Genomic DNA, 568,645 nt, shown 5'->3' on the forward strand with positions numbered 1-568,645 from the left:
TCAAGAAGAATAGTAATTTCCTTTGTTTCACCCACAAAAGCAGGTAATAACAATCATTCTCCTGCAATTATTTTAGAAAAAATTTCCAATTTGTTATCTTAGACCTCTCAGAGCAGTAATGATACACTGTCTCAGGTTTCAAGTTTTACTTTTATCACTGTATCGCTAATGATCTTTTAGATTGAAAATGTTATTTTGTTTTTGAATATGCATTGACATTCATTGTCATATCTCTCCAGTCTCTTCATACTCTTAGGAGAGAAATCATTAATGGTAATGAATGAACAGGTTTATTGAAAAATACTATGCTATGGGTAACATGCCCTGTCTATACTAACACAAGGACTATTTCATACAAGACATACATAGGAAAAAAAAATTAATGGCACAGAACAAAAAAGCTTAAAGAAGCATACCCGTGAGCAGCTTATAAAGTTATTCCAATCTTCATAAGAATTTTTTATTCACACCAAATCAAAAAAATGTTATTGAGCATATATTCTATGCCAAACACTGTGTCAGCGATAAAACTGCCATTGGACCCCGTAAGAGCCCAGCAAGGGGGACAAGAATGAAAGACTCACTATGGCAGAATGAATAGCAATATAGAGTAAGGATGCATTAATAATTCAAGACTAATTATCAGGTGAATCTTAAAGAAAGGAATCCCGTGGGTGGAGAGGGAAGAGAGCTGATGGGGGTTGGGAAGTGTGGGAAGAGTTCCTCGAACAGGAAAGACATAAACTGAACGGATTAAGAGAGGAAAGACCTCACGGCCAAATTCGAGCTTCATCAAGTAGGCTTCCTCCACGAACCCATCTCTCATCCTCACAGCCATCTATCTACGCCGCACCAAGACTCCCCTCAGCTGGCCTCCCTTTGTTTCTCATTTCTGTTTCCTCTTTGCAATTTCACTAACTCTTGTGGGTTCATTACAACATGTCTGAAATCTGATTTCCCAGCAAATCTGCGCCTCTCCACTTGGGCTCTGAAGCCCACGGTCCTCTCAGCCTGCACAATGCCTTTCCTTCCATACAGGGTGAGCAAATCTCTTCTCTCCACCCCAGCCAGTTAAATGCCATCTCCAGGGAGCTTTCTCTTGACCCCTCATTGAATGTCCCATGTCTCTCCTTCGCAGTCTCATAGCATCTCTCCATTATCTCTGCCATGAACAGTCCTCATCACTTGTTAAAACGCCAAGCCTGAATAATTTGCCATCACGCCTTTGGCTCTCAGCATCTTTGTTCTATGCCGCATCTGAGAGCCAGCTCTGCCACCAACAGAGGTAGATTCAGAAGCCTTATTTGTACTACGTGAGCCCATACTCTGGCTGATTGGGTCTAAGGTGGACATCAGCCTCTGGTGGGGCAAAGTCAACTTTCCTTCCCAGCAATCAGAAGCAAATGAGTTTCTGCTGGTTCTGAATTAATAAGATAGCTAGAATCAAAGGACATTATTAAGAAAATGAAAAGTTAACCCACAGAATGGGAAAAAATGGTTGCAAACCATATAGGACCAAAAATGCCTAATATGTAAAGAACACTTACAATTCAGCAACAGAAAGACAAACAACCCATTAAAAATTGGGCCAAGAATATGTATTGACATTTCTCCAAAGAAGATAAGCCAATGGCCAAAAAAAAAAAAAAAAAAAAAAACAACAAAACACACACACACACAAGTGTAGTTGCTCAAACATCATTTGTGATTAGAAAATGAAAATCAAAACCACAATGAGATACCACTTCACACCCATTAGAATGGCCATCATAAGAAAAAGAAAATGGTAAGTGTTGGCAAGGATGTGGAGAGTAGACCCCCCAGGAGTTGCTGGCAGCCATGTAAAATGGTGCAGGTGCTGTGGGGAAACGTTTGGTAGTTCTTCAAGTTGAATATGGAATTAAAGTATGAACCAGCAATTCCACTCCTAGGTACACACCCAAAAGAATTCAAGATGGGTATTTAATCAAAAACTTGTCCCTGAATATTCCTAGCAACATTATTAATAATAGGCAAAAAGTGGACACAACTCACACGTCCATCAACAGGTAGATAAACAAAATGTGGTATATCCATGCAATAGATATTATTTAGCTATAAAAAATGAAGTATTGGTTCATGTTAACGCAAGGATGAATGTCATTATGCTCCGTGGAAAAAAGCCAGACGTAAAGGGCCAAATATTGTGTGACTCCCTCTCTGTAAAATATCCCAAATAGAGAAACCCACGGACACAGAAAATGAGACTTGTGGCTGCCAGGGGCTCATAGAGGGGAATGGGAGAGACTGATTTCACAGGCGGGGTGTTTCTGTCTGGACCTCACCAATGATGATGGGTTGCCTAACATTGCAAATGTAATTAACGCCTCCAAGTTGTACATCTTAACGTGATTAAAGCAATAATGTTGTGTTTTGGGTAAATTACCACACTAATGAAAAAAGACTTTCAGAGCCCTAGGGGAACTTTTCCCTTCATATTCCTAGAGAATCAGAAAACAAATCCAATCCTCGCAAAAAAGAATGATGGGGCAATGGAGCAGAGAGAAGCATAAAGCCTGGGAGCAGGGGCCAGGGTTTCTCCTATCCTTCAAGATCCGGCCTCAACCTCCATTAGGCTCACGAGGCTCCGACACCCGGGCGGGCTAGACAGGTCACTCACATTAAACCCCCTCTTCCCAGTTCAGCAACGTGGGTGTATTACTGCCCCCAAGAGACCTAAGGCACACACCCTTCCTCCTCACCCCCCTCTACCCCCCCAACACACACTGAGCTCCTTAAGGTCACGGTCTACAGGAGAATTCAACTCCACCTTTGGCCCCACAGGGCCCACCTGGCCCAGTACCCGACGTTAAAGTGAGACGCACAGCATAGGCACCTTAAAGAAAGAAAGAAAAAACAAATTCAGAATCAACACAGGCAAAAAACACTTTTTGACCTAAGTAAAAACAGACCTAATGGAAGAATTTGCTCTCATTTCTCATCATAATTTAAACCAAGTTGCTTGGTAACGATCTTCCTTAAAATGGCACATTTATAACAAATAGTGCTTTTCTAAGAAGCTGTGGATTTTCCATGCCAGGTTTTATAACCTCACGCCGGCCCACATGTCTTTTTTCCAGGCGCAGTTCCAGCCGCCTTGCAGAGGAACAGGCAAGCCCAGGAGCCATCCCGAGAGCGCGGGGGTCAGGTCGATGGGGGAGGAAGGATTTCAGTGGAGCAGTAATATCAGAAGGGCGTCTCGCAATGAAAAAGGATTTTGGCCTCTGTGCTGTGTGTTTACTTTCCTCGAAGGAAAGCTACTGGGTAATATTGGCAAGGAGTGTCCTGCCCTTGACTCCACGGTGTGCTGTCTTTGCAAAGAGGAGTCCCAAGAAGGGAAGAGGGAACGCATGCTCATTAAGATTTAATATGAAAACTCCAAATTCTTGTGCAAAATGTAACCTGGGAGAGGCAACAATGTTATATTTCATTTCATGCATTTTTGGTATCCATTCTCAATGAGAATCCTAATCCGCACATTATTATTTAATGGCCTGTTAGTACTACATTGGTGTGTTTCTCATTAGGTTGTATTGATCACTTCCTAGAACAGGATGCCTTGAGTCAAAGAATGAATCTGTATGATAGAGTTTGTTAAAAAATAAAAAATAAAAATAAAAGAGTGTCCACACCAAGTTTTTGGTTCCCTTGGGGCAAGAAGTGCATCTCATTTCACTGTTTCTGGTTTTGGCTTCTTCCCTCTTGATGCAGGATGGAGGCAGGGACTGGCCGGGAAGACACGCCGTCCGGAAACATTGCAAATCAGCACCTCAAAGAGGAGTCGTTTGGGCAGCGCTCACTGGAGTAATTGGCAGAAGAGTCCACACAACGTGGAAGAGCTGGCAGGTCAGCAGAGCCACGTCTGGCCGATCGCACTGCTCAGACGCACTCAGCATGATCTGCTGCGGCAGCCACAGAGCCCCCGGCACCGCCCGGGCCGGCCGTCCCCTGGGTGCCTGTTCAGTCACTCTCCCTGGGGAGCAGACGGCTGGGCCATCCCTCTTTGGAAACAGCATGAAGTGCAGTAAGACCATAAAAGAGCATGACTGGATTCAGCTGGGCTTGAGTCTGTCAGTTCAATAATTCAGAGAGCGTCTTCTTTTTGGCTGACATCTCTCTAAGGATGTGACAAGGACGGACATGTCAGAGACATTGACAGGTAGCGTTCTGTGTCATGCATCCCTGGTCACAGTGTCCAACTGGGGTGATCTTTCCTAGTTTGTGTCATCACACTTGTGCATAGTGTGTGTGTGTATGGTGTGTGTGTGTGTGTGTGTGTGTGTGTGGTATGTGTGTGTGTATGGTATGGTGTGTGTGTGGTGTATATGTGTGTATGGTGTGGTGTGGTGTATGATGTGTTTGGTGTGTGTGTGTGTGTGTATGGTGTGGTGTGTGTGTGTATGATGTGTGTGGTGTGTGGTGTGTGTGTGTGTGTGTGTGTGTGTGTGTGTATGGTGTGTGTGTGTGTGGTATGTGTGTGTGTATGGTATGGTGTGTGTGTGGTGTGGTGTATGTGTGTATGGTGTGGTGTGTGTGTGTGTGTGTGTGTGTGTGTGTGGTATGTGTGTGTGTATGGTATGGTGTGTGTGTGGTGTATATGTGTGTATGGTGTGGTGTGGTGTATGATGTGTTTGGTGTGTGTGTGTGTGTATGGTGTGGTGTGTGTGGTGTGTGGTGTGTGTGTGTGTGTGTGTGTGTATGGTGTGTGTGTGTGTGGTATGTGTGTGTATGGTATGGTGTGTGTGTGGTGTGGTGTATGTGTGTATGGTGTGGTGTGTGTGTGGTGTGGTGTATGTGTGTGTGTGTGTGTGTGTGTGTGTGTGTGTGTGATGTGTGTGGTGTGTGTGTGTGGTGTGTGTGGTGTGTGTGTATGGTGTGTGTGGTGTGTGTGTGGTGTGCAGTGTGCGATGTGGTGCGGTGTGTGTGTATGCAATTAGGCAGCCTGCAAGGTAGAGTTACACTAGGGAGCTCGGCGGAGGGGGCACCTCAGCCAGGGGGGCTCAGCGTGGCGCCTCGCCAGGGCCACCATCCTCCCTCCAGCAGCCAGAGTGGCGGCAGGGTCTCCGGAGACGGACAGGAACCTGTGATGGCCGGGTAACACCAGAGCCACTTCCAGGAGCGCCCAGAGCCTGGCCCGGAGCGCCCAGCCGCCATTCCCACAGACACGTTCGGACAGCGGCTCCCGTCCAGCAGGGGGCAGGTGCGCCGGGGGTTCGGAGCCTTGCAGTTTATGGCTCCCGTTCTCATGCCATTTGCCAGCGGCAGCCACACCCCTACCTCCCTTGCCACAGCTCCCTGAACTTCTCTGCATACACACTCCACCCTTCTCCTCCCCGCTGATAGCACCCATTCCTGTGCTGTCCAGGGGAGACAGGGAGGCAGCCTCCGCTTCATCCAGCTGCCGCCTTTGCTCATGCCAGCTCCTCTGGGCCTCTGCTTCCTTCTCTGTAAAAGGACACGCATCCACCCTGATCTCCTAGACCCCGTCCAGCTCAAAGCTCAGTGTGAGGGAAGTGGAAGCCACTACTATTTCAGCGGGCTATGGGGTGAGTGAGAGGTACGCATAGATCGTTAGGGCTCAGATTCTCCGACTCTATACGGTGCATTTGCATTTCAGTTGAAACCCAGCTTCAGGCCCACCGAGAATGTAAACATTTGAGTATCTTATGAGTCATTCCACTTGTGACATTCAACCAATAGCTCTCCAGTGCCCACTCGGAGACAGGTCCTGCTAGCACAGGGGAGCTGAGAGACGTGGGGAATGGGGCGTGGCCTCGCCCTCCGAGAGCGCACACCCCAGGCTTACGTGGCTCTGGACACAGGTGAGGGCCACGGAAGGGCCAGAGATGCTGCGGGGGCGGGGGGGGGGGGGGAGGTTCCATTAACCCCATGTTAAAGCACTAACTGGCAAAAGGATGGAATTCATCCCAAATACTGATTCCCCAGTTTCTGAGTGAGTCCAGCTATCTCGGTGGAGCTTTCTCTTCTGCACATGAAATGCACACGCTTTCTTCATTTTACAAAGCACTGAAGGAACAAAGCATTCTGGGGCTTGCAAGGTGCTTGCCCTGCACTGTCTTGTCCCACAGGAAAGGGGAGAAAGTGCGAGATTCTCCAGGGCTTCAGTGATTCGGGGCTGACCCCTTGGAAGCATGGAGCAAGGAATGGAAAAGGAAGGGACAAGCAGAAATCAATACCGCTCAGCTATTATCTATCCACCCAGGAAACCATCCCAAATGCACATTTCTCTCACTGCTGCAGTCGCTTGTAAATATCACACACTACAATAGCAAGGCGCGGGCCAAGTTTCTGTGTATGATAACATCATCCAAGAAACATACTATTTAAAATGTCTTTGTATTGTGCTTTAAGGAATGAACTTTGCTCAAATTGTAGCCGGTAATATAGGGGCATTGGTGGATGGACATTTGTTTCAAAATGGTTGTTCTACAAAAAAAAAAGAAAAAGAAAAGCCATTGATCGCACACAATCTTTCTCTCAGCTCTCGCACTGCATTGTGTAACTGGGTTCTGTGCCCCTAAAACAGGAATCGATCACAACCTTTTAGGACCCATCTGTTGCACAGTGTGAGAACCATTTATACACTCATTTGATGACTGATTCAACAAAGCCCTTTTAAAAAATTACCCTGAAACTATCCCATCAGTTTCCACTGTGAAATTTAAAACCAGCTTGTGCTATCACAAAAAAAAAAAAAAAAAAAAAAAAAAAAAAAGATGGCCAACCCCGTAGTCATGCAAATCTCCTCCGGCTTTTCAAGAGGTCAAATTCAAACTAGACTTCTTAATTGCAATCAAAGTGAGAACCAGGGCTAGAGCAACAGGTTAAAAGGAACACTTTTCTAAGTTATAGCAAGTAAGTTTATACTTTAAGCTTATAACCTGCTTAAAGTATCAGACAGATTCCGGCTATTTTATAGCTCTGACAGTCCATTTGAACAAAGACAGCAAAGTTTACTCAACTTTTCAATTTGAGCAATGATTCCACCGAGGTTTTCATCTGAGCTACGTTGTTTAATCCGGCTCCTTCAGAAATATCCCCCCCCCACCCCCCCAAACCAGCAGCAAAGCCAGCGGCATCCCCGCCTACACCCCAAGCAGAAGGAATCAGAGGCGAAAGGCCTTCCGCAGATTGCATCACCGAGGGATGGCTTTCCTTCGGCCTCTGGATCCAGCTCCCCCGTCTACCAGAGGGAGATCATTGTCAGGGCCTACCTCCTAAGGCTGTCGGGAGAATGAGCTAAAATGACATATTATTGAAATGTGGCGCCTGGCATGGCCAGGGCACACTCAGCCCCACACTGGGAGTCGGATGTGGCGTGCCAGCTCAGCCAGGTCCAGTGACCCTGAGTGGGGGCGGTGAAGGGTTAGGAAAGACGACAAGAGAAGAAAGCTGGGTCTCGGTGGGAGGCTGCCCTCTCTTGAGGAGACAGTGCCATGGACTACAAGCCGCGAATGTTATAGCAGATGCCAAAGGAAGGGCGTGGTCAAGATGTTCACAACATTCTCAGGGGTTTTGATCCTACTTAATTACATGCACCTACTCAAGCTTTGTTTACTTGCAGCCTATATCACTCAGGCACGGGGGGCCATGTGTTCCAACCATAGGTTCAAGCTTAGACCTCTAGCTGTTGGCTATCATTGCGCTGGGAGGGCTCTGCTCTCCACGCTGGGACTTGCACGTGGCTTTGCCATGAGAAGACTGTGCACGCTCATTCATTGGAGGCTTGAACCTGCCCAAACATCGTAGCTGCTTGCCACACAGAAAGCTCTCAGCACGTGGACTGACTCAAAACAGAATGGCGCTGCTGTTATTTTTTTGAGCTGGGCACTAGGGAGCACGGGTCTGTGACCACCAGCTGTGTGGCCTGGGTAAGGTTGCCCCTTGCCTCCCGCAGGCCCTGACTTCCTCCCTGCGAAGTGGACCTCTGACCGAGCCGCCAACTCAGTGCCACCCGAGGCCAGGCTGGGGATGCCCGTGACCTACCACTTGTAGGAGACAACTGAACGGATGGAGACGGTCATGACCTTGGCAGTTCTTCCCGCCTCGAGGCATTCACAAGCTAAACTTGTCAAACACACCCAGCCCAGCAAACCAAAGACACACAGGTCTGCTTCTGTCAGAGCAGGCCCATGTACCCACCTGGGCACACGCTGTGTCATTCTTCTTCGCTGTGGCTTCTCTTACCCTTCATCTCCCTGCTCTTCCTCTCCCTAAAATCTACCCTCAGTGGATTCACGGTGGGCCAGCCAGAGGGATGGATGGTGTTGGACCTTATCCCTCGAGTCTCCGCTGCCCTCGCCCCCACCTTGCCTTTCCTCCTCCACAAACTGTATGTAACCCTCCCCAGCTCAGAGTGTGTATTGTACATAAATGGGTTGTACACACAGCCCTCTGCCACGCTGCTTTTCCCTGGGTGAGCGTCTGAGGAGGACGGAAGCATGCGTTGTGTGTTCTTCTCGGTGCCCAGCTCTCTCTGGACATGCAAAGTTAACGATGAAAAAAGTGCCAGGACAAGCCCCCATTTGAATGCATCCCATCTCAGGTGTCTAGATTTTTCCCAGTTCCCTGAGCAAACAGCACAGCCAGTGCCTCACACGTCTGCAGAGTCAGTGAGGCACGCTCCCAAGTGCTGGGTGCTCTCCCCTCCTCCTGCCTCCCACCCGAGGCCCAGCAGATGCAGAACAGGAGCTTAAAGTTTTTTCTTCACAGATTACCCACAAACTGCAACCGACACACAGATGCAACGTGGTGGGGCTCAGAGCACCCCCAGAATACCCTGTGCCTACAGAAAGGAGTGAGACTTGAAGAATAAAGAGACTACCTGCTTCTCGCAGGGCTTAGTCCTGGAGAAAAATCCCTTTCATATCCCTTTCATTACCTCGGAAATGGAGCCCAGGCTTTAAGAGGGGTCACAGGATCCTGTGAAAGGCCTTTTGCCTCCGTGTGGTTATTAAACCCCCGGGAAACAATGGGCTTCTCGGAAAGTATATGGAGCAGCCGCGCCCCCGGAGGCCCGCGTGGCTCCAAGTGAAACGCACCGGCCCCTCCGGAGAGCGAAACGTGATTGATTGCGGCTTAGAACCGGGGCGCTGGGCCCCTCACCTCTGGCTCCGAGGCATTCTGTAGCCGCAGAATTCAGGTGGAGTCTTTCAAAAGCTCCCTGCCTCCCGGCTCTCAGGCAGCATATGGTAAAATGAGCTCAGCACAGGGTTATGTGTTTCTTTGCTTAATCCTCCCAGGCAGACGGAATTCCAGGAGTGTGATTGTAAAGGGAGGCCATCAGCAGAGAAATACAAGCAGGCCGTGGGAGAGCGAACACTACAATGCAGCTTTGAGACGGAAGAATCACGAGAAATACGTGCTAAGTGAGAACCAACCATGCACTCATCGCCCAACCCTGAGACCTTGGGGCAAGCTACCTCTTTGCTTAACTGCGTGTGAGTGCCCTCGGTGTATAGGTCCTGGGAAATACTCACACGCTGTCCTAACCCAACGCAGGCACGTACCTGAAACCCAAGTCAGCTCTCTTCCTCCCTCGCTTACCGCTCTTTTTATTTTTTAAAATAAATCTTTATTGTCTAGATTATTACAATTGTTTCTCCTTTTCCCCCCCCAGAGCTCCCCTCCACCCAGTTTCCATCCTCCTTCTGTCCTTACCTTCCTCCATCCCCCCGCTGTCCTCATCCATAGGTGTATGATTTTTGTCCAGTTTCTTCCCATACCCCCCACAGAGACACCCCTTTCCCCTTGAGAAGTATCAATCCACTCCCATTCTATACCCCTGATTCTATTATATTCACCAGTTTATTCTCTCTAATGCTGCTTTCTTTTCCTGTGTAAGACATTCTATAAGTCAGGCCGGAGCTAGGGAAGGCCTGGGATAATTCTCCCTCCCCTTGTGCTGCTGAGAGCTCCCAGGCAGCTGGGCAGGCTGTTCTCCGAGTGGTGTTCCAAAGAGGCTCTGGCCAAAACATTGAGGGGTTCCCTCTCTCGTGGCAGCCTGGGACCCTGGCGATCGGGCCGGAAAGCAAGAGAGGGGAGAATTTACAATATACAAGAGCCACGGATAACTGGGGGAAAGAGGGCAGCAGACTAGAGGAAGCAGAAAGTTAGAGAGTTGGGCCTGTGAAGGGGCGGAGCAGCATGTCCAGGCCCAGGGCTCCAGCCGCATCACGATGCTTCATCACTTCCTGGGCCGGCCCGGGTGCAGACCCCGAGAGCTTCCGGCCCACAGCGGAGCCTCGGTGCATTCAGGTTTGAGCTCAGGAAGTGAAACCAGTAGGCAACATGGAAGGATTGGTTACTTTTGAAGTCTACAGAAGAGAGGCCCTTGAGCCTGTACATTTATTGTTTCTTGACGCTGAATATACATTTGTTGATGTCTCACTATTGCAGTTAGTTGTAATATTTTTAATAAAGGACTCAGTTTTGACTTTTAAAAATCATTATTTCCCAGCCGACGTGGCTCAGTGGTTGAGCGTCGACCTATGAACCAGGAAGTCACGGTTTGATTCCCTATCTGGCCACATGCCCAGCTGAGGGCTTGAACCCCGGTGTGGGGCATGCAGGATGCAGCTGATCAATGATACTCTCTCATCACTGCTGTTTCTATCCCTCCCTCCTCTCCCTTCCTCTCTGAAACTATGTATATATATGATCCCATTAATACTGACTGATATATATATATATATATATATATATATATATATATATATATATATATATATATATCAGTCAGTATTAATGGGATCATGGCTTCAGGATAAATATTCTGAAGTATTATTTAAAAGATAGGAATGCCTTTAGGGCTCCTTGGGTTATTACCGCCAGACTACATCCCATGAGGACAACAGCGAAGATGCCAGCTGCTGGCTGTGAGTGGACCCGTTTCTCTATGACTTTGTCAGCACCGGATTTTCTGTGCCACTCTTTTAAGGATAAAAAGGAATTTCAAAGTGGACCTACTTGCACTGAATCGCAAAGCAGTTTTAAAGTAGCTTTATCTCATTAATTTATACCAATAAGAAGGAGTTGGACTCCTCCATAATAGCAGTTTCCTTTCAAGATGGAATTTTCTGCACTTGTGTCGTCAGTTCTAAATGAGGCTGTGGGTTTTAAAGTGAAGCTAGTGTTGAGGCAATTAGCCTTCTTCTCTCTGCTGTATTCTAAAAACAAACAAACAAAAAAGGCACTTTTACCAGAATCTACTGCTACCAGGAGAACTGGTGACAAGCTCTAAGTATTTCACTAGTCAGCTGGTTCAGTGTGGACAAGTACTAAACCTCTCAGTTTCATCTTCTGAAAAATAGGCATACTATTTGCCCTATCATTGTCACAGAATTGTTTTAGGTATTGGGATAATAATACTTAAAGTAAGAGTACTTTAACAATAATATGTGTTTAAAACATTATATATAATAAGAAACAAATGAATAATAAATAATAGTAACCCAGAAATCTGGCAATATTAAAGTTACTATGTGGAAGAGTAAAGGGGCCCAGATCCAAGAACTTAAAATTCCTAGTAGAAAAAGAAATCATAAACAGAGCAACAATTCCATTATTTCTCACCCTCTTTTAATTTTCTAAGAAGAGATGCTCTTTTAAACTAGATTTACATAAGGTGCCAATACTCCAAAGAAGAGCAAATAACTGTAAATCAGATATAATGTTTATCAATAAAATAATCAAAAATTAACATATCTATACACGATGCATTGACAGATGAGGTCCACAAATCCTACCAAAACAGAGGTGCATAGGGAAGGCAGTATCTGCTGGGGTGACACATAATAAATCATTGGTGTTGGGTTTTCTGATGCTACTCTAAATTGTATTTCTTATTTCATCTTCCAATTATTGCTAAAAACTACAAAATATTGAGACAAAAATTAAAGAAGACAAATAAGTGGAGAGGTTTTCTAAGTTTATAGTTTGGACAGCTCAAGATTGTTAAAATATCAATTCTCCCCCAAACTGATCTATAGATTCACTGCAATCACAATTATAATCCTTCATGTGTGTGTGTGTGTATGTGTGTGCATATAAATGTAAATTGATAGGTTGATTCTATAATGTATATGAAAATGTAAAAAGCCTAGAAAAGACAAGACAATTTGAAGAAGAAAAAGTTGGAAGTCTTGTACTACAAGATTATAAGACACGATGGTATTGGTATAAGGATAGACAAAGAGACCAATGGGACAGAAAAGAAATCAGAAATAAATCCACATATGTACAGTAACCTGATTAATGACAAGGACAACATAGAAGTCCCATGAAGAAAGAATGTACATTTTAATAAATGGTGCTGGAGAAACTGGATATCCATATGGAAAAAAAGTGAAGTTGGACCTCTACCTCACACCACATGCTAAAATTAATTCAAGATGCATCATAAACCTAATTGTGAAAATTAAAATAATCAAGGTTTTAGAAGAGAGATAGGAGGAATATGTTTATAAACTTGAAATAATCCAAGGTTTCTCAAATAGGACACAGAAAACACCAATGATTAAAAAAAGAAATAAATTGGACTTTAGTAAAATTAATAGCTACTATTCATGATATTTGTGATTTATAAATATATAACAAATATATGTTATATTGATATACATATTTAACTATATACATATAGGCATATATAATATATACAGTTATACATAATCAATACAAATTAGCATATATTAATGACAAAGATTCTCATCCAGAATAAAAATCTTTTACAAATCCGTAATAAAAAGCAAAAACAAACAACTCAATTTAAAGTGGGAAAGTGAGTTGAATATGCATTTCTCCTCCCACCCCCAAAAAAGAATGTCCAAATAGCTAATAGGCATGAGAAAAGATCATCATAATGACTATATCCCAATTCATTTATCCATTCTCACATTGAAGAACCTTAGGTTGTTAGAATTTTTAGCTATTACGAGTAAAGCTGCTATTGGTATACCTATGCTTGACTTTTTGTAGACATTTTCATGCATTTTTCCCCTTGGGCTTGCACCTAGGAGCGGAATTGTTGATTCACAGTACAGACACAGGTTTAGCTTTAGACATGTGTACCGTCAAATATTTTCCAAGGTGGCCCTGCCAACTTACATTCCTATACATAATATATGAGAGTTCCAATTGTCGCACAGCCTCTCCAAAGCTGTTACTGTCAGTCTTTTTAATTTTAGCCACTCCGGAGGCCTGAACCTTATAGGGCCTTGCCCACGGCCGATAACCAACTAGTGACAAAGTAAGGATCAGGCTGCCAGACTCCTGATGACCCTCCAGGGGTCTTTCCCTCACTTCATTCCCCTAGAGCACCCAGGAGAATGAGGCTGGCACCCAAGTGGGCTCTTTAGTCAATCCCTATGTCCTAACAAAATGTCTGTGGAACTTTGTCTATGCATCTCCTCTACTTGAATTCTCTTCCTTAATTTGTTTATTTTCTACCACATCTCTACCAACTTCTCTCTAAAGACTCTGCTCAAGCTCCCTCACTTTGTAAAGGGTTTTCTGTAACCCTTTTCTTAGTAGAATTGATCCCTCTCTGTATCTATGATAGTAACATCTGTTTTGTTGTTGGTGGTTGTTTTTTGTTTGTTTGTTTGTTTTTTATCAGTACTTATTGGGCATCTATTAGGTGCAAGGTACTGTTGCATATTCTTGGGACTCAGCAGTTAAAGACAAACTTCCTGTTTCTATGGAACTAACATTCTGGTGGGAGAGGAATAAAACCAGGAAATGATAAGAGGCCATAAAGTATAGGGTTGGGAGACTGTAACAGAAAGTGCTCTGTAAACCAGCTTGTCAGTAAGTATTTCTTTGATGAGGTGTCATTTGAGCAAAAACCTGTGTCAAAATGTATGCCAGAGACCTTAACCAAAATAGAAATTGGGGGTAGTGGGGGGAGAGGCCTGAAGGAGGAGCTCTCACACCCTGTGTTGGTCACAAAATCCTCACAGGAAGAAGTCTGAGGTTATGACAGCCCCTTCCTTTCATTTCTCTTCCCCTCATTTCTTCTCTTTGTCTCGGGCAACTTGCACATGGCTCGCCATGGCTGCAAGTACCAGATGAAATCTTTTCTTTTTCCTGTATAAATACTTTTTGCTGACGGAATATCTGGTAGGCTTTTTGTTTATGGTTGACACCTGAAGGAATTAGAGGGTGAGTCCCTGCAGAGTATGAAACTCCTCAATGAGTCTGTTTATGTGTCTCTTTTCTTCATGAAAGAATCTGATTGACTAGAAGGCAGAAACAGTAACTTATTTCACCTTTTTATTTTGGATCAGTGTGGCGGGGGGAGTAGAAAAAAAATAAATGGCACAAGCAACAAAAGGAACTATAGATAAACTGAACTTAATTAGAATTTTGAGCTTTTGTATTTCAAAGGACAATCAAGAAAGTGGAAAGGAAATCCATAGGATAGATAATTACAAATAATATTTATTGTAAGGTATCTAGAACATACCTATATACTTAGGATATTTAGAGGACTCCTACAACTTAGCAATAAAAGACAAATAATCCAATTAAAATGAATAAAGGATATAAATATACATTTCTCTAAAGAAGATATGGAAAAGACCAATAAGCACATGAAAAGACGCATTGGTCATTAAGAAGATGAAAAACAAAATCCTAATGAAATATCACTTACCACTCTCTAGAATGGCTACAGTAAAAATGACAGATAATAACAAGTGTTGACAAGAATGTGGAGAAGTTGTAACTGTCGTACATTTCTGATAAAAATGTAAAATGGTACAGCTATTTTGGAAAGTAGTTTTGTAGTTTCTCAGAGTGTTAGATGGGGGTTACCATATAACCAACAATTCCACTCCTAGATTGATGCCCAAGAGATTTGAAAACATCAACTCACATAAAATTTGCACATGAATATTCCAAAAGAGGAAACAACCCAAATGTCTATCAATTAATGAATGGATAAAGAAAATGTGGTATCAACATATAATCAAATATTATTCAATAATAAAAAAGAATAAAGTATTGATACACGCTACAACAAGGATGAGCCTTAAAAACATTATGGTTAACTGAAAGAATCTATACACAAAAGAAATATTGTATGATTCTATTTATAAGAAAAGTCTGGAATAGGCAAGTCCATACAGATGGAATGTAGATAAACAATTGCCAGGAATTTGGAGGTGGGGGAATGGGGAGTGACTGCCAATGGGTGTGGGTTTCTTATTGGGGTGATTTAAATATTCTGGAATTAGATAGTGCTGATAGTTGTGCAACTTTGTGAATAAACTAAAAATCACTGGATTGTATACTTTAAAAGAGTAAAAATGTTAGTGTGCAAATTTCATCTTAATTTATAAAAAGAATGAATGAGTGAATGAAGGAATGTACAAATAAATACCTAGGAGACAACTCAGGCTTGTAAAAAGTTCTCTGAAAGCTTTATTCACCGTGAAATAGGAGAATTCTACTGTGTGGTTCCCACAGTTTTTCCTGCAATTGATGACTAGGCTGCCAGCTGCATCATCACCAAACACAGAATCCAGCCCATCAAAAATTGAAGCAATGAACCAAAACCAGTGCTCTGGCCACTAAGTCAGCAGCCAGTGCCAAGAACTCATGAGAACATCTGGACAATGTCATTGCCAATTCAGACTTCACCCACACATCATCTGATCACATGATTACACTTCCTTATGGCCCACAAATCCTACAGGGGGAAAATTTGTTCAGAACAAACGGTGGAAGGGTGATTTCATCCTATAACAAATCAATCAAAGGCAAGTAAAACAAAGGAAGCATAGCATAAAGAGAGAGTGGGATCTCAGACAAAAACAGCAAGCTCTTTTGATCCGGTTGTTTATGTCAGAAATCAATAGAGATGTTTTCTTTCACTTTGGAGAGTGAGAATTGGAATTTGCTGAAATTGGATCTGGAGGCACTTAGATTCCGCACCCCCCCCCCCCTCCCCCTGCCCCCTTGGTACTGGAAAAGTAGCACACACATTCTGTTTACCAGGAAACTCTGACCACTGGGGCAAAAATTGTAGTAATTCTATACTTAGCTTTTAGTTTTCAGGGTTGTAAAGAACAGACTCAGGGATGTTAATGGGCAGCCCATGAAGAAAGCCCTTAAGATATTTTCGTGACGATGTGAAACATTCCACTTTATTGAATGCTTCTTTCTGGAAATAGCATCGGACTGTGATGTCACCTGGTAAATGGAAGAGAGAGAGAGCACTGCTATAAACTTTTCTGAGTGCAAATTTCATCTCAGAAACAGGAAGTGATTATGCTAAATGAATGCTCTCAAGATAAGGCAGTTTTACGCAGCAAACCAAAATGAGGGTGGCAGAGCATGGTAGCTAGCTTTATGACTTTGTTTTAATTACGGCCTGATTACCGCAGCTGCTCCTTGTTTACCTAATAGCAGAGCTTTGGTGTTTCAAGAGTAGAGAACCCTAGAGCGGGAACTGTGGTGCCTGAATGGGAGAGTGAGCGTGTCATGGTAACTTCCAGCGCGCAGATTACGAATAGCTGTAGGATTTTGCCTAAAGCCCCATGAAATTCATGGCAGATAGAGTATTGTTGAGCTATGGAATAAAGAGCAGCTGTTCAATAATGCCTCCAGAAAGGCCAGAGTGGGGCTTCTGCATACCACTGTTGTGACTCAGAAAATTCTTCATCAAAATCCCCCTTGCTTATTAGGTCTCTAAGAGATTTCCTGTTGCCCCTAGAGCAAATACTGTGATCCAGTCAAAATGAGGACTTGAGAATTACCTTTCCTCCTGGACAGTGCAAGTTCTTTTCTGTGTCCTTTTATTTCAGTGGACATGAGATCTATAATAGGATTTTCGGGGTTGATAGGCCCTTAGGCTGATCTGTAAGGTGGTGCAAGCCTGGACCAGCATGGCGAAAGCAGGAGGAATAATTTGATGTGTGTAGCGTGTGAAAAGTCCTGTCTAATGGAACTATTCAGGCCAGCCAACCCCCAACATGCCAACATTTTTCTCTCCCATCCCATGTAACCCTTCCTCCTCGGCCTTCCTACTGCCTAAATCTCTATCCGTGCACAGGTGTGCTGCCCTAGGGCAGGCAAGGCTTTTGATAAAGCCAAATGAAACATTACCAGAGGAATCCTTCTGCTTTCAGAGCAGATGACATTGGACTGAGATAGTGCTTGCCGTTGAGAGTGTTCTGTACCTGTCCCACTCCGAGCTCCGAGACAGCTATTCCTCCCTGAGTTGCCAAGCACATGTTATTTGACCCCGATTTCTTGTCTAAAGCTGGTTGGGCTAGAGCAGTGGTCGGCAAACTGTGACTCTCGAGCCACATGCGGCTCTTTGGCCCCTTGAGTGTGGCTCTTCCACAAAATACCACGGCCTGGGCAAGTCTATTTTGAAGAAGTGGCGTTAGAAGAAGTTTAAGTTTTAAAAATTTGGCTCTCAATAGAAATTTCAATCATTCTACTGTTGATATTTGGCTCTGTTGACTAACGAGTTTGCCGGCCAGTAGCTTAGCCAAGATCAATCATAAATAATGAGTATCTAGGAAGACACCCTCAATTTTTTTTAACCTGTAAAACTGCTAATTTGATTATCTTCAGACAACTTCTACATCTAGGGAAGAGGATTCTCAATGATGAGGTACCGTTGTTTAATTTCTCAACGAGACAGCTCTCCATGGCTTTTGATTTTTCCATGTTTTCTAAAATTTTCTGCATCTTCATGATAAACACAGAGTAACTTAACAAACCTGATTTTTATCTAAAAGAACCTATCTCTTATTCTTTGTGACCTGATAGAGTCTAACAAGCTCAGGAACTTGAAAAAATGCCATATTCACCACTGTACACTCAAGGCCAAGACTCCAGTAGGGAGCTCAATGAACATGTTAGATTCATGAATGCAACCCCATTAAAAATTTCTACTGTTAATTATGAATTTAGGATGTGGGAATATACTTTAATCTAAGTGAAGGATCCTAAATTCTAAATATCGTCAACATAGCTAAATTAGCCTGTCTGAAAAGATAATTTCAGGTCAAAATGAAAAGCTATTCAATTGAAGTTCAGCTGATAGTTGGGAAGAATTAATTGGAGTTTGTAAAGGAGAATTCTTACTTAATAAGTTTCATCAATATGGTATAGTATTTTCTTTGCCTTATTAATTGGTATGGATAAGAAACTGGGTGGTTTCATTTAAGGAACATTGGGACCTCCTGCAAGTGCACCAATAGGTCTGGGGCTTAGAGCTCTTCAGCATGGGAGTGAGGGCCCTGAGGCCTATAGGACATAGTTCTCAAACTCAGCTTGCACCTATGCCACATGGAGGGCTTTCTAAGATTCAGATTACTCCTGAATTTCTGAATCAGGATTTCTCCAGAGAAACAGAACCCATAGGAGATACATAAGTTATGGAGGCTGAGAAGTCCCACCCTCTGCTGTCTGCAAGCTGGAGACCTAAGACAGGACTTAGTTCCAGCTCAAGGCCAAAGGCCTGAGATCTTTAGGAGAACTGATGGTGGAAGTTGTAGTCCAAGTCTGAAGGCCTGAGAGCGAGAGGGGTGATGGTGTAAGTCCTAGGGCAGGAGACCAATGTCCTAGTTCAATAGCCAGGCAGAGAAGAAGCATGCTCCCTTCCTCCTCCTTTTTGTTCTATTCAGATCTTCAGTGGATTGGATGAGGCCCACCCACTTTGGGGAGGACAAGCTACTTTATTCAAATGCTAATCTCTTCTGGAAAACCTGTCACAGGCAAACCCAGAAGCAATGTTTAGCCAGGTATCTGGGCACCCTTTGCCTAGTCAAGTGAACTCATAAATTAACCACCACAAATCTATCCTTTGTCAACCATAAACATCTCCTTAAACCATATTTAATCTCCAAATACAGATGATAATAATGTCACCTGACATGAAACAACTATCCTGCAGATAGAAACCATGAGTGATGTTTATGCTTCTCCTTGATAGCCCATAGCTTAAATACTATAATGTAAAGTTAGCAATGCTTAAATATGATATAAAATCAGCACATCTTATGTTGCATGATAAGGAAATGAAAAAAGAAAGAAAAAGGTATACACAGAGATGTATTCATAACAATATGGAGAAAATATTCATGACAATTACATGAATTGCTGTCATCATTCCATCATTTTTCTATAACTGGTCATGAGGTCATATCTGCTATTTGAAATTTCCACTATTCATTTTGTATTCTCTTTGCCTAAAGCAAGAGCTCAGCCGGTCTTGGATCTTTACCTGGGGAGTGAGGGGATGTGTGTGTGTATGACCCAACCCTTCATCACTAAAAGGTGTGGGCCATAAGTAGTTCTGTCTGGATTGGGTTGTTGTAGTTTTCCATTAACCTAAATCACAGGGCTGAATAATACTAGAGATACTCTAAGAATCTCCTATATTCCAGACACACTTTTCCTTATCTCCACGTGGAGTAGCAGTCTGATTTCCCCTTGCTGTCAGAATCAGTCACTCCAGCCAACACTATAGCTCCCATCTTTGCCTTTTGATGAGAGTCATGAGGAGCCCAAAGTGGCTGTGGCCATCTTAAATTCCTGCTCAAAATGTTTGTAGCGACTGGGGGTCTTCCTCAAGGGGATTCGGCCTCCTCTTTACTCACAGGTCCTGAGTTTATAAACTGGCTCAAGTCTGCGAGTTCATCGAGGGGCTTTGACTCAGATTTTATGATTCAAGTTCAATTTTGTTCCCGTCTCCTAGAACTTTCCTGCTTATACAGATTAATTCAGAATTCAGTTAGTTTCTTATCTGTTTCAGTTCTAGGAACATCACAATCAACTAGCCCATGACAGAGGTCTATGCGACTCAGCATATTCTGATTGCCGCCCTTTCCATTACAATCAGCGTCCCACCTGGCCCTTGGAAGCTAAATGAGGCCACGTGGCCCCTGCCACGCTGGCATCCAATTACTCCCATTCATCTAGGTGTCCCCATTCAGTGACTGCAAGGTCTGGTCTGGACTACAGAGAAGGGCAATCACAGAGCTTTTATTTCCCACAGTCCTGGTAGAAAGTGTGTCTTTTGGATCCTCCCAAGGTGGGTGAGCAGATCTTAAATTATAAATTCACAGCAACAGTGTGGCCTCCCTAAACCTTGGAATCCCTTCCTCTACATTAAACCCAGGGGCTCTGTCTGGTGGAGCTGGAGCCATGGAAGAGAGTCAGTCACTGACACAGGTGTTGCTCTGGGCAGGTAGAGGATGGCTAGAACCCCCTGGTTTGGAGAGTGGCCCCAGCATTTGGGCAAGTTCAAGCCTGGGACTAATGAGATCCTCTCATGGCAAAGTCCAAAAGCCACGTGCAAGTCTCAGCACAATTATAGCCAAAGGCTACATTTGTAAGCTTGAACCTATGGTCCAAACCTGTGGTCCCACGTGGCTAAGTGATACAGGCTGCGGGAGGTGCAGCTAGTAAACAAAGCTTGATCAGGTGCATATAATTGAGTAGGTTCAAAACCTGCGAGAAAGTTGTAAACATCTTGACCATGCCCTTACTTTGCTTCATGGAATATGGTTATATAATAAAGACTCAGCTTGCAGGCTGTGGTGCTGTCTCTCCATCAGAGAGGGCAACGTCCCACTTAGCACCTAGCTTTATTCTCTTGTCTGTCTTTTCTCCATCCTTCACTTCCCCCTCTTAGTTTCACCCATGGCAGTGCCATCGAGGCACAACCTGGTATCTGGACCCACCTCATACCCTTCTTACATATGCAGGCACACACACACACACACACACACACACACACACACACACACCAAAGAATGGATCTGAGGGCATACAGACACAGGGCCTTCTTAAAGGGTCAACCACATTACTATGGTGACTGAGACAGACATGGGCCCTGCCTTCTTTAACCTTACAGTAGCAAATGGATTGTATGGAGCCTAGGAATCCTGTAGAGTGGTGGGCTCCATCGGGCCTTGTGCTCTCTAGAGGAGTGTTATGCACCAAATATGTGTGTGCCTCTACATTTTGTATGTTGCCATCTAATCTCCAATGTGATGATGGTATTTGAAGATGAGGCCTTATGGGTAATTAGGTAATGAGGTGGGCCCTCGTGACTGTGCTTTCACCCTTAGAAGGAGAGGCCAGGGAGCTTACCTGCCCTCTTTCTGTCACCTGAGGGTATAACAAGAAGTTGGCTTTCTGTATCCCGGAAGAGGCTCTCCCTGGAACCGGACCATGCTGGTAGCCAGATGGCAGCCTTCCAGCCTCCAGAACTGTGAGGATTAAATGTCTGCTGTTGACAAGCCACTCAGTCCATATTTCATTAGAGCAGCCCAGCGAAGACAAGAAGGATAAGTAAATCAATGGTGTCATTTTATAAAGATATAAAACCCAAATGTATCTATAAGAGAAGCTGAGCTTAATATTATTCAGATTATAATTATAATACATTTTTTCCCTTGTCTGTGTAGGCAGAGAGTTAGAGAGAGAATAATTTTTCCTTTTGCCCAAATGACCATACTTTGTATAAAACTAATGTTTGGAAATGGAAAAGCTCTGGAAGTGGCAGCGGTTGTCCTTTGAATTTGTGAATATTATCCCTATCACAATGTTACATTATCATTAATAGGAGCTGAGGGTATGTGTTGAGGGGAGAGGAATGGATCCCTCGCTGGGCTTTTGTTGGGGGCTGCCATTGTGCTGAGAAATGGAATTTGGGGCCTGGTGCATAATCAAGCATGAATTAATAGCATGGTAGAGTGGGGTGTACAATAAAAACACGTGGCTGTCTTTCATAGCCCGAGTGCTCTGCTCTGCTCTGTTCCACATCCTGGAATTGAGCACTTAAATCAGATATCTTTAAGTTCTTGCCAGAAAGCCCTGCATTTCCCTTGTAAGCCTGAATTTTTGGGAGGGGGAGGAAGTGGGTGTCGGTAGTACAGAGCCGTTCCTTTGAATGTTGCTCCTCTGGAATGCATTGGGACAGTGCTGGCCTGTGGGGGAGAGATTCTGTGAAGACAGGAGATGCCTGCAGAACTGTTTGCTAGCTGCAGTCATATGGTAATGGCATCAGCCCTGCCTGGGGAAAATGACAGCATAGAATTCGGCTGATTTGCCTAGACAAAATTACATGAAATTGCATGTATTTGTCTAGCGCATTCTAATAATAGCATTAGAGGGATGGATTTTTCTTGAAGAGCAAATAATTTGGAGGCAGAGTTCATACCCAGTCTATCATTGCCGCAATAAGCTAGTGCCAGGACGTGTCTTGTCTCTTTTTTAGGATTAGACGTTACTGAGCTTCAGCTTATTTAGCGCGGTGGCATATTTTCTTCACAATCTCAAATTTTAAGTGAAATATTTACACATCTTACTTTAAGGTCATCGACTTCGTTTATCTTATCTTTGTGGGAAATAATAGAGTAGTGCCTATTGGTAAAGGCACATTTTCTTTTTCCCCTAACAAGATCCAGTCAGTCTAGTATGCACACACAGATGTGCCTCATGCAATAAAATAACTGCATTTCTGAAAGGTTGTATATGAGTTAGCCATTCTCCTATTGGCTTATATTATCTTGTCAAAGACATTATGTCTCCCAGAGTGAACACCAATGAACTTCTAACACTTTAAGTTTCAGCTTCTCCTTATTCCTGCACTCTTTCTAAAAAGTGTTTCATATTAATCTTGATCATCTTAAAAACATAAACATATGCAGGAAACTTCACAACTTGGAGGATGATTTTATTTGAATAAATAATTACCCTTTTTATTTATTTATTTATTTATTTTTTGCTTGAAGAAAGGCATTCTTGAAAATGATAAACATGTTTACCACTTATTGGTGAAATGAAATCTTGTGAATGTGTATTGAACATACAACGTTGGCTGTGCTGGTTGTGGCTGGATTGTCACACATACACCCCCATAAACACACTCACACACACACATACACACACACTCACATACACATACATACACACTCACACCCTCCCCACACACACACTCATACACACAAACATTCACACACATATTCACACACATACACACACTCACACCCTCCCCACACACACTCATATACACAAACTCACACAAACACACCCTCACACACCCATTTACACACACACACTCACACACCCTCCCCACACACACTCACACACACATTCTCTCTCTCTTTCACACACACACACACACACACACAGCCCACCCCAAAGAATGGATCTGAGGGCAACAGGCCCAGGGCCCTCTCAGAGAGTCAAGGTAAAGTCCCAGGCATCTCTCAGCCACCAACACTCGGTAAGAATTGCTAGTTCCGGCTACTAAGAAAAGCTCAATAGTCTGATACTTTGTATGATTCTGCTTCCTTTCTGTTTGAAAAAATAATAAGGGAAAACTATATGGAACACATTTATGTGCAAAATCTTACACTCTGTTCACATCTACCATCTGATCGAACATAGAAGCGTCTACCTGAATCCTGCTCTCCAATTCTCAGCAATTCTATCTCTGACATTTACTAGCCCTACGATCTGTCTGCTCGATTTTCCTTATCTTTATAATGACTTGGCAAGCACTACCTTTATCGAAGACTAATCATAATATGTATTAAATACCCAACACAGTGCCACAGTATTACACAGCAAAGGGCAGTTAACCTCCTCCTCTTCCTCCTCTTTCTCCTCCTGGAGTTAGTTATTTATAGCACTTTCTTATCTGTAACTTCAGGAGCTAGTACAGTGGCAGGCCTAGCAGGTACTCAGTAATTATTTACTGAAAGAATTTGTAGGTAAGATTCAACTCTAGATTCCTTGTGCCCCCACCAGTCTACAGATACAAAATCATCCTATTTGCTGGATGTTCACATAGCTCCCTGGTCTCCTGACATATGCTTCTTGAGCTTGTCTGTGAGTCTGCAGGTTAGTCTCAGACACGCATGGAAAGAACCTGGGTCCAGGAGCTCCTCCCCTGCCCCCAGGTGATGTGCCGGAGCCTGAAGGGACCAAGCATGGGAGTGGACAGCAAAACCTTATCAGGGCATTTCTCTCCGTTTGGTATAAAATCCGCTACAGGGCTCCCGAACAATACCGCCTGGAACCAATGTAATGGGCACAGGCCTGCGGCTCTGGGGATGGGCACAGGGCGGAGGAGAGACAGCACCAGGCCGTGTCGCAATCAGCCTGCCTCTGGGCAAGGCTCTGCACACCAGATCTACAGCCTGGCTCCCTCCTCTTGAGGAGGCATCATCTCCAGCTGGGCCTCAGGGGAATAGGCGTTGCTGGAGTCAATCCTGGGCTCACGAGACAGGCTGGGCCACAGCTGGACTCCGGCAAGGTCCCAACATTGACTCCAGTTGCTACTCCTGCCACGGAGCTACATGCTGGTCGGAAAATCAACGTGTTCCCTTTGTCTGCGATGACCACCCAGACTTCCAACAAAGGGCTCATTCGTGTACTGTTTGCTTCCCACAGTGATAGCTGCCCCAAGGAGAGTTGGCTTCCCTTTAGGAGGCTGTCTGTGAAGGGCTCAGCTCCACACAGCACAGCACAGCACAGCCACAGCCCGAAGTCTGAAACACATCACCTGTCACAGGCCTCCGGGGACTGTCCGAGGCCCTGGTTTCAGAGCCCCTTCGAGGAGTTCGCAGACAAAGCAGACCCAGTTCCTGCACCAGCTTGGCACCAGGACCGAAGGGCTGAGCCTCTCTCTCATCAGGCCTTGGGAACGGGTGGCCAGGCAGGCACCGGCCAGGACTCGCCTCTATACCAGATGGCTTGTCCTTGGAGTCCTGGTGTTCTCTGCTCCTGAAATGCCCTGAGGCCTGGGGATGTGTAGCTTCTCCAGGGAAGAGGCTGGAAGGCCCGCCACTCTCCAGCTCCAGCTCCCGCTCCATCAGGCACACGTGAGGGGCGTCTGGGCCATGGCTAGAGGAGAGCCTCAGCTTAGGGGAAGTGTCTTTACCTGCGAAGAACTGCTGAGCACCTTGTGCTGGTCAAGTTCAGGGAAGAATAACAATGGAGGGGCTTAGAGAGGCTAATGATGAATGGCCCCTCAACTTCCTGCTGAGACAGGCAGTTTTGTGTCGTTTTGTTTTTATGTTAATTTATGCACGCAGGCTTAGAATGTAGCATTATGTGGTCATTTAACTTAATTGGAGTATGGAACTTCACGGGCCCAGTTGTATATTTCCCTTATAGATTTCAGTGACTTTATCTTTAGCATTTAATTCCTCCCCACCCAGCCCCCGACGGCCCTCTCTCTCCTCGCTCCCCAGATCACCCTTCTAATGGCAATAATTTACATTTGCGCCGCACCGTTCCTCCCTAGCAGCTCCAGGCCTGGCATGGCCCATTACCCCACAGCGCTCTGCAAGGCAAATGCCAGAGAGCACGTGAGCCCTTCCTCGGGTTTAACATACATGAAAAGGCGCCGCCTTCATCATAGAGATGAGTTCTCAGCCGTTTAAATGACTCTGGATGCGATGAGAAGCTTTGCTCATGCAGGAGGCCTCTGCTGTGCTGTGCTTCTCATACTCAGAAACCCGTGACCTTTCAGAGGGCGTGCAACTTATTAGACGGTTTGCAGTGAACACCCTGTCGCCTTCTCTTAAAGATGCAGTGTCCGTGCCACCCTGCCGGGGAAGACTGCCCAGGGACAGGGAAGAGCCGGTTAAAAAGTGGGGGAGAGAACACAGGGTCAGTGAACTCCCTTGTCAAAGCCACAGGCTTTGCTCGGCCAATGCAGCTCAGCGGCAGAGTATAACCCGGAACCAAGAGGTCTCTGGTTCGATTCCCTGTCAGGGCGTCAGCCAGGGCTGTAAGCTTGACCCCCTATCGTGGGGCATACAGGAAGCAGAGTATGGGTGACGACGTTCCTCTCTTTCATCGACGTTTCCATTTCTGTATGCCTCTCCCTGCCTCTCTCTAAAAATCAATAGAAACCTATTAAAAAAATAAATAAAAGCCACCAGCTTTTTTTTTTTTTTTTAAATATATTTTATTGATTTTTAACAGAGAGAAAGAGAGCTAGAAACGTTGATGAGAGAGAAACATGGACCAGCTGCCTCTTGCACAACCCCTACTGGGGATGTGCCCGCAACAAATGTACATGCCCTTGACCAGAATCGAACTTGGGACCCTTCAGTCCGCAGATCGACACTTTACCACTGAGCCAAACCAGCTTCGGCAAAAGCCACCAGCTTTTGATGGACCCGGGGACTGAGAGCCACAGGCCCACCGGACCCATTCGGGCTCACTCTGAAGAGCATACAAGTGTCCGCGTGGAGACATCAGCACTCGGCACTCATTTTCCCAGAGGCCCAAGGAAGGCAAATGTGGTAGCGAATTCGGCTGAGACATTGGTAGAGAGAGAGCAGAGCACAAGCCCCAATGGAGGACGCCCTCCCCCCAAGTCTGATGTGCATGTGGGAGAGGGGGGCCCCCTTTCCCCGGGCAGGTTCTTTGGCTGGTCCAATAGTGAGGTCTACCTGAGCTAGGTTACATTAGCAAGGGGAAGTGAGCAAATTTCATTACAAACAGATGTACAGGAACCCCACCTGCACAAGAGAGTCAGAGATCCAGCATACGCAAGAGGCTCGGAGACAGAAAGGGAAAACAGGGTAGATAAGACATGCTGAGCTAAGGGTGAGGTGCCGCGTCTTGAGACTTCAGAGGGGAGGAAGGGCCTTCGTAGGAGGATGGGAAGAGCAGATGTTTCGTAATGAGAAGTTTGCCCTGCCCTATAGCTGGCCCACAAAAAGTTATCTCTGGTGATAAACTCTTATTATGGGCAAGACACCTAATTTACATTTTTTAAGGGAGAGGTAAATGTGTCTCATGAGCCATGCGGTCTTCATCGCCTCCAACTCAAAATAATTCATATACCCAAGTGGCACATCTGTTCTGAACCCCTTCACTAAACTCAGAGGCCATGGAAAGGGAAAAACCAAGAGGTTTACACTCGCCTTTTCCTAGGGGTCAGCAGAGTGGCTGGGGCATTTCTGTTACTAGAACATGAGGGAGAGCACTGTCTGGCTCAGGCCCCGGGGGAGAGGCAGGATCCAGTGATAACAGCCAGGGGCGGTGTCTATGGCAGAGGAGGGAGGACAGCAGAGGTCCCGGGTGAGAGCCAAGGACCTGCTCACGAAAACTGTCACTGTAGTTAAGTCATGTCAACTCTGATTCAGCAATCCCATTTACTGACTCAACTCTGACTCAGCAATCCCATCTACTGACTCAACTCTGACTCAGCAATCCCATCTGCTAACTCATAGAGAATTTCATTCTTGGTTATTCATGGGCTTTTCCTCACTCCTCAGCCCCAGGGTCATTACAGCAAAATATCTGGGGAGTCGTCCCATCTCTGCTCCTTACTAGTCCTGTGGATAAGGACACTGTCAGGGGCCACGGGAGCCCTTCAATCCTGGGGCTTTTTTAGGGGAACGCAAATTAAAACCACTAAGACATGCACCACATACCTGTTACAATGGCCATAAGGAAAAGTGCTGACACCCCCTGATGCTGATGAAGATGCAGAACCACTGGGCCTCATGCAGTGTTTGTGGAAATGTTACGTGGTACCGTTACTCTGGGAAACAGTGCAGCTGTTTCTTATAAGGTTAAGCATAGTCTCACCATAGGACCCAGAAATCCCACTCCTGGGTAAGTTACCTTGGAGAGAGGAAATCGTATGTTTCAATAAAAAAAAATCTGTACATGAATGTTCATAGCTTCTTTATGTGTGGTAGCCAGAAGCTGAACACAACCCAAATGTTCTCCAACGTTTTGAAAGTATTAACAGACTGTGGTCCATCAATCTTATGGAATACTGCTCAGCAGCACAATGAAATAAACCACTGATACACACCAAAGCAAGGATGAATCCCAAAGAGACTGTGCTGAGTGAGAGAAGCCAGTCTCAGAAGGATGCAGACTGTATAATTCCTCTTATTTGGCAATGTCAGAAAGACAAAACTAGGCAATGGGGAACAACTCCATGGTTTCCAGGGCCTGGGAGGGGGAGGGGGGAGAAACACAGTGAAGTTTTGGGGTGGTGCAACTGCTCTATATTCTGATGACATGCATCTATACCTGTGCTGGAATTAATAAATCTGTACCACGAAAGAAAAAGCGAATTTCACTGCATGATGGTTTTAATAGCACAATTTCTAGAGAATCAGTCCAAAGGCTTTGTTCCTCCCGTGCCATGTTTGGGTGCAACATTCTACAGATCCTGGGGCTCCAGTGCCTGGAGTCCAGTCTCCCTAGCCCAGAGAACCTCCCCCTTGAAGAATTTGCAGCCTTCCCCTGGGAATTGTAAGAGAGATGTGGGCACTTCCTGGCTTGACAAATTGTTGATCCTCTCTCTGACATTTTTCGACCTACTCCTCTTCATTCGCTTCCCTGTGGGGGGACATTCTCACTTAGAATTCTCAAGACTTTCAGGAAAGCCAGAAAGAGAGATTGTTTGCAGCACTGGCTATTTTCCGCTCTCCAAATACCCCTGAGGCAAGCAGTACAAAAGCCTTGACCCCTTCCAGGAAAGAGATGAGGAAAAGAAAGTATATAAAACCCCAATGGCACTCGTTCTTGCTGAATCTCTTAGAAGCAAAAACAAAACGCAAGTCAAGTCCTCAGTAAAATCTTGCCTAGACTCCTGTTGTTCTGGCTGCTGTAATCAACACCATCTCAAGTCCAGGAAAGGTCAGTTAAAAGCAGTATGCACAGTCCACAGATGTATGTTTGTGTGAATTGACAAAGGGACTAGAAGGCAACCAAAGGGGAGTCAGGTGGGGACCGTGACCCAGGAGCCCCTGGCCTGACTGTGTAAAGGCAACAACGTGTCACTCACCGGCTAGGAGGTGAGTGGCATCAGAAGGAGAACATCAGGCCTCCTGAGGGCAGAGCCTAAGTCCACATCTCTGACCCTGTGATAGACAGGGGGCCAGTGGGTGCTTTGGGCAGACCGAGTACAAGGCCTGCCCCACACCTGAAGGGATGCACGATGGGAAGTAGCCCCAGAGGTGAAGTGGGAAGTGGAGCCAGGGTTGTGAGGGGGTGTGCCCTACACAGAGGTGCCAGATGGAGGCGCCAGTGAGACAGAAGCCAGCCCACCCTCCTCTCCATGCGGCAAGTCTCATGAGACTGGCCTATCCCTACATTTTAATATTAAAGTATTAAAATTCAGAAACAATTTTTAAAAAACATTACATATATTCTCATCGAATTAAAATAATTAAGCACTAAACTTAGCCCTGAACTTTCTGAAAGCCAAAGGGAATAGTAGAAAATGTCATTGAAATCTTCACCTCCTAATTATTCAACACAAAGAAATCGTTATTTTATAGAGGTAAGTTTTAGACTAGAAATACGTATTACTGGATCCTATTAAGGGTTTTGAGGAGCATGGTAGGAAAAGTTGTCAATTAGAGTTTTGCAAAGTCTGCAGAGGCATTCTGCAGAAGAACATTTCCTGCATGGATCCTTTAAAAAGACAACATGAGGAACTAAGATAAGATGATCCGAATATATCACTTTCTGATTTTTTGAAATAATAATAAGATAAAATACAGAAGGTTCAACACTCAATGGGCCTCTAACATGTGGAAATTTCAAAGTGTTCACAAACCTATATGCGCACTAAGCGCTGTCTATGTCTCAAATGAATAAAATGAAAATGTAGATCATGTGGAGTCAGCAAATTGTTTTTCCACTTTAAGAAAGAAATTCCAGCACAATATCATGGATATAGTATTCCTGTCCAGCCAAGAATGCATAACCTGAGTCCAATTAGACAAACTAAAAGAAAGGGAGCATTCTATGAAAAATGGATTAGGGACTCTATTCTTCAGAAGTGTTAATGTCATAAAATACAAATAAAGGCTGTACAATTTCCAAAAGTAAAGAAGGCTAAAAGATATAACAACTAAATATAATTCCTTACGCTAACCAGGACCCTATATTGGAAGGGGGAAATGAGCTAAAAAAAAACATTATTGGGTCAATTAAGTATGGGTATAGACAAAACTCGAATATGGATATAGATTAGACAAAAGTATTGCATTTATGTTAAATATTCTGAAGTTGATCATTGTATTGTGGTAATGTAAGAGAATCTCCACTATTCTTAGAAAACACACACTAAATATTTAAGAATGAAGGGTCATGCTGTACATAATTTATATTTAATGGTTCACAAAATATTATATTGAGAAAGCAAAAGAGAACAAATGATAGAGTAAATGAGATAAAAATATTCATAATAAATGAATTTGAGTAACAAGTACAGTAAGTCTTCACTTAATGTCATCAGTAGGTTCTTGGAGCTGCAGCAAAATGACATGTAACAAATCCAACTTTTACCTTAGGCTGAGTGATATAAACGAGACCTAAGTTCCCACAGCATTTCATCAGCATCATAACAAAACCACGTTATTGGAGGATCTGCTGCATAGTTCATTTTTTTTTATTCTGCAAATTTTCTGTGCTTAAAAATATTTTTAAAAAATATTTTTTAAATTCTTTTAAAAAAGTCCTATCTGTATGATGCCATGGTGGTGTATATACATCATTATAAATCTTTTCAAACCCGTAGACATCAAGAGTAAGTCCTATGGTAAACTATGGACTGATAATGGTGCATCAATACAGGTTCATCAATTATAACAAATGAACGACTCTGGATGGGGTGTTGATAAGAGGGAGGCTATTCATGTGTGGGAACAAGTAGGTATATAGGAAATCTCTTTAGAATAACTGTGAACTAATAAAAAAAAAAGAGTCCTAATCTTAAAAATGTTGGGGACCACACACCTGAAAGAATAAGTAGTGAATATATATACTCCCAATGGCATGCTATTGGAGGTGAGATAACAGCAAATATATGGTTAAATTCTGAAAAGTGACTGAAGAGATGACGGTTTTCCCTATTGATTCGAAAGTGGCCCACACTATATAGCTAGCAGACAGTTGGGTGGCATTCAGTTATGAAAATTTGGAGCCTTCCATTTTCAGGTCATCAATTTTTTAATGAGGTGGGTCTCTAGAATACCTAGGGACATGGTGCTTCAACCACAGAATTTAGATTTTTTTTTTTTTATGTTCTACATTTCAGAGGAAAATCTAAGTGGTTTGTTAATATACACCATCAAAGGGAATCCATCTTTTTCCTCATGAGTTTTTCTTAAGCAATGACTCCGTGTGACTCTTCAAAGAGTCCATGGTCCATTCCGATGGACAGAGAATATTAATGAGAGGGTGGGTCTGACAATTTGATAGATTGAAAATGGTACCACCAGGGTATCAAAGGGGCCATTAAAGTTGGGTGTTGGTTTCCTATGCAGCTGTGACATTGGATAGCTGGCTTCTCACTCATCAATGCTGTTCCTTGGCCTCCAAACGCTAAAGGGATATTAAAATTGGGTTCAGAAATGTCAAACAACATGTCCGGAGGTGAGAACCTTACACTGGAATAGCACTGTAAACTATGACTTGCCTTTCATCACACCTTTAGAATCATAAATCTTGTCCCTAGCTAAATCTGGATCCCCCCAAAGGAGGAGGTGGACGAGAGGAGGAAGTTCGGTATTATATTACTTCCTGAGAATTCTCTTTCATTAATCTCTGCTTCGAAGGTGCCTTTGAATGGCTCTTGGTGCAATGAATAACGTTCACACACAATCTCTCCTGTCAAACATTTTCCTCACTCCAAAGCCTGACGACAGTTTGGGAGCAGTGTCTTTTGCTATTATGCTTTCCAATTGGCTTTCTATTGTCACTTCACAAAGTGTGGAAACACCTGATTTATGAGAGCCTGGCTGAGGAAGTGTCATTTCCATGGGTTCTTTAGTAACCGCCTCCAATAAGCAGGGGAGGGCAATTTGGCTCAAACTTGCTTTGTGAAGCTTTAAGTTTAATTTATACACTGGGTAGAACTCTTAATGCATCCTCCAAAAACACCCGGAAGACATGGCAAATGAAACTACGGTAGGAATGACCCTACAGTTAAGGCAACAGCTGTGTGTGTGTGTGTGTGTCTGTGTGTGTGGTCTCAAAGCATATCTTGTTTTGCTCTCCTCCTTACACTGTCAGAACATACGAAAACCAGAATTTCAATGAACTCAGAAACGATACCTCAGTTAATAACAGCCTGTTTCTCGAAGGTGCTTTCATCTTCTCATTTCCTTAAGTGCCTGTCTATAGTTTGTCTATGCTCCTCCTGATATATTTTCTTCAATAGCCTCATTTGTGGGACATGGCTTGAAAGTCAGCAGCCAAGAAGTGACAGTTTGTGAAAAGAGGAGGTTTAATTTAATATGTGCAAGGCACAGGAGTCTCTTAAAAGATGATTGGTGCCAAGAAATTGGGAAGGTCATTATGTAGAGTATCTGTAGCTCAGTATCTTTTGAACCTTTTTAATGGGTAAGGAGGAACATCTATGCATAGTGATATGGGACTTCCTGTACCCTTGTCCTCAGAGCTGTCAGTCACGGGCAGGGCTCTGAGGCTGGTTTTGCCAACGAAGGATCACAGCAAGCTGAACAAGCAGTTTGGAGGCACTTCTCAGCCTCTAGTGGGGAGAGTGCCTCAGAGAGGGCTTCTCAGACTTCAGCATGCAAGCAGATCCTTTGGGGAGAAGTTAAAATACAGGGTCTGATTCTGAAGGTCTGGGGCACAACCTGAAAGTCTGCATTTCTGGCACGCCCCCAAGTGATTCGGATGCATATGGTCCATTATCTAAGCTCTGAGTAGCAAGGGCTTCGCGGACAGTGCTTCCCAAGCCTCCTCTGCTGTGTAGACTAAGGACTGGCATAATGGGGTTCATACAGTTCTCCTTCTGTGATGGTGAATGCCATTCAGCTTCTTCTTCCATACTTCTTATTCTTCTGTCAACTACGAAAGGCTTCCCTTTAAAAAGTATGTGTGTGTGGGGGGGAACAAGCCAGAATTTAAAGGACTAATTTGAATTACTGAGATAATGGTCTTATGCTTTACTTTGGAGTTAGAACCCAAATTTGTTTTTTGTTGGTTTTTTTTTTTTTTTTTTTGGGGGGGGGGGCGGGTATCATTTTTTAATCCAAATACAACACCAGGCAAATAGTAATTTAGGGATGTAAAAGCAATAAAACTGGCACACACAGGTGACTTTTCTGTGATTTATTATTTGGTTCTCAAATGAATAAATGAGGCCAATGTGGTATTGCCAGGTTTTTCCATAGTTTAAGCAACTGTTCCCAAGTGTGAAAGTTGAGTTAGGATTCTCTGTCCCCTGTGTTTGACATGCCCTTTCCATTATTTCATTAGAGCGTGGATGCTTTCATGTTGGCCAGGATAACACCACATGGATATGTTAGGGATATTAATTAAAAACAACGCATACTTTCTAGATTGTTCTAAGGAATGTTTTTGAGTTCTGAGTTTTCCTTTCTAGCCATCTAAAGGATTTTTCATTCACTCTATTGATAGTAAGCTAAACTTACTCTCAATGAAGATCAGCTTATTATGCTCTTGTCTAACATGGATTTACCTTGGGCCAGTATAGAAGCCTTCTCTTTTCCCCAGATATTGATTAATAGTGATCACAGCTGCCCTAATTGGTTTGGCTCAGTGGATAGTGTGTTGGCCTGAGGACTGAAGGGTCTAAGTTTTGATTCCGGTCAAGGGCATGTTCCTTGGTAGCGGACGCATCCTCAGTAGGGGGTGTGTAGGAGGCAGCTGATCAATGTTTCTCTCTCATCGATGTTTCTAATTCTCTATCCCTCTCCCTTCCTCTCTGTAAAAAATCAATAAAATATATATTTTTCAAAATAGTGATCACAGCTAACATTCATTGAAAGCTTACTGTGAATCAGGCACTGTGCAGGTTCAATATAATCCAATCCTTACACCACCCTATGTGGTAGATATCATGATTTGCTCCATTTCACAGATGAGGGATTTGATACTTAAACAAGCCACGCAGTCAGCTACTAACTGGTGACATCAAGATTCAAATATAGGCAGAGGAATTCCAGAGGCTGCATTCCAAGCAGGGGGCTAAAGTTAGCTTCACTTTGGAAGGAAGTTTGAGACTTCTGTAATTGTCAGTAAGCAAAAGATATGACTTAGTCTTGCTTAGGACTTGGTCATTTTCACTCTAGCCTCACCTCCTGTAGGCTCTGAACCCTTGGAATGTCGTTGGGTCTAGCGCTCAGCTTGACAACATCTGAATGTACTTAGCTGATGCTTGCCCTGCTTCAGAGTACTTCCAGGGTCCTTTTTCTTGTGTTTTGATACAGAGAGAAGACACAGGGGATAGAGGGAGATTCAGACCCTGGGTTTTAATGAGCCACACCGGGTTTGGACACTGCTATTCATTTAGCGTTTAATTGAACTATCCCACAGCCATGCTTAAAAGTTCTGTTTCCATAGCATCCCACGCTGTTTCTCCAGACAGCACACAAGTAAAGATGGTTTGTCTTTAAAGGTCGAAGTTCCTGATTCTTTCAAGCCAGATGTATGGAAGTGTGTGTGTGTGTGTGTGTGCACTCTTACACACTGATCCATATGCTTGCCCAGATGTGAATTCTGTGACCTTCTGTTCTTTCTTTTACTTGATGATTTGTATATACAACCTCAAAAAGCATATCTCATAATTAAGTTGGATCTGTTTCAACCATGAATTTTTCAAAGGATCATAATCATCATGGTTTCCATGTCCACTTAAGAAACAATGTAATCACATATGTCCACAAATGAACTGTCCTTATCAATTTGGTTTTGGAACATGGCCCAAATTTGACTTATTTATATTCACTTCAAACATAATAGCTTAGCCTGCTACTAAACATCACATTAGGAGCAGAACTGAAAACAAAATAAAAGAAAAAGAAGTAAATACTTTTCTCTGTGTTAACTAGAGTTACAGAACACAGGGGGAAGGGAGCAAAGAATAGTTAAGAGCTTCAGTTTCTCTTTAAGGCTCAGTTTTCTCAGCTGTGAAATGGGAACATTAAAAGTTTCCTTGACAACTTACTAGACTAGACCTCTATAAACTTGAATTCTTCTATAAAATCGAGATGATCATAAAAATACCTTACAGGGAGTTGGGAGGTTGAAGTTCATTTTACATCCAAAATGTTTCTTGTAACCCCTCATGCTCAGTAAACATTCAATAAAATTTAACCCACTCTTTGTACCTACTCGTAGCATTAAGTAAAGTCTAGACATTTGATTTTACGTTAATGAATGGGTAGTTATTATTTCTGGAGGGAGAAATGACTCTTCTAGTTGGAAGACCGAAGGAGCCATAAGCATAGCGTGACTTCAGAAGCACTAAGAATGTTCTGCTTACCCTTAGAAGGCTCTCTTCCACCATTAAATGAAGCATGCTGCTTCTCTAACAAAGCTCAGTTGTCTGACTTAAAGTGTTAAAACAAGAATACTCCTGGGAGAAATATTACTTTGAGCATCGTTAGCTATTTACACGTTAGAATGAGTGAGTTTTATGTCCTGTTCTGAGAAATGTCCCCAGGAGTAGAGAGGAACAACCCGAGACAACTGGCAGCCAGGAGAACCACGCCTCCTGCTCCACAATTCTACGTCACTCCTGTGAGAACCAGACTTAGGGACATGCGTCATGTTTTGGTCTCAGTGCACAGCCCACGACTGCCTCTGAATACCCGACAGAGTCATCAGGCCTCAGAGATATCACAAGCATAGACAAAAGCTCTTTGTATTGACCTTGATTGGATATTGAAATTATGTTGTTGCCAAAACTGGTTTGGCTCAGTGGATAGAGTGTCAGCCTGCAGACTGAAAGGTCCTGGGTTTGATTCCGGTCAGGGGCATACCTTGGTTGCAGGCACATCCCCAGTGGGAGGTGTGCAGGAGGCAGCTGATCAATGCTTCTCTTCCAACAATGTTTCTAACTCTATCTCTCTCCCTTCCTCTCTGTAAAAAATCAATAAAATATATTTTTAAAATTATGTTGTTAATGCTAAATACTTTTCAAAGGAGCAAAGTTCCCGGAGAGCATTTATTTGTTGTAAATGCCATGACTGGGACTGAAGCTGAGGTAAAAGCATAGACGACGTTCCTTGCTCCTGTTCCTCCCTCTCTCCTGACCTTGCCAGGCACCCGAGATCCAGCCACCTCTCCCACAGGCGCCCCCGCCTCCTCTCCTTCTCCCCTTCCTCCCCCCCGCCCCCCACCGAGCCACGCTAGCACCTGCCAGCAGCTTTACTGGCAGCAGCAAGAGGCGCTGCACATGTTTGTACAACGGAGCGGTTTGCCCATCGAGGAGGCAGTGACACGCTCCCATGCCAAGGCAGGCCCAGGCTCCGGAGCCAGCGCCTTCACAAACCTGGCAAGTTGCTGCCATCCTCTTGGCCTTGGTTTCCCTCTCAGTGAAATGGGGATTGGATGGCATAATTTGTAAGACAAATCCTCTGGTCCTCCAATTACTTCTTGACTGTTTTGTGCTTAATGCCAGGTGTCCTTAGTGTAAGGTGACAGATCGTCCCGCTTTTGGCAGGACAGTCCAGATTTCTAACAATTTTTCCCATGTCCCTCGGTGTTTTTAAAAAAAACTTACGATTTTTGGAAAGATTGGAAAGATTCTTCCAAAAAATTGGGATTTTTTTAAAACGCCACGGGACACGGGAAAAATTGTTAGAAATCTGGACTGTCGCGCCAAAAGTGGGACGATCTGGTCACCTTACAGTGGCACCCGTGCCCAGCTGGACTGTGAGCAGGACGCTGGTTCTCCCGAGCTCCTTGGACAACCTGCCTTCATGCCACACAGCCAAGATGGAGACGTTTGTCCCCAGCAATCCCACCCTCTTCTTTTCCCTCCCAGAATCATGCAGGCAGACCAGTCTAGAACCCCCGGCCTCCTTGGACAAGTGATCTAGATTCTCTGGGCAGTAATGCCTTCTTTTATAAAATGGAAACAGTCATGCCCACATCACTGGTGGGAATTAGTTATGTGATTTATGGGACCCACCAAGCACATTCCTCACACATATTGGCAATGGTCTCTTCCCTTCAACTTCCCCGCCCTGTGCTTTCAAACGTCATCCTCCCTCCACATGAAGGAAATGATTTGGTGAGGCTGGAGTTCACCAATATGTATGATGCCCACCCCCCAGCCTCCGTGGGGTTCAGCCTTTGATCCCTGACTCTGGAAGGCCCCGAATAGCCTAGAAAGGACCCCAAGCATCTGGGGTGCAGATGAGTGGCAGGGTTCTCTGATTCTGAACTCAAACCTCCTCAAAGTCAGTTCCGGCGTCTACTGAGTCTTTTCCTAGGAAGCCAGAGGGCTAGGTAAGCCCGAATCCGAGGCCTGGCAACCCTCCACCAGCTCCCTTCGCTGCAAGCCAGAAACGACAACTGTGTGGCTCCCTGGGGACGGGGGGCAGCTGCTGGAGGTCCTTGCCCAGGAGCCAGTGGTGCAGAAGCTGAGACGTTGGCACCGAGGCTGTGTGCACTCATCCCCGCACCCTCCAGCTGGCCACGAAGTCCGGTGGGGAACAGGTGGAGGCCAGAGGAGGGAGGGCCCGGAGCAGCTGGGCGCTCGCAAGGATCCCACAGGAGAGGCAGTTCCAAGATCTGAGCACTTGGGCCTCATGAGGGGGAACCAGCTCTGGGGCCGGGCATGGGCCCCACGCCCTGGTGCCTACAGAGGGTCCTCTAAACTAAACCCCTTTCCCGGAGTCCAGAGCCCCCCCCCCCCCCCCCCCAGTATAGCTGCTGCTCAGCTCCCCCCCCCCTCCCCCCACCTCCCCAGTGGCTCTTACCATCTCCTGGGCAGCCTCCTGGTCTCAGGCTCCTGGGTCAGAAGGCCTCTCTTTCCTTCCAGCGCTGAAAACACGGGCATAGTCTCCTCAGAGACCCGTCTCTGTCACCCTTCTTTGTGTAGCCTCTCAGCCTGTGCCCCATGTGCTCACAGCGTGCATGCCCTGCCCTGCCCTTTCACATGGCCATGGCATGCCACCTATTTTCCATGGCGCGTTTCTCCTCCAGGATGGGAGCTGCATGGGAGCAGGACGTGGCCTGCTGAGCTCTGACCTCCAGCCGAGCCTGTGCTGGCACAGGGCAGGTGCTCAGTAAACATCCCTTAAGGTTGTGGTCGGCAAACCAAGGCTCGAGAGCCACATGTGGCTCTTTGGCCCCTTGAGAGTGGCTCTTCCACAAAATACCATGGCCTAGGCGAGTCTATTTTGAAGAAGTGGCGTTAGAAGAAGGCCTCGGTCGCCACGTGGGCATTGAGCAGCTCGCCGAGGCTACTTCTTCTTTAAGAAAAAAAGCTGCACGATCGTAAACATGCAATGGCATTTTCCAGATTCTCTGTCCATTCCCTCCACCATGGAGGAACTCCAAATCTAATTATAGGCATTTATGGGAACGGCTTCCATTTATGCCTAATTGCCATGTAGTACAATAGCGATTACACACACCGCTGTGTGCTGTGCATTTTATTGGATTAACATTCCGCTCTGCAGAGGCTCCCGGTCCACGTAGGCAGGTCTGTCCCCTCCGCTGGCTGACTGTGTGTGGGGGACAGTGATCCACTCACATCTTAGAAAAAATGGTCAAAGAGGTGGTGAGCTTTGCAAGACCTCCCCCCCACCCCCCCCACCCCCGACTTCTAGTCTGTCAGGATGCTCCAAGGCATTTGTACAGGGGACTTCGGAACAAATCCCCTGAAGAGAAATGTGCTTTTAATGCTGCTACCTTTGACCTTTGACCTTCCAGATGCCGCTAAGCTAACAACCCTGCCATCAGCAGCTCGGGTCTCAGGTGGGAACAAGTTTCACCTGGAGCCAGCTTTCACTATGCAGAGCTGAAGGGCAGGGGGGAGGGGAGGGGGGGACTGGGAGGAGAGAGGAGATGGCAGGCAGCCCCAGTTCTGTCACCGCCGGGATTTGGGGCACGTTCCCTCGGGGCTTCCGCTCTGTGAGCCCCGAGCTGCCTGTCTCCCCGGAGAGCAGCGGACCCACGTGGATGTGAATGCCCCCTTAGAGGCCAGAGGCGCTGGGCGGGCAGGGCGCTGGCCCGGCATTAGTGTCCGCTGAAGCAGGCCCACTGGGTGCGGGGCAGGGGTTTGCAGAGGAGGGCGAGGTGCGGCCCAGCCCACAAGCCCAGGGAACAGTCTCTGATCTGAAGTTCGCCCCACGTGTTTGCCAAGCAGTGTCGCCTGCCCTGCTCCCCGCAGTTCATGAGGGCCTTCCCCGTCCTCTCTCCAAGTGACCCCTTCTGGGTCTGTGCTGCCCTCTGGCATCTCGGGGTGTCCCGGGGCGGAGTGGGGGGGAGCACTTGTGACATCGCTTCGGGGTGGGTAGGCCACTTCTTCCAAATAGACTCGCCCAGGCCATGGTATTTTGTGGAAGAGCCACACTCAAGAGGCCAAAAGAGCCAGGGTTTGCCAACCACTGGGTTAGATAGTCCTGGGGTGGCCAGTGGGCATAGAACACCTGTCGCACAGAGGACGCTTCCTAAAAAGCGACCTGGTAACTGGAAACTAGTTCCTGGAGGAACCACCTGTGCGGACCTGAAGGAGGCCCGGGCTCAGATTCCCCTCCCACTGACAACCCTGCCAGGCATGCTGGGAGCTGACGCCTCTGACTGAGCCGCAGTGAGACCAGGGCAGTCACCATGGCCCAAGGCCAGCCTCCTCCCCGCTGGGCCAGCCAGACTTTCCCACTGCAGCCAGGCCCTTCCCCACAGTCCTCCCTCTCCTCCCCCTCCTCCCTCCCACTTCCCTTTCTCTCTCTACAGGCCTTTCCCCAGAGTCACTCCCACTTCTGATTCTGTTTTGATGTCCACTTCCCAGAGGACCTCACTGACCGCAGGTAAATGCCCCAGCCGGGAGAAATGTAATTTATCTTCAAAAGGTTATTTGGTCTCAAAACACAGGACCATAATATTTTATTCACAATTTAAAAACCAAAAATTCTCCGAAAATGCCAAAACTTAATCTGACCTTCTGTGAGGCTACTTGCAATCTGCAGTTACTCCACCCGAGTCATACATTTTATCCCAGAATTATCCGGGTGCTTGATTATCGGGTGCTGCCCCAAACCCGGCTGGAGATGTGATATGATATACAATCCATGCATTATATTAAATCCTTAGAGTCTTTTAAAAAATCTGAATTATGAAACAGCTGACTCCAAGCGTTTGAATAAGAGGTTGCAGGCATGTGTTATACAGAAAGAAAAGTCTGCACCCCGTGACTGGTATGTAGATGAGGCTGCCCAGGAACCACTCCTCCCGTCTTCATGCACATGGGAGGTCCTCCCCCTGGAGTCTGGGGGCTTCACCCATCGCATGTGGCAGAAATGACACCGTGACCGTTCTGAGGAAGCCTAGCAGCTTCCAGCTTTGTACTTACACATCCGATCCACCAAGAAATCTGGCCACCCTGATGGACAGGCCACCTGGAGGAGCCAAGTGGACTAGGCAGGCAGCACAGCTAACCCCATGGTGGGCAAACTGCAGCTTGCAAGCCACATGTGGCTGTTTGGCCCCTTGAATGTGGCTCTTCCACAAAATACTACGGCCTGGGTGAGTCTATGTTGAAGAAGTGGCGTTAGAAGAAGTTTAAGTTTAAAAAGTTTGGCTCTCCGCTGAAACTGGTTTGGCTCAGTGGATAGAGCGTTGGCCTGCGGACTGAAGGGTCCCGGGTTCGATTCCAGTCAGGGGCATGTACCTTGGCTGCGGGCACATTCCCAGAAGGGAGTGTGCAAGAGACAGCTGGTCAATGTTTCTCTCTCATCGACGTTTCTAGCTTTCTATCCCTCTCCCTTCCTCTCTCTAAAAATCAATAAAATATATTTAAATAAATAAATAAATAAATAAATAAATAAATAAATAAATAAATAAAAAGTTTGGGTCTCCAAAGAAATTTCAATCGTTGTCCTGTTGATCATTGGCTCTGTTGACTAGTGAGTTTGTCGACCTCTGGCCTAACCATCCTTATCTCCCCATCACTCTGTAGGACACTTAGGCCATAGATGGTAACGTAAATGAGCCAAACCAATGGATGACCATAAGGCTATCATGACCTCCCCTTGGTGCAGCCCCCCAACAGCAATCTCAAGTCCTGCTTATAGCTCTCAGGTGCTCTCGGTGGTTGATGGTTGGTGCAGGCACGTGTGCGAGCTGAAATGTTGATTGCTTTCAGGCTTGGGAGACAATAAGTAACATCTTCTTCCTGTCAGCTGAGAGCTGAGACACAAGATGAAAGCATTAATATTCAAACGTTAGAGTCATTATAGTGAGCACCAATGGGAAGACATGACTTTAATTGGGTGCCCAAGCTGGGGCCCCAAAGGGAGAATTTGGGTCTGCAGAGCCAACCGCTCATTAAGGTTGCTGCCTCCCTTCACAGCAGAAGGAGGAAGCCCCCCCAGTGTTTGCCATGTGTAAGGAGTTCCTGGAGTGTGACCAATAGATGCTAATTCATTGCAAGTCCGATAGATCACATAACCACCACCACCCCTCTCCTTCGGGAAAGTGAGAAGGGGCTCAGGGGAGAGAGCAGACGTGTTATATAGTGAAGCCTCTTCCTGCAAACACAAAGCCAGGAACATGTTTGAACGTAATGTGGAAGGACACGCGGAAATCGGGACCCTGGGGGCTCAGGGAGGTGGTACTAAGTCCCCAGAGAAACCCAAATGTGCTGGCTTCTTTGATGACCAAAGAAACAACCAAATACCCAGAGAAACTGCTACCACAAAGGCCTATATGGGGGCTTGAAAACACTGATTAGGAATGTAAGGACCGTGCATGTTACCCACTTAAACAGTCATATTTATGGCATGTAGAATAACAAGCCTCTTTGCTAACACAGCCAGTGATGTTTCTGAAACATGAACAATTATAGTGTTCTTCCGTTTACTTGGCTTGTGATAATTTCTTGGTTTTAATGGAAAAATGCTGAAATGTTATGTCGCAGCATTCAGGAGGAAATAAATGAGTTTTTTAAAAAATACTGTTTAGAAAACTCCGGGGGGAAATGCAGCCCTGGCTCACTTCCTATTACAGACTCAGATATAGCGTGCAGCTGACTGATTTTTCCCATTTCGAGCTCAACTTTGTTCTTAGGTTGTAAATGGAAGAGAACGTTGAGGTATATATTTTAAATGGCTCTGGAGCCCTGAATTTAAGTGCCAATATGGTCAAGTCATTTCATTTCCCTGGAACTCACTTCCCCTCATCCCCATCTATAAAATAGGGGCATCATAGTTACTTTCCCGGACTGAAATAAGAATTAAATGGGACAAGGTGCATAGACATCTGTAGGCCAATGCCAGGCACTGAACTAGGTGCTCGGTAGATGTTTTCAAAGCGGCCAGCAAGGCATCACGTGATGAGTGTCATGTGAATACACACCCCCCCCCCAACCTTCCTCCCCCATCCTCGGCAGCTAGGGGCCACTGGGGGAATCTGATCTCATGCTGATGGAGTTCTCACTCAGTTGGGTCCCAGTGAACACAGCACAAGGGCTAGTGTTGAGTTACAGAAACACCAAGGTTGACTCTTGGAAGGAGTAGAGAATAAATAAAAACCTCAGAGGACTTTCTCTGAGCCCTGTGCTAAGGAGACTGGAATTGTCTGGGCTCCTCACGACATAGGGACAAAAGGATGATGGGTACTTGAGGAGGAAAGTCTTTTCCTGTAGTGCATATGCAGTTGGCAATTCGCTGCACCCACCAGGTAAGAAGCCATTCACTCCAGCCTGAACACACGCCGTTTCTATTAAATATTCAAGCACGCATATTCAAGGATGCTAAGAACTACAGGTGCAACTCGGGCTGTGGACTGTGTGCTGTCCAGACCAAGTGAGAATACCAGGTAGAAAGAGCAGATGGGAAGGAATCGTTGTTGCCCACCTGAACTTTTCTGTAACCACACGTTTGCTATTCAGCCTTCCCCAGCTGGAGTTGTGGACAATGAACAAAGAGAGAACAATAAGATAGCATGACGGATGCACATTTCCCTAGAGAGTTATTGTGGTGCTTGTATCAGAGCAGAGTGAACATGATGCACACAAGGTTTTATTTCAAGAAACAGGTACATATATACCTATCCTCAAAGTGACATTTAAATTTTTTAATTTCCAAATTTAAATATGCAAATATAGGGATTCCCTAATGAACTTGATCACAAATATTATTAAAACTATATACGAGATTCTTTTCTTTACCCATCCCCTATCTGCTTCCCCTCTGGCCACCATCAGCTCTTTCTCTGTATCTATAAGTCTGTTTCTATTTTGTTTAATCATTTGAGGATTTTTTGTGTGTGTTTTTTTAATTTTCACATATAAGTGAAATCATATGGTATTTGTCTCTCTCTGTCTGACTTATTTCATTTAGCACAATACCCTCTAGATCCACCCATATTGTTACAAATGGCAAGATTTCATACTTTAAAAAAAATTTATTAAATTATTATCTTTGTACATATACCATTGCCCCCCCTTCTATACATGCCCTCCCTCCCCTTATACTTTTTTATTACCGAGTAAGATTCCAGTATAATCTTACATCTTAATCTATTCATCTATCAGTGGGTATCAAGATTGCTTCCATATCTTGACTGCTATAATTAATGCTACAATGAACATAGGTATGCATATATGTTTTCGAATTATTGTTTCTGTTTTCTTCAGATAAATGCCTAGAAGTGGTATTACTGGGTTCTATGGCAGCTCTATTTTTAATTTTTGAGGAATCTTGACACTGTATTCCATAATGACTTCACCATTCACAATCCCACTAACAGTGTACAAGAGTTCTCTTTTCCCCACATCCTCACCAGTACTAGTTATTTGTTACTTTTTTGAACAATTTTTTTAATTAAAGAGAGCAAGTTTGGTAACATGTTTATTTAGTCAGTCATTGAAAATCTATAGAACAACCATTTCCTTAGTAATGTATACTGTACAAAGAATGACAAAGAAATGTGATTTCTGCCTTCAAGAAATATATGTCTTGGTTAAAGAGACTAACTAAAAATTATATATAAAATTTTAAGTTCCTTGAAAGCAGGAATTCTAATTTTAAGTTGCATCCTCTTTAGCACCTATCTACAGTGGCCTAGTAGAACCTCAACACATACTAAATTAACATGAATAAATTCAAATAGGGTTTTGAGCATAAGAGATGCAAATCGTTTTGCCTGTTTTTCTGCATCCTATAAAATGAAATGGATGTACGAGCACACATAGCATTAGGAATACCTTAGTTCCTTTTTTAAATACAGTGTAATTTCTAAATACTATTCCTTCTATATGGTTGCTTCTTGAGAGTGAGTTTGATACCATCAGAGAGGGGCTAGCTGCTGCAGGTCACCGGAGTACTGTTTCATGTGTTGTAGGAGAGCTAAAATGTCACTATACAGTCCCCAAGACCCAAGCTCTGCCATCTTTGGGGATTACTCACTCCCCCAGCCTTTCTCTTGCTTTCCTAAATATGTCAAAGATTTATTTTTTACTGTAGTGTTGATATCTGGTTTCTCCATTAGAAAGGACAATGCAGCTCACAAAAAGTAATCAAAATATTACCTCAAGTGAAACAATTTTAGATGAAAAAAAGAAAGCACCAATAACTTTTCCTCTTCCCCTGCCCTCAAAAGTGTAAGAAAGACAGTTGCTCTCACAGGTCAAAGGGCAAGTGCTCCATTCTACCAGTAGTGCAGGGTCTACTGTCTAACGCCGCCAAACAGAATAATTATACCTTGTTTTTCTTCCCAATAGACTGACACCAGAGCTACACAGCTCAACCATGGAAAACTCTGAAGTAAGCAGTATGGGAAGTGGTTCAGCTGGCGTCAGGAGTAGGGCCAAGATGTTCCACTGGAAGTTCTTCTGTGTAATTCCCTCCAGGATTTATGAAGGCAGAGCCACCATCAAGTACCATTTCCCAGGACACACATAGTCCTCCAGGCACCAGGGCTACGGGAACAGCCTCTTAGGTTTTGTTTCTTGCAGCTTCAGCTTGAGCTCTCTTCTTTGGCTGTGGTTCAGTGCCAGCTCCTTCCTCCTATATCACAATGGCGCAAAGTTGGAGATTGGTGGCCTGAACTTGACTGAGATAACACAAACAGCTTCCCAAAGAAATGCACGTGTTTATTCAGAGGAATGAATACCTTCTTTGAAGCGTGTGTCTCAGAAGCTTCTGAATGATTTCTATGAGACCCAGACAATAGGAGACGATTCAAGAGGAAAGTAGAAGACAAGTAGATTGGATCAACTCGGAGCAGCTCAAATGAGACTGAGAACAATGTGGGGCTTTGATTGATAAGGTGGTTGAAAAAATTAAAAGAGGGGAGTCTATCTGTGAGCAGAATGTCAGTCAACAGAGATTGATGGAGGCATGCGTCTTCCTCTCTTTGTGGTATATTTCAGATAAAGATGTGTTTTCCTTTCGAGAGATCTTTATAAGACAATTGCTTGAGTAGAAGTGAGTGTGTGTGTGTGTGTGTGTGTGTGTGTGCACGCGCGCACACACACTGTAGCATTTCAGAGCTGGGCTCTAGACCTAGGATGCAAGGCTGCTCTATAGCTGTGCAAACTGTCTGCACTTTCCATGGCTGGTGCATGGATCATGCACTTTAAAACCTCCCTCCCGGACGAGCCTTCATTTCCAGTGCACGTCGTGGCAGCCAGCATGGCGAGGGAAAAGGCGATTGTGTGAACCTCCACATCCATCTGTCATGTCACTGGCATTGAGGAGCCGCGCTGAAAAATTAGCCTCCTCCTTCCCCCACAACGTGTGTTTTCCCCTCCTCAAGACAATGCCGGAAGCTCTCAGCTCTAGGGAAGGGAACAAAGGGGCAAGGAATTCAATAAAAAAGAGATCCAAGGCGAAATGAAATATTGTCTCCCTGTCTGTATTGCTTTCTTTCTCTGCAATCCGCCAGAGCGTTAACCACTTCTCTGCTGCACCGGGAAGCAGCCTCGTTGCTAAGATTTGCCTGCCAAAGACGGGAGTCTCTGAAGCACCAGCCATGTCCAAGGTGATAGGTAGCTGAACATCAGAGGCTAAACTGGACATAAAAATGTCAGCCCATGGTGAAAAAAAGACTCAGCTTTCACACTCCTTGGAATTTTTCTAGTACCCTTGCTTATGAAACTGCATATACAGGCTCAAAGACCCACTGGATTTTTATATCATCTGTATGCATTTGAGGACTTCCTAAAATTGCATCAACATTTTATTTACCTGTGCATGTGTGCATTTTTCTAGGGAGAGACTCCATAGCAACCTTCAGTTTCTTTAAAGTGTCCATGGCCCACAATGTTAACATTCACTGCAATAAGGTATTGGCTGTTTAGGTGGTTTGCTCAATCATAGTGAGTGCACTTTTCATCACTGGGGATTAGGAGGTGGGGAGACTAATTCTATCTGTGAAATAACTTGAACTGAGAACAGACCACAAAGGAAACACAAGGAAACTAGACAACAGATGCTGAATCAGAAGGTGAAAGAGGATGGGGTGAAGATTTATAAAACTTGCATTTTCTCATTTCACAATTGCAATTCAGACTCAGACAAAACACATAAAATAGAGAATGTGTGGATTCTTGTTTATTTTTTTTTTGGATTATTGTTTTAAATTTTCTTTTTCAGTTGTTGAGAGGAAAGGATGTTGAATATTTGGACTAATGAACTCATTTGAAATTTCCTCGGTTAATATTAGATCTAAAGAAAGTTAATTAAAATGGGAACATTGCAGAGTGTTTCAGGTTAGGGGCTTTTGATGGAGAGGATCATTAACATAGCTGGCTGTGAGCAGACTGGCTAACAGTCAATTAAATTTTTAATCCATCTTAACATGATATTTTCTAAAAGTTAAAAAAAACAGAGTTCACAAATATATTTTAGAATGGAGTATTTTAGCTATAATTGCTCTTTTAGGCAAAAGTGATACCCACAAAATTAGGATTAAAGGGGAGAAAATCTTTCATCAAGAACTGAAGCATAACACTAATTACTCATTTGAGTATGCAAAATAATATTAAAGAGACCAAAAACATCATTTGTGATCAAAACACTCAATAGCTAGAAACTTCCCAAACTGATCAGTCAGCTATGAAGCAAAGGTAACCTCATACTTAATGTGAAAGACTGAGAGCTTTTTCCCTAAGAACAAAACAATGGTGTCCTATCTTTCCACTCTTATTTAATTTAACTTTGTGTCAGAGGTTCTGACTAGACCAATAAGTCAGAAAAAGAAACAAAAATCATCCTGATTGAAAAGGAAAATGCAAAGATATTTCTATTCACAAATAATCTGAAAATCATAATTCACATAAACACACACACACACACACACACACACACACACATTCTCCTGGAGCCAATAAATGAGTTTAGCCAATGGTAGTATATAAGATTGATATATAGAAAACTCGATTGTATTTCTATACAATGGCAACAAACAAACCTAAAATGAAGTTAAGAAAATAATTTTATTTACAATAGAATAAAAAAAAACCAATAAAATGCTTAGGCATAAATTTATTAAAAGCAGTGCAAGGCTTATGCTCTGAAGACTAAAAGCCATTTTTAAAAGAAATTAAAGACAAATGTATGGACATACATTCCATGTTCATAGATAAGAAGACATAATAGTCTTTGAATGGCAATTTTCTCCAATCTGGTCTTCAGATTCAATGTAATCCCTATTAACACCCCAGTTGGCTTTTTTTTTTTTTTTTTAGATTTATTTATTTATTTATTTATTTATTTATTTATTTATTTTTAGCAGAAATTAAGCTGATTCTGAAGCTAACATGGCAAATAAAAAAGACCCAGAATAGTCAAAATTACCTTGATAAAGAAGACTAACATTGAAAGACTTATTCTACCTGACCTCAAAACTTTCCATAAAGCTATAGTACTCAAAACAGTATGGCATTATCATAACAATAAACATATAGGTCAGTAGGGAAAGAATACTCTTTTCAACAAATGGTGTAGGGGACAACTGGAAATCCACATACAAAAGAATGATTGGAACCCTACTTCACAACATATATAAAAATTACTCAAAATGGGTCATAGACCCGAATATATGAGCCAAAACTAAAACTCTTAGCAGAATCATAGTTGGAAATCTTCATGACCTTGGACTAAGTGCTGACCATGCTACATGAATGAACCTTGAAAACATGTTACTAATTGAAAGAAACCTGTCATAAAAGATCACATATTGTATGATTCTCTGTCATGAAATGTCCAGAAGAGGCAAGTCCATAGAGACAGAAAGGGAAAAGGGAAATGCAGAGTGACAGCTAATGCGTATTGGGTTTCTTTTGGAGCGATGATATTGTTCTGAAATTAGATTTATTGATGGTTGCATGACTTTCTGAATATTTAAAAAGACTCTTGATTGAAAAAAAGAAAAGAAAAGAAAAGAAAAGGAGAGACCAAAAGTTTTTAAGTAAATACACTGCAATCCAATTGAACGTGTTAAAGTTTTAACATATTTAGCTAATGAATGTATCAGTTATGAAAGTCAGCATGTTAATCAGAAAAATCTATTGATTAGCCATCTGTGGTAGATTGTATTATATGTGCTAATTTTTCATTTCCTTGGATAACAATAATGTAAGGTAGAACTATATATTTATATATATGTATATGTATATTTTAGATATATATATTTATATATATTTGCCATTTTTGGCAAAGTACAAAATGGTGTAATTAATATCAGCAATTTCATGTGGTTTAACCATGCCTTTTGCCAAGTAATTTTCAGTCTACACCAATGAGGGGTAACATAATCCTGCATCATCCAACTGATGTTGGGTTTGGCCCTGTGACTTGCTTTGGTTAGTGAAATGTTTGTGAACAGAGACTTTAAATGTGTTAACTTTGTCCAACAACTCTCCACCAGCAGAGGAACATTCCATGGGTAGTCACTGGTCCAAGGTGGATGAGATACAGAAAAGGCAGACCTGGAGTCAACCCCCAGCCTGGGGCTGAGCCCGGGAGACTTACAGCTGGAGCAGAGCTTTCCAGCCAAGAGCAACTGAACCACAATCTACTTGTAGACTCCTGTGCATGTAAGAATAATTGTTTTTATTTATTTATTATTTTTTTTATTGAGAATAATGATTTTTGTTGTAAACCATGGGGGGTTGGAAGTTGCTTGCTACATAGCATTACTGTGGCTATAACTAGTATGTCATGTAAACCATGAATAAGGGAGAGCAACTGAAAAGTAGACAGTGTATGTCCAAGCAGTGGCCAAAAGAAATGGAGTCTTACTGGACAGACTTCAACTGCTGAGGTTGCCAGAGTCTGAGAAGAGAAGAGGTATGGGCAGAATGCAACAGTGACAGCCAGCACTCCCCGCAGTGGACTGGAGCTTGAAGACAGCCTTGGGTAGTTGATTGAGTATTACACTAGAGGGGGAAAATGATAAATATCAAATTTAACACTTCTCAATTTTGACCAAGGTCTGTGTTATACCCAAGGCTTTAATCGGAATTCTCATAAATAGGGGGGAACTCAAGGAAAGAAAGTTTGATTACAAGCCAAGGGCATTCTATTAGTTAAGGCTGTAACACCCTAAGGAGCAAACATGGAGATTCTATGTTGTTTACTCTAAATTTTATGCTACATAATTTTCACTTGTTCGAGTCTAGGAGTTGAAAACAGAGTCTCAGAAATGAAACTACAATTAACTGAAGTTACTGGGAAAAAATGTATCAAGGGCACTTGCATTTATTTATGTCAATAATTCCAAAGAAAATTGCTATTAAGTCTTACCAACTGTCATCCACTTGTCCTCTTTAATATCCTGGGTTAAATTATTACCATAATATCATCGGGTCTCCCAATCATAACAGTGGCTGCTGTTTACTAACTGCTTATTACCATGTACCAAGAATTCTGGTAGGCACTTTTCAAATGTTAAACCTAATTCTCACAATAAACGTGAAAGACAAGGATTATTATCCCCATTTTAGATGCAAGGTAACTATAACTCAGAAAGATTAACTTCACCAATAAAAAAGAAATCACATAGCTAGTAAGGGGAGGAGCTGAAATTTGAACCCAGGTCTAACAATAATCTTAATGGTGAGCAAACATAATTTTAAGCTGGAGTTTTTGTTGTTGAAATAAAAATGTGCAATCCATAAAGATTTAGCTACCGGCATAGAAAAATAATCTTATGATAAGGTGGTCTCAGTTAACCTTTTTCTATCTATCTATCTATCTATCTATCTATCTATCTATCTATCTATGATCTACCTATCTATTGAAATCTATCAAAAAGTTACCAGAAAATGCCAGTTTGAACATTTAATTCATTTTCACTTTAGTTAATTTCTATGTCCTTATGACATGTTGGTCATGGATCTTTGGCTCAGTCCAGAATGAAGTTGTTTTTGAGGAAGCATAATCTAAATAAGAATTCCAATCTTACCCATGTTTCTGAAAAATACCATCTGAGATATGAGTACAACCCCACAAAAATTATCTCTCTCCTTTTCTCCCAACCCTCTCCTTCTCAGCTTGTGAGGCCTGGGCCCTGCCACCCCCTAGACAATCTCTACTCTCTCCACTTTTCCACCCTGGTCCCCAGCCACGGCTGACACTTACCCTACCCAGCCTCAAGGTGAACTTAGTGCCTCTTTCTTTATAACAGCCTTTTGGCAAGAACTTTCTCGGAGGCTTCGGTCCCTTTAACTCCCCTTCTTTCCTCTCATTCACTTCCTCCTCACAAAGGTCCAAAAAACCAAACTGACCCAGGGCGCTCTCCAGAAAAGTAATGAGTAGCAGCTACGTGGGCAACCCAAGAATTCTCCATCTTTGGGAAACAGTATGGGAAAGAAAAATATTAAAAGGCTGTGGCCTTCCTAATCCCTCATATGAATGTTCTTTGCCTATCACATGGTATGCTGGTTTCTTATTGCTGCTGTAACAATTACCGCACAGTGAGTGATTTACAACAAGATGTATTTTCTTACCGCTCTACAGGTCAGAAGTCCACCATGGACTTCACTGGGCTGAAATCAAAGCGTCAAAAGGCTGCAGTCCTTTGGGGAGGCTCCGGAGGAGAATTTATCTCCTTGCTCATTTGTGTTATGGGCAGAACCCAGAAATGGGGACTCAGAAATAAGGACCATTTTCTTGCTGGCTGTTGGTGGAATATTGTTCCCAACTTCTAAGCCCCCCACATTTCTTAGCTTGTGGTCCCTATCTTCCATCTTCAAAGTTAGCAACTGGTAGGTTGAGACCCTTTCATGCTACGAATCCTTCCTTCTTCTTACATCTCATCCCTTCAACCCATCCATCGAAGTTTCCCTGCCTTTAAGGACCCCTGTGATTAGATTGGGCCACCACATAATCCAGGATGCCCCCCTCCCCTTCTCCAGGTCCACACTCTTAATCACACCTACAAAGTCCCTTTGGTCACATAAATCCATGTATCCGCTGGTTCCTGGGATTAGGGCATGGACATTTTTAGGGGATGGTATCCTGCCTCCCATGTGTAGTAAATTTCATTGTTATTTATAGGTGGAAAATCTGAGGTCACAAGACATTGTATTGAACTGGAAGTCCCACTGTACCATAAGCAGAACCAAGGTTTGTTAACCTCGATCATATACCTCTTGACCTTGCCTATATCCTTAACCCCTACATGTCCTTATAGGGAAATCAAATAACCACCTTTGAAAGTCATATAACTACTTTGGTTGACATGTCCCCCAAATATTTTTATCAAGCTGCATATATTTATAATTTTTTCAATTATAGTGTAAGGAAAAAATATACATTAGAAAATGTATAGTCTTAGAAAAAAACAACTTAAAGTATCTGTGGTTAAACAAAAAGAAAGCTTATTTACTATTTTTATGAGGCCACTTTTCTGTACAATTTGGTGATGTTTTTCTAAAAGTTCTTCACCCAATGGTTTTCCAAGAAAAATCACATTTTCCCTACAACATCCTTGCTATATGTCCTGAGTTGTCTAGGTCAAGATAATTCAGAATTCCCCAGTCACCATCACACCAAAATCACAGTTTTGTGTTATTTTCTCTGCTGAAGCTGCTGAAGACAAGATGTCTTAAAATATACAGCTAAATGGGAGGCTTGTCAAGAGGAAGTGGAGTAGGGCACATCTGAGTTTATTCTTACTATTCAGAGTCACTACTGCTGATGCTTTATGCTCTCCAGGAAAATTAGAAACCCAGATTATATCATAATTGCAACATGCAGAAACCAAGCAGGATACACACACAGACGCTGCCAGAAACAACTGTGATTAAATGATCAGCGATGAACAAATCAAAAGAAAAAAAACAGAAAGCAAACTGGGACACCAGAGCTGAAGGAGAGCTCATCACATCAAAAGCTAATAAGCAGGAAAGCACATGGGGATGGGAGGGGTCGTCTGAAGAACGAGACAAGAAGCTTTATATGTTGTGGGACAGTCTGGGAGGGGGTGTGTCTCTCTAAGACTGTTAGCAGGACAGACGGTGTCTCCGAAGGCTTGGCTACAGGTGGAACGGACGGAGGGCTGCAATGTGTGCCTGGTTATGGGGACACGCACAGGAGAGGGCTTTGTGTTGTGTCCTTGGTTGTGCATCTTTATCCCACCTGCCAGAACATTCTATTTGCACTTCCTCTTTTTATTTCAGCAAAGAGCAGGACAGTCGTGATGGGCAGTTGATAAAAATGTGGGGCTGAATTTACATAGTCTTTCAGGGACTGTCATGCTCCTGATGCCTGCGGTGTGTAATTAAGAGAACCTCTAATTTGGTTCGAAATCTGTCCTTTTTAGTTTCCTGTCATCTACAATATCACTACAAGCTCATCTACATAGCCCATTATAATGCACATTTTTATCCCACGATAGCCTTCGCCTAATCAGTCCTCTACGAACTAATCAGCTCAAAGACTGTCACAAGTGGCATAATGCATGCAATTATCTTTAATTCAACTTCCAAACATGGAGGTGAAAGATCATGTTTCTGACAAACAGGCTTCTCGGGAATTCATGAATTGATAATCATGATTAATGGGAAATCACAGTGCAAAACTTGTTTTAATTTACCTGTTCATGTAACTTGTGTTATAGAGAAATGGGGACCTTCATCCAGAGCAAACAAAGACTGTCTAGATGATAAAATAATTGTAACCCCAATGTAAGAAATGTGCAGCCACTCCTTCACGGATCATCTTAAATGACAGAGATTAGGGTGGCTAAATCAGGATGATAGCTTTGACAATCTCCTGACCTTGACTCACTGAAGAAAAAAATGGGAAAAAAGAAATTACTCAGAAATGGAATCTCTAGTTACCACCAATACATGTTTGAAGGAGGGATTTACTTTAATGGGATGAATTGAATTGCCTGTCGCTATAGATCCTCGGATTTTTACAGAGCTGTGCTATTTTTGGAAGGTGGTCTTTGACAATAACTGCATGAGGGTTTGTGTTCCCCTAAATGTTGGCATAAGAGGCTCAGAATACTGCCTCTCAGTCATTTATTGAAATAATATTTATTGAGCAAATAGTATATGGCAGAACCTATGCTGAGTATTGGGGGTAAAACAATGAATAACGGAAGCCTCGTCCTTGAGAAAGGTGCAGTCCAGTGTGGAAGATAACACAAGGAAATGGAAATAATTGACATAACAGGCTGAGGCATTGACAAAAATGCTGACGGGGTCTTATTTTGTAACTGTTGTGCTACAATAGGTTCAGGAGGCAAGACTGAAGTATTTATGAGCACATTGTCTGTGTTATGTCTCCAAACGGATAGGATTTCCCTTCTGTAGGGGAATACAATCTTTCCTGTTCCTGGCACAAAGCAAAGGTGTTACACCAGATTATGCCAGCTGTGGAAGAGTTGGGGCTGGTGTTCTGAGTTGACATGGGAGCATGGCTTAACCCCAGGAGGCAGCTTCCCCAGAGCTAAAACGGGATGGTGGCTTGGATGTCTCAGGGGAGGCAGAGATATCCCCTGCTTATCCTATCTAATAAAAGAGTAATATGCAAATTGACTGTCATTCCAATACACAAGATGGCTGCTCCCATGTGGTCAAAGATGGCTGCCCCCCTGTGGACACAAGATGGCTGCAACAAGATGGCCAGCAAGGGAGGGCAGTTGGGAGGGACCAGACTTGCAAAGGAGGGCAGTTAAGGGTGACCAGGGTGTCAGAGAACGGAAGTGGGAGTCGACCGGGCCTGCAGAGAAGGGCAGTTGGGGTGGACCCAAGCCTGCAGGGGAGGGCAGTTAGGGGCAATTGGACTGGCAGGGGAGCAGCTAGGCATTAATCAGGCTTGGAGGGGAGTGGTTAGGAGGTGATCAGGATGTCAGGCAGAAGTAGTTAGGGGCAATCAGGAAGGAAGGCAGGCAAGCAGTTAGAAGCCAGCAGTCCTGGATTGTGAGAGGGATGTCCCAGATTGACGAGGGTGCAGGCTGGGCTGAGGGACATATTCCCCCATGCATGAATTTTATGCACCAGGCCTCTAGTGCATATAGGCCCCTGGAGGGAGTGATAGTCTACAGGTGAGATGGCTGTGACCTGCTCATGGAAACTGGAAATCTAAGTGCTGTGGCCAGGGTCTCTGTGTCTGAGTTTTTAGTCCATGGAGAGGGCCCCAAGAGGCACATCTCTGCACTCCCCCTCCCTCCATATACACACACACAGACACACACATGGGATGGCAGCTGGGCACATAAGTAGCAGAGGACCCATGCTGAGGAGGGCAATAATGACAATGTCAACCCCATTCTCTGTGAACCACCCCGGCACAGAAATCCTATGCATGTTTGAGGACTCCCCAAACATGGCTGAGGACAAACCCTTACCGGGTGTGGCAAACTCAATGCCTATCGGAGCTGCTGGTATGACAGGAAACAAGTGAACCAGACTTGCTGCCTTATGATATGCACCTCTGCAGACACAGCCTTGAAATAGCAAGCAGAGTTGGGAAGTTCTCAACTCCCCTTCTCTTTAGTCTAAAATACCTGGATCAGACATAAAACTTGGTATTTTATCCCAGCAGGACTGGGAAACACACATCTTTAAAAACTAGCATATATGGCAATTACAGCGAGTTACCCCACCGTTGCCACCATTGCCACCCCACACATACACGTGGGTGGTGCTGGTGGGTACAGCACCCATCCATCTCGCGTGGCTGCCAGATGGCGAGAAAGGACCACCGTCCCCCACTTCCTCCTCTGCTCCCTGGTGCTCTACATCCTGGTGCAGATTTGCCTCTTAGCATCCCGTTGATGTGCACAGACTACGAACTCTTCCCGTCCCCGCAGTCAGTTACCCTTCAGCGTGAGAGCTTTGTCTGAACTCGGTGACTCGTGGCTAGAGTTACAGATAACAGGGGGAGAGAAGAGAGAGGTAAAAGCAGACGTAATGCTTTGCCTGCTGATGGAGACCGTAGGGTTAGTTTGTGTTTACAGAACAGTCGGATGGAACTATGCAGGCTCCAGGACATAATCTGGACTGTGGCTCACTCCTGAATTAGAACAGATCTTCACAACAAATGTCTTTAAGATAATAGAATGTTGCTTGTGTTTTAAAATAAGTACGGAGATTGCCGGTACTACAGCATTTTTCATAAAGGGTGGTTTCTTTGAGATCTCTTAAAGGACTCCAGCTGAAAAGAAATATCTCTTCAGTGATGAAAACAAAGCAAGCTGTTCCTGCTCTGTTGACTCAGACAATGGAGGATTCTCCCGCACCGGCACCGGCGCCTGGCTGCTTACAGAGGCCTGTGCAGTCTGGGTGTTTTGTTCCCCTTCTCTAAGCATCTCCCTCCTCCCTGCATTTCTGCAGGTGCTTGAATTTCCTCCCAAAATCACAAAATATGATGTGAGTTGAACATCTGGCTCATAAAAGTCCTTTTGAAGGCAGAGCAGAATGCCTCGCTGGTCAAAGAAAGTTGTAGAAGAAAGCTCTATGGGAGGGTTCCGACCACAGGGCTGGAGGCTCACGTTGTTTGTTGCGCTGGAAGGCTGTTGCCTTTCCTGGACACTTGCCGCCTGGTGATATGCTCAGGAAGTACTCACGCAAAGAAAACAAGGGCTCATGTTCCAGTGCCCTGAGCGTGCCGTGTAGAGAAGGATTGAATGCAAACTGGAGAGCTGGGTGTCTGTCCTTGAAGTTGCTGTTGACACAACCACAGAGGATGGAAGTGCTGCCCTAACCGATCTGGCTCACTGGCAGGGGTCTTCAAACTATAGCCCGCGGGCCACATGCGGCCGGCAGAGGAGTCTGATCCGGCCAGCCAGGTTTTTTGGGCAGTGAGCGCAGCCGAGGTGTTACAGTAGGAATTAGTAGTTCATATAGTCCGGCCCTCCAGCTCTCTGAGGGACCGTGATCTGGCCCCCACTTTAAAAAGTTTGAGGACCCCTGGTAGAGCATAGGCTTGCAGACTGAAGGGTCCCGGGTTCAATATGGTCAAGGGCATGTACCTTGGCTGTGTGCTCTATCCCCAGTAGGGGGCGTGCAGGAAGCAGCTGATCAGTGTTTCTCATCAATGTTTCTAACTGTCCTTCTCCCTTCCTCTCTGTAAAAAAAATCAATATAAATACATTTAAAAAATAAAATACAAGATGCTTAATGGCAAAAGATATAAAGTTCAGGAAGCAAAAAGAGAAATGTTAAAACTACTCATGAAGAAGAACAATGACATGTCTTTGATAAACCCCGTCTGGCCTGTTGAACTTGAGGCTAAGATGCGATCAGAGTTTCTGCCGTGACTGGGGGCAGTGGGTTTTGCGCGGCTACCTGGGTGCCGGGGCAGGGAAGCCCCCTGAGGGAGGACCCCTGTCTGTCTTGTTCAACACAGAGTCTCTTCGGTCTGATACAGGCCTGGTGCCAGTTGGGCTCTAATTGATTTTTCAGCGCTTTACTCGCCAAATTACATAGCTTAAACCATTCTATAAAATGCCAACTTTATAGGATGCTCGCCAAAAACATATTTTAAATATGTTACCACTAAGAATAGAAACCTAAGTAAGTAGTTTTATCCAATGGATCTCCCCCCAACCCCCCGCCCCAGCTTCATCCATATTTACTTCCCAGATCTTCTGTTCCAACAGGAAATAAACAAAAATAGATTTCCCCTTAAGTCAGATCTTCCTGAGGATGTACCACCTCCAGAATCACTCAGTAAATATCTAGTTTGGTGGATTCAAACCCTGAACACCCAGTTTAGCCAAGAGTGAAATCTACTGTCTCAATAGTTAAAAGAACAAACAAACATGCAAACAAAAAAGGCCAGGCCCCAATTGCCCAATGACCCTGCAAACAGTCTGACAAACAGGTATGGAACAAGCACAGAGCCTGAGAGAAAGGCAGTAGAGAGCTCCCACCTCCAGAACGCTGGTCTCAGAGGCGGATGACCATCAGGTGACCAGCACTTGCCTCTCCATTCTTTAGTGTGATCAAGTTCAAAGGCACCTCTGAGACCCCTGCGGCTCCCTCTGGCTCACCCAGAGCCTTCGACTGTGCCCTCTGCAATTGGCAGAGGCACCAACATTCAGACATCGCTCACAAAGACTCCACAAAGCCCAGCCTTCTCCTTCCTTCCTTCCTTCCTTCCTTCCTTCCTTCCTTCCTTCCTTCCTTCCTTCCTTCCTTTCTTCCTTCCTTCCTTCCTTCCTTCTTTCCTCCCTTCCTTCCTTCCCCCTCCTCCCTCCTTTCCCTTCATTTTGATGGTTCAAGGGCCAAAACAATGCAGGACACAGAAGAAATATAAGGGGGAAAGAAGACACTTTGCAAAGAGTTTAATAAAGTGGCTGGTAAAGGAGTAGCAAAAGCACAAGAGGTAGGACAGCAAGCAGGGTGCAGGCAGGACTCACGCCCCCGGGCCTGTGTGTGTGTGTGGGGGGGGGGGGGGTGCAAAAAATTAGTGAGACAGGTGGACTGTGTGGAGAGGGCCTCCTGCCAGGAGCTCAGGCCTCCCATCCATTTTTCGGGGCCCCTCAAGGAGGAAGCCAGCAGACTAAATACCTGTATCCCCCAGACTCCTTCCAGCCCTTCCTACTGACCGAGCCCAGCTGGAAGCCAGAGGGCAAAGGGACAGGTTAGACTGAGGCGCTGAGGATGGATGTGAAGGGCAATCAGACATTTCCAATATCTAGAGTGTGCTTTTACACACACTCACACAAACTCTCTCTCTCTCTCTCTCTCTCTCTCTCTCTCTCTCTATCTCTCTATCTCTCTCACACACACACACACACACACACACTCTCTCTCTCTCTCTCTCTCTCTCTCTCTCTCTCTCTCTCTCTCTCACACACACACACACACACACACACACATACTCTCTCTCTCTCTCTCTCTCTCTCTCTCTCTCACACACACACACACACACACACACACACATACTCTCTCTCTCTCTCTCTCTCTCTCTCTCTCTCACACACACACACACACACACACACACACACACACACACACACACGGTTGCTGGAGCCTACACTAAAAGAGTGGAAACTGAAATCCTCGGTCAGAAGCCAGGCTGAAATGTTGGTTCTCTTAGAAGTTAACCACAGAATCCACTTTGTGCTGAAATTCATCCAGAGCCGCTTACCCTCCTTATGTAACGGGGGCTTGAATCTGGGACGATGCAAGGAATTCAAACTCATAAACCATAAAGAACATATTGCTTGCTTTTTTTTTTTTTTTGCCCTGGCCGCCTCTCTTCCTGCTCCAGTTCCACCACGTGGGCAGATGCTGGGCCCTGCCTCTCACTCTCCTCTGGCCACAGTGAATTTCCGCCCCTTCAGGTTTCCTAGGAAAACCATCCACTGGTGCCATCCAGCCAGACAACCACAAGAAGTTGTTCTGAGCACAAAATCACTTCAAGTCACACATGGTTCGTGTGTTTTTTTGCTTTTATTTTTTCAAACATGCATCCTCTTAGATGAGCGGATTTTCAATCAAAACACCACGTCCCTCAGGGCTGGCTGCATTGGAGTCCCTTTTTCCAAGTGGAAAAGTAATCATGGTTGCTCAAGCACCGCCCAGCGCCCCGCAGCCAAAGCAGCCCCTGCCGGAAGGCAGACACCAGTGGACGCTCCAGACAAGGGAACGTAAATGCACGGAGACACTGAAGAGCAGACGCTTGACATTATCTCTATTCTTCCACACATCTGTGCTCGAACCAGAGTTTCTTCAAAGTAATTTAAGAGCTATCTGGTCTACAATAACTCCAAGGAAGATGAGCTGCTGGCTCTTCAACACAAATATCTATCTATTATCTATCTATCTACCTACCTACCTATCATCTATCTATTTTGCTCATGATCAAAAGCAATATGATTCCAACCTGCTAATACATTGGCTTAATTGTCAATGTATTTTTTTTCTTCATCTATTTATTTGATCCTTGGGAAGGGTGCCTGTCAGGACCTCTTGGTCCAGAGAAGCAGCCAGCCTTGGAGACCTCACCTGAGGGAGCTAATGAAATAAATCCCGACCTCACTTTCCTCCCTCCCTCTATTTGGCTTGAATCCCATTTTCTCCACTGATCAGTTGTGGTCTAGGGAAAATTCATTAGTCTCTCTTAACCTTACATTTTATTTTTATTTTATTTTATTTTATTTTATTTTGCAAACTTGGCAAAGTGATAAAAAAAAAAACAAAAAAACACCTATTCCACTGGGTTTCTGTTGTAATTAAATGAAAATGTAAATCTCTCGGGATGCCACCTGTAATACTTATAAAATAAACAATAGCTCCTATGCCTCTTCCTGCCCTTACCTGCCTCACAGAGCAAGGTCATAGCAACACCTATTTACAACACACTGGGAGTCACAGAGTTTCCTCCTTCAAAGGGGCCATAGAGGACACTCTTCTCTCCCAAACAACACTCTTTCCATCACCCACCACTGCTTGTCAGACACAGTTAAAAATCTCCAATATCTTCTCACACAGCTGATATTATAGTCACTTGTGTCCATCTTGTCCTCCCTACCGGACTGCAAGTGCTTTGAGAGCAAGTATGTGTCTAACTTTGTTGGTATCCGCCAGTGTGCCTAGAAAAGAGCACACAGAAGGTGCTAACTAGCGTTTTGAATACATGAATGAGCTAAGTGACTTGGCTACATGTGTGGTGAGGTCTTTTACTCAAAATGTAAGCCAGTGGGGAGGGGAGTGGGATGGGAATGGGGGGATGAGGACAAATATGTGATACCTTACTCAATAAAGAAATTTAAACAAAAACAAAAAATGTAAGGCGGGCAAGACAGCGCTGTCAGTTTGGTTTGTGGCCTATCACCTCTACTCCAGGCGTACAGCAATGAGAGGTAATATATCAGGAGAATATTTAAAAGATGTAGCTTGAAACAAAAAACAAAAATCTTCTTGATTAAAGAAAATGAAACAGTAATTCAAAGCAGTAAGTCAGGAGCCAAGCTGTGGGTGCCCAACCAGCCAGAGGCAGCCAGGGGTCCTCCCCGGCACTGTAATGGGGTTAAATGGGACCCAGAGGCAGAGAGCTAGGGTTCATTTCAGGTATTGCAGCCTAAAAAGCCAGCCCAAACCTTAGTGGTGACAGCAGGGACCATTCTATCTGCCCATGGGCTCTGTGGGCGGGGCATCAGGAAGGGCTGAGGCAGCTCTTTTGGCTCCACAGCATCCGGGGCCTCAGCTGGGCTGGGACAACTCCTGGGACAGGGAATGGCGGTGGAGGGGAGCTGGGGCTGGAGAATCTATTTCCAAGGTGACTTCTTGACTCGCATGTCTGGAGCCTGGCCCTCGGTGACAGTAAGACGGGCTTAGCTGGGACTCTACACCTCACTAGAAAGGCGGGCAACCCAAAGAAATAAGAAAAGGTTTGCGAAATAAAAGTATTAGTAAGGAGATAGGAAAATGGAATATACCACGGGTGAAAGAGTACATTTTTCCAAACCCTTGGAATTTAGGAATTTTGGAATCTATCTAGTGCAATTGAAAATGTGCATCCCCTGTAACCCAGCAATTTCATTTTTAGGTAAAAGTCTTAGAACTTTTCTTTCATTGTCAAGGATCTTGATTGTGTTATCAGATGTTGTTGCATAACAAACTCCACATCCCAATGGCATTCCAGAAGAAACCTTTACTGACCTACTGCACCCGTACGTTGGCTGGACGTAGGTGGCTCTGTTGGTGGTAGCCGGGGTCATTCACCCCATCTGGGAGCCAGCTGAACACAGGCTGGTCTCGGCCAGGTGGCCCGGCTCTGACCCATGTGCGTTGCCCACATCCTAGGTTAGTGAGTAGCCCAGGCATGCTCTGCTCACAGTAATGGCAGGAACACAAGAGCGCCAATCCAATTACACAGTTACTTTCCCAGTCTTTGGTGTTTATACCTTTATTTGGTAAGCTTATGCCTGCTAACATTCTACTGGCCAAAGCAAGTCACGTGGCCAAACAGAATAATATACTCAAATGGGAGTAACTGCAAAGTCCCCCGACAAGGGGTATGATCACAGGAACCCGGGAAGCTTTGGGTCTATGAATGCGATCGACCACATTCCCTGCAAAATGGTTTGTAGTAACACAAAGAGCCCAAATGTTTGTCTAGAAGGAGAGTGGGTAAAGTACACCGTGGTGTTTCCTCCATCAGAGCTCTCCCTAGCAATGAGGGCTACTGCATCAGCATGCAGTAACATCGAAAACACCAACTGTTGATTGTAAAAAAAAAAAAAAAAAAAAGCAAGTTGCAGAATGAAGTATGACAGCTCTTAAAATGTCCCAGACTACAACACACATTTTTATGGACACAACCACATAGTGAAAGTGTGAAACATGGGTAAGAACAAAATACCCCAGCCTCAAGAGAGTAATCACCTCCGGGGGGGAGAGAGAAAACGGGGTCAGGAGGGAGAGAAAGCGGGCTTCCGCCATATCTGTGACTTTGTTCTTCTCATACAAAAGATATAAAGCAAACATGGGGAAATATTAGCATCTGTTAATTCTGAGTGTTGAATGATATGTTTCTTTCTTTTTCAAATGTTTTTATTTAAAAACATTTGGAGAGAGAGAGAGGAGGGGAGAGGCATAGAGAGAGAGAAACACGGATGAGAGAGGACCATCGCCATTGCTCGGTGGGCGATACGCCCTGATCAGGCCTCAAACTGGTGACCTCTTGGTTCCTGGGTCAACACTCAACGGCTGAGCCACAGTGGCTGGGCTGATAGGATGTTTCTTATATGAACTAGTCTGGCAGTCTGGCGAGGAGAGGGTTACAAAGAGCCCAAGCAAATGCCTTTAGGGCCCTGGAAGAGAAAAGCGCCTGCCACAGGGCACCAGGAGAGTCCGCCCGTCTCCCCGCTGCCTCTCTCCCTGCCAGCGTTTCCAAGCTGCTCCAGATGTAAAAGGGATGCAAAGCAAATTAGACCAAAAAATTAGCAGAGCGAGCACACTGCATTCATCGCATCCCAATCTCTGGTGTGAGCTTTGGTTCGAAAGCGCAGACACAGAGATGCTGCCTGTTTCCCCGACATGTCTGGCTGCTCCGGAGCCCAGCCAATCCAGCTGCTCGGCCGCAGCGCCCAGGTGCCTTTGTGGGGAGGCCGGAGCTCGGAGGGAATGAGCTCACTCCTTTTTTTAATTTTTCTTTGCAACCCGACTTTTATCAGCACACCTCAGAGTCCCCCTCCATCCCCAGGGGAAGGAAAAGGTCTCTTCTGGAAAGAACATGACACCCCAATTTGGTTAGCAAATATTAGGGAAATTTTAAGTCACGGCAAGAACTGCCAGATGGCCTGGAAGGACAGAGGGTGAGGGTGTGGAGGTTGGGAGGTGGGCTGGCTGGCTGACTGCAAAGCTCTTCACGTTAAACAGGGGAATCAAGCAGGAGCCAGAGAGAGAGAGCATTGACTTCTGAGTAATATCAGGTTTTCCCCCCAGCAGTGTTAAATTGCCCTCTATTTTCACTTGCTGCTTTGCTCTGAAGAGGGTGATTTGGAATTGACACGTCCCTGCATATGAAAAAGCATATAAAAGCCTGCAAATCTAACCCCACCTTTGCGGCTGAGCTGTGGGTGGCTGCATGAGCACGGACCCTGTGGATGGTAAGCAGATGACACGTCTTCAAAACAGCTGCTCCGCTGAAGAGAATAGGGCTGTGGGATGCAAGGCCACGGAGGGCTGGCCAGCATTCCCCCCGAGGCACTCAGCCCGAAGTGAAATGAACGTCCTTGGCAATTTGCAATGTTACAGTCAACGTGACTCTGAGTGGTTTTTCAATGGAATAATTCTAGCGTTCCTAGCTGGGATTTTGAAGTTGCTTGCAGTGGTTTTTAATAAAGGGGAGGGGGGGGGCATCTCTCGTCCCTCCTGTGAGGCTCCTTTAGAGTTATTTATTTGGTTCTATTCCCAAAGCACACCGTGAATTTTTCTACTTCTCTCCACCACTCTCCCACCCTCGTCCAAGCCACCGGCTCTCTCACGTGACCATCTGGTCTCCCTGTAGCCACGGAGGCCTCCTCTTTCTATCTGGGCTCCATACAGAGAGAAAACAGAGAGAGGAAGCGTCCCCAAATGTAAATCTGATCTCACCCTTCCCCTTGGAAAAGTCTTCCCTGGATGTGCTTCCTGCCATTGCCTTTAAAATCCTTTCTGCGTAGCCCTAACCAGTTTGGCTCAGCCTGCAGACTAAAAGGTCCCAGGTTCGATTCCGGTCAAGGGCATGCACCTTGGTTGTGGGCATTGTGGAGTGTGCAGGAGGCAGCTGATCAATGTTTCTCTGTCATCGATGTTTCTAACTCTCTACCCCTCTCCCTTCCTCTCTGTAAAAAATTAATAAAATATATTTTAAAAATAAAATAAAATCCTTTCTGTGGTCTCCCAGCGCCCTGCTTATGACTCCAGACCCTACTCACACCACTCGCCGCTCCCTCCCCGTACACTTGCCACTGATCGGTGTTTGTTTCCCATCCGGGTTATAAAACCCTTAGAGAGAAAAGTAAAAAATGCCGTTCTAGCCCCAACTGAGGACATGTCACAACCCACCCACTCACCCAACCCATCCAGCTTCCATTTCCCCAAGGGCAACTGCTTGCAACCATTTCCGCTGATTCTTCGGGATTTTGCCCCCACATCTCTAGACACCATGCTTTTCAGGGTCCTTTTACTTTTGTTCTAAGCACATTCTATTGAGGGCTCCCTAGGGAAGATGAGAATGAGTTCTTTTACTCTGCTGGCCAGCCCCTCCCCCATCACCACCCTTCCCATCCCCTTGTCTTCTCCAAATAGTTACCTGGTAACTGTGGTTAGATCAGTACCCTCTGGCTACGTTTAGAAGTCACACAGTGTAACTTCTGTCCTGTCTATCCTCCTGGTTACAAGCAAGTGACAGGTTAGCCACATTTAAGGCAAGGGAATGACCACAAGAGGAACCTTGGGAACCACAATCCATTGGCAGTGGGGATCTTTCGGAGACAGCCACCACGGGCTTTGATGTCAGTGGGTGAGTGGCAATGGGAAAGGTATGTGGTGAGACCAGACAAAACCCACCCACTTTGCTTAAATATATACTCATGTGTGTGACCATGTGTTTGATTCATTCTGACAAGGTCGGGGTGGGGGGGTAAACTTTTTCTGTGAAAAGCCAGATAGTAAATATTTGAGACTTTGCGATCCATGCGGTTTCTGTCACGTTTACTCAGCTCTGTTCTTCCCGAGGGGAAAGCAGCCATAAATAGCATGTGATTGACTCGGTGTGGCTGTGCAAAGTAAAACTTTATTCATGCATGCTGAATTTGAATTTCTGATCATTTTCATGTATCACGTGATATTGTATTTCTTTTGATTATTTTTGCCCTAGCCGGTTTGGCTCAGTGAATAGAGCATCGGCCTGCGGACTGAAGAGTCCCAGTTCACTTCCAGTCAAGGGCATGTACCTTGGTTGCGGGCACATCCCCAGTAGGAGGTGTGCAGGAGGCAGCTGATCTGTGTTTCTCTCTCATTGATGTTTCTAACTCTCTATCCCTCTCCCTTCCTCTCTGTAAAAAATCAATAAAATATATATTTTTTAAAAAATAAAATAAGATTGTATTTCTTTTGATTATTTTTCAAGCATTTACAAATATAAATTCATCCTTAGCTTGAAGACAGAATAGAAGGAGGCAACAGACTAGATTTGGCTCATGGGCTACCATTTGCCAAGCCCAGGTCTAGACAAAGGCAGGGACTGGACGCTGTCAGCTTTCGCCACTCTATTAAAAGCCCTGTATTTCGTACATCATAGCTGTGCTTAATACATTTATTGGGCGAATGCTTAGTTGATTTGTAAACAAATTATAAAACCCTGAAATAAAAATTACTCTGCAAAGGCTTTACTGCTCGACTAGACATCAATCCCCTCCACTTAAAACCGAGGTCAAAAAATTACATTTGCAGGTTTATTGACATTTTTCTGGAAATATAGCAGTATTACAATACCCAAGTCTCACTCTCCCGTGCTAAATGAGCCCAGAGTATCTTGAGTAATCTGAGATTTCAATACTAAGAGTGATGGAGGCTCATTGCTTCCTCGGCTTCTCAGAGACACAAGCACAGGCCATGAATCAGGGGCATCACCACTCCTGAGCCACACATTGCTATTCTAGTGCCAGCAATGTGACCTCAGTTGTCCTGGAAACGCTGGGTCACACCCCCTCATCTCCAGCCATGCTGCTGGGCATCGCTGACCCGGATGCCCCAACCATAAGACCTGGTGCCAAACCCAGGGTCTTTCCTTTATGCATTCCAACCAGCTCCTCCTTCTCCTGACTTCCTTGTTTCTATGAAGGGCACCATCTATCCTCAATTCCTGAGGCTTAAAACTTTGGAATTGCCTTTTTTCCTCTCCCTTTTCTCATTATTCCATCTTCTCATTGCTGCAGGCCCAGTTTAGATCCTATTAATTTTTGCTTATACGCTAGTCTAATGGCAACCTCTTAATCATACTCTCCTCACCACCACCTTTTTTTTCTCTCCCTCCTCCAACACAGCCTATATACTGAGTGGCCAGATTATTATGATCTCTGAATGCATAATAACCTGGCCACTCAGTATATATATATAGATATATATTAGAGGCTCAGTGCATGAATTCATGCATGGGTGGGGGTCTGGCCAGCCTGGCCAGGGGGAGGGGTCATGGGTAGTTGGCCAGCATGCCTGCTGGTCAAACTCCTGGTGGAGGGTACAATTTGCATATTAGCCTTTTATTATATACAATATATTAATACACTGAATGTATATTGCATATTATTTATTATATAAAATATAGACTGAGTGTATATTGCAGATTATTATACATTCAGAAGTCATAATAATCTGGCCACTCAGTGTAGATTCTAAACCAGAAATAACTCTCAAATGAGACATAATAGCGATTGCCTTGAGTGGCAAATTTTTAAAGTAGAAATCTAACCATATTCCTTGCCTGCTCCAAAACCTTGGCTGGTTGTTCATTGCCAAACAAATTGAACAACCTCCTTGATGCTGTAGCATTCAAGGGCTTTTAACGCTCTCTAGTCTCATTTCGCGCCTCCATTTTTGGCAACATGGGAGTGGGAGCGTTGTGTCCCAGTATTTATTTTTGCATTTCTTTCTTAGGCATAGCATGCTCGATTTTTATATGCATACTGGCCCACTACACTTCCCAGCTTGCCTGGCAGTTAGGAATGGCCCTTTGGCCAAGCTCTGACAAATAAGATGTAAACAGAAATGGGTACAACTTTTTGAAAGTATCTTTAAACAGTAGAGGGTTGCCCCTTTTTATTCCCTCCATCCAGTTAGGCAAAATGTAGATATGATGGCTGGGACTTGGGCCATCACCTTGAACTTGGAAGTCATACACTGAGGATGGCAGCACAACACAACAGAATGGGCCTGGTGCCTTGATGCTCAGAACCATCCTACCGACCCTGAACGCTCAACCTCAGGACTCCTTAACGTGGCAGAAAAATAACCTTTGATCTTTCTAAAACTAATTTAAAAAAAAAAAATTGCTTGTTCTTTTGAATTTATCACTTAATAGTGAGTGATGCCAAGGCTTGGGGAGTGGGGGGTTATGCCTCATTTTCCCCAGAACATGGCATTCTTGCCCCAGGCTCTCTCTGTATACAGTGTTCTCTCTGCCCACTATACCACCCTTTTTGTCCCCATTTCCTTCTGTTATGCATATCTTAGCAGTCTACCCATTGTCAAGCCCCATCTCAATGTCTTCTCTATAATGCCCTTTCTGGTCTTCCAATCACTGGGTTCTCCCACTCCTTAGATTACTCTAGCTCTTTCAATCCCCTTTTCTATATCTTCTCTCTCACTCGTCATCTCTGAACTAATTTTACCCCAACGCTCTCTCTTCTCTGTGAGGGCAGACAGCCACGCTGTGGCTCATGGGTAGCAAGTGTCCATTGAGACACTTTTTGGGTGTTGTCCAGCTCACAGAGACTCTCCTTTCTTTGGGAAGTGCCACTGCCGCACACCCACCCCCACCCCCACCATGTTTCACTAAATGGCTGCCATGGCCTGGGCTGACTGGGACACCTTTTGCCAGCTGACCTGCTCAGGCGCTCTCCTCTGAGAAATGAATGCAGACTTCTGAGGCGGCATAGAAACCGGAGAGCTGTGGGGAGCTTGAGGGCTGGAGGAGTGGTGAAAGTCAGTCTGTAGTGGGAGAACAAAGGGTACGAGAAGGAGAGAGGTTCTGCTGACTCCCAGCTCCTCAGCCCAATTGTTCTCAAGGTCAGGAAGTGGGCCTGCACTTGGGTTCTACGAGACACCTTTGATTCATCTTCTTGTAAGTGTCCACCTTTCATAGAAGCTCATTCTAGCGAGTGTTTGTGACTCAAAATCAAAAGGTCAATGTGTATCTGTGGAATTTTATTCCACTGGCCTGCTGGAGGGTCACAGGCTGTTCAGGGGCAGAGAAAGGGAGCCCTTTGGCTGTTTCCATTTGGGTGAAGAGCCACAGGGGTCAGGAATGTCACACCTTCTTTTTCTTTCTCCTTTTAATTTATTGGAAGTTTAACGGGTCATAGTTCTTCATCTTTAGAGTCAAAGTGTCATCTGGAAGGGGATGTTTTACAGCCTGGCTTACATTTGCTTCTGTGGCATTTGTCATCTGTGACACTCATAAAGCATTTACCCGTCACCCCCTCATTTGGTCACCGTCCACCCTAACTCTTAAACTACAAGGAGCGTGTTTCCATCTCACATGTCCTCCTGTCCCCAAAAGCTCAATAAATCCATCGGTCTGTTAGTTTGTTCCCAACGTATTTACACTGGCAGTAACCCAGACTATCACAGGCCAATGGTGGTTCCTAATTAGATTAATTCAAGATTGAGTTTATTTGTAACTCAATTTCTTAGAAAACTAAAGTTCACAGATGGGAAGAGAGAGAGAGATAGAGGGAGAGAGAGAGAGAGAGAGAGAGAGAGAGAGGGAGAGAGAGAGAGAGAGAGAGAGGGAGAGAGAGAGAGTAAAATGCTGTATTTTCTTCACCATCTAAAAATCCGGACTGAAGAGAAAAGCAAAAGCCAGGAGTGAGACTGGAGAACAAAAAGTAAGTTTAAATAAGTGACTAGCTTAAGGCTTTAACATGAAATTCACTCTGAAGTGTGCTGTGCAAGGGGACACGTAGTCTCCTGCTGCCTGTGCTCGGCAGACAGCTGGAAACCCGCACAGGATGCCAAAACTACGTGACCTACATTCGCAGCTAGACGGAATTTGCTAAAATGAAATCTAAGACTCGGAATCCTTTCGTTTACATTTCTTTGGGAGTATCATGTGGACTGGATAATGGGGTAACTGATGCATTCTTTTTTATTGCTCCCAGGTATTTAAAACCATATTAACCTGACTCTCCAGTCTTTAAGAAAATCAAAACAATGCAAACAAAAATCACCAAAATTTTCCCTTCGGAGGAGGGCTTTTTCCAGGTATAAAATATGAACCTATTGAAAGTTTAATTAACCACATTCCTTCATCTTTGGTATTAAGGTAAAATCTGAAACAGAACCTTTTCAGTCTGGTTACATTTGCTTCTTGTTGGTGTGGTTATAAGAAAAAGAACGACATGTTTAACGTGCAGCCGGATTCATTTTCTCTTCATGCAAATAGCATGAGTGCACTTGCAGAAGTCAGGAGCAAGCGTTTTAAGTGGTCAGCGCCTTCCCACAGGATTTCCTGGGCAAGCCACCTCAGATCTAGCAACTGGCTCCTTCAAGTGGTTCGTTGGTTTTGGTGACTGTGGTAACCATGGTGGGGGGTGGGAAGATGTCTTTCTCAGAGGCCTGGTCAGGGAGGGATTTCCCTTAAAAAAACAAGCTCTTTTCTGAACTGCAGCGTCCACACATTCTGACTCTCAATCCCCAGATGGGGCGAAGGCAGCCTAAGCCCCAAGCAACCACATGGCCTGGATGTCAACTCACTGGAAACCTTTTATTTTCCCAAATTTCTCGGGGAAATAAACAAGCAACTTCCACATTTCCATGGCTTTCACTTCTGTCTGGAAGGTTTTCCCTACTCTCCTTTATTATCCTTTCCCGGCCCCTCCATCCAACTCAGGGGAGAGGGTGTCTCAGAGGTCATTTCTTTGGAAATCATTACCAACCCACCAAAACAAATCCTTCTCTCTTCAGTGCTGCCCACAGCTCTGCTGTCATATCTCAGCTCTTGCACATCACGCTGGTAAAGAATTCTGTCCCCTTTCCCAATGGACTGTCCCTCCCCACCCCCTTTTCCAATATATACACTTCCTTCAGGATGTGGCCCTATTTCCCTGGTCCTTACATTCTCAGCAGCTAGACCAGCCAGTTGGACAGAGATGGGAAATAAAGGTGAGTTCGTTGCTTTGCTGCATCAATCATGTATTCTTTCTCCTGTAGCCCACCTGGCTCTCCCCCCTGCCTGTAAATGTGCTCAAGTACCTCTAAACACTAGCCACGGCAAATGATTTTAGCTCTTTGAATCCATAAGAATTAGCTCTTTGAGCATAAGAATCCATGAGTTCACAATGACATGAATGAAGAAACAATTAAATGAGTGGAGGAGGGAAAGCCCTTTCTTATACTGCGAAGCAAATGAATAACTATAGAAAGAATAATGGATTCAGAAAATTACCATTTTGCAACCAGTGTAATGCTAAGGGACTCAAGCAAGAATCATCAACAGATGCAATAGCAAGGGGTGACAATTTGAAGAGAAATGGGCCATTTACATAGTCTCAAAATACCTCCCATAAGATTCTTACTAGTTGCAATGAGAAAAATAGTAGTTACAGTGCTGAAATCTATCACATTGACCAAATTATTAAAATGACTAGCACTTGGCCCCTGACCAGATGGCTCAGTTGGTTAGAGTGCCATCCCAATACATCAAGATTGCAGGTTTAATCCCCAGTGAAAGCATATACCAGGACTCAACCCATGAAAGCATAAAGAAATGTGACAAACAAATCAATATTTCTCTCTTTCCCTTCCTCTATCTCTTTAAAATCAATTAAAAAAATTTTTTAATGACTAGCACTGGGACAGATCAACATCATGTGCCTCCTGATACGATGCTTAAGAAAGACACAACAGCCAAAACCGGTTTGGCTCAGTGGTAGACCATTAGTCTGCGGACTGAAAGGTCCCAGGTTCGATTCTGGTCAAGGGCATGTATATTGGTTGCGGGCACATCCGCGGTAGGGGGTGTGCAAGAGGCAGCTGGTGGATGTTTCTCTCTCATCAACGTTTCTAGCTCTCTATCCCTCTCTCCTCCTCTCTGTAAAAAAATCAATAAAATATATTAAAAAAAAAAAAAGACACAACATCACTTTTGTATTATTCCTGCCATAAATGTATTGCCAGAATGTAATCAGAAGGAAACATCAAACTACCGGTAGTTTGATATCCAAAATCAAGGGATATCCTACAAAATAATCGGCCTAGTCCTAACTGGTTTGGCTCAGTGGCAGAGCGTTGGCCTACAGACTGAAGAGACGCAGGTTCAATTCCAATCAAGGGCATGTACCTTAGTTGCAGGCACATCCCCAGTAGGAGGTGTACAGGAGGCGGCTGATCAATGTTTCTCTCTCATCAATGTTTCTAACTCTCTCTCCCTTTCCCTTTCTCTCTGTAAAAAGTAAATAAAATATATTTTAAAAATAATAATTGGCCTATTCTCTTCTAGTATGCTAATACTTCATGAAGTATGAATGAAAAAAAACTGAACTATCCCAGATTAAAGGAGACTAGCTGATATGACAATTGAACTGGACAACTGACCTGGGATTTTCTTTTGTAATACAAGACATTATTGGTGAAACCTAAATAAGATCTGTAGATTAGGTAATAGTGCTGTATCAGCATTAATTTTCTGATTTTGATCACTGTGTTATAGATATAAGAGAATATCTTTTTTCTTTTTTCTTTTAGGAAATACACTGAAATGTGACATGTAAAACAGACTTACTTCCAACCAGTTCATGAAAAAAAATAATGGTGGGGGAAGGAGGCTGTTGGAGAGAAAGAGAAATAAAGCAAACGTGGAAAATGTAATAAAATGTTAACATTTAGGAAACACAGATAAGAGGTATATAGGAATTATTTGCATTATTGGAAATCCTCTAAAGTCCAAAATCCTGTCAAAATGTAAGATTTAAAAAACGGAACAAGTCCATCAAGCTTCCTTTGATTCCTCTTCCTCCAGATAAGGTCTCCGGAGACATCTGCCCGTCTCCACACTCCTCCTGGACTCTCACCCACCGCCATCCATTCCTCTCATCCATTACCCAACTGCAATGATCCTGATTATTCTCCAGGGACCTGGGCACTGCCAAAGCCAGTGAGATTTTTCTGTTCTCCCCTACTGTCCGTCTCCATAGCATGTGGCACTGTCTTCACTTTGTTTATGAAGTTCAAATCCTTCAGCGTGAGCACAGTGTGTATGAGACCTCTCGCTCTCCTCTCTTTGTAGCTTCCCTCTCCAGCATTCCCGACGAGGGTCCTCTTACTGCTATTTGCAGCGTAGTGCTATTTGTGTGGGACTCCTCTCGTGCCTTCCTTTTCCTCAGGTCACTCCAAAGTCAAACTCACCCACCAAGTGGCAGCTTATACATCACCTCCTTTGAGAAGCTGCTCTGAATGGCATGCCAATAGTTTAGTGTGGGTTTTTGTTTGTTTTTTGCTATTAACATCACTTTATATTTCATATGTCCTTTCATTTCAGAACATTAGCAGGTAGTTTCAAAACTGCAGTTTTGAATGGATCCTCCAAGATCTGGGTTTTACAAATGAAACAGATATTACTGAAACCTTTTTTTTTATTTATTTTTTTTTTGTCACTTTTTTGTTCCTTGTCCATAAGTCTGGTTGTGACTCGGATGGCTGCATATGCCCTCCTGGGCTGGCCTCTGCTCCCTCACTCCACTGCCACTGCCACTGCTACTGCCACTGCCACTGCCACTGCCACTGCCACTGCCACTGCCCTGCTACACTCACCTCCCCCGAGAGGACTCTTCCCTCCCAATGCGGGTTGTCCACGTGGTCTGTGATCTGGGTGTGCACCCTGGTTCTCCATTGGCGACTGCCTCTGAGGTTCAGCAAAGCTGTGTGTCCCGTGGGTTCCTGTCCCAAGCTACCTCTCCCAGCCCCACCTCCCCAGCAAGACTTTCCTCGTGCCTCCTCCCCTCTGCTCTTCAAGGTTCTGCAGCTCCGCAGATTGATGGCCATTAGATTCACCTGCCTGGGAACAGCCCTTGCCAGTACTTACCAGTTTTATGTCACAGTATGGATTTTTTTGTAATGGTAGGATGCCCATGTTTATTGAACGACTTTTACCTAAAAGGGCAGCATTTGGTTTTATTTGAGCACAGAGAAAAAGCACGGGTCTTTCTTTCCAAATTAAGCAACTTTTTAATGCGCCATTTTATTTAATAAATAATCTATGCAGCACTTTAAGAAACAACTATAGTATGTATATTACAAACTGGTGACATTCTATTAAATTATGTGCAGTGTGTTTATTTGTATGCTTCTTGAGGTGGTAATGAGAAAAAGTTTTTTTGTTTTTTATAAGTGTGCCTTGCTGTATTTCTTATACCATTTATTAAAAAGCTGCTTTCATGGTAAAATTAGGTTGGTTTGAAAGGAGGAAGTAGCAAGGTTAAGATGTGTCAATAATTTCTGCATATATGCATAATCAAGTACAAAGCTTGATGTATAATGACAGTATAAGAGCTGTCATGTTTGTGATGTCTAGTGATGTGGAAAATATAAGCCTTAAATCCATTAGATCACATGGTAATTAAAATTGGCATAATAAGCGTAGGTTACCAGGGGAAAGGGAAAATTAGTAATCTCTTCCACCTGTGTGTTTACAAAATTATTGCGTCTGGTTATGGAAAAAAATACTACATAGAGCAGCTTCAAAAGTATCTATATTGCATAAGAGGGTTGAAATCACTTCAATTAAAAACTACACATGAAGCCTTCACCATTTTCAAAACCTTTCCAATCATTATAAAGATCTTGGAGCCCAAGTGATTTAATGCCAGTTCCCCTAAACCAGTAAAATATATATCCAAGATTTTCTGTTTCTACTTATCGTTGACTAGAGGCCTGGTGCACAAAATTTGTACACAGATAGGGTCCGTAGGCCTGGCCAGCGATCAGGACCAATCGGGACCTTCCAGCTGCTGGCCAGGCCTCCCTTCCCCAGCTGCCGACTCCGGCCACCAGTCTGGGCCTCCCTCCATTCCATGTCTCCCCCTGGTGGTCGACGCACATCATAGTGAGCAATTAAACTCCAGGTCTCCCGGTCAAACTCCCAAGGGGACACTTAGCATATTAGCCTTTTATATATATATAAATGGTTTTAATGTTGGATCTCAGGATACATAGTGCACTTACACTTATTTTACGTTATAATTTTTATTGAATTTATTGAATTTGAATGATATTTATTAATAAAATTATATAGGTTTCAGGTGTACAATTCTATAATACTTTACCTGCATATTGCATTGAATGTATTGACTTATACCCTGCCATTCCTCTCTATAGCACTTAGCACTATATACCAGTGCTTGGCAAATTCATTAGTCAACAGAGCCAAACATCAACAGTATGATTGAAATTTCTTTTGAGAGCCAAATTTTTTAAACTTAAACTTCTTCTAATGCCACTTCTTCAAATTTTTTAAACTTAAACTTCTTCTAATGCCCAGAACGTGGTATTTTGTGGAAGAGCCACACTCAAGAGGCCAAAGAGCCGCATGTGGCTTGCAAGCTGCAGTTTGCTGACCACGGCCATATACCATAGTTGCTCTTTACTTATTCGTCCCTCCCCCTATAAAACCCAGAGACTATCGCTTATTCATCTTAATATTCTCAACACCTAACATAGTTCCTAACACAAACAAGGTGCTCATGTGCAGAGGATGAGTAATTGATGGACAGAAGTGACATGTTAAGTCTGAAAAGAGAAGCTGGCTTTTCCTGTTCCTAGACCTCAAGCAACGAAATTCTCTTCACAAGCAGAAAGTTGCAGTTGAAAGAAGACATTAGCTGTGTTTTCCTTTTAAGTGGATGTATTTCATAGTTATGGCCATTTAGTGCCCTGGAGCTGTGACACTACTTGTGGAACTACGGTCTGGCTGCCAGAATGACAGACCAGAATGACGGAGTGACGCAGTCCACGCACTGGCCTGGATGTCCAGGTGTTCCGGAGCTCAATGCCGGGACAGTCCTCTTAACAGTCCTATGCTAGTGGTTTCTATTTTGCAGAGAACTTGAATTTTGGCATGGGGCATACATGTGTTCATTAACCTTACAGCAACTTCAAGGGATGCTTAAATAATGGCTTCATTTTTCTGGAAAAAAAATTTTTGTCAAATTGATGAAACAAAATAAAATTCTGGAAGAATTTCACAAGAAATTCTTTTTTGTCCCCATTATTTTTGTGCCTTATAAGGTATCATCATCCCAGAGACCAACATTCATAAGATTTCCTCCCAAGTATAAAACTGAGATGTAGCATACATCTAAAACCATCAAGTTGAAGTGGAGATGACACTTTAAGTCCTTGAAATCAAGCCTTAGTTTTTTGTTTCAGGTGGTTATGAGGAAAGGCAAGTGCAGGGCTAATGCTGGCCTGCAGCCTGGTCTCCCTGGCTGGCGTTAATGCCTTCCACATCCTCTGTTACCTTAAGGAAAACACAGCTTCCGCTCAGCGTGGTTTCGTGGGGTTTGGATTTGGATAGGCATTCTGCAGGGGCAATAAACTATGAAAACACATAAAAATCTCAGCAAACTAGGAGGGAGGAGAATTGCTAAGAATTCGAGGGTTTTTCTCAAACACTCCTTTTTTCACACATCAGAATTTAAACTCAGATGTCACTCTTGTGGGATGCGCTGCACACAGATTCAATATTTAATGACAGTGATGATTTAGAGTAGACACAGATCCCAGGATGTAAAACTGGAAATGTAGCACAGTAATCTTCCTTGTGCCACAAGAGGACAAGAAAAAGAAAAGCAAAGGTGAGAGCAGAACCGGGTGGGAAAGTAAGTATTTGAAAACTAACTTTCAAAAGAGAGAACAAAAACATGGGAGAAGGTCTTTGTGTTTGTGGAGTAGGCAACATTTCTTAACCAGGACACAAAGAGTAGTGCTGACCATAAAAGAAAGACGTGTAAATTAGACTATATTAAAATTCAGAATTTCTTTTTACAAATATTATTATAAGATACCAACCATGCAGTGAAAATGTACCCCCTAAAACTGGAGGGTTATATTATTAAGACAAAGGACTTGAATCTATCACATTTTAAAGAGAAAAAAAAAATTAAAAGGAGAAAACTCAATAGAAAAACTGGCTATTGATTTGACACTCTACGAAGATGTCCAAATGGCCAATAAACATACGAAATGGTGTTTAACCTCATTAATCATCATAAAGTTAAAAAATGTAGTTCAACTTCAAAGATAAGTGAGTGTTTCTGTGTTTGCTCTTGTGTATAACCAAGTCTTTGAAGATGCGGTAAACCTTCTTTTACTATTTCTATTTTACTTTATTCTGAATTTCATAGAGAAGAAAAAAATGGGTTCCAAGGTGCAAAGGCTCTGACATGAAACCAAAGAATAAGTCCTGAGAACAGAGCCCAGACGGTCATGGACAGACCTGGCTTTCACAGAGAAGCAGACTCTCATAGATGGCCTCTCTTTGACATGTGTTAGTTTTAAAATTGCCACATCTCAACCACATCAAACATCTAAATGAACATCAATGTCTAAGGCCATTCTCTTTAAAGAGAAAAGCAAAAAATAAATAAAAGCAAATCTCTGAAGTCCGAAATGAGAAATGATTTAGCCAAATTCCAGTAACAAATAAGAAACTTTAGATTTTAATTATTTAATTTTTATTTGATCTTTGATTCAAATGAAGAGTCATTTGACTATGCCAGGGATAAGGGATATAAACGTGTGTGCAGGTATGATATTTTCAAGTCATTAACTCCAATGAGCACAAATACAAGTTATTATTTTCTAATTGGAATCAGCTTTGTCTGCCTAATGCCTAGTCCTTAATTTAGTTTTTCCAAATAAAAATCAGATGTTTTAAGGTCCACTTTCAGATTTTTTTCTCTCCCTCTTTTTTTTCCTCCAGATTATGGGGTGCTGAGTTCTGTGGGTTAACAGAGAAGTAGTGGTGGGGCTGGCTGGCTGGCATGTCTCGGTGGTTGAGCGTCAAACTATGAAGTAGGAGGTCATGGTTCGATTCCCAGTCAGGGCACATGCCTGGGTTGTGGGCTCCATCCCCAGTGTTCAGGAGACGTGCAGGAGGTAGCCAATCAATGATTCTCTCTCATCATTTATATTTCTATCTCTCTCTCTCCCTCTCCCTTCCTCTCTGGAATCAATAAAAATACATTTTTTTTTTTAAAGTAAGTAGTAGTGGGAAGAAGAGGAGGGATTTGATTGGCAGCCACTCTCTGCCTGTGCTGGGATCTGCCAAGGTGACTCATCAATTGCTTGGGTTCTCATGGCCACCTCTGCATTTGGCATTACTAAGTCAAGTCCTGTCTTCAGTCCACACTCTGTGTTTCCTCTCCATCCAGGTATTACACGCCTGCTGCCCGCCGTTTGCATGCCCCTCACGGTGCAGAGAAACTTTCTGGAGCTCTCTGATGCCTCTGAGGACATTCTCAACCCTCTAGTGAGCACATACTATTTTGGGGGGACACCCTATGTTTTCATTTATTTTATTTTTTCTCCTGTTTTTATTGATGTGATAAAATTGCTTTTTATCCCATTTTTTCCCCTGGTGAGTTCACAATATTTTTTATTCTATTAAACTACTAGTCCCTTTACCCTCTTCTGGTTATTACTTACCTACTTCTTTGCTATTTGGGGGGAAAATACTATTTTACCAATATCATACACTGTTTCTCGTTGTTGACTCTTTTCCTCCTGTGTCTGTCCTGCCTCAGTCAAATGTGACCTTTAGAATACATTTACTTCCCTCTATGCCCTCCCATCCTTTGTTCCTATGTGTTTGCCGGACAATTTAGCACTTTAAATTTTGGATTGCTTTTGAATTTCACCTGAAGAGTGTCCTCGAAGAGTTTTACCAATGAGATTGATATCGTGACATGTGTATTTTACAAGCGCACCATCGCTTCAGTGAAGAAACTCAGATAAGAGGCAGATACCCCTTACAGCCCACATATTCAGATCATACATAGGCAGAGTAAACACAATATTACACGAGGCAAGCATGAATGCATTATGTACAAAAGTGTGTATATTGTTACCAGTGACAGCCAGTTTCTTGTATTTTTGTTTAACAAATATTATCTCGTAAACCCCATAAAGAAGTAATGATAAACTAGAAGCAGCTGCTAGAAATTTGGATGGCGATAGATCATAAACTGAGAAACTTAATTTTCTGATCTTTATCTTGAACTCTAGGATGCCATCAGCTTAACTCTGCAGTAAAGATAAATTAGAGAAGTCAGGGGGAGGGAGGGAGGAGCATTAGTCTATAGGTTAAGAACACCAACAAGATTTAAATAAAATACTTGATTCTACTTCTGTTTCCTGTGATTTTTTGCTTGTTTTCATGCGATCTATACTGTATATATGTTATGCTATATTAAGGGAAACAAAGGATTGTTTTTATAAAAATGTGGCATTCCTTTAATATGGTGTAACTCAAGAAGAAGAGACAAGATGATTCCCTTCAGAGAATTTACTTACAATCAGTGATGAGCATGTTTACTGATGTACCTGGCATGATATTGGATGGGGGCAACAGAGCTACAAGATCCCTGTTAGCCCAATAGTGAGCTTTTAGTTTGTCCTTTCATTTTCAATCCATGTGGTTCTTAAAAGAGAATTTTATTATATAGATTTGAAATTTTGTTCAATAAAAAATTAGCTCTCTCTGTGCGGCAGCTTTAAGTTCACCATAAGTGAATATACTGAGTGACTATGAGGACCTGTCATTAAGCATTTTCCTTCTGCAAAGTGGGGGGAAGACGTGCATGCCCGGGGGCGGGTGAAATGCTTCTAGAATCTAATGAACTCTTCGGAAGGCTTGCCTGAGCTTAATAACGAGGAAAATAAATGATAAGGCTACCTTGAGAAGAATGACTAAAAATGGGTAAAACTTTTGGTCTGAACTATAACCACCCTTTCCTTTTTATTTGATATTTCTTTCCTTTTTTAAGATCTCCCCAAGGCCTCCCATTTCTATGCAATAAGTGAGATCCAATTAATCTTTTGCAAGTCATTTAAATAACTTGTTCAAATGCTATGACATTTCTTCAAGAAAATCTGTTCATTTATTCAACAAACACGTATCCCTCACCTTCAGTGTCATAGTCAAAGAGGTAACATACAAAGCACACACAGTAGGTTAACTGCTCGACAAACGTTTATTACATGATGAAGACAGTCCTCAGGATGATGATATTTTCCAAGCACTGTGCTAACTGCAAGACACAGATTTACAAACAAAAAAGATATGGTCCCTGCCCCTTTCTGCCTGGGCAAGACAGAAAATACACCACAAACACGCAAGATAGTAATGGTGTGATAAGTGCTATGAAGGAAACTGGGTGTTTTATTATAAAAATGGGGAAAGTAATATTTACAGAACTGAGTCTTGTGTCAAGTTTGAACCAATGGGTCTAGGGTTACTTCCTCTTGTTAAATTACCCTGCCTATAAAAAGAAGTATTGTTTGAAACAAAATCTCTTTTTTTTTTTATTATTGATTATTTACAGAGAGGAAGAGAAGGATAGAGAGCTAGAAACATCAATGAGAGAGAATCATTGATCAGCTGCCTCCTGCACGTCTCCCACTGGGGATGTGCCCGCAACCAAGGTACATGCCCTTGACCGGAATCGAACCCAGGACCCCCCCAGTCGCTCCACCACTAAGCCAAACCGGTTTCAGCTGAAATGAAATCTCTTAAGACACTTATCTACAGCCCTTAAAAATATCAGATACTATCCCTCTCTTCTTTCACATTGGCTACCTCTGGTTGGCTCTATTTTCACTAACTAACTTTATTTACCAGAAATAGAATGTAATCTATAGAATTAGCTGTTAGGAAGGAAGAACACAGAATCACTCTCCCCCAGTGAAGAAACGCAAGATATCAGAAATAACAAACTCTCACTCAAATCTGTCCCTCCAAGTCCTTCTTAAAATTCGTCATTAGATTCATTTCCCCCCCTTTTTTTTCCCTGAAAGTAATCCGATTACTAAATGGTTTAGGAGAAATCTTAATGAAGTAAGCGTTCTAGCTAAAGAGGAAGGAAAATTAGACTTTGAAGTACAGCCCCAAAGACTGGTTCTGTGTGTGTGCCTCTCTGCAAGCATGATGTTTTTACGTGACTTAATTGGCTCATTTCTCATTTTTTGTCATCTCTCTCTTGTTTCCTGGCCCAGGGGCAGGCCACCGTGCTGTATACCATTGTTTTAACCTCTATCAAAGGCCTCATTATGCATACCCCATCATCAGTAATATCAAAATCCATAAGCCTTACCTTCAACTGAATTAAATATAATTGGACTTAAAACAACCAATTATGTCCTCCATTCAGCTGGTGTGCAAGGTGAGGAATGCAATTTCCCTGGAGGAAACGGGAACGCCCTCTTTCTGTGAAACACTTCTGAAGGAATTTTATAATTGTTCCTGTTCTCCGCCAGGCCTCTGTGCAGATTCCACTCGTGCGTGTTCCCCACTGTTCCCCGAAGCACCCCTAATTCTCCCTGCCCTGTCCTGTTCCTCCCTCTGTGGGGAATCCTTCTCCCCTCCCTGCAGTTCCTGAATGAGTCCCACTCAGCCTCTAGCCACCCCAGATGTTACCTCCTTCTTAAAACCGCCCTCATCCCCAGAATTACCCCCAACCCTCCCACCCCCACTCCTGTTCTTGTGCCTACACCATCCAATATTTCTCCTGACTTTATAGATACTTGTGGTCTCTTTTGCTTCACTTTCTAATTTGTCAGTTCTTTCAGGCCAGGAATTTAGAAGCTTCTGTTGGTATCCCTTTAGCCTCGCCCATGTTGCCTTTGACCCAGGAGGCATTCCACAGCTGGATTTTGAGAATGAATAAGCCACCAGACTGCATGCCAGATCCAAAACAGTGCTCTCGCATTCAGCATCCTTGTTGAATGGGATATGTTTTTTCTATTAAGATTTTTTTCCTGCTCACATTTATGGAAAGTTATAAAGCCTGATACCGGGGGGAAAGGGTATATGCTGGCACTTCTGTTCCTGGAGATGTCACATGTCAGGAAAGCCATTTGGTCTCATCATCGCAGTGGATGTGGAGTGAGCTCTGTGCACACTGTCTGCTGGGAGCCCTCCCAGTGCGGGCGGCTCCCAGGCCTCGGGGTCTTGGTGCCGGGGCTGTATCAGCCTGTGTGGGGGCAAGGGGTCTGAACCTCTGGCCAGCGCGTGTGAGATGGTTTCAGAGTCGCAGTATTGTCCACCTCTTCAATCAGTCAATGTGAAGGGAATCCACTCTTCTGATTGGATTGGCGATTTCTTTAAATTCACTCCCCATTCAAGTAGGATGCTCTGCCCACGTGGACTCACGGTCTCCAAAATGGGAATGTTATGGCCATTCCAGTCATTAAATCAGAGAATGCTCCTCTCCTTCCCCAATGCTGGGAAGAAACTTTTAGTCTGTACACACACACACACACACACACACACACACACGCATGCACGCACGCACGTATGCAATGATGTGCAGACCATTTCATCAGTTGAGTTCATCCAAACCCAGAGCAGAACTCTTTCGGTGTTTGCATGTCTTGGGCTGATCACAAACCTAAATTAGCTCTACAGTGAAAGGCATGTTTCTCTGGGAGCCAGCGTAAGGGAGATGTCCCGGTTACATACATGTGCCAACAGCTTCTAGCTGTGGCTGTCTGTGTCCCACCCCAAGTTTCAGCCGAGCTCCAGGTCATGCGCCCAAGGATGGATCCACTGACTATTCCTGTTCTTCCCGGCCACATGGGGCCGGACAGGCAGTCGGGCCCAGCCGGCTCCAGCTCCTTCCGAAGAGGCCCGTCTCTGGGTTGTGCTCCAGTGGCCGGGGACCCAGCAGAGAGCCGCAGACTTTTCCTAAGAGCCTGGCGTCTGGCTGCGTCCAAAAGCAACTGGGCAGGCCAGGCTCGGGTCTAGGAAGCGTTTCAGCCCGTACACGTATTTAATCATGGAAATGCTGCTCTGAAGTTTCCTGCAGAGACCGCTGCTTTGGAAATGGTTCTGTTTACACACAGCTACAAAAACACCACTTCTGAAACGGTTAGGTGGGGGCCGTCCTGAATCTTTGGGTGACTTCTGGAAAAGTCCTCTCGGCCAGAATGTTCAAAAGCTCCCCTGTTCCCGCAGCAGCCTCCTCTGGAAGCGGCACCAAGGCCCGCCTCCCTGGATGCTTCACGGTAAGAACAACCCCCCATCCCAGATAGCATGGGTGCATCTTGTCCTGTGTTATCTTGTTCTGTATTTAAACATGCAAAAACGGCAGGGGATAGTTTTGATTTCATTTGATGCCTCACAGTGCTGAGTACTGGTATGATGTCATTATTCAGCTCAAAACATGCTGTAAAGTCTGAGAGAGTTTTGAATTCCCTGAAAAACCTTGCAAAATGCTCAAATCTCATTAAATAACCCCAAATCACTCTATTTGCTCAGCAGAATGGGCACCACTCCATTCTTCACTTTCTAACACAACCTTAATTGACGCAGGTCCCAGGTCTGCTGTGCCTGCTCCAAGGCTGGGTGGAAAAAATGAAATAAAAATGAAAGCATCTTCCAGCAGCCAAGGCGGCAGGGGTGTGAGCCCACCCAGGGCAAGCAGCAGCCTCTCATTATGTCCCAGGTTGACGCTGGAAATACAGCCGCAAAGCACACCTAGCCTCTCACGGCCTCCGCGGAGAAAAGGATGTGAGCTTTGCGGCTGTGGCATTGACATGCTGGATCTGCTACTCTGGGTACAAACTTGACTCAGTTTCACAAAGCCTTCATTTTCTCATCTGTAAAACGGAGCAGCCCATTCTTGTTGGCAGAACCAAAAGATGTAGATTAATTGTAAACAATGAAGGGTCCCAGAAACACAAAATATCACTTTGAAAGAGAGAAATAAAGTAAGCTACTTTAAAACTAAACCCACGCCCACCCTGCGTGGCTCAGGGGTTGAGCATCGACCTATGAACCAGGAGGTCCGGTTTGGATTCCGGGTCAGGACTCATGCCCGAGCTGCAGGCTCAGTCCCCATCAATGATTCTCCTTCATCATTGATGTTTCTATCGCTCTCTTCCTCTCCCTTCCTCTTTGAAGTCAATAAAAATATATATTTTTTAAATCTAAAGCTACTAAGATTTCCTTTAGATAATAAAAGGTTGTCTTTTATCTTCCTAGTTGCTGTTAAGAAGCTGTCGCAGCAAAGAGGGCTCTTCTGTCTATCTCCCATCGTTTGGACAGTTAGGCAAGGAAATTAATCAGAGTCCAGAAAGTTTGGGTCAAAAGAATTAAACGTCAAAACTGTGGAACAAATGCTCTCTCATCCCTTCCATACATGCCAAGCACATGGAACTGCACCGGTAATCCCCTGCCTCCGGCTGCGGGGTGTCGCGGGATCAGTGAGGGTAGCTCTGTGGTGACAAGCAGACCCCCAACATGTATAATACATTATAAAGGCCCTGACACACCTAAGTTTGCGTCTGGCTCATGTGAAGACCAAAACAGGTGTCCCAGGCAGGTGAGGCCTGCACTCCAGGCAGCTTTGAAGCGCCAGGCTGTTTCCATCTTCTGGCTCCACCATCCTCAACACAGCGTTCCCAAGGTCAATGTATTTGTCTGTATCGATCCCGCAGAAAGGGAGGAAGAGAGTGAGAAAACTCCCAGGCCCCTTAACCACATCAACTGGGAAGTGACACATACAAACCACGTTGCTATGCTCCACGGGCAGGAGCCAGTCACGTGGGCCCACCTCCTTAGGCCAGGAGCTGGGCAGGACAGTTTCTGGGTGCACAGCACGACTTGGTGACGTGGAAGAGGAGCTTTCGTCTTGATTGACAGTTGGTTTGCAGTCTCTGCCACAAAGTCATTTGCACAACAAGCAGATTAAAGATATCACAGCTGGAGGGCACCTGAAAGCCCTCTTGGCATTTCTCAGACTGTTTGACTGTGACCCACAGAGTGAATTTTACATCCTAACCCAGTACACTGCACATGTGTGTGAAACCAGTTACGTGAAATACTATTTCTTTTTCCCTCTGGTGTATGATGCACGGGTATTTTTCACTCTTTAACCCCATTCTATTGAATCCGTTATTTTTATCGCTAGTTTATTCCACAGCTTACTGCTGGGTTGTGACTCACTAGGCTTAGCTCATCACTTTAGAAACGGCCCATACGAGGCACCAATACCTGAGGCCACGAATCATTGACACCAGCTTTGGACCCACAACTATGACCACAGCCATCAGCCAAGAATGTTTTTAAAAAACAATATAGATCTTCTGGTTTAAACTTCAGAAACAAGTATCTTTGCTGAAAAATTTGAAATGTATTTGATGTAGGCAAGTGCTGACCTATGCATGATTATTGAATAATATATTATTCTCTACCTCTATGTATTTTTGAAATTTAAAGAGAAATACCAAGTGCAAGCTATAAATATGCAGGGTGTTTGAATCTTGAATAAGTTGGGAGACAAAGATTTAAATTCTCCCCATTACCGCACCTAATTGTCTTCATACTAAACTCAAAATTCTATTTCAAAAGATTTAAGTTCTATAAACTTCTTGCCTCAGAAATTCTAAATTTACTTTTGCATCTTTAACCTTAAAGAAAACGTTCTACACACATACAGATATGCAAAACTTTACAATGACGTGCATGCCTCTTTCCTTTCTCACAATGTTATTGTGGAGTCAGAGAGGAACTTGGAAACAGACTATTACACCATCCCCATCAGAAACATGGCCATCTGGCCGTGAAGAAAGGCCGATCATTAAGAAGCAAAAACATCTCTGAAATGAGCACATCCTCTCTCCATTCAATTGTCTTTTTTCTTTTTCTTACATTCCATGCAGGGCTTACGATGGCCTTGTGATCGCTCGCCAACTCTTTTGATTAGCAAGACTGTAAGGGGAAAAATGCTTTTTGGAGCACACATCATACATTTTCGTGAGAGAACTGTACCGCACAGGGTAATTAACGTTATAAATAGTGAGTGTTTATTTCTGCGAGGAAGCTGCTGGCTGCGGGTTCCAGCTGGCTAGGTGAGTGTTTACTCAACCGAGAAATCCACACTGCAGGCACAATGGCATCATTATGCTCCCTGGGTGGCATGGGGGAGGCGCTGGGGGAAAGTCCTCTAGGAGGAAATATTCCCATTATTTTTCCCCCCAGTTACCAGGGATTGGCTCAGGAGCCAGGAGTTCGACTTCGCCTTCTGGTGGCTTCAGTGTGGTATCCAGGAGTAGGAGTGTGAGCTTTTGGCTCAAACTGGTTTCAAGTCCTGACTTTTCTCTTTCTTAGGTAGGTGAGTTTGGGCAATTTGCTTAGCCTCTCCAAATTCTAAATGGGTTCTGTAAAACAGGAGTACCCGTGTTACAGGATTTTATGAGGAGGATTAAATGAGAGGGAAGGCATGTAAAGTGCTTGGGGAAATGTCTGGCCTTCGGAACACTACAAGGCATGCTATGATTAAATTAAATTTGAAGACTTATAGGTGCTTCACAAGTAACTATGAGGCTTAATTTTTTTTTTTTTTAAATCACTCATAAGCAGATCCCTTTGGATTAGGCAAGTATTATTAATTGTTATAAAAATCCAGGTTTATGTAGAAAGGCCTCCATAGGCCGAATGTGTTTCTGTCTGAAACTTAGTGGAAAGGCTCTTAACTGGCAGTATGTGGTCAAATAATATGGCAGATTAATAACTAGAGAGAAAAAGATGTATCATCAATCCGATGTAGGTCACATTCCAGAGTGCCATTCACCCAAACAAGCCTCCTGCTGCTCTCCGTTGATCATTTGCTCGCCCGGAATCCATCATGAGAAACACTCTCCGTGGCTTAACTTGGTATCTGAGCCACACACTTCAACAGACTCACAGTCCCTGGGCTGGTGATTTGCTACAGTTAAAGGTGGGCCTCTCTACTTTGTTGAAGAATCCAGAGAAGTAAACAGCATTTCATAAGTTTCATGTATGGTAACGTATCTCTCAGGTTCTCTTTATTCTCTGATTGAGACCATTATCTAGGTAATTTACAATCACACTGTCTCCGGGAAGGAATCATGGCAATTCTCATCATGATGTCCTTGTCATTGCCTGGCAGGTGAAATCTAGGTTTTTTTCCTGACTCGTCAGCCATTTAAGTCTTAAAGACTTAGGAATTTGTGAAATTCAAAAATTATTTTCTACTTAAATGCATTACTTATTTTAGAGATTTCATATTTTGCACACCTGTCATTAATTGTGGTCCTTCTGCCTTTGGGAAAATTTCTGTTTTCCAGTTTTACTGAAAAATAATTGACATACATTACTGTATAAGTTTAAGCTATACATGATGGTACATTTACACAATGGAATATTATGCAGCAATAAAAAATAAAGAACTCTTACCATTTGCAATAGCATGGATGGACCTGGAGAGTATTATGCTGAGCAAAATAAGCCAGTCAGAGAAAGATAAGTATCACATGATCTCACTCATATGTGGAATCTAATGAACCAAATAAACTGATGGTCAAAAATAGACTCAGAGACATAGAAGCATAAACACACTGTTGAACCTCAGAGGGAAAGCAGGGGAGGGTGGGTGGGAAGAGATCAACCAATAAACTTGTACGCATATATGCATAACCCGTGGACACAGACAATGGGATGGTGATGGCCCTGGGGGATGGGGAGGGAGTGAGGATGGGAGCAGATTGGAAGAGGTTTATGGAGGAAAAAGAGGACCTATGTAGTAATGCTTTCAACAGTAAAGATCTTTTTTAAAATGTATGTGCATGTGATCCTCACCATGTAAGAAAAATATTCACAGAATAAAATCTGAAAGAGCATATACAAAAAAAAAAGTTTAAAGTATACAGCATGATGGTTTGATTTACATATATTGTGACATTATTCCACAATAGGTTTAGCTACATGCATCTTCTCTTATGGAAACAATAAAAAGAAAGGGGGTTGAGGAGGAAGAAAATGCTTGTTTATTTGTTTATTTTGTTACTTGTGTTTTAGGTGTCATTTCTAAAAACTCACTGCCAAGACCCATGTCCAGGAGACTTATTCCTATGTTTTCTTCTAGGAGTTTCATGGCTTCAGGTCAAATATTTAAATATCTTATCCGTTTTGTGTCAGTGTTTTGAGTGGTATAGAGTTTCCCTTTTTCACATGTGAATATCCAGTGATCCCAGCACCATTTATTGACGAGACTGTCTTTTCTCCACTGGGTATGCTTGGCTCCCTGGTCAAATATTAATTGATAGGATATGCTTGGGTTTATTTCTGGGCTCTGGATTCTGGGGACAAAATAATAGCCATTCTGTATCTGTTGATAACTTTCCATTTCTGCATCATATAACATTATATTGCCCCCATGGAAATACTTTACTTCAAAGGCAATATCACAGGAAATGCTAGTTTATCTCTGGGAATTACTACAGGACAGCTTTAATAATTCTGTTGATTGCTGAAGCCCATCACCTAGAACCGTGCCTGGCACATACGTGGTACAAAGTAAATATTAGTTGAATATAAAAATTCACTTAAATAAATATTAGATATATACTTGTATCAAAAACTATAATTTTAAAATAAAATTTCTTACAAGATCATCTGAAGTAAAAATAGCAATATTAATTGCTACTCGTAAAAAGGATACTATTGGAATAGCTATTGTCTCACATTTTTCCAGCGTTAGGAGTATACAACTGAACAGAATCGTCAGCCATATTCCTTTACACAAATAAAGCTTTGATTCTTAAAGTTCAAAGTGAAACCCATCAGGCACTATAAACTCTTTTGATCAGCTGGAACTACTCCTCTGCTCCAGGAACTGCTCCAGTGAGCAGAATTTTCTTGTTTGCAATTTTCAGCTGGCAGATGAGAAACGCATGAAGCTTTATCCAAATGGAAAACTCAGTCATTCTTGGTAGAGGGGGGAAAAACCTTTCAGCTCTTAAGAATTTGTCCGTGGGAAGTATATTAAGGTGATGCAACTTATTTCTTTGAACAGGAGCAGGCATAGATAGACTGAGTAACTTCTCATCCTCAGATGTAACTAACTGGACTCCCATCACAATTAGGCTCCCTGCCCATAGCGGCTGCTTCCCCTGCCACACACATATATAACATAAGCATGTACACTCACATATGGGTATATGCTCATTGAAAAGGATGGGCCTATGAATTCTTGGTGGGATTGTAAGGGTAGCAAAAGGGAGAGAGATTCTCTCTTACCCACCCCTGTAGGGAGTCTTCTGGGCCTAGGATACAGGAGGAGAGGGGAGGTGAGGGTGGCCCTGGTTTCACTCCTCCTGGGCTCTCCCCCCTCTCTCCCCTCCCTTCATGGGAAAGTGCATATTGCTAATGACTACAAAAGCCCTCCTGGGAGGAAAAGCCATGTTTACACAATTATTACTGAGCTGCATTCCAAAGTCTTTGTTGTTTTAGTTGTCTGTTTTAAATCACAGAGAATGGGGAGGAAGTACTTGGAGGACCAGCTGAAAGAGAGGAGTGAGTGGCCTGGCCTCACGCCCTGGTTCCCAGGCAGTTGGGTTTCCTGGACCAGCAAGATGGCAAAAGTGAGTTGGGGGACTAAGAGACAGTTACCAGCTTTTATTTGGTCAAGTAAGACATGCAAGCAACAATACCAAGTCCTATTGTCCACTATCACCGGATCTTCATAAAAGGAGCAACATGGAAATAGCAATTAAAGCAGGAAGAACATACTCTTGGAATGAAGGACTGTTCTTCCAGAGAAAGGAGGGTTGGCAACCCTAAAGAGAGAGAGAGAGACTAAAGACTGTTTTGCTAATAAAGATATTAAAAGACATATTTATGGATGTTTTTCTTTTCCTGTATTTATCAGAACAGATGTATTAAGAAAAAGTAATGCATGACATAAATTCTTGTTATATTAGCATAAAAATGAAAAGTAACCACAGGAAATGATTACAGTATAAGTATGCTTATAAATTTAATATTTGCTTTGTAAAAGATGAAGGGCATGATTTTTAGTGGAGGGGAAATCATGTTTATTTTATGTCCGAAAATGGACTTTTTTAGTATAAAAAAAAGGACAAAATGTCGTATCTGAAAATAGACAATTTTTTTTTTTTGGTATAAAAAGAAAACATATACCCAGGACACTCAATGTGGTTAATAGAATTACAGTTAGGCGGAACAATTCTCCCTACTGCTCTGAAGCGCTCGCCAAAATGTAACAGAAATGCCACATCTGATGGGCTGTAATGAGACTAGCCCTGCCCATCCACAGGGTTGTTCTGGAAGAAAAAAAAAAAAAAAAAAAGCCAGTAGCATGTGCAATAGAGATCCAACCTGCTGCAGCTCAGGGCTTTTCTTTCTATTGATCTCAACCCTCTGGCTGTCAAGGCTCAATACCAATACCACCTGTCCGTAGGATGAGGAGTACAAGGGTCGTGGGTCATGGAAAAGGATGTGCATACACACATATCAGACTTTGGATGGAGATTGGCTGACTCTTGGAGATGGGTCAGCTTTCTGCCAATGGGCAGTCCAGGGCACTGTGCAGGCAACTGTGGATGAAAGAAAGACAGCCCACAAGAAAAATGGATCAATTTGTGAAAAGAAAGAAACAGCCCAAGGGCTTGAGGCAACAGCTCACGTGGCTCCTACCCCTGGCTGACAGGACCAGAAATGTCAGAGGAGGTGGAGAGGAGAACCGAAGGCCAGGGCCATGGGGGCTGGGCCTTGGAGAAGAGAGCTGCTGAGAACATGAGGAGGAAGAGTTGAAAGCATGACTTTCTCAAACACTTGGTGCTTGAGGAAGCTAGAGAGGAAGAGAGGCCCTCAGGAGGTTTCTAAGGGCTGTAAACTGGACCGTAAAATAAAACCGTACAATCACCAGAAGGTAAACGTTCTTTCAGAAGCACAATTAAAGATGTGAGTGGCTCTTTAATTACCTGTGGGTACTAGGCTGAGTTTTTTGGATGATCTATTGAGTAATGTGGAATCTGTGGTGTTTATTCATGTGCTTATTCAGATACTATAGCCACTTGATGGCATATATATTGTCTGCATAATAACCTATCACTGACAACTCAGTGATAGATCTAGTGAGATTTTAGTAATGAGACCTACCTCATGTGCCTAAAAGCATTCTTAAAACAACAACTGGAAACTCTTTTGGATTCACACCACGATGTGGAAAGCAAGCGTTTCTGTTTTCCACATGAGGTGAGTGTTTCTCAGCAGGCGGTATGTTCTAGTAGAAATTCAGGTGTGTTGTGAGTCTTTCTATCCAGTTCTGGTAAAACCACAGACTTCTTTTTTACTTTGAATAAGTCATCCTCTCTGACTCTTTATAACTTTCCCCCAAAAATGTAGTCAAGAGAATAAATCAGATTATCATGTGTATCTCTATCATTTGTGTCCTATTGAACATTTCAACAAAATGAACAATAGAATCACAATTCTGGTATCTTAGTCAAGGTTCTGGACACCTCATAGCCCAGTCAAGTTGACAAAATGAACCATCCCAGCTGGTTTTTTTAAACTGTAAATAAAGCCATGTTTTCAGGGGAAAGAGGACATACGTAATACTTCCAACAATGAAGATTCAAGTAAATGAAACCATGCTTTTATCAGATGGAATGCAGTGTGAGATAGTCCCTACTTCTTTGCCTGAGAAGGAGCCAGGAATTCATTGTTTTGGCCAAGGGCCTGTCTGATGTTAAGGGATTCCCATCCCATCACAGATTTTTCCCTACTTTGAGCAACTCTCCAGAAGGACCAGCCTTCCCATGGGCTGAAGTGAATGGATGGCAAATGCAGAGTCAGCAGCAGGCTGGGAGCAGTTAGCTCCTATAGGGGATCCTGTATGACATTCCCGGACCTCTCACCTCCACACCAGAGATCTAAGAGCTGGACCACCCTTTGGGGACATACAGCTAAAGGAAGACTAGTTCACGCCAAGAGAAAACAAAGGGAGCTCTTGGCTGGTTGTTGAACTCATGTGTCAGCCCCCAAGAGCCAGTTTCTCTGCTTTGCTTTGTCTCTCAGAGTTCATTTTGTTTTGCAACCAGTATTACATTTCAGCTTAAAACCATATCCGAGCCGCTCCTCCCTCTCCTATATTCGGGTGCACCAACTCTCCCCAAGCCTTAATCAGGCAGCGGTGTGCCTTGAATCCAGATGAGGAATCCTTGGTGAGTATCATTCTGGAGTAATAGCTTCTTTGTAATAATGACTTACGACTAACTCATTACCTTCTCGCCAGCCAAAACTGTGCACTTTTCCAGGGCATATCCACATGACAGTGAGTAAATGTGGGAGGAGAGAATCAACCGCTTTCCATGGAAATCTGTTCTGATTTCTCTTCGTGGAAATTGGTTTGACATACTGAAAGTTCTGCCCTGACTCTTCAATAGACAGTTGATTCATTCTCATAGCCAACAAGACCCTGGCTTGTTGGCCAGTCCTCAATCTAGAATTAATTTCTCCTTTTTCCCCCTCAGCATATATTTGCACATCTCTTTTGTGGTATAATTATTTAGGTATATTTTTTGTCTTCCCTACTATGTTGTAAGCTCCTTAATTTTTCTGTGATCCCTCTTTATACCTTGCACAACACTTAGCACAGTACTTTGCTTTGGGTATGTTTGCCATGAATGTAATCAACATAATAAAAATGTGTATTTGCCAGTTATTACTTACTGAGCAGCTAACAAGTAACCAGTATTTTGCTATTCCTATGAAAGGAATGATCTCCAACACGGAGGAATTTAAAATCACAGTGGTGGAGCCCAGACGGCATGGCTCAGTGATTGACCTATGAACCAGGAGGTCACAGTTCAATTCCCAGTCAGGGCATATGCCCTTGCTACAGCTTGTTCCCCAGTTCCTATTACCATTGATAGTGTATCCTTTGGACATCACATGAAACATCATGTTAGAACTTCATGTTTACTTCACCAAGCTTTTTAATTGCTTCCTCCATTGTCTGACATGGAAGTCTGGGCATTTCAATTTTTCCCATACTACTGAGAGCCATATTAATAACAAGCTTGAACTGTCTCCAGAGGTCACTTCCATCTTGTTAATTCTGTATCTTGAGAGAATGATCTCAAATCAATAAATTCTACCTTATCTAATCTTATGTTTCTACCTCCTTTATCAAATTCACCCATAATCTTTTGTTGGACCTTCATGCTTATTTCACTAAGCTTTTTAATTGCTTCCTCTCATCCCAGGCAAATGCTCCTTGCTCAGACTGGCATATGCTTGCTAGCTCTTGTGGCTCCTTTAGGGCCTGGTCTAAATGTTTCCCTGATCGCTCCCCTAAAGTTCTCTAGTTGGTTAATATTATGACTTCACCCCAATTATAGGCTAAGTGGTCATGAGAGAGGTTTAGGGACAGATCCTGAGTAGGTACATGTTGTCATGTGGGGGAGAGACACTAAATTGTTTCAAGGACAGGGAAGTGTATTTCTTTTTTTCCATTTTTTTTTATTAAGGTATTATATGTATATGTATCTTACAATGTATTAGCTCTTAATAGGGAGGAATGGGAGCTTGAGAAAACTCAAAGGGTTCAGGAATCTGACTCAAATGTGAACAGATGACTCTTCCAGATACCTTCATGCCAAAAGTGAGACCCCACTTTTCTCCAAATCAGGCCTGACCTTGACATAGCATACCTGTCTTGGTGGATGTTTAACCTTCTCTGGGGCTTGGTCACTTGATTAATTCTTGGGGCAGGGGCTAGTCTTCAGCTTTCTCTGCCCCTCTGCTATGGGAGATGAGAGCCCCTTTGTAAGTTACCAGGGAAGACCTTTGTTTTTCATACCTCACTTTTCAATTGCCAGTTCATCACTTACAACTTTCTATAATCTTTTTTTTTTTTTTTTTTTTTTTTTTTTTTAGGGCATAAACAGTATTTAGCAAAAGCCATATAATCTCACTGCCCTTAGAATTTCTATTTTCCCACACACTTCTCAACTGTCTATGTCAACCACTAATACTTCTGGTGAGAAATTTAACCACTGGAGTGCCACCTTCAGTCAGGAACTCCTCCTACCAAGAGTGATGGGGGTCTCATTACCAAAAGGGAGGCATGTGATCCTCCCTCATCTTTACCACCCATTTCCTCTGGCAACTCCTTGTACTAACTGTCTCAAATTGGGTTACCTCTGCAGGAGAAATGGGGGTGATAAAGGGGAAGAGCAAATGGATTTATGGAAATGACCAGCTAATGCTCCTGTTCTTGAGTTGGGTGGCAGACTCATTGTTTATTGTATTATCTGGTAATTTACACATAATCTCTTGGCTATATATACCAATATTTCTTAAAGATTAGAAGGCAAAAAATAAATTGTTTATTAATTATTTATCTTGCACAGCAACATCTTCTGCTACTATAATTAGAAAATTATGAAAAAGCATTACTACATTTAAATTTTTTCTTCTATGCTTGTAAATACTTTAAAGCAATACATGTTATTTTGCTGTTTAAAGTATGTGGTATAATCTGTTGGACTTAACTAATAATAGTGATAGTTCATTATCTTCATTACATTTTGTTTTAATCTTGGAAATTATTTTGAATAGAGAAAGAGCTCATTTAACTTTTAATGAATATAGTATGTTTTAGCTTTTAACCAATTTATGCTTTAGGTCTCCATTTTGAGGTATAGGTTATATATCTCTATAAGAAATCAGAGTTTTAACAAGGCTCTGAGATAACACTCTCAATGTAATAAAGGATAGTCTCCTAGGTCAAGTTCTACTAAACTGTTTGTGTTGACCTTGCCTCATTAAGTTTCATCTTTCAATTAACCTTGTTACAATATTAATGTAATGATTCTCAATTCTGTGCATGATAGAATCCTTAAATATTGACATAATTTTGCACAGAGCAGAGTTATGACTGTTTTTTTTTTTTTTTTTTTTTTTTAAGCAAGGTAGTAAATGATCATATCTGTGTGGTTTTTTTTTTTGTTTTTTTTTGTTTTTTTTTAATGTATCTTGATGTTCTTAGACTAGTGAATGGGAGAGAAAAAAGTATAAAAAAACAGGTGAGTGGCTACTGAGTACTCTTACCAAAGTCTAGGTAACAAAGCGTAAGTGTCTGAATCAATGGAAGTGATAATGGGGAGGAAGAATGGAACCACAAGACACTTTTGGGATATATCCTACAGAAGAACGTGGTGCTCAATTTGATATTGAGATAAAGGCAAGAGCTAGTCAAGGGTGACTCAAGTTTCTCATTGGATAGAACTGGGTGGAGATCATGCCATCAGCACAGTTTGGTAATCAGGAATTGATAGATTTGGCAAGGAAAGGATTAACCCAAGTTTTAGCCATATTGATTTGAGAGGTCTATTTGTCATAGTGGCACAGCCCTCAGGGATTACCAGGCAGGTACAACTGCCAAAGGAATACTTTGTAAGATTTTTAAAACTCTTTTAAAAACTTCTCTGCCATTTACCTCAGTCTTTTCTTTTCTTTTTTTTAATTTAATTTATTGAGGTGCCATTGGTTCACAAAACCATGCAGGTTTCAAGTGCACAGCTCAATAAAACATCATCTGCACACTGCATCGTGCGCCCATCACTCCAAGCAAAATCTCTTTCAGTCCCCATTTTCCCCACTTCGGCCCACCTCCACCTCCCCTGGTTCCCCTTTGCCTCAGGCCAACACCACATGCTGCCTGTGTCTGTGTGTTCTGTGTATGTGTCTTTGGCTGTCAGTTATGCCTTTCTGTTTTCCTAGAGGAAACCAGATGCAGCTCCTGAACCTGTGGGAAGGAAGAAAAGACAGCCACGCAGAAGCAGCCCCGGGCCAATCCCAGTACCCAGGGCCATAGAGGCCTAATATGGAACTGAGTGTTTCTCCATATTACTTTAGATTTTATTCTTTTTAAAATCACAGTACAAAACATTTTAGAAACTGTGTAAAGTTTAATTCTTTATAAGTTTGGGACATACAGCCCATGTTAAAAATGAATGATAGAAAAAACATGTTGGAAAAAAAAACACACACACAAAAAACAATGACAATACACTGACAACCACAGTATCCATAATTCCCCTTGGGAACAACACAGAAATAATCGACATATAAGAACAGGCCCACCAAATATCAATATGCAGCAATAAGCTAACCAGTTCTTTTATAAATGGGATATATAAAGCCTTAGCAGCAAACCCAGTTTGGGCTCTTATTTTTAATTCAGCATAGCTGACCTTTAAATAGATTTGCATTGGGAGAAATGTAAAACTTCCTCAAATATCATACTACTTAATTCAACATAAGCTGTGGGGTGAGGGTGGAGGGTTCTATCTCTGGAGAGATTTTTTTATATCCTAGTATCTATAAAATAAAGGTTAAATACTAAGCTGTTTCTCTGAATTTTTCATATTTTGGTGAAGTTTATAAGTATGTCTTCGGGCTTAAGAACAATGCCACTGAGTGGTGCGACCCCCTCACCTCTGGGACTAGATGTTTGGAATCTACCCTCAGGATGGTTGTTGTCTCACTTTGAGAGCTATTTCTTCAATTTTGTTAAGATGCCACCAGAGGGTGATAGAAAATATACTGAGATCAAACTGTACAGGCTGGACCCCAACGATGCAAGAAGGGCAGGCAACTTAAGGGTTAATGGACACCTCTTTTCCACCCATGATTTTAGCTTTTGTAGCCACAATAGTACAAACACATTGTCAGGAGCAAGTCTTAAGCGAATTAGTTTGTTTTCTGAAACCTCAACTTCTCTTCCATCCCTTTCCTAGCCCAGGTGTTTCTTCCAACTGCTTGCCCAGTGTCAGTACCTGTCTCTGCTTTCAACGGCAACCCCAAGATGTGTCTATTTATTAGGTGTCAAGCTTTTCAAATAGTAGGTCCGTTATTCCTCATGTCAATCTGTGAGTAGGAATTACTATTGTTCTTTCACTGAGTATAATAAGACCAGGAGAAACTATGGATCCAAGCTATTAAATAATTTGCCTGAGATAACCCAACATATTGGTAATTTTATTAAACACTGGAAAATTTTAAACCAGGCCTAACTTTAAAACCTCAGAAATTTTGCTAGCTCACCTCATATGTTGTCTGTCTGGCTCTTCCAAGATCTTTAGCGGAATTTCCGGTATGGAAGAGTTTAGGGGAACTGGAAGATCTCAGAGGATGGAGATTTTTTTATTTTTTTATTTATTTTTTTTAGCTGTTTTCCTACTGAGCCCCAGATGACATCGTGGCCTACTTGATTCAATTCAACCAAAACTGATTCAAGGCCTCTGTGTGCTAGTAAGTGCTCAGTGTTATAGCAGAAACAAAGACAAATGAAGCCAAGTGCTACCTCCCAGGAAGCTTGTGTTTCTCTCCATCTTTGTCTACCAAGCATCACTGGATGGCATGCTGTTCTCACAGAATTTGTCCTAATCCAGGCAGCAACAACCTAAATTTATCAGATGTGGATTAGTACATAGCCCAGGATTTATCTGGACCCATCCCAAGTCCCACATAGTACGTATCAAGGAACACATTGAGTAACAGAGAAAGAGTATGTGTAGAGGGCCAAATGGGAAGACACCTGGACATTCTTTAGACTGTTGCTGACTGGGCCCCGGATATTGACAGAATCATGTCAGTTGCACTCCCACCCTGGGAGTGCTGAGATGTTCTTAGTTCCTGGCTTGTGTTTGTTCAGGAGGAAGGAGTGGGTGGAACCTGGGCTCTCCCAGGCTCCTTGTTTTCCTGTGAAACCTCTTGTTGGATTAGAGTATAAATAGATGTGCTGCATGGCTTAGGAGGTTGTCAGTCTGTCTCTCCAGCAGAGGAGGAGGTCAGCGGCCCTCCCAGCTCCCAGCTTGAAATCTATTTCTATGTCTTCTCTCTTTATTTCTAATATTTCTCAATCCCTGGGCACCTCCACTTAGAACTGGTTCGTTCATCTCTCTTTCCATGCTGGACATGGAAAAGGGAGATCCCTGCAGCTTCAGGCCCCCGCAAGTATGAATGGAAAGGAGGACCCGTTGTTAATCTCCTTCTTATGTTCAACACTGTAAGCGTTTTATGGGCCATTTATAGGTTGCAGTGTGCATCCTTCTATTTATCATCATCCCTTCCTTGGAAAAATCTACCTCTTCTGTGCATGGTTAGATCGTGACAGAGCTATTAATCACACAGCCCTGTCTCCATTGGCCATAGGAGTGGGCACATGACTCCTCAGATTATTCAATGGTGTCCCTTAAGGCATTGTGATTGGCCCAGAGGTGTACATGTGCTTCTAGTAGAGCCAATCAGAATTATCTTTGGAGATTCCTATATGGACACAAGAAGGAGCTCTTTTTTCCACTGTGATTTCTAACCATGGACTGTGTGAAACTCGCCCATCCTGTGGATAGAGACTGCAGCTGGAATAAAGCCAAGAGATGGAGAGTCTCAGGCTCCTGGTGACATCATTTTAACTCTTAGATATGTTTCTTAGACTTCCAGGTGTATAAAACACACACACACACACACACACACACACGCAAAACATTTTGTCTGTGTCCATTTGGGATGGGGTGTTAGTTTGTTGGATCTCACTGAACGTTTAAGAAGCAGTATGAGAAGTTAGGTTGAGGGTATAAGAAGTTCGATTGAGTACCTGTTGCCTAGAACCAGGAATCCTGACTTTAAAAAGAAAAAAAAAACATGACTCATAATTCCCTGAAACCTGGCATCCGTGGAGCTGCCTCCTTACATCTCTGAGGGTAATGAGGCGTGAAGTCAAGGGCCTGCTTTTCTCCAGCTGTGCCCCACGCACAGCTCCCCCGGGGCGTGAGCTCACTGTGTTCGCGAGGCCTCTTCCAGAAGGCTCTGGAGCGATCTGTCACTCTCGTCAGTATCAAGGATGTTGCCGAAAGCAGCATCTTGAATCCTAAGTATCCAAGGCAGCCTTCACCCAGTCCTCAGGTCGTGGGTCTTGACCCTCCTTCGCTCTGACTCTGCAGATGCTCTGACTCTGACCTGAGATCCCTGATCTAAGGTCTCAACCTCCACAAAGAGAAACCGTTCAGCGCCTTCCTCCCAGTGAACACATGGGCTCCCAATTACGAGTAACCGGAAAACAGGCATTCTGTGGGCCCTCGGTGGGCACTGTTCAATGGGTAAGTCATTCATCAATTTCAGTTCCCTGGCATGACGGGAGGATGAGGTCTGGAGATGGATATTGGGTCTATAGTGCCCTGGTCTGAGATTTGGCTGCTGAAACCATCACATGCAAGAAGGAGCTGAGGTTTCAGCCTCACAAGCCCTGATCATTTACCATTTACCGCTAAAAATAAACGTGCTCCAGAGACGGCTACTCTGTAAACAGCCGCAGAAAGGTTCCCTCAGCATCTGCCTGCAGAAGCTGCCATCCAATGCCCAAGGACGCCGAGGGCACTGCTCACAAAGAACGCCTTCTCTTGGGGGAGCCGGAATCGCCGAGCATGAGGGAAAGGCAGGACCGAGGGGCGCTTCTCCAGTTCGGGCAGGAAGACCGAACATGATGCATTGTCTGTCCTAAGCAGCTGCCTGTTTATGGTTCCCTAACTGGGCTGCATACTGGAGCCTGCCTGTTATCAGACACGCAGCGCCTGTCCTTAGAACAGTGCCGAGCTACCAAATACCCACCAAGAAGCTGAGAGGCCACTCCGCCTTGTTCTCACGGGGTCCTCTGCGGTGTGTCCAGCGTGCTTCCTGGCACTTAGTAGGCGCTTCATAGTTTGTATTTCTTGCCCACCTTTCCAGGAATGCCCACGTAAGGCAAATGCAATCTGTCAAACTCAGATCTATAAGGCAACTAAACTAGAACACAAAAACCCTAAGATGAAAGGATTCCTTGGCCTCACAGGGGTTTTAAACGGAAAGTCCCCTCTCTCAGGGGGCATTTAAAATGCACAATGTACATGCAGCTTTTCAGGGACACTTTCAATGGGCAAGAGGCAGGGCCCACATGTGTGCTTGCCGGTCTGCCTCTATCAGGGTTTGCAAAGGGAAGGCGAGAGGAAGAATAGGCCAAAAGAACAGCTGTTTCAGGAGGCAGGAAGTTGACATTTTCGAAGCTTTTACATTGAAATTGGGTTTGGGGATTATGGGAGTCCTTTCAATATGCATATGATTTGTATTCGTCCTTCTCCCTGGTTGGAGAGGCTGTGCAGTGCTTGGGAATTTACTGCCCGGCACTGTGGCAGGAAACTCCACAATCGTGAATGCACGGATTTCTGGGCTTTGAATATGAATTTTTGCCATGGATCACACCCTCCCCGTGATGGGGAGCTGCTTTGGACCAGCTGAGTGAGATGCAGAAAACGCTGCGAGGGTGAGGAGGGTGGGGAACAACACCTGGATGGGAAGGAGCTACCTGCTACTCCATAGGCTGCTTTCTCAGCTTTTCTGTGAGTCTGAACGCTACACCTGCCCCAGCGCAGCTCAGTCTTCCTGGAACACACTAGCCTCCCCGCTGAGCCTAGTTCCTGCCAACCCCCCTCCCCTCCAGCCCCCATGCGGTGGGCAATCACATCTGCACTGGACTTTGTAGTGAAACCCTGGCTCCGCCTAAACTCGAGGGTCTCTCCAGATGTCTCCGCAGTTATGCTGATGGTTCGGTTTCTTTTCTCTCATTTTGAGTTTGTTTCTGACGTTGTGGTTTTTATGTAGTTACTAGTACACATAACGTTATCTAGGGAGGACTGAGGTTTTCCACGATTCCTGGCGACTTGGGGCCTGATTCTCGCTTTCAGCGTTTGCTGAACGATGGCTAACATTTCTGACGACCAGCCAGCTCCTTTCCATTCTTGTTCCTCACGTTAGAATTTATAAAAACACGTCACCAAATCCTAGTGCTCAGTCAATCTCTCATGGGGACTCAGATCGGAAGCCCAGAATTTTAGAAACGAACCAGTGACTAAATGGACTCCATAGGCTTGAACAAGTTCTGGACTCCAGGACCCTGGTGATGATTAATTTTATGTGTCACCTGGGCTGGGTCACGGTGCCCAGATATGTGGTCAAATGTTATTCTGGATGTTTCTGGGAGGGTGCTTTTGGATCACTAAACTTTGTGTGAAGCAGATTGTCCTTCATAGTGAGGGTGGGCCTCATTCTATCAGTTGAAGGTTTTAATAGGACAAAAAGATCAATCATTTCAATAATATTCTTTTGGTTTCAAATTTCTGCCAGTGATCTAAAAATTGTTAAAGAAGCCCTTTTGATTTGATTTTAAACTAGAGGCCCAATGCACACAATCCATGCAAGCATAGATCCTCACAGCCCTGGCTGCCTCTCGGCCCCACCCCCTGCCCATGGGTCATTCCGGAAGGTCCTTCCGCCATCCAGTCTAATTAGCATATTATCTCTTTATTATATAGGATATGAATTCCTTTTGACTTGATTACCTGTGGCCCCTGGTTTTAATCTGAATTGAATTCTGTGTGAATTTGTAATGCCTGGAAATAGTAGTTGAAAATATAAGCATCAACAACATACATGCAACTATGATCAAGTTAAAATGCTTACTTTTTATGCATGTGATTATGTAATATTTTAAGCACATAAGCCCTCACCTGTGTGGCTCAGTGGGTTTGGTGTCATCCTATGCACTGAAAGGTTGCTGGTTCAATTCCCAGGTAGGGGGCGTACATGTTTCTCTCTCCCTTCCTCTCTCTCTCTCAAAATCAATTTTAAATAATAATACTAATAAATATTTTAAGCACTTAAATTTTTTTTTTTTTACTTCATATATCTCTAATTTCCCCCTGGAGTTTTAATTTCATTTTCAAGCATAGTTACACACTGTTTTTAAAATGGCTAAAAAAAACAAAAACAAAAAGCCCTACATAAATATGTGACTGGAAATTTAATGTCTCCTTAAGTTTATTATACAACAGGGAAAGAAAGGAAACTAACATTTATTATGTGCATATGTTCTAATTCGTATGCTAGGTTCATATATATATATATATATATATATATATATATATACCCTCTCATTTAATTATAGACAAAAAGCTTATAGTAAAACAAAGGAAAAGTATAAATAAACTTATGATGATGTTACTGAATTCGTGAGGATTTTTTCAATGTCTACTTTAAGTTCAAGTTGAATAATGACTATTTGAACTACCTTAGAATATCATCTCTAGTGTATAATTAAAATGAAACCTTCTGGGCTCGCTCATCTTGATAACTAAAAATGTGTTCAGCAATTTGACCCTTCTGTTTCTCCTATTCTGTCAGGTTAGTGTAATATTAAAATTACATTTTACTTAGTCCCTCTTTATTCAGCTTATTTTCTAAGAAGTCTGAGAACAGATTTGCATTAGGTGTGGTAGGGTCTTCCTTGGGATTTCATTTGTAGCTAAGAGACTTCATTGACATAAATTAAAGTAAGACATTTTTAGGTTACCTCTAATTCAAGTTTTGGATTGCTCATGAGTCCTTAGCAAAAATAGCAATTAAAAAAATAGCACTTAAATAGACCCATTGGTACCTCTAAAGCAGGGGTCTTCAAACTACGGCCCGCGGGCCACATGCGGCCCGCAGAGGAGTCTGATCCGGCCCGCCAGGTTTTTTGGGCAGTGAGCGCAGCCGAGGTGTTACAGTAGGAATTAGTAGTTCATATAGTCCGGCCCTCCAGCTCTCTGAGGGACCGTGATCTGGCCCCCACTTTAAAAAGTTTGAGGACCCCTGCTCTAAAGTATATTGAAAATTGTCCTAACATGTTATTGTGAAATAGAAATTATTGGATAAATAAAACCCTCTTTTATCCTGAAAGCTCTGGGACAGTCTGAAGGCGCCATCCCCAATGAATAGTCACCGAGATAGGAGATTTGATTTCATCCTTAGTGTGAAATATATATGTTCCAAGAGAAGGAGTGGGAGGAGAAGAGGCAAAGAAGAGAGACACGGTTTTTTGTTTTTGTTTTTTACCATTGAGTTTTTGGAATTTCCCAGATCTGGAAACATTATTGTAGCCTGACTGGTCAAGCGGATGTAGGTCAGAAAGTTAGCTAAGGAGAAAATCTGAGATCAGCTTGGCATAGACTGTGTCCCCCTCAACATTCATATGTTGAAGCCTAACTCCCAAAGTGATGGTAGTTGGAGGAGGGGCCTTTGGGAGGTGCTTAAGTCATAAGAGTGGAGCCCTGGTCATGGAATTAGAAGAGACCAGAGAAAGCACGCAAAAAGATGGCCCGCTGTGAACCAGAGAGCAGGCTCTCACCAGACATCCCATCTGCTTGCACTTTGAGGTTGGACTTCCAGCCTCCAGAACCTTCAGTAGTACCTTTCCGTTGTTTTCAACCTGCCCCAGTCTATGGGGTTCTGTTACAGCAGCCCAAACACACCTGGGACCTGGGGGGAATGGAAGTTCATGTAGTACCATTGGGGATCCAGAGAACAGGGGCATCACCTAGTTGGGGAGATCGTCCAACCCCTTTCTGCCCAGGACACTCATGACTTTGCTGGCACAGGCCCCTGAAAGCTCTGGGACAGTCTGAAGGCGCCATCCCCAAGGACATCAGCAGCAGAGGCCCTGAAAAGCTGCCTTCTCCAAGGGGTTGGCAAATAACTGCTTTTCTCACAACCTCAGAAAGACAATATCCTAAAAACGGAGCCACCTTGAGATACCACCTGAGGACTTCCAAAAATTTCCAGAGGAGGGGGGCGGAGAAGAAGAAAACTCAGGGCCATTTCAATGGGGAATGGGGCTGAAGTCTGGGAGCAGTATAGGTGGGGATAGAAATCTTGCCAAATGTTATTAATAAACATAACCTCTTCATGCTCACAGGCTGGTCAATACTGAGGGTGTTCAAAGGGAAAAAATTTCTTTTAAATGACAGCAATCTTAAGAATACAGATTGCAAGCACTCCATCTTGTGATGGGAATAACTTTGTTGTTTTACCGTTAGTCACACACCATAAGTAATTCTAATTGATCTCGGCTGCTTGCAAACGGCCACTTCAACCAACACTTGTTACAGGTGTGGGCCTCCGATGGAAACCCATCAGGTGAGCGGGTTTTGCTGAGCTCAGGTTCACTGAGTTATAGGGGCCATTTTTCCCTCCTCCAAGCACATCCTCCTCGGCCCATAAAGTCCACCTCTTTGGTAGTGATGGGGAGACTCTGTCCTCATTCCACTTCACTCCTCTTCCTCAAGGAGACAGAGTGGTGTCTATAATTGATGAACTTGGGGAAAGGAAATGAATTGTTCCTAGCTTAGTTCTTTGTGCTGCTTTTCTTTTTTATTTTAGAGAGGAAGGAAGGAGAGAGAGAGAGAGAGAGAGAGAGAGAGAGAGAGAGAGAGAGAGAGAGAGAGAGAGATATCAACAATTAGAGAGAATCATTGATCAGTTGCCTCCTATATGCCCGCTACTGGGGATTGAGCCCCCAACCTGGGCATGTGCCCTTGACTGGAATTGAATTCAGGACCCTCAGTCCGCAGGTCAATGCTCTGTTCATTGAGCCAAACCAGCCAGGGCAGTTCTTTCTGCTTTTGATATGACCAGTCCTCAGGAAAAAATTCTCCTCTGCTTAGAAGGGGTTTGCCCTCCCCAGGAGATATGTTGTATGGTAATAGCTGGGTGGGTAACAGAGTTCAAAACCATTTACAAGCAGCTGCTGTTTATCCCATCAGGGTCCCAAAGGAATAAATTTATATTAGGATATTTGAGGAGGGTATATTTACAAAGGAACAGTTTACAAAGATGGGAGCAAAGTATAGGAGAAGCTCAAGATATTGAACCAGGACAGAGCTCCCCAATGTGGAAGCCATCATCCAATCCAGTGAGGTCCTCAATGGAACAAAAAGACAAGGAAGCTTGAGTTTGCTCTCTGCCTGGCTGCGTGGGCTGAGCAATGAGCCTCGGGGGCTTTTAGCCAGGAGCTCACGTAACTTTTTGCATCATGGATTTCTCAGGCCAATGGGATCTACTTGACCTGCACACAGAGCAGCTAAAAGGGTCAGACAGGAGCTTCTGAGAGCACCACTCATCCGATAACTGATAGGAGTTGGAGGATAGCTACCTTGTTCAACAATTTCCAGGTCTGTCCTACACTAGAGTTTATCAGTAGGGTCAAGGCCAAAGGTCCAGTGGCCATATGCTTGATACCATACCCTCTATTGGGCTTCCTGCCCTTTCCTGTCTCATTTCCCCAGGTCCTACCTGTACTTCTAAGGATTATCTCCCAAATAAACTATTTTACTCACATCCTTGATTCAGAGTCTATTCTGGGCACGCCCAAACTTCCCCAGTAGTGCACCCAGCTGCAAGAAAATGATATAATTATCCCAGAAAGCATTTAAATAGATGGAGCTCCAAATAACTCTACAAATCTCAACTAGACCCCCTCAAGTCTAGATAAAGTTAGAAGAACTGAACTGAGATTTAAACCTCTATCTAAGAATCGGAGTTTGAAATCTGAGTGTAACCAAGTCAACTGCACACTGTCTTGGACAGCCAATCTCTGGTGCCTAGGAGACTCCCCTTCTGAGAGAGCTCAGAGTGACATCCACACTGACAGGCTACTGCTGAACCTGTCCTTACCTCTGGACACCATGCTTTTTATTACTCCGTCTTAGCATCTGCCAGGGTGGAAGGGACCATGCACACATTTGTCTGTTTGCCGGTGACTGAAAGATATTTTGGAATTGTCACTGACTGACCAAACCAAAATTTGAACGTGAGGGACAGTAGAAGAGAGTCAGGTAACTGGTAGCAATTGGAGTGGAAAGCAGCTAACCCACCAATATAGAGCACTAAAATAGGGTTAGATGCCAATTTCTGAGGCAATTTAAAAAATTGGGGTTCAGAAAGCTCAATTTGAACCAATTTTCAAGGGACTCGGTGAGGCTTTGTGCTCTATCCTCATAAACCTGAGGAAACCTGAACAGACCTCAGTTCCTCCCAGCCTTCAAATACCCAGTGGCATCTTTCTTCCAGTTAAGTGACAGGCATGAAAGGGAGAGGAAACTCATTGCCGTACACAATTGAACAGTCTTGAAGCGTCAAGGGAAGTTGATCTAGCGGTTCAGTTCCATCACCAAGGACTTTCCTTCTCACTGACCAGCCCTTCTGCCATCTACAGTGTTGGCTACATTTCCGGGTTCCAAAGAGAAGCTTTCTTCTCCCCGTGGCAGCAATTTTAGCCTTTATAATTTTTTAACCTGGCATTTGGAGAAGAAACTTCTGACATAGAGTTCATATAGAGATTCACTCTCACTGAATCAACAACTCATATCATAGTGCCATTCTTGAAGAAATCTCAAGGGCCAGGGGCAGTGAGAGCTTATTTGTCCATCTTTCATACCTGAAGTTAGAGGCCGGCTCAGCTTTTAGGAAACTACATGACTTCCCAAAGATTTGGGAGGCTATGGAGAATGGGATGAAAGAAAATGGATGCTAGGAAGCAACATATTTCTACACATGTCCACTACCTAGCCTAAAATGGCCCTCAAAGACAGCGATTGACTTCTTGAGCCCTGACATTCCACTCTCATAAAGCTTTTTGGTTAAGCCTTGGTCCTCCCGTCGTGGGCAAGTATCCCTGTTAATACATTTAATACATTCAGACATAATCAGCAATCCTGGGCTTGAGGGAGGGAAAGAGCAATTGAAGCCTAAGAGCTTTGGATACTTAGAAAGGAGAAGAAACTACCAGAAGGGGAACTGGAGAAAAGAGTTAGGATGCCATTACAAATTGTGTTTCATTTAAAAAGTGGGTACTCTTTTAATGGTTAAAAAAGAGAGGATACTTCCCAATACCAACAGTTAGATGCCTCTCAGCTGCACTGACAGGCTGAGAATGCCCATGTAGGACTTCACAGGCCACTGCAGACATTTGAAACATTTTTTTATCAAACTCTGGTGGGCCATTCCAAAGGGGGAATGTGGGACTTTGCTCTCTGCTGAAGTAAATTAAACAAGATCTGTAATTAACTATCTCCTTTCTGCCTCCTTTAAAAATACACAGACACACACATACTGTTAAAAATATTCCATTCTTGCTCTAACCGGTTTGGCTCAGTAGATAGTGTCGGCCTGCGGACTCAAGGGACTCAGATTCAATTCCGTCAAGGGCATGTACTTTGGTTGCAGGCACATCCCCAGTAGAAGGTGTGCAGGAGGTTGCTGATTGATATTTCTCTCTCATCAATGTTTCTCTCTCTCTCTCTCTCTCTCTCTCTCTCTCTCTCTCTCTCTCTCCCCCCCCCCCCAGTTCTTCTCTGTAAAAAAAATCAATAAAATATATTTTTTAAAAATTCCATTCTTGCAAGGGTCAAAACCCACACAGAAAAGATGCTTCATGCAATAACACTGGAAGTTCCCTAATGTGCCATTTCAGAATTATGAGCACTTTAATGAGGCATCAATTAAGCATATTTGCCCCTGGTTCATACCTACCCTGCTTCCCATTATTCCTCTCCCACTTGGTAAGGTCCTGGAGCTCTTTGGCTTAAAGCAAGCTTATAGAACTCAAACTTTATAAACTGAGAAACCAATGGGACATGAGATAGGGATAATGTTGTTGATCTCTTTACTACAAAAATAAAAAAGTTAACGTGACACCTCAAAAATTGGTTAAGTAGAGAATACATTTACATAACTTCCATTACAGTATATTGTTATAATTGTTCTATTTTATTATTTATTGCTGTTAATCTCATACTGTGACTAATCTGTAAATTAACTTTATTACAGGTTTATGTATAGGAAAGAAATATATTATATAGTATTATAGGGTTCAGTACTATCCACAATTTCAGGCATCCACTGGGGGGCTTGGAACACGTCTCCCAAGGATAAGGGGGTGCTGCTGTGTAGAGGGAGGACAGGACACTGGGAGCACCAACATTTAAGAGGCAGGAGAAGGAAGACTGGAAAGAGGCAATCCAAGGGTTTGGATGAGAACTCAGAGGGTAGCATGGAGGAATAGAGCGTCTTCAAAAGGACGGCAGAGTCCAATAATTCCAGGAGGCCATGGGAGATAGGGAGTGAAGAGTGTCCACTGAATGCGGCAAATGAGAGGTCTCTAGTGACTTTGGGGGGAGCAGTAGGCACATGATTATAGAGAGGAAGCCAGGCACCAATGTGTTCACATTCTTGCCTTGCACTTTCATTGTAGTAAAGCAGCGTTTCCCAAACTTTTGACATATGTGTACCCCTTCTATAATTTTTGTAACCCTGAGTACCCCTCGTACTCATGAGAACATAGAATTAGGCGCAGCTAAGCACGGTGCAGTGCATATCCCCACCAAACTCCGGTGCAACGCGTGCCCCCACCGAACTCTTCCCGTACCCCTGGGGGTACGCATACCACACTTTGGGAAATACTGTTGTAAAGGAAGCAGAAAAGAAGCAGTTGGACATTTGAATCAGTCCTTCTCAGACAAGATTCACAGCACACTGGAACAATCAAAAAATGGCATTTGTTATTGGGACATCTAGCTCCCATTTATATGCTCCTCTCCTATCTAATGTTGATCAGAATTCATGGCAATTGTCACTTTATTGTTCCTTTTCCCCGTCACTTAAGCCTCTTGGCCCTTATTTCTTTCTAGCTCCATCTCTCTCCTTCAAGCCACTGGAAGGAGCCATCCATGCCCACCATCTCCACTTCCTCACACCCCCTCTTCTCCTACCACGTTTGGGCACCAGAATCCAGTCCTGGTATGATGGGGGTTTGTAATGTTAGGTAAAGAGTTGCCTAGAGAGTTTGACCACCAGACTATAAGACGCCAAATGCGATGGACTTTCCAGATGAGAACCATACTGGCATGTCTGAACCCTTCAGTCCCAGGGCTGTTCACTCTTTTGTGTAATGACTGGTCCCTACCCTAAGGTGGCCCTTTTCTGTTCCAGCTCTTAACTGCTGTCTGTAGACCGTCTGCTATCCTTCCTGTGGCTCAGTGGCAAAGGCAATGGTTGGTGGGAGGCATTGGGGTTTGGGTTTAAGTTGTCCTTTCTTTCAGAGTAGTGTTGCTGTTTTGGCTTGTATCTGATGTCCTAGTCTTACTAGCTATTCTTCTTCGATTTCCCCCCTTCCTTGTCCTAGAATCCTTGGAACAAAATTCCCGTCTCCATTTCCTATCCCTTAGCACCTGGCTTATTAGTTGGTGATATCAAACGAGAATTTCAGTTGGTACCGAAGCAGGGAATAACAGAGGCTTCAGCAAGATAAAAGCTCAAATTTCTCCCGTGGAGAAACATCCAGAGGTAGACAGTCCATGACGGCTATGATGGCTCTTTTTTGGGGAGGGTTAAGATTCTGGATTTCTTTCTGGAACAGTTTCCTTAGTACTTTTTCTGTTTTCAAAGTTGTCACGCGGCCCAAATTGTCTGTTGAAACCAGCCATCATTGCTGTTTTTCAAGGGAAAGCTGGAGACCAAGGGGACATGGTGGATTTTGGGCAGACGACTAGCAATCTCTGAGCTAACTGCTCAGCTTAGAAATGTTTGCCATTCACATTCCATCCTCCCTCTCCCTGGTATCAGCATCCCACCTCATCTCTCTGACCCTAATATCTGCTAATGGACTTCTAGGAACCCAACTGCCTACTGATTACCCACCCGAGACTGCACATATTGCCTGCTTCTACAGTTTCCATTCCTGTGCTGTGTCAACACTCTGTTTAAATTACTGGATCACCCCAGTGGGCCTTGCATGCTGTTGACACTAAGTTCGGACTTCTCTGTAAATTCTTGGTGAATGGTACTTTCCAATATTGCCCAACATGCTTGGAGGTGCTGAGGGAGAGAACCATGAGCCCATTGCACAAGGGGCAAGGGTTCCCAATGACCGTGGGGGAGAGAAGCACATCCGGTCTGAGGCCAGCAGCTGCCTGCTCTGAACGGCACTATCTCCCCCTTCTCCTTCCTCTCCCCCTCTAACCAGCCATCATCTCTGGGATATGCCCCTGCATCCAAGGCTCTCATTCCTGGTTAGTAACTAAATGGCTTCCTTCTGAGACATTTTCTCTCTGTGTCTTCTTTGACTCAGAATCATTTTTCTGGCTGTAAGTCTTCCGTCTTAGACTTCATCTTAGAAATTAGGTTTTCTTGACTACTTTCCCTTTCCCCTGTGCAGACTGACACTCATTCTCACTAACAACATCTCTAGCTCTCCCCTGAGACTGCAGGCACACAGTTTGTTGGTTTATTGCCAGCAGTGTGCTGAAGCAGGCTCACTCTGGCTTGAAAGAGACAATTGTTAAATATAAAAAATATATTAAAAACAAAATAAACACAAATGTAGAACTTCTTGTTGAACTGTTGGTAACTTGAAATTGGGCATGGTAAAAGTGTTTATGGCATGGAAATTGGCAGATGCTACAAATCAGGGACTTTTCCCCCCTGAAAGGTGGTTTACTAGCACACTATTGCCCCCCCCCTATAATTGCCCTCTGTGCACACGTGTGCATGCACACACACGGTCACGCATGCACAACGCACACGCACAGTACAATTCCAACACCAGGAGCTCCTCTCTCCACCCACTTTAGCTTCTGGTTGCAGATAAGCCTCTCACACTCACCTGTGTCCAGTGAATTGACACTTTGGCTCCTACCTTAATGCATTCATTTTTAACATTGGATAATTTGAAAATACATTCTGGACCCTAAATAGATGTATCCAAGAAACTGCTGACCACACATTCTGAAAACTGCTAATTAGACCCTTTAACTTCTGTGAGCTTAATATTGGAGGAAGAGAGCCAATTAATTACTATAGATAGCTCAGAAAACCTGGTGCAAACTGCAGTGATGAAGCTGCATGAGCCCCCAAAATTATCAAGTTGCTTTGCCTTTGATAAGAATCATTCCAATGCGGATCATGCTGTTACCTTATGTCGATTGGGAGCATGTCTTAGATTAAGAAAAATGAAAAATGAATTACTGCTTATTGCTGTATTTTAGCAAATAAAATCATTCAAAACATGGGAGGAAAAATATAAAAGACTAGAGGCCCAGTGCACAGGTAGGGTCCCTAGGCCTGGCCGGCAATCCAGACTGATCTGTGAGGCAGCTAGTGGGGTAATCAGGGGGACCCTGCTGGCACCCGCCTTGGCTGGCCTAGGGCCTGTGGGCTGGGGGCAGCTCCTACGTTGAGCGTCTGCCCCCTGGTGGTCAGTGCATGTCATAGTGACTGGTCGTTCCACTGGTCATTCTCCCATTTGGTCAATTTGCATATTAGGCTTTTATTATATAGGATAATGAAAGGCTAAGAATCACCAGTCTATGAATTTTTAAAGAACATTACAATTTCTTTTATTTTGAAGAGTTAATGTTTAGAAACATGTAGAGGTTGTTAATACAGTGACTGGAAGCACAGGCTGTGGAGACAGACTGTGTGGGTTTGTGTGAGAGCTTTGCCCTCTATGCCTCCGTTTTGCCACCTGTGAAATGGAAATAAAAGCCTCTATCTTACATGATCGCTATGAAATCAACATAAAATCACACATACAGTGCTTAGAATGGTGTCTGGCATGTAGCAAACAATAAAGAAATATTTGCCATCATTTTCATTACTAATGCTCTCTTTGCAGTGTTTATTAGTGCCAGGGACTGTGCTTCAGGCTTCTCTTCCAATCTCCTGTGACCCTATGAGGTAAAAATCAAGCCTTTATGGGTAAGGAAATAGCCCCTCCCTGAAACGATGCAACTTTTCCAAGGCCTTGTGGATGGTGAGTGGAAGAGCTTGGCTCAGTCGAGTTTGGGAGTTTGAATTTCACTGAGAGTAAGATGCAAGACCAAGGCTTGTCCTGGAAACCAAGCCGCCCCGATATTTGGTATTCCACTGGGAAATCCTTTCTTCGCAGCCAGCCGGCCCTTGCATGCCGCAGCATAAGCTGCCCTTGTTCTGTCTCCAGCCGCGACGGACGGGAAAGCTCATCAGCATGCCTGCGTTTCCACTTGAAGACTCTTATTACGTTGCCCTTCTGACGTGTGTTCCCCAGGTTTTAAACTCGCACGACTCCCACAGGTCTTCTCATGAATGCGACTTATTAACCATAGAATGAGCTCCACAGATGGATTTCCACTTGGTCTAACTCCACCTTTTAAATTTGGCTCTAAATCTAAGGCTCGTTATTCATGTAAGGAGGGCACAGGGTCCTTTGGCTGAACTCGCTTCATCTCCAAAGCAGCTGGATATCTGGGTGCTTTTTCCCGATTGGACTTTTCTTACTCCACCTTCCCAAGGAGGAGCTGCTGCCCACAATGTGCCACGAGGAACCCCACAAGGACTGCTCAGTTTCAGATGTGCGTGTCATTTTGTCCGCAGGGGCGAGTCCAGGTTCACGTCTGTTCGGTTGTGCAATCTGGAAGACAAATGGCAGTCCGGACCGACATCCTTTCAAAGGTGAACCGTGTATTGTTGTCTGTCATCTATTCATTCCCCTTGTCTGGACCAGGCACTGTACTAGGCATCAGAACAAAGGCCACTGTCCCTGCTCACAGAAGTCTCCTCGGGGAGATAAGTGCACAATTACCTAATCATGGTGGTAGGACAGGAACAGGAACATTCGGGAATCACAGGAACATAGGAGAGGGGGTCAGAGAAAGCACCCTGGAATGAAGGTCTGATAAAACATCCTGGGTAGCCAGCCAGAAACACAGGCTTTATCCTCACTTTTATTATTATTAACTTCGCCATTATGGTTGAATTATGTCCCCTCCAAAAAAAAATATGTTGGAGTCCTAACACCCCCATACCTCAGAATATGGCCTTATCCTATCTAATAAAGAGAAGGTATGCAAATTGACCATCACTCCATCACAAAGATGGCAGTGCCCATAGCCACAAGATGGCAGCACCCAGTCCCCTCAGCCCTGTCGGGCAGTGGCAGGCGCATGGTGCAGCCAGACCCTACCTCAGCCCCTAAGCCACCTCGCGCCAGCCCAAGGCACAGCTTCGGATGGCGGCTGCCCAGCCCCCCAGAGCCTCCCAAGGTTTAGGTAACCAGGGCCGCCAAGGCTTGTGCTGCCAGCAGTGGCAGCAGCAGAGGTGTGATGGGGGCTTTGCCTTCCCCTGATCGCCAAGTCACCTCCCGCCCTTGAGGGCTCCTGGACTGTGAGAAAGGCAGGCCGGGCTGAGGGACCCCACTCCAGTGCATGAATTTTCATGCACCAGGACTCTAATTTTACGATAAGGTCAGCAAAATGAGCTCAGTAGGGTGGACCCTAATCCAATGTGGTTGGTATCCTTATAAACAGGAGAAATTGGGACATGAAGACAGATGCATACAAACGGAAGGCACGGTGAAGAGACGCAGGGAGAAGGCAGCTGTCTGCAAAGCAAGGAGAGAGGCTGGGACTGATCCTCCCTTCACAGCCTCTGGAGCCAACCCTACTGACCCCTGACCCCTAGGCCTCGGATGTCTAGCCCCAGGACAGTGATACAATACATTCCTCCTGAAGCCACCCACTCAGCCTGCATACTTCACTATGACAGCCCGAACAAACACATACTTCTTTCACTGTCATAAGCATATCTCCCATCTCTGATTCCACCCCAGGCAAGATCACACCCACATATGGGAAAATGTGTGCAAAAGCACTCTGGGCACAACCAATGAGAAAAAAGTGCTTGGATCTGCCTTTGACTCATTCATATGCTATGACCCAGAGGAATCTTAAGGTTGTTTTTTTTTGTTTTTTGTTTTTAAATAGTGAGTTTGGGTACAGAACAAAGATTCCTTTATCCTCTCTAGTGTGGTATCCAAAAGCAACACAGGAGGCCTTTATTTGAAAGGTAAATAATACACAATAATATGGGGAGTTTTGGAGTACACGCTATCCCCAATAGATAAAAACAAAAGTTCTCTGTTAAGTAACTGATCAACATGGCACTACTTAAAATAAATGGTTAATAGACGCATGAGATAATCTCACTAGAAATCAGATTTGTGATAAACAGAAGTTGTTAATTCACACCAGCAAACAGCTGAGCACAGGCATCCTGAATGCGCGATACCCTATTCACCTAAAACACACACTACTGCCATTCGTCTTCCTGTTGGCACAACTAAGGTCGAATGAACCTGGAATTATCTTCCTAGAACACACAGTGACATGTAATCTTTAAAACAAAACAAAAAAACCAACAGAACAAAAACAAAAAAAAACAACTTCCATTAGGTACAGATCATTGAAGGCACCGGATTCTGAGAGGACAAGGTTGTAACCTAAAACAATCGGAGGCAGTAATAGTTAGTTCCTGTAGAGACTACACGCAAGTTCAGCCAAAGGACATTGTTTGTTTGTTTGTTTTGTTTCCAACATGTTTGCCCTCAGGCCAGCAAGGTTATCCTTTCTCTTCTCACCCCAAGCCTTCCTCTTTTCTGGAAAATTCCCAAGCAGAACCCTGGTCCCAGTTCATGACAACTCGATCTGCTGCCACTGGAACAGAGACAGTGACTCATTCCTTTGGATGTGTCTCAGCAAGTCTTCAGCTCGTCTTTGTTGCGCTGCCCATTCATTCCTCAGCCCCCGGCATTGGCCAGCATCCACACGGGCTTTTTTCTTTCAGTCTCTCTTGACTTCTGTCCTTTTCAAATTATAATGAGAAAGATGATGTACACACGGGGAAAAGTGTACCAAGCTAAAAATGGAAGTCCCTCACCCCAAGGTTATCAGTGTCCCACGTTTGATCACCAGTTTACAGTGAACCCCTTTCACGAACCACGTGGTTCAGGGTTCAGGTTCAGGGCTTGGATTCTAGAGGAGGCCGCACACAAATGAAAGAGACTAGAAAATATTAATTTGACGATATTTGGGGGCCAGGCAGAAGCCCAACTCCAGGGGGAGGACTTAGCTTTGCTCCAGCCTTGTGATCCCTTTTATTGAGGTTTGGGATCCACCCATAGTGAGTAATAGCCAATCAGCAAGGATTTACAAACATCTAAAAGGCGGAAGTTGCTTTAGATACCATTGTCTCAATTAAACCGTGAGTGGTTGGCTCTGACCTTTCAAAGCTTCAAGGTTGACCAGCCTTCCGGGTTCCTTGTCCACACCTCTCTGCTAGTTAGGACAATGGGCGACTTCCAATACATTCCCTCAAGACACAAAGACTCTGCCCTCCTAGCCCACCCCCTTTTAGAGCACATACTGTATATATTATTCTCACTTGGTCTTATCACTGAAAAATATATCGTTAACCTGTTAGAGGGACCTATAAATATGTCAAACGTAACCAATATCGGGAATGGGTAGGATGTATGAATACGTCCTTGAAATATATGTTGCGCCCCGAGAGGGACGGTATATATTTTTTGTAATCTTTTTTTAAAAAATATTTTATTGATTTTTTACAGAGAGGAAGGAAAGGGGAGGGATAGAGAGTTAGAAATATCGATGAGATGAGAGAGAAACATCGACCAGCTGCCTCTTGCACACCCCCCACTGGGGATGTGCCGGCAACCAAGGTACATGCCCTTGACCAGAATGGAACCTGGAACCTTTAGGTCTGAAGGCTGACGCTCTATCCACTGAGCCAAACCAGTTTCGGCTATTTTTTGTAATCTTTATCATTGTTTGTAAAATTTATAATTTTTTAATTCGATGTGTCCATTTTTTTTGGTAGGTATTCTTTTCTATATTTTTTTTGTAATTTTGTATTTTCCTTTGTGCTTTATATATATAAATAAACAAAAATATATATATATATTTCATTTATTTTCATTAAGTATAAATAAATAAAATAATATGAAATTACGTCCTCCGGGCGTTACGTACTGACACGTCCTAGTGAAAGAGTACGTGCCCGTTACAGGTTGCGTCATTAAAAAGGGAACTTCCCGGTTAACAGGTTTTAACACTCTTCCATGCCAACAAGTACATCTCTCTCTCATTTTTAAACAGCTATTGTTATTCCAGTATATATTTACCAAATGTATTTAACAGTTATTTCTCTATTCATAACTGCTGAGCTGTGGTCCAATTTTTTGGGGGGGCTCCTACAAATAATACTACAATTGACTTATGTGTAAATATATTTTGGCACACTTCGTCTTTCAGTTGGATAGATGACTAATAGTGGAAATGCATGGTCAGCGTATATATGCATTCTTAATATTTATAGATACTGCAAATTACTTTCCTAAAATGTTTATCAATTCTTACTTCAATCAGTTCAGTATGAAAGCTATTTTTATACACATTCACAAATAGTTGATATTAAAACTTTTCCCCCCCCAATCCGATAAGTAAAAAATGCTATCTTTTTATTTACACTCTGATTATGGGTGAGGTTGAGAGTGTTTTTATATACTTACCAGCATATATTCTTTCTTTTGAGAATTACCTCATTCTATCCTGTGTTCATTTTCATATTTTACTGCTTCTCTCTCTCTTTTTTTTTTTGTCTTCATTTCTGGAGGCTACTTGTTATTTTGCATATTAACCCCTTCCTGTTGTGTATGTATGTTGTATATATTTTCTTCCATTAAATATCAATAACATTGTTTGTCATACACTTCACTATATAGAAATGTCTTGGGTAGTGTTTTTTTTATTAGTCAAATATGTTTAATCTTTCCTATTATAGTTTCTAGGGTTTTAATCGTGATATTTCTAACTAGTATTAGAATGATAACCAATATTATACTAGAATCTCATATTTTCTTTTAGACTTTTATAGTTTTCTTTGTTTAGATTGTTAATCCCTCTGGATTTTTTTTTCCTGGAATATGGACTAAGATAGTATACTAGTTATGCTTAGCTCAATAGTTTTTGTTTGTTTGTTTGTATTCCTACTAAGAAAACATTTCAGCGTGGGTGTTCAGCAAGAGGGCACTAAGAAACTCAGGCTCCTTCCATCCTGTGTTTCTACCCTCCTCTAGGTAAGGAGTCAACATATTACTGCACTCAGAAAACAAACTCACTACCTGTTTTTGTAAATAACGTTTTATTAGAACACAACCATGTTCATTTGTCTATGTCCTTTATAGTGTCTATGACTGCTTTCCTGTAAAACAGCACAGTTGAGTGGTTGTGATAGAGACCAATGACCCAGAAAGCCTAAAATATTTACCCTATATATAGTCCTTTGAATAAAAAGTTTGATGTCTCAGAGACCTCAATTTCCACATGGCTGATGGAGAAGAGAGATCACATAGGAGGCTTTCAGTGGGTGGGGACCGGAAGTGGAGCACAAAGCTTTCGTCTGCATTTCGTTGGTCAGAATTGTCACTTGGCCTCACCCCACAACAGACTGGGAAATGTGGGTTCGCTGTGCATCCAGGAAAAAAGAGAAACAGATCTATAGAAATCTTAACCCTTCTAGGCCACAGTATGCCCTGCAATTATTTCTTTCTTTCGTGCTGCCCATTTTTAATTAGAATAGGCTAGATTATGCTGCAGAAACAAACAACCCCTACGTCTCACAAGGTGAGAATAACAAAGGGTCATTTCCTGTTCATACTGCATGTTCCCAAGGGACTCATTGTTGTCATTGACCCCGTGTCCAGTGAGCATCCACCACTAGGTGCACCCTGTGGGTTGCAGTTGCAGAGAGAAAAGAGAAGGGGGTGCCTTTCCGCAGGCTGAAGCAGGTCGCACACTGTGGCATCCTGTCCTGCAAAGGAAGCAGAACTGGAATATTCGGAACAGCCCTAAGGAACACCTTACACACGCAGCGACCACATTACTCTCCTCCCCGAGGAAGACCACCCAGATTTCACACCATCAGGGTACCTAGCCAAAGCCAAGGAACTCTCCAAGGGAGACTCTCCACAGGTCTGGAGAGTGGCCTGGAGCCTAACAAGTCGCTTTCTGTCCCCACCGCTGTTCTAATTCAGGTCACGGTCTAAAAGAGACTTCTGAGATCTGAGCTACTCCCAGGGATGTGAGGCCTGCTCTGAATGACCACACCTACGGAATCTGAAGCGTGGCACAATCTAGGGGTGGAAAGGAGAGAGAAGGGCATTTTGCTGAGATTGGGACGGCAGGGAAATAGCCTCATTGGAGGATATGTCATTGTCCCCCATGCTCACAATGAAGCACAATGAATAAAGAGTATTGGTGACAACATAGAGGAAAACAGCAGACACAGATTAAAAATACCTATATGGAGACCCTGGCAGGGTAGCTCAGTTGGCTAAAGTGTCCTCCTGATACGCCAAGGTTGTGAGTTCAATCCCTGGTCAGGGCACATAAAAGAATCAACCAACGAATGCATAAGTAATTGGAACAATGAATCAATGTTTCTCTCTCTCCTTTGTCTCTCTCTTAAAAAAGTCAATAAATAAAAAAATACCTATATAGAAATATTAAAATCTATAAATTAATATTTTGTTTTCTTAAAAAGATCCTCACTTTTCTATTTAGTTTTAAAAATAGTAAAAAGAGATTTGTGTATTTTAATAATAGAGGATTATTTTGAACAATAGAGAATCATATTACCATTAAGCAGATAACCTGATTAAAATTTCAAGTATTGTAATTTTTCAAATAAACGTTCAATATCTGGTGCCAACAACAGTACATAAGCATTTTAAACCCTCTCCCTCAGAAACAGAAATTTTCATTTTTTTTTCTAGAGTAAATTAAACAGAAAAAGATGTTTGATTTGAAACTCGCTTTCTATAAAACTTTCAAGTCTGACTTATTTATTTTCTTTTTGCTAGGTCCCTTAACTAACTCTTGAAAGCTATAATTATTTCTTTTAGTAACTTCATAATTGTCTTTGCATGGGCTAGGCCTCCATTCCCAATAGAGAATTAGTTTTAGTCTAGTTTGTGGGACAATGGTTACTACTACATCTCTCCTCTCTCTCTCTCTTTTATATATTTTATTGATTTTTTTTTTTTACAGAGAGGAAGAGAGAGGGATAGAGAGTTAGAAACGTTGAGCAGCTGCCTCTTGCACACCCCCCACTGGGAATATGCCCGCAACCAAGGTACATGCCCTTGACCAGAATCGAACCCGGGACCTTTCAGTCCGCAGGCCAACGCTCTATCCACTGAGCCAAACCGGTTTCGGCATCTCTCTCTCTCTCTCTCTCTTAAATAAAGGAATGTTTTAACATTTTTGCTTTCAACACACGTCAGTTATTCTTATGTATAGTGCCCACTAACTGGGAAATAGCCTTCAGATATAAAAGACATGCATCTGAGTTTCAGAAAACTCCCTCTTCCTTGTGGTCATGTTGCTCTCAGACTCCATGAAGAAGCAAGTTACGGTAGATTTGGAGTCCTGGGGAGATTGTGATGTTGTAGAAGTTGTAGAAGAAAGAAATGAAGACTGAGTTCAATGTTATTTCCAAAACCCTTCTTAGGAAAGCAATAATTTATTCTTTATTTTGGAATGCTAACTATAGGGCCAACCCAAAAAAGCTAAAATTATTTTGCCAGAGAACCTAAAAAAAGCATATCAAATTCCAAGTCAAATTGTTACGAATTATCTTTTCCATCTAAACTTAATAAGCAATAGGATGATGTTTATCCTTTATATGTATATGTTACATTAGTTCTGGAAAGCAGGTTTTCCTATCTGCAGCCTCCGCAGAGCTAGACATGTAGGTGCAGATCCTCCCTCTACCATTTACTAGCTACGTTATTTAACCTCTTCATGCCTCCGTTTCTTTAACTGTGGAAACCGACCAAAAAAAAAAAAAAAAAAAAAAAAAAAAGGATTGCTTGAAGTATTAATAAAGTTAGCACTTGTAAAGCACTTACAAATGCTCCTTAAATGGATCATAGGCCCCGTGCACCCAGCCAGGATCACAAGAACCACCAGCACAAGTCACATAAGCAAATGCGCTCCTCCCCTTTCAGCCCCTCTCTCTCTGATTATGGCTGTGCTCTGCCTACTGGGGCACATTATGTTAGCAGATCCGAACTTTGCCAGAAAGGTGTTTGTATTTTATTTCACATTATGATTCGCGAACATCGGGTGATATATACACCATTCCGCCCTACTGCTCAGGAGCCCCTTGGAGCCTGGAGCGTGAGAAGCATAACCAACTCTGGTCCGATGTTTGCAAGGAAGGGCTTTGACAACCAAAGAGCCCTCGAGACACCGTTATTGGTACTCCGGAAGTCATCCTTTAAAAAAATAAAATAAAATAAAATAAAATAAAATAAAATAAAATAAAATAAAATAAAATAAAATAAGCTGAGTTGGAGAGCTGCCTGCTCCTCACTCCACCGCCTTCGGAAGAGCGTGCTATCCAAAGCACTTCCATCATGAATAATGATGGAGAAACTGCCTTTTCTCTCCAGGCTGCCTACTCCCAGGCAGAAAGAAGCCCAGGGCCGCTGCCCGCCCAGGTGCCAGTCTGGGACTTGGTGGTCGCACCCCTTTAGAGCGGCCACCTTCCAGAAGCTCGGGGTGCACCGGCAGCGAGAGGGAGGGGCCGGGTCGCCCCGAGTTGGCGGGGTTTCTCAGGTGGGACCCCAGCCCTGCACTTTCCCGCGCCTGGGTCTTGGGGTCCCTCCGGAACCCGCTCCCTTTTGTGTCCGTCCAGAGCCTGGCTCCGCACCCGGGAGCACTGCCGCCTCCTGCGGGGAGCAGCCCCCCGCCGCCGGGCACGGTGCGGGGCGCGGGGGGTGCCGCTCCCGCAACACGTGTCGGCGGAGACGCCAAAAATCCATCCCCGCGGCGGTGAGGCGGGGGCTCGGGTGGGGGGAAAGGGGAGGTGGCTGGTGCGGGGCAGGCGGGCAAAGTGCGGGAGCGATCCTTCTAGAAAGAGGGGTGGGAGGGAGGGGAGCGGAGGGAAGGGATCGTGTGGGAACGCGCGGTGAGCGGACACAGCCCGGGAGGCGTGAGCGGCGCCGGTGCGAGCGGAGCGGAGCTGGGGGCGCGGTGAGTGACACGGGCGGACGGGCGGGCCGGGCCGGGGGCGGGGGCGCCGGGAGGGGCGGGGGCGCCGGGCGGGCCGGCCGAGCGGTGTCGCGGAGGCGTCCAGGTCCAGCGGGCGAGCAGGCTGCGCCCTCCGCTCCGCTCCGCCGCGAGCCCGGCAGCTGGGCAGCTCGGGACGGCGCGCGGCCCGGCCAGCGGCTCCCTCCCGCCCGCCCGCTGCCCGCCGCCCTCCCGCCGCAGGGCCGCCTCCGCCGGAGCCTCCCCCGCACCGCGCCCCCGGCCCCCGGCCCCGGGTCCCGGACGGAGTGCCCGGCGATCGGCAGAGAGGTGAGCGCGGGAGCCCTGGCCACCGGCTCCGGGGTTCCTTCCCCGCCCGCCGGGCCCGGGTGCGGACGGGGACGGACACGGGGATGGGGATGGGGACGGGGACGGGGGCGGGCGCGGCGGGGCCTGCGCGGCGGGACTGGGGGACGCGGTCCGGGTCGCACGTTCCGCAGCCCGAGCCGCCCAGCCCCCGCCGCCGCCCGGGGTGCTGGGTGTGGCCGGCTCGGCGGACCGGACGCGGAGGTCGCCGTCCTTCCTCTCCGCCCCGCGCGGCGCGATAGAGCTGGCGGGCGGGCAGGGGAGCCGGGGCCCCCACCCCTGGGCGCCTGGGAGCGGGTGGGCGACGTGGACCCGCCCGCCCCGGATCTGAATCGGCCGCGGTCCCCGCTCCGCCCGCCCCGGCGCGAGCGCCCCCTTCCACCGGCCGAGCGGAGCGCCACCCCGCCCGCCGCCCGCCGCCCGCCCGGCGGGGCCACCCGCCCTGGACCGCGGCCCCGGGCACCGGAGGGAGCGAGATGCAGCCCCCCTTCCCTCCCTCCGCCTCCCCGGGTGCCCGCGGACCCGCCGCGATTGCGGGCGGGAGGACGGAGGAGACGCCGAGCGCCCGGCCGCGGTGCCCGGGCGGCTGGACCAGAGCCCGCGGGCGGCGGGGGCCGAGCTGGGGACGGTGCAGCGGACGCAGCCCCGGGACCGCGGCCGTTCCCGGGGGCGAGAGGGTCCGCCGGCTCTCCGCACCCTCCCGCCCGCCCGCGCGCCCTGCTGGGGGGTTCGAACTCCCCGCACGCGGGAGAGGAAGGGCCGAGCTGTGCCTGCACCGGGGCGCGACCGACCCAAGCCTCGCATCTTCCAGGGCCGAGGCTTCCTGCTCCTGGGGGTGGGGGTCTGTGTGTGTTCGTGAACTTGATAAGCTTTCCGTGCCCCGCACTCCGGATGTCAGTGGGTGCCCGGGGCTAGGAGAGCTGAGCCTGCAGTGATTTTCTGTGCGCGGTGCTTTCCTTCGAGTGGATTGCAGGGTCTGTGGCTTGAGAACGAGGGGACCTCAAACACAGCCCATCTCTATATAACATGTTGTGGAACCGTTCCCCTTGCTTATTGAAAATGTGTAAAAAAAAAAAAAAAAAAAAAAAAAAAAGTGTATTAGAAACTTTTACCCGTGCCTTTGCAAGTAAGAAAAAAAGACCCTGGAATTTTGGAGCCCAGGCAGAGGGAGAGGCTGGGTGTCCATGTTTGAAAGAGGAAGGTCCTGAGACCTGTATGGCATCCTTTGAGTTCATCTCGCGGGAATGATTCATCGCCCTTCTGATTGATTATGTTTTCTAGAGATAAAGCTGATTGCACCATGGCGGGAGAAAAAAAAAGGATAGGAAGGCAGAGATTGCTTCATGAAGAAAAATAAAAAGAATAAGTAACAAATTGGGTTATTTTGAGAGAGGCACTGAAAATAAAGGCTTCCGTTGCTTTTTGGGTAAAGTATTTCATTGGCGTCAATCGCATTACTTCACCAGAAAGCAGTGTGTTGTGTGGATGGATGGGGGCAGTGTTATCCAGTGACTGTTGTGTTTGAAAATACCTGTGTATGACCATATTTGTTAGATCTTTAACTTGGCGGGGGGGAGAATCAACTTTGGGAATGATTTTCTGTTTGGATAAGGCATTCACTGCTGCAGTCTCTAATTAGAGTTTTGGACTAAACTCAAGCTTTGTTAAGACCTATTTTGTGGAGCAGAAAGACCAGAAAGCATATAAAATTCTGTATCTTTGCAGCTTTAAACACACACACACACACACACACACACACACACACACACACAAACTACACTAGCCCCAAAGACAATTTGCATAAAACATACAATCACTTGAATGCAGAGAATATTTAAGAGGGTAGTAAAAAACCCAACATCTGGGAAAGGAGTGTATTAATTGGCAATTTTCTTTCCTTCTGTAATCCTTGCCTCGGAGAATATTAAGTGATTTCCTAGGAATCCACTTCGTTTCACATGCTCTTTTGGACAGGCAGAGTGACCCAGACTCCTCTTGTGTTCATTCCGCTGAAGGGAGGCCCTTCCTAAAGGTCCTGCTGCCGTTGTGGGGACAGGTCTCCGGTGCGGCTTTGCCGCTCTGTAAGGATCAGGGGGAGAGAGAGCTCAGGCCACACCGTTGCAGTCTTTAAAGCACTGCCGGTCACAGGCAGCTCTGAGGTCACTTTTGCCTTGCAAACAGCAATACTTCTCCATCCGGAGTAAATCTTGAGCTGTGGCTCCTTTTTGGTCCTAAGTGTTATCAGTACCTCCGTTTCTGATCATAGAATTGTGCTGTCATTAGCAGTGAATATTCATTTATGGTTTTTGTGCTGAAGGTGCGTAGGCTGTCTTCATTCTACTACCTTACCTTTGCACGATTTTAATCAGCATCTTAGGGGGTGAGCCAGGGCAGGGACTTCTGGTTTTGTTTGATAAAATGGGAGACTCTGAGACGGCTCAGGATGAGATCTAAGCTACCACCACCGGCCTCGCCGTGTAAGAATGGGGTGGGTTCCGTGTGCATTAGACAGACACTGCCTGCTCACTGCTCCGTAGTACTTCTGTCCTGTTCTGCAGACCTGTTACTATTATTTGACGCTGACAACTGCATCAGGAGACCGCTATCGTTTTTGTACACAGAGCAGCAGCTTTTAGAAACATGACACAGGACGTGAGGGCAGAAATATAATGTGACAGAGTGATGGAGTCTGTTTATTGATCTCTGCATGATGGTGCATAATTCAGCTAATCAATGCATACCACCCCTGTTCTTGCCGTGTAATCACACAATTCAAATAGGATTTTCATGGTACAAACAGTTAATGACCCGGCACACATAACGAGAGGAGAAAAACAAACCTCTCTTTCTCTCCCCCTTTTGGAAGCAGTCTGCTTTGAAGGTGTTGGTGCCTTGACACATCAGAGTGGCTATTTTGGAGTTGCGATGCTTGTTATGTAAATAGGCCATATGTTGGAATTCTACAGAACTTCATGCGTTCAGTGTTGTGGCGCTGGACAGGATCCACTAAGTACCACATGTAAGAAAAATAATCGATTTTTCTCTACTCTCTAGAGCGTTCCCACGACCTCTGTCTAATAGTATTTCTAATAAGAAATTCTTCATTGTGATGGTATCATCTGCCCTTGCATCATAGGAATCTTTGGTGCTGGCACAACTATCCGTATTCATTTTTTTATCTTCTAAAATATATATATTTTATTGTTTTTTTACAGAGAGGAAGGAAGAGGGAGAGAGAGTTAGAAACATCGATGAGAGAGAAACATCGATCAGCTGCCTCCTGCACACCCCCTACTGGGGTTGTGCCCGCAACCAAGGTACATGCCCTTCACCGGAATCGAACCAGGGACCCTTCAGTCCTCAGGCTGATGCTCTATCCACTGAGCCAAACCGGTTAGGACTATCTGTATTCATTTATGCACCCATTTAGCAGATTTTTCCCAAGTGGATGTCCTGTTGTCAGGCTAAAACAAACTTTTCACGTTCTTTGCTAACCCTTTTCCTTGCACAGCGAAAAGACCTGCCTTCTCTTGATAGGCTTAGCATTCTCATATCACCCAGACTGGAGGCCTAGGAGCCGCCCTGACTCCGCTTTCTGGTTCCCTCAGTGACACTCAGGTCCTGGGAACACTTCTTTTGTAATGCTTCCTCGGAGCCAGCTCCCCCCCACCGCCCTTCCCCTGTGTTCTCACTTTCCCCTGAAAGCCAGGCCCTCACACCCTGTGCTCTCCAGTGATGGAGTCCGCCCCCTTCTGCTCACTTCCGTCACATGGACCTCCCTAAACTCTTCTCCAGGAACTGTCTCAGAGGAAGGCTGTGTTGAAGTCAGGTTTATCTGATTCTAAAGTGCTCTTTCTATAGTTAAAGTCTTCCGATGCCCTGCCCCCCAAGCTGCCTTCAACATAAAATCTAACCCCTCAACCTATTATAGTGTACCTCATGAATCTCTATTCCTACTGACTGGCCTTCAAAGGTGACTTTGTACCCTTTTATTCATGATCTACATTTTGTTTTTTTATTTATTGATTTGAGAGAGAGGAGGGAGGGAGAGGTAAAGATAGAGATAGATAGATAGATAACTAGTTGTCCCACTTATTTGTGCATTCATTGGTTGATCCTTGTATGTGCTCTGACTGGAGATGGAACCCAAGACCATGGTGCATTGGGATGACACCCTAACCAACTGATCTACCTGATATGGTCCATGATTTACCTTTTAGAATGCCTTTCTTTTTTCCTCTGACCTAACCACCGTCTTTAAGTTCAAGTCCATCAGCCCATTCATGTTGCCGTCATCCGTTTCTTTCTCTTCTGCTCTTTTCTCTGCATCATTCCTTTAGACCAGTGGTGGGCAAACTAATTAGTCAACAGAGCCAAATATTAACAGTACAACCATTGAAATTTCTTTTGAGAGCCAAATTTTTTAAACTTCTTCTAACACCACTTCTTAAAAATAGTCTCGCCCAGGTATTTTGTGGAAGAGCCACACTCAAGGGGCCAAAGAGCCGCAGGTGGCTCACGAGCCGCAGTTCACCGACCACAGCTTTAGACCATCAAGTCCTCTCTTATACTCTTGTGTTCTTGATTTTTTCTTTCCTACCTAACCAGATTGCAAGTTCCTTGAGGGCATTGGTGTACCATGTATGTTATCTTTGAGTCATTTACAGGCCCTTGGGCATAGCAAGCACTGGACAACCAGAAGGAAACTTTTTTTTTTTTTCTATGATGGGGTTTGATATTGTGTACTGCTCCCAATTGTGTCCCCAGAGCCTAGGCTGCAGCTTGACACCTAGTCCTGACCTCCACACATATTTGTTAACATAGACATTGATGTTGACATTGGGTCAGAGGGACAGGCAGGCTTTTGAAGGAGGCATTTGTCAAGGAGTTTTTCCCATTTTTCTTCATTGGTCCCAATCAGCCTCTGTACCCGTTAGCTGTGGGGATTAGGAGGCCTGGCATTTTCCAGAGTGGAGATAATGATGGAGGCTGGCAGTTGCGAGCTGGAATTAAGGAGGTTGTTGTTATTTTGAGAGTGATGGGTCCCGTTAGTGAGCAAAAATAAAGGCAAGCAGGTTGTGGCAGTATTTTATACATAAAACAATTCAGCCGAAACCGGTTTGGCTCAGTGGATAGAGCGTCGGCCTGCAGACTGAAAGGTTCCGGGTTCGATTCTGGTCAAGGGCATGTACCTTGGTTGCAGGCACATCCCCAGTAGGGGGTGTGCAAGAGGCAGCTGGTTGATGATTTTCATCTATGTTTTTAACTCTCTATCCCTCTCCCTTCCTCTCTGTAAAAAAAAAAAAATCAATAAAATATATTTTTAAAAAAACCACAATTCAGACTAGAGTTACCAATTGTATAAAAGTTCAGCTCATCGGCCCTCACGTCCTAGACCTTTCATCACTGGGTTGCCCAGTGTTTTCATTTAAAAGCTTCCTTGTAAGGTTAAAAGTAAACTTATCTGGGGGATCCATCTGGGGATGAAAGCTGAGGTAGGGAAGAGACGCCACACCCCTCCTATTGTGTTGAGGACAAAACCCCAAACTTTAAACTTTTAAAAGGACTCACGCAGTACATGGCACCGTTCCTGCCAGGAAGGGGTTTATAGTCAAGAAGGAGAAATGCCATGTATCCTAGAAACGGGTCTAAGAGAGCTCCAAAGGGAAGATTTCCTTTTGGGGGTGGGTGGGGGGCAGGGGCCTGCTAAAGTGATCATGGTTTGAGCTGATTATTAACAGGATTGGGATAAGACTTCAGTAGCCGTTGCTGGAAATACAAGGGCACGGGAATGGGGGAGGGCGGGGCCAGTGCCAGGCAGGCAATGCAGGGTTTTTGACTCTACCCTAGGTCAGATGCCAGGGCTCTCCTGGGTGTTGGTGGTCCGCAGGGTCCAGTAATGAAACTTCAAGGGTATAATGACACCTGCAATAATTACCTTCGGTGCCAAGTGCTGAACTGACCCTGACATAAAGCGCAACATGAGTCTTGCAAGCAGTGTAACCGGTGCATTCCTGGGTAGCATCCAACTGGCTTCAAATGCTCCGACAGGCCTCTTGCCTCATGGAAGCACTGCTGAAGGCTGAACTCTCCCGGTGATGTAACGAGGGAGTGTCTGCCCGATTGTGTCCCAAGTGGACAGCCATATGGACACTGCCCAGTGCGCCTCGCAGAGCTCAGTAAATGGGCAAACATGGCGTTACATATAGAACCCTAGTTGTGAGTCGGTAGAACTACCCCCATGGATTGTGAAACGAGGACCCATGGGTATGAGTTTCAGAGAGACAGATTGTGTCAGTGGAAGGAAAGTAGTCCTATGATGGACTGCACCATCTCATTAGATCAGGGGTCTTCAAACTACGGCCCGCGGGCCACATGCGGCCCGCAGAGGAGTCTGATCTGGCCCGCCAGGTTTTTTGGGCAGTGAGCGCAGCCGAGGTGTTACAGTAGGAATTAGTAGTTCATATAGTCCGGCCCTCCAGCTCTCTGAGGGACCGTGATCTGGCCCCCACTTTAAAAAGTTTGAGGACCCCTGCATTAGATGGTAAGCCCTCCATGACTTCAAGCACAGGCAATGTCTCCACAGGCAATGTCTCCTTTAAATACGTGCATTATCTCCTGAAGTCTATGTGCTAATTACTCCCAGTTTACCGAAGAGCAATACTGAAGCCTAGGAGGTTGAGTAAGTTATAGAGCAGGCGCCAAGCCTAGGCAGTCTGAGGGCAGGGGCTGAAGATGTACTGGATGAAGAAAGGGTGCAAACATCGAATGGCCGGTAGGATTTTCAAGGGCCCTTCCTAACAGGATTGATTCTGAAGTTATCCTTATGGATCCAGGTGCTAACTGTTGCAGAGCACGCATGCATTATCAGCACGCCCAATGCCTGCACATCAGAACACAACGACCACAATTATCATCATCATCATCATAGTTTACACTTGCTGGTCCTCTCAATTAAACCTCACAGATCTTGCAAGGTTGGAATTATGTGCCCTTTTAGGAAGGGGACACAAGCTCAAGGAAGTCAGACGACTGGATCGAATCAGCGGAGCTGAGAAGCGGCAGGTGAATCCATTTGGTGCCTGACCCCCACCCCCAGCTTTTTTCTTACCCTACCCTGTGAGGTGATGCGTGGTGACACTGAGAATATTGACCCATCGGTTCAGCCACGGACACCAACCAATCAGAGAGGCCACCAGCTATAAGCAACCACGGTGGCTCTCCGGGGTGATGTTTAGATGAAGTCAGTTCAAAGGTGTGCAAAAGGCTTGGTTATATTCCAAGATGGCAGCTCTGGAGCTCCATGAAGCCAGTCACGTCTACTGACTTCCATAGAAGTATTAGAGGGAATGCATGCCTTCATGTATCATCCTATTTCATTTACATTTCTACACAAGGAAAATTAGTTTTTCAATGTTCATGTTATATCTTCCCTAGAAATGACCAGCTCTTCCCCACTCCTTTCCTTTCCTGCACCTTCTTCCAACCTGAGGCAAATCTCTCTGGACACCACCCCGTCTTGCTTCCTCAGGGATCTTGCTCCTTCATCTTCCTTTTCTTCCTGGTCTCAACCAGCTCTTCCTCTCAGCGCGTGAGCATGTGTAAGTCCTTCTCATTTTTATCAAAACAGAAGACAAGACAGACAAAGTCCCCTTGTCTCCTCCTCTCAATGTCTGGTTATGTTCTGTCTCCTTCCTGGCCTCCATGGCAGCTCCTCGAAAGATAAGTCTTCATGCAATACCAGCCCCTCCCACCTGCTCCTTCTCTCCAACCCTCCACAGTCCTTGCCTTTCCTAATGGCCTCTTCTGTCTTTCAAACTGCCAGATCCGTTGTCCAGGATTCTCCTCTCATTCTTGACCTGTGTTGGTGCTAATGACCTCTCTCGGCACCTTGGAACTTTGCCCATCTGTCTTCCGAGACATCCCTCTCTCTCTCTTTTTCCCTGTTGCCCAGTGTTCTGTATTAATTCACTATTGATTCCTTTCTTCCTCCCACATCTCAGCATCCTCTAGAGCTCACTCTTCAGCCCTCTGCTCACTCTTCACATGTGCCTTGGGGTACCTCACCTGTTTTCTGCTGCCACCTATATGCCATCGATTCCTTAATCAACCATGAACTCGTCTGACCTCTGCTCCAGGAATCTTAAACTCAGCGAGTTCAAAACTCCACTTCCACCAGCAGCATATCTTTTGTGGGCTCTTAATTAATGGGACCTACTTCACCGAGTTTTGAAACCTGGGAGTTGCCCTAGATTTCTTGCTCTTCCTCAATCCCTACGTTTCATTGACCACCAAACACTGTGGAAACTACCTTCTCTGACTGTCTTGCATCTGCCCTCACCTCTCTAGGCCATTGCCGCCATCACTGCCGTGGCTGGTGTCCTCGTCACTCCCCTGGCGAAGCACTGCAGTCGCTTGCAAGCTGGTCTCTGCCTAATGCCTGGCCTGCCTCCAGCCCACGCCCCACACCGCTGCCTTTCTAAAAGGCAAATGTAATCACGACTCTGCTGCTTAGAATCCTCTGGCAGAGCCACTGCTGCTTCGGGATAAAATCAGCCTGGTACAAAAGCCCCTTGTGATCTGGGCTCTGCTTCGGGGGTGTATTACAGTCCTCTCTAAGGACCCCGATCCCCACTGTTGGCCCCTGCCTATACCATCCCCACTAAAGAGCAGGAGTCATTCCAGGGAAGAAATGAGAGGAGGGATGGGAGCAGGGGGCTGACCAGTACCATAGCCACCAGCTGGATCTGGCTGGTGAGCCCTTGACGTAAGTCTAGTTCAAATCCAGGTACGCTGCAAATGTCAAATTTCAAAGACTTTATAGGAAAAAGAGAATGTAGCATCTCATGAACAAGTTTTAATATAGGTTACGGGTGGAAACAGTAATACCTTGGACAGAGTGAGTTAAATGAAATGTATTAAAATTATTTTCACCTGTTTTTTTGTTTTTGTTTTTGCTTTTTTTTAAACTTTTTTTTGACGTGACTGCTAGAATATTTTAAATTACCTGTGTGGCTCCCATTCAAGTCTTCCTGGACAGCACTGTTAGAGGACATCTCCTCACGCCCAGGAGATGCTTCCTGCAAGAGCCACGCCCAGGAACTCTCTGAATGAGGAAGTCATGCCTGCAGGTACAGAGAATCAGCAGTCGCCCCGTCTCTTAAACCCAGAGACACAAACTGCTTCAGATCAGGTCCAGAACCGGAGAGACAGACGGTGCAAGCACCAGGCCGGAGAGCTGCATGCAGTGCTCACAGCGCTGAAGCCGCGAGGAGAGCCTGTCTGTCTCCCCGTCACCGCCAGGCGTGGCCAGCAGGGGTGCTCGTGTGCCAGAGGGAGGATCTGAGACCCACAGGAGGAGCCAGGAAGGGCAGGTGGAGTAGCAGCCGTGGGAGCCCCCACCCGTGAGGCACCAGGCGGGATGTGTGTCTCTGAGCCCTCCACCTGGACATCGATCCTTCCCAGGGGCTACGTCCCAGCTCCCCCACCGTCTCCCTGTAGGATCCTGAGCAAGTCAATGAATTGATGGGTCTTGAGCCTCAGTAACACGCACATCCCGTGGCCATTGAGTGTCAAACAAAATGCCATGCCCAACAACGGTTCGTGCCCTGCAGACGCGAGGCATGCCTCCAGACCTTGAGGGTGGCCGTCTGTGCAGCCCTGTGCCCCGAGGCTCTGAGGACCGGCGTCGGGCCGTCACAAAGGCCCTGAACATGTGTTGTACCTACAAGACACACAGCTTTGGGTGTGCACAGTGGGAAAGCCGACCGTGACAGGGGAGCGGAGCTTATCCTCTGGAGCAGGGGGCAGGAACGTGGAGGTGAGGGAAGAAGCATGGCCGTCAGGAGAGAGGCTCGGCAGGACCAGGTTCCCAGGAAGGCTGATGGGCAGCGTGACTCCGCACTGCTCGGCGCTCTCCCGGGAGTTTGCATGCCGTGTTCCGTTGAACCCTCCGCTCCTGAGCGGTTGTGTTTCTTTGCTTTTACCTGTCAGAGACTCTGCGAAGGGGAAAGATTCCGTGCTCCAAATAAAAAAGGATGAAAGTCACACATCGATAGGTATGGCCTGCGAAAGGGGGGCCCCCCCCGGCGGGATTGTTTCTCCCCCACTTGCAGAACCTGGGAGCGGTGTAGACCTCACACAGGTGCCCCCTCACAGCTCCCTTAGGGACTGTCCGTCCTGCTGACCATGCAGCTGGCCTTGCCGGACAGCGGACCTAGGAAGCCACAGCAGCCTCATTCCTGGGCAACCAGATCTTCACGTCGGCTCCCACATCCCCAGGCCCCTGCTCTGAGTTCTTGCACAGCAATCCCAAACTGCGTGGGGTGAGGGTGCCATCACGTACCTCCAAGCCTCCCTGGACGGTAGTCCTGCCCCTGAGCTGCAAGGCCTGCTGCTCCCTGCCGCTCCCTGCGAGGCTGCTCCAGGCCTCCGGCGGCGGGAGGAAACTCAGTTAGCTGCATCATTAGTTCCACAGCCTGCCTGGCTGCTGGCTGCTCCCTAACACCAAGCACTGCGCACTAATTGGCAGCTCCACTGGCCCGGAGGCCCCATTTGTACCGTCTGTGCAGCTTGGGGAGAAAAGGGAAGGCGCATACAGAGCTGCATTTCTCTGAATTGTGGCACAGCTGCGGCTTCGTCTCCTGCGCGAAGGCCGGGCTTCCGTGTGCGGGAGAAAGGCGGCTGCCCCTGCGACGCGGTTTCAGAATCCGCACCACTCGAAAGGGCGCTTCAAATGTCAGCGCGTCCGCTTGCCTGCTCTCTCACGCGGAAAGCGTTTATTACAAAAACGCTGGGCTTTTTCCTAAGACCAGTACAGTTTGGAAGAAAAGGAGGACACGTTGGCCCTGGAATGCCCTGGTTTTGACTCATGTAATAGGCTGGCCCTGTGAATTCGAGCAAATTGTTTAATTAAGAAACCTCAGTGTTTTTTTTTGTGTGTTTTTTTTTGTTTTTGTTTTTCATAAATGGCTTAGGACTAATGCTTGTTATGATTTTACTAGAGGCCCAGTGCACAAAGTTCATGCGGGGGGGCGGGTGGTTCCCTAAGCCCAGCCTGCACCCTCTCCAATCCGGGACATCCCTCTCACAATTCTGGGCTGCTGGCTCCTAATCGCTCACCTGCCTGCCTGCCTTGTTGCCCCTAACTGACCCCCTCTTGCCTGCCTGATTGCCCCTAACTGCCCCCTGCTGCTGGCCAGATCGCCACCAACTGCCCCCTCTGCCAGCCTAGTTGCTCCTAATTGCCCCCCTGCTGGCCTGGTCACCCTTGCTAGCCTAGTCAGTCCTCACTGTCCCCCCTGCCAACCTAATTGCCCCTAACTGCCCCCCCCCCAATGGCCTGGTTGTCCCAACTGCCCCCCCCTTGCTGGCTTAGTCATCCCTCACGCCCCACCCTCCCCACCCTGCTGGCCTTGTTACCCCATGCAGCCTGCTGTTCAGTCGTTTGGTCGACCCATACTAACCCCCTTGCCGGCCTGGTCTTAGGCAGCCATCTTTGTGATGGTATGATGGTCAATTTGCATATTGCCTCTTTATTATATAGGATGACTAAATAAAACAGGATAGAAAGTGACCAGCAGCAGGGCCTAAACTGCAAATGCTATAGAAACGGTAACTTAAGTCTTTGGGATGAATAATTATGGAGACCCTTTCCTGCAACTGGTAAGGAAGAAAGGAAGGAATCTGGGTCGAGGGGCCCAGGTTTTACCCATCCAAGGGCACAAAAGGACCAGAAGGAAGTTGCCTTCACATTTTGCTGGAGGCCAGCCTTGCCTGCTGGTTTGCATTTGTTGAAATATTCACCTGGGACTATGAATACCGCATGAAGCCATGGAAAAAAGGCATGTTTACATCTCCTGCCAGGAAAATGTAAGAACAAACAAAGCAAGTTTTTGAATCCCTGAATAGTCAGGTACACTGGCCAACAAAATAAACTTTTATTTCTATTCTTTGCTGACAAATGACAAATAAAGGACGGCACTCAAACGCCCTGAAAGGAAGACTCAGGCACAAATTAGGCACCGGGGACAGACTTCACACTTATTTTGCTGGAGCCATCTTTTCTCTAGCTGTGGGCGTTTGGGAAGTTCTTTTGTTGTAGCTTTTGTTGCTTGCAGGAAGGGGGAGAAAGCTGAAGTGCGCTGGGGAAGAATGGCTTTGATTGGAGGCAATATTGTTCTCAGTGTGGGCTGACGTTCATATAGCGCAGTGATTGCTGATACATAACTGAGGAAACCCATTTGCTGAAGTGCCATACAGCGGCGAGATGGTCGGATCTGCCACTCCGCCGCTGCTGAGCAGTGAGGGCTTTCCATGGAAATGGGGGCTGTCCTATAATTTGTAACGGGGAAAGTGGAGGCTGTTATGCTGGCTCCGTGACTGCTGCCCATGTCCTAGCCTAGAGCGTCTTTGTCCCTCCTCAGTCCTCCCCCCGGGAAGGGTGAGTGGGGCCGGGACTCAGTACCTGGGTTGACTCCCCCACTGTGGTACCATGGCCTTAGCGTAGTGCCATATTGAAATGGCAAGCACGCCCGGAGAGAGTGTGAATCTCCTGCCTCCAGAATTAAAAATAAAAACACTGAAGGAGCTTATTTAGTGCTGGTTTGCGGCAGTGAATATATAAACTCGGTTATTGTTCTGGCAGTCCTGGAGCAAGAACTCTTTCAGCCGTAATGGATGATATCAACTGCGGTTGCCATGACAACATGCATTTATCATTTCTAAACTTTGGTAGAATTTGACTCCCGGTCTCCTCTGGATCGCATTTAAATGTAGTGACTTCTCCTTTATTGAGGCCAGGCCTATTCAGATATTGCTCACGTACATGCCCCAGGGGTATCTTCAGGGAAGCTTCTGATGTGGAGCTAGAAGCATAGACTGTGGGCATTGGGCAAGGGTAGCGGGTGCTGGCGTCTAAGATTCCCCCAAATGCAGTGTCCAAGTCAGCCAGCTTCCATTTGTGTTTTTTTTTGTTTGTTTTTATCTTATTGTTGAGAGTATTACAAATGTCTCCCCCGTCTCCCCTTTGCCCCCCAGCCAGGTGCCCTTTGAACCCTGCCAGGGACGAGGAGCTCACAACCTTGTAATCCCGAGGCATTCTGCTGGCAGAGCCTGTGGGGCTCCTAGACCTTAAGCCCCTTCGCATGTGGTTGGGCCAATGCTCACTAACAAGCCCAGGAAGACTATCCTATTGATACCTGCCTCCCTGAACTCCCATCTTGACTCCCGTCACCCTTTGGGGGGCCACAGAACAGATGTGTACCTTCTAGGTGGCGGCTCTTCACATACTCGATCATGGCTGTGGTATTTCCTACCATATGTGGTCCCGGGACTTTCCACCGGTTCCCCAGCCTGTTAACACTACTCCGGGACCTGCCATTCTGCCTGTGCCATTTACAAACGAGGCAGCTTGCCAGCCAGCGTGGCTGGCCCAGTGATTGAGCGTCCACCTATGAACCAGGAGGTCACTGTTCAATTTCTGGTCACTGCACATGCCTGAGTTGTGGGCTCAATTCTGGGGAGGAGATGTGCAGTTGACAGCTTATCAATGATTCGCTCTCATCATTGATGTTTCTAGCTCACTCTCACTCTCACTCTCACTCTCCCTTCCTTACTGAAACCAATAAAAATATATTTTAAAAAATAAATAAAAGTGCATTCCCCAAAGGGTAGAAAAGCAGAGCTGCTGTTGACTGCCTTATTCAGGGCCCCTTTTATTAATCTAGTCAAGTACTGTGTTGGCCTTCATTTAAATCAGCGGCAGTCTGTCGTTAGTTCATATCTAAAGTCAAATAAAACCGCCCAAGTCTTTTTCCGACCAACTGCTGCAAAGCCACGTGTTCCTTATCCTGTCCTTGTGCAGTTGCTCTGTGAACCCTATCCTTGTTACATTTTTGTCTCTGTTTGTAGAATTTTTGAATTCTAATCTTTAAAAATCCAATCCGTTAGTGGTGCTTCTTTCACCTATCAATTACACTTTTGAGAATGGCACTTTCTCTGTCATTGATAAAATGTTGGTCACAACGTGCGCCAAAGATAGAGAGCCCTTTGACCTTCTGGGGACTCCTTGACATCGTCTGTGGATTCTGTTAGTTTTTTTTTTTTACTAGCTTGGTAATCTTTGACTTGCGCTTATTTTCCCGTCCCAGGTTGTCTCAGAGTTGGGAAAGAAGAGTGAGTCAGATGCTCAGTAAAGCTATCATTGTTGATCCACTTATAGCCAATCGTAGACCCTCGCCTATGAAGTGAAATGAGATTAATCTGGAGCCACTGTCAGAAAGCATTAATTTTTCTTTTGACAAATTTACTAAAAAGCTTACCCAAACAACCTTATTTTCAACTTATGTAAAAATAATCTGCTGAAATAAATTCATACCCTGCCTATCATTCCAGTTCCTCTGAACTTGTTTGGTTTGAAGGAATTGCCTTTTGGTAGATCATTCTGTTCTCCTTGTGGAGTCATTGCTGTGAAATGCCTCGGTGTTGTGACAGGAGATCACTCCTCAGGTGTCACTCGGCACATCATTATCTTCAAACTCCTGGGAGACACGGCGATCAAGCTGAGGCAGGTCCAGACAGTGTGCAGGTCTCTGCAAACAGCTCTGACAGCATCGCTACATGGCCATGACGGAGCATGCTCCGAGGGCAGTGTCCCCAACAGTGCGTGCTTTCTCTACCTGGAGACTCATATGTTACTTGAGAAGGGTTATTTTGCCCCTTCACACAAACCCTTTGGCTTTTTATGTTAATACTAGAAGCCCAGTGCACAAAATTCGTGCATGGGTAGGGTCCCTAGAGGCTGCCAGCCAGGGCCTTCCATTGTTCCACACCATCCACTGGTGATCAGCGCACATCATAGCAAGCTATCGAACTCCCAGTTGGTCGAACTCCTGAGGGGACACTTTGCATATTAGGCTTTTATATAGAGAGATCAAATGTCTGTCAGATATACATATGGTGGTTTCTGTACTTATGCATGTACAAATTAGTATTTTTTTTTTTTTTGGACTCAATGGAAAAAATAATTTAAAGGAATAGTAGCACCGAGAAACCCAATAAGTCAAAGGATAAACTGTCACAAGTACTCTCTCTCATTTCCTTTTTTGAAAAACATGTTTTTCTAGTTGTGAAAACAATGCACACTCATTGAATTCGGAAAATATACTGAAAATTTCACCACCCAGAGACTGTCATTATTGGCCTCTGCCAGTTATTCCTTCCAGATATGAATGTGTGTATTGTAGGTATGTGTGATGTGTACATGTGCGTGTATTTAAACAGCCTTGCAGTGGATCCAGATGCCTGTACTGAAGAGTCAGTGTCACGTAGCTGTTCAACATGCTCTGTAATCAGACACTTTGAGATTCCAGTCCTGGCTGTGCTACTTATGCAGTGACTGTAAATCGCCATGATGAAAACTTCAGTTTCTATTTCTGTAAAATGGGGATAATAATATGCATCTAATAAGTTTGTTGTAAGAATTAGTAAGATAATGCATGCAAAGTATATAGCGTGCTGCACGGCTCATAGTAAATGCTCAGTAAATGTGAGCTGATGTTATTCTATAGGTTTTCTTGTCTTTTTTCCTCACTTAAATTTTAGGGTAGCAATTTCCCTTGTCATAAAATATGATTTGAAAAATATTTGGAATGACTGCCTATATTTCAATATACGAATATACCTTAATGTAATCATTTCTCTATGCTTAGGCCATTTCCAATTCCTTGCTAACATAAAGAGCACCACCACTAATATCCTCTACATTATTTGGGTGCATAGACAACAGATTCAAAATGAAATACTGATGGCATTTCACAGAGAGGCAGAAAAAGAGTAACAATTCTTTAGTATCTACTCATGTACCAGGGAACGTGGCAGGTTTCTTATATCAGAATTCTCACCAAACTCTTCCACGGCTCTGCCGAGGTGCACCTGTTGCCCCCGTTTTTTCAGATGTAAAGCTCCGAGGGGAGATCAGCAGCCTGCCAAGGTCACGGAGATAACGGTGGTGGAAACGGTGTTTGATCAGCTGTCTGGTTTCAAAGCTTACGTTTCCATGCTGGCATGCGGTCCGTGCCTATCTTTCCCAAGGCTGGAGGAATGAATGGTGACCATTGTGCACTTTACAGAACGTCCCTCGGTGCCACGTAGAAGATAGGACACTTGGCTGGAACTCCTGGCTGGCCCCGCACCGTACCTCTGGTGTGCGTATGTTCTTATATGTTTTGGAACCCAGCCTCATCAGCATAAGGTGTGAACCAAAGGAAATAAAACATGATGAAAGCAGACCTCAGAGGAGAAAATATTTATTTAGTCCGTCATACAAAGTCATCTTTGTTTAGTTGCCTGGACTAAGCCAGAATTACTTACCTCCCTCGGAATAGAGAATTTCACATAGATCAACGCAGGAATTAAACAGTAGTAACAGCCAGAGTACATTAAGGCGGCCAAAAGGAGTTTTCAGTTTCACCACTTGCAGGTGAGGGTTGAAAGGGAAAGTCTTTAGCCTTGGCTATCAGATGATACGCCAGGGAAGAGCTGTGATAATTGTCTAGGTCTCAGTATAGGTATAGGGGAGACAGAAAGTGTACTGGAGGAACCCCTGAAGAATTCCTCGGTGAACTGGCAGGTTGTCTTTAAAAAAGCCAGCCATTGGTACATTTATCTTGGCAGCTCTCCAGGCTGACTTAGAGCAGGTAATGTGGCAAATCAATTTTGTAGGAAAAATGCATAATTACCGTGAAGACGATGGTGTAGGTATTGCCAGTCAGTAGCTAACCTAGTTTCTCAGGACAAAGGAACAATTGAAGGTGTCTTTTAATAGGGTAATCCTGGCTTGTCATTTTGTAGGTCTCAGTTCTTAGTACAAATAAAAGAGAGAGGAAAAAAAAAAAAAAAAAAAAAAAAAAAAAAAACCTCAATGTGTACTATTTCGTATCCAAGAGGTACTCTGTTGCATTTCCCAACCAACTGCTGTCTCATCAAGAAAGCTATCTTTGGCTTTTGAGTTCTTGAATTTTTATAGCCCTTGAGCTTACCCATTTTGGTCTTGGAATTGTTCTCGTTTTCTCCCGTCGTTTTAGTTCTTGCAAGGGAGGGACGGTGTCCTTCAAGCCTTCCTGAGAAGGCGTGGGGCCCTGACAGAACCTGAGCGCCACCCGGGCCTGTGGAGGGGATGGCCTGCCAACCATTGCAGGTGGGAAGGGCACACCAGCTCCATCCCGGCTGTCTGCGCCACGCGTGCGTGGCTAGACCTGTGAGCAGAGACCTGGATACGGATCTGCAGGCTGGATTTGAGACGTGGCTCCGAGGCTTAGTGTAACGCTGAGCAGTGCCGTGCTATCCCGCAGCCCTCGCGTGGAAACAATGACACCTGCCGTCCAAGGTCATGTGGGGGGTTACATGTAGTGAGCAAACCACGTGGCTGACTCAGAAGTGCTCTTATGATTAGTTTCCCAATTATTATGGTCACTGGTCATCCTTCTTGAGGAGAAGCTATTTATCATTTAAAATATTTTTAAATGAATAATGGGGATATTTGTAAACACACACACACACACACACCACTCCCAGGGCTACGCTCACCGGACCCTGCTAACTCTTTGCTTCCCGGTGTACAGTAATAAGAGGACTGTCTGCCCAGCAGCCCCTGTGGGCCTGGAGTTTCTCAAAGGTCACGCCCGTGGCTGTTCCTCTGAGGAGGGAAGGAGGCGCCAACAGGTGTTTCCTTTGAGCACACACCTTTGTTAGAAAGCAAGGTATGTCTGCAGAGTTGGGAGAAGGGAGAGGTTCAGTACGAAGTGATTTTGGGGTTTTTGCTGCACATTTTACAGTAAATTGTACTACATAAAAGTCTATACCAATATTCATTTGTGTAGCAAATCCCTTTATAAAGAACATTCCTGTTAATCTGTGATTTGGGCAACATCATTAGGACACAATTCCAATACAGAAGGCTGGACATTCCCTTGGAGTGAGCTAAAATGAGATTTGACCTATATATCAAGCTTTTCGTGGTTTTGATATTTTTCATTTCCACGTGTCAACAAATACCTGGCTTGATATTAAAGCCAGGTAAATCAATATTTCTTGCAGTAATCAAGGCACAGCAACCCATATCCAAGGGCAGCATATCCCCCACAGCCATATTCTGTTGAGTACAGAGATTTATCACAAACCTCACTGATTGAACCACTCTTGGGTGAATAGGATGAAAATATCAATATAGCCACCACAAAAAAAGAAAAGCCAGCGAATCTATAATCTAGTGCTCCCCCCACCCTCACCCCCCATTTAAGCAATATCTTAATTTATTCTGTCCACTTTAATCACGAGGAATGGCGCTGTGGAAAAGATCTTGATTGCGGTAGCTTGTGGGTCTGCTTTAACCCTCCTCCAAACTCCCATCCAACCAGAGGACGTCTGAATATAGAGCAGCATAGTAGCAGGTACCAGTGAATCCAAGTGTCTCAGACTATATGAATCTAATAATTGTGATGAGTAGGAGAATTGGGTGGAATCTATTCCTTCTTACTCTTTTTCTGAACTTTTAACTGTTAAAGACTCATTCACTTCTATAAACAAATGGCCTGAAGCATCTCTGTATATAAAAGCCTAAGTGACTGAAAGACTGTTCAACCGGTTGCTATGACGTGCACTGACCACCAGGGAGCAGATGCTCAATGCAAGAGCTGCCCCCAATTGGTGGTCGGTGCACTCCCAAGCGGGGAGCGCTGCTCAGCTGACCAATGGGCACCAGATGCAGGGCTCACGGCTGTTAGTGTGAGCCTCTCACGATCCGGACTGACTGGGCGTGAGCCCACAGCAGGTGCAGCAGGGCTGTGATGAGCAGGAGGGGCAGGCAGGAGCGGCAGTCTGACATCCCCTGAGGGGATCTCTGATTGTGAGAAGGCTCAGGGCAAGCTGAGGGACCTCACTAGTGCACGAATTCCATGCACCAGGCTTCTAATCAATTTATAAACACCAATGAATTTATTTACTGTTATCAGAGAAGCCTAACTTCTCTTCCCCGTGTACTGTGAATAGAAGAGTGACTTATTTATTGGGCCCCTACTCTGTGCTAAGCACTAACAGTATCTCCTCTGTGATAAGTGAAATGTTGCTTCCAGGAATGCGTTATTATTTCCCTTTCATGTGCACCTCAAGGCTGCTGAGCAACTTATGTGAAGGCACCATGCTAGAAAGGGTACAAGCTGGGGTTTGAGCCCAAGCTTGTCTGATTCCAATGTCTTTTCACTTTTTACATCAGGCAGTCTTCCATAATATATCATAAGATTGAAAAAACAAAACAAAACCAATTGCTTCAAATCGTTAAAGTCACACATGCTTATTATAGGAAGCTTGGGAAGCAGATAAAATTATAAAGAAGAAAAGGATCACCCATAATTTTTCAACCCAAAGATAATCACTGTTAAAATTTTGATTTTCTTTCCAGGTGTAAGCAATCTATGATTCATATGTCCAAGGAGTGTTGTTCCTCACATTGGTCATCTTCGAAGTTCATGCATGTGCTCCAATAATGTTGTCATTGCTTAAAACATTTTTAGAATTCCTTTCAGAGTAATTTAGGAACCAAATTCTCTATAGACTCCCATGTACAGGGTGCTTGGACAGAGACAGTATGTCCATTACCTGATTGCCTATCTATCAAGATAATAGATTTTGCCGAAACCGGTTTGGCTCAGAGGATGGAGTGTCGGCCTGCGGACCGAAGGGTCCCAGGTTCTATTCCGGTCAAGGGCATGTGCCTTGGTTGTGGGCACATTCCCCGTGGGGGGTGTGCAGGAGGCAGCTTATTGATGTTTCTCTCTCATCGATGTTTCCGGCTTTCTATCCTTTTCTCTTCCTCTCTGTAAAAAAATCTATAATATATATATATATATATATATATATATATATATTTTTTTTTTTTTTTAAAAAGATAATAGATTTTTATATCTTCTACCACTTTGTGCCTTCTAAAGTTATATGCTGCCAATATTTAACCATCTATAAAGAATATCATCATTGCCTCTCTAAGGACATAAACATCTTGTACTAACTTTTATTGTGGTAGGAGATGGAATTTATTAAGATGCTACTTTCTCCCATGTCAAAGATTGATGGACATTTTGGGGTATGTTGTAAAGTCTTCATTAAAAACTAAATCTGTACATGTTTAATATCTCATCTGACAACTCGTGTGTTATTCATGACACTGCCAACACAATATTTGCCGTTTGTAGTTCATAGTATCAGAAAATGTTGTTTTTCTAAATTTTGAAAGGCATATTTTAAAATCAATTTCCTGTTAATGGAAGTATTATAACTCACTGAATTAGTCTCCTCTAAGGAGTTTCTGTGAAGGAGAATATATCTACTGTGATGAACTGATCTTTAAGTAAAGTTAGCAGCATCTTGTGTTGAGGTAAACGTTTCTCCAAGGGGCAGTAGGTGTGTACTCACACACACACGAAGAAAGATTGCTATCAAAACAGCCAGTGGCATACTTCATTAAGTCGAGAAAGTCAACTAATTATCTGCCAGCTGAGTTCTCATCTCTGAGCTGTTGCATACAACACTGTTCCTTTAGAAAACAAATCCAACCCTCTACCCAAGCATCTCACTGGTTGTCTGTTTCTGGCTTGTTTTCCACAGACTGACTGACTTTCTTTCTTTCTTTCTTTCTTTCTTTCTTTCTTTCTTTCTTTATCTTCATTGTTGAGATTATTACAGAAGTCCCTCTTTTTTCCCACCATAGCTCCCCTCCACCCTGTTCCTGCCCATCCTCAGGCCCTCCCTACCTTATTGTCTGTGCCCATAGGTAATGCATGCGTGCATATTAGATCTTTGTCTAGTCTCTTCCCGACCCTCCCCACACCCCTTCCCTCTGCGAATCATCAGTGTGTTCCATTTCTATGCCTCTGATTCTATTCCATTCACCAGTTTATTCTGTTCATTGGATTTTTTTTTATTTGTTTGATTTTTTTTAGATTCAGTTGATGATAGATATGTATTTGTTGCCACTTTGTTGTTCACATTGAATTCTGAAATCCAGAAGTCAGTTGATTAGAGAAGGTCACCAGGAGAGCTGGTGCCAGAGGCAAGCATGGCATCCAGAGTCCTGGGTCCTGTCCCAGCCTTTCCGTGCTCCCTCCCCGCTGTTGTTTTCCCGTTGCTCTGGGGAGGTTGATGTGAGTCTGCGGGGTTAGTGACCAGAGCGTGTGAAGCCCCACACAGTGCTTCACAGAGCACCTGACCCGCAGGCATCCTCGGGGAACCCCCGAAGCCGTGGCTGATTTAGTGAGTGACTGGTTGGCTTACTTAGGATGCTGGCACCTGTCTCTATGCCCACGTGGTTACTAGCCAAATGGTGAGTTCCCTGGAGCCGTGTGGTTGTATATTAGAGCTGTGTGGTTATGTATTCTAGGAAAAGGGAATATTAATACAACAATAACAACGGCTAACACTTGCTAGTCATGAATTAGGCAGGATAACACTGTGCTTTAGAATCCGGTCTCTGAGGCGAGGTGGTCACAGGAAGAATCCCTGATCCACCACTTGCCCTGTGTGGTTTGAGGAGACAGTGGTTTGACTCCTTGATGCCTCATTCTCTCCATCTGCGGAATGCCAGCGTAATCGTGCCTACCTCAGAGTGTTGGCGAGTCGGCCTATTTGAAGCTCTAGAATAGGGGTGTCGAACTCAATCAGAGAAGGGGCCAAAATCTAAAATCCAGCCTAAATCGCGGGCCGAATGGTTTGCTGAACAGTCATAAACTGACAATGTCATAAACTGACAGCGGAGTGCAGTGATGACAGCGCGGTGCGGGCCACATTGCAAGGCCTGGCGGGCTGGATTTGGCCCGCGGGCCTTGTGTTTGACACATGTGCTCTAGAATAATGCTAGGCACTTTCTGAGCAAGCCACAGATGTTCGCTATCGCTGTGATTAAACTGTGATTATCGTGTGCTCAATGCATTGCACGACCTCTTTATTATCCAGTCTTCGTAACAACTCTGCTAGGGACGTAGCATTGTCTCCCACTGTACTACTGAGTAAACTGAGTCACAGAGAGGCTGCCCGGCCCACACAGCTATTGTCGCGAGTAAAGGCAAATTCCACATCTGGCCCCAGAGCCTGCAGCTGGGTGTGGGTAGGGTGGAAGTGGGTGGTGTGGCTGCTAGATGTGAGATCTGACCTCCCAAATTTCCTATTTCCTAGAGCACTCCAGAGCCCAGGCTGCGTTCAGGAGCACCTCTGTGGATTCCCAGGTGAGTAGCCACGGTCCCTCCCCTCTCCACACCCTCCTCCCGCGCACATGGCCAGCTGCCCTTGTACCTGCAGCTGACTCCCGAGGCCTCGTCACAGCCTGGCCAGCCTTTCAGGGTCTCCGCGCCAGAGTGTCTGTTTAGGGGTGTGTAGCCTGAAGTCACTTGTAGTGGAGTATGGGGGAGGGGCAGTGGACCCAAGGCATCGTCTGCCTCATTTACATTCCCCTTCTCCACCCACAGTAACATTTCTGTGGGTTTTCTAGGGTAGCGTTATGCACATCAAATCCTTCAAAGTTCCGAAAGAAAGCATTTTACAATGTCCCTGGGCTGTAGAAAGGAATTCTGTGAAGAGTGGCGGGCACTGGAGCTGGACTGCCTGGCTCTCCCTCCTCAGGGACCGCCATGTTTGCTGTTGTTGACAATGTCCAAAGTCTTGCTCCAGTGACTCCAGGAGTAGGACTTGCAGTCTTCGGGGCTCCCTGGGCGTTGGGTGGGAGTGGAAGGACGTAGTCATTTGAGCAAGATGCCCACGGCTGGTTGCTGATTCCTGCTTCTGCTGCTGAGAAATTGTGCGGTCTTCCAGGCCACCTGCTTCTCTGGACCCCGTTTCCTTCTAAGATGGGGGTAATCACACCCATCTTGTGGAGTTGCTGGGATGTTTCTAGCTCAGGTGCGTAGAGGGGCCTGTACGACATGGACTCTCAGTTAAAGGGTATTCGCTGTTACCAGTTACTAGTGTTTGAAGGGGCTCAGCAGAAGTATTTGCTGGGCAGAAAGCATGATCTTTCCCACTCATCACATTTTCCCTGAACTACACTATTTGTACCCCCCGTCATTTTGCTTGTTTAATTGGCTTAGTGAGCCGTATATTTATTGTGAAAAAATCATCTCTGGCTCAGACCTTGTCAAATGATTATAAATCCTAATGGAGGTAGTCCAAATTAATGGGGTCTCATGGCACCTGGATATTTCCATATCCAGGATATTTCATCTAAACTTGATCTCCCCATAACCCTGAAATTTTACTGGTACGATGACTAACTTTGAAACCATTCATGTTGGTGGGAGCTGTTTTTTTTTTTTCCATGGATGGAACAGAATATTTTACTTCCTCATATCTGAATTCTGAGTCACCATGAAAACTCTTTATTGTTGTTCAAAGAGCATTATTACAGAAACTCCTGGTCAACCCCTATTCTCTCTCTCTCTCTCTCTCTCTATCTCTCTCTCTCTCTGCACCTCTCTGCACGTGCACACACACATGCACATACACTGCTTCGTTTTCCTTTCTGTTAGGCAACTGAAGAGTTACTATGTACATTCTGGCAGCCCTCTGCCCATGAGACACGCAAGGGCACAATCAATTCCTGTTTTCTCGGAATGTACCAAATAATCAGAATCTCTGATTATTCTGCTGGAAGGCGTGAGCAAACAGCTTGATGGAAAGATGTACCAATTGAAACCAATTCTGATCATATTTCTGCCTGGAGAACGCGAGGCCTCCAGCTGTCTGTCACTAACCACATTAGAGGCGGGAGGCAGGAATGCTGTGGCCTGCAACAGATTGCTCTGATCGCGCGTGGGAACACGGCTTCTCCCGGAGCGGGGACGGGGACGGCCGCTCTGCGACTCCTCCTGCCAGCGGGTGGTGGCCTCCAACGTATGTCCTGTGAGCACTCTTAAGGAATCTCCTAATTACAGTTCAAAGGCTTCTCTTTTATATTTTTATACTCGCTCCGCAGACATCCCTGACTGCGGCGATCGCTCCCTCAGCATAGCCCCGGTGCCAGCGCTTACAAAAGAGCGAGGAGATGGCAGATGAAACTCACCATCACCGAAGAGGTGTCCGAGTTCAATTAGGAGGAGGCTGCTCCCGTGTGGACGCCTAACCCATATAAATCCGTTTTAATTGTGAGCTGTGGTGCTTATCTGGTCGTGTTTATTTTGGATGCCAGTGCCGGAGCTGGATTTAGACCAGGACTCCCCATCTTGGAGCCCTAATGACTAATTTGGGTATCCATTGAATCCCTTCATTCATTTCTTAATTAGTTCTCTCAGAGTGAGAGCTGCTTGGTGACAGTCATTTCCACAAAATGTTCATAAGTGAAAGCAAATGTGCAGAGATTCCCCCCCCCCCCCCCCCCCCCCCCCCCCGCCCCGCACCGTGGCTCTCATCTTCTGCTCTGGTCTTAAAGAGCTTTTCTTACTGTTATCAAAATAATAACAATGACAAAGGTGAAAGATGATCGGGCTGGGCTGCCAGGCAATGCAGTGGAGTCTGACCTGAGACACCAGGAAGTTTGGTTCCGATTTCCAGCACAACTCCTACAGCCATGGGGGTCTCGGCCCAGTTACGGTCCCTACCTATGCCTCGGTTTCCTTTTGAAAATGGGGAAAGTACTCAGACCTCCCTCCTAAGCAGGGGTCTTCAAACTACGGCCCTCGGGCCACATGCAGCCCCCAGGGGAGTCTGATCCTGCCCGCCAGGTTTTTTGGGCAGTGAGCGCAGCCAAGGTGTTACAGTAGGAATTAGTAGTTCATATAGTCCAGCCCTCCAGCTCTCTGAGGGACCGTGATCTGGCCCCCACTTTAAAAAGTTTGAGGACCCCTGCTCCTAAGGCTGTTCTGAGGATTGAGACAGCATTCTAACACGCACTAATACGCAGAAAGCTCTATGATAAATGTTAGTTACGAAGTTCCCTATCAACGAGGCAATGGGTGCCCACTGAGTGGGTTTCCCCGCGGCCACCATATTGTCGCCTAAGCATGTCCCATGTGTGTAGTCCCTGTGCACAGCACTCATGGCTGTGGTGAAACAGCGGGAACTCTGAAGTTGGAATGACCTTTGCCATTTGTGTCTGTACTCCTCAGTTTGGCTGCAGGGTTAGCATGTTGGGCTTTTCATGCTTGAGCCATAGGAGCATTAACTGGAAACTTTTTGCCGCAAAGTGGCTTTAAATTCTGAATGGACATTTTATTCTCTCGGGGAACCTGCATTGGCCCTCATTAAAAGGAAAAACTGTTCTCACTATGTAAAAGAATAAATATGTGGGGGAGGAGATTTGGGGCAACCGGCTTCAATAAATTCATTGGAAATGCTCAAAGTATTTTTTAACATCGTTAATATCATAGTTCAAATTTAATGAATGTGCCAGGCGTGGAAGTCTGGGGAAAGATAAATCTAGTAATTTAATGAGCTCATGGCTACATAAGAGTTAGTTCATGTTAAAATTGACTGCCGAGAGTCAAACTAAGTTAGATGGGACCCGACAATTCCATTTGCCCACACTCACGTGTGTGTGTGTGTGTGTGTGTGTGTGTATGTGTACATGTGTACATTTTAGAGAAACGTATACTCATATGCATCCATTAACAGGTGTGCAGTGTTCTGAGCAGCATTGTTTGCATTCGCCTCAAATTAGAAACATCCAGAATACCTTTCAGTAGTAGAATGGCTGAATAAATGGGGTGGGGTGGGGTTTATCATAGGATGGAATACCATACAGTGATGAAAAAAGAATACACGAAAGCTCCCTGTAACACAGATGTATCCTAGAGATGTAACGTTGAAAGGAAGAAGATACAAAAGAATGCATGACAAAATTTTTCTATTTATATAAAGTGCGAAAACATTCAAAACTAAACTCTGTTGCTGAGGGGTGCATGTATAAGTGGCTAAAACTACAAAGGAAAGCAAGACTTCTATTCCCGGAGGGATGAAGGTGATGGCTACCTCTTAGGGGAGGGTGTGCAGGGACAGAGAAACGGCCTGGAGGGCTCCTGAGGGAGCCGGCACTGTTCCGTGTTCTGACGGGGCTGCTAGTTACATGGGCAATATACTCTAGCGGTGTTTCCCAAACTTTTGACATATGTGTACCCCTTCTATAATTTTCGTAACGCTGAGTACCCCTTGTACTCACGAGAATGTAGGATTAGGTGCAGCTAAGCACGGTGCAGTGCATATCCCCACCAAACTCCGGTGCAACGTGTACCCCCACCAAACACTTCCCGTACCGCTGGGGGTACGCGTACCACACTTTGGGAAACACTGCTCTATTGCATCCAACATGAATGTTTTATGTGTTTTTTCTGGTTGTGAGTTGTTGTTTAAAATTTTTAACTTTTTGTTTAAAAATGCACGGCCGCTGTCTTTTCAGCCAGGGCTGGTTTGTTTTTGTCCCGCATAGTTGCAGGCCTGGAGATTCCTGTGGTTGTAATTGGCTCCGGAACTGAGCTACTGCCTGCTGCATGGCAGAGAGGCCTCCAACAAGGCATGTGACCCCTAGGAGCTCCTGAGACTGACGTGGGGGAAAGAAATGGATTAGAACTTGCATTTCCATCGTTTATCAGGAAGTGTTCTGGTAACTGGTGTTTTCATGATAGCCAACAGTGACCCCTGACACTGGCAGCGTCCCGGGTTCCCCATGCCAGGTGGTCGGTCGGGTGGCGTCACCTGGAAGGAGGGAGGTCAGGCCTGCCTTTCATCCCAACTTCCCCTCTGCTTCCTCTGCTTTGGTGTGGACTAGATCACGCCTGGGTAACCGGATTTACAGATTCTAGATTTCAGTCTTAGCAAACCCTCTCTAACGAGCAGTTGCTTACAAAGATTCTGCAAAGAATCCCCATAAATTCAAGATAACTTGAATATTGCAAACCACAAGGAAATGGCAAAAATTTAGTGTGAACGCTTTGTCAGCCACATTATGAGGTAATGACAGTGACCAGTAAATCAGATCTGGCAAGAAGCTGGCCAGATCTAAATTATCTGGATGACATATGGATTTATAGCCGCTGTGGTCAATTAATCATGAACCTCATCCCGTGTGTATTTGCCTTGAGATAATCGTGATTAGCAAAACATTACATCAATGCCTTTACTCTTTTCCATTTTGTTCATGTTTTTTAAAGGTCTAAAAACATGTATATGAATTATGAACAAAAAAACAAAAATAAGCATATTTGAGGATACATGCTCAAGACATGAAAGATGGAAACATTTCGGGGCACCCCGGGCATGCAGGTCAAAGGCCACTCCCTGCTAAAAGTGTGCAGAAGCTGGTGAGCTTCTCTTCATAGCTAAAGGAGGGCACCTCTCAGTCCTAATTTCTTTTATTAGCAAACATCAACATGAGGGCAGTAATATGCACGTTGCACTGTATTAAAACTTTTCCTAGCCGCTGAGTTGGAGCTGGCGAGTAGGAGATAGTAAGTCCTAAATAGAGTGTTGTCCCCTTTGGATTAGTCACTATAAAGCTATAAAGAGTGCAGGGATCCTTTGTTTTTCCAGCACGAACACATAAGAAGTCACCACATTAATCTATATAGTTAGTAAAAAGAGGAAATGGCTTAGCGCAGGTGTACTCCGGAAGAAAGAGGCGCGGTAATAGCAGTCGTTATTTTGCTTAGCCTCCGTTTTCCAAAGTGCTGAGTTACCACATCATCTACGGCTCACAGTTTTGTACCAACTCTCAATACATTACCAGCCCGGCGCCTCACCCTGGTTACAAGGATGATTTATCATTTGTTAAGACGTTAAGTGCTGACTCATGGGCTACTAAGCTTATATTGGCAGCTGTTGTCCAAAGGTTTGCAGATGTCCCGACTTTGAAAGACCAGCGTTAGCAATAAATCACTGCATGCATAACTTTTCAATAAAGTAATGGAAAGGATTTTGTGTTCTGGGTCGTGTAAGCCTTGGTATTTGGAAGTTGCTTCACGTAGAAAATTCAAGCAAAGGGGTAAAAATCTTTTCAGGCTTTAACCCTTGACCTTTGGGCCGAACGTAGTCAATAGCAAAAGCATCTTGGTAGCTTTGTGCTAATCCTGAGCTCTGTTGGCTCTGAAATCTGACACAATGCCAAGTATAGGCTTAATTGCATTCCTTGTTACCGAGAAAAAAAAGAATCTCAAAAGAATTTTCCCTTTATTTCAAGGGGTACCTTGAGCATTAACATTTTCTGGAATAGCAAAACTGTTTACAAGATTTCTGCAAAGCATTCTGAAAAGAGAGCGTGAAGAGGGCTCCAGCGGCCAATTAAGAGGCATGTGTTGCTTACCTAGAGCAGCAGAGTGTGAGGGAGATGAATCAAAGGAGCAGGAGAGAGGGGGCTTTGTACTCTGCGAGTTTGATTTCCGACTAATGAGCTGATGCCCTCTTTTCTTCTTTCTTTAAGGCCCGCCCAAACACTTAGCAAGATAGATACGTGATATATTCTGCCAGCCCGTAACAGACCACTGGCTGTCTGAATGTAAGCTCTGCTCCCCAGTAATCCTCTCCACCACCCCGTGTTGTGTCCATTGTCTGGTGTGGAAGAGATGTTCAGTGAGGACCTGCTGAATGAAGGGATGTATTCAGGCTGATCTTTCTGTGATCTATACGTTAGTGAATTATATATCGTACCAGATATACTCTGTGCCAGACTAACTCTGATGAAAGAATCAGCATCAGACTCTAGGATCTTCCAATACAGGAGCCACTGCTCTGGTAACAAGTGAGTGGACCCAGTAAGTATAGCCGGTGACAAGGGCGCCAGAAGCCCTTCGCGGGCTGCGTGCTGGGATGGGGACCACAGGATCGGAGAAACCACAACCTGGAGCAGCGTGGGAACTCAGCGGTGCAGAAGGAGTTGATAGAACCTCCCAGGAGGCTTCATTTACCCAGACGTTAGCGTATCCAGTGGCGATGTCCAGCTTTTCTTCACGCACATAGGCTGGCAGAGTTCTGACCACACCGACAGCACCAGTTCCGACTTTATAGGATTTTGCTTTTAGCACATCAGTTGGCTGGTGCCTCGTGCCAAGGCCCAGGGTGAGCTTTCTGCTCCTCTCCCCAAGCCAGGCAGCTGTCTCCCTAGGCATGCTGTCCGCCCCAGAGGACCGGGGCCCCGAGGGAGGCACTCGGCACAAATCTGCTGTCAAACCTGAAATGGGAGAAAGAGTCTCCACGGGAGCGCCCGCTGACTGTGGCTCAGGGTGATGTGTGTGTGTCTCAAGGACACAGCGTTTAGTGAAGATTTGGTACCAAGTGCGCCTCCCACTCCCGGCCTGCGGAGCCGTGTCCACCGGAAGGAAGGCTGTTCCTTGGGGCTCACAAGTCCCCTTTTTCCTAAATGAAAGACTGCGAATGTGAACTCCCGACTCTCAACAGCACATGGTGTTACTGTATTCGGGGCAAGGAGCCAGTAAGACACGCACTTGCCTGATGACACAGCAGTTCGTTCAGCTCGGCGAGCTGGCAGCGGCGTTAGCTCATTTCCTCTGTGCCGGCTGGAAATGGGCCACGGCCATTCCGGCTTCACTCTCCTCATCACCTTCTCGCATGCCTCCTGTTTATGCTATTCAGAGCTGTTTTTAAAGACCCCTTAAGGGATATCCTTTAATACACTTTTTTAAAAATAATTGCTCCTCTGTGGTTCCCACTGAGATTGTCTGAGAGTCTAGGAATATAGGAACTTCCTAAAGAGAGATGCCTAATGGTCTAGGCAAGAGTATCCTCAACCTCACACCTAGTTCAGTGCACGCAGATTGTATTTCATCAGCCATTCTGGAAAAGCAGTAGATATTTTAGAATAGATTCAGAGCCGAAAACCCACCATTTTTGCATTTATGTATAGTATTTATAGATAAACTTGTAGGAGTAGTAATTATAGATGAAAAAAAAACAAAGCAGTTTGCAGTAACATAAAGTCGGTTCTTAGGGACTCATCATAATATGAACAGCATGTCTTGTTGGGGCCTGAAAAACATTCACCGGACAGAAGATCCCTGTTATAAAAATTCTTTCCCACTTTCAAAGTGTGACACGGGTGTAATCAGTTAGTTGTGTCCACACCCGTGGCCTGCAGAGCGGGGCTGACAGCAGTCTGTAACTTGTCAGTGGCGAGCATGTTCCTGTTTCAAGGGAAATTTCCTCTTTCCCATGTAACTCCTGTGTCCTACCCCGAGTTCCCCATGTGAGTTCCTTCCCACTGCCCCCGACTTGAACTCCCCCGCCCCCACAGTGCCACTGGAAGCAGTGTCCATGATGCTAGAAGGAGGTTTTGTTTCTAGAAGGAACCTCGGCCCCCATCACATCTGAGCTCTGTGGATGCGTCAGGAGCCTCAGCCAGGCCAGCTGTCAGGCCCCGCGTGTCCTGCTTCTCGTGTGTGGTCCTCTGTGCCACCTGCCGGCCCGCGGCGCCTCTGGTATCTTCCGAGGCAAGGGCTGGTTCTTTTGGGGCCGTTACTCCAGCCCACCCCGTTGGTCCCTCTGTTCCTCCCCAACCTCCCACACCACTCTCTGCACATCAGCCTCCTCTTTGCTGCCACAGCCACACACACCAACTAGACGTTTTAACAAGCGCTCAGTTTCATTCCTCTGCGGGTTTCCCACCGTCCTCTCCGCTGGGAGACACTGATCTTCCCACAGCACTCCCCGGGGGCCCCATCTTTCCTCTCCTCTCCTCAGAGGAGGGGCACGTGGAGGGTGTGGGAGAGCTTGGGGGGAGGGGTGGTTGCTGGCCCAGAGAAGTGCTTCGCTGTCTGCATGGAGGACCAGGGACTCCCCTTCACCCCCCCATGAGTCACCATGCGCTGGGCAAATATTACTGCCATGTAGCTTGACCTTCCATTGTGCTCCGAAATGACTGGAAACGCTTACATCACGTGCAGTATTTTTCTGGAAGCAAGAAGAAATGAGGTTCTTTTAAGAAGCCACACTTGAACTTTTGCCCTTTTCTGACTTTTTGAGTCATTATATCCAGTTCAAGGTTTCCTTTTGTGAGAAATAGCTAATTTCTCTGCTGATAAAATGATGAATCACAGGAGCGCTGTACTTGTTCATGATAAGGATGCCTCACCGGCCTTCAAGCACTTAGCTCTGGGAACTGAGTCTGGCCAACGTTCCTGAAAAGCTTACTGTATGCCAGGCTCCGGCTGACTGACATCCTGATCCTTCAACTGACTTAATGTCTTCACGGGTCCTCGCCGCAGCCCTGGGAGGTGGGACGTACCTACATCTTGCTTTCTGACGTAGATACACTGAGGCAGAGTGAAGTCACCGGCCCGCGGTCACCGAATGGCCGGTGGTCAGGGCCTAGCCTTGAACCTCGGTGTCCGCTTCCATGCCCACATGCTCACCCCCCAGCAAGCTGCCTGAATGACCCCGGTGCGCCATGGACCCTCGGGGAGCGTCGGCCTCACTACGTTGTGGTGAGGATCCAATAACATCCTTATTCGGAAGGGCTCGGTGGACTGGGAAACAGAAACATTGGGCGACCTGTCCACATGCTGTTTCCTGTTGGCCAGGTGGGCCTTCCTGCTGGCATGGCCCTGGCTCCTTGGATACCCTGCCGGGTCAGATGGAAACAGGCATGTGTGAGTCTGTAGAACATGGGCAGGTCTCAGCATCGAACTCGTCATGTGCCAAGCGCTTTAATGACGTTCACCCCCATCAATGTAGCGCTTAACACCCCCTTCCTTTTTTCTCTAAATCACAAAAGGTAGCTTTCTGCCATGTGTCTGCTCCTTGGGGACTTGGCTTGAAGTGCCTTTAGTGTGGAATATGGGGTCTGGGACCATGTCTTTTCAGCATGCGACCCCGAAACAGAAACGATTCGGGGTTTTGAGCAATGGAATGGAGGTGGAGAGGAGTCCTAAGGTGAGGATTTGGAAGGGCCACGCACTAAAAAGAATGTGGAGAGGAGACCAGAGCCGGCCCCTGAGTGCGGTGGGCGATGCGGGCAGGAGGCCTGGGAAGGAGGAGCAGAGGAGGCTGAGGAGCCCCGTGGGCCGGAGGGAAGGCCGGATCTAGTTAGCAGCTGGGCCTCCTGCTCTGAGGCTGGGCCTGCTTTCCCTGCTCCCGGGTCCCGGCCCTTCACGTCTCACAGGCTCTCAAGTCAGCTCCTGGGAGACCTGACTTCCTCTCCTCCCTCCGGGAGGTGAATAGCCCGAAGGCTGACTTTTTGGGATTCTCTGGAGCTTCTTGAATGTGGCCTGGAAATGGAGTTCTTGCTGGGTTTTTTATGGGGCTGGTGTTGCATCCCAGGGACGCTCTGTTGGGGGGGTGTCTTCCAGGCAGGATTCGTGATCATAATGAGCCATTTTCCCCTCTTTTCTGGATGAGAACAATATCCTGCCATTCAGTGTCCAAATATAGCAGGCAGTTATGATAGAAGAATATCCTTATGTTCGGAAAGAAGTTGGCAGCCTCGGTGATGTGAAAATGTCCAATTTAGAAAAAACATTTAAGAAGAAAAGCTCCTTTAAGTCCCATTTTGGAGTCAGGTGGAATGAATACCACGCTCAAAAAAGGCAGCTTGTGGTCTGACAGCACAGTCCACTTCGGGTCCCCAGTCTTGCAGGGGTCCCTGTTGGTTTTGCCTGAACTTCAGGTGCTGTTTCTGTCATTTCACTAAAATGTCAAACTGCAGGCTGGCTCTGGCATCTAATCGGGAGCTTGATCCGCATGCTGGGTTTTCTAGCTGGTGCCTGTAATCAGAGCACGGGGAGCATGTTACCAGGGACTGGCCATCTAGACTATTTGAAAATATTGTTGAGTAAGACTGCATAATATGGAGGTAGGGGGAGGGGGGGGGGGCAAGAAAGCATCCAATCCCAAAGAAAGAGTCTGGCTGGGACAAGTATGTCGGTTATGGCTGGCAGTAATCAGGGAGCTCCTTGTGAGCAGGTTTGTTCCCTGAGCGGATGCAAGGGCAATTTCTTCCCCCAGTTCTTGTCCAAATGGATGCGAAGGATGAAGCCATGGACAAAAGGTGGTCCATGGAAAGGGGGGAAATTTATTGGAAGCAAGTACAGACTCCGCAGCAGCGGAAGGGGGTCTCAGGGGGTAACCCCCCAAGCTCTCTTTTGCTGAGGTTTGTAAAGGCTGCAGGTCTCTGTTTCTTCATGCTGCCTTCTGATTGGTAGAACATCAGCTTCAAAGCCCACAGCCCATGTGGTGTTCCCCTCTTTCCATCCCAACTTCAGGGATAGAACTCTCTACCTCCTGTGAAGATCTGTTTTCCTCTTCCGCCCCCCATTCGTGGGCATTTCTCTGTCCTCTGTGAAAGTTTGCTTCCTCTTGCTCCCCACACCCTGGGCTTTTCCCTGTCTTCTGTGAACAGGTGTCTTCCTCTCCCCTTCTCCTGTGGCAGCTTTGTTTTCCTCAGTGAACAAATGCCTTTTGGCAGCTCGAAGCCCTCACCTCTGCCTTCCTCCCCCATGGACCCTCTTTATTCCTAAAACTCCCTACTCCTGCCTATTTTACCCCTAAAACTCCTTTCACTAGTTTAAACCCATTTAGTTGATTAAGGCACCTATAGTTACCATTCATCAGAAGTACAGATGCTGGGACCGGTTTGGCTCAGTGGATAGAGCATCGGTCTGCGGACTGAAGGGTCCCAGGTTCGATTCTAGGCAAGGGCATGTACCTTGGTTGGGGGCACATCCCCAGTGGGGGGTGTGCAGGAGGCAGCTGATGGATGATTCTCTCTCATTGAAGTTTCTAACTCTCTATCCCTCTCTCTTCTCTCTGTGAAAAATCAATTAAAAAAATTTAAAAAAAGAAAAAGAAGTACAGATGTAAGCATGTCTGTCACACTCGGCCAACCCCAGTGAGCCCCAGGGCTTTCTCTTCACGGAGGGCTGAACTGAGCAATGCGAGCGATGTACATGTAACTCAAGCAAATTGAACTCTATGATCCCCACGCAGAGGGTCGTTTGGCAATGTGCTTTTTTTTTTTTTTAATCCCTTAAAATGAGTTCACCGTTCTGTCACAGGACTTTTATTTATAGGAGCTTATGTTAAGGAAGTAATTAAGGACGTGTCAGAGGTTTTAGTCCTAAAGCTATTAATCACATCACTGTTTATAAAGGGGTAACGAGGAAAGTGCTTACATGTACAATGGCAGCTGGGTGAACTATATTACGTTGCAGTCAAATATGAAACACTGTCCCAGCTATTACAGGTGATGTGGATGCACATGGATAATGAAAAGATGCTCACTATATATTGTTAAATGGGGGAAAAAAAATCATGTTTAAAACACACACAAGTGTGCACAGTACGCTCACATTTTTGTTTACCTATCGGTGTATTCCTGGAAAGTGACCTGGTTTGTAAAGTGGTTCCCTTCCTGGCTTGTAAAATTGTGGCTATTTAAAATGCTCTCCTTTCTTTGTTTATAAAACTCTGTCCTTACTTTTCCTACTCTAAACAGATACTGCTCTTATATGTAACAAAGAACCAAGTTTCTTTGTCTTGGAAAAGGAAAACAAGCCATCTGAATGTGAGTGAGTCTGGATGGCCTCACGTGATGCTTCCCGGCTGGGCACATTTGTAAACAGATTTCAGCTGGAGTGCCCTGACTTCAGAGCAGTGACTGCTCTTTCATCCCTGATGTGGCAGAGATTACTCGCTTTCTTCCTAATCTCTGCAAGATGCAGGAACGCGCCACTCATCAGACCCTCCATGGGGTTTCTTCCTACTCCCAAACCCCAGGCCCACACTTTCTGGATTTACCTAGAGCCGTGGTCGGCAAACTCATTAGTCAACAGAGCCAAATATCAACAGTACAACAATTGAAATTTCTTTTGAGAGCCAAATTTTTAAACTTCTTCTAACGCCACTTCTTCAAAATAGACTCACCCAGGCCGTGGTATTTTGTGGAAGAGCCACACTCAAGGGGCCAAAGAGCCGCCTGTGGCTTGTGAGCCACAGTTTGCCGACCACAAACCTGCTGAGTGGGGTATGTCCTGCATGTCTCGTATGCACAAGCTGCCGAGTGATGCATGTATATGAAGAAGAACCCACCTTATTATTTGTAGTGCACTCACACTAGCCACCCCGCAAGCTTGTCCTTGTTTCTGTCTTCTGCCACTTCTAAGAGAGGCCTTTGTATGACCGAGTTTTTCCATCACTTGCCGGGTACCCTCGTTTTGAACTTTGAGAAGTCTGTGTTTCAGGGGAAGGTCAGCAGTAGGGGGGAAGCAGTTGAAACAGTGACAAGGAATTCACTTCCATTCGAAGGAAAGGTCCCACCAGCTGCTAAACCCTGGCAACCTCTTAGCCCTTTCCTCAGGTACCAAGGAGGACCATGTCTGTCCACACACCCTGGTCCCGGTTTAGTTCAGTGGAGCAAGATATACACTGAGTGGCCAGATTATTCTGATCTCTGAACTCATAATAATCTGGCCACTCGAGTGTGTGTGTGTGTGTGTGTGTGTGTGTGTGTGTGCGCGCGCGTATTATTAGAGGCCTGGTGCATGAATTCGTGCATGGGTGGGGTCCGGCCAGCCTGGCCAGGGGGAGGGGACATGGGTGGTTAGCCGGCCTGCCTGCTGGTTGAACTTCTGGTCTAGGGGACAATTTGTATATTAGCCTTTTATTATATAGGATATGCACTGAGTGGCCAGATTATTATGTGTTCAGAGATCATAGTAACCTGGCCACTCAGTGTATGTTTTTCCTCATTAATCACTCTTGGCACATATCATGGTATTATAGTAAATTTCTCCTACCTTTGAAAATATAATTTCAGGATGAACTTACAGTAAACATAGAAGTAAATCACAAAACACATCTGGTAGACCAACTTCCTCATTCTGTAACTTTGGGATGGAAATTAGTGGACAGAGTATTGCGTCACGAGTTAGGAAACCTGTCTTTTGAGTCTGATTCTGCCATGAACTTGTAGAACTTTAGAGAGGTGACACATCTTTTAGGTCTGAAATTCTCCTCTTGCAAAGGGAAAGAGTCAAATTTGGTGATTTTCAAGCTTCCTTCCAGCTCTGAAATTGTGTGAAAGGACCCACAAAGGATAATTTTCTTGTTGCCTACGTAACTCGGGGCTGGAGGCAGAACCCTGTGAACAGTCCAATCCGGTGTCGCCCTGCTTATCTCTCCTGGTCCAGCAAACGGCTGTTTTCTTGGGTATCTTCCTCTTCTCATGCCACACTAAGTAATTTCAGAGAGAATCTCATTTTGGCATTCTCTATATCCTCTAACGAATGATGTGTCTTTGTGACTAGTAAAAAAAATTCTTAAAAGCAGCTATTTCCATTAATCTCCAACTTTAAAGCTATCCCCTGGGAAGTAAATGTCAATTTGAAGGTACCTACATTTATAACCGTTTCTAACCTAACCTGGAGAAGCCGAAGGCATAATTCGAAGCAGAAAAACTCCTGCCCTGAGACAGTGGACTCATAAATATGGAGTGTGATTTATCTCTATAATTTAGGAAGAAATTAGGATATTTAACATTTTTAGCAGCACTTTTCTCAGTTTCTACATTGAGTATGCCAAATTGGGCTGCTGCAGGTACTTGCCAATCCCGCGTTTTTAATTGTAAATACCATATTTTAAAATTGAATAATAATTTCAAATGAATTTATTATAAAAGAAAAATCAGACTACCTTAATGAAAGATTTTACAAATCAAATACTTGTGTATGTTAGCTTGGTCTCATACTCTACTTATAGATCCTAAAATATGTAACAACTCTCTTACAGAACCTAACCCAAACAGGTCACAAAAGAGACTATTAATTGCCCATCCAATACCCATTCTTTCCTGTTCCTTCCTAACACACACTGATTTTATTCAGGGAGGCAACATGCCCAGCCAAAAGACTGCATTTCCCACCCTCCCTTGCAGCGAGGGGCCAACAAAGAAATGGTTAGTGGTTGGGACTTCCAGGAGCCCTCCCCGGTGGGAGTAGAATAGGTTGTGCATTTCGTGACCACTCCCTCCGGTTCCTCTAGGTTGGCCCTTTCCGAGCTCCACATGTTCACGAGATGTCTGAGGCCACGGTAGTCCCTCCATCCTCTTCATTCAAGCCTCGCAAAGAGAAAGTCCAGTTTCCTTATGGTCAGACAAAGACTTGCTTCTCCTTGGCCTGCCTGCCCGTTTTGAGTACAGCAAACCCATACCAGAGACGCACGGAATGATGTGCTGGTGGTGCCTCCTGGTCGCTCTCCCACCCTGAGGCCCCTCCTGGAGGTGTCTTCTCTCGGCCCCCCAAAGCAAAATAGAGCTTTTGTGGCCAAGAGAAGTAGGTGGACAATACTGGATGATCAAACCACCATCACCCATCACCCCACCAAGTTTACCAGTGTATTCTCCAAGTTATTATACTCCCTAGTAACCAGGTAAAGGATCGTTTGGTTTGCAAAGTTATACTGATCAATGATTTGGTCATTGGGTTCATTTATGGTAAGTGAAATCGAAGTCCCAAGCCCACACCATTGACCCAGGTTAGATATCAACATATATATATCTTTCAGTTTTCCAAACTAGTTCTCGTAATAAGCCATACAACTTCTCTTCCCCATTACCACACTGTCCATGGCTGTCGGAAAGGGTAGAATGAAGCTTTGCCAACAATTTTTTTAAACCCCAACCAACTGTATTCTCCAGTCCAGCTTGTTGACTAGCTGCAGAGGATATTGTTTCTAAGCATTAAGTTGTGTAACAAGTTAGAGCTGGATGGAATTTAGGATGATTTGCAGTAAACCCTGGAAAAGTGGTACTTTCAAACAGTAATGTCAGCAAGCCACCTGTTAGGTAGTCACAGTGCCAAGTGCCCTGAGCTTAGACTCCGAGCTACCCGGCCATGACCAAAAAAAAAAAAAAAAAAAAGATTGTGTGGCATTCTGTTCAGTATGGGGAGCATGGAGAAGTGATTTGGAAGTGATTTACTACAGAGGCATGTTGGGACATGGTATGCAACAAGATAGATGATAATGGTCACAGCTCTGAAAATGTTCAGATGGCTTTCAATTAGCTTTGGGCAAGGCTGCTCCTCGCAGGAGCCAGTATTGATTTCTGAGATTGCCTCCTCGCTTGCCAGCAGAAGGGCCAATCGTGTCAGCCCTTGGGAGCCACGGGAAAGGGCATTGGAGGATGGACTGCGGGAAAACTTTTTGGCTGAAGCGGGGGCACTGGCTGGCTGAGCTCAGACCTAGGTCTGCCGCTGGCCCCTCCATGGGTACCAGGAGATCACTTAAGCTCTTGGAGCCCCATTTCCTCATTTGTGACATGGGGGTATGTGAGAATCTGATGAAGAAAGACAGGTAGAACTTCCGGCCCCAGTGCCTCAGACCTACCTTAAGTGTTCGGTAAATGTTAACGATTATTCCGTTTTCAACGTTGACCTTAAAAAGAGAGAAGGGTGTTGAGTTTTTCACGCTTTTCTTTTCCTCCCGAGTTTCATTAAGACAGTAATAATGTGTGAAAGTAAGACCTTGGGTTGGCTCCCTCTGGCAGTGCCTCTGCTTTGTTATGTGGGGAAATGGAGAGTTGACGGGTGTATCGTAGGTGCTCGGGGTGCTGTCCTGTGCTCGGGGTGGAGGGCTGTTGCGAACAGCCTTTGTGGAAGAATGGCGTCCTTGCATCACATCTAAGCACAGCAGCCACCTGCTGTGGACGTGGCCAGACCCGCAAGTGGTCAGCAAAGCCTCAGGCCGCGGGTGGTACCATGTCGAAGACCCCTGGCCCTCTGTCTGTCGTTTGAGACCTGCTGGGAAGAGGGAGCATCACAGAATAACATGACCCCGAGGACCATGACCCTAGGACCCTTACCCTTCATTTTACAAATGCGGAGACTGGAACCTAGGAAGGAAAAGTAACTCCTAGGCCTGGTGAAGGGTCAGTGACACCAGCAGGACCCACACCCAGGTTCCTGGTGCCCAGGTCAGGGAAGCAATGACGGCAGCCGCTGGCCTGCCGGTTATCCTCCAACCTCTCCTCTGGTCTGATCATCGCCAGTCACATCAGCCACTGACAGAAAGGAAGTCGTTCCTGTGAGCAAATCAAATTTACCATCCTTGTTATCTCCAAATGTCAGCACACGCAGGCCTTCCCAGTGGTGCCTTCACGTCCCCCATGGACTGAACCCACGTCTCCTGCGTGGCACCAGCTAAGCTGTCGATGGGGGAAGGGCTGGAGGCCTCCCTGCCTGTGCCCAGGCTCCCTGCTATGCCCCTGTGTCCAGCCTGGCACCCACACTGTTCCCTCGGCCTAAGTCTCCAGCCTCTCGGGGTCGGCTTTTCTAGAGAATAAGCCGCCCACATCCCCTAGGCCTGGCTGCTAGGAAGGGGGGGATCTGTCACCTCCTGATCTTCCCAGAGTTTGGGGTGGGCCAACCCACTGGCTGCTCCTTTGTATTCTTGTCGGTGCGCCCCAAGTCTCCGTCTGTTTGCTTTCACTCTTTAAGAATTGTTGGGCCATGCCGAAACCGGTTTGGCTCAGTGGTAGAGCATTGGTCTGCGGACTGAAAGGTCCCAGGTTCGATTCCGGTCAGGGGCATGTACATTGGTTGTGGGCACATCCCCGGTAAAGGGTGTGCAAGAGGCAGCTGGTCGATGTTTCTCTCTCATCGACATTTCTAGCTCTCTATCTCTCTCCCTTCCTCTCTGTAAAAAATCAATAAAATATATATATTTTAAAAAAAGAATTGTTGGGCCGTGTCTCAGCCCTTTTTGTCCCCTCCCCCATGTGCTGTCTTTCGGGCTTATACCTTCTTCTTTCTTTCTCCCCATCCTCGTGGGTTTGGGAAGGAAACGGAGATTAGTTTATCTGTTCACCACTGTTCCTCCCTCCAGAAGGTCAACAGCCTTTCCCCCCACCTTCATTCTCTTCATACAAGGCCCTCATGGACCCCAGTATAAGGAGTCCTGTCTGCCCAGGGCTGAGCACAGTTAATTTCACTTATTTATTTAATTATGGGGGGCGGGGGAGTCTGGAGGACCCTGGCCTGGAGTCACACGGAGAATGGGCCCCGGACATCTCAGTTCTCACGGGTGAGGAGTGACCCTCCGCGAAGAACACACCATGTGCCCAGTGTCTGCCCAGAACCTTCTGAGAGGCCAGTCTCAGGTCTGCGTTATCTCCAAGAGTCAGCCTCGGGCGTGGATCACACTCACGCGGGTGAGAGGGCCTTAAACGTGAAGTCAGGGGTGGAAATCCACGAGGGCTCCCAGGGGCAGGCAGGGAGCATGTCTCTGCAGCAGCAGAGCACTTCCGGGAGGAGGTGCCGAGCATCCCCCTGTGTGTGTGTGTTCCTGGATGCGCTGAGCAGCAGACACTGTCCTTCCCGTGCCTGCGTGCGGGACGCGGAGGAATGAATGTTTGCTAAGTAAATAAACCTAACGCATGGTGGGGGGTTTCCGACTGCAGCAGTGTGTTTGCCCTACAAACATCGGAAGGCGAGATGCTTGTCAAAATCCCGAGAAATAAAAATTCAGTGAATGGCCCATATTTTATTTTCTCAAGACTAAAATTTCCCCTAAAAGAAGTAAATATATTAGCCCATCAGTAACTTTCCTCCAACCCCTGACATATTTTCGTTAATACTGCATTGCTCCCGGTGCTGACGGGCATAATTGTTACCAAAGGGATTCCCCGGCACTGTTTTCAGGATTGATGGCTGACGTACACAGCCTTAGGATGAGGGACGGCGCGTTAAAAGTTTTGTCCTCGCCTCCCCCAGTCCCTCCAGTGAGGGATTAGGAGCTGAGCTTTCACTGTGATGCAGCTCCAGTTGAGCCTTGTGAACGCGCAGCTAACGGTAATGCATCCCTGAGCGGAAGGTGGTCCTGTGGCCTTTATTCAGGAAGTAGCGGGTCCTAGAAATAGCTGGGGGGGGGGGGGGGGGATGGATTGGTTATAAAGACCTGCCCCTGGACATAGTTCTTGAATGGGGGGTGGGCCTAATTCAGTGCCATCCTTCTAATGGTTGCCTTCTGCTGCCTTTAATGGATTCTGGGAGTGCTGTTACATCTCTTCCCCCGTCTGTTTGGCTCCCGTTCTGCTTTGGGGAGTTTCCCATTCCAGGGCCCATCTCGGTTTCGTGTTTGCGTGCTTGAAGAAAGAGCCAGAGACCGGAGCGGTTCTGGGCCCCACACTTTCTGTTAATGGCCAGACCACGTGATGATGCTCCGTGGTTTACAGCCCACTGCGTGCTGCCTGTGTGTTCCGAGCCGGCCTTCTCCTGGAAGCCAAGCTGATGGTTTTAAGGGCCGTAGGAGAGGGCGTGCTCTGGAAGACATAAACTGCGTTTGGCCAGCCCTCCATGAAGCAGAAAACACTTCGCTCTGAAGCCACTGTGGAAGCAGCAGAAGCTGAGAAAATAAAGGCGAAGGGGCCGTCTTCCTCTCCCACTTCGCTCCAGGGGGCTGGTGGGACTGGTCTCAGGCTGCACTGAATGCTCTGCAAACCTGTGCCTTTCTTTTCTTCCCTAAGCCCGGGGCTGCATTCCATGGCAGGGGGCTCAGCCTCTGTCCCCAGGGCCTTTCCCTCCGCCCCCTTGCAGAGGGAGGCAGGATTAGTGCCCCCCCCTCCCCCCCCCCCCCCCCCCCCCCCCCCCCGCCTTCCCTTTTGATTGTGGGAAAGCCGGCTGCGCAGGAATTGGGCGCCAGCGCACCTGAACTCAGGGGGCAGCTCCCGGACAATCACGCCCTTGTTCCTGGTCTCCGGGGCCTGGGGACGGGGAGGGCAGAAGGGTAATGAATTCTTCGGGGTGGTGATAAGAGCCGCATTCCAAGAGGATTAACAGCACAGAAAGACCTGCTTCTGGAAGGAAAGAGAAGCACCGAAAAAGCGGGGGATGGGGGAACACCCACATAGACACACACAGAGCCCACGGGGAGCTTCTGAGCGTGTGCTCTTAGCTGGACCAGAGCCTCTGCGTGCCGAGCGTGGCAGGGGCGGCCTCAGGGGAAGGGCAGTTGGGCTGTGGCCGGTGCCCCGCGGGGAAGATGCCATCTGGCCGCGGTCACGGACTTCCGGATGGAGACCCAGCATCATTTTCGGAATCCCTGGATCTCAGACGTTGCAAAGAAGAGGGGATGAAAAAGCCCATGGTGATTTGTCAGCCACATCTGAGAACAGTTCTGCAAATAGAAATTTGGCTCCCTTTAAACTTTCCCGAAACAGCACGAGCCCCGCGTCGAAATGTGGGATCTTGATTGCGCAACTCCAGTGGAGGCCCCTCTGTGCTTGGGTGGATATATTTGGTGAGACGTAAAGGCAGTCTCATTCCTGGCTGCTCGTCAAGGGCCAGAACCAACCCACACACATCTGCTGAGCTCTGCCTGTTGGGAAAATCACCTCTCCCTCTGCAGAGTCACTGCCCTCCCCGGGGGAGAAAGAGAGCACATGGAGGTGGTCCCTGCATCCCATCGCCTTCTCACCACCCTCACCACCCTCAGCCCATGGCTGCGCCACCCGGACTCCCAGACTTGGCATCTCAACATCCCTTGTCTTGCCACACCCCCTTTTTAGCTAAACCCTAAAAAAAACAATTCTGAAGGTGTTTCCCACTGGGACACGTTGTTCTTGAGAAATAAACACATAATCATCTCTCGCTGAAACAGTGACTTCTACAAGTTCGGTGCTGCAGTCTGAAAAAGAAAATTGCCGCCCTGTGGTAGGGAACTACCGCTTTGACGTTTTCTTGGCCAAAGTCTGGCTTTCTTTCTAGCCAGAAGAGAACATGCCACAGATGTCGAAGCGGGCCTTGGGCAGAGACCCTGGTCCACACTCCGTGGCCGAGCCACCCTCTCGATGGCAGGCGGGCTCGCTGGCGTTAATCATTTGCCCGGGAGTTTGTTTTTGAGAGGAGTCGCTTCAGGGAAGGCAGGTCGGAGCAAACCTTTGCTTAGCTAACCATGAGTAATTATTTGCCCGTGTCCATAATTTTAACAATGTGAATTATTAGCTCAGACCCTCTCTTTGATCCCACATTGGACAAGATCCATCGGCCGAGGCCAGGAACGGGAGGGAAGGCCCTTGGTTCTTAAGAGGAAAGGCTGTTGATGATCTTTGTGTGCTGAGATGGCTTCAGCCTCCGCGTCCGTGAGCCCGGAAATGGAGCCACGGGTCTTGTGCGGTTGTCACCAGCTCCGGCAGAAAAGGGGGACATCTGTAAAATTCTCAGCAATAAAGATAACTTTAAAAAATAATCCATAAAAAAAATAAATAAATGGGTTAAAATTTAAAAGTCCCCGTTGGTCCATCTCCACCTGCTTCAGTCCTGTGCCTGGGAGGCCCTGGCCAATGGAGGAGGCCAGTCATTGCCAAGGACTCTGGTTACGGTCCTTCCTTTCCAGTTTGGGCTGTTTGCAGAAAATACAAGTCGCCTTTGACTGTCCGTGGATGCATTTTAAAGTGCTATCTGGGATACGCGAGAAAATGCTTTTCAATTTACGGGAAAACAGCCGCGAGTTTGTTAGCTATTTGCTGTGCCCAAACAAACCCGGTTTTAGCAACAAAGGCAGTACCTTGACGTCCTGCCAGGGCTGTGTTTTGTAGCTAAACATGACATTTAGGAAATGTCAGCTGTGAATGACTTTTTAGAAAATCGTAATAACGTATGGTCGGGTATGCGTACAACCCCCGGCTTACAAGAACTTGACAAACAAGTCTTCGGTGGACATAAAAGGCCGCCCTCCCTCCATCCGTCCTTTCCAGGGTCCCTTTCATGTCTCCTCCTGGGCCTTCGTCCCCCCTCCCGTCCCCCGCCGTGCCAGAGCGGCTGGGCAGCGCCATGGAAACTGCCCGTGGAAAACCTGGGCTCCCTGGGAAAGCTGGTTTCCAAGGCAGGGAGGACACTGTGTCCGGCAGGCGCACTTGGCCCTGACCCCAGAGACGGCTCCTGAACAGGCCCAGCTGGACTCCCAATCAACGTGATTCTTTTCAACTTCGTTTACTTTTATTCACTTAGACTTAACAGTATCCTTAAAAAAAATAAAATAAAATAAAAAAACCCTTGTCTGTGAGAGAGATGAGGAAAACAGCCCTTGTTCATTTACACGTGCATGTGAATGGGTTGAGCTGTGGTGACCACATGCACACACACAACCCTCCTGGTTGTTTAGTCTTTATGTCTCAGTGTTACATAGGTGTTCACACACGCTCTTCACCGGTGGTGCATCGGGGACTCAGAGAACATGACATTTCTGAGCTGCTGGAAGCAGGACTAGAAACTCAGCATTTCATTCTGGATTGGGTTCTCCTGTTACTCCACAGTACATTGTGCGTGCATATTTTTATACGCGTGAGTGTTTTTGTATGTACACACAAATGCTCAATCTCCACCGCTTTAGACAGTGAAGCAAAAACATTTGCAGATGATTGACAAACAGCGTAATTCAGAGGGTCTCAGACCATCTCTGACTTCAGTATCCTGCTCTTCAAGACCCTTGAGTCTGGAAGGTGAAGATTAGATGACTGGACCTTATTGCTTTAGCGATTGAGGGTCCTGTGTGTGCACCTAAGTAACACACTTAGAAACCCGAATGGTAAGATATTACACCTTGGCTGAGAAACATCTATGTAGTGGTTGATTAAATCATTAGTAAAATTCATGAACTATATTTCTGTTCATAGGCCTAATCCCAACACCAGTAGCATATTTCCATCTGTGCTTTGGACTGACTACTAGTAGTCATTTCATTCTTGATAAATGGGTATTATCTGTATCTACAAAGTACATTTGAATCTCATCAAAAACCCTATTTAATATCTTTCGATCTTTTCATGTGTTGACCTTTTGGATCAAAGCCTAAATAACACAATTCTGAAAGTGAACGTGATAAACATGCACATAAGCACATTGTACAGCTCTATTTATAGCAATAATATTGATGGCTGTAGGCAGATTGCTCACTGGCAGTGAACACACCATGGGAACGTCATACAAGACGAACTGCTGCCATTTTCTGAGATAGGAAATTCTCACATTTTACATAAAGCCTAAAGTTAAAATGGTACCAAGAAAAAAACACGTGTTAAGAATTATAAGTGTTTAGCTTAAAAAGTAGGGGGGGTGGAATTGGATTATCACAAGCATTGCTTTTTTTTCCTCCCAAAGTATAGAAACAGTTTCCATCCTCTGATCCCATGATGTCATGCTCTGGATAAGAAATGGTGAAGGAAATGGAATTATTGCAAATGAATGATAAACTTGGTACCAATTAGACTTAATAGCAATTTAAAATTTGAAACAAGTTGGTAAATATTTAATAATGCCTTAAGGAGCATAGAATTTATTTGTTTGCTAGAATCTTGTTTATGGTTAAAATTGTATCAAGTTCTATCTGCAGATGTTCTCAAAAACAATAACTTCATCTTCCAACCTTCTCCACAGATGTTGAATGTTGTTCCATTCACGTTTATCTTACGGCCAGAGTTTTCGGACATGTGTGTCCCCTGCTAATCTGCCTCCTTGGGATGGGCCAGCACTGTTCCTGAGGGCCATCTCATTGGCAGTGTCTGTGGAACGATGCTTTGGGTACTGCTGCAGCCTTTAGCATTACTGGCTAAGTGAGGCCCCTTAGAAAGGAAGCCAAACCCACCGTTCACAGATTCCAACACTCAGCTCAGCCTTTCACATCTCTGCCGCTTTAAACAGTGAAGCAAAAACATTTGCAGATGATTGGCAAACAGTGTAATTCAGAGGGTCTCAGACCGTCTCTGACTTCAGTATCCTGCTAGTCAAGACCCTTGATTCTGGAAGGTGAAGGACTGGTAGGGACAGGTAGGCAGTTACAGAGACCAGCAATTCCTGATTTGGAGAAACTAGGAAAGGGGGAAAAGCAACTGTGAACTGATGTGACTTTTTTTTTTTTTCATTAAATGCTTATTTTCTTAGTTTAAAAAGGATGTGAAAAGCCAATCCATGCCACGTTACTTTTTCCACACTTTAGTACACCCTGGCTAAATTTTATTTTATTTTTTATTTAATTTTACTTATCCCAAGAATGCAAGGATGACTTATTTTCAAGATATACAAATACGTCAATATGATACACTACATTAATTTAACAAAGGATAAAATTACATGGTTATTTCAGTAGATAATGGAAAAACACATTTGACAAAAGTCAGCATCTCTCATAATAAAAACAGCAAAATAGAAAAAGAAGAAATAAACATCATCATCACCCTGGCTAAATTTTAAAGCATAGTATGTATCTATATAATAAATAGGTGATATGCAAATTGACCATCATATCCTCACAAGATGCCTGCCTACCACCAGGCTGGCAGGGGAGTTAATGAGGGACAACCAAATGATGAAATAAGCAGACTACATGGGGTGACCAGACTGGCGAGGGGGCTGTGAGGAGCAACCAGTTTGGCAGAGGGGTCAGGAAGGTGACCAGGCCAGCAGAGGGGGCAGTAAGGTAGCCAGGCTGGCAGGGAGGTGCAGTTGGGGGTGACCAGGCTGGCAGGGGGGGCAGTTAGGGGGCGATTAGGCTGGCAGAGGGGGCAGTGAGAGGCAACCAGGCCAGCAGGAAGGGGACAGTTGGGGGTGACCTGGATGGCAGTGGGGGGAAGTGAGGGGCAATCAGGCTGGCAAGAGGAGGCAGTTAGGGGCAACCAGGCAGGTGAGTGATTAGGAGCCAGCAGTCCAGGATTGTAAGAGATGTAAGGGCCTAAACCATCAGTCGGACATCCCCCAAGGGGTCCCGGATTGGAGAGGGTGCAGGCTGGGATGAGGGGACCCCTTCCCCATGCACAAATTTACCGGGCCTCTAGTTTTATATAATGAGAATAGAAATTTTATTCCCATTTTGCATGGGACTCGGCGTAGGTCCATTTAACATTCAAGTAGACCAAGATAATGTCAACCGTGAGCTAGCACTGGGTTTTAAAGTTTTTGTAGTTAATTTTAGAGCATCGGTATAGGTACAACAGCAGTCCTCGTCCCAAGTGCATTGCAGATGTCATCTTTGAGAGATGACAAGGATAATTGGTTTGACTTCATAGCTGAGAGCACTCAAGCACGCAGACTCTAGGAGAAACCTGCTTAGCCACTGAGACCGGGAAACTGCCCTCATGTCAGCAGCTAATGTTCTGTCACTTGCCAGACATTTCTGCTACAGGTTCATGTTCTGGTGTTTTCATGAACCAGCTAGATGGACAAACTGTGTGGTCCGGATTAAATAAAATCTGCCTGAAGGAAGGAAGTGAAGTTAGCCAGAAGGCCAGATGGCAGCTGCGTTTTCTGCACAACACCATTTGGAAAGTGAGCTTTATGTAATTTTTGGCCATTTCTTACCATCTTGGGAGACAGTTTTCAGAATAAGTCATTGAGCACACAGGTTTCAAAAAATGAACGGCACAGACATAGATACATCATATGTCCTGCCCACGGAATTACAGTATAGTTATATGATGAAAATGCTTGGGTTTATTTTTCTTCCAGCGTAGTTATAACCTACTCCTCTAGTCTATCTTTATTATTTTGCAGCTGACTCAATTATCCCAGAGCTAACCTTCATAGCTTATAGGACCATGAAATTCACATATAGGAAAAACGTGACTGAAAAGGTCATGAACTTATAGCCAGTCCTCAACTTGTGGTTGACTAGATTGTTCACCTGCAGGAAACCAGAAATTGTGACCTGCCTACACAGAAACACGATGTTTCCTTTCTTCCCAAAGCACTGCCACTTCTAAGTTGCATCTTCCAGGAAAGTAAGGCAGTCATAGCATGGACTCCTGAAGAGTTAGTTAGTCCGCACTCATGTTTAAGAATTTTACTTTGAAGTGAGAGGGTGAACCCCAAGCTTTTAAATGAGAGCAGAGAAACACCACCTCACACAGGGTAAGTGAGGTCACTTACCCTGGCAAATCAGGAGAGAGGGGTCATTCTAAGAAGTCAATTAAGGTTGTTCATTTCCCAAGTGGTGGGACCATCTATGGGTATATTTGATTTCTTCTCCTTCTCCCTCCATATCTAGTTGACTTTTCGTTTCATGCTTTCTCCTTCATTACCATCTCCATCACGCTAGTCAGAATCCCAGACTCTTCAGAGCTGCTCAAACCCAATTGAAATATCATTCCATCCAATACGCATCCTACTCCCAGTCTAATCTTCATCAAGCATCGATATCACGATGGTATTTATATCTTAAAACTTTTGATGGTTCCATATTTTGTCCTACAGCAAATCAGATCCAGATAACCTCCACCTAGATTTCATGGCCCAGAGAAACCTGCCACCTTCTCTCTTTCCTCTCTCCTCCAATATATAGCCAACTTCATTTCCCGCCGCTCTGCAGTATGTTGGTGCTCAAGTCGGTGTCTGATGAGAGCCCCCCTCTCCCCCAGTTCTGTGATGTCTGTCCTTGGGATAATATATTCCCCGATAAGGCTCACTTGGAGTCCCTCTCCCTTCTCCTTCTAGTTCGATAAACACTCCTTCATCCACGGTTGACTCAGTTCTCACCTTCTCTTTCCAATCGATTCAACACACTGAGCACCTGCCATTGCATTGAAAGTCACCTTCCAGGGTGTGGTGAGGAGTGTAAATTTTTGTGAAACAGGGTCCCTGCTCTAGTGCTGAGTTGTCTGGCTTGTTCTGGACCTCCAGGTCCTTTTCGTCTAAGTGTCTACAGCACTTAAAGCCTAGACCAATGGGTTACAGAGCAGAGTGCTCAGAATAACACACTGGGTGCAGGAGGAACATATTGGCATTTCTATTTACAACTTTTGTAATGTCTTCAAATTTATCTTAGAGTATTTTTATAAAGTGTATAATATATTAGTACAAAAGTACATGTTTAACATTTACAAATACATAATATACATGTATGGGATATCCATGTGCAAGCATTTTTACTAATGGAATTTCTATTGGATTTTCTATTTACAACTTTTGTAATGTCTTCAAATTTATCTTAGAGTATTTTTATAAAGTGTATAATATATTAAGACAAAAGTACATGTTTAACATTTACAAATACATAATATACATGTATGGGATGTCCATGTGCAAGCATTTTTACTAATGGAGTGAATGATTGAAAAATATAGGCAGCCTCAAATTCAGAACAATTTCATCAGGGTTGTAGGTCAGCAAACAGATGCAGCCAGTCTATGCATTATTTAACTGATTTTCATTGGTAACTTGTTTACAAATCCCATACTGTTGAAGTAGAAGCTTGACCACAAGAATGTCTTTTGCTGCCGTACAGCTGAGTTAAAATAGGTTTCTAGGTGAGATTTCCAGACTAAGTAGGTTCACAATAAACCAAGATCACGCCTGACTGGAGTGGTTCAATGGTTGAGCGTCAACATATGAACCAGGAGATCATGGTTTGATTCCTGGAAGCAGCCAATCAATGATTCTCTCTCATCACTGATGTTTGGATTTCTCACTCCCTCTTCCTTCTTCTCTGAAATCAATAAAAATATATTAAAACACACACACACAAAATCACAACTTTGCTGGTATTTCAGGATACTGAAGTCATGCTCCCTCGTCGCCCCTTGATCTATGTCATCCTATTAGTCTAAGGTTTGCTACACTTTTCTGAAAGAGGCAATGGTGTACATTTGGAGCTCATAATGATAAAAATAAAACTTTTTAAATGCTAGTGAATGAAATTTTAAGTTTAATAACATTGTACTTCTGCTATCTTGCAAGATCTGCATTACTTTAAGAATGTTCTGGGAAAATAACCATAAAAAAACACGTTGCTGATTCCAACATTACCCATACTCCGCTGGGGACGCGCATGCTGTATTTGTTTACTTGATTAGCCAGGCGTGTTTTCCTGTGAGTGTCCGCATTCATCTTTTTCAACTGTAATCCTGGTTTTCATCTCAACCTGACAAAACCAACCTGGATTTTGACAGTCACACTGATGTTTATCTATTTAAACTGCTGGGAGCAAAATCTGATTTTATGCCTGGCTTTTGTTATTGGGGGGAAAAAAAAAAAGTAATAAAAAACCACGGCAGAATGAGATCAGGGACATCCTTTATTTTAACCAGGAACAAAATAAATAAATATATAGCTCTACCTGAATATTGAATTAATTTAAGTATACAGGGGATGCAGAAAAAAATGTGTTTGAAATTTATTTCTCAGCTGATCATTTATCTCATAGACAAATTTAACATTTCTATTGCCTGTTGTGGAAACATTAATATAACAATGATGAAAACTCATTTGTGGAGTGGTCAGTACGTATCTTTCTTGCACTGATTTCTGTGGTCAGAGCTTCCCCTCCACTCAGTCCCACCCTCCCTGGAAGGTTGTGGCACGGCAGAGAAAGGGAAATTGTGGAAGATAAACGATAGGTTCTGCTTCGGTATGTTATTCCCATTTGAATAGAATGTGCATTCTCAACAGGGTATATATTGCACCTGGATTGAAAATTGGTTTTTGGAGAGCGAAAAAAAAAATCCTATCTTCTGGTTGATGTCCGAGGGAGAGGGAGATGTGACTGTGGGAGACTGGCAGGGGGATGCTGCATTGCTGGCTTTGAAGGCGGAGGGAGGAGCAGCAGCGAAGGGATGTGGACAGACTCCAGATCTGAGGGATGCAGACAGACTCCCGAATCTGAAAAAGGCAGGACACAGACCGTCCTCTGGAGCTTTCAGAGAGGAACTCGGCCCCCAGCACTGTGATGGTACCCCGTGAGCTCCACGTCGGATTCTTCGAAGGCAGCAAGAGGAAAGGAACGCGCTCAGTTACCCCTCCTCTATAAGGAGAAGAACAGAACGGTCTACAGCCCGGGTGGTTTGTAAGCGTTGCCCTAAATAACCTGGGAGGAGAACGGAGGGGGCACAGGGACTGGTCCTGCCTTGGCAGTGTTCAGGCTGACAAGGTGGGCACTCGGAGTGTACCTTGCCCAGTTGAAGTTGCTGGTAGACTCCTTTATGTCAGTAGTGAGAGCAGTCACGTTTTATGCTGTCACGTTAAGGGGACTTTGTCAATTTCCCCTCAGGTTCATCAGGTGTTGATTTTACATTTCAGTTGGGGGGGGTTCCTTTTAGTGCCTTCCACGTACCACCAACTCTTAGTTCCTCCCCCAGATCTATTCTCCCCTTAGGGTCTTGCCTATCTTCTGCTCCGTCTGAGAAATGCCTGTAGCCTTTGTGGGGGAGCAGGAGGGCGGGGGGGGGGGGGAGGGTGCAATCCCCTGGCAGTGGAAGTGGGGATCCAGGGAGCAGAGAGGAGAGAAGGGCCAGCTGCCAACACCCCAGTGAGGGAGTGGGAGCCCCTGTGGGGCCCCCCTTCCATTTAGAGGCATTGCCCATTAGGCATTGCCCATTAGAGACGCCCTGGGCTGGGAAGAAGGAGCTCCGGGTGTTGTTTTATTTTTAACTTAGGCAAAGTGTGTGTGTGTGTGTGTGTGTGTGTATGTTCCTGTTCTTGTTTTCTTAAGTGACAGAAAATGTTGTGTGTGTGTGTGTGTGTGTGTGTTTCTGTTCTTGTTTACTTAAGTGACAGAAAATGTCTCCAAACATGAGAATCGCACAGTGTCCCATTGATGACTTTCTCCGTGGAGTCAGTTGGGTGGGGCCTGGTGTAAATGAAGTGAGCGCTGCCAGTCTCTCTCTTCCTTGTTGTCAGTTATTTTCCCAGAGAACAGCTTCTGCATTGTCACAGGAAAGGAAACCGACAGAATCGTATTCCGACTACCCAAGCGCTAAAATATGTGTGCGTACATATGTTACCTTTTAATCCTCCCAGCATGGCTGTGAGACAGATATGATTACTCTCATTTCCTGCTGAGGCAGGGGAGTGCCCTCACAATATCTCTATGAATAGATTAAGAGAGATCATTACCCCCACTTACAGCGCGGGTCCCCGGCTCAGGGAGTGTGGCAGCCGCACTGGGTTGGCTGGGGGACACCGGGGTGGCCGATGACTGGGCTGCTGAGCTGGTTGCCTAGGCAGGCAGGACTTCTCGTTTGAGGCAGCAATCCATACAAAACTTTCAGTCCCTGAGGCCCGTGCATTGGGCTTTTCCTGTGAGCTCACACCTTGCAGTACTATATTCAGCGAACCATGTTTTTATGTGGCTGGTGGATAAATCAGAAAGTTTATTTATTGATTCTGACTTCCCAAGGGCCAGGGCATCCCCTTTCCTATATTAACTGTGTGGAATATTGGATATGAAAATAAAAGGAAAAAGAAAACCACTAACATGCCAGCGTGTGTGAATGTCACATGTAACCACTGCAGTAGCTCACACAGTATGTCCACTAGGCTAACTCCATGGAGAAGGAATCCATGCCAAACTGCAAGGCTGTATTTGAGCGCCTACATTATGGAAGTTGCTTCCTTCTACTTATTCCTAAGGCTTATTATCATGGGAATCATACACTCTTGACCATGTCTCAAGTACTCTTGCTAATAAATGAAACATGTTTAGATATTTCATTAACATATGTAATAATCTAACGTAGTAATTTACCAAGACATCCTATAGGTGTTGTTAATTTCTTCCAAAATTTGCTCTACATTTCCTGGTAATTGTGACTAATTCAAAATTTGAAGATAGACTAAAAAATGTTCACCAATTACTTCTTAACCTTACTGCAAAGTCTTGATCAATATTATTGAAGTTATGTCCCTAATGGGGAAAAATATCAGTATTGGAAGTAAACTCACTACAAATGATTTTCATTCCCACTTCTTAAATGAAGGTTTTGTGGCCAATGCCAAATTCCTTTTATCTTTGGACAAAACTGTATTTGGCCTAGTTTACAGGCTAATTAGCATTAGGGTTTTTGGTTTGGTGTTTTTTTCTTCATCATTTTCATGTGTTATTGCTTACTTAGTAATCCATGATGATCTCTGACCTCCTGACTCAGCAAAGCTCACTTCTAGGTCAGATGGCCATGACCTTGTGTGGACAGAGCATAGTCTGTTAACAGCACATAAGGAAAACACCAAAGACAAATAGATGTGTTGTCTCTCTTCTGGCAAGTTACTATGAGCTCAAATCACAGCCAGTGAAAATGATTTGATGATTCAAATAATTGCTACAGAAATTTTGATAAAAATCTATACTTTTCAAGAAAATAAGAGAATCTCTTTCATATAGAAAATAAATTATGGTTTATTGGGGACAGCTTTTGCATTTGATTATAGATTACTTAAATTACTTTGCAGAAAGTAGATTAAAGAAATTAGGAAAGGAATGCTTATATTTACATATGTCTTAGTATTGAAAGTGCATTCTAATTTTCATGCTACATATGGGGTTTATAGACATCGAAATTAAAGTCCAAATCCTATTCGTTTGATCATCAACTCTTCATGTTGATGACCAATTGAATAATGCTATAAACTTGGTTATATTCTTTTAAAATGTTAATTATTTCCATCAAGATCAGTGATTCTTAGTGGTAGGTGGAAAGGGATGTAGTTTATAACAATATAATGCTTTATTTCATAGCTATGATTTTTTAAGTTACTGGACTTAATTTGACATTTCAAAAAGCAGTATAGGAAAATAAAGTTTTTATTACCAAAAGGCTGAGAAACGCTGTTTCAGCTAATCTGCAGTTACAGAAAAGGTTGGTCAGTGGCAGAATTTTTGCCAGTGAAGAAAATGGGTTATTCTGGTAAAGCAGGAATCAAGACATTCCAGGATGCAGAAGGGTGGGTATCCAAAAACCTGAGAGAGGGCACACTGGGTGATGTTAAAAGGAGGAAGAAAAAAATACAGTGCCCAGAATAGTTCCTTGCACATAGTAGGTATTCAATAGATAGTTTGGAGTGAGTAAATGAACTCAGACCACCCATCATATCAAGCATTGATATAATTTGCTTCTGATGTAGCATACCAAGTGACATGAAGTCGTAGGTCTTATGAGACGCTTAAGCTTTGTGGGCCTCTGCTAGATGTTTTGTTCATATTTAAATAGGGTCTCAGATACCAGTCTACCTTACTGACATATTCATCTCTAAGAAGCTAAAGGAAATTAAGGGAACTGTGATTTTGGATCTAATTTTAACCACAAAGAGACTGGTTAGTGAAATAGAAGTGGAAGGAGATGTGTCCTTTTATTCAATAAGTATTTTTGAATGTCTGCTATGTGCCAAGCACTTGGAAGATTGTGCCATGTCATCATAGCTTTTGTGATGCTCAAGGAACAGATGATGGATACAGCCAGAAAGGTATTACCATCTTCTGGAGGGAAATTCCAGCTGTTCAGAGAAGTAGAGGTGATTCTATAGACTGAGGCTCTAAAGGAAGATGACTAAATAAATGAGAAGCCCAGCCCTTTCGTTCAGATTAGGACCGTTCCTATGTGCCCCAGAGCTCCTCAACCTCCCTTCTCAAATTCTATGTCATATGGGATCACAAGTGCCTTAGTACTCATCTTAATTTATACTGAAACAGTAAGCTTCAAGAGGGCAGTGCTGCATCTATCCTGTTTATCTTTGTGTCCCAGCAAATAAAACAATACTTAGCTCATAACTGATTTATGCAATAAATTACACACACACACACACACACACACACACACACACGTCTAACAGTCCACAATTTTTTGAATGATTCGAATTAAAGGTCTGAAAGTTCTAAAAAACAAGACAGAGGGTTGTAGTTACAAAGGGCATGTTCAAATTAACTGAAAATATCAAAGACCGTTGAAAGAGGAATGCAAGGAGAGGCCCATGACTAAGAACACATAGCAGAGAAAGAGATAATCCCATTAGAACGATGTCCGGAAGCCTGGAGTCCAGAGTGAGCTGAGGTATGTAAAAAATGCTGAAAACAACAAGCAGGGACTTAAAAGCTGGCAAGGAACAACCCTCCAGAAAATGAAATTCTGCAGGAATGAATAAGCCAGATGGAAAAAACTGGAAAGCTCCTGAGGCCAAGCGTATGTGTCCCATTTTTTTGGATAATGACATAGTTATAGTTTTTGTCAGGACTGAAATACTATTTTTATCATGTTTTTTATTGTAGAATTTATTTATTTATTTACTTACTTTTGTAGGAAATAAGAAATAGGAAAGGGATAGGACCTGTGATGGGAAAAAATAAAGGACTGTTCATCTCTTCTTAGTCTCGCCTTGTAATCAAGGACCATGATGTCCCACCTGGGAAGCATAGAACACAATGTGAATATTAAGGAATTGTGGCCCACAGAGGCACGATGCTGGATCCTTGGCCCTTTGTCATGGGTTGGGCTTCCTGGCCCAGACTACAGCCACAGGCCTGAAAACCTCACACCTGTCACTCTCCCAACTCAGCCAGCCGTCTGGGGATTTCAGCAAACGGAGAAATCCCCCAAACCCGACAAAAAAGAAAAACCATGGAATCCCAGTAACGCTCTAGAATTTATTTGGAAACTTTTGAGAACACTTAGAAATAAAAAAGTGATAATCATTAGGCAACAACAAGAAGTCAAGTAGGACTAGATGGTTTTCCTGTTCAATAAAGGAACTGAAATGGAAGGCAGAAATGTGGTAGAGATGATGGCATATGAGTTTCATCAAGGCAGTTTTCATACTATCTCAAGATTTCATTGTGGATTTGATGGGAAAATAGGGATTGGATAACTGAAGAGTTCAGTGGGCTCACAACTAGGTTTGCATAACCAAACCCAGAATGCTAAAGTGTGTCAAACACTTGTATTTCTCTATAGTATGTATTTAATTCTTACAGCCATTCTATACAGTTGACACTTCTATCTCTACTTTATAAATGAATAAACTGCTGGAGAGGGTTTAAATAACTTCCTCAAGATCACAGTTCTTAGGTGCAGAGCTGAGACTCAAGCCCAGACTGTTCACTTAATGGTGTAGTTATATGAATGATATCCATCGATTTGTGAATGACCAAGTGAAATGTACAGCTAAAGTGGAAAGTTATAGATTTGGTATTAAGAGAACTAATAGACTGGAAAATTCAGCCAAATTAATGAAGCAAAATTAATTGAGGCAGATATAAACTCATGCACTTAAGTAACAGTTGTAAAAGGGAAGCCTGGGGAAATAGGACTTACTTATAGGTCAAATGAGGAAGTGTTAAGGAGCTCCTTTACCATAGGCTTATTATGGCTAATGTACAGTGTGATCTGGTTGTCAACAAAACGAAGCCTTAGGCCACAGAATGAGTTAGGAGGATTGTGAGTGAGTCCCCGCTCCAGCTCCCCATCCAGTCTCCGCTTGAACCAGTTCTGTGACTCACTACCTCCTCAGACAGCGCCTGCTGTCCAGAGACACCAGATGTAATGGGAAGCAAGGGAGGGGAGCATGGGATCGCAGGCAAAGGGAAGGGTGAGCAAGACTATGGAAATGGTTTGGGAATATGTATTCCACAGTGACTGTCCTCCGTGGGAAGATGAGAGGAACATTTAAAACACTGACATAACCTTTTTCTTCCCATTAATAATTCCCCTGCCCCATGTGGCTCTTTGCCAAGCCATCTTTCCATTTCTGATGCTAATCCTCATGAGCGCTAAGATTGCTCAGTTGGAATGAACCCACTAAGTAGTTTTTAGGCGATTCCCTTTATTAGCATTGAACCTAAACGGTGGCAGCAGACTAGTGGAATGGCATCGCCTGGGATTCAGCTTCAGAGGTCAGAGCCCCTGCCTTGCTGTTGTCTGGCTCTGGGGCCCTGGCCTTAGCCTCAACTTCTGTCCTCCTAGTTCCCTGTCTACGATAGAGATGGTGATACAACCTTGTGAGGATGCAGTGACTCAGACAGACAGGGATACAATCACCCAGCATAGTCCTGGGGGGATTTTGTTTTGCTTACTGTTATATCTCCAAAGCCTAGAACAGTGGAGCTGCTTTAAATGTTGGTTAAATTAGCACTGAATGAATGAACAAATGGATGAATGAATGAATGAATGAATATGCTCAGTATTTAATAGCTCTTGCTAAAAGGATGGTAGTGTTATCAGACATGAGAGTCTTTGTAAAACAATAGGCTGATTATTCAGAGGCTTCAAGAAGGAGAATATTTTGTCCTAGCTACCGGTACATCCCCATCCACCCCCACCCCCTGTCATCATGTAGCATAGCTTTAGGATTTTTAAAAAGCTGAACTAAAATTGTGACCATTATGTAGTCTTTGTATTGTTTCTTCAGTTCTTACCCTGTATTTCCCATGAGGTATCTAGCATGGTCTCGTTTTGTCTAGCTGTATTGTTTGAAAAGTTTGAAATGAAAAATAGTGAAATAAACCAGTCAGAGAAAAGAAAGTACCACACGATCTCACTCACATATGGAATCTAATGAACAAAATAAACTGATGAATAAAATAGAACCAGAGACACAGAAGCTTGGAACAGACTGTGGAATCTGAGGGGAGGCGGGAGTGGAGGAGTGGGAGGGGAGTGATTAATCAGAGAACTTATGTGCATACGTTCATAACCCATGGACACAGGCCATAGACTGGTGAAGGCCTGGGAGGGGTGGATGGTTACGGGGTAAAGGGGTCAATGGGAAAAAAATCCACAATCAAAGGGGACATCTGTAATATTTTCAACAATATAGATAAGTTAAAAACAACAACAACAACAAAACAAAAAAAACAAGTTAGACATTCAGAAATAGATTTTTTTAGGTAGATTAATTTTCAAAGACATTTTCCCTCACTAATACTTCCTCATATTTTTTTTTAAAGGAGCATTTAGTAAAATAACAAGAGTATCTTTTCAGTTTCTGGTTGTCTCTATTTCAAGACTGAGTTTGGTAATTGTATAATATTAGCTGCTGGTCAATGCCCAGGATGTAAAACAAGGTGAAAATGAAACCACATGAAATCCTGTGTGATTTACTAGTAGTTGCTTTCCTAGAGCACAGTGAAACTCGGGTACTTGGTTTTATTTGTTTTGGAGCCTCTGATAGCAGTTAGATTATAGCATGCTTTTGCAAAACTAAAAGGACAAAGAATCAAGTTGAAATGGTTTAAAAAAAAAAAAAAAAGATCTAGTTTTCGATTTAGTATTTCGAAAATAACAGAGCAAGTAAGGTCTAGTTTCAGAACCTGTAGGCAACCATGACAGTGGCTAACGCAAAAAACTGGGTGGGGTGGGGGTGAGAAGGAACTCTCCCGTTTGCTAAAAGGAAAACGAAACAAGGGCGTTATCTCTTTGCTTCATTACGAGCAGGACAGGCGTGTAATTGAAACCACACATGTAGCACCTTTCACATACTGCCTTCTGATGTCAGCTAACTGCTCACTGCCTGCCCATCTTATCTCCTGTCGATCTGATACTGCGTTATAATTAGCTACACACACTGCGTGGCGCCAGGACACCCAGCGCACCCCCATACATATTTACTGACTGACTGTGCACGAGGCAGGCAGGTTTTCTTCCCGGCCTCACTCGTGACTTGTTTCTGCCCGAGAGGTTTCAGCCTTGCTCTTCCTCTTCCCTGGAATGCCATTCCATTCACTGCCTCTCAGAACCCCACCCTGATTTAACCTATCTACACTAAAGCCCTCTCTAGAAGCTCCTTTTACAGACATGGTTGGCGTCATTTCATCAGGATTTGTTTAAGATTCAGCCACTGGCATTCTTATTTCTCTTGGCTCTGACACACCCCGTGCCCACCATATACACTCCCAAGAATAGGCATGTATCCAATGGAAGGTTACTCGGCCATAAAAAGGAATGGAATCTTACCATTGGGGACAGCATGGGTGAACCTAGAGGGTATTGTGCCAAGTGAAATAAGCCAGGCAGAGACAAGTAGCATATAATTTCGCTTACACCTGGAATCTAAAAAACAAAAGGAACGGACAAGCAAAGCAAACAAACCCCAGCCTGCCATATGGCTCAATGTCCAGGGAACATTCTGATGGTAGCCAGAGGGGAGAGGAGTCGGGGGGGGGGGGGGGGGGCGGGAAAGGGGGAAGGGCTGGAGGGGAAAAGGGGAGGGATGAAGAGTACAATGAGGATGTGAAGGACAGCATAGGGAATACACTCAATAACATGGCAGTCCTGTGCGTGGGCACGAGACTTAATCATGGGAAATCACTTCTCAAGTAACATTAATGTCTACACCCTATGTGGTACACGGAAACTAACATAATATAGTATGTCAACTTTAATTGAAAAAAAAATTTTAATTTATTTTTCATTTTTTATTAAGGTATTATATGCATACATATCTTACCATTGCCCCTTGTACTCCACTCCCATACATGCCCTCAATCCCCAGAGTTTTGCGTTCATTGGTTATGCTTCTATGCACGCACAGAAAATTTCTTTTTAATTATTAAAGAAGTTAATTAAAAGGAAGAAAGACTAGGCATCGAGTCTTATTTTACATAGGGACACATACACGATGCCCTTCCACACAGTGTCCGGCTCACGGGGAGCACACTCCCTCACAGACGTGTTCTGTAGTGGGATGACGAGGTGTTCAGTCAGGCAGCACTGCTTACTTGTCTCGTCTCAGCCTGCCAAGAACGGGTATTCATGGGATCAAGGCTATGAGAGATGGATCTTTTATGTCAACAAGTGACCAAAACCTAATACGTTCACACCTCAGAACTGCTTCCAGGTAGATTGGACAGCTAACCAGAAAGTCTTCCAAAGGGAAGTAATGTGTGATGTTATATTTATTTGAGAGGCCTGTACAGTAGTTGTACGAAAATAGTTTGGATTTATTCAAGCTTTGGAGGAGATTAAACTGCATATTGCTAAGGCTCATAGGCCATTCTGAGCATCTGATACTTTTCCGGATGTCCAGCATATTTCTGTGGCAGGTTGGGTTGGAGCTCAGTGCAAAGTAGAGGCTGAGGCATCTGCTCCTGGGCCTTTTCTGCCGTAAACCAAAGGACAAGGCGGCCAGGCTGAGAGCCCATCGCACGCACATGCTGTCCACAACAATAAAGGTGCATGTAAAAGTGCGATGAGTGGTTAAGTATGTTTAGCATTGGGGTGGAAACCAGTTATTTGTTTTCTCATGCTCCGTGGAAAAGGTAAAATTTCAGTCTTTCTGTTTTGAACAGAGCATAGGCTAATCTAGTGGTTGGGTTCTCCTTAATGCAATGAAGGCTCTGCATTTAGAAATAAAATAAGTAGAAGAGGTTGGGGAAGTTACCTGGTTAAAGGTAAAGACATTTACCTTTAACCAGAAAGTCTTCCAAAGGGAAGTAATGTGTGATGTTATATTTATTTGAGAGGCCTGTACAGTAGTTGTACGAAAATAGTTTGGATTTATTCAAGCTTTGGAGGAGATTAAACTGCATATTGCTAAGGCTCATAGGCCAGGAAGGTGTGGGAGCTTTGGGGCTCATGATTAGACCTTGACTCTGAGAAGAACTAAAACTTTCAGGGCTGGAGACACAGCGGAGGAGGAGAGGGAAAGGTTGGAGGGGGTGTAGACCCCTGGCTAGGACAGCCTTTGACAGTGCTGGTTTTAAATGGTGGCATTTAGAATGGTAACCCAGTACTAGTAGGTGTTGAAAACAGGAGAATAAATTATTAAAGACATGTTGCAACCAAGAAAGGAGAAATACAATGATATGACATTTATTCCTCTTTTCCCACATGTCTTTATTGAACATTTAATTGTCAAAGGGATTCTACTGGGCACTTTGGAAAAGAGAAAGAAGAAGTGGAATTTACCAGAGACAGGCTTTTGGAAAGAAATGAATTATTTTTGTATTTTAGTAAATCTATTAATATCTTGTATATTTGAAGCATTTTAGAGTATTTCTGCATCTCCCCCAAACAGCATATTTCTGGTGGCAAATTTCATTTTGTATTACAGTCAGAAATTGAAATGAAATTCACTTTAGATAGTAAATATGACCTCTCGAATTTTGAACATGTCATAAAATAGTCGAAATGAGTTTTTATTATCTGTGATTGCATTAGAATAAACTCAAGGACATGAAAGTCATATTAATTCTCTCTTTACCCATCCTGATACCAGTGCCTGAAATCAGAACGTGCAAAGAGACTTAGTCCTGTTCAGGTGGCTCTCTTAGTAGCTGCAAAACATCATGTGAACTTTGCCCTTTCTGTGTGACAACTGTTTATTGTCTTCCAAAGGCGGGCACCTTCGCTATGAAGTTGGTCACGAAGGACTGATCCCATCTGGGAACCCGTGACCTGGCGTGGGTTTCCGGGCCAGGATGCAGGGAAGAGGGGTCATAGCTCTGCATGGGCTTAGCTTGTGCCTGATAAGTGTTAAGACCATGGGAAACCAATGACCCTGTGGACATAGGGCCCTGAGGGTGTCTACCCTCCTGGAAGTGTGCAGTGGGGTGTGGCGGTGGGGAGGGAAGAGCACAGCCATCGGAGGGTTACCTGTGCTCAGAGCTATATGTCCAAGGCCACCTCCATCACTGCCCAGAGGCAGGACCACAAGTCTCAAGGCTCAGTTTCCCATCTACAACATGGGGGAAGGGGGCACGCAGCCCCACAGGCTGTGGAGACTCTAAGGAGAATGGTTATGTTTCCGTTGTAGCACTTTCTGCGTGTCAAGCGCTGAGTTCATCGCTTTACAGACGTGAACGCACGCTGTCCTCATTGCCACCCTAGGCAGTGGTGAGCTGCAATTGCTCTGCATTTGCTGATGAGGAAACGGAGGCCCGGGAAGGCTGGGTAAACTTGCTCAAATCCCGACAGCAGCAAGAGGCCACGTTGGGATTTAAAGTTGGTTGGATTGTCATTCCTTATTTCCTATCCGGTGAGATAAGGGAGAATCTAAATGGCAGAAAACAGGCAGGTGTTTTCTTTTTGCCATCATTTAAGGGCCCAAGATACTACGACTTCTGAAAGAGGCACCTTAATTAAAACGGATGCTAGGGACTTCCTGGCTGACTGCCCATGAGTGGTCAGTGAGATGGGGACCCAGGGAGGCCTAGCCCCGCAGAGAAAGGCCGCCTAAGAACAGGTTGAACTTACGTGTTAGTTTTCAAAACATCAAACCAGGACACAAGTGACATATATATAGGTCTAACTTGCCGACCGGTAGAGCAGGCGCAACCGATAAGAAAACCTCCTCCATGCTGCCCCTCAATGGTTATCCCACCCCCATGCTCCTCACACTAGCTGTTGAGTGGCAGACACTGGACATTGCACCATGAGAACTTCATCCCTTGGAGCGAGAGCATGACCCCTCACACAATGTACACAGCCCTGGGCATGGGAGGGCATTAAAGTCAGCCAGCGGATACTTCCGGCGGAGTCCAGGCAGGAACAGGTTTCGGGAGAGCGAGCGCCGGGGTGCCATGCTCGGAATGTTTACTGATTGATCGCGATGCCTGTGCTGGTGTCACCGGAAGATTACAGGCCCTCGGCCAGGACCACACTCGGAAAGTGACCTTTGGAAGGGTGACTGCAGGCCCGGCCTGCACTGTCCCAGCCTCCGGGGCAGCCCATGGAGAGGCTGCAAACTCATTCCTAACCCCGTGGCTTTCCCAAGGGAAGAAGGAGGAGAACTGGGCCTTTGCGGACGGGCCTGCAGACAGGAGCGCTGGCAGCTTTACAAAGAGGAAGTGCTTTTCCTGCAGGTGAGCCCCTGAGCCTCCGGTGGCTGCGGCCAGCAGCTGCTCGCTCAGCCACACCCAGGATCCTGCCACCGATCCAGGTGCCCGGCCCCGCCTGTGTCACTTTTGAGCTGACTTACCCGTCACCGTCAGAGCGGGCTGATAAAGGGGGCCAGGCGGGGAGCGAGGCTTGTTTGCCTGTTGGGAAAGCCGGTAGCAGGGCCGGGCCCTGGGAAACCCTGAGTTGGAGCTTCAGGAAGCCTTACACCGTGAGTGGAGGTGGATTTTGTTGGAAGATCTTGGGCGGCACAGTGAGGGGTGGGCGAGAGGCGGGCGGGGGCCGGCTGCCGAGTTCTCTGTGCGGGCGCCGGGCTCTGCCTCCTCCCCTGGTGTTCCTTCCACCGGGTGGATTAGTACATCACACGCTGTTTGCAGTCAGCAGCGCCTGTGGCATTTCAGGGAAGCAGGAAGAGCCGGGCCGCTGCCGCTTTGAGGAAATCATTAAGTGCTTACCAGGAGACTCCTGGCTGAATGAATCGGGCTTGCGGGGAGCTTGTGGACGCCAGGATATGCTCTGAAGAGAGGAGGGCGTCCCCCAGCACGTGTTTATCCCACAGCCACCCTCCCAGGCGCTGGCTCGAACCTGTCACCTCTGCTTGCCAGGTTTTCTCAGGATCGCTCCTGGCCAGGCCAGGGACACATGCAGAACCACAATGCATGTTTTCTTGGGAGATGAGTGTGCAGCGTTATCCATGAAAAGAGGCTACAGAACGTTTTTTGTAAAGCAGACAGCTCTCTCCCTCCACCCCCCTCCCTCCCGTGCCCACTGCCAGCCTGCCTCTAGCCCCGGGCTGAGCCAGGCTCTGTGAGGAGACTTGCAAGTTGGGCGGATCGCAGCCCCGGTGTTGCTCTGCCCAGAACCTTGAGCCGGGGCAATTCCAACTCCCGTTTCCTCAGTCCCTTCCGTGCTTCTCTGTACACGTCTGTCTCTGCCCAAGGACGGGAGCGCCTCTGGGGGCCAGAGCTCTGGACCGGGAGGGCCAGCTCAGTCCGCAGCTAAGCATCTTTCTGGCCGTGGGACGTGGGTAAGCACTCAGCTCCCTGTGCTCCCATTTCTTTTTCTATAACATGAGGATAACGAGCTTCCCAGGGTGCTGAGGAGAATCAGATCCTGAGTTATCCCATGGGAAGTGCTTGGAGCAGGGCGGGTGCAGTCAGAGCTCAGTGCGCGTTATTCTGTAACCACCGCCAGAACTCCCCGGGGACCGGGCCCGTGGTGGGTGTTCAGTCACTGAATGTCACGTCGGAGGGAAAGCACTGACTGCCCTTTCTGTAGGGCGGCCCGGAGCCAGCTGGGAGCTGGGGGAGGGCTAAAAGGAAGGGACAGGCACGATATTCCCTTTTTGGTGTCGGGAGAGGCAAGGAGAACTGTGCTTGGTCTTTTGTCTGAACCCCCATGGGATTTGGGATTTGCTCGGCAGGTGGAGGTCCGTGGACAGGGTGGGGGTGGGGGTGCTGGGAGAGGGTGGGATTTATTCTCCTGACCCTCACCACGTGGCCACTTCACCGTCCCCGAGACGTGTCTAAGCACAGCTATGCTTTAGAGATGGAGCTGACATCATAGCATCTTGAAAGAACTGCGCGTAATTGAATTGCTGATACAAGTGGCTACTTGCCCCCGGCCCAGGTCGCCCCCCATCTCTATGGAAACACATGTTTGGTGGAAAGCCCGGCCATCAGAAGCAGAGTCAGCGTCGGGTCACTTAAAAAAAAAAGACATTTATTTATATTCTCAAACCGTCAGAGACCTAACAAGTAAAATAATTTCAAATTAAATAGAAAAGCCATGCTCTGGAAGAATGCCAAGGGAGTCTCCCGGAACACACACACACACACACACACACACACACACACACACACTCCCCCCCAATCCCCCTCCCCCCCTCCCGCACGCGGTGTGCGATCCGTGCATTTATTTTCGCTGTCCTTTGCTCTTTCGCTCCCATTTGCATTCTGCCGCTGTGGGGAGCGGTTTGTCACTTTATGCAAAAACGGCTAATCTTCATTCATGTGCACTTGGCAGCACGAAGACAGAAAATTCAAAGGGGGTCTGCCCTGGTGCGCTCGGAGCTGCCCTGGGCCTCCGTGTGCGGCACCCACAGGGCGGGCAGCCCGAGGGCCGTGCCTCCCGCACCCACTCAGGGCCGGGCCTGAGGACCTGCTCCCAGAAAGGTCTGGAGCCGCATCAGCACAGCCTGCCCTGGACGTGCTCCGGTGATAGTCTCGGTGATGGGGAGCTTTTATCTGGCCCTGCAAGCAGGCCTTTTCAAACAGGTAGTGACTGTTAATGACCTGTTTGAATAAAACATTCCATTTTCCTTCTCCCCGCCACAGAGGACTTGGTAGGCAGTGACATTTCCAATCCAGAAGCTAACCCTGCTTTTCTTCTAAAGAGGCAGAGCCAGGGCTTTCAGATGTGAGATTTTTGTCTGCCGTGGGCCCTTGAAACGCTTTTCAGTGAAGTTGTTCTAGCAGTGGGTTTGGTGCATTGAAGTGTTTTTGAATAAATATGCAACCTTGAGATTCTCCCTTTCCTTCCCTCCCCAAATAAGCAGAAAAGTTTAGGTAAATATCTTTGTGTGAAAGTGGTATTTCAGTCACCAAGCTGTGTTTCATTGTTTGTGTGTCCTCATTCCTAATAATGAAAGCAGCTTCCCTCTAAGGAGCAGGCACTGCACGGGAACTTTTATTAAACTGGGGACCTCGGCCCCGGAAGAGAGAGTTGGGGCTCTAGGCACGTGAGGCTTCAGTACTAAAAAGACCAGGCGAGGAACAGCAGAGGGAAGAGGGGAAGGGAAGAGGGGGTCAGACAGGAGAGAGATTAGGCAATGAACAAGGTGAGCACCAGAACAACTATTAACATCATGTTAAACTCAGACAAAGCCCCCGTTTTATAGGACCCTTTCCCTTTCAGCTGGTGGTGGGAGGTGACAGGACATTTAGTCCTTGGCCAGTTTCAAGGTGATTGTACTGACGTCACCATAAAAACGAAAACAAAAACAAAACAAAACAAAAAAAACAGCCAAACCTGAAGAGAATCAGTATGAGTTAATCTGAGCCAAGCTAACAACAATTGCCGGGAAGCAAAATCTCCAGGGCTTGAAAAAACGCTCCGTCCAGCAAATGGCAGCCTTGCTGCTTCCGTTCTACGTTAGAATCAAAGGAAGAGGCAGAGGAGGGAGGGTGACGTGGAATCCATTGGTGGTGGATCAGGGAGGGGGGAGGAAGCCACGCGTGGGACTCTCCAGGAGTGGTCGGAGAGGCACCGGCAGACACGTAGACAGTCCTTTACGTGGGTGGCTGCAGGGTAGTTGGCAATTAACGTTTACAGCACACGGAGGTGGAATTCCGGAACAAGATAACGGTGAGGTCCCTGGCTCTGGGTGCAGTAGGTGTGCCCTGAGGGTCTGGAACAGGGGATTACTAGGGCATTCCAAAGGCCATGTTATCTTTGATGCCTGGATCCCACTAGCTGGCTCACTTCCTGTAAAGCTTGGTCTTTGTCAGGGAAGCTACAGGCCTAGGACGTGGCAGCTTTTGGTTAGAAATGTTATGTACAGGCCAGCCTATGCGGTAACCTTTGGCCTCCGAGTTTGTAAGGCTCACCAGGCTGCCCACCTCTCCCCGCCCCCTTCCCCCAATCCTCCCACCCTCATCCCCCGCTCCCACACGAGCCTGTCAGGTTTAGCATGTGGTCTCTTTTTCGTCCACACAGAGAAATAGCCTAGGGCATTGGAGACAACACCCACACCTTTTATTTTTTTAAGTTGAATTTTCAGCTGTTTGCTACCTAGTTGCCTGGCACATTATAATTATGTGCTCCATACGTGTGGCAATTGTTATTTTAAATCATTATTTTAAGATGCATTCTTGTGCATTTCCTCTGGTTTCGTAATTCAATGAAAAGAAAAGTGACATAATGCCTGGGAACACGAAAGTGAATCTAAGAGCAGTCAGAGGTTCCAGGAAAATAAAAGTGAAACTTTGTCACTACCTGCATAATAAAACACGAGGAAAAACAGTCCATTGGGAGGTCATCAAGCAATTTGGCATTTCAGCACATTGTTTTAACTTCTTTATATTTAAATGATTGCATGAGAAATATCAATTTATATATATATTTTAAGCTGTTAATCAGCTTGTCACATATATAACCCTTCACTGAATTGTCTTCATTAGAAATGCTGAAACAAACATATTCGCCAGAATTGGTAATATTCAGTTTTAGTTTTTCTAAAGAATATTTGTCTCTGTCATAGACTAATAGATTTTATGACTGGCATTAATGCATATTAAGTAAGATCTTTGCGTAGTAAGTAGCTCAGTTTGCATAACTTTGAGCATGAAGTGATTGGTGGCACCCATATTTGTGGTGTATTAATTTTCCACTGGAGGAGCGTATAGATGATATATCGGTGATAAATGGTGAAATTCTTTTCTTTGGAATTGATTTTTTTTTTCCTAATAAGGTTTTGATGATGGAAGATATATATCTAGAGAGAAGAGATTAATTTGTTATTTCATAAATAAAATTTCAGCCAACAATTTTCTTGATCTTTATTTTTCTCTAGGAGATATATATATATATATATATATATATATATATATATATATATATATCTCTTAGATGACAGCTATATATGTTGGTAATGTTATTACTGAAAAATAAAGTATAATTTAGAGGGAAAATATTTCAAATAATACCTAAGCTACTGAAATGTTGCATGAGTATCAGGACTTACATTTCTGGTTATTTAATTGTATATTGATTTTTTTTTTATTTGCCTGGAACATATATCACAGATTTGAATAGTCAGGCCTCAGTAACTGGCTGGTTCCAAGAACAGTTTTAAGTGACAATGGGAATGAGAAACCACGTTCTTTCCCAAGAAGCCAGAAGTCCCTTCTTGTGGGTGTGCAGCCCTTGCGATCGAGCTCTGCGGGGATGTGGGCATCACGCACGTCCCGGAGTGACGCTGTCACCTGTGGTGACCAAGCATGGGGGGAAGGAAATAGGAGTCTGTTGGGCTCGAACCGCTGTCACTCACGGCGTTACAGGCTTCTTGGGTTAACAGGTTTCTGCGCCTGAGGACGGGCTTTCAAGTTGCTGATCTTCGGGCCTGTCAGGTGGGAAGGGGTGACAATATGTTTCCTAGAGGCAGAGTTCCTTCACTGTCTAACAGCTGAGACTCAGACGGAGCTGATCTGACTATCCCGATATAGCTCATAGTAGACGACAGAAACCCAAGAGCAGAGCCACAGCACAGTTCACACAGGTTCTTTGTCACGAGGAGGGGCTCAGCAGACGGAAGGAGCGTGCAGCGCTGAGCCGGTGTGAGGGGCGCTTCGGAGTATTCTTGAGGGGCTGGCGCCCACACAGGGCCACAGAGCCCAGCGAGCCCCTTCAGCACAGGGCAGGCCAGCCTCGCCTGTGCCGTGGTTTCCCTGGCATTTGTCCTGTCCCCAATTGGACTGTCCGGTCACTTAAAATCCTAATTCTTTAAGGCAAATCCGACATATGCTTTGTTTACGTTGAAATCCTTCATCTCGTGTCCACAGCTGGAGTATTTCCCAGGCCTCTGTGTCCCCGCCTGCGGGAAGCTGGACCGCAGAGGGCATTGGAGGTCACGGGGAGGTGGGGAAGCTGTCCTCCGCGCGGGAGAAGAACATTTCAGGGAGTAAAATGAGCAGAGAACAGCTCCCTGTAATTTTTTTTTATCTTATCTCCCCTGTAATAGCCTCACCCTACCCTCATAGCCAGCATTTTCCTTCCATGCACAAAAAAATAATGTTGTAATTAATCCTACTGGTATCAGTGCCAAAAAAAGAGCTTTCCCTGAGTCAGACTTTGAGGTTAAAGAGAAAGAGAATAGCCAAGGGAATATATGTATATTCCTATGAACAATATATGTGTACATGCGTATATTATTTTGTCTTGCCCTATGACTATAGATCACTATTCAGACCCTCCACTTCCTCAGATCTCAGAAATTCCTCCCGGATTCCTCTGTGGATTAAAACACTCTAGCTTTAGAAAACGCTGCACACCCAAACCCTAGACATCAAAGCAAAAAACAAACAGACCGAAAACCACAAAACTTCTCTCGGTTTTCACAGACCGATAACGGCAAGATTCGATGTCTCCAGGAGATTTAGCCAGTCCAGTCTAATGAGCGGAATGTGGCTCACAGATCCATCCTAAGAGATAGCGCCAAATCCAGCCACCACCTCCGAACCTTTGTAGTTCATCGGTACCTCTCTTCCATTTGCTCCCTTCGTCCTCCCATCCCTCTCTCCTTTCCTCCCCCATCTCTATTCTTTTACACCCACATACACTACAATACACAGAAAGACACCCAAAATCTAAAGCGTACTAGTATACATGATGCTCAACTCGCACGTGAAGAAGAAAAGCAGCCACCCAGACACCATCACACAGCGCGGCTGGAGGCCGGCTTGTGGGCCCTGTGATGACTGACCAGAGGTCTCGCCTTTCATGTGTGGCTCATACACAGAAACACCTGGTTATTTGTCCCTGCGCCTCACATCCTCTCTGCTCACTGGCACAGATAATCAGAAAATAATCCTGTTGACTTTTCCTAGTAACTCCCAGGGGCAGGAATAAATGAGGATGAAATTCCACTATTCCTTGCCAGCTCGTGTTATTTACTTCCTCCCATATGTCAGGTCGGAGGATATGAGATGCGCCATGCGGGAGCTGTTTGCATGGGAGGGGTGTGTGACGGGACGGGCACCCTCAGCAGAGCCTATGGGAAGGAGCTTCCTGAATGCGGACCGAGCATGCAGGTCTCTCCTGCCCCCGTGCCCACGTGTGTGTCTGTCAGTGGCTCTATCGTGTGGGACATTATAAAAAGAAAATCTTGCCGAGACCGGTTTGGCTCAATGGATAGAACGTCGGCTTGGGGACTGAAGGGTCACGGGTTCGATTCCGGTCAAGGGCACGTACTTGGTTGCGGGCATATCCCCAGTAGGGGGTGTGCAAGAGGTGGCTGATCGATGACTCTCTCTCATTGATGTTTCTAACTCTCTATCTCTCTCCCTTCCTCTCTGTACAAAATCAATAAAATATATTTTTAATAAATAAATAAATAAATAAATAAATAAATATAAATAAAAAAATAAAAAGAAAATCTTACTGCTTCTAATAGTTGGTAATATACAATAGTATACCTATAAGGATTCCTATTTGAGTGTTACTAGTGTTAGGATTAGGTATTGCGAAGCTTTCATCCTAAAATCAACAAAAGGTAATGAGTCGGAATTTATAGTTTGTTTAAGATCCTGTTTTAGAAGAAAATTATGAGGCCCTGGTCGGTGTACATGCCCAGGTTGTGGGTTCAGTCTGCGGGTGGGGTGCAACCGATTGATGTTTCTCTTTTACATGGATGTTTCTCTCTCTCCTTTCTGCTCTCTAAAATCAATAAATATGTCCTCTGGTGAGGATTAAAAAGGAGGGAAGGAATAGGGAGAAATCCAAGAATTTTTGCAAGTTATCCCTAAAACATAGCCAACTCTAGATACACTCTTTGTCAAAAGTCAAAAAGGATGTAGGAAAACGTTTCAGTGGTTCTTGATTTACAAAAAGCATATATATGCAAGTAGGTGGTATATTGATATCTTAGCCTGTCTAGCTGCTAATCTGAACCAATATGTTCACTCATTTTAAGTCATTTATATTCTGTTTCAAAAAGAGATTGAAACTATTAAAGACTTAAGAACTAGCTCAGTGTTAAGAATAGACTTCTCAGCACAGGCCACTTCCCAGAACAGATTGGTCACCCAAGGCAGGAAACCAAGTGTTAAGGAAACAGAAGGATTATGGACAGTTGTAAGGGTCCATTTGAAACTCAATAGTAGTCCTAGCCAGTTTGGCTCAGGGGGTAGAGTGTTGACCTGAAGACTGAAGGGTCCCAGGGTTGATTCCGGCCAAGAGCACATGCTTGGGTTGAAGGCTCGATCCCCAGTGGAGGGCATGCAGGAGGCAGTCCATCAATGATTCTCTCTCATCATTGATGTTTCTATCTCTCTTTCCCTCTCTGAAATCAATAAAAAAATATATATATTTTTTAAAATATGGTAAAGGTATGGATGTTCATGATACGTTGGTAAGTGAAAAAAGCAAGTTTTAAATCTATTCTAGGCAGCATTTCTTATATTTAAATCTGGAATCATTTCTCCTGTTTCTTCCTCGAGTGCATGAGGTAAATACATGCAGGAAAGACTCGGTAAATGTTTGTTTTATTACCTGTACGCTGATAAAAGCTTTGGGGCAGTAAGGGTTGTAATGACAGTGCATAGTTAATGTAGGTACTTGTTTCCTCCTCTCACTGCTCTGACCACCTTTCTTTTGCATAATAAGAAAAAACTCAGTTTGGGCGTATAGCCACCCATCTTTGTCATTTTTCACGTCAATACGGCATGAATAAAATATTGTGCGTTGTCTGCTAGAGTTATCGTAACATGCTTTTAGAACATATATAAGACAAGTGCTTCGCTGGAAAGTATTTTCACATTCCAAAATGGTATTTATGATTATGTCAGTGAAGTTGTTTACTAGGTTGGAAGAAAGCATAAAAGTATCACATTGGGAAATCAATTTTAAAACTTTCAAGTTAATCTTTTTTTCTCTTTCTTTACAGGGCTCATTCAAATAGAACCAAGATGGCTGAACTCAATCCTCATGTGAATGTCAAGGAGAAGGTAAGATCAAGTTGCAGAAGCTCCACACTGGATGATGTAGTCCCTAGCTGGTGCAACTTCAATTGCAATGGAGGAAGGGAAAAATGGTTTGGGGGAAATATTTAATAAGTTCGACACACTAGGAAACCAACAGAATCTTAAGTCCCATTTACTGAATTTTTGGTAAGCATATTAATTCATCTTTCTCCTTTAACTTTACTGCAGCAGGAGGGGTTTCCTTTGTAACTGGATGTACTTTATTTGGTGAATTCTAAGGCGGTATTCTTAGAAGGACCCCGCAGGCTTCCCTGAGTTCAGGGCCTGAGACACAGACGGGAAGGGCTTTATTCGAAGGGCAGAGGCAGCTGTTGGAAGGCTGCAAGTAGAAGCATGACTCGGAGTGAGGTTTCCTAAAAGCCCAGGCTGGCTCAGCGGAAAGCTCTGTCGGTGGCTACGCGACATGTTTTCCAAATCTTCACAATCAGTGGGTTTCCTGTTTGGTGAGGTCACAGAGGCTTGAGGTGAACCTCAAAGTCAGAACACACTTGTCGCCCCAAATCTCGGCGGACATGGTCAAACCCAACTTGTACCAACATACCATTCTTTGGAGTTGGATGTGTTCCCTTAAACGTGGATGTGTGTCTTTGCTCCACATGTTTGCCCATTGTATTCCGTAACATGCTCCACATGTTTGCCCACTGTATTCCGTAGCATGCTCCACGTGTTTGCTTGTGGGCCACTGAGTGCGCAGTGGCAGAAGGATGCACCCCTTTTATATCACGGCTTCAGAGTCCCCCGGACCAACAGTCCTGTACTCGAGGGAGACAATGGTGCCCCCAGTTTGAAACACTGGTCCCAGCACCAAGCGCTGACCGAAGACCCCCTTTTCCTAACGCCTGCTGACCTGTGGGCGGAGCGGCTTCTGCGGGCAGGCTGCGGGGAGGAAAAGGGCTTTAAACATCAGTGTTTCAGCAATCGATTCCCTGCAAATTACAACCACCGGGCAGACCAGGATGGTCGTCTCGGCAGCCAGAGAGAGTCTTGCTCAGAACAAAGGTGGCATCGAGCCAGTGAGGGGAGGATGGCGGGTCTGTGCACGCGCCTCCCAGGCTCGGTGTAAACACGCGTGCGTGGCTTTCGGCACCCCGTTACCTTCCTGTCGTGCCCCATGGCACAGACGCACAGGAGGACGAGCAGCCGGTGGTGTTCCTGCCGTCCCACTTCAGAAGCTGACGGGAGAGCTGGCGTTACTTTGAAAGAGGGTGATCTTTAATTTGTAAATATTATCTTCTATCAATCCACGTGACAAGGGCTGCAGAGCCCCTCTAGCTCGATTAGTGAATTCCATCTTCCGGGGTCAAAAGGCTAATAGATTTCTCGGCTCGATAAAATAAATCATAATAAACAATTGAAGATACTGATCATTTATAATTTTACATTGATTTATTTTCAGTACGTTTGTTTCCTTTCGTTACTAGCTTTTATGGCCTTTTTATGATTACTTTGTTTCTCAATCTGTCACGCAGAGCAGTGACATTTTAGTTCTGAAAATTAAGAACAATAACAACTGTGATGTCTCAAGTCCTAAAGTATAAGCTTTGTGAGATCTGAGAGACCCATGTCGAGTTCTTACACAATGTACCGTTGAGCGTGGTGGGAGATGAAATTCTCCCACCTTGCCGTGGAATGAGCCCATCCGTTGTCCCCAGTGGGCCCACTGTCGGATGAGTTGCAAAGGAGAAGGTGCTTTGATGAGGAAATAATTTCTGTCCTCAGGCAGCTTTTAATTCAAAGGAGAAACTAATAATGCAAGGTTTAATATCCAAGACAGCTGGCATTTACAATCGATACTCTGTGACTGTTTTATTTTAAAATATCTTAATATCATTGGATGGAAACCGTAAGGATTTAAGTGGGAAGTATTGTTGGGGTCAGAGTTCAGTCTCCTTGGTGTGATGTGGGTGACCAGTCTCCTGCGTGACCTCCTGACCTCCAGGACCTAGCAAAGGCAGTTTTCTCTCTCTGGTATCCTCCTCACGGGCTCACCCCTCCTCCCCTTCCTTCCCTATACATCCTTTCTCCTTCCTTCTGCTTCCTTCTGCCTTACCTGAATTACCTGGCCTCCGCCCTTCCCTTTGCTTCCGTGGCGTTTCTGCGTTCCGCCTGCAGACAGCACTCCTCGCTGTGAATGTTCGCTGTCTGTCTCCTCCGGGAAGGTGCTGTGCTCCGGGCAGGAGCTGGGCCTTCCACCCAGGCGGCCCCAGCTAGAAGCAGAGATGAGTGGGTAACAAGTGAACGGACATGCCTGCTTGCATAGCTAAGTTCTTTAGAGAGGCATTTCTCACTCACGCTATTTGCCAAATCGCAAGCCTTCCTGAAAATGGAGATACAGGTTAACAGCAGTGTCATCTCATTTCAGTCCTCTCCTTGCTATTAAGTAAAGCAAGTTCTGTCTGAATTGGTTCTAGAAACAGAAACGAGGGTTACCTAGGTGATTCTGTCAAAAAGGCAGCATGTTGTTCTCACGTAGGTTTCATGCTAACAAGTGATGTCTTTTGGTGTGTAACTAATATCCCACCATGACAAAAAGTTTGAAGAAAAACCTGGGAGGGAAGGAGGGAGGGAGGGAGGGAGGGAGGGAAGGAAGGAAGGAAGGAAGGAAGGAAGGAAGGAAGGAAGGAAGGAAGGAAGGAAGGAAGGAATCCCTGTGTGTCGTTTTGTTAAGGAGAGATACCAGAACCAAATATTTGGGCTAATGAGGGATCTTATATTTCGGGCATACTCGCTTTTACAGCTCTTTTCTCAATGACATATTTTTTTTTTAATGAAATTTAACATTGGAAAATCATAGAGAAGCCAAGAATAGGACTTAGTCACTATTTCATTACTTCTCATATGAAACACGAGGGTACCAAGCCAAACTGATTTATAAAATCGTAGATGTAATTCTCAAATGAGTATGAAAGGATTACTGGAACTAGCATGGACAAAATAAAACTTTTAGTTAGGTATTTTCAAGCGTTAGTATAAGTCAGTTTACATAGAACACAATCCAGCAATAAGATTTGGTGATGGAAGGTAAAGGTGGGGTTAATATTCCTGAGTGTCCAGCGATGGACTGAGAACTAAACCCTAAACCACCCTGGAGAACCCAGAGCTCTTGGGAAGTTAGCTCCGGGGAGGGCAAGTCGTGGGGAAAGTGTGCAGTGTGGAGGCAGAAGCAGAGATATCAGCTCCCGATTATTAGTTGAGCGGCCCAGAGCAACTATCTTCCCTTGTGCAGGCCTCAGTTTTCCCCTCTGTAGACTGGGTATAATAATAATAACACCCACTCCACCAACTCATCAAATGCAGTGATAAATGTGGAGCTGCTTTATGAGCTCCTTATCCTATTAACTATGCAGGAACTCATCTGTTTATTTTACAATTTAAAAATGGAAAAGGAGCTCTCGTTAGCATTTTTGTGTGGAACTCAAAATACATATTCCCATGGAACTGAGATTAGAAAGAAAACAAAGAAAACAACAACAAAAAAAAAACCCAGTGAGAAAAAGAACCATGAACACAGACAACAGTATAGTGGAGGCTTAGCATGGGGTGGGGTGAGTGCCAGGGGAGAGGGGCAGGGAGGTGAAGCAAACAGAAAAAAAACACATGAAACTGGACTCAACTCTCTCAAATTCTCTCAAAGGATTGCTGAGCCTCGGGCGAGAAGGAACGCTGTGGGGATGAGGAACAGCTCGGTGTAGAATAGCCCGGCAGAGCTGTACCCCTCGCTGCAGAGGTGAATGGGGCTGTAAACAGAAATCACGCGGAGTCATTAAAATAGTGGAGGAGGAATCGCAGAGGAGGGGAGGGCCTCTTGTCCACGGCGGGAACAGGGAGGGGTCCCCGATGACAGGGACAGGCTGTGTCCTCCTCCGTCCACAGCAGGTGAGCCTGGGTCCCCTTCCACTCCCCTCCCGGACCGGCCTCGGTCAGTCTCACAAAGCACCTCAATGTGGTTCCCGTCTTCCTTCCTCCTGAGGGCCGGGTCTGGCCAGAAAAACCCAGGCCTCTGATTGAAGAGATTTCAGCAGCGGCTGAGAGCGTGCAGAAGAGACCCGCCACCCTTTGAAATACTAACTCCACTGAACAGAGAGAGCTGGCTTCCCGGGACATGGGACAAGCGTTAATGACACGCAGATGTTTCAAAAGACTCGATGGGCAAGCGTTGGGGGCACATTTTAACTTCAGGAGTGTTTAGGGGTGTTTACGTCAATGCAGCCCAACCCTGAAGTTCCAACAGCAAGACCACCAAGCCACACACAAGACCACCAAACCACAGCTTCCTGTTTCCCGGCGGGCAGGTTCTTGTCGCCAGCTTCTCTTAGAAAAGGACTGTTAGGCTCCCCTTCCTAAGACAAGAGAGACGTTTGACAACAGTCATTGCCTGATGCTTATGCACAGAGCTTGCTGTTTTTGTTGCTTGGCAACTGGGAGAGAAAGAGACTTGACAGGGAGTCTGAGGCACTGAATGAATGAGTGGAAATGTCAGCTTCCGTTTCAGGGGATGAGAAGAGATCCACTACTGCGGGATTAGCATCGCCTCGCTTTCTCGCAGCCAGGCGGGGAGAATTCACCGGGTTTCTGTCCTGCTTCTCCCCCCCCCCCCCCCCCCCCCGCCCCCTCCCCTGCCAGCCTCTCACTGCAGCCCGTCCGCTCTGTGGCTGAGATGTACATGTCACACAGATGATTAACGCTCAGGAATACAAGAGCACATCCAAACCTGAAACCTTGGTGGCCGGCAGGAGAAGTTATCTCTGTTGGCCAGCCCTTGGGGTTTATGGGTATTTCACCAACTTTCTGGTTACCTCCCATGACGGTCCTTCACATTCCATTATCCCATTTTCGCAGATGAAAGTATGAGAACACCGCCGTGGTTTCTTCTCTCCGGACCTTGAGCACTAAAAACCTGTCCAGGTGGATGGGATGGGCAGATAGCCAAACGGATGGAGGCGGCACTTGGAAGTGGCCTGCCTGCGGGGTTATTATTGAAACCGCTTCTTCTCTGTGAGCGGTTTCTCTACAACTCCGTTACAAGCCGCTTACAAAAGAAACGGACTTCTTAATTTATTTGTGTACTCCATAGCTCCTGTGACAGTAATAGCATAGACTTCACGTCCCCAAATACGTATGAATTAATATGTAGGCAAATGACTGAGCCAGGATTTTATACTGGTGACTCTCAGCTGTTAGGGCCACAGGAAGAGGGAGCGGGGCATGCATTAGGACGGCTTGGGATAAGCATATTGGTGGGAGAAGCATGTGTGTGTTCATTTGAAGAAAGGTCCGAGACGCCAAGATCGGGCTAGATGAGGGACCGATTTGGGGGGCAGAGGGAGCTAACAGAAGAAAAAATGAGGGGAAGGAAGCACGAGCAGGTAGGGCGAGTCTACAGACCTCCATGCGGGCCTTGCATCTTTGCAGGAAGCGGGAGAAGAAAAGAAAGTGGGGGAGGCGGTGTCAACTGGCAGCGTGGTTCTAGGAAAGTCTCTGCAGGCTGCTGGGGAGTCCTTGGGCCGGAGCTGCCTGCATCCTCCAGACGGGAGCTTTCCCCAGCACCGCATCGCCCCAGGTGTTGGCTGGGGCGTCCTTGAGGGCGGGTGGCGTGGGTCCCGAGGCAGCGGCGGACCCACTGGTGATGGTGGGGCTGCCGGTTGCCTGAGCTTTCCCTAGAGGGAGGTTTCCGTAGCCACACAGCATGAAGGAGAAACGAGAGGTTTGCTTTAGAAAGGAAATACCTATTTGGGAATTCAAACACATAAGTGATTTATATGTTTATTGAAAGGCGTTAATAAAAAAGTTTGAGAACCGCTGTTCTGAAGTAATTAGTAAATTAAATACAAACTTGAGACCTTCCTTTCCCTGAACCAGCTGAGCCATGTGCCACTGAGAGAGGGGAGTCTTCTGACCGGGAATCGAACTGTAACCTCCTGGTTCCTAGGTGGACACTCAACCACTGAGCCATGCCGGCGGGCTAGCATGCCTCTTCTTAAATTGGTAAATCCTATTAAAATAAAAAATAAAAAGGCATGTGGGTGAACATTTGTGGGTGAACACTTCCTCCAAAAAAGGAGTTCTGTGCCTGTTTCCGTTGTATTCAAATGGCCCCCTTCCTGCATGCCACGGTGAGGAATAGCCAGGGCTGATGTAATTGGGAGATTAACTTAACTCCTTCATTCTGGCATCGACCAAAGGGTAATTAACTCCTTTACTCTTGCATTGATCAGCAGTTATTAGCGACTTACACTTTTATGGGACTGTTTATCTGGAAAGTCCTGTGAATGAACGAGGGAAGGCAGCCACAGGGAGGGTGGATGTCGGTAATTACCCTCCCCACCCCCAGCCAAGCAGAGGCCTTAAATCCCAAAGAAGAGGTTTTCACAGAATAGTCTTAAGCTAGAAGCAGAAGATAAATTAAAACTCTCTTACTTTTCCATTCTGATTAAAATACCAAAAACAAATGTCTTGTGAAAATAATGTCGCCTTTTGTGTCTTGACGAATAAATCCAAACATGGATTTCATCAGAGAAGGTATTTACCAAGGCCCTGAGCTGTGTGGGTGTGACAGGCTGGCGGGAAACAGACCTCCAGTGGCCTCAGGCGCTCACACTGCCCTAAATTATGTGCACGTCTAGCTAGTAGTTCTGGGGAACCAGGAAGAATCAAACACAATTATAGAAAACAAGCAGGATTGCGTGCGTGCGTGCCAGATGGGTGAGATGAAATGTGTATGAAGTCCGTGGCTTGTTTCAATAGAGATTAGAGGGGCAGCTGCTACAAATAGCAACCTTTTGAAATATATACACGTGTGTGTGTGCATGTGCATGTGCGTGCGTGCGTGCATGTGTGTGTGTGTGTGTGTGTGTGTGTGTGTCCTGCAAGTGTTGGATTAAAGGTAAGAATTCTGCTATGAAAAATGTATCATAGACAAATCTTAAATTATCAGATTTAAGATAACTTTGGTCATCAGACTTTAATTTCATGATGTTCTTAGATAAGAGAAAAGTCCACTTGAGTATGTATCTCTTGCTTTACACGTTAGGTTATTAGGAATTAAAAGACGTTATATGACTTCTTGATGCTATTGATTTTCGTTTAGTGTTATAACAACTGTTCAATTATTTTCCTCTCCCAAAACTTTAGCGAATTGACAAAGTCTAGCCCCAGAGCTGATGGGAAGAAATCTGGGTGGCGGTTGTGTTTGACCCTTTGAGGCAGATTGTGTTCTCCCGTGGCCACAGCGGGTCCCCATCCGCAGGTGGGTTAGGCCCCTCCCTCGATCGGGAGCTGAGTGGGCTTTTGGAACTCAGTGGCCAGGACAGCAGGAAGGCGGCGGCCCTGTGTGAAGCCAGATGACTCGGCTTCCTCTTCACTGGGTGGGACGATGGCTGCAGACGTGGGCTGCTTCGAGCAGAGTCTGCACATTCTAGTCACTGCACAAGTGGGAGACGGGGTACTCTTGTCACAGAACAATTCGGGGTGCGTCAGCCTGAAAGTAAGCTCCCTGGGAGGCAGGCACGGATGTGGCTCCCAGAAGTTCCCGTGCCAGCTCAGACTCCTCTCGTGGATGTGCGGGTTCCAGCCCAGGCAGGCGGCCCCACGGCCCTCGGCTCCGATCGGCCACCTCTGCTGCTTCAGCAGGACCACGCAGAGGGGCTGCACCCTGGCAAGCCTGGGAAGCGCAGCTTGTGAAAAACTGCCGCAGAGCCCGTGTCTACACATACAACATGGAGTCCTGGGGCACACCCCGTTTCCGTGGAGAAAGCGAAAGGCTGAGCTTGTCTGTTTGATGTTCACCAGGGGCGGAACCAGAACCAAGGATTGGCAGCATCTCGCATCCCCTTTCTGGCCACATCCTCTTGTCATCTCCCTCCCTCCGCCCCTCGCTCTCTCTAACATCTGCTGTTTGTTCTCCGAAGAACCTCTCGTCCCTGGCCGCCCGCCCACCGTCCTCCCCATCACAGACCACAGGTGCCTTGAGTCTGCGGCTGGATGAGTCTCAGCTGTGATGCTCCTGCTGTGACCGTGGGGCCTTCCTTTGCTCTGCGCCTGCTCCTCGCTTACTGAGAGTCGCTAGGGAAAGCCATGCCAGCTGGCCCCGTGACAGCACTGTGCTGTCAGCGCTCGTGGGCCTTCGTCCCGCTCAGTGTCCTTCCATTCATCCAGGCCATTTCCTCCCCAGCCCCAGAGAGCCGCTCTCAACCTCGTCCCACTGTTTTAGCCCTAAGCGGAACCTACAAATGCTCACCCAGAGGAAATGGTTGGCTTAAAGGTCCTCTCCACAATCTCAAAGTGTTATTGTATATTCACTCTCCGTTTTCTCTTCTCCTCCTTTCTCAGAATTCTGAGAACCATCCCCCATCTCCTCCTCCTTTCCAAAGCTTGCTTTCCACGTGGATTTTGGTATCTTTTTTCTTTTCTTCCCTTCCCTTCCCTTCACTTTGCATTTCCTCTGAGACTTTGTTGCATAATTTATCTCCTGTCTTGCCTCCCTTTCTTCACATTCTTCCTAGTGGCTGGCGCCTTCCCTGGTTAGTGAAGCAGCCCAGTGCTTCGGGGGATTGTGATTGAGATGGTTGCAGGAAGGCTTTGCCCCGGTGAAGGGCAAGGGGAATGAAAGGATGGAGAACAGGTGAGGTTCAGAGGGATTTCGTTGTCAGAGTGACTCCTGAGTTAGTTGTTATTTACGACTCTGCCTTCTTCTCCTACTGTTCTGTCAGCTCCTTGGGGCAGAGGCTGTCAGGTTTATCTCACTTTCCGGCAGAAATACCTGGCTTGAATGAACAGAATTCCTTCAAAACGTGTGGGTTTGGGGAAAGAGAACAGCTCTCCGGAAGGGGTAATTTTTAAACACAGGAGCGTTGGTGGGAAAGAGAAAGACATCTTCCTGTCGGAGGACCAAAGGAGTCAACTTCCGTTCCTCAGCACGTGGTCCATGGTGTTAGGTTCCTGTCGCTGCAGCCAATGGCCACAACATAGTGCATTCAAACAACACACATTTTCTCTCTGACAGCTTTGGAGTTCTGGGTGGGTCTTACTGGGCTGAACTCCGGGGTGGGTAGGCTGCATTCCTTTCTGGCTCTCAGGGAGAACTGTTCCCTTGCCTTTTCCAGCTTCCATGAGCTGTCTGCATTCCTCAGCTCATGATCACCTTTCATCTCCAGACACAGCAATGGCGGGTCAAGTCTTTGTCACATGGCATCTCTGGAACCCTCTCTCCTTCCTTCTTCCTCCTTCCTCCTTCCTCCTTCCATGTATAAGGCCCCTTGTGGTTATATCAGGCCCACTGAGAGCTTCCCGGATAACCTCCCCATCTCCGGGTCAGCTGACTAACAGCCTCCTCAATGCTGTCCGCAGCCCTAACCTGCCATGTGACCTAACATGCCCACAGGTTCCGGGCGGTCAGGGCATAGAGGCCTTCGGGGAGGCCTCTGCCCGCCACCTCCTTGAACAAACAGCATCTGCATCGCCTGGGAGCTTGTTAGAGATGCAGGATCCTGGGCCCCACCCAAGCTTCTGACGCAGACTCAGCATTCTAATCAGTCCCCAGGAAGGTGCTTTCAAGTTTGAGAAGCCACAGCTAGATGATCGCAAAGCCTCGCTTTAAACTTCCCATGATTCTGTGAAAACCGCATTTCCTCCACCTTCCAATCTTCATTTTTTTCCTTCTTATCCTGGTTTCCTGCCAAAAAAAAAAAAAAAGAAAAAAGTTAATTTTGATTTGTACCCTTGGTGTTAATTCCCCAGAAGTCAGCCAACTAGAACACGACAACAACTCATGCATATATTTTTGCTGGCAGACAGTAGATGCTGGGAAAGGCAATTAAATTATGGAATTATCCATGATGCGGAGGTACTGGTCTGCGAAGAGTATTTTCTTCCCCGAGAAGACTCGCGGGAGACCTGCCTTCATTAGTGTGAAGACAGTGTTAGTGGCCCGGCCAGTGAAGCAGAGCGAGCTGTTCCTAGGGTGTCTCCGAGTGGCTCAGCCTTTGAGAAATGTGACCAGAGCTGATTATAAAATTCCTTTCAAAGTTTCAGGAACGGCAAACCCGTGAATCACGCTGGTTTTCACTGGTGGGAAAGGCGGCTGCTGTCTGGGTGACTGCTGTCCTTCCGGCAGGGATAGGATTGAGCTCCCCTCCCAGACCACAGGCTGCTGGAGGAGGCTAGGACCAGGCAGAGGCTGCTCCTGGGACCTGGGCGCTCGCCTTACATCTTGGGCTTGAGCGCTTTCTAATACCGAGTGATGCTTTGTGCTGAATCCAGAGATGCAGTGAAAGAAAAGTGAATGAGTAAACTGGAATGTTTCCGCGGCCATCGTATTAGACTCTCTACTTCCTTTTGTTCATTTATTCCTTCATCTGTTTGTTCAACAAACATTTATGGATCATCTGCTGAAGGCCATCCATTGTTCCCGGCCCTGTGGCTATAAAGATACGGTCCCTGTCACTCAGGAACTCACATCCCAGGGAGGCAAAGGGTCACATCCGTGAATAATGATGGCAGCGCGAGGGCCGGCAGAGGTATGTGAGCAGGTCAGGCATCTCTCATCTCCCACGTCATTGCCGGTTAGTGGAATTTATCTTTGGCATGGCCCCTTTCTCCCCTTTGCCAGCTGGACTCATTATTGGGCTTTATTGTTGTGTTGTCATCCCTAGCTGCTACTGTCGCCTCTAGGCTCTTTGCTGCTTGTTCTAGAAAGTGAAACCCTCTCAAACTAGTGCAGGTAGAAAGAGGGTTATTACCAAGGTCTGGTGGGGCCTCGAGGGGGCTTCAGGAAAAGTCCAGGAAGCAGGAAAGGCAGGGAGCAAGGCAGCTCCAAAGGCCCCTGCTCGCCCCTTCGTGTGGGGTAGAGCAGCCCCCACTGCAGAGGATCTGACTGGGCCACTCTTCTCTTCGGCCAGGCTGCTTCCTGACACTGTGACATCATTCCTGTGTTCTGATAGCCGCCTTCCTGTCACTCGCTTTGCATAAATTGCAATTACATAAACACTGAGTGGCCAGATTGTTATGATCTCTTAACGCATAATAATCTGGCCACTCATTGTGTGTGTGTGTGTGTGTGTGTGTGTGTGTGTATTTACTCTATTAGAGGCCAGGTGCATGAATTCGTGCATGGGTGGGGTCCAGCCAGCCTGGCCAGGGAGAGGGGACATGGGCCTGCCTGCTGGTCAAACTCCTGGTCGAGGGGACAATTTGCATATTAGCCTTTTATTATATAGGATACACACTAAGTGGCCAGATTATTATGCGTTCAGAGATTATAATCATCTGGACACTCCGTGTATATTTAAATTTACATGATTACATCTGGTTTCCTCTCTAGGTGTGTAATGACTGTAGCTGTTTTGTGACTGCTCTATCCAGCCTTGGATAAATAAAGAGAGAATGAGAGGGAGAAAAACTAAGTGTTGTTAGTGACCCCCGAGAGGGGCTTTCTGTGTCCCCGTCGGCTTGCAGCAAGGGGAGCGGGATCGAGGAGAGCCTCGGTCCCCTGTCACCCACCGACCTGTGGAGGGAGGTGTACAGGGCCGTCTCCCCAAATGAGTCTTGGCCAACATACTCGCCACGTGTTCTTCCAATTGCACAGACACGCCAGCCTTCGCACCCGAGAGACCCTTCTCCTTCGTGGCCCAGTGTGAATGCCCCCACCTTTTTCTTTTTAAAATGTGTTGAGCAGCTAATGTATGCCCAGTCCTTTCTCAGACACTTTCATGTATCATGTCTTCATTGTCACAGAGACTCTAGCAAGTAAGATTCTCGTTTTTACTGCCCCAGAACCACCAGATCTCAATTAGTTAAGCAGTTCATCCAAGGTCATAGAGCTGGCCCGTGGCAGAGCCAGGAATAGGACCCGGATGTGTTGAATCCCAAAGCTCCTTCCTTGCCATTTGGCTGCTCCTCGAGAAAGGATCCTCGCCTCCCCGGCGGACTGGCCTGAGGCTTCTCTGAGAACCACCGCGCCTTGTTCCTAGACACACAGCATGAGCACATACTTCCCGGCATAGACGGCCAGGCTCCTCGCCTCCCTGTCCCTCCCCGGGGGGAGAGGGGGGGTGGTGGTGGTGAAGAAAGGGGCTGCATCTGCTTCCCCTCCCTGTCCTCCGCACCTGTCACTCACTGGGAGCTCACCCACTATCTGTCTGCTGGGCTGAGCTGCGGAAGGATAGGTAGTTACTATGCCATTTCATATTTTTAAAATATATTTTTATTGATTTCAGAGAGAGGAAGGGAGAGGGAGAGAGATAGAAACATCAATGATGAGAGAAAATCATGGATCAGCTGCCTCCTGCATGCCCCACACTGGGGATGGAGCCTGCAACCCGGGCATGTGCCCTGACCGGGAATCAAATTGTGACCTCCTGGCTCATAGGTTGACGCTCAACCCCTGAGCCATGCCGGCCAGGCTCACTTTATACTTTTAAAACGCCACAAAACACCATGAGTATGTTCTAAAGAGAGCAAAATTATCGAGTCTTACAAATATTTTTCCCTCTCTGTTACTGAAATTGAAGGAACATATGTGTATTCTTCCTGCCCATGTAATGTTTAGTTACATCGCAGTCAGCGGAGTCTGTTACTGTGGAAGGTAAAAACGCTGGTGACTCAAGGCAGCCGCCTGGTGTACCTACACATTGGCATGCTCTCCTCCAAGTGGGCATGGTGATCCTGCACCAAGTGTCTGAGAGGAGGAGTCTGCGCTCTCTGCCTGGGAGACAGTGTGTACCAAACATGTGGATATAGAGTAACAGGTGCTAAGTGTTAAGAGAGACCTCCTGCTTCCCAGCCCTGTGCTCAGTGGTTGATGTCCACCTGTGAACCAAGAGGTCACGGTTTGATTTTCATCAGGACACATGCCTGGGTTGTGTGCTCAATCCTCACTAGGGGGCATGCAGAAGGCAGCTGATCCATGATTCTCTCTCATCATTGATGTATCTGTCTCTCCCTTTAAAACAATGAGAGAGAGAGAGAGAGAGAGAGAGAGAGAGAGAGAGAGAGACCTACTGCTCAGGGCTGTGGGAATTGAAAGGCAGCAGGGATGACCTCTGAAAGGGATGGGGAGGAGGACTTCATGGGACACATGGCATTTCAGCTGGAATGTAAGGTTCAGACAAACACACACAGCTCAGGTCAGAGGCAGAATGCACAGCAGTGGGGGTGGGAGGCCAGCACTGGGCTGTGCTTGTCCGTAAAGGGCAGAGCAGGAGGGGCGCTGGGAGAGCAGGTTGGAGCCCCGCTGCTCATGGCCCCGAGTGCCAGGTGGTAGAGACTGGCTTCGTTCTCAGGAAGGAAGGTGGTGAAGGGCCGCCGTTCTGCTCTGGGCAGAGCCGTCTGGCAGCGAGGGGGGAGGGGGTGGATTTGTGGGGAGAGCCTGGAGCAGAGGGAGTGGGGTTTATGTTTATGTGATCATGCTGGGTCTTTACTGATCACACCGCTGTGCGGGTAGACTGAACACGGGTCTGACCCATCTCTGAAACCCAGGCACAGTCTCAATGACTCATGGGCGAGGCGGAAGGATTTCTAAGGAGCCATCCCAGACAGGCTCACAAAGTGCACAGTGTGAAGGAGGAAGCTGCTAGCAGCTCTAACACCGGACCACGGGGTCCAGAGGAGGGAGGGGAAGGTAGGAAGCTGCAGTGGAAAGGCTATGGAAGCCCAGCCTCTGCTTGGTGAGGGCGCGATGCCAGCAGGCGGGCCTGAGGCAGAACGGGCCAAAACCTGCCCGGCCAGATAGGAAGCCCCAGAGAGAGGAGGGAAGGGGAGCTTAACACGCTGAAGGCGAAACCATAACCACTTTTGAGGTGCAAAGGGCCAGTTTCTAAAGCAGGGGAACGTGATTTGGGAAAGGCAAGGCGGTTGCTAAGCCAATTGCTAATAAGGGCTCCTGATTGTCAGCCTGCGCCCGCTGGCTGCCTGGCTGGCCGGGTGCCTGGCGGCCCCGCCGGGCCCACTGATTTATGGCATCAGTACCCCAGAGGGATGCAGAGGAGTGCAGCTCCGAGCAGTGGGCTTGGGTGTGAAGCTGCAGCAGCAGGCACATCAGCCGCTGCCCGTTTAGAGCCTTAGGATGGGACTGCCTCTTAGTGATGCTGTGGGGTTCCTGTGTTTTTATGCGCACGTGTGTGTGCACACGGTTTCACCATCTTTCTCACCATTGTTTTCTCAGGAAAGTAAGGGTAGTGACTATGAATAAGAAGGTGGTGGGACGACACCACGCCCTTCACATCCACAGAGTTCAGTGATGAAAGCAGAAACGGTGTGGCCCAGAATCTCACTGGAATTCGATGTCACCACAGGATATCCAAGAATAAGCAGAAGCTATTGTTTCCCTCTTTCTCTTACTTTTTAAAAAACTTGATATTCCCGCCGAGGTGAAGTGTCTTCCTCTGGGATTCATATGCAATATTCACAGTTAGATTTGCTGTCAGAATTCCGTTGTTGATAATGTTCTAAGGATACGTTCAGAGCTAGGATGTGTAAGATGACCAGATGGATGTTTTCTATATCCAACTATGGTGGTTGTTGTATAAACATCTAAAAAGGAAGTGTCTATGAGCCATGGGTGATACTGTGTTTTGCTTTAACCTGACACAGTGTATTATGTTCTGTAGGGGAGAGACTGGAAACAGGTAGAACCGTTAGTTATACTTATTCCATAGCTAGAGGCCTGGCGCATGGAATTCGTACATGGGTAGGGTCCCTAGGCCTCGCCAGCGATCAGTGGGACAATGCCCCCCCCATCCTCCCTCCCCACCCCCCGCTGGTACCCACCTTGGCTGGTCTGGGGCCTGCGGTCTAGGGGCAGCTCTTACATTGAGCATCTGCCCCCTGGTGGTCAGTGCATGTCATAGCAAGTGGTTGCTCTGCCGTTTGGTCAATTTGCATATTAGGCTTTTATTATAAAGGATTGTGGGTCTTTACTGATCACACAGCTGTGTAGGGGGGTTGAGAACTCTGGTCTAATGATACTACTGATGACCCTGGAACAACGCAAGGGTAGTGGGTTACTGGCATGCCCCTCCCTCTTCCCCGCACAGTCAAGAATTGGAGGGTAACGTTTGACTCCCCAAAAATGTAACTACTAATAAGCCTACTGCTGACCGAAAGCCAATAATGTACACACTTAACACATCTTTGTATGTTACATGTATTATTCTGTATTCATACACTAAAGTAAGCTAGAGAAAAGAAAGTGGTATGGAGAAAATCAAATGAAAGAAAAAATAACTTTACAATATTTATTTAGAAAAATCCAAATCTAAGTTCAAACCCAGGTATAATGTAGTTAATGTCATTAATAACTAAGCATTGTATTATTTAGAAGAGCATGGCTGAAGTGGTAATAATAATGGTGATTATTAAGAAATTCTGTGTAATGCTAACCAACTAGAGTGGGTTGAAATGCTGGAATTTTATTTTAAAGAACTACGTTAGAAGGGTCGCATGTAATGTTTAGATATCCAAGGCTCTGGTAAATACGGGGCCACTGTAGTTCTAGTTGGGCACACGCTGATAATGACTTCCCTGGATTGGATGTAGGTTTGTTCTTGTTTTTCTCCTCATCTTAACTTCTTTTAAAAAGAGGGGGAAATGGGAAGATATTGGCCAAGGGGTACAAACTTCCAGTTATAAGATTTAACAAGGTCTGGGGATCTCATGTACAACATGGTGATTGTATCTAATAATACTGTATCTTGTATTTGAAAGTTGAAAGTAGATCTTAAATGTTCTCACCACAAAAATAAATGGTAATTATGTGATGAGATGGAGATGCTAGCTAATGCTGTAGTGGTAATCGTTTTTGCAATATATAAGTATATAAAATCAACACCTTAACTTGCATTTACATATAAATTTTCTATATGTGACCATGGTTGTTGTATAAACATCTGAAAAGGAAGTGTCTATGAGCCATGGTTGATATTGTGTTTTGCTTTAACCCAACAAACACAGTGTATTATGTTCTGCAGAGGAGAGACGGCAGAACATAACACACACACACACACACAGATATATATATATATATATATATATATATATATATATAGAGAGAGAGAGAGAGAGAGTTATCTTTTTTTTAACACAATCAATGAGTAAGAACAACTTAATAGAAGGTCCTGTCAGCATCCTTGAGGGATGCTCAGAAGACCTGCATCCTTTGCACAGCCCCGTGGGCCCTACATGGTCTGGTCCCTGCCATCTCTGGCCTATCTTACCCTCTAAAAGCCCCACCCTTTGCCTCCCTCCTAAGTTACCTCCAGCCACTCTCCTCATCTGCACCTTACTTCTCATTCATGCTGGCCCCTCTGCCTAAAATGCCTTTCCCCTTACCTCCCATCATCTCTTCTCACTTCACATCTCTGCATACCTGCATAAAGGCATGCATGTCTTCCTGTCATAAGATTTTATGGATTTTATCACCGTGTGCTGGCATATGTTTGTGTGATCATCTGATGAGTGTGTACATTTCTCTCTAGACTGTAAGTTCCAGGAAGTTTGATGCCTTGTCACACAACAGACATTCAAAAAATAGTCACTGAATGGATTTTTTAAAAGAGAGAAAAAAAACAACTTAGATTTGAAGCAGTTACTGTTTTTCAATACAGAGGCTAGAAAAACTAAGAACCATAAAGTGTGAGAATAGAAAAAAAAACCACAGAGAAATCTTGAATCACATATGCAAATACATATGTTGTAGGAGTCCTCAGTAAACACCACAGAGTCAGCGGTTTTGAGTGTTAAGATTCAAATCCAGCTTTCTGATCTGTAGTGTCAGAGCCTCTATAATCTAAATTCTCATATGTACAGCTCTGTACGGAGAAGGCTACCTGTTTCCTAACATAATAACTAAATGTTCTAGTCAATGGAGCCACATTACCTCCATACCCATACAACCCATAAGCCATGAATCTGATTACAGTGAACTGCAGGCAACTCACAGACTCAACTGGTCACACCATGGATGTAAACACTGAAGATTGTGCCTCGGTCACCCCTTTGATGCCACTTACCTTGGCACCAGGCAGCACCCTCGTATTTGTCCGTAGCAGCTGCAGTAATCTCCTTGACAGGAAGCTGGGGAGCCAGGCTTTGCTAACGTGGATAGAGCACCCCATGGCAATTGCCGGGGAGGTAGAGATCAGTCCTGCTAAGCCAGACTATTTTTGACTAAGAAATACATACAGGCCATTAAAAATTGACTGTCAGCCTAATCTCATGCACTCCTTTGCTCTCACGTATGTATTTGCTGTGTTGGAAATGCTTGGTTTTCACACGTGTGTTTGGGAGCATTTTCTGCCCTGTGGCTAAGACTGCCATTTCGAACAACGCAATGCCCACGTTTCTCCGTCTCTGTAAACCGCGGTGGAGTTCCCAGCACACCGGTGGCCTCGGGGTGACAGTTTCCACTGTGCGGAGTGGAGACCCTGAGTCCACGAGGCCCAGAGACCCCCTGGAGCCAGGGAAGGGAGAGCCCGGACAGAGCACATCCATATCCCCCCGCACACACATCGGTGTGCATCTGGAGCCCCGGGGAGGGTAGCTGGCTTTTCACACTCGCCGTTGGAGTCCCAACAAAGGGACCGTTGTAAGACATGTGGGCACAGCACCGGGTGTCCGGGTGGTTGCAGGGTGCGCTCCCGCTGGCCGGAACGCCTGCACAGGCTGAGGGCCCAGGCCTTTCCCACACCTGCCATTGCGTCCGATGAGAGATCCCCGAGTGGGAGATGTTTAAATCGCTTCCCTTCCTCCCCCCTCCTCCCCTCCCAGATCTATGCGGTCCGCTCTGTGGTTCCCAACAAGAGCAACAACGAGATCGTGCTGGTGCTGCAGCAGTTTGACTTCAACGTGGACAAGGCCGTGCAGGCCTTCGTGGACGGTGAGTGCGGCCGGGCCGGGGACGTCAGAGCTGTGTGCCCGGGGCTTCCACACGGGCTCCTAAGTGCCCTGAATACCCACTCGTCACTGATGCTTTCTCATGAGAACAGGCATGTTGGGAGACACACAGACATACCCAACAAGAACACAACTTAGCGTTTCTTCCATCGTTACCAGTGGGAAAACACTACAGATGTTTTCTAAGTGTTTCCTAAAGGATTCCTGTAGTGCTGCTGTAATGCCACTGCTGCCAGTCATTCGTGTTTGTTACTGAACACGCGCTTCATCTGACGGTGTCCTGTGCCTGGAGGGGAAGGACTCGCTCCGACCTGGGGCGTTGTCTTTCTCCTTGGCTCTACGACTGGAATCCTTGAGGGTGATGCTTTAGGATCCGAGGGGACTGGTTTATTCTTTGATCGCCTTACTTTTTTATTTTGAATTTGCCTAATTAATTGGAATATCAGTTCATCTCCTCTATTTCTAGAACCTTTTTGCCTTTTTTTTTTTTTTTAATTGTCTTTTAGAAAGCCCATTGCCAGTGATGTTATAGAATCTCAAGTCTCGGGATGTTTTTTCCTGTAAGTGTATCGCCTACTGCGTTAGATCTGCAGACTAGGACACGCTCTTCTCCTAATCACAGGAAATACGTTTCCCAGATGAACAGAGATCGCAGGCCCGCCCTTGGCTGTCACAGGCCTCTGGTCCCGTGTCAGCCTCTGTTTTGTCAATACGGACTGGCTCACCGTAATCTGAAGGATGAGGTCAGGGAAGACTTAGTGCGCCTCTCAACCACATCCTATTTGCACTGCTTGTTTAGGATACTGTGACCTGCTCATTTTCCTCAGAATAGAATAATTGTCCGAAGTTCCGACCAGTAGAATTGCCTTTCAGACAAGGTCTTGGAACCAGGCAACAGGCTCGCACTCTGATGTAGGCAGCCAAGGTCTAAGGTCCTAATTGAATTTAAAAATGATTATCATTCAAAATAGACCTGCAGGCAGACCCACAGTGCACAGCTTTCCTGCTTTTCCCTGATTCAGGGACCAGCAGATAGGGAATCTGTAACCACCAACAACAAATAGTAGAGAGCGCCATATTAACCAGGCGTTGTGGCTTCCAGGCCAATGTGTCTTCAAAAAGAAAACGTTGGGCCCTAGCCAGTGTAGCTCAGTGGATAGAGCATCGGCCGGAGGAATGAAGGGTCCTGGGTTCTGTTCTGGTCAAGGGCACATGCCCAGGTTGCCAGGCTCAATTCCCAGTAGGCAGCCTTCAATGATGCTCTCCCATCATTGATGTTTCTATCTCTCTCTCCCTCTCCCTTTCTCTCTGAAATCAATAATTACGTGTGTGTGTGTGTGTGTGTGTGTGTGTGTTTTAAATTTATTAAAAAGAAAATGTTGGAGCCACACACATCCTGGCTCAGACACACTGTTCGGGTTTCCCCTGGCAGCATCGCTCGAATGGAACCGGAGCCTCGGGAAAGGGTTAGGGCGACTGTCCCCTCCCCCACGGGCTTGTGGCCCACAGTGAAGGTTTCACTAGAGTGACCCCGAGGAAGCGCGCGGACGCTGGTGACTAGTCACGGCCGGAGCCCGGGGTGTTGACAGAGAGCACCTTGCTGGTCCTTCCTGGAATGCTCTCCTTGTCCGGGTCGCGGTCTCATTAAATAAAACCCTCACCGATGGCTGAGGAGCCCGTGCCGCTGTGGCTGGGGACCCATCACACAGCTTGTTTAAAAGCCACGGGGAATCAAAACTACGTGTCAGCAACCACTTACGTGGCATATTAACAGCGCTCCTTCCGAGTGGCCCAGGAAACCCCAAGCATTTTCAGTGTAATTAAACTTTAACAGTGACAGTTTCACAATCCCCTGCAAACATGGTTACTTCTTCTTCAGAATTACCCTCCAGAAGCTCTTTTTTTTTTTTTTTTTTTTTTTTAAATACGGCGAGTAGAATTTATGTCAAAATATGAAAACCAGAGGAAGGATTGAGTATTGCCATTGAAAAAGCAGGAAGCAATTTACTTCCTTCCTCTGCTTAAAAAGGGCAGTCTTTTGACATTTTAAAAAATGTTATTTAAAAACCTGAAGCTTATCTAGGAGTGAGGGCCACCGCTGGTGAGACTTACCCAGAAACCCAATGAAAGGGTCTTCCTCAAGTTCTTCAAGAGGGAAATCTGTGAAGCATTAGTTCTTCGGGAAAATCGGAGGAAGGCCAGGCCAGTTAACAGAAAGTCTGAACTGTGGTGCACTTTTAAGTGCAGCGTTATTATTTCAAGTACAAGTAACTCAAAAAAGCCTGTGAGGGCCGCTGAGTCAGAAACATTGAGTAGACAGGACTAATTAGCCCGTCTGAACATTAGTCAAAGCAACGCCGCCTCTGCTTACCCAACAGTGCCAGCAGACTCCATAACTGGGACCCGGCTAATTTGAAATTTCTTACAAAGCCCAAGCTCAAGTTTATCTTTGTTTGGCCAACACACTCCTTGCAGAGAACTACTACAGTGAAATGAGATTGTATGAGAATGCTTACTCTTGGAGAAGTAACTGCTTAATATGAAGAAAGCTAATGCACTCATTACCAATAAGTTATTGTTGAAATTACCCCCCAGCTCAGCTGGAATGAGGGGAAGAACTTTGCTAGAATAGGTGGAAGCATTTACTTGAGCAAAAGATTAATACATGCATACATACATACATACATACATATATACATACAAACAACAAGGTTGTGTAACATACCAGGGTAGGCTTTTCCTCTGAGCCTGAGTGGTTCCACATGTGTGAGTGGCATTGACAGAGCCTGGCACTGTTGTCATTTGATGAACTTCTGTTTCAAAGTGGGCGCCTGGCAAAGATCACCCCCTACCTTTCCCCCGGATGAGCGCAAAGCTCACATCAGCTGGTCTGGCCTGTCACCCTGCAAACCGTGAACACAGTCAAGGCAGGGAAAAGAGCAGGAATGGCCAAACAAAAACCCGTGATTCACATGGTCAATAACACTCAAAACCCCACCTTTGGCCCGGAAGGTTAGAGGCCTTTCGACACATCTATCCAACAGAATAATTTTAATTCTACTTACGGCAACACAGCTAGCAGAAAATTCTCAAGATGTATTTCATTTTCCCTAAGACAGCATAATGACCAAGAAAAATAAGCTTCATGTAGTAGGGCTTAATGTTTTGATAAAACCAAGATCATGCGGTGAATTAAATGAAAATCTGGAAGTAAAACACGAAACTGGCATTTTTATTAAGGTAGGACGTATCAAAACAAATGAAAAAGCTGGGGGGGGGGAAGGGGGGGGGGAATTGCTACCGAGATGAAAAGACCGAGATGAATTTTGTGCGATGTTTTATTATGTGAATACGCATTAAAGGCCCTTTGTCTTTGTCTAGGCAGCGCAATCCAAGTTCTAAAAGAATGGAATATGACAGGAAAAAAGAAGGTAAGATTAATATTGATTGTAAATTAGTAACATCTTCAATCAAAACTTTTATGGTTGTTATCATTTTCACAAGGCTGCCAATTTTATGCTTCTTTCAAATATGATAATGCTTCTTTCAACCAGAAAGCTTGCACATCCATGACTCCCCTCCCTTCCCAGCCACCCTGCCCTCCAAGGCCGCTGTTTTCTGTCCGGTGTTCTAGCCGCCAGCCTGTGCTTCACAAGCTCCAGGTTTTCTTTTTAAGTATTAGGGGGAGCCTCGCCTGAGAATTCAAAGGATTTAAGACATTAACTTGCCTGAGCAGATCCTGTGGCACCGAGAGGATTAGGAGTGTTTCAAAGACGCTTGGAAATGCTCTAAATCTATTTTCACATGTTTTTCCAACTGAAAGAATCTGTTCAAAGCTGCGCTGAGATACCTTTTTGCTGAGTTCTAAGCTAGGTTTTCTTCTTTAAGAGAAAAGAGAAAATACTTTAAAATCATAGTAAGGGACATTTTTTTTTTTTTTTTGAGAACTCGAGCAGACTCCTCCTGGAAAACAGAGGGGAGGTTTTAGTCGGCCCCTTTCACTAGGACATGGCTTTGCCTTCTTGTCTAGTCAGCAAGAGTGACTGTGGACACGCGGAGGCATGCGTGCACACACTGGTCTCTGGCTCCACCTCGCCCTCCTCATCTTGTGAGCATGCTCACTCGCTCCTGGTTCTGCGCCTGTAACCTGCTTCACAGCCTTCACAAGAAGTCTGCTCTTTTCTTTTTAAAAAATAAATCTTTTGCCGAAACCAGTTTGGCTCGGTGGATAGAGCGTCGGCCTGCGGACTGAAAGGTCCCAGGTTCGATTCCAGTCGAGGGCATGTACCTTGGTTGCGGGCACATCCCCAGTGGGGGCTGTGCAGGAGGCAGCTGGTCGATGTTGCTCTCTCATCGATGTTTCTGTCTCTCTATCCCTCTCCCTTTCTCTTTGTTAAAAAAATCAATAAAAATATATTTTAAAAATAAATAAATAAATAAATAAATCTTTAGCCCTAATTGGTTTGGCTCAGTGGATAGAGCATCGGCCTGCCAACTGAAGGGTCCCAGGTTCAATACCAGTCAAGGGCATGTACCTTGGTTGCGGGCACATTCCCAGTAGGAGGTGTGCAGGAGGCAGCTGGTCGATGTTTCTCTCTCATCAATGTTTCTAGATCTCTATCCCTCTCCCTTCCTCTCTGTAAAAAATCAATAAAATATATTTTAAAAAAAATAATAATAAATAAATCTTTATTGTTGAAAGTATTACATCTATCCCCCTTTTTCCTCTGTTGATCCCTTCTAGCCTGCTCCTCCTGCCCCCGGCCTCACTCCAGGCATTCAGCACCCTATTGTCTGTGTTCCTAGGTTATGCATATATGCAGACAAGTTCTTTGGTGAATCACAAGTCTGCTCTTTTCAAAGTCACTGCCCTGCCATTGCCACTGTTTGCCAGCAGGGCCTGAGTCTTGGGCATCCCCAGAGATAAAGCCCAGACTGCCCTGCTCCCTGAGGGATGGACGGTCCCAGGCCTGCGAGCCAGGTTCTTACCAAAGCAAACAAGCAAGCAGTACTGCTCTCATTCAACCCTGAGACCACGGCAGTGACCCTGGTCCCTTTTCCTCTCCCTAGTTTCATGCAGAACAGGAGGAATTACAAGCTTTTTTCCTGGCCTGTGGGAGCCACCATCTTTGACAGTCTCCGCTTATCTTTAATCATAGCTCCCCGAGCGTTTGTGGGAGATGAAGATGACTCACCAGCAACCGAAAGGCGGTATTTACTCTGCCATGGAAATTTTCAGAAGTGTGGTTTGGCTATGAATGCCTCTGATGTGAGAAAAGGAGCAGACAGCAGCTGCAGACCCAACTCATTACCGAGCTTCCCTTAGCGGCTGGTGGGCCCGTGGGAAAAGGGTCTGCACGGCCGGCCTCCTCGCTGTGGGGCTCCCACGGGAACTGGGACCTGGTGCCGCTGGCCTTGGCCGCCACCCAGTGAATGAATGAATGAGCAAGCGAGCTCCCTTCTCTAGGGGAGCGCTTTCTCGGGGGCATGGTCAAAGGAAAGGAAAGGAAAGGGAAAGGGAAAGGGAAAGGGAAAGGGAAAGGGAAAGAGAAAGGGAGGATCCAGGAGAGAAGGCTGTTCTTCTCATTCCTTTTCTGAGTGTGTAAAGAACAAAGCCCGCTGAGGTTTGGTGGGCACCCACTGATGCAGCAGGCAGGCAGGCCGGGCCCTGATGGGCCAGCATCCATTCTGATTGGCCGAGGCCTGGGCCACACTAAAGGCTAAGAACAGTGGGCGTTCCTCAGTACAAAACCAAAGCAGTGAAGCATACAACATACTTAGGTGCGTCATCTTCGTACGTTGACCATTAGGACATGTTAGGGAGAGGCAGGAAGACTCCGCCATATTGTAACAACCCAGGTCTGAAGGATTTCGGTGGTCTGAAGTGCAGGGTAGGGAAGCCTCGTAAAGCCCATCAGCTACAGCTGAGAGGCTGGGGGCCGCTGCTCAGGCCAAACCCAGATGGACCGGGTCCATTTGGCCTTACCCTGTAGCCATTGTCTGCTCCAGCTTACCATGTGCATGTAAGCCACACACCTCCCTGCGGGATGACTTGGGGTCCTGGGGCTGTGTGGCACCTCCTGGCCGTAGTAGCAAACAGGATCTCTGGTGGGCTGGTGCCTATTTCACCAGCTAGGTTCACAAAGATGGTGGCTCATAAAGCTCCTCGTACAGACCCCACGTGGACTTTGGGGATCTGCCGTCCACATCCTCATCTTGCTAGGACTTGCCTGCCTTTTTCCTGCCCATCCTTCCCTCCATCTCCTCTCCTCCCCAGAGGACCAAACCTCAGTGTCCTCCTTGCCTCCCCACCCTCATCGCCTGTGTAAGAAAGGAGAGCCATTCTCCAGGGCGCCGAGGCTGATTCCAGTTCTTTCTGGGCGTGGTCACAGGGTCACTGTTAAATCACGTGGTTTCTTGATTCGCTCAGTATGCCATCGCTGCCATGTTCCCCTTTCAGAGGAAGCTTTTCGTTTACTATGTTTATGAAATGAAAGGTGATACAACTTATTGTAAGAAACAAGATATTTACTTCGATTAAGTTGGGTGGTAAATAAAGATGTGCTTTCGCCAAAACCGGTTTGGCTCAGTGGTAGAGCGTCGGCCTGCGGACTGAAAGGTCCCAGGTTATATTCCGGTCAAGGGCATGTACCTTGGTTGTGGGCACCTCCCCAGTAGGGGGTGTGCAAGAGGCAGCTGATGGATGATTCTCTCTCATCGATGTTTCTAACTCTCTATCCCTCTCTCTTACTCTCTGTGAAAAAATAAATAAAATAAATAAATAAAGCTGTGTTTTCACCCATTCTATTAGAAGAGCCAGGAAATTATATATATTTAATACATAACAAGACAAGAATAAACTCTGTGTGTTTCACATACAACTGTAAACCTACTTTTGCCCCACCCTGTGTTTATGTGTGTCTGTATATATATTTGTGACTGTATGTATATATCATCTTATATAAAACTAGAGGCCCGATGCACGAACTTCAGGCCTCTGCCTTGGTCCCCGCCCACTGTGGCATAGTGGGGGAGGGGTTTCCCTCAGCCTGGCCTGCACCCTCTCTAGTCTGGGACCCCTCGGGGGATGTCCGACTGTGGGGTTGGGCCTAAACTGGCAGTTGGACATCCCTCTCACAATCTGGAACTGCTGGCTCCTAACTGCTCACCTGCCTGCCTGCCTAATTGCCCCTAACCACTCTGCCTGCTGACCTGCTCACCCCCAAATGACCCCCCTTGGCAGCCTGATTGCCCCCAACTGCCCCCCCCCACCAGCCTACTCACTCCCAACTGCCCCTCCCCGCCTGATCACCCCACCTGCCCTCCCTTCCTGGCCTGATCACCCCTAACTGCCTTTGCTTCAGCCCAACCCCATGGCTTTGTCTGGAAGGATTTCCAGAAGGTCTCCCAGTCTACTTAGCACATTACCCTTTTATTGTTATAGATGCCTTATTTTGGTCTGTCGGGTTCATCTTATAATTCAAGGGTCTGAGCTACAATAATAGTATCTTCTCATTCGCTTCTCATTCTAGAACAATAAACGAAAAAGAAGCAAGTCCAAGCAGCATCAAGGCAACAAAGAAGCTAAAGACAAGGCCGAGAAGCCTGAAGCAGGGCCGCCACCCCCACTGCAGGCCCAGAACGGCCCCAGCGGGGGCTGCGAGAAGGATAGCTCGTCCACCGACTCCGCCGGCGAGAAGCCAGCCCTCCTCCCTCGGGAGAAGAAGATCTCGATACTGGAGGAGCCTCCCAAGGCTCCCCGGGGGGTCTCAGGTCAGTCACGGTTCAGTCAGGTCGCTTAGGGAGACGGAGGAGGAGGTGCGGAGGGAACCTGCTGGCCTCTTCGGGGCTGCTGTTGACGGTGATGGAGGGGAGAGGCTGGTCTCGGGGCATGCGGGTCAGGCTTCTTGGGAAAGACGGGGAAGAGAGGACTGCCACGGGCCAAAGAACACATGCTCAGTCCAGCCCTCACTGAGTCAGAAACCCCGGTCTGGTCAATGTTAGGATCATTAGGAACGTGGACATTCCAAGTTAAAAGACCTTTCCTTTCTAGACACCTTTGCTGGGATAAGGGAGGGATAACTGGTGACAAGAGAAAATGTTATTTAAAGGCAGTATTTTCTATGATGTGACGAAACGTAGTAATCTATCAGGGTGTTAGCTAGCATCTGGAATGTTAAACATTTGGGCTGAAGCTAGATGTTAACTAAGCTACAAAGGCCACTTCTCAGTCAGCTGCATGGCCTTGGGTACACCTTTCACCTCCACTCTCCCATTTCCTTTCTATCTGTACTAGAATGTACTGGATCAGTGGTTCTCAATACTACCTGCTTCATTTTTACAACAAATCCTAAACCAAACTTCATAGGTAATATAATCTACCTAGAATTTCAATAAAATAGAGGCCTAAGACAATGGCCAGGTGTTCACGCCTGCTTATAATGAATCACTTTGCACTACAAGAAGTGAGACATGCCTGGATATTGTAGACACCGGTTCTCTGTTTTTGGCATGCGAATTGAGAGCTAAGTAAGTATTTTTTTATATGCAGATCTGGAAGTGAATGCAGCTGCTGTAAATGCAGTTGTCAGTTCAAATACTGTGGCTGTTGGTGTGGTTGGCCATGTGATTTTCTAAATGGTGAGATTCTTTTGGTAAAGTTCTGAACACCATAAAGTACAATCTTTTCTTAATTTACACGGCAGCTGAGTCCTGGAAATCCAAGTAAAACAGTGCAAAAAAAAACAAAAACAAAAAAACACCAAAAAACCTTGGGTTTATGTGTAAAGGACTAGAAGGATGAAGGAAAGTTTAGGACACAAAGCAATTCTTGGTTGTGCAAGACTCTTGTGATTGTAAGTCAGCCTGTATCCCCCTCCCCCAGACATTATTTTGATAAGTTTTAAAGATGTCCTGTCACTTTTTCAAAATGCCTCCTAAGTGGTGGTAGTTCCCTCGGTGAGATCCAGGACACTAACTTATTCCCAAAGTCCTTCTAGTTATAAAACCATGAGTCTAGTGCATCAGCAACTTTTAAAGCTCCTCTTACATGCAAAGAAGTGTGCTGGGAAGGGTGTGATGTGGTCCAGGCTCCCGGGAACCCACTCTGGTCTCTTTAAAGAGAAGATCGCGGGAACACTGAGGATGTGATGGTTGGGGAAGAGAAGAGCTGCATCCGACTGAGTGATGCAGGGATGTCATGGGAGCAGTGGGTGCATAGATGTGAGGCGGCGGAGAGGACTCGGAGGGTCAGGAAACAGTAGGGGAACTTGACTCACCATGCACCTGCTATATACGATGCTGCACTATCCTCTGGTAAATCCAAGATGAACTGGACAGGGGCCCTGCCCAGGAAGCACTCAGCCTGGCAGAAGAGCCACGTGCAACGTCAGGGGTGCAGTGAGGCAGCTTGAAGCAGCCAACACACTCTGCAGCACACGAGCAAGTGTTCCAATGGTCACAGAGCTCTCCTTGTCTCACTTAAACACATCGCCTCGCAACTCTGCTCCTAGGGCTGGAGGTGGGGTAATCCCGACCACACAGTGGTTTCTCAAAGCCAGCGAAACAGCAACGACAACCTGTTTCTATCTAGAATCTCGATTTTCCAGGAATTCTTTAAATTCCGTCTTTAACGATGCCTACTCTTTTGAGAATGTTTTGATTTATAGTCAGGGCAGGAGAAAGAAATTAAATAATCGAGTGGCAGATTCCCAACTTTGCTTGTTATTGCTTTCACATGAATTACTTTCAAAATCTAATTACTCACGTTGCTGCTTTGATATCAATCATAGACTAAAAGCCTAGCACGTATATTTGTTCATTTACGGATAATTTATACCTTCTCCCTAAAACAATTTCGGTAACTCTATCAAGTATACGACGTCAGAGCAAATGCCTCCGTTCACTGTGGAGAGCTGCCTTGAAAGTTAAGTGCCCGCTGGAGTTCTCTGTCCAAGCGTCTCTATAAGCCTGCGGGGGTGGTGAACACACAGCACACAGATGATGTGTTATAGAATGATACACCTGAAACCTATGCAGTGTTATTAACTGATGTCACCCCAATAAATTCAATCAACAAATTCTCCTGTATAATAAAAGGCTAATATGCAAATTGACCAAACACTAGAGCAACTGGTCGCTATGACACACACTGACCATCAGGGAAGACACTCAACGCAGTAGCTGCCCCCTGGTGGTCAGTGCACTTCCTCAGAGGGAGCCTTGCTCAACCAGAAGCCGGGCTCATGACTGGTGAGCCCCACAGCGGTGATAGGAGCCTCTCCTGCCTCCACAGCAGCGCTAAGGATATCCACCTGTGGGCTTAGGCCCACTCCCCATGGGGCATGGACCTACGCTGGCAGTCAGATATCCCCTGAGGGCTCCCAGACTACAAGAGGGCACAGGCCGGGCTGAGAGACACCCCCCCCCAAGTGCACAAATTTTGTGCACCGGGCCTCTAGTCCCTATATATGAAAAGCCAGGGCCCCTAACAACCAAAACAACCAGATGGACCACCGCACTGCAGGCTGCATGGTGTCACCAGACCAGTGGAGGGGGCAATGGGGCGACCAAACGACTGAACAGCAGGCTGTGTGAGGCAACCGGGCTGGCAGATGGGGTGGTGAGGGGCAACCAAATGACCAAACAGCAGGCTGCATAGGGTGACCAGGCCAGTAGCAGGGGCAGTGAGGTGTGACCAGGCTGGCAGAGGGGGGCAGTGAGGGGCAACCAGGCCAGTGCAGGGGAGGCAGTTGGGGGCGACCAGGTCAGCAAGCTGAGGTGGTTAGGGGTGATCAGGCTGATGGGGGTGGGGGGGGGGGTGGGGAGGCAGTTATGGGTGATCAGACAGGCAGGCAAGTGAACAGTTAGGAGCTAGCAGCTCCAGATTGTGAGAGGAATGTCCAACTGCCAGTTTAGTTCCAATTCCCAAGCCTAAACCAGCAGTCAGACATGCCCTGAGGGGTCCTGGATTGGAGAGGGTGCAGGCTAGGCTGAGGGGACCCACCCCCCATGCACAAATTTCGTGCACCGGGCCTCTAGTATATAAATTTTAAAAAAAGAAAGAACAACCAGGGGGAAAGTAATCATAACAACGCCGAATAATGATATTCTGTACTTGCGTGGTTTCGAAGTAGAAGCCTGAAAGAACTCTCCATTCTGCTAGCGGGAAGCATTTCTCAGGCTATCCGTTAATGAAACTGGCTCAAGCACAACTGCCCCGAGCGCCCAGCTGGGCAGCAGGCTGTGAACATGCACAGCAGGTGTTTTATCTTTTTATAACACCTTGACATTCAAGATCTCTCTTTTTAAAAGCTTTCAACAGAATTGTTTTCCGGGAGGCGGAGTCAGCTTTAAGAGATATACAGGTGGCTGAGGGTGTTGGTGTGACTTCCTCCGTGAAAAATGCCACCCAGAGCATGTTCAGGCTGTAAATATAGCGCTGTCGAGTGGGGCAGTGCTGCCCATCCGCAGACAGCTCTGTCGTTTGGGAGTTTGGTTTAAACTTAGTACAGAATGGCTTTAAGCCTTGGAGTATTTTTTTTCTGGGCTTCAGAATTTTTAATAATAGTGCTACTGAGCTCTTTTACATAATGCAATCAAGATTCATCCTGCATCCAAAGTCGGACAAAGGGCAGATCAAGATTTATTCTTGTCGAAAGCAATGCCAAGGATGGTTTTTATTTCTAAGGCCCCATTTAAAGCACATGATGATGTTAGGGTCCAATTTTCCCAAATGTTCTTCCTGGTCTATTTTCCTTAAGGCTTAGATGCTACACTTGTTTGTGGGGTGGTTTGATTTATATACTGAGTTAATCATTATCAAACAAAGTGATTTACTGAAATTATGTGTACGGGAGACTACAAAACCATTTTAACTCAATTGGTTAAAGTACTTACTTTAGAAGTACTCTGTATTCAATACATTTCTTAAGGTTAGATTCAAATTTTATGTATACTTATTTCAGTTTGCTTACAAGTACATAAAGCTTTCATTAAAAAGTAAAAACTAAAGATAAAGTGTTTACAGAAACTTGGAAATCTGAGCACATACATAGCTGTACATATATCATGAAAATCTTTGAATCCAAGTTCATATATTTCTCCCAACAGGAACATTTGTTTTCTTTGGTGCTGTTAACAAAAAATGACAACCACCATTTTATGTTTTGCTGTGTAAAACAAATCAAGTTAAGAACAAATTAAATTATGTAAGTTTTAGTAACTGGAAAATTGAAAGTCCTCAGTATTGAAGAAGTAACTCTGAGAACAGTTGCATGCATTTACAGCTGAGTGTAAATGGGCACCAATTGATGGGAAAATAATTCAGCAATGCCTATCAATAACTTTTTAAAGAAAATAAAAGCATGAATTTATATCTTCTTGATCACAAACTCCACTGACTTTTTGGATGTAGAAAGCCTATGTAATAAAAGGCTAATGTGCAAATGGACCAAACGGTGGAAGGACCAGTTGCTATGACATGCACTGGCCACCAGGGGCCAGACGCTCAATACAGGAGATGCCCCCTGGTGGTCAGTGTGCTCCCACAGGGGGAGCACTGCTCAGCAAGAAGCTGGACTCATGACTGGCAAGTGTAGCAGTGGTGGCGGGACCCTCTCCTGCCTCTGCAGCAGCACTAAGAATGTCCAACTTAGGGGAGCGGGCCTAAACGATCAGTTGGCCATCCCCCGAGGGCTCCCGGACTGCGAGAGGGTGCAGACTGAGCTCAAAGGCCACCCCTTTGAGTGCACGAATTTTGTGTACCAGGCCTCTAGTCTACAATAGTGAATAAAAAGGGAAGGATGACTTGACTTAATAGAAAAGGACAAGGAGGTGGAAGAGGATTGACAGATGAAGCTACAGCACAGAATTACGAGGGAGCTTGGGCAGGGAGGAGTATGACTGCCCAGCAGAAAACAGAGAAGCTCTAGATTGAGGGTCAGTAGATAGATGGAGGACAAACTTGAGAAGAGGTATAAAACAGGGCAATTGAAGGTATTTTAAAAAACAATCCACTATCCCCATATAATCTCTTCTTCTCCAACTTGTTCTATAAAATGCCTAATATTTACCTTCAAGGCAAAAAAAAAAAAAAATCAGATGAAGAGAATGGAACATGACCTAGTATTTTAATGACCTATTAGGACAAAATCAAACTATTTTGAAGAAAATAAAAAATTCCAACATTTCTTAATGTGTTGTCTACAATGTTCAATACCCAATTTTAAAAATTACTATTCATGGGTCCTGGCCAGTGTGGCTTAGCTGGTTAGAGTGTCATCCTGTACACCAAAAGGTGGGAGGTTTGATCCCCAGGCAGGGTGCACTCGGAAGCCACCAATTGATTTTCCTCTCACATCAATGTTTCTCTCCCTTTCTCTTGCTCAAAATCAATACTTTCTTTTAAAAAATTACTGTACATGGGAAGAATCAAGAAAATGTGACCTATAATGAAGAGAAAAATTAATCATAAAAGCAGACCCATAGATAACCCAGGTATTTTAGTCAGCAGACAAGTTTTATAAATATGCTAAAAATATATATATACAGGGGGGGAAAAGAGATGTATATAAACGGTGAAGAGAAGGAGGCTTTCAGAAAGAAATATAGAAATGGAAATTCTAGAACTAAAAACTACAATATTGGGCCCTAGCTGGTTTGGCTCAGTGAATAGAGTGTCAGCCTGCGGACTGAAGGGTCCTGGGTTTGATTCTGGTCAAGGGCACATGCCCAGGATGTGGGTTCGATCCCCAGTAAGAGGGGGGGGGGGAGGGAGGCATGCAGGAGGCACCCAATCAATGATTCTCCCTTATCATTGATGTTTCTATCTCTTCCTCTCCCTTCTGCTCTGAAATCAATAATGATATATTTTTTTAAAAGTACAGTATCTGAAAAAAAAATATTTTTTAAGTCATCAGATGTACTTGACAACAATTTAGACAAGAAGAAAGGATCAGTGAACTTTAGGACAGATCAAAAGAAATTATCCAAACTGAAGAACAGAGAGAAAAGATTTTTAAAAAAGAGGCCCGGGAAGAATGGAACACTTCTCAACTCATTTAATGAGGCCAACATAACCTTATCAAAATCCGACAAAGTCATCACAAGAAAAATTTATAGAATGATATTGGTCATGAATAAAGAAGCAAAATTCTCAACAACATATTAGCATGATTTTGCATTTATATTTATAATATTTATATTTATAGTCCATCATGACCAAGTGTGCTTTTTCTCAAGGATGTAACATTGGCTTAACATTTTAAAATGAGTCAATGTGTCTTACTATATTAACAAAACAGAGGAGAACAACAAAAGGATTATCTCAAAGTGAAACAAAATAAAATCACTTGACAAAATAAAAACTCCCGGCAAATTAGACATGTAAGGGAACTTCCTGATAAACATGAAAAATCTATAGCTAATATCATACTTAATAATAAAATATTGAATGCAATTTCCCTAAGATCAAAATCAATGTGAGGATTGTGATTTTACATTGTACTAGCATTTTTAACCAGTCCAATAGGACAAGATTTGGAAGAAAGAAGTCAGACTTCATTTTCAGATGTCATTGTTGCCTATCTAGAAAATTGTTAAGACAAATACATAAAATAGAAATACTAGTAGCTACACTTAAAAAATAAAAAGAAACAGGCGAATTAAATTGGATAACATATTTTGTCTAACTTAATATACCCAGAATGTTATTTTGACGTGTGATCAATTCTTTTTCAAATTATCAAAGATATTTTTCTGTACTGAGTCCTCAAGTTTTAGTGCACATTTTATACTTAATAGCACATCTCAGTTCAGACCAGCCACATTTTATGTGTCCAACCTGTGCCAGTGGCTACCTTATTAGACACTGTTATGAATCAGCTCTGAATCAGCTACAGTCCATTGAAGTTTGCAAGTAGATTCCAGAAAGTCAGAGAATTGAATTGGTGCTATTTCTGGCCTGTAATGTTAGAGGAGACCTCCCATTTATCCTAATTGTTAGAAATACCAGAACTTGCGGTCAAGATGAACCCAATTCTGTAATAGCTGAATAAGTCTCTACCAGTTTTCATCTGAAAGAACTTCGCTACTACATTTGGAGACAGATCTGTATAGCCAATGACCAAACAGCGCAAAATGATTTTTTTCCCATCTGAAATCATTTAATTCAGTCACAATTTTACAGATAGCTATTGAGCCAGACACAAGCACCAGTCCTGGGGCTTCAAAAACGCGTCATATTTTAATATTTGCCCTCGAGGAAGTCACAGTCTCTTCAAAGCAAAGGCAAGGGGTAGTTCCTGAGAACTTCAGATCATCCCAGTGTTCAATGATCCCACCAGAACTGAGACAGTTTCCTGGGACCTTCTAAAAAAAATAAATAAAATACTGCTACTCAAATTTCTCAATAAATGTTCATTGGGTGAATGGTGAAACGAGCCATTGTCCACTTACCAGTTCTCTGATACACAAACATAATATTTTCAGCTCTAGGTTAATGAGCCTGTGCTCATTTGCAATCTCGTCTTCAGCTTAAAATCGTTTGCATTCAACAGAATAATTTTTCCCCTCCGGTCATTATTTCCATCAAGGTATCCTATAGACCCCCTTATTTTTAAGAATAAGACTAGTTTACTACACTATCCAAACTTGGATATATATTAGATCCTCAACTTATAATATTTCATCGAGGCTGAATCTTCACTATGATTTAAGAGAGGGAGGGAGTTGGAACCAGCCTGTACTTAATCACAGTGTTAACGAAACAGTTATAGGCTCATCAAAAAATTAGCTTTTTTAAAAAAAAAATTAGTTTTTCATCTCTCAGAGCAGATTTCCTCCAGGTGGGCGGTGCCACCCATCCTCACCCCAAAGGAATCACCTGCCGGTAGAATCCCGGGCCCCCACTAAATCGGAACCTCTGGGGTTCCCATGAACACGCAAGTTTGACAACCACTGCCCACAGTGAGCTTCCACTTCGGTGTAACTGAAGCCCCCTAAGAGCCCTTCCGGGTGAGCACACTACGGCAGGTGACTGGCTGAGATTCAGTGTCTCGCCCAGGGTCACCCTGAAAGTGATTCCCAGAGCAAAACACCCACCCAGGTCCTTCTGAAGTACGAGCTTCTTTCCATTCCTAGTCCATCCTGATCTTCTGGGGGTGCTGATAGATGTTTCTGTTCCTGGAGGAAATGCTGTTTTCGGTACTTACTTTGTTTACTAGCTTTGTGCACGTTTCCTTGTGAACTGTAGTTTCCCTTTAGATAAATGTTAACGAGGACTCGCTATTCCACCCGTCAGGCATATGCTGTGCTTTCTCGCTATGTAGGTTATGAATGATGGATTCAAATTCACACGTCTCACAGATGGGCCGATGTCTAAGGCCAAGCCGACTAGGACCCAGACCATACTCTTTGGCGCTTTCCAATGCGGTCTCTATCATGTGTGTGACGGTGTCAGGAAACTTGGTTTTGTTTTTTGGTGTGTGTGTGTGTGTGCTTTGTTTGTTTCATTGTTTGTGTGATTTTCTTTCCTAGGAAATCATTTAATTCAGTCACAATTTTACTAATAGCTATTGAGCCAGACACAAGTATTGGGGCTTCCAAAATGTGTCATATTTTAATATTTGCCTTCAAGGAAGTCACAGCCTCTTCAAGGCCAAGGCAAGGGGCAGACACATAAATATTGTGCTCAAACCTCGCACACTACGTTTTTACGAGGCCCTGTGGGCGTGGAGAAGGGAGGCGGGTGGCTGTCTGAAAGGGGGCTGGGATGGATCGAGATGCTGCTGTTCTCTGTATGAGTATGAATCCAGTCGGCCGGAAAAGTGAGGTCCTTCCTACAGCGTCGGATTGTGATCTTCCCCAGGGAAGATCAGAACACGGGTCTCAGGGACCCAAGCCTACACCCTCCCCATGACACCCAGCTCTCCCCAGGAACCTGGCCTTCCAAAACACACCCGCTGCCCCTCTTCCCACCCCGGAGCGCTCTCTGGTTGTGAGATGTTAAGGGTGATCCATTTCCTTTCCAGGCCACGGAGGTGCCGTTTAATTCACTCCGGCTATAACTAAATGGGAGCCTACCTTTAAAACACGCCGAAAGCAACGTGCTGCTAATTTATGACAGCAGCTACCGGAGCTCCGGAGAGCCTCTGACGGCCTGGCTTTTAAATTCGGTTGAGATATTATGATGATGCTCCCTGATTTAATCCCCCATACATTAGAGGAGATGATTGTAATACCTGTTGTCACTTCATTCTTGCCCTCCCTCCAATCACTCTCCCGCCTTCATGAATTCAGAACAAAATGCCACGCGACATTGATGTAGATCTTAGAGACAGGAGGACTGCATTTTATAGCCTAGATACGAAATCATGCTCAGAGACCTCTCAGCCTTTACTGAGTGAGAAAAACACACACACACAGCCCACCCTAACCTTCCCGGGGCACCCATGGGAGCCTCCTCATGGCTTTCCTGCGTGAGGAAACTGAGGCTCCGAGATGGTCACCCTGCGAGGGATTGCCAGAGCCAAACACCCCCCAAGTCTCCTGACTCCCAGTGCAAAGTTCTTCCTGTTTCTCATTTATTCTCTAATCTTCTGGGGACTCTGCTAAAACAGTTTCTCGACTGTTTGCAATGAAAGGCATTATTGTCCATGCGGAAACAAACAAACAAACAACAACAAAAAAAGTGGCATCCCCCTCACCTTATCACCCATGTTTCTAGCTGATCCCGTCACCGTCATTATTTGGTGTTTTCTTACAGAAGGCAACAGACCACTGCACCAGAAACTGTCCTTAGATGGGAACCCCAAACCTATACACGGACCACCCGAGAGGTCAGAGGGCCTGCAGTGGTCGGCTGAGCAGCCTTGTAACCCAAGCAAGCCTCATGCAAAAACTTCTCCTGTTAATTCCAATGTCCCCGCAGCTCATCCCGAAATAAAGCCAGATGAGCTGGCAAAGAAAAGAGGTAAAGTGGTTTCTTTTGCACAAATGGTTCAACGTCTCTGTCACACCCAGGAAAGGGCCAGGATGGCAGGGCGCGCCCAGAGATGCCGCTTTGAGGAAGGGAGACGCGCAGGAGACGGCGTTCCTTTCTGTGGCCCACACACGCCGAGAGGCAGATGTGGTTCCGCCCGTGTCAGTCACAGGGTGTAAATGGAATCACCTCCCTCTCCTCTGCCTCCCCGGGACCATTCTTCTCTTGGTGGTTAGGGATGCATTTGCAGGTGCTTTCTACCCTCCCGTCTCAGGAAGCGAATGTTAGTGCCAGATCCTTTACCCAGAGCTGGTCCTCCACGTGAAAGGGCCTCCGTCACTTCCTTTCCGATCCCCAGAAGATTAAATAATATTCTTCTCATCCAGCCTCGGTTCTATCTGATTTCCTTGGCTCTGGTTTGATACGCTTTGTCGCTTTTCTGGAGGGAGATTGCTTTCTTCCAAGACGCATGCCCTCGTTGGGAGACCCACAATTTGCCGATTTGCTTTGCACTATCTGTCAGCCCCGGGGACGGTTTCAGGAAATCGGGCGACATTGGCACCCACAGAGCCGCTTACGGGCTGCTGTAATTACAGGCCCGGCCCGGCCCGATGGGCCCCGGGCCAGTGTCCCTGGCCCCGCCGCTCCGGCCTCGCTCGCTGTTTGTACCTCTCCCCACCTCTAAGGCCTTTCCTCCTGCGAAAGCCCGCAGGCGTCGGCACGCAGAGCGGTGTTCAGACACAGGCAGTCTTTAGACACATCCCACTCCAAGAAACTGCCCCGTGTGGTGGAACATACATGATCAGGACCTTTTCCCAAGAGCTGAGGAGACACGAGTGCCCAGAATGGCCCAGCCGGAGGCCCCACTAGCAAGCCTCATGCAAAACTTCTCCTGTTAATTCCAATGAAATCCCAGCAGTCTCCCTACCAACCACCCGCTCTGCATGTTAAAAACCCCTGGGTTACAAGCAACCTCTATGCAGAACTTTTCTATTTATTTATTTATTTTTTTCATTGGAAAAAAAAAAATCTCTGTTTGGCGTCGGGGAGGAGGGGTGTTGGTGGTGAGTTAGTTGGATTTTGTTGGTATTGTTCGGCTCACAAAGATCAAGTGCTCAAATCAAAAAACAAAAAACAAACTTTTTTGTTTCCCCTTGACATTCCCGTTAGGCCCGAATATCGAGAAGTCGGTGAAGGACCTGCAGCGCTGCACCGTGTCCCTGACCAGGTACCGCGTCATGATCAAGGAGGAGGTGGACAGCTCGGTGAAGAAGATCAAGGCCGCCTTCGCCGAGCTGCACAACTGGTGAGCGGGCGGCCGGGGCAGGGGCGCGGGGCGCTCCGTCGTCTCTGCAGGGAAAAGCCCCGCGGGAGAACGCTCTTTATTTCGTATATGAAGCGTGCGGGGCAGTTCTTCCGCAGATTTTTTTTTTTTTTTTGGAAGCCCTGCAGGCGGAGGCCTGGATCTTGGGAATGAAAAAGGAGAGAACGTGTTTGAGTAAAAATAAGCCCGATGCACGGAGTTCACTGGCGTCGGAGGTTGGCACCAAAAGTGCGTGGATGAGGCGGAGCGCAGCAAAGAGCGAAACCTCAGCCAGCGGCATTTCTGTAAAATCTCGGGGAAGCCAGAAGCACACGTGCTGCTAAGAGAAGACCTTTCCAGCCTCGTCCTTATAAAAGGACAGCTCCCTTAACAAAACTCAGAAGCATCCCGTGCAGACGTAGCGAGGGGCCCACCGGGAGGTCTCAGGATGGGAATTGAATGGGGCGCTGAGTGGTGCTGGCCCCGCCGGGCTCGGTAGCTGGCTCGACGGGCGGCACTCCTCTGAGTCCTGCTCCGTGGCTCGTGTCCACGGCCGGGAGGAAGGACCTGCTAGGAAAGGTGGGGGTTTTTATCGGGAAGAAAATGTTCTCAGGGGATCAGCCGGAACCCTTTTAGTTTTGGGTGAGAGAAACCCAAGTCACACTGGTTAAAGACAAACAGAGCTCACTGGCCGATGTGCATGAAAACACCAGGAGACTCCTCCAGGCAAATCTGGTCCTAAGCCCAGATCATGTTGTTTCTCTCTGCACTGCTCCCTCCCTTTTCTCCTCGCTCTGTCTCCCCTTTCCTCTCCCGCTGTCTCCCACAGGCTCCTGGTTCTGCTTATTCTTGGCTTCCTTCTCAGGCGTGACCTCTCCGAGGAGCAGCCGAGCAGAGCCCCTGGCAGCTCCGGCTCACGGACCCCACAAGGGCTGGTCCCCGGGAGTTCGAACCAAAGTCCAGGGGCTCGTTCCCATTGGCAGGGTTAGTGGGGTCATGTACCTGTCCCTGAACCAGCCGCTGTGGCTAGAGCGACCGTCTCCCCACCAGCCAGGCGGAGACCGTGTCTGCCACAGTGAGGGGGGGGGGCGAGCTCCCCCAGAATCCCATGAACTGGGAGGTGAGGACCTGTGGTCCCCAGAGGAAAAGCAGGGTCCTGAACGGAAATACACAGGCCAAGGAGAACACACCCTCAGCACCCCGATTTGCATAACCCACATCTCCTCAGCCTCCCACCGTTCTAGAATTTGGTCACGTCTTCTGCATATTTTTTCTATTCCAAGTCCTTTTTTTGGCCTCCGATGTGCTTTTTAGCTAATGGTTGAGTTGTGTAAAACTAAGGGTTACACTTAACACTTAACCTAGTAAATTCTTGAATTGTAAACCATCGGCTACATATAATACAAGAAACTGAGGGAATGTGAGAACCCTCGGGTCGGTCTCCCTTCAGTAAGAAGCCCATTCCGCTCCCCCAGTCTCGGCACCTGGCCCCTCATGGATCACTCCTCTGTTTGATCAGATCTCGACCTACTTGTTCAAGGCAAACTCCAAGGATATGCCGAAACCATTAGAGAGGATAGGTGCTCACAGGCGAAAGATGTTACACTTATTCTTGTTGGCTTTCACATTTTCCAGTCTATCCTTATGTTACCCCAATATTTGTTTTCTAATATATTTTATTGATTTTTTTACAGAGAGGAAGAGAGAGGGATAGAGAGCTAGAAACATCAATGAGAGAGAATCATCGATCAGCTGCCTCCTGCACACCCCCCACTGGGGATGTGCCGCAACCAAGGTATATGCCCCCGACTAGAATCGAACCTGGGACCTTTCAGTCCGCAGGCCGACACTCTATCCACTGAGCCAAACCGGTTTCTGCATTACCCTGATATTTAAAGTGCACTCAACCTCCAGTCCTGTTCTCTTGAGCCCAAGTCAGCAGACTCTACCTGTGAAGGGCCAGCGAGTCAGCGTTGTAAGCTTTATGGGCCGTAAGGTCTCCGTGTTGTGGCATGAAGCAGCCGGAGGGGATGCATAAAGGCTGTGGGCCGGGTGGGCGGGGGAGGGAGCTCGGAGCTGGCCCCCCACTGTCCGGGGGCATTGGCCGGCTGCTCTGAGAAGCCCTCTGTCTTCTCCTTCTGTGCGGCATTCTAGAGTAAACCCTTCCTCCGAGGCCCGTGTTCTACCTTCCGTCGGAGTGACTCACACACTAATTGACAAAGTGTAGCCATGACCTCGGATTACCTCTCCCCTCCAGCTGCCCGGCGGACTTTTATTTTTTATTGTTTTACTTTATTTCCTTAGTAAAATGAACATCACATGGGTCACGGGACATCTTGAGATTTATAACAGATTCTCGGAGTGTTTCACTCCTGACGAGCTAAAAGCTTGGGGCCAGGAAGTCAGCGCCAGCGCCGGGGGGAAGTTGTATATCTTTTCTCTGCTTGTAACTCATATTGTGTTTTAAACTCGGGGGGTGGGGGGAGCTCCCTTCTGAGTGAGCTCTGCCAGGCAGCGCTGCCCTTTCACAGTGACCTTCGGGACAAAGCAGCCCTTTTCCTCCGAGCCGGAGAGGGAAAGTGTACACCAACCATGTTCTGCATGTTCTCGCTACCCAGTGAGTAAGCGCCCGCTTGTTTTCTGATCTAACCTTTAAAAAAAAAAAAAAAAATGACTCCAAAATGTAACGTAAATGTTAATTAAACATAAAACCAAAGTGGTTTTTAATCAGCCACTTCCATGCATTTCTGCCAAGCGGAAAGGCGCTGGCTCTGGTCCAGGCCTGAACGGGGCCTCCCCCTCGTTGTCTGAGAGAAGGGGTTTAGGGGCGGTGGTGCTTTGGGGAAACAGTAGGCCACAGAACTGAAGAAGGCAGTATACATGTGTGTGCTTTTTTAATTAAGCTTTGCTGTTGGCGATGAAATGGTGAACAATAGACACGAGCGAGAACTTGGGAGGCAGCACCATCCGTGTCACAGGGTCGGAACCTCAGGATTGCTGTGGGGCAGGGCCTCTGGAGGGTTCTGGAGAGTGCTGTTTCTGAGACAGAGGGCAGCTCACCGGGTGCCTGGGCGACGTGGATCCAGCCCCTGTGCTCGCTGGGTCTAGTTTAGAAACAAACTCTAGACGTTTACTCTGTTACCCACGTGCCAGCCTCAGGGGGTGCATTCTGCCTGCCTGAATCCCCCCCGAATTCTGCGGGAAGCCACGGGAACGGCGCTGCTGTGCGGCGGGGAGAAGCCACCTATTGGCACCTGCTCAGGACCGCGGGGCCCACAGTATGAGTGTGAGGAACCACACGCTTGTCTTTCCCAGCCTGCGTGTGAGCAGTCTTCCTTGGATGCCGTCGGGGGGAGGAATCCATTGCGTTGCTGAATTCTGATGGCAGAGTTGGCCTTGGACTGGACACAGTTGTCCAGGCTCAGGGGCCTTGCAGGGATCCCTGCTGCTCCCCCAGGAGGAACTGGAAACTGGAGAGGGGAACAGGGATGGCTAGCGCTCTCACCACGCGTCTTGACAGGAAGTGAATGTTGCAGCAAGAGCATCTGTGTGAGAAGTCCCATCGGGAACTAACATGAAGCAGTTGGCTTCTTGTCTGCACGCTTGGCCCCCTACCACAACTGGAAAATATTCATTCCTTGGGATTATAGCTGCCAGATTTAATCGCTCTGTGTGCGAACGAGTCCAGCTTCCCGTCGCAAATCTCCCTGTGTGTGTGTGTGTGTGTGTGTGTGTCCATGTGGATGGTGAAGCCTTAAAATGAGCAGTGAAGCGCTGAGGAAGGAGAGTGATGCTGATAGTCGGCCATGTGCTGGGGGAGGCAGCATTCCACGGCAGAGCTGTAGGGACTCTGATGAACAGCAAGGGGGGGGGAGTGTGTGCTGGGATGGGGAAGGTGGAGAGTGGGAGCTGGGGGGACTGCAGCTGAGGCTGCTCGGGCCCCGATGGGAAGGGGGTCCCTCGCAGCAGGCCGGAGCACAGGGGCCAGGACCCCCTCTGCACTCACATTGACTTTTTCCTGAAGCAGCGCCAGGTCTGCTCAAGGAGAAGGGGAAGTGGATCCGGAGTCCCCACTCTGCTGGCCCCGGGCCCTGCCCACTCCCCCTTTTCTCCACCTTGGAGCTTCCTCCCTCGGCGAGGTGCGGGGGGGGGGGGGGAGGGGGGGGGGGGGGGACACGGACCTCCCACTGCCCCTGCAGGCCAGGGCTCCTGCCCCCACACCAACTCCAGGGTGGAACTCCCATTGGGCCCATCCCCCTTCCCTTCTCTTTTTCACCCTGAACTCTCTCTTTTTTGTGTCCCTGGTAACGTCATCCTTCCGATGCCCAGGTGTCATCCCTCCAAAGTGACTTATTTGCATGTTAACAAGTGTTATCCAAATCTACGGAGACTCGCCCAGCAGACGGATAGCTCTGAGTGTGAAAACTCCGGGGCGGGAAAGGCCATATTCCGCTCCGTCCATCTTCTTGGGCCTCCCCACATCCCCCTGCACAGGGTCCTCTCGTCTGCCGGCAGCTCTGGCCGGAGCCCAGCACACACACACAGCCCGCCCTGGTGGTCCACTGACCAGTGTCTCCACGGTGACACCTATGTCCTCTTCCTGGGCTGGGAGCTTGGGGAGTCCTCACCCCCACCCCCACCCCAAGGGAACAGCTCTGCAGCCCACTGACCTGCATTCCCGGGGCCCTGCTCCTGGTCCCCAAATACGGTCAGACCCTTGGCGGACACAGCCTGGGAACGACTTCCGTCTGAGTCCAGATAACACCCTTTTTCTCTGCCGGTTTAGCACATCGCAGACTCCTTCCTCGTTGGTTGCTTTCCCCCCAGGTTCCCCAAACTTCTAGCTGCTCCTTGGAGAATGCCCTGGCGGCTTCCCACTCAGTGCTGGGAGCCCAGCCGGGGCTTTCCTGTGCCCCGGGGGATTTTCTTTTCTCTCTTTGTGACTAAACAGAGCCTGGGAGACGGTGCCTATAAATTAACAGGGACTTCTCTCCACCCCGAAGTCTGTGTGCGCTCTGTGATTAAAACTCCTGGTGCTTCGGCCATCCTGGGCTCCGAGACGCTGACGTCGCTGGTCTGAAGTCCACCCAGCAGTGGGCGTGTGTGTGTGTGTGTGTGTGTGAGAGAGAGAGAGAGAGAGAGAGAGAGAGAGAGAGAGAGAGAGAGAGCGCTCCAGGGGACTCTCTTGTGCGTCTGTGGCTGAACTCCGGCTGAGAGTCCAGCAAAGGGGCGAGTGTATCTGGGGCCCAGCAGTGTTCTCCGCGGGTGGATTCTCCCAGGAGACAGCGTGTCTGGGGATACTTGGGATTGTCACCATGGGCCGCTAGTAGGCAGAGGTGAAGCACGCTGTAGGTGTTCCAGAATGCACAGGACAGCCCCCCTCCCCCCAGTATTACAAAGGATGATCCCTCCCTCGACATCCACAATGCCGAGGAAGCCTGCGCCCTGGAAAGTGTCTTCTGGCACCTTCCCCTCGGCCCTGCCCTGCTGCCGGTTCTGCCCTGGCTGGAGGCCTGGAGGCCCAGGTTACTCCCTCTGCACACCCTGAGTCCCCGCCCGCCCCGCCCCCAGCTGCCCTCCCAGTGCTCCGCTGTGCTCCGCTGCAGACCAGAGGGAGGACGGTCCTCTCTGGTCAGGTACAAGCCCAGCGTAACACGGCACCACATCTGCTCGGATCAGCAAAAGAGGGATTTCATTTTCCATATCGCCCTAAATGTAAACCTCCTCGCTACGCATTGTAAAGGTCAAATTACATTTTTGTCGTCGTAAGGCCAGAAAACCAGTTGTATGGAAGTGGAGAAGACTGAGGGCTTTGCTCTTTGGTCTGTTTTTCATTATAGAATTCAGCTCCATCCTTAGGAGGAAGGGGAGACGTTGAGAACGGACGCCTGTGGCTAATGACAGGCAGTCACTTCCATCGGCCGTCCTGTCTCCTCTGGAGTCTTTTTCTCGTTCCGCAGGAAGACCACGCGGCCACCGCAGTGGGGCCGGGACGGGTGAGGGTCGGAAGCGGGTGACGGTGAATACAGCAGGGAACGCCTCTGTCCGGGCGTGGCTCTTCCCTGCGGCCTCTGCCCGGCCAGGCAGCAGGGTTGCCCGGTGCTCCTGGGCACACGTGGCATCTGTCCAGCTCCTCTCACGCCAGCGACCGGGGCAGCCTCGGTGCCGGCCCCGGTGCTCCCCTACGCGAACGGAAGCAGGCCTTTCTGTGTGTCTTAGGCTTCGGCGGATGTGGAACACACACTTGCCCTCCGTTTAATCGCCTCCCTTCACTGGGAGAGGCGTGGATGGTGGCGCTGTGCATACTGCGGTGGGTGCACGGAGGGGACGTGAGTATTGGGTGGAACAGGTCCTGTGTCCCAGGAAAGATGTGGTGATCATCAGCGAAGGTGGCGAGTGTTGACGGAAGCATGGATGATGAGTAGAGACTCCGCATAAAACTGTGTGGCTGAGCCCTGCTGGTGTGGCCCAGTGGTTGACGGTAGACCTATGAACCAGGAGGTCACTGTTCAATTCCCAGTCAGGGCACATGTCCGGGTTTCAGGCTCAATCCCCAAAAGGGGGTATGCAGGAGGCAGCCACTCAGTGATTCTTCTCTCATCGTTGATGTTTTTTGTCTTGCTCTCTCCCTCCCTTTCTCTCTCTGAAATCAATTAAAAAAAAAAACAAAACATTTAAAAAAAAAGAGAGCCCTAACCGGTTTGGCTCAGTGGACTGAAAGGTCCCAGGTTCAATTCCGGTCAAGGGCATGTACCTTGGTTGCGGGCACATCCCCAGTAGGGGGTGTGCAGGAGGCAGCTGATCGATGTTTCTCCCTCATCGATGTTTCTAACTCTCTATCTCTCTCCCTTCCTCTCTGTAAAAAGATCAATAAAATAATATTTTTTTTAAAAAGTTTAAAAAAAACAAAAACATAAAACCATGTGACTAAATAGTAAGTATTGCTAGTGTCCCCACCAGGACCAGAGTGGTGTGTGTCCAGCAAGAAAGCTTTCCTCCGCCCTCTCCCACAAGGATGTTGGTCATGGGATTGCCGCCGAAGAGCTGAGGGCAGGAACCTTTCCAGCCGCTGGGCAGTGTTATGGGATCATTTGACATCAGCCGTGTGTTAGATGATGGCTGTGCGATTGCCCACACCTTAAGCCAAGCATGTCATGAAGACAAAAATCAAGATTTTGCATTATATTTTTATGGTATTTTTTTAAGACATTTAATAAAAGGTCTCTATGTCCTTTTGCCCTGGACATGAATACAATCTTACCATCGATCAAAACCTGTATGAACCGGACTTTCCTTCTCGTCCTGTGATCTTCCTAAGTGCACACCTGCCTGTGACCTGTACAAAGCACTGCCCATGCCTTTTCCCCACACCAGCATTCTTGACCTGCCCGCATCTCAGAAGAACACACCAGACAGAAATGAACACACACCTGCAAAGGATACCGAGAGGCAGGGGCAAAGGAGGCTAATAAGTATAGTTATGCCCACATGGCTGCATTGCCTCACTCTGCACCAGCCCCATAAGCAGAAGCCGGCTCCAGGACCACGCTGACGCCGCGGGAAGGAGAATCACACGCCACGGAGGAGCTGCAGGCGCCTGGGCCTCTGCGTCTAGGCGAGCCACCGAGGTGCCGCGTGTTTCCAATCTTGCCCCATTTGTGAGCGTGTCGTTCTAAACAGGTGCTGCTCGCTTTTCCTATTTCCTTTCCTCCCCGAGGTTTTTCTCTCGGGGTTGGATGTTCCCCCGGGGCCCTGCGAGGACTCAGGGAATCGCCCAGCGTGAAGGAAGAGCAGATTGACAAACACAAAAACTCCGGAACCAGCCTGTTCAGCCTCGGCCTCGTCCCCAGGAAACCAGCCGGAAGAGCACCTCGTACTCGGAGCCTTTCTGAGCCTCACGGGGAGTCACCGCCAGACGTCCTGCCGGCTACACCCTTAGCTGGGAAGTGGCTTCCCGTTCAGCGCAGCCTTCCTTTAGAATAATAGACACACACACACACACACCCCACAGGGGTGGATTCTTCCTTTTATTCTTCCTTCAGAATAATAGACACACACGCGCGCACACACCCCTCAGAGCCGGAGAGCAAGCGGTTAGTCCTAATTTCAGCTTGAAATCTGAAAAGATTTCTGACCCTTTTCAGCACATGAAGGCTACCAATCGCATAGCTTGGTAACAAGCTCCTTGAGTAAGAATTGTTCGTTTCACTATAGAATGGAAATATAAAAGGGGAACTGAGCTAATGGTTCTATCTTCACAATCCCAGAGTACGTCTTATTTTTAATCTTGTAGTATAATCCATTGTCACTGGGAAATAAGACAAATGTGTTCTTCTATATTAGTATAAATGCAAAATACATTATTCATGTCACAATGTCTGAATGGACCTTGGAGTTTATTTCTGTTTATTCGATGGGGGTACAGAAGTGAGGCCAAGGCCTCGTTTTGGGCAGTTTGTAGCTAGGCCAGCAGCAAATCGTAAGACTATATAAAACACCCGAAGTTACTCTAATAACATTCCTTGTGAGTATGTTACGTTATTTTTCCAGTGGCTGTAAACCTTTGGTCCTCAGTAAGCCAGTGGACTCTCACAAAAGTCACATGTTCAAGGCTTATCAACAACTTAACCTGGAGGCATGAGGTGTGGAGTTAGAACAGCATTTCAGTCCCATCCCCACATATTCTCGCTCTGAAGATGGTTGAGTTTCTTCACATCTACTCAACTACACAACAGGAGTGTTGCTGTCACTTTCTAGGGCGTTTGTGAAGATTCGGGTACGAGACACGCATTTCTTAGATTATTCCAGAAAACCTCCAGCCTGCACGTGAGACAAGTCCCATCTGAGTCGGTTTCTTCACTTCCAGATGAGCATTTGGCAAATTTCTTTCCGCCTAACCCAGGACACTCGGAAGGCTGTCTCCTTCTCCTCTCTCTGTCTATTGAGCGTGCTGTGGGAACCTGGAGATACGGATGTGTCTTCACTTTTTGCAGTTTACTGCTCAGTGTTGAGAGAAGTAAGGCAAAGGGACCCGGGTTCTGAGTGGCCACTGCTGCCACCAGCCCAGCTCTCCTTCCCCTGGCCTGTCTCCCATGCCTTCTCTCTCCCTCCTCCTCCTCCCCTTCCTTCCTTCATCCTTCCAGTAGATAGATGAATGTGTGACCAGCTGGTGCCTCTCAGATGTTGGAATCACAGGGGGTCTCAGAGCCCCATTCATTCCCAGAGTCCCCAGCCTGCGGGTGCGGGGCCCGGGGATATGCATTCAGTGGGGACCGTCACCGGGAGAACATTACTCACGATAGAGGGATGGGGGAGATCTCTTTCCTAAAACACGTACCAGGCCCTGTGGGAGCGGACAGACAGGATGTGTAGCGTGTGTGGCAAAGCTGTCCTGGAGCGTGCGTGGGGGAGGGCCAAGCAGCCACGGCTGTTCCCTCGGGCCCTGAGTGGCCAGGTGCCGAGAGACCCCTGCAGAGAGAAGTCTGCTTTCTCTCCCACGGAAGTAGTTTTAGGGGTTTTTTGTTTTGTTTTGTTTTGTTTTGTTTTTTGTTTTTTCTGAAGGGGATGGTGGTAACGCGTACCATTTTTGTAGCTATGGAAACCGAGACCAGAAAGTGGCTTCCCTTGAATAGGGATCACCGTGGAAAGAAGCAAAACTAAGAAGTAATTAGCAAAGCTAAGAAATCCTGCTAAGCAAAATCACGTGTAAAATTCTACAGGGAGGTGCGTAAAGGACTACAGGTTTTCCTGCTGAACGTGTGGAATTCACAGAGTTCACAGGGTGGTTTTGCAACTCCCAGAAACTGTAAGGAGAAAAGGGGATCCCTGTGTGTGTTTCCCAGTCGGCGTGTCTGTGCGGAGGGGCTCCGTGTGTCCTGCGTGTCGGGAGTTGGTCCTGGTGGGACATCGGCGTGTGTCTCCTCCCGGAAGCGCACCTCAGACAGCGTGACGACATGTCCATGGGCTGTGCTGCCGGCCATCGTGGGCCTCCAAGGAAAGCATGCGGACTGGGGGGCGCTCACGTGAACAGGTCCTATTGCCTCCGATAAAAATAACGGAAACCAGACAGGCCGCCTGGTTGGCAGGGCGTGCGTTTGAGAGCGCCGTGTGCAGGCACCTGTTGTCCGTGCCGGGCTGCCGTCGTCCTGCCCTGGGAATGGAGACCTGGCCCGGGCTGCTGCGCCTGTGCCCGGGGAATGGGTCAGCGGAACCCTCGCTGGCTTGGCCCTGGGCCCTAGAACGTGTGGCAATACCTGAGGAGACGGCCTGGACAGGGCACCCTGGCCCTGGGCACCCCCAATGTGTACGGGGGGGGGGGTTGTCTGCCCCTCTACCCCCTCCCCCCCCACACCTGGAGGGGAAGTCCTGTCGCTTCAGGGAGAGGAGTAGGTGCCTGAACCTGTGAGCAGTGCTCCCTCCTCCCCTACCCCCCACCACTCCTCCTCACACACATACACGGGGTGTGCTCACCGCTGGCCCAGTGGTGAGGAGGAGCCCCGTGGGAGGAGGAGGGTGCAGCGAGAGGGAAACAGGAGTTCTTTACACAATAGGGATCCTTGCGGTGGAGTATCGCCCACCTGCGTGCTGTGTGTAGATGGTGGGGGCCAGAAGGCGGAGGCAGCATCAGCGTTCCCCAGCCCCTCGCCCAGCAACGAACACAGCCTCTTCCCTCGATGGCGGAGGGGAGGGGGGGGGCGGACAGGCCTTCCTCAGCCTGCGGGGCTCTGGCTCCTCCCTGTCTCCTTCCAGGAGCTCTGCTGGCTCTGCTCTGCTTGTTGGCTGCGGGTTCAGGAAGCTCCAGCCCGAAGCACTTCCTTCACAAGGAGGTTCTGAAGCAAAACGGGAGAGGAGATGGGATGGGAGGGGAGGGGAGGGAAGGGAGGGGAGGGGAGGGGAGGGGATGGGAGGGGAGGGGAGGGGATGGGGTGGGGTGGGATGAGATGAGATGAGATGGGCCAGGCCATTTCTCCGCTGCAGCCCCTCGGCAGACACCCCTCGGCCCACGCCCCAAGTTGGGAGGGGCCCCTCTGAACCCCAGCATTTAACTCGGCTGCGGCTGCACACGGATGTCTTCACATGCCCTCTGAGATTCCGAGTTTGTGCCTCGGTGTTCCCAGCTGGTTCTGCCCACCAGCTCAGCAGATGTGGCTGCTCCTGTCCCAGCGCCTTCCTCCGGGAAGAGCCGAGGCCTGCCACGGCCACCCCAGCTGCCAGCCCAAGCAGCTGTCCGCCGGGGCTCCGTCCGGGTTCTAGAAGCGCCCTCCGCGGGGCAGGAGAGGGTCGCTCCCTCCTGCTGCAGTGCCTGTCCGGCCCTTCTCATTATTGTTGTGGGGAGCCCTCTACAGAAAGGAGTCGGGACGGCGGGCTTTCTTACAAAATGACACTTTATCTCCTCGATTAACTGTACCGGTAACAGCACAGGCCCCGCCCTGGGAATCTCATTCTCCTCGCACCTTATTGCTTTGATAATAAAAGCTTTTTTATGGCGAGGGAATAGAACGTTACTGTCCGGAGGGCTTAGGGAAAGCGAGGAGGCGTGTTTTGGAAGGTAAAGGGTGCATCGGAAGCCCGGGAGGCCGGCGTGGCTTTAGGGTAAGGTGACCAGACGTCCAGCTTTTGGGACTTTTTTAAAACGCCGCAGGATGTGGGACAATTTGTTAAAAATCGGGACTGCCCCGCCAAAAGCGGAACGTCGGGTCACCTTACATTAGGGGAGCTCGGTGCAGGCAGCACGCGGCCACGTGGCTGACGTCGGGGACCTCAGGGACTGTACCCACCCCCGGACAGCAGAGGGAGGTTCTGTGCGTCCGCCCGGCTCCGGCGACCCCTGCGGAAAGCAGAAATGTGCAGCATTCAGAGTCTCGGGTGATGAGTGGAGAGGGAGAGCACAGATTTCAATAATGTATTGCCGTCTCAATTTGGGAACAGAATCATTAACTACCTGCTCCGATTCGGAGCCAAACCCTGTGTGGTTTGGTGGATATCGGTGCGCTTTTTATTCATAAGTTTGTGTCTCCAATGATTAGATTCCGGCAGAGACAAAAATTATATAAATCGTTGCATACGCGTGATTTATGGGCAAGCGCTACAATATACCAATTAAGGAGAAGTTTCATTATTGATGCCACAGGAAAATGAATATGCCTTCTTCCCTTACATTCATCACTATCAAGCAGTGTTTGTCGAGCAGCTCACAATAGTCTGAGATCCTACGGCTCTTAAACACGCGGAGTTTGCCCGAAGATGCGATGATTAAACAGAGGCCTGACGGGGTGCTCGGGCTTAATGAGAGGGAGCGGGCAGGGCTGGGAGAACCATGCCATCCAGCCGGGGCGAGGCCCTGTGCCCGGGCCCCAGGGGGAGCAGCGAGCAGGGCACCTGCCCTCGAGGACGCTTACATGAGATCGCCCAGCAAGGCCTTGGTGCTCTGTTCGACGGGCCTGGGACTAGCACACCGCCGGGATGTGCTGGCCAAGACCAGCCCTCATTCTGAGGTCACTGAGGGCGGACATGGCTGCACAGGTGTACCCCGAAAGCAGGCAGGTGGCCTTGGTGCCTCCCTGTGGGCACGTGGTTGGTGACACTGTCTGTGACTTTCCTGTGATTCACCGGCTCTCAGATGGCCTTCCTCTCAAAGGCTCTCCCCCTCCCTCCTTCCCTCCCTCCGGCCTTCACATCTGGTAACTCCTCGTTCCTAGGGTTTTGCCCAGCATCTGGCCTGGTTCCGCCCTCGGAGCTGTCTGTCACCAGGCGGCCCTGCAGCGTCTCTCTGTCCGGTGTCTGTAAGATTGAATAGGACGTGCGAACGGCAGTGGTGAAATTTTAGGTGCGGCCAGATGCCACACCACCGGGCCCTGTGGGCACCTGGAGGCTCAGACAGTCTTCCTCTTGGCCCTTCCTGTGGTCTGGCGCTCAGCTTGGTGCAGCAGCCACCAGAGGACAGGCTGGCCTCCACGGCCTGGCCCCGAATCCACCTCCCACGGCTGTTCTTCCCTCCAGGCCTGCGGCCTTGAAAGCAGAGCCCAAGAAAAGGACCGGGCGCCCCTCTTGCGGTGCCTGAGGGAGGGCCAGCGGGAGCTCTCCGGCCAGCAGCCGACCCTGGTTTGCCTTCAGATCCTGGGTTCGGACGAGGGGCCTGACTCACAGATTCCTGGCTGCCTGTATCCACGGGAGTGCTGGACGCAGTCGCACAGAGCAGTGCTTGAATGACTAAGACACCGAGGACAATGTTTTGGTGAAATACTCAGAGGAACAGAAGCGTGGTTTGGTGGCAGCTCCACAGGCTTTTGCACATCCTCATGTGGGCATGAGGCAGATTCAGAGTGTTTTGTGTGCAGCCTCCATTCCTCCAGTGGCTGGCCCGGAGGCTGGAGCTCACCGTTGTGTGAGGGCCCAGCTTTGTGTCCTATGCGTCAGACCTGGGGGGAGGTCCTGTGCCCCAGGCTTAATGAGGTCCATCTCCTAAACCCTCTGGGCGCGCATAATGATATTAACAGATTTTATCAACAAAACTGGCTATGACTGTAGCTGGCCAAGAATTTGCAGAGGCTTTTCCTACACTCTTCTCACCCAACACATGCAGGCTGCATGGTCTGTGGCCTCAGGGGGTCAGGGGGTGGGGACTTTGTGAGGCTGTCTGGATACACCCAGTCTTGTACCTCGTGCATGCGTTTCCTTACGTGGTGTACTCTGCGGGCTCTCAAAACCTGGAGACCAGTCAGAAGCCTTGTGTTTGGTTGAGGGTCGGGGAGCCCTAATATCCCCTTCTTGCCATCAGCATTTTCTTTCCTCTTCTGTTTCTCACTCTTTCCCAGTAACTTTAGCAGGTCCTCTCGCCTCTTCCTCTCAGCTCTCCCAAAAGAACGTAGTCTCCCCAAGGATGGCAGTAATTTTATTTTCATTCACAGCAGTACTCATACCCTTGCCTGGTACATGGCAGGCACTCGGCAAATATTTGTTACGTGGATGAAGGTTTTGCTAGACTCACCCTGTTTCTAGTGCTGTCTGTGGCATATTCCTGTGCAGCCGTCCCAAACCCAGGCCACCCGCTGCACACCACTGAGGAAGAGGAGGGAGGACAGGTTACCTGCAAGTCTCCCGTGACCCGCCAGCCAGTAGTCCGCTGGCCTCTTCCCGCTCCTGAAGGCCCAAGCGGTGTCCAGGACTCCTTTCCGTGCCCAGTGGAGCAATGTTATTGTGAAGATGCTTGAAACGCTTTCTCGGGGGCATGAGAAGGCATAGACTCATGTGATCGAGCATGTGGGTGGATTGACCCAGCCCGAATTTCTCAATGTGCATGGCCCTCCCCTCACCCTCCACTGCCATAGTCTGGGAGAGTGAAGCAAAGAGACCCTTGAGAACTTACAAGCCTACATGACCCATGCACCAGATTTTAAAATATGTGTTATACTAGAGGCCTGGTGCATGGGGGGTGGGGAGTGTCCCCTCACCCCAGCCTGCACCCTCTCCAATCTGGGACCCCTTGGGGATTGGGCCTAAGCCAGCAGTCATTCATCCCTCTTATAATCCAGGACCGCTGGCTCCTAACTGCTCACCTGCCTGCCTGCCTGCCTGCCTGATTGCCCCTAACTGCTCCCCCCCCCCCACCAGCCTGATCACCCCTAACCACCTCTGCCTTCTGGCCTGGTCACCCCCAACTGTCCTCAGCCTGTTGTTTGTTTGTCCATCTGGTTGTTTGGGTCGTGGCAACCCCTGGCTTTTTATATATTAGGATTGTTGTGGAATTTGGTAATTCGTGGGGCAAAAATACTCCCCAATTCAAATTCAAAGCTGCGCCATCTGTAAGTCTGAAAGGCCTTTTTCTAGTCTTGCTGACAATGACTAAATCAGCAGATGTCCCCGCGTCATCCTCGGGCACGTCCCTTCCACGTTGCCTCATCTCAGAAAAGCAGAGTGTGCCGCTGGCGTTGTCACAGGGAAATAGTTAATGAAAATAATCTTTCTTTTACTTCCAGTGCTTATTAAAAGTTCGTCTTTGATTAAGCATTCTTTGCTTTTGTTTTTGTTTTCTTTCTCCCCAGCATCATTGACAAGGAAGTCTCCTTGATGGCAGAAATGGACCAAGTCAAAGAAGAAGCCAGTAAGTACACCCCAGTCGGAAGCTCTCTGTAGGACGGACTGCCTGTGATAGGGATTCCAAGCTGGGTCCTGAAATCCACACGGTTTTCTGGCTCTGGAGCTCCGTAACCTTGGGCAGTACATCACCTAGCCCCTGGGAACCTCCGAGCCTCCTGTGCGAAGGGGCGTGGCAGCACCCACTGTGCGGGTGCAGAATAGGCGCTGGGCAAGTACCAAGTGTGGGCAGAGCCATTTCAAGTCCAGGGGGACTTTGGTGCATATAATGGGCTACTCCTAGTTGTTGGATTTAAAATGACATCAATGTTCGTCTTAAACTTTAAAACATGACTTTTAAGCCTTCCCAACTTACAAATCTTGCTCTACAACTCGCACAGTCCTCTTCACTTGGTCATTTTTTTTTTTTTTCTTTAGGTTCAACTAACCTAAGTCCAACAAATTTAATTTCCCTAAAAAAACAAGTCCCATTTGAAACTGAAATTCCTCTTTATTTTAAAGAACACTTATGAATTTAATATATCTGGTTTATTATTTTTTTTTTAGCACATCAGGCATCTGACCAGGAAACTCACAAACCTAATGGGCAAAGCGCCCCAAGCTTGTCAGCAACTCTTGTAAGATTAGCAGCTCAGACTCAGAGATGCACTCAGTGAACTTTTCTTGACCCGCTCCAGCCCTGTTCACAAACGTAGTCCAGTTGGCTGACACCTGCCTACGTGACACCTCCAAAGAAGATGAATTGCTTGTTTTAAATTGAAATCACAAGTGAGATTGCCCAATGGGCCAGACACTAAACAATGAACACACTCAGACAATCTTCATCATTGCAAAACTTTGCCTAGTATTAACACAAAATATTTGTTCCCTGGGTTTGATTTATTTTGTTCTCTTCTTACTCTTTTCTAAACCTTTCCACTGCGGTGAGGTCCCGGGACAGCCCGGAGGGCAGACTTGCCGTCTCAAATGGGCCTAGGCTCGTGGGTTGGAAATTCCAGCCGAGACAAGATTGCACCTTCAGATCCAACACAAGCCCAAGTGGACCCAGGGTGGGGGGAGGGAGGAGCTTCCCTTAGCATTGACTGCAGCCTGCTCCACTCAAGGGAATCCTGAGGCCATGTTTTTAAGCTGGGATTTACTTTCACAATGCCTGTCTCCTGAGCATTTTAACTTCTTCATCTTCACTGAAATTTCATCTCGTGAATTAGATAGATGGCAGTCTGCCTCCCCCAGCCGAGTTTCGGCTAAATGCCTTTACCTCTGACGGCAATGCGTTTCTTTTACCAGCATGAAGGATCAGGCCGGATCCTGCATTCTTCTTACATGTTTCTCGCCTGGCCCGTGTCCATCAGTCCGTAGTCTCTTTATGGAAAATAGCTGTCGTTAGTTTTCTTACCCAGCTTTCCTAAATAATTACAAGCAAACTTCCAGGATCTAAAGGAGAGCAGGTTTGATGAAATAAAGCTAAGTGTGGTCCAGGGTCAGGCTGTGGGATAGTCAGGTCGTCACACAATCCCTTTGACTGAGACATTGTTTTATGCTCCCTCAACCGGTTGGTTTCCTCGGTAAAAGTAGGTTTCCACATGAGGGGATGTCTCCTGGGTCTCAGGTAGAGCTGGTCCTCCCTTTTCCGTTTCATGCCCAATTGGTCACAACTCTAAGAGCCGCCACAGACACAGATGCTCCTCTGGAACCCAAACACAAAGCTGCTGGCACATCACTCTCTGAGAGGCTAGCAAAGTACCCCCGATTTCATGTGCTTCTTCCTCTTCTCGGGACCACGTGAAGTGCCGGACCTGAGGAACTGGGAGCCTCTCTGGAGAGCACCCCATTTTCACAGCTCACTCGGTCGGGAAACGTTTGCAGCGTGCTGCCCCGAGTGCGAGCATGTGAGGCTTGTGGGAGCTCTCAGGCCACTGCTCAGAGCTGGGGGAGCCGGTTCCCAGGCACCAGAGGCAGTTCTACCATTTCTCGCTGCGTGACCTTGAACCATTTTGTTAATGTCTCAAACTCTGTGGTTACACATTAGAAAGGGAGGAATAAGATTAGTATCGAGGCCCAACTGGGGTGGCTCAGCGGTTGAGCGTGAGTCTACGAACCAGGAGGTCACAGTCAGGGCACATGCCCAGGTTGTTGGCTCAACCTCCAGTGCGGGGCATGCAGGAAGCAGCCGATCAATGATTCTCTCATCATTGATCTTGATCTCTTTCTCTCTCCTTCTCTCTCTCTCTCTCTCTCTCTCTCTCTCTCTCTCTCTCTCTCTCTTTCTGGCATGCAGCAAGCAGCCGATCAATGATTCTCTCATCATTGATCTCTCTCTCTCCCTCCCTCTCTTTCTCTCTCTCTCTCTCTCTCTCTCTCTCTCTCTCTCTCTGGCATGCAGCAAGCGGCCGATCAATGATTCTCTCATCATTGATCTCTCTCTCTCCCTCCCTCTCTTTCTCTCTCTCTCTCTCTCTCTCTCTCTCTCTCTCTCTCTCTCTCTCTGGCATGCAGCAAGTGGCCGATCAATGATTCTCTCATCATTGATCTCTCTCTCTCCCTCCCTCTCTTTCTCTCTCTCTGGCATGCAGCAAGTGGCCCATCAATGATTCTCTCATCATTGATCTCTCTCTCTCTCTCTCTCTCTCTCTCTCTCTCTCTCTCTCTCTCTCTCTCTCTCTCTCTCTCTCTCTCTCTCTCTCTCCCTCTCCCTTCCTCTCTGAAATCAATAAAAACATATTAAAAAGAATAGTATCTATCTCAAATAGCTATTGTAAAAGTGAAATGAGAAAATCCGTGCCAAGCGCTTAGCTCTGTTAGCAAAGGGCAGCCCGGCCCCTCCTGGACGGTTGCACGGTGCAGGTCAGGGGCCAGGCGGCACTTCGGGTGATAAGCCTGGGTCAGCTGTGTCTTCTCCACACACGGAAGCTGGGAGACTTCTCCCCTCAGGGTACCGAACCGTCTTCACAGCCACCACCTTGAGCTTGCTTGTCTGTGGCCTCGCAAGTACTTCTCAGTTCCTGCACACGGCAGAAACCATATTCCCTCAATTATAACACAAGCTCCTAATATCCCTCATGGCACCTAACACAATATGAGAAGGCTGTAGGCACTTCCTAATATTTGTTAAACAAACCATTGCAATTCATTCAGTGTCTGTAGGCTGCGGGACCCAGTATCAGTGAACACTGAGGTAATTACAAGCAGAGCAAGTGTCTTCTAGATGAATACATCTCGCTTTATTAATAATATTCGTCGTGAGCTGTTCTTAAAGGTGCGGTACTAACCACTTCTCAGGGTTACTGCGTGTGGCTTCCCAGTGGCCTCCCGAGGTGTGGGGGTATCACACTGTGCAGACGCGGGGACCAGGCTGCTGCAGGGCGGGGGCCCCAGGCTGTGCCCGTGTACCAGGGGGCGGAAGGCCCACAGGGGCAGGCTCCTGGAGGGCCAAGTCGGCCAGAGATGTGGGAAGAAAATGTTCTATTAATAGGAACACAGACACATCGTGAAATGAGATGCAAAATTCACAAGAATTTTTTCAGAAATACAAAAGGATTTCAAAGAATCTTTGTGCCTGAAGAGCTACTTCTGCCCCAGCTCCCCGCGTCCCAGGGTTTCAAGGACACTCCCCCCGATTTGGGGTTTTATTTAAGAAGCCCTCAGCATGTTCCGAGGCCCAGGCAACAGGAGCAAGCTTCCAGTGTGTGTCAGGACCCTGAAGGAATGTGTAAATCCTGTTGAGAAAACGGCTTTCAGCACACCGGAAGCTGCTCACAAAGGTGCCTAAGCAATCCGAGCCGAGCCCTGCGTGCGGGGAAAACCTAACGCTGTGGGAACCGTCCCCTCCGCACACGTATCAAAGGAGGGTGCTTTCAAAACACACTTGTAATTCTATTTTAAATTTTTAGGATCAATGAATTTTAGGATCCGATCTGATTTTGTTTTTTTGCTTTTTACTTGTGTGATTGAAGTTTTTGAGGTGAAATAAACGCCTCCCCGCAAAGCATTTAGCTTTAGATCTCAAGTTTTAAGGCTTTCTCCTCATGGAAGGCTTTGAAATGTTAATGAGGCTGTATGTGAAACTCATCGCAACAAGTGCTGATGCAAAACTTGCCTTCCCTTGCACATCTACAAGAGGGTCAACAAAGACTCTCTTGGTGACCTTGCACCTGCATTCCTGTTTTAGGGCCCATTTATGTCTATTTCTGCAAAATCTTTTGTTTGGTGTGGATGCCCAAGCTCTACCTAATCAGAAAGAACAATTGCCCCTAATTGTCACCAGTCCCACAAACGATTCATGAAGAAATGTGGATCTGCTTAACTGTCATCACTCAGGGTCCGCTGATTCTGTGCTAGCTGCTTGTCAAGTCTGGGCCTTCAGAGTTTTTTAAGACTTTGCATGAAGAAAGGACTTTGTTTCATCTTCTCACTCAAAAATAAATTCCCCCGTGTCCCGTCCGTAGGTTGAATTATACTGGCAAACACATAACCAAAGGTATGAATCCTAGGCATTGTTGGGTGGCCCCTGTGGAAAAGGAACCTCTGTCCTCTCTGCATATTCCTTTTAAGTAACGGACTCATTCATTCAGTCCATTCAGCCAACATGTGTGCCAGCCCCGAGGTGTTATGGGTGCAGATAACCCCACGTGCAGTCTCCGCTGTGACGGAAGATGCCTGTGGCAGAGGCGGGCAGGTGACATCCATTGGCCGACAGGGCAGGGATGGGCCAAGCCCGGTGAGCGCCGAGCTCCACCTGAAAAGGGCAGCAAGCTCTCAGCTGCAGCCAGAAATTCCAGTTAACTGAGGAGAAGCCAGCAATCAGCTCTCACACGGGCTCCCCTCGTTTTCCAATGTGGGCAGTAAATTTGAAAAACTAACTTGTCATGTGCTGACCAAACCAAACATGTGTGGCTCTGTAGCCAAAAGTGAAAGTGGGCCACCTTTTCGTGTCCTCTGGCCTGGCTGGGGAACCTGGGACATGGTGCGGGGATACGCTGTCTATGGTCAGACGGAAATCCCCTGTATTCCTAAAGGCCGCCAGGCCTAGACCCGCTCGGCCCAGCTACCTGGTGTAAGCGGGAGGCGGGGGAGTCCCCGTGAACAGCTAGCGCATGATTAAAGTGGTTTGGCAGATGGTAAGGCTTTAGTTGTAGATTTCTTATGTTATTGCCATCTCGGCATAAAGAGATAATGTTTCTCTGTCTGAAGAACGGCTTCTGATGTGCAGGAAGTCTTCTTAACTCTGGACTGCCTCTGAGCTTCTGGGAGGTTTGAAGGTTTTTTTTTGACATTTACGGAGTGAGAACTCTCACAGTGAGAAGCCACCTTGTTTAGCTCTGCGTGTGTGCTGTGAATCGGGGCTAAGGAAGCAGCTGACCTTCGTCCCACCTGGAATGGGATATGACGTGTGCAGAGGATCTTGGTTAGATGGGCCTCTCCTTTCTTACAACTCAAAATGTTTGTCCAAAGGAGGGAGGGCATATCTTATGAGGCTTGAATTAGAGAGCTTCAAGTCTACTTGTTGAAAGATCAGACTTCATATTAAATCTCACCCCGTAGGTTTGTGCTCATTGCTTTTGAGTTTCATGATCTTTTGGGAAACACACACACACACACACACACACACACACACACACACAGGTTATCTTGTGGGTTACTACATCTACTGGAGCCGTAGTCCATCTGACAGATGTGTGAATGTGGTGCCAGCGAGGCCCCGGTGTCTCCTCTGCGTGTGCAGAAGCTTCGGAGTGCCCACCAATCCAGCTCAAAGGGGCTTTGACTCGCCCTTGAGATGTTTCCATGGGGATACCAAAAACAAAGACAGGACACTCTGGTCTGGACCTTCCCTCTGATTGCAGAATGGAAACATGTCTGCAGAGCGTCAAAAGAAAAGGCATCTGTAGCTCCCAGAAATCCAGTCGAGTGAGCCCTTTATGTCATCCTCCAGTCACACAGCTGGGTGCCCCGGGGGTGTGTGAAGGTTCAGGAAGGCTGGGGCTGTTAGACTGTGACAGGACAGCACCCAGAAGCACGGGTTTGGCTTACTGGACTCCTATCTCTGTAATGCCATTCATAAAGGATTTCAATAAGTGTCCTTTTTTTTTTTTTTTTTTTTTTTTAAATAGCTGTTCTGAGTAACGCACACATTGAAAAGCCCAAATTAAGTCAGGGAGACCAGATGCCAGTGAGGGAAATGGAGAAGACTGTGGGTGTGCAGTGAGTCAGAGGGATCGTGTTGGTTTGGGGTGGGTGGGCCAGGACATCCAGGACGGGGTGGTTGGTGGTGAGCACCAGCGCAAACCCACGTCGGTGACCCCTCTGCAGAAGGAGAATGGACTCCAAGAACTCGGGTCATGTCCTGTGTCTTCATCGCTGGCCCTAACGCATTCCCTCTCACTTGGCAGTGGAAATCCTGACTGCTCGTCAGAAGAAGGCGGAAGAACTGAAGCGGCTTACTGATCTGGCCAGTCAGATGGCAGAGATGCAGCTGGCCGAACTCAGGGCGGAGATCAAGGTCAGTTCCCAGCGACCGCAGCCTGGGCCCCGAGCTCTGAGCCCGAGACCCGACCCCATCACGTGTGTGTGCGTGTGTGTGTGTGTGTGTGTGTGTGTTTGTGTGTGTGTGGCCCCTGTAGAGCTGCTGTCTGAGGACCCGGCGTCTCACACCCAGCTCCCTTTCGCGGGGCTGAAGTCGAGAACAGGAGGCGGAAGAGCCTTCTAATCACTATATGGTTGAATGGGTATTGATAGAGAGGGCGTTAGGAGCTGTTTTCTCAGCTGGTGGGGACCGGCCTAAAGACAATGTGTTCAAATGTGAATTACAGCTGGGACGGCGTGTTATCTTCACCTTATGTAACGTGTGTGTGTGTGTGTACATAAATACACCATGTGAACACACTAAGCGTGAACTCAGTGGAGCAGTAAGGATTCTAGAGAATACACAGTGTGTGGAGACCTCTCCCCTATGGCCTTGCCTAGCTTAGTTGCCCTTTCGTTAAGGGCACCACCCCCAGGTACGTGTTCACTCGCTTTGAGGGGTTCGCAGCAGAACCCAACCCTGGCTAACCTCCAGAACACGTGAAATGGGAACGAGCGTGAGTGTAGCTCACCAACGCAGAGTGGGATCTGAAGACTCTCCCTGCAGTGAGGCAGAAGCCTGGGCAGTTTGGGTAACTAGGCAGCAGTGATCACCAGACACCCCTTGAGGCCCCATCAGCCATTGTGCCCCATTCGATTCAAGTCCCAGAGAGAGACGCTGACCGGCCTCTAGTGGGTCACAACCACCATTGAGCCCAGGAGGTCTGATTGACAGACCACCCCCCTCCAAGACTGTGGGTCTTTGAAACCATATTGGGGTACAGTTGCCAGAAGAAGAAATGGTTACCAGAAAGGCAAACACAAGTATCTACAATAAAATAGGAATTTACAACTTACAAGTTTCCCCTTATTCTCTTCTCACACACAAATATACCAGCCTCTGACCTACTTCTTGGAAACTAGAGTACTTTGAAGCTACAGGCTTTATAAGTAGGATTGTCTGCCCGTCTGGGCATGCAACTGGTTAGGCAAGTGACCCCCAGTCTCCTTACTTTGGTTGGGCATGAAAAGGAGCAGGAGAAGGACCCTAAGAGTCCTGGGAGGCTGTCGGTCTTTCTTTCTCAGCTTCTCTTCTGACCTAGGTTGCTCTCCACCTACTCAGTTGCCATGGCTTCCTAAATTCATCTTTGTGCTTCCACTGTCTCCCTCCAGCCTAGCCGTCCACCCTCACACGGGAGGTACAGCCCCAGAGCAGGTCTGATCTTCCCTCAGAGCCAACTCCACAGCTGGGCTCCGGTGTCTACACATCCAACTTCTCTCTCCCTCTTATTAGAGCACTAGAGGTCAGGTGCACGAATTCATGCACAAGTGGGATACAGCTGGCCCTGCCTCCTGGTTAAATTCCCCCTTGAGGGGACAAATTGCATATTAGCCTCTTATTATATAGGATGAAGTGAGGACTATGAAGTCACCAGCTTCCTCGTCTGTTGAAATTATTCATCTCTCGAGTTTTGTTTCTGCCCGTCAGAATCCCCCTGAACATAACATGGTTAATAACACAGGCTTTGGGCTGAAACAGACTAACTCCTGCAACCTCGGATAAGTTACAGATTCTTAGAGCCTCAAGTCCCCTCTATGTAAAATAGGGATAATAGTAGTACTGACTTCATAGCACTGTGATCAGTTGAAAATGAGATTATCTGTTAAGAATTTGGCCCATTTTTTTTTAATGTTCCAGCTCAAATGCTTCCCTTACATAACTCCCCCTCCCCTCAGTGGGAAATAATTTCTTCCTTTTATTTATTTTCTTCTTCTTCTTCCGCTTTTATATTCCTGAAGCACATCCACAGTCACCCGATGTTGAAGTTGGTGGTGTCTGTTTCCCTTGCCACGTGGTAAACTCTTTGGTAAACTCCAGGAGGAACTGAGTCGTAGCTATTTCTGCATTTCTCACTCTGTCGTCTGCACATAAATCTTCATTTCAAATGAATTGAAAAATAATCTTTTTCCCACTTCCTCTAACAGCCCTTGGAATTCTACCAAGACAGTTACTGGAAGCTACTCAGACTTCCTGGTCCCCTAGGAACACAGAGAAGGGTGGCCCGACTGGCAAGACTCAGGGGTTGAACATCGACCTATGAACCAGAAGGTCACTGGTTCGATTCCGGGTCAGGACACATGCCTGGGTTGTGGGCTTGATCCCCAGGAAGGGCGTACCAGAAGCAGCCCATCCACGATTCTCTCTCATCATGGATGTTTCTATCTCTCTCTCTCCCTTTCCCTTTCTCTCTGAAAATCAATAAAAATATAAAAAACAAACAAACAAACAAGAAAACAGAGAAGAGTGTCTAGGAAAGCATCACATATTTTCTCTTGAGGCATAGTAACACCTGAGCAGGCCATCGGCCACATCAGGAAGATGAGCTTGACCCAAAAACTTACAACGGGACATAAAACGCTGCAAGAGAGTGAAGGGTGAGTTTCCAGACTCACTTTGCCTGGATCGCCGTGTTGTCCAAGCCAGGCAGGGGGAAGACGGGGCCCACAGGTGTCCCAGGACAGGAAGGTGGTCGTGCTCCAGGCAGGTCCAAGCCAGCATGACTTGGAGTCCTCGCAGCCAACACCAGCTGCGGCTGCGCAGGAGCAGAAAGACGCCCGGTGAGCCCCTGTCATGCCCGTCGTGTGGCGCTAACCCCTGCTCTCCTCTCTCGCCTCCAGCACTTCGTCAGCGAGCGTAAATATGATGAAGAGCTCGGGAAGGCTGCCCGCTTCTCCTGCGACATTGAACAGCTCAAGGCCCAAATCATGCTCTGCGGGGAAAGTGAGTTGTGTGCCCTGGCCAACCCACCCTGTACCCCTTGAACCTGGAGTTGCCATGTCAGGCACGGTCCCCAGGGGGCGACAGTGAGGTCCAAGGAGCTTTAATGATGGAAGGACATGACAGAAGTCACAGGGAATGTCAAGATCTGAAGTCGGAGTCTCCCGATTCCACTGCCCATCCGTAGATCCTCCAGATTTACTGAGCAGAACGGGAAAGGTCAATGAGTGTAGACCTTTTGCAGACTTCCCTTAAGCAGAGCCAGATACACTGCCTCTCCCATCCGAACAGCCTGCTCCGAGGTGGAGACCTGGTCCCAGGGAGTGTCCTCCTGATAACGCCGCGCTTTCTCGTTGCAGTTACACATCCAAAGAACAACTATTCGTCCAGAGCCCCCTGCAGCTCCCTGCTGCCGCTGCTGACCGCGGCCTCTGGGAAACAGAGCAACTTCGCCAGGAAGTCCGCTCACAAGCCCTCCGAGGGCAAAGCCGCAAACCCCAAAACGGCCGGCAGCCTGCCCAGCACCGCGGACAGCGCTCACCAGGCCACACAGCCCAGCAAGCAGGTACAGGCTGGAGCGGGGCGCGGTGTGGGCCTCAGATCCCATAGACCCTGGTCCTCGGGGCCAGGAAGAAACCACTGGTCCTTAGAGGAACAAAACAGCAACTGCTGGACTCAGAGCTTCCTGGGGCCCCACCCGGCCCTCCCACCCCCAGCAGCTGGGCCTCCCCGCACCTGGCTGGCCCCAGGGCCTCCCCTGGAGCATCCAGTCTGCGTGCCACAGGCCCTTCCGTGTGGGGAAGTGCCTGTTCACGCCTGACACACCAGCAAAGAGCCTCCAGAGTCGGCTCCCCTCACTGAGTGCCTCCACCCCCGTCCCCAGGACTGGCCCTCAGGTGGAAGGGACTCGCGCAGACGTGGGGACAAGACGCGCAGTTTGGGAGGAAATGAGGGAGGAAATCCGGCATTTGTTTCTTCAGAGTCTTTAATTCCTGCTTGTGTTTAGTTTATCAGTAAGAGGCCAAAGTTAGTTCAAACTTCTCTCTCTTCTCTTGGGCCTTCAGTAAAGAGAAGGCATTTCAGAATGGCATCATTGACTCTTATCTAGTATTTCCCCCAGAAATACTGAGTCCAAAGGGTAGTCTTCCTTCTGCTTCTGCACTGTCCTTGAGAAGCGATTGCCTCTTATCACCAGAGAAGGAACAAGAAATAGGACTGGTCCTGACCAGTTTGGCTTAGTGGATAGAGCATCGGCCTGCAGACTGAAAGGTCCCAGGTTTGATACTGGTCAAGGGCATGTATCGTGGTTGCAGGCACATCCCCAGTAGGGGGTGTGCAAAAGGCAGCTGATCGATGTTTCTAACTATCTCTCTCCCTTCCTCTCTGTAAAAAAATCAATGAAATATATTTTTAAAAAGAAAGAAAGAAAGAAAGAAAGAAAGAGGACTGGATGGCACAGAAGCCAGGCCTGCTCTAAAGACATTTAAGATTTCCGGAATGCTGGTTTTCCGACAGGTGCCCTGTTGGGTTTCGTGGTCTCAGTCTTTCAGAATTCTCATCAATGACACTGACGGGCGTTTCTCTGGCCCTGAATGTCTTCGTGAACTTGAACATGGGGCTGGAACAGGGATCCTCTCACATGTGCACGGCTGTGCGGCCACGATCAGAACTGTTTTCCTCGTTGTTGTCTAATACACCTGCCCAGCTTGTGTTCTCTGCTCATTATGAAACCCCCGGTGAGAGGTCTAAGAGATAGTTTCATTCCCCTTTCACGGTTTCTTTAGAAAGAGGCCAGGTTAAACGCTGTCCACATAGATACTTTTCAGCTCACTGTCCTTATTGTTTTCAATAAAACACTGCAGGCGATGGCTCGTTTAAGTTGAAACGTACTTACATATCTAAGCTAGAACACTGTCCACGGAGCAACAAGGTCCCATGTTTTATAGTAATCCTTCCTGGTCCTCCCCCAGCCATGGTGCTCCCTACAGAGCGAGGCCAAGGAGATGTGCCTACCCAAACTCTGTGCCTCCCTACCAAAGGTGAGAAGACCCATCGTCCAGGCAGGTGGGGCTGGGCTGTCTTTGTGCCTTTGCCCTGAGCCCAGAATTATCGGGGCTGGGTCTGCCCTAAACCTCTACCACCCAGTCACACGGCACCAGTTAAGAACTTGGGGTACCTTTGTAACTCATACAGGCACACGAATAGAAGTTTGATTTTCAGTAAAAGTCTGCATTCACATAACAGCCTATCTGTGACCCTTGTCAGGAGAGAGTACGGGAAGTGGGAATGGCTTCGCCATTTTCTAACCGAAGGCCCGGGCAAGCCCCCTTACATGTACCTCCCTCCTCTGTGAAGTGGACAAGTACCAGCAACTACCGTACAGGGTGACTGTGAGGACCAATGGGAAGGACCGGCACCCTGAGCTCTCACTGGCCTCCAGGAGCTCCAGTCTCTTTCTGTTCAACAGCCACAGACATGCTGGCCCCTGCTTCCTCTCTGCTCATCCCTGTGTTCTTGTCTGCCCGTTAGCTGAGTGTGGCATTTTGCACTGCGGTCCTTGAAAACTTGTTGGCTGACAACGGCAGTGTTTAGGAAAAGAACTAATGGCCTCTGTAAAAATGCACATTACCATCCCAGCAAGACTATCAGATACACTTCATCCTTGTGTTCATCCAAGATAACATTTCTGAACTGGGGTATTTATTTTGAAATAAAATTTTTTTAAAAAAAAAACTGTTCTAGAGCAGAAAAAATACAAATAGAATTTTTCATTTTTCTTCATAAATGTAGTGAAAATTAATACATGTAGTCTATACAATCTGTGCTTAAATTTCCATCATCAAGGGTCATAATTGCCCTGCTTCCCATGTGGCCTGTGCTTCTGCCCTAATTTAAGCTTCCTTTGTTTGGCCCGGTTCTTAAATTGCCCATCTTGTACTTCTGTAACCTCTCTCTCTACATCAGTCATTTCCTTGGGGTTCCATTTACAAACAGTCGGTGTTCTCTTACGCTCAAGGGTTATTGTTGTGTTGATTTTTTGTTTTGTTTTTTTTTATTCTTTGAGGCATTACAAATAGTAGTACATATGTCTCCTTTTTCTCCCTTTGACCTCCCCACAGCCTCCCCTACCCCCCCCAGCATATGCCTTCACCTGCCCCCCCCCAGTGTCTTATATCCATTGGTTATGTTTATATGCATGCATACAAGTCCTTCCATTGATCTCTTACAGTTCCCGCCCCACTCGAGGGTTTTATCAGCTTGACTCAGAGGCATGCTGTCCTGTTCTGGGTGTAAATCAGCCATCCTGGGGCTTAGAGACGTGTTTCCCCGGTGTCAGCTGCCGCCCTCCGTTGTTGGCTAGCCTCTAACGCCTACCTCTCTCTCCTCTCCTTTCCTTTCCTTTCCCTGTAGAATACGTACAACAGCCAAAGACGACGGTTTAACCCACAGTACCACAACCGGCTCAACGCGTCCGCCAAGTCGCAGGGCGGCGGCCACGAAGCCGACCCGACCGTGAAGGGCAACAGCCGCCACGAACACAGGAGGCCCCCGCACAACGGCTTCCGCCCCAAGAACAAAGGCGGCGCCAAGAACCCCGACGCCCCTCTGGGGACCAAGGCCCCGGAGGCCCCGGCCCATCCGGACAAGCCCCGGCGGAGGCAGCACGCGGCCGACGGCGCCGAGGCCCGGCCGTTCCGGGGCAGTGTCCCCCGGGGGTCCCAGTGCAACCTCTGCCCCACGAGAATAGAAGTGTCCACGGAGGCCGCGGTCCTCTCGGTCCCCGCCGTGACCTTGGTGGCCTGAGCGGGGAGACGGGAGATCCCTCCTCCCTCCGTTCTGGCTCCCGGCCTCGAGGTGCTGACCCAGTTAGCTGCCAAAAGAGAATCAGTCCGAACAGACCAGCCCCGCGGGGCCGTGTCGCCATCCTCTCGTAATCGTTTTTACTAAAATCCTCATAATCAGCTCTAGCTTGCTTCATCCCTCCCATGGCTTTGCTTGCCCCGTTGATGCTTTTTCTCATGGAGACGCTGCGGCAGCCTGGCCGGGCGCGCCCGCTCCTCGGTTAGGAAGGTGGGCACGTGGCTGCGTGGCTCGTGGCTCGTGGCTCGTGGCTCGCGAGCGGTCAGGGCCCAGCCGACAGCCGGCGCCGTAGCAGTGGTGTCATCCGTCCGTTGGTTGGTCGTGGTTAGAGAGTTTGCTGTTGAAACCAGTCTTACCGATCAGACAAACATGATCTGCTGAGGACACGTGCGCTTTTGTAGAATTTAACATCTGGTGTTTTTCTGAAATATATATTATATTATATATATATATATACATATATTGCTTTATTTGAAACAAATTAAACTATGCTGCATTTGACCCCTGGCTTGTTTCTGTTCTTGAGGCCCAAGTTCTTCTGGAATGTGCGTGCAGTGCTTTCGAGAAAACCTGGGAGGCGGGAGGCTGTGGCACAGAGCTCGGGACCATGCTGCTCCTCTTGGGACACGTGTCCTGAAGGAAGCACAATGCCCGGCAGTGGCCCCTGCCAGCACCTTGCAGGCACCGAGACGGCGCTGACTCCATCGCCTGAGGTTCTGGGAGGCCAGTTGGAACCTTAGATGCCAGTCACGTAAACCTCAGCTGAGCCCAGCTCCATAAACACTGGTCCAGTGGCTGAGATGTCCAGGTTCCAAGTCGGTTTGGAGTCCAGTTTGACCAGGGCTCGCTCTGGATCTCAGGCCTCCTTACCACCTGCGGCTGACATTGTATTCAGAGTGGCAGCCAATGGCCACTTCACTCCTAAGACTCCAGTCCATCCACAGCGTCCACGTGGAGCAAGTGTCTTCCACAGGAGTCACCGCAAAGGCCTTGCCTCTCATGGGCCTAGATGGCTGGTAGGCTTGTCCCTAAGCCAGTCACCCAGGGGGAGGGAGCAGGGGAGAGGGCAGCAATGAGATGTGCTCATTGGCACAGGCTGTTCAGCCTCCCCTCCTGGAGCTGGGGTGTAGCCAGCTCCCCAGAAGCATATGGGGCTGTGTAGGGAAGGGCTACTGAGACCCCAAGCAGGGAGAATGGATTCAGGGCGGGGGAGGGGAGAAGGGAGTGGAGCGGGGAGAGGAGCGGGTAGACCCAAACCCCAAGTCCCTGTCTTTGCAGGGCAGCTCAGTTGGAAGTGCTTCCCAGCAAACTTGCACGTGGCCCACAGATTTGTTGGCCTCTTTCAAGTGCAAATGTTTGTTTTTGAGCTCTAACATTTTCTGGTTCTCTTCCACTGATCAGTTGGGCCTGCACACCACGCAAGCATCCGTCTCTTCCTCTGCCAAGTGCGGGAGCATGTTTGCGCTCTCTGTAGAGGGCTTGCTGAGGTCTGGGTGTACCCAGAGATTTAATAGGGATTTTAAATGTTAAGTCACATTGCAGGAAGGAAGGAAGAGCTGTTCGTTCAAATAAGAAAGATAAATGTCCAGGGCTGCCTTCCCGTTTATTCCATCGGAGGCCCTGAGTTTAAATGTTACAAGACGGAAGGGCTTTGCACCAATTTTGTGTAGCGGGACTCGGCTCGTCGCTGACACGTGTCAGTGTACATGCACCAGCTCTAAGGATGAGTCAAGTCATTCTCGCAGCAGAAAAACAAGGGGATTTGCCAGGTCAGGAGTGCACACCTGCCTTGGGCAGGGTCCGACCCAGCCACCCCCAGCCCTGACTCACTCGCACAGGTTACCCTCGGGGTTAAGAAAGTTCAGACACATTCCTAAACACATAGCGAATGCTCCCAGCTCACCGCAAAGGAGCAACAACATCAACAATGCAAAGAGCACTCAGACCGATGTTTTCTTCTGCATTTTGCCTTTCTCGTAGACCTTGTGAACATTTACTAGTTCGCATTTTGAAACAGTGGTTTCGATTATTTGGTTCCAATGCCAGCCATGGAAATACTATATTACTAAGTAGTCATCTGTTCTGGTGGAATCATTGGTGTGACCCTTGAGATCTGGGTCAAGGCTGCCATTCTTTTAAAATGTTTTAGTCCTGCCGAAACAGTTTGGCTCAGTGGATAGAGCGTCAACCTGCGGACTGAAAAGTCCCAGGTTCGATTCTGATCAGGGGCACATATGTTGGTTGCGGGCACATCCCCAGTAGGGGATGTGCAGGAGGCAGCTGATTGATGTTTCTCTCTCATCAATGTTTCTAACTCTCTATCTCTCTCTCTTCCTCTCTGTAAAAAATCAATAAAATATTTTTTTTAATGATTTAGTCCAGCCCGGCTGGCGTGCCTCCATGGTTGAGAACTGACCAGGAGGTCACAGTTCAATTCCCATTCAGAGCCCATGCCTGAGTTTCAGGCTTAATCCCCAGTAGGGAGCGTGCAGGGGCAGCTGATAGATGTTTCTCTCACTGATGTTTATCTCTCTCCCTTCCTCTCTAAAATCAATATTAAAAAAAAAAAAAACAACTATTTTTAAATGTTTTAAACCCCTTTTAAAAAAAAAAAAAATCCACAGGCTATGCACACTCTAATCTCTCTCCTTAATGCACAATAGCCAGAAGAACCCACTCCTCTCTCTTGAACATATTTCCTAGCAGAGATCAAGACATTTCATTCCCAGGGATACGGGATAACTTCACAATTCACCTGTGCTGTACCAGGACTCCATGTGTGAATGCCAACACTCCCTGCTGGGTTCCCAGTTACATTCCACGTTTACATTTCCCATGAGAGCCTGCGTCCCCCAGCTCTGTGCTGTGCAGACTCCTACGGGGCTGAATGCTACTGGGCTCAGACAGTTAAACACTGATCAGAACACAGCTGAGCCTCAGTCAAGGCCAAACAAGAGTTTGGGGGAAGAAACCAGAAACACACCATATCTGCCTTAAAGCGCAGTCCATGAACAGCTCAGTCCTGCCAGCGTCGTAAAAAGAGGCTCTGATTAAACATTCTTTGGGAAGCGACATCCAACCAGGCGACTGGGAGAAGTTGCCAGACTACAACTGACTTACGTATTTTTGCCAAAGAAAGAGATTTGGGAATTTTGACTCTAAGAGCTTAGATTTGAGCCTCAACCTTGATTTAACCGCAGGGGAGAAAAAAAGGTCTGGAAAATTCTTTTCATAGGGCCACTGAGGAGAAGGGGAGCAGAAGGGAGAGAGCAGCTAGTTGGGGAGGTGCCTGAACGCAACACCCCCTGTGCTTCCCCCTTTCCCACCTTCCCTCCTGCTGGTTCACAGCACTGCCAGTGTGGAGTGCCCTCTTGTGTCCGCAGAGGGTAAGACTCATTTCCCAGCAGACATTCTCTGACAGGGTCCAGGAAATGCCTGATGGCACTTTTGTACCACACTTGCTTCAGAGGCTGTACCTAAAATTCGGGCACTGGTGGGCTGGGTGTCCAGATTGCTCTCAGGTGCCAAAAACGAAGCAAAAGAGGAAGAGCCGGTTGCTGGCTCCCAGATTTCCTAAGAAAACAACGAAATAGCAAAGACAATGATTAATAATAACAATAACTTGATTGACTAATACATTGCCCCAGCATTTTTCTGAAAGTCCTGAGCTGATTTAATGGCTCTAATCTTATGAGAAGAAAATATGAAGTCACTAAACCCCAGGGATTCTCACTACCTCCCGTCCATTCCCGGGCTCCATTCTTCAGCCACCACCCCAATTCGGAGAAGCAGTGGTGTTGCTCAGATTAAATCACCCAATACAGCGATGGTTCTCGGCTCGGGGGGAATAGATTTTGTGCCCACCCCTTACCCCCCACCCCCCTGACATTTGGAAAAGTCTGGAAACATTTTGATTATGACAGCTGGGGCGGGGGGTACTAGCCAGAGGTGCCGCTCAACCTCCTCCAGTGCACAGCACAGCCGCCCCAAATAAGAAACTTTCCAGGCCCAAATGTCAGTGGTGTCTCCGCTGAAAACAGTGGCCGCGGGGAGCCAGGGGAATGGAGAAAGGGAGCAGAGGGTGGATGAACGAGGACACGTGGCCTTTCCCCCACGATGCTGGCTTCTTGGTGGGTTCAGCTCAGGTTACCAGATCCAGACAGTCCAACCCGCAATGAGAGTCTAAACCACGGTGGGGAACCTTTTCCTGCCGGGGCCATTGGGATATATGCTAGTATAACACCATTTTCGGGCCGTACAGAATTATCAGCTTAGAAATCAGCCTGCTGTGTTTGGTTAAACATTTCATTCACTCACCCCAATGCCCTGGCAGACCCGGACCCGTGGCTTCTCAGGCCTCGAAAAGCCCGTGGGCAGGACGGTCCCCACAGCTGCTCTAAGGGACAGTCTCTCCTGTCCTTGGGCTCTTTGTACCGCCCCCATAGAAGCCGAGTCCCCACACCTTCCAACCTGGGGAACTAGGGGCCGAGTTCCTGAAAGGGCTGCTCTGGAAACAGAATGTCCAACGTTTTAACAAATCTGGGCAGCTGAAACCGGTTTGGCTCAGTGGATAGAGCATCGGCCTGTGGACTGAAAAGTCCCAGGTTTGATTCAGGTCAAGGGCATGTAACCTTGGTTGCGGGCACATCCCCAGTAGGGGGTGTGCAGGAGGCAGCTGATCGATGTTTCTTTCTCGTCGATGTTTCTAGCTCTCTATCCCTCTCTCTTCCTCTCTGTAAAAAAAATAAATAAAAAATATATTTAAAAAAAGAAATCTGGGCAGAAGGAAGCACTGTGTGCCTTTTTCCCACACAAGCAAATGCACCACCTTTTCCTTCCCATAATGAGCTCTCTGTTTAAAAGGAGTTCCTCTTCTAAGCGTCAGGCCCCCAAACTCATTCCCGTAACGGAGCAACATGTGCAGGGGTCTTCAAACTACGGCCCGCGGGCCACATGCAGCCCCCAGGGGAGTCTGATCCTGCCCGCCAGGTTTTTTGGGCAGTGAGCGCAGCCAAGGTGTTACAGTAGGAATTAGTAGTTCATATAGTCCGGCCCTCCAGCTCTCTGAGGGACCGTGATCTGGCCCCCACTTTAAAAAGTTTGAAGACCCCTGTATAAGGGAAGGAGGGCTTTGGGGTGAAAGAAGGAAAAGTCTGAGCAGCAACGTGAGATGAAATGTTGTTGAGTAAACACGTAGGGCAGAATGCTGCCACGACTCCATTTGTCTTAGCCACAGCCAGCAGCCAGCATGCAGCCAGCAGACAGGGTGCGCGTGGCTTGTTAACCATTTTCCATGCGCTGCAAATGAAATGCCATCCTTGTGTTATTTTGCTGTGTGTTTCACTTCTTGGTTGAACCGAAGTTGTGCATTTAGTACGATCATGTTGTTTTTAGTATTATCTTTATTTTTTTTAAGTGCACGGCTATCTGGGGCCACAACATGCAAACAGTGGGAAAGCGGTTTTTCTGTAACAAAGCGAACCACGTGTCTCCCTCAGGACCCTGGCGAGACTCAGGTGGAACCGGCCCGCTGAGCCGCCCTGCCAACCAGATCGCGTGAAGACGAAACTCCGAGAACAGCTGGACACCAGTTCCTCTCTGCCTGCTCTTGGTGACGCTTCCTTTTGGGGCTGCGCTACACGCCTCAGAGCCTGCACTCACTGGGCCCTCCACAGAGACCACTCAGCCACCCTTCACTGACCACTCAGCAGCTTGCTGAGTTTTCAGGGAGAGTGCTGGCACCCGGAGAAATGACCTTGTTGTCCACAGTCAGAAAGTCCCTCGTTAACGTGGGAAAACACACATGTGAATCGTTTGGAAAAACTTTCCATTTGCCGTAGGAGAAGCTTTCCCTTCATTGTTAGGTTCCTACTTTCTACTTGGTCTCTAACCAGCCTCCCACCAAAGGCAGACTAAGGTCACTCAAAGGGATTGCAGGCACTTCCATCCTTTGTCAGGCAACCTCACAGTCATATGAATGCCAGCGTTCTTCCCTTTGCAGGACAATCTGCATACCCAACACAGTATTTAAATCAAAATGTGTTCTATGAACAATTTCTCCGGTAAAGCCTAATGGGACTGTATGTTCACAGCCAAGGTAGAGCTGGTAATAATTGTATTGTGTTGAACCAGAGACTGGAAAGTGAACCAACATTTTTTCAATGTTAGCGATTGCTGAGAAAGCAATAGGTTTCAGTCTGTGAATGAGAAAAAATAAATAAATTTGCGTCAGCAATCCTGGCGGGAGTCTATGGCGGGGAGAGGCCAGCCTGCTTCTTCCTTCTCGGAAGCCAGGGAGTATCCGCCATCGACCTCTGGGATCTGGTGATCCACTCTGACTTAAATAGCTTCACAAGCCATGTAACGGCTGTAGCCACTACTAACAGTGACGTGGTCATGAGCCATGACCACAGTATTAAGGAGGCCCACTTGGTTCTGAGGGTATAAACTCTGCCAGGTGGGAAGTCAGTTTCCACGCCCTGAAGACTGACTGCTACCAGAGACATTTCCTACAATAACCGGGTGGGGGTGGGGGGCTAACTGCTCAGAAGTTTACTGAAGGCCTGGTTTGTAGCAGAGGGACAGGGAGACAGGGTCCCTGTCGAGTTAGAGACAGACATGTCATTCAATTCTTAATATTTTTTGCTCAAAAACTTTAAATATTAAACAAATTCACATTTTATCTCCCTCTAGCTTATCCTATTGTCAGTGACGCTGTGTCATCCTGCAGAAATCAGATTATGGGGCTAAAATGTGGGGAAGGGGGAGCCCAGGGGGAGGGTGGAGGCTCTCGTTATTTTACAGCCTTAACTTTGCTAAAGCTCGTCGTCTTGATCTTTAAGGACTTGAAAGGAGAGCTGTAGTATGTTGTTGTCTGAAACTAAAAAGCATAATGAACACGAGGAAATGAAATATATGACACTACTTTACAAACGGCAATGTAAGGCAATACTGAAACAAAACAGCTTAAAAATATACACAAAACGAATCCTTCAGTAGGTAGGTCCCTATGGCCAGCTGTAGGCTCTCCATGATATAACTAACCAGTTTTAAGTGGGGCAAACCAGTGTTCAACAGAGATTACCTGGAAGAGCATCATCAATGATCTTTTTTTATATGAGCAATCCCTACTATCCTACTTACCATTAAGAATTTCTATTGTGTCCCCTGATTCAACTACTATATAAACTTAAACCCCCCCCCCATCGAAAAGTAATGATACTGAATTATTCTTTATAAAGCATGCTTTCCTATTATTAATCTTTATTTTTTCCAGGAAGAACAATGGGTTATGATGAGTTACCAATCCTTTCGTGTTTGTAGGGTTGTTAGGAAAAATGTGTTTTTCTGTGAAATTACCCTACACTCCAGGGAACCACATCCAAATAACGTATTGTTCATGTTTTTCCAACAGTCTGAATTTGACTTTGACTCCTGATGAACAGGATGAAATAAAAAATATGAAAATACTTTATAAACTGCAACATAAAGCGATATCAAAAAAACACTTAAAAATCAGCTACACCACAGCCCAGAAGTTATTCCAAAACCTCTCTTCCTAGAAAGACTAATGTGCTAAGTAGCCTATCCCTGAAGCCACCTGATACCAAGAAATGAAGGCCATTGACTGAATCACCCATGATTAATCTTTAAGATGTTTCCTTTCCATATAAATGTTTATTAGGTATAAAGTAAGCATCACACGTTTATTAGTAGTATCATATTTTCTTATATGAATCAGCGATTCAGTATGTCCTAGCTCAAGCAGTACTAACAACGCCCTCATTGGAAGTTCTCAAAAGTTCACTGTGGTCTTTGGTTTTCGGGATGCCTGGATCCTCTATAACAGTATTTTTTAAAAGGAACTGCGCATTTTATATATTCTACAAGGGAATGTCACCCATGCCTCTTCAGTTAAATATTCCATTTTCAGCCAAATAAGCCCCTATTTTAAAAGGCTGTCTGTAATTGGCTTCATTATTTCATACATTACCTACACAGGAAAGCAATTTTGTAAGCAGAAATAGATAACCCACACAAACTGGCAAGCTTTCAAATACTAAAGGGCACCAAGGCTTAAGAATAAGTATAGAAATAGAAAATGTCACTTCTTATGGAAAAGTTTCACTTTATTTTGTAAAAAGTAACATTTTGAATAGTTACTTTACTCTCTCAAAACAATGCAACTACAAGGAGAAGCACTGAGGAGAGAGCACCCGCTTTGTGAACTTGTTAACACACGGATGCAGGCATGCTGCTCACAGAAGCAGCCATATGCAACCCAACTGCAAAACACAACATGGATGAGTAAACACACACGACTGAACAGCTGTGAACAAGAGGATTAACCCAAAGATTCTGCTTAAAAACATTAAATTCAAGTTATGTGGATCTTATATGCATAAAGATCATATTGTATCATCAGAATGACTCTTCAAAGGTCAGTTCTAGAAAACAAAACTTAACTCTAGTTAGAAAGTTAAGTTCTCCTTTTCAAAGCATTTTCAAAAAAATATGCTCTATAGTTCTTATTCCAAGAAGCCTTGTTGTGATATACAAATACACCTGCTAATGGAAAAAGTAAAAAAAGCCAATCTAGGTCCTGGCTGGGTAGCTAGATTGGTTAGAGCGTTGTCCTATACACCAAGGTTGCTGGTCTGATCCCATCAGGGCACATACAGGATCACTAATGAAAGCATAGATAAGTGGAACAACAAATGGACATCTGTGCGTGTGTGTGTGTGTGTGTGTGTGTGTGTGTGTCTAAATTTGAAAAAGGAAATAAAAAGAAAAGCCAGTCTGGAAAAGAAAACAGTTTAATTAAGTGAACATCAAAGTGTGGTCTCTATCTCTTGCCCCTCCCCATCTTTCTCCTCCTGTTGCCTTGGAGACTGAGAGTAAGTTTGGGGGAGCTCCCCAGATCTGCGTTCCCTCCGCCCCTCTGGGCTGTGCCACCACCCAGAGCCCTGCAGCACCGCGGCTGGTCCAAGCAGGAGGATCTCAGCCGGACCCACTCCCCCCCCAGGGCTGCTATGACACATTACAAAGTGCCTCCAGCCCACAATTATTTCAGCAACAACGTCAACTTCTCTGGTGATGATGTTGCTGTACTGGTTTGTCGCCCTAATACCAACCAACCATTAAAAAAATTAAAAACCGGAAATTCAAACTGTCTGTAGACAAGTAATCATTAAAAGTTGGGAAAATGAGAAGTAACTGTAGTCCCAACCACATAAAGTCTCCCCTCCTCCACTCTTACGTCCCAGGTTCTTTCCCCCGGAATTATCCTGAATGCCAGCATGACGCTGTCGCCTCTAGAGCATCGACAGTGTCACTTGTGCATCACCGGTCGGCAGCCCTGGGAGGCCAACAGGTGTCTGGCGCCCAGCGCTCCCTTCAATCGGTCTTGCCCTGCCTGTTCTCAGTCCGCACATCCAAGGTGGGCGCTTGGGGTGGTGGCGGGGCCCCCTCGGGGCTGGCAGCTGGGCAGGCGGGCGGGGGAGGCCCCGTGGCACACAGTGGAGTCCGCTTCAGCTTTATCACCCGGGGTGGGGTGGCCTTCTTGTCGCACAGCAGGACCTTGGCTGGAGGGGGGTGTGTGGCCCCATTTTCAGGACCCTCAGTGCCCACCAGGGACAGGGCCTTAGACAGTGCAGAGTGCTGAGCGGGCACTCCGCTTGGAGACGGGGACACCCGGACTGAAGCCGAGTTCTTGACCTTGATTTGGGTGCTGGTGGAAGGGCCCGAAAACCTGACAGGTTTAGGACCAGCCTTACAGTTCACGCCTTCCTCCCCTTCGTCCAGCGCCATCAGCCTCCTGCAAACACAGAACATGCCCGATCAAACATCAATGATGAGAAACCGGCTCCCAAACTCGCCTCTAAGGCGAACAAAAAGGTTTCCGTCAAGAATGTGAGCTAAGAGGTGGATGCTACCAATCTGCCTCCTTTCTCATGGGCAGTAAGTACATCGGCCAGTTTATAGGAGATTGTTTCAACTTGCACAGGAACCCTTTAAAATCCCATATAATACGAACAAGTTACAATGTGGACATGAGATGTTATGTGAGAATTACACAACATATCACTCTGTTCCCAAGAACCCTGGCCAATCCAGGGACGGCCAGGCACCTGCCATCCCGAGTGTTTTCCCAGGCTTCCTGCAGAAGAGCGTTCCCAGCCCAGCAGACTCCAGACCTAGGTTTCTCGTCTTGGCACTACTGTCACTTCGGATTAGCTAGTGCTTTGCTATGGGGGCCGCCCCCTGCATTCTAGAACATTTAATGGCAATCCCGGCTTCTACCCGGCTCCACAGTGTGATAACCCAAAGGTCTCCACACCCCACTTAACACCCCAGGAGGTTCAATGGGCAAAATAAATAATGATAACGAAACGAGAACCGTTAGGAAAATAATCTGTTTTAACAAGAGATGATTACTAAACCCTGAATAAATGCGGCATTTCTGAGAAAGATCCAGAGGGTACGTGTAAGAGAGCATTCTAGAATTCCACAGAGGCTTTGAATCAAGTTCTAGAGCAGAAATCCAGAAATCAGAACACCTGCAAGCCATGAATAATTCCCAGACGATAACAAAGATGATATTTAAATGTATTTAAAGCACAGGGAACAGATGTGGACTGAGTTTAATGCTAATAATTTTAAAGAACACAAGACAATACCATTAACTTAAAATGCTATTTGTGACATTGGGAAGGAGAAAGGAATTCAGAATAAGTCACAGGAAATTTCAAATGTTAAATTTAACAAATACATTTTTTGACTATTACCAATAAAGCCTGGATTTCAAAACTACTTACCACAGCATTCCCTATCTCCACTGGTGTTATTAAAATCACTCTCCCCAAAAGAGCATACTCTAACTCCGTTTTAGAGAATTATTTGTGCCTTTTACATAGTTTTGGTAAATTTGCATTTATCGAGATTTACATTTCGGTGGTAAGGCAGAATAGTCATCTATGTGATTGATTAATAGGCTTTTAGTAAGGTCAAGAACCGTTATTCATTTCCCCAATAAAGTCAGAAAAAATATGGGTCACAGATTAACAAACCTCTTCCGAAGGGGGGCCATGTGGCGCAGGCTCCCCAGCAGAGGCCGCTCCTCCAGGGTCCAGCACTCGATCAGCTCGTGCGGCACCCGCCAGTAGCTGACGCCTGGAAGAGAAAGGCATCGTTGAGAGAGCCTCTGTCCCCGGTGCAGGGACACAGTCTCCTAGAAGAGGAGCCAGGGAGAGCGTCCGAGCTTCATGCCTCATCTCTTTCCCTCCTAAGAAATCAATTATTGGCTTAAATTTCCTTTTAGTTTACTATAGTTCCATTATTCATTCATAAATCTACCTGGGCTAATTTTGATAAATGATGTGAGGTCAAAGATGTTTTTATCTCAAACATACTTCTCAATTACATATTAAATAGCCTGTCATTTTTTTCACTGATAGTCAATCAACTCTGTGACTTTCTTGTTACTTCCTAATTTTATTCTTATAACTTTATTGGGGTTTTCTCTTGTTCTCTGCATCTATTCTTACACCAGGAACACATGGTTGTTATTATTATCTACATCATGTTTTGTTTTTGTTGTTTTTTTTAATATGTTTTTATTGATTTCTGAGAGAAGGGAAAGGGATAGATAGAAACATCAATGATGAGAATCATCGATTGGCTGCCCCACTAGGGATTGAGCCCACAACCCGGAATCAAACTGGGGACCTCTTGTTTCATGGGTCAACATTAAACTCCTGAGCCACACTGGCCGGGCTACAGCTTATTTATTATCAAACAGTTAGACTCATCCCTCTAATAACCTCTACTTCCCAAAATGTTCTTGGTTATTTTTCGTTTAATCTCTCAAAGGAATTTTAGAATCATTTCAAGATTCCCAAAGAGTCCTGTTGATATTTTGGTAGGAATTGTGTTAAACTTACAATATAATCTCAGAAGAACTGACATCTTTATAATATTCAGATTTTCCTTTCAGGACCATGGCATGTCTCACCGTAGCATTCATGTCTTCATTTTATATGGATGGATGGGTGGCTAAATACATTCTAGCAGTTTTCTTCACAAAACACTCAAGCATTTCTTGGTAGGCAATCCTAGTTATTTTTGTTTCCCCTATACTTTCTAATTAATGTATCATAAACAAGTTGCTCTTTGTTTACATATATTGTATACAGCTAGTCTACTAAACGCATCACTTAAAATACCATTAGTAGATTCTTCTGAGTTTTCTAGAAATACATATTGTTCACAAATCACAATAAATGTCTTCTTCCTTCCCACTGGCCTTTCTCTTACTTCTGCTTCTTGACTTAGAGCTTTCCACAGACCTTCCTGAACTTTATTCAGTAACAGTGATGCTCCACTACTCGCTCTCTAAAAAGTTAAAGGCAGCTGCACACTTTGTTACAGTCGGGGGTCACAGCTCTCTGCTCCAGCTTCCTAAGTCAGCAGAGAGAGAAGCCCGCCAGGCCCTCCGGAGCAGGGCAGCCCACCAGGCAGGGGCACAGAAGGAGGCAGGACACCAAGGGTTTGTTCCTCAGCTTTAAGCCCAAGTGTCTCCAAGTCAGTGAAATCTGAAAGAATAAGCTAATAGCATTCCTTTCATTCTATTTGATCCTGTCTGCGAGAGGGGTATGAGAAGAAAAGAAAAAGGAGGAAAAGTGAGGGAAGCAAAGATGAGGAAGGAAGAGGTTGGTACTGGCATCTGTCTAAAGGAGGAACAGCTGATGTAGTTTTTAAAAGCCTCTTCCACTCTTTTTATTCCATTTTATAATGACTTGCAATCTCTGTTTCTATCCGCTTTCAAGATTATTTGAGGACTAAGATGTGTGCTATTTATCTTTGGGCCCATTTTTAGGATTTAGTATAATGGCTGCACTTCACACTCCAAAATGCTTACTAATTGGGGGGGGGGGGGGGGATGCATCTTGGGCATGGAACAGTTAACCATCTATGATCCTTAAGCAAGTGGTATGGCCTCTCTGAGACTCAGTTTCTCACCAATAAAGTGGTAAAGAGCATAGGAAGTTGTTTTAGGATTAAATAGCATTATTATTATCAATTCTCCTATCAGCAGCTTGGAAAAAATGGCCACATTTCAAAGTGTGTATTTAAAGATTATTTTAATTTTTTATAAGGGTCCTTTAGGAATCTTACCAGCGTTATTTTTATTCCTCTGTCTCTTTTTTTTTTTTTTTTATGCTTATACATTTTATGCTTAACTTAGAAATACACTTCCTAGGACAGTGCTAGGTACACATAGTAGGTGCTAAGCAACCTCTTGTTTAATTGAACTAAATAAGCATAATTAATAGAAGCATATTTTCAGTTACTGAATTATAAATTATTAACCATATCTAGCAACTCACAAGGTTTAAAGATTTGTAAGTAAATTATCTCATTGTTACCATGAAATGACAAAGACCTAGACCCATATAAAAAATATTTTCTCAAAAAAAGAAATGCATATCTAAGCTTACTTTGTCTTACTAAGGATCCGTCTCCTTCTGCCATAAAATAAAAGAACTCAACTGTACCTTTTCCTTCCCAGGCATCAAAGGCATCCATCATTTTCTTCAGTTCTGCTGCTGAATAATAGCTCCAAATGTACTGAACATTATTTCCCGCCTCTCTAGGAAGATTGAAAAAGATAATGAAAATATACCACGTAGGTATGAATGTGTGTGTGTGTGTGTGTGTGTGTGTGTGTGTGTATACAGCTAACAGACAGTAAGTGCTTATTCATTAAGGGAAAAGTTTGTTCTGTGACAGTTAAGCATATATATAATTCTACATACTATATGAGTGTTATGTAGTATATGAATATACTAACCCACATTTGATCTCTTTTTACAGTAGTAAAATACTTGGTAATTTTACTATATATAGACCGTGCAGTCAAATCAACAAGTCTTTAAAATAACTTTTCTAAAAATCACCTAACTCCAATAATGTTAGAAAAAAACTCAACTCTGACTAAAACTTTATTAAATAACAATGAAGTTCCACTACAGCTTTCTAAAAAGTTAAAAGCAGTTGCACGCTTTGGACTTTCCTAGCACTATGCCAGGCAGTTATATATCTCATATAGAAACATCTCTGCCGTAAAGAACTCAGAAAATGGTGACATATTTAACAATCTAAAAACAAACTCATGTGGTCATGCATTTGTCACTAATATGTGCCCTAATTCAATATCCCAGAGAGCTTTTTTTTTTTAATGGCTAAGTGAGTTGACCAGTGTAAATGAGATTACAGGGAAAATATTAAGAGAATAACCCGTAAGAACTGAACATGTTCAAGTCATAGAATTTTAAGGCTGGAAGGGTCCAGGAAAGTCTCCAATCATTTCTCAGAGCAAGACACCAATGCACAGGCCAGTCGGGGGTCACTCAGTGGACCTACTGGCTCCTTGGCCAGGGCTTCTGCCCTAAGGCTATGGCTGAGATACCCAGGCATCTGGCTTTGCTTTTCTTTCTTCCTTTTCTTTTTTTATAAAGTCACACAGGGAATTCTGCTGTCCATATCCAGCTGAGAAGCACAGTACTAGACCATATAGATAGCCCACAGCTTATTTGTGAAATTATCTTAATTATAACTTCTGTCTCGACAGCCCAGAACGCTCACTCTGTGTGTTGAGAGCTGCTGATGGTCTTTTCTGGTCAATCACATATTCCATTCTGTTTAGGGCCTCCTAGGAAGGCATATGAACATTCTTTAAATTGTTGTTCAGCTGAGTCCAAGGCGACTGGCAGAGCCCCATCTCAGATACACATTCCCCAAGAAGGTGGAAAGTGTTATTCAGTACTGGCTTTTACCTTTGTCCAGGTGTCTGGAGGGGGTCTAGATATGTAAATCCAGGCAAGCACCAGGAATGCTGGGGCCTACTCAAGAATGCAAATAAGCTCCTTTGATCCTAAGTTTTGGTGATACTTCCTGGTATTTGGGGTATAAAATAAATGTGCTGTGTGGGCTCAGGGTCCTGTCCCTCCATCGTGGCAGCATCCCACCTGGCTCCCAGCTTATTTCTATTTCTGTGTCTTGCTTGTTTTCTTTCTTTTATTTCTTAATCCCCAGCTCCTCCACTCAGGAACCGGACTCATTCCTTTCCTGTGCTGGACTTGGAAAAGAGAGAAACACCTCTACACCATTCAGTAACACCTCTTTGAAAAGATCAAGACTTAATTTTGTTCCTTTTTTTTTTTAAATATGGACATACCTTTTAAAAATACTTTTACTGTGAATTCTTCCTCCTAGCTGCTTATCAATAGCATCTGTTCCATCCGTTTTTGTGGCATATACTCCAATAATTCTACTCTCACAGCTTGCACCGGATGTGTTAAGATAGTGAAGAACCCAAACTGTTGGTTTGGTGCAAACTAAACCATACGAATCACAGAAGTCTGTTAAAGCCTGGAGCAAAAAAATATATATACATCAATGTGAATTTAATTCTGAAGAGTAATTTTTTAATTAAAAAATTAATTTGCTGTTACTTTCAAGGAAAGCTGCAATTTCAGTTGGTCATAACACAAAAAACAAACAAATATACAAAAAAAGATTATTCCTAATCTTTATGCCTTTAAGAACCAAACATGCATGTGTTGAACTTGGAGTGAGGGGCAAATCACAAAAAAAGCATCACCCAAAAACCCAACAGCATTTCACCGAGAGAACCCTTTTCTTGGTAGAAATTCCATTTTATTTCTCCTTCTTTAACCTCAGTATCAGCATCACTTTTAATTTTTAAATCTTCACATAATAACTTAAAGTAGACCTTTTTACTTCTCCCTTTAATTTCCCCCAAATTTCCCACTTGACTCAATCTTCCTTTTATCTCCTACTAACCCCCCCCTCCCCAACCCCCCATCCCACCCCCCCACCCCCCCCACCCCGCCATGATTGATGCTTATTTTTAAGCCCAAATCCAATCATGGATTAAGCGGATTTTTAACTTGCTCTTTTGCACTGAAAGGTATGAATATATGAACTCAATATAGACTGTCTGAACTCACTTGGCACTTACCCCCCTGTTCATTCATTCATTCACTTGAATATTAAGTAGCTACTATGCGCTGAGCACTGTCTAAAGTTCTGGAGACATAATGTTGAGCAAGACAGGGTCCCGGCCCTCCAGGATTTACGGCTGATGCAGAAGACAGACGTTAAGTAAGCCAGCAGCACACAATGTGGCAAGAGCCACTAGGTGGGCCTTGGCAGGGCTGAGGGGCACAGAGCAGGAAGGCTTTGCCCAGCGGGGTGGCAAGGGCCAAGCCGGGGAGAAATGGCATCATTATTGCTGTGAGCCTGAGGACAGCACTTTTATCTGCTACAGCCCAAGTGCCTGCAGAGTGCCTGAGACACCGCCTGACACAAAGGAGAGGCTGGATATGTATTAACTCAGTGAGTGAAAACAGGCCCTGCCATATCTTGCATGGCCATTTTATACCGCTATCCAACTCCTGTATTGGTTTTTAACGTTACTTGCACATCTATGAGAATTCCCAACTATATTATAAACTGTTCAAGGGCAAGAACCCTATGTTGTATTTCTTTCTGTCCCACACAATCTCTAGAACGGTGCTCCCTATGCCTAAAACATCTGAAGTAAATGTGTTGGTGAGCAGAATGAGTGTGTGCGTGCTATGTCCTTTTTGCTTATAAACCAGGAACAGAAGACTACAGAGTTGGGACTTCAAAAGATGAATGTTAACCCACCCAACCTTCTAATCAAGTTTTTTTTTAGGCTCATTCTGCAAATGTGGCAAAAAAGCACCAAAAAACTATCTAACAACTCGGTTTAAAAAGAACTTCAGTAGCAGAACACATACAATCATGCAAAATCCTGAAGGGGATCTGGAACCAAGTGAGCTTTCTCTATGCTGCTCTCCCATGCCTCAGATTGCTGTCCTAAACACTGATATCCAAATCAAAGAATTCATATTAATTCAGGTCCGTTTTCACTATCAACAATTATCTAGATATCCAAATGTGCTAATTAATAGAAACATAATATTTATCAATAAAACAAAAGCAGATAATTAAGTAACAAAGACCTTTAAAATGTGATTTAAAATAGAAGCATCTTTTAAAAAATTTACTGATCTCAAAGTGAATTAATCAAGCTGATGTTCTAACTTAGTAACAAGCTTTATACTCACTAATTCGGGTAAGAAATTTTATAAAATCTTTTATATACTATGACCTTTCTTTAAAAACAACAACATTTCAGTAAACAAAGTAATACCACCATCCCTCACTACTACAGTATTGCTCTTAATTCAAAAAGACCTTCAAGAGAAGAAGAGTTCTATAAAATAGCCATTAAAGTGTTAAATCTTTAATGAAAAATAAAAGCTCCATAAACTTTCAATTGATGTAATGCATTTTCCCAAAATAGAATTTTGGCCTTAAAAAATGACTAGTAGTCATTTAAAAATGTGTCTTCTTCAAAATTATAAAAAAGTAAAACTGCCTCGTGTTGGGTTTATGTGACAGCACAGGCTATGCAAAATAACACACATTGCTTTGTACAGAATAAATAAATATATGTATATATATGTGTGTACATATATATATTTTAAAACTTAAGAAAATGCCAAGACCTTTTTAAGTTCTATATTTGACCTTAAAGAATATGTCTCCATTTCATTGGCCAAGTGGTCAGACAGGCTGTACGGATAAGGGATGCCAAAGTAATCAGCCTCTTCCTGCAGAGCGACTCGGGTTTGCTCCTCCGTGGGAATGTGAACTTCTCCGTGGAGATAATCCAAAAGGTACTTAAACAGGTGTCCATCACGGTCAATAACACAAGCCCCTAGAAGAGATTCAGTTCCAAAGTCATTGCACAGACACATATGACCACTGACAACATTTCCGCATGTCAAACTAAGGCCAGATAGAGGTACCGTGTTTCCCCGAAAATAAGACATCCTCTGAAAATAAGACCTAGCGGATGGAAAGATAAGACATCCCCTGAAAATAAGACCTAGCGCAACTTTGGGAGAAAAAATTAATATAAGACACTGTCTTATTTTCGGGAAAACAGGGTAGGAATATCTCTCACAAGAAAGTTCGCATCTAGATTCAAATAGGTTTAGCCAAATGTGGTGATCCTCTGCACTCCCACCCTCCATATAGGAAAATGCATGCTCTGAGCTCCATTTGGAATTTTGGGTGCAATGACCATAATGCCACTAAAGCCCCTGCAAAAGCTGCAGAGACCTCAGACTGCTGGCAGAGATGGAAAGTTACCCCTAACTTCAGGCCGGAAAGGCCTGTGAGTTTCTCTCTAATGAGGGCTTGCAGGGGCCTGTTACTATGTCCAGTGTTTGGATTTATCAGATTAGTCCCTTTGTACTGTGAAAGTCTAAACTTCAAAAAGCAAATGCTGGTGTGGCTCAGGAGTTGAACGTCAACCTATGAACCAGGAGGTCACAGTTCGATTCCCCATCAGGGCACATGCCCAGGTTGCAGGCTCAATCCCCAGTAGGGTGAGTGTAGGAGGCAGCAGATCAACGATTCTTATCATTGATGCTTCTATCGCTGATGCTCTCTCTCCCTCTCCCTTCCTCTCTGAAATCAATAAAATAAAATAAAAACTTTTTAAATGCTCTGCTGGTACTACTTGATGATAAAAGGCTTTTCTCGGGCAATATAGCAGAATTTTTAAAAAAAAAAACAACAGTTCTATGTGAGTTACTCAGTAATTCCTTTTCTCCCTTGATTAGTTTAGAAAAGAAGGGATTAAGAAGGTAAAACTTGGGGACAGAAAAAACACCCCAATCTCTGGTTATCATCTTCCACCAGCAACCTTCCTGTCCAGATGGACCCTGGGCCCCAGCCATCGGTGACTCTCCATGCTTTCCGCTGCCATTCCGCTGGCAAAGCTATCTCTCCGACCAGGGCTGTGCAAGCCCTCTCTTCTAGCTCAGAAGCAAGAATGGTACCAGGAGCCCCGGGACCTCTAGGACATGCAAATTCCAGCTGCACCAGGTGACAAGTTTAACACTGACTCTACACTCACAATGACGGCCCTGTCAGCTCTGAGGGCATCTGCTTTTCCAGAAATATATATTTTTTAACTTGAAAAACACAGAGAGAAGCTAATATTTTTAATTGGCCTCAATACCTTTACCCATGGAGTTTCATGAACATAACAATTTTCAAAATATAATCCCCATAAATGAAGGCATGATTGGCCTTCACACACTCTCACTGTTTTGTCAACTTTCAGCGAAAGCATCACAGATTCTAGGAACTGGTGTGTAATTTCTTCGTGTATTAATTAAAATTTATTAATTTTAATAAATCTCCATACAGTACTGATGATCTCACTAATTAGCAAGCTAATCTAATCAATGTCATTGTAATTAGGAAAATCAAAGGGAATTTAAACTAGACTTCTACTTTAGTGAATATGCATGATCACACTTACAGATGGTATATATTTACCTGACTCATCTGTTTTTAGAGGAAAACGACCACTGAACATGGAAGCCAACATGGAGTCTTTAAATCGGCACAGGGACTCGCGCCTGGCGGTGTAAACACAGCCACCCACGTTCAGTCGCAGGATATCTAGCATCTCTTCCTCCTTGTGCTCTTCCATTGCTCCCTCGACACCCGACTGGTGCCTTGAAATGCTTTCAGAAACTGCAAACAACAGTGGTCCTGGACCCCTCTATAAAAACAAAGGACAATCACACTGACATCTTCAACAACAGATAATAAACTAAATACATTTTACTGCGATTTCAAATAAATCCCTCAGCATTGGCAATACTGAATTGAAGGGCTCTATACAATATGAAAGAAGTCTGAGATATGCTGAGAACCTGGAAAACTCTGGCTCAGAGGACGTGTAAATAATAATAAACTATTACAGTACCAATAAAATCATAGCTGTGGAGGTGACTGCTTAAATAATTAAACAACATAGTGTATTGTCTGTCATATAAAAAGCAAGGGTGAGGTATGCTTCTGATCCTCAATATTCCCGTATCTTTTTAAAATACAGTAAGTCTGGCATATCTTTTTAAAATACAGTAAGTCTGGCCATAGCTAGTTTGGCTCAGTGGATAGAGTGTTGGCCTGTGGACTGAAGGGTTCAATTCCCAGTCAGGGCACACACCCAGGTTGAGGGCTCCATCCCCAGTGTGGGGCGTGCAGGAGGCAGCTGATCAATGATTTCCTCTTATCATTGATGTTTCTCTCTCTCCTTCTCCCTTCCTCTCTGAAATCAATAAAAATATATTAAAATAAAATAAAATACAGTAAGACTGAGGGGGCTGTCTAGACCACAGAGGTCACAGTGGACATGAAAGAGGGCTGTGAGGCTCTTCCATGCACTAACTCAGGCCTCAGGCAATTCTGCCCTCCCTGCCTGTGTCCTCATCCATAGAACGGAGGTAGGGACGGTGCCTCCCTCCAAGGATTAGCAGAGGAATAAGTGACAAGCATGTGAAAAGCACATAGAACAGTCTCTGGCTCAATGTTAGTACTTAATAAATGGTAAATGTTACCGTTAGTGATATACATTTTACTGTAAGGTGTATACTAGGGACTTGATATTGGCTCTGCAGATATAAGGACACAATAGGACAGAAATGACTAACAATAGTAATTGTAATTCCTAAATTGTGTAACTAAGGAAGAAATAATTTATCAACGGGGATCAGAATTCCATGTCTGCCAGTAGCTAGACTGGTCCAGAAGAACAGATAGCATCTCTAAATCACCTGACTTCTGCCTGGCTGGCATGGCTCAGTGGTTGAGCATCCACCTATGAAACAGGAGGTCATGGTTCGATCCCCCATTTGGGGCATGCAGGAGGCAACTAATCAGTGATTCTCTCTCATCACTGATGTTTCTATCTTTCCCTCGTCCTTCCTCTCTGAAATCAATAAAAAAAAATGTACTTAAAAAAATAAAAATAAATCACCTAACTTCTGCACTCTGAAATGCTGAAGCTTTATGCACATGCCATAGCCAGGGTAACGTGGCTGCCAAAAGGCTTGACTACATCCATGTCAATTCACTTTACCACGTGACCAATGACGATCCTTTCGTAGATATTCCCATGTATCCACTTTCCAATGAAAGGGGGGCAAACGCGTGTGTCAAACGCGGGCGAGTGTGTCAAACGCGGTCAGTGGACAGAAACCATCATGGACCAAAAACCACCGTGGGTGTGACTTCTTGCACTGCCTGGAGGTCCTGGGGGCAGCCCCCAGTGGTCCATAGGAGCCACCTCGGAGGCCTGGGATGGCGCTGGTTCACACTGCCCGTTACCAGCTCCTTGGAAGCCCATCTGTTCTCCAAAGCCCCAGGCAAACCTCACTGTGCCTACACAACCTTCCCAATCACCCCGAGTTAGAGCCGGGCACCGTTCTCCAAATAACCTTTGCACCCCATCTACATTCTACCTCACTTGCTTGATCCCTAGTTTGGCGGACTATACGCCCCTAAGAAGCAGGGCCTGTGTCACTCTTAATAATTCCCATTTACTGGGTGCTTCCTGGGTGCTGGCCACGGCGGGAGACACCTGGCAGGCCTTCCCTCGTTCACAGGAGAGACCTGTGGATGGGGCTCACTGCGCCTATGGACAGACGAGGACCCCAAGGAAAGCAGTGGAGGGATGTGTGCAGGGTCCACGCGAAGGCTGCCCTGTGTGTGATTAAGGGGTGGGGACAGCCCCCATCCAGGTCACAGGACCAGCCCCCCAGGTCTGCCTGCTGCACCCACACTGCCTGCTCAGCACAGCTTCGCCCCAAGGCTGCCGGCCCAGGCCCTGCGCTCTGTGTACCCTGAGAGCCAGGAGGAGATCCCTGGCCTCAGACAGGCTCCCCTAGGGCAGAGGGCCGGGCCGGCACCATTTCAGGCCAGTCACGGGCCCGCCCTCAAATGCACCCGCTGGGCTCCCTGCTGTGGCGGGAGCGCCCTGCCCTCCCAAGAAGTGTCCCCAAGAGCGGGCCGGGACCACCTGTATCAAACCATCCGCACCGCCTGCCGAAAGGCGGGCTCCCGGGCCGCGGCCCGGAGTGCGGATCGGAAAGTCGGAGGAGGGGTGGGAGTCCGCCCGCGGACCCACTCGGCGGAGCGCCGCTCGCTCGAGGGGTTCGCACTTCTCCCGCCAGGTGGGGAGGATGGAAGGGGCCGGGGCGCCAGGAGGCCCGGCGGAGTCTCCCCGCGGCCCGGCTCTCACGGATTCAACTCCAAGCCCGAGCCCACGGCCCAGGCCTCCCGGGTGATCAACGCGGACCGGGCCCTTTCTCGGGGCGCCCCGCCGCCTCCCGGGCCCGCGGCCCACCCGGAGCCCAGATCCTCCGCACGGGCGAGGCCGCGTAGGCGGCCTCCCCGACTGACCTGCGGCCCGCGCGGCCCTCGGCGCGGCCGCGGGACACTGCGGGGCCCCACTCGGAAGGGAGAGCCTCCTGCGATGCTCGGCAACTCCGGGAGCAGCGCGGCCCTAGTGGCGCCCCCGTGCGGCCCCGCCCGGCAGCGGCGCCCGGGACACTCCCACCCCTCCCCGTCCCGCCCCCGGACTGGTCCCGCCTAGACAGCGCCCCGCCCCCGGATTGGTCCCGCCCAGATAGCGCCCCGTCCCCGGATTGGTCCTACTGAGACTTCGCCCCGCCCCCGAGTTGGTCCCACCCAGACAACGCCCGCCCCCGGATTGGTCCCGCCCAGACAGCGCCCCACCCCCGGATTGGTCCCGCCCAGCTAGCACCCGCCCCCGTATTGGTCCCGCACAGCCAGCACCCGCCCCCGATTGGACCCGCCCAGCCAGCGCCCCGCGCCGGGCCTGGTCTGGCCGCTGGCTGGGGGCGAGGGAAGGCGTGAGTCAGGGGTCTTCAGGCCTCAGCCCTGTGAGTTACATCCTTCAGGGAAAGGAAGGGCCGGCGGAGACACGGGCTGGACGTCGGCGGCCGCTGCTTTTCAATAGGAAGAAAACACCGAAAGTGTTAATAGTTACAATGCATTAGGTTTTCGCACCCCTGGGGGAGGGCCCTTCTCTTTAAACCCGGCTGCTCAACGCCAAAAATTGATTAACATATTGCACTTAGATGCGCCCATTCGGATAATATTTGGAGTTTGCAAAGCTTTTTCACACGGAGCATGCTTGTTTCATATGTGAGGCGGCCCGGTATTTTTATTCCCGTCAGAGCAAGCAAAATTGAGGCAGGAGCAACGTTTATTGAGCATTTCTGTACACCTAACATTCTTCCAAGCCTCTGTGTGTACTATTTCATTTTCTCTTTCATTATGCAAAAGACTGCTAGGTATTTCAAGAAGAATAAAACACAGTCCTGTTTTCAAGGTTCTTTCCCCGAATCCATAATAATTGGTTCCTAATTCCCCTTCAGATATTAATAGTTGGGTGAGAAAAGGCAGGTTTATCCAACCTATAATTATTGACCACTAGCTATGGACTAAGTACTGGGAGTGAAGGACTGAATATGACAATGTCCCTGACCCATGATATGGGTGTTTGTTTTTTTTATTATTACAGTTCACAATGATTATATAATAGTTATAAATTCTATACACCAAATAATTCAGCAACACGTGTTTAAAGCAAAAAAAAAAAATCATAGGATATTTAAAGACACATTGATAGAAATACACTAGTAGTAGGAAAGTTTGATATGTCACGATTAGTACAACAGACTGGTCAATAAGATAGATCTTATGGATATACATACTTTATACCCTGAAAATAGAGAATACAACAGTAACAACGAAGATAAAATGTTGTTTCAGATTGAAGTTTTCAAGAAATGTGCAAACCTTATATGAGGAAAACTTGAAAGCACTCTTAAAAGTACAAAAATAGGCTTGAACAAATGGAAAAATATTCCATAACATAAATACATCCATTTTCTCTAAAGTGATTTCTAAATTTAACAAATACCAATAAAAATACCAAGATTTTTATGAAGCTAGACAAGTTGACATTAAAATTCATATGGAAAAATAAAATGCAAAAATAGCCAGGTAAACAGGAAAAAGAAAAGTTTATGAGCTAGTCCTACCCGTCATTAAAATACACTATAAATCGGGTTTGTTTATCTACTCATGGCAACTGGTGAGTGAATAGACCAATAGACCAGTGGAATAAAATAGAAAGTCCCAGAAATATGTCTAAATGCATATGAAAATATAATATGTGATAAACATAGTATCTCAAATTACTAGGGAAAAGATGGAAAATTTAATAAGTATTGGTAAGGCAACTGGCTTATATTTGGAGAAAGATAAAATTAGAACCAAGTTCCATGCTATAATCAGGAATAAACTCCAAATGGGCCATAGCTATACATGTCAAAGATGAAACCATGTAAGTACTAGAAGAAAGTATGTATAATTTTTTCTTTCATCCGATATTTGAAAAGACTTTCTAACTATGACTGAAAATTCAGATCCAATAAGCAATAAATTTGCTGAATTTGACTATGTCTTAAAAAAAACCTTTTGAACAACAAAAAATAAGCAAAGACCAATTACTAATCAGAAAATATTCTCCCCTTCACACACACACATTTCTCAAAAATATGAAAAGATGTTCAAATTCACTAACAAGTGAAATTCACATTAAATCTACTCTGAGAATACACCTCCAAAGGTATGACAAAGTTAGACATTGTGTCACCGGTGGAAGTGGAGTTCTTGGGGTGCAGCCGGGAAAACAGTTTCCTGAGGTCCCCACGGGTGGACGTGTTTTTGTGGAAAGCTTTACTGATTATGTAAAATTAAGGGGGTTCCCCTTTAAGGTCCCATCTCTGTCCATCCCGCCAGGGAAAAAGCCCAATATTGTCTGCAGCAGGGCCAAAATAAAAACCAATATCCAGCTCTCGCCGGTTTGGCTCACATAGAGCCTCGGCCTGTGGACTGAAGGGTCCCAGGCTCCATTTGGGCCAAGGGCACAAGCCTGGATTATAGGCTCGATCCCCAGCAGGGGGCATGCAGGAGGCAGCCAATCAATCATTCTCTCTCATCATTTATGTTTCTATCTCTCTCTGCCTCTCCCTTCCTCTATGAAACCAATAAAAAAATATTTAAAAAAAATAAAAACCAGTATCCAGAGTTTCTGCTCCATTTTACGGTATCATCCAGTCCAGCATCCTGCCCGTGGAGTCCGCAAGGGCCGTGGCCCACACAGTGCTTAAGGCCACATGGCGGGCAGGTGCAGGTCATGGAGTAAGAGAGCTTAAGAGCATGCAGGCAGGCAAGACAGACTGAACTCTTGGAGATTTTAACTTTCCAAGATCTCATGCTCTTGGCAATGATCTTTTCCCAGGCTAGACTGACAGCCAAGCGCCATCCTTACATCCCCCAGCTTTGCTGCTCATGTGTCCATCTCCCCTGGGTGCCATCCCTTCCCCAGTGAGCTGTATGGAGGGGGCCGCTAGTTCCCTGGAGTGGGAGCTGTGTCTTCCTGGTGAAGCTGCCCCGATGGCCATGCTTATAATGTCTGGCCTCCCCTCTGCTCTCTTCCTATTGTGAATGTTGATAAACTAGCTAATTGCCACGATAACGGTTAGGGTCGCAGTAGGAGGAACACATGAGGCCAAAAGGGGTACAGGATGATACATTTATTAGGTAATCTGGGAAACCAAATGGGCGCCAGCACCCAGGAATGGGGAGGCAGAGGTTTTAAAGGACTCTGGGTAGGCTTTTTCTGGCCTGAGAATTCTTTGGGCGGGTCCGGATCCTGGGAAGGTCCAGAGGGGAAGGATAATGAATAGTCTTAGCAAGTGGTATGTGGTCCAAGCGAAAGGGAATGTCTTTTGTGAAGTGGTTTAAAGGACAGGTCCCAGAGGAGGGAGTATTGTATTGCAATTGCAAAATGTAGTCTTGTTTGCAATTGCAAAATATCAGAGGGAGAAAAATAAATTTCTATAAATAGGAGAGTATGTGAATAAACTGGGACACATACACACAATGGAGTATCATGAATCTGTAAAAAAGAAAGAGGTCATTTTCTGTGGATTAATGTAAAATGATTCCTAAGGTATTTTTTAAATGACCAGCAGGGGGTATCTGTCACTGGTGCATCTGGGGATGGGGAGGTGGTATCAGTTTCAAGCCAGGCAGCGCCAGGGGCAGCCTGAGTTGGATGGAGTGGAGGTCCCGTTGGACTCTGCGCATGACCCAGGATAACAATCATGCTGCAGGGTCCAACTGTCCAATCTCTGAGTTCTTATGTCCCAAAACAGACAGCGGCCCCACTCTCGTGGGTGCCCAGTCTTGTGGTTTTGGGCATTCCGGGCCCCTCCCAAGGGCATTCCCATTACACTCATCAGCTCAGCCTTCGGCATATTGCCACTTAGCACTCTGGTGAATGTCATGGCTGATGGCGACTCCATATTGGATTGTCACAAGTGTTGGAAAAGTCTGCTCCACGCTTGTTCTATACACAGGCCGTACTGGTAGCATGACTGTGGCTCAGTCCTTCTCAGTTGCCAAGGCCCCTCATTCTCACTTGTTTTAAAGCCTATATTTCTATCCTCTCCAGCAATGCTTTAAACTACCCATTGTCCCCCCCTGTGTCTATCAGCCTGGGTTACTCGGTGAAATTCAACCTGCCAGACCCATACAAATGATCAGAACAGATGGTTTCCTGAAATGTAAGTCCACTATTTCTACTTTGTTCTATTAGTTTATTGATTTGCAGTGTGTCTTCTACAATATTTGGCTCCTATTCAGGGAGGACATTTCTTGGAGGATTTTTGTTTTAGTAATGCTGAGATGTTAAAGGAGATTTTTGCTGTTGTGCTGTTTGGCCGTTAGCCTTCCTCTTTCCTTCCCTCTACTCCTTTATTAGTGTGGGGAGTGTGGGTCAGGATAATCAAATTTTAATACACCAGACTCTACCTTTAGATAGAGGAAATCAGGCAACTAATGAGTGTAAGAATAAAGGAAAACGAAGGGAGAAAAGCAAAATCAGTTCTTTGTGTCAGAGAGTATCACAACAGAACTGTGAGTTCATTTAATTTAATTGGTTTATTTTATAGGTAAGGAGTTTGCAACTAAGAACATATCGATAATGTGTATTCAAGATACAAATGACTGCATCTTCACACCTAGTCAAGGGCTCTATCCATCATAAGACCCAAATGACCTGAAAGCAAGCTGAATCAGGTTAAATTAAGTAGCCCAATTAAGTATACTTTTATGATTATATACGATAAGAATTTACATTTCCAAGAGTTTTTGTAATTTAAAAAGCCCTTGGTTCATGAAATTCTCTCAACTTCTTTGAGATAAGATAATCAGCACTTTAAAAAATTTATTTTTTTATTGATTTCATAGGGGAGGGGAGAGGGAGAAAAACATGAATGATGGGAGAGAATCATTGATGGGCTGCCTGCCGCATGTCCCCTGCTGGGGATCCAGCCCACAACACAGGCTTGTGCCCTGACCAGGAATCAAACCATGACCTCCTGGTTCGCAAGTCAATACTCAACCACTGAGCCACAGCAGCCAGGTGATAATCAGCACTTTTTAAAAAAGAGATGTTCATATTTTGTCTTGATGAAAATTTTAACAACTCTTCTACCTCTGACTGCCCTGTCTCACTTTCTATTTGTTTTGCTAATGAAATTGTAGCTACAAAATGAGTCAGGAAGAAAGCAATATTAATATATTTGAACAGAAGGGTCTGTTGGCCAGGCTGCTGTGGCTTGGTGGTTGACCATCAACCTATGAACCAGGGGGTCAAGGTTCAATTCCCATTCTGGGTCCCCAGTAGGGGGAGTGCAGGAGGCAGCTGATCAATGACTCTTTCTCATCATTGATGTTTCTATCTCCCTCTCCCTTCCTCTCTGAAATCAATAAAAATATTTATTTTTTAAAAGGATCTGTTGATTAGAACCATCATAAAAATATATTAGGTGCTGTTATTAATTTCCATTTTACAGATGAGGAAACCTCATCCTATCTAATAAAGAGGGAATATGCTAATTGACCCTCACACTGTTGCAAAGATGGCAATGCCCACAGCCAATAAGGATGGAATATGCTAATTGACTGTCACGCCCTCAAAGATGGTGGTGTCCACAGCCACAAGATGGTGGTGCCCAGTCCCCTCAGCCCCCAGCCACTCAGGGCCGGCCTGAGGTGCAGGCAAGCCCTGAATGGAGGCTTCCCAGGCACCCACGGCCACCCAAGGCTCAAGTAACCAGGGCCTGCCGAGGCTTGCGCTGCCGGCAGTGGCAGCAGCAGAGGTGTGATGGGACGTTGACTTCCCCTGATTGCTGGGTCACCTCCTGCCCCTGAGAGCTCCTGGATTGTGAGGGGGAAGGCCTGGCTGAGGGATCCCAACCCCCCTCCAGTGCATGAATTTTTATGCACCGGGCCTCTAGTATATATATATATATATAAAACATATATAACATATGCAATATGTAACAGATAGAATGTCATATACATATATTATGCATATATAACATATGTGACATGTATTACATATATATGTAGTTTGTGTATAATGGCAAATGCCATTCTTGTACATTTAGCTAAAACAGACCATTAGTACAAGACATAAATATTGATGAGATCCAGAATTTACAACGAAATGTCACTGCCACTTTTCCTCAGAAGGTTAAAAGGAAAATGGGGCTGGGGCGGGGGGGGGGGGGGAAGGCTTTTCACTGAAAAGGAACAGTGCCAGCACCACAGGGCAGAGCAGCCCAAGCAATGCTAAGATGTGGATGGGCGGGCAGGCTCCCAGCAGCGTCAGAGACACAAAAATTTCCCGGCGGGCGGACTGGAGGCGGCGGTCAAGCCTTTCAGGCATCCTGCTGATGGCGGTAATTCTGTCCCAGGATTACTCCTTCTTCCCCCGCCTGATGCCAGCGCCAGGACCCCGAATCCAGCCCGCGCGGCGACCCTTCACCCAGGCTGGGTCCTCAGGCGCTCAGACCACGCCCCCTCCCGGCCCGCGCGAGGCCCCGCCCCTTCCGCCTCCCACTTCCGGGTCCGGCGCGCTTTCGCGTCGGCTTCTCGGGACCTGGTTGGCTGATGTGGCAGCCGCCAACGGCCGCGGCGTTTAAACCGGAGCCTGGGCTTCGGCGCGCAGCTCCGGGACGGGGTGGCGCCCCTCTCTCGGGAGAAGCGGTAAGTTAAGGGCCACCGGCTTTCGGCACGGCCGTCCCCGAAGGCAGCGGGATCCGCGACTTTCCCGGGCGGAACCTCCCTGCGGCGGCGTCCTCCGGCGTCTTCGGTCCGCCCAGCCCCGCGCCCACCATCCGCCTGGCACCCCTCCGTCCGTCCGGCTGGCGGTTCGGGAGGACTAGTTGGCATCTAAATCGCTGTCTCTAGTCCCCGGGATTTGAACGCCCGGCTGGGGCGGGGGGCGAGCCGCCGGGTGGAAGGTCAGCTCCCTGCAGGGAGGGGTTTCTCTCTGGTCACTGCTCTGCTCCGTGATGGTGGGAGTGTGCAGCCCGTGGAGCGATGAGCAGCCCGTGGAGCGATGAGCTATCTGCCGAGGGAGCGTAGGGGCTGCTCACCTGAGTCCTCCAAGGAGCCCCCTCCTTGGGGCGCTGGTGCAGAAGGGAGGCTAGCTGCGGGAGGAGGGGTGGAGCCTGGGAGGACCTAGAACTTGAACTGGGGCTTGAGGTGCAGGGAGTGTTTCGGCCTGGAACATGGACCATGGAATCTGTGGGTAAGGGATCCCATTGAGAAACATTGAGTGTAGAGAGGAGTGTTTCTGATTTAGAGATCAGCTGAGATGCAGGCCAGACAGGAGCCACAGAGAAAAAATACTTAGGAAATGTTCAGGGAAGAGATTGAGGTTAGAGGTTGTTGGGTGTTTTTATTTATTTATTTATTGATTGATTGATTTTTTTACAGAGCGGAAGAGAGGGGAATAGAGAGTTAGAAACGTCCATGAGAGGGAAACATCGATCAGCTGCCTCCTGCACACCCTCTACTGGGGATGTGCCAGCAACCAAGGTACATGCCCTTGATCGGAATCGAACCTGGGACCCTTCAGTCTGCAGGCCGATGCTCTATCCACTGAGCCACACCGGTTTCGGCGAGGCTAGAGGTTTTGATGGGCTGTGAGTTCCAGAGGACTCTGCGAGTTGGACTAGGGTGAGACAGGGAGACGGTTATTCACTCCCCGGACTGCGGTAAAACAGGACCACCCACTGGGTGGCTTAAAACAACAGGAATGTATGTCCTCACCAATCCGGAAGCCAGAAGGCCAAACCGAGTGTCATGGAGCTGAAATCAAGCTGTCTGCAGGGCTGCTCTCCTTGGGCGCCCCCAAGGGAGCGTTCATCCCTCACCGTTTTCTAGTCTGGTGTGTGTCTGCCAGCCTTGGCTTCTGGCCACATTGGGGCGGGGGGAGGGGGGGGGAGGGAGGGACGACGCGCTACCTGGATTATCCAGGGTGATCTCCCATCACAAGATCCTCAATCACAACGGTAAAGACCCCTTACCCACGTTATGTTTACAATGACATAGCTTATCTTGGGAGATAATTTTTCACCCTGTTGAAGGGCCAAATGGGGGATGTGCAGAACTGGAGGGGGACTGGGGTGAGGGTGCTGCGAGTGACCCGGGAGTCTGGGGATTCTTGTGTGATTGACCTACAGAGCATCGTGAGACTCGTCCTGTGGACTCCACAGGTAGGCAGTGGGAGAGGCCAAGTATCGGGGGTTAGCTAGATCTCTGCAGGTGGAGACAAGGAGGCTTGGGGAAGGGGAGGGGGGCTTGGGAGGTTGGTCTTGTCCAAATAGGTGGCTCGACATCAACTGCATTTTCTAAATAAAACCTTTTCAGGTCCTTTTCCCTTGGACCAGGCAGAGTTCATCACTTTCTGGGCCATTGCGTGTTATGTCTATCATTCCTGGCATGATGTGAATGTCTTCTAGTTAATCCAATAGACCATAACTCTGATAGACAAATAGCCAAGCTTAAATTCCCTGCCTACTCCTCCAATACCCCTCCCCCAACACCTCCTCCAACATCCCTCTCTTCTGTGCACATCTCTAAGGTTATTGTATATTGTATCAAAATATCTTCGTATATTGTATCAAAAAGTGCCCATACCCACATGAGATTGTGCATTCCATATTCTTATACAGCCATATCCTGTTTTCTGTCTCCAGCTTAGCCTAGCTCCTGGCATGAAGATAAAATAATACAGGTTTAAATGAAAAACAGTCACTTATCTTTTTTTTTTTTGATTCTATTTTAAACCATTTTTAATTACATTCATAATCTCTGGTTTTATATAAGGGGTTTTATAGATATGTATGTACAGACAAATTATATCATTTGTCATGATTGTTACTTTTTAGAATGTATCAGTTACTCTTTTTTTTCTGTTATTAATCAATACTATGATTTCCTTCTTCTTTTTTTTTTTTTTTTTTTTTTTTTTTTTCCAGAGATGGATTATCAAGTAACAGAAATGGGATCACTTTTCCCCTCAGGAATTAAGAGGCATGTGAAAGACAAAAGAATGTCAAAGGCCGCTAAGTTGAATGTTTCTCTTGCCTCCAAAATCAAAACAAAAATAATAAGTAAGTGCCATTGGTTTTACATATACTCACATTTTACTTTTCCCTGGAGCATTGATGAGTTTTTTATATTTTATCAAGTATAGAAAATGACTATTTTTGTAAACTGATGCTTCCACTCCCCTCCCCTTTCATTCCTTTCTATTTCCTTTAACTCCTACTAGTTGAATGGTTATGATGGTTTTCCCCCAGTGGTGACAGCTGAATTCTCACCAGTGAGCTTGGTGCAGCCTAAGGCAGCTTCCTCCTACATGGCAAGGAAAATACCAGTGTGCCATTCCCGGAAAATATTTTAAAAAGTGGTAGATGGTTGTGGTATGCTGTAGCCATTGGCTGATGGGTAATCTGGAGGGGTTGGCCCACGTAGGCTGCTGTAGTGGGTGATCTTATAGCCAAAGGTCATTAGGAGGCACTGAGCCCTTTGGAGATGGTCTCATGGATTCTGGAATTAGGATGTCAGAAGGTAAAGAAGAAAAAGAAAGAAATGGGGAAAACTCCCCAAGATAAGTTTTTAATGCTTTTGAAAATTGTCTCAGTGGGTCACAGCCACCTTAGCAGGAGTGGGGAAGGCGCCTGCCAAGGGTAACGGTGTGCCTGGGAAACAGCCAAACCTTCTGAGTGTTTTTAAGTCATAATGTGGCTCCTGCCCTGGTGTCCTGGGCCGTGGGCTGTGCCAGACCACCTCCTGCAGAGGTTATCTCCTGTCCTCCCCAGGACCATGCACACCCGCTGCTAGGAAGGAGTGTGCTGACTTTGAGGCCTGCCACAGGAAAAAGCTATTCTCCTTTCGCTGTGGAGTCCTGCTGGTACTGGTGTGTTTCCGTCTGCTATGTCAGAGGTGGCTGTTGGAAACTGCTTTCTCAGTGCCAAAGAGAAAGTACATTTGGACTCTTGTTTTTTACATTCCCAGACTTTCCCTGAGTATTTTAAAAAATATTATTTTTTAATAAACATTTTTACATATATACACTTTTATTCAGTGGCATGTAAATCAAAATTATGAAGACATGAGTATGCTCTAAGTGTACACAGGGAACATACTATATTTAAGGTGAGATTTACCAAGGAATTCACAATTAAATTTCCTTCCTAACAACGGAAAGCATTTCTAACATAAATTATGTTTACACAGTGCTTGTAAAGAGGGGGTCTGGATTAGATTGTAGCAGATGCCCTCATACACGAGGGAGGATATTTGGGTTGGAGGTAGAATATCCCAGGGTTTAGGTGATCTATCCACGTTGTAGTGAGTATCCCACAGGGTGTAGGTGATTATCCAACGTTGCAGTAGGTATGCTCTCTTTCACTCGAGGTTTTGAGAAATGGACTCTGGGAGCATTAACTAATGCAATTCATTCTGGAGCCCTGGGAACTGGCTTTACAGTTTTTGCAGACTGGCCACCCTAATGTCTATGGGGCATCTCCAGTTAGAGCTGCAGGATCAGCTTCTCCATTCCACCTCCTAGTCAAAGGCAAAAAGGAAGATAGGGCAGCAGAGATCAAGATTCTGTTAGTGGCTGATCTAATTGTCTAGAATGCTGTGTCTGTAGATGAGTCCTCTGTTTCCTAACTCTGTATCCACAGACATTGCGCCTTTCTCGTTATGCCTTTTATTCATCACCTAGATGGCTTTTATTTCTTCAGTCCCAAACTCTAAGTACACTTTTTTCAAAACTATGTCTGTATTGCCATTCTCTTCTTTTCCAACCTTCAGTTAAAACTTAAGAAGTGAAATGCATTTTTATCTAAAAGTTTTACTAAGGAATAGGAAATTTTGTTAAGGTATATGCTCAATATTAATTATTAAATTTTTTTTTTACAGATAATTCTTCTATTTTCAAAATATCTTTAAAGCACAACAACAGGGCATTAGCTCAGGCTCTTAGTAGAGAAAAAGAGAATTCTCGAAGAATGGCAAGTGAAAAGATCTTATTGCAAAAAGAAGTGGAAAAGTTGAATTTTGAGAACACATTTCTTCGCCTAAAGCTAAATAACTTGGTATGAAAACTATATTATGTTTGAATTCTAAGTTATAACTAAAAATCTTAACTATATTATTATAGAAGCTCTAGATATGTTTTTCAAACCTCCAATTATGAGAAATTATTGAAAGAGCATGCATTGCTCATGGGCAAACTGTAATAAAATAGGTGTCTTAAGTCTACATTCTAAATATTTACTGCACACTATGCCGAAACCGATTTGGCTCAGCGGTAGAGCATCGGTCTGGGGACTGAAAGGTCCCAGGTTCGATTCCGGTCAAGGGCATGTACATTGGTTGCGGGCGGCAGCTGGTCGATGTTTCTCTCTCATCGACGTTTCTAGCTCTCTATCTCTCTCCCTTCCCCTCTGTAAAATATTAATAAAATATACTAAAAAAAAATAAAAAATATTTACTGCACACTAGCATAACAACTTGATTAACCTTTGATTGCTTATAAGCAAAGCTTTGTGCATTACTCCATTCTTCAGTGAATGGGAAGGAGTGCCTAGAGTACTGGTATTATCCTCTAGCCCCCGTGTTTCACTGACTTTACGCCAAATGGAATGAATATTGTAGACGTTGCTTTTCCTTCCAATTTGCAACTCTGTCCATAGACAGGGTAGTAAGTTCTAATGATTAGCTAGGCTGCAACTATAGATCTAACTATAAAATAAGTAGCAATTAATTTAAAAATGGAAAAATGACCTACTACAATTGAAGGTTAAATTCCTGTGGCTGACAAACTATGTTTACTTGCCATATAATGTATTATCATAAGAAGATAAAAAAATGTTTGTAGAAAAATTTATGACTGATAATTCAAAAGCATTCAAAATGTGTGCCTATTTGAACTATACAGTATACTAACCTTTCTAGCTCAATGTAATCTCAATTTTTAATCCATTGTTGTCTCTGTTATTTTTTTAAGTCTTCTCAGCTCATTATATTCATAAATGTATGATTTCATAAACTCCAAATCTTAATTGTTTAAAAGGGGTCTTTTTTCTTTCTTTTTTTTACTTATACAGAATAAGAAGCTTACAGAAATAAAAGCACAATTGAACAATAGTTTGCTAACTGCAGTTGAAATGAGCAATTTTTCTGAGGTAAGTAGAATTGTGTGTAAGTAGTGCAGTTTTTTAGCATTACTGAGAATAGTTGAGGTTAGTTAAGTAGCCTCAAGATTAGAGATTCATATTTTAACTTTGTGCAAAGGAATGATAATATTCATTTTAATGGGCTAATAGAACATCATTTGGTATAATTGATTATTGTAATTTTTACGTAAAATTTAATTTTGAATAAAAGTAACACAGGAGCCAAAACTGGTTTGGCTCAGTGGATGGAGCGTAGGTGGACTGAAAAGTCCCAGGTTCAATTCCGGTCAAGGGCATGTACATTGGTTGCAGGTGCACCCATGGGAGGGGGTGTGCAGGAGGCAGCTATTTGATGTTTCTCTCTCATCGATGTTTCTAGCTGTCTATCCCTCTCCCTTCATCTCTTATGTGGTTAGAGGATACTTCCAGCCTAATGCCTGGCTAAAGCAAACCTTGCATCTGTCAGGAATGCTCTCTGGGTATTGTTCTTGCCAGGAACTTGCATTCCATTGCGGTAGATGCGGCAAGGAAGCAATGGTTAGTGCATCTGACAGCTAACGCTGAGGACTGATAGGAAAAACACACACTCCCCAGTCTCAGCTGTCAAATCTGAGTATGATGTAACAGTGTGTGCCTATATGACAGAGAGAGGCTTAAGGAAAGGCAAACGTTTAAGCGTAAAGTAAATGACACTGCCACCAAGAAAGAGCACACTTAATTACACTTTGGACTTTTCACAGTCAGTAAGGACACTGGTATTTTGTGCTTTATGATTCACATGACCTGGTCATTTGAGTTGGGCCAATACAAACAAAAAGGCACTGTTGGTTTTGGTTGAGGTAATAAACTGAGATTTCAGATTTCTTGGTTGTTTTCTCCTTTGCCCAAGTTCCCAGATTCTCAAAACTCTAGGATTAGTTTTGGGAGGGATGAGAGAAGAAAATATGTAAATACTCAGGAGGATTAAAATAAGATAGCAGGGTTTTTGAGTTGGCAAATGAATCAGTTTGGGATTTGTGAGCCTGCATGCCCCCCACCCCCTGCCCATGCATGAATTTTGTGCACCGGGCCTCTAGTATATTATAAAATCCAATATGTAGACAATGTAGACATAAGCATATTTCATATATAGTTGACCTCTGAAAAATGTGGAGTTAAGAGTGTTTACCCCCACACAGCCAAAATCCACATATCAGTTAAGTTGGCTCTTTATCCAATCATGAATCTAAAACACTGTATATGTAGAGATATTATATATGTGTGGCTATACACTGTGTATCTATTCGTATGCATAGAAGAAAGTTTGGGAAGTTATATGCCAAAATGTTAGTAGTGATTCTCTTTGGATGACATGATTAAGGATGAACTATGTTTAAACTTATCACATTATTCTCATTGAACAATTAAAGATTAATGCAAGAGTTGTTCCATTACTATTGGTATTCTTGTATAATTTGGTACTTTAATAACTCGAACTTGATTTAATGAGATTAGAAATTTTGTTCTTTTTTATTTTCTGTATTTTTTCCCCAAAATAGTTCCACCAGAGTCCCTTTCCACTCCCAGCCAGCAAGAATAAACGGGTTAGTAAACAGTGCATGTCGATGCGTCTTCCATTTGCAAGGTAATTGCTTCAAAACTTGGTTAAATATTAGCCTGCACACCTCTAAGTGGACTGAAAGTTTTTATTTGGTTCACTTCCTTTAAACATAGAAAGCATTTTAAAAATTAATAATGAAATACTTATTAAAATTGTACCAGCAAAAGAAATAGAAGACATAATATAGTAAAATTTAGTTTTATATTTTGAAATAATAACTCAGCTTTTCCATAGATTCTAGAGAAGAAAGAGGCACAGATGGACCTTTATTACATGAGTTTAAATTACATTGATTCAGAGTACTTAGATTTGTATATAACACAATAATTTTTATGTGTTATATAATGCTTGGGTTTTATCAATCTATAGTTGCCTACTAATGTTTGTAGAGTCTTGCTCAGATTATATCTTAAGGGCTCTGAAGAAACTTACCCTCATTCAATAACTAAGTTGTATTTATTAATCCCCCTTCCCCTATGGTTATTACTTTCTGTGTCCTTTTAAGAAACTCTTTACTAATTGGAAGCTCATGGTGTGTTGTTTTTTAAGCTCTATCATTTTCCCTTTCACATTTCGATCTTCAGTCTACCTAGAATTTGGGGTGTAATGAAGGAAGACTCAAGATTTATTTTTTTCATATGGAAATTATACTAACCTGCACCATTTATTTAGAAAACACCATCTTTTTCCCACCTCATTGCAGTTTATCATCTGTTTCATAAGTCAGGTGACCTGATATGTATGCATCTTTTTCTGATCTGACTATTCTGTCTTGGTTATTTGAAAGTGTGAATCTCCATTTCATTTATTTATGTTTTTGATCATGAATATTCTCTTGGCTGTTCTTGGCCCTTTTCATTTCCATGTGCATTTTAGAGTCAACTTGTGTATTTACATAATGCATGTGTACACACACGTATTTGATTTGGATTAAAAAGTTCAACACATTAATAGGGGAAAAGAGAGAATACTATCTTTTCAATAGTGACGGAAAGACATTTGATAAAATTCAACAGCCATTTATGAAAAACCTTTCAGCAAACTAGGAGTATAAGGGAACTTCTTTAATCTGATAAGGAAAATCTACAAAACTCAAGAGCAAGCATGTTAAATAATGGGGATACAATAAGAATGTTGTAACTTTCTCCCAAAGCCACAAACTATATTTAAATCCAGGGCTTCTACTAGGTACATACCCAATAGAAATGTGTATATACATTTCAAAAGGCATATAAATAGCAGCACTATTTATAATAGACCAAAAGTAGGTAATATCACTAACTTGAGTAATTTGCTGGCCCCCTCCCACTTTCTTTGATGTTACTCTTCATTCTTTGAATTCAAAAAGGTCAGTTTAACAATTCATTTCTGTGGATTTCTGTGTCCCTCCCACTGCCATAGATTTAAGTACTGTAGGAATATGGCTTCAGTTTACATGGATGTTTTTGGAAATAGCCCAACTTCATCTCACACATAACTTTTTATACAATTGTACTTGTCTGAAACCAGAGGAAGAGTTTTGGGTATTCCTCATAATGAATTTAAGGAATACTATAAATATTATATACAGATGTTTAAAAGTATGTCTGGACTTTATTTCATTATTATTACCCTAATAGCCCAACCAGTGATTATATCAGCTATCTCCTTTTGGTGCCGCTAGGGTTATAAAGATAAGCATTCTTGTTTTACTCCAAGTTCTATACTATTAGATACTACCTACTTCCTACCTATACTTGTCTTCATTGAACACAAAAAGGTGCCCAGAGGGGTGGGAGAAGTTGTGGTTGGTTCTTAAATAGATTATAGAAAGGACTTTCCATGTAATTTTCTAATTTTTGTAAAATGCAAAATTTTTCAATCATTCCCACCTGCCTTTAGGGTTCCATTAACTTCAAATGATGACGATGATGATGAAGATAAAGAGAAAACACAATGTGACAACGATTTTATATCAAAGACATCATCTGATGTTCCTACTTCGGTATCAACAAGACAATCTTTATCAGCTCAGTATAATTTGGAGTTATGTCTTAAAGAAAATCAAAATGTGTGTGGTTTAGATGACTCAGAACAGATTTCTCCTATTATTGATATGCTTCCTAAAGGTGAGATTTTTAAAAAATTAATTTTGAGTATTAAATAGTTATACTTATCACATTTTCTTCTTGATATTCATGGTATATAAATTGTTAAGTTAAATCTTATGTTACAGATTTGCTCACTTCTATTTTAAAATGCTGATGAAAATTTTCATTTAAAAGTCAGTATGCTGACAAATGTCAGCTCCACAGTGACCTGATACTGTTACTCTGGAAGCAGTATTTAGAAATGAGCCAGCCTAAGAGCTTTCCTTGACATCTTAGTTTATGAATAGAAAGATACCATATTAATTTTACATATTATTTTCATTTTCTCCTGTTCATAAATATGAAAATTGGGAGCCTGGATGGGTATAGTGACTTTTACAAGACCATAACCCATTAATAATAAAGCAAAAATTTGAGCGTGCATAATAGTTGAACAAGAGAAAATGATGACATATTTTATTTAAATGATATTTCAAAATAATTGTGTGGTGTAATCTGGCTTATGTATTTGCCATAGATTTTCCAATTGATATATTGAATTTAAACCTTAGAATTATTTTTCCTTTCTAAAAATTTATATGTGTACATTCCATATATAATTTATAGGAACTAGCTGTCTGCTGCTAGCCTTCTGATAGTATTTCTTACTAGAGTTATCACTGTTATTTGGGGTCATTTGCTGGCCCCCTCTACTTTAGAAATATATATTAATGACTCTACTGTTGGCTATACTGCACTCAACTGTTGGAGCCAAGGCAGAGTGAATTCTCAGTATATATTCTCCATTGCTACATATGTAAAATGTGAGTTAGGACTACTCTCATCATTTCTACTTTATTTTTTTATCAGCATAGATACTGTATAAGTAGTTGAACAGAACACATGGTTAGAAATCCTCTCTGTAAAACAGCTTTATTTCTAATCTAATTTGTTTTAAATTATAAACCTGCGACTATTTATTTCTGAATTTTGTTTCTCTTTATTCTATAGAAAACTATTCCCACTATGAACAAAGTTCCAAGAGTTCTCTAATGAGTGAGATGGAAAATTCCCAGCCTATCAGTCACAAAAAGGAGATACCATCTTTTAATAATGTAACTAAAAGGAAAAAGCGTTCATCATTTCTGGAATCAAATAATCCTTGTCCAGACGATCCTTGTGTGACAGATTTAAATCAAGAAAGGATTTCAAGCCCAGAATTAAATGGGAATAATAACATAAGTGATCAGACTAATGAAAACAATATTAAAATGCAAAGAAACATACAGTGCCTTCCTGGCTCATCTGAGTCTGCAAGTGAACCTACTGCAGAGTGCATGAATCAAGTTCAGGATAATGATGACACTCAGGGGCAGAAAACTGTGTATGATACTGACATGGATTTAACTGCTAGTGAAGTAGTAAGCCAAATAGTTACAGTTTCAAAAGGCACTAAAAATAAAAGAAATAATAAACCAAATGACTGTGGAACCAAAACTTTCAGGAAAGTGAAAGATTCAAGCTCTGAAAAAAAGAGAGAAAGATCAAAGAGACAAATTAAAAATAGTTCAGAAATGAATGTTGAGGAAAAGATTGAAAATGAACCAGAAAAAAGAGCTGTTGGCCTAAATAACAATGGGAATTCAGAAGATCCAAATTCTATCTTCAGTACCAAACAGCAGACTCAGTTGAACAAACGGAAGACAATAACTCTTCAAAATGACTTCGATCAAGATGACAGAGAAAGTACAGAGAATGGAAAGAAGAAGAAGAAGAAAAGAATACGTGTTACAAATGAGGAAGAAGAAACATATTCCTCCCAAAATTCAGATAAATTCCAGCAGGAGAGTGAACTTGACATATGTCTGACAACTCTAGCTTATGATAAAAATAAAGCATCTAGACAGACATTTGTGATTCATAAGTTAGAAAAAGGTCAGTTATTCCTAAATCAAAAGGATCAAGAAACCATTTCTGAAAATATAGGATTCACAAATGAATTTCAAACAGCTGACCTTGCCACCCAACATAATGGAAATTTATGTGATTATGAGACACAAAATATGTTGGATTTGAAAAAGCATGTGACTGATTCACAATCTGTTCAGCAACATGAATCAAAAATAATTAAGAAGCATAGACAGAAAGCAAATCGGAAAACAGAAATAATTTCTGAAATGAACCAAATATATGGGGATAATAACCAAGATGTGCATGGCCTAGAAAAGGGTAACTTTTCCATCCACACCCAACCAGATAAAGAAATCATCTCTGGAAACCTAGATGTTTCAAATGAGTTTCAAAAACCTGCTCTTCACCCCAACAATAATGGGAATCTAAGTGTTTGTGAACCCCAGAATGTGTTGGATTTTCAAAAGTTGGTTACCGAAGCATTTCCTGTCCAGCAAAATAAATCAAAAGCTAGTAATCTTAGGCAGAGAGTAAATCGGAAGACAGAAATAATATCTGAAGTGCATCATTTATGTAAGGACAAAAATGTGTATTGCACAGAAAATGGTAACCCTTTTTGCCTAACCCAGAAGGATAAAGAAATCATCCCTGAAAACCTAGATGACCCAAGTGATTTTCAAACACCTGCCCTTTCTACCAAAGTTGATAGAAACCTGTCTAATTATGAGACTCAGAATATTTTGGAGGTGAAAAAGCATGCCAATGATATGCAAACTGCTTGTCAAAATGAATCAAAAATAGACAAGCTTAGGAAAAAGGTATGTCGGAAGACAGAAATGATTTCAGAAAACCTAGTCCATGAGAATGATAACAAAGATACGCATGACCCAGAAAAGGGTAACCTATTTTCTCTAGCCCAAAAAGATAAAATCATACCTGAAAACCTGGAGGACTCAAATGATTTTCAGATAGTTAATGCTTCTCCCACAGGTAATCAGAACCTCTGTTATGAGACTGGAAACCTTTCCTGGGAGAAAAAGCAGGCTACTAAGATGCCACCTGCAAAGCCAAATGGATCCAAAATAAATAAGAGGCTTAAAGATAAAGGAAGTAGGAAGACAGAAATAATTTCAGAAACGAACCAAATAAGTGAGTTTAATAAAGGTGTGCATGACCCAGAAAATGGTAACTTATTTTCTCCAACCCAAAAGGATAAAGAAACTATTTCTGTAAACCCAGAAGTCACAAATGAATTTCAAACAGCGTATCTTTCTACCAAAGATAATGGAAATTTATATGACTATGACACCCTAAATATGTTGGATTTGAAAAGGTATGTAACTGATATACAACCTGCTCAACAGAATGTCTCAAAAATAAATAGGCAGAAAGTGAATCGGAAGACAGAAATCATTTCAGAAGTGCACCAGATATATATGGATAATGATAAAGATGTGCATGGCCAACAAAGCTATACAAAAGACCTCAATTTTAAAGTAAGTGAATCTAAACAGAGACTTGAATGCCAAAGCATTATCAGTGGATATTGTATGGAAATCAATAGTAATGAAAAGGAAAATTGTGAGCAAATCTCCAATCCTTACAAACAAGTTAAAAAGCACGGGAAAGAATCGTCAGGCAAGACAAAAAACATTTTGGCAAAAAGTAAAAACAAATCTATTTTTCAGTTAACAGATTCTTCACAGACATCTCTCTCCTTAGAATCAGATTTAAAACATGTCGCTAATGAAGCAGATTCTGATTCTGGTAACCAAATGGGATCACATAAGAATCCAAAGCAAAGCACAACTTTTAATAAAAATGATATCCCCTTTGCAGAAGTGATGAAAGGAGAGTGCCAGGTTAAAAGACGAAGTAAAATGACATCCAAATCAAAGAAAAGGAAGACCTTCATAGATCCTTCTCCAGAGAGCCATGAAGCAATGCACACAATATCTGACATCAGTCACAGACTGCCAGTTGGGTCTGAACAAGTAGATGAACAAAATTTGGAAAATGAGAAAACTAAGCCAGACTTTTATACAAAGATATTTAATTCTTTATCTCAGATCTATTCACCTAACATACAAAATCCTTCCCATAACAGTGTTCATGAGGGTTCGAGACCTTTGCATATTTCTTCCAGTAAAATTTTGATTAAAGAAAATGTCCCGGAGAGCTCACCAGTCTCGGCAGTGAGTGCTGATGTGCAGGAGGAGGTGACAGGGACAGCGATTCAGGGCCCCCGGAGAGCACACAAATCAGGAGCAGGTAGGTTAGCGCTGAAATGACCAGGTTTTAAAGTGTATTTTCCCCCCACTTAACTGGTAAAGTATTTTTATGGAATTAAGAAATTTGCCTTCTCCAAGAATTTAAAGAAAACTTAGTACTTTGAAAAGATTTTGGTGAGAATGTCTTGGACATTTATGACCTGAAAAACAGATTGGGCTTTCCCACAGCGTTGTCTGGTAATACCATTAGGCAGATAATTTCCTGTTTCATACGTTTGACGGAAATTGTGTGTTTAGCATATATATTATAAGGAATTGTGCTGGAATTGCAAGTTGGTTTAGGATGGGATTTTGATAACACTATATATTTAATGTGATTAAAGCATTATTTTATGTATTGTATTTTAGAGAAATAAAAATTAATAGTACCAACTCCCTTTCCTCAGAATACACATATGTAAAAGTTACAAATGCAGTAGTAAATGCTTTACTAGAAGCACACAGATGCTAAGGGTTATAATGGGGAGTACTTTTGACTAAAGGAATTGGCAAAGGCATGAAATAGGTAGCATTTGAGGCCCTAATAGGTTGGATTTTTACCTTAAGGTTTACTTTTAATTTTCTACCAGTTATTAAAGTAACAGTTATTGCAGAAAATTGAAAGTAGAGAATCAGAAAATAGTAGGAAAAACAATCATCCAGAACTGCAGTCAACATTCTGACATATGCATGCAGACTTGAATCTATGGTTTTTATTTTGTTTTTGTTTTTCTTAAAATCATACTCTACATTACTTACCTCACATTTCTCCCTTAACATTTAATTCTATGGATGTTCCTTTATTAGAACTTTATAACATTAGACATTCCCATATCAATTAAAATTTTCTAGTGGGAGCCTAACATTTTACTTCATGTGTGTGGAGCCAGGGATTTTTTCCAGTTTTACTAAGAAATAATTGACATATATCACTGTATAAGTTTAAAGTGTACAGCACGATGGTTTGATTTATACATACTGTGAAATAATTACCACAGATACAACTAACATCCATCTTCTCATAGAGATACATTGAAAAGAAAGAAGAGAAAAAGAATTTTTCTCTGTGTTATGAGAACTCAAGGGTTTACTCACTTAACAACTTTCTTACATATCATACAGCAGTGTTAACTATATCATATTGTACATTACATCCTTAGTACTAACTTATCTAATAACTAGAAGTTTGACTATCTACTGCCCATTTCCCATCCTCCCTACCTCTCCGCTGGCTCCTAACCACAAGTCCGACCTCTTCCTATGAGTCTGGGTTTTGTTTTTAAGATTCCACATAAGTGAGATCATACAATGTTTGTTTTTCTCTGTTTGACTTATTCCACTTAGCATTATGTCTTTAAGGCCAATCTGTGTGGCACAAATGGTAGGATTTTCTATTTTTTAATCTGGCTGAAAATATTCCATTTTATTTATGGACCACAATTCTATCCATCTATCCATGGACACTGAGGTTGTTTCCATGGCTATTGTAAATAATGCTGTTAGGAGGGTGAGGATGCAGGATTTGATGGATGAGGCTATTCCAGGTTAAAGGAACACTGAAGCATAGGTACAAATTACAGGACATACATGTCAGAGGTGTGAGCCATCTTTCATCTCTCTTCTCCATGGTGCCTTTCACAGAGTGGCCAAGGAAAGACAAATGTGAATGAATGTAGTAATTTGTGTGATGCTGTGAAAGAGTTGAACCATGAAGAATTTTTCTCAGCCTATAAGTGATTTCTGAATTAAAACTGATTTATGAATAATTGTGGTGCTACTATTATAATTAAAATTACAACTTGATTATTGTTAAGTTAAAAAAATTGCTATCTGATTTTTTGCAAACCACTAAGTAGTCCATCTGTATTTTCATATTCCTGAATATTTATAAATATTTGTGAAAATAATATTCTTTTCAGGTGCTAGAACACTACAGGACTTGACAAATACCAATTTTGTTTCAAATAACACTGCTACCTCTGAAAACAAGTCAGAAGATCTTATTTCAGAGCTGCCAAAACGAAGAAGGTGCACTCCTCTCAGTTTGAAAGAGCCAAGTCTCAGAGAGTAAGTGTTTCAGTGAAGTTAAAGCGATTTCAGTGTGACACTGTTATCCTCTTTCAAACATCCCTTCCTGAATTAGTGTTTGAACACTTCTGAATATCAGAAAAGTATATATTATTGACATGTAGCAATCACAGTATAATCTGAGTAAGATTTGGAGAAATGTCTTCTTTTATTCTTTGAACAGTTTTTATAAAATGTTGCCTATAATTTACAAACTACTATTTACATATTTGTTACTCCCCTTAATTTATTTTCTACCTTCTTTCCTAAAAGTGGTTTTCAAAGTGATTTATGCGTCCTTTGGCCTCAAAAAATAATACTTTTTTTTAAACTTCAAACATATTTCAGTGAAGAAAAATAGTTCTTCCCCCATTTGCCCATCCCTGAGATTCACCAGTTATTAATACTTTCCCATATTTACTTCATCTGTCTTTTTTTGTTACTGTATTTTTCAAGCAAATAAAGATATATACACTTCTGTGTATATCTCTAAAAAGTAAGAACTTCTTGAAGTTTTTAACAAAACCAGACAAAAATGATCACATCTAACAAAATTATCAATAATCCCTGTTATCTAAGAGCCAATTTTTATTCAGATTTTCTTGATTATCTCAAAAAGGTTCAAATGCCTTTAATATGTGTTTTATTCAGAATTTCATTTTTTTAAAAAGATTAATGAAGTAGCCTGTTTTATAGAACCTGATGATATTAAGGATATATCCTTAATTTTTCTTTTCACTGTTTTATTTTTATGTATTTGTTCTTATTTATTTCAGAGAGAAAGGGAGAGGGAGAGAGTGATAGAAACATCAACAATGAGAGAGAATCATTGATTGGCTGCCTCCCCACACTGGGGATCAAACCTACAACTTGGGCCTGTGCCCTGACTGGGAATTGAACCCTGACCTCCTGGTTCATAGGTTGACGCTCAACCACTGAGCCATTCGGCCAGGCTCTTTACACTCTTAGTGCTTGCTTCTTTTATGAAATAAAACACATGATGGCTTTGACAGGTATTTTAAAACAGTAACCAGCACGTGGTCAATAGAACATCCCCATGGCAGTTCTTTTGAAAAAATTAATTAGGTTCTATCTAATTACCCAAAATACGGGTATCTTATTGGCTCTGAAGAGGAGTACAGAGAAGGGAAAGAAACCTTCTACCCATTAAACCTTCTAATTTGGGACCATGTGTTACATATTTAATCCAAAAAACATATAAATAAATATAACTCCATTTCTTACAACATTATATACTAGGTTAATAGATCAACCCTCTAAAGTAGAATCACTGGACAAAATATTAAAACAAAACAGACAAAACAAAATACTCCTTGAATGTATCCATTAGATAAAGAAGTGAGAAAGCTCGGATTAGAGACAAGCGAGAAATGTAAGTGGAGCCAGAAAATGGCTTTTGCCTAAAGGCGTTTTGCCTAAGCATTGGATTCAGAGCCTTATGGGGCTGGTGACAGAAGGCAGATTCTAGGATTTAGCTAAAATTAAGAGTCTAATAGTGGATCTCCCTTAGTAAAGTTGAGCTACTTTCAAATAAAAGAACAAACTAAAAATAACCTTCCCACCAGCTTTTTTTAAGCTCCAGGAAATAACTCTGGTACTGAATTGATGAGCAAAAACTGTTCTAAGAATTCGTAACCAAAACCAAACCCTAATGTCTAGCAGCTGTAATTCACAATTTCTGGAAGTCACACAAAACCATCAAGCTGAGGATTTAGTATCAGCCACTGGCTTGTAGTGCCCCCTGTTGTCTGTTAGAAACAAATGCAAACATTTTTTAGAGGAGCCTTCCTTCATCTCAGTCCACAGGACATTTTTCCACAGATAAAGCTGCTAGGGAAATGAAGCAGCAGCTCACAGAATAGAACACTGCACTCACAAGGGAACAAGAGACTAGCAAAAGCAACTGGTAGCGGAATCAGAGAACATACAATAAGCATGTTTAATGCTTCAATAAAAGAGATGCTTGAAAATAAGTCAACGTATTTAGTGATAAAGGTTATAGAAAAGCACCTACAGAATGGCATAAAGATCACACATAGATTAAAGCCAAACAATATACATTTTAGGAGTGTAAGAGACAGTGTAAAGAAAAGCAAGGGAGTGACTAACACAATGTAGGATAGCAGTGACTGGGATTAGCGGGCTGTGGTCAGAAAGGGATACGCTGAAGGAGTCTGGGTGTGGTAATATTTAGCAGGTGGTACGTTCATCAGCATGTATTTAATTGTTTTAAAGTCATACTTTTTCATATATGCTCAAGTTTGTTAAAAGGAACTTAATGGTAAAACATGTAATGTATAAAATCTGTTAATTAATATTTCTTACATTTTATTTATAATTCTCTCACAGAGAGTTTCAGATATATGTTAATTCTTCACATGCCACTAGTATGATATAGCAATTTTCTCCATGCTTCACAGCAAAAGCATTTGTTTTGTGTTGTTATTAATTTTCTTTTTTTTTTTCTTTTCTTTGCAGCAAAATGAGAAGATAAGGTGAATTTATGAATTCTGGTTTTTCTAAATTCTGAAACCTTAATGAGTCAAAACAGGGATATAATTAGAAGAGGAAATGCATGGAGTTTTTTTTTCTTTTCATTTTCTGCCTTTTCATGGAGTATTGATTTATCCATTTTATGTTTATATATGTGCATAATATAGCTATTTTGTAATATTACATTGTACTATAAAATTTAAAATCTTTTTTGTTATTCTATAACTTATATTCCTGTTCATACAACTTTTTCAATGTAATAGATTTAACTAAACAATAGTTGTTAACCTTTTAACCAATAAAATGTATAATAAATACTTTTGCAGTGGTTATCCTGTTGTATATCAAGCTAACTTGTTTAGTTTTGTTTTCAAATTATTTAATATATGTGAACACCTTTAAGATTGTAAAAGTCTCCTGCGCTGGCCAGTTTTCTCACCCTTCATTCTTTCATACTTTCAGAATACTTGGTCTGTAATTACTTAGGTGTCAGGTTCTGTATTACTTCTGTTTTGTGTAACCTGATAACTTGGCTGAGAGGTTAGGTTAACCTTTCAGGCTCTCTTGAATTTGGTTTTTATAACTGTATTTTTAAAGATCACTTACCAGTGTAGTAAGAGTAAGAATTCTTACTCATTTGAGACCAATGAACATAGCTTATTGTATATTCAAATCACATGTCCAATTCTAGTCTGCCTAGATGGGAAAGCAGAGTATCTGACAACTGACAGGGTAGGCCCAGAAGTCTGTATTTTTAACAAATGTTTTAGGTAACTCGGGGGCAGATTTCCTAGTATCAAACTGAGAAAAACTGCTGTAGGAGTGCAGAGTCCCCCAGAACGTACTCATTATGTCAATAGTGTGGGTTGAATGGGGACCAGAGGCTTTTTTTAAGGAACCGTTGGCACAGTGGTTAAGAGCTGGTACCCTGGCAATCTTTGTTCCCTTTCCTGTACTCCTGTTACTCATTACTCAGTCTTTGGATCTCACAGTCATTTTCGGGGATTATATTTTTGAGCCTATTTCTTTTTTTAAGAAAATTATTGTTGTTTAAAGTATTATTACATATGTCTCCTTTTTCCCTCATTGACCTCTCCCCAGCCATTCCCACCCCACCAGCATACGGCCTCCCCCTCCCCAACACCACCACCACTGTCTGTCCATGGGTTATGCTCATATGCATGCATACAAGTCCTTTGGTTGATCTCTCACCCCCTGCCTTCCCTCATAGGTTGGACAGTCTGTACGATGCTTCTATGTCTCTAGTTCTATTTTTTTTTTTTTAATATATATTTTATTGATTTTTGTACAGAGAGGAAGGGAGAGAGATACTGAGTTAGAAACATCGATGTGAGAGAGTCATCGATCAGCTGCCTCTTGCACACCCCCTACTGGGGATATGCCCGCAACCAAGGTACATGCCCTTGACCGGAATCGAACCCGGGACCCTTCAGTCCCCAAGCCGACACTCTATCCACTGAGCCAAACCGGTTTCGGCTTTAGTTCTATTTTTGTTTATCAGTTTATGTTGTTGATTATATTCTACAAATGAGTGAGATCGTGTGATATTTATCTTTTTCTGACTGTCTTATTTCACTTAGCATATGCTCTCCATATTCATCTATGCTGTTGCAAATGGTAAGAGTTCTTTCTTGTGACAGCAGCGTAGTATTCCATTGTGTAGATGTGCCACCATTTTCTAATCTACTCATCTGCCGATGGGCACTTATCTCCAAATCTTAGCTATGGTGAAGTGTGCTGCTATGAACATAGGGGTGCATATATCCTTTCTCATTTCTTGGGATATATTCCTAGAAGTGGGATCACCAGGTCAAATGGGAGCTTCATTTTTAAGTTTTTTGAGGAAACTCCGTATTGTTTTCCACAGTTGGCTGCACAGTCCGCATTCCCACCAGCAGGGCATGAGGGTTCCTTTTTCTCTACATCTTCGCCAGCACTTGTCCTTTGTTTATGATAGCCATTCTCTACGTTTTTGAAATCTGTGCTATAACACCTCTTAAAAATTCAAGTCAAGCAAAACTGGGTATTTTCCAGGCTAGCGTTACGTCCTGCACCCTGGAAGCTGGAGGAGGGAGAAATTTCCAACCCCCGTGGCTCCCTGTTCCTGCCGCATTGCTGGAGATAGACCCACAAAGGTAACCGGTAAACTCTTAAGTTGTAGGCAGGCCTATCGGTGATTTTTATTTTTATGCTTTTCAGCACTTGGCACGTTTTTTAAAAAACGTTTTCCAAGGTGTTTGGCACCTCTTGATATTTACTGGATGAACTTTGTGGTTATTTAGTAACTAGATAAACCATGAATAGTGATAACACTTTTTTTTTTTTTTTTTAAAGTTTGTCTCCATATTAAGGTCGCCCTTGATTTTGAAAATAAACTTGGATACTGATTTATAAAACGGAGATAAAGTTGCAAAACCATTGGTTGTCCTTCAGTAACTTTCCTGTAGGGCTGGAACAATGTGATTGTTGATTAACAGGAGGGTACAGGCTGCCTGGCAGGTGGGAGGGGAAGCCAGAGAAAACCTGGGCTGGAGGCTGGCGGCCCCTGGGACTGTCCTGCAGGAGGGAGCAGGAGGGGCGAGGAGGGACCAGCTCCGCCCATCAGTTCCGGCCGGAGAGCCGCTCTGTGCTGCCCCAGCACCTCGGGACGTTTGTCTGGAAGGCGCTCACACAACTTCTGGATCTGAGTCGGGACTTTGTGCATCCGTCTTGGCCGGACTTCCCGCTGCAGCTGTCCCGGCTCACTCTCCGGGTCGGCGTCTCAGGGTCCCAGGGGCCAGCGACCCCCCCCCCCCTTCCTCCTTCGGAGCCCCAGACTCGAGCCTGCGCCATGGACAGGGCAGCCGAGCTGCTCTTCTACGTGAACGGCCGCAAGGTGAGCGCGGGGCCTGGGACCCGCAGGGAGGGCTCAGGGCACCCATCCTGCCCGCAGGAGCCCTGGCATGGCCCAGCCTGCGGTCTGCCGGCGGGTTTGCCCCAGGGGCAGGGAAAGCACAGGCTCTGACCACCCCACCTCCCCCCATAAACAAGGAGAGAAGTCGCTATTCGTACTCATCAAGGCCAGCACCCCCAGCTCTTCCCTCCCTCACCCCCCTGGAAAAATGTCTTTCAATAGACTGGAAACATCTCTCAGGGCTGAGCCTAGCTGGGGAGTTGGGGGGAGAGGGAGAGAAGGTGGATGAGCAGGGAGCAATTTAGAGTTGGGACGGGGCCATGGAGTTGAACTAGTTCAGCCTCCTCCCGTCGTTCCTCAGATAAGGACATTCTAAGTCACAGACCATTCCTGGCAGAGCTGAGGCCCTGCTGGGGGTTGGTCTTCAGGGGGTTCACAGCTGGTGTGGCATCTGTCCCCGGTGGCATTGGCCAGCCAGGGGCACACCTTCCCGAGTCCTGGAACTCTGCCTCTGAGCCTTTCCGTTTCCATCCCATCCGCTTCTCTTGTTCCTCCATATCCTACTGGTCCCTCTGCCTCTTCAGTTCTTGTCAGTTCTCTAGTATTTGGTTAACAATTTATAAAACGATTGTGATTTCTTCCCTTGGATGGACCCCAACTAATACAATCTCCATCAGGGCCAAGAGTCACTTGACAAAATTCAGCAATTATTCATGATTTTTTTTTTTTTTTAAGTATTCAACAAAGTAACAATGATAAAGACTTCAATGTGATTGTAAATATACATCAGCTCATCTGGCATCTGTGGCGTTTGAAACTAGCTGGTCATGGGTTTGAATGTGCAGAACCCCGGGCCGTTCCAGGCAGTGTCGAGGCCCCAGGGCACCCTTTAAGACATTTTTCCTTGAACTCCAGCACACAAGCCATAGCCCGTCACTCTTACTGTTATCCCAGTGTATTGGCCTCATTTTGCAAGGGGGAAACTGAGGCAGGAAGGTAAGGGGCTTCCTGAAGAGCTGATCACCAAGCCGTGCTACTTGCATTCCCACATGGGACTCCCCAGGAAGCGGAGGGAGGTCTGGCACCAGGGCCCTGCGCCTCTGGGGTTCTGTGTTACTCTCCTTAAAGGGGACTGCTCCCCACGCGCAAAGGGCACAGGTTGTAGCTCACATAAAGCCTCTGCCCCTGCTGTCTGGCTTCCCACTGGGTGAGTCGAGCTGCTTGTTCCCCATCTGCAGAGGAACACGTGACAATGGGAGCAAGTGTTATGTCACTTTCTTCTTTGGCATAACTGAATGGTATATTCAACAGATAAGGGTTCGCCCTGGCTGGTTTGGCTCAGTGAATAGAGCATCGGCCTTCGGACGGAAGGGGCCCCCCCTCCCCCCCAGGTTTGATTCTGGTCAAGGGCACATGCCTGGGTTGCTGGCTTGATCCCCAGTAAGAGGCGTGCAGGAGGCAGCTAATGATTCTCTCTCATCATTGGTGTTTCTCTCTCTCTCTCTCTCTCTCTCTCTCTCTCTCTCTCTCTCTCTCTCTCTCTCTCTCTCTCTCCCTTCCTCTCTGACATCAATAAAAAAAATATTTAAAAACAAAAACAAACTTGCCCTTGAAAGGAAGCTTAGAAGCCAATGAGCAGACTCAGTGGTGTAATTGGCCTGTGGCCTGTGGTTTTTGAGTAATCCCTCCAGGATTCCAAAAGGTGTGGCTGCGCAGGGGCTGAGACCATTGACCACTGGTCTGAGGTTTAGTTGCAGAGAGATGTCTGGAGACCGCCTTACTCTACCAGGGGCCCCCAGAACAGGCATCCCAGTTAACATGGAGTTCAAGGGGCAAGAGCCCCCGAGTGGATCACACCCCGGATGCCAGTCTCTAACACAACTCTGGAACCAAAGCACGGCCCTCTGCGTGGCAGTGAGGGGTAGCCATCACAGGTGTGGGCTTTGAAACCAGCTGGCCATGGGTTTGAATCCTGCCCTCTCTGCTCTGCCACTCCGCGGCTCGGGAGCCTCAAAAAGCTGTTAAATATCTCTGAGCCTCCGTTTTCCTCTCTCCAAAATGAACCTAATTGCAATACAGTCTTCCTTGGAATTGGAATGAAGATTAAATTCCATGGAGAGTGGTTAGCAAGGTACTTGGCGCAGAGTAAGCATTCCATAATGATTTCTAAGACCTGAGCTGGAAAATCGTTTGTTTCACACAGAGAGCCGGAACCTGCCCAGAAGTACCAAGGGCGCCGAAAGGGAGTCGAGCATGATTTGCTCAACAAAATGTACTTGGCCTTGATGTCAAGATAAGAATCTGGACAGAGCTGTCCTGGGGTTTCGGTTCACAGGGCTGGGAGAGGACAGTTTGGGGCTGCTGGGATGGCTGTGATAATTCAAAGAAAATCGGAGAGGCTGGAAGAGTCTATGGCCGGAAGAACCACAAAGTAAAATGAACTTTAGAGCAACCTGAAGCTCAGGCAGAAGTGTCCTCCCTGGCTGTCCCCTCGAACCCCTGCCCTCATGCTGCTGTGGGCATTATTGTTCTTCTCCACAGTGTCCCTCAATACATACCTCGTTCTCCCTCTTCTACCTGTCCGCCTGGTCCTCTCACAGGTGCCCCTCTCCCTTTCGTATTTCACTCTTTCACCTCCTTCCTCTCTCCCCCTGATCTCCCTTCTCTTTCTTCTTTCTGCCTCTGTCTTGGACCTGGCAAGGGCCCTCAGCCCGGCCCAGAGGAACGTGGTTTCTCGTATTTGTGCAACGTGAACTTGAAATCTCCCAGAGGGCTGGTGGAAAAAAAATGAGGGATACACTCTGTTCTTGCAACACCCAAGGCTGTCCTGAGATGGGAATATGCAATGACCCTGACCCCGTCAGCGAGGACAACTGAGCCTCATTCCCTCCCCTAGCCAGTATCTTGGTCCTGACCTCCCTGTTTCACTCCAAGACCCGCCAGGACAGGGTGTTCGCTGCATCCTTCCTCCCACTTCCTCCTCCAAACATGCCGTCTACCAAATCAAGGAAAAGAAACCTGTTGAAAGCCAGCAGACTCGGAGCCAAACTCTAATCTCTTGAAACATCCGGAACAAACAAGGCCTGCTGCTTCCATTAACTCCTTCCAAAAAACACAATGTGTCTCCAGCCTCAAATACCATTCTTTGCTCTCTGGGTTCCCCACAGCCTGTCTCTCCATTAAAACTGGGCCTCTTCATTATAAACTGATGAACAAAAAAATAGACACAGAGGCAGTAAAGCATCAAACAGACTGTCCAATTACAGCGGGAGGGTTAGGGAGAGGTGGGGGAGATAAGAGGTCAACCGAAGGACTTGTATGCATGCATATAAGCATAACCAATGGATGCAAAACAGTGGGGGGTGAGGGCATGTATGGGAGGGGTAGAGGGCTATGGTAAGATATGTACACATATAATACCTTAATTTAAAAAATGGGGGAAAAAAGACCTCTGGGTAATTCTGATGCTAAAAAAAAATTTAAAATATTAAAAATAAAATTGGGATTCTGTGGATTTGCCATCCTATCTCTTCTTGTATTCCAGGTATTTTTTTTTTAAAAATATACTTTTATTGACTTAAGAGAGGAAGGGAGAGGAAGAGAGAGATAGAAACATCAGTGAGGAGAGAGAATCATTGATCGGCTGCCTCCTGCATACGCCACACTGGGGATCAAGCCCGAAACCCAGGCAGGTGCCCTGATTGGAAATCGAACTGTGACCTCCTGGATTATAGGTTGATGCTCAACCACTGAGCCATGCCAGCCAGGCATATCCAGGTTCTCTGGAATGTAAATCACTCAATAGCCACTCAGACCTGCTTCCCAGGGTGCCCTTGCTTCCCCTTCTTGTATTACTTGGCACACACATTTTACCTCCTTTGTTTTTGTTGTATTTTGGGGCAATGGTTGGTTGTGATCTTCTTTTGGAAACTTGTTCTTTGAACGTGATAAGCAAATGAGTCTTAAAAAAAACTATAGCAATTTCTCAGACGCTATTCTATTCCAGCCCAGCGTGTCTCTCTTTCTCTCTCTCTCTTTCTCCCTCTCCCTCCCTCTCTCTCTCTCTTTCTCTTCCTCTCTCATCTATCTCTCCCTCTAGCCCCCCCCCTCTCCATTTTTTATAATAATATATTGTCCTTTTTTAGACTTTCTAGCAAAAGCTGGTCAGAAGTCACTAGTGTTCCTGCTAATACCGTGTTTCCCCGAAAATAAGATATCCTCAGAAAATAAGACCTACTTACAGGTTTCCTTCTGAGTGAAATATAAGGCATCCCCCTGAAAATAAGGCCCCCCTAGGCTAAACATGAGAGATTTGGTCCACTGATTCTGAAAGAAATGGAGTTACAAGAAATTCACCAGGAAATTCAGGAATTGGATTGTTATGATGATGTTCCAGAATATGATGACATGATTGTCATTGAATAAATGAGTAAATTCTTGATACTGTAGGATTCACAGTTTGTCTGGTTTGTGTTGACAACTACCGTACTACCGTACCGTATACAGGTAATAAATTTCCTTTATTTTTATTTAACAATAAATGTATACCGTATTCTTCTTCATGGAAAAATAAGACATCCCCTGAAAATAAGACCTAGCGCATCTTTGGGAGCAAAAATTAATATAAGACACTGTCTTATTTTCGGGGAAACGGTAGAACCAACCACTACCTTGGAGAACAGTGTACAGGATGATTCAGGACCAAGGACAGTAGCAAAGTGGTGATGAGGCCCAGGATTCAGCCTTTACTAGTACACTTAAGAGAGTTATTTCTGTCAAATTAACATATGCCTGCTATAAAATGACACAAGCTCTCTCAAATATGTGTGCCTAACTCTTATTTTCCTTCCGGTGCAGGTGATAGAAAAAAATGTTGATCCTGAAACAATGCTGTTACCATATCTGAGAAAGAAGCGTATCCTTTCCTTTGCTTTGTGCTTGAGTGTGTTTAGAGGTGGGGTAGGAGGGGGTGGGAGGGTTCTGAAAGCCTCATTAGGTGATATTTCAAATATCTTTTATAAAAAATATTTTTATTGACTTCAGAGAAGAAGACAGAGGGAGACAGAAACACCAATGAGAAGCATTGATTGGCCACCTCCTGCACGCCCCCTTCTGGGGACTGAGCCTGCAACCTGGGCATGTTTAACCACTGAGCCATTCTGGCTGGGCTCAAATATTTTTTTAAAGTTAGACTGAGTTATATATTCTCTACTATTGTGTTTTTATGTTCTTAGAGAAAGTCTTACATTGTAGTTTTGTAGGCAGTGCACGGTTGAGACGGTCAGAAGAACCAGCTTCTTTCCAGTTTCTGTCTTGGCACTTAATATATTGTATAGATGGAGAAGCTAGTGGTGGGAATGAAAACAATGGATGTTGAAAGGCTTAATTAAGCATCCTTTGGAATCAAGAGTCACAATATTGACATTCTGTCTTTGAGGACTAATCATCATGCCCATCAGAAAAAGAGCACAGAAATCTCCTGAAACTAAAGTAAAAGAACAATGGAGAAATTATGCCTGAAAATGGTACCTTAGAAAAACTTTCTAAATTAATTATCCAAGGAATGGATTCTCAGCCTGGCAGGCATGAACTCCAGTGGGCTCCCAGAGTTCTGTAGACCTCATTAAATTATATACAAAATCGTGTGACAATGGAAGTTGGTATATTTCTTTATTTCCCTAAAGTGTACGCAACTCAAAAAGCATCAGTAACTATCTTCTGGAAGTCATTTAAGATCTTTGGATATAAAAACAATGAACACTGACTTCCTGGTTACGCATGGCATTAATCTGTAATAGTTCATATTCAGTTCATTTGTGAGAATTAAGAATGACAGAAAATCCCCAATAGCAATAAACAAGATAGAAAAATAGAGGTTTATTCCTTTCTCTTTGTATTAGTTCAGGTCCTCTAGGAAGCAGTGACTGAAAAAATGGGATTAAGTGTGCAAGAGTCTTATTGAATGAAATGCCAGAGTGAAAGGAAATAGGGAGGGAGCCAGTGACAACTGGAGGGGTAGATTTCAGAGTGCAGCTGCGGGGTCTCTTGGTCCGAACCCTCCCTGTTGAAGTAGGGGTGTGAGGCACATTCTCATGGCTACCACACTCCCATTGAGGGGTCCCACATGTAGGTAGGTCAGGGCTAGTAAAGCAGTGTCATGACGTAGTCAGGGAACCAAGCTCCTTATACCTTGCTGCTCCCCCTCCCCCACCTCAGCATGCAGCTTTCTCCTCCTGGTCAGAGATGAAGGTTGCGGTCCAGCCATCATATCTGAATTCCAGCAAATGGGAAGAAGCAAGGGATGAGGAAACAGGCACCCTTCTCTTTTTGAGGATGTTTCCCTCCCGGAAGTCATACACACTTATGCTTACATCCCACTGGCCACTATTATTGATAACTCCATCTAGCTGCAGAAAAGGCTTGCAAAATGTATATATTTTTAATCCTAGGAAACCATGTGTGAAGCTAAGAATTGAGTATTTTATTACCAGGGAAGAAAGATATTGGGGAACAATCAGTAGTTTCTGCTACCAAGAAGCAAAGAAATATGGCCAACGTGGATAATGTGATAGAAATATTCCAAGAATTATTTACACATTGACATTTTACTTTGTATGTCATCAAAGACACAGGTAAGGTGGAGAACAAATGTACAATGTACTGATACTTTCAAATATTTAAGCCCTTATGTGTATAGACTCTTCCTTTTCTTAGTTTGGCCCAATTTTCGGCAACCTGAGGCCCGGTTGTTTTGAAAGGGAGGAGACTAGATATAACACACAAATGAAAATTAAGAATTCACATCATTTTAAATAATAGCATCCACACATCCATCGTTTGGTAATTATGTACTAACTTAACTATATATTTAAGTCTTTGGTAGTGTTGTCTCCTAAAACAAGTGCTATTCTGGACAGAGAATTATGAAAAATACATTATCCTTAACTGTGCTTTTCCCAGTTCGACTCACAGGAACTAAGTATGGCTGTGGAGGGGGAGGCTGTGGTGCCTGCACAGTGATGATATCGCGATATAACCCCGTTACCAAGAAGATAAGGTACCTGGCAACCAAGTGCAGATATGGTTGATTATTTTGTAGTTCTGAACTTTGTTTTATTCCTTTAATTAGTAAATATGCATTGAGAAACAACTATGTTAGATACTGGAGACACTGTGACATATCCCAGAAATATGAATGCATTATTAAAAACGTGCCATCAATGAGGATAACAAAGAATCCTCCATTGAAAGTTAAAAGGCTGTCTGACACCCTGTGATGTCTGGGAGGAAAGGAAGGGCTCAAATGGCAGGGGAGAATAATGCCATCATCACACTCTTATATCACTACTGCAGCCTACCAATGGTTCCCTTGCTCCCACCCTTGTCCCCAATACAGTATCTTTTTTTTAAAATATATATTTTATTGATTTTTTTACAGAGAGAAAGGGAGTGAGATAGAGAGCTAGAAACATCGATGAGAGAGAAACATCGACCAGCTGCCTCTTGCACATCCCCTACCGGGGATGTGTCAGCAACCAATGTACATGCCCTTGACCGGAATCGAACCTGGGACCTTTCAGTCCGCAGACCCACACTCTACCACTGAGCCAAACCGGCTTCGGCTACAGTATCTTTTTTATACATCACTCAGAGAGATCTGTTTCAAGTATAAATCATATTGCAACAATCATACTTCAAAATCACCAATGGCTTCCCATGACATTTAACATCTTCCCTTTCATGTTTGCCAAGTTTTTTGGATTTATGGGTTGATGTCTTCTATCAGTTGTGGAAACTTCTCAAGTTATCTCTTCAAATGTTTATTTATTCTCCCTCCCCTATCCCCCCATCTCCAATTATGCACATATTACACCGTTTTACATCATTCCATAGATCTCAGATGAGGGCAGAGGATCTGAGCACTGGTCAGACTTCAGAGATCTGTCTGTGTTCCACAGCCAAGCCATCTTGTCTGTATACATAGGTATTGTCTACCTTCCCTCCACTAAACTATACACTCTACAAGGGAAGGGGTTTTATCTAATGAATCCTTGTATTTGGTACTGCCTGACACATGATAGGCACTCAATGAATATTTATATTTATTTATAAATGAATAATATCCTTCTGATCTTTCATGAGTGCACATGCAGAAGCATACTGCATATACTGTTCAGGGAACTGTATATTTTGTTTAACTTCTCATGAGTATCTTTTGAAAGTAATAAATATAATTTTAATGGTTGTGTATATTCCATTGCTTGAGTACACCAAAATCAATCCTCAAATACTAATCACTTAGATTGTTTTCAGTTCTTCATTGTTATAAGCAATGTGTCAGTGATATAGACATATATCTGTGACATGGAATTTCAGAGTAAAAGAATGTGCATGTATCTGAAAGGTTTTTATGCCACCCAGTGAAATGTCTCAGGAAGAGCTCTATCAATTTACATTGTTATCCAACAGTACATGAGTTTCTTTTTTCCAAATTTTTGCTAATGGTGCATATTACACTCTTTTAAAATCTTTGTAATTTTCCTTGATTTAAAAAAAATGGTGTTTCTCATTGCTTAATTTGAATTTCTCTTGGTTATTTTGAACATATATTCCATGTGCTTATTCGCCATTTGTAGTTCTGTTTGGTAAATGAGAACATTTTAGTTGTCATTTTTGAGTCGGACATGTTCAAGCAGTAGGTTTTATGGGACTGAGGAGTTCTGTATCCCACACCCTATTTCTTCTGAAGCACAATTTCAAATTCACTCTATTCCCCAACCCACCTGTGGCTCAGCACCTGCCCAGAAGATGGACTATGCTCTAGCTGATTAATCACAGGTGACTACAGAGGAGAATGTCAGCCCCTTATCCATAAGAAAAACAACAAAAGTTAGTGGGACCTATTCTGGAGTCAGAATTTGGAGGTCTAGTTGAATCCTGTCTTTGGCACTCGAGCTGTGTCCCTAAGCAGATTCTACTTTTGTAAAATGAACGTGAGCTAAGGGTAAAACGTATATGCAAACAAAGCCTGGAACAGTCTCCCAAACTTTGCCCATTGGGGGAGCTCAGTGAATGTCAAGTCCCCGTTCCCATTGGCTACGACTAATCTGTGCTTTTCTTCTGCTTTCTGAAGACATTACCCAGCCAACGCCTGTCTGATGCCCATCTGTTCTGTGTACGGCGCTGCCGTCACCACAGTGGAAGGCATAGGCAGCACCAGGACTAGGATTCACCCTGTTCAGGTGAGGATGGGCCTCTTCAGGGGGTTTCTGGGCTTTGAAACCATTAATGCCATGATGAGCCCCTGAGATTAATGCTATTGAGCAGCCTGGGTCCTCCTGCTTGGTCAGCTGACAGATGAAATCAAGCTGGGGACTAGGAGGGGAACTGAGCCACATGGATGTTTTGTGACTGACTTCCTGGAAAGATGCTTTCTGAAGACTAGAGGACTTGGTTAAAAACAAACAAACAAACCAACACTGACCTCACTGAATTTTGTTTTTAAGATATAGATAGATAGATAGATAGATTTTTTTAATGTTTAAATTATCTTTATTGTTGAAAGTATTACAGATATCCTTCCTTTTCCTCCCATTGACACCTTCTAGCCCACATCCTGCTGCCCCCCCCCCCCTCCCCCCTTCACCACCCTATTGTCTGTGTCCATGGGTTATGCATACAAGTTCTTTGGTTAATTGTTTTCCCCCCACTTCCCTCTGAGACTCATCAGTCTGTTTTCTATGTTCTAATTAAATGGCACCTATCCACTGTCCGCTTTGCATCTTCCAACCTTACAAAGACACAAGAGCTCTGTGCATTGAGGAATATAATTTCATTGTGTTTTTTATAAAATGGAAAACAACATGATTTTAAAGCGGAATGAAAATCTCAGCTACCAAAAGGATTTGTTAAATTTAGGACTTGTTCAGAAGACAGGTTCTAGGAATGGTTGATGAATTTTGAGGGTTTTTCCTCCTAAGGCAGCACCTTCTTAGAACTTTGCCTCAAGTGAAAGGGCACCTCTGACCCCTGACTCTTTTGGTTATTTATGCATTTGCCATAAAAATCCTGTTACTACATGGTTTCCTCTAAGTTGATAAGTGTCACTTATGGGGAGAGGGCTGAAGAGGGGAACTATTGAAGTGACAAATAAAATGGCCAAACTTCAAATTCTCTGGACGTGAAGGATTCGTGGGTTCTGTTTATGGTCTATGAAACCCCAATACCTAGAGGGAGTGAATTCTGCCCGGATACCCTGGGGAGACTTCCCTATTCACAGGCATGACAACACTTTCATTTAGCCACCGCTGTTCCTCTCCTGGCTGCAATGCAGCCGGAAGACAGCTTCCAAAAGGAGCTTGCAACTTTGAAGTTAGATTCCAAGGAGAACGTGCTGGGGGCAGGAAAGGGTTGGAAGGAAAATAAAGGCAATGCTTTCTTCTTGATCGCTTTCAGGACCAATAATAGTACTTTCTAAACAAACTTCTGGGTGCCACAGCATTAGGGCAGTAGTGGGCAGGTACAGGAAACGGTTGGAAGTTTGTTTGTTGTTGTTTGTTTTTCACCCTCAACTTGAATATAATTCATTTCCCTGAAAGGCTTCCAAGGAATAACCTTGGGAACACTTTATCTCAGTGATTCCCATTCAGGACTACAAATTGAAACCACCTGGGAATCTTTACTATTATTATTATTATTATTATTAAATATATTCTTATTGATTTCAGAGAGAAAAGGAGAGGAAGAGAGAGATAGAAACATTAATGATTAGAGAGAATCATTGATCGACTACCTCTTGCACGACCCCTACTGGGGTCGGAGCCCACAACCTGGGCATGTGCCCTGAGTGGGAATCAAACTATGATCTCCTGGTTTGTCAGTTGATACTCAACTATTGAGCTACACCAGCCGGGCGGGCAACCTGGGAATCTTTATATGTCTGTGTCACACCCCTGGGGATTCTCAGTTAATTGATCTTGGGTGCTGCTTTTGGACATTTTTAAACTCCCTTGTTGATTCTGAAAGCTGAGAACCTTGAATGAAGCTCAAAAGCTGGTGAGGGCCGAAACTGGTTTGGCTCAGTGGATAGAGCGTTGGTCTGCGGACTGAAAGGTCCCAGGTTTGATTCCAGTCAAGGGCATGTACCTTGGTTGTGGGCACATCCCCGGTAGGGGGTGTGCAGGAGGCAGCTGGTTGATGTTTCTCTCTCATCAATGTTTCTAGCTCTCTATCCCTCTCCCTTTCTCTCTGTAAAAAAATCAATTATATATATATATATATATATATATATATATATATATATATATATATTTTTTTTTTTTTTTAAAGCTGGTGGGGACCAGTATTCCTGGCCACTCAGCCCAAGAAAGGGCGACCCCCCAGGCTGAGAAGGATCTTCTGGGGCCTCTTCTCCAACCTCAATGTGCACACAGTTCGCTTGGGGCTCTTGCCAACAGGCAGGTGTGACTCAGTAGGCCTGGGGTGGGGCCCCAGATTCTGCATGTCTGTGCCTCCTGTGCCTCCAGGAGAGGATCGCCAGGTGCCACGGCACACAGTGTGGCTTCTGCACCCCTGGGATGGTGATGTCCATGTACTCGCTGCTGAGGAACCACCCGGATCCCACCCTGGACCAGTTAACTGATGCCCTTGGAGGTAGGTTATGTGAGTGTGTGTGCTTTCGTTTTTGAATGATGATGATGATGATGATGAACACTAATGGTGGACATCTGCCATGTACCACACGCAGTATTAAATGCTATTACAGTGATCTCCTTTGCTCTTTGTAGTAACTTTATATATCAACCAAATATCCCAAGTTGCTGATAAAGAAATCTGACTTGCCGAAACCGGTTTGGCTCAGTGGTAGAATGTCGGTCTGTGGACTGAAAGGTCCCAGGTTCGATTCCGGCCAGAGGCATGTACATTGGTTGTGGGCACATCCCTGATAGGGGGTGTGCAAGAGGCAGCTGGTTGATGTTTCTCTCTCATCGATGTTTCTAGCTCTCTATCTCTCTCCCTTCCTCTCTGTAAGAAAATCAGTAAAATATATTAAAAAGAAAAAAGAAATCTGACTTTGTAGAGTAGATGCACTGAAATGTCAAATAGGACTTCCTTCTAGGATGGAGGCCTTATGGCCATCATGATTGGCTGTCTGTGCCTCTCTCTAGGTTCCCTGATTGACAGAGCGGGGTTTTTCTCCTCTAGGTAACCTGTGCCGTTGCACTGGATACAGGCCCATCGTTGATGCATGCAAGACCTTCTGTAACGTGAGTAGAAAGGAACATGTTAGTAGGTGTATTTTTCCCAATGAAACAGAACAGTAGGGGCTATGGGGGAATTGCCATTTGTAGGTTCAGGGCTATTTTTTACCTCAAAGCCTGTACCGGTGTTTGTTATCTGATCTTGGACACGGTGCTTACGCTCGTTCACCGGCCTGGCCCTGCTACTCATGTAATGAGCACTAAGCACTTTGATGTTGGCTGAGGGTCATTGTCCCTGAGCTGTTTGCCTGAGTCAGATACCCTGCCATGGTGCTCCTGTAGCCCCTTGTGCATGCGTGCCCCTGTCACAGCGTTGGTCACATGATGCGGCAGTTGCCCGTTTGCTTTTTGGTCTGTTCATCAGACTTTGGTCTGCCTGACAGTAGAGGCCATGTGCCTCCAGACTGGACACCATTCACCCAGAGAGTAAACACTCAATCAATGTTTGTTGAGTGAATAAGTGAACAAACAACCTTTGAATGAAGGACATAAGATTGCCCTTTGGAAGTTAAACTATGACATCAGTACATGATAAATAAGGACAGAGTGATAATAATGCTCTGTATTTTATTAATAAAATATTAATATTAAAACCATTGTTAATATTTATTGCTATGTGCCAGACTTTGTTATATGTTCTTTAAATTACGGTGACAATAGTTAATAACACTGTGTTGTGTGTTTGAGAATTGCTAAGAGACTTGACCTTAAGTGTTCTCACCACACACACAAACACACACACACACAATGGTAATTATGTGTGATAATAAGTGTGTTAATGAACTGACTGTGATAATCATTTAACATAATATATATATATATCAAATCATCACATTGTACACTTTAAATGCATACATTTTATTTATTAATTATACATCAAGAAAGCTGAAAAAATTCTTAGTAAAATCAGGAATAAATTCTCCATTATTTGTTTTTCACCCCCTAGACTTCTGGCTGCTGCCAAAGTAAGGAGAATGGGGTTTGCTGTTTGAATCAAGGGATAAACGGATTCCCAGAGCCTGAGGAAGGAAATAAGGTCAGTGACATGTGCACTTTTTATAAGGGTTTCCCAGGAGATTGTCAGAGGCCAGCTGACTTCTAGGAAGAATAAATGGCTGTGTGAGTTAAATTAACTGGAGGTCTATCAGCATGTCCCCCTCTCCCATGCTCACTCCATCTCTGTCACGCGCACACACAAATCTATCCTAACAATGCATTCCTCATATAGATGTTAGTCTCATTCAAATCACAGCGGTCTGTAGGAGAGAAAGCACATTGATATCTCAGTGTTTCTTAGCCTTCTTTTTTTTTTAAGGTATTTTATTGATTTCAGAGAAGAAGGGAGATAGGTAGAGGGATAGAAACGTCAATGATAAGAATCATTGATCGGCTGCCTCTTGCAGGTTCCCCACTGGGGACTGAGCCCAAAACCCGGACATGTGCCCTGACTGGGAATCAAGCTGTGACCCCCATACCAGCCAGGCTCTTTTGTAGTCTTAAAAAAAGCCTCCTTCAAGTCTTTTTTCAAGAGTGAGAAGCACAGTGGAGTGTCAGGGTGATGAAAGAACAGGTGGTGATTCAGAGAGATGTTCTTGGTCTCAGCTGGGTCCTCTGCTTCCCCAGACTCCAGGTGAACATGCAGGGGTGCAGGGCCTGGGGGCTCCCACCAACCACGCTGATTGTTAAGGACCAGGTCTGTGTCAGAGCCCTTGACTCAGAACCCAGGGACTGTGGCTGGCCAGCTGCTTTCTGGTGTGTGTGTGTGTGTGTGTGTGTGTGTGTGTGTGTGTGTGTGTGTCTGTCTTCTTCTGAGCTCATTCCACACAGGATTTAAAGTACCGTAGTTCAAGTTGATGGATGAGTTACTTATTGTATTTTCTCTTTTTAAGACAAGTTCAAAACTCTTCTCAGAAGAGGAGTTTCTGCCACTGGATCCAACTCAGGAATTGATTTTTCCTCCCGAGCTAATGGTAAGTGAATGCAACGCTGGGGTTGTCCTAGAGGAGTTCATGGGGAAATGGCAGGAAGGGTGTTTGCTGACGAATCCTCTCAAAGGCCGATTGCAACCAGGTAATATCCATCTGTTGTCCTCCACTCAAGGTCTAAAGAGTGTGGGACCGATGCAGAGGGGGGCGTGGAACGAAGGTGGGGGGCATATTGCCTAGAGGAGACAGTGACTGTAAGAAGCAGCAGTTAGTGTCCATAAAAAATGCTACAAAATGATATCACATTTGTAGACTTAGACATGTTTTCTACTTCTAGCAGAAACCCTAGTTAATTCTTACGTAGAAAGTTGTAACAAAATGAAGCATGATGAAACCTCTGTAAACATTGAAATGAATTCCTTTGAAATATAAAAGCACCAAGAGGAGGCACTGGAACAAATTCCAGAAGGAGTGAAATATTGCCCATTTTTATTCCGATTCCTAGTGAGGCTGTACCTTTAGGTCATTTTTATTTATTTGTTTTTTAAATCTCCATTTCCTTCCCCTATTTATACGGAGACAGAGCAAACCCAGGTGGAAATATGGTCATAAAGTAATCTCAGATCCCTGCTGGTTCTGCCACAGATCCTGGCTGAGAAACAACCACCAACGACCAGAGTTTTTGCTGGCGAGAGAATGACGTGGGTTTCCCCGGTGACCCTGAAGGAACTTCTGGAGGCTAAAGCCAAGTACCCCCAGGCCCCTGTCGTCATGGGGAACACCTCTACGGGTAGGCAGAACCCTGGGACTGCTTAAGGGGAAACCTAGGAGGAGTGCTTTGGGGAAAAGAACCTCAAATATGCGTGTCTCAGGAGCATCAGGGGGAGTGAGTCTTGGCTTCCTTGGCATTGCTCACAAGAATCTCAGAGCTTCCTGACGTAAGTGATTCCTGCTGTCTCTGTTGGGAGCGGTGCACAGAGCTGCACCAGGTTTTGTGTGTGTGTGTGTGTGGGGGGGGGGGGGTTAAGGGGGGTGAGCAGCAGTTCCAGGGATGGCAGTCCTGTCCTTGTTCCCCGTGGAGGCTGATCTGGGGCTCGTGTCTGGAAAGGCTCTGTTTCCTCTGAAAGGTGTCTCCGTAGGTATATGCTGCAGTTACGGGTCCTCCTACTGTCTGCTCTGTAAACTCAGTTTGACCGCCTGCTTCTTTGAGAAGGCTCCCAGGGTCCTTCCAAAGGGATTTTTAAAAATATACTTTTATTGATTTCAGAAAGGAAGGGAGAGTGAGAGATAGAAACATCAATGATGAGCCTGGCTGATATGGCTCAGTGGTTGAGCATTGACCTATGAACCTGGAGGTCATGGTTTGTTTCCGGTCAGAGCACATGTCTGGGTTGCAGGCTCAATCCCCAGTAAGGGGGCATGCAGGAGGCAGCAGATAAATGGTTCCCTCTCATCACTAATGGTTCTTTTTCTCTTTCTTATCTTTTCCTCACTGAAATAAATAAAAATATATATCTTAAGAAAAGAAACATCAATGATGAGAGAGAATCATTGATCTTCTGCCTCCAGCACACCCCACACTGGGGATCGAGCCCACAACCCTGTCATGTGTTCTAACCAGAAAAAAAAAAATGACCTTCTGATCCATAGGTCAATGCTCAAGCACTGAGCAACACTGGCTGGGCCCAAAGGGAATTTTGAGTTGCCACACATTGTCTTGGATTCATCAGCCAAGTTTTCAGGCTGACAATGCAAAGGGTCCCCTATGCAGTGGAGATTCAGCTAGCTGTCCTCTGTGCCATGCACAGACCAGTAGGAGAATATGTGGTTTTTATATATTTAAAGACATCAGTTTGAATCCCAATTTCACAATTAACAAGGCAGTTCTTCTTCTTCTTTCAATCCTTTAGGGCCCGAAGTGAAGTTTAAAGGTGTCTTCCACCCCATTATCATTTCTCCCGATAGAATTGAAGAGCTGAATGTTGTAAACTATGCAAATAATGGTAAGTTCTAAAGGTCCCTGCTTTCTTGGTTAAAATGAATCCATCAATTGATTTTCTTTGCCCCTCAGATAATGAGAAGAATTACTCCAAATTATAACAGACAGAGAGATTCCCTTCTTATAAGAAGGATAATATCCTGGAGGAGGCTCAGGGAATTCTCTGTAATTTTATGAGATACTAACAGTCCGAATAGTCAGCTTTTCACTGGGGAACTTTCTGTGTGTGCCAAATCAGAGAAATGTAAGAACTCTTCCACAAAGGGCACTGTGTAAGTGCTGGGCGGAAGACAGAGACGAGTGAACACAATCTTTACCTCCAGAAGCACAGGAGTAAGCAGAGCAAGTTTATGCATCAAGCAGCTTACAGATTCTTTTCATTCTGATAAAGGAAGTTGATTTCATGGCAAGGATGAGAAGTGATATAAATGGGAGGTTGAAGTCTGGCTCTGGAGTCTAATTCTTGACTATCTATATCTATAATAATAAAAGCATAATATGCAAATCGGCCAAATGGCCACCCGGATGTCCTTCCGGGCAACCTTCTGGAAGAAGCCAGGCTGCAGCGGTCGAGGCAGCCGCTGTGGCTGCAAAGGCCTATTCTTGCACGAAATTTGTGCATCAGGCTTCTAGTGTTGTATAGTAGCTGTAAAATACTAGTCAAGTTCTTAACTGAGTCTCAGTTTCTTGACCTGTGAAATAGGGTTAATAACATCTCAAAGCCTTTTTAGCGTGCAAGGTGATTCTGTGGAACATTCAATAGAGTGCTTGACACGGCCAGTGTTCAAAACGTTTAGCCGCCATCACAGCCATCATCACCAACACCACTTCTATCTCCATCACCACCCACGGGCAGGGCAGCAGGACGCAGTATCTGTAACCTGAAACTGAATGGACATCTCCAGCCGGCAACGATCACACCACATGATCCACACGTGATTTCATTTCAGGGCTGACCTTAGGTGCCGGCCTCAGCCTGGCTCAGGTGAAGGACACGCTGGCCGCTGCAGTGCAGAAGCTCCCGGAGGAGCGGACGCAGACGCTCCGCGCCCTCCTGAAGCAGCTGGGAACGCTGGCCGGGGCCCAGATCCGGAACGTGGCTGTATGTATGCAGTGACAGTAAACTGGCGTGTGCCTTTTTCATGGCTGTCCCCACAAATCAGAACATTTTCACTCTATGGGACAGGCCGAAAGGATCGTTCTCCAAAGCCTTGCTTGATTCTTATTTGATCCCTTGTGTTTCGATGATTGTACAACTGGCGTGAGACTAACTCACTGTTTTAAAAAAGTCCTTAGGAGGCCACGTTGTGAGCAGGCATTTTGATTCTGACCTGAATCCCCTCCTGGCTGTGGGCGACTGCACCCTCAACCTGCTATCGAAAGGTGAGTGGCCGCTCCTTCGGAGGCTGATGGAATCGGCTCCTCCTGCCCTTCATTTCTCTGGGGGCGATGGAAGCCCAGTTTTGAAAGTGATCTTCCTTTATACTATTAATAACTCTCTCTGCCTTTCTGGAAGCTGGAAAGGTGACCAGTCTGGTCCTCATTCTGTTCACTTCCTGTATCTGCCTCCTTTTTTTGGGGGGGTCTAGTGCTAGATATTCACCCTGTACTGGCCACACGTGGTGGCGTCCGGATGTGACGCAGGCAGCCGTGAGAACGGCTGGGCCCCTGCCGAAGGCTGTCCCCAGGGGTTCAGGAGGGGGTGGCTCCCACATCACGCTGTGGGCTCATACCTAATTCGTCGTGAATGGAAGCCTCCTGACCTTTTTCTGTTGAACAATGGTTTGGCTAAGTTCTGTATTTATTTACTTGAGTTTTGTTTTTGAAACTAAGTTCAGGACTTTTAATTTATTTCTCTTATGCTAACATAGTCAACAGCTACTGGGAAATTCCAACTGGTCCTCTATAAACCTCATTTTAAAAATTTAAAAATATGGACTAGCTTTCTATTATCTGCATTATCAAAGAACTACTCTTTATATCACCGAAACCACAAAATTATTCTAAGGAGGAAGATTTTCATTCAAAATTATCAATTTGTGTAACATCCCTTTTAGAAAAATCATATAATGAGAAAGAGACTTGTGATGTGAATATAAAAATCATAAGCTTCTTAGCTTTCATCCCTGCATCATGTTTCATTATAGTTTTAAATATATTGATTAAAGAACATGAGTTCCTTTAGGTGCTGGAAAAAGATATATATAAAAAAAAGATACCAGATCACTAATATAAAAATTCATTGAAGGTAATTTACTTATTTACTACTGAATCTACTTGGGGTCCCAATGATAAACAATAAATGTTTGTTGAATGACTTGATTAGAATATCAAAAGGGGCATTGATATCTATTTTCTATTCACAAAGCCCAGAATGAATTATGCTGTTCAGCAAGGGGACTAAGGTCCTGTTCTTCCTGACCTCTGGCCTTCTCTGCTAGGAAAGAAGGAAGGAAGGAAGGAAGGAAGGAAGGAAGGAAGGAAGGAAGGAAGGAAGGAAAGAAGGAAGGAAGGAAAGAAGGAAAGAAGGAAAGAAGGAAGGAAGGAAGGAAGGAAGGAAGGAAGGAAGGAAGGAAGGAAGGAAGGAAAGAGAAAAGGTAGAACCTAGATGCAAAGAAACATTGCAAAATGCCATTATAGGGTGAAAGATTTATTAATGGTAAGAAGATCACTTATTTTTTTTAATATATTTTATTGATTTTTTTACAGAGAGAAAGGGAGAGAGATAGAGAGCTGGAAACATCGATGAGAGAGAAACATCGACCAGCTGCCTCTTGCACACCCCCTACCGGGGATGTGCTCGCAACCAAGGTACATGCCCTTGACCGGAATCGAACCTGGGACCTTTCAGTCCGCAGGCCGACGCTCTATCCACTGAGCCACACCGGTTTCGGCAGATCACTTCTTTTCCCAGTTCCCTCAGATACTGGTAGAATTGTCGCCCACGTTTTGGGAGTTTGATTGTTTAATAGTACAGATTCCAGGGGCAGTGTTGTTTCTTTTCACAGAAGGGGCACGACAGATTCCTTTAAACGAGCAGTTTCTGAGGAAGTGCCCGAGTGCGGACCTCAAGCCTGAAGAGATCTTGCTCTCAGTGAGCATCCCCTACTCCAGGAAGGTGAGACTGCCCTCTCCGCTCCCGGGTCTTCCTGCGAGCTGCAGCTGGGAGTTCCAGCATGCAGTGGGTTAGGCCCTCACCTTTACGGGAAGGTGCACAGTGTTTACAGGAGAGATTAGGAGGACTTGTGCACACATTAGTTCCTCTTACCTACGGGTTCCCTTCGCAGTTTTAGTTACCGATAGTCAACCGTGGTCTGAAAATATTAAATAGAAAATTCCAGAAATGAACAACCGCAAGTTGTAAATTGCATGTCGTTCTGAGTAACGTGATGAAATCTTGAGCCATCTCACTCTGTCCTGCTTTGGTGGTGAGTCAGCCCTTAGTCCAGCGTCTTCACATTGGATAGGGTCCTGTTAGTCACTTAGCGGCTGTCTAGGTCAGTGGTCTGCAAACTGCGGCTCTCGAGCCACATGAGACTCTTTGGCCCCTTGAGTGGCTCTTCCACAAAATACCACGGCCTGGGCGAGTCTATTTTGAAGAAGTGGCATTAGAAGAAGTTTAAGTTTAAAAAATTTGGCTCTCAAAAAAAATTTTAGTTGTCCTGTTGATATTTGGCTCTGTTGACTAATGAGTTTGCTGACTACTGCTCTAGGTTATCTGATTGTCTGTTGTGGTATCACAGTGCTTGTGTTCGAGTCGCCCCTATTTTACTTTATAACAGCCCCAAAGCCCAAGAGTGGGGATGCTGGCACTGTGGATATGCCAAAGAAGTCAGGCAGTGCTTCTTTTAATTGAAAAGGTAGAAGTTCTTGACTGAAGGGAAGAAAAATAAGGTAGCTATTTTTGAGGTAGCTAAAATCGATGACGAGTACTGAAGTTGCTTTTTATCTGTGCTATGCAATCTTCTGTCACTCCTAGAATCAGGAAACCTTTGTCTCTGTCCCTCTCTAACTTTCCCACTACCCCAAACTCTAAAATTACTTTCTTATTAATTAAAAAAATACATATTTGTTTCATGAGTGCTTTCCCTCAATAAAGCTTGAAAATATATCTCTACCAAAATCTGGAGGTTTGAAAGAGGCTTAAAAATTACACTTGCGATAGAACACAGGAGGAAAGGGTCTTTGGAGTTAGACTCAAGTTGAATCCTATTTACAACCTACTGTGACCCTGAACTGATTACTGACCTACTCCGAGCCTCAGTTTCCCTATAAAAAGGGAATAATTGAACCTGCCCCAGAGGGTGCGTTAGTCTGTAGGGCTGCCATCACCTAGCATCACAGACGGGCTGCTTTAAACAGCAGACATTTACTCTCACAGGGTGCTGGAGGCTAGAAGTCTGAGATCAAAGTGTCAGCAGGGCTAGTTTCTTCTGAGGACTCTCTCCTTGGCTTGTAGCTGGCCATCTCCTCCTGTGTCTTGACATGGTCTTTCCTTTGTCATGTCTGCGTCCAAATTTTCTTTTCTGATGAGGACACCACCCTGTTGGGTTAGTGTTCACCTTAATTGCCCCATTTTAACCGAGGTGCCTCTTTAAAGATCCAGTTTCCAACTCAGGGAGGACACAATTCAGTCTAACAGAGTGGCGAGGATGTGTGAGGCCATTACCAAAACTGTCTAGAAATTCAGTGTGTTTCCACATGCACCACTTCACTTTGGCTTCCAGTGGGAATTTGTGTCAGCCTTCCGACAAGCCCAGCGGCAACAGAACGCTCTCGCGATAGTCAACTCTGGGATGAGAGTCTGTTTTGGAGAAGGGGACGGCATCATCAGGGAGTTGTCCATCTCATATGGAGGCGTCGGCCCAACCACCGTCTGTGCACAGAATTCCTGCCGGAAACTCATTGGAAGGTACAGCATCATGGCCCCAGACCCCAAGTATCAGGGCAGCTCTTTTTTTTTTTTTCTTTTTTATGACATGAAATTGTAAGAAGCAGCATGCTGACTACATTTTTACTTAATAGCATGGAATTCCAATATGATTTTATAATTGTTTCCATAGCTCTTGATTTTAGTCAGTTCTAAAGTGAGAATCATATAGTGTGTGTGTGTGTGTGTGTGTGTGTGTGTGTGAGAGAGAGAGAGAGAGAGAGAGAGAGAGAGAGAGACCATATTCCAATAGCACATAGATTCAATAAGCAAAATGAATACATTATTCTTTATTGAGAAAATAATTTACTATGATGAAAAACAGATTGTTGCAGTTTGTTTTATCATAAATTGCTAAATGCATTTGCTTACCTGACCTTTTATATCTTTAGGTGATACTGGTAGCCAATATTTCTTGAATACTTCCAGGTATCAGTTACCATTTCCTAATAGACAGTTAAAAACATGAGCTCGATTGAGCCAAATTGCCTAGGTCCGAATCTCAGTTCACGCCCTATTAATTATGTGATCTCAGTCAGTTTGCTTAACATTACAATACCTCAATTTCCCTATGTCAAAAGGCAACAGTCACCCCCACCGTGCAGGAAAATTGAGGGGATTAAATGCATGACTACATATAAGATGCTTAAACCCCAAACCTGTCTTGCAGTCAACATTCTAGCACTAGAGGAGTGAATTGCTCCTGGGCTGAGGACTTAACACAGGTTGTCATTTCTCCTTCATGACATTTCCCGAGGTGGATCCTACCATTATTTATTTCCCTTACAGATGACGAAGAGGGGGCCTGGGCCGGACGTCTTGAGAGGGGTGTGCTGTGGTTTGAATGTGGGTTGCCTGACTTCGAAGCTTGCACTAGATTGTGGCTATTTGTCTCGCACGATGGCTGAGCCTGTGAGATAAGGAGTCCTGTCAGCAAGGAGTCCTCTTTTTGATCCTCACAGGCCCTGGAATGAAGAGATGCTGGATGCGGCTTGTAGGCTGGTCCTGGATGAAGTCTCCCTCCCAGGCTCAGCTCCGGGCGGGAAGGTGGAGTTCAAGAGGACTCTCATCATCAGCTTCCTCTTCAAGTTCTACCTGGAAGTGTCACAGCTTTTAAGGAGAATGGTAAATGAACTGACCATGTATTTCCCAGCTTTAGGGGCCGTGAGGATACCCACAGTGGAGGCAACAACCCCTTGCCCAATGGCTGTAGAACAGAAAAGAAAACCCAGATTAGAAACCCGTGGGCTTGCTGGGCCTACTTGAGGCTGTCTATTGATGGATTGTGGTTTGGGTAAGAGTTGCAAGGAGAGCATGGAGTTGTGCAGGATTGTGTTTAATACCACCCAGTTATTTTGTTTCCGACCCCTTGTTTGTTTAGGTGGGGTGCAGAAAACTTGTTTATGATTTAAATATACTTTCCCTCAGGAAAGCACTTCTTCCTCCGGTTGGGAGTTACCTTCATGAGTTTGGCTTTTTTCTCTGGTTCACCATCATTTCCCTCACCTGTAAGCTGATGATGGCAGCCACTCCACAAGGTCATTGTGACATGGACCCTCATGGGAACAGGGCTGACTGTGGTCCCTGTGCAGCCCAGGGCTTTAGAGGAATATGATGAAGACTAGTACTAGCCACAATAAGAGCAGTAATCATCCAGGCATTCTTCTGCTTGGTCTCCCTTTTGACAGACTTTCAGTTAAAAGATTGTTGGCAAGGGAGGGCACAACTAAAAGAATTTCTCTGAATGAATTTGGGGGGCCCAAAGGGAACTGGAGCCATATTGGCCTCATTAATCCCACGCTACAACCAACTGAGCAGAAGCCAAGCACATCCTTTCTGTGATATAGAAATTAGTATGAGCATGTTAAGTGAGAGGCACAACATTCTCTCTTCTCTTTGTTTCTGGGGGTTTCTTCTCATCATATAGAGGAACAACTAAGAACCATAACAGTTGCATCAAATTTTTTAGAACAAAAGCTTGAAATCATAGATCAGTGACATATTATCACCAAGTAATCACAAGAGAAAAAAAATAAAGCCAATTGTAGACTACTCCAATCAACAGCAATCTAATGCAATTCCTTGGGTGAACTGAGCAATATAATTTAAATCTTCTGCCTATAGTCTCATCCTTTCAATTCAACTTCCTCTATTTAGTATTCCTCTACTATTAAAACTAATAGCCTACAATTTAAAAAATGAATGTGAAAAATAACCATTAGGTGTATTGTCAAAGCCTTGGATAATGACCCAAATGGCCCATTTCCCTTGGTTTTAAGGAGCCTTCCTCCTGGGACCCTGGAATGCTTCCTCGGTGGGGCTGCAGCTGGGTGGGCCTCTGTGTTGCCCTTTCTCTCGGAGAGTTGGCGAGCTGGCTGGCAGGGCAGAATTTTATGCACATTGTTGTGGTGTGCTTCGACTCTTTCTCCTGGCTTAGGCATTCTACCCCTTTCCATTGTATTTACTTAGCTTTTATCTTCCTGAGTTTTTGGGGCCTGGTGCATGTGAGAGAGCCATAGGAGACAGAGCTGTTGGAAGGCAGTGGCCTACTTGGCTCTTCAGTGTGACCTTCCAGCGCATGTGGCCCGGAGGCCGGAGATGCTGTATTTCCAGGGCTCAGATGAAAGGCCTCTGTAAATGTTAGACTTCAGATTAGAGCTGCTGGTTAAGGACCACGCTAGCCTCCCTTCCGAGGCCACTCGGCACATTTTACATTTCCACGCTGGTTCTACTTTTCAGGACCCTGTTCACTATCCTTGCCTTGCAGACAAGCATGAGAGTGCTCTAGAAGACCTTCATTCTAGGCCTCGCCAGAGTGCACTGAAGTACCAGGTATGTGGCTTTTTTGTTTGTTTGTTTGTTTGTTTGTTTAAATTCTAAGGGCCTGGCTGTAATTCCTTCACGCAGACTCACTCACCCTCAGTGATTCTCAAGCCCAGTAAGCTGAGCTCCCTCTGGTGAATTCACAGTCCTATTTACCAGTCAGTACAGTTTCAAAATCAACAAAGAATTGTGACTGAAGACCAAGCTACCAATGGCCATTTTAAAAAAATTGTCTCCTTTGATCTTGAAGGCAGTGTGTTTGGCCCTGCGGCCTTGTGCCTTCATGTGCGTGAGCTGCTGGCTTGCCACGTGCTTCTGCCTTTGGCAGCGTGGAAGTTGGAGCCCCTCAGTCTCATTCTGTGTCAGGGCCCTGGGGCCACTTTGCTTTTATTTCCAGAAAATACAGGCCCTCGTCCTTGATGACGTGACATAATGATTTGTAAAAGAGCTGCTCATTTATTTTGTTTGGATGTGAATCCACTTTGCTCCTCACCCCCACTCACCCAGGGGTTTCTGCGAGATATGTTTTAGAGTTGGATCAAACGTAAGTTCTAAGGGCTACTTCGAGCTCCCCCAGTGAAAGCTGACTATCAGGGAGAACAGAGTCCCTCAGACATTTCAAATGGCATTTTCTGCCACAACATCATAAAAATATCACCCGCAGTCATCCCATTGGTAAGCTGGATAAGACTCCATGTGTTTTTCCTTGAAATTATTATTAAGAAACTTCACCTGGAGGGTGTTATTAAGTCAAGAGCATTGAATATGTTGTTGGATTTAGTTATAAAATCTTATAGTATGTTGCAATGAATATTGAAGTTGGTGTATATCCTTCAGGGTTTAAGTTTAATATGTTTAAAAATTCAGATACACTATACTCCATTTAAAATGATTATTTTGACTGTTAAAAACAGCTGGAAAAAAAAAAGAAAGAAAAGAAAAGAAAGAAAGAAAGATAGCTGCTAGCCCGGCTGGGTGGCTCAGTTGGTTGGAGCATCATCTCCTATACCAAAAGGTTTCAGGTTCAATTCCCAATCAGGGCACATACCTACGGGAAGGTTTGATTGCTGGTGGGGGAAAGTATGGGAGGCAACTGATTAATGTTTCTCTCTCACATCAGTGCTTCTCTCTCTCTCTTTCTCTCTTCCTCTTAAATCAATAAAAACATGTCTTTGGGTAGGATTAAAAAAGAAAGCAGCTGCCACCTTCCCTTGTAGTCCACAAAATCTGACAGCTACAACCTTTAGCTTCTAAATGCCTAACCTTGACCAGGAAGTAAACTTTAGGAAGAATCCACAACAAATTAATGGGTATTCCAATCACTCGAGAAAAGTGGTCATCCTCATGGAGTTGACAACCTTAAAAGGGAGTTTGCTATCAAGGATCGCAGGCCAGGGTTTGGAAGCAGTGCACCTCCCGCAGATGAGTGTTGTTTCGGCTGCTCCACACTGTGGGTTTTCCCGCACAGAGCTGTCCACTTTGCTAGAGAGCTCCTGTGCTCATAATGAGCCTTGTCTCCCTGCCGGTTCTTTTGCTTTGAAAGCATTTGTCACAGCTTCCAGAGACCAGCAGTTTGCAGGACAGCAGTCTTTCTTCCATCAGATCGTTAGGCACAGAATAAATAGAAGCAAGCATCAAACATAACCTCTTTCATCACAGCTGACTACCAAACATCAAATGCCTTCAGCTAAAATAATCCAGTTCAGCCCTTGCTGGTTTGGCTCAGTGGATAGAGCATCGGCCTGCAGACTGAAGGGTCACAGGTTCGAGTCTGGTCAAGAGCATGTATCTTGGTTATGGGCACATCCCCAGTAGGGAGTGTGTAGGAGGCAGCTGATCGATGTTTCTAACTCTCTATCCCTCTCCCTTCCTCTCAGCAAAAAATCAATAAAATATATTTTTTAAAAATAAAATAATCCAGTTCGTATTTGATTATAGAATAGGATGAAGATAGCCTTTGAGGCTTTTCTTTAATCTCTTGGCAGGCTTCTTTACTCAAAATAGACATGTCCTCTGCATTTCTAATAAACATAGTCACGATGTCATTGTGCTCTTCTGCAGAATGTGTGTGCTGTGCTTAGATACACACAGTAAAAATATTTTGATAGTAAAATTTAAAGAAATCCATGAGCATTAGCAAAAAGACATAATTTTATATCACCAAGAAGGGTTATATTCATTTACTTATACAAATGGGATTTGTATTAGAGATGTTTGTGGTCTACATTTTTAAAAAAAATGGGGGAAAAAAGATAAGAACAACATTATGGCTAGGCATCCATCCCAGGTTCCTGATTGAACTATTAAAATGGGCTTCTTTTCCTGGTATTATTATTAATAGTGGTCGTTTTCGTTTTCAAAAGTGTTCTGGTTTAGATGTTAATTATATAGCTACCATCTTATGGGAGGTGTGTATAATATGATTATTAAACTGATATACTGATTGTTGATTAAACAGGAGGTAGACCCAAAGCAGCCTTCTCAAGACCCAATCGGCCATCCCATCATGCACCAGTCTGGTATTAAGCATGCCACGGGCGAAGCCATCTACCTTGATGATATGCCTGCTGTGGACAGGGAACTTTTCTTGGCTTTTGTAACAAGTTCAAGAGCTCATGCTAAGATTGTGTAAGTGATCAAGTTCTTACTCGGTAGACATGAACGATTCCCTTCTCACCTAAGTCACATGAGTGACAAGTAAGGGTGTGAGGAGGGCAACCTACTTGTGGGTGATATTCAATGAAGATTACAGGTGAGGTGGGATCCAAATGTAGGACTTACTAGTTTGTCCCTCCATTGGTTAGCTTCCTTGTTTCAGGGATTTCCCTGATCATCTGGCAGAGAACAGTGGTTTTGGCTTATCTTGCCTCTCTCATATCTTGCTCCTCAATTGAGCCCGACCCCTTTAGTCCCCGGTTTGGGGGGCTCTCTGAGGAGCCTGCTCTGTGTCCTCATCCAGGTCCATTGATCTGTCGGAAGCCCTCAGCCTGCCAGGTGTGGTGGACGTCCTAACCGAGGAGCACTTTCAAGGCGTGAACTCCTTCTGCTTTCTGGGCCAACCTGAGAAACTGCTGGACTCAGAGACGGTACTGAACATTTTGCTTTCTGTTTTAATAATAACTTCCTCCACCGTGGCACATCGATTTTCTCAAAGATAACATTGCATTTGGCACAAGGCAAAGGATTCCCATATATTTTAATGTTTATTATAAAACACTATATTCTAATGCTGAATGACTTCACATATATTCATTTTCCACATAAGAAAAGAAGCTGAGCCGAAACTGATTTGGCTCAGTGGATAGAGCATTGGCCTGTGGATTGAAAGGTCCCAGGTTTGATTCCAGTCAAGGGCATGTACCTTGGTTGCAGGCACATCCCCACCCAGTAGGGGGTGTGCAAGAGGCAGCTGATTGATGTTTCTCATCGATGTTTCTAACTCTTTATCCCTCTCTCTTTCTCTCTGTAAAAAATCAATAAAATATATTTTTTAAATAATTAAAAATATATTTAAATATATATAATATATGTATATTAAAAAAAATTTTTTTAAAGCTGAGTCATTATGTAAAAGGTACGTGATTGTTCGACATTTTCTAGTGGTGAGACAGTGTGCTGCTAAAAAATATAGAAGAACAATTGAGGAGAGGAATGGTCATTTTCATTTGCTAATTTCTCTCCTGAGAATCTCTTGCCATGACCCCAGTCAGTGTGTCCAATGTCCATGTCCAAGTTCAAGTGGTGTCGCCTCCATTGAAGCCTTTCATTGGCCTTTAATCCAGAAGTGCTCTCTCCCTGTCTGAACTCACCTTGACTCATCCACTCACACTGCCATGTATTGGACAAGCTCTTGTTCCTTTGTACATTGGATTGGTTATATATGCCCTTGTGTGTGGACCTAACACTGTGAAAAATAAGTTAAACAAATATGCCCTCAGAAATGCACACATATGAAAAGAAACAGATATACACACTTTCCCAGAATCCACATGTTGGCAAAGCACAAACATAGAACACGTTGATTAAATATTTACAAGACACGTAAGCATTACAGTTAACAATTTTCATGATGGGGCTCACTGACATCTAAGTGGGGACTTAGTAGTAGTTGAAAGTCAATAGAGCCTTAATCAGTAACCCTGGTAAGCAAATGTATTGGTCGCTATAATAGATTTATCATATATAAAATCTCTTGAGAAAACATTGAGCTAAGTATATCTGTATATTGTTATAACTAATAGTTATATTTTAAAAGAATAGAGACACACCCTAGCTGGTTTGGTTCAATGGATAGAGCATCAGCCTGTGGACTGAAGGGTCCTGGGTTTGATTCTGGCCAAGGGCATGTAACTCACTTGCAGGCTCTTCCTTGACCTGGACCCTGGTCAGCACACTTGCAGGAGGCAACCAGTCAATGTGTTTCTCTCACATCGATGTTTCTGTCTTTCCCTCTCTCTTCCACTCCCTCTAAAAATCATTAGAAAAATATCCTTTGGTGAGGATTAAAAAATAAATAAAATAAAATAAAACAGACGGGTTCCTTGGAGACCCCAGAACAGTTGGTGCTCACATGCCTTGTAGTTATTGATTGTTGGTCTAAAGTCAGGTGACATTCTGTAACCATCTTGGCGTGCCTGGTGCCCTTACTCTTATGTGCAGGGAACTTTGCAGTAACTGTGTTTTTTCCTCACTCTCTGCATCCTGGGGTGACCTTCAGTTATTTCCCACCGACCTTTACTAGCTCTGTCTTGGCTCTCTAATTCTCATTTTGGGGAGCGGAGGTGGGAGAATAGATCCATTCTGTGGCACAAGCAATAAGATACCACTCTGAAATCACTGAGCCTGACTTTTCTCCGGTTTGCTCTGGCAGACACAGGAAACTGATCTGGTCTCCTGTTCAGGGGCCTCCAAACCCTTTTGTCCACAGTGGGCAATGCACCCACACAGCCTCAGGTCTGGAGAGCAGGAGGATTGCATGCGACTTGAGTCCAGCTTTCCTTTGCTCATTTACTTAGCCATTGATTCCTCCTTCAAGTTTAAGTTCAAGGTCAACAGGCACTTTTTAACTGAGCACCTACCGTGGCTGCTCACTGTAGCTGAACAAGACCTGCGTGTTCCTTGCTCTCATAGAGCTTAAAGTCTGGAGGAGAAGGAAAAGCAGATGTTTCATGAACCTTCTACCTTGGATTAAGCTTATTTATATATTCCCATGCCTTAGATACAGGGTGTGCCCTCAAAATGTATACACACTTTAACTGCTGATAGCTCAGAATTGAACGTGAAATGTACTTTAATAAACACTGCCTTGATAATTATTCAAAGTGTGTGTGTGTGTACATTTTGGGAGGGCACCCTATGCTTTCCCCTAGCCTGGTGAAAGTCCTTGAATGAGGCTGTATGTCTGATTCATCTGTATATTTCGCACACCCCTTTCCATGTAGCAGCGTCAATGAGTAGAGAAATAACGCTGTTTGAAAGTTTCAAATGATTAAAACTTTGCCTACCGTATCTCCAGTCGTCAGAAAACGCAGTAAACGCATTTCAACAGGTTTTATGCAGGACTCAGGCTTCTCAATCCAGTGTTCACCCAAAAGAGCTTCATCATTAGGGGCAGCCCCTGCCTCTGGCTCTTGCTGGCAGATTCGGTTAATAAAGACGAAAGTGTGATGACTTAGAGTTTCAGGTCAAGGTGGAAACTCCCCCAGGAGTGTGGCTTTGGCAGAAGAAAATGAGAATTGTGGCCTTTGCATCGACGCTAACCAAACAAGCAAAGCCATTCCTGTCTGCACAACAGTTCCTGCTCTCCGAGCTGTGGCTGTGCTGATTGTGAGCCTCTCGGGGCCAGGTTTGTGTGCAGGTCACAGAGGCAAAACCACGTGTCTGCGGAGAGCAGGGAGCAAAGCCATTGTAAAGGACTGCCTTTGTTAGTTCAACTCCTTTTCCAACATTTGTTATGCCTTTAAAAATTTTTCATTGCAGGCCCTAACCGGCTTGATTCAGTGGATAGAGCATTGGCCTGCAGACTGAAAGGTCTCAGGTTCGATTCTGCTCAAGGGCATGTACCTTGGTTGCGGGCACATCCCCAGTAGGAGGTGTGCAGGAGGCAACTGATCAATGTTTCTAACTCTCTATCCCTCTCCCTTCCTCTCTGTAAAAAATCAATAACATATATTTTAAAAATAATAAAAAAATAACATTCTTTCATTGCAGAAAATGTAAACATGCACAAAAATAGAGATTCAACATTTGTCAATGTTTTGCCATTCTTGTTTCATTTATCACCCCACTACCCCCACCTACCCAAATCCAACAAACATGCTGTGTGTGTGTGTGTGTGTGTGTGTGTGTGTGTGTTCTGGATTTAACTTGCTTTGCTACCATTTTATTCCTGATGATAAAGCTACTATATGTTCCCTGTAGAAAAGACCTAATAGTCTAACGTAGGTTTTAAAAATAAATGAATAAGTTTTTGTTGTGATCACGGTATAAGATGGGAGAAAGAACAAAAGGTCCTGGTGACTTTTTCAGTTCTGAGAATTTTACCTTTCTGGAGGCTTGGTTTTGTTTTGTTTTCCATCAACTTTGTGCCTGGTCCCTGTGTCAACTCCCCGCCTACCCACCTGCGGTGCCATGATCAGTGCTCTGTGCTTGGTCACTCCATGGCTGGTCCAATCTCATGTCTGTTCATGAAAACCCTATGCTCCCCCACAGTTGGGGGCAGAGATTCGCTCCCCAGCAGTGTCACCTCATCCCCCCGTCTCCTTCCTCGCTGGATGAGATGGGCTATAGCCTCCTGGTCCTCCCTGTCTGGGAAGCCAAAAGCTACCTCTCAGAACGGCCCTGCTCATGAGATGGCAACCAGAGGCCAGGCCCTGAGCCTGGCTCTCCTAGGCCAGCTGGCCCTAGGGCAGCTCTGTGGGCTTGGCTTGGATGGAGCCTGAGTCTGCTGTATGGGAGGCAGCATCACTCTCAACCTCTTCGGCCACCACTGCCGATGATGCAGCAAAAAGACCTGAACTTCCCCAGTGCCCGGGGCAGCAGACTCTCTCTGACCAGTGCACTGACCTACCAAAGTCATTTCACATGGCGCAGTGTTTGACTAGTGAAGGGGCTCATGACGGTGTGTCTAGCTCTGTGCCAGGAGGGAAGAGAAGAATGAGCCAGAGGAGAGGGCCTGGTGCCTGCCCTTCTGGAACACAAAGGTCTTTTCTGTGTTGCAGGTGTTTTGTGTGGGTCAGCTTATCTGTGCCGTGATTGCGGATTCTGAGATTCAGGCAAGGAGAGCTGCGAAGCGAGTGAAGATTGTCTACCAGGATTTGGAGCCAGTGATCTTTACCATTGAGGTAATGAGTTCAAGGGCGGGGCCAGAAGAGCGGATTTTAGTGGTGTATCAGTAAACATGTTGGTTACAGTAACAGAAAACAACATTTGATTAGAAATGGGGGCTTCATTGGCCCCAACTATATCAGTGTTAGTAAGAAGCCTGACCTTCCAACTCTTCTCTCTGCTGCCCATAGTAGGAGCTTTATCCCTTGTGGTCACAGGATGGCAGCCAGGAGCTCCCAGAAGCAAGAGAGAACAGTGTTGCCCCAGCATGAGAGCCTATAGATATTGAGTGAGGACTTGCTTTATTCACCTTAACCAGACTCACCCAGACACTCTCCACCCAGGCACAGTGAGAACCAACAATATGCTCTAGGGAGCAAACGTTGGAGACACTATTTTTAGATCTTTTCATATCTAACTTAAATGAGTATGAGAAACATATCCTATGATGCCTACAAGCATTTTGGCAACATAAATTGCATTTCCTATCCTATATTTTAGAAAGGAGTTTGAAATTTATAAAGATTTTAAAACTTGCCGAAACCGGTTTGGCTCAGTGGATAGAGCGTCAGCCTGCGGACTGTAGGGTCCCAGGTTCGATTCCGGTCAGGGGCATGTACCTTGGTTGCATATCCCCAGTGGGGGGTGTGTAAGAGGCAGCTGATCGATGACTCTCTCTCATTGATGTTTCTGGCTCTTTATCTCTCTTCCTCTCTGTACAAAATCAATAAAAATATTTTATAAAATTTATTTTTAAAAAAAGATTTTAAAACTCATCTCCATGTAATGATAAATGATAAATTCATTGGTTCTTATAATTTATTGGGTAATCAAAACGTGAAAGTTGGAAAAGCAGCGTGAACAGATTAGATTCAGCACATACAGACTCCTATGCTCTGGGAATGCAACATTATCTTCCCAGCATAATGGACACCTTGCTCTCCAGGCACTCTCACGCTCTGAGGCAGAAAATGGGGACGTGACTTGGCCAAGATTAGTGTCTCCAGGAAAAGTTGGCCTCTCGGGCTGCTTTATGTCTAGGAGCTCAAGAGTTTGTTTCTAGGTAGTGTCGTCTGTGTTTTAAAATTAAAATAAGATCATATGAAGAAAACAAATTTTTAATTGGAATCAAAGATTGATTAGTTTTTCTAAATTTTCCTGGCCAGTTTCAAGTTCAAACATGTTGTTCCCTTCTCAGACCCTTTTCAATCATTTCTTGCCTGCTCTGCTTCCTTACTTTACTCGATTCCCCCACACCCCAACATTCTATTTTAGAATTAGAATTACTTCTCCATAAGAAATTGTTTACATAATACTTCATCCAAAGTTTTGTTTGTAATCCTTTGCCCAATACCAGTGGCTATCTTCTCTTGCTTCCCCCTACCTTCCAGCTAAATTCAATTCTAAATAAGCAATTAGATAAGACTCTCTTTCTGTCCTCCCCAACTCCAGTCAGCAGACCTCTGTTGCCTGCCAGAGAACACCAGCATCAAATAAGAAACTTGGACATTGTGGAGTAGAGCCATCTTGTGTTTTTATCAGGGATTACGCTCTCCAAGGTCAATCAAGTAGATTAGAGTAGATTTAATCAAAGTCATTTATAGCAGGGAAATATACCCAGCTCCCTACATATTAAAGTTATTTTTATCACTTTCCTGACCAGAAATTTTTCAGGAAATTGGCTCAACGTTGCTCAAAGAACAAGCAGCAAGTGAAGTGGAAAGAGATTAAATTTTTAAAAATAGGATTTATGGAACTTCCGTTTCCAACCTGAAATAGCTGAGTCTTAGATTAATAAGAAAATCATGTGAATTGATTCCAGTAGAAAAGTGTGGTATCAGTTAAAATAGGATTAAAAAACTGTGTGTCTGTCAGTAATCTCTAAGGTTTCACCTAGCTTGTGCTTTTTAGAGTTTTTAATAGTTTGAATGGGCAAGCTCTTGGCTCAAAGGGTCAGGCCAATAACCCTGGTGAGAAAAATATATGTTCTTGACCAGAATCTCCCATCAGTCATCATGATCAACAACACTAGCTAATTCCCACACAGAGCCCACTATGCAGTTATATAGTGCTAAGCTGCTTTCCTACATTTGCTCACTACATTCTCTCAACAATCCTATGATATTAAAAACTGTGAGTCCCATTTAGGTGAGGAAACTAAATGACAGGGTTGCCCCCCAGGACACACGGCTGGTCAGTCATAGAAACAGTCAATAAACATTCTATCAAAGAATCTGTGCCCCACAGAAGTAAAAACAAATCAATCCCCTTTCCAGTGTAGGAAATGGCGGGATCCCAATAGGACAGCCCTGTAAGGTATTGATAGACACCTGCTGGTGTGGCTAAAGGGGAACCAGCGTTAGGAGAAACCCAGCTGCCTAGCAGGCGGGAATCCCATGGATGGGCAGTCATCGTGGGAGATGATGCTGCAGGAGCTGGTGTGTGGCACTGCCCAGTTGGCCCAGGGGTCACAGTGAGATACAGTCCTAAGGATAGGTAAGAAAACCAACCTAGATTATTATGGCTGCATCGCTGGTTACATGTCCCCACTACTGTTCCCCTTCATTGGGCCCCCGGGGAAGCCAGTAAGAACCAGTGCATACTTTGTGGTTCCCATGCTGGGCTGGTAATGCAACCTTACCTCTGGGACTGGAGGTCCCAGGTGCCCTACTGCCCTGTGCAAATCCGAGCTCATCTCCCCAAAGGAGGAGCCATGGGGCTGGCAGGCAGGGCTCCCGGATCCTTAGTATTAGCGTGTCTTCACGGCTGAGAGCTCACTATGCCATGCGAGCTCTGTAGGTGCCTCATTGCACTTACTCCTCTCCACTGCCCTGGAGCTGTGTGCACAACTGCACCTCCCTTTTGACAGATGAGGTTCAGAGAGGTTTAGTAATAGACCACAGTCAAACAGCTAATAAATGGAAAAACCAGACATAATTTGACTGGGCCTAGGGCCCATGCTCTGTGTGGCCTTGGCTGTGGGTTGTGGAACGAAGAGAATATTCTGCCTGGGAATTATTAGTTCCATTCTGGGACCAAGTGGGTGCCAGGATTTTTCTGAGCATGCTGTCTTTCTTTTCACGAAACGAGGACCTTTGTTTTTGCTCTGTGGGGAGCTCTCTGGAGCCCGGTTCTCAAGCTCAGCTCTGCAGACTCGGGCCACACCCTGCTTTGGCTTCTGAGTGGGGCTGGATAGCACAACCTGGCGGCCTCACTTTTCTGTTCTCTTCCTAGGAAGCTATACAACACAAGTCCTTCTTTGAGCCAGAAAGGAAACTGGAATATGGAAACGTCGATGAAGCTTTTAAAGTGGTTGATGACATTGTTGAAGGTAAAACTATCTGGGGGGAAATGATGAGAAGGGGAAGCTACCCCGAAAACCTTCCAAGCGTGTCTCTTTTAACATTGCTCCTGGGGACAGGCACCTCACTCAGAAACGCGGTCCCCTCTGTGGTGTGTGTGTGTGTGTGTGTGTGTGTGTGTGTGTGTGTGTGTGTAGCACAGCAGGGTGGCACAGTGGGAGGCCTTGGCCATTCAGCCCCATGCAGTGCTCACTTACTCTGAAAGGAAATTGGAATATGGAAATATTGATGAAGCATTTAAAGTGGTAGATCCGATTGCTGGTGTGGCTCAGTGGATGAGCAGTGACCTATGAACCAGAAGGTCTCCAGAAGGTCACAGTTCAATTCCGGGTCAGAGCACATGCCTGGGTTGCAGGCTCGATCCCCAGGGTGGGGCTTGCAGGAGGCAGCTGATTAATGATTCTTTCTCATCATTGAAGTTTCTATCTCTCTATCCCTCTCCCTTCCTCTCTGAAATCTATAAAAATATTTAAAAAAAATAAAGTGGTTGATCAAATTCCATACAGTAAAACTACCTGGGGAAAAAATGATAAAGGGGCAGCCTTGTGGCCATAGTTGTTACATTTCTTTTCACAAACACCTTGCAGGCTGGGAATTGAAGCTCAGAGTGGTTAAGGGGCATGACCTCATACAACAGCTACTAAGTGATAAAGGTGGTCTGGGATTGATAGCTTTTTCCCCCTTTTTTTGACTTCCCAACCCCCGGTTCTTTCTCTTTCACCCTTTCTCTGAGTTTGCCACCCCTTCTTCCTGCTCTTTCCCTTCCTTTCTCCTTCCTTCCCTTCCTCCCAGTGCATACACAGGCCTCAGGGATATTGTGAGTTTAGTTCCAGACCACTGCAATAAAGTGAGTTGTAATCTTTTGGCTGGTGGGAGGTCTCTTCTTTACAAAAAGAAGAAGAAGACGAAGACGAAGACGAAGAAGAAGAAACATCTGTTAAAAGCAAAAAAGCAAAATGCAATAAAAATGAAATATGCCTCTATATGGATAAAATAATACTGATTTCAAAGATCCATTGTGAAGATTGTAAGAGAGAATACATGTGTGCTTGGCACAGAGTAAGAGACGGTAACTGTGAGCGACAATCACTATTAGTTAAGATGTTTTTGCTCTTCTCTAGAAAAGGTTGTCTGTGGTTGAGCTCACACGCTGGCCTAGCCGACGTGCATTTATCAAACCCATTTGCTCCCCAGTTTTCCTCACTAGAAGACACTCATGAAACCAGCCTGGAGATTCCTGTGCCTCTTTCTCGAGATTCTAGAGTTGGAGAATCCAGGGGACCCCAGGAGTCTGTTTTCTGACCAGTCTTTTCAGTGCTCGGGTGATTCTTAGGGTTAATAAAGAGGCAAACACTTGGAGGCTGAGTCTGTTTTGGGGGAGAAGAGGGAGCATTTAGCATAGGGAGTCCATGGTGTGAACCTCTTGGAAATACCCATATTTAGGGGTTTCTTCCACTGGTGCCACAATATGTTTTTGTGGAAGATCCAGGCATCTTATTTAACTGTTTATTTCAGTTAGGTAATGTGCTCATTCTGTCTCTTACTTGAATTTTAATTTGCTACCTGCCCCACACCCTGTAAATTGGTACACAAATGATACAGGAAGGTCAAAAAGGGACTTTTAAGTTTTCATTCTCTTAACTCACCCGGTTTGTTTGTTTTTCCTCACTCTGCAACCGTCATTTGGGTGAAGATATTTGGACTACTTGTTTCAATGTGAGATCATTAGAAGTGATTGTCATGACAGCCCTTGATCTGCCCCTTGGGAAAATTGGTGCTCCAAGAACAAAGAGTATTTTTACAAGATAAAATGCAGGCAGGGTTATATCGGGTCTTACACTGTGTTCTGGAAGGGGGTGATATTATTGTTTGCCTTTGCCGGCTGTGGAGATAGATTTCAGCCCTCCTTAACCCCTGGGGTCACAGGCATTAAAGAGCACCGCGCACAAATGAGCCAGCCGCGGCCAGAGAGGCGTGTGATCGAGCAGGAATCAAACCTAAATTCTCCAATTCTGAAGTTAGCACGTTCTCTCGTCTGCATGAAGCAGATTCTCGTTTATCTCTTCCCATTTTCCGGGCTTTCCACTGGAGAGAGAGATGGCAATCTCTGTAGCTAGATTTGTGAGAGGCCTCAAGCCCCGGGACCGAGATTACCTCCCTCTCGTCCTGCTGGGCACAGCCCAGATAAACTTCCTATCTGGATGGCTTTGCCTTCTTTAAGGGCCGGTATTAAAATGTAAATGTGCCTGGAGGAATCACTCCTAAACCCATACTGGAATGAAATTTTATCGCAGGGATTAGTTGAACAAATTGGTTTCCAGACTAGAGCGTTGAGAGCAATGCCTAGGATGGAGGAGGGTGTGGGGCTAGAGGGGTGGCAGCAGAGCAGCGCCCTAGAACTGGCTCTTGTCTAGTATTTATTTTAGCTCTGCATATTTTTAAATGAAGCGCATATTTAACAAGATTAATTTTGAGTGGATAGGTGTAATCATTAATATTGCAAACCATGAACTGGACCCTGCTGACAAGTGGGGTTTTCAATGCACAGGACCTGATAAAAGCTTACATTGCAACCAAGGCCTGAGTTCTTGACACTTAAGTTTTTGCGTTTTATAAATGAAGCAGAACCTGTCCATTCTTTTTTAGTCTTTCTTTACTCAGATTGTGGATGAGCTAGGAAGTACAGACTCTAATACCAAAGATTTTCTTGGGAATCTTCCTCAAACAATTTACAAATCACTATTATTTGGGTATATTTTTAATTTTTAAAAATCCTGTCGGCTGTAGCTGGTTTGGCTCAGTGGGTGAAGCATTGGCCCTTGGACTAAAGGGTTGTGGGTTCAATTCCCGTTAAGGGCAGGTTCCTCAGTTTCAGGCTCGATCCCTGGTCCTGATTAGGGTGCCTGCGGGAGGCAGCCAATCGATGTGCCTCTTTCACACCGATGTTTCTCTCTCTCTCTGTCTCTTCCCCCTTTCATTCTCTCAAAAAAATCAATGGTGGAAAAAATATCCTTGAGTTGTTGCAGAAGCTTGGAAGAACCAAGCAACACTTAGAGAGATTGGATTCCCACTTTATTATACATCAGTGGGCCCAGAGAAAATGTCTTTCAAATTCTGAGCAGAGCAACAAGCAGATGTTTCTTTTTATTAAAGAGCCAGCACTATGTGTACTTAGTGGTTATCTCTCTGGAAGCTTGTGGCCTTGAAAACAACACAGTTCTATTCAATTAAAAAAAAATACATCTGGCAGAGCATGGGGGTATCAAGTCTCTGCCTGCAAGGTCTGACAGCTAAGTTTATCTTCCTCATTATTCAAGCAGGCTAGAAGGCAAAGTTATTTTTTCAGAATAAAGGGCTGTCTAAAAATTGCAGACTTGACTTTACAGAATAAGGGACTATCTAAATAGCAGAGAATTTCAAACAGTACTTTTACAAAATAGGAGTTAGCCTTCTCAGGGTGAGGATTAGAGGGGGGGGAAAAAAAAAGGTCTGCCTCCCCCGACCATGATGACTGTCATAGTTGTGCTCTGTTTTTTTTTTTTTTTAAATTTTTTATGAGTATTTTTTTAAACCTCTGTTTTTAATTTTTTCCATGCCCTCCAATGAGTTTCTTAAACACTTTTTAGAATTCCATTTTGATTTATCACTAATGTTATTTTTGTTTTATAACTTTATTGGACAATCAGCGATCAGTTCTCATCCATGTTAACTGTTTATAGATTTTTGGAAGTGATGACAAGTACACAGGTTACTAATATATGGGATGAAGTGGTGAATCTTCATTTTCATTACATTTACTGGACAACCACACTTAGACATGGTATGGGACAGTCCTTATTCCTTTGGCCCAGATATGTTCTCCCTCATTTTCAACATAATTGTCTGTAAAATGTTCTCTACATACATTAAGAATAACAAGAGACAACGTGGTAATTCTGTGTCAAATACCATTTAAAAAATTCAAGAGGAAAGGAAAGTCTATTGTGTTTACCTGTACCTTTAGTCTTTCCATTGCTCTCTTGCCTTCCTGATGTTCCAAGATCTTTTTTAATCACTTTCTGTCTGTTTTAAGAACTTACCTTAGCCATTTCTTATTTTAGGATAGGTCTGTTGAAGACAAACTCTCTTAGTTTTCCTTCATCTGAGAATGTCTTTATTTCTTTTTTATTCTTGAAGTCTATTTTCTCTGGATATAGAATTCAAAACTGACAGATCTTTTAGCTCATGAAGAAAAATGTGTTACCAGTTCCTCTGGCCTTCATGGTTACTGACCTGCTGTCTTTTGAAGTATCTTTCTCTAATAGATGAGGGAATGTTTTTTTCTCTCTGCTCTCAGGGTATTTTCTTTGTGTTTAGTTTTCAGAAGTTTGACTATGATGTTTTGGCATGGATTTCTTTGGTTTACCCCTTTGGGATTTACTCTGCTTCTGGAACCTGTAGGTTTGTGTCTTTTTACCAAGTTTGGGAAATGTTCAGCTATTACTTCTTCACCTGCTTGACTTCAATGACACAAACCTTTTATCTTTTATTTTAGTTACAGAGGTTTCTTAGGCTCTGTTCATTTTCTTTTCAGTCCATCTTCTCTCAGTGGTTCAGGTTGGAAAATTTCTGTTGTTCTATATTTTTTTGTTCATTGATAATTTCCTCTGTTCTGTTATTGAGCTCAGCCATTGAGACTCTTATATTTTGGTTGTTGCAGTTCTAAAATTTCCAGTTGTATATTTTATATCTTTTGTTCCTTTGTTGAAATTTTCTTTAAGTGTTCATGTCAATACTCATTGAAGCATTTTTTTTTTTTTTTTAATGATGGCTACTTTAAAATCCTTGTCAGAACATTTCAACTCCTGTGTCCTCTCAGAGGTAGCATCTGTTGATGGTCTTCTCTCATTCAAGTTGAATTCTTGTTAGGATGAGTGATTTTTTATTGTACCCTGGTCATTTGGGATATTATGTTGTAAGACTCTGGATCTTATTTAAACCTTTTGTTTTATCAGAACTCCTCTGGCCCAGTGCATGATATTCATGCACCAGAGGGGCATCCCTCAGCCTGACCTGCACCCTCTCGCAGTCTGGGACCCCTAGGGGGATGTCTGCCAGCTTAGGCCCGCTCCCTGTAGCAATTGGACATCCCCTGAAGGGACCTTAGTGCTGCTGTGGAGGCAAGAGAGGATCCCGCCACCTCCACTGCAATCACCAGCCATGAGCCAGCTTCTGGTTGAGAGGTGCTCCCTCTATAGGAGTGCACTGACCATCAGAGGGCAGCTACTGAGTTGAGCATTTGCCCCCTGGTGGTCAGTGCTTGTCATAGCGACCTGTCATGCCGCTATTTGGTCGATTTGCATAGTAGACATTACATAGGATGTCCAGGCTGTTAGCAGAAGGAACAGAAGAAGATCTACACCATCTTGTTTTAGAACTAGAAGGCTCCTTGTCATAGTATTTCTACTTGAGACACCTTTCCTTAGGACTACAGTAGTATTGGCAGATATGACAGATTCCTCTACAGAATTGTACTTCAGATCTGCAGGTATAATGACAGCTAAAGATTATTGTCTGTCGCCCTGTCAACAGAAGCACTGCCAGTAGACTGTCTCTGTAATGAGAAAACAGCTGGGGGATGCTATCTATCTGATCTGACAGCCTTCTTGATTCTGGTGTCTTTTCCTCTTACAGGTGAAATACATTTGGGAGGTCAAGAACATTTTTATATGGAAACCCAAAGCATGCTTGTTGTTCCCAAAGGAGAGGATCAAGAAATGGATGTCTACGTGTCCACACAATATCCCAAAGGCATACAGGTAACATAGGGCCATTATGAGAGGATGTAGTTAAATGGTTTCTACCAGCAAAGTATACCAAGAGCAACTACAAATAAAAATGTCATTTCAGAAACTGAATATCCATTTGCATATTAATAACCATATGATTTTAAATCAAAGTTAGTATTATAAGAGTAGAGGCCTTCTGATTGCCCAGTGTGACTCAGGGGTTGAGCCTCCAGCTATGAACCAGGAGGTCACAGTTAGATTCCCAGTCAGGGCACATGTCTAGGTTGCAGGCTCAATCCCTAGTGTGGGGTGTACAGGAGGCAGCCGATCAATGATTCTCTCTCATTATTAATGTCTCTGATGTTTCTATCTCTCTATCCCTCTTCCTTCCTTTCTGAAATTAATTTAAAAATATATGTGGTTGTTTTTTTTTTGTTGTTTTTTTTTAAGAGTAGAGGACTTCTATTGTGGACCTGTAACTGTAAAATGATAGGGAATCTGCAGGTCTCTTTTGCTATACTCTTATTATTATTTTTTTAATCCTCACCCAAGGATATTTTTTCATTGATATTCAGAGAGTGGAAGAGAGGAAAAGACAGAGAAATATCGATGTGAGAGAAACATATTGATTGGTTGCCTCCTGCACATGTCCCTACAAGGCCCCAGCAACTGGGGTAGGTGCCCTTGACCCTGAGGAGGAGCCTGTAACCGAGGTAGGCACCCTTGACCCTTGACAGGAATCAAACGGACCTTTGGTCCAAAGGCTGACGCTCTATCCACTGAGCCAAACTGGCTAGGGCTTTTTTGCTATATTCTTGACACTGTTAAGAATATAAAAGAAGTGATGACTATCACTTAAATTGTTGAAAGATAATACAGGAAAGTTGTTAAGAAAGTAAATCCCAAGAGTTATCCTCCTGAGGGGAATTTTTTTTCTATTGTATCTATGAGATGATGAATGTTAACTAAACCTAGTTGGTAATCATTTTACAGTATATGTAAATCAAGCCATCAGGCTTTCTGCCTTAAACTTATATGGTGACATATGTTAATTATTTCTCAATAATCCTATAAAAAAGTAAAAAGAGGAAGGCCTGCCTGCAAAGTCACATGGATCAGTTAGGAAAACGTGTTGATGAGAATGCAACCTGATATAAATCTGCTAATTTACATACTAGTATATGGAAGAACTAAGAGAACAAGGTCTGCAAAAAACTAGAATCATCTAGGAAGTCCCCTGGAGGTGAAGTGTTAAGTTTGGATTTATACTGAGGATGAGGTTTGTCTAGATCCAGGTGGGGAACCTTTTTTTTTCTGCCCAGGGCCATTTGGATATTTATAACATCATTCTCAGGCCATACAAAATTACCAACTTAAAAATTAGCCTGCTGTATTTAGTCAAACATCTCATTAACTCATCTCTAATGCCTTGGCAGGACCAGACCAAATGATTTCTGGGGCCTCATAGGGCCTGTGGGCCGCACATTCCCCATTCTTGGTCTAGATGGTGAGAAGATATGCCATTTCCAGGCAATTTCACACCAAAATCAAATACCACTCATCCATCCATCCATCCATCCATCCATTCATCCATCCACTCACTCACCTACCCCTTCTGCAAACACTTATTGCCTATATATCAGGCAGCATGAATATAAAACAGAAGGGATAATATAAGGACCGCCCAAGTTGAGATGAAGGATATACCTTAGAAGTGAATAGTTTAAGCATCATGGTGAGAGTAAGGGGGACAAAGCAGAGGGGTCCTGATTCAGGTGTGTTGTTACCAGAGCAGTATTGTTATGGAGCAAGTGGGAATGTGGGAATGTGGAGAAGGGGGCCTGTAGAAGGTGGAACACTAAGAAGGGTCAAGCAAACTCCATTCCTGTCCTGTTCTGCTTCCCACTTCCTGGGTCCCCTCACTTCATCCCTTTTGGGCTCCCTCGCTGTGAAGATTACACGACCTCTAAACATTAGGATGTAGAAAAGAGCAAACCTGCATCCAGGGAAGACCTACTGGCCAACTACGGCAGTAATCCAAACAGGAGACGAGAAAGAGCATTTCCCAGAGGAGAGGGGTAGGGTGCAGGGGAAGACCCGACCTGAATGAGGTTTGGAAGGCTGCAAAACCTCACTGCTAAGGGAAGCATATCCCCAGAATTCAGTGTGAAAGGATATTTGGAGTATGGTTCACGGGGAAAATTTGTAAAAAATTATTAGCACAGAAATATCTCATTGCTACAGAACAGACTACTCAATATTAATGGCAATGTCACTGTGGCCAAATCCCACTAAGATGAGCATGGATGCATGCCTGGGTCATTGGAAAGTGTCCTGTTACTCAGTATAACCGCAGTTATACTAAGTGTACCATGTACATTATAGAATCAACACGTGGAAGGCTTTCCCTCCCCCCTTGCTACTGATAGGCTAGATTAATGAGAGCTGTTATCATTCCCAGGACATCGTTGCTTCGGTCTTAAAGCGCCCAGTGAACAAGGTCATGTGTCATGTGAAGCGTGTTGGGGGATCATTCGGGGGGAAGGCGTTTAAGACTGGAGTCTTGGCAGCCATCACCGCGTTTGCAGCCAACAAGTAAGTGGAGAAAATCTGCAAAATAGACTAAAAATTAAATGAGGGTGTGCTGAATATAAGCAATATCAGAATTATAGAGAAAGAACCAGGGTGAAGATTATTTAAAATCACAGACTCTATACCAGTTAATACAATTTTAAAAAAAATATATATTTAATTGATTTTTTTACAGAGAGGAGGAGGAGAGAGGGATAGAGAGCTAGAAACGTCAATGAGAGAGAAACATCGACCAGCTGCCTCTTGCACACCCCCTACCAGGGATGTGCCCGCAACCAATGTACATGCCCTTGACTGTAATCGAACCTGGGACCTTTCAGTCCGCAGACCGATGCTCTACCACTGAGCCAAACTGGTTTCGGCAATTTTTTTTAATCTTATATCTTACATACTAAAAGAACCAAAATGAGAATCAATTACTGAAAATAATAAAAACCACAGTGAAAATTCTGAAGTGTTTACCTGGAGAGCAGTTAGAAACAGGTCCTAAAATGGTGGAGCTTACTTAGGCTGAGGACACGTGTGTGTGTGTGCGTGCATGCGTGCATGCATGTGTGTTCCCTTGATTTAACTGGAGATTCTGCTTTTGTTTTGCTTACCTTTGTCTAAATTACCATTTGTCTTCAAGAAGCTCACCTATTTCCATAGGAATTGGCTTTGAGCAGGTCCTCCTAAAGGCTCCCTTTCTGTGCTGCGAGTATAGGTCAGGTCCTTTATCCCGTGACACAAAAAGGGCTTGATTCCAGGCCTGTCCTCTTCCGGAGCGCCTCCACTGGGAACTGGTCTTTGGACGCTTTGCCTCTGTTGGAGGTTGTGGGCACGGGGGAAGTACCCGCAGAGCAATACTATGGAGCACCCCTGAACCCGCCTCCCATAAGCAGTGCATGCCAGCCACGGCGCCCTGACCGGCTGTGTGCACTTGAGATGGACACAGCCTGGGCTCAGGGAGCAGTTCTGCTCTGTCATGTGTGTGCATGCCACTCAAGCCGTCACAAGGGGTTCCATAAACCCTGGAGGATACCTACGTGGCATCAACATCCCTGGCTTTTTTCTGTGTTAGACATGGCCGTGCCGTCCGCTGTGTCCTGGAGCGGGGAGAAGACATGTTAATAACGGCGGGCCGCCACCCTTACCTTGGGAAGTACAAAGTGAGTAGAAGGAGGGAGGGACGAGCGTATTGTATGTTTACTCACGTCGTAACTTTCCCTAAGTGCGGAAGGCAGCACATGGCTACTCTGTAATGGGGAATAACAGTGAGCAAACCAACTCACTGGGCTTCTGTTTAATTTTTTCTTGTGCTAATTGCTTGGTTACTGGCTGGTAGGACTGGAGCTTTGCTGCTTTGCTCATAGATGACAATTTGTGAAAAGTGCTGGCTGGTCCAGAGGGAATAACTGGGAAAAAATATGAGTGTATAAGTCCATGAAAGTAGATCTGATAAGCATACTATTCCCACCCATAAAAAGAGCTAAAAATAGAATGATTCCTATAACAAGAGGGCTATGTGAAATTATAATGATTTGCCAACAGGTTCTTCATTTTTAGGCATATCAGGGTAATTTCGTAGAACTGTCCCAGAAAATTTTCCATAGCAGAAAATAATTATTATTTTGCTTTGTAAGAAACAAGTTTGTCCATTTTTTAATCGGGTTGTTTGTTGTTTTGCTGTTGTGTTGAATTAGTTCTGTATACACCCTGAATGTTAACCCTTTAACTCATATACGATTGACAAATATTTTATTCCTCCTTCTGGGTTGTCTTTTCACCCTGTTGATTGTGTCCTTTGATACATAGAATTTTTAAATTTTGATGTCGTCCAGTTTACCCATCTTTTCTTTTGCTGCCTCTGCTTTTGGCGTCATATCCAAGAAATCACTACTGAATCCAATGTGATGAGGCTTTTCACAAGTGACCGAGGACACTTAGACCTGGTCTTCCACACGCCGAGGTTGGGGTGTCAGAGGCCAGTTCTCTCTCCGCAGGCGGGGTTCACGAAGGACGGCAGGATCCTGGCCCTGGACATGGAGCACTATGGCAACGGAGGCGCCACCCTGGACGAGTCACTCCTTGTAAGTGTTTTAAGGAGCAAGCTCACCTTCTGTGAAGTGTTATATAAAGCGGTTTGATCTAGAAATTTTCCAGTAGCCACCTGTATTTCAATCTGAAAGCATAAAGACCCTCCTTGCAGGGATAGCCAGATGATATTGGTGCCCCACTGTGAGCCCAGAGATATTGGCTAAGTCTGCACCTGTGTGCTGCTATCTCCATGTTTCCGGAACTCCCAGCTCTTTCCCCAGATGCGAGCATTAGACCTCAGCCCTCCTGACACGTGGGACTGGATAGTTCTTTATGGTGGGGGCTGTCCTGTGTATTGTGGGGTGTTTGGTGGTATTTTGGCCTCTACCCAGCAGATTTCTGTGGCACAGCTACCCTTTTAAGCAACCAAAGATGTCTCCAGACACTGCCACATTCCCAGGGGGAAAGAGGGCCAACTTGCCCTTCATTGAGAACCAATGCGTTCATCCAAAGGCCCAAACATTTTTCCCTGTTTCCTAGGATACGATTCATGTTCAGTACATTCTAGGGGTTCAGTGGTTTGGGCCTATGCATGCTTCACAGACTTTTGGAAGTGTTTGAAACCTGGAAAAAAAATGCATTTGCTCTAAAATATGAAAATAAAAAATGATTTCAGAAGAAAAATTATCCAAATCCCTAAATATTATTTTACAGCAAAGATGCATTGAAGCTGAGCTCTGGATCTGTTTGAGCATATTTGATGTGATGGAGAGGGGGCTGGACATTTCTGAGCTCTCAGGATGGTACAACAGGGACAGAGGGCGAAGTCTCCTCACACCAGCTCTGTGTTTCCCCAGGTGGTGGAAACGGGACTCCTGAAGCTGGATAATGCTTACAAGTTCCCCAACCTGCGCTGCCGAGGGTGGGCGTGCAGAACCAACCTGCCGTCCAACACGGCTTTGCGTGGGTTCGGCTTCCCGCAGGCAGGGCTGATCACCGAAGCCTGCATCACGGATGTGGCAGCCAAGTGTGGCTTGTCCCCTGAGGAGGTAAGACTAAGTCAGTCCCACACACAGAAGATACCGACTTTTCAAGGTAGGAGGGCCATTGGGGGTCATTCATGCTGAGGAGGACGAGGCCTGTTGGTGCTAAGTGATTTGCCCTGGGTAACCCAACTCACCAGGGACCCCCAGTTCAGTGATCCTTGTTCCACTCAGGGTGCTTCTCAAAAATCCTGGGGACAGGACAAAGTGGGTAGAGAATGGGAGACATCCATAATACTGTCAACCATAAATAAAAAATTTATAAAAAAAGATTTATTTAAAAAATTATAAAAATCCTCTATCCATTTCTCTTGGTTATAAAATGGGGAATCCAGAAGGCTAATCATTACTGTGTCTTCCAGGCATAAAGCCCAAAATTCTATTAGAAGTTTTAATACAACAAGGAAATCTCCTTTAAAACGTATCATATTTCCGATGTATTATTGCAACCATTTTCTAACTAATAAATAAATCCTGGGGCCTAGGAGATATTGAAAAGTGAGCATTGGATTCTAACTCATTTAGTGAGAAGTCTCCGCTGGTTGGGGTGTAATTGTTACCGACAAGTTCTGTCACCCCTTCTTTCCTTGCTCCTTCAGCGCTTCAGGCAAGTCCCAGTCCTTCATTCACCATGGTCTCCTCAGTTCTCCCAGTCTCAGTCTCAACTCCTCATTCCAGCTCTGTGCCCTTCCCTGCAACTCCCCCACCCAGGGTCCTAGAGTAGAGTGAGATGGGGGACTTGGTGCTCTCTGCCCCTTCTCCCTGTGTCTTATGCTGCAATGTTGTGGCAGGAGGAAGGGAGAGCCAGGGAAACAGGCAGCATCTGCACGTGGGACTGCTCCCTGCAAGCTCTCTGTCTTCTCCTTGGTTAGATGCAGCCACTTCTCAAGCATCTTGTATCTGGGCTCCTCTTGAAAATCGACAGTCCTCGGTGAGGGGGAGTTCAATCTCACCTGCCCTTTAACTGCCCCCTCATGTGGCATCCCCTGGTGCCCATGTCCCTGTGCCCCATGCTGCAGCCATCCTTAGAAAGCCCATAACTTCTCTCCCGCACAGCATGAGAACCTGTGACCACAGGCAGGAGTCATCTTCATGTCTCTTGAACTTGTGGGGGACCCTTCCTGGCCATCGGACAACAGCCTTTTTCCCCGATGCTCTGTCACACTTGGCAGTGCTAGGGAAGAACATCAGATAATGACTGCCTTTCATCTCCAGGGGAAGTTGAAGGAAAGAATAGCTACTCTTAAAAATACTGCCTTAGCCCTAGCCTGTTGGGCTCAGTGGACAGGGTGTCAGCCTGCAGACTGGAGGATCCTGGGTTTGATTCCTGTCAAGGGCATATATATGGGTTTTGGGCTCGGTCCCCAGTAGGGGGCCCATAGGAGGCAGCCAATCAATGTTCTCTCTCATCATTGATGTTTCTATCTCTCTTTCCCTCTCCCTTCCTCTCTGAAATCAATAAAAAATATACTTTTTTTTTTTTTTAAACTGCCTTACCCAAAATGGCACAGCTCACTAACTTCCAGTGATCTCTTTATAATGATCCAGGAATTTTTTAGGAGTATGGGGAGACTAGATGTGTGTAATGGCCTTGTTAGCTTGAGGCCTCAGCTGCCGAGTTTTCTCCACTGAGAACATGAAGTACTTGACCTTTCATTCTCAGCTGTGGGTCTTAGTCTCCAACTCTGGGAATTCGGGAAGAATTCTACTCGGTGCTTCAGATTTCCTGGGGTTGAACCTTTTCACTGGTTTTTCACCCTAGTTGTGGGTTATATGTAAACAAACTTTCACATTTTCCTTTTGGAAGGAAATGAACTTATCTTGCCACAGCATCTCTATCATCTGAATCGTATAGATCATTCGGGATTACCCTTCAGCAATTATTCATCCAGTATCAAGAGTCCACAGTGCACCTGCCCTGGGTTAGTTCTTTGGGAAGCACAAGGAAAGGATGCTTTCCCTTAAGTTATATAAGAGCAACATGGGCAGCATGGAAGCGCTAACATTTGACAGAGGCTCCGAGTAGAAGAGACTGTTATATGTTGGGAAAGGCTTCAATGAGGCATACATTGAACTCAGTCTGGGCCTTACGGGATGAGCAGATTTTGACTAAAAGGACAGTGGATGGAAGAGTGTCTGCCAAGTCCCCTCACCCTCATCGTTTTCATCTCCTTCCCTTTTATAGGTCCGAACGATAAACATGTACAAGGAAATTGATCAAACACACTACAAACAAGAGATTAATGCCAAGGTCCTGATCCAGTGCTGGAAAGAATGTATGGCTATGTCTTCCTACTCCCTGAGGAAAGCGGCTGTGGACAAATTCAACTCGGAGAATTCCTGGAAGAAGAAGGGGCTGGCCATGGTCCCCGTGAAGTTTCCTGTCGGCCTTGGCTCCAAGGCTGCTGGTCAGGTCAGTTCTCCAAACAGACAGATGAAAAGGTGTTTGGGAAACTTTCCGTGGAGGTGAATTAGCCATATGGCTGCACTATCTGCTCGCTAAATGTCACCAAAGTTGTGCTCAATCAAACTGGCTTTTCTCTAGAGGAGACCAGAGCCTCTTTGCCCACATCCCTAGGGTTAGTGACAAGCATCCCTCCTGGGAAATTGGGAGACCCAGTTTCTACTCCTGGCCCTAGTAGGAAGCAGCTGAGTCAACTCATTCAGCCCCAAAGGTGCCAAGACCAGTGACTGCCAAGACTCTTCTTTCAACTCCTCTGCGATTCGGTGTCTCTGGGCTGTGACATAGAAACAGGCAGCTGCAAGGCATTTGTTTTGGTGGGTTGGGGTAAACTAAATGATAAGCAGATCATTTAAATAATTTTTAGAACACAATTTTAGCAATTTATTCACTTCATAGCCATTGAAAGTGTGTAGAGGAAGACTGAAAATCTATTCTTATAATTTCTTTCATTACTATATAAACTCCCTGCTTGGTTGCTAGATCTCACTTACTATTGCCATCTCTTCCTTCTTGAATGCAACTTACCCTTAAGAACTGAAGAAGGACTGGTCTCTCCATGCTCATTCTATAGATGTGATCTGGGACCCTATTATCAATATTCATATAGATAATACACTAGTATATATATGAATAAGATGGCAGAGCCCTCAGTATGATTGTCACTCCCCTTTGCGGTTGTTAACCTTTGGCTGAGGCCTGATGAAGATGTGGCAGGTGTGCTGAGTGATGACAGAAGACTGATAAATGGGGGTGGGTCTGTGAGGGGCACTAGTGTGTAGGCTGGGAGTTGAGGGAGTAGAGGAGGCTAAGAGAAGTGTGTGGGAAGGTCCTTCCCTCATCCCCATAGCCACCAGTTCACCTGCCCATCCTGGTTCAGATTCGGTGTAATCATTAGAACGTCTCATGCAGTTTTGATTGTAGCTGGATTCGCCCAGAGGAGCAATGTGGCACGACAAGGGGTGATCTTATCACAGCTGAACCATCACTTGTCTGTCTGTGATGACAAAAACAACAGAGTCGTTTACTCATCTGCATCCAACTTACCCAGATGAGGGGGGACAGTCAAGAGGCTGAGATGGAGGAATAAAGACAATACCAAGATTATTCGAAAGGGGGGCAGGGAAATTGCCACTAGAAAAGGAGTAGCAAACAGGAAGTCTTGGTACAGTTTTGGGGAAACTGATTCTCCAGTAGCTGGCAGCCAGTCTGGACTGCTGTCCTGGTGCAGGCTGGCTGGGATCCCAGGACAACAGCCGCCTCGTTTGTGGGTTGTAGGAAGATCCGTGGGCTATAGGCTGTGGTAGGCACAGCAGCTGTCTCTGCTTAATGGCTGTCATCACTTAACATCTGGCCTCTGGTGGACCAGGTCTGTCTCATTTCCCTCATCAGGAATTTCTCAAAAAATTAGGTTTGAAAAATAATGAGGATGGCTAAGCACCCACTACTGTCAACCATAAATAAGTGCTTTTAGATTTTATCCCATTCAACCCTCAGGTCAACCTGTGGGATTTGTAGCCTTATCTCGGTGATGAGAAACGGAGGCCCAGAGCTTAAATGAATTGCCTGAGTCCCACAGCTGCTGGGAGGAGGGCTCGAGGCCAGAAGCAGGGCTTTCTCAGCCTTTCCGTGGAAACTGAGGTGGGATTCGGCTCAGCTGGGAAGAAACCAGACAGCAGCCACCAGTACAACTTCATTCTCAGAGGCCACCAAGAAGGCCCAGCCACCAGGCCCTCCCCAGCCCCCGGAAACTAACCAGCGCCCATGTTTAAAACATCAGCTCAGGGCTCACTCACAGCATCAGGATCAGCTGGCTGCTTCCCAGCGCCAGATGCTGGAGGGCTACCAGCCAAGCAGGAGGGAGCTAGAAGTGATGTTCCAGCCCCTTCTGTGTGTCAGGCCTGAGGCTGAATGATCTGTAATTTCCCACTTGACTGAGCCCCTGTCTGCTGGGCAGGTGTGATCATATTTTATAAACAGCGTCCATAGAGGTTCGCTCTCTGGCCCGAGGACATCCAGCCAGTGAGTGACAGAGCAGGGATCAGACTTCAGGATTGGAGGGGTGGGGAGAGAACAGGAATGCCTTTATCATTCATCCCTGAACAGAATTAGTTTGTGCTCTCCTCAGCAGAGAGTTCAAGCATACCTCACCTGCATTATATTTCATCACGAAGGACACAGGGAAGCTAAGTGACCTCTGTCTTCCCTGTGTCCTGGGATGGAGCCTGGCGCAGAGCAGGAACTCAAACTCACATGTTTGAATGGCTCAGACATCTGGGGATCTGTGGGACCAAAGCAAGCGTCTCACCAACACCGGCAGTCACAGCTTGAAGATTTAAATGTCACCACACAGCCCCGTTTATCCTGCAGAGCCGTCTGTCCTAGCTCTCCAGGTGTGCCGATTGCGTGGGTGAAGCTCCATGGAATTATCTTTTGCCGGCTCACAGTGAACCATCCGGTGGTGCCATTTCACGAAACCAAATTTGACATTTGAAAAGGCTCTAGGAGCCTGCAGTAGCACGTGGAACCGGTAATTCGGCAGTCCCTGATAGGAACGCTGCCCTGGGCCCACGGGCAGAGCGCAGCTGCCAGCAGGCCACACAGTGTGAGAGAGGCACCACCCACTCCTCAGCCTCAGGCGCCAGCTGCAAACTTCTCTCGCCATGTCTGACATGCCCAGCGGAGCCAAGGACACCAAACACAGAACCCACAAGCTCAAGAAACAGATAGTGACGGCAACCATTAAGCAGAGACAGCTGCCATGCCTACCGCAGGCCATGCTGTTGCAAATTCACTTATCAAACCTTTATCGATTGCTGGTGGGGCGTGAGAGGCTGTATTGCATTCCAAGGGCTGCCCCAGGACCCCGGTTCTTCTTTCAGAGCTCACGTTCCAGCAGAGCACAGTGAGGTGCCATAGGATGGAGCCCCGGAGCAGCCAATGTCGGGCACCAGCTGGCATCCAATGCACGCCCCCAGGGCAGCCAGCTCTGGGCTCTCCATAGAGCAAGCCACACCTTGTCTTTATTATTTGGAGAATAAATGGCCAGGAGCAGAAGACAGCATTCCCAGGAACGGTGTGTCAACAGACAGTAAACCACACTCTGCTGTACCTCCCCGAGGCCCTGGGCTGGTTGTTATGGCACCATGCCTTCCTTAAGGCTCCGGAATTCTCCCCTGGGCTGGGAATGTAGGTGCCTTTGTCCCCAGAGAAAGGGTAACCGTGTCCCTTTGTCCCCATGCTTCCCTAGTTTACACTGGGACCAGGGGATGGCCCATTCCCACTGTCAGGAATGCAGTCCTCTCCTTGGGAGGGATCTGGTGATGGACACATGAGTCCATCGACTTTGGGTAGGACCAGGGTTGTTTATAAGTCATCTCAGTGAGTCATAAAGCCTTCCTCAGATTACAGCTTTAGTAGATGGGAAAGAGCTTGTTACAGAATTTCCTGAAGGCCCCACCTTTAAAATGCTAGGTAATTGCACCCCTCTGACCAAAGCTTAGATGCTAAGACACTGGCCGATAGAGCTCTATGTGACTCTGGCCCTCCAGCCTGCACCCGAGGAGCCGCGGCACGGGGTGCCTTGCAGGCCTTGCTGAGCACAGCGCTAGGGGCCTTTCATAAAAATGATTCGCATTAATATTGCTCTTACACTGGAGATGAAACCCAAGAATGCTGTCTTGTCTCCTGTGCTGTCTCCATGCTCCCTGGGTTAGCACGAGCGGACTTGCAAGACAGCATATTCCTGTTGATTGTAAAACACGTTTAGCATAGAGTTTGGATGTTTCTGACTGCAGCCGCCTTTCATTCTGTTAGCAGTTTGCTTCCTTCTGGATCGCCGTGGGGAGCAGTACAGCTAGATAAGTTCACTTCCAAGTTGCCTTTCAACTGAAGCTCCGGAATTCTGTGTCAAGACGAGTTAGAGTGGGCTTAGCTCACTTTGCAGTGAAAAAATTACCCGTTTCATCTTACTTGGATCTTCATTTTGGCTTCTCTATAGAAACCTACACCTGTGGGACTATGTGTTCACATAAATAATTCCTCTCCCGGTTCCTCTAACTATCTACTTTTAACTTTGCTTGTTAGAACTGACAAGCCCCCTCCCCAAACCTATATCATCACTCTACCCACATTGGGGGAATCCTTGAAAGGCACCAGCCTGTAACCTCAATTGTCCCACTAAGGACATAGTCGCTCAAGGAGCAGGGTCCTGCCCCAGACTCAAAGCTACCCAGCAACACTCTGGCCTCTCGTGGGTGATCCGGAGGGGGCCCAGCATTGCCCTGGCTTTGCGCAGTGCTCTCGGTGTGACGTGAAAAGTGTCCAGGAAAAGTGTCTATGTATATTTTTGGCAGGCGATAGAAAGGAAGGGATCATTTCCAGAGAAAATGTTTTCATTGATAAGACATACGATAATGTTAGTCAGAGGATCATGGGAGCTGTTTGTATCTTTTTTTGCTTAGGCTGCTGCCCTGGTCCACATTTATCTGGACGGGTCTGTGCTGGTGACTCATGGAGGAATTGAAATGGGGCAGGGGGTCCACACGAAAATGATTCAGGTAAGGACGCAGATCGCTGGGTGAAGTGGGATGTGCCTGCGAGAGAAACTGTGCATACACATTCTCGGTTCCAAAGTCAAAAGGAGAGGGGGCTGTAGCTCCATCCATTTCCACGGTGAAGCTCTGAGCAGAAACTGGGTTAACCATCCAGTTTGTAACGGGCCCTCTTAAAAAGAGGTGGCAGAAGGGTCCTGAGTTGTCTCATTGCTGAGCAAGGCTGTGTGGTAATTGGCCACTGTCCTTTGGACATAAGAACAAGTGAGTTGTCTTTTTTAAACCTTTGCTGGAAAAAATAGGAAGATGTGTAAATTCTGATGTGCCACATGATTTCTGGCTCTTTCACAGTAAGGACTCTTAAAAAATGGATACTATAAATCACATGTGATATTTCTAATCAAACTTTACCAGTTTTCTCATGGCTCATTTACTTTAGATTAATTTTTAGGTACTGTTTCTATTTCGCTAATCAGACCAGCAATAATAGAGGTTATAAAACATTTGTAAGAGGCAAATAATTCTTTTTAGAAGATCTTACACAATTCCATCATTTAGCAGTAATTACTGTTTTGGGTTCTTTCCCATCTTGACTTTTTTTTAAAGTAATATTTTTTTATTGATTTCAGAAAGGAAGGGAGAGGGAGAGAGAGATAGAAACATCAATGATGAGAGAAAATAATTGATCGGCTGCTTCCTGCATGCCCCACGCTGGGGCTTCAGCCCTCAACTTGGGTATGTGCCCTGACCGAGAATTGAACTGTGACCTCCTGGTTCATAGCTCGACGCTCAACCACTGAGTCACATTGACTGGGCTTGACCTATTTCTTTTTCCGATAATTGCCAACATGCTGTGTATAGACTTTTGAACCCTGGTTTTTCACCTTTCTTTCCACAGAGTGAGCCCTGCCTCCTGGTATTTGAATCCTTTGCCTCACGACTTATAATGGCTGCATGGGGTTGTCTATATAATTTATTTAACCTTCCCCAATTGTTGAACATTTCAGTGAATATTTTTACATATTTTGTGATCAAATCAATGAATGTTTTCTTAGATTCTCAGAAAAGGAATTACTGGTCACAGGGTGTGCCTTAAATCATTTGACACATATTACTAACTTGTTTTCTAGAAAGTAGCCATCTCATTACACCACTAACCAACGTTATATGCTATGGGTTGTTTTAAAATTGTAGATAAACTGATAGGTGAATGATAGTACCTCATTATTGCTTTAATTTGCATTTTCTGAGTAGAGAAATATTGACTATACATTTTCTTTCATGTGATCAGTCACTTGAGAATTGTCTGGTCATATCTTTGCTCATTTGGGGGTTGTTTTGTTTCCTTCAATGGGCCACCAGACCTTTATGTCTGAGCTGATGCATTTCATGTAGACGATCTTCTGAAAGTCAGTGGTATAGCAGAACTCCCTGTAGCCATGGCCTTATCACAGCTATGAGCGAATTCTATGAAGCTATACTGTTTGCAGGAAAGAGGAGAATTTTGGATGAGCTGCAGCTAGCAATATGATTTTGCCTCCCAGCACTAGAAACAAAGGAAGAACACAGCAGCCAGCTAAGTCCTGTGCAGGTCAGCGACCCTGGCACCGTCTCCTTTGAGATCACGTTGGTGCTGCTGCTTTAACAAGCCTCCACTGTTCTTTCTCAGAAGTGCTCCTTCCTGCAGCTTCTCCGGAAACTGGGGGGAGGGCAGCTCCCCTCTGAGAAGGTTGGCTCTTCTTCAGTTTTGCAAAGTGCAGCATCGGAGAGGCCTCAACGGTGCTGATTTCATGATGACAAAGACATAAAGCACTTCTTCCTACCGGGCATTGCTTTCGCTTCCTGATGCTATTGCACACGAGACAGTCAGAGACAAAGAACATGTGCACAGGACTTGGGGTCCAGACTCGCCATGGGTTTTTATACAGAGGAAGTTCATGCGGCTGGAAGGATTTGTGTTTCTGCCCGCTGGTCCCCAGTGGGCAAATCAGGGCTTCCCGCCAGGGCTACCCTGTGGGCACTTGCAAGGGTATGTGACTCACCAAAGTATTTGGGAAAAACAAAACCACTCTCTTCTAAAATCCAGGTGGCCAGTCGTGAGTTAAGGATGCCACTGTCCAATATCCACCTGCGGGGGACCAGCACGGAAACCATCCCCAATACGAATATCTCCGGGGGCTCCGTTACAGCAGATCTCAACGGGATGGCAGTAAAGGTAAGGGTTGTTGCTGTGCCATCCAGATCGTTAGCTCCATCAGGAACAATACGCGGGTGGCACTCGGAAGATGCTGGGAATAATTAATCCAACTCTGATCCGCTCCCCACACCCTCTTGGTGGAAAGTTCTTTCCCGTCTCCGTGGTGAAGCTCCGGGCGCTCTGAGCTGGAAATGCCGCCTTTTCTCCTCGCTCACTCCTGTCATCTCACTGGTGTTCAGGTCATTTCAATTCCACACAAAAACCGCGCTGGTCTGATGACACAGACATCTCCACCACCCTGATCTGCTACCATAGCTGCTGGGTTCAGACTACTGCCCCTGCCATGGCCACTTAGGGCTCCTCCTGGCCCCAGTTACATGCCTTCCACCTGGGTTCATGCTGCCACAGAGTAAACCTGACCAGGCTGGGCTTGAAAACAGTAGCTGGTGGCCTGGCAGCAGTTTTCCTGTGAAGCCCTGACTTCTTCACGTGGCCCCAGCCTAGGCTGTCACACGCCAGCCCACTCCTGTGAGGCCTGTCACATCACCTCTTACAGGATGAGTCTCTTCCTTCTCTGTGATCCTTGGGCCTCTCAAATAGCTTGTTTTTATACAATGCCATGAGGTGTTGATGTTGGTATGTGCGTGAAATTATGATTATAATTTTAACTAAAAAATAATCCCTAGGACGCCTGCCAAACTCTCCTAAAGCGCCTGGAGCCCATCATCAGCAAGAATCCTCGAGGCACTTGGAAGGACTGGGTGAGAAGCACTTTGCATTTTTTGTTAGAATGAAAGAGGGGGCATGAAGGAGACATGTATGAACTACATAGCAGTAGGAAGAGCATATAGCAGGTGCTGTAGTTACGTAGGGTCAGCAGAGGCCCGTGGGCTCCTGGCACGTGGAATCGTAACATAGGATGATGGAAGGACCTACATCTGGGAAAATCCTCTATCAGAGAAAAAGATGGTTTTCTACCTAGAACTCTTTTTAAGATGTTTTAATATGTTTATTATTTTTATTTTAAATATCTTTACTGATTGATGTATGATTGACATACAATAAACTGCACACATTTAAAGTGTACAATTTGTTAAGTTTGACAGATGGGTACGTATATGTAACCATTGCCATCAGTGAGAGAGTGAACATACCCATCACCCCCAAAAGATGGGCCGTGTTCCTTTGTGCTCCATTCCCACTAATCCTTTCCTCCCATGCCCAGCCCCCCCCCCTTCCCCAAACATATCGATCTGCTTTTTGTCATTGGAGATCAATTTGATTTGTGTACAGTTTTATAAAAATGAAATCATATACTCTAAACCTTTTACAGCATAGTGATTTGACATTTCTATAACTTACAAAGTGATTATCCTGATAAATTTAGTATTCATCTGACATCATTCATAGTAATTACAATACTACTGACTCTACTCCATATCAGAACTCCTACTTTAAGCAAGAATTAAGGTGTTTTCTAGATAATAGCTGTAAATCTGTTTGTTCCCCTTCTTTGGGTTCCGCTGTTCCTAAAACAGGAAGAAAACACTTCCCAGTTCTCCTTCTATAAAGCTAAACACCATGTGAACACTTATTTAAAAATAGGAAAGCAAGCCATTGGCTATATACTCAATCAATAGTTGATATGGAGTGGAAATATTTGACTGCTTCCTTTGATCTATGTATGAGGTAGTTGGAAGAGAAAACACCCATTTAAAGTCAACCAGCAAATTTTCCTGAGGAATAGGTTGTAAAGCACCAGGTGACGTGGAATGGCTATCAACAAAGACCTGGAGTGTGTGCCATGATGACAGCTCTAGCATGTCACATTAGAAGCATAGGTCTGGAGGAAATAACATTTGGGAAGTCCTACTTTGAAATGGCTTCTTCTATTCCATCAAGTTAGGACTCGCTCTATAATTCACATTTATGGGAGCGCTCGGTCCCTTTGGGGAACATTTATTCTGCCCTCTTGCCTGTGCTGCCTGGGCCTGGAAGGCTGGTTGGAGAAACGTCATCGCACTGTGGTGAGATGCAGGGCAAGAGGCTCACTTTCTGCCAGTCAGCCCACTTTCTGCTGGATGGTTGCACTTCTCCTATTTTCTTTCTCAGACTTGGATCTAACCCCCATTTTTCCATCTATTAGTCACCTGTGTGCGCTGCAAAGTCAGGAGTATGTTTGCATCAAATGATACAACTTAGCACAATATTGTCTCTCTCCTAGGACTATTATGGATACATGATTTTAAAATGAAACATGCAACCACCCATTGTTTCCTGAAATGTTCCGTGTTAATAGGCTTAGTCTTTCCAGCTGACTGAGCAAAAGTCTTTATGAGCAGACTATGTGCTGCCCAGCACAGTCCAGGCTATACGTGTAGCCTGCCTGGAATCATTGATGACAGTGACATACATTGAACAGGTGTTGGACCACAACCAGTGAACCACACGTGCTGGTGTAGATGGAGGATGCCGATGGGAATAAATTGATGTTGGTTCTTCCTAGTTATTACCAGTGAGAGCTTTATTTAACATACTGAAGGTAACATGGGAGTTTCCAGTGATTCTGATTGAAAAAACCTCATTGTGTCCCAACACTCTTCTTCCCCAGGCACAGGCGGCTTTCAACGAAAGCATCAGCCTCTCGGCCACCGGATACTTCAGGTAACCGTCCTTTCTGTCTCGGCTCTGGAAAGCAGCAGGGGCATCTGGAGGAAGCAGTTCGCTTCTGTTTGCAGCTGTGGCACCAACTGTATCTCCTAGTGGCCCACTGTAATAAAGAATGTTTAGCTGCCACTTCTTCCAAATGCCCAGAAAGGCTGTTGTTGGGGAAAATAGGCCTGGAAATAAAATATAGCTGAATCAATGATTCGGATCCTACTGGGTAGTTCTAGAGCAGCGGTTCTCAACCTTCCTAATGCCGAGACCCTTTAATACAGCTCCTCATGTTGTGGTAACCCCCAACCATAAAATTATTTTCGTTGCTACTTCATAATTGTAATTTTGCACTGTAATGAATCATAATGTGAATATTTGTGTTTTCTGATGGTCTTAGGCTCTATAGCAGTGGTTCTCAACCTGTGGGTTGCTAGCAGGGTCACCTAAGACCATCGGAAAACACAGATATTTACATTACGATTCATAACAATAGCAAAATTACAGTTATGAAGAAGCAACAAAAATAATTGTATGGTTGGGGGTCACCACAACATGAGGAGCTATATTAAAGGGTCGTGGCATTAGGAAGGTTGAGAACCATGCTCTAGGGTTCTCTGGGGGTAATGAAGGGCACTGACAGGAACCTACAGCAGTGGCTGACCTTTTGTTGAAATCTCAGTGTATTCCTTAAGTTCAAAAACAAAAGTGAAAAAAGTGCAAATCAAAGCCACAATAAGATAAACAGCATTGATGCTTTCCAGCTTGGCAAAAGATCAGATGTGATAATAACTTTGTGTTATCAAGATGTGGGGAAAGTGGAACTCACATGCTTTGGAAAAACAATTTATCTGATTATTCAAATGGAAAGTGGAAGCCATCAGAGAGCAGGCTGGCCTGATTTGGACGCCTGGCCAGTTTTCCAGGGAGTCCCAGGCCCTGTCTGGCTATGGAGGCTGAGCATGGAAGCATCTGTAATGGCCACCTCCAGGTTGGGGAAGCAGGAGAAAGGGGTAGGAAGTCCTGGAAAGCTGCTGGCTCTTCCTCTCTTCCACCAGCCATTCACTTGGTGTCCTAGAAGATGGGTTGAAGGTGGACATGTATTTGGTGTCCTAGAAGATGGGTTGATGGTGGGAGATGGGAGTAGTCTCAAAGCAAGAGAGAGATAGCCGAGGTGCCTTATCCTTCACACAGGAGGCTAATTCCTGGGGCCAGAAAGACAAATAAACAGGTCAGTGTGAACCTTTGAAGTAGTGTGTTGTGTAAGAAGCAGGTAGAATTCTCCAATCTGATGACAGTAGGATTATCTGAGCCAATATTAGCACAAAGCAATGGGGTGGATAATCATACTTCAGCAGTTAACTTCCAGGCCTTCGGAGTCATTGGTAGGGAAAAATTGTATGTTTCAAATTTGGAGTCATTGGTAGGGAAAAATTGGCAAAACAAATTTAATTAGGAGGAAGTAAATATTGATTTATTCAACATATTTATTGCATGTATGTGTGGGCACATCATTGCACATGCTATTCATCTGGTTGGGCATACAAATCGAGCTCAGCTCTAATTACAACATTCCTCAAGCATTCTCTTTCCTTCAGGGGTTATGAATCCGACATAAACTGGGAGACAGGCGAAGGCCATCCCTTCGAATACTTCGTTTACGGAGCCGCCTGCTCCGAGGTTGAAATAGACTGCCTGACAGGTGCTTATAAGGTCAGTACCGATGGGGAGCGTCTCAGGGCTGCAAGCTGGATGCACCTCAGTCCCACATACCCCTCTTCCAAGCACCAAAAAGCACCAGGAATTTGGCCTGAAGACAATTCTCTGTATTATCAGAGGAAATTAGAAGCTCAGCATTTCCCTTGGTGCTATGATTGCTCCCATGGAAAACAACCAGTGGCCTCTCTTCTTTACTTCTCTGGCCTTTTTACTGGACTAAGGAAAGAAGCCACTTCAAGGGACTTCCATGTAGACTGTGAGGACAGCTGGCAATGGTGGCCACGTTGGTGAAATGACATCATATGACATTCTTGAAGGATTTCATAAACACCCCTAATCTGCTGACAAGACAGAAGCCACAGTCTTTTATAGCCAAATATTGGGGTGGCATACGATTCCTTCTGCCATATCCTATTGGTCACGTAAACCCATCCTGGTAAAATGTCAGAAGGAACCACAGAAGGCTTCATCCTTATGATGCCAAGGTGTGGGGGTCATTTAGGGCCATCTTGGAGGCTGGCAACCACAACCTAAAGCCACTCTTTGAAAATAAAGCTTTGAAAATAAGTTCACAGCTTTGAAAATAAAGCTTCACTCACACGGCAGACTTGAGAGTACCCACCTCCCCTCCAATGTGGGCCACGGGTCTCATGGATGGCCAGCCTTACTGACTGATGTCAAGAGAACTTGACACTTCATTCTGTCTTTATATAAGAGAGATGAGGGCCTGATGTTTTATTATAGCGGGACATTCCAGATCACTCTGATTTTCATAAGAAAAATGTCAGCTGAAAGTCCCTCTTCAAATAAGGACACTCTTGGGTTTCCTTCATCCAGTTAATAGTTATGAGCAGAATCTGTTAGCCATTATGAAACCACCATGTCCCATCAGAGGCGGTGCAGGCTCGCCGGAGAGCCAAGGTGTGCCAGCAGCCCGGCTCCTCATTGGTAGGTTACTGGAGAATTTTTAGTCACCAAGTTTCAATGTTAGATTTACTGTCTCTTCAGCTCTAAAACTGAAAAATCTAGAAGAGCTTCACTCAATGGCAGACTTCTTTTTTTGCTGATGCAACCTGAGTTCTGTGATCCGGGACACAGCAAGCAGCCAGCTGGGTGTTGGGTTGTACAGTCATCACAAAGTTTCGCAACGAGGACCCTGAGGGCCATAGAGGGTTTTCTGTTTTCTGTGTCGTGTCTCGTGTCATGCACTGGCTTGAACTCGGTATGTTACATCACTCAGCTGGAACCAAAGCCAAGTCAGCATTTCCCTCTCCTGTTGTTTCCAATAAAAACAATCGGTGGTTAAGCGGGGTAAGAGTATTTATAGAACTCTGAAATTCATACATAATACACGTGGTGACATACAATGTTGCTTCTTTCTCCTGAAGTATACTGTGGTGTTCATCACAGTAAACATTCTAACTTTTTTTTTTAATTACTAGAACATCAGGACAGACATCGTCATGGATGTTGGCTGTAGTATAAATCCTGCCATTGACATAGGCCAGGTATGTTTGCCTGACTTGCCTCACTTCCTGTATGTACAAGCTAAGGTTGCTATGGGGATCTTCAGGGGAAACATATTCATTCATCCTCCTAACTTATTCATCATCTCCCTTTTCTACCCCGGAGTCAGAATCTTTCTATTCAGACAGGCCACACAACTCACATCTCCTACTGTTTAAAAAGGGAAAAAAACAAAGGTGTTTAAGGTCATGTTTGAAGAAACAAGCAGCCTGGGACGAGGAAGTGCTAAGCTTAGAGGGGACAGAACAAGCCCCACATTGGGGGTGGAGGTAAAGTAGGGTGCTCAGTGCTGAGCCTCGGCCTACAACAGGCTTAAGCTTCGAGGAGTTTGAAGCTGAGCCAGGATAACAAATGTCACATAACTGCAGCAGTAGTGATGGAGAGGCAGCCTATGTTGCCCCCAGATGATTTTTATTTAAATTTGCAGTAACTGACAAGATTGAAAAATCACAAGCTGTTTTCCATCAATATTGAAATCTCTAGCCCAGCTAAGAGCTTGAGCATTGCAAAGCTGTTTGGGAAGCTTGAAGAACACAGTTAAAACCTTCGATGGTACAAGTGGGGAAACTGAGTCCAGAGGTGTGAGGCCGGCCAGCTCATGAGCGAGGACATTAGGAGGGGTGATTTGGTTCCAGGGGCCCGAGAGCCTTCCCTACTGGGCTGGGACCTGAGGACCCGTCAGTCAGAATTTCATCTGGAAGAAAACACGAGGGTGTTGGAGCTCCAGGCTTCCGGAAGCCTCTTCCAGGGCCCGTGACATGCTAAGGTCAGGCTGAGATTTGAACTCAAGGCCTTTGACATTGAACTTAGCGCTCATACGGTGTTTAAAAGGCTTTTAGGCAAATTTTTACATAAACTTTATAGACATTTTCCAAGACATACTGAATACCCCCTCTTGCACTGTATTTTTAAAATTCAGGCAAACAGCATGAAGCTGAAATGCTACTGTTGACTGTATTTTCTCATACATGGAAATTCTAATCTTTTATTTTTTTTGGCCTCAGATTGAAGGTGCATTTATTCAAGGCATGGGACTCTACACAATCGAGGAATTGAATTATTCTCCTCAGGGTGTCCTGTACACTCGTGGTCCGGACCAATACAAAATCCCCACCATCTGTGACATCCCCACAGAGTTTCACGTTTCTTTTTTGCCTCCATCTCAATACTCAAATACCCTGTATTCATCTAAGGTAAGTTATGCTCCATGAATAAATGCATGTTGATGAGATACTCGTGCAGGGAGGAAAGGGCTGCATTCATCTTTTGGTTATTTGGAGTTCTTACCAAGATTGCAGAGAAAAGGCCTTATTAAACATTTAAATTATAAAATCATTTAACATTATAATTTTTTTTTAATACTCCAAATCTTGGAGCCTAATGCAAACTACTATTGCCATTAGGTTGCATCTGAATTGTCACCTTGCAATACTCATTTTCATGCCTCTATCTCCTTACTCCACTTGGGATCATTTCCTTAGACTGGAATCCTAAGAATGGGAATAGTAGGATTAAATAGTAAATTGCTTTTTTTAAAGGGAAAAGTTACATATTTAATATTTTATATCTTATACGTGCACACATGTACCTGGAGAGAGAGAAGGGAGGGAGGGAGATAGGGAAAGAGATAGAGATAGAGATAGAGATAGAGATAGAGAGAGAGAGAGAGAGAGAGAGAGAGAGAGAGAGAGAGAGAATGAATCTGGTTTACTTGTCCCCTTGCAGGGCCTGGGAGAGTCTAGCATCTTCCTGGGCTGCTCAGTGTTCTTCGCCATCCATGACGCAGTGAGTGCAGCACGACAGGAGAGAGGCCTGCGTGAACCGCTGAGGCTCAATAGCCCACTGACCCCAGAGAAGATTCGAATGGCCTGTGAAGATAAGTTCACAAAAATGGTATGCTCTGCTCATTAAATTCTGAATTTTTGTCCCCTGTCCTGTGGTCAAATGTTATTAGCCCACCATGGCGGTTTTTCGTGGAAGAAAAGGTGACAAGAATCCCAAGGGCACTTGAGCAGAAGAGCAGCATGGCCTTGAAGTGCATTTTCCGTCAGCCTGGCCCTGTTACCAGGAAGGGGACCCAGGCTTGAGCGGGACTGCCTGGGGCCAGCTGCTGGTGTGTGAGTTCTTGACTTCGTGCAGGAAAGATTTCACATCACGAGTCTTGAAGCTCAGTTCTGTACTTCTTGAAAAAAGGAGGTTTCTGTTTTATCATCAATTACATTCCTCCCTTGTTTTTTTGTTTTGTTTTGTTTTGTTTGTTTGTTTGTTTTTCCATAACACATTGGTCCAGGATAGAAGTTCAGGAGCTGTGCCCTGAGCCTCAGAAAGCAGGCCAAGACTATGGGCCACTCCAGCAGTCAGTCTATCTCAGTCCACTCCTCCCAGGCACTGGGAGCGTACAATTCCTGATCTGAATTGCACACACTCAACAGGCCCTTTCCCAGCCCTCAGTAGCAGGAATCCTGCCTACATCCACAGCCCTGCTAGGCAAATATTTGAGCTCTCCTTGGTCAATTTCAGTGATAGGATTTTTAATTGTGGGAGGAATTCCTAGTGACCTCTCAACTATAAACAAGTTATTCCTTGTTTATTTCTGTATTGATGGGAGATCCCCCATATCTCCTCACATGCTGGCTCTTTGTGGCACCCCTTACTTACTGGTATAGCTCTTCCTAACCCCATAATACACTTCTTCTCTCTGGAGAAACACAGACCAATTCCACTTTTCATTTGTCCCTCTTCAAAATGGGATGAAAACTCCCATAGTTGCTCTGTCCCACCTGACCGAGTCCTCGCCTGGATTCCTCCTCATTTCTCATGCTACCATTGCCAGACTTCTCATTGTCCTGGTTACCCTTGGGATGGTCTTTATCCTATTTTATATTCTGCTGTATTTCACTTGTCACAAATGTTTTCCAAATGCAAATGTACACATTTGTCCTTTTATTCTAGATTCCAAGAGACAAACCTGGATCCTATGTTCCTTGGAATATACCCATATGATCAACACCAAGTTCGGAAGAAAATCGGGTGACTCTTCCAATATAGCAATCTACCCAGTTTCTATGCTCTAAGATGCTCGGTCTGAAAGACAAATCTCCACCATTCAGAAATCATTTCACAGAGTATTGCTTTTATATGACGCTGACTTTAAACGTTCCATTTAGATTTTGATAGATATGCTTAAGCAATTTAGAAATCATATTTTAATGGTGTAAACACTAGCTGGCTTCCTCCAGAAGAAATTCCTCATCACTCTGCCCCTTAAGCCTTCTGGTTGAATGGAATAGAAGGTGATGACTTGAATGTGATTCACATCTGGCTTGTATCCAACTGAAATAACACTGTCTAGTGAAAGGAAGTTTTCTAAATGATTTTATTAGCAGTATGCACTGTAAAAGGATATTCACTTTTTACTTTATATGCTTTATATATTTTAGTTTTAAAAAACATGCATGAATTTTGTCATTTAGAGCAAATTAATAAACAAACCCATTTAACACCTATAGAAATAGCATCTGAATTCATTACATCTACATGGTTTAGTTCCAATTCATTGACTAAAGGTCTTTGTTGCTGACTGCAGGAAATTTTACTCCAGGGGGTCACCTTCAGGGCAGGGAGAAGTGTGCATTGTGTAAGAATGAGATTGAGTTGAAATTTCAAATTGGTTGAAGGGAGGAGGAAACTGGAGTTAGCAGAGGAAGGTGGAGACATGAGAGGGTTGAGCGCATAGAGACAGGATGTGACTGGAGGAACACACTCAGAGAACAAGCCAAAATCACCCCCCACCTGGGAGCTTCCTCAACCAGCTGTCCGTCCTCCTGGGAGATCTCAGCAAGTCCCTCAGGTGGACACAGCAACAGTGCTTCTTATAGGACAACTGTCAGCCAATTGCTGCAGCATAACGTGTAGTCTAAGGATTCAAATGATGTTGTTTTCTTTGTGAATGAAAGAATGTAAATTTTCCATGTTATTTCTACATGTATGTAGAGAAAGAAACCATAGTAGAAAGTAAATGTTCAAGTGACCAGTGTGTGAGCTAAGGATTTGCTCTGATTGTGACAAACCCATATCAATCTGTATTTGTAGTTCTCTGGGGGGAAAGAGAGAGAGAAGAAAGACTGATAATGAGAGCAAGAGATACAGGAGAGAGAATCTACTCGTGAATGGTCTTGGATTCCTCATGGAAAGCACTTGGTTACATTGAGCCTTCAGACTACATTTTGTAATTGCGTTGGTAAGTGTTAGGCATCATTTTCTCTTTATTATTATTTTCTTCATCTCTCTCTTCCTCATATCCTTTCTCCCCTCTATCTCCTTGAAGCACCACATACAAACACACATGAGCGTAAAACCTCCAGGTTATTCACAAATAATTATAAAATTTTGACCAGCAAGAAATCATACCAGAAAGCTAGGAATACATTTCACAATTAGTTTACATGTTTATGTGTTGCTCCTTTAAACAGAGATTCTTAAACTACTTAACAGGATGGACAAAATAATTTTCTGGCCCTACCTTTGTTTTGAGATCATGAATGGAATGTGCTCTTTGCTTTTCACTGTCCTTGAAGCTGCACCTGAAGGGCAACCCTCTATCAGTGTTTTCAGCACCACAAGCGAAGAGGAAGTTAGTCAAGGTTGAAACCATGCTCCCACCAGGCTGTGCAAAGAAATGGAGGCTGCACGTGTATAATGTACCCAAGATCACTCAGCTGACAGTTATTAGAAAGACCCTGCTTTTCATCTGTCTGCTGCCCAAGTTGCATTCTTTCCTCTGTGACATGTTTCCTCTCCTAAGGAGGTAGCAAGTCTTCTAGAATCCTCTCACGAACAGGAAGAGGGGTGGGTTGTGTCAGTGTGTTCCTGTGGGTGCTAAAATAATGACATTTATGTATGGCTGCCAATGTCTTGTTTCCTTAACTTTGCAAATATGAGTAAAGAACAAAGAACATGTTTTGCAGGTAGCAGTGAGAATTAAAACTATTTTATTCAACTGTGTGAACTCAAGATTTTTTAAGTTTGTAACTATTCAGTATTTCATAATCTTTTATGATTTACCCAAAACGAGTGTTGTGTTAGAATATAAATTCTTGCTGATTTATCTTCTGAAACAAAGCCAAACATTTGTCCTGCTGAAATAAAACAAAGTACAAACAGTATTACATCATTTTATAATTGCAAAGAGTGATGTTTGATCAACTGCAAACAAGATCAGCAAACATATATTCAATGACTTTTAGCTATTCAGAAAGAACGGGCTACAGAAAAACTGCCTCAATCGATAGGATCATTTCCTCCACACAAGCCATTGAGAGGAATTCAGGCCCTGGAATATATTTATTGTTCTACCTACAGGGAAACCATATCCTTTTGTTTGTTTGGAAAAGCAAAGCAAATGAGAAATTTTGGAAACTTGCAATCTTTCTGGCATTTGCATAACTTTTTTCTTCTATCGCTCTTTATCACAAAGATTTTGATTTAGCTCCTGGGCACAAAGACATGAAAAGGGAAGGATTCACATTTATCTTGGTTCCTATAATAAAATAATAAAAGCAAGGCTGCATTGTCAATGTTTGGTATAAATAGGCATGCTGCTAATTCTAGCCAGAAAAAAAAAACACACACAAATAACCACTTTTGTGATGTGGCTATTTTGGCATGTTATGTTAATAAAGACTATCTATGTTGAATATTCTCCATACTAAGTTATAAACACTTTTCAGGTAAGGATTGTGTCTTGTTCCAAAAATACCTCCACACCAGAGGAATTGGTGTGCCATTAAGATTGGTGGCAGACCACTGGGCCAGAGACTGGGAGGGCAATAATGCCAGAAGCTTGACAACCATTCCCCTCATTTATTTCTCTCACTTGTAAGCCATACAAGAACTTTTAAGGCCCTGTTCTTTAGAATTTCTCAAGCCTAAGTAATCAAAGCATCCCTTCCCAGCTATGTCCCTTCCTGTTCAGATTTATAATTAGCTTTAGGGAAGCCCAACCCATACCTGTTGTGGGACCAAGTGGCCTGTGTTGTTGAAACCCCCATGGACACTGAATGTTAGTTGAACTGGTAGGATGGAAATGGAGGTATGAAGACCATATTGGGGTTGTAGAGGATACTGTAAGTGGTGTTCAGAGCAACACTGATATGCTCCTTTCCGACTCATGGCTTGTTCCCCCTGTAGGGTTTCCTCCATCCTTTGTCCTTTCTCTGCACTGACTTCTAATTCTGTGCACCCCAGAAATGTTCTCTAAATGTCTTCTCATGACACCGGTTCAATCTACAAAAGCAACTGAGATTTCGTCTAAGATTCTTTTTTGGAGGAGAGAGGAGAGAGATATGCCAAGGACAGAAGGGTCCTCTGGGTTGAGATACTGTGTATGTATGTCCATCTGGGTTCTGTACATAGTCATGCTGAGTTCAGGCCCATTGTGGAGAATAGGGGAAGTCTCAGGCCTGGGAATATGAAACCACTGACAGCTGCTGAGCCAGCAACTTGGGGATTAAACAGCAAAGCCTGGCACCCATTATGTGCAATTGGTTTTCAAGGAAAGCCCAATATTGTGCATTACAGACTCAGAGGTTTACTGCTTTGCCCATTTCAATGAGGGTAAGCAGATATTTTTCTCAGAAATACAGACAGGTAGCACCTTAATGGCTTCTTTGAAGGTGAAGGTTACAGAACAGCATATTCCAAGTGAGAATGGATTGGGCCATCTTCCTCACATCGAGCTTTGTGGTAGGGAAATTCAAAGAGACTATTTCTCACACTGTCATTTCAGCAGCACATTCACGGAGTCACCGCCAAAGTGAAACATTTTGTGAAACAAATGCCTATGTCCTCTCTGAATGTGATTCCATCTCTGATCAGTACTAATGGTCTATGGGGAAGTGAGGGAAAGCCATTTCCATCTTTCATGTTGTGTGGAATCAATAGCTTCTAAGCAACCTGTAACATCCATAGAGCATTAATTTCAGACTCTCTTCTTCACACTGTCTGCAATAACCACCTTCCAAATAAAACCTATGGTGAGTAGGTAAGAAAGAATATATGGAGTCATTGATTCCAAAAAACACAATCTTTTGCCTGCAAAGATATGACTTATGAACTGCTGAAGTTACATACCCAGAGATGTTTGGATTCCTAAGTTATTTACAAGAATGTGGAAAAGTGAAAAAGAGTTTAGATGATTTCAAAAATATGTCTAGAAAAAGATTAAAGAATGGAGACCAGAGAACTTTGTAAATAAAATTGACATGAATAATCCATGTAAAACATTTGTTTTAGTACCTCGCAGTTATAAATATTAGTATTACTATTTACCTGAGCTGGAGAAGTAAGATAAATTGCAATGAGATTTGCTTATTTATTTGCTCATTCACTTTTAAATCCATTCATTATTTATTCAAAAACATGTGTTATAGAATCTAGGTACCATCCATTGTCACCTATAATTCATTTTCAGTTTCCTCATGGGTTTAAAGGCTAAGTAATCAGCTAGAACACCGGGTCAAACAAGCACCAAGAAAAGGCCTGAGCCAGATTCCCAGACTGTGATGAATGGGAGCTGGGGGAGGAGGGATAGGAGGGGAAGGGGAAGGTCACAGATTCAACAGGAGGGAGAATCCTTCTGGGCAGCCAATCCCTGGGTCTCAGGGCCAGCTGGGTGGGTATTGCTCTAACTCAGGAGGCTCCAGGGCCTCCAGGGCCCCCAGGCCTTCCAGTCCTGGGCAGCCTGCTCTCCACTCCTCTCTCTGGAGGGTTGTTTGGGGGATTAAGTGCCTTGATGAATGGGAAGGGCTGGATTGTGGTGGAAAATCAGGGAACTGGAGTTGTGGTTAATAATTAGAGGCCATGCAAAGCTGTGCTTTACAAACACGACCTCCACTATCAGAGTGCATGGCTTCAGATTCTGACTCTGCTCTTCTTTAGCTATATAATTGGATAAAGTACTTAACCTTTCTAAGCTTCCGTTTCCTTATCTCTAAAAGAATATTATGATCATGAGGATTAAATTAGGCCATCTTTATAAAGTAGAAAACATCAGGCTGAGCATACACTGAGTGCTCAATCAAACCTCCACTGCAGTTACCACAGCCACTGCCCCTGGTGTACCACTGTGGCCGTCACTATTAATATTATCATTATAGTTATTATTACCTCTCACGGCATTTTACAACTCCAGAATGCCCTAATTTTGCCATCTTATACTCTCCCTTAGAGTCCATCTTGTTGCCAAATGAATAAGGCAGGAAAGCATTGCTTGGATCAAGAAGAAAACAAGCCTGACTCCCAAATAGTTCAAGTCTTCCTTTCTCTCTTCTCTTATCTGCAGCTTTGCATATTTGCATCCTGTTGATTGTCTTGATGGACCTGACCGGCAGAGTTGGGACCCAGAGCAGAGTCCCAGTGATCTGAGGCCTAAGACAGAGTTGGGAATGGATGCCTGCAAACCACATTTGATGCTTCTGACATCAGCAGAAATATAACCAAGAATGAGCTTTAGGATGGCAGTTTGAATGCATAAAAAATAATGTTCCAGAAGATCTAATAAAATGCTCCATCTAACCATTATCCGTTCTTCGGCCATGGTTTTCCCTGCATCTCCTCCCTGCAGAGTGCCAACTAATCAAGTTTAGTTCGTGTTAGAACTAGAAACTCAGTGGTGAATCTCCCTGGAACTATAACAGCCAATAGAGAGAGTTGGATTCTGCAGTTCTTTGGGCTAGCTCTATCATAGCCATGTTTTATTGATCTGAGATCTGCTTTCCTGTAATTCTCATATATATGGGCTAATACTGGGCAAGTCTATGCCTCATTGATGAGAAAGACTTTCTCTCAGATGCAGCCATCTCTCAACCCCACTCACCCTCTTTTCTAAGTTATTTTCATGAGCATTTTTCACTTCATGTCTTAATCATTCCCAAGGTTCCAAGTAAACTCTCCATCAATGATGCCCAAACCTTTTTTGCTTCTGCTCTCTCTCAACCCTTTCTTCCTTCGCACACCAGATCCTGAGTTCACTGTAACCCCACTCTTACTCCGCTGAACCAGTCTCTCTCCAGACTTCCATATGTATGGTATGGGTAGCACCACCTTCTGTTTTTCCTCCCCCATAACCAGGGCCTGAGGATTGTAACATACATCAGCCCTCATGCTCATCAACTGCTTTTCCTCTGCACTCACACTGCACTGGTCTAGTCTATCTTCTTTCACACTGAGATGTTGGCAACAAGGTCTTTTTCTTCTAACACCTCCCCATACAACCCAACCATGGCAGGGTTCCCCAATTTCCCAGAAGGCATCAAACCAAGATGGAAGACCTAATGGTGCTTCGAATCTGAATCCGTCTTGCTCACTGTATTAGGTTAAGGGTTTTGAGTGGTTGGGGTGCATGTATGTAGAAATGCTGGCAGAGTAAGTTTTAATTGGAGGACCTTGGAACTTGGGCATTTATGGTAAGGGGTGTCATCATTGGATCTTCCTGAACAATAGACCCTTCACTTCCAGTTATGTTCCAGTCTTTTAGTTGGTGGTTGCGGGGGGGGGGGGGGGGGGGGGGGGGAGAGGGGGGGGAGGAAGGAGGGAGAAAGAGAGTAGATTTTGTGTGTGTGTGTGTGTGTGTGTGTGTGTGATTTTGGTTCCATTCCAAGAGCAACTGGAGGTCAAAGTTCTGTCCTCTGCATATGCTGGGGCTGTATGACATTCTGTTTCAGTCTGTTGTCTCCAAGGAGTAACTCAGTCTCCATTGTGAGCTGGTTCTGTGGTTACACAATATGAAACAATTTATTGGAAATTTCACCAAAAGTTCTTCCCTTTGAATGGCTCCCACAGAAAACAAAACAGTGTTTCATAAAATATTTTTACAAGGGCATCATAAAATTTTTCAAACAAATTAAACAATTCTGTTTCTTTGAGAACTGGTTCCCTTCTTTATTATTAACCAGCAGAAGCTGCTTAAACCATGCTTTCCCAATGCACGGACCATTTCGGGTTGAGAGGACTCTGGGAAGGGAGCCTGATGTCCCCAGGTCCATGGTCCTATTTACATTAACTATCTGTATCATCATGACCAGGTCACTTCCCCGCTTTGGGCCTTATTATTTTCTTCTATAAAGCAAGACCATGCCGAGGTCGGTTTGGCTCAGTGGTAGAGCGTCGGTTTGCGGACTGAAGGGTCCCAGGTTCGATTCCGGTCAAGGGCATGTACATCAGTTGCGGGCACATCCCCGGTAGGGGGTGTGCAAGAAGCAGCTGGTCGATGTTTCTCTCTCATCGACGTTTCTAGCTCTCCATCTCTCTCCCTTCCTCTCTGTAAGAAATCAATAAAATAAAATAAAAAAAAATAAAAAATATAAAGCAAGGCCGTGCCCTGCACCAAGAGGTCACCGGATCGATTCTAAGTCAGGACAACATGCCCAGTTTGCAGGGTAAATCCCCAGTGGGGGCGTGTGGAAGTCAGCCAATCAATGTTCCTCTTTCTTCATCTCCCTTCTTCTCTCTCTCTCTCTCTCTCTCTCTCTCTCTCTCTCTTTCTCTAAAATCAATAAAAACATATTAAAAACAAGACCAGTGGTTCTCAGATTTACTCATGTGATGAAGCAATGAGAAGTCAATTGTCAGAAATACCATATTCTTTGGGGAACACTATAGAATAGTGGCAAATTTAATTAGAATGAAAGAAATAGGAACAATATGACTACATTATATGTTCCCTGCACGAGGTTAAAAATGGGAGCACAGAAGTCCATGAAAAAGAAGAGAAAAGGTCACCAAATTCAGCATAGCCAAATTACCCTCATAAATCTGTACTTACGACTTGTTCATTCCATCTTATGGTCAGCCATCCCTTGTGCCACTAGTTTTAGGCAAATGGATGGGAGGAAAACTTTAATGAAATTCTGCCCATTAACTACTTCTGTTAGGGAGAAAAGTCCAATTTTCAACTGTGGAACTCCTCAACTTTGCTTGAGAAACAATGATGGTCTGTGAGAGGGAAGTCTCCACTGGCTTTTAAAGGTCTCACATTCTATGCTTTCATCATATTTCTGTGGTTCAGTAAAACAGCCAGCCTCACCTCACAGAAATATGGCCTTAGGGCCAAAGGAGCTTCTGGTTAAACCTCTAATTTGCAGATAAAGTCAGGCCTAGAGAGGTTCTAAGTTTTCCTAAATACACCTGGCTTCTCAGTGATCATACGAGGCCTGTCACCTGGGCCTCTTGCTCCCTGGTGGACTAACTCAGTGTTTTTCTGCTCTGTAACCTTGCCCGATGATAAATAGCACACACACCCCAGTGCACATATAGTTAATTCTCTGTCAATGTTCTATCATCATTTGTAACTTAGCCAACAATTATTTCTTCACTTGAGAAATTTCATCCCTGGCATCTAAGATCTTGTTTGTTTGCAAGTTAAGATTTAATTAAAAATCTATTTTTAAGTTAGAAGAGAAGGAAAAATAACTTTGCCAGGCAGTGAATTTACTTGTGAATTAATGAGGCCACTATTCTACCAGTATCTCTCTTTGTTTTGTTATCCATGGTGGGTTCCATTCAACACCATTCAGTTTGTGAGCTTTAATGAAGCCCACATGTTTTGTCACTGACTTCAGTTTTAAGTTTGCATTTATCTAGTGGGGAGAATGGTAGGAGATCCCCAAAACAAATTTCTGATTTTTCATAGAGAGAGAACTACCGGGATCACCCTAAGAACCCCAAATGACCTCTGGGACTGAAAATAAAGGATCCCCAAAGCCCATCTTGTGGTGGGGAGCACTTGTGTTGGTGACAGCAAAAAAGGTCACAGTTCCTACTTCCTACATTATAAATGGAAATCCGTGAAAGAAGACATCATAGCACACACTCACAAATCAAAGTACATACCTGGTGATTCAAACTCATCCTTTGCCCTACTCACCGCCAGCTTGTTATATAATTAATATCTCTGGCTCCCTGAAGACCCACGTAGCCTCTTATTCCAACTCTAGAATGAAGTTGACAACAAGCCTCACTTGTCATAGTTTTATTTCATGGTGTTTATTAGGCCTATAATAATCACTCCCAGGCATCCTGTTATTTGCAACACAAAATCTAGCTGCCTTTTTTCCTCCCTATTGATGATCATTCTTATAAATAATTCCAAAGTTTGAAGAAGTTTTCTACCCAATTACTTATCTCTCCTGCAAGGATTTTGGAATTATTTACAGTGACTAAGATAAAAGAAGGCCTTTTCTCCTTTATTATGACAAGGTCCTTATGTTGCAGGTGGTTCTGCTAAAGAAAATTAAGACTCTCTGGCCCTAAGCAAATCCCTGGATTGTGAGGATGGAGGAAATCTATTTTTGCAATGTCACGTGAACCCATCTGATCTTCTGAAAAGATATTTTATCAGTTCAGAAAATCCTGGTAAAGATTGTACATCCTTTCTTGAGACTCAGTTTTTTTGCACATAGCTGGGACTCAACAAATGTTTGTTGATTCCTCTGGAAATTTATTCATCTATCTCTAAACACCATCATTCCAGGAGGACTTGGTCTGTTTCTTGCCTCCAGCATCCAATGAGAGCAGCTCCCACATTCTGTCAAATAGCTCGTGGCATTTTCACAGGCCAGAGCATTTCTTCAGCTTTCTTTTCTTCAATCCAGTAGAAGGGATTGCAGAGGCGGTCCCAAAGGCATCCACGGAGAGGCGTGACTTTCCCCTGCCCCCCGCCCCCAATCTTTTCTATCAACATTACTCTGAAAAGGATGGGTGAAATAAAATCATTTAAAACACCCATTTGTTTATTCATTTGATAGTCGTTAAACCTTGATCCTGTGTCAAGTACTGAGCTATAATATATGCTGTTAAATCAAGCCTGCTGAAAAATACATGATTTTTCCCTAGGAACTGCATTGTGGGAAATGTAGTTGTATACAAAGATAATTACAGGGTGATATGGTATGTGCTATATGACATTAATATTTTCCTTTATCAGTGGAACAATCTAAGGTATTTCAAAATTATACTGTTTTTGGATTATTCCAGTTACAGTGATATTTGCTAGGTCACCGAAGGAGGACTGAGGCCAGAGTAGTGAGGGATTATGAATTTATTCGATCATCCACTCACCATGCGGTTGAGCCTGGATGACTCCAGCACCCAGTGACAGGAGTCAGCGGCTTTTAAAGGACTTTCGGCGGCCTTTTCTCTAGGTGGAGACTTCTTTTTGATACCCGAATAGATCACGGAATGTAGTCAACACAAGTGAAATGTGGTCTCAGCAAATGAAAAGCCAGTTCCTGGGGGAGGGCTATTGATTCAATTGCCCTATCAAAGCTAACAACATTTACATTGTAATTAAAGAGGATTTGGGGGTTTTTAAGGAAGGAAAAGACAACACTACCCATTTAGGATGCTGCCCATGTTAATTTTAAAGCTAACTGTGAAGTTGTAAACACTGAGTAAAATAAATGTTACTTATGTTCTTTTTTAACATTATTTCCCTGTATCTTCTATATACAAGTCTGCTTGACTTTAATGATAAGAAAAAAATGGTTTTGTAATGTTGTTTGATAAGAGCATGAGCAATGTCTGCTTCTTCTGTCATTCCAATAGCCCTTCAGGTAACTCAAAAATTGCAGTTCACTCATCTGTTAGTGTTGCTGATTTCACCTAAGATTTCTTTCTTTTCTATTTGTTTTTTAAAATCTTTATTGTTGAGAGTATTACTGCTGTCTCTCCCCATTTTCCCCATTGCCCCCTCTACCAGTTCCCACCTCACCCTAGGCCTTTACCACTCTATTAGTATTGTCTGTGTCCATGGGGGCAATGCATATATGCATGTACATTTTTTGGTTAATCTCTCCCCCACCCCCAACTTCCCTTTGTTCCATGTTCCCTTGCCTCTGGTTCTATTTTATTTGTCAGTTTATTTTGTTCATTGGATTCCACATGTAAGTAAGATCATGTGATTTCTTTTTTCTTTTTTTTTTTTTTTTCTTTTTTTTTGTCTTTGACTCGCTTACGATTTCAGTGCTGCGCATTCAACTTCATGGTGCTGGATCTTTGTCTGAGAGATTAATTAATTCTTTCAATCTTTATTTACTTTGCCTTTGAACTTAGATTATGTCATAGTAAACATCCTTTGAAATCTTACATAAATATCTGTTTCATAAGCTCCAAGGACAGAGACCTCTATACCCAAGTGTTCAATGTCAAATCATAGTTGTATTAAAACAAGTCCTACATGTTTATGTTCCAAGTTCACAGTACAGTGTAAAAAGCCACTGGAAGTGGATGTGTAGACTGTTACCTTCTTTATAGATAAATCCGTAGACTCCTGAGCTGGGATACCTGTTCTAAATTCGCCTATTTGGTGAGCAAAGCAGAACCTTATTGAAGAAAATTCTGCCCCAAATTGAATTCATCAGTCACATCTATTTAAACAGATCACAATAAACCTAGTCAAACTGTTTTACTTCCAAGAAGTACTGAAAGGAAACCTTATTTACAATGAGAATTGCATAGTTTATTTCAGATTCTTTTCACAAGAGCCTTCATTTTCTGCCCAAATTCTCAAAATTAAAGCATGAGCTCCCTCTGCTGAGTGAATTCATGTGTCTCAATGGCACAGAATCCAAAACATTTGTACGTTGATTATTCGGCCATTGTGTTCTTAGAAATGTAAACAATTGTGAACTACAAAAAGTACTTTCTATTTTAATAACTCATGACTATAAATGGGGTGGAATGGAAAAGTAGATAAAAAATAATTTATAAGGTAAAGATTCTTATAAAAATAAGATTCTTCTCACATATGATTTTTTTTAAAGTTCATTTACTTACATGGTTCACAAAAGTCTTTCCAATTGTTTCAGCCTCAGACAGACCTACGGACCACACCCTCAAGAAACCAGACAGGACAGCACCATGAGCAACCTCAGGACCTGACACAATGAGGAACTGCTCCCTACCCTGGCCCCAAACCATCAGGAGAGCCCAGGACCCCAACTCCTGTAGCCACCATGAGGAATAACACCCCCATATAACTCACCCCTGGAAGCCAAAGAGAGGGAGATCTTTGAGCACCAGCTCACCAGCAACTCCAGGATTGACACAATTTCCTCAACTTTTAAACCCTTCCTTTCTTGGCTGCAAACAAATAACAAGACCAAAATATAGAAATCCATTAGTTGAGTTTTTTTCCGAAGCACTGACTCCTGGCACGGCAATGCTTCTGTAACCGCTATCGACGTAATTTCCAGGAAGTGTTTTCAAGCCCCTGTTCTTATACCTACCCTTCTGCCTGGCTTCGGTTCAGCATAGCACTTACCCCTGAAGTGACATTACTTATTTACTCCTAATCTAGCTATGCTGCCTTCTGCCGCTGGAATGTGTTGATGCTCTGATAGAGGAGGCCTAGCCTGTGCTCTCAGCCTCAGGACCGGTGCCTGGCACACAGTAGCGGCAAGGGAGGCTGGGGGGCATTTACTTACAGCGTCGCCTAGGATGATGGTTTCGTTAAAGAACAAATTAAAACATTAATGTCACACAGCACATACCACATCACCCTGTAATTATCATTGCAATCTTAGGGAGCAGGATACCCATTTGGTAGGAAAGGAGAGAATGAATGAAAGCATGGTGGGAGGGGTGCGGCGTTCCAGCTCAGCCTTGAAGATGGGGAGGGTTTAGTCACGTTAGAGGCCTCTCCCCAAAAGCACAAGCTTTGTGCTAAACACGGGGGGATGCAATCTCTCTTTGTCTGCTTAAGAAAAGGCACGAAGCCTGCCCTCATGGAGCCCACAGTCTGGTGGTGGAGGCAGATCCCAAACAAATAATCACCCAAATAAACTATAAAGCTGCAACTGGGACAAGTGCTGCCGAGGAGAGGAGCGTGTGTTAGGGGAGCAGGTGGCAGGACGGACTCTGGTGGAGGGCAGAGCAGGCTTCTCCCAGCTGAGACCACAGGATCATGGAAGTAATCAGGTAACGGCAGTGGGTGGTGGGCACAGTGCAGGCCACGTGCAGAGAGAAAACAGCAAAGAGGCTGGGGGGTGAGGGGAAAGGCAGGTGGACCACACACAAAGCACCCAGGGGGTGGGGGGAGCACTGTCTTTGTCCCAGACACAACAACATGTTCTGAATGGTTTCCCAAGGATTCGAAGTTATCTTGACTCTCTTTTCCCTACTTCTCTGCACTTACAAGGTGGTCTCCAATAAGTGTGTTCCTTTAACCACCACTTAGGAAGGAGAAAGGTACCAGGATATGCCCGCACTAGCCTTCTCTCCCTACATGCAAATTCCTTTAAATGGTCATTTCTTGTGGGAGCAACAAATGCAAACCTTAAGCCAGAACGATTCCCAGTTTCTGTTTCCATTCCAGTCTCCAGAAAGGAACGAGATTGTGAAAGCATGATGTCCACTCTTACCCGTTAGACTTTAATGCTTTATTTTTATCTGTGTTAAATTGAACGTCATAAAAATAGAATGTGCAGTAAATATTTTACACATGCCTGGGCGAAAACATCAACGGCAGAGTCAATGCTGACCTGCCGGGTCAGAGAACTCTAGGACAGGGCGTTATTTCCTTAGCCTTCTTCAAGCACCCAAAAAACCCGGGATCCTTGGAATCATAAAAAATGTCACTAAAAAGACAAAAACGGTTATTGTACAAGCAAGGAGAATGAGGCCCAAGAAATGTAATTCTTTCAATATGGTTTCCACAGCGAATGGGTGGCAGAGCCAGGACCCAAACTCCACAGGACATAGGGAAAAAGCTGTGATGCTCGACCAGCTGCGGCGGCACCATGGTTAGGTATCGCCCTATGAACCAGGAGGTCACAAGTTCGATTCCAGCTCAGGGCACATGCCGGGGTTGCAGGCTTAACCCCCTGTGTGGGGCTTGCAGGAGGCAGCAGATAACAATTCCCTCATCCTTGATGTTTCTCTCTCTCTCTCTCTCTCTCTCTCTCTCTCTCTCTCTCTCTCTCTCTGAAGTCAATACAATAAAGATATTAAAAGAAGAAAAGAAAAAGGTGTGGTCCTCCCTGAAAACGAATCTGTGAGGCTGAATGAGCACAGGTTAAATTTGATAAAATCCACTCCCACCTTCAGCTGAGCCGGCGTAGGACTGACTGCTTTAGTGGGAGCTGAGGGACAGTGCCTGAACGACACCCCCTTCACTGCTGGAAACTGGATAAAAATCCTGAAATCGAATAACATTCTTAAGATTTCTAAATAAAATGTTTAGGGTTAGCGGAAGCCCACCAGCAGGGGGAAGCAGAGGCCTTCTGTCCCGCCTTCATGTAGTTTATGCTCCAGTTTTATGAAGGCGGCTTTTTCTCTGATGTTTCCAGGTCTCAGAGGGCACCAGGCAGACAGATGTGTTCTCCGTGCTGGCCATCTCCTTGGTAACAATGAGGCATGAGGGTTGGCTGGTGAAGTGGTACCTCTGGGCCTTCTCTCCAGGCCAGACCCCCCCACCCTGCATCCCACAGGGCAGGATTCTTGCTTTGCCACCCAGGAGAGCCCAGTGGGAGGCAGACCTCCATTCCCAGGTGGTTACTGAGGTGGGCAGACTGCTCCACGAGAAGCTGGCATTTAAAGCACTAACGCCCACATCTGGATTTTTTCTCTCTTTCTTCTTTTGAAAAATGTTTTTTTATTGATTTCAGAGAGGGAGAGGAGATGGAAACATCAACAATGAAAGAGAATCATTGATCAGCTGCCTCCTACACGTCCCCCATCGGGAAACGAGCCCAGGCATGTGCCCTGAGGAATCAAACCGTGACCTCCTGGTTCACAGTTCGACACTCACTACTAAGCTACGACGGCTGGACCGAAGGGGATTTCTAAAGTCCCTTTTCATCATGAGACTTTTTACCACACAGAGGCAATTTTGGTTGATGGTGAGACTCCTGTAGAACCTGGGTGCAATCTACTTATCTTCATTCTCGTCATGGAAATTAGTGAAGGGATAGACCATCCAGAACTTCAGACTCAGAGAGGAGGAGAGGGTTTTACAAAGGACCTTGATTCCTTGGCCAAAAAAATAAGTCCTAGTACCATCGGCCAGTGACTTCCAACCGCTGTCCCTGCCCCACGGGTTGGAAATCACCACTGTGGACTAAGGAGACATTTGAGAGTCTGAATAGGAAGGTGAGATGAGCACAAGCTCCCTCGGGTGAACCTGGCGGTGCAATTTGGATTGAAGTGGGAAGAGAGTGTCCCCTGGAAATATGTTGGAGGTCATTACAGTCTGCCAGGGTCACAGCTGAAGCACATGCTTCCAGGTGGTCTGCAAAGCTAGCCCTGGCCTCAAGAGGTTTCATCACAGAAACAGGTTAGCTCTCAGGTAAGAACATCTCATGCTTTGCTCTTATCTGACAGAGTTGCAGCTAAGTTGGTGATAACCAGAATCCTGTTCTTGGGAGTGTGGCCAGATAGGGAAATGGGGCAGAGATTTATCTTTCTTGCATGCAATTAGTTATCATGTGGGCAGCAGTATTCACCTGTGGAAAATGTGTCACGTTATCATGCTTCTTGAAACTCACTATCGCCATGATCTGGAAGGAAATACTGCTGACACCTGGTAAAATGCTGATACATTCTGTTTTGAATATATTTAAATTAAGTTCCTCTAAAAAGAAGACCCTTGCCTGCTTGCTGTGCTTAACAGGGAAGTGCACTTTGGAAAACAGAAACATTAAGGGGAAACTCCAGGCAAAGGATGACAAAAATGGGCATATACTGTATGTGTCAAGCCAAGAGGCAGTGTTTACACAGGTGATTCCTTTCCAGTCCTGACTTTGGTACATGTTGATGCATTTCTAAATGAGATGGGCTTGTGCTTTTATTTTAACAGCTGTGGAACCCAGGTATGAGAGAGAATGTTTTGTCAAAGGTTGAACATCAAGATAGAGGTGCAGGTCAAGGGCATGTAACTTGGTTGTGGGCTTTATCCCCAGTAGGGAGTGTGCAGGAGGCAGCTGATCAATGTTTCTTTCTCACTGATGTTTCTAACTCTCTATCCCTCTTTCTTCTTTTCTTTAAAATAAGTAACATATATATTTTTAAAAGATAGAGGCATAGCCACATCTCAGTCTTTACTAGTATTCTCCAAAGGTCCTCCCCCTTCCTCTCAGATGATGGCTGCCTCCTATTTCATAAATATTAATATTAATATTAATAATAATTGAGGCCATCCGTTATTAATTGCTCCAAACATCATCTCTACCACTCACCCCCACCACATGTACAATTTCAGAAAGTGAGCTTTCCCCTCCCTGCAAGGGCCAGTCTTTGCACCTGCTCCTTTGGTTCCATTTGTTCTCTGCAAGTGTCCCTGCTGTGCTCTGCACCTTTAACTTACATCTCTTTACATCCTCATTCTGATCAGTCCATAAATTCAAGTCTGTCCCACTAATAACAAGAGACCCTCCCTGGGTTCTGCTTCCTCCTTTAGCTGTTGCTTCTCCCCCCTTTACCCTCTGAGACAAGTTTTTATAATTGCCACCCTCTCTGCTTCCTTACTTCCCATTTATGCCTCAACTGACTGCTTCTGCCCAAATGACCAGTGGCCTCTGGTTCTCCAATCTGGGAGACACTTTTCTGCTCTTTCTGGACGACCCTGCTGCCGTCCACACCGCAGACGACTTGGCCCTTGCAGCTCAACTCCCCTGGCCCCTGATACTGCTCTCGAGTTTCTCCTTATGCCTCCTTGCACCTTCTTCACTTCCTCTCTGGGTGCCTCCGTCTCTGCCTGGTTCTATTATTCTTTTGGAAACCCAGACCACTTTGAGAGTCAAAAGGTGCGGACCCTTCTTCCAGATAAAAAGGGCACATATCCTGTATAAACCATACTACCAGCTGCCACAAACAACCCTGAAATCTTAGCAGATTAGCACAACCAGGGTCAATTTCTTTCTCTCTTTTTTTTTTTTAAATATAATTATACTGATTTCAGAGAGGAAGGGAGAAGAAGAGAGAGATAGAAACATTAATGATGAAAGAAAATCATTGGAGAGAAACCAAGATGGCAACATAGGTAAATACCTAAATTGCTACCTTGAACAACAATTTCAAAACTACAACATCACCAAGCAAACATCACCAAGAACCACAGGAAAGCTGGCTGAGTGAAAATTCTACAATAGAAGGAAAGAGGAAAGCAAACAGAGAATCAGAGGAGCTGCAAAAGGCTGAGGTTCGAAGACATGTGTGGGCGGCTGAGTGCCTGGCTGGCTTTTTCTAGTGGGGAGGAGACAAAAGCTCCTGACTGCACTGAACCCCAGTTCTGACTACACTGAACCCCAGTTCTGGGCGAGACACTGGGGACCCAGGCTTATCCAGGGGGCAATCTGGACTATCAGGCGGAAGCACAGGGGAGCTGTGAAAGGCAGAGTTCTGGAGGCATGTGCACCAGTGCACGAAGAGAGGACTGATTGCTGAGTGCACCACTGGCTTTCTCTAGCAGGTAGGAAACGGAAGCTTCCCACTGTGCTGAACTTTAGTTCCGGGCGAGAATCTGGGAATCCAGATTCATTGAGAGAGAAACTGGCAGCAGGCAAAACTTGAGGACTACTTACTCTCAGAGGTGCTTGCAGCGATTACCGAGAGACACTGAGACCCAGGGGCCTTATAGGGCAGGGCTGACAGGAAGCCAAGACTGTCTGCTCAGACCTGAGACTCCATCCCATCCACACTGAGCACTGATGCTTTTGTAATTTTGCAAGTCTTGTCTCATAAGGCTGTCTCTAGCACAGAAGTTCTCCCAGTGTATACACAGCTGATCTTCACAGCCAACTGGCCTGGAGGTCAATTCCTCCCAGTGATACCAACAACAATCAAGTCTACACCTTTTGACTTAAGTACAACAAGGCTGTACACACAGTCCACAAAGTGGTGCACCAAAAGTGTCCACCTCAGGTAACTGGGGAGGCCAAGACACTGGGCCTATAGGAAACCTAGCACACAAAGCTACCCGACCAACTCAGGGAAACAGCAAAAATGTGGAGACAAAGTAACAGATCACAAATTAAAGAAATGGAGGAAAACAAATGATTTGATATAGAGTTCAAAACCATGATTATAGGTTTTTCAAGAATTTCCTAGAAAAGGATGATAAATTTAGTGAGACCCTCAAGGATATGAAAAAGGACCAACTAGAAATTAAACATACACTGCCTGAAATAAAAAATATTATACAGAGATCCAACAGGAGACTAGAGGGTCACAAGAATCAAGTCAAAGATTTGAAATACCAAGAAGCAAAAAACACTGAAACAGAAAAGCAAAAAGAAAAAGGAATCCCAAAATTTGAAGATAGTGTAAGAAGCCTCTGGGACAACTTCAAGCATACCAACATCAGAATAATGGGGAACATCAGAAGAAGAGAGAGAGCAAAATAATGAAAACCTATTTGAAGAAATAATGACTGAAAACTCCCCCCACCTGGTGAAAGAAATAGACTTACAAGTCCAGAAAGTTCAGAGAGTCCCAAACAAGAGGAACCCAAAGAGGACCACACCAAGACACATCATAATTAAAATGCCAAAGGCTAACGACAAAGAGAGAATCTTAAAAGCAGCAAGAGAAAAACAGTTAATTACCTACAAGGGAGCACACATATTATTGACAGCTGATTTCTCAACATAAACTATACAGGCCAGATGGGAGTGGCAAGAAATATTCAAAGGGATGAACAGCAAGAACCTATAATCAAGATTACTCTACCCAGCAAAGCTATCATTCAGAATTGATGGTTATATAAAGAGCTTCACAGATAAAAAAAAGCTAAAGGAGTTCATCACCATCAAACCAGTATTATATGAAATGCTGAAAGGTATTCTTTAAGAAGAGGAAGAAGAAAAAGGTAAAGATAAAAATTATGAACAATAAGTACATATCTATAAACAAGTGTATATAAAAATCAAGTGAATTAAAAATCTGATGAGCAGAATAAACTGGTGAATATAATAGAATCAGGGACAGAGAAAGGGAATGGACTGAAAATTCTGTGGGGGGTGCAGGAAGAGACTGGACAAAAATCGTACACCTATGGATGAGGACAGTGGTGGGGCAGTAACGGCAGAGGGTGGGGTGGGAACTGGGTGGAGGGGAGCTATAGGGGAATAAAGAGGAACAATTGTAATAATCTGAACAATAAAGATTTATTAAATTAAAAAAGAAAAGAAAATCATTGATGAGTTGCCTCTTACATGCCCCCTACTGGGGACTGATCCCACAACCCAGACATGTGCCCTGTGCAGGAATTAAACTGTGACCTCCTAGTTCATAGGTCGACACTCAACCACTGAGCAAAACCATCTATGGCCAGGCTCAATTTCTTGATTGGGCAAAGTGCAGTGTGGCTGTTCTCCTAGGCCTTTCTCCGCTAGCGTTACTCAGGAATCCACCTTCTGCCCGACGGTGCTCAGACAACACCATACATATCTGTTTCTGGTGTTTATTACACACACAGCTCGGCAGACATCATGCCTGACTCAGGACCCTTCTGCTCTGCCTAGATTACTCTCACCTCTCATAGGCACCGTCTACCATCGTGTCTCCACAGAAGCTGCTTCCACCACCCCTCACTGCGAGGAACACCTCCAGCTCTCCCTGCCTCAGTCCCTGATCCACATGACTCAGCTGCAGCATCCTGGCTGGCTGCCCCAGCCTCCCAGGGAAATGGCAGGAGTCGTGTCCTGATTGATGTCTCAGTGAAACATGGACCCTGGGCTGAGCAGAAATAGACAACATAGAAAGAAAAGGCAACTCCTTGCTTTCCAGTTTCTCTCCCGATGCCATCGCCACCTCTCACCTCCCGCCCTGAGCTGTTTCCAGCCTCCCTCCCGCTCCTGCCCTCACCTTCCCACGTCAACCTGGGACCCGGGCTTATCTTCACAGCACATGGGCTGCAGTGCTCAGCCTTGCCCCTGACTCAGGATCTTGTTTATTGTTTCCCTAGGGCTGGCTCCATGACCGATGGGAAACTCAGCGCAGCAGCCACTGAATGTCACACCCACGGAGGCCGCACATCAGATGATTCTGAACTGGCTTCTGACTACAAAAACAGCTGCTTCTGACGCTTTGCGGTGATAGCTGCAAGGTTGATTTCTTTGATTGCAGGCTCAGAAGGCCCAGTTTGGGTAACAGCCCTCTCCCACTCTGCATGTCAGCAGTGATCAGGGGTGACACAAATGGCCTCCGGTCGCCACCACCCTCTACTGGTGAGGCAGGAGGACCAGCTGAGCCACTCTGCTGCTCTGAGGGCAACCCAGCCCTCACTTGCCCTTTGCTACTCTCTAGTCATGGACAAATTTGCCCTTTGACAAATGCCTTGGGTTCCCCCAAAAAGAACTTCTACATGTCCTAGCTGGTTTGGCTCAGTGCAGACTGAAGGGTCCTGAGTTTAGTTCTGATCAGGGAACAGGCCCAGGTTGTGGGCTTGATCCTGCAGTATGGGGCAGGCAGGAGGCAGCTGATCAATGATTCTCTCTCATAGTTTCTCTCTCTCCCTTCCTCTCTGAAATCAATTAAAAAAAATACATTTTTTTAAAAATAAAGAACGTCTACAGACTTTAATCACTCTTTCTCTCTTCCCTTCCGACTCTCTCACCCTAGGCAAGGCCAGCAGAGATCGGAGAAGGACCCCCTTGGTGTCTGGGAGGTGGCGGAGGTTTGAGCCTGTCCCTGCCCACTTCCCAGCATCTCCTCTCCTGCCCAGTGCCTTGCAGCGTTTCATGTTTCAAAATCATATTGAGTCACTCCCACATCCCCTTTCATTTACCGTCTTATCTCCTGACAGTAACTATGAGGACATCACTGGCCTGTTTGACTTTCCCCCACTGGCCCTGGCTCTGTCTATTCTAGAAGCTTCTGAACTCATCTTTTTTTTCTGCCTGCTCTTCTCATTAGAGGAAGCCCCACCTGTTATCTTTGCTTCCTAAGGAGCCCAGGATGGAGCCCGCAGCCCACTCCACTCACAGGTGGAATGTTCAGGACCTTCGCCCAAGGTTTTCTGACACACAGCTATTTCTTTTAATTCTCAAAACAGATGTATTCGGTTTTAAAGAACAAATATGTGCGCTAGCACCTTGGAAGAGGAGAGTCTGTGCTGACACCCAGCAAGCAGTCATTTGCGTGAACTCCACAGAAGGTTGGGAATGCCCACACCCATCTCTTCTCCACCCGCGTCCCTCTCGGTGTTCTTAATAAATATAGCACAGTATCTGGCAGATGCAGCGATAAGCTAACGAGCTTGACTGATAAGTTTAACCCTCTACCAGGAAGAAATCAACATGTAATTAACCAAATAGCACGTAAAAGCAATGACTCAGCCTCCCCAAACAGAGCTTTGGGTGTGAATCCCATCTCTACTTGTTGCAAGGAAAGAAAATGGCTTAATGACACATCTCATATTTGAAGAGAGCATGCCAAGCAGCCATGCCCTGGAGTTCAGCAACATTCCCACGATGGCCTTGAGCTTGGGAAAAGTGGGATTAAAGTGCTCAAACGGGCTGTGTGTCTGTTCCAGCTGTTGCACTTTGCCACTCAGTGATTTGGGAACCTAATCCTAACTTTACACAGATAATTCCTTCAGAAGTTTAACTACCCACACCCAAAATGGTGGTTGAAAGTAACCATTAAGCTCTGGAAGACAATGACTACTTCAGGTGTTTGGTGTGTTTTTTCAAATTGATATACAGGGTAGGATAAAAGAAGGGTTACAATCGCGAGTAAATGAAACACAGAGTTTATTCTTTTTTTTAAAAAAAATGTAATTTTATTGATTTTTTTTACAGAAAAGGAGGGAAAGGAATAGAGAGCTAGAAACATCAATGAGAGAGAAACATCGACCAACTGCCTCCTGCACACCCCTATCGGGAATGTGCCTGCAACCAATGTACATGCCCTCGACCGGAATCAAACCTGGGACCTTTGAGTCTGCAGACTGATGCTCTATCCACTGAGCCAAACCGGTTTCGGCTAGAGTTTATTCTTGCCTTATTATTAACTATTGTATTCTTTTCCATGAGAGCAACTGCAAACCTACCTTGGCCCCACCCTGTGTACGTGTATTTATTAACATGCCCAAAGTTGCCTAACTCTGATCTGCCCTTTAGTCACACCCATCTTCTGCAATGTTTTTCTCTACCCTCACAAAATTTACCTGATTAGAATTCTACTTCCTCAAGACATTCTCCCCCCTGCTCTTGAGAAAAGGTAACCTGAAATTATGTATTAATGAGTATCGCCTACCTCGTAAAATAAACATTTTAATGGAGGGTTCCTGAATATCCGTGTTTTCCAGTTTCAGGAACCTGTGACACCACTCAGCGCCCCATAGGACCTGCTTAGATAAGGGGACTTTTTTATACCTGACCACATTCATAGACGGCTATTTAGTGTACCTCCTTTCAAAAAAAAAAAAAAAAAAAAAAAAAAAAATATATATATATATATATATATATATCATATATATATATATATATATATATATAGCCAATATTTTTCCCAATGAAAATAACTTTATTGCTTTTTTTGTGATTATATAAGTAATATATACTAATAGTTATTGTTTAAAAAACTTAATATATTAATATAATTTTCTATATTTTTCTCTGCATATGTACATGTCCATATAACTTTACACCCATGGGGTCTCTTTGTACTTGCTTCATTTAGTTGTAGACACACTTTAGAAGGCTTTTCCTTTGTCATTTTGCTTTGTTTCAGTGGAGGAGGGAATATTGCCTTCCCCACCCCCAGGTAACCAATGTCTGGTGTGCATCCTTCCATTTCTTTCCCCATGTTCATATATGCATAAGTAAACATTCATGCATATACATGGAGTTTCGGTGCACAGTATCTTAATGTTGTTGTTTAAGAATGTTCCTCTTACTCTGGCCATTTGGTTAAGTGCCACCCCAAGCACTGAGAAGTGGCTGGTTTGGTTCCCAGTCTGAGCACATGCCTGGGTTTCCAGCTCGATCCCGAGTGGAGGGTGTATGCAGAAGGCAGCCAACAGATCCATGTCTCTGTCCCATCAGTGTTTCTCTCTCTTTTTTTTTTTTTTTAAATATATTTTATTGATTTTATACAGAGAGGAAGGGAGAGAGATAGAGAGTTAGAAACATCGATGAGAGAGAGTCATCGATCAGCTGCCTCTTGCACACCCCCTACTGGGGATATGCCCGCAACCAAGGTACATGCCCTTGACCGGAATCGAACCCGGGACCCTTCAGTCCCCAAGTCGACGCTCTATCCATTGAGCCAAACCGGTCCTGGCCATCAGTGTTTCTCTTTCTCCTTCTTCCTTCCCCTCTCTCTGGGATCAATGGAAACATATATATATATTTTATAAATGTTCCTCTCATCTACCACTTACTGTCATTATTCACCAAATTGAAATCAAATTAGCATTAATTTGGGTGAAAAAGTAGTAGTTTCAAGGGAACTGTAATGAGGTAGGGGATTGGGAGTGGAATTGTAAAGCCTGTCTGTCTCCCTTGGATGCCATTTAACACATTCTCTCTCTAGACACCTCAGTCATCTCTCTGTCAAGAAAGATAAAACCCATGGCCAGTAAGGCTTTACCAGGCTTATACTGTGGGACTGACCAAAGACATCATCAAGCATTGGGACCACAAACAAGGGACTTGCTGTTGAAAGGTCTGAGTTTGCATACTGGGTTTGTACATTTAATGTCTATGTGACCCTGACAAGTGTCCAAGTCTCATCTCAGTTTTCTCATCTGCAAAAAGGGAATCCATATATATATGCGACTGGTTGACTGCTTGACCAGGTGCTATGATGTGCACTGACCACCAGAGGACAGACGCTCAACACAGAAGCTGCTAAGCAACAGCAACTTTGCAGAGTGCCCTCTTGCACTCCGGGACCCCTCTAGGGATGTTGGACTGCTGGTTTCAGCCCAATCTCTGCAGGCCAGCCCACCTGCCAGAGGGATCCCACTTACTCTGTGGATTCCCTTTGAGCCCTGGTACTGCCCCAGGTGTGGTCAGCTGGGGAGGGACTGCTCTAGGGCATGTCTGGCCCATATCACCCAGTAGTACCCTGCTGGCCTCCTTTCAATGTGCACAAATCCACACACCAGGCCTCTAGTATTATAATAAATCTCACAGAATTGTCATGAGGATTAAACAAGATAATACATGTGAAAGCATTTTTAAGTTATAAAGTGTATTAGACAGTGTGGGAAATATAAAGTACAAAGTAATTCTTATGTACGGGACTAAATTTTATCCAAATCAGTAAGGTTAACAAAGGGTGTTTCAGTCCTGGGGCAGATGGTGGTTACAGGGTAGGGCCATATACTCTCATGACCAAGGCCAGTAATGCCTCTCTTTCCAAGGCCAGATAAGAGATGTGGCCCACACAGACTGTACCAGCTTAGTCTAATACCCTCCCACCTCCTGATCCGTGAAAGACTCAAAGTAACACCCTCCCACCTCCTGATCCATGAAAGACTCAAAGGGGAGGCCCTTAGCACCTGTAAACATGTTACTACACATATACTCAAACCTATCACTATCACTGCTAGGAATTTTTTTTAACAGCTTTACTGAGATATAATTCACAAACCATAAAATTCACTCATTTAAAATGTACAATTCAATTGTTTGTAGGATGCTCAAAAACTTGTACAACTTCAGTACAGTCTAATCTTAGAACATTTTTCTCAAACTCCCCCCAAAAAACAAAAACAAACAAAAAACACCCTAAATCCATTATCACCTTTAGGAATTTAACCGATGGACATATAAATAATTTCTTTTTGCCAAAGTATATATGCAAAGATGTTTATTGTGGAAAGATATTTATATAAGAATGAAAACACACACACACACACACACACACACACACACACACACAAGGTGTTCCTTATTTGGGACTTTTAATAAAGTGCGATGCACCTATATGATGGACTACTAGACAGATATTAAAATGAATGAGGTATATCTATATATGTGACATGGAAAAATATTAGAAATTGCATAGTTCTATGTGAAGTAGGTCACAGGAGCTCTAGACTAAATAAAACCCTATAGAATTGTAGCAACACATCGCAAGGCAGGACTGCCAGATATTCTGCAGGCCTGTGAAGGTAATCTATGCTCTTCCTCTACCTTCTCTAAAAGTTTATAAGAGGAACAGCGAGGTACCTACTTCTGATCCTAGAAATAAGAGTATAAGTGGTAGAATAATTTCCTTTCCAATGATTCTTACCTTTTGAAGTTCTGGGCTTATCAGTTGCCAGAAACTTGGGAACCTGTTCCCTTGTACAGTTTCAGAGCCGCACAGGGAAAAGGCCATACTAATACACCCTGATTCTCTTTCACTGGCTTGCTTCTTTAAGGTATGCATTTGGCAATTAAGACTTATATAGGTTACAAGAACCTCTTGACCCAGCACAACATACCATTCTCCCCCAGTTCTCTCCTCCTCCTCACCCAACACCATACCCAATTAGGCCATAAAACAGAGTGGAGTGGAAGGAACCTCTTTGGAGATTTAGGATTATCGACTTGTCCTGTAGCCCCTGCCTTTTGCCCTGGGGGCATTGTATCTATTCTCTGGGAGTTCTCGATCTCTTGGGACTCTTCTTTCATATGTGCCATTACACAGGACTTCATCACCTGTCTCAGGTGTTGGGCTTCTCCCATAGTCCAGCAAATAATGACACAAATAACTAAATTATATATTTGCCACCTGCCAACCAGAAAAAAGGTGACATCCAGCTAATGGGTAAGATCTAGATTAGTGGAGGCTTTCTGTAACAGCACAAAGTGAGGTTTATAGAAAGACATTAAATAATAACTAAGACTTAAAAATCAAAATGTTGAGCTCACCTGATATATAGTTGTATGAGTGTGAGAGATGTAAACATATATTGAGCAGGCAAATAACTACATAGGCCCTACTTTTTCTGTGTTTGAAATGACTGCAGGGATGAACCACATAAGGTCCAGAGTGTTCATAGTTCCTGGGATTTTAGTATGAAACTAAAAATACACAAGTATTGTGCTGGGTATTTTGGCACATAATCTTTCTAAATCTCTTATCTATATATATAAAAGGCTAAGTGACTGTCCGACCATCCAACCATCCAACCAGCCAGTACATGTGATGCACACTGACCACCAGGGGGCAGATGTTCAATGCAGGAGCTGCCCCCTGGTGGTCAGTGAGCTCCCACAGCAGGAGCACTGCTCAGCCAATAGGCTGACTGAGAGCTGGCTAGCGCAGCAGTGGTAGCGAGAGCCTCTTCCAGCTCCACAGTAGCGTTAAGGATGTCCAAACTGTGAAGAGCGCAGGTCAGGATGAGGGACACCACCACCCCAGCCCCCCAGCACATAACTGTTGTGCACCAGGCCTCTAGTATATTGATAAGATTCTGGCGTGGGGACAGATTTAAAGACATAACTCAATACTGCACGATTTCAGGAAAAGTCACTTGGTACAAATGATAAGCACATTTTAAATGCTAAACAGTAAGAAACTTTTGCTAAAAGCAAAAAATAGGTTGATCATAATCAAACATAGAGGTTGCAATTTTGTCAAGCTTATGGCCTGGTAAAACTAATTTTCTATAAATATTTCTCTCTTTACTATGACCAGCGAGGCTAGAGGGAGGACATGAGTCCTAAGTAGGGGAGATGGGGGATTGAGAAAATGAGAGACAGACACAGTAGGGAAAGATAGGAACGGTGGAACAGCTGTCCTCTGATGGAGAGATAGTGACCCAGAGCCGGTGCAGCGCATTTATTATATACAGCATGATTCCTTTGTTTAAAACAAAGGAAATTAAGAGAAATCATGGTCAAAGATCAAGCTATAATGTTTCACTCTTGTGGCTTCTTTGTAATTATCACTCCTGGCTAAGCCCGGATAATTGCATCCATTTCTTGTGCCTAGCTGAACTTAGATAATGAAACCCACCCCCTGGCACCTGAGCTGAGGGTCAGGCTGATAATATACCTGCCTCTGGCATAGTGCATTTCCAGAACATGGCTCTGCCAACAATAATGTCAAGAAATGCTCAATGTGCCTTCCCAAGCGCTCTCTACACCTTTTAACACTCCTATGGAAGCCTCATCAGATATATTCACCAACCCAACATGTTGGCTAATGGGTATTATGAATTAGATCCTATTTCAATTCCACTCCCAAAGCAATAGCATCACCGAATGCTACAGCGGTTTCTATAACCACTGGAGTCTTTGGAATGCAGCTACCTTTCAGGGCGGTATTTCTCCAACTAGAAAAGTTGCTTGTTGTTCAAAGCTCCATGCTGCTTTGTCTTATGAACTGTACTGCATCTTCATATTTCATTCCACCTTCGATTAATGCTGGGGCAATAAGCCCCAGCACTCTCCCAAGGCCTGCAAGACAATGTGTGGCAATACAGCCACCAGGTTCTACAGGAAACTTACTTTTTATAAGACGTAACCAGTCACCAACAACCTGGTTGGATAGTGCTGCACCATCATCAAAAGGCCAATCAAAAACATGGGGTCAGCAAACTTTCTCTGTAAGAGACCCAGTGAGTAAATATTTTAAGGCTTTGCAGACCCTAAGATCTCGACTGCGACCGCTCAGCCTGCTGTTGCAGCTAGAAACCAGCCAGAATCCACAGATAAATGAATGTTTGTGGTTGGGTTCCAATAAATCTTTAAGGACACTGGGAAAAGTTTCATGAGTTTCAATAGTATCCAATCTAATAAAGAGGGGATATGCTAACTGACCATCACTCCATCACAAAGATGGCTGCACCCACAGCTGAGGCCAAGTTCCCATCAGGAGCCCTAACGAGCAATCTGCAAGGACCTGAGGCTGCGCCCTCCCTGCCCCATGGAGCTAGATAGGGGACCTCAGGCCACACACCCCACCGTGGAGTCATGCTGGGGGATCTCAGGCCACACACCACTGCCCCAGTTCCAGGCCAGAGGACCTGAGGCCATGGCCCCTGCCCAGTGAGGTTTGATGGGGGACCTCAAGGTGCTTTTCCCATCCTGGTGCTGGGCTAGGGAACCTCAGGCTGCTCCTTTCACCCCAGCACCAGGTCAGGGGACTTCAGATTTCGCCTCCCACTAGGTGGAGCTTGACAGGGGACTTCAGGCCATGCCCCCCACCCCAGCACCAGGCCAGGGGACCTGAGGCAATGCCCCCTGCCCAGCAGGGCTTGACAAGGATGGGACTGGCCAGGTCTGGATCTAGCCCAATGTTGGGGGGTGGGTCTGGGTCTCACTCGATTTTGAGGTGCATGTGGGTGGGCGGGGACTTGACTCTGGGTCCTGTGGTGTGACCCAGACTCTAACAGGAGGAAGGTTTTCCTATACATTTTACTAATTTTCTTTCATCTCTGACACCTCTATTATAGAGAAATGGCAAATAGCAATATTAAGTTATTTCCTCTAGTTAATCCCCTTTTAATGTGCACAAATTTCATGTACCGGGTCACTAGTAGTATTATATTTGACTGATGGTTTGGTTAGTTTAAAAATAACAATAGCCTATTTAAAACTCCATTTAAAAAATATATATATTTTTATTGATTTCAGAGAGGACGGTATAGGGAGAGCCAGATAGAAACATCAATGATGAGATTCACTGAAGGGCTGCCTCCTGCATGCCCCACACTGGGATCGAGCCCACAATCCCGGAATGTGCCCTGATTGGGAATTGAACCATGACCTCCTGATTTCATAGGTCAATGCTCAATCACTGAGCCAGGACAGTGGGCAAAACTCGATTTTTATTTATTAGTCCTGGCTTTCTACACATTTCACTAGCGAGCCATTCTGGTCTTCAAAGGGGACGGGCAATGATTTGGGTCACTCCTGGCACAGGAGGAGACAGGTGCTGCCAAGAGCCCTTTGAAGTGCTTGCGGGCGGGGAGGGGCGCCTCTCAGATGAGGCTATAAATCACCCGCTGATGCTTGGGCTTTCCAAGACTGGTAGGCATCTATCTAGGTTTTTGCTCTCACTGACCTGCTCTATCGGAAGGAAAACCTCCTACTGGGGTGGAGGCACTGTTTTCTGGCACGATGCCTTCTCTCCCCAGTTCTGATGAGCTGATTTTCTTTGTGAATGGAAGAAAGGTAAGTTTACACAATAAATTAATATGAACTTTTGCACACCAGAAACAAAAGCCAAGCTAATTTCTTTTCACTGCAATGCCAGTCCTTATTAACCTCTGCCTTCTGTCTTTTTCAAGTCATACTAGTATATATTGGTCTGAATTTGAAAATGCATCATTCATTCAAGATTTAGTGCAAAATGATGAAAGCATGGGGGCTGTTTCTTGCCTTAACTTTTCTTTTGGACAGTAAGGAGCTCCAATGGATTACAATGGGAGTGAATTCTGACCCAGGTTATGAAAAACTATTATTAGCTCTACTGGAGTTCACCGATGTTATTTCAACAGAAGCACATGTGACATTAAGGATGCTAATAGCAAGGAATGATTTTGTTTTGTCTTCATACATCCACTCAGGCTGGTCAATTAGCCCAGAAACTGAGCCATGGGACAGGGAGGCGGCTGTGTCCACTGGGGAAGAGGTGAGGCAACTCAAATGCTCAGTTGTCCTCAGGCCTGTGCTTGATGAGCAAAATGAATAAGTAAAATGTTTGAGGTGCTTTGAGACAATTAGGTGGGGGGAAAACTGATAACATATTAAAATTTGGTGTTAATGATTTTGCTTTCCAAGCCTCAATTGCACTGCATTACTGATGTTCTTCCCTTAAAAGAGGAGACTCAACTTTAATCATGGCAAAAATTCTTGAGAGCGTTGCCTATCAAATAGCAGGGAAACAACATTTTTAGGAAACCCATGAACTAAAGAACGAAACATGAAAGAGAAAGAAAAGAACAACAACAACAAAAATCTGGATTTAGTAATACTGCTTACCCATTGTTCAGGATCTTGCATGACCTGGAGCCAACTGGCAAGTCGGAAGAATAACTGCTGAGTAGATAGTTCACAGGAATTCAAAAGCTAAGAGCTTTTCTGAGAGCAGGGAAAATGGGGCTTTGTTGCTTTGCTGTTGCTGGGAAATAAAACCATTTATCCTTTAATAACACTTTCGAATGATTATCCCCTCTCCAGGTCTCCCAATCTTTTGAATTCATAGCTGATATTTTGGTATTTTTCCCTTTCTCCATTTTACAAATTTCTAAGACAAGTTGTAGATGGCAAATAGAAGGATGGAAATATATGCAGCTCTTTGGAGAAATCGGGTTTGCTGTTATTTTTGTGGTTGGTCTTCTTTCCTTTAGACCCAGGAGCACAGAGTTGAGCGAAGCACATTCCTCCACCAATGGCACGTCTTCATCAACAAGGCTCTTCTTCTGCTTTATATTGTTTTCTTTTTATTTCTTATTTTCTCTTTATTTCCTTCTCCGAGATGCATCCACCACTCTTGTGTATATACTTTGTCCTTGTCATATACTTTCATACATCCTTATCATATATTTTCAATATAGTCATTTAGAAAGATAGATGTAGCCTTGAAATATATGCAGCTGACCCTTGAACAATACAGGTTTGAAATGTGCTGGTCCACTTATGTGTGATTTTGTGTGTGGTGTGTGCATTTTTTTCCAATGTATTTTCCTTATGATTTTCTGAATCACATTTTCACTAGCTTACTTTATTGCAAGAAAAAAAAAATATATATGTTTATATAACATACAAACTATGTGTTATTGACTGCTTATGTTATTGGTAAGGCTTCCAGTCAAGAGTGGTCTATTAATAGTTAAGTTTCAGGGGAGTCAGAAGTTATACATGAATTTTCAACTGTGCAGGGGGACCAGCCCCCCTAATTCCACATTGTTCAAGGTTCAACTGTACAGTGCTTGGCTTTGCATGCATGTGCTTATATTCTTATTATATTTCACCTGAGTGAAATTGTGATTTACTTTACAAAGACTTATACATCCCTTCATGTCTTTTGTGACTCACCGCTGTTTTTGAGATCTATCCATGTTGCTCTCTGAACCCCTGGCTCATTATGTCTGCATGTAGAGCTCTCCGGGCTGTGTACGTCCTTCACTCTGCTTATGCAGTCCCCCAGTGATACACACATGGGATGCTTCCAATTCCCCACTACATGCAGTGAACCCCCAACTGTGTGTTTCCTTACCAATGCTGGCAAGAAAATCACTCAGTGAGATTATGGCATGCCAATGTCTTAGGTCCTGCCAGGTGGCTTTCTGAATCCTACACAAGATACATTTTCCCACTGTGATTGCATGACAAGTGCTGCCTTCTTATCAACACTTGATACAATCAGACTTGCTAAACTGTGCTAATCTGATGGGTGTAAAATGTTCTCTCATTGTGGGTCTCCCTTGCTTATCTCTTTCTTCATATACATAGTAAAAAGAAATCATTTCCTACCTGTCTGTAAAGTACCAGAGGAAACAGAAGGTATGAGTACAATTTTGTGAGTGCAACTTATGGTATGACCAGAATTTTTCATATGATTACTAAAATACATAGTTATTTTTAAAATATATTTTTATAGATTTCAGAGAGGAAGGAAGAGAGAGAGACAGAGAGAGAGAGAGAGAGAGAGAGAGAGAGAGAGAGAGAGATTTCAATGATGAGAAAAAAATCATTGATTGGCTGCTTCCTGCATTCCCCCTACTGGGGATTAAGCCTACAACTTAGGCATGTGCCCTGACCAGAATGGAACCATGACCTCCTGGTTCATAGGTCGATACGCAACCACTGAGCCACTATGGCAGGGCTGAAATGTTTATTTTAAATGGCTGGGAGTGCTATATACATGAGATGTCAGAATTGCAGGTAGCATCCTTTCATTAAGTTCCCAAAGCCCTATCTTGTTTTCTCCTTCTTTGTTTGGGCCTTGATCCTTCCATGTCTAATGGGTCCTGAGCTTTTCTCTGGCTCTTCAGATCCTCTGAGGACGCAGAAGGAAGCTTGGAAATATGAGGCATTTATTAAAAATATTGTGGTTTGCTGTTGTTTTTTTTTTTTCCTGGGGAGATAAAAATACACACACTTTTAGAAGAATAATGTTCTCTTTTTTGTTGTTGCTCAGTGCTACTCTTCCAGGTGATTTTCTCTTCAGTTCTCTCTAATCCTGCCTAACTGTACCCTGCCAGGGAGCTGCTTGGGCAGGGAGGGCAGACGGCTTTCATCACAGGTGTCATCTTTGATTTATTGGTGCCAACAGCCTGGCATGCACCATGAGAGACAGGCAGTGATTGATGCTCCCTTCTGCACTTCCCTCATCTACTGGCACCTGCATTTCATTGAGGAAGGATGGAGAAGACAGGGTGTCTCCCTTAAACCCACTCCGTTTTGATCTTATGACTTGTTAAAAAATCTTTTGCAATTAATCTGTTTTGTGGCTTTCTGTAGCCACTAGTTATCTTGATCAATTTTGGAACCTGTGTATCCATTTCCCTAGATGACTGTAAGGAAAAACAATCCAGAATTTACACTTGTCATATGTGTTACAAAATGCAGAGGCGTTAAGATAATGCTCATTTTTTTCAAAATTCTGACTCCAAGTGTTGTGTTTCCTTTGCTGTTGTTTTGTCTTTGGACGCCATCACCTACCAAAAACATGCCCCTAAACAACAGGTAGAGTTGCCACACGTTCTGGTGTTCTCTTCCTGAATCCCTCCTCTCGCTCCACAATGTAGGTCGTAGAGAAGAGCGCTGATCCTGAAATGACCCTGCTGTTCTACCTACGGAAAGTCCGTATCCTTACGTTTTGCTGTAATCCATCTGAGTTGGGTGGTAGACAGTGAACACGCTAAGACTTCTGAAGAAAGCCACCCTGTATTTGTTCTGGGTCCATAGCCTGGTGTCCAATGTGTAGTGTCCTGTTGGAGTTCAGAGAATGCCTCCAGAAGTGACAGATGTGGACTTTATTTGTTGTAGTTTTCCACCTGAGCATTCACCCAAAAGACCCTTCCAGGGAACCACGAGGGTCCACTGGGAATAGCTTTGGGAAATAACTTCATGACTTTTGAGGCCCGCGGTCACCTGGATGGCAGCTTCATATTCAGGCATGTGAAGGTGAAAACGCCTGGCCAATTGCTCAGGGAAGCATGTCTAATAAATTATGTTGCCGGATGCCGCCTGTTCAATGAAATCCCTTGCAATATAGTTTCAACCCTATCATTTTACTCCTTTCATCAATATATCTGCCCCTATTCTACTCACTATTCTGGGAACTGTTCGTGTGTCTGAACTATCACCGGGCAGCTGGGATGGATGGGGTGACTCCGTAGGAGGCTGTGACCTTGCGAAGGAGTGAGATAGTCAAAGAAAGATGGGTGGCTTCCTTATATTTGGTTTCTTGTGTGACTGGGTCCCATTCTGGCAATGACGCCTGAGTCAGGCCCCATGTCAGCAGCAGATTGGGGTTTTGTGGAGCCTGAAGTTTTTATAATATTGGAGACTTGCCTTCAGGGGGAAAAAATATAAAATTAGCTATGTAAATTAGGTACAGGGCCCTGGAAGGGGCCATGGGAGTCCTGTGAAAAGTGCAGTAGGTCAGTGCTGGTGTATACCATGGCTCAGACAGAAAAGCCAATATTTGTGCATCACCCACTTGAGAACAAGTTGAAAATAAGCCTCTGGTCCAATGGGGGTGGCTCAGTGGTTGAGCATCTACCCAGGAGTCAAGAGGTCACTTGTAGATTCCGGGTCAGGGCACATGCCCATTTGGGGGCTCAATCCCCAGTAGGGGGAGCATGCAGGAGGCATCTGATTAATGATTTTCATCACTGATGTTTCTTTTTCTCTCTCCCTCTCCCTTCCTCTCTGTCTAAAAATCAATAAAAACATATTTTAAAAATAATAAGCCTCTGACTCCATCCCAGTACTGTTGACTCTGTAATCAGAGGTTGAGGCCTCTCAGGTGAGCCACATTTACTTAGAACGACTTCTTTATGCCTTTTGGCACCAGAAAGAATGAACAGAGGAGAACTCTTGAGCAAGGAACTCAAGAGAACATGTTACTTGTCGGCATCCAAGGAAAAAGAATGTAAAACGCAAAGGGGCCCAGCCTGTGTGGCTCAGTGGTTGAGTGTTGCCCCATCAACCAGGAGGTTACTATTGATTCCCAGGCAAGGCACATGCCGGGATTTCAGGCTCAATCTCCAGTAGAGGGCATGTAGGAGGATGGATAATTTTCTCTCATTGTTGATGCTTCTATCTCTCTCTTCCTCTCCCTTCCTCTCTCTGAAATCAATTTAAAAATATTTTAAAAAATAAAAGCAAAGGAGCCTGGGTCCTTTTTTTCCTTGACTTGCTTCTTTCCAGTCCACCTCACAGGCACCAAGTACGGCTGTGGGAGTGGAGGCTGTGGCGCCTGCACTGTCATGGTTTCAAGATATGACCCCAAGACCAAGAAGATCCGGTATCCTTTGTGTTGGGCATGGCCCTGCTTGGGCACATCTGGGAAGGTTGAAGACCCTCTCATTTTGCTGTCCATATTCACTCCTCTCCCTCTCCCCAGGTGCCCATGGCACTCACACAGCTCTGGGCCTCCTCTCCCTTTATGGTTTTATATCTAGAGTTCTCTGTATTCTCACAGAAATACAGTCCAGTGATTCTCCCGGACCGACATTACTCCCGGAATTATGTTACCCACTCCCTATGATTCCCAGGTGTTCTCTTGACACAATTCTCTCACAGTCATTATCCAGTCACCGCATGCCTGGTGCCCATCTGTTCTCTGTATGGGGCTGCTGTCACCACGGTGGAAGGTATCGGAAGCATCAAAACCAGGATTCACCCCGTGCAGGTAAGCGTGTATTCTGATTGGGACCAGGTGTTGGTATAGGTATCCCTCGTGGTCCCATGTACTCTAAATAGGTTGCCAACTATGAGATCCTTTGTGCTTTTAAATTCCCATTTGGTTAGATTCCATGCTTTGTAGCTAGGAATCTTTTCAAAGATTGGTGTATAAATAAAGTTTTCTTTATTAATTTTAATATATCTCATTTAGCTTCTCAGCCTTGTCTTTGCCCTAAACAAATCAAGAACAGTTCATTCTTATGAGAAAAGAAAATGAGATAGAAAAGCAGGTGTTTATGGAAGATAACAGGTTGTCTACCACATTCAAAATACTGACCTCTAAATGAGAGGCTAATTGTGTGTACAAATAAGCCCCATGCTCACCAAATGTCTCAGGAGAAACTGAGCATCCCGGTGGCATTAAAACACAGCTAAAATGACAACGTGTTTAGCAAAGTTTGCTGGACTTTCTGAAGAAATGGTGATGCTATTTGCATATACTAGCATAACACCGGGACCAGTTTGGCTCAGTGGATAGAGCGTCGGCCTGCGGACTGAAAGGTCCCGGGTTTGATTCCGGGCAGGGGCATATACCTTGGTTGCAGGCACATCCCCAGTGGGGGCTGTGCAAGAGGCAGCTGATCGATGATTCTCTCTCATCTATGTTTCTAATCTCTATCCCTCTCTCTTCCTCTCCGTGAAAAATCAATAAAATATAAAAAACAACAGCATATACTAGTATAGGAACTGCTGTAAAAGTTGTTTTAAAAGCAGTGTATAAAAAGAAAAATGGTAAATAGCTATATTTCCCCTTGACATTCTTTCCCCTCGAAAACTGTGGTTGGAGCATAGAAGCCAAGAGCATCCTCTGACAGTGTGTTCCCATTGATGAGTATTTGGTTACAGTGCATGGCATACCTGCCTCACCATCTTTACAAGTTATGGAAGCACTTCATGCCGCAGCCTATCAGATTTCTTTCTCTCCAGTCACCTTTCAAAATCACATTTGACATTCAATGTTATGTTAGTTTCAGGTGTAAAACATAGTGGTTTGACATTAGTGTAACTTATGAAGTGATCCCCCTGGTAAGTCTAGTACCAGCTGGCACCATACGGTTATTACAATATTATTGACTATATTCCCTATGATGCACTTTACATCCCCATGACTGTTTTGTATCTTCCAGTTTGTACTTCTTGATTCCTTCCCCCTTTTCACCCAGTCCTCTAACCCCCGCCCTCCCATCTGGCAACTATCAGTTTGTTCTCTGTATCCATGAGTCAGCTTCTGCTTTGTTTGTTTGTTTTGTTCTTTAGATTTCACATGTGAAATCATATGGTATTTGTCTTTGTCTCACTTACTGCACTCACATAATACTCTATATGTTCATCTGTTGTCCAAATGGTAAAATTTTATTCTTTCTTAAGGCCAAGTAATGTTTCACTGTATATATGTACCATGGCTTTAAAATTTTTAAAAATCTTTATTGTTGAGATTATTTCCCCCCCCCCGCCCCCTTGTTCCCCTTCACCTGGTTCCCACCTGCCACAGGCCTTCATCTTCCTATTGTCTGTGTCTTTAGAATGCATATATGCATATAAGATCTTTGTTTAATCACTTCCCGACCCTTCCCCACTTCTCTTCCCTCTGAGAATCGTCAGTCTCTTCCATTTTCGTGCCTCTGTAATTTTGATGTGGTTGTGGGAGGCAGTGATTACAGGCAAACCTAAGGCCACTATCTTCCTACTTTGCATATATTGATTCTGTACCACAATTTTTTATCCACTAGTCCATTGACGGACACTTACGTTGTTTCCATATCTTGGCTATTGCTGCAATGAATATAAGGTTGCATATATTTTTTCAAATTAACATATCATGTTAAAAATGCAGTCTTCATTTTAGTAATTGTATCCTTAACTGATTCTTTTTTTATGTTTTCTGACTGTCATTCTTATGTTTCTTCTCTCGTTGTTGAAGTTCTCACTAAATTCATCCACTCTTCCCCTAAGTTCATATAACATCCTTGTAAGCAGTTTAAATTCTGCATCTGGTAGACCACTTGTCTCCATTTGTTGAGCTCTTTTTCTTTTTCTTTTCTTTTTTAATATATTTTATTGATTTTCCATAGAGAGAAAGGGAGAGGGATAGACAGCTAGAAATGTCGATGAGAGAGAAACGTCGACCAGCTGCCTCCTGCACACCCCCTACTGGGGATGTGCCCGCAACCAATGTACATGCCCTTGACGGAATCAAACCTGGGACCTTTCAGTCTGCAGACCAACGCTCTATCCACTGAGCCAAACCAGTTTTAGCTGAGCCCTTTTTCTGAAATTTTGTCCCATTCTTACATTTGGGACATTTTTTTGTTTCCCCAGCCATGTTGGCTGATTCTCTGTGTTTTGTGTTTTGTTTTGTTTTCTTTTTTCTGCTTTAAGTGAATCTGTTACATCTTCTAGTCTTCGCAGAGTTGCCTTATATAATAGGTGTCCTGTAGGGCCCAGTGAGGCATTCTCCTTCATCACCCGAGTGGATTGTCTGTGCCCTCTTATTACTGCTGAGCTTTCATTGCTGTGGCAATGTCAGTGGGATAAATTGACCCCAGGCTAACTGGCTGTGAGGAATGTCTGTGACTACAGCAGACAAGCTGTTTTTCAGGAGCTGATTCCATGGAGTGGTTTTGCTTTGTCAAGGTTCCGGTGCCTGCGATGGCCCTCCTTTGGGTCTGTTGTTTGTGTGGCTAATTGGTTGGTGTTCTGGTGTGGCCTAAAACCGGGTATGATGATTCTGGCAGCTCTTGGGAGGATCTCTGGGGCAGACCAAGTCACTTGCTATGCCTTGCCCAAGGCCACCAGGTAGAAGCTACAAAGTGAACTGCAGATGGTTGCCATCTGTGCTAAACTTGGAGGTGCCTGGGAGAGGCTAAGCTGCAAACTGAGGCCAGCTGCCACTTGTGTCAGAGGTATGAGGCATGCTGGGGCCAGATGTTACTTGTCTAGAGTTCGTGTGTTTCTGAGATATTTTAGGGAAGTCAACTGGGTAGGCTGAGACCTGTCACTTTGAAGAGGTTTCAGGTTTGTGCATAGTTGGGTAGGGCAGGTTCTTAATGAATCACTAGGGTGGGGTGAACAGTGTAATTAATTGGAAAATCAGATTTGGCACTACCTGCACCAGCAGGCCAGGCAGGAGAAGGGCTCAACATGGGAACAATGGTGTCTACCAGATGGCTATGTGGGAGGAGAGCTCAACCAAAGAACAATGATGTGCACTCTAGTATTTTCTGTCCAAGAGAGAGCTGCCCCTCCAGCCCTCACCTGAAGCCAGATGATTCAGGTGCCCTCATGTCCCTGGCTTTTTTCAAGCTGCTGTCCCTTTGCTGTAACTTGGGGCAGATGTTTGTGGGTAAGTAAATCTGTGCTCAGGCACTTTAAGAGGATGCCTGGGTCTCCAGCACTTCTCCTTCTCACTCAGATAGAACCCCTGCTGATTTTCACAGCCAAGTATTGTAAAGACTCCTCTTCCTGGCAACTGGTACTCTGGATATGAGGCCAGGATCCTTTGCTCCCTCCACAGCCAAGATAACCCACTCTGTTCTTAACCATCATGGGTGGGTGTGGGATCAGCCTGTTTTGTGTCTTTGCCTCTCCTACCAGTCACTATGTGGCCTCTTCTTTAAATCCTTAGTCTTAAGAATTCCATTCAGCTAGTCTTCAGTTGGTTTTCAGTGATGGTTGGTTTATAATTTGATTGTAATTTTGATGTGGTCATGGGAGAAGTCAAGCACAGCATTTACCTCCTTGACCAGAAGTCTCTCTCAAATATTGATTTGTTCAGTAGTGCCCTGGAATAGGCTTATACTGGCTTGTGAGAGCTGATTCTTAAACTTTCGGAATCTTTGTGAGCCATTCTTTAAATACAGCCATTATTAACAATGAAACTACACAAACTTAAAATTAAATAAGTAATGACAAAAACAAAGTTAATAAATATCATCATTCATCATCTGCTAATTATTTTACTACATTTACTCTTGTTTATACCCTTAAGATTATTTGTCTATTATATCTACTTGGTGGAAATTCCATAGAATGGTATTCCACTACACATCTCTCCCCAGATCCGCATTCAAGGACATCACATTGGAAGCCTGACACCAGCCCTATTGGAAATATTTGCACAGCTGAAATTGGTAGAAACTATAATACAAATCAGAGCCTTTTCCCCCAGAGACCCAGTTCTTAAGATTGACCACCACATTTACAGCCAGTTTCTATGCCACATCTGAAGCCACACAGCCGCATTTCCCTTTAGCATTAGAACAATGTCTATCCTTTTTTATTATTATTGATTTTTTACAGAGAGGAAGAGAGAGAGATAGAGAGCTAGAAACGTTGATGAGAGAGAAACATCGACCAGCTGCCTCCTGCACACACACACACACACACACACACACACACCCACTGGGGATGTGCCCTCAACCAATGTACATGCCCCTGACCAGAATCAAATCTGGCACCCCTCAGTCAGCAGACCGACGCTCTACAACTGAGTCAAACCAGTTTCGGCAATCCTTTTTTTTTTTTTTTTTTTTTTTTTTTTTTTTTTTTTTTTAATGGTTACATATGCCTTTGTTGCATTAACATATTTTTTCAGTTACACTTGATATTCAATAATATATTAGTTTCAGGTGTACAGCATATTGGTTAGACATTTATTTAACTCCAAGGTTCCCCCCAAGATGATGGAGTAAGTAAATATTATGCTTGACTTCTCCTCAATAAGTCTAGTACCCACATGACACCATATATATTTATTAAAATATTATGGAATATCTGTCCTTTAAGTTGAACTATGTGGCTTTCATCTCAGGGGTAGTGCTGTTTGAAAAATGTTTGAGCCATCTGGGTGAGCACCATGCAAGAGACACATGGGACAGAGTCACACAGAGGAACCCAGAGTCATGTCTCACATCTGCATCTTCATGGCATAGATTCTTTGTATAGAATGGATGAAGTAAATTGTTATTTCTCACTCTCTTTTATTTCCTGTCCAGTATAAGGAACCCAAAGGTTTAGTGCATAAATAATGTACCCTTTCCTCCCAGGAAAGACTTGCCAAGTGCCACGGCACACAGTGTGGCTTCTGCAGCCCAGGAATGGCGATGTCCATCTACACGCTGCTGAGGAACCACCCAGAGCCGACCCCTGAGCAAATAATGGAAGCTCTTGGAGGTGAGCCTTCTTGGCCTTCTGCAGGCAAGACCTAAGATAGGAATGGACCAAGCAACTAGAGAAGGAGGTCTCCGCCATGCAGAGAAGTTGTGGCAGAGCTTTGGGCTTCCTCTTTACTCCCTCGCTTCACCCAAGTCTTTTCCAGGAAGTGCTGCCTTCATTTTGTCAGTAGAGAGGCCAAGAATTGGGGCTATATTGGTTTTATCACAAAACTTTCTCCCTTCATAGAGCCCATTGTCCTTCTGCAAAGCCATTCAGATGGGCTATTGATAACACTTTCAATAGAATCTTTCCTAAAAGTGGAAATTTGGGCAGTATGGAAGAACAAGATTTTGTTGTTTATTTTTAAATTAATGTGTTAAGATCATTCATGAATTCTACTTACTTATAGTAATTTTACAAAGAGAATAGGCTTTCAGATACTTTACAATTTTATGTTCTGGTTGGGTTTATTATAAGATAAAAGAGGTCATAGAAGCAATTACTTATCATAATAAGCTTGGTGATGAATTCTATTTTCTTTTTTAAAATGTATTTTATTGATATTTTACAGAGTGGAAGGGAGAGAGATAGAGAGTCAGAAACATCAGTGAGAGAGAAACATTGATCAGCTGCCTCCTGCACACTCCCTACTGGGATGTGCCCGGAAGCAAGTTTCATGTCCTTGACTGGAATCGAACCTGGGACCCTTCATTCCACAGGCCGACACTCTCTCCACTGAGCCAAATTGGTTAGGGCATGAATTCAATTTTCTATAACAAATAGCTGTCAAGTTTTGGTGAACAAACATAATTTTCTACAAAAAAAGAGAGCATGTCATGTTATGAAATGTAGTCTTCTGTAACAAACATACCTAGTTTTAAAGTAACTGGTGATTAGTTTTTAGGCGAAAGCTGAATATTAGTTTTTAGGAGCAAAAATATTAGTTTTTAGGAGCAAATATCTGAATATCGTAAGAAAGCTCTTGGTCCCTTTCAATTAAAAGACCTAGACAAAAATTCAGTTTTATAATGAAAAAATGTAGACTAAAACAAAGTAAAAATTCAACATAAATTTTATGGTAACTGATATGGAAATATTCTCTAATAGTTTTCCTTATCTCTCAACAACTTCTTTACTCAAATTTTTTCAGTTTCTCACTAAGTACTAAAACTTTGGCCTATGGTTTCAATTATAATTTTAACCAAACCTGAATAGATTTGAACAATAGATAATCTTTGTTCAATGAAATAACCCACACTTGTGAAGTATATGGAGTTTTGAAAAATCAGATATATTGTGATTTTTCTTGCTTTTTTTTTTTTTTTTTTTTTTTTTTTTTAATAAACACAGTCTTATAGCAATGGACTATTTCCTCCCAGATTCTATGCCTGTAATTCCCATAGCAAGCATTATGAAATTACATTGTAAAATCTGGCACAAGATCTATTTTTTGAAGAACATCTCTGTTTCAAAGAGCAAATTTGCTGGTTTGGGAAGGAAAAAAAAAATTAATTGCTATTATAACTTTCCACTGAAAACATGAAGGAAAAACATGCAATATATTTCTATATCATTTGTTAAAAATTGATCTCTTCTTAATCAGGTAATTTGTGTCGCTGTACTGGATACCGACCAATTATAGAAAGTGGAAATACTTTCTGTGCGGTAAGTTAACATAAAGAATATATAGAGAAAATTTTTTAACCGATTTAATTATTTCTTAATCTATATTTTATTTTCTTCAATAGAGTTTGCATCTATTGAATAGCAAAATTAGTAAAATCTCAGTATATCCTCTATGCCATGTCTATAAGCTTTGAAGGAAGATGTGTGAAAGAGAATTAGTGAGCAGGAAGGGAAGACACAGAGGAGCCTTAAGAAGAATAAGCCTGGAAAGACAGGATGGGAATGAGTGCATGGAGTTACAGTAACTGGACAGTGCAGTATCCTATGATTCTAAAGAGGAGACAAACTTTCAACAGGCAAGGTCTCAGTTAGGTGTTTTTCCAGCACTCCTCTAACTCTCTTCATCCCCCCCCCCCCCCCAAGACTTGAGAGAGACCATTAACAAGTGTGGTGCACGTTCCTGCCATTTCTCTAGCTGTTCAGTGACTGAATGCCTTGCTCCCCACCCCAGCCCATTACAGGGTCCTTGAGGGCAAGGACACACTCTATGATCTCCTCCTGTGGGGCCTGGGCGCTGCCTGGTACTCAGGTCAGAATTTAAAGAATCAACCAATGATTTTGTTTTAAACGGCGTTCCTTCCAAAGGCATCAACTGTCTGTCAGCTGAAAGGATCGGGAAAATGTTGCATGGATCAGGATGAAGAAAGGTCTTCTGTGAAGGGACAGGAAAAGGTAAGTATTGGTGTTCCGCTGCATTTGGGTTTGACTGGAAAAATACCCAATAGATCCAAATGTATTCACGTTTTCTACTCTTATCAGTAAATTCAGGGCATAAACAGCCTTCAAAAGTCCCCTAAATAGGCAGCTCTTTGACTTTCATGAGGCCAGTCACCACAGAAGGCTGTCTTCTTCTGTCAGAAGCATTGCAACTTTCTGTGCTAATCTGGATTTACCCATCCCCTCACCCCCAATCATGGGACATACGCAGGGGTGCCTCTTTATGCTCATGGCAAATACGTATCTGCAAATAACACTTGAGACCCAGCACAGAAGCTGAAAACCCAACTCCTGACACCCAAAGAGCCAGCCTGAGCTCAGTAAAGCTGCCAGGGCCTCCGTCATGGTCCTCCGAAGGTGGGGAGAATCCCATGGGGACACCATGGGCTCTGGCACCCAACTTTTGTGCCTGAGGTATCAGAGGGTCAGGCCCTAACTCTGAAGTCCCACAGTTAGAGGCTCCCGTACATCTCCCAGTAACTCTGAAGTTGCACTTGTCTTTTATTTTGTTTTGTCGAGATATGTACCAAACTGTATAATGAAGACGAATTCCAGCCCTTGGATCCATCCCAGGAACCTATATTCCCTCCAGAACTGATAGTAAGACACTTTACTTTTGTTATTTCATAACATAATGTGTTACAAAACTTTTGAATTACCCGGTAACTTGTGGCATTACCGAGCATTAGATGTTAGAAATTGGAATTGTGCCCACGATAACAACCCCTTTTCAGGAACTTGTTCAGCTCCACTGTGAATAATTTGAAGCAGATAGTTTAGACTGAGGCATGAGGCTGCCAGGACCTCAGAAGTACTTTGGTCCCACCACCTCCATTGAAGGGTCTGAGCTCAGAGCTGGCAGGTGATGTCCAATATCACACAGAGACTCTGTGAGATACGTTTAAGGCGTTTTGTAAAACTGGTAAAGTAAGATTCAAATGATAGTTATTATGATGGAATTAAATTATTCTTACAATTAACTCTGTGATTTCAACTCAGGTGGGAGAGAGAGAGAATATAAACAGTGCGATAGGCCCATCGTTCTATTCCATGACTATGCCCTGGAGAGAGCATGAGATGAGGGGTATGATTCTACTGGCTTTTCAGAGTCTCAGTCCCTGCACACCCCTCAGAGTGTGAGAACTTGGACACTCCTAGTATTTTGCAATTATATGCATACATGTTGATGTATATACACATGTGTATAAATATAGAGTTATAAAAACATCCACATATACTATACCTGTTGGATGATTTAAGGCAGTGGTTGGCAAACTAATAAGTCAACAGAGCCAAATATCAACAGTACAACGATTAACATTTCTTTTGGGAGCCAAATTTTTTATACTTAAACTTCTTCTAACACCACTTCTCCAAAATAAACTCACCCAGGCCGTGGTACTTTGTGGAAGAGCCACACTCAAGGGGCCAAACAGCCACGCGTGTGGCTTGGGAGCCGCAGTTTGCCAACCACGGATTTAAGGGATGTTTTTCAAGGGTAACTTGGCCTATAAGCAATTTTTATCCTAAAAAATAAATAAATAAAATAAAAATCACCTAATCCCAAAGATGAGACCCCTCTGAGTCATTCTTGGCACAGAACTAGAGGGAGAAGCCGGGCCCTTTAGACACTCATCATACCATGCGGCCTCCTCTTCACACCCTTACTTCACAAACCGTCTACTCTACTCTTTATGCAGGCATTGACGGGCAGACACCCATTATGATGCTTAATGCAATGGTGCCCACACAAAACTTAGAAATCTAGTCTCAGCAAAGCCATCCTTTCCTGTTCCCTAGAAGTTAGGTCTCATCAGAAAGTTAAAATTGGCCAGCAGGCCTTTTGGACACCCAGAGTATATCCTCACAGCATGCAGCCCAGCAGCCTCACCTAAGAGTCTGTGGGCTATGCTTCTCTGCAGAGGATGGCGGAAGATCCAAACAAGAGAAGGCTGACATTTCAAGGGGAAAGGACCGCCTGGATGACCGCTGTGACCCTCAACGACCTCCTGGAGCTGAAAGCCAATTACCCCAAGGCCCCCCTTGTCATGGGGAACACCACAGTGGGTGGGTGTTTTGAAGTATGTTCTCTAGGTAACCCAAACACCCGTGTCTCTTTAAACTCCTCCTAAATGCAATTCATCTTTACTAAAGGATGCCTCTGCCTTTAAAATGCTTTGTTGCTTTCTTTTGCAAATGTCATTTTTGTCACCATTTTCCCTCTTGTTTTATCTGTAAGCAACATCTAGTAGCACCCATTGATTTCCCTTCCTAATTGCTTTAAATGCTTTCCTCCTTAAGGACCCGGCATTAAATTCAAAGATGAGTTCCATCCAGTTTTCATATCTCCAATTGGGCTTCCAGAACTGTATTTTGTGGACAGCACAGACAACGGTATGCACCTTCTTTTTTCAAATAAGATGTAATGATTGGCTGTTGGCGGACTGTTCATTATATACAATGGGCTGATTTGAGCACTTCCTAGGATTTCTGCTGACCTCATTGATTCATTCAGAAATGTTTATTGAGCATGTACTTTGTGTATTTGTGAGCTATATCAAGCTAACGCACTCCACTCAGCTGTGTCACTGAGGACTGCATTGTCATAGGGGCCATAAGGGCAGGAAGATGCCACGTAGTTCAGCCAGGTACGGGAAGGCTGACTGAATAAGAAGACTTAAGACATTGGCTGGCCGCTAGGTAGGAAAGCGTCTTGCTAGACCTTCTTATTTCCTTTTTTTCCTTCACCCGAGGATATGTTTTTATTTTATTTTTTAAACATTCTTATATGTTTTTATTGATTTCAGAGAGAGAAAGGGAGAGGGAGATATAGAAACATCAATCAGACTGGATCATTAATTAGCTGCCTCGAGCCTGCAATCTGAGCATGAAAATCAAACCATGAAGTTTTGATTTACGAGAGAGAGAGAGATAGAGAGAGAGAGAGAGAGAGAGAGAGAGAGACAGAGAGAGAGAGACAGAGAGAGAGAGACAGAGAGAGAGAGAAACACATGCCCAGACAAGGGATCTAATCCAAAACTCAGCTATGTGCCCTGACCAGGATTTGAAATCACAACCTGTTGTTGCACGGGACAATGCTATAACCAACTGAGCCCGCTAGACATTACTTCCTGACTCACAAATTTAAGGCTCATCTACACACACACACACACACACACACAAAACCTAGACTACAAAATTTCCAAGTTATTTCACGTTCTTTTCACAATTTAGCAAGTGCTTTCATATCTCATTTCTCTTTATCTTCACAACAACCGTGGGAGGTATACAGAGCAGGTAGCCTTGGCATCTCTGTTATCCTAAAGGATTTGTAGAGTTAAAGGCTGAAATAACTTCCCAACTTTGCACAGCTATCACTTGGTTAAATCAAGACTAAATCCCATCTCTTTTTACTCTTAGTCAAGTACTCCTTCTACATGGCACCAAATAAGGCTGTCTGAGAAACATATCCCACCGTCCACTACCAAAACTCAGCATCTGCATGGAGGACATGTTATAGGAGCTAAAAATGCTATGTAAAATAGGGTTCTTTCCCGTGAGTAAACAGCAATCAAAAGGAAAATTGACTGCTTCTCCTCTGACCTGCTAATCTAAAGTCAGTCTGCCCATTAATTCTTTTCACCTTTGTCCAGAAGGATGTCCAAAGGTCCCCCGGTCTAATTAGCATATTACCCTTTCATTAGTATAGATGTAGATCAGAGCTTTATACATAAAAAGAAAGTTTTTTTTCACCCCCTAGGGGCTGTATTGCCCCCTTAAGAATATCTAAACCAGATGGCATTGCTACTCAAAGCATCCCCTGTGGGTTCACCTGCATGGAACTGGCCAGAGGCACAGGTGGTGTCTATTCTCATTCTGACAAGGGAACAGTAGAAAGTGATGGCTGTGGAAGGAAGACCAGTGGACCACGCAAATGTGCAGCTCAATCCCCACATGGGCTCACTGAGCTTTTAAAAATCTTATAAAGTCTTGGCTGAAAGTTTTATATTTGATCAATACATTCAGGAAAATTAGAAATAAACTAATAAATTTCAAATATCTGTGATGGACATATATTAGCATATGTGGCATATATGACTGTGTATAGGACTGAGAAAAAAGAATTTGGTACCTAGCATTTGGGAATAATGCACATTGACAGAAGTAATCTTAATCTTGGTTGATGTCATTCTAAGTTCATGTGAAAAGAGAAGATCTATTTGAAAGGTGGCTTCCATGCAGCCCAGGTGTCTTATTACTAAAAGGTTTCATCCCAGTGGTTTACTTTCAGGGGTGACCATCGGCGCGGGCTACAGCCTCGCCCAGCTGAAGGATGCCTTACATTTTATTGTTTCGGAGCAACCAAAGGAGAAGACTAAGACCTACTGTGCCCTCCTGACGCATCTGAGGACGCTTGCCGGAGTCCAGATCAGGAGTATGGCGGTAAGTTCTCTAGTGTCATAGTAAGTGAGCCATAGTTACAGACAGCCATATAGTCTGGTCAGTTGAGCAAACATTACTCTGAAGAGGATATCCAACAAGTCAGTGTTTAATAAATCTCCACAACATGAGTGTGAGTGTGTGTGTGTGTGTGTGTGTGTGTGTGTGTGTGTGTGTATGTGTGTGCCCAAAGTGAGAAGCAGCATATTATATAACAATATTATGCTCCTGGAATCTGAAGGTGTCCAAATTCTAATCTTAGCCTATCACCTATGAGTGGCATGATCATAGAGAAACCACTTTAAGCCACTGATTCTCCATTGTAAAAATTAAGCCTGCCCAGTGTGGCTCAGTGGTTGAGCGCCAGCTTATGAACCAGGAGGTCACAGTTCAATTCCTGGTCAGAGCACATGTACGGGTTTCGGGCTTGATCCCCAGTAGGAGGCATGCAGAAGGCAGCTGATCAATGATTTTTTCTCATCATTGATGTTTCTAACCCTTTCCCCCTCTCCCTTCCTCTCTGAAATTAAAAATAAAAACTAAGGTTCAGCCCAATGGACTGTCTCTAAGATCCTGCCTGGTTCTGACAGTCTGAGGAAGGTGTCTTATACAAGGTTTAGTAAACAAGGGCCTGCCTTTCTGAAATACTCTTTTATGGATGGTTCTCCTCTTGGAGCTTTGCAATGAAGTCAGTTTCCAAACATGTGTATCCCAAATGTCAATTCTTGGACATCTCCCAGTTATCTAGCTTCCGAGGTTTCCTTATTATCTAAGATTTAAGAGAAAATTGATTCAAACCACTACCCATTCCGCACATGGTGAGTAGTTCAGTCGGTCTGGGAGACGGGCACATTTTTCCCAGTTGCCTCTGACTCCATTTCTGTTGATTCTCAAAATCCACCATATGTTTTCACTGTAGGCATATTCTATCCCTTTTTCTGGACCATGGCTTCCTCTCATCATCTTGCCTTCTTAGCTCCCTTCAGAGGTCCTCATTAGTGACGGTTTGGGCAAGAGGGGAGAATTCTATTGCACAGCAGCACCGCAAACATTTAGAAAATGAGTTCCATTTCCCGGGTCTCTAGCGTTTCCTCAGGCTGCAGTCTCCACCTTCCCCTGTGTTACAGACGCTCACCCTAGGGTCAGTTCCCAAAGAGAGCTGTCTGCTGGTAACACATGGGAAAGGATTATTTTCTCAGGCAATGAGTTGGAGTGGAGTCAGGGGTGGGAATCTTGCCCCATATGTTGCCCGAATCTACTTCACTGCCCCAGAGCTCTGCCAGATCTTTCCATGAAGCAAAGAAGAAAGTTAAAAGCTAACACAAGATCCCTGCATAGATAATTGCTTACCTGTTAAATAGCTAAAGGTTACTAAAAAATATAAATAAATAATGCCACCTTTATTTATTTAGACTTTAGGAGGACATGTGGTGAGCAGGCCGGATTTTTCTGACCTAAATCCAATTTTAGCAGCAGGAAATGCTACCATCAATCTGATATCTAAAGGTAAGAGACCAACGTTTAAGCATTTTCTTTTATAATTATCACTGTCAAGTAGCTCCTTTCATGAACTATGACGTGGGAACCCAAGCATATCCAACTTTGACTTACCAGATACATATAGGTGATAGCTACATTCCCGCAGACATAAGGATGAAGCTGTGATCAATTATCCTGTTCTTTAGATATTCTATATCTCATAGATAACTTACTGCACCAGATAATTTTTCTCAGCTGTTTGGTCACATTCATGCACAATCCAAAAGCAGTTATCAAAAAATGTCTGAGGTACATCTCAAGTTTTATGGCATATTCAATTTCAGAGTTTCCTGAAGGTGGAATTTTTCTTCTAGGACTTTTCATTTTAAACGAAATCGACTTCGTGGGCACATGATGCATTACTTCTCTCTTTATTCACAGCCCGTTTCCTCCTTGCCAAAGGAAAAGATTGTAGTTAAGGAAATAAAAGCAATGCATATTATTCATAGAACTACTGTTGTAACCCTTTCTTTGGTTAAAATCACATTTAAAAAATATGGTGGATCAAATAAGAAAGCAGGACAAACCATTTAAAGAAAAGAAGCTATATCTTAGGCACCCCACCTTGTCACTAGTCCTGCCTTAAGCACTTTAGACAGGTCATCTAACCTCTCCGGACCTCAGGTTTCCCACACGTGAAATCCATTCTACCCATTTCCCACTTGTGGAACTGGGTTGTTTCCGGATAGCCTTTCCAGCTTATCTGGCCCAACCTTTCATTCCGATGATGAGGAGCCAGAAGCCCCAGACGATCTGCGACTTGCCTAAGGTGACACAGCCTGGAACCTGGAGCTAGAAGCCACATCGTCTGACCCCCAGCCTGCACTCCCTCTTTTCACCGGATACATCACCTCTGCCCCAGGCTGGGTATTCTCCAATTGGACACGTGCATTCTAATCAAGGTCATTTCTCTGATAGAAGGAGAACGGCAGATTCCTTTAGATGGCCATTTCCTTGAGAGATTGCCTGAAGCGGACCTGAAGTCAGAAGAGATTGTGTCATCTGTTTACATTCCCCACTCTACACAGGTAAGGACTCCTGACCCGCTGCCCACCCAGGGACACACTGCTCATCCTGAGCCCTGTGCAGGAGCCACAAACAGATTCCCAGGGCTGGTGCCATCTCCTTTTCCAAGGAGCAGCTGCAGGGAGATGATTGGCTATGTTCAGGAAGGGCCAGATTCTCAATGACCATTTCATTTGCTTTCCTGTCAGGCCTAACTTCCCTTCCCTAGTGTTGTTCAAAAGGACACATTGGTGGTATAGTGGTGAGCATAGCTGCCTTCCAAAAGGAAAGGAAAGCATAGGTCAGTGGAGAGAAGGGACTGGTCATTCGGTTGGGGTGAATGGCCGCTGGAGAAGCCCCATAAAATAAGACTGGATGGGAGCTCAAGCCCCATATCTATTGCTTCTTTAGCGAGTTTGTGCATGTTCTAGCAGGCAACCACCTCAGAAGACTTTCAAGCAACGTAAATTCTTTCATTAAAGATCAAGATAAACTCTTTCATTAAGTATCTCTCAGAGCAAGGGACTCCACCTCTTGATTCTCCCCCTCATCCTTGAGGCACTTTCTGATCAAACCCAACCTTCTCATTTCATAGAAAATTAAGACCCAGTTTTAGTCATTTTCCCGAAGTCAAGAGTGGAGTTGAAAGTAGATCAGCATAGATTCTGTAGCCAGACGGCGTAGGTTTGAACCTCAGCTCTGCCACTTACTGTGTGACCTTGTGTAAGTTACTGAACCTCTATTTCCTCATCAGTAAATTGGAAATGAGTACAGTTACTGTGAGGATCAAATATTAACATATGTAAAGCACACCGGCCAGTGCTCACATACCGTCAGCACTACAGTTAATAACAGAGAATTCCAGTCCATTCCCAGGGTCCTTTTTATTATTAATAATCACCTAAGTGCCCTGTTTGTCACACAGTAGAGACAAGCACGAACCTTTCTGAGTGTGTTTATTTATTTTCTCTTCATTGAGTAAGGTATTCCATATGTGTCCTTATCCCTCCAGTGGCACTTTGTGTCAGGCCTGCGGCTCGCCCAATGCCAGGAGAATGCCTTCGCCATTGTCAATGCTGGGATGAGTGTGAAGTTTGAAGATGGCACAGACACAATCAAGGACCTTAAAATATTCTATGGGCGTGTTGGCCCCACTGTGGTCCCTGCAAACCAAACCTGCAAGCAGCTCATCGGGAGGTAGGTCACAGTATGTCTGGAGCATAGAACCCAGGCCTTCCTATTTTAATATTTTAATGAAAATAGCACTTAGAGATTTTTTTTCTGATTATAAAATATAGCTATATATTCGTTTAAAATTTTTAATTGTTGCAAACAAAAGATAAAGAAAATAAAAGCCACCCCAAACCAACATATTTCAAGGTACAGTAATTCTTTCATTGTCATGTCTGTAATGAGATTACTGCACAAATTAATAAAAGTAGGCATAACCTGAAAATTTTCACTCTTAATTAACCTAGAACGTAAGTAAACATTTCTAATGCTATGTCCTAAGATACCTAAAAATTTCTTTAAACCACATAAAGAAGATGAAATATTCCAAAAGGTTAAATGGCCTCCTTTCATCACTCTCAATACAGAGAACAGATGGGTGATTGCACTTGGTGGGGTCAGGGAGGGAAAGGAGGGCACAAATGGAAGAAGGGGGTTAAAAGTACAAACTTCCAGCAATAACATGAATAATTCATGGGTATTTAGTGTATAGCATAGTGCCTATCCTATATAATAAAAGCCTAATATGCTAAGTGTCTAGTCGACTGGTCATCCATTCAACTAATCAAAGCGTAATATGCTAATGATATACTAAGATCGCTCAACTGTTCTCTATGACATGCGCTGACCACCAAGAAGCAGACGCTCTGACTGGTAGGTTGGCTTCCTGCTGGGGTCTAGACGATGGGGACTGAGTGAGATGGGCCAGACATACCCTAGAGCCCTCTTGCAGTTCCTACCCAGCTGGCCAACCTCCCAAGTCCCTCCCTGGCCCCTATCATGCACCCCTGGGGTCCCTCAGCCTGGCCTGCACTTCTCACAATCTGGGATCCCTCAGGGGAAGTCGGAGAGCCGGTTTCAGCCTGATCCCACAGGCCAGGCCAAGGGACCCCACGAATTCATGCACTAGGCCTCTAGTAGTTAATAATACTGTATTATATTGGGTCGGCAGCTAAGTAATTGCGGATTTTTTAAAGAAAATCAAAGACAATTTTTTCATGGAACTAAATAACTTTATTCTTTAATGTATTGCCCATTTTGATCAATGACCTTTTGCCATCTTTCAGGCAGCATCATAATCCCACGTTCAAAAAACTTCTGTTTTTTATTAGCAAAAAACTGAATCAGGTACGATTTGACATCATCATCATTATTGAAATTTTTACCATTCAAGGAGTTTTGTAAAGATCGAAACAAAAAGTAATCAGATGGTGCAAGGTCAGGACTATATGGTGGATGTGGCAAAACATCCCAACCAAGCTCCATTAATTTTTGCCGAGTGACCAAAGATGTGTGTGGCCTTGCATTGTCATGATGGAACACAACACCTTTTCTATTTGTCAATTCGGGCCACTTTTCTTCAACTGCATTATTTAATTTTGTTAGTTGTTCAATGTAGACATCAGAATTGATCGTTCGGTTGGGTGGTAAGAGTTCAAAGTAGACAATTCCTTTGTAATCCCACCAAACTGATAACAAAACCTTCTTTTGATGAATCTCAGCTTTTGATGTTGTTTGAGTTGGTTCACCTGGCCTGCTCCACGATCTTTTCTGCTTGATATTGTTGTAAACAACCCATTTTTCATCGCCAGTTATCAGTCGTTTTAAAAATGGATCATTTTCATTACGTTTCTTTAGCAAATCGCAGCTGCTAATGCGTTGCGTTAACTGTGATTCTTTCAGTTCGTGAGGAACCCATGTATCGAGTTTTTGAACATAGCCAAGTTGTTTTAAGTGATTTTCAATGCATGTATGTGATACATGAAGCTTCTCTGCAATCTCACGTGTTGTACTGTGACAGTCCGAATTGATTATTGCTTTGATTAGGGCGTCATCAACTTCAACTGGACGACCAGAGCGTCTTTCATCTTTGAGTGAAAAATCACCAGAACGAAATTTGGCAAACCAATTTTGACACTGCCGTTCTTTTAAGGCTTTGTCACCATAAACAGCACATAACTTTTTATGAGCTTGTGATGCGTTTTTCCCTTGCGGAAATAAAAAAGCAAAATATGACGAAAATGTTCCTTTTGATTTTCCATTTTTCAACGAACGCCAAACAAAAACTACAAAACAGATCAAAAAACTTTTTTTACTGATTAACAGCTGAATAGCCAACTATCAAATACAAAATGTGTTTTACATTTGTACTACGTCTGCAAACCTAAAAATTCAACTGAAGCCATATGTGTGTGAAACCCGCAATTACTTAGTTGCCGACCCAATATATTTAAAAGTTGTTAAGAGAGTAGATCTTAACAATTCCCATCACACTCTGACTGGTGGCGTGGTTGGTTGAAGCCTCATCTTATACACCAAAAGGTTGTGGCTCAATTCCCCGTCAGGTACATACCTAGGTTATGGGTTTGATCCCCAGTCGGGGCACATTCAGGAGGCAATAGATTGATGTTTCTCCCTCACATTGATGTTCCTCTCACTGCATCATATTCTAAATAAAGCAGATGCAATATTTAAGGACATTTTGTGTTGATTTCAAAGATGGATACAGATTGCTCTCCATCTTCCCTTGTTCTATCAGTTTAGTGCCTCTTTTGTGAAATGTTTGCATTCTTTCCTACTAGGCAATGGGATGACCAAATGCTGAGCGATGCGTGCCGGCTGGTCCTGGATGAGATTTACATTCCGCCAGGAGCTGAGGGTGGCATGGTAGAATATAAGCGAACCCTCATCATCAGCTTACTCTTCAAATTCTACCTCAAAGTGAGGCGAGGACTGAATAAAATGGTAAACGACCTTTCTGAGTCTCTGGGTCCCTTGACATTCTGAGTGGGAGTCTGCACATGAAAGAGCTTTCCCTGCCTGCTTTCGATATCCATCAAGGGTACTGAGTTTGGGGCCCTCCTCACCCTTCTTTGTTCCTCTCCTTCTCTTCTCCTTCACTATTGGGCTGAGAAGGGGACAATCTTATTCTATTTGCCCTGTAATTTGCATAACTAGTACTAACATGCATGCAAGTTGACCTTCAGTCACCAAAAAACCTTCAGTAAGTAAATCATAACATCTTCCTTTATTTTAAGGAAAAAATTTTTTAATAACCCAACTTTAATATTTAGAAAATGTGAATAAGCCAGAAAAGAGGAAAAATTTATTTGTAATCCTATCACAATAGCTAGCCACTATTAATATTTTGATATGTATCCTTCTAAGACCTTCTTTATAGATGTGTATGTATATATGTCACATAGAACTCGTTGCTTATTTCAATTTATAATATAAACATCTCTCAATGTCATTAAATATTTTTCAGTGACATTATGAGATAAGTTTGTACGTCATGTTTATGGTAAGATGTACCACTATTTGGTCTATTCCTTATTTTTAGACATTTAGATTGTCTAATTTTTTATTAATTATTTTTTTTCTTTTCTAGCCTAGTTTAAAATGACTTTCATAGCTGTTTCTCAAAATATGGCCCATAACCGAGTGTCCTCTTAATAACTCATGCACTGACTTAAAAATGGTAGTATAAATTACTATACCCACATTTTTTTTTGTGCCTGAGAATTTTACTTTCTTAGTTCAGCTAGCCCTTTTATTATTATGTTATTAACATTACTTATTATTAGTATTATTATAATATATTCTATAATGTTTTATTATATAACCTATTATCCTATATAATAAAAGGATAGTATACAAATTGACCCTAACGTTGGAACCACAAGAAAGACCACTCAACCAGTCACTGTGAGATGCACTGACCACCTCTCGGTTCTTTCTGCTGGCTGGCTGGCAGGCTCTAATCACCCGATGACAAACAGGGTACTGGGGTGGGTGGTGAGGGATATGAGTGATGCCAGGCCAAGGCCTCCCCCAGTTTCCCCAAACACAAAGGACAACCTACAGTATGGGCAGAGCCAGCAAGCGGGCAGAAATGGCTACCTCTTGGTTCCCCCGCCACCCACCCACCCACCTCCACCACCACCTCCTGTCAGCAGGCTCCGATAAGCTGATGACAAAAGGGGAACAAGCGTGTTTCGCAGTGAGGGGAGTGGGGCCAGCTGCCAGCAGCTGGGGAAAATTGCAGACAAGGCCTAGGGACCGTACCCATGCTTGAATTTTGTGCACCAGGCCTCTAGTGTGTTACATAATATCTTCAGTATATTAATATGTAATCTGTTTATATCTAATATATTATATATATAACCTATTAAATATACATTTTATTTTATATCTCTTACATATTATCATATATTCTCTAAAATGTTACACTTTATTATGTCATATATTCTATCATTACAGAAGAATTCAAAATGCAAAGAAGCAAAATTTTAAAAAATCAACTCTAATCCAGAAATCCTACAATTAACATATGAATACATTTTTTAAATATTTTTAAATTGAAAAAATAGGATCATACTGTACACATTTTTTTTCACTTAATTGTGTTACATGAGCATTTTTCAATGTCAATAAGCATACTTCTACAAAATTATTTTTAATGACTATATAATATTGTATCTTATGGATATCCCATAATTTGTGTAGCCATTGCCTTGTTCTGGGGAGTTTAGTTTAATTCTAGTTTCTTCACTAGCATGAACAGTCCGTAATTGGACATCTTGTAGATAACTCACAAGTCATCTTTCCTACTCCCTCAGTTGTGTCAGGGGGTTGGCTTGGACTTAAAAGCACAGATCCATTTAGAAGTATGTACATACTTCCACTCGTTCAAAAAGGAGACCTGGTCATGAGGGAATTCTTCACTTCCTGGAAATAGCATTCACTTTTCTGTGCACAAAAGTAGATGTAGTTTTTCTTCAAATAACTACTACCAGCCTAGGGAACTTGAAGTTCAGGGCTCTCCCCGCAGAACTGGCATCTAATATCTGAAATATTTCTACATGTTTTTCCAAGCTAGTCACTCAGATTGTAAAATTAAATGTCAAATAATCTTCTTTTTAGGATCCCCAGAAGTTTCCTGATATCCCAGAAAATTTCATGAGTGCTGTAGACAATTTCCCCATAGGAACACCCCGAGGACTTCAGATGTTCCAGGTTGGTGGGTAGGGTCTCTGCTTTCTAATAGGTTTATTCACTCAGATGTACGCATTACACATCATGTATTTCCCCCTTTTCAATAGCCATTTTTTTGGGTTACATGTAAAGATAAAAGTCTACTGAAACCAGCTGATGTGACCCATTGTCACCCACACACAATTTGCTTGGTTTAGGGTTTTTGGTTTTGTTTTTACTCAAGACTACACAAGGAATTTGATTTTGAATCTCTCCTCTGCACTATTTCCAGCTGTTTTACTTAAAATGTCCTTCTTTTCTTAGCCACTGTTGGTCCTTTTTTTTAAAACCTCACTCAACATTTACTGCTTCTAGAAAGTCTTCCCTCCTTAATAAGAGCCACCCTGAATCTCCCAGGAAACTGTGAGTTTTCCTTATACCATATTAGCTGTGTATGTTGTTCTCTATTACGCTATGAAATTGATCACATTATTTTAATGTATGTGTTCTGATTTCTCAACAAGGTTGTAGAATCCTTGAGGTAGGAACAATGTCATCTTGGGGTTGTGGGGGGATGTCTGAGGAGGTGGTTAGAGCCTGTAACCAAGAATATATTCCTTACCATAATACTCAATGGATATTTATTAACTCTGACTCATAGCTAGAGATATCCAGTTGCCCATAGTTTTTCTTGTAAGTAATCCAAATATAACAGACCCAATTGTTAGGGCATGAGAATGTCTGGCAATAAAATAACGGGCTTTTTTCATGAACAGTGTGTGAATCCCCACCAACCTCCTCAAGATCCAGTCGGCCACCCCATGATGCACCAGTCAGCCATTAAACATGCCACTGGAGAAGCCGTGTATGTTGATGACATACCCCCGGTCACCCAAGAACTCTTTCTGGCAGTAGTTACCAGCAGCAGAGCTCATGCAAAGATCATGTAAGGAAACAAAAGCTGTCCTTATAAAAGTTACTAAAATGCATTAAGAACTTTATACTTAAACTGAGAACCTACTGTATATGTAAGTCAATTAAAAGTATTTCCTCTTTTGGATGGGAATCATTCATTTTTAAAGAATAGTTATGAAAAAATGTATGGCCAAGAGTCAGAATACCAACGCAGAGAATTGCCCATGATGTAGTTATGAAGTTCATTGCACTTTTTCCCAGTGTTGGCAGAGTCATGTACTAGTATAGTGTACCCTGCACTTACACCTGCAACTTTAATGTGTACTTTTACATGTTTTCTCCTAGAGAAATTGATGTTTCAGAAGCCCTGGCACTTCCCGGTGTTGTTGATGTGATAACAGCAGAGGATGTTCCCGGAGATAATAACCATAATGGAGAGGTTTTGTATGCACAGAACGAGGTGTGTGATTTGTATGTTGCTTAGGATTGAAATACTTTGTTGAAAAATGCCATGTCACAAAGACTTTCAGAGAACCAAGAACTCCACCTCATTTTGAAGTGAGGACTCTTTTGAGATGCTCATAAAAACCATAAGCACTCTCAAGGAAGATTTCTAAAAAAAAAAAAAAAAATTTTAAAGAACTCCCAGAAGCAATAAAAGTATCGGCCATAAAAATAACCAACAGACTTCAGAAATTTCAGGATGGCTAGATCCCCGTGAGTGATTTCGGAACAGTGAGGATTGCAGCTGAAGACAATCCTAGGCCAGACATAATCAAGTTCTGTGTCCAATTCTGAAGCCCCTAAGTCCCATTCAAGCCACTGTTTTAAATGTATTCTCATAGGCAGGAAGTAACCATTCTTGTGTTCACAAGAACCCAGGAAGTAAATGTAAGAATTTGGGAACAGTAAATCCTTTTTAATGATTCTGTGTTTCAACTAATCACATCCTACATGTGACTTTTCTGCAGGTTATTTGCGTGGGTCAGATCGTCTGTACTGTGGCTGCTGATACCTACGCCCATGCGAAAGAGGCCGCTAAGAAAGTGAAGATTGCTTATGAAGACATAGAACCTCGGATTATCACAATAGAGGTATCGGAGCTGCTTTGTATCCTCAAGAATGACTAGAGTGATGCACTTTTGGCAGAATCCAACCCTTACAGTCACAAAATAGTATAACTTGAGCTTCATCTATGCCTTATTCAGTGTCATCTCCAAGTTGAGACATGATACTGAGAATTCTCCTGCCTGGAGCCCAGTTCCTTCCTTTGTCCACGACTCCTCAAATGGCCTCTTGCCAATGCCTGCCTTAAGGATATAGATAAGCAACATCAGAGGAAGGTCCTTACAGCTTTACATACAAGACGAGTCCGTGAGAAAGTGCAGAGCACTGTGACACTCAGAGGCAGGTTACCATTGACTGAGTGACAGCGTGGGTCCTCTCGATCTCCGTGCCTACTTCCTACTTTAAGACAAGTTCTGGAGATAGACTACTCCGATTCAGATTCTGACTCTGCCATTTAACACGCTGTTAAATGAAAGTTTTGACAAGTTCCTTAATGCATCTGTGAAATGGGAACTATGAAAGTTCCTACATCAAAAGGTCATCATGAAGTTTAAGTGAGAGAATCCAAATAAAGTGCTTTAAAAAAGCACCTGGGACATGAGTGCTTTGAACACATGTTAGCTGTGATTTTTTTTTTAATTGTGGTTATGAATGAGGTCAAGAACATGGTTCTTGATGCTTATTTCCCTGTTGCCCATCCAAGCCCTACACCCATAGTAGGTACTCAACAAATGTGTGTGATGGAGGGATAGATGCATAAGCAATATGAAGCCCGGCCTAGTAGGTACAGTTTTCATCATCCTCTTTGATTCTCCCCTGCTTTTCCAAACCGATGCCAAGTTCAAGTATTTTCCAGTTATCTTTTAAATGCCTCTTAAATGTGCTCCTTTTTTCTATTTTCACTTACACCCCTTCCCACCCTCCAGCCCAGTCCTCATCACCTTATTGTCAGATTTACTACAATAACAATCTTATCTCAAAATGTATACCTACCATGTTCATTTTCTAAGCCACATAGTTCACCAGATCACTTTTCTTTACAAAAACAAACAAATAACAACAATAAAAACACAATGTCTTCTTAGATAAGGTTCTTAGTATAAAACTCAAGATCTTTCATAATCCCCCTCACTCCATCTCTCAAGCTCATCCAACTGCTTATTTATCTATCTATTTGTTTATTTTTAGAAAGAGGAAGGGAGAGAGAGAGGGAACTAACAAAGAGACATTGATTTGTTGTTGCACCTATTTATGCATTCATTTGTTGATTCTTGTATGTGCCCTGCATGGGGATCGAACCCGAAACCAAAGTTCTAACCAACTGAGCTACCTGGCCATGGCAGAACTGCTTCCTTTTTATTTATTTATTTATTTTAAGAAATATGTTTTTATTGGTTTTAGAGAGAGAGGAAGGCAGAGAGAGAGAAACATCTATTAGCTGCCTCCAACATGCTCCCTACTGGAGATTAATCCTGCAACCCAGCATGTGCTCTGACGGGGAATTAAACCAGAACCTACCAGTGCACTGGACACTCAACCAACTGAGCCACACTGACCAGGGCTCAACTGCTTCTTGATAGAAAACTCCACTGCCAATCTAGCCTTGTTCTCATTTTGGCCCCTCAGCTGGGTTTTTACCTCTGTAACCTTATGAGTTGCTCTTGACTTAAAATGATTTTCAGCCTCTTCTCTGACTGTCTTAATTCTATCCAATTCAGCACCTGAGGTCACCTACACAGGCCATCCCTGTGCAGCCCCAGACCCAGCAGGCTCCTCCTCCTGGCCTCTCTTTGACTATTATCTGCCCCTTCATCACAAAGTTGCCCCCTAACACCAAACTGCTATCTTCAACAAACCGGAGGATTGTGTTTTACATATCCTTGTCCTCCGCACCCCCCCCACCCCCTCACCCCACTCCCTGCTCTTCTTCCCAGAGCTGAACAGAACTAAGTAATCACCAATGCCTGTGATCCATTGTAACCCAATTTCTGTGACTCTCCAAATTGCTCAACTCGTCTTGGTGTGTGAAGATCTGATAGAATAAGAGCATGGGATTTTGCTGAGGTTTGAATGGCTTACTATAATGTGAACAAATAAATAAATAAAAACAAGAATCTTATTTTTTGTTGTTGTTGTTTCTTTTTCCCCTGCAGCAAGCCCTAGAGCACAATTCATTTCTTTCTGAGGAGAGGAAGATTGAGCAAGGAGATGTAGAGCAAGCCTTTAAACATGTGGATCAAATCATTGAAGGTACGTGGTCTTGGCCAGAAAAGTGAAGCTTCTGAAGATAAAGACTAAATCATCCCATTGGTTTGAGGAATACTGAAATTCTAAGGCAGAGCTTCTCAACCCTAATGGGATACTTAAACCGCAATTAAAATGTACAAATAAAGCCCGGGTGGTGTTGCTCAGTGGTTGAGCGTCGACCTATGAACCAGGAGGTTATGGTTCAGTTCCCAGTCAGAGCACATGCCCCAGTTGCAGGCTCAATCCCCAGTGTAGGGTGTGCAGGAGGCAGGCCTTCAATGATTCTCTCATCACTGATGTTTCTATTCCTCTCTCCCTCTGCCTTCCTCTCTGAAATCAATAAAAATGTCTTTAAAATAAGTAAAATGCCCAAATAATTTTAGTCTGATGAAGATGTTCATAGGCAGCAGTCTGTGTGAATACTACCCACATGGAGATATAAAACATTTCCAGCTCCCCAGAAAGCTTCCTTGTCTTCCCCCACCCCTTGTCCCCCCACCTCTAGGTCAGCAACCTCCTGAAAGGTCTTATTCTAACTGGGGTCACTGTAGATGAGTTTACCAGTTTTGCACTTCATATAAATGGAAACTAGAGTGTAACTTCTGTGTTTACTTATTTTCATCAACATTATGTGTGGGAGATTCACCCGTGTTGGTGCATAAATCAGTACTTCTATTTCATTGTTCAAGAGCATTCTATTGTATAAATATTCCACAACTTATGTTTCCTTTCTACTGTTCATGGACAGTTCTGTTGGTTTCAACTTGGGACTATTATGAATGATGTTTTTAAGCACACGATTGTGGTCCAAAAGGGGGCGCCATAACTAATGTAACCAAAAGTAACCTCACAGTGTGATCTGATCATAAATTTCTAGTATGGTGCATAGTTACCCCAAGCATATAATTTCCTTAGTAAAAAGTGTTATCTTTGCCTTAAACAGCCCTATCCCTTGTTTCTCTGAATCCAGATAAACACAAACTATAGCAACACCATGCTGAGCATATTACATGTATTATTTAATGACAAAAATAAAACCCCTGAGAAATGAGTATTATGAAAACTATTTTAAGCTCCTATGTATTTAGTGCTTACTATTTAATATTCAAGCAGATCAATTCTGAGAAGGAACATATATCGGTAGCTCCATTTCACAGATGAAGAAACTGAGACTTAGGAAAGTTATGTAGTTGACCGAGATCTCATATTCAATTTATAATACAGCCAGGACTGGAGCTCTTGACTAGATGACCCAAAAGCCCTTTCTCTTAAACACAGTAATATATTTTCTTTTCATTTTTACATTCACCCTAAGAGCAACAGAGTCACAAGCTGCTAGCTCTTTGTCATCTAGGATTTTGGCCATTATGGGAGTTCAAATTTTAGCACAAATGGAAAATTTGAAATATGAAGGGAATTTGAAATTTGGGCAGAAATGACTAAGAATTACAGAGAATGCCAACATAGAGAAATGGTGTAGTTAGAGTGTGGATCCGGGAGTCAGATTGCCTGGGCTTGAATCCCGCCTCTGTTATCTCCAGTCTGTGTAGCCTTGGACAGCTTATTTACCTTTTTCATATCTGTTTCCTAATAATACCTGCCTCAAAGGATTGGTATGGTGATTAAATTAATTCATTATCTGTAATTTGATATGCCTGAGAACAAAACCTAGCATATTGTAAAAAATGATGTCGTTGTTTGAATTTAGATTAAAGTCAGTATATGGTATGCTAAAAACAAGGGTTTTGGGAAAGAGTTTTTTGGGAGAGTTTTTTTCTATTGTCCCAAAAAATAATTTCAAAAAATTCTTTGACTCCTGGAAAAGCAATTCACTTATTTTAACTATATAGGAATCTTTTGGCTAGTTTTAAAGTAAGTTTTAAACTAGAGCCAAATGCCTCTCTTGGCACAGCCTACAAAATTTTAAGAATGTTTTAACCAAGCCAAAAATCTCAGATAAACCAGTAAGAACAGGCTGTAAAACTGGTGGGAACAAGTCTGCCATTTTATTTATTTATTTACTAGAGGCCCCATGCACGAAATTCATGCAAGGGGCTCCGAGGGTTGAGGCAGCAGCCCCAGCTTTATCTGGAAGGATGTCCAGTCTAATTAGCATAGTACACTTTTATTATTATATATTTACATACTTATTTATTTATTTTTAAATATATTTTTATTGAGTTCAGAGAGGAAGGGAGAGAGAGAGAAAAAAAAATCAATGATAAGAGAGACTCATTGATCAGCTGCCTTCTGCATACCCACTACTGGGGATCAAGGCCTCAACTTGGGCATGTGCCCTTGATTATAATCAAATCTGGGACCTTCAGTCCACAGGCCGACCAACATTCTATCCACTAGCCAAACCAGCTAGAGCTAGTTCTACCATTTTAAACCTTTGTGTCCCTGTGGGTTGAGAACTGCTGCTGTAGAGCCTAAGACCATTGGAAAACATGGATATTTACATTAACGATTCATTAACAGTAGCAAAATTACAGTTATGAAGTAGCAACAAAAATAATTTTACGGTTGGGGGTCACCACCACATGAGCAACTGTTATTAAAGGGTCGCAGCATTAGAAAGGTTGAGAACCACTGCACTAGACAGATGAGGAAACCGAGCCCAAGAGAAGGGGACTGAATTAGCCATGGTCACCCAGCTGGCTGGGCACAGTGAAGATCAATGAGGAAAAGTGGTTTAGCCCAGCGTTTTTCAACCGCTGTTCCGCGGCACACTAGTGTGCCACGAGATGTTGCCTGGTGTGCCATAAGTGCAGACAAGACAAGAATTTTATAATTTTTCACTATTTTGTTTACTTAATATTTCATAATAAAGTAATTATAAAATACTTTCTTTGTGTTTATTTGATTCCTATTCAAGAGAATTACTTTATATATAGTCAATATAGGCACAGAGTTAAATTTTTTAACATTTTCTAATGGTGGTGTGCCTCGTGATTTTTTTCATGAAACAAGTGTGCCTTTGCCCAAAAAAGGTTGAAAAACACTGGTTTAACCAAATGACATAAAGTCCACTTCTCCATAAGCCGAAGCAACTTGCCCTTGATAAACCAAACCCCACTGAGAGCCCCCAGTGTGGGACTTTCAGACAAACATTGTCCTGTGTTCACGCTTCACAGGTGAGATGCACGTGGAAGGGCAGGAACATTTTTACATGGAAACACAAACCATCCTGGCTATCCCAAAAGAAGAAGATAAGGAAATGGTGTTACACGTGGGAGCACAGTTTCCCCTCCAAGTGCAGGTAACCGGATATTTTTTGAAATTGAGGCTCCAGATGACTGTGGTGTGAGGCCCATACACCAGGCATTCCTCTTTAGAGGAGCTTTGATTGTTCCCACTCTCCATCTCAAACTCCCTGCACACTTGACGCTGGCTACCATCTGTAATGGAGGAAGTGGGCAAGTATTTCCCTAAATGGGCAGACCTTTTAAGGAGATCAGAAATGTTTTCTCCCTTCTAAAATATAGGGCAAAGTTCCTCTTTCCCTTATGGCAATTGATGGTGTAAAATTTAATCGTAGTAATTACATTTCCTTCTATGGATCTATTGCATTGCTTCTCTACCTGAATTAGTAGTACATGTGCATTCAAATTTTTTTGTGGTGGATGAGTGTTGGTTCTCTCTCTATACATGTTTTTGCATCTTGTGTTGCACATGTGCATGGTTGCATGTCCAAGGCATTTCAGCCCAGCACAGTAGTGTGTGAATTCCAGTCCTGCTCTAGTGGCTGAGTTATAAAGCCTGACCGCACCCCACCCCCAAGCAAGCAAAGAAAATCCCCGATATTTCCTTCTTCTGAAATGAGGAGTTGTAGGTCCTAGAACAGTGCTAGGAACAGGGGAATTTCTATATATATATATATAAAGAGCCAGAGGCCATCACATCAGAAACAACCAAACGGACAACTGAACAGGCTGAGTGAAGCAACGAAGCCAGCAGGGGGATCATGAGGGAGGGACAACCAAATGACTGAGCAGCAGGCTGTGTGGGGTGACCAGGTTGGCAGAGGGGGGCAGAGAGGGGTGACCAGGATGGCAGAAGGGGGCAGTGAGGGGCAACCAGGCTGGCAGGGGGCACAGTTGGCGGCAACCAGGCTGGTAGGAGGGCAATGACGAACAACCAGGCCATCAGAGGGGGGAATTGGGGGTGATTGGGCTGGCAGGAGAGGGCAGTTGCTTAGAGCATTATTCTGTATATTAAAAAGATTGCCAGTTCAATTCCGGTTTTGGCACATATGGGAGGCACCTGATCTATGTTTCCCTCTCTCATCAATTTTTCTCTCTCTTTTTTTTCTAAAATCAATATAAAAGCACATCCTTGGGTGAAATTTAAAAATAAAAAATGGAGTACTGGTACATGCTACAACATGGATGAACCTTGGAAACAATGTTAAGCAAAAGAAGCCAGTCACAAAAGGCCACCATTGTATTATTCCACATATATGAAATGTTCTAAACAGGCAAATCTGTAGAGACAGAAGGCAGATTAGTAGTTGCTTAGTGGGGGGGCATTACAGGGAGTTGAGGTTAGGGGGAGCTCAGAAGTGGCTGCTTAATAGATACGAGGTTTCTTTGGGGATACTTAAAATATCCTAAAATTGGGTTGTGATGATGGTTTCAAAGTTGTCTAAGTACTGTATTCTCTAAAGTACTGACTGTCTTTTACTATGCAGAGGGGAAGAACATGGATGAGGAAATAGCCTATTAAATTGGACTTTGTGACTTTGCGAGCTTATCTCTTGCAGGAATTTGTGGCTGCAGCACTTAACATCCCAGAGAATAGAGTCGCCTGCCACATAAAAAGAGCTGGAGGAGCATTTGGGGGGAAAATAACCAAGCCTGCCCTGCTGGGAGCTGTCAGTGCTGTGGCCGCCAACAAGTAAGAGTCACAGTGCCAGCTACTATGTCAGAAGTCCTAGCGGGACAGGTGCCCCCATGTCCTTCCAGCCCTGCGCCCACCCTGGGGTTCATTCCATTGGTCACATGCTGTCACTTCCCGTGTGGTTAGCATGAGGGTAAAGGGGCACTGATCTACCTACTCTCCAACCGTCAGGGTCACCGTAGGCAAGGCGCCTCAGTGTCCTCCCCGGGAAAATGAAGAAAGTAATATCTACCTGGTTCACTAGATAGTTGTGTGGAATAAATGCAATCACTATAGATGTTGACTGGTGCCCAGACATAACTATATATTACTTCTTCATGAACTACATTGACTTTCAATTTTTAAAATGTTTGTTTTATTTTTTAAATATATTTTATTCATTTTTTACAGAGAGGAAGGGAGAAGGATAGAGAGCTAGAAACATCGATGAGAGAGAAACTCTCAACATCCATCAGTTGCCTCCTGTACACCTCCTTACTGGGTATGTGCCTGCAGCTAACATACGTGCCCTTGATGGGAATGAAACCTGGGACCTTTGAGTCTGCAGGCTGATGCTTTATCCACTGAACTGAACTGGTTGGGGTTATTTTAACAATTTAAAACAAACATTTTTCCCTAAACAATTTGGCTCAGGGGATAGAGTGTCAGCCTGCAGACTGAAGGGTCCTAGGTTCAGTTCTGATCAAGGGCATGTACCTTGGTTGCAGGCTCTTCCCTGGCCCCAGGCCATGGTTCTGGCATGTGCAGGAGGCAACTAATCGATGTGCTTCTCTCACATCAATATTTCTCTCTGTCTTTCCTTCTCTCTTCCTCTCTCTCTCTCTCTCTCAAAAAAAAAAAAAAAAAAAAAAATCAATGGGAAAATATCCTCAGGTGAGAATTTTAAAATAACTAAATAAATAAATAGTTAACATAAATCAAAATAAGGTGGCTGAATGGACGGCAGGTCAAAGCCCCAACCTTACAAGGGACACATTCTGTGATGAAACACAGCAGGGTTGGCTGCCGCCTGGGAATGTTCACTTAACCTCCACATCATCCTGATGGAAGAAACCGACACAGTAGGAGTGGGAATAGCCGTGACTTTTTGTGAACCCCTTACGCACCAGAGTTCACTAAGTATGTTCAGGACAAACGTAACTTATCCCAGATTATCGCTGCGGAAAGAAACACTGTGAACATCACAGCTCACTGGCACTTTCCAACCATAGCAAAGCCTGTCCTGTGAGCAGAGGGGTGGGCCCGTGGAGCATCCGCTCCGGAGCCAGCGGGGTCCCCCACGGGCACTTTATGACGGGGAGTCTGCATGCAAGGGGGGACAGAACTCAATGGATTATTGATTGGTTCTCAATCCTTTCATTCTCAGCATTCCCCTTTGGCACGTGTTTTAATGCCCCTTTTAATATCCAACGTGAACATCATCATCATATAACCTACTAATTCACTCAGTTGCAAAATTCTCATACAGTGCCTTATTGTCATACAAAAAAAAAAAAAAAAAAAAAAGAAATAAAAATAAAGTAACCTAACTAAATAATGTAAATTCTCAGACATGACTAAATCAGGATAACATTAATAGGGGTTTTTGTGTTTGTATTTATTTGTTTGTTACATATTAATATCCCCACAAATTTTCAAAATGTTGTTTAAGGTATGTTGCTACCCCCATAGAAAACCACTAAGTTAGGTTATTTCCAGTCCCCTTTCACCATCTCCAAATTTCTACACCTTTATGAAGCACCCAGCGTATTAACAGAGTCACTTCCTACAGAACTGGCCGCCCAATCCGGTTTGTTCTAGAACGTGGTGATGACATGCTGATAACTGCTGGCCGCCACCCACTCCTCGGAAAATACAAAGTGAGTGAGAGCAAAAATTGTAGGAGACTGCTGAAAATATTGTCCAGGGACAACCAATCAGTCATAAAACAACTACTAAACTCCATACTGACTGCAAGGGTTATTTGGATGCTACCCAAAACCAATCAAAACATTCTATTGGGATCCCATGGTCCCCCTGGGATGTTCCTCCGATGACTGTCACATCAAATCATGTTCATAAGCTGGGTATGGACTGGCACGTGTGATCAGATGTGTTTGTGTACAGCAGGATCTGGTTGTAACGAACTGCTGAGAAAATGGTTTTGTCATGTGACTTTGCAGATTGGATTCATGAACAATGGTGTGATCAAAGCTGTCGACATTGAATATTATATCAATGGTGGATGCACCCCTGATGAGTCTGAGTTGGTAAATAAGAACCATGCCCTTCCCATAGGTTACCCATTGATTTGTATGTGCTGCACTTTATTTGCATGGATATCTCTTATACAAATTAGACAAAATTCTGTGAAGGGTTTGTGTAAGAGATAGAATTTGGATAACTGATTTTGAAAGATGGATAGATGTGAAGTTCCGTTTTGTTTTCATTCAGGTGATAGAGTTCGTCGTGCTGAAATCTGAAAGTGCGTATCATGTTCCTAACTACCGGTGCCGGGGTAGGCCTTGCAAAACAAACTTGCCATCCAACACTGCCTTTCGAGGATTTGGCTTTCCCCAGGTTGCACTGGTAGTTGAAGCTTATATAACTGCTGTGGCATATCAATGTAACTTACTCCCTGAAGAGGTAGGTAATAAGTCAGAATCCCCGGAAAAAACTCTGCCATCAATGGTTCAAATATACCCTGAATGGTCAGATTATTATGACCTCTGAGGCCCTGTGTATGAACTCATTCATGGGTGGGGTCTGGCCAGCCTGACCAGTGGGGGAGGGGACATGGGCGATTGGCGGGCGTGCCTGCTGGTCGAACTCCTGGTCAAGGGGGCAATTTGCATATTAGCCTTTTATTATATAGGATATACACTGAGAGAGGACAAGATGGCAACTGAACAGACGGACTTGTTCTGACCCTGGTCCCAGAACAGATAAAAGCAGCGTCTAAGTTGCTCGGGGAATATTGATTGGCAGCTAAGGGGCGGCAGAACTCTAAAGGAAGGTAAGGAAGGGCCCGCTGGACAGGATATAATGACCAAGCAACCAGCACTGTGGCAGCAGAGACCTCACCCTGAGCTATGGGCTCAGAGGAAAGGCTGCGCCATCTTACCAGGAAAGGAGGATCTTCTCTGAGGCCTGGAAAACCCCCAGCAGAGGAGACCAACGAACAGCTGTGACACCCAATCAGCACAAACAAGTGGATTCAAGGGAGTTCTTCGATCACCCAAGGAAAGGAGAAGGAACATCACATAACCAGACATCCTGAAAAGAGAGACCATGGGGAGACAAAGAAATATCCCGCACATGAAAGAAAAGCAGGCATCACCAGAAAAGGAAGTAAACGAGTTAGAGGCAAGCAACCTACCAGAGCATCAATTCACAGTAATGATCATAGAATGGCTAAAAAGAATGGAAGAGAAATTTGACAATAACCAAGAAGAAATGAGGAAGAACCATGAGGAATTGAAGAAGAACCAAGAGAAATTGAAGAAGAACCAAGAAGAAATGAAAAATGACATCGCTACCATGAAAAACTCAATAGAAAGCATCAAGAGTAGACTAGATGAAGCAGAGGAGCGAATCAGTGAACTAGAAGACAAGATGGAAAAAAATACCAAATTAGAGCAGCTTCCAGAAAAAAAAAAAAATTAAAAAGCAGGAGAAGAGTCTACGGGAGCTTTGGTACAATACAAAACAAAATAATATTTGAATAATAGGGGTTCCAGAAGGAAAGGAAACAGAGGTAGACATGGAAAAAGTATTTCAAGGATATACACTGAGTGGCAAGATTATTATGCATTCAGAGATCATCGTAATCTGGCCACTCAGTGTATATTGAGCACCTACAGACAACACTACATTAGCTTGTAAGATTCAATTAAAGTAGATAGTCTATGTATCAATAGTAAGCTTTTACTGTGCAACAAGTCAATCAAAACTTAGTGGATTAAATATACACTGAGTCTAGTCTCATTCTAGTTCATAGACTTTCCAGAAGTAAGAACATGATGCAAGCACTTTTCAAGTCTTTGCTTGGATTACATATGTGTTGTCCTGGTGTCCAAAGCTAGTCATATGGCCAGTCCCATAGTCCGTGTGAAACCACTCAAGATCATGACTAGGGAGATTGGCATCATTACAGCCATTTGTGCAAACATCCTACCATAGTTCAGATTTTGAGGAGCTAACATGAGAACAGTTAAGAATAAAAAAACATTGGGTATAAGTAAAAGAATTTTGAGTCAGGAGAAATTTGTCTCACCAGTAACAAAACTTGTCATAGGACTATAATACACCTACTATTTCTCAGTATTATTGTAAAGTTGTTGAGATCATATACTTAGTCTGCAGCCTGGAAGATATGATGTGTTCAACAGTAGTTTCTATTGTTATTATCATTATGGTTGTCATTATGTTTATATGTTTACATTTGTACTTACATATTTATATCCATTTAAATAATTGTTTCTTTTTTTAGAAAGATTTTCTTCATGTTAGGTATATAACAAAAAACACATGTTTCACAAATGGAATAGCATGTATGCTTAAAATGCTTTTTTCTTGTCTTTCAGGTTAGAGAAATAAACATGCCTAAGAAAATTAGCAAAACAGCCTATAAGCAGACATTTAATCCAGAGCCCCTGCGAAGATGCTGGAAAGAGTGTCTGGAGAAATCTTCATTTTATGCTAGGAAAAGGGATGCTGAGGAATTTAACAAGAATAATTATTGGAAGAAAAGGGGGCTTGCTGTGGTCCCCATGAAATATTGCATTGCCCTCCCTGAGGCCTTTTACAATCAGGTGAGGTTGGAAGAAATGAGTCTTGAGGTATGGGGTCAAATTTCAAGTCCATGTAGGAATTGGAGGGAACAAGAAGATCCCTTTCCTTCTTGCCTAACTTCTTAGTGACAGCAATAGGGTCATTTGAAGACCGAGCTTTCAAAACACTGAAAACAGACAGAAGTGTTCCATTCTCACAGAAATCCAGAGTCACCATACTGGGCTCCATGACTCACAGAGTCACCATACTGGGCTCCATGACTACCCAGGGTCACCATACTGGGCTCCATGACTCACAGAGTCACCACCATCCTGGGCTCCATGACTACACAGGGTCACCATACTGGGATCTATGACTACTGTGCCTTCTTTTTCATTTTACCTTAGATAGTTTTTTGTGAGGTTCTATTTCTGTTTCTGTTATTATTTATTTTCTTATTTATTTATGTATTTTTTTTTACTTGTTTCTATCCCCATTAATCTCTGAAATATCCCATAACCAAATGCACACAAAGAAAAGAATACAGGTCCCTGTATGGTTTCAATGAAGGATGCCCCAATCCCCTCTGTCCACTCCCCTCCTTAGAGTCCACTCACAAGGTAGAAAGTAAGATGAGAAGGAAGGAGGGATCAGGTGATCAATCCTTCTCCCCAGCAAATATTTCTGAATCCAGAAAAACACACAGACCACCTTTTAAGGAAAAATTCAGTGGACTCTCAACAGTTGCTTAAATTATCTATTTTAATGTTACTTAACTGTGTATGACAACAAAGAACAAGCTTCTTATAGTTCTGATGCCTGTACAGAACACAAGTGAATTTGGGAATTAAATGAAAGTAGTATTGTAAATGCCAGTAATATTCAAAATAGTTACATTAACTTAACATGGTGGGTGATGTTGCTTTTCCAAAACTAAATCCTCATGCAGTTCTGGCTGCTGCTACATTTCAAGTCATTTTGAAGTCTTAATCCTAAATGTCTGTATAGGGTGTGATGACTCACCATTTACCTCTTATCTCAAATATGCCCCATCAATTACAATCATCCTGCTTGGTGCTTATACAATCAACAACATAAAATCTAAAATGGGCTCTGAAAGCATGTGGCAATGCCATTGAATATGGTCATCATTACTCATGTTAGATGGTCATGAAGTGAAAATACAAAGTTTAAAAGTTCCTGTAGAGACTTTGATAGTCCTGATACTACTGTCTGAAAGCACTAGTTATGTGTACAATTTTACCTATATGTTCCCAAAATTCTAGTTTAGCTCTTCTTAGTTGGGATTCAGGAATCTGTATTTTAACAACTCCACCAAGTGATTCTCATCATGAGAGAAGTTTGGGAAACACTGCTTTACAGCAAGCACATCAAACTCAAAGCATGTTACACAGGCCAAATAAGCAAGGTTTATATGGCTGCAAAAAAAAAAAAAAAAAAAAAAGCTTCAATTTTCATAGGTTTGTTTTGATTGAGATGTGTTGAATACAGAGTGCTGATATAAATGAGTAACCGTTAACATAAAATAATAGAACATTTTAATAAAAATTAGTATTTTCTTGAATATTAATTTATCAGACACTGAATAACTGTCCAAATTAATAAGCATAACTCAAGTAAACTTATTTTTCTTGTTTTCCAAAAGCAAAATATTTTCTGTTGCACACACCAAACAAATCAATACAAGGCTAAGGACGTGGCCATTGCTGCTAGTATTAGTGGAGAGAAATGGTGTGCCTGCATAGAAAATGCATAAGGGAAATGAATGCAACACAATGATAGTAATCAGTCATTAGCAGACATTGTAGTTCGTTATTAATAATTATGTATAATAGGATATTGTAAAACTTAAATTACGAAATTGTTATTAAAATGTTCCTAACATACCGTTATATTGGCTGGGCCACAAAAAAATTCGTTGTGGGCCACATGTGGCCCATGGGCTGCAAGTTTGACATGTTTTCTCTACAGGGGCAGTTCCTAAGTTTGGAGGGTGTTAAAGGGTTGTCTGTAGCCACCAATAATAGCTTTTGTCTCCAGTATAAACAATGAGAGATTGACTCAGTGGAGCAAACTGTTAATTTGGTAACCTCAGCTAAACTCGGGCAACATTTGGTTTTTCAAACTGGTATAATAATTATTCCCTGGCAGGCCGCCGCTCTTGTCCACATCTACACCGATGGTTCTGTCTTGGTGGCTCATGGTGGCTCTGAAATTGGACAAGGCCTCCACACGAAAATGATCCAGGTGAGATAAGTATCCATTTTTTTTTTTTCCACTGTGGAAGACTATCACAATGTACAGTCAGTTTAACAAACTCCTTTCTTGTTGAGCAGGAGAAATACCATCACACTAAGTGCACAGGTCAGTTATCACATTCATTTTGATATCAGGAACACATAAATGCCGAAGACTGATGGAAGTGGGTATTAGAATTGAGAAAATATGTTATATTCTTCTTCCTGCATACTAAAGAGCCAAGTTTCATCAAGGTCTGCTGAAAAATGTGATTCCAGTTTTCAAAGATAAAGTATTTTTCGGCTTTATGGCAACTGCTCAAAGCTACATTGTGTTCATGCAAATCTTCATTAGAAATGAATGTGTTTAATAGGATGAGAAATTATGTTCTTATTATGCACAACCTACTTAGCAACACCAATGGTGGGCCATTATGTGTGCTAATTCAAAGCAATCTTCCTAATACTGTTGTTGAAAGAGCAAGAGATTATTTGCAATAAGAAATTTCCACTTTTTAAAATAAGAAATCCCTTTTTAAAAGTGTAGGGCATGCAGGAGGCAATCAATCAGTGATTCCCTCTCATCACTGATGTTTCTCTCTCTCTCTCTCTCTCTCTCTCTCTCTCTCTCTCTCTCTCTCTCTCTCCCCCCCTCTCCCTCTCCCTCTCCCTCTCCCTCTCCCTCTCCCTCTTCTTTCCTCTCTCATACATATATATATATATATATATATATATATATATATATATATATATATATATATATATATATAAATATCAAAGCTCTTAATGTGGGGGGAGGGAAGCTTAGAGTCAATGATATCAATGGTGGTTTTCATTTGCTTCTGGCAGGTGGCTAGCCGTGAACTGAACATCCCCGTCTCCTATATCCACCTGTCGGAAACAAGCACAGTCACCGTGCCAAATGCCTCCCTCACAGCAGGGTCCATGGGGACAGACATCAACGGGAGAGCGGTGCAGGTGACTTTTCTTTCATTTCTCAGTCACCCAGTCACAGTGCTGGAAATAACCTTGCCCCACCCCCTCTCTTATGGGAACTGAAATTGAAGCCTAGAGAGGTCAGGCAGCTGGTTTTAGGCGCTCCTCTAAGAGGTTGCGAGACTTCGAGTGGTTGAAGCTTCCCCTGTGGGCCTCTTTTTCCCTCCCCTTGAGGGAAATCTATCTTCAATTTTTCTAATCAACCTAAGATCATTAAACACTCATTAATCACTTTTATTTGAGTAAACCATCTCATTCAATAATTAAAATGTTCAGTCCAAAATTCCAAAATGTACTTCCAATTGCAGTGTCTCTACTACTTAACAGCTTGGGCCTACAGGTGGAAAGGGGGTGGGGCTGGCTCCCCTGATTTCCCTCCCTGCACCCCTGCCCCCCATAAGCTTCCTAGCCTACATTCCAGACCCTTGTAAAGTCCAAGAAAGAGAGGGCACAGAAGAAAGAGGCAGAACACTAGGCTGGCATTGGTGTGGCCTGGCCTTGCTATACCTGACTCCTTCCCTGTTGGACACCATGGTGAGCTCCTTAGAGAGTCCCTTCTGAACAAGGATAGCAAGGTCAGTGCCTCTCCTCTGGCTTTAGCCACTTGTGACCTGCTCCAGCCCCACCCTAAACCCAGGCCTCCTCCGGCCTCTTTCTGCTGAGGCACCTCATCCCTTGCAGGAAGCCCTTACAGATGGGGTCCTTTTAAAAAGTGGTGATTAGAGGGTGCCAGGAGTCGGGCGGGGGGGGGGGGGGAAGAGGGGGAAGGGCAAGTGGGAAGTTATTGCTTCATGGTTATAGAGTTTCTATTTGGAGTAATGAAAAAATATTGGAAATAGTAGTGATAGTTGCACACACCAAAAAAATACATATAAGAATAATATTGTTTTAAAGTCCATGGGTAAAGTTCAGCTGACAACAGAAACCTTCTTCTAGGGCTCTGTAAATATTGCCAGCCAAACTGGAGACAAAATGAAGTTCTTTATCTGAAGACTAAAAATATAGGAAGTCTCAGAAGGGAGCCTTTCCACACACTGGCTTCCATCGGCTATTCTGGGCAGAGCTCTGTCCAGCAAATGGGGAGAGCGCTCCTTAGAAGGAAAGGAGTGGCAACATGTCACCTGCCTGCCCTTCACACTGCCTGCAGCTCTTCAAAGGGCTCCCTGGGGGCTTGATTACCAAGAGTTTTGGAGGCTCACTAAGGCTTCTTGAGGCTCCAGGCCCTCTATCAGCGATCACATTAGACTTTCAGAGGGAACATATGGCAAAAGCTGAGGCTTCATTGGCTGCAAAGATAACAAAGCCTGCAACGTAGATGTAAATAGACTGCCCGTCCATGAGGAAGGTGAATCTGCTCATTTCAGAACCCCAGAATCCTTCTTAAATCCCAGGTCATTTCTATGGGAGTACAATGTACAGAAAAGAAAAATGACTTTGGGGTAAAAAATCTTGAATAACTCCAAGTTAAATGCAACACTTAATGGATTAAGTAAATCAATAAGCATTAGTACATTGATGTCTACCGAAATAGAGATAAGCTGCCTCTTAAATGCCACAAAGCAAAGAAAGCAGCGAGTAGGGAAAATTGATTCCATTTTGGTTTTGTCTTCATCGAGTCTTCTTAAACTGGAATGGTTAAATATAGAGAATTCAATAAAATAGAAAAAATATACCCCAGGCAGCACCCACACCACATGTTCCATCCCGACAGAGTACAACTTCTCCCCCAGAGATGGCCCAGGACTTCCAGGACTGCTGAGGGCTGCCTTTCCCCCAATGAGCTAACAGGCTTGTGAACAGTAGCAGACACCGATCTGTAGGCCCCCACCTCTAGAGGGCACACACTAAGCTCTCTGAGTGTCTGTGGAGTGTCTCTCGCTGGGTTTGCGATGGAGAAAGCCCTTCCTGCCACTCCATCCTGAGAAGATGGAGATGCCAGCACACCAACCTGTCGCAGTGCAATCCTGTCCCTCACTCCAACCTCCCAGCCTCTTCAGCTCCAACCCTTTGACACCACTGAGGCTGGTGAGGAGCAGTCTGTGGCCACTTTTTCTGCAAGGCCTGCTTCGGGGAGAGAGAAGCACCCCATTTGGGTGAAGGGGCTATTTGTCAGCTATTGTGCCAGTCTTGTCCTTTAGAGTCCTTAGCCTAAAATTAGTCAGATAATGAATAATAAATTATTAGGTAATTATAAATAAAGAAGAAAAAGAAGGAAGCATAATGGCAGGTGCTATGAATCAAAATAAAGGAAGTTATGGAAAGAGAAAGTACAAGTGTTAGGGTGACCTTGGGCAGCCAGGAAACCAGGCTAGGCACTGGTTGGTGACCCTTGAACCTGGTCTGAAGGCAGCAGGGACAGGAGCCCTCCGTGTAGGGAATTGGAGCAGCTCCCTTACTGTGCTTGAGGAGCTGCGAGGGTCATGATGGTTGGAGGAGAGGGAGCCAAGGGGAGGGAGGAAAATGTTAGCTCGCTGGGGTGAGGTTGGGATATAAATGCTCATTGTTAAAACTGGGTAAGTGGTGTAAGAGGAAATATTGTTCTATTCTCTCCACTTTTGTGCATTTTGAAATCTTCTCTAATGCAAAGAAAGCCAGAAAAATTTGTAACTGGCACTTGGAGCTCCAATAGGAGGAGGTGACTCTACTAAGAAATATACTGTGAAAAAATTCTCCACACACAAAACGGAGTTCAGATGTCACAGAAGAATGACAAGCAGTCTCTGCTATACCTCACTCTGTTCAAGGGAAAACTTACCTTAGTGTAGCATTAGATTGTTGAGCCTAAAGTTACGCGCCAGAGTATATGGTCAGGTCACAAGAGGAAGGCCATCTGATATTTGGACTGGCAGGAACTGTGCGACTTGTGTTTGCCTTGGGTATGTTACTCTTTTGGAAGGCATGCATTTGTAATGAGGTCAGTGATTGAAGACTGAATGAACCAGCAAAGATAGATTTATGAATGCAGGGATCTCCTGAATGCATAAGAAGCCAGAGACCGTTCCCAGAGAGGGGATGATAGAACAGAAGGAACAGAAACCAATAGAGGGTTGGAGGGCTATTCTGAGTCTGAGAAGAGTATGTTAAAGCAGATTTGTATTTGAATTAAGAGAGGAAGCTAAAGCCCAGTCCATGTGGCTCAGTGGTTGATCATCGATCTGTTAACTAGACCAAGCATGTCAAACTCATGGCCGGCTAAGTACGTGTGTTGTAGCAGTTGAGACTTTTTCCACCTTCCAAGCAGCCATTCAGCTTCAGGAAAACATTATCCATCAACTAAATTAATGTTATTTCAAATTTTATTGGTATATAATAATAGATTAGTCTGCACGCTTTGTCATTTGGGTTTTTGCTTTGTAGACATAAAAGAGCTATAACCCTAAGGCGGCTCTGCCTAGCTTTATGTTAGCATGTATTTAAACATCATTATAATAAAAAATAATTTTAACACTGCAGGATCCACAGAATATTTGTTTCTTTCAAAGGGGTTCCATACATTGTTCAAGTTTGAGAAACTCTGCCTAGAGGCCTAGGAAGCAGGTTTACAAACTGGCATCTATGTTTGAATTGATTTGAATATTGAATATTGTGCTACTCCCTGTGCCTTTCATTTCTCATGTCACTTCAAATTCCTATTTTTAGAACGCTTGCCAAATTCTCATGGCCCGACTCAAGCCAGTCATCAAGAAAAACCCGGAGGGAAAGTGGGAGGACTGGGTGAGTGGTCCGCCTTAGCCTGCCCAAGAAGGCAAATGCATCTGGATGGGTAGGTAAAGCCCTCAGTGTGGCTGGTTGGCGGTACCCACGCAAGAAGCAAAGCATTTACTACCACTCGCTTCTGCTTTTCTGAGAGGGAGAGGGAGTCTGTGTTCATCCCGTGGCTGCACTGAAGAGCCTCGTTTCTAACTGGGTGACAGCGGCTCGTTCTGCCCTAGAACACACCTGGCAGAACACCCTTCACTGTCACTGCGCTTTGAGCACAGGTTCCTGCCAACCACAGGGCCTGGGCTTCCCACCAGAGTAATGGAGATCACGGCAAATACCAAATACCAAAAGGTTACTCTATTTTTAATAATAATTATCTCAATTCTCATCATCATTATTATCTCCAGCTCTACCCAGTGTACTCCAGCAGGGAAGCTGATGTAATATACTGAGACAGCCAACCAAAGGACATGGAAAAAAGCAGGGTGAAAATACATACATACTACCATGTTTCCCCGAAAATAAGACATCCTCCGAAAATAAGACCTAGCGCATAGAAAGATAAGACATCCCCTGAAAATAAGACCTAGCACAACTTTGGGAGAAAAAATTAACATAAGACACTGTCTTATTTTCGGGGAAACAGGGTACATGCATGCATGCATGCACACATAGGCACTTATGCATATATGTGTTTGTATATGTGTATGTATATATACACCTACCTGTGTACACGCCTATTGCAAATGAATATGACCTAGTCTCTCCCTCTCTCTAATTTAAAAAGCCAAAAAGGGAGGAGAAAAAATAATAAACTTGACCCCGTGCGGCTCTGGAGGGTCCCAGGGCGCCGCCCTGGGGAAGCATGGCCTGTGCCTATAGGCAGCCTCAGTCTCGCTCGGGGTGAAGGGCAGAGGGTGCTGCACACAGAGGAGGGGAGCCCAGCACGGAATTACACTGCTGTCCCCACACTAACATGTCTTCATATCAACCATCTCTTTCAGATTGAAAAAGCCTACAAGGAATCCATCAGCCTGTCCTCTACGGGGTATTTCAGGTAAAGGATGCTTTTGCGTTGGTTTAGATTACACTTAGGCAGGGATGGTGGGGCTCCTGGTGCACAGATACCTGCTGGTTGCTGGTGCTCAGCAGTGCCCCCTGTCAGCCCTTCAGTCATGGGCAGGGGTGCAGGAGGAGAGCTCGGGGAGGCCAAGGAGGGACACCCCCATGGCCTAGCACAGTAGCTGCGTGATGGAGAGTAGGGCTCAGACACCAATGGGCCTTCTTCAGTGTCTGGGCTGAGACCCTTGTTGGGAGGGTGGTCAGAGAGGCCTTCGGGGCTGGGTGAGCACTCTGTTCATCTCCAGGACCCAGAGCGCCCCCCGGGATCAGGCCTCGAGGCGGGAAGGAGCCTCTCTCTCCCTCGGGTTTCTTTTCGCAGAGACTACCAGACCTATATGGACTGGGAGAAGGGGGAAGGGGAGCCTTGGCCATACTTTGTTTATGGAGCAGGCTGTTCTGAAGTGGAAGTCGACTGTCTGACTGGGGCTCACAAGGTAAAGAGGGGGTGGGTGTTCTCCACTGTCACCGAGTGAGTGTTTCTATGGGCGCGTTTTCTATGTGGATAATAATCACCCTGACTGCCCATGGGGACCCGGGGGCCGGTAGACAGATGCCGTGAAGATCTGTTTTTAAATGATCTTTTCCATCCTGCGTGTTCTCTTGTCGCAGCTCCTCAGAACCGACATCTTCATGGACTCCGCTTGCAGCATAAACCCGGCCCTGGACATCGGGCAGGTGCGTGGCTCCAGACCGCCCCGAGGGGACTTTGGGTCAATTCCATTCAGAACATTATTTCCCAGAGTTCTCCAAATGCTTATACCTGCTACAGGTACTCTGCAGTATATGTCATATATTGCACACACACACAAATAGATAAAAAATTGAAAGAAAATTCAAGAAAAAGTTAGCAGTGGTTGTCTTTACGTGGCAGAAATATGTGTCATTTATCCTGCCTTATAATTCTCCCTGCCTTCTAATGTTCTTCACATTGATGTTTATAATTAGGGGATATTATATAAATGCATAATAATAAAGCTCCATTGATATTCATAGGCACATTGAATTTAAGTAGACTGAACAATTTAGAGAAATAAAAGGGGGAAAGAAATGCTTAAAAAAACAATTTCTCTCTGGCTGAATTTCTGATTTAGATCTCACAAGTAAATTAACACACCCAAAGCCTTTTTCAGCTTTAAGTGAAAGCCTTTCCTGCTGTTGTTGTGGCTTTGCATTATTCTCCCGGTAACCTTGTTACTCAAAATAAAGCCAGCCGCATCAGTGCTTCCCAAACCTGCCAACCAGGCCCCAGCCTACACCTGAGGAGCTGGACAGGTTGAGCACTTGGCTTTAAACCCAACAGACAGACATGTGGTTTCATCTGCCAACAGCTTCCTGCCTTCCTGAGTCCTAAGGAGCTGGCTGACTGAGGTTGCCCAATGGGCTTTTTGAGGGGCCGTTTCATTGGTCCCTCAGTGTTTCTCAAAGTGCGGTTCTCCGACTCAGCAAGGAAAGCACCTACTGTGCTTCTTGGAAATGTGGGTCTCTGTGCCCACCCAGGCCAACTTCTCCATCAGAAGCTTGCTGGGCGGGAACATGTAATCTGCCCATTTAACCTGCTCCTGAGATTCTGTAAAGTTTGACACGCACAGCTGGCCTCAGGCCCCACCTCTCCTTCACCTTCCTATCTGCTCTTACCAGCTTATTCCTGCTTCTTTGTTGCTTAAGCAAAGGCCAAAAGGGAAATGTTATCATCAGAAAAACCCTACATTTGTCCCATTGGGAAAGGAAAGAAAAAACCAGCAATGTGTTAGACTGGAACTCTTGGACTTGAATCTTTTCCTTTAGGGACAAACATTTGGAAGTATCCACATTTAGCATTTAGATTTGTTTACTTTATTGTGTAATTTTACAATTCAATAGAATGAAACATGTAACTCTCCTTCAGTTTTTTAACCTTGAGGCAGATAACCCCTTTATAGGGGACTGTGAACGTTTTATCTCAGAGCATAATAGCTTGTAGGTAATAGAAATCACATGGCTTTTAATAAAACATATTTATTTTAATTAAAGCCAGACCTCATAATATTTATAAGCCACTGAGAGGCAGAGTGAAACGAGAGAGAGAGAGAGAGAGAGAGTAGTTTGCCAAGTGGAGAAGCCGAGGTGGGGAGCAGTAAAGAGAGAAATTGTCTTTACAAAGAACTGGAGGGTTGAAGGAATCTGGTGGGCTTGGAGAATCCCCCAGAACTTGATGAGTGCTGAGTCTCTGGAATGTGAGGTACCTGGGCAAGAAGAGCTAAGTCTAGAGGGCCAGGCAGGATGGCAAGCACCAGATGCTGAAAGATCCTGTGTAAGTTCTCTGCAATGCTTTCAAGAATGACTTACTATGTATGGTTCAGAACTCCATTTGCAATCACATTGGGATACATTTTCAACCAACATCATATGTTTATAAACTGTGCCATTTTTGCTTGTAGATTGAAGGAGCATTTATCCAAGGCATGGGATTATATACTACAGAAGAACTGAAATACTCCCCGGAAGGTGTGCTTTATTCTCGGGGTCCTGATGACTACAAAATCCCCACTGTCACAGAAATACCAGAAGAGTTCTATGTTACTTTGGTGTGGTCTCGAAATCCCAAAGGCATCTACTCATCCAAGGTAAGAACGCAACACCTCTATTCGTTTGCTAGCGCTCCCATAACAAAATGCCAGTTGGGGTGGCTTAAGCAACACAGATATACAGTATTTACTCACAGATCTGGAGGCTGGAAGTATGAGATCAAGGCTTGATTTATTCGGAGATTTCTCTTTGGCTTGAGGATGGCCATTCTCATTGTGTCCTCGCATGATCATCTTTATATATGGCACATGGGTCGGATCTCCCTCTCTCCCTCTCTCCCTCTCTCCCTCTCTCCCTCTCTCCCTCTCTCCCTCTCTCCCTCTCTCCCTCTCTCCCTCTCCCTCTCTCCTTATCCCTCTCACTCTCACTCTCCCTCTCTCCCTCTCCCTCTTTCTCTCTCTCTCTCTCTCTCTCTCTCTCTCTCTCTCTCTCTCTCTCTCTCTTTCTCTCTCTCTCTCTCTCTCTCTCTCTCTCTCTCTCTCTCTCTCATCTCTATCTCTCTATCTCTCTTCTCTCTCTTTTTCTTTCTCTCTTTCTCGGCTTAATTTCTTTTTCTTAAAAGCACATCCTAAAGACCTCATTTCAACTAAATTACCTCTCTAAAGACCTTATCTCCAATTATAGTCACATACTGAGTACTAGGGGCTAGGACTTCAACATGTAAATTGGAGGGGAGCACAGTTCATCCCATAATAACCTGTTCCTTCAAGAAATAATGAAACAGTCCCCTGAATTTGCTTTCTCCTTGGAATTGCAGGGCCAAGAGGGAGATAGGGGAGGGGAGAGCAAACTCATGGCAGAGCGGTACTCACTGCCTTCAGAACCCCAAGTGGAGTCTTCACTCTTGAGAAAGACCATGAAATATACACTGAGTGGTCAGATTATGATGATCTCTGAAGGCATAATAATCTGGCAACTCAGTGTGTCAGTGTGTGTGTGTGTGTGTGTGTGTGTGTGTGTGTGTGTTAGAGTCCCGATGTATGAATTCATTCATGGGTTGGACCAGGGGGAGGGGACATGGGCGGTTGGCTAGCCTGCCTGCTGGTCGAAATCCTGGTTAAGGGGACAACTTGCATATTAACGTTTTATTACAGTATATAGGATATATACTAAGTGGCCAGATTATTATGCATTCAGAGATCATAATAATCTGGCCACTCAGTATATATAAATAAAACAAGAAGTCAAACATCTTGACTCATGAAGCTAAGTGCCACTGGGAGGTAAAGCTGAAGTTGTAGGCCAATTTCCCCAGCCCAGAGCCTTCTTTTCTGCACCCTTCCCACATGTCCTCCAGACTCAGTCCTTTCTTGCTCCTATTGCCTCTGCCCACTCTCTCCCCAAGTTAGAAAGGGCTTCAAACAAATTTCTCACTGAGGATGATTTGCTCTGAGGTGTGAATAGCCATTGATAAAAAATAGCCATGGACGCACACGCTCCATGGCCCTGGGGTATAACTGGCCCATGTAGACTTGCAGCAAAGATTCTCCAACACATGTACAAAAGCACAACTTCTCCACCCGCAGTGCCATTCTGAGCCCACCTCTGGCCAGACACATGGCAACTTTAACCTCAGGTTTTCAGGAGACTACCTCTGTTTCCTAGTAGTCAGAGTTGGGAGGAAGATGAGACTTTCTATATGAATAGGTCCTCTCTCCACCTCTGCACAGACTCTGGTCAGGGATATCTCTAAAGACTGTCCTGACACAACCCCGCCTGTTGGGGTCAGTTGTGCTCCAAATAGGGCACAGGACCTCTCTGCTCTTGCTCCCCTCCCTCCCCTCCTCACCTCACAGGAAATCCCTTCTTTTGCCAGCTCCACCTTTTCCTCCACATTTGCCTCAGAGTAAAAGCCACAGCCCAGGGTAGTCTTTATCTGCTTTGGGCCCTTTTTGTTCCATCTTTCTACTAAGGCCCTGGACACAGAACAAGAACCAGACTCCTTTGAAGGAAGAAAGAAGGAAAATCAGTACAAGAAGCACGGGAGGGTTCTTTAAAATATAATGCCCTCACACTGTTCATTCAAAAGCATCCAGCATTCACAAGAGAAGTGAGCACAAAGAAAAGCAACAAACACCTCACTATCTTTCAAGCTCAGCTACAAAGATTGTGGTTCTTTTGCTGAGGGTTTGAGTTAAACACAAATGGCCTAGAGCAGCGGTTTTCAGCCACAAGACACCAGATAGATATCGTTGGTCCAGAGACCAAATTGAAGCACTCTAGAGGGCACAAAGGGCTCTGGTCTTCTGGACCTGGACAGGGAAACAGGTGTTGTTAGCTGCCCTGCCACCCTGATGTTCTGGGGCATTTTCATTAACTACTCCCCACACACACCAATCGGCATTGGGGGCGGGGGGGGGGGGGGGGGGGGGGGCGGTGTCTGGCAATTCAGATGCACCCCACTCTGAGAGTTATAAAGCCGGAGGAGGTGAGTGTGCATGAGAGTGTGCGAGTGCACATGTGTGTCAACACAAATGACAAGTCCTGAAGGAGCCATGCCTTCCTGACTGCCTTCTGCCCTCCTTCTCAGGGATTGAGTGAGACTGGAATGTTCATGGGAAACTCCGTGTTATTCGCCATCCACGATGCAGTGGCTGCTGCCCGCAGAGAGAGGGGGTTGGCCAACACCTTCCTCCTGAACAGCCCGGCGACGCCTGAGGAGATTCGGATGGCTTGTGTGGATCAGTTCACCGACATGGTAAGGATGGCGAGGAGAGGCCCCTGCTGGGATCCCTTTTCCATGGCTTCCAGGTTATCAGTATGAATTTGGTATCTGTGACCGAATTCTAGGGCATGTTTGTCTTTTTCAACGGAAATTCTCTTTTTTCCTCCACTTGCTACTTCCTAGATGCTCTAAAGCAGCTGCCTGTAAAGTGAGTGAACTTCTTAAAATGATATTTCATTGTTTCCAGCTGCAAAAAAAAGCACACTCTACTGAGTCAGTGCTGATAGCAAATGGTATATATTTTCATTTGTTTCCAGGAGGTTTTTATTTCTTCCTTGATTTAAAAAAAGGGGGTGGAGGGAGGACATCTGTAATACTTTGAGCAATAAAGATAAATTTTTAAAAAATAGCAAATGGGCATGGTAGGTTATTTCTTTAAATATTTGGTCAAAATGGAGTTGATGTGGTATTTGAATTTCTTCAATAACCAAATTAGATTAAATATATATCTGATCTATTCAATTATTTGGAAAGTATCTTTCAAGCAAACTAATAAAAAAATTTTTATGAAAATATTAAGTCACTGGGCACATGTTCACAGAACACAGTTTCATTTTTCAGCTGCTGAAAACACTTCTAGAACGATCAGAGACTACTTCTATATTCAACTGCTTACTGCAGCCGTAATTGAGTCTGGTATAGCATTAGACCGCAGTGTAGGCCTTTGATATTACAGGGCTTCTGGGTTTAAGATGCATTTTATCCCCAAACATAATGAGAATGAGGAGATTTATGACTCAAGAAATGTGAAAATTAATTAGATTTTGGTAAGAATAAAATGGATACTGACGTTATTTTTAAAAAACAAATAATTTTTCTTCCGAATTACATTTTTCATATAACAAACAGAAAAGAGATTTGTTTTTCTGAAACAAAAGGAAGTTCTGGAGCTCAGGGCAGTCCAGTGATGCCATCAGGACCCAGGCTGCTTCCCTGGTCTTGCCTGCTCCGGGTCCGAGAGGGGGGGTTTCGGTCTCCTGGTCACGGATGCTGGCTGCTCCCCAGGAGGCATGGTAGAGGGACAGAGCTGAACATGCCAGGAGAATTCGGACAATTTTTTTATTTTTGCAGCTCTGAATTTCAGCTTTTATTTTACTGCAGTGATTTTCAGATTTTCTTGTTTGACCTACTTAATATTTTTTTTGTTTTGTTTTTTATTTTTCAGTTACAGTTGACATTCGGTATTATATTAGTTTCAGGTGTACATATATATAACTTATGAAGGGATCCCCCCCCCCCATACCTCTCATACCCAGCTGATGCCATACATCAGTTCTTACAATATTATTCACTGTACTCCCTCTGTTGTACTTTACACCCCCATAACTCTTTTGTAACTGCCAATTTATACTTTTTAATCCCTTCACCTTTTTCACCCAGCCCCCAAGCCTCCTTCCACCTTGAAGTCATCAGTTTGTTCTCTGTTTCTGTTTTGTTTGTTCAGTATAACAACACTGTATTACTAACCATCTGCCTTTCTTTTGTTTTTTTCAGATTCCCAGAGATGATCTTTCAACATTTACACCTTGGTCCATCCGGGTGTCTTAATCTTGTCTTTCCTTTAGGAAATGAAAGAGTTTATGATTGCCCTTAAAACTCTCAAATCAGAGCAATAAATGAGGTATTTCCCAAATGTCAATGATAATTCTAGCTTTTTTATTTCTTAATCCTCACCCAAGGACATGTTTTGTTGATGTTTAGAGAGAAGGGGAAAAGGTAGAGAGAAAGAGAGGAACTTCGGTGTGAGAAAGAAACATGGAATAGTTTCCTCCCATGTGTGCCCCAACCAGGAATTGAACCCACTGTGTTTTTGTGTATTGGACAACGCTTCAACCAGCTTAGCCACCCAGTCAGGGCAATTTTAGCATTTTTTAATCACTCTCTGTAGTTTTGGTCACTGCATGATCATGTTTTAGGATACAAATTTTCACTAAAAGGTATAATAGAAAATCAAAATTCTTCTTTTCATTTGCGTTATCCTGAAGATCTACAGCATCTTCAGGGGTTTTGTCTTAGTCCATGTCTTATCTTAATAGAATACCATAGACTGGGAGATTTATTTAAAGCACACACACACACACACACACACACACACACACACAAATATTTATTTCTCAGGGTTCTAAAGACCAGGAAGTTCAAGATCAAGGTGCCAGCGGCTTTGGTGTCTGGTGAGCCCTGCTTCCTGGTTCACAGACTGCTATCTTCTCACTGTGTCTGGATTTGGAGGAAAGGTTGCTGAGCTCTCTGGGGTCTCCTTTATAAAAGGGTGCTAACCCCATAGATGAGGGCTTTGTCCTCATTAGCTAGTCGCCTCCTAAAGGCCCCCCCTCCTAATACCATCACCTTGGGGGTTAGGCGTTAACAGATGAATTTGGGGAGGACACAAACATTCAGTCCACAGCATTCCATGTGTGAAAGAAAAGAGCCACATGCTAAACTGACAAGCTCAGGGGAGGCCTGCATGGCAGTCTTGCAAACTTAGAAACCTAAAATAACCACAAAAGATGGTTTGAAAATTAAGTATTTAACTACAAACAGGTTATAGTGGGTAGTCATGTTCTAGGCTGATATTTTCCCAAAGATCAACTTCGATCTTTTTACTGAGCCCATTTGCCTTTTTTGTTTGTTTGTTTGTTTTTTTGCCTCTAAGATAACATATCTATGAGATGTCTGGGTAACTTGTAACTTCCCTTTTTCCGGAGCCCCTGGGGCACAACCAAATATGGTGGGTGCCAGAACAGATATCACAAATTCCTTCATTATCATGTTAATTGTTCCAGCACTCATCTGAGTACCTGTCCATCATTTTACTTTTTATCCAATCTCAGGAGTTTCCCACCGCTTTGCTTTCTCCCTCCTCCTTACTCCATCACCAATGAATTTCATGTAACCCACCTATGTCCCTCCTTTGATTTCATTGTATCAATAGAAATGTAACCCCGCCATTCTTCGAAGCATTATCTCAATCTGTTGAGGTTCTGCTTCCCGACATATGTCAATAGTTTGGCTCAAATAAACTCACAAAAATTCTTTACAGGTTTCAATGGGTTTTTTTTCGTTAACACATGCCTACCCACCCTCCCACACCCCCAAATTCATGTTCTCTCAGGTTATGCAGGCAAATTGCTCTCCAACTGTTAACCTGTGATATCAAATATGTTATGTGTTTCCAAAATGCGTGGTGGGACAGATATAAGATACACTGTCCCATTCCAAGGAGAAATGGGAGAGAGGAAAGGGATGGCAGGAACCACGGATGTCCCACTTCTGAAGGCTTGAAAATACTCTCCTTTTGGCCAGATGGTCTACCCTCCAGGCCTGGTCCCCAGACTCAGGGCAGGAAGGAATTAGGTGACTCGTGTGGCACTTCTGCCCTCTGCACACTAATGTCAAAAGTTCTCCATTCCCCAGTCACATTCTGAAGGACCAACCTCTCCTACAGGCACTAGAGGGGACCCCCCTACACACAGCCCGAGGCCTCACTGGTCCCCAGCCTCCCATAAGCCCAGCTGCCACCTGGCTCAGCAGAGACGAAACGGTTGGAGCTGGGAGGGAAGGGAAGAGGCCTCGTAGTCCATAAGGTTGAGAATGGAGGGTCTGGACCATGGGCACTTAATGAACCATCAAGGTCCTAAAAAGTGCCCACTCACTCCTGGTCTGCTCACCTGTGCTCCATCTTTGGATTTTGAAGAGCTCACAGCAGAGGGCAGCACACCAAGGACACGGGAGCGGGACCAGTACTTTTCCATTGACATTAGCAAGCAGGATTTGTTACCATGTGGTGTTTTTTTCCCTTTAGAAATAGGTTTGTTTTGGTTGCGGGGGAGGGCAATGTCATTTCCAATATTAATTCCGTCATTGGGTACAAGGGTTCTTTGATGTAACTAATTCATGAGACCTTTCTTACAACAAATATACAAATCCCTGAGTCAGGAGGTGGGAGTTTCTCTCACCCACCAGAACAATCCATTTAAAAGTGAAGACATTCAGTCTTCTCTTTTCATTAAAGGAAAAAAAAAAAAAATCAGTGGTTGTTTTTTTCCATTGTCTGAAACAAGATCAGAGAGGAGTCCTTGGGGGAGACAGCAGCCTGCCTTCGGCTGCGGTCAGCCTGTGGTGGTTCCTGGTGTTTCGTTGTGCCCTGAGTGATTTTTAGGCCTCCCAGAGCCCTGGGGTTTCTGAAGGTGAGAAAACCACAGGACTTCGGGCCCCACCCCCAGCCCACCCAACTAGCCTTCCTGTTAAATTTGTTCACATCACATAAGGTTTCATGCAAACAAAAGTTTCTCTGGTTGGATCAAGTTTGAGAAAACTCTTGATAAATTGTTCAAGGTCAGTTTTCATTTCCCAGAAATTAACATATCTGGTTCCCTTAATCCGAAGTACTTTCATACTTGATAACTCTAATGCCATCATCTGACTTTAGAGCCCTGAGGCTGAAAATGTTCAGCTTGCATTTTCTGTTGGCGCTGGAGGATTCCTTCCTATAAATATTGGGACACACCATGATCTGTGGTTTTGTTGGCAGCATCCCAATCCTGTAAATGGGAAACGTGTGCTCTGTATGTTCACTGCTTCCCTCTTTTAAGGGCCAGAGTGAGATGGTGGAGAGACCCTGGACCCTTAAAAACAATGCCTGGATCACCTTCTCCCAGGAGTGCAAGCAGCCATAGAAGGGCATTTGCCTCCACTCTCTCCTTCCCCAGCCTGCCCAGCCTCCATTCCCAATTCTCAAAAGAATCAACTCCTACTCATCTTTCAGGCCCAGTGGTCCCTTCCCCAAAAACAAAGCTCCTCTCCCTGTTCTGTGTTCTCACAATGGTAAATATTCTACCTCAGGTTAATTTTCTCTCTTATGAACCAACTCCTTGAAGGAAGAACACTGGTTGATCTTGTTTTCCACTGTGCCTCTACTACTTAGCATATGGCATGGCGCAAGCTGGATGCCCAGTATCTATTGGGTAAATGAATGAGTGAATGAAGGATGCCTTCTTCATTTAAAGTATTTTTAGATAATCAGTCTAACTCTTTGCAGCCACGGAAGAGCCTTTTCAGTCACTCAACAAATACTTACTAGGCATTTGCTCTGTGGTCGGTACAATCCTAGGCCCAGGGATACAGTGACATCCCTGCTTCCATTTTAGTAGAGAAGGCAAATGAGGTGAACAAAACTCCACATCAGGTCATGATGAGAGCTCTGGAGAAAATGAAATGGGTGGTAGAAGAGAACATGATGGAGGTGCGACTTCTGACTGGGTGATCAAGGAAGAGCTCAGACCTACATAAGAAGAAGGCACCAGTCATGCCAAAGAATGAGAAAACAGAACGCAAGGCAGAATATATAACTTGCACCAAGGCCTTGGGACATGAAAGAAATGAGCACATTCAGGAAGCAGGGAGAAAACCAGGGTGGCTGAAATTATGAACAAAAGAGACAGTGGTTGGAGATGTGCTCACAGAAAGGGGTAGGGCCAGTCCCGAGGGGCCTCCATGGAAAGCTTATGGCGTTTGTTAGGTGTGTTGGGAGGTCAGTAGAAGGTTTTAAGGAGAATAATCGTTGAGGCAGAAGAACGATGAGAAGAGTAGTAGTTTTTGAAGAGCAAAAGGGCTTAAATCCAGAAATAGGGACAAATCTTGGAAACCTTTGCCTCTGGGCCTAGGAATTTTGTCCTCATGTGCCAGGCCTCAGAGAGTTACTGGGCGATTTGCAGCAGAAGTAGAAAGATTGAAAAAATCTGATCCAAGGCCCTACCTTATTCGCATTGTCATCTCAAGTCTCTCATAACCCTCTTGTGGATTTATTCAGCAACTGTATAACACATGTGAAACACACACACACACACACACACACACGTGCACATGTACGTAAACACTCATCTCCACAGATGGACGAAGAGGAGAAGGCCTTGGACCTAGACATTGAGTTACAAAGAAAGTTGGCAGCTTCCAAGTGCATTTGGTTAGGAATGTTTCTGGACTAGCTCTGAGGTGGGAAGGATTCTGAAGCTACATCTCGACCAAGAGGGAAGGTAGATCTTCCTTAGTTAGCCAGGTCTAGAGGATACCAGATGTTTGTTGTCTCTGGCCTGAAGCACTGTCACACAGTGAGTTTGCCTTAAGACAAAGGATTAACTCTCACCATGGCATGTCAGGGCTCCACACACTCATGAAGGAAGTGAGCTGGGGGACAGAGAGGTCTTGCCTCCTCTCCTGAAACTACTTGAGCAGCTACCTGCATAGCCCACATGTGAGGCCAAGTTCTGGGTGTTGCTTCAGTTGATAGAATAAGAATTGCTTGAGTTGAGCTCCAGACATATAACTGGAGACATTCAGAAAGATCAAAATGATATTGTTCTTTTGATCAAGGAATCTGTCTATACACCCCCAGGTGTTTAAATCCAGAAGACCTTGGTTATAGTTCCCACTGTGCCACTTATGTTCTGCATGGTCCTGAGCTACTGATCTTACTTACGTGAGCCTCTGTTTACTCATCTGTAAAGTGGTTGCCTTGACTACATCACTATTTTCCAGTGGACCAATCCTGTGGGTGGGGAGGAAGTAGAAAGGGTAAAGAGGGGCTGGGTGAACGCAGCACCCAACACCTCCACTTTAGGACACAGATTGGAATTGTCCATATGACTTCCTACAAGGAGACATTTCTATAATCAGAATGAGATTAGAGGTCCACTTCTCTCTCTTTGAGAAGAAGAAACCCATCCAGGGGCTGAGGCAATGTACAAAGTGGGTTAAAGCTTAAATGGTTGTGTATGGTTTTCACACTGAGGCCCTCCAACCCCAGAGTAAGCAAGAAGAAGTGTGGGCCATGCACAGAGCAAGCTTTGAAGCCAGGATTGGTGGGAGGCAGAGTGAGGCACAAGGTAAGAGGCGGGACCACACAGGTGTTCTAGACTTAAAGGGCCACGAAGCCAAGGAGTCTGCTCTCTGGACTCCAGCTGCCAGCTTCCACACAAGGAAGGATTTCAGTGCTTTGACCTGAATACTTTGTGCTCAGTCCCCGGCGTGGTGCCAAACAGCATAACCACCCGTAAGGTGAAATCTGTTTACAGGTGGGATGCTTGGCCTGTCGCGATCTGATGAGTTGGTTTTCTTTGTGAACGGGAGGAAGGTAAGTGTTGTGTGTTACGACCAGGGCTTGAGATAGCAGGAAACTACTAGCTGGAGGGGATCCTTTGTGGCCCATTTGGGTTGAGACCCCTCCAGACAGGGTCAGGAAGCCAGGGACTGCAACCCATACTAATTTGGCCTGATCCCCATTCAGTCACGGCTCTGCCTCTGGCATGTAGGGGCGACAGTAAAGCATTGGGATTAATCACATGTGCCTCAGTATCAGTATTTGGTTCCAATCCAGCTCTGCCATTTACTGTATAAACTTATGCAAGTTACTTTTCCTCTCTGGGCCTGGGAGTACCCTTCTCAGAAGCCACTTCCTGCGGCTGTTGTCAAGATTAAAGAGAGGTGCTTCTTTCACTGATTAGGACTCCCCTCGAACTTGTAAATCACTGAGCACTGAGCCCGATACACCAGAAGCTCTTTATCTAGTAGGATTTGTTGATCCTCAAACTCAGGAGGAGAAACAGAGCTTCCTTTTTCTCTTTATCAATTTAATTTTTCTGTTGAGTCTCCATTATACAGAATTGGGTAAAATATAATTGCAGTCCATATTGGGTCTCTTCTTTCCCTGAGCTGTACCTAAGTTCCAGGGAGAACCTATATGACAAGGAGAGAGGGTCTCCCTTTGTCAGTCTCCCTGGCATTCCTTCCAGTCCTCACCATCCATCCACACAGTCAACCCTCAGTGCCCAGCCCCCTTCCTCTCCTGAGTCCCTCTCTGATCCTTAATGGGACCATTAAGCCACCTCCCATGGCAGGTGACTTCTCTTGGGTCTCACCACCTGTCCTTTTGGGCCCCTCAGCTCTCTATACCCATAAACCTAACTGGGATTCGGCCATGTTCACCCATTGCCCAGCCCAGGGCTTGGATCAAGAAAAGAGTCAGAACATGGAAACTCTAAATTTTCATCATTTCCCTTCTAACTCTCTCTCCATCCTGTATCCAATCTCCCCAGCCAGCAACCACCAGACATTCTTCCAAAACTATCACTTATGAGCCGAGTCCTTACTCGCTCGTTCCACTGCCCTGGACTTCAGAGGCTCCTTCCTCTATTTTATGTTCCACATCCTCTGTGAGTCATGAGCCCCAAAGTGGTTACAACTAGAACAGGGAATAAGCTAAGAGTTGGAGAAAATATAGATGTGTGGTGGGGGTTGGAGTCAGCTAGAAAATAAAAACGTTATCCAACCACATTCCCAGTAGATATTTTTGAAAGCCCTGGGGTGGGAGGAAAGTGCAGAAGAGGGCTTCTTCTTTTGTTGACCAGGATCTCCCTAGAGCTCCAGAAAGCAGATGAATTTTATTTTATATATATTGATTTCAGAGAGGAAAGGAGAGGGAGAAGGAAACAGAAACATCAATGATGAGAGAGAAAATTGATCGGCCACCTTCTGCATGCTCCCCACTGGGCGTTGGGCCTGCAACCCAGGCATGTGCCCTTGACCCTTCAGTCCGCAGGCCAGTGCTCTGTCCACTGAGCCAAACCAGCTAGGGCACGAAAGCAGGTGAATTTTAATATCTCCACTTGGAAGCATCTTCCTGTACTCTTTTAATTCCTAGAGGTCTACACTGGGTTGTGTTTTTCTTCCAGGGAGAAGGGAAGATCCTAACATGATTAGCTGTACCTGTCTTTCCTCTGAGGCAAGGGAATGGCTGGAGGTGTTTGCAGGACAGTCAGAGGAAATATCCCCAAATAAGCAAATGAGAGAGAAGCACCAAACAAGTTTCCTCCATGACTTTTAGGGAGAAATCCCCCACTTTTTTAAAAATATATATTTTATTGATTTTTTTACAGAGAGGTAGGGAGAGAGATAGAGTTAGAAACATCGATGAGAGACAATGTCATCGATCAGCTGCCTCTTGCACGCCCCCTACTGGGGATGTGCCTGCAACCAAGGTACATGCCCTTGACTGGAATGGAACCTGGGACCTTTGAGTCCGCAGGCAAACGCTCTATCCACTGAGCCAAACCGGTTTCAGCGAAATCCCCCCTTTTTAAGGTGAGGGAGGGAGAGATGCTAGGGTTCCACCAAAGCCACCTGGGGTCCTGTGCTGGGGCCACAAGACTCACCATCACCACTCACCACAGTGGAATGCCCTGGGGCCTCTCCTGATGACAACAGCCTTTTCTGCTTCCCCTTCCTGCCACCAACTCTTAAGATCCCTGATGTTACTAAATGGACTGCCCACTGGGAGGAGTGGAATAGGAACTCAGAGGAACCAGCACAGAAACTCTTCCTGCCCAGCTTTCTTTCCTCCAGGATCCTTCATTAACACATGCATACACACACATATGCATACATACACACATGAATACATTTTATATATACATATATATACACATACATATATGCACATACACAACATCCAAGTCTTCTATGGTGAGTAGGTAAGAAAGAATATATGGAGTCATTGATTCCAAAAAACACAACCTTTTTCCTGCAAAGATATGACTTATGAACTGCTGAAGTTACATATGCAGAGATGTTTGGATTCCTAAGTTATTTACAAGAATGTGGAAAAGTGAAAAAGGTTTAGATGGTTTCAAAAATATGTCTAGAAAAAGATTAAAGAATGGAGACCAGAGAACTTTGTAAATAAAATCGACATGAATAATCCATGTAAAAAATTTGTTTTAGTACCTCGCAGTTATAAATATTAGTATTACTATTTACCTGAGCTGGAGAAGTAAGATAAATTGCAATGAGATTTGCTTATTTATTTGCTCATTCACTTTTAAATTCATTCATTATTTATTCAAAAACATGTGTTATAGAATCTAGGTACCGTCCATTGTCACCTATAATTCATTTTCAGTTTCCTCATGGGTTTAAAGGCTAAGTAATCAGCTAGAACATCGGGTCAAACAAGCACCAAGAAAAGGCCTGAGCCAGATTCCCAGACTGTGATGAATGGGAGCTGGGGGAAGAGGGATAGGAGGGGAAGGGGAAGGTCACAGATTCAACAGGAGGGAGAATCCTTCTGGGCAGCCAATCCCTGGGTCTCAGGGCCAGCCTGGTGGGTATTGCTCTAACTCAGGAGGCTCCAGGGCCTCCAGGGCCCCCAGGCCTTCCAGTCCTGGGCAGCCTGCTCTCCATTCCTCTCTCTGGAGGGTTGTTTGGGGGATTAAGTGCCTTGATGAATGGGAAGGGCTGGATTGTGGTGGACAATCAGGGAACTGGAGTTGTGGTTAATAATAAGAGGCCATGCAAAGCTGTGCTTTACAAGTACGACCTCCACTATCAGAGTGCATGGCTTCAGATTCTGATTCTGCTCTTCTTTAGCTATATAATTAGATAAAGTACTTAACCTTTCTAAGCTTGCGTTTCCTTATCTCTAAAAGAATATTATGATCATGAGGATTAAATTAGGCCACTTTTATAAAGTAGAAAACATCCACTGAGTGCTCAATGAACCCTCTACTGCAGTTACCACAGCCACTACCCCTGGTGTACACCACTGCGGCTGTCACTATTAATATTATCATTATAGTTATTATTACCTCTCATGGCATTTTACAACTCCAGAATGCCCTAATTTTGCCATCTTATACTCTCCCTTAGAGTCCATCTTGTTGCCAAGTGAATAAGGCAGGAAAGCATTGCTTGGATCAAGAAGAAAACAAGCCTGACTTCCAAATGAGTTCAAGTCTTCCTTTCTCTCTTCTCTTATCTACAGTTTTGCATATTTGCATCCTGTTGATTGTTCTGATGGACCTGATCAGCAGAGTTGGGACCCAGAGCAGAGTCCCAGTGATCTGAGGCCTAAGACAGAGTTGGGAGTGGACGCCTGCAAACCACATTTGATGCTTCTGACATCAGCAGAAATATAACCAAGAATGAGCTCTTGGATGGCAGTTTGAATGCATAAAGAATAACGTTCTGGAAGATATAATAAAATGCTCCATCTAACCATTACTCGTTCTTCGGCCATAGTTTTCCCTGCATCTCCTCCCTGCAGAGTGCCAAATAATCAAGTTTAGTTCGTGTTAGAACTAGAAACTCAGTGGTGAATCTCCCTGGATCTATAACAGCCAATAGAGTTGGAATCGGCAGTTCTTTGGGCTAGCTCTGTCTTAGCCATGTTTTATTGATCTGCTTTCCTGTAATTCTCATATATATATGGGCTAATACTGGGCAAGTCATGCCTCATTGATGAGACAGTCCTTCTTACAGGTACAGCCATCTCTCAACCCCACTCACCCTCCTTTCTAAGTTATTCTCATGAGTGTTCTTCACTTCATGTCTTATTCCTTCCCAAGGTCCCAAGTAAGCTCTCCATCAATGATGCCCAAACCTGTTTTGCTTCTGTTCTCTCTCAGCCCTTTCTTCCTTTGCACACCTGATCCTGAGTTCACTGTAACCCCACTCTTACTCCGCTGAACCAGTCTCTCCAGACTCCCATATGTATAGTATGGGTAGCACCACCTTCTGTTTTTCCTCCCCCATAACCAGGGTCTGAGGATTGTAACATGCACCAGCCCTCACGCTCATCAACTGCTTTTCCTCTGCACTCACACTGCAATGGTCTAGTCCATCTTCTTTCACACTGAGATGTTGGCAATAAGGTCTTTTTCCTATAAAACCTCCCCATACAACCCAACCATAGTAGGGTTCCCCAATTTCCCAGAAGGCATCAACCAAGATGGGAGACCTAATGGTGCCTCGAATCTGAATACGTCTTGCTCACTGTATTAGGTTAAGGGTTTTGAGTGGTTGGGATGCATGCATTTGGAAATGCTGGCAGGGTGAGTTTTAAATGGAGGATCTTGGAACTTGGGCATTTATGGTAAGGGGTTTCAGCATTGGATCTTCCTGGACAATAGGCCCTTCACTTCCAGTTATGTTTCAGTCCTTTAGTTGGGGCATGGGGGGATGGGGGGGAGAAGAAGCAGATTGTGTGTGTGTGTGTGTGTGTGTGTGTGTGTGTGTGTGTGTGTTTGTGTGTGTGACTTTGGTTCCATTCCAAGAGCAACTGGAGGTCAAAGTTCTGACCTCTGCATATGCTGGGGCTGTATGACATCCTGTTTCGGTCTGTTGTCTCCAAGAAGTAACTCAGTCTCTTATTAAACAGGACAGGTCCATTGTGAGTTGGTTCTGTGGTTACACAATGTGAAACGATTTATTGGAAATTTCACCAAAAGTTTTTCCCTTTGGATGGCTTCCACAGAAAACAAAACAGTGTTTCATAAAATATTTTTACAAGGGCATCATAAAATTTATCAAACAAATTTAAAAATTTGGTTTCTTTGAGAACTGGTTCCCTTATTTATTATTAACCAGCAGAAGCTGCTTAAACCATGCTTTCCCAGTGCACGGACCATTTCGGGTTGAGAGGACTCTGGGAAGGGAGCCTGATGTCCCCAGGTCCATGGTCCTATTTACATTAACTATCTGTATCATCATGACCAGGTCACTTCCCTGCTTTGGGCCTTATTATTTTCTTCTATAAAGCAAGACCGTGCCCTGCACCAAGAGGTCACCAGTTCGATTCCAAGTCAGGACAACATGCCCGAGTTCCAGGCTAAATCCCCAGTGACGGGTGTGCAGAAGTCAGCTAATCAATGTTCCTCTTTCTCCTTCTCCCTTCCTCTCTCTCTCAAATCAATAAAAACGTATTAAAAACAAGACCAGTGGTTCTCAGATTTACTCATATGAAGAAGCAATGAGAAGTCAATAGTGAGAAATACCATATTCTTTGGGGAACACTATAGAATAGTGGCAAATTGAATTAGAATGAAAGAAATAGCAACAATATGACTACATTATAAGTTCCCTGCACGAAGTTAAAAATGGGAGCACAGAAGTCCAGGAAAAAGAAGAGAAAGGTCACCAAATTCAGCATAGCCAACTATTTGCAAATTACCCTCATAAATCTGTACTTACTACTTGTTCATTCCATCTTATGGTCGGCCATCCCTTGTGCTACTAGTTTTAAGCAAATGATGGGAGAATAACTTTAATGAAATTCTGCCCATTAACTACTTCTGCTAGGGAGAAAAGTCCAATTTTCAAACTGTGGAACCCCTCAACCTTGCTTGAGAAACAATGATGGTCTGTGAGAGGGGGGTCTCCACTGGCTTATAAAGGTCTCACATTCTATGCTTTCATCATATTTCTGTGGTTCAGTAAAACAGCCAGCCTCACCTCACAGAAATATGGCCTTAGGGCCAAAGGAGCTTCTGGTTAAACCTCTAATTTGCAGATAAAGTCAGGCCTAGAGAGGTTCTAAGTTTTCCTAAATACACCTGGCTTCTCAGTGATCAGACGAGGCCTGTCACCTGGGCCTCTTGCTCCCTGGTGGACTGAGTGTTTTTCTGCTCTGTAATCTTGCCCGATGATAAATAGCACACACACCCCAGTGCACATATAGTTAATTCTCTGTCAATGTTCTATCATCATTTGTAACTTAGCCAACAATTATTTCTTCACTTGAGAAATTTCATCCCTGGCATCTAAGATCTTGTTTGTTTGCAAGTTAAAATTTAATTAAAAATCTGTTTTTAGCCGAAACCGGTTTGGCTCAATGGATAGAGCGTCGGCCTGCGGACTGGAAGGTCCTGGGTTCAATTCCGGTCAAAGGGCATGTACCTTGGTTGCGGGCACATCCCCAGTAGGGGTGTGCAAGAGGCAACTGATCGATGATTCTCTCTCATCGATGTTTCTAACACTCTATCCCTCTCTCTTCCTCTCTAAAAAATCAATAAAAAATATATTTTTAAAAATCTGTTTTTAAGTTAGAAGAGAAGGAAAAATAACTTTGCCAGGCAGTCAATTTACTTGTGAATTGATGAGGCCACTATTCTACCAGTATCTCTCTTTGTTTTGTTATCCATGGTGAGTTCCATTCAACACCATTCAGTTTGTGAGCTTTAATGAAGCCCACATGTTTTGTCACTGACTTCAGTTTTAAGTTTGCATTTATCTAGTGGGGAGAATGGTAGGAGATCCCCAAAACAAATTTCTGATTTTTCATAGAGAGAGAACTACCGGGATCACCCTAAGAACCCCAAATGACCTCTGGGACTGAAAATAAAGGATCCCCAAAGCCCATCTTGTGGTGGGGAGCACTTGTGTTGGTGACAGCAAAAAGGTCACAGTTCCTACTTCCTATATTGTAAATGGAAATTCGTGAAAGAAGATACCATAGCACACACTCACAAATCAAAGTACATACCTGGTGATTCAAACTCATCTTTTGCCCAATTCACCACCAGCTTGTTATATAATTAATATCTCTGGCTCCCTAAAGACCCACGTAGCCTCTTATTCCAACTCTAGAATGAAGTTGGCAACAAGCCTCACTTGTCATAGTTTTATTTCACGGTGCTTATTAGGCCTATAATAATCACTCCCAGGCATCCTGTTATTTGCAACACAAAATCATTCTGCCTTTTTTGCCCTATTGAAGATTTGGGGGTTTTTAAGGAAGGAAAAGACAACACTACCCATTTAGGATGCTGCCCATGTTAATTTTCAAGCTAACTGTGAAGTTGTAAACGCTGAGTAAAATAAATGTTACTTCTATTCTTTTATAACATTATTTCCCTGTATCTTCTTTATACAAGTCTGCTTGACTTTAATGATATGAAAATAATGGTTTTATAATGTTGTTTGATAAGAGCATGAGCAATGTCTGCTTCTTCTGTCATTCCAATAGCCCTTCAGGTAACTCAAAAATTGCATGTAAATTCTTTGGTTAATCTCTCCCCCACCCCCAACTTCCCTCTGTTCCATGTTCCCATGCCTCTGGTTCTATTTTATTTGTCAATTTATTTTGTTCATTGGATTCCACATGTAAGTGAGATCATGTGATTTTTTTTGTCTTTCTCTGACTCGCTTATGATTTCAGTGCTGCGCATTCAACTTCATGGTTCTGGATCTTTGTCTGAGAGATTAATTAATTCTTTCAATCTTTATTTAATTTGCCTTTGAACTTAGACTATGTCATAGTAAACATCCTTTGAAATCTTACATAAATATCCGTTTCATAAGCTCCAAGGACAGAGACCTCTATACCCAAGTGTTCAATGTCAAATCATAGTTGTATTAAAACAAGTCCTACATGTTTATGTTCCAAGTTCACAGTACAGTGTAAAAATCCACTGGAATGGATGTGTAGACAGTTACCTTCTTTACAGATAAATCCGTAGACTCCTGAGCTGGGATACCTGTTCTAAACTCGCCTATTTGGTGAGCAAAGCAGAACCTTATTGAAGAAAATTCTGCCCCAAATTGAATTCATCAGTCACATCTATTTAAGCAGATCACAATAAACCTGTTTTACTTCCAAGAAGTACTGAAAGGAAACCTTATTTAAAATGAGAATTGCATAGTTTATTTCAGATTCTTTTCACAAGAGCCTTCATTTTCTGCCCAACTTCTCAAAATTAAAGCATGAGCTCCCTCTGCTGAGTGAATTCATGTGTCTCGATGGCACAGAATCCAAAACATTTGTATGTTGATTATTCGTCCATTGTGTTCTTAGAAATGTAAACAATTGTGAACTACAAAAAGTACTTTCTATTTTAACAACTCATGACTATAAATGGTGTGGAATGGAAAAGTAGATAAAAAAATAATTTATAAGGTAAAGATTGTTATAAAAATAAGATTCAACTCACATATAATTTTTTAAAAGTTCATTTACTTACATGGTTCACAAAAGTCTATCCAGTTGTTTCAGCCTCAGACAGACCTACGGACCACACCCTAAAGAAACCAGACAGGATAGCACCACTGCCAACCTAAGGACCTGACACAATGAGGAACTGCTCCCTAGCCTGGCCCCAAACCATCAGGAGAGCCCAGGACCCCAACTCCTGTAGCCACCAGAATGAATTAACCCCCGCCCCCATATAACCCACCCCTGGAAGCCAAAGAAAGAGAGGTCTTTGAGCACCAGCTCACCAGCAACTCCAGGATTGACACAATTTCCTCAATTTATAAACCCTTCCTTTATTGGCTGCAAACAAATAACAAGACCAAAATGTAGAAATCCATTCGTTGAGTTTTTTTCCAAAGCACTGACTCCTGGCACGGCAACGCTTCTGTAACCGCTATCGATGTAATTTTCAGGAAGTATTTTCAAGCCCCTGTTCTTATACCTACCCTTCTGCCTGGCTTCGGTTCAGCATAGCACTTATCCCTGAAATGACATTACTTATTTACTCCTTGATCTAGCTATGCTGCCTTCTGCCGCTGGAATGTGTTGATGCTCTGATAGAGGAGGCCTAGCCTGTGCTCTCAGCCTCAGGACCGGTGCCTGGCACACAGTAGGGGCAAGGGAGGCGGGTGGGCAGGTCCGCATTTACTTACAGCGTCACCTAGGATGATGGTTCCGTTAAAGAACAAATTAAAACAATAATGTCATATATCACATACCAGATCACCCTGTAATTATCATTGCAATCTTAGGGAGCAGGATACCCATTCCGTAGGAAAGGAGAGAATGAATGAAAGCGCGGTGGGAGGGGTGCGACGTTCCAGCTCAGCCTTGAAGATGGGGAGGGTTTAGTCATGTTAGAGGCCTCTCCCCAAAAGCACAAGCTTTGTGCTAAACACGGGGGGATGCAATCTCTCTTTGTCTGCTTAAGAAAAGGCACGGAGCCTGCCCTCATGGAGCTCACAGTCTGGTGGTGGAGACAGATCCCAAACAAATAATCACCCAAATAAACTGTAAAGCTGCAACTGGGACAAGTGCTGCAGAGGAGAGGAGCTGGTGGCAGGACGGACTCTGGTGGAGGGCAGAGCAGGCTTCTCCCAGCTGAGACCACAGGATCATGGGAGTAATCGGGTAATGGGAGTGGGTGGTGGGCACAGTGCAGGCCACGTGCAGAGAGAAAACAGCAAGGAGGCTGGGGGTGAGGGGGAGGCAGGTGGACCACACACAAAGCACCCAGGGGGTGGGGGGAGCACTGTCTTTGTCCCAGTCACAAAAACATGTTCCGAATGGTTTCCCAAGGATTCGAAGTTATCTTGACTCTCTTTTCCCTACTTCTCTGCACTTAGAAGGTGGTCTCCAATAAGTGTGTTCCTTTAACCACCACTTAGGAAGGAGAAAGGTGCCATGTTGTGCCCGCACTAGCCTTCTCTCCCTACATGCAAATTCCTTTAAATGGTCATTTCTTGTGGGAGCAACAAATGCAAACCTTAAGCCAGAACGAGTCCCAGTTTCTGTTTCCATTCCAGTCTCCAGAAAGGAACGAGATTGTGAAAGCATGATGTCCACTCTTACCCACTAGACTTTAATGCTTTACTTTTATCTGTGTTAAATTGAACGTCATAAAAATAGCATGTGCAGCAAATATTTTACACATGCCTGGGCGAAAACAGCAACGGCAGAGTCAATGCTGACCTGCCGTGTCAGAGAACTCTAGGACAGGGCGTTATTTCCTTAGCCTTCTTCAAGCACCCAAAAAACCCGGGATCCTTGGGATCATAAAACATATCACTGAAAACGACTAATACTAATTATACAAGCAAGGAGAATGAGGCCCAAGAAATGTAATTCTTTCAATATGGTTTCCACAGCGAATGGGTGGCAGAGCCAGGACCCAAACTCCACAGGACATAGGGAAAAAGCTGTGATGCTCGCCCAGCTGCGGCGGCACCATGGTTAGGTATCGCCCTATGAACCAGGAGGTCACAAGTTCGATTCCAGGTCAGGGCACATGCTAGGGTTGCAGGCTTAACCCCCTGTGTGGGGCTTGCAGGAGGCAGCAGATAGCAATTCTCTTTCATCCTTGATGTTTCTCTCTCTCTCTCTCTCTCTCTCTCTCTCTCTCTCTCTCTCTCTCTCTGAAGTCAATACAATAAAGATATTAAAAGAAGAAAAGAAAAAGGTGTGGTCCTCCCTGAAAACGAATCTGTGAGGCTGAATGAGCACAGGTTAAATTTGATAAAATCCACTCCCACCTTCAGCTGAGCTGGCGTAGGAAGGACTGCTTTAGTGGGAGCTGAGGGACAGTGCCTGAACGACGCCCCCTTCACTGCTGGAAACTGGATAAAAATCCTGAAATCGAATAACATTCTTAAGATTTCTAAATAAAATGTTTAGGGTAGGCGGGAGCCCACCAGCAGGGGGCAGCAGAGGACTTCTGTCCCGCCTCCATGTAGTTTATGCTCCAGTTTTAGGAAGGCGGCTTTTTCTCTGACCAGTTTCCAGGTCTCAGAGGGCACCAGGCAGACAGATATGTTCTCCGTGCTGGCCATCTCCTTGGTCACAATGAGGCATGAGGGTTGGCTGGTGAAGTGGTACCTCTGGGCCGTCTCTCCAGGCCAGACCCCCCACCCCGCATCCCACAGGGCAGGATTCTTGCTGTGCCACCCAGGAGAGCCCAGTGGGAGGCAGACCTGTGTTCCCAGGTGGTTACTGAGTTGGGCAAACCACTCCACAAGAAGCTGGCATTTAAATCACTGGCGCCCACATCTGGATTTTTTCTCTCTTTCTTCTTTTAAAAAATATTTTTTTATTGATTTCAGAGAGGGAGAGGAGATAGAAACATCAACAATGAAAGAGAATCATTGATCAGCTGCCTCCTACACGTCCCCCATCGGGAAACGAGCCCAGGCATGTGCCCTGACCAGGAATCAAACCGTGACTTCCTGGTTCACAGTTCGACACTCAACCCCTGAGCTACGCCCACTGGACCGAAGGGGATTTCTAAAGTCCCTTTTCATCATGAAACTTTTTAACACACGGAGGCAATTTTGGTTGATGGTGAGACTCCTGTAGAACCTGGGTGCAATCTACTTATCTTCATTCTCATCATGCAAATTAGTGAAGGGATAGACCATCCAGAACTTCAGACTCAGAGAGGAGGAGAGGGTTTTACAAAGGACCTTGATTCCTTGGCCAAAAAAATAAGTCCTAGTGCCATCGGCCAGTCACTTCCAAACCGCTGTCCCTGCCCCACGGGTTGGAAATCGCCACTGTGGACTAAGGAGACATTTGAGAGTCTGAACAGGAAGGTGAAATGAGCACAAGCTCCCTCGGGTGAACCTGGCGGTGTAGTTTGGATTGAAGTGGGAAGAGAGTGTCCCCTGAAATATGTTGGAGGTCATTACAGTCTGCCAGGGTCACAGCTGAAGCACATGCTTCCAGGTGGTCTGCAAAGTCAGCCCTGGCCCCAGGTGGTTTGATCACAGAAACAGATTAGCTCTTAGGCTTTGCTCTTATCTGACGGAGTTGCAGCTAAGTCGGTGATAACCTGTTTTTGGGAGTGTGGCCAGATAGGGAAATGGGGCAGAGATGTTTCTTTCTTGCATGCAATTAGTTATCATGTGGGCAGCAGTATCCACTTGTGGAAAATGTGTCACGTTATCATGCTTCTTGAAACTCACTATCCGCATGATCTGGAAGGAAATACTGTTGACACCTGGTAAAACGCTGATACATTCTGTTTTGAATATATTTAAATTAAGTTCCTCTAAAAAGAAGACCCTTGCCTGCTTGCTGTGCTTAACAGGGAAGTGCACTTTGGAGAACAGAAAGATTAAGGGGAAACTCCAGGCAAAGGATGACAAAAATGGGCATATACTGTATGTGTCAAGCCAAGAGGCAGTGTTTACACAGGTGATTCCTTTCCAGTCCTGACTTTGGTACATGTTGATGCATTTCTAAATGAGATGGGTATGTGTTTTTATTTTAACAGCTGTGGAACCCAGGTATGAGAGAGAATGTTTTGTCAAAGGTTGAACATCAAGATAGAGGCACAGGTCAAGGGCATGTAACTTGGTTGTGGGCTTGATACTAAGTAGGGAGTGTGGAGGAGGCAGCTGATCCATGTTTCTTTCTCATTGATGTTTCTAACTCTATATCCCTCATTCTTCCTTTCTTTAAAATAAGTAACATATGTATTTTTAGAAGATAGAGGCATAGCCACATCCCAGTCTTTACTATTATTCTCCAAAGGTCCCCCCCCTTCCTCTCAGATGATGGCTGCCTCTTATTTCATAAATATTAATATTAATATTAATAATAATTGAGGCCATCCGTTATTAATTGCTCCAAACATCATCTCTACCCCTCACCCCACCACATGTACAATTTCAGAAGGTGAGGATTCCCCTCCCTGCAAGGGCCAGTCTTTGCACCTGCTCCTTTGGTTCCACTTGCTCTCTGCAAGTGTCCCTGCTGTGCTCTGCACCTTTAACTTACATCTCTTTACATCCTCATTCTGATCAGTCCATAAATTCAAGTCTGTCCCACCCATAACAAGAGACCCTCCCTGGGTTCTCCTTCCTCCTCTAGCTGTTGCTTCTCCCCTCTTTACCCTCTGAGACAAGTCTTTATAATTGCCACCCTCTCTGCTTCCTTACTTCTCATTTATGCCTCAACTGACTGCTTCTGCCCAAATGACCAGTGGCCTCTGGTTCTCCAATCTGGGAGACACTTTTCTGCTCTTTCTGGACGACCCTGCTGCCGTCCACACCGCAGACGACTTGGCCCTTGCAGCTCAACTCCCCTGGCCCCTGATACTGCTCTCGAGTATCTCCTTATGCCTCCTTGCACCTTCTTCACTTCCTCTCTGGGTGCCTCCATCTCTGCCTGGTTCTATTATTCTTTTGGGAACCCAGACCCCTTTGAGAGTCAAAAGGTGTGGTCCCTTCTTCCAGATAAAAAGGTCACATATCCTGTATAAACCATACTACCAGCTGCCACAAACAACCCTGAAATCTTAGCAGATTAGCACAACCACGGTCAATTTCTTTCTCTTTTTTTAAATATAATTTTACTGATTTCAGAGAGGAAGGGAGAGGAAGGGAGAGATAGAAACATTAATGATGAAGGAAAATCATTGGAGAGAAACCAAGATGGCAACATAGGTAAACACCTAAATTGCTGATTTGCACAACAATTTCAAAACTACAACTAAAGGCAAAGTGAACATCACCCAGAACCACAGGAAAGCTGGCTGAGTGAAAATTCTACAATAGAAGGAAAGAGGAAAGCAAACAGAGAATCAGAGTAGCTGCAAAATGCTGAGGTTCGAAGACATGTGTGGGCGACTGAGTACCTGGCTGGCTTTTTCTAGCGGGGAGGAGACAAAAGCTCCTGACTGCACTGAACCCCAGTTCTGACTACACTGAACCCCAGTTCTGGGCGAGACACTAGGAACTCAGGCTTATCCAGGGGACAATCTGGACTATCAGGCGTAAGCACAGGGGAGCCGTGAAAGGCAGAGTTCTGGAGGCATGTGCACCAGTGCACAAAGAGAGGACTGATTGCTGAGTGCACCACTGGCTTTCTCTAGCAGGTGGGAAATGGAAGCTCCCCACTGTGCTGAACTTTAGTTCCGGGCGAGAATCTGGGAATCCAGATTCATTGAGAGAGAAACTGGCAGCAGGCAAAACTCGAGGACTGCTTACTCTTAGAGGTGCTTGCAGCAATTACCGAGAGACACTGAGACCCAGGGACCTTATAGGGCAGGGCTGACAGGAAGCCAAGACTGTCTGCTCAGACCTGAGACTCCGTCCCATCCAAACTGAGCACTGATGCTTTTGTAATTTTGCAAGTCTTGTCTCATAAGGCTGTCTCTAGCACAGAAGTTCTCCCAGTGTAGACACAGTTGATCCTCACAGCCAATTGGCCTGGAGGTCAATTCCTCCCAGTGATACCAACAGCAATCAAGTCTACACCTTTTGACTTAACTACAACAAGGCTGTTTACACAGTCCACAAAGGGGTGCACCAAGAGTGTCCACCTCAGGTAACTGGGGAGGCCAAGCCTATAGGAAACCTAGCACACAAAGCTACCCTACTAACTCAGGGAAGCAGCAAAAATGTGGAGACAAAGTAACAGATCACACATGAAAGAAATGGAGGAAAACAAATGACTGGATATAGAGTTCAAAACCATGATTATATGTTTTTCAAGAATTTCCTAGAAAAGGACAATAAATTTTGTGAGACCCTCAAGGATATGAAAAAGGACCAACTAGAAATTATACACTGACTGAAATAAAAAATATTACACAGATATCCAACAGCAGACTAGAGTATCACAAGAATCAAGTGAAAGATTTGAAATACAAAGAAGCAAAAAAACACTCAAATCAAAAAGCAAAAACCAAAAAGAATCCCAAAATTTGAAGATAGTGTAAGAAGCCTCTGGGACAACTTCAAAGGTGCCAACATCAGAATAATAGGGGGTGCCAGAAGAGAGAGAGCAAAATAATGAAAACCTATTTGAAGAAATAATGACTGAAAACTTCTCCCAAGTGGTGAATGAAATAAACTTACAAGTCCAGGAAGTTCAGAGAGTCCAAAACAAGAGGAACCCAAAGAGGACCACACCAAGACACATCATAATTAAAATGCCAAAGGCTAAAGACAAAGAGAGAATCTTAAAAGCAGCAAGAGAAAAACAGTTAATTACCTACAAGGGAGCACACATACTATTGACAGCTGATTTCTCAACAGAAACTATGCAGTCCAGATGGAAGTGGCAAGAATTATTCAAAGTGATGAACAGCAAGTAACTATAACCAAGATTACTCTACCCAGCAAAGCTCTCATTCAGAATTGAAGGTCAGATAAAGAGCTTCACAGATAAGAAAAAGCTAAAGGAGTTCAACACCACCAAACCAGTATTATATGAAATGCTGAAAGGTATTCTTGAAAAAAAAGTAAAGATAAAAATTATGAACAACAAATATAAATCTATCAACAAGTGAATATAAAAATCAAGTGAATTAAAAATCTGATGAGCAGAATAAACTGGTGAATATAATAGAATCAGGGACAGAGAAAGGGAGTGGACTGAAAATTCTCAGGGGGAAAGGTGTGTAGGGGTTGCGGGAAGAAACTGGACAAAAATTGTACACCTATGGATTAGGACAGTAATGGGGTGGTAAGGGCAGAGGGTGGGGTGGCAACTGGGTGGGGGGGAGCTATGAGGGAATAAAGATGAATAATTGTAATAATCTGAACAATAAAGACTTATTAAATTAAAAAAGAAAAGAAAAGAATATAATTGATGAGTTGCCGCCTACATGCCCCCTACTGGGGACTGAGCCCACAACCCAGACATGTGCCCTGTGCAGGGATTAAACTGTGACCTCCTAGTTCATAGGTCGACACTCAACCACTGAGCCAAACCATCTAGGGACAGGCTCAATTTCTTGATCGGGCAAAGTGCAATGTGGCTGTTCTCCTAGGTCTCTCTCCTCTAGCATTACATAAGAATCCACCTTCTGCCCGACGGTGCTCAGACAACACCATACATATCTGTTTCTGGTGTTTATTACACACACAGCTCGGCAGACATCATGCCTGACTCAGGACCCTTCTGCTCTGCCTTGATTACTCTCACCTCTCATAGGCACCGTCTACCATCGTGTCTCCACAGAAGCTGCTTCCATCACCCCTCACTGCGAGGAACACCTCCAGCTCTCCCTGCCTCAGTCTCTGATCCACATGCGACTCAGCTGTAGCATCCTGGCTGACCGCCCCCAGCCTGCCCAGGGAAATGACAGGAGTCGTGTCCCGACTAATGTCTCCATGAAACACAGACCCTGGGCTGAGCAGAAATAGACAACATAGAAAGAAAAGGCAACTCCTTGCTTTCCAGTTTCTCTCCTGGTGCCATCGCCACCTCTCACCTCCCGCCCTGAGCTGTTTCCAGCCTCCCTCCCGCTCCTGCCCTCACCTTCCCACGTCAACATGGGACCCGGGCTTATCTTCACAGCGCATGGGCTCCGGTGCTCAGCCTTGCCCCTGACTCAGGATCTTGTTTATTGTTTCCCTAGGGCTGGCTTCATGAGCGATGGGAAACTCAGCGCAGCAGCCACTGAATGTCACACCCACGGAGGACGCACATCAGATGATTCTGAACTGGCTTCTGACTACAAAAACAGCTGCTTCTGATGCTTTGCGGTGATAGCTGCAAGGTTGATTTCTTTGATTGCAGGCTCAGAAGGCCCATTTTGGGTAACAGCCCTCTCCCACTCTGCATGTCAGCAGTGATCAGGGGTGACTCAAATGGCCTCCGGTCGCCACCACCCTCTACTGGTGAGGCAGGAGGGCCAGCTGAGCCACTCTGCTGCTCTGAAGGCAACCCAGCCCTCACTTGCCTTTTGCTACTCTCTAGTCATGGAGGGCCCCTTTGACAAATGCCTTGGGTTCCCCCAAAAAGAACTTCTACATGTCCTAGCCGGTTTGGCTCAGTGCAGACTGAAGGGTCCTGGGTTTAATTCCGATCAGGGAACAGGCCCAGGTTGTGGGCTTGATCCTGCAGTAGGGAGCATGCAGGAGGTAGCTGATCAATGATTCTCTCTCACAATTTCTCTCTCTCCCTTCCTCTCTGAAATCAATAAAAAAAAAAAAAATTTTTTTAAATAAAGAACATCTACAGACTTTAATCATGCTTTCTCTCTTCCCTTCCAACTCTCTCACCCTAGGCAAGGCCAGCAGAGATCGGAGAAGGACCCCCTTCGTGTCTGGGAGGAGGCGAGGTTTGAGCCTGTCCCTGCCCACTTCCCAGCATCTCCTCTCCTGCCCAGTGCCTTGCAGCGTTTCATGTTTCAAAATCATATGGAGTCACTCCCACATCCCCTTTAATTCGCCGTCTAATCTCCTGACCGTCTCCTGACCGTCTAAGCTCTGAGGACATCACTGACTTGTTTGACTTTCCCCCACTGGCCTTGGCTCTGCCTATTCTAGAAGCTTCTGAACTCATCTTTTTTTTCTGCCTGCTCATCTCATTAGAGGAAGCCCCACCTGTTGTCTTTGCTTCCTAAGGAGCCCAGGATGGAGCCCGCAGCCCACTCCACTCACAGGTGGAATGTTCAGGACCCTTGTCCAAGGTTTTCTGACACACAGCTATTTCTTTTAATTCTCAAAACAGATGTATTCGGTTTTAAAGAACAAATATGTGCAGCTACCTTTTAGGGCAGTATTTCTCCAACTAGAAAAGTTGCTTGTTGTTCAAAGCTCCATGCTGCTTTGTCTTATGAACTGTACTGCATCTTCATATTTCATTCTATCTTCGATTAATGCTGGGGCAATAAGCCCCAGCACTCTCCCAAGGCCTGCAACCCAACGTGTGGCAATACAGCCACCAGGTTCTACACTTACTTTTTACCAGATGTAACCAGTCACCAACAACCTGGTTGGATGGTGCTGCACCATCATTAAAAGGCCAATCAAAAACATGGATGCCTTCTTTCTCCAGTACGGGTCAGCAAACTTTCTCTGTAAGAGACCCAGAGAGTAAATATTTTAAGGCTTTGCAGACCCTAAGATCTCGACTGCGACCGCTCAGCCTGCTGTTGCAGCTAGAAACCAGCCAGAATCCACAGATAAATGAATGTTTGTGGTTGGGTTCCAATAAATCTTTAAGGACGCTGGGAAAAGTTTCATGAGTTTCAATAGTATCCAATCTAATAAAGAGGAGATATGCTAACTGACCATCACTCCATCACAAAGATGGCTGCACCCACAGCTGAGGCCAAGTTCCCATCAGGAGCCCTAACGAGCAATCTGCAAGGACCTGAGGCTGCATCCTCCCTGCCCTGTGGGGCTAGACAGGGGACCTCAGGCCACACACCCCACACTGGAGTCAGGCTGGGGGACCTCAGGCCGCACACCACTGCCCCAGTTCCAGGCCAGAGGACCTGAGGCCATGGCCCCTGCCCAGCAGGGCTTGATGGGGGACCTCAAGGTGCGCTTCCCATCCTGGTGCTGGGCTAGGGAACCTCAGGCTGCTCCTTTCACCCCAGCACCAGGTTGGGGGACTTCAGGTTTTGTCCCCCACCAGGTGGAGCTTGACAGGGGACTTCAGGCTATGCCTCCCACCCCAGCACCAGGCCAGGGGACCTGAGACTATGCCCCCTGCCCAGCAGGGCTTGACAAGGATGGGACTGGCCAGGTCTGGATCTAGCCCAATGTCGGGTGAGGGGGGGAAGGGGGGGAAGGGGGGGAAGACAGCCGGGTCTGGGTCTCACTCGATTTTGAGGTGCATGTGGGTGGGCGGGGACTTGACTCTGGGTCCTGTGGTGTGACCCAGACTCTGACAGGAGGAAGGTTTTCCTATACATTTTACTAATTTTCTTTCATCTCTGACACCTCTATTATAGAGAAAGGGCAAATAGCAATATTAAGTTATTTCCTTTAGTTAATCCCCTTTTAATATGCACAAATTTCATGCACGAGGTCACTAATAGTATTATATTTGACTGATGGTTTGGTTAGTTTAAAAATAACAATAGCCTATTTAAAACTCCATTTTTAAAAAATATCTATTTTTATTGATTTCAGAGAGCAAGGAAGAGGAAGGGCAAGATTGAAACATCAATGATGAGATTCACTGAAGGGCTGCCTCCTGCATGCCCCACACTGGAATGGAGCCCAGAACCCCGGCATGTGCCCTGATTGGGAATTGAACCATGAACTCCTGATTTCATAGATCGATACTCAACCACTGAGCCATGACAGTGAGCAAAACTAGATTTGTATTTATTAGTCCTGGCTTTCTACACATTTCACTAGCGAGCCATTCTGGTCTTCAAAGGGGACGGGCAATGATTTGGGTCACTCCTGGCAAAGGAGGAGACAGGTGCTGCCAAGAGCCCTTTGAAGTGTTTGAGGTCCCGGCAGGGCGGGTCTCAGATGTGGCTATAAATCACCCGCTGATGCTTGGGCTTTTCCAAGACTGGTAGGCATCTATCTAGGTGTTTGCTCTCACCAACCTGCTCTATCGGAAGGAAAACCTCCTACTGGGGTGGAGGCACTGTTTTCTGGCACGATGCCTTCTCTCCCCAGTTCTGATGAGCTGATTTTCTTTGTGAATGGAAGAAAGGTAAGTTTACACAATAAATTAATATGACCTTTTGCACACCAGAGACAAAAGCCAAGCTAATTTCTTTTCACTACAATGCCAGTCCTTATTAACCTCTGCCTTCTGTCTTTTTCAAGTCATACTAGTATATATTGGTCTGAACTTGAAAATGCATCATTCATTCAAGATTTAGTGCAAAATGATGAAAGCATGGGGGCTGTTTCTTGCCTTAACTTTTCTTTTGGACAGTAAGGAGCTCCAATGGATTACAATGGGAGTGAATTCTGACCCAGGTTATGAAAAACTATATTAGCTCTACTGGAGTTCACAGATGTTATTTCAACAGAAGGCACATGTGACATTAAGGATGTTAATAGCAAGGAATGATTTTGTTTTGCTGTCATACATCCACTCAGGCTGGTCAATTAGCCCAGAAACTGAAGCGGCTCTGCCGAGCCATGGGACAGGGAGGCGGCTGTGTCCACTGGGGAAGAGGTGAGGCAACTCAAATGCTCAATTGTCCTCATGCCTGTGCTTGAATGAGCAAAATGAATAAGTAAAATGTTTGAGGTGCTTTGAGACAATTAGGTGGGGAAAAACTTATAACATATTAAAATTTGGTGTTAATGATTTTGCTTCCCAAGCCTCAATTGCACTGCATTACTGATGTTCTTCCCTTAAAAGAGGAGACTCAACTTTTATCATGGCAAAAATTCTTGGGAGCGTTGCCTGTCAAATAGCAGGGAAACAACATTTTTAGGAAACCTATGAACTAAAGAACGAAACGTGAAAGAGAAAGAAAAGAACAACAACAACAAATAATCTGGGTTTAGTAATACTGCTTACCCATTGTTCAGGATCTTGCATGACCTGGAGCCAACTGGCAAGTCTGAAGAATAATTGCTGAGTAGACAGTTCACAGGAATTCAAAAGCTAAGAGCTTTTCTGAGCGCAGGGAAAACGGGGCTTTGTTGCTTTGCTGTTGCTGGCAAATAAAACCATTTATCCTTTAATAACACTTTCGAATGATTGTTCCCTCTCCACGTCTCCCAATCTTTTGAATTCATAGCTGATATTTTGGTATTTTTCCCTTTCTCCATTTTACAAATTTCTAAGACAAGTTGTAGATGGCAAATAAAAGGGGGGAAATATATGCAGCTCTTTGGAGAAATCGGGTTTGCTGCTATTTTTGTGGTTGGTCTTCTTTCCTTTAGACCCAGGAGCACAGAGTTGAGTGAAGCACATTCCTCTACCAATGACATGTCTTCATCAACAAGGCTCTTCTTCTGCTTTATATTGTTTTCTTTTCATTTCTTATTTTCTCTTTATTTCCTTCTCCCAGATGCATCCACTCTTGTGCATATACTTTGTCCTTATCATATACTTTCATACATCCTTGTCATATACTTTCAATATAGTCATTTAGAAAGATAGATGTAGCCTTGAAATATATGCAGCTGATCCTTGAACAATACAGGTTTGAAATGTGCTGGTCCACTTATATGTGGTTTTGTGTGTGGTGTGTGTGTTTTTTCCCAATGTATTTTCCTTATGATTTTCTTAATCACATTTTCACTAGCATACTTTATTGCAAGAATATAATATATATATATATATATATATATATATATATATATATATATATATATATATATTTATATAACATACAAACTATGTGTTATTGACTGCTTATGTTATTGGTAAGGCTTCCAGTCAACAGTGGTCTATTAATAGTTAAGTTTCAGGGGAGTCAGAAGTTATACACGAATTTTCAACTGTGCAGGGGGACCAGCCCCCCTAATTCCACATTGTTCAAGGTTCAACTATTCAGTGCTTGGCTTTTCATGCATGTGCTTATATTCTTATTATATTTCACCTGAGTGAAATTGTGATTTACTTTACAAAGACGTATACATCCCTTCATGTCTTTTGTGACTCACCGCTGTTTTTGAGATCTATCCATGTTGCTCTCTGAACCCCTGACTCATTATGTCTACATGTAGAGCTCTCCGGGCTGTGTACGTCCTTCACTCTGCTTATGCAGTCCCCCAGTGATACACACATGGGATGCTTCCAATTCCCCACTACATGCAGTGTACCCCCAACCCTGTATTTCCTTACCAGCGCAGGCAAGAAAATCACTCAGTGAGATTATGGCATGCCAATGTCTCAGGTCCTGCCAGGTGGCTTTCTGAATCCTGCACAAGATACATTTTCCCACTGTGATTGCATGACAAGTGCTGCCTTCTTATCAACACTTGATACAATCAGACTTGCTAAACTGTGCTAATCTGATGGGTGTAAAATGTTCTCTCATTGTGGGTCTCCCTTGCTTATCTCTTTCTTCATATACATAGTAAAAAGAAATCATTTCCTAAGTGTCTGTAAAGTACCAGAGGAAACAGAAGGTATGAGTACAATTTTGTGAGTGCAACTTATGGTATGACCAGAATTTTTCATATGATTACTAAAATACATAGTTATTTTTAAAATATATTTTTATAGATTTCAGAGAGGGAGGAAGAGAGAGAGAGAGAGAGAGAGAGAGAGAGAGAGAGAGAGAGAGAGAGAGCAAGAAGGAGATTTCAATGATGAGAAAAAAATCATTGATTGGCTGGTTCCTGCATTCCCCCTACTGGGGATTTAGCCTACAACCTAGGCATGTGCTCTGACCGGAATAGAACCGTGACCTCCTGGTTCATAGGTCGATACCCAAACAGTGAGCCACAGGTAGAGTTGCCACATGTTCTGGTGTTCTCTTCCTGAAGCCCTCCTCTCTCTCCACAATGCAGGTCGTAGAGAAGAGAGCTGATCCTGAAATGACCCTGCTGTTCTACCTGCGGAAAGTCCGTATCCTTACGTTTTGCTGTAATCCATCTGAGTTGGGTGGTAGACAGTGAACACGCTAAGACTTCTGAAGAAAGCCACCCTGTATTTGTTCTGGGTCAATAGCCTGGTGTCCAATGTTTAGTGTCCCATTGGAGTTCAGAGAATGCCTCCAGAAGTGACAGATATGTACTTTATTTGTTGTAGTTTTCCACCTGAGCATACACCCAAAAGACCCTTCCAGGGAACCACGAGGGTCCACTGGAAAAAGCTTTGGGAAATAACTTCATGACTTTTGTGGCCCACGGTCACCTGGATGGCGGCTTCATGTTCAGGCGTGTGAAGGTGAAAACGCCTGGCCAATTGCTCAGGGAAGCATGTCTAATAAATTACGTGTGCCGGATGCTGCCTGTTCAATGAAACCGTTGCAATATATAGTTTCCTACCCCATAATTTTACTCCTTTCATCAATATATCTGCCCCTATTCCACTCACTATTCTGGGAACTGTACGTGTTACTGAACTATCACTGGGCAGCTGGGATGGATGGGGTGACTCCGTAGGAGGCTGTGACCTTGGGAAGGAGTGCAATAGTGAAAGACAGATGGGATGGCTTCCTTATATTTGGTATCTTGTGTGACTGGGTCCCATTCTGGCAATGACGCCTGAGTCAGGCCCCATGTCAGCAGCAGATTGGGGTTTTGTGGAGCCTGAAGTTTTTATAATATTGGAAACTTGCCTTCAGGGGGGGGGAAAATATAAAATTAGCTATGTAAATTAGGTACAGGGCCCTGGAAGGGGCCATGGGAGTCCTGTGAAAAGTGCAGTAGGTCAGTGCTGGTGTATGCTATGGCTCAGACAGAAAAGCCAATATTTGTGCATCACCCACTTGAGAACAAGTTAAAAATAAGCCTCTGGTCCAATGGGTGTGGCTCAGTGGTTGAGCATCTACCCAGGAGTCAAGAGGTCACCTGTAGATTCCGAGTCAGGGCACATGCCCATTTGGAAGCTCAATCCCCAGTAGGGGGAGTGCAGGAGGCATCTGATTAATGATTTTCATCACTGATGTTTCTTTTTCTCTCTCCCTCTCCCTTCCTCTCTGTCTAAAAATCAATAAAAACATATTTTAAAAATAATAAGCCTCTGACTCCATCCCAGTACTGTTGACTCTGTAATCAGAGGTTGAGGCCTCTCAGGTGAGCCACATTTACTTAGAACGACTTCTTTATGCCTTTGGGCACCAGGAAGAATGAACAGAGGAGAACTCTTGAGCAAGGAACTCAAGAGAACATGTTACTTGTCGGCATCCAAGGAAAAAGAGTGTAAAACGCAAAGGGGCCCAGCCGGTGTGGCTCAGTGGTTGAGTGTTGCCCCATCAACCAGGAGGTTACTGTTGATTCCCAGGCAAGGCACATGCCGGGATTTCAGGCTCAATCTCCAGTAGAGGGCATGTAGGAGGATGGATAATTTTCTCTCATTGTTGATGCTTCTATCTCTCACTTCCTCTCCCTTCCTCTCTCTGAAATCAATTTTAAAATATTTAAAAAAATGAAAGAAAGGAGCCTGGGTCCTTTTTTTTCCTTGACTTGCTCCTTTCCAGTCCACCTCACAGGCACCAAGTACGGCTGTGGGAGTGGAGGCTGTGGTGCCTGCACTGTCATGGTGTCAAGATATGACCCCAAGACCAAGAAGATCCGGTATCCTTTGTGTTGGCCATGGCCCTGCTTGGGCACATTTGGGAAGGTTGTGGACCCTCTCACTTTTCTGTCCATATTCACCCCTCTCCCTCTCCCCAGGTGCCCATGGCACTCACACAGCTCTGGGCCTGCTCTCCCTGCAGCTTCCCAAGTTCTAGATCTTTCCCATGGACTTTCTTCCCATCAGCTTATATTTAATTGTGTAGTGTGCAACCAGAGTATTTGTATTTTTAAAAGGTTTTCATGGCTGGGAGTCACTGGGTATAACTAACCCATGGTGATTTATATAAGTCATCTTATGCTCAGTAAACATTTATTTCCCTAGAATGAGGGGAAAAAATAGAGAATTGAGGGTCTCTGTGAGGCCCTACACAAAACACTTTCTTATTCTATTTTTCCATTTCTTTTTCATATCCTACACCAGCCATAAGTAAGTCCTTTCTTGAACACTTCCAGAAATTTATGGTTTTATATCTAGAGTTCTCTGTCTTCTCACAGAAATACAGTCCAGTGATTCTCCCGGACCGACATTACTCCCGGAATTATGTTACCACTCCCTATGATTCCCAGGTGTTCTCTTGACACAATTCTCTCACAGTCATTATCCAGTCACCGCATGCCTGGTGCCCATCTGTTCTCTGTATGGGGCTGCTGTCACCACGGTGGAAGGTATCGGAAGCATCAAAACCAGGATCCACCCCGTGCAGGTAAGCGTGTATTCTGATTGGGACCAGGTGTTGGTATAGGTATCCCTCATGGTCCCATGTACTCTAAATAGGTTGCCAACTGTGAGATCCTTTGTGCTTTTAAATTCCCATTTGGTTAGATTCCATGCTTTGTAGCTAGGAATCTTTTCAAAGATTGGTGTATAAATAAAGTTTTCTTTATTAATTTTAATAAATTAATTAAAATTACCCAGGAGTCAAGAGGTCAGTTAGTTTCTCAGTTAGTTTCTCAGCCTTGTCTTTGCCCTAAACAAAACAAGAACAGTTCAGTCTTATGAGAAAAGAAAATGAGATAGAAAAGCAGGTGTTTATGGAAGATAACTGGTTGTCTACCACATTCAAAATACTGACCTCTAAATGAGAGGTTAATTGTATGTACAAATAAGCCCCATGCTCACCAAATGTCTCAGGAGAAACTGAGCATCCCAGTGGCAATAAAACACAGCTAAAATGACAACGTGTTTAGCAAAGTTTGCTGGACTTTCTGAAGAAATGGCGATGCTATTTGCATATACTAGCATAGGAACTGCTGCAAAAGTTGTTTAAAAAGCAGTGTATAAAAAGAAAAATGGTAAATAGCCATATTTCCCCTTGACATTCTTTCCCCTCGAAAACTGTGGTTGGAGCATAGAAGCCAAGAGCGTCCTCTGACAGTGTGTTCCCATTGATGAGTATTTGGTTACAGTGCATGGCATACCTGCCTCACCACCTTCACAGTTACGGAAGCACCTCATGCCGCAGCCTATCAGATTTCTTTCTCTCCAGTCACCTTTCAAAATCACATTTGACATTCAATATTATGTTAGTTTCAGGTGTAAAACATAGTGGTTTGACATTAGTGTAACTTATGAAGTGATCCCCCTGGTAAGTCTAGTACCAGCTGGCACCATACAGTTATTACAATATTATTGACTATATTCCCTATGATGCACTTTACATCCCCATGACTGTTTTGTATCTTCCAGTTTGTACTTCTTGATTCCTTCACCCTTTTCACCCAGTCCTCTAACCCCCACCCTCCCATCTGGCAACTATCAGTTTGTTCTCTGTATCCATGAGTCAGATTCTGCTTTGTTTGTTTTTTTCTTTAGATTTCACATGGTATTTGTCTTTGTCTGACTTACTTCACTTACATAATACTCTATATGTTCATCTGTTGTCCAAATGGTAAAATTTTATTCTCTTTTAAGGCCAAGTAATATTTCTTTTCTTTTTTTTTTTTAATATATAGATGCTTTATTATTTCTTTCTTTCTACACACACACATTTCATTCTGTCTCACACTGTCCTGGATTACACATTGTATTCAGTTGTTATATCTCTTCTGTCTTCTTTCATCTATAGTAGTTCATGACATTGACATTATTGATGAGTATAGGCCAGGTAACAGATATAATGTTCCTCAGTTTGGATTTTGTGATGTTTCCTCATATGCAGAGTCTCTGAGTTATTTTTTTAAATAAATTTTTATTGTTCATATTATTACAAATGTTCATTTTTCCCCCCCTCCCGCCTACCATTGCTCTCCTCCACCAGGTTCCCACCCCACCCTCTGCCCTTTCCCCACTCCTCATTGTCCTTATCCCTCAGTGCACAGTTTATGTTCGGTCTCTTCCCACATCCCCCTCACCCCTTTTCCCCAAGAATCGTCAGTTCATTCCCCTTCCATATCTCTGATTTATTTTATTCAACAGTTAATATTGTTCATCAGATTTTTTTTTAATTCCATTGGTTTTTAGATTCACTTGTTGATAGTTACGTATTTTTTGTTCATAATTTTTATCTTTATTTACTTCTCTTCTGAAAGAACCATCTTCAGCAATTCATATAATTCTGGTTTGGTGTTGATGAACTCCTTTAGCCTTTTTTTATTAGTGAAGGTCTTTATCTGACCTTCGATTCTGAGTGATAGCTTTGCTGGATAGATTATCTTTGGCTGTAGGTTCTTACTATTCATCCCCTTGAATATTTCTTGCCATTCCCGTCTGGCCTGCATGGTTTCTGTTGAGAAATCAGCTGACAATCGTATAGGTGCTCCTTTATAGGTAACTACCTGCTTTGCTCTTGCTTCTTTTAATATTCTCTCTTTGTCTTTTGCTCTTGGAATTTTAATTATGATTTGTCTTGGTGTGGTCCTCTTTGGATTCCTTTTGTTTGGAGTTCTGTGCGCTTCCTGGACTTGTAAGTCTAATTCTTTCACCAGGCGGGGGAAGTTTTCTGTCACTATTTCTTTCAGTATGTTTTCGATATCTTGCTCTCTCTCATCTTCTGGGACCCCCATAATTCTGATGTTGGTTTGCTTGAAGTTGTCCCAGAGGTTTCTTACATTATCTTCAATTTTCTGGATTCTCTTGCCTTCTAGCTTCTGCGGAGGAGTGTCTTCTGGCTCTTTATGTTCCAACTCTTTGACTTGATTCTTGCCATCTTCCATTCTGTTTTTAGGACTCTGTATAATATTTTTTATTTCAGTCAATGTATTCTTTATTTCTTGTTGATCCCTCATCATTTCTTGTTGATCCCTTATCATTTCTTGTTGATTCCTTATTAATTCTAGTTGATCCCTTTTAATATCCTCATAGGTCTTATCCATCTTTTCTAGGAAATTCTTGAAAAACCTTATGAGCATAGATTTGAACTCTATATCCATTCGCTTTTTGTCCTCCATTTCTTTGGTTTGTGATCTATTTCGTCTTGGCATTTTCGCAGCTTTCCTGAGTTGGTAGCCTTAAAAGTCTCTGGGTTCTGCTTGGATGGGGCGGGGTTTCAGGGTGGAGCCTGCAGCTTTGGCTTCCGTCAGCCCCGCCCTATGCGGGTCCTTCAGTACTAGTTGCAAGCGCCTCTGAGAGAAAGGTGCCCTCGATTTTCGCCTGCTGCCAAACAGTCTATGCTCTCCCCCAATGAGCCCGGTATTGGGGTTCAGTTCAGTTGGAAATGGAGTTGGAGGTGGTGTTCAGAGCAGTCCGGAGCCCCAGTCTCCTTCCCGCCAGGGCAATCCCACGGCACAGCCAATCGTCCCTTCTCTACGCACAATGTGTGCGCCGCCTGGACCTCCTTTCGCCCAGACCTCCTTTCGCTGCTTCCCCGGGGTTCCGCCTCACAGCACAGCTCGCTCTGTGTGAGCCTGGGTCCCCGAGGTCTGGCCTAGAACTGGGGTTCAGAGCAGTCGGAACTGGGGCCCAACACAGTCGGAGTTTTATCTCCTTCCTGCTAGGGAACTCCAGCCAGGCACTCAGCCTCCCTCCTCTCCGGCTCCGTCCTGTCCACTTGCGCCACATATCTCCGCACCTTGGGCTTTTCCAGCTCCTCCACGCTTTCTTCTGGTTTTCTCCTTGCTTCTCATTGTAGAATTTCCAGTCAGTCGACTTTCCTGTAGTTCTGGGTAATGTCCATTTTATATTTTAGTTGTATTTTATTGAAATTGTTGTGTGCGGCTGCAGCTAGGTGTTTACCTGTCAGCCATCTTGGAACCTCCTTAGGTAACTCGGCCAAGAAATATTTCACAGTATATATGTACCATGGCTTTAAAATATTTTTTTTAATCTTTATTGTTGAGATTATCTCCCCCCCCAACCCCACTAGTTCCATTTCACCTGGTTCCCACCTGCCACAGGCCTTCATCTTCCTATTGTCTGTGTCAATAGATAATGCATATATGCATATAAGATCTTTGTTTAATCACTTCCCGCCCCTTCCCCACTTCTCTTCCCTCTGAGAATCGTCAGTCTCTTCCATTTTCGTGTCTCTGTAATTTTGATGTGGTTGTGGGAGGCGGTGATGATTACAGGCGTTTACCTAAGGCCACTATCTTCCTACTTTGCATATATTGATTCTGTACCACAATTTTTTATCCACTAGTCCATTGACGGACACTTACGTTGTTTCCATATCTTAGCTATTGTAAATATTGCTGCAATGAATATAAGGCTGCATATATTTTTTCAAATTAGCATATCATGTTAAAAATGCAGGCTTCATTTTAGTAATTGTATCCTTAACTGATTCTTTTTTTATGTTTTCTGACTGTCATTCTTATGTTTCTTCTCTCTTTGTTGAAGTTCTCACTAAATTCATCCACTCTTCCCCTAAGTTCATAGAACATCCTTGTAAGCAGTGTTTTAAACTCTGCATCTGGTAAATAACTTGTCTCCATTTGTTGAGCTCTTTTTCTTTTTCTTTTTTTTTTTTTTATAATATATTTTATTAATTTTCCATAGAGAGAAAGGGAGAGGGATAGACAGCTAGAAATGTTGATGAGAGAGAAACGTCGACCAGCTGCCTCCTGCACACCCCCTACTGGGAATGTGCCTGCAACCAATGTACATTCTCTTGACAGAATCAAACCTGGGACCTTTCAGTCTGCAGACCAACGCTCTATCCACTGAGCCAAACCAGGTTGGGCTGAGCCCTTTTTCTGAAATTTTGTCCCATTCTTACATTTGGGAAATTTTTCTTTGTTTCCCCAGCCATGTTGGCTGATTCTCTGTGGGTATTTTTTAATTTTTTTTTCTTTTTTTTCCCTGCTTTAGGTGAATCTGTTATATCTTCTAGTCTTGGCAGAGTTGCCTTATATAATAGGTGTCCTGTAGGGCCCAGTGAGGCATTCTCCTCCATCACACGAGTGGATTGTCTGTGCCCTCTTATTATTGCTGAGTTTTCATTGCTGTGGCAATGTCAGTGGGACAAATTGACCCCAGGCTAACTGGCTGTGAGGAATGTCTGTAACTACAGCAGACAAGCTGTTTTTCAGGGGCTGATTCCATGGAGTGGTTTTGCTTTATCAAGATTCCGGTGCCTGCGCTGGCCATCCTTTGGGTCTGTTGTTTGTGTGGCTAATTGGTTGGTGTTCTGGTGTGGCCTAAAACCAGGTATGATGGTTCTGGGAGCTCTTGGGAGGATCTCTGGGGCAGACCAAGTCACTTGCTATGCCTGGCCCAAGGCCACCAGGTAGAAGCTACAAAGTGATCTGCAGATGGTTGCCATCTGTGCTAAACTTGGAGGTGCCTTGGAGAGGCTAAGCTGCAAACTGAGGACAGCTGCCACTTGTGTCAGAGGTATGAGGCATGCTGGGGCCAGATGCTACTTGTCTAGAGTTCGTGTGTCTCTGAGATATGTTAGGGAAGTTAACGGGGTAGGCTGAGACCTGTCACTTTAAAGAGGTTTCAGGTTTGTGCATAGTTGGGTAGGGCAGGTTCTTAATGAATCACTAGGTGCGGTGAAAGGTGTAATTAATTGGAAAATCAGATTTGGCACTACCTGCACCAGCAGGCCACGCAGGAGAAGGGCTCAACATAGGAACAATGGTATCCACCAGATGGCTATGTGGGAGGAGAGCTCAACCAAACAACAATGGTGTGCGCTTTAGTATTTTCTGTCCAAGGGAGAGCCGCCCCTCCAGCCCTCACCTGAAGCCAGATGATTCGGGTGCCCTCATGTCCCTGGCTTTTTTCAAGCTGCTGTCCCTTTGCTGTAACTTGGGGCAGATGTTTGTGGCTAAGTAAATCTGTGCTCAGGCACTTTAAGAGGATGCCTGGGTCTCCAGCACTTCTCCTTCTCACTCAGACAGAACCCCTGCTGATTTTCACAGCCAAGTATTGTAAAGACTCCTCTTCCTGGCAACTGGTACTCTGGATATGAGGCTAGGATCCTTTGCTCCCTCCACAGCCAAGGTAGCCCACCCTGTTCTTAACCATCATGGGTGGGTGTGGGATCAGCCTGTTTTGTGTCTTTGCCTCTCCTACCAGTCACTATGTGGACTCTTCTTTAAATCCTTAGTCGTAAGAATTCCATTCAGCTGGTCTTCAGGTGGTTTTCAGTGATGGTTGGTTTATAATTTGATTGTAATTTTGATATGGTCATAGGAGATGTCAAGCACAGCATTTACCTCCTTGACCAGAAGTCTCTCTCAAATATTGATTTGTTCAGTAGTGCCCTGGAATAGGCTTATACTGGCTTGTGAGAGCTGATTCTTAAACTTTCGGAATCTTTGTGAGCCATTCTTTAAATACAGCCATTATTAACAATGAAACTACACAAACTTAAAATTAAATAAGTAATGACAAAAACAAAGTTAATAAATATCATCATTCATCATCTGCTAATTATTTTACTACATTTACTCTTGTTTATACCCTTAAGATTATTTGTCTATTATATCTACTTGGTGGAAATTCCATAGAATGGTATTCCACTGTACATCTCTCCCCAGATCCGCATTCAAAGACATCACACTGGAAGCCTGACACCAGCCCTATTGGAAATATTTGCACAGCTGAAATTTGTAGAAACTACAAATCAGGACCTTTTCCCCCAGAGACCCAGTTGTTAAGATTGACCACCACATTTACAGCTAGTTTCTATGCCACATCTGAAACCTCACAGCCACATTTCCCTTTAGCATTAGAACAATGTCTGTCCTTTTTTTTTTTTTTTTTTTTAATGGTTACATATGCCATTGTTGCATTAACATATTTTTTCAATTACACTTGATATTCAATAATATATTAGTTTCAGGTGTAAATCATATTGGTTAGACATTTATTTAACTTCCAAGGTTCCCCCCAAGATGATGGAGTAAGTAAATATTATGCTTGACTTCTCCTCAATAAGTCTAGTACCCACCTGACACTATATATAGTTATTAAAATATTATGGAATATCTGTCCTTTAAGTTTAGCCATAGTTGAACTATGTGGCTTTCTTCTCAGGGGTAGTGCTGTTTGAAAAATGTTTGAACCATCTGGGTGAGCACCATGCAAGAGACACATGGGACAGAGTCACACCGAGGAACCCAGAGTCATGTCTCACATCTGCATCTTCATGGCATAGATTCTTTGTATAGAATGGATGAAGTTAATTGTTATTTATCACTCTCTTTTATTTCCTGTCCAGTATAAGGAACCCAAAGGTTTAGTGCATAAATAATGTACCCTTTCCTCCCAGGAAAGACTTGCCAAGTGCCACGGCACACAGTGTGGCTTCTGCAGCCCAGGGATGGCGATGTCCATCTACACGCTGCTGAGGAACCACCCAGAGCCGACCCCTGAGCAAATAATGGAAGCTCTTGGAGGTGAGCCTTCTTGGCCTTCTGCAGGCAAGACCTAAGATAGGAATGGACCAAGCAATTGGAGAAGGAGGTCTCCGCCATGGAGAGAAGTTGTGGCAGAGCTTTGGGCTTCCTCTTTACTACCTCGCTTCACCCAAGTCCTTTCCAGGAAGTGCTGCCTTCATTTTGTCAGTAGAGAGACCAAGAATTGGGGCTATATTGGTTTTATCACAAAACTTTCTCCCTTCATATAGCCTATTGTCCTTCTGCAAAGCCATTCAGATGGGCTATTGATAACACTTTCAATAGAATCTTTCCTAAAAGTGGAAATTTGGGCAGTATGGAAGAACAAGATTTTGTTGTTTATTTTTAAATTAATGTGTTAAGATCATTGATGAATTCTACTTACTTATAGTAATTTTACAAAGAGAATAGGCTTTCAGATACTTTACAGTTTTATGTTCTGGTTGGGTTTATTATATTGTAAGATCAAAGAGGTCATAGAAGCAATTACTTATCATAATAAGCTTGGTGATGAATTCTATTTTCTTTTTTAAAATATATTTTATTGATATTTTATAAAGAGTCAGAAACATCGATGAGAGAGAAACATTGATCAGCTGCCTCCTGCACAGTCCCTCCTGGGATGTGCCCGCAAGCAAGGTTCATGTCCTTGACTGGAATCGAACCTGGGACCCTTCAGTCCACAGGCCGATGCTCTATCCACTGAGCCAAACTGGTTAGGGCATGAATTCAATTTTCTATAACAAATAGCTGTCAAGTTTTGGTGAACAAACACAATTTTCTACAAAAAAAGAGAGCATGTCATGTTATGAAATGTAGTCTTCTGTAACAAACATACCTAATTTTTAAGTAACTGGTCATTAGTTCTTAGGCGAAAGCTGTAGGAGCAAATATCTGAATATCATAAGAAAGCTCTTGGTCCCTTTCAATTAAAGGACCTAGACAAAAATTCAGTTTTATAATGAAAAGATGTAGACTAAAACAAAGTAAAAATTCAACATAAATTTTATGGTAACTGATATGGAAATATTCTCTAATAGTTTTCCTTATCTCTCAACAACTTCTTTACTCAAATTTTTTCAGTTTCTCACTAAGTACTAAAACTTTGGCCTATGCTTCAATTATAATTTTAACCAAACCTGAATAGATTTGAACAATAGATAATCTTTGTTCAATGAAATAACCCACACTAGTGAAGTATATGGAGTTTTGAAAAATCAGATATATTGTGATTTTTCTTGCTTTTTTTTTTTTTTTATATACACAGTCTTATAGCAATGGACTATTTCCTCTCAGATTCTATGCCTGTAATTCACATAGCAACCATTATGAGATTATGTTGTAAAATCTGGCACAAGATCTATTTTTTAAAGAACATCTCTGTTTCAAAGAGCAATTTTGCTGGTTTGGGAAGAAAAAAAAAGAATTTAATTGCTATTATAACTTGCTATTATAACTGAAAACATGAAGGACAAATATGCAATATATTTCTATATCATTTGTTAAAAATTGATCTCTTCTTAATCAGGTAATTTGTGTCGCTGTACTGGATACCGACCAATTATAGAAAGTGGAAATACTTTCTGCGTGGTAAGTTAACATAAAGAATATATAGAGAAAAATTTTCAACCGATTTAATTTTTTCTTAATCTATATTTCATTTTCTTCAATGGAGTTTGCAGCTATTAAATAGCAAAATTATTAAAATCTCAGTATATCCTCTATGCCAGTGTTTCCCAAACTTCTCTCAAGATGAGAATCACCTGGTGGAGTTGTTAAAATACAGATTCCTGAATCCCAACTAAGAAGTGCTAAACTATTGTAGAATTTTTGGGAACATATAGGCAAAATTGCTGTCAAGTTTTGGTTAACAAACTTGCCCTAAGACAGAGCACTAAGTTAAATATACAATTTTACCTATATGTTCCCAAAAATCCTAGCTTAGCACTTCTTAGTGGGGATTCAGGAATCTGTATTTTAACAACTCCACCAGGTGATTCTCATCATGAGAGAAGTTTGGGAAACACTGCTCTATGCCATGTCTACAAGCTTTGAAGGAAGATGTGTGAAAGAGAATTTGTGAGCAGGAAGGGAAGACACAGAGGAGCCTTAAGAAGAATAAGCCTGGAAAGACAGGATGGGAATGAGTGCATGGAGTTACAGTAACTGGACAGCGCAGTATCCTATGATTCTAAAGAGGAGACATACTTTCAACAGGCAAGGTCTCAGTTAGGTGTTTTTCCAGGACTCCTCTAACTCTCTTCATCCCCCCCCCCCCCAAGACTTGAGAGAGACCATTAACAAGTGTGGTGCACGTTCCTACCGTTTCTCTAGCTGTTCAGTGACTGAATGCCTTGCTCCCCACCCCAGCCCATTACAGAGTCCTTGAGGGCAAGGACACACTCTATGATCTCCTCCTGTGGGGCCTGGGTGCTGCCTGGTCAGAATTTAAAGAATCAACCAATGATTTTGTTTTAAACTGCGTTCCTTCCAAAGGCATCAACTGTCTGTCAGATGAAAGGATCGGGAAAATGTTGCATGGATCAGGATGAAGAAAGGTCTTCTGTGAAGGGACAGGAAAAGGTAAGTATTGGTGTTCCGCTGCATTTGGGTTTGACTGGAAAAATACCCAATAAATCCAAATGTATTCACATTTTCTACTCTTTTCAGTAAATTCAGGGCATAAACAGCCTTCAAAAGTCCCCTAAATAGGCAACTCTTTGACTCTCATGAGGCCAGTCACCACAGAAAGCTGTCTTCTTCCGTCAGAAGCATTGCAACTTTCTGTGCTAATCTGGATTTACCCATCACCTCACCCCCAATCATGGGACATACACAGGGGTGCCTCTTTATGCTCATGGCAAATACGTATCTGCAAATAACACTTGAGACCCAGCACACAAGCTGAAAACCCAACTCCTGACACCCAAAGAGCCAGCCTGAGCTCAGTAAAGCTGCCAGGGCCTCTGTCATGGTCCTCCGAAGGTGGGGAGAATCCCATGGGGACACCGTGGGCTCTGGCACCCACCTTTTGTGCCTGAGGTATCAGAGGGTCAGGCCCTAACTCTGAAGTCCCACAGTTAGAAGCTCCCGTACATCTCCCAGTAACTCTGAAGTTGCACTTGTCTTTTATTTTGTTGTGTCGAGATATGTACCAAACTGTATAATGAAGACGAATTCCAGCCCTTGGATCCATCCCAGGAACCTATATTCCCTCCAGAACTGATAGTAAGACACTTTACTTTTGTTATTTCATAACATAATGTGTTACAAAACTTTTGAATTACCCGGTAATTTGTGGCATTACTGAGCATTAGATGTTAGAAGTTGGAATTGTGCCCATTATAACAACCCCTTTTCAGGAACTTGTTCAGCTCCACTGTAAATAATTTGAAGCAGATAGTTTAGACTGAGGCGTGAGGCTGCCAGGACCTCAGAAGTACTTTGGTCCCACCCCCTCCATTGAAGGGTCTGAGCTCAGAGCTGGCAGGTGATGTCCAATGTCACACAGAGACTCTGTAAGATACGTTTAAGGCGTTTTGTAAAACTGGTAAAGTAAGATTCAAATGATAGTTATTATGATGGAATTAAATTATTCTTACAATTAACTCTGTGATTTCAACTCAGGTGGGAGATATATATATATATATAATATAAACAGTGCGATAGGCCCATCGTTCTATTCCATGACTATGCCCTGGAGAGAGCATGAGATGAGGGGTATGATTCTACTGGCTTTTCAGAGTCTCAGTCCCTGCACACCCCTCAGAGTGTGAGAACTTGGACACTCCTAGTATTTTGTAATTATATGCATACATGTTGATATAGATACACATGTGTATAAATACAGAGTTATAAAAACATCCACATATACTATACCTGTTGGATAATTTAAGGCAGTGGTTGGCAAACTAATAAGTCAACAGAGCCAAAAATCAACAGTACAACAATTGACATTTCTTTTAAGAGCCAAATTTTTTATACTTAAACTTCTTCGAACACCACTTCTCCAAAATAAACTCACCCAGGCCGTGGTACTTTGTGGAAGAGCCACACTCAACCGGCCAAAGAGCCACGCGTGTGGCTTGGGAGCCGCAGTTTGCCAACCACGGATTTAAGGGATGTTTTTCAAGGGTAACTTGGCCTATAAGCAATTTTTATCCTAAAAAAAAAAAAAAATAAAATAAAAATCACCTAATCCCAAAGATGAGGCCCCTATGAGTCATTCTTGGCACAGAACTAGAGGGAGAAGCCGGGCCCTTTAGACACTCATCATACCATGCGGCCTCCTCTTCACACCCTTACTTCACAAACAGCGTCTACTCTACTCTTTATGCAGGCATTGACGGGCAGACACCCATTATGATGTTTAATGCAATGGTGCCCACACAAAACTTAGAAATCTAGTCTCAGACAAAGCCATCCTTTCCTGTTCCCTAGAAGTTACATCTCATCAGAAAGTTAAAATTGGCCAGTGGGCCATTTGGACACCCAGAGCAGTGTATATCCTCACGGCATGCAGCCAGGCAGCCTCACCTAAGAGTCTGTGGGCTATGCTTCTCTGCAGAGGATGGCGGAAGATCCAAACAAGAGAAGGCTGACGTTTCAAGGGGAAAGGACCACCTGGATGACCGCTGTGACCCTCAACGACCTCCTGGAGCTGAAAGCCAATTACCCCAAGGCCCCCCTTGTCATGGGGAACACCACAGTGGGTGGGTGTTTTGAAGTATGTTCTCTAGGTAACCCAAACACCCGTGTCTCTTTAAACTCCTCCTAAATGCAATTCATCTTTACTAAAGGATGCCTCTGCCTTTAAAATGTCTTGTTGCTTTCTTTTGCAAATGTCATTTTTGTCACCATTTTCCCTCTTGTTTTATCTGTAAGCAACATCTAGTAGCACCCATTGATTTCCCTTCCTAATTGCTTTAAATGCTTTCCTCCTTAAGGACCCGGCATTAAATTCAAAGATGAGTTCCATCCAGTTTTCATATCTCCAATTGGGCTTCCAGAACTGTATTTTGTGGACAGCACAGACAACGGTATGCACCTTCTTTTTTCAAATAAGATGTAATGATTGGCTGTTGGCGGACTGTTCATTATATACAATGGGCTGATTTGAGCACTTCCTAGGATTTCTGCTGACCTCATTGATTCATTCAGAAATGTTTATTGAGCATGTACTTTGTGTATTTGTGAGCTTTATCAAGCTAACGCACTCCACTGAGCTGTGTCACTGAGGACTGCATTGTCATAGGAGCCATAAGGGCAGGAAGATGCCACGTAGTTCAGCCAGGTACGGGAAGGCTGACTGAATAAGAAGACTTAAGACATTGGCTGGCCTCTAGGTAGGAAAGCATCTTGCTAGACATCCTTCTTTTCTTTTTTTCCTTCACCCGAGGTTATGTTTTTATTTTATGTTTTAAACATTCTTATATGTTTTTATTGATTTCAGAGAGAGAAAGGGAGAGGGAGATATAGAAACATCAATCAGACTGGATCATTAATTAGCTGCCTCCTGCATGCCCCTACTGGAGATCGAGCCTGCAATCTGAGCATGCAAATCAAACCATGATGTTTTGATTTATGAGAGAGAGAGGGAGAGAGAGAGGGGGGTGGGTGGAACACATGCCCAGACAGGGGATCTAATCCAAAACTCAGCTATGTGCCCTGACTAGGATTTGAAACCACAACCTATTGTTGCACGGGACAATGCTCTAACCAACTGAGCCCGCTAGACATTACTTCCTGACTCACAAATTTAAGGCTCATCTACACCCACACCCACACCCACACACACACACACACACACACACACACACACACAAAACCTAGACTACAAAATTTCCAAGTTATTTCACGTTCTTTTCAAAATTTAGGAAGTGCTTTCATATCTCATTTCTCTTTATCTTCACAACAACCCTGGGAGGTATACAGAGCAGGTAGCCTTGGCATCTCTGTTATCCTAAAGGATTTGTAGAGTTAAAGGCTGAAATAACTTCCCAACTTTGCACAGCTATCACTTGGTTAAGTCAAGACTAAATCCCATCTCTTCTTACTCTTCGTCAAGTACTCCTTCTACATGGCACCAAATAAGGCTGTCTGAGAAACATATCCCACCGTCCACTACCAAAACTCAGCATCTGAATGGAGGACACGTTATAGAGGCTAAAACTGCTACGTAAACTAGGGTGCTTTCCAGTGAGTAAACATCAATCAAAAGGAAAATTGACTGCTTCTCCTCTGACCTGCTAATCTGAAGTCAGTCTGCCCATTAATTCTTTTCACCTTTTTCCAGAAGGACATCCGGAAGGTCTCCCGGTCTAATTTTATTAGTATAGATGTAGATCAGAGCTTTATACATAAAAAGAAAGTTTTTTTTTTTCACCCCCTAGGGGCAGTATTGCCCCCTTAAGAATATCTAAACTGGATGGCATCCTACTCAAAGCATCCCCTGTGGGCTCACCTGCATGGAGCTGGCCCGAGGCACAGATGGTGTCTATTCTCATTCTGACAAGGGAACAGTAGGAAGTGATGGCTGTGGAAGGAAGACCAGTGGACCACGCAAATGTGCAGCTCAATCCCCACATGGGTTCACTGAGCTTTTAAAAATCTTATAAAGTCTTGGCTGCAAGTTTTATATTTGATCAATACATTCAGGAAAACTCTAAATTGGAAATAAACTAATAAATTTCAAATATCTGTGATGGACATATATTAGCATATGTGGCATATATGACTGTGTATAGGACTGAGAGAAAAGAATTTGGTACCTAGCATTTGGGAATAATGCACATTGCCAGAAGTAATCTTAATCTTGGTTGATTCATTCTAAGTTCATGTGAAAAGAGAAGATCTATTTGAAAGGTGGCTTCCATGCAGCCCAGGTGTCTTATTACTTAAAGGTTTCATCCCAGTGGTTTACTTTCAGGGGTGACCATCGGCGCGGGCTACAGCCTTGCCCAGCTGAAGGATGCCTTACATTTTATTGTTTCGGATCAACCAAAGGAGAAGACTAAAACCTACCGTGCCCTCCTGACGCATCTGAGGACGCTTGCCGGAGTCCAGATCAGGAGTATGGCGGTAAGTTCTCTAGTGTCATAGTAAGTGAGCCATAGTTACAGACAGCCATATAGTCTGGTCAGTTGAGCAAACATCACTCTGAAGAGGAAATCCCACAAGTCAGTGTTTAATAATTCTCCGCAACATGAGTATGTGTGTGTGTGTGTGTGTGTGTGTGTGTGTGTGTGTGCCCAAAGTGAGAAGCAGCATATTATATAACAAGATTATGCTCCTGGAATCTGAAGGTGTCCAAATTCTAATCTTAGCCTATCACCTATGAGTGGCAAGATCCTAGAGAAAACACTGTAAGCCACTGTTTCTCCATTGGAAAAATTAAGCCTGTCCAGTGTTGCTCCGTGGTTGAGCGCCAACCTATGAACCAGGAGGTCACAGTTCAATTCCTGGTCAGAGCACTTGTCCGGGTTTCGGGCTTAATCCACCCGAAGGAGGCATGTAGAAGGCAGCTGATCAATGATTTTTTCTCATCATTGATGTTTCTAACCCTTTCCCCCTCTCACTTCCTCTCTGAAATTAAAAATTAAAACTAAGGTTCAGCCGAAACCGGTTTGGCTCAGTGGTAGAGTGTCGGTCTGCGGACTGAAAGGTACAGGGTTCGATTCCAGTCAAGGGCATGTACGTTGGCTGCGGGCACATCCCCGGTGGGGGATGTGCAGGAGGCGGCTGGTCGATGTTTCTCTCTCATCGACGATTCTGGCTTTCTGGCTCTCTCCCTTCATCTCTGTAAAAATCAATAAAATATATTTAAAAACACAAACAAACAAAAAAAAAAAACACTAAGGTTCAACCCAATGGACTGTCTCTAAGATCCTGCCTGGTTCTGACAGTCTGAGGAAGGTGTCTTATACAAGGTTTAGTAAACAAGGGCCTGCCTTCCTGAAATACTCTTTTATGGATGGTTCTCCTCTTGGAGCTTTGCAATGAGGTCAGTTTCCAAACATGTGTATCCCAAATGTCAATTCTTAGACATCTCCCAGTTATCTAGCTTCCGAGGTTTCCTTATTATCTAAGATTTAAAAGAAAATTGATTCAAACCACTACCCATTCCGCACAATTTAGGGGTGTCGAACTCAATCAGAGAAGGGGCTAAAATCTAAAATCCAGCCTAAATCGCAGGCCGAATGGTTTACTGAACAGTCATAAACTGACAATGTCATAAACTGACAGCGGAGTGCAGTGATGACAGCGCGGTGCGGGTCACATTGCAAGGCCTGGAGGGCTGGATTTGGCTCTCGGGCCTTGTGTTTGACACATGTGCCGCACATGGTGAGTACTTCAGTGGGGCTGGGAGAAGAGCACATTTTTCCCAGTTGTCTCTGACTCCATTTCTGTTGATTCTCAAAATCCACCATATGTTTTCACTGTAGGCATATTCTATCCCTTTTTCTGGACCATGGCTTCCTCTCATCATCTTGCCTTCTTAGCTCCCTTCAGAGGTCCTCATTAGTGACGGTTTGGGCAAGAGGGGAGAATTCTATTGCACAGCAGCACCGCAAACATTTAGAAAATGAGTTCCATTTCCCGGGTCTCTAGCGTTTCCTCAGGCTGCAGTCTCCACCTTCCCCTGTGTTACAGACGCTCACTCTAGGGTCAGTTCCCAAAGAGAGCTTTCTGCTGGTAACACATGGGAAAGGATTATTTTCTCAGGCAATGAGTTTGAGTGGAGTCAGGGGTGGGAATCTTGCCCCATATGTTGCCCGAATCTACTTCACTGCCCCAGGGCTCTGCCAGATCTTTCCATGAAGCAAAGAAGGAAGTTAAAAGCTAACACAAGATCCCTGCATAGATAATTGCTTACCTGTTAAATAGCTAAGTGTTACTAAAAAACATAAATAAATAATGCCACCTTTATTTATTTAGACTTTAGGAGGACATGTGGTGAGCAGGCCGAATTTTTCTGACCTAAATCCAATTTTAGCAGCAGGAAATGCTACCATCAATCTGATATCTAAAGGTAAGAGACCAACGTTTAAGCATTTTCTTTTATAATTATCACTGTCAAGTAGCACCTTTCATGAACTATGACGTGGGAACCCAAGCATATCCAACTTTGACTTACCAGATATGTATAGGTGATAGCTACATTCCCTCAGACATAAGGATGAAGCTGTGATCAATTATCCTGTTCTTTAGATATTCTATATCTCATAGATAAGTTACTGCACCATGTAATTTTTCTCAGCTGTTTGGTCACATTCATGCACAGTCCAAAAGCAGTTATCAAAAAATGTCTGAGGTACATCTCAAGTTTTATGGCATATTCAATTTCAGAGTTTCCTGAAGGTGGAATTTTTCTTCTAGGACTTTTCATTTTAAACGAAATCAACTTCATGGGCACATGATGCATTACTTCTCTCTTTATTCACAGCCAGTTTCCTCCTTGCCAAAGGAAAAGATTGTAGTTAAGGAAATAAAAGCAATGCATATTATTCATAGAACTACTGTTGTAACCCTTTCTTTGGTTAAAATCACATTTAAAAAATATGGTGGATCAAATAAGAAAGCAGGGCAAACTGCTTAAAGAAAAGAAGCTATATCTTAGGCACCCCACCTTGTCACTAGTCCTGCCTTAAGCACTTTGGACAGGTCATCTAACCTCTCCCGACCTCAGGTTTCCCACACGTGAAATCCATTCTACCCATTTCCCACTTGTGGAACTGGGTTGTTTCCGGATAGTCTTTCCAGCTTATCTGGCCCAACCTTTCATTCCGATGATGAGGAGCCAGAAGCCCCAGACGATCTGCGACTTGCCTAAGGTGACACAGCCTGGTACCTGGAGCTAGACCCCACATCGTCTGACCTCCAGCCTGCACTCCCTCTTTTCACCGGATACATCACCTCTGCCCCAGGCTGGGTATTCTCCAACTGGACACGTGCATTCTAATCAAGGTCATTTCTCTGCTAGAAGGAGAACGGCAGATTCCTTTAGACGGCCATTTCCTTGAGAGATTGCCTGAAGCGGACCTGAAGTCAGAAGAGATTGTGTCATCTGTTTACATTCCCCACTCTATACAGGTAAGGACTCCTGACCCGCTGCCCACCCAGGGACACACTGCTCATCCTGAGCCCTGTTCAGGAGCCACAGACATACTCCCCGGGCTGGTGCCATCTCTTTTTCCAACCAGCAGCTGCAGGGAGATGATTGGCTATGTTCAGGAAGGGCCAGATTCTCAATGACCATTTCATTTGCTTTTCTCTTAGGCCTAACTTCCCTTCCCTAGCGTTGTTCAAAAGGACACATTGGTGGTATAGTGGTGAGCATAGCTGCCTTCCAAAAGGAAAGGAAAGCATAGGTCAGTGGAGAGAAGGGACTGGTCATTCAGTTGGGGTGAATGGCAGCTGGAGAAGCCCAATAAAATAAGACTGGATGGGAGCTCGAGCCCCATATCTATTGCTTCATTAGCGAGTTTGTGCATGTTCTAGCAGGCAACCACCACAGAAGACTTTCAAGCAACGTAAATTCTTTCATTAAAGATCAAGATAAACTCTTTCATTAAGTATCTCTCAGAGCAAGGGACTCCACCTCTTGATTCTCCCCCTCATCCTTGAGGCCCTTTCTGATCAAACCCAACCTTCTCATTTCATAGAAAATTAAGACCCAGTTTTAGTCATTTTCCCGAAGTCAAGAGTGGATTTGAAAGTAGATCAGCATAGATTCTGTAGCCAGACGGCTTAGGTTTGAACCTCAGCTCTGCCACTTACTGTGTGACCTTGTGTAAGTTACTGAACCTCTATTTCCTCATCAGTAAATTGGAAATGAGTACAGTTACTGTGAGGATCAAATATTAACATATGTAAAACACACCGGCCAGTGCTCACATGCCGTCAGCACTACAGTTAATAACAGAGAATTCCAGTCCATTCCCAGGGTCCTTTTTATTATTAATAATCACCTAAGTGCCCTGTTTGTCACACAGTAGAGACAAGCACGAACCTTTCTGAGTGTGTTTATTTATTTTCTCTTCATTGAGTAAGGTATTTCATATGTGTCTTTATCCCTCCAGTGGCACTTTGTGTCAGGCCTGCGGCTCGCCCAACGCCAGGAGAATGCCTTCGCCATTGTCAATGCTGGGATGAGTGTGAAGTTTGAAGATGGCACAGACACAATCAAGGACCTTAAAATATTCTATGGGCGTGTTGGCCCCACTGTGGTCTCTGCAAACCAAACCTGCAAGCAGCTCATCGGGAGGTAGGTCACAGTATGTCTGGAGCATAGAACCCAGGCCTTCCTATTTTAATATTTTAATGAAAATAGCACTTAGAGATTTTTTTTCTGATTATAAAATATAGCTATATATTCATTTAATTTTTTTAATTGCTGCAAACAAAAGATAAAGAAAATAAAAGCCACCCCAAACCAACATATTTCAAGGTACAGTAATGTCTGTAATAAGATTACTGCACAAATTAATAAAAGTAAGCATAACCTGAAAATTTTCACTCTTAATTAACCTAGAAAGTAAGTAAACATTTCTAATGCTATGTCCTAAGATACCTAAAAATTTCTTTAAACCACATAAAGAAGATGAAATATTCCAAAAGGTTAAATGTCCTTCCTTTCATCACTCTCAATACAGAGAACAGATGGGTGGTTGCACCTGGTGGGGTCAGGGAGGGAAAGAAGGGCACAAATGGAAGAAGGGGGTTAAAAGTACAAACTCCCAGCTATAACATGAATAATTTATGGGTATTTAGTGTATAGCATAGTGCCTATCCTATATAATAAAAGCCTAATATGCTAAGTGTCTAGTCGTCTGGTCGTCCGTTCAACTAATCAAAGCGTAATATGCTAATGATATACTAAGATCGCTGAACTGTTCTCTATGACATGCGCTGACCACCAAGAAGCAGACGCTCTGACTGGTAGGTTGGCTTGCTGCTGGGGTCTAGAGGATTGGGACTGAGTGAGATGGGCCGGACATACCCTAGAGCCCTCCTACAGTTCCTACCCAGCTGGCCAACCTCCCAAGTCCCTCCCTGGTCCCTATCATGCACCCCTGGGGTCCCTCAGCCTGGCCTGCACCCTCTCACAATCTGGGATCCCTCAGGGGAAGTCGGAGAGCCGGTTTCAGCCTGATCCCACAGGCCAGGCCAAGGGACCCCACGAATTCATGCACTAGGCCTCTAGTAGTTAATAATACTGTATTATATATTTAAAAGTTGTTAAGAGAGTAGATCTTAACAATTCCCATCACACTCTGACTGGTGGCGTGGTTGGTTGAAGCCTCATCCCATACACCAAAAGGTTGTGGCTCAATTCCCCGTCAGGGTACATACCTAGGTTATGGGTTTGATCCCCAGTCAGGGCACATTCAGGAGGCAATAGATTGATGTTTCTCCCTCACATTGATGTTTCTCTCACTGCATCATATTCTAAATAAAGCAGATGCAATATTTAAGGGCATTTTGTGTTGATTTCAAAGATGGATACAGATTGCTCTCCATCTTCCCTTGTTCTATCAGTTTAGTGCCTCTTTTGTGAAATGTTTGCATTCTTTCCTACTAGGCAATGGGATGACCAAATGCTGAGCGATGCGTGCCGGCTGGTCCTGGATGAGATTTACATTCCGCCAGGAGCTGAGGGTGGCATGGTAGAATATAAGCGAACCCTCATCATCAGCTTACTCTTCAAATTCTACCTCAAAGTGAGGCGAGGACTGAATAAAATGGTAAACGACCTTTCTGAGTCTCTGGGTCCCTTGACATTCTGAGTGGGAGTCTGCACATGAAAGAGCTTTCCCTGCCTGCTTTCGATATCCATCAAGGGTACTGAGTTTGGGGCCCTCCTCACCCTTCTTTGTTCCTCTCCTTCTCTTCTCCTTCACTATTGGGCTGAGAAGGGGACAATCTTATTCTATTTGCCCTGTAATTTGCATAACTAGTATTAACATGCATGCTAGTTGACCTTCAGTCACCAAAAAACCTTCAGTAAGTAAATCATAACATCTTTCTTTATTTTAAGGAAAAAAAATTTTAATAGCCCAACTTTAATATTTAGAAAATGTGAATAAGCCAGAAAGGAGGAAAAATTTATTTGTAATCATATCACCATAGCTAGCCACTATTAATATTTTGGTATATATCCTTCTAAGACCTTCTTTATAGATGTGTATGTATAAATGTCACATAGAACTCGTTGCTTATTTCAATTTATAATATAAACATCTCTCAATGTCATTAAATATTTTTCAGTGACATTATGACATAAGTTTGTATGTCATGTTTATGGAAAGATATACCACTATTTGGTCTATTCCTTATTTTTAGACATTTAGATTGTCTAATTTTTTATTAATTATTTTTTTCTTTTCTAGCCTAGTTTAAAATGACTTTCATAGCTGTTTCTCAAAATATGGCCCATAACCGAGTGTCCTCTTAATAACTCATTTACTGACTTAAAAATGGTAGTATAAATTGCTATACCCACATTTTTTTTGTGCCTGAGAATTTTACTTTCTTAGTTCAGCTAGCCCTTTTATTATTATGTTATTAACACTACTTATTATTAGTATTATTATAATATATTCTATAATGTTTTATTATATAACCTATTATCCTATATAATAAAAGGATAGTATACAAATTGACCCTAACGTGGGAACCACAAGAAAGACCACTCAACCAGTCACTGTGAGATGCACTGACCACCTCTCGGTTCTTTCTGCTGGCTGGCTGGCAGGCTCTGATCACCCGATGACAAACAGGGTACCGGGGTTGGTGGTGGGGGATATGAGTGATGCCAGGCCAAGGCCTCACCCAGTTTCCCCAAACACAAAGGACAACCTACAGTATGGGCAGAGCCAGCAAGTGGGCAGAAATGGCTGACCTCTTGGTCCCCCGGCCACCCACCCACCCACCTCCACCACCACCTCCTGTCAGCAGGCTCCAATAAGCTGATGACAAAAGGGGAACAAGCATGTTGCACAGTGAGGGGAGTGGGGCCAGCTGCCAGCAGCTGGGGAAAATTGCACACAGGGCCTAGGGACCGTACCCATCTTGAATTTTGTGCACCAGGCCTCTAGTGTGTTACATAATATCTTCAGTATATTAATATGTAATCTGTTTATATCTAATATATTATATATATAACTTATTAAATATACATTTTATTTTATATCTCTTACATATTATCATATATTCTCTAAAATGTTACATTTTATTATGTCATATATTCTATCATTATAGAAGAATTCAAAATGCAAAGAAGTAAATTTTAAAAAATCAACTCTAATCCAGTAATCCTACAATTAACATATGAATACATTTTTAAAATATTTTTAAATTGAAAAAATAGGATCATACTCTACACATTTTTTTCACTTAATTGTGTTACATGAGCATTTTTCAATGTCAATAAGCATACTTCTACAAAATTATTTTTAATGACTATATAATATTGTATCTCATGGATATCCCATAATTTGTGTAACCATTGCCTTGTTCTGGGGAGTTTAGTTTAATTCTAGTTTCTTCACTAGCATGAACAGTCCGTAATTGGACATCTTGTAGATAACTCACAAGTCATCTTTCCTACTCCCTCAGTTATGTCAGGGGGTTGGCTTGGATTTGACAGCACAGATCCATTTAGAAGTATGTACATACTTCCACTCATTCAAAAAGGAGACCTGGTCATGAGGGAATTCTTCACTTCCTAGAAATAGCATTCACTTTTCTGTGCACAAAAGTAGATGTAGTTTTTCTTCAAATAACTACTACCAGCCTAGGGAACTTGAAGTTCAGGGCTCTCCCCGCAGAACTGGCATCTAATATCTGAAATATTTCCACATGTTTTTCCAAGCTAGTCACTCAGATTGTAAAATTAAATGTCAAATAATCTTCTTTTTAGGATCCCCAGAAGTTTCCTGATATCCCAGAAAATTTCATGAGTGCTGTAGACAATTTCCCCATAGGAACACCCCGAGGACTTCAGATGTTCCAGGTTGGTGGGTAGGGTCTCTGCTTTCTAATAGGTTTATTCACTCAGATGTACGCATTACACATCATGTATTTCCCCCTTTTCAATAGCCATATTTTGTGTTACATGTAAAGATAAAAGTCTACTGAAACCAGCTGATGTAACCCATTGTCACCCACACACAATTTGCTTGGTTTAGGGTTTTTGGTTTTGTTTTTACTCAAGACTATACAAGGAATTTGATTTTGAATCTCTCCTCTTCACTATTTCCAGCTGTTTTACTTAAAATGTCCTTCTTTTCTTAGCCACTGTTGGTCCTTTTTTTTAAAACCTCACTCAACATTTACTGCTTCTAGAAAGTCTTCCCTCCTTTATACTAGCCACCCTGACTCTCCCAGGAAACTGTGAGTTTTCCTTGTACCATATTAGCTGTGTATGTTGTTCTCTATTACGCTATGAAATTGATCACATTATTTTAATGTATGTGTTCTGATTTCTCAACAAGGTTGTAGAATCCTTGAGGTAGGAACAATGTCATCTTGGGGTTGTGAGGGGATGTCTGAGGAGGCGGTTAGAGCCTATAACCAAGAATATATTCCTTACCATAATACTCAATGGATATTTATTAACTCTGACTCATAGCTAGAGATATCCAGTTGCCCATAGTTTTTCTTGTAAGTAATCCAAATATAACAGACCCAATTGTTAGGGCATGAGAATGTCTGGCAATAAAATAACGGGCTTTTTTCATGAACAGTGTGTGAATCCCCACCAACCTCCTCAAGATCCAGTCGGCCACCCCATGATGCACCAGTCAGCCATTAAACATGCCACTGGAGAAGCCGTGTATGTTGATGACATATCCCCGGTCGCCCAAGAACTCTTTCTGGCAGTAGTTACCAGCACCAGAGCTCATGCAAAGATCATGTAAGGAAACAAAAGCTGTCCTTATAAAAGTTACTAAAATGCATTAAGAACTTTATACTTAAACTGAGAACCTACTGTATATGTAAGTCAATTAAAAGTATTTCCTCTTCTGGATGGGAATCATTCATTTTTAAAGAATAGTTATGAAAAAATGTATGGCCAAGAGTCAGAATACCAACGCAGAGAATTGCCCATGATGTAGTTATGAAGTCCATTGCACTTTTTCCCAGTGTTGGCAGAGTCATGTACTAGTATAGTGTACCCTGCACTTACACCTGCAACTTTAATGTGTACTTTTACGTGTTCTCTCCTAGAGAAATTGATGTTTCAGAAGCCCTGGCACTTCCCGGTGTTGTTGATGTGATAACAGCAGAGGATGTTCCCGGAGATAATAACTATAATGGAGAGGTTTTGTATGCACAGAACAAGGTGTGTGATTTGTATGTGGCTTAGGATTCAAATACTTTGTTGAAAAATGCCATGTCACAAAGACTTTTAGAGAACCAAGAACTCCACCTCATTTTGAATTGGGGACTCTTTTGAGATGCTCATAAAAACCATAAGCACTACCAAGGAAGATTTCTAAAAAAAAAAAAAAAAATTTTAAAGAAATCCCAGAAGCAATAAAAGTATCGGCCATAAAAATAACCAACAGACTTCAGAAATTTCAGGATGGCTAGATCCCCGTGAGTGATTTCGGAACAGTGAGGATTGCAGCTGAAGACAATCCTAGGCCAGACATAATCAAGTTCTGTGTCCAATTCTGAAGCCCCTAAGTCCCATTCAAGCCACTGTTTTAAATGTATTCTCATAGGCAGGAAGTAACCATTCTTGTGTTCACAAGAACCCAGGAGGTAAATGTAAGAATTTGGGAAGAGTAAATCCTTTTTAGTGATTCTGTGTTTCAACTAATCACATCCAACATGTGACTTTTCTGCAGGTTATTTGCGTGGGTCAGATCGTCTGTACTGTGGCTGCTGATACCTACGCCCATGCGAAAGAGGCCGCTAAGAAAGTGAAGATTGCTTATGAAGACATAGAACCTCGGATTATCACAATAGAGGTATCTTCAAGAGTGACTAGGGTGAAGTACTTTTGGCAGAATCCAACCCTTACAGTCACAAAATAGTATAACTTGAGCTTCATCTATGCCTTATTCAGTGTCCTCTCCAAGTTGAGGCATGATACTGAGAATTCTCCTGCCTGGAGCTCAGTTCCTTCCTTTGTCCACGACTCCTCAAATAGCCTCTTGCCAATGCCTGCCTTAAGGATATAGATAAGCAACATCAAAGGAAGGTCCTTACAGCTTTACATAAAAGATGAGTCCGTGAGAAAGTGCAGAGCACTATGACACTCTGAGGCAGGTTACCATTGACAGAGTGACAGCGTGGGTCTTCTCGATCTCTGTGCCTACTTCCTACTTTAAGACAAGTTCTGGAGATAGAGTACTCCGATTCAGATTCTGACTCTGCCATTTAACAGGCTGTTAAATGAAAGTTTTGACAAGTTCCTTAATGCATCTGTGAAATGGGAACTATGAAAGTTCCTACATCAAAAGGTCATCATGAAGTTTAAGTGAGAGAATCCAAATAAAGTGCTTTAAAAAAGCACCTGGGACATGAGTGCTTTGAACACGTATTAGCTGTGATTTTTTTAAAATTGTGGTTATTAATGAGGTCAAGAACATGGTTCCTGACGCTTATTTCCCTGTTGCCCATCCAAGCACTACACCCATAGTAGGTACTCAACAAATGTGTGTGATGGAGGGATAGATGCGTAAGCAATATGAAGCCTGGCCTAGTAGGTACAGTTTTCATCATCCTCTTTGATTCTCCCCTGCTTTTCCAAACCGATGCCAAGTTCAAGTATTTTCCAGTTATCTTTTAAATGCCTCTTAAATGTGCTCCTTTTTTCTATTTTCACTTACACCCCTTCCCACCCTCCAGCCCAGTCCGCATCACCTTATTGTCAGATTTACTACAATAACAATCTTATCTCAAAATGTATACCTACCATGTTCATTTTCTAAGCCACATAGTTCACCAGATCACTTTTCTTTACAAAAACAAACAAATAACAACAATAAAAACACAATGTCTTCTTATTATAGATAAGGTTCTTAGTATAAAACTCAAGATCTTTCATAATCCCCCTCACTCCATCTCTCAAGCTCATCCAACTGTTATTTATCTATCTATTTGTTTATTTTTAGAAAGAGGAAGGGAGAGAGAGAGGGAACTAACAAAGAGACATTGATTTGTTGTTGCACTTATTTATGCATTCATTGGTTGATTCTTGTATGTGCCCTGCATGGGGATCGAACCCGAAACCAATGCTCTAACCAACTGAGCTACCTGGCCATGACAGAACTGCTTCATTTTTTTTTTTTTTTTTAAAGAAATATGTTTTTATTGGTTTTAGAGAGAGATGAAGGCAGAGAGAGAGAAACATCTATTAGCTGCCTCCTACATGCTCCCTACTGGAGATTAAGCCTGCAACCCAGCATTTGCTCTGACGGGGAATTAAACCAGAACCTACCAGTGCACTGGACACTGGACACTCAACCATCTGAGCCACACTGACCAGGGCTCAACTGCTTCTTGATAGAAAACTCCACTGCCAATCTAGCCTTGTTCTCATTTTGGCCCCTCAGCTGGGTTTTTACCTCTGTAACTTTATGAGTTGCTCTTGACTTCAAATGACTTTCAGCCTCTTCTCTGACTGTCCTAATCCTATCCAATTCAGCAACTGACGTCACCTACACAGGCCATCCCTGAGCAGCCTCAACCCAGCAGGCTCCTCCTCTTGGCCTCTCTTTGACTATTATCTGCCCCCAGACAAAGTTGGCCCCTAACACCAAACTGCTACCTTCAGCAAACCAGAGGATTGTGTTTTACATATCCTTGTCCTCCCCACCCCCCCCACCCTCTCACCGCACTCCCTGCTCTTCCTCCCAGAGCTGAACAGAACTAAGTAATCACCAATGCCTGTGATCCATTGTAACCCAATTTCTGTGACTCTCCAAATTGCTCAGCTTGTCTTGGTGTGTGAAGATCTGATAGAATAGGAGCATTGGATTCTACTGATGTTTGAATGGCTTACTAGAATGTGAACAAATAAATAAATAAAAACAAGAATCTTATTTTTTGTTGTTGTTGTTTCTTTTTCCCCTGCAGCAAGCCCTAGAGCACAATTCATTTCTTTCTGAGGAGAGGAAGATTGAGCAAGGAGATGTAGAGCAAGCCTTTAAACATGTGGATCAAATCATTGAAGGTAAGTGGTCTTGGCCAGAAAAGTGAAGCTTCTGAAGATAAAGACTAAATCATCCCATTGGTTTGAGGAATATTGAAATTCTAAGGCAGAGCTTCTCAACCCTAATGGGATACTTAAACCGCAATTAAAATGCACAAATAAAGCCCGGGTGGTGTTGCTCAGTGGTTGAGCGTCGACCTATGAACCAGGAGGTTATGGTTCAGTTCCCAGTCAGAGCACATGCCCCAGTTGCAGGCTCAATCCCCAGTGTAGGGTGTGCAGGAGGCAGCCCTTCAATGATTCTCTCATCACTGATGTTTCTATTCCTCTCTCCCTCTGACTTCCTCTCTGAAATCAATAAAAATGTCTTTAAAATAAGTAAAATGCACAAATAATTTTAGTCTGATGAAGTTGTTCATAGGCAGCAGTCTGTGTGAATACTACCCACATGGAGATATAAAACATTTCCAGCTCCCCAGAAAGCTTCCTTGTCTTCCCCCACCCCCTGTGCCCCCACCTCTAGGTCAGCAACCTCCTGAAAGGTCTTATTCTAACTGGGGTCACTGTAGATGAGTTTACCAGTTTTGCACTTCATATGAATGGAAACTAGAGTGTAACTTCTTCTGTGTTTACTTATTTTCATCAACATTATGTGTGGGAGATTCACCCGTGTTGGTGCATAAATCAGTACTTCTATTTCATTGTTCAAGAGCATTCTATTGTATAAATATTCCACAACTTATATTTCTTTTCTACTGTTCATGGACAGTTCTGTTGGTTTCAACTTGGGACTATTATGAATGATGTTTTTAAGCACACGATTGTGGTCCAAAAGGGGGCGCCATAACTAATGTAACCAAAAGTAACTCACATGGTGAACTGATCATGAATTTCTAGTATGGTGCATAGTTACCCCAGGCATATAATTTCCCTAGTAAAAAGTGTTATCTTTGCCTTAACAGCCCTATCCTTTGTTTCTTTGAATCCAGATAAACACAAACTATAGCACCACCATGCTGAGCATATTACATGTATTATTTAATGACAAAAATAAAATCCCTGAGAAATGAGTATTATGAAACCTATTTTAAGCTCCTATGTATTTAGTGCTTACTATTTAATATTCAAGCAGATCAATTCTGAGAAGGAACATATATCGGTAGCTCCATTTCACAGGTGAAGAAACTGAGACTTAGGAAAGTTATGTACTTGACTGAGATCTCATATTCAATTTATAATACAGCCAGGACTGGAGCTCTTGACTAGATGACCCAAAGGCCCTTTCTCTTAATCACAGTAATATATTTTCTTTTCATTTTTACATTCACCCTAAGAGCAACAGAGTCACAAGGTGCTAGCTCTTTGTCATCTAGGATTTTGGCCATTATGGGAGTTCAAAATTTTAGCACAAATGGAAAATTTGAAATATGAAGGGAATTTGAAATTTGGGCAGAAATGACTAAGAATTACAGAGAATGCCAACATAGAGAAATGGTGTAGTTAGAGTGTGGATCCGGGAGTCAGATTGCCTGGGCTTGAATCCCGCCTCTGTTATCTCCAGTCTGTGTAGCCTTGGACAGCTTACTTACCTTTTTCATATCTGTTTCCTAATAATACCTGCCTCAAAGGATTGGTATGGTGATTAAATTAATTCATTCTCTGTAATTTGATATGCCTGAGAACAAAACCTAGCATATTGTAAAAAATGATGTCGTTGTTTGAATTTAGATTAAAGTCAGTATATGGTATGCTAAAAACAAGGGTTTTGGGAAAGAGTTTTTTGGGAGAGTTTTTTTCTATTGTCCCAAAAAATAATTTCAAAAAATTCTTTGACTCCTGGAAAAGCAATTCACTTATTTTAACTATATAGGAATCTTTTGGCTAGTTTTTTTTTTTTTTTTTTTTAATATATTTTATTGATTTTGTACAGAGAGGAAGGGAGAGAGGTAGAGAGCTAGAAACATCGATGAGAGAGAGTCATTGAACAGCTGCCTCTTGCACACCCCCTACCGGGGATATGCCCGCAACCAAGGTACATGCCCTTGACCGGAATCGAACCCGGGTCCCTTCAGTCCCCAAGCCGACGCTCTATCCATTGAGCCAAACCGGTTTCGGCAAGTTTTAAAGTAAGTTTTAAACTAGAGCCAAATGCCTCTCTTGGCAGAGCCTACAAAATTTTAAGAATGTCTTAACCAAGCCAAAAATCTCAGACAAACCAGTAAGAACAGGCTGTAAAACTGGTGGGAATAAGTCTGTCATTTTATTTATTTATTTATTAGAGGCCCCATGCATGAAATTCATGCAAGGGGCTCCGAGGGCCAAGGCAGCAGCCCCTGCTTTATCCAGAAGGATGTCCAGTCTAATTAGCATAGTACACTTTTATTATTATATATTTACATACTTATTTATTTATTTTTTCATATATTTTTATTGATTTCAGAGAGGAAGGGAGAGAGAGAAAAAAAAAATCAATGATAAGAGAGACTCATTCATTAGCTGCCTCTTGCATACCCGCTACTGGGGATCAAGCCCTCAACTTGGGCATGTGCGCTTGATTAGAATCAAATCTGGGACCTTTATGTCCACAGGCCGACCGACATTCTATCCACTAGCCAAACCAGCTAGATCTAGTTCTACCATTTTAAACCTTTGTGTCCCTGTGGGTTGAGAACTGCTGCTGTAGAACCTAAGACCATCGGAAAACACGGATATTTACGTTACGATTCATTAACAGTAGCAAAATTACAGTTATGAAGTAGCAACAAAAATAATTTTACATTTGGGGGTCACCACCACATGAGCAACTATTAAAGGGTTGCGGCATTAGAAAGGTTGAGAACCACTGCACTAGACAGATGAGGAAACCGAGCCCAAGAGAAGGGGACTGAATTAGCCATGGTCACCCAGCTGGCTGGGCACAGTGAAGATCAATGAGGAAAAGTGGTTTAGCCAAATGACATAAAGTCCAGTTCTCCATAAACCGAAGCAACTTGCCCTTGATAAACCAAACCCCACTGAGAGCCTCCAGTGTGGAACTTTCAGTCAAACATTGTCCTGTGTTCATGCTTCACAGGTGAGATGCACGTGGAAGGGCAGGAACATTTTTACCTGGAAACACAAACCATCCTGGCTATCCCAAAAGAAGAAGATAAGGAAATGGTGTTACACGTGGGAACACAGTTTCCCCTCCAGGTGCAGGTAACCGGATATTTTTTGAAATTGAGGCTCCAGATGACTGTGGTGTGAGGCCCATACACCAGGCATTCCTCTTTAGAGGAGCTTTGATTGTTCCCACTCTCCATCTCAAATTCCCTGCACACTTGATGCTGGCTACCGTCCGTAATGGAGGAAGTGGGCAAATATTTCCCTACATGGGCAGACCTTTTAAGGAGATCAGAAATGTTTTCTCCCTTCTAAAATATAAGGCAAAGTTCCTCTTTCCCTTAAGGCAATTGATGGTGTAAAATTTAATCATAGTAATTACAGTTCCTTCTATGGATCTATTGCATTGCTTCTCTATCTGAATTAGTAGTACATGTGCATTTAAATTTTTTTTGTGGTGGATGAGTGTTGGTTCTCTCTCTATACATGTTTTTGCATCTTGTGTTGCACATGTACATGGTTGCATGTCCAAGGCATTTCAGCCCAGCACAGTAGTGTGTGAATGCCAGTCCTGCTCTAGTGGCTGAGTTATAAAGCATTGTACCTGCCCACACCCCACCCCCAAGCAAGCAAAGAAAATCCCCGACATTCCCATCTTCTGAAATGAGGAGTTGTAGGTCCTAGAACAGTGCTAGGCACAGGGGAATTTCTATATATATATAAAGAGCCAGAGCCATCACATCAGAAACAACCAAACGGACAACTGATCAGGCTGAGTGAGTCAACGAAGCCAGCAGGGGGATCATGAGGGAGGGACAACCAAATGACTGAGCAGCAGGCTGTGTGGGGTGACCAGGTTGGCAGAGGGGGGCAGTGAGGGGTGACCAGCTGGCAGGGGGCACAGTTGGCGGCAACCAGGCTGGTAGGAAGGGCAATGAAGGACAACCAGACCAGCAGAGGGGAGCAGTTGGGGGTGATCGGGCTGGCAGGAGAGGGCAGTTGGTTAGAGCATTATTCTGTATACTAAAAAGATTGCCAGTTCAATTCCGGTTTTGGCACATATGGGAGGCACCTGATCTATGTTTTTCTCTATCTCATCAATTTTTCTCTCTCTCTTTCTCTAAAATCAATATAAAAGCACATCCTTGGGTGAAATTTAAAAAAAATGGAGTACTGGTACATGGATGAACCTTGGAAACAATGTTAAGCAAAAGAAGCCAGTCACAAAAGGCCACCATTGTATTATTCCACATATATGAAATGTTCTAAACAGGCAAATCTGTAGAGATGGAAAGCAGATTAGTAGTTGCCTAGTGGTGGGGCATTAAGAGGGAGTTGAGGTTAGGGGGAGCTCAGAAGTGGCTGCTTAATAGATATGAGGTTTCTTTGGGGATACTTAAAATCTTCTAAAATTGGGTTGTGATGAGGCTTTCAAAGTTCTCTAAATACTGTACTGACTGTCTTTTACTATGCAGAGGGGAAGAACATGGATGAGGAAATAGCCTATTAAAATGGACTTTGTGACTTTGCGAGCTTATCTCTTGCAGGAATTTGTGGCTGCAGCACTTAACATCCCAGAGAATAGAGTCGCCTGCAACATGAAAAGAGCTGGAGGAGCATTTGGGGGGAAAGTAACCAAGCCCGCCCTGCTGGGAGCTGTCAGTGCTGTGGCCGCCATCAAGTAAGAGTCACAGTGCCAGCTACTATGTCAGAAGTCCTAGCGGGACAGGTGCCCCCATGTCCTTCCAGCCCTGCGCCCACCCTGGGGTTCATTCCATTGGTCACATGCTGTCACTTCCCCTGTGGTTAGCATGAGGGTAAAGGGGCACTGATCTACCTATTCTCCAACCGTCAGGGTCACCGTAGGCAAGGCGCCTCAGTGTCCTCCCCGGGAAAATGGAGAAAGTAATATCTACCTGGTTCACTAGATAGTTGTGCGGAATAAATGCAGTGGCTATAGATGTTGACTGGTGCCCAGACATAACTATATATTACTTCTTCATGAACTGCATTGACTTTCAATCTTTAAAATGTTTGTTTTATTTTTTAAATATATTTTATTCATTTTTTACAGAGAGGAAGGGAGAAGGATAGAGAGCTAGAAACATCGATGAGAGAGAAACTCTCAACATCCATCAGTTGCCTCCTGTACACCTCCTTACTGGGTATGTGCCTGCAGCTAATATACGTGCCCTTGACCGGAATGAAACCTGGGACCTTTGTGTCTGCAGGCTGATGCTCTATCCACTGAACCGAACTGGTTAGGGTTATTTTAAAAATTTAAAACAAACATTTTGCCCTAACCAATTTGGCTCAGGGGATAGAGTGTCAGCCTGCAGACTGAAGGGTCCTGGGTTCAGTTCTGATCAAGGGCATGTACCTTGGTTGCAGGCTCTTCCCTGGCCCCAGGCCATGGTTCTGGCATGTGCAGGAGGCAACTGATCGATGTGCTTCTCTCACATCAATATTTCTCTCTGTCTTTCCTTCTCTCTTCCTCTCTCTCTCTCTCAAAAAAAAAAAAAAAAAATCAATGGGAAAATATCCTCAGGTAAGAATTTTAAAATCACTAAATAAATAAATAGTTAACATAAATCAAACTAACGTGGTTGAATGGTGGGCAGGTCAAAGTCCCAACCTTACAAGGGACACATTCTGTGATGAAACACAGCAGGGTCGGCTGCCGCCTGGGAATGTTCACTTAACCTCCACATCATCCTGATGGAAGAACCCGACACAGTAAGAGCGGGAATAGCCGTGACTTTTTGTGAAACTCTTACGCACCAGAGTTCACTAAGTATGTTCAGGACAAACGTAACTTATCACAGATTATCGCTGCGGAAAGAAACACTGTGAACATCACAGCTCACTGGCACTTTCCAAACATAGCAAAGTCTGTCCTGTGAGCAGAGGGGCGGGCCCGGGGAGCGTCCCCTCGGGAGCCAGTGGGGTCCCCCACGGGCACTTTATGATGGGGAGTCTGAATGCAAGGTGGGACAGAACTCATCGGAGTATTGATTGGTTCTCAATCCTTTCATTCTCAGCATTCCCCTTTGGCACGTGTTTTAATGCCCCTTTTAATATCCAACATGAACATCATCATAATATAACCTACTAATTCACACAGTTGCAAAATCCTCATACAGTGCCTTAATGTCATACAAAAAAAAAAAAAAGAAAAAAAGAAAAGAGAAATAAAAATAAAGTAACCTAACTAAATAATGTATTATTTCAACATCAAAATTCTCAGACATGACTAAATCAGGATAACATTAATAGGGGTTTTTGTGTTTGTATTTGTTTGTTTGTTACATATTAATATCCCCACAAATTTTCAAAATGTTGTTTAAGGTATGTTGCTACCCCCATAGAAAACCACTAAGTTAGGTTATTTCCAGTCCCCTTTCACCAGCTCCAAGTTTCTACACCTTTATGAAGCACCCAGCGTATTAACAGAGTCACTTCCTACAGAACTGGCCGCCCAATCCGGTTTGTTCTAGAACGTGGTGATGACATGCTGATAACTGCTGGCCGCCACCCACTCCTCGGAAAATACAAAGTGAGTGAGAGCAAAAATTGTAGGAGACTGCTGAAAATATTGTCCAGGGACAACCAATCAGTCATAAAACAACTACTAAACTCCATACCGACTGCAAGGGTTATTTGGATGCTACCCAAAACCAATCAAAACTTTCTATTGGGATCCCATGGTCCCCCTGGGATGTTCCTCCGATGACTGTCACATCAAATCATGTTCATAAGCTGGGTATGGACTGTCTTGTGTGATCGGATGTGTTTGTGTACAGCAGGATCTGGTTGTAACGAACTGCTGAGAAAATGGTTTTGCCATGTGACTTTGCAGGTTGGATTCATGAACAACGGTGTGATCAAAGCTGTCGACGTTGAATATTATATCAATGGTGGATGCACCCCTGATGAGTCTGAGTTGGTAAATAAGAACCATGCCCTTCCCATAGGTTACCTGTTGATTTGTATGTGCTGCACTTTATTTGCATGGATATTTCTTATATAAATTAGACAAAATACTGTGAAGGGTTTGTGTCAGAGATAGAATTTGGATAACTGATTTTGAAAGATGGATAGATGTGAAGTTCCGTTTTGTTTTCATTCAGGTGATAGATTTCGTCGTGCTGAAATCTGAAAATGCGTATCATGTTCCTAACTACCGGTGCCGGGGTAGGCCTTGCAAAACAAACTTGCCATCCAACACTGCCTTTCGAGGATTTGGCTTTCCCCAGGTTTCAGTGGTAGTTGAAGCTTATACAACTGCTGTGGCATATCAATGTAAATTACTCCCTGAAGAGGTAGGTAATAAGTCAGAATCCGCATACAAAACTCTGCCATCAATGGTTCAAATATACCCTGAATGGTCAGATTATTATGATCTCTGAGGCCCTGTGCATGAACTCGTGCATGGGTGGGGTCTGGCCACCCTGACCAGTGGGGGAGGGGACATGGGCGATTGGCGGGCCTGCCTGCTGGTCGAACTCCTGGTCAAGGGGGCAATTTGCATATTAGCCTTTTATTATATAGGATATACACTGAGAGAGGACAAGATGGCGACCGAACAGATAGACTTGTTCTGACCCTGGTCCCAGAACAGATAAAAGCAGCATCTAAGTTGCTTGGGGAATATTGATTGGCACCTAAGGGGCAGCAGAACTCTAAAGGATGGTAAGGAAGGGTCCACTGGACAGGATTTCCTGACCAAGGAACCAGCACTGTGGCGGCAGAGACCTCGCCCTGTGCTACGGGTTCAGAGGGAAGGCTGCGCCATCTTACCAGGAAAGGAGGATCTTCTCTGAGGCCTGGAAAACCCCTAGCAGAGGAGACCAACTAACAGCTGTGACACCCCAATCGGCGCAAACAGTGGATTCAAGGGAGTTCTTCGATCACCCAAGGAAAGGAGAAGGAACACCACATAACCAGACATCCTGAAAAGAGAGACCATGGGGAGACAAAGAAATAGCCCGCACATGAAAGAAAAGCAGGCATCACCAGAAAAAGAAGTAAACGAGTTAGAGGCAAGCAACCTACCAGAGCAAGAATTCAGAGTAATGATCATAGGATGGCTAAAAAGAATGGAAGAGAAATTTGACAATAACCAAGAAGAAATGAGGAAGAACCATGAGGAACTGAAGAAGAACCAAGAGGAATTGAAGAAGAACCAAGAAGAAATGAAAAATGACATCGCTACCATGAAGAACTCAATAGAAAGCATCAAGAGAAGACTAGATGAAGCAGAGGACCGCATCAGTGAGCTAGAAGACAAGATGGAAAAAAAAAATACCCAATTAGAGCAGCTTCTAGAAAAAAAAAAAAAAATTAAAAAGCAGGAGAAGAGCCTACGGGAGCTTTGGGACAACACAAAACAAAATAATATTCGAATAATAGGGGTTCCAGAAGGAAAGGAAACTGAGATAGACATGAAAATAGTATTTCAAGGATATACACTGAGTGGCAAGATTATTATGCATTCAGAGATCATCTTAATCTGGCCACTCAGTGAATATTGAGCACCTACAGACAACACTACATTAGCTTGTAAGATTCAATTAAAGTAGATAGTCTATGTATCAATAGTAAGCTTTTACTGTGCAGCAAGTCAATCAAAACGTAGTGGATTAAATATTCACTGAGTCCAGTCTCATTCTAGTTCATAGATTTTCCAGAAGTAAGAACATGATGCAAGCACTTTTCAAGTCTCTGCCTGGATTACATATGTGTTGTGGTGGTGTCCAAAGCTAGTCATATGGCCAGTCCCATAGTCCATGCGAAACCACTCAAGGTCATGACTAGGGAGATTGGCATCATTACAGCCATTTGTGCAAACATCCTACCATAGTTCAGATTTTGAGGAGCTACCATGAGAACAGTTAAGAATAAAAAAACATTGTGTAGAAGTAAAAGAATTTTGAGTCAGAAGAAATTTGTCTTACCAGTAACGAAACTTGTCATAGGACTCATAATACACCTACTATTTCTCAGTATTATTGTAAAGTTGTTGAGATCATATACTTAGTCTGCAGCCTGGAAGATATGATGTGTTCAACAGTAGTTTCTATTGTTATTATCATTATTGTTGTCATTATGTTTATATGTTTACATTTGTACTTACATATTTATATCCATTTAAATAATTGTTTCTTTTTTTAGAAAGACTTTCTTCATGTTAGGTATATAACAAAAAACACATGTTTCACAAATGGAATAGCATGTATGCTTAAAATGCTTTTTTCTTGTCTTTCAGGTTAGAGAAATAAACATGGCTAAGAAAATTAGCAAAACAGCCTATAAGCAGACATTTAATCCAGAGCCCTTGCGAAGATGCTGGAAAGAGTGTCTGGAGAAATCTTCATTTTATGCTAGGAAAAGGGATGCTGAGGAATTTAACAAGAATAATTATTGGAAGAAAAGGGGGCTTGCTGTGGTCCCCATGAAATATTGCATTGCCCTCCCTGAGGCCTTTTACAATCAGGTGAGGTTGGGAGAAATGAGTCTTGAGGTATGGGGTCAAATTTCAAGTCCATGTAAGAATTGGAGGGAACAAGAAGATCCCTTTCCCTCTTGCCTAACTTCTTAGTGACAGCAATAGGGTCATTTGAAGACAGAGCTTCCAAACACTGAAAACAGACAGAAGTGCTCCATTCTCACAGAAATCCAGAGTCACCATACTGGGCTGCATGACTAAACAGGGTCACCATACCATGGAGCATACTCCATAACTATACAGAGTCACCATACTGTGCTCCGTGACTCACAGAGTCACCATACTGGGCTCCATGACTCACAGAGTCACCACCATACTGGGCTCCCTGTCTTACAGAGTCACCATAATGGGCTCCATGACTACACAGGATCACCATACTGGGCTCCATGACTACACAGGGTCAGCATACTGGGATCTATGACTACTGTGCCTTCTTTTTTGTTTTACCTTAGATAGTTTTTTGTGAGGTTCTATTTCTGTTTCTGTTATTTATTTATTTTCTTATTTATTTATGTATTTGGTTTTTTACTTGTTTCTATCCCAATTAATCTCTGAAATATCCCCATAACCAAATGCATACAAAGAAAAGAATACAGGTCCCTGTATGGTTTCAGTGAACGATGCCCCAATCCCCTCTGTCCACTCCCTTCCTCAGAGTCCACTCACAAGGTAGAAAGCAAGATGAGAAGGAAGGAGGGCATCAGGTGATCAATCCTTCTCCCCAGCAAATATTTCTGAATCCAGAATAACACACAGACCATCTTTGAAGGGAAAAATTCATTGGACTCTCAACAGTTGCTTAAATTATCTATTTTAATGTTACTTAACTGTGTATGATGACAAAGAACAAGCTTCTTATAGTTCTGATGTCTGTACAGAACACAAGTGAATTTGGGAATTAAATGAAAGTAGTATTGTAAATGCCAGTAATATTCAAAATAGTTACATTAACTTAACATGGTGGGTGATGTTGCTTTTCCAAAACTAAATCCTCATGCAGTTCTGGCTGCTGCTACATTTCAAGTCATTTTGAAGTTTTAATCCTAAATGTCTGTGTAAGGTGTGATGACTCACCATCTCACCTCTTGTCTCAAATATGCCAAATCAATTACAGTCATCCTGCTTGGTGCTTATACAATCATCAACATAAAATCTAAAATGGGCTCTGAAAGCATGTGGCAATACCATTGAATATGGTCATCATTACTCTTGTTAGATGGTCATGAAGTGAAAATACAAAGTTTAAAAGTTCCTGTAGAGACTTTGATAGTCCTGATACTACTGTCTGAAAGCACTAGTTAAGTGTACAATTTTACCTATATGTTCCCAAAATTCTAGTTTAGCACTTCTTAGTTGGGATTCAGGAATATGTAGTTTAACAACTCCACCAGGTGATTCTCATCATGAGAGAAGTTTGGAAACACTGCTCTACAGCAAGCATGTCAAACTCAAAGGCTTACACAAGCCAAATAAGCAAGGTTTATGTGGCCGCAAAAAAAAAAAAAAAAAGCTTCAATTTTCATAGGTTTGTTTTGATTGAGATGTGTTGAATACAGAGTGCTGATATAAATGAGTAACCGTTAACATAAAATAATAGAACATTTTAATAAAAATTAATATTTTCTTGAATATTAATTTACCAGACACTGAATAACTGTCCAAATTAATAAGCATAACTCAAATAAACCTATTTTTCTTGTTTTCCAAAAGCAAAATATTTCCTGTTGCACACACCAAACAAATCAATACAAGGCTAAGGACGTGGCCATTGCTGCTAGTATTAGTGGAGAGAAATGGTGTGCCTGCATAGAAAATGCATAAGGAAAATGAATGCAACACAATGATAGTAATCAGTCATTAGCGGACGTTGTAGTTCGTTATTAATAATTATGTATAATAGGATATTGTGAAAATTAAATTACAAAATTGTTATTAAAATGTTCCTTACATACCGTTATATTGGCTGGGCCACAAAAAAATTTGTTGTGGGCCACATGTGGCCCGTGGGCCGCAAGTTTGACATGATTGCTTTACAGGGGCGGTTCCTAAGTTTGCAGAGTGTTAAAGGGTTGTCTGTAGCCACCAATAATAGCTTTTGTCTCCAGTATAAACAATGAGAGATTGACTCAGTGGAGCAAACTGTTCATTTGGTAACCTCAGCTAAACTCAGGCAACATTTGGTTTTTCAAACTGGTATTATAATTATTCCCTGGCAGGCCGCCGCTCTCGTCCACATCTACACCGATGGCTCTGTCTTGGTGGCTCATGGTGGCTGTGAAATTGGACAAGGCCTCTACACAAAAATGATCCAGGTGAGATAAGTATCTATTTTTTTTTTTCCACTGTGGAAGACTATCACACCGTACAGTCAGTTTAACAACTCCTTTCTTGTTGAGCAGGAGAAATACCATCACACTAAGTGCACAGGTCAGTTATCACATTCATTTTGATATCAGGAACACATAAATGCCAAAGACTGATGGAAATGGATATTAGAATTGAGAAAATATCTTATATTCTTTTTCCTGCATACTAAAGAACCAAGTCTCATCAAAGTCTTCTGAAAAATGCGATTCCAGTTTTCAAAGATAAAGTATTTTTTGGCTTTATGGCAACTGCTCAAAGCTACATTGTGTTCATGCAAATCTTCATTAGAAATGAATGTGTTTAATAGGATGAGAAATTATGTTCTTATTATTCACAATCTACTTAGCAACACCAATGGTGGGCCATTATGTGTGCTAATTCAAAACAATCTTCCTAATACTGTTATTGAAAGAGCAAGAGATTATTTGCGATAAGAAATTTCCCATTTTAAAAATAAAAAATCCCCTTTTTAAAAGTGCAGAGCATGCAGGAGGCAATCAATCAGTGATTCCCTCTCATCATTGATATTTCTCTCTCTCTCTCTTTCTCTCTCTCCCTCTCCTTTCCTCTCTCATATATATATATATGTAAAATTTCAAAGCTCTTAGGGGAGGGAGGCTTAGAGTCAATGATATCAATGGTGGTTTTCATTTGCTTCTGGCAGGTGGCTAGCCGTGAACTGAACATCCCCGTCTCCTATATCCACCTGTCGGAAACAAGCACAGTCACCGTGCCAAATCCCTCCCCCACAGCAGGGTCCATGGGGACAGACATCAACGGGAGAGCGGTGCAGGTGACTTTTCTTTCATTTCTCAGTCACCCAGTCACGGTGCTGGAAATAACCTTGCCCCACCCCCTCTCATATGGGAACTGAAATTGAAGCCTAGAAAGGTCAGGCAGCTGGTTTTAGGCGCTTCGCTAAGAGGTTGCGAGACTTCGAGTGGTTGAAGCTTCCCCTGTGGGCCTCTTTTTCCCTCCCCTTGAGGGAAATCTATCTTCAATTTTTCTAATCAACCTAAGATCATTAAACACTCATTAATCACTTTTATTTGCGTAAACCATCTCATTCAATAATTAAAATGTTCAGTCCAAAATTCCAAAATGTACTTCCAATTGCAGTGTCTCTACTACTTAACAGCTTGGGCCTACAGGTGGAAAGGGGGTGGGGCTGGCTCCCCTGATTTCCCTCCCTGCACTCCTGCCCCCCATAAGCTTCCTAGCCTACATTCCAGACCCTTGTAAAGTCCAAGAAAGAGAGGGCACAGAGGAAAGAGGCAGAACACTCTAGGCTGGCATTGGTGTGGCCTGGCCTTGCTATACCTGACTCCTTCCCTGTTGGACACCATGGTGAGCTCCTTAGAGAGTCCCTTCTGAACAAGGATAGCAAGGTCAGTGCCTCTCCCATGGCTTTAGCCACTTGTGACCTGCTCCAGCCCCACCCAAAGACCAGGCCTCCTCCGGCCTCTTTCTGCTGAGGCACCTCATCCCTTGCAGGAAGCCCTTACAGATGGGGTCCTTTTAAAAAGTGGTGATTAGAGGGTGCCAGGAGTCGGGCGGGTGGGGGGGGGGGAAGAGGGGGAAGGGCAAGTGGGAAGTTATTGCTTCATGGTTATAGAGTTTCTATTTGGAGTGATAAAAAAAAACATATTGGAAATAGTAGTGATAGTTGCACACACCAAAAAAATACATATAAGAATAATATTGTTTTAAAGTCCATGGGTAAAGTTCAGCTGACAACAGAAACCTTCTTCTAGGGCTCTGTAAATATTTCCAGCCACACTGGAGACAAAATAAAGTTCTTTATCTGAAGACTAAAAATATAGGAAGTCTCAGAAGGGAGCCTTTCCACACACTGGCTTCCATCGGCTAGTCTGGGCAGAGCTCTGTCCAGCAAATGGGGAGAGCGCTCCTTAGAAGGAAAGGAGTGGCAACATGTCACCTGGCCGCCCTTCACACTGCCTGCAGCTCTTCAAAGGGCTCCCTGTGGGGTTGATTACCAAGATTTTTGGAGGCTCACTAAGGCTTCTTGAGGCTCCAGGCCCTCTATCAGCGATCACATTAGACTTTCGGAGGGAACATATGGCAAAAGCTGAGGCCTCATTGGCTGCAATAATAACAGAGGCTCCAATGTAGATGTAAATTGACTGCCATCCGTGAGGAAGGTGAATCTGCTCATTTCAGAACCCCAGAATCCTTCTTAAATCCCAGGTCATTTCTACGGGAATACAGCGTACAGAAAAGAAAAATGACTTGGGGGGAAAAAAATCTTGAATAACTCCAAGTTAAATGCAACACTTAATGGATTAAGTAAATCAATAAGCATTAGTACATTGATGTCTACCAAAATAGACATAAGCTGCCTCTTAAATGCCACAAAGCAAAGAAAGCAGCAAGTAGGGAAAATTGATTCCATTTTGGTTTTGTCTTCATCGTGTCTTCTTAAACTGGAATGGTTAAATAGAGAGAATTCAATAAAATAGAAAAAATATACCCCAGGCAACACGCACACCACACGTTCCATCCCGACGGAGTACAACATCTCCCCCAGAGATGGCCCAGGACTTCCAGGGCTGCTGAGGGCTGCCTTTCACCCACAGGCTTGTGAGTAGCAGCAGATAGGGATCTGTAGGCCCCCACCACTAGAGGGCACACACTAAGCTCTCTGAGTGTCTGTGGAGTGTCTCTAGCTGGGATTGTGATGGAGAAAGCCCTTCCTGCCACTCCATCCTGAGAAGATGGAGATGCCAGCACACCAACCTGTCGCAGTGCAATCCTGTCCCTCACTCCAACCTCCCAGCCTCTTCAGCTCCAACCCTTTGACACCACTGAGGCTGGTGAGGAGCAGTCTGTGGCCACTTTTTCTGCAAGGCCTGCTTCGGGGAGAGAGAAGCACCCCATTTGGGTGAAGGGGCTATTTGTCAGCTATTGTGCCAGTCTCGTCCTTTAGAGTCCTTAGCCTACAATTAGTCAGGTAATGAATAATAAATTATTAGGTAATTATAAATAAAGAAGAAAAAGAAGGAAGCATAATGGCAGGTGCTATGAATCAAAATAAAGGAAATTATGGAACGAGAAATTAAAAGTGTCAGGGTGACCTTGAGAAGCCAGGAAACCAGGCTAGGCACTGGTTGGTGACCCTTGAACCTGGTCTGAAGGCAGCAGGGACAGGAGCCCTCCGTGTAGGGAATTGGAGCAGAGGGAGCTCCCTTACTGTGCTTGAGGAGCTGTGAGGGTCATGATGGTTGGAGCAGAGGGAGCCAAGGGGAGGGAGGAAAATGGTAGCTTGCTGGGGTGAGGTTGGGATATAAATGCTCATTGTTAAAACTGGGTAAGTGGTGTAAGAGGAAATATTGTTCTATTCTCTCCACTTTTGTGCATTTTGAAATCTTCTCTAATGCAAAGAAAGACAGAAAAATTTGTAACTGGCACTTGGAGCTCCAATAGGAGGAGGTGACTCTACTAAGAAATATACTGTGAAAAAATTCTCCACACACAAAAAGGAGTTCAGATGTCACAAAAGAATGACAAACGGTCTCTGCTATACCTCACTCTGTTGAAGGGAAAACTTACCTGAGTGTAGCATTAGATTGTTGAGCCTAAAGTTATGTGCCAGAGTATATGGTCAGATCACAAGAGGAAGGCCATCTGATATTTGGACTGGCAGGAACTGTGCGACTTGCGTTTGCCTTGGTTATGTTACTCTTTTGGAAGGCATGCATTTGTAATGAGGACAGTGATTGAAGACGGAATGAAACAGCAAAGATAGATTTATGAGTGCAGGGATTTCCTGAATGCATAAGAAGCCAGAGAACATTCCCAGAGAGGGGATGATAGAACATAAGAAATGGAAACCAATAGATGGCTGGAGGGGTATTCTGAGTCTGAGAAGAGTATGTTAAAGCAGATTTGTATTTGAATTAAGAGAGGAAGCTAAAGCCCAGTCCATGTGGTTCAGTGGTTGATCATCGATCTGTGAACTAGACCAAGCATGTCAAACTCATGGCCGGCGAAGTACCTGTGTTGTAGCAGTTGAGACTTTTTCCACCTTCCAAGCAGCCATTCAGCTTCAGGAAAACATTATCCATCAACTAAATTAATGTTATTTCAAATTTTATTGGTATATAATAATAGATTAGTCTGCACGCTTTGTCATTTGGGTTTTTGCTTTGTAGACATAAAAGAGCTATAACCCTAAGGCGGCTCTGCCTAGCTTTATGTTAGCATGTATTTAAACATCATTATAATAAAAAATAATTTTAACACTGCAGGATCCACAGAATATTTGTTTCTTTCAAAGGGGTTCCATACATTGTTCAAGTTTGAGAAACTCTGCCTAGAGGCCTAGGAAGCAGGTTTACAAACTGGCATCTACGTTTGAATTGATTTGAATATTGAATATTGTGCTATTCCTTCTGACTTTCATTTCCCATGTCATTTCAAATTCTTATTTTTAGAACGCTTGCCAAATTCTCATGGCCCGACTCAAGCCAGTCATCAAGAAAAACCCGGAGGGAAAGTGGGAGGACTGGGTGAGTGGTCCGCCTTAGCCTGCCCAAGAAGGCAAATGCATCTGGATGGGTAGGTAATGCCCTCAATGTGGCTGGTTGGCAGTGCCCACACAAGAAGCAAAGCATTTACTAGCACTCGCTTCTGCTTTTCTGAGAGGGAGAGGGAGTCTGTGTTCATCCCGTGGCTGCACTGAGGAGCCTTGTTTCTCACTGCGTGACAGCAGCCTCGTTCTGCCCTAGAACACACCTGGCAGAACACCCTTCACAGTCACTGCCCTCTGAGCACAGGCTCCTCCCAGCCACAGGGCCTGATCTCCAGAGCAATGGAGATCACGGCAAATACCAAATGCCAAAAGGTTACTCTGCTTTCAATAATAATTATCTCAATTCTCATCATTATTATTATCTCCAGCTCTACCCAGTGTACTCCAGCAGGGAAGCTGATGTAATATACTGAGACAGCCAACCAAATGACATGGAAAAAAGCAGGGTGAAAATACATACATACTACCATGTTTCCCTGAAAATAAGACATCCTCCGAAAATAAGACCTAGCACATAGAAAGATAAGACATCCCCTGAAAATAATACCTAGCACAACTTTGGGAGAAAAAATTAATATAAGACACTGTCTTATTTTCAGGGAAACAGGTTACATGCATGCATGCATGCACACATAGGCACTTACTCATATATGTGTTTGTATATGTGTATGTATATATACACCTACCTGTGTATACGCCTATTGCATATGAATATGGCCTAGTCTCTCCCTCTCTCTAATTTAAAAAGCCAAAAAGGGAGAAAAAAATAATAAACTTAACCCTGTGCAGCTCTGGAGGGTCCCAGGGCGCCGCCCTGGGGAAGCACGGCCTGTGCCTATAGGCAGCCTCAGTCTCGCTCGGGGTGAAGGGCAGAGGGTGCTGCACACAGAGGAGGGGAGCCCAGCACGGAATTCCACTAATGTCCCCGCACTTACATGTCTTCATATCAACCATCTCTTTCAGATTGAAAAAGCCTACAAGGAATCCATCAGCCTGTCCTCTACGGGGTATTTCAGGTAAAGGATGCTTTTGCGTTGGTTTAGATTACACTTAGGCAGGGATGGCGGGGCTCCTGGTGCACAGATACCTGCTGGTTGCTGGTGCTCAGCAGTACCCCGTGTCAGCCCTTCAGTCATGGGCAGGGGTGAGGGAGGAGAGCTCGGGGAGGCCAAGGAGGGACACCCCCATGGCCTAGCACTGTAGCTGCATGATGGAGAGTAGGGCTCAGACACCAATGGGCCTTCTTCAGTGTCTGGGCTGGGACCCTTGTGGGGAGGGCGATCAGAGAGGCCTTTGGTGCTGGGTGAGCACTCTGTTCATCTCCAGGACCCAGAGGGCCCCCCGGGATCAGGCCTCGAGGCGGGAAGGAGCCTCTCTCTCCCTCGGGTTTCTCTTCGCAGAGACTACCAGACCTACATGGACTGGGAGAAGGGGGAAGGGGAGCCTTGGCCATACTTTGTTTATGGAGCAGGCTGTTCTGAGGTGGAAGTCGACTGTCTGACTGGGGCTCACAAGGTAAAGAGGGGGTGGGTGTTCTCCACTGTCACCGAGTGAGTGTTTCTATGGGCGCGTTTTCTATGTGGATAATAATCACCCTGACTGCCCATGGGTACCCGGGGGTGGTAGACAGATGCAGTGAAGATCTGTTTTTAAATCCTCTTTTCCATCCTGAGTGTTCTCTTGTCGCAGCTCCTCAGAACCAACATCTTCATGGACTCCGCTTACAGCATCAACCCGGCCCTGGACATCGGGCAGGTGCGTGGCTCCAGACCGCCCCGAGGGGACTTTGGGTCAATTCCATTCAGAACATTATTTCCCAGAGTTCTCCAAATGCTTATACCTGCTACAGGTACTCTGCAGTATATGTCATATATTGCACACACACACAAATAGATAAAGAATTGAAAGAAATTTCAAGAAAAAGTTAGCAGTGGTTGTCTTTATGTGGCAGAAATATGTGTAATTTATCCTGCCTTATAATTCTCCCTGCCTTCTAATGTTCTTCAACAAACATTGATGTTTATAATTAGGGGATATTATATAAAAGCATAATAATAAAGCCCCATTCATATTCATAGGCACATTGAATTAAAGTAGACTAAACAATTTAGAGAAATAAAAGGGGGAAAGAAATGCTTAAAAAAACAATTTCTCTCTGGCTGAATTTCTGATTTAGATCTCACAAGTAAATTAACACACCCAAAGCCTTTTTCAGCTTTAAGTGAAAGCCTTTCCTGCTGTTGTTGTAGCTTTGCATTATTCCCCCGGTAGCCTTGTTACTCAAAATAAAGCCAGCCACATAAGTGCTTCCGGAACCTGCCAACCAGGCCCCAGCCTAGGCCTGAGTAGCTGGACAGGTTGAGCACTTGGCTTGAAACCCAACAGACAGACATGTGGTTTCATCTGCCAACAGCTTCCTGCCTTCCTGAGTCCTAAGGAGATGTTTGGCCGAGGTTGGCCTATGGGCTTTTTGAGGGGCCGTTTCATTGGTCCCTCAGTGTTTCTCAAAGTGCGGTCCTCCGACTCAGCAAGGAAAGCACCTACCGTGCTTCTTGGAAATGTGGGTCCCTGTGCCCACCCAGGCCCGCTTCTCCATCAAAAGCTTGCTGGGCAGGAATGTGTAATTTGCGCATTTAACCTGCACCTGAGATTCTGTAAAGTTTGACACGCACAGCTGGCCTCAGGCCCCACCTCTCCTTCGCCTTCCTATCTGCTCTTACCAGCTTATTCCTGCTTCTTTGTTGCTTAAGCAAAGGCCAAAAGGGAAATGTTATCATCAGAAAAAACCAGCAATGTGTTAGACTGGAACTCTTGGACTTGAATCTTTTCCTTTAGGGACAAGCATTTGGAAGTATCCACATTTAGCATTTAGATGTTTACTTTATTCTGTAATTTTACAATACAATAGAATGAAACATGTAACTCTCCTTCAGTTTTTTAACCTTGAGGCAGATAACCCCTTTATAGGGGACTGTGAACCTTTTTTCTCACAGCGTAATAGTTTGTAGGTAATAGAACTCACATGGCTTTTAATAAAACGTATTTATTTTAATTAAAGCCAGACCTCATAATATTTATAAGTCACTGAGAGGCAGAGTGAAACAAGAGAGAGAGAGAGAGAGAGAGAGAGAGAGAGAGAGAGAGAGAGAGAGTAGTTTGCCAAGTGGAGAAGCTGAGGTTGGGAGCAGTAAAGAGAGAAATTGTCTTTACAAAGAACTGGAGGGTTGAAGGAATCTGGTGGGCTTGGAGAATCCCCCAGAACTTGACGAGTGCTGAGTCCCTGGAATGTGAGGTACCTGGGCAAGAAGCGCTAAGTCTAGAGGGCCAGGCAGGATGGCAAGCACCAGATGCTGAAAGATCCTGTGTAAGTTCTCTGCAATGCTTTCAAGAATGACTTACTATGTATGGTTCAGAGCTCCATTTGCAATCTCATTGGGATACATTTTCAACAAACATCATATGTTTATAAACTGTGCCATTTTTGCCTGTAGATTGAAGGAGCATTTATCCAAGGCATGGGATTATATACCATAGAAGAACTGAAATACTCCCCGGAAGGTGTGCTTTATTCTCGGGGTCCTGAAGACTACAAAATCCCCACCGTCACAGAAATACCGCAAGAGTTCTATGTTACTTTGATGTGGTCCCGAAATCCCATAGCCATCTACTCATCCAAGGTAAGAACGCAACACCTCTATTCGTTTGCTAGCGCTCCCATAACAAAATACCAGTTAGCATGGCTTAGGCAACAGAGATATTTACTGACAGATCTGGAGGCTGGAAATATGAGATCAAGGCTTGATTTATTCGGAGATTTCTCTTTGGCTTGAGGATGGCCATTCTCATTGTGTCTTCGCATGATCACCTTTCTATATGGCACATGGGTCGGATCTCTCTCTCTCTCCCTCTCCCTCTCTCTCTCTCTCTCTCTCTCTTGCTCTCTTTTTTTCTCTCTCTCTCTCTCTCATCTCTATCTCTCTTCTCTCTCTTTTTCTTTCTCTCTTTCTCGGCTTAAATTCTTTTTCTTAAAAGCACATCCTAAAGACCTCATTTCAACTAAATTACCTCTCGAAAGACCTTATCTCCAGTTATAGTCACATACTGAGTACTAGGGGCTAGGACTTCAACATGTAAATTGGAGGGGAGCACAGTTCATCCCATAATAACCTGTTCCTTCAAGAAATAATGAGACAGTCCCCTAAATTTGCTTTCTCCTTGGAATTGCAGGGCCCAGAGAGAGATGGGGGAGGGGAGAGCAAACTCGTGGCAGAGTGGTACTCACTGCCTTCAAAACCCCAAGTGGAGTCCTCACTCTTGAGAGAGATCATGAAATATACACTGAGTGGTCAGATTATGATGATCTCTGAAGGCATAATAATCTGGCCACTCAGTGTGTCAGTGTGTGTGTGTGTGTGTGTGTGTGTGTGTGTGTGTGTTAGAGTCTCGATGTATGCATTCATTCATGGGTTGGGCCAGAGGGAGGGGACATAGGCGGTTGGCTAGCCTGCCTGCTGGTCGAAATCCTGGTTGAGGGGACAATTTGCATATTAACCTTTTATTATATAGGATATATACTAAGTGGCCAGATTATTATGCATTCAGAGATCATAATAATTTGGCCACTCAGTATATTTACATAAAATAAGAAGTCAAACATCTTGACTCATGAAGCTAAGTGCCACTGGGAGGTAAAGCTGAAGTTGTAGGCCAATTTCCCCAGCCCAGAGCCTTCTTTTCTGCACCCTTCCCACATGTCCTCCAAACTCAGTCCTTTCTTGCTCCTATTGCCTCTGCCCACTCTCTCCCCAAGTTAGAAAGGGCTTCAAACAAATTTCTCACTGAGGATGATTTGCTCTGAGGTGTGAATAGCCATTGATAAAAAATAGCCATGGACGCACACGCTCCATGGCCCTAGGGTCTAACTGGCCCATGTAGACTTGCAGCAAAGATTCTCCAACACATGTACAAAAGCACAACTTCTCCACCCGCAGTGCCATTCTGAGCCCACATCTGGCCAGACACATGGCAACTTTAACCTCAGGTTTTCAGGAGACTACCTCTGTTTCCCAGTAGTCAGAGTTGGGAGGAAGATGAGACTTTCTATATGAATAGGTACTCTCTCCACCTCTGCACAGACTCTGGCCAGGGATATCTCTAAAGACTATTCTGACACAACCTTGCCTGTTGGGGTCAGTTGTGCTCCAAATAGGGCACAGGACCTCTCTACACTCGCTCCCCTTCCTCCTCTCCTCACCTCACAGGAAATCCCTTCTTTTGCCAGCTCCACCTTTTCCTCCACATTTGCCTCAGAGTAAAAGCCACAGCCCAGGGTAGTCTTTATCTGCTTTGGGCCCTTTTTGTTTCATCTTTCTACTAAGGCCCTGGACACGGAACAAGAACCAGACTCCTTTGAAGGAAGAAAGAAGGAAAATCAGTACAAGAAGCAGGGAGGGTTCTTTAAAATATAATGCCCTCACACTGTTCATTCAAAAGCATCCAGCATTCACCAGAGAAGTGAGCACAAAGAAAGGCAACAAACACCTCACTGTCTTTCAAGCTCAGCTACAAAGATTGTGGTTCTTTTGTTGAGGGTTTGAGTTAAACACAAATGGCCTAGAGCAGTGGTTTTCAGCCACAACACACCAGGTAGATATCGCTGGTCCAGAGGCCAAATTGAAGCACTCTAGAGGGCACCAAGGGCTCTGGTCTTCTGGACCTGGACAGGGGAACAGATGTTGTTAGCTGCCCTGCCACCCTGATGTTCTGGGGCATTTTCATTAACTACTCCCCACACACACCAATCGGCATTGGGGGTGGGGGGGGTGCCCGGCAATTCAGATGCACCCCACTCTGAGAGTTATAAAGCCGGAGGAGGTGAGTATGCATGAGAGTGTGCGAGTGCACATGTGTGTCAACACAAATGACAAGTCCTGAAGGAGCCATGCCTTCCTGACTGCCTTCTGCCCTCCTTCTCAGGGATTGGGTGAGGCTGGAATGTTCATGGGAAACTCCGTGTTATTCGCCATCTACGATGCAGTGGCTGCTGCCCGCAGAGAGAGGGGGTTGGCCAACACCTTCCTCCTGAACAGCCCGGCGACGCCTGAGGAGATTCGGATGGCTTGTGTGGATCAGTTCACCGACATGGTAAGGATGGCGAGGAGAGGCCCCTGCTGGGATCCCTTTTCCATGGCTTCCAGGTTATCGGTATGAATTTGGTATCTGTGACCGAATTCTAGGGCATGTTCGTCTTTTTCAACGGAAATTCTCTTTTATCCTCCACTTGCTACTTCCTAGATGCTCTAAAGCAGCTGCCTGTAAAGTGAGTGAACTTCTTAAAATGATATTTCATTGTTTCCAGCTGCAAAAAAAAGTGCACTCAACTGAGTCAGTGCTGATAGCAAATGGTATATATTTTCGTTTGTTTCCAGGAGGTTTTTATTTCTTCCTTGATTTCAAAAAAAAAAAGGTGGGGTGGGGGAGGACATCTGTAATACTTTGAGCAATAAAGATAAATTTTAAAAAAATAGCAAATGGCCATGGTAGGTTATTTCTTTAAATATTTGGTCAAAATGGAGTTGATGTGGTATTTGAATTACCTGAATAACCAAATTAGATTAATTATATATCTGATCTACTCAATTATTTGGAAAGTATCTTTCAAGCAAACTAATAAAAAAATTTTTAATAAAAATATTAAGTCACTGGGCACATGTTCACAGAACACAGTTTCATTTTTCAGCTGCTGAAAACACTTCTAGAACAATCAGAGACTACTTCTATATTCAACTGCTTACTGCAGCCGTAATTGAGTCTGGTATAGCATTAGACATTACAGGGCTTCTGAGTTTAAGATGCATTTTATCCCCAAACATAATGAGAATGAGGAGATTTATGACTCAAGAAATGTGAAAATTAATTAGATTTTGGTAAGAATAAAATGGATACTGACTTGTTCTTTTTAAAAAACAAATAACTTTTCTTCCGAATTACATTTTTCATATAACAAACAGAAAAGAGATTTGCTTTTCTGAAACAAAAGGAAGTTCTGGAGCTCAGGGCAGTCCAGTGATGCCATCAGGACCCAGGCTGCTTCCCGGGTCTTGCCCCCTCTGGGTCCGAGAGGGGGGGTTTCGGTCTCCTGGTCACGGATGCTGGCTGCTCCCCAGGAGGCATGGTAGAGGGACAGAGCTGAACATGCCAGCAGAATTCGGACAATTTTTTTATTTTTGCAGCTCTGAATCTCAGCTTTTATTTTACTGCAGTGATTTTCAGATTTTCTTGATTGACCCATTTAATACTTTTTTTGTTTTCTTTTTTATTTTTCAGTTACAGTTGACATTCGGTATTATATTAGTTTCAGGTGTACATTTATATAACTTATGAAGGGATCCCCCCCCCCCCATACCTCTCATACCCAGCTGATGCCATACATCAGTTCTTACAATATTATTCACTGTACTCCCTCTATTGTACTTTACACCCCCATAACTCTTTTGTAACTGCCAATATATGCTTCTTAATCCCTTCACCTTTTTCACCCAGCCCCCAAGCCTCCTTCCACCTGACAGTCATCAGTTTGTTCTCTGTTTCTGTTTTGTTTGTTCAGTATAACAACACTGCATTACTAACCATCTGCCTTTCTTTTGTTTTTTTCAGATTCCCAGAGATGATCCTTCAACATTTACACCTTGGTCCATCCGGGTGTCTTAATCTTGTCTTTTCTTTAGGAAATGAAAAAGTTTATGATTGCCCTTAAAACTCTCAAATCAGAGCAATAAATGAGGTATTTCCCAAATGTCAATGATAATTTTAGCTTTTTTATTTCTTAATCCTCACCCAAGGACATGTTTTATTGATATTTAGAGAGAAGGGCAAAGGGTAGAGAGAAAGAGAGGAACATCGGTGTGAGAAAGAAACATGGAACAGTTTCCTCCCATGTGTGCCCCAACCGGGTATTGAATCCACTGTCTTCTGATGTATGGGACAATGCTTCAGTCAGCTTAGCCACCCAGTCAGGGCAATTTTAGCATTTTTAAATCATTCTCTGTAGTTTTGGTCACTGCATGATCATGTTTTAGGATACAAATTTTCACTAAAAGATATAATAGAAAATCAAAATTCTTCTTTTCATTTGCGTTATCCTGAAGATCTACAGTATCTTCAGGGGTTTTTGTCTTAGTCCATGTCTTATCTTAATAGAATACCATAGACTGGGAGATTTATTTAAAGCGTGCGCAAGCACACACACACACACACACACACACACACACACACACACACAAATATTTATTTCTTACGGTTCTAAAGACCAGGAAGTTCAAGATCAAGGTGCCAGCGGCTTTAGTGTCTGGTGAGCCCTGCTTCCTGGTTCACAGACTGCTATCTTCTCATTGTGTCCAGATTTGGAGGAAAGGTTGCTGAGCTCTCTGGGGTCTCCTTTATAAAAGGGTGCTAATCCCATAGATGAGGGCTTTGTCCTCAATAGCTAGTTGCCTCCTAAAGGCCCCCCCTCCTAATACCATCACCTTGGGGGTTAGGCGTTAACAGATGAATTTGGGGAGGACACAAACATTCAGTCCACAGCATTCCATGTGTGAAAGAAAAGAGCCACATGCTAACCTGACAAGCTCAGGGGAGGCCTGCATGGCAGTCTTGCAAACTTAGAAACCTAAAATAACCACAAAAGATGGTTTGAAAATTAAGTATTTAACTACAAACAGGTTATAGTGGGTAGTCATGTTCTAGGCTGATAATTTCCCAAAGAACAACTTCGATCTTTTTAATCAGCCCATTTGCCTTTTCTTTGCCTCTAAGATAACATATCTATGAGATGTCAGGGTAACTTGTAAGTTCCCTTTTTCCAGAGCCCCTGGGGCACAACCAAATATGGTGGGTGCCAGAATAAATATCACAAATTTCTTCATTATCATGTTAATTGTTCCTGCACTTACCTGAGTACCAGTCCATCATTTTACTTTTTATCCAATCCCAGGAGTTTCCCACCACTTTGCTTTCTCCCGCCTCCTTACTCCATCACCAATGAATTTCATGTAACCCACCTATGTCCCTCCTTTGATTTCAGTGTATAAATAGAAATGTAACCCCGCCATTCTTCGAAGCATTATCTCAATTCATTGAGATTCTGCTTCCCGACATATGTCAACAGTTTGACTCAAATAAACTCACAAAAATTCTTTACAGGTTTCAAAGGGGTTTTTTTCGTTAACACATGCCTACCCACCCTCCCACACCCCCAAATTCATGTTCTCTCGGGTTATGCAGGCAAATTGCTCTCCAACTGTGAACCTGTGCTATCAAACGTGTTATGTGTTTCCCAAATGTGTGGTGGGACAGATATAGGAGACACTGTCCCATTCCAAGGAGAAATGGGAGAGAGGAAAGGGATGGCAGGCGCCATGGATGTTCCACTTCTGAAGGCTTGAAAATACTCTCCTTGGGCCAGATGGTCTACCTTCCAGGCCTGGTCCCCAGACTCAGGGCAGGAAGGAATTAGGTGACTGGTGTGGCACTTCTGTGCTCTGCACACCAATGTCAAACGTTCTCCATTCCCCAGTCACATTCCGAAGGACCAACCTCTCCTACAGGCACTAGAGGGGACCCCCCTACACACAGCCCGAGGCCTCACTGGTCCCCAGCCTCCCATAAGCCCAGCTGCCACCTGGTTCAGCAGAGACGAAACGGTTGGAGCTGGGAGGGGAGGGAAAAGGCCTCGTAGTCCATAAGGTTGAGAATGGAGGGTCTGGACCATGGGCACTTAATGAACCATCAAGGTCCTAAAAAGTGCCCACTCACTCCTGGTCTGCTCACCTGTGCTCCATCTTTGGCTTTTGAAGAGCTCACAGCAGAGGGCAGCGCACCAAGGACACGGGAGCGGGACCAGTACTTTTCCATTGACATTAGCAAGCAGGATTTGTTACCGTGTAGTGTTTTTTCCCCGCAGAAATAGGTTTTTTTTGGTTGCGGGGGAGGGCAGTGTCATTTCCAATATTAATTCCGTCATTGGGTACAAGGGTTCTTTGATGTAACTAATTCATGACACCTTTCTTACAGCAAATATACAAATCCCTGAGTCAGGAGGTGGGAGTTTCTCTCACCCACCAGAATAATCCATTTAAAAGTGAAGACATTCAGTCTTGCCTTTTCATTAAAGGAAAAAAAAAAAAAAAAAATCAGTGGTTGTTTTTTTCCATTGTCTGAAACAAGATCAGAGAGGAGTCCTTGGGGGAGACAGCAGCCTGCCTTTGGCTTCGGTCAGCCCGTGGTGGTTCGTGATGGTTCGTGGTGGTTCGCTGTGCCCTGAGCACTTTTTAGGCCTCCCAAAGCCCTGGGGTGTCTGAAGAAGAGAAAACTACAGGACTTCAGGCCCCACCCCTAGCCCACCCAACTAGCCTTCCTGTTGAATTAATTCACACCATATAAGGTTTCATGCAAACAAAAGTTTCTCTGGTTGGATCAAGTTTGAGAACACCCTTGATAAATAGTTCAATGTCAGTTTTCATTTCCCAGAAATTAACATATCTGGTTCCCTTAATCCGAAGTGCTTTCATACTTGATAACTCTAATGACATCATCTGACTTTAGAGCCCTGAGACTGAAAACGTTCCGCTTGCATTTTCTGTTGGCACTGGAGGATTCCTTCCTATAAATATTGGGACACACCATGATCTGTGGTTTTGTTGGCAGCATCCCAATCCTGTAAATGGGAAACGTGTGCTCTGTATGTTCACTGCTTCCCTCTTTTAAGGGGCAGAGTGAGATGGTGAAGAGACCGTGGACCCTTAAAAACAATGCCTGGATCACTTCTCCCAGGAGTGCAAGCAGCCACAGAAGGGCGTTTGCCTCCACTCTCTCCTTCCCCAGCCTGCACCGCCTCCATTCCCAATTCTCAAAAGAATCAACTCCTACTCATCTTTCAGGCCCAGTGGTCCCTTCCCCCAAAACAAAGCTCCTCTCCCTGTTCTGTGTTCTCACAATGGTAAATATTCTACCTCAGGTTGATTTTCTCTCTTATGGACCAACTCCTTGGAGGAAGAACACTGGTTGATCTTGCCCTGGCCAGCAGGACAGCAACGTGGGAGCGAGGAGACACCTGGAAGGGAATGAGGGAGGAAAGGAGACACGGAGAAATGGAGGCAAGACAGGGTTCTGATCAAGCCTCAAATTTTATTTGTTGCAGCCACAATATATGTACACAGGTTGTAGGGGGAAGTTCCGGTGGAGACATTCCAGGGCGGGGTGGGTTGTGTATCAGCAGGATGTGTCTGCAGGGGAGGATACAGCAGAGATTCTCCTGGGTGGGGCGAGTTATCACAACAGGTGTGCCTTGCTCAATGGCCAGATATGCTGATAGGCATTTAGATTGTTTCTAGTTAACTGCCACAGCGCAGCGCAGCTTGTCACATGAGTTCTGGTAAGTGAGAAACTCAGTGTCTAAGATGGAGGTGTCTTTTAAGATGTAGTCACTAATTTTTTTTTCGGCTTCCGGCATGATCTTGTTTTCCACTGTGCCTCTACTACTTAGCATATGGCATGGCGCAAGCTGGATGCCCAGTATCTATTGGGTAAATGAATGAGTGAATGAAGGATGCCTTCTTCATTTAAAGTATTTTTAGATAATCAGTCTAACTCTTTGCAGCCACGGAAGAGCCTCTTCAGTCACTCAACAAATACTTATTGGGCATTTGCTCTGTGGTCGGCACAATCATAGGCCCAGGGATACAGTGACATCCCTGCTTCCATTCTAGTAGAGAAGGAAAATGAGGTGAACAAAACTCCACGTCAGGTCAGATTAAAGCGCTGGAGAAAATGAAATGGGTGGTAGAAGAGAGCATGATGGAGGTGCAACTTCTGACTGGGTAATCAAGGAAGAGCTCAGACCTACATAAGAAGAAGGCACCAGTCATGCCAAAGTCTGTGAAACAGAACTCAAGGCAGAATATATAACTTGCACCAAGGCCTTGGGACATGAAAGAAATGAGCACATTCAGGAAGCAGGGAAAAGACCAGTGTGGCTGAAATTATAGACAAGAGAGACAGTGGTTGGAGATGTGCTCACAGAAAGGGGTAAGGCCAGTCCCGAGGAGCCTCCATGGAAAGTTTAGGGGGTTGTGATGTGTGTTGGGAGGTCAGTGGAAGGTTTCAAGGAGAATAATCGTTGAGGCAGAAGAATGATGAGAAGAGTACTGGTTTTTGAAGAGCAAAAGGGCTTAAAGCCAGAAATAGGGACAGATCTTGGAAGGCTTTGCACACTGGGCCTAGGAATGTGGTCCTCATGTTCCAGGTCTCAGAGATTTACTGGGCAATTTGCAGCAGAAGTAGAATGATCGAAAAAATTTGATCCAAGGCTCTACCTTATTCGCATTATCATCTCCAACTTCTCTCATAACCTTGTTGTGGATTTATTTAGCAACTGTATAACACATGTGAAACACACACACACACACACACACACACACGTGCACATGTACGTAAACACTCATCTCCACAGATGCACAAAGTGGAGAAGGCCTTGGACCTAGACATTGAGTTACAAAGAAAGTTGGCAGCTTCCAAGTGCATTTGGTTAGGAATGTTTCTGGACTAGCTCTGCGGTGGGAAGGATTCTGAAGCTACATCTCGACCAAGTGGGAAGGTAGATCTTCCTTAGTTAGCCAGGTCTAGAGGATACCAGATGTTTGTTGTCTCTGGCCTGGAGCACTGTCACACAGTGAGTTTGCCTTAAGACAAAGGATTAACTCTCACCATGGCATGTCAGGGCTCCACACACTCATGAAGGAAGTGAGCTGCGGGACAGAGAGGTCTTGCCTCCTCTCCTGAAACTACTTGAGCAGCTACCTGCATCGCCCACATGTGAGGCCAAGTTCTGGGTATTTCTTCAGTTGAAAGAATAAGAATTGTTTGAGTTGAGCTCCAGACATATAACTGGAGACATTCAGAAAGATCAAAATGATATTGTTCTTTTGATCAAGGAATCTGTCTATACACCCCCAGGTATATAAATCCAGAAGACCTTGGTTATAGTTCCCACTTTGCCACTTATGTTCTGCATGGTCCTGAGCTACTGATCTTACTTACGTGAGCCTCTGTTTACTCATCTGTAAAGTGGTTGCCTTGACTACATCACTATTTTCCAGTGGACCAATCCTGTGGGTGGGGAGGAAGTAGAAATGGTAAAGAGGGGCTGGGTGGACGCAGCACCCAACACCTCCACTTTAGGGCACAGATTGGAATTGTCCATATGACTTCCTACAAGGAGACATTTCTGCAATAAGAATGAGATTAGAGATCCACTTCTTTCTCTTTGAGAAGAAGGAACCCATCCAGGGGCTGAGGCAGTGTACAAAGTGGGTTTAAGCTTAAATGATTGTGGATGGTTTTCACACTGAGGCCCTCCAACCCCAGAGTAAGCAAGAAGAGGTGTGGGCCATGCACGGAGCAAGCTTTGAAGCCAGGATTGGTGGAAGGCAGAGTGAGGCACAAGGTAAGAGGCGAGACCACACAGGTGTTCTAGAATTAAAGGGCCACAAAGCCAAGGAGTCTGCTCTCTGGACTCCAGCTGCCAGCTTCCACACAAGGAAGGATTTCAGTGCTTTGATCTGAATCCTTTGTGCTCAGTCCCCAGCGTGGTGCCAAACAGCATAACCAACCATAAGGTGAAATCTGTTTACAGGTGGGATGTTTGGCCTGTCGCGATCTGATGAGTTGGTTTTCTTTGTGAACGGGAGGAAGGTAAGTGCTGTTTGTTAGGACCAGGGCTTGAGATAGCAGGAAACTACTAGCTGGAGGGGATCCTTTGTGGCCCATTTGGGTTGAGACCCCTCCAGACAGGGTCAGGAAGCCAGGGACTGCAACCCATACTAATTTGGCCTGATCCCCATTCAGTCACGGCTCTGCCTCTGGCATGTAGGGGCGACAGTAAAGCATTGGGATTAATCGCATGTGCCTCAGTATCAGTATTTGGTTCCAATCCAGCTCTGCCATTTACTGTATAAACTTATGCAAGTTACTTCTCCTCTCTGGGCCTGGGAGTACCCTTCTCAGAAGCCACTTCCTGCGGCAGTTGTCAAGATTAAAAGAGAGGTGCTTCTTTCACTGATTAGGACTCCCCTCGAACTTGTAAATCACTGAGCACTGAGCCCGATACACCAGAAGCTCTTTATCTAGTAGGATTTGTTGATCCTCAAACTCAGGAGGAGAAACAGAGCTTCCTTTTTCTCTTTATCAATTTAATTTTTCTGTTGAGTCTCCATTATACAGAATTGGGTAAAATGTAATTGCAGTCCATATTGGGTCTCTTCTTTCCCTGAGCTGTACCTAAGTTCCAGGGAGAACCTATATGACAAGGAGAGAGGGTCTCCCTTTGTCAGTCTCCCTAGCATTCTTCCCTCCAGTCCTCACCATCCATCCACACAGTCAACCCTCAGTGCCCAGCCCCCTTCCTCTCCTGAGTCCCTCTCTGATCCTTAATGGCACCATTAAGCCACCTCCCAAGGCAGGTGACTTCTCTTGGGTCTCACCACCTGTCCTTTTGGGCCCCTCAGCTCTCTATACCCATAAACCTAACTGGGATTCGGCCATGTTGCCCAGCCCAGGGCTTGGATCAAGAAAAGAGTCAGAACATGGAAACTCTAAGTTTTCATCATTTCCCTTCTAACTCTCTCTCCATCCTGTATCCAATCTCCCCAGCCAGCAAACACCAGACATTCTTCCAAAACTATCACTTATGAGCCGAGTCCTTACTCCCTCATTCCGCTGCCCTGGACTTCAGAGGCTCCCTCCTCTATTTTCTGTTCCACATCCTCTGTGAGTCATGAGCCCCAAAGTGGTTACAACTAGAACAGGGAATAAGTTGAGAGTTGGAGAAAATATAGATGTGTGTGGTGAGGGTTGGAGTCAGCTTGAAAATAAAAACATTATCCAACCACATTCCCAGTAGATATTTTTGAGGGCCCTGGGGTGGGAGGAAAGTGCAGAAGAGGGCTTCTTCTTTTGGTGACCACGATCTCCCTAGAGCTCCAGAAAGCAGATGAATTTTATTTTATTTATATTGATTTCAGAGAGTAAAGGAGAGGGAGAAGGAAACAGCAACATCAATGATGAGAGAGAATAATTGATCGGCAACCTTCTGCATGCTCCCCACTGGGCGTTGGGCCTGCAAGCCAGGCATGTGCCCTTGACCCTTCAGTCCGCAGGCCAGTGCTCTGTCCACTGAGCCAAACCAGCTAGGGCACGAAAGCAGGTGAATTTTAATATCTCCACTTGGAAGCATCTTCCTGTACTCTTTTAATTCCTAGAGGTCTACACTGGGTTGTGTTTTTCTTCCAGGGAGAAGGGAAGATCCTAACATGATTAGCTGTACCTGTCTTTCCTCTGAGGCAAGGGAATGGCTGGAGGTGTTTGCAGGACAGTCAGAGGAAATATCCCCAAATAAGTAAATGAGAGAGAAGCACCAAACAAGTTTCCTCCATGACTTTTAGGGAGAAATCCCCCACTTTTTAAAAAATATATTTTATTGATTTTTTTACAGACAGGTAGGGAGAGAGATAGAGAGTTAGAAACATCCATGAGAGAGAGTCATCGATCAGCTGCCTCTTGCATGCCCCCTACTGGGGATGTGCCTGCAACCAAGGTACATGCTCTTGACTGGAATGGAACCTGGGACCTTTGAGTGCACAGGCAAATGCTCTATCCACTGAGCCAAACCGGTTTCAGCGAAATCCCCCACTTTTTAAGGTGAGGGAGGGAGAGATGCTAGGGTTCCACCAAAGCCACCTGGGGTCCTGTGCTGGGGCCACAAGACTCACCATCACCACTCACCACAGTGGAATGCCCTGGGGCCTCTCCTGATGACAACAGCCTTTTCTGCCTCCCCTTTCTGCCACCAACTCTTAAGATCCCTGATGTTACTAAATGGACTCCCCACTGGGAGGAGTGGAATAGAAACTCAGAGGAACCAGCATAGAAACTCTTCCTGCCCAGCTTTCTTTCCTCCAGGATCCTTCATTAACACATGCATACACACACACATGCATGTATACATATACATACATACACACATGAATACATTATATATATATACACATACATATATGCACATACAAAACATCCAAGTCTCCTATGGTGAGTAGGTAAGAAAGAATATATGGAGTCATTGATTCCAAAAAACACAATCTTTTTCCTGCAGAGATATGACTTATGAACTGCTGAAGTTACATACCCAGAGATGTTTGGATTCCTAAGTTATTTACAAGAATGTGGAAAAGTGAAAAAAAGAGTTTAAATGATTTCAAAAATATTTCTAAAAGAAAGATTAAAGAATGGAGACCAGAGAACTCTGTAAATAAAATTGACATGAATAATCCATGTAAAACATTTGCTTTAGTACCTCGCAGTTATAAATATTAGTATTACTATTTACCTGAGCTGGAGAATAAGATAAATTGCAATGAGATTTGCTTATTTATTTGCTCATTTACTTTTAAATTCATTCATTATTTATTCAAAAACATGTGTTATAGAATCTAGGTACTGTCAATTGTTACCTACAATTCATTTTCAGTTTCCTCATGGGTTTAAAGGCTAAGTAATCAGCTAGAACACCAGGTCAAACAAGCACCAAGAAAAGGCCTGAGCCAGATTCCCAGACTGTGATGAACAGGAGCTGGGGGAAGAGGGATAGGAGGGGAAGGAGAAGGTCACAGATTCAACAGGAGGGAGAATCCTTCTGGGCAGCCAATCCCTGGGTCTCAGGGCCAGCCTGGTGGGTATTGCTCTAACTCAGGAGGCTCCAGGGCCTCCAGGGCCCCCAGGCATTCCAGTCCTGGGCAGCCTGCTCTCCACTCCTCTCTCTGGAGGGTTGTTTGGAAGATTAAGTGCCTTGATGAATGGGAAGCGCTGGATTGTGGTGGACAATCAGGGAACTGGAGTTGTGGTTAATAATTAGAGGCCATGCAAAGCTATGCTTTACAAGCACGACCTCCACTATCAGAGTGCATGGCTTCAGATTCTGACTCTGCTCTTCTTTAGCTATATAATTGGATAAAGTACTTAACCTTTCTAAGCTTCCGTTTCCTTATCTCTAAAAGAATATATGATCATGAGGATTAAATTAGGCCACTTTTATAAAGTAGAAAACATCCACTGAGTGCTCAATGAACCCTCTACTGCAGTTACCACAGCCACTGCCCCTGGTGTACACCACTGCGGCCGTCACTATTAATATTATCATTATAGTTATTATTACCTCTCACGGCATTTTACAACTCCAGAATGCCCTAATTTTGCCATCTTATACTCTCCCTTAGAGTCCATCTTGTTGCCAAGTGAATAGGGCAGGAAAACATTGCTTGGATCGAGAAGAAAACAAGCCTGACTTCCAAATGAGTTCAACTCTTCCTTTCTCTCTTTTCTTATCTGCAGCTTTGCATATTTGCATCCTGTTGATTGTTCTGATGGACCTGATCAGCAGAGTTGGGACCTAGAGCAGAGTCCCAGTGATCTGAGGCCTAAGACAGAGTTGGGAGTGGATGCCTGCAAACCACATTTGATGCTTCTGACATCAGCAGAAATATAACCAAGAATCAGCTCTAGGATGGCAGTTTGAATGCATAAAAAATAACGTTCTGGAAGATCTAATAAAATGCTCCATCTAACCATTACTCGTTCTTCGGCCATAGTTTTCCCTGCATCTCCTCCCTGCAGAGTGCCAAATAATCAAGTTTAGTTCATGTTAGAACTAGAAACTCAGTGGTGAATCTCCCTAGAACTATAACAGCCAATAGAGAGAGTTGGATTCGGCAGTTCTTTGGGCTAGCTCTGTCATAGCTATGTTTTATTGATCTGCTTTCCTGTAATTCTCATATATATATGGGCTAATACTGGGCAAGTCATGCCTCATTGATGAGACAGCCCTTCTTACAGGTGCAGCCATCTCTCAACCCAACTCACCCTCCTTTCTAAGTTATTCTCATGAGTGTTCTTCACTTCATGTCTTATTCCTTCCCAAGGTCCCAAGTAAGCTCTCCATCAATGATGCCCAAACCTGTTTTGCTTCTGTTCTCTCTCAGCCCTTTCTTCCTTTGCACACCTGATCCTGAGTTCACTGTAACCCCACACTTACTCCGCTGAACCAGTCTCTCTCCAGACTTCCATATGTATGGTATGGGTAAAAACCTTCTGTTTTTCCTCCCCCATAACCAGGGCCTGAGGATTGTAACATGCACCAGCCCTCACGCTCATCAACTGCTTTTCCTCTGCACTCACACTGCAATGGTCTAGTCCATCTTCTTTCACACTGAGATGTTGGCAACAAGGTCTTTTTCCTCTAACACCTCCCCATACAACCCAACCATGGCAGGGTTCCCCAATTTCCCAGAAGGCATCAACCAAGATGGGAGACCTAATGGTGCCTCGAATCTGAATCCGTCTTGCTCACTGTATTAGGTTAAGGGTTTTGAGTGGTTGGGATGCATGTATTTGGAAATGCTGGCAGAGTGAGTTTTAATTGGAGGACCTTGGAACTTGGGCATTTATGGTAAGGGGTGTCAGCATAGGATCTTCCTGGACAATAGGCCCTTCACTTCTGGTTATGTTTCAGTCCTTTAGTTGGGAGGGGGGGGTGGAAGCAGATTGTGTGTGTGTTTGTGTGTGTGACTTTGGTTCCATTCCAAGAGCAACTGGAGGTCAAACTTCTGTCCTCTGCGTATGCTGGGGCTGTATGACATCCTGTTTCAGTCTGTTGTCTCCAAGAAGTAACTCAGTCTCTAATTAAACAGGACAGGTCCATTGTGAGCTGGTTCTGTGGTTACACAATGTGAAACGATTTATTGGAAATTTCACCAAAAGTTCTGCCCTTTGGATGGCTCCCATAAAAAACAAAACAGTGTTTCATAAAATATTTTTACAAGGGCATCATAAAATTTATCAAACAAATTAAACAATTCGGTTTCTTTGAGAACTGGTTCCCTAATTTCTTATTAACCAGCAGAAGCTGCTTAAACCATGCTTTCCCAGTGCAAGGACCATTTTGGGTTGAGAGGACTCTGGGAAGGGAGCCTGATGTCCCCAGGTCCATGGTCCTATTTACATTAACTATCTGTATCATCATAACCAGGTCACTTCCCCGCTTTGGGCCTTATTATTTTCTTCTATAAAGCAAGACTGTGCCCTGCACCAAGAGGTCACCGGATCAATTCTAAGTCAGGACAACATGCCCAGTTTGCAGGGTAAATCCCCAGTGGGGGGTGTGCAGAAGTCAGCTAATCAATGTTACTCTTTCTCCTTCTCCCTTCCTCTCTCTCTAAAATCAATAAAAACATATTAAAAACTAGACCAGTGGTTCTCAGATTTACTCATGTGAAGAAGCAATGAGAAGTCAATAGTCAGAAATACCATATTCTTTGGGGAACACTATAGAATAGTGGCAAATTTAATTAGAATGAAAGAGATAGCAACAATATGACTACATTATATGTTCCCTGCACGAGGTTAAAAATGGGAGCACAGAAGTCCAGGAAAAAGAAGAGAAAGGGAACCAAATTCAGCATAGCCAACTACTTGCAAATTAACCTCATAAATCTGTACTTACTACTTGTTCATTCCATCTTATGGTCGGCCATCCCTTGTGCTAATAGTTTTAAGCAAATGATGGGAGAAAAACTTTAATGAAATTCTGCCCATTAACTACTTCTGCTAGGGAGAAAAGTTCAATTTTCAAACTGTGGAACCCCTCAACCTTGCTTGAGAAACAATAATGGTCTGTGAGAGGGGGGTCTCCACTGGCTTTTAAAGGTCTCACATTCTATGCTTTCATTATATTTCTGTGGTTCAGTAAAACAGCCAGCCTCACCTCAGAGAAATATGGCCTTAGGGCCAAAGGAGCTTCTGTTTAAACCCCTAATTTGCAGATAAAGTCAGGCCTAGAGAGGTTCTAAGTTTTCCTAAATACACCTGGCTTCTCAGTGATCAGACGGGGCCTGGCAGCTGGGCCTCTTGCTCCCTGGTGGACTAACTCAGTGTTTTTCTGCTCTGTAACCTTGCCTGGCGATAAATATTAATAGCACTCACACCCCAGTGCACATATAGTTAATTCTCTGTCAATGTTCTATCATCATTTGTAACTTATCCAACAATTATTTCTTCACTTGAGAAATTTCATCACTGGCATCTAAGATCTTGTTTGTTTGCAACTTAAAATTTAATTAAAAATCCGTTTTTAGCCAAAATCGGTTTGGCTCAGTGGATAGAGTGTCGGCCTGCGGACTGGAAGGTCCCGGGTTCAATTCCGGTCAAAGGGCATGTACCTTGGTTGCGGGTACATCCCCAGTAGGGGTGTGCAAGAGGCAACTGATCAATGATTCTCTCTCATCGATGTTTCTAACTCTCTATCCCTCTCTTTCCTCTCTAAAAAATCAATAAAAAAATATATTTTTAAAAATCTGTTTTTAAGTTAGAAGAGAAGGAAAAATAACTGTGCCAGGCAGTGAATTTAATTGTGAATTGATGAGGCCACTATTCTACCAGTATCTCTCTTTGTTTTGTTATCCATGGTGGGTTCCATTCAACACCATTCAGTCTGTGAGCTTTAATGAAGCCCACATGTTTTGTCACTGACTTCAGTTTTAAGTTTGCATTTATCTAGTGGGGAGAATGGTAGGAGATCCCCAAAACAAATTTCTGATTTTTCGTAGAGAGAGAACTACCAGGATCACCCTAAGAACCCCAAATGACCTCTGGGACTGAAAATAAAGGATCCCCAAAGCCCATCTTGTGGTGGGGAGCACTTGTGTTGGTGACAGCAAAAAAGGTCACAGTTCCTACTTCTACATTGTAAATGGAAATCCGTGAAAGAAGACATCATAGCACACACTCACAAATCAAAGTACATACCTGGTGATTCAAACTCATCCTTTGCCCAACTCACCGCCAGCTTGTTATATAATTCATATCTCTGGCTCCCTGAAGACCCACGTAGCCTCTTATTCCAACTCTAGAATGAAGTTGACAATAAGCCTCACTTGTCATAGTTTTATTTCACGGTGCTTATTAGGCCTATAATAATCACTCCCAGGCATCCTGTTATTTGCAACACAAAATCCTTCTGCCTTTTTTTTCCCTATTGAAGATTTGGGGGTTTTTAAGGAAGGAAAAGACAACACTACCCATTTAGGATGCTGCCCATGTTAATTTTCAAGCTAACTGTGAAGTTGTAAACGCTGAGTAAAATAAATGTTACTTCTATTCTTTTATAACATTATTTCCCTGTATCTTCTTTATACAAGTCTGCTTGACTTTAATGATATGAAAATAATGGTTTTGTAATGTTGTTTGATAAGAGCATGAGCAATGTCTGCTTCTTCTGTCATTCCAATAGCCCTTCAGGTAACTCAAAAATTGCATGTAAATTCTTTGGTTAATCTCTCCCCCACCACCAACTTCCCTCTGTTCCATGTTCCCATGCCTCTGGTTCTATTTTATTTGTCAATTTATTTTGTTCATTGGATTCCACATGTAAGTGAGATCATGTGATTTTTTTTGTCTTTCTCTGACTCGCTTATGATTTCAGTGCTGCGCATTCAACTTCATGGTTCTGGATCTTTGTCTGAGAGATTAATTAATTCTTTCAATCTTTATTTACTTTGCCTTTGAACTTAGATTATGTCATAGTAAACATCCTTTGAAATCTTACATAAATATCTGTTTCATAAGCTCCAAGGACAGAGACCTCTATACCCAAGTGTTCAATGTCAAATCATAGTTGTATTAAAACAAGTCCTACATGTTTATGTTCCAAGTTCACAGTACAGTGTAAAAAGCCACTGGAAGTGGATGTGTAGACTGTTACCTTCTTTATAGATAAATCCGTAGACTCCTGAGCTGGGATACCTGTTCTAAATTCGCCTATTTGGTGAGCAAAGCAGAACCTTATTGAAGAAAATTCTGCCCCAAATTGAATTCATTACGCACATCTATTTAAGCATATCACAATAAACCTAGTCAAACTGTTTTACTTCCAAAAAGTACTGAAAGGAAACCTTATTTAAAATGAGAATTGCATAGTTTATTTCAGATTCTTTTCACAAGAGCCTTCATTTTCTGCCCAACTTCTCAAAATTAAAGCATGAGCTCCCTCTGCTGAGTGAATTCATGTGTCTCGATGGCACAGAATCCAAAACATTGTACGTTGATTATTCGGCCATTGTGTTCTTAGAAATGTAAACAATTATGAACTACAAAAAGTACTTTCTTTTTTAACAACTCATAACTATAAATGGGGTGGAATGGAAAAGTAGATAAAAAATAATTTATAAGGTAAAGATTGTTATAAAAATAAGATTCAACTCAAATATAATTTTTTTTTAAAGTTCATTTAAATAGATGGTTCACAAAAGTCTTTCCAGTTATTTCAGCCTCAGATAGATCTTGGGACCACACCCTCAAGAAACCAGACAGGACAGCACCATGGCCTACCTCAAGACCTGACACAATGATGCCGAAACCGGTTTGGCTCAGTGGTAGAGCGTTGGTCTGCTGACTGAAAGGTCCCGGGTTCGATTCCGGTCAAGGGCACGTACATTGGTTGCGGGCACATCCCCGGTGGGGGTGTGCAGGAGGCAGCTGGTTGATGTTTCTCTCTCATCGACGTTTCTAGCTCTCTCTCTCTCTCCCTTCCTCTCTGTAAAAAATCAATAAAATATATTTAAAAAAAAAAAAAAAAAAAAAAAAGACCTTACACAATGAGGAACTGCTCCCTAGCCTGGCCCCAAACCATCAGGAGAGCCCAGGACCCCAATTCCTGTAGCCACCATGAGGAATAACACCCACCCACCCCCCATATAACTCACCCCTGTAAGCCAAAGAGAGGGAGGTCTTTGAGCACCAGCTCACCAGGGACTCCAGGATTGACACGATTTCCTCAACTTATAAACCCTTCCTCTCTTGGCTGCAAACAAACAAATAAAAAGACCAAAATGTAGAAATCCATTCGTTGAGTCTTTTTCTGAAGCACTGACTCCTGGCACGGCAACGCTTCTGTAACCGCTATCGACGTAATTTCCAGGATGTGTTTTCAAGCCCCTGTTCTTATACCTACCCTTCTGCCTGGCTTCGGTTCAGCATAGCACTTATCCCTGAAGTGACATTACTTATTTACTCCTTGATCTGGCTACACTGCCTTCTGCTGCTGGAATGTGTTGGCGCTCTGATAGAGGAGGCCTAGCCTGTGCTCTCAGCCTCAGGACCGGTGCCTGGCACACAGTAGGGGCAAGGGAGGCGGGTGGGCAGGTCCGCATTTACTTACAGCGTCACCTAGGATGATGGTTCCATTAAAGAACAAATTAAAACATTAATGTCATATATCACATACCAGATCACCCTGTAATTATCGTTGTCATCTTAGGGAACAGAATACCCATTCCGTAGGAAAGGAGAGAATGAATGAAAGCGCGGTGGGAGGGGTGCGGCGTTCCAGCTCAGCCTTGAAGATGGGGAGGGTTTAGTCACGTTAGAGGCCTCTCCCCAAAAGAACAAGCTTTGTGCTAAACACGGGGGGGATGCAATCTCTCTTTGTCTGCTTAAGAAAAGGCAAGGACCCTGCCCTCATGGAGCCCACAGTCTGGTGGTGGTGACAGATCCCAAACAATGTTAGGGGAGCAGGTGGCAGGACGGACTCTGGTGGAGGGCAGAGCAGGCTTCTCCCAGCTGAGACCACAGGATCAGTGGGGTAACCGGGAAATGGCCGTGGGTAGTGGGCACGGTGCAGGCCACGTGGAGACCAAAAACAGCGTGGAGGCTGGAGAGTGAGGGGGGAAGGCAGGTGGACCACACACACAGCACCTGGGGGTGAGGAGGGGGGGTGAGCGCTGTCTTTGTCCCAGATGCAATAACATGTTCCGGATGGTTTCCCAAGGATTCAAAGTTATCTTGACTCTCTTTTCCCTACTTCTCTGCACTTACAAGGTGGTCTCCAATAAGTGTGTTCCTTTAACCACCACTTAGGAAGGAGAAAGGTGCCATGTTGTGCCTGCACTAGCCTTCTCTCCCTTCGTGCAAATTCCTTTAAATGGTCATTTCTTGTGGGAGCAACAAATGCAAACCTTAAGCCAGAATGAATCCCAGTTTCTGTTTCCATTCCAGTCTCCAGAAAGGAACGAGATTATGAAACCATGATGTCCACTCTTACCCACTAGACTTTAATGCTTTATTTTTATCTGTGTTAAATTGAACGTCATAAAAATAGCATGTGCAGCAAATATTTTACACATGCCTGGGCGAAAACATCAATGGCAGAGTCAATGCTGACCTGCCGTGTCAGAGAACTCTAGGACAGGGCTTTATTTCCTTAGCCTTCTTCAAGCACCCAAAAAACCCGGGATCCTTGGAATCATAAATCATATCACTGAAAAAGACTAATACTAATTGTACAAGCAAGGAAAATGAGGCCCAAGAAATGTAATTCTTTCAATATGGTTTCCTAAGTGAATGGGTGGCAGAGCCAGGACCCAAACTCCACAGGACATAGGGGAAAAGCTGTGATGCTCGCCCAGCTGCGGCGGCACCATGGCTAAGTATGGCCCTATGAACCAGGAGGTCACAAGTTCGATTCCAGCTCAGGGCACATGCCGGGGTTGCAGGCTTAACGCCCTGTGTAGGGCGTGCAGTAGGCAGCAGATAACAATTCCCTCATCCTTGATGTTTCTCTCTCTCTCTCTCTCTCTCTCTCTCTCTCTCTCTCTCTCTCTCTCCTCTCTCTCTCTCTCTCTCGCTTTCTCTCTCTCTCTCTCTTTCTCTCTCTCTCTCTCTCTTCCTCTCTCTCTCTCTCTCTCTCTCTCTCTCTCTCTCTTCCTCTCTCTCTCTCTCTCTCTCTCTCTCTCTCTCTCTCTCTCTTCCTCTCTCTCTCTCTCTCTCTCTCTCTCTCTCTCTCTCTCTCTCGCTTTCTCTCTCTCTCTCTCTTTCTCTCTCTCTCTCTCTCTTCCTCTCTCTCTCTCTCTCTCTCTCTCGTCAGTACAATAAAGATATTAAAAGAAGAAAAGAAAAAGGTGTGGTCTTCCCTGAAAACGAATCTGTGAGGCTGAATGAGCACAGGTTAAATTTGATAAAATCCATTCCCACCTTCAGCTGAGCTGGTGTAGGACTGACTGCTTTAGTGGGAGCTGAGGGACAGTGCCTGAACGACACCCCTTCGCTGCTGGAAACTGGATAAAAATCCTGAAATCGAATAATATTCTTTTTTTAAAAAATATATTTTATTGATTTTTTACAGAGAGGAAGAGAGAGGGATAGAGAGTCAGAAACATCAATGAAAGAGAGTCATCGATTAGCTGCCTCTTGCACCACCCCTACTGGGGATGTGCCTGCAACCAAGGTACATGCCCTTGACCGGAATCGAACCTGGGACCTTTCAGTCCTCAGGCAGAGGCTCTATCCACTGAGCCAAACCGGTTTTGGCTCAAATAACATTCTTAAGATTTCTAAATAAAATGTTTAGGGTTAGCGGGAGCCCACCAGCAGGGGGCAGCAGAGGACTTCTGTCCCGCCTTCATGTAGTTTATGCTCCAGTTTCAAGAAGGCTGCTTTTTCTCTGACCAGTTTCCAGGTCTCAGAGGGCTCCAGGCAGACAGATGTGTTCTCCGTGCTGGCCATCTCCTTGGTCACAATGAGGCATGAGGGTTGGCTGGTGAAGTGGTACCTCTGGGCCTTCTCTCCAGGCCAGACCCCCCCACCCCGCATCCCACAGGGCAGGATTCTTGCTTTGCCACCCAGGAGAGCCCAGTGGGAGGCAGACCTCTGTTCCCAGGTGGTTACTGAATTGGGCAAATCACTCCACAAGAAGCTGGCATTTAAAGCACTGGCGCCCACATCTGGATTTTTTCTCTCTTTCTTCTTTTAAAAAATATTTTTTTATTGATTTCAGAGAGGGAGAGGAGATGGAAACATCAACAATGAAAGACAATCGTTGATCAGCTGCCTCCTACACGTCCCCCATTGGGGAACGAGCCCGGGCATGTGCCCTGACCAGGAATCAAACCGTGACCTCCTGGTTCACAGTTCGACACTCAACCCCTGAGCTACGCCCACTGGACCGAAGGGGATTTCTAAAGTCCCTTTTCATCATGAGATTTTTTTAACACATGGAAGCAATTTTGGTTGATGGTGAGACTTCTGTAGAACTTGGGTGCAATCTACTTATCTTCATTCTCATCATACAAATTAGTGAAGGGATAGACCATCCAGAACTTCAGACTCAGAGAGGAGGAGAGGATTTTACAAAGGTCCTTGATTCCTTGGCCAAAAAAATAAGTCCTAGTGCCATCGGCCAGTGACTTCCAACTGCTGTCCCTGCCCCACGGGTTGGAAATCACCACTGTGGACTAAGGAGACATTTGAGAGTGTGAACAGGAAGGTGAGATGAGCACAAGCTCCCTCGGGTGAACCTGGCGGTGCAGTTTGGATTGAAGTGGGAAGAGAGTGTCCCCTGAAATATGTTGGAGGTCATTACAGTCTGCCAGGGTCACAGCTGAAACGCATGCTTCCAGGTGCTCTGCAAAGCTAGCCCTGGCCTCAGGAGGTTTCATCACAGAAACAGATTAGCTCTCAGGTAAGAACACTCATGCTTTGCTCATATCTGACAGAGTTGCAGCTAAGTTGGTGATAACCAGAATCCTGTTCTTGGGAGTGTGGCCAGATAGGGAAATGGGGCAGAGATTTATCTTTCTTGCATGCAATTAGTTATCATGTGGGCAGCAGTATCCACCTGTGGAAAATGTGTCACGTTATCATGCTTCTTGAAACTCAGTACCCCCATGATCTGGAAGGAAATACTGTTGACACCTGGTAAAACGCTGATACATTCTGTTTTGAATATATTTAAATTAAGTTCCTCTAAAAAGAAGACCCTTGCCTGCTTGCCGTGCTTAACAGGGAAGTGCGCTTTGGAGAACAGAAAGATTAAGGGGAAACTCCAGGCAAAGGATGACAAAAATGGGCATATACTGTATCTGTCAAGCCAAGAGGCAGTGTTTACACAGGTGATTCCTTTCCAGTCCTGACTTTGGTACATGTTGATGCATTTCTAAATGAAATGGGCATGTGTTTTTATTTTAACAGCTTTGGAACCCAGATATGAGAGAGAATGTTTTGTCAAAGGTTGAACATCAAGATAGAGGTGCAGGTCAAGGGCAGGTAACTTGGTTGTGGGCTTGATCCCAAGTAGGGAGTGTGGAGGAGGCAGCTGATCCATGTTTCTTTCTCATTGATGTTTCTAACTCTCTATCCCTCTTTCTTCCTTTCTTTAAAATACGTAACATATGTATTTTTAGAAGATAGAGGCATAGCCACATCCCAGTCTTTACTAATATTCTCCAAAGGTGTCCCCTCCCCTTCCTCTCAGATGATGGCTGCCTCCTATTTCATAAATATTAATATTAATATTAATAATAATTGAGGCCATCCGTTATTAATTGCTCCAAACATCATCTCTACCCCTCACCCCACCACATGTACAATTTCAGAAGGTGAGGATTCCCCTCCCTGCCAGGGCCAGTCTTTGCACCTGCTCCTTTGGTTCCACTTGCTCTCTGCAAGTGTCCCTGCTGTGCTCTGCACCTTTAACTTACATCTCTTTACATCCTCATTCTGATCAGTCCATAAATTCAAGTCTGTCCCACCCATAACAAGAGACTCTCCCTGGGTTCTGCTTCCTCCTCTAGCTGTTGCTTCTCCCCTCTTTACCCTCTGAGACAAGTATTTATAATTGCCACCCTCTCTACTTCCTTACTTCCCATTTATGCCTCAACTGACTGCTTCTGCCAAAGTGACCTCTGGTTCTCCAATCTGAAAGACACTTTTCTGCTCTTTCTGGATGACCCTGCTGCCGTCCACACCGCAGACGACTTGGCCCTTGCAGCTCAACTACCCTGGCCCCTGATACTGCTCTCAAGTTTCTCCTTATGCCTCTTGCACCTTCTTCACTTCCTCTCTGGGTGCCTCCATCTCTGCCTGGTTCTATTATTCTGTTGGGAACCCAGACCCCTTTGAGAGTCAAAAGGTGTGGTCCCTTCTTCGAGATAAAAAGGGCACATATCCTCTATAAACCATACTACCAGCTGCCACAAACAACCCTGAAATCTTAGCAGATTAGCACAACCAGGGTCAATTTCTTTCTCTTTTTTTAAATATAATTTTACTGATTTCAGAGAGGAAGGGAGAGGAAGGGAGAGATAGAAACATTAATGATGAAGGAAAATCATTGGAGAGAAACCAAGATGGCAACATAGGTAAACACCTAAATTGCTGATTTGCACAATTTCAAAACTACAACTAAAGGCAAAGTGAACATCACCCAGAACCACAGGAAAGCTGGCTGAGTGAAAATTCTACAATAGAAGGAAAGAGGAAAGCAAACAGAGAATCAGAGGAGCTGCAAAAGGCTGAGGTTCGAAGACATGTGTGGGCGGCTGAGTGCCTGGCTGGCTTTTTCTAGTGGGGAGGAGACAAAAGCTCCTGACTGCACTGAACCCCAGTTCTGACTACACTGAACCCCAGTTCTGGGCGAGACACTGGGGACCCAGGCTTATCCAGGGGGCAATCTGGACTATCAGGCGGAAGCACAGGGGAGCCGTGAAAGGCAGAGTTCTGGAGGCATGTGCACCAGTGCACGAAGAGAGGACTGATTGCTGAGTGCACCACTGGCTTTCTCTAGCAGGTAGGAAACGGAAGCTTCCCACTGTGCTGAACTTTCGTTCCGGGTGAGAATCTGGGAATCCAGATTCATTGGGAGAGAAACTGGCAGCAGGCAAAACTCGAGGACTGCTTAGTCTTAGAGTTGCTTGCAGCGATTACTGAGAGACACTGAGGCCCAGGGGCCTTATAAGGCAGGGCTGACAGGAAGCCAAGACTGTCTGCTCAGACCTGAGACTCCGTCCCATCCAAGCTGAGCACTGATGCTTTTGTAATTTTGCATATCTTATCTCATAAGGCTGTGTCTAGTACAGAAGTTCTCCCAGTGTAGACACAGCTGATCCTCACAGCCAATTGGCCTGGAGGTCAATTCCTCCCAGTGATACCAACAGCAATCAAGTCTACACCTTTTGACTTAACTACAACAAGGATGTACACACAGTTCACAAAGGGGTGCACCAAGAGTGTCCTCCTCAGGTAACTGGGGAGGCCAAGCCTATAGGAAACCTAGCACACAGAGCTACCCTACCAACTCAGGGAAGCAGCAAAAATGTGGAGACAAAGTAACAGATCACAAATTAAAGAAATGGAGGAAAACAAATGACTGGATATAGAGTTCAAAATCATGATTATAGGTTTTTCAAGAATTTCCTAGAAAAGGACAATAAATTTTGTGAGACCCTCAAGGATATGAAAAAGGACCAACTAGAAATTAAACATACACTGACTGAAATAAAAAATATTACACAGAGATCCAACAGCAGACTAGAGGATCACAAGAATCAAGTGAAAGATTTGAAATACAAAGAAGCAAAAAAACACTCAAATCAAAAAGCAAAAAGCAAAAAGAATCCCAAAATTTGAAGACAGTGTAAGAAGCCTCTGGGACAACTTCAAGGGTACCAACATCAGAATAATAGGAGGTTCCAGAAGAGAGAGAGCAAAATAATGAAAACCTATTTGAAGAAATAATGACTGAAAACTTCTCCCACCTGGTGAATGAAATAGACTTACTTGTCCAGGAAGTTCAGAGAGTCCCAAACAAGAGGAACCCAAAGAGGACCACACCAAGACACATCATAATTAAAATGCCAAAGGCTAAAGACAAAGAGAGAATCTTAAAAGCAGCAAGAGAAAAACAGTTAATTACCTACAAGGGAGCACACATGCTATTGACAGCTGATTTCTCAACAGAAACTATGCAGGCCAGATGGAAGTGGCAAGAAATATTCAAAGTGATGAACAGCAAGAACCTATAACCAAGATTACTCTACCCAGCAAAGCTATCATTCAGAATTGAAGGTCATAAAAAGAGCTTCACAGATAAGAAAAAGCTAAAGGAGTTCAACACCACCAAACCAGTATTATATGAAATGCTGAAAGGTATTCTTTAAGAAGAAGAAGAAAAAAAAGTAAAGATAAAAATTATGAACAACAAATACATATCTATCAACAAGTGAATATAAAAATCAAGTGAATTAAAAATCTGATGAGCAGAATAAACTGGTGAATATAATAGAATCAGGGGCAGAGAAAGGAACTGGACTGAAAATTCTCAGGGGGAAAGGGGTGTAGGGGTTGTGGGAAGAGACTGGACAAAAATTGTACACCTATGGATGAGGACAGTAATGGGGTGGTAAGGGCAGAGGGTGGGGTGGCAACTGGGTGGAGGGGAGCTATGAGGGAATAAAGATGAATAAGTGTAATAATCTGAATAATAAAGACTTATTTAATTAAAAAAGAAAAGAAAAGAAAATAATTGATGAGTTGCCGCCTACATGCCCCCAACTGGGGACTGAGCCCACAACCCAGACATGTGCCCTGTGCAGGAATTAAACTGTGACCTCCTAGTTCATAGGTCGACACTCAACCACTGAGAAAAACCATCTAGGGCCAGGCTCAATTTCTTGATCGGGCAAAGTGCAGTGTGGCTGTTCTCCTAGGCCTCTCTCCTCTAGCGTTACTCAAGAATCCACCTTCTGCCCGACGGTGCTCAGACAACACCATACATATCTGTTTCTGGTGTTTATTACACACACAGCTCGGCAGACATCATGCCTGACTCAGGACCCTTCTGCTCTGCCTAGATTATTCTCACCTCTCATAGGCACCCTCTATCATCGTGTCTCCACAGAAGCTGCTTCCACCACCCCTCACTGCGAGGAGCACCTCCAGCTCTCCCTGCCTCAGTCCCTGATCCACATGCGACTCAGCTGCAGCATCCTGTCTGGCCGCCCCCAGCCTGCCCAGGGAAATGACAGGAGTCATGTCCCGATTGATGTTTCAGTGAAACACGGACCCTGGGCTGAGCACACATAGAAAGAAAAGGCAACTCCTTGCTTTCCAGTTTCTCTCCCGGTGCCATCACCACCTTTCACCTGCCGCCCTGGGCTGTTTCCAGCCTCCCTCCCCCACCACCTCCCGCTCCTGCCCCCATCTTCCCACGTCAACCTGGGACCCGGGCTTATCTTCACAGCACATGGGCTCCGGTGCTCAGCCTTGCCCCTGACTCAGGATCTTGTTTATTGTTTCCCTAGGGCTGGCTTCATGAGCGATGGGAAACTCAGCGCAGCAGCCACTGAATGTCACACCCACGGAGGCCGCACATCAGATGATTCTGAACTGGCTTCTGACTACAAAAACAGCTGCTTCTGATGCTTTGCGGTGATAGCTGCAAGGTTGGTTTCCTAGAGTGCAGGCTCAAAAGGCCCAGTTTGGGTAACAGCCCTCTCCCACTCTGCATGTCAGCAGTGATCAGGGGTGACTCAAATGGCCTCCGGTCACCACCACCCTCTACTGGTGAGGCAGGAGGACCAGCTGAGCCACTCTGCTGCTCTGAGGGCAACCCAGCCCTCACTTGCCCTTTGCTACTCTCTAGTCATGGACAAATTTGCCCTTTGACAAATGCCTTGGGTTCCCCCAAAAAGAACGTCTACATGTCCTAGCCGGTTTGGCTCAGTGCAGACTGAAGGGTCCTGAGTTTAATTCCAATCAGGGAACAGGCCCAGGTTGTGGGCTTGATCCTGCAGTAGGGGGCATGCAGGAGGTAGCTGATCAATGATTCTCTCTCATAATTTCTCTCCCTTCCTCTCTGAAATCAATTAAAAAAAAAACTTAAAAAAAACACATTTTTTAAAAATAAAGAACGTCTACAGACTTTAATCACTCTTTCTCTCTTCCCTTCCAACTCAAAAGTTACTTAAAGTAACCATTAAGCTCTGGAAGACAATGACTACTTCAGGTGTTTGGTGTGTTTTTTTCAAATTGATATACAGGGTAGGAAAAAAGAAGGGTTACAATTGCGAGTACATGAAACACAGAGTTTATTCTTTTTTTTTAATAAAATTTTATTGATTTTTTTTTACAGAAAAGAAGGGAAAGGGATAGAGAGCTAGGCAAAGCCAGCAGAGATCAGAGAAGGACCCTCTTGGTGTCTGGGAGGAGGCGGAGGTTTGAGCCTGTCCCTGCCCACTTCCCAGCATCTCCTCTCCTGCCCAGTGCCTTGCAGCATTTCATGTTTCAAAATCATATTGAGTCACTCTTTCATTCACTATCTAATCTCCTGACAGTAGCTCTGAGGACATCACTGGCCTGTTTGACTTTCCCCCACTGGCCCTGGCTCTGTCTATTCTAGAAGCTTCTGAACTCATCTTTTTTTTCTGCCTGCTCATCTCATTAGAGGAAGCCCCACCTGTTATCTTTGCTTCCTAAGGAGCCCAGGATGGAGCCCGCAGCCCACTCCACTCACAGGTGGAATGTTCAGGACCCTCGCCCAAGGTTTTCTGACACACAGCTATTTCTTTTAATTTTCAAAACAGATGTATTCGGTTTTAAATAACAAATATGTGCGCTAGCACCTTGGAAGAGGAGGGTCTGTACTGACACCCAGCAAGCAGTCATTTGCGTGAACTCCACAGAAGGTTGGGAATGCCCACACCCATCTCTTCTCCACCTGCGTCCCTCTTGGTGTTCTTAATAAATATAGCACAGTATCTGGCAGATGCAACGATAAGCTAATGAGCTTGACTGATAAGTTTAACTCACTACCGGGAAGAAATCAACATGTAATTAACCATAGCACATAAAAGTAATGGCTAAGCCTCCCCAAACAGAGCTTTGGGTGCGAATCCCATCTCTACTTGTTGCAAGGAAAGAAAATGGCTTAATGACAACCACATCTCATATTTGAAGAGAGCACGCCAAGCAGCCATGCCCTGGAGTTCAGCGACATTCCCACGATGGCCTTGAGCTTGGGAGAAGTGGGATTAAAGTGCTCAAACGGGCTGTGTGTCTGTTCCAGCTGTTGCCCTTTGCCACTCGGTGATTTGGGAACCTAATCCTAACTTTACACAGATAATTCCTTCAGAAGTTTAACTACCCACATCCAAAACGGTGGTTGAAAGTAACCATTAAGCTCTGGAAGACAATGACTACTTCAGGTGTTTGGTGTGTTTTTTTCAAATTGATATACAGGGTAGGAAAAAAGAAGGGTTACAATTGCGAGTACATGAAACACAGAATTTATTCTTATTTTTTAATATAATTTTATTGATTTTTCTACAGAAAAGAAGGGAAAGGGATAGAGAGCTAGAAACATCGATGAGAGAGAAACATCGACCAACTGCCTCCTGCACACCCCTACCGGGAATGTGCCTGCAACCAATGTACATGCCCTCGACCGGAATCAAACCTGGGACCTTTGAGTCTGCAGACCGATGCTCTATCCACTGAGCCAAACCGGTTTTGGCTAGAGTTTATTCTTGTCATATTATTAACTATTGTATTCTTTTCCATGAGAGCAACTGTAAACCTACCTTGGCCCCACCCTGTTACGTGTATTTATTAACATGCACAAAGTTGTCTAACTCCGACTACCCTTTAGTCACATCCATCTTCTGGAATGTTTTTCTCTACCCTCACAAAATTTACCTGATTAGAATTCTACTTCCCCAAGACATTCTCCCCCCTGCTCTTGAGAAAAGGTAACCTGAATTATCTATTAATGAGTATCGCCTACCTGGTAAAATAAACATTTTAATGAAGCATTCCTGAATATCCGTGTTTTCCAGTTTCAGGAACCTGGGACACCACTCAGCGCCCCATAGGACCTGCTTAGATAAGGGGACTTTTATATACCTGACCACATTCATAGATGGCTATTTAGTGTACCTCCTTTAAAAAAAAAAAAATATATATATATATATATATATATATATATATATATATATATATATATATATATCTCCAATATTTTGTCCCAATGAAAATAACTTTATTGCTTTTTTGTGATTATATAAGTAATATATACTAATAGTTATTGTTTAAAAAACTTAATATATTAATGGAATTTTCTATATTTTTCTCTGTATATATACATGTCCATATAACTTTACACCCATGGGGTCTCTTTGTACTTGCTTCATTTAGTTGTAGACACACTTTAGAAGGCTTTTCCTTTGTCGTTTTGCTTTGTCTCAGTGGTGCAGGGATTATTGCCTTCCCCACCCCCAGGTAACCTATGTCTGGTGTGCATTATTCCATTTCTTTCCCCATGTTCATATATGCATAAGTAAACATTCATGCATATACATGGAGTTTCAGTGCACAGTACCTTAATGTTGTTGTTTAAGAATGTTCCTCTTACTCTGGCCAGTTGGTTAAGTGCCACCCCATGCACTGAGAGGTGGCTGGTTTGATTCCCAGTCTGATCACATGCCTGGGTTTCCAGCTCGATCCCTAGTGGAGGGTGTATGCAGGAGGCAGCCAACAGATCCATGTCTCTCTCCCATCAGTGTTTCTCTTTCTCCCTCTTCCTTCCCCTCTCTCTGGGATCAATGGAAACATATATTTTTTTAAATGTTCCTCTCATCTACCACTTACTGTCATTATTCACCAAATTAAAATCAAATTAGCATTAATTTGGGTGAAAAAGTAGTAGTTTCAAGGGAACTGTAATAAGGTAGGGGATTGGGAGTGGAATTGTAAAGCCTGTCTGTCTCCCTTAGATGCCATTTAACACATTCTCTCTCTAGACACCTCAGTCATCTCTCTGTCAAGAAAGATAAAACCCATGGCCAGTCAGGCTTTACCAGGCTTATACTGTGGGACTGACCAATGACATCATCAAGAATTGGGACCACAAACAAGGGACTTGCTGTTGAAAGGTCTGAGTTTGCATACTGGTTTTGTACATTTAATGTCTATGTGACCCTGACAAGTGTCCAAGTCTCATCTCAGTTTTCTCATGTGCAAAAAGGGAATCCATATATATATATATATATATATATATATATATATATATATATATATATATATAAAACCCTAAGCGACTGGTTGACTGGTCAACCAGGTGCTATGATGTGCACTGACCACCAGGAGGCAGTACTCAACACAGAAGCTGCCAAGCAACAGCAACTTTGCAGAGTGCCCCCTTGCACTACGGGACCCCTCTAGGGATGTTGGACTGCTGGTTTCAGCCCAATCTCTGCAGGCCAGCCCACCTGACAGAGGGATCCCACTTACTCTGTGGATTCCCTTTGAGCCCTGGTTCTGCCCCAGGTGGGGTCGGCTGGGAAGGGACTGTTCCAGGGCGTGTCTGGCCCATATCACCCAGTAGTACCCTGCTGGCCTCCTTTCAATGTGCACAAATCCATGCACCAGGCTTCTAGTATTATAATAAATCTCACAGAATTGTCATTAGGATTAAACAAGATAACACATGTGAAAGCATTTTTAAGTTATAAAGTGTATTAGACAGTGTGGGAAATATAAAGTACAAAGTAATTCTTACATAAGGGACTACATTTTATCCAAATCGGTAAGGTAACACAGGGTGTTTCAGTCCTGGGGCAGTTGGTGGTTAAAGGGTAGGGCCATATACTCTCATGACCAAGGCCAGTAATTCCTCTCTTTCCAAGGCCAGATAAGAGATGTGGCCCACACAGACTGTACCAGCTTAGTCTAACACCCTCCCACCTCCTGATCCATGAAAGACTCATAGTAACACCCTCCCACCTCCTGATCCACGAAAAACTCAAAGGGGAGGCCCTTAGCACCTGTAAACATGTTGCCACACATATACTCAAACCTATCACTTTCACTGCTAGGAATTTTTTTTAACAGCTTTACTGAGATATAATTCACAAACCATAAAATTCACTCATTTAAAGTGTACAATTCGATGATTTGTAGGATACTCATAAACTTGTACAACTTCAATACAGTCTAATCTTAGAACATTGTTCTCAAAACCCCACCTCCTCGAAAAAAAAAAAAAAAAAACACCCTAAATCGATTATCACCTTTAGGAATTTAACCGATGGACATACAAATAATTTCTTTTTGCCAAAGTATATATGCAAAGATGTTTATTGTGGAAAGATATTTATATAAGAATGAAAACACACACACACACACACAACGTGTTCCTTATTTGGGACTTTTAATAAAGTGTGATGCGCTGAAACTGGTTTGGCTCAGTGGTAGAGTGTCGGTCTGTGGACTGACAGGTCCCAGGTTCGATTCCGGACAAGGGCATGTACATTTGTTGCAGGCACATTCCCGGTAGGGGGTGTGCAGGAGGCAGCTGGTCGATGTTTCTCTCTCATCGACATTTCTAGCTCTCTTTCTCTCTCCCTTCCTCTCTGTAAAAAATCAATAAAATATATATTTTAAAAAAATTTTTAAAAATAAAGTGTGATGCATCTATATGATGGACTACTAGACAGATATTAAAATGAATGAGGTATATCTATATATGTGACATGTAAAAATATTAGAAATTGTATAGTTCTATGTGAAGTAGGTCACAGGAGCTCTAGACGAGATAAAACCCTATAGAATTGTAGCAACACATCGCAAGGCAGGACTGCCAGATATTCTGCAGGCCTGTGAAGGTAATCTATGCTCTTCCTCTACCTTCTCTAAAAGTTTATAAGAGGAACAGCGAGGTACCTACTCTGATCCTAGAAATAAGAGTATAAGTGGTAGAATAATTTCCTTTCCAATGATTCTTACCTTTTGAAGTTCTGGGCTTATCAGTTGCCAGAAACTTGGGAACCTGTCCCCTTGTACAGTTTCAGAGCCGCACAGGGAAAAGGCCATACTAATACACCCTGATTCTCTTTCACTGGCTTGCTTCTTTAAGGTACGCATTTTGCAATTAAGACTTATATAGGTTACAAGAACCTCTTGACCCAGCACAACACACCATTCTCCCCCAGTTCCCTTCTCCTCCTCACCCAACACCATACCCAATTCGGCCATAACACAGAGTGGAGTGGAGGGAACCTCTTTGGAGATTTAGGATTATCGACTTGTCCTGTAGCCCCTGCCTTTTGCCCTGGGAGCATTGTATCTATTCTCTGGGAGTTCTCGACCTCTTGGGACTCTTCTTTCATATGTGCCATTAGACTGGGCTTTATCACCTGTCTCAGGTGTTGGGCTTCTCCCATAGTCCAGCATATAATGACGCAAATAACTAAATTATATATTTGCTACCTGCCAACCAGAAAAATGGTGACATCCAGCTAATGGGTAAGATCTACATTAGTGGAGGCTTTCTGTAACAGCACAAAGTGAGGTTTATAGATAGACATTAAATAATAACTAAGACGTAAAAATCAAAATGTTGAGCTCACCGGATGTATAGTGGTATGAGTGTGAGAAATGTAAACATATATTGAGCAGGCAAATAACTACATAGGCCCTACTTTTTCTGTGTTTGAAATGACTGCAGGGATAAACCACATAAGGTCCAGAGTGTTCATAGTTCCTGGGATTTTAGTATGAAACTGAAAATACACAAGTATTGTGCTGGGTATTTTGGCACATAATCTTTCTAAATCTCTTATCTATATATATAAAAGGCTAAGTGACTGTCCGACCATCCAACCATCCAACCAGCCAGTACATGTGATGCACACTGACCACCAGGGGGCAGATGTTCAATGCAGGAGCTGCCCCCTGGTGGTCAGTGAGCTCCCACAGCAGGAGCACTGCTCAGCCAATAGGCGGACTGAGGGCTGGCTAGCGCAGCAGTGGTGGTGAGAGCCTCTCCCCCCTCCACAGTAGCGCTAAGGATGTCCAAACTGTGAAAGAGCGCAGGTCAGGATGAGGGACACCACCACCCCAGCCCCCCAGCACATAGCTGTTGAGCACCAGGCCTCTAGTATATTGATAAGATTCTGGCGTGGGGACAGATTTAAAGACATAACTGCACGATTTCAGGAAAAGTCACTTGGTACAAATGATAAGCACATTTTAAATTCTAAACAGTAAGAATCTTTTGCTAAAAGCAAAAAATAGGTTGATCATAATCAAACATAGAGGTTGCAATTCTGTCAAGCTTATGGCCTGGTAAAACTAATTTTCTATAAATATTTCTCTCTTTACCATGACCAGCGTGGCTAGAGGGAGGACATGAGTCCTAAGTAGGGGAGATGGGGAATTGAGAAAATGAAAGAGACAAACACAGTAGGGAAAGCTAGGACCCGGTGGGACAGCTGTCCTCTGATGGAGAGATAATGACCCAGAGCGGGTGCAGTGCATTTATTATATACAGCATGATTCCTTTGTTTAAAACAAAGGAAATTAAGAGAAATCATGGTCAAAGATCAAGCTATAATGTTTCACTCTTGTGGCTTCTTTGTAATTATCACTCCTGGCTAAGCCAGGATAATTGCATCCATTTCTTGTGCTTAGCTGAACTTAGATAATGAAACACACCCCCTGGCACCTGAGCTGAGGGTCAGGCTGATAATATACCTGCCTCTGGCACGGTGCATTTCCAGGACATGGCTCTGCCAACAATAATGTTAAGAAATACTCAATGTGCCTTCCCAAGCGCTCTCTACACTTTTCACCACTACTATGGAAGCCTCATCAGATATATTCACCAACCCAACATGTTGGCTAATGTGTATTACGAATTAGATCCTATCTCAATTCCACTCCCAAAGCAATAGCATCACCAAATGCTACAGCTGTTTTTATAACCACTGGAGTCTTTGGAATGCAGCTACCTTTTAGGGCAGTATTTTTCCAACTAGAAAAGTTGCTTGTTGTTCAAAGCTCCATGCTGCTTTGTCTTATGAACTGTACTGCATCTTCATATTTCATTCCACCTTCGATTAATGCTGGGGCAATAAGCCCCAGCGCTCTCCCAAGGCCTGCAACACAACGTGTGGCAATACAGCCACCAGGTTCTACAGGAAAGTTACTTTTTACCAGACGTAACCAGTCACCAACAACCTGGTTGGATGGTGCTGCACCATCATCAAAAGGCCAATCAAAAACATGGATGCCTTCTTTCTCCAGTAGGGGTCAGCAAACTTTCTCTGTAAGAGACCCAGAGAATAAATATTTTAAGGCTTTGCAGACCCTAAGATCTCGACTGCGACCGCTCAGCCTGCTGTTGCAGCTGGAAACCAGCCAGAATCCACACATAAGTGAATGTTTGTGGTTGGGTTTCAATAAATCTTTAAGGACACTGGGAAAAGTTTCATGAGTTTCAATAGTATCCAATCTAATAAAGAGGAGATATGCTAACTGATCATCACTCCATCACAAAGATGGCTGTACCCACAGCTGAGGCCAAGTTCCCATCAGGAGCCCTATTGAGCAATCTGCAGGGACCTGAGGCTGCACCCTCCCTGCCCCGTGGGGCTAGACAGGGGACCTCAGGCCACACACCCCACCCTGGAGTCATGCTGAGGGACCTCAGGCCACACACCACTGCCCCAGTTTCAGGCCAGAGGACCTGAGGCCATGCCCCCTGCCCAGTGGGGCTTGATGGGGGACCTCAAGGTGTGTTTCCCGTCCTGGTTTTGGGCTAGGGAACCTCAGGCTGCTCCTTTCACCCCAGCACCAGGTCAGGGGACTTCAGGTTTCGCCCCCCACCAGGTGGAGCTTGACAGGGGACTTCAGGCCATGTCCCCCACCCCAACATCAGGCCAGGGGACCTGAGGCTATGCCCCTTGCCCAGCAGAGCTTGACAAGGATGGGACTGGCCAGGTCTGGATCTAGCCCAATGTCGGGGTGGGAGGGGGAAGAGGGGGGAGAGGGGGCAGCCGGGTCTGGATCTCACTCTATTTTGAGGTGCATGTGGGTAGGCGGGGACTTGACTCTGGGTCCCGTGGTATGACCCAGACTTTGACAGGAGGAAGGTTTTCCTATATATTTTACTAATTTTTTTTCATCTCTGACACCTCTATTATAAAGGGCAAATAGCAATATTAAATTATTTCCTCTAATTAATCCCCTTTTAATGTGCACAAATTTCATGCACTGGGTCACTAATAGTATTATATTGACTGATGGTTTGGTTAGT

At 44.5% G+C, this 568,645-nt stretch overlaps 6 protein-coding genes across 12 annotated transcripts; 5 read left to right on the forward strand and 1 right to left on the reverse strand.

Moving 5' to 3' along the window:
- Positions 1-119,481: 119,481 nt before the first annotated feature.
- On the forward strand, positions 119,482-257,185 carry SPATS2L (spermatogenesis associated serine rich 2 like). 5 transcript variants are annotated; one of them, XM_084893217.1, is made up of 14 exons: positions 119,508-119,557; positions 142,139-142,188; positions 148,362-148,436; positions 191,125-191,185; positions 208,982-209,090; positions 212,489-212,538; positions 216,640-216,880; positions 226,872-227,078; positions 228,258-228,393; positions 243,432-243,490; positions 249,873-249,982; positions 252,724-252,826; positions 253,183-253,388; positions 256,235-257,185. In XM_084893217.1, coding segments are annotated over exons 3-14 (1,677 nt in total). In that variant the 5' UTR covers positions 119,508-119,557; positions 142,139-142,188; positions 148,362-148,434; the 3' UTR covers positions 256,628-257,185. The 5 variants fall into 5 exon arrangements, with proteins under 5 accessions (XP_084749345.1, XP_084749343.1, XP_084749342.1 ...); XM_084893216.1 differs by lacking the exon at positions 119,508-119,557 and adding an exon at positions 119,627-119,881; XM_084893219.1 differs by lacking the exon at positions 148,362-148,436 and having other exon boundaries at positions 119,482-119,557.
- An 8,299-nt stretch (positions 257,186-265,484) lies between these two features.
- Positions 265,485-279,192, reverse strand: KCTD18 (potassium channel tetramerization domain containing 18). Of its 3 annotated transcripts, none has more exons than XM_084891652.1 (7): positions 279,071-279,192; positions 276,158-276,386; positions 274,309-274,520; positions 271,923-272,116; positions 270,241-270,335; positions 267,754-267,856; positions 265,485-266,501 (listed from the first exon to the last, which is right to left on the reverse strand). In XM_084891652.1, exons 2-7 carry the CDS (start codon positions 276,312-276,314, stop codon positions 266,081-266,083), a joined length of 1,182 nt encoding a protein of 393 aa, XP_084747778.1. In that variant the 5' UTR covers positions 276,315-276,386; positions 279,071-279,192; the 3' UTR covers positions 265,485-266,080. The 3 variants fall into 3 exon arrangements, with proteins under 3 accessions (XP_084747778.1, XP_084747777.1, XP_084747776.1); XM_084891651.1 differs by lacking the exon at positions 279,071-279,192 and adding an exon at positions 278,708-279,049; XM_084891650.1 differs by lacking the exon at positions 279,071-279,192 and adding an exon at positions 278,455-278,678.
- A 6,489-nt stretch (positions 279,193-285,681) lies between these two features.
- On the forward strand, positions 285,682-304,057 carry SGO2 (shugoshin 2). Its single transcript, XM_084893165.1, has 9 exons — positions 285,682-285,826; positions 288,109-288,243; positions 290,063-290,238; positions 291,253-291,330; positions 292,860-292,945; positions 294,803-295,029; positions 296,002-299,172; positions 301,091-301,238; positions 303,738-304,057. The coding sequence occupies exons 2-9, from the start codon at positions 288,111-288,113 to the stop codon at positions 303,751-303,753; spliced, it is 4,035 nt and encodes a 1,344-aa protein (XP_084749291.1). The 5' UTR covers positions 285,682-285,826; positions 288,109-288,110; the 3' UTR covers positions 303,754-304,057.
- A 2,239-nt stretch (positions 304,058-306,296) lies between these two features.
- AOX1 (aldehyde oxidase 1) lies at positions 306,297-371,334 on the forward strand. The gene is made up of 35 exons (XM_084893173.1): positions 306,297-306,648; positions 311,524-311,581; positions 313,627-313,723; positions 315,800-315,908; positions 318,192-318,318; positions 318,871-318,932; positions 319,873-319,962; positions 320,816-320,896; positions 321,497-321,641; positions 322,762-322,854; positions 323,801-323,952; positions 324,140-324,233; positions 325,859-325,968; positions 327,578-327,762; positions 328,743-328,905; positions 330,520-330,612; positions 333,062-333,231; positions 333,563-333,689; positions 337,824-337,946; positions 341,164-341,260; positions 346,965-347,089; positions 349,521-349,654; positions 350,712-350,799; positions 351,634-351,720; positions 352,525-352,716; positions 354,896-355,123; positions 359,635-359,730; positions 361,811-361,939; positions 362,608-362,682; positions 364,533-364,585; positions 366,175-366,289; positions 367,738-367,803; positions 368,827-369,015; positions 369,548-369,715; positions 370,775-371,334. The coding sequence occupies exons 1-35, from the start codon at positions 306,604-306,606 to the stop codon at positions 370,823-370,825; spliced, it is 4,017 nt and encodes a 1,338-aa protein (XP_084749299.1). The 5' UTR covers positions 306,297-306,603; the 3' UTR covers positions 370,826-371,334.
- Positions 371,335-399,888: 28,554 nt separating this feature from the next.
- Positions 399,889-455,238, forward strand: LOC311627049 (aldehyde oxidase 4-like; the record flags this gene model as incomplete). Its single annotated transcript, XM_084893176.1, has 35 exons — positions 399,889-399,942; positions 403,524-403,581; positions 405,154-405,250; positions 405,529-405,637; positions 410,736-410,862; positions 412,448-412,509; positions 413,116-413,202; positions 413,767-413,847; positions 415,170-415,314; positions 415,549-415,641; positions 417,539-417,690; positions 419,100-419,193; positions 420,145-420,254; positions 421,244-421,428; positions 424,044-424,206; positions 426,388-426,480; positions 427,215-427,384; positions 427,699-427,813; positions 428,325-428,447; positions 430,575-430,671; positions 433,806-433,930; positions 435,434-435,567; positions 437,342-437,429; positions 437,733-437,819; positions 438,004-438,195; positions 440,136-440,363; positions 442,495-442,590; positions 443,430-443,558; positions 447,216-447,290; positions 448,283-448,335; positions 448,720-448,834; positions 449,010-449,075; positions 450,818-451,003; positions 453,496-453,663; positions 455,185-455,238. 35 exons carry the CDS (start codon positions 399,889-399,891, stop codon positions 455,236-455,238), a joined length of 4,011 nt encoding a protein of 1,336 aa, XP_084749302.1.
- A 25,336-nt stretch (positions 455,239-480,574) lies between these two features.
- On the forward strand, positions 480,575-536,419 carry LOC311627050 (aldehyde oxidase 4-like; the record flags this gene model as incomplete). Its single annotated transcript, XM_084893177.1, has 35 exons — positions 480,575-480,628; positions 483,400-483,457; positions 485,034-485,130; positions 485,729-485,837; positions 492,795-492,921; positions 494,450-494,511; positions 495,418-495,504; positions 496,069-496,149; positions 497,489-497,633; positions 497,868-497,960; positions 499,850-500,001; positions 501,859-501,952; positions 502,904-503,013; positions 504,003-504,187; positions 505,505-505,667; positions 507,845-507,937; positions 508,671-508,840; positions 509,155-509,269; positions 509,781-509,903; positions 512,017-512,113; positions 515,166-515,290; positions 516,742-516,875; positions 518,663-518,750; positions 519,054-519,140; positions 519,325-519,516; positions 521,463-521,690; positions 523,919-524,014; positions 524,734-524,862; positions 528,524-528,598; positions 529,585-529,637; positions 530,022-530,136; positions 530,311-530,376; positions 532,113-532,298; positions 534,598-534,765; positions 536,278-536,419. 35 exons carry the CDS (start codon positions 480,575-480,577, stop codon positions 536,329-536,331), a joined length of 4,011 nt encoding a protein of 1,336 aa, XP_084749303.1. The 3' UTR covers positions 536,332-536,419.
- Positions 536,420-568,645: the final 32,226 nt, after the last annotated feature.

This window comes from Pipistrellus hanaki (assembly GCF_964339955.1).
Source record: "Pipistrellus hanaki genome assembly, chromosome: 8".
Classification (NCBI taxonomy): domain Eukaryota; kingdom Metazoa; phylum Chordata; class Mammalia; order Chiroptera; family Vespertilionidae; genus Pipistrellus; species Pipistrellus hanaki.

Bases quoted from the DNA above. Each gene is read 5' to 3' on its own strand.
- SGO2 (XM_084893165.1), top strand. From the start codon at position 288,111: ATGGATTATCAAGTAACAGAAATGGGATCACTTTTCCCCTCAGGAATT. The intron at 290,239-291,252 runs GTATGAAAACTA...TTACTTATACAG, and splicing joins GCCTAAAGCTAAATAACTTG to AATAAGAAGCTTACAGAAAT. The intron at 292,946-294,802 runs GTAATTGCTTCA...ACCTGCCTTTAG, and splicing joins ATGCGTCTTCCATTTGCAAG to GGTTCCATTAACTTCAAATG.
- KCTD18 (XM_084891652.1), bottom strand. From the start codon at position 276,314: ATGGAAGAGCACAAGGAGGAAGAGATGCTAGATATCCTGCGACTGAAC. The intron at 274,521-276,157 runs GTAAATATATAC...AATCTCTTCTAG, and splicing joins TCTAAAAACAGATGAGTCAG to GGGCTTGTGTTATTGACCGT. The intron at 267,857-270,240 runs GTACAGTTGAGT...TTTCTCTTCCAG, and splicing joins TGATGCCTGGGAAGGAAAAG to GCGTCAGCTACTGGCGGGTG.
- SPATS2L (XM_084893217.1), top strand. The intron at 216,881-226,871 runs GTCAGTCACGGT...GTTTTCTTACAG, and splicing joins GGCTCCCCGGGGGGTCTCAG to AAGGCAACAGACCACTGCAC. The intron at 253,389-256,234 runs GTACAGGCTGGA...CTTTCCCTGTAG, and splicing joins CCACACAGCCCAGCAAGCAG to AATACGTACAACAGCCAAAG.
- AOX1 (XM_084893173.1), top strand. From the start codon at position 306,604: ATGGACAGGGCAGCCGAGCTGCTCTTCTACGTGAACGGCCGCAAG. The intron at 311,582-313,626 runs GTATCCTTTCCT...TGCTTTTCCCAG, and splicing joins ACCATATCTGAGAAAGAAGC to TTCGACTCACAGGAACTAAG. The intron at 352,717-354,895 runs GTAAGACTAAGT...TCCCTTTTATAG, and splicing joins GTGGCTTGTCCCCTGAGGAG to GTCCGAACGATAAACATGTA.